The sequence below is a fragment of the Atractosteus spatula genome, chromosome 26 (assembly GCF_055471065.1).
Source record: "Atractosteus spatula isolate fAtrSpa1 chromosome 26, fAtrSpa1.hap1, whole genome shotgun sequence".
In the NCBI taxonomy this organism is placed as follows: domain Eukaryota; kingdom Metazoa; phylum Chordata; class Actinopteri; order Semionotiformes; family Lepisosteidae; genus Atractosteus; species Atractosteus spatula.
This window is the reverse complement of record NC_142731.1, coordinates 4,277,834-4,771,882: the sequence shown is the minus strand read 5'-3', so window position 1 is coordinate 4,771,882 and position 494,049 is coordinate 4,277,834. Positions and strand designations below refer to the sequence as shown.

At 44.4% G+C, this 494,049-nt stretch overlaps 13 protein-coding genes across 21 annotated transcripts; 7 read left to right on the top strand and 6 right to left on the bottom strand.

Moving 5' to 3' along the window:
- Positions 1-3,339: 3,339 nt before the first annotated feature.
- On the top strand, positions 3,340-8,462 carry LOC148814652 (receptor activity-modifying protein 2). Its single transcript, XM_088906239.1, has 3 exons — positions 3,340-3,549; positions 5,637-5,784; positions 6,245-8,462. Exons 1-3 carry the CDS (start codon positions 3,504-3,506, stop codon positions 6,498-6,500), a joined length of 450 nt encoding a protein of 149 aa, XP_088762365.1. The 5' UTR covers positions 3,340-3,503; the 3' UTR covers positions 6,501-8,462.
- Positions 8,463-9,118: 656 nt separating this feature from the next.
- Positions 9,119-19,131, top strand: ramp2 (receptor (G protein-coupled) activity modifying protein 2). Of its 2 annotated transcripts, XM_088906235.1 has the most exons (5): positions 9,119-9,289; positions 11,721-11,783; positions 14,488-14,517; positions 15,671-15,845; positions 16,232-19,131. In XM_088906235.1, the coding sequence occupies exons 1-5, from the start codon at positions 9,196-9,198 to the stop codon at positions 16,482-16,484; spliced, it is 615 nt and encodes a 204-aa protein (XP_088762361.1). In that variant the 5' UTR covers positions 9,119-9,195; the 3' UTR covers positions 16,485-19,131. The 2 variants fall into 2 exon arrangements, with proteins under 2 accessions (XP_088762361.1, XP_088762362.1); XM_088906236.1 differs by lacking the exons at positions 9,119-9,289; positions 11,721-11,783 and adding an exon at positions 13,476-13,822.
- A 2,965-nt stretch (positions 19,132-22,096) lies between these two features.
- Positions 22,097-23,189, top strand: hspb9 (heat shock protein, alpha-crystallin-related, 9). Its single transcript, XM_088906234.1, has one exon. The coding sequence runs from the start codon at positions 22,202-22,204 to the stop codon at positions 22,829-22,831; it is 630 nt and encodes a 209-aa protein (XP_088762360.1). The 5' UTR covers positions 22,097-22,201; the 3' UTR covers positions 22,832-23,189.
- A 1,693-nt stretch (positions 23,190-24,882) lies between these two features.
- coa3a (cytochrome C oxidase assembly factor 3a) lies at positions 24,883-29,194 on the top strand. The gene is made up of 3 exons (XM_088906240.1): positions 24,883-25,359; positions 26,786-27,057; positions 28,433-29,194. The coding sequence occupies exons 2-3, from the start codon at positions 26,859-26,861 to the stop codon at positions 28,534-28,536; spliced, it is 303 nt and encodes a 100-aa protein (XP_088762366.1). The 5' UTR covers positions 24,883-25,359; positions 26,786-26,858; the 3' UTR covers positions 28,537-29,194.
- Positions 29,195-29,433: 239 nt separating this feature from the next.
- On the bottom strand, positions 29,434-100,989 carry LOC148814648 (serine/threonine-protein kinase WNK4-like). Its single transcript, XM_088906232.1, has 20 exons — positions 99,724-100,989; positions 66,630-66,802; positions 66,169-66,389; positions 65,432-65,589; positions 53,408-53,496; positions 51,290-51,509; positions 49,089-49,494; positions 48,227-48,366; positions 46,549-46,622; positions 44,885-45,026; positions 43,726-43,842; positions 41,977-42,150; positions 41,127-41,181; positions 40,638-40,787; positions 37,820-38,715; positions 36,969-37,059; positions 35,153-35,615; positions 34,133-34,338; positions 33,875-33,969; positions 29,434-33,269 (listed from the first exon to the last, which is right to left on the bottom strand). The coding sequence occupies exons 1-20, from the start codon at positions 100,354-100,356 to the stop codon at positions 33,267-33,269; spliced, it is 4,506 nt and encodes a 1,501-aa protein (XP_088762358.1). The 5' UTR covers positions 100,357-100,989; the 3' UTR covers positions 29,434-33,266.
- Positions 100,990-105,549: 4,560 nt separating this feature from the next.
- Positions 105,550-112,328, bottom strand: vps25 (vacuolar protein sorting 25 homolog). Its single transcript, XM_088906238.1, has 6 exons — positions 112,213-112,328; positions 111,648-111,793; positions 110,989-111,042; positions 109,953-110,041; positions 107,187-107,262; positions 105,550-106,295 (listed from the first exon to the last, which is right to left on the bottom strand). The coding sequence occupies exons 1-6, from the start codon at positions 112,257-112,259 to the stop codon at positions 106,183-106,185; spliced, it is 525 nt and encodes a 174-aa protein (XP_088762364.1). The 5' UTR covers positions 112,260-112,328; the 3' UTR covers positions 105,550-106,182.
- A 249-nt stretch (positions 112,329-112,577) lies between these two features.
- On the top strand, positions 112,578-116,055 carry cntd1 (cyclin N-terminal domain containing 1). The gene is made up of 7 exons (XM_088906233.1): positions 112,578-112,785; positions 112,979-113,054; positions 113,461-113,614; positions 113,872-114,034; positions 114,250-114,394; positions 114,692-114,788; positions 115,725-116,055. The coding sequence occupies exons 1-7, from the start codon at positions 112,578-112,580 to the stop codon at positions 115,857-115,859; spliced, it is 978 nt and encodes a 325-aa protein (XP_088762359.1). The 3' UTR covers positions 115,860-116,055.
- A 12,761-nt stretch (positions 116,056-128,816) lies between these two features.
- Positions 128,817-354,352, top strand: LOC148814645 (protein TANC2-like). Of its 3 annotated transcripts, none has more exons than XM_088906068.1 (28): positions 128,817-129,144; positions 162,993-163,124; positions 189,115-189,180; positions 218,714-218,813; positions 259,629-259,700; positions 264,718-264,900; positions 300,299-300,447; positions 305,102-305,291; positions 306,065-306,313; positions 313,601-313,726; positions 320,463-320,744; positions 321,076-321,209; positions 323,575-323,806; positions 324,268-324,434; positions 324,958-325,565; positions 326,303-326,411; positions 327,050-327,172; positions 327,940-328,176; positions 329,177-329,362; positions 330,058-330,151; positions 332,386-332,519; positions 332,638-332,761; positions 333,195-333,370; positions 333,949-334,081; positions 338,750-338,841; positions 340,472-340,618; positions 345,787-345,887; positions 347,513-354,352. In XM_088906068.1, exons 4-28 carry the CDS (start codon positions 218,747-218,749, stop codon positions 349,656-349,658), a joined length of 6,261 nt encoding a protein of 2,086 aa, XP_088762194.1. In that variant the 5' UTR covers positions 128,817-129,144; positions 162,993-163,124; positions 189,115-189,180; positions 218,714-218,746; the 3' UTR covers positions 349,659-354,352. The 3 variants fall into 3 exon arrangements, with proteins under 3 accessions (XP_088762194.1, XP_088762193.1, XP_088762195.1); XM_088906067.1 differs by lacking the exon at positions 128,817-129,144 and adding an exon at positions 289,784-289,900 and having other exon boundaries at positions 163,055-163,124; XM_088906069.1 differs by lacking the exons at positions 128,817-129,144; positions 162,993-163,124; positions 189,115-189,180; positions 218,714-218,813 and adding exons at positions 237,032-237,351; positions 289,784-289,900.
- A 377-nt stretch (positions 354,353-354,729) lies between these two features.
- Positions 354,730-363,660, bottom strand: cyb561 (cytochrome b561). The gene is made up of 6 exons (XM_088906066.1): positions 363,313-363,660; positions 361,626-361,859; positions 358,761-358,859; positions 357,838-357,941; positions 357,239-357,396; positions 354,730-356,398 (listed from the first exon to the last, which is right to left on the bottom strand). The coding sequence occupies exons 2-6, from the start codon at positions 361,831-361,833 to the stop codon at positions 356,206-356,208; spliced, it is 762 nt and encodes a 253-aa protein (XP_088762192.1). The 5' UTR covers positions 361,834-361,859; positions 363,313-363,660; the 3' UTR covers positions 354,730-356,205.
- Positions 363,661-387,114: 23,454 nt separating this feature from the next.
- Positions 387,115-415,151, top strand: ace (angiotensin I converting enzyme (peptidyl-dipeptidase A) 1). Its single transcript, XM_088906264.1, has 25 exons — positions 387,115-387,518; positions 392,533-392,703; positions 394,667-394,760; positions 397,839-397,982; positions 398,273-398,464; positions 399,196-399,293; positions 399,858-400,030; positions 400,571-400,794; positions 401,269-401,413; positions 401,754-401,852; positions 402,209-402,331; positions 403,978-404,183; positions 405,273-405,409; positions 405,827-405,985; positions 406,695-406,782; positions 407,465-407,608; positions 407,828-408,019; positions 409,001-409,098; positions 409,790-409,962; positions 410,306-410,529; positions 411,527-411,671; positions 412,177-412,275; positions 413,005-413,127; positions 413,933-414,114; positions 414,664-415,151. The coding sequence occupies exons 1-25, from the start codon at positions 387,309-387,311 to the stop codon at positions 414,870-414,872; spliced, it is 3,852 nt and encodes a 1,283-aa protein (XP_088762390.1). The 5' UTR covers positions 387,115-387,308; the 3' UTR covers positions 414,873-415,151.
- Positions 415,152-415,832: 681 nt separating this feature from the next.
- fam187a (family with sequence similarity 187 member A) lies at positions 415,833-417,180 on the bottom strand. The gene has a single exon (XM_088906260.1). It carries the CDS (start codon positions 417,166-417,168, stop codon positions 415,894-415,896), a length of 1,275 nt encoding a protein of 424 aa, XP_088762386.1. The 5' UTR covers positions 417,169-417,180; the 3' UTR covers positions 415,833-415,893.
- A 66-nt stretch (positions 417,181-417,246) lies between these two features.
- Positions 417,247-420,381, bottom strand: dnaaf19 (dynein axonemal assembly factor 19). Of its 2 annotated transcripts, XM_088906262.1 has the most exons (4): positions 420,122-420,381; positions 419,561-419,693; positions 417,656-418,048; positions 417,247-417,364 (listed from the first exon to the last, which is right to left on the bottom strand). In XM_088906262.1, exons 1-4 carry the CDS (start codon positions 420,262-420,264, stop codon positions 417,323-417,325), a joined length of 711 nt encoding a protein of 236 aa, XP_088762388.1. In that variant the 5' UTR covers positions 420,265-420,381; the 3' UTR covers positions 417,247-417,322. The 2 variants fall into 2 exon arrangements, with proteins under 2 accessions (XP_088762388.1, XP_088762387.1); XM_088906261.1 differs by lacking the exon at positions 417,247-417,364 and having other exon boundaries at positions 417,584-418,048.
- A 5,612-nt stretch (positions 420,382-425,993) lies between these two features.
- On the bottom strand, positions 425,994-488,274 carry srcin1a (SRC kinase signaling inhibitor 1a). Of its 5 annotated transcripts, XM_088906436.1 has the most exons (20): positions 484,889-484,915; positions 474,225-474,420; positions 473,449-473,741; positions 472,197-472,999; positions 471,735-471,824; positions 470,914-470,954; positions 466,592-466,758; positions 460,931-461,106; positions 460,030-460,160; positions 459,498-459,645; positions 458,602-458,890; positions 457,805-458,066; positions 457,054-457,196; positions 456,543-456,695; positions 455,426-455,548; positions 454,145-454,237; positions 451,032-452,624; positions 446,230-446,370; positions 440,089-440,133; positions 425,994-435,403 (listed from the first exon to the last, which is right to left on the bottom strand). In XM_088906436.1, exons 2-20 carry the CDS (start codon positions 474,325-474,327, stop codon positions 434,906-434,908), a joined length of 5,292 nt encoding a protein of 1,763 aa, XP_088762562.1. In that variant the 5' UTR covers positions 474,328-474,420; positions 484,889-484,915; the 3' UTR covers positions 425,994-434,905. The 5 variants fall into 5 exon arrangements, with proteins under 5 accessions (XP_088762562.1, XP_088762557.1, XP_088762560.1 ...); XM_088906431.1 differs by lacking the exons at positions 425,994-435,403; positions 440,089-440,133 and adding an exon at positions 435,581-435,747 and having other exon boundaries at positions 446,230-446,421; positions 484,889-484,912; XM_088906434.1 differs by lacking the exons at positions 425,994-435,403; positions 440,089-440,133 and adding an exon at positions 488,207-488,274 and having other exon boundaries at positions 446,052-446,421.
- Positions 488,275-494,049: the final 5,775 nt, after the last annotated feature.

Here is a 494,049-nt window from a genome sequence, read left to right as displayed (position 1 = left end):
GTTCAAAGCAGTGATAAAATGAATACATAGAGAAAGACTGTCCTACACACCAGGACTGCTAATACCTTTTTGGAGCTGTAGCAAAAGCATTCTAAAGAACATGTTACATGTATTTAATCGTTTGTTTAGCCAGGTCAATTAGGAGCCTTTTGCCAATTATAATGATATCCTGCAGACCTAGTTATTCCATAGGATATGAATTTGAATTCTGTGCAGTATTTGTAAGGAGATGACCATACTAAAGGGTACAGCAGCATGACACCCATGGTTTGTCCCACACCCCACAAGTCTGCGGTCAAGAGCCATACAGTATATCTCTCCTCCAATTTCCCACACACAATCAATACTGATAAGCATAAGTATAGCAAGAATCTCAGCACTAAAAGCAACCAAGTTGTTTTCCCCAAGACAGAACAGGATGGAAGTCACTTTCAGCAGCAGCTCCCTGCTACTCGTGTTTGAAGGAAGTCTGGTGTAGCCAATGTCACACCTTTACAGGGGCTGTGCATGACGCTATGAAGATCTTCACAATCCTTAAGACACCTTCATGAAAGGTAGATAGGCATTCGCAATAATATATCATACACACCACACAGCAAATATCATGTCTTAGGGCTGAGGTCAGTATGGATATTTACAGTATGTAAAGTATCTCTTTGGAAAAATGGTTATAAAGGATTACAGATGTTACTATAGTGTCTTTATGTAGCCTTTTTGAAGGGGTCATGCTGACAGCAAAAGATCAAATACAGCATTACTGAGCGTCACTACCGCAACAGTGCTGTCTTTAATGGACGGTGGTCTGAATGATATTTTTTTCCAATAGCTGCAGTGTATTGTACAGTGCTCAGTGTTCTGGAGGCTTTTCAAGGCTGTACAAAATCATCAACAGCAGTGCATTCTAGTTCCCATATAAATATATAGTATTTCGTTAGCCTAGTTTTTGAACTTTTAACAAAAGCCATCCTTTGTATGGAAATGTGGAATCAATTTGTGAAACCAAATCACTTAGCCTGTTCAGGACAAAAACAAAACAGTGTTGTTATACTTGCATTATCCAACGACTGTATCCGAGAAGCTGCTTGGCGTAGCCTTACACCACCACAATGCGTACATCAATGAGGGAGAAAACCGAGAGCTGGCTAATTAAAAAGCACTTTGGAAACCACAATAACCTGCCTTAACACTGCACCCGTTATGTGCATATTCTTGTCACACAACAGAAGGAAGAGAAAAGAAAAGCTGACCTTTGTTACGGAATAGAGCACATCTTATTTTTATTTGTTGAGGTCAAAGGTAAAATAAATGTTGACCAAAAGCTTCTTCCTGCTAGGGCAGTTTACAGTTCGCATCATTTGGCTGAAAAGCTTTCATTTAGAAAACTCAAGTGTTTAATTTTTAATGGCAACACAAAGACACTTGCTTAACACCCGAGTAACAAAGATCATGTGGGTATTATGGGCTTATACAAAGTCTAGAAGTAACAAAGTTTAAGAAAGGCAGAAATGTATTCTAAAAATCGTGGGGCACCTTCTGTGTGGAGTTTGCATGTTCTCTTCATGATTACCTGTATTTTTTTCGCACCGTGCTGAACATTCTCACCTTCCTCCAGCTCGTCATGATCATCACTGACTGGGATGGCTGGAAGTCTGGCGGGAAAGAGAGAGGTCTGAAATAGGAACTTGGCACAGACAGGCTGTTTCCTTTCCCAACATGAGCCACTGCCTCTTGGAAGGGACATAACCAATCAAAGAGGTTTACATCTTGGCTACTAAGTCACTGGCGCCTGGATAGGAAGCTAATCAGCATGCTTTGATATTGATTTTTTTCCTCTTTCCTATCTAGAATAAATAGCCAAAAGCAATTAGCTGTGGTTAAAAAGAAAGGTCTTGTTGAAATGGGTGCCTCAGGGCAAAAAAAAAAATCTTTTCACCATTTTTTCAAGCACACAAATGATTTGATTTGCCTTTCTTCTAAATAAAAAAAACAGTTGTTCCACCCCCTACTTCACGGCTCTAAAGACAGTTTAATTTAAGCTGCTTCTTGAGCTGCTTTTAAAATAAGTCTGAAATTTAAACTAGCGAACTATGCTTTGGTCAGAAAATACTGGAGATGGGATTTTTATTTTTATTAATTTAACAGAGGTTTAGGATGGATTGTTTGGCATTGTATATGTTTTGTGTTTGTTAAGAGTGGATTTTGGCTTAGCTCTGAATTTTTGCTACATTTCATCTGCCATGATATTCAGTATTCCTGCTTTTCCAGACACCTACACTCCGCGGCATCTAGTCCTTTAGCACCCAGGCAACAGAGCTGCAGACAGCAGGAAAGGCCAGCCACACTATAAGGACAGCAAGCCAAAGCCCTCGAGATAATAAATAATAAAGTATGTGATGTGACAAGTGCAATGTCTAATTGCAGCGCTGTCCAGTTTAATGCAGAATGGTTTACAAGACAACAGCATCATCCTCCATATCCAGTCTCATCATAGTCTACTCTTCACACATCTATCTTCTTCTGCAAGGCACTGGAATCTGCTATATTACCCTGCAAATCGGAGCACAGGAGATATTCCATTTCACCCCAGCGAGATCCAATATCCAAGCAGTTTCTTCCTATTTTCCTTAGAAATTTCAATTCCGTATTTTTCTTGGTGGCGACATATATCCAGCAACTTGACCACATCACATCAGGAACTGCAAGGATGCGAAAAACAAAATCATTCACATGGGCTCTTGTGCTTAGAGCATGATTAGGACCAGAAAACAGGCTGGGCTTGGAGCATGAAGGCAAAGCCTGGGTGTGTGGTGTCTGTATTTAGGAATGAATTAGAGGTGTATGTACAGTATCTTATCTGCTCTTTCTTTTTACAGAATGGTCCCAGAAGGAACCAAGGGTGCCTGTTGACACTAATATAGTGTGATCAGTCAGAAATTAAAATAACGATTTCAACAAACTGAATAATTTTGACCTCTCAATCTTTAATGCTAAATGGAGCACTATCATAAGTTTTAGCACCTGTAATTAAGTACACTTGTCCAAATCTTTCTTCAAATTACTCAAAGCTGTAAATGATCCTTCTTTCAATATAATCATCAGTATAATATAACCAGAAAATAAAATGCAAAAAACACCAGGACCAAAACTATCTTCCAGAATATACTGTATACAAGGACACTTACAGGGGACAAAATACAATCCAACATGAAAGTCTAACAAAATCCATTAAAATGTAGCAGATAAAACTGTTATTTGAACATTATCAACATCCGTCAATTATCGTTTCAGCACTGAGCTAGTAAATAAATAAACAGGAATCCTTGTCAGATCTCAAGGCCAACATCTCCAGACAGGATCTGAAGTCAGGGGAGGGTTCTTTTCTGCAGCCATTGTCCTGTATTTCTTTAAAGGATCCTAAGGGAACACTTCTTAATGCAGACGTATGTAGCCCAGCTTCACTTATTCTGTGTCTCGGGAAAGCCAATTATACCTCTGCTCGCAAAATGAACAAACTGCTTAATTTTCTCATCTTCCCACTGGCGTTCTTTGGTATGTATTTTTAAAGGTTTTATCTAAATATATGTATTAGACCATTTATTTGATATGTTCAGGCTCTTCACTGTAACCTGGCAATAAGGTATCATTGTGAAAACACATTTTTAAAAGATGCATGCCAGTTTGAGAAGAAAGTTTGAGAAGACGCGTGCTAGTTTGCTGTTGTATTAAGGTACCTTGACTGTGTTTTCAGATCTTTCTTTATTACTATTGTGCATAACCTGACACTCTTCATTCCATCTCAAAGACAGCTGAACACAGGATGAGAGAAGGCATGGTGGAATCAGGTATTCTTTGGAATTCACCATGATCCCTGACTCTGTGGGAACACGATGGTTTTTCCCAGATGAGTTCCCCATGATTTCAACAATTTAGAATTTAAATTAAAAAACTCAATTTAATTAATTTGTTCAGTTGTTCCTCTGACACAATTTTCCAGATCCTAAATAGCCTAAGATTTCAAAATATCCGTAAATTGTAACTTGAAATCTACAATTTTTTTAAGCTCTGGCAACAATTTTTAAAGAAGTCTACACTTATTCCTAGTTCAGTGTATTTATTAAACATTTGCAGACACTGAAATGGATTGGAGAAAATCTGAAAACCTGATTTTAAGGAACAGATCTGGCTAGTACATGCTAATCGTTATTAAACCTTTGAAGATTTTATTCCAGATTGCGCTTTGAGAATATTATTACCGATTTGTTAAATCAAGATGTACTTTCTGCATCTTAGAAATAACTGTGGTTATCTGTAGAAAATCAACAGCTTGGGACAGGTGTGAGTAGGTTAATGGTATGCCATTACAGGACATTGACTCCTCCAATACGTTCATTACTGAATTTATCCTTCATTTTTTTGCTAACCCAGGTGTGGGATATCACTAGAAATAATTAACTGGAACAATGCTTTTATGTATTACATGATATTTATACTTTTGGGCACTCTTTTTATATCCTTATCAACAAAAGTATGAAGCTTTTTGAAAGTCAGGTTAGATTTTTCCCGTTAATTTCTCAAATCCTACCACAGCTCGACACAAACCATTTTTAGTGATAACAATGAAGGCAGAGATTTTGTAAATGATTTCTATTGATAAGATGATCAGTAAAATACCGGTTTACCTTGGAAATACAATTTCTTACTATATAGTATATTCATTTTATATTTGTTCATTATATATGTTTTATTATATTTTTATATTGTATAACATTATATTTGTGCATTATAATGAATATATCAGATGAAATACCATATGTATCCAGAAATGTTCTGCATTTCAGACTTCTTGTATGTCTGAATTAGTATTGACCTCAAACTTGAATATGGTCCATGGCACTAAATCCACATTTCAGTGCTGTTTTTTGTCTGCTTAGCAGGACAGCCAAGAGAGTTATCGTGTCTTAGAAGTGCTGTTTTATTACTTTTTTTGAACTGCTTAAATACACAACATTAACTATTATAACTCAATGAGCTCATTGATTGGCACCTTCTTTATGTGGTGAATATACAATAAAGCTGTCGAATTTACATTTCTCCCTCTTTTTAGTCAGGTGCAATGTACTTTCCCCATGTAATTTGTTTATTTGACGTCAATTATGCAGCTTTTATTGCCCTATTGCGAACCCTGTTCCTTCAAAAAAAACTCCAACAGGGACTTTTAAGGAGTTGTCTGCTGTGAACTAAATAATCCAACATTTTTTTTAGTATCAATGAAAAAGCTGCAGCTACAACACAGTCCAAAGCTGCATGTTATCCAAGTTTTTATCAACTCAGTCTTCTAAATAAATTAAGGAAAACAAAATAGCCGTAGAATATACAGTAGTTCAGGTGGGTAGCTGCATCAGCATGTGTAGGCTGCAAAGGAACAAGTAATAGGTTTATTCCCTGCTGAAAAGAGAAGAAAGAAAACACAACGTTTTGGCTGTGGACCCTTCTTCGGGTATAAGTGGCTGTGTAAGCCCACACACGCGAAGAAGGCTCCACAGCCGAATCATTGTGTTTTCTTTCTTCTCTTTTCAGCAGGGAATAAACCTATTGCTTGTTCCATATAATATACAGTATGTCTATTGTATTCTCAGAGGCTAATGCACATCGGGAGCAGTCCTTCAATTTGCACTGCAATGAGACCCTGCTGGAAGAATTCAGCATGTACTGCTGGCTTCCCTTCCATGGAGACATGTCACTCATGCAGAAGGACAGCTTGTGCGACTGGAATAAAGTCATCAGGTTTGAATGTCCATTCACAACTACAGATACAGTACGTGGACGTACAGGCTATCTAAATACACAGAGATTCCTGGCCCCTCTATGTGCCCAGCAGGTCAGAGGAACTACTGTTTGCTGCAAAGCCAAGAAGCAATCTAACACAGCAGTTTATTTAACTTAAAAAAGTCAAGATGGTGAAATTCAGTTAAACTAGCTTAAGAAATATGAATATTTTTTCATGTTTAGACAGCTTCATTGCTATCCAAGTGTTAAAATTGATCCTGCCTTTTTAAACAGGATTGTACATACTGCTTGAAACAGTCCCTCTAATTCTTAAATTCTTACATCAGTGTCATTCAGTGATGGCTGAATTGATTCAACACAAGGCATCTGTGCATCTCATTAAGTAACCACATAGGTACAGAAAGTACCTCTAGTATGATATACTGTATGAATGTAAAGAACATTCTTTTTTTTCTAGGTCATACAACACTCTCACCATCTGCATGCAGCATGTGACAGAAATGCTAAGATGCTACTATCCCAATCCCAAAGTGCAGGACTTCTTCCTGCAGATCCACTCCCAGTATTTCCAAAACTGCACTGAGGAGGAGGAGGAGGTGTTCACAGACCCCCCCGAGGCCGTGGTCCTCACCCTGATCATCGTGCCTGTCTGTCTCATCCCTGTCCTGGTGACGCTGGTTGTCTGGAAGAGCAGAATCAGGGAGCAGGAGTGAGGGCTGAGAAGCAGCAGGCAGAAAAGGAGGAGAAAGATTGGATCAACTGGACTGCAAAAATTATTTCTCCAATGCAACATCTGCTCCACTTTAACTGCACCCTAATATAATCCCAGACAGATTTCCTAAACTACGGTTAAGTCTAAATCACTTTGTTTTCACTCTTCGACATTCCTCTTTATGGATATGTGCCTTAAAATATTTACTCGCTTTCAGAAAAGCAGGAGGATTTGCATCTGCAGCAAACAGCCTTGAGAATTGCCAAGTGTTTAATTTTCTGTGGTCACTGGCTGGACACATGGGCAGTTTGTGTAATAAAAGTCCTACCAGGGGGAGCTGGAAGACTGTTGTCAGACCATGATGCAGCACAGAGAGCGGAGAGCACAGTTAGTTTCCTCACAGTCAGAGCGCAGTGAGCCCTGTGCCTTACCTCACAGTCAGAGCACAGTGAGCCCTGTGCGTTTCCTCACTGTCAGAGCGCAGTGAGCCCTGTGCGTTTCCTCACTGTCAGAGCGCAGTGAGCCCTGTGCGTTTCCTCACTGTCAGAGCGCAGTGAGCCCTGTGCGTTTCCTCACTGTCAGAGCGCAGTGAGCCCCGTGCGTTTCCTCACTGTCAGAGCGCAGTGAGCCCCGTGCGTTTCCTCACTGTCAGAGCCCAGTGAGCCCCGTGCGTTTCCTCACAGTCAGAGCGCAGTGAGCCCCGTGAGTTTCCTCACTGTCAGAGCGCAGTGAGCCCCGTGCGTTTCCTCACAGTCAGAGCACAGTGAGCCCTGTGCGTTTCCTCACTGTCAGAGCGCAGTGAGCCCTGTGCTTTTCCTCACTGTCAGAGCGCAGTGAGCCCTGTGCGTTTCCTCACAGTCAGAGCGCAGTGAGCCCTGTGTGTTTCCTCACAGTCAGAGCGCAGTGAGCCCTGTGCGTTTCCTCACTGTCAGAGCGCAGTGAGCCCTGTGCGTTTCCTCACAGTCAGAGCGCAGTGAGCCCTGTGCGTTTCCTCACTGTCAGAGCGCAGTGAGCCCTGTGCGTTTCCTCACTGTCAGAGCGCAGGGAGCCCTGTGCATTTCCTCACTGTCAGAGCGCAGTGAGCCCTGTGTGTTTCCTCACAGTCAGAGCGCAGATGCAGCGTGGTGACGCCTGCAGAAACAATGACTGCAAGTCCCCTCTTATTTTTAATAGCTTCACATTTTATGTTTACTTGAACTTTTCTGCACATTCTTTGATTTGATTTCACAATTTCTTTGTAATAGCCAAAGTCTTCCTGTTTCACTTCCAGCCAAATGATATGGTTCGATTGAGCCGGTGGTTCTTAACTCTGGTCACAGGGCTCTCTGTGTCTTGTTACAATGCTATACATTGAAAACACTTTAGCTTAGGGATTGCAAATGACAATTTTAAACATTTTGTAAATGTAACTATTGATTTATTATACTAATCCTGATCACAGCAGGATACATATCCTTGTTATTTATTATTTTTTATCATATTGTCAGAATATCATTAATAATGTGTTGATAAATTATCTTAACATGAAACATCACTGTTTTATCACTGTTGTAAAAAAACTAATTTTCAATCTGATTTTGAAAAATTAAGAACAGAAATCATCGCACTTTACCCTATATGCATTAGGTGTATTAAGACAAAAACAAGTGGAATGTGATCTTCTTCTTTAAATTGAAATTGAACTGAAACCTTTCTGTTTTCGGACAGCACTATCTCAGAAAGTAGCAACAATGTTTCTACATGAATACTTTATGTATTCATTCATTCATACTTTATGCTTATATTTAAAGCATCTGTAATGGTTTAATTCTGTTGTTCCTGAACACCTATAGTTGTGTGTGAAAATTTTCCATTCTTTGTCCAGGGCTTGTTATATGCAGTATTTTTGGTATAAATGTAAAAAGCTCCTTGTTGTTAGTGAAACCGAGAAAAAAAATAAAACCAGAATAAGGCTACAGTAAAACTAGTATGAAGGTGTTGTTAAGACAAAGCTTGATAATACAATCGTTCTGCTGAAAAAAGTTACTTTTTCCTTTTTTCCATTTGGTGGTGGCCAGACATGGGAGCAAATTCAAGAAAATTATGGCTGATTACAAAACAGTATATTTAGCCAAGTATTTATTATGGGGTTTCTAGGGTTCTAGAAAACGTAACACTGCACCATTCCCAGTTAGACACAAATACAGGTGCTGAACACCTCGTGCTCAGTTTTCATCATTTCGCATTGCTGTCTCCATTCCATTACCTTACCTCTTGCAAGCCCTCAGCTCAGTCCACTAGTCCTTCTGACTATCACATGATGGTGTGTTTGTTTGTGTACTTAATTTGGAATTAGCATGATGGTGTGACTGGGCATGTGTATAATTCAGAATAAACAAAGTAAAACTCTGTTACTTAATATTATTATATTACATTAAAATGAAGAATGAAGCATAGTTTAAACATAAAGAATGTTCCTTTTTCTCCCTTTACTTTGTTTGGGGCATGAGCAGCCTGTAATTGAGTTCTTGTAGTTAATTGTGTTGTTTTTGTGGCTGTTGCAGTTTAAAAGATCAGTATTATATTCTCAAAAGGGAGAGATAGCAAAAAGAGGTAATAACTCTTATCATAGCCTATCCCCTTGTGAAATCCACCCATCAGAGGAAATGAGAGTTTCCTGTTATTTTTTTTCAATCTTTTCCTTTAGAAAGGTTTAGATGTGCACTCTCGATTCACAGGGAGACAGGAGAATAAACTCTTCTAAAATGGAAGAAGCTTGTTCTTCAAGTCTTTTATTAGTCCTGCTATGGGGTAAGTTCACATTTAACTATATACTGTATATAACTCTTGCTCAGTAATTTTAAGGATGATTTTGTTGTTGCATTTTTCTCCCTTATTTTAGTAAGTGCAAATAAGGTTTTAATTAAAAAAAAAGAACAGACTCCAAGCAAATGTCATTAAAATAAAATATGTTTTTACTCAAATGGGATGAATCGGTGGTACAGCTGGTATGAGCTTCCACCAAATAAAACTAAATGGGATTTGCAATCTCTCCTTCTATTTTAACAGTGATGTACATTAATGCTTTGAAATGAAAAAACACATAAAACTACTTGATTTTGTGTGGAGAGCAGAGTGGGCGGAGTTCAGTCTGTAGTTAAAGTTGTTTAAAAATCAATGAAACATTTACAAAAAACTGTCATTGCTTGGTTTCCTACAATTCAGACCATGCACTCGTCTGGCCAAGTGCTGTTTATTTATTTTTATCTGAAGAACTCTCAGATTGCTTCTCTGATGGACTAGATTTCTATCAAACCTAGATTACTCTACAAACAAAAGACACAGTTTGATACATTTACAATATCCATGGTACATGGAAAAAGAACTATGTGCAATATAAAGCTGTTTCAATCTCAGTGCTCCAACACAAAGTGGGATAAAATCATTTACACTGTACTGAAGGAAGAAATATGTTTACACCTCCTGAAGGTAGACAAAAAGTAATATTTTGGTAATATGTAGGGTACACATACCCTAATAGCATGTATGGAATTGGCAAAATGTCTTATAAAGCTAAAAAAGTTTTCAGTATACTTATTGACATAACATTGCACACTAATAAGATAAATGAATTATGTTTAAGAAAACAATGGCGGAAGTATATTTAGATTTTATTCTGTTTAAATACCCTTAGATCAGAGTTTATCAACATTTTCCCTGGTTATCTATTTCAAAATACAGTATCCCTATCTTTGAAGCAGTGGATGCTGATCAAGATGCAGTCCATCGTTATTAAAAACAATGCCTGCATCTGACATGTGGGGTTCGTTGCTGACTGGGATTAGACCTGTCCTCTTTCTGACTGATAGGACCAGGTCAACTTAAAAATTAAAAAAGAAAACACGACATTCAAAAGTTCACATCTTCACGGACATAAAATCACAGTGATACACATATTGCCCAGCCAATAAAGGGGCTCACTTGGGCACAGGCTGAACTCTGAGATGGAGGTGTTAGGGATTCAAGCCTCTTTTGTGTTACTAGCTGACTATGACTGTCTATCTAACACATTGATTGGAAATTTTTTTTGGTAAAGGAATTATCCAAGGTTTCATGGCATGATCAATGCCACGGAGCATCACATACCTTTTTCTCTGCCTGTGCAAGCCATGCTTGTTTCTGAGCGCTGAGCACTGGACAGAGAGGCACAGGGCAATGACATGGAGATCCCTTTTGCCTTCCCCGTGGGGAGGGGGAATCACGCTCTGGAACGAACAGCTTACTGCAGCCAGTCCAATCCACTTTGCACCTCTTTGAAAATGAAGCATCTGGGGAAACACAAAGGGATTAATGCAGACAAAGGGATAATGCAGACTGAAGCCCAAAGCTGAACTCGAACCCAGAAACTTTGAAGCTGAGAGCCAGCAACAACAATTCTACAACTGTTAATTATTAGTATCATCAACTCTGCCTTGGGAGAGGCTGTTTAAGCATGAAATAATCTGGTTCAAATCTTTCGGCTTTTTGTCACTTGCCACTTCTTTTTCCTATTCTAAAACACAATGACTATCTCTGGGAGCGGGAAACCCATCAGTGCTTCGCATCATCCCAGGAGGAAAAAAACAGAAATCACGAACTACAGAACTTCTAATCAGCGGAGAAAATCTCTACCGCAAGGACCACAGGCACTCTCCCCGCCACTCTCACAGAGACCTCTGCGAGCCGACTGCCTGTGGCCCAGACTAAATCTGAACGTCAGCTCTCCCACTGGTCCCAGCACTTGAGGCTGGCTGTCCACTGATTAGGAGCAAAATTATCTGGCAGAACAAACATCTACAATCTAGCACCGCGTTTGTACATTGTGATTGGCAGTCAGGTTGAAGGTTTGATCCCATGTCTTCTATTTCTGAGGCTGTTCTCTTGCAGGAGATTCTCAATTAGTGCCTCACATCTGGCTTCATGAATGTAACAGTACAAGGTACTGAGTGTTAATTATCTCACAGTCGGAAACTGTACTGTATGCTAGAAAGAGAGCAGGGTTTGAAATGCCGAGACGTGAAAGGTCTCGGGTCCTTTACACAGCTTACTGTATCCTCTTGACCTCAGTCACTGTGGAATGGAGACACAATTATGACTTTTTAAGAATGGGCTAATTTACCTTCTGGCTAATTTCTAGGTATAATACTATTGAAGATACATGCAGAAATGTATTCCCCAATAACAACCGACTGTTTTTTCTCAGCCCTTGTAGGATACGATGGGCTCACTTGTGGAACTCCAACAACAGCAAACACAACGACACAAGGTAACATCACACCTGAATTTACACCACCCCCTCTGATCTGAAGAAATTGCCCGTGCAAGGTTTTCTTTATCTGAGATGTGAGACCTGAGGTCCAAAGAAATTATAAATATTCCTGGCTGGCTCCTTTATTTTTAGATTTTATCTTCAATGCCATGTTAAAATCAACAGTTTGAGTAATTGTCTTTCCTGTTTTCCTTAGGACTATAATTACAAATATTAATAGTCTAAATATTTATGACACTAATAATAATAATAATAATAATAATAATATTTAAAGGGGTGATAAAAGTAACATTTAGAGTAGCCCCTGCAGTAGTACTGTATGTCTGTTCAAGATTTGGCAATGCGTATGCATGTCATAAATACATCAACATGACACAAGAAAAAGAGCAAGGGCAGCCTGACAGGAAGAAAACAACACGCTCTAAAAACACACGAAACGTTGTTCTGAAATAAAAAGCCAGTGTTCAATCTTCAGAAGAGGCCCCTGATCATATGCTGAAAATACAACAAAACACGACAGTGCTGCCAAGATCCGTAGGCTCCCATTATCTTTTAACGGAGAGATCCTACAGGGAGCTCTCTACAGCGTGGTTCAGTTCCAGCTCTGTCATGTGTTCAGTAATTGCTGAGGATCGGTGTGAAGCTGAGGTTTAGCTTGAACCTTATTAGAAGGAGCCTTCAGGCTGTGCAGTTTGTGTGTGTGCTTGGCACTTATTCCTACCACTCTGACTGACAGAAACTGCGCCTTGGTTTCAGATTGTGTAACAGCTGTAACATCAAAACCCAACCCCCAGCCTTTTCCAGGCACCCCACCTCTCTGCTACACAAATACATAGCCCATTATTTATTATGTCAGTTAGCAAATTAAAATCCATTAGCTATTGCGAACCACCCAGCTGTTCCTGGACACAAACAGCTGCAGTTTCCTTTTTTCTCCGGCTCTCCAAGGTTCAAGCTAATAAAGCCAAATAACATCTGGCTATCACTAGTAAAAACCCTTGTTCTCTTGTTACAACCTTTCCTGTGAACTTCTTGTGCTAAAGGTACTTAATAAATGTTATTATTTAATGACAGGTTAGGTATAACCAAATAATGGGAGAATATGCCTATACAGATGGTAAAATCTAGTATTAGTAAAGGTAGCTGGCATATACTATACAGCACATGTTAGGCAAACACTAAACAGAAATAGATATTATTGGAATAATAAAGGCAGCTAACAGATCGTATACATTATATATAACATTCAACGACCATCTGACTGTGACACAACAGAAGAAACAACCACATTCTCATTCTTCAGTCTTCAATCACTTGTATATCCATTCACTTCATTTCTTATCTATAATACAGTTTTGTCCATTTCTTGCGTCTGCTGCAATTCTGGCACCAGGCTGACAAGCTCAAGTCTGTATTGTGCGGTTGCAGACGTGAGGTCTGTTTGCATCACTCCCAGCTTGAAGACAATGAAAACTTTCTCCAAACAGCTGCGAGACTGATTGCATCTATCCTGATGAATAAAAGGGAGACTGGAGGCGATAAAACAGAAAAAAAAAGTTTTAATAGGCACCGTCTGCAAACACACCCATGCACACACAAGTTTTCTTTTCATCAAAACATCTCTGGCCCTAAATGTTTACTTATGTTTCCTATTTGGCAGCCATTTCGGTAAAGATAAATAAATCACAAGCAAGAGGCAGAGAGGTTATTGTCTGTGAGAAAAGCCTGTTCCACAAAGGATTTTCAGATGTGCGTCAAGTCAGACTGGTTGTGCCGTACAGCAGTTGCACTTTGGAGAGAGAAAATAAAGAGGGAAGGAAAAGTTGTTCATCAGCTGCTGGAGCAGAGAGGACAGAGGGCACCCAGCAGAACATCTGTTAATCTAGAAACACTCTGGCGGTCCCGGCTCGCACATCCACCCAGTAGAATTTCCTGTTATGTTTTCCTCGCCTAACTGGGGAGGGGGGGAGAGGTAAAATTCATTAAGATGAAGAAAACTTTCACGTTTTGGGAGATTTTCCTTTTGCTTCTGTTTGGTAAGCCGTGCTTTTCGTTTCTTGATGACGCTCTGTAGGGTGACTGCAGGTTTCACGACTACGACTGCTGCTGGTCACAGCTAAATAAATGACGAGGAGTAGCCTTTGCTAAATTAGATCTGAAAAACAAGCCAGACCAAAATCTTTGTGATGTTTCATTAAAAACAAAAACTCTAACGTGCAGTTTTTTTCCAAAAGAAAAGGGTTTTCACGCATACCCTACAAAATGCATCACAGTAAGCTACACACTTACAAGATCTTTAAAAAAGGAGCGATAAATTGGCTTTCATGAGGCATGCTGACTAAATATTTAAATATGTGTGTTATCATATAACAGACATAACTTACATGTGTAACACATTTCAAAACCGTTCTGTGTAGACACTCTATTATATACTGTGGTGTTTGTGGTATTGGAAGTCGATATAGGTATTTATGGTGTCTATTTTCTAATTAAACTAATTTTTGGATTATATTTTTAAGACTTGCATTCACAAGACAGATGTAAGATGTTGCAATTTGGTGTAATTACATTCTATTTTATCCTAAATTAAATTGTGCCTACTTTAAGTACTCAATGAAATGTACTATGCTATGTAAGCTATGAAAATTAAATATGTAATTATTGTGCCTCATTTTATTGTTTTGTTTCTTTTCTGTGTTAGGTTCTTATCTGACAAATGGGTACAATGAAGGTATGCATTTTATTTCTTCTGTAAAGTTACTTCAATGCAAAATAATAACCACATTTAGAACATAAGGACATCGGAAAAGTTTTCTCTAGTTCAAAAATCCTTAGAACTTTAAAATACAGATCTCCAAGATGAAGCTTGTTGTTTGGGTTTTTTTTTTGCAGATTTCAACAAATCCAGATAAAAAGACAATAAATAATACCTCATTTATTAAAGAGAGGCAGTAACTTTAAGAAATCCTTTCGGAGCAATAGAACAAACCAGGTGTTCCTTATTTACTAGCACATAAAGGTCCATAACTAAAACAATATTTTATTTAGCTCTTGCAATGCTAAAAACAACACCCACACCAAATGCTAACTCATGCTGACAGCAGCATGTACAGTAAGTTAAATGCTGATTATGTTAATTATATGCCTGTTGCATTTTACTCCAACAAATATACTGAATGTTGTGGCCAGTGTGACTTGATCACCTCAAAAAGAGAGTGTTGGTGATTGGATTTGTAACATTTTTTTAGTTTGATTAATATGATTTGATGTGCTGTAGACATGTCCAGGAGGGCCAGTTTCTGTGTCTTTTTATTTCCACAGCACATTAGGAGGCTATATAGATATATACTGTAGAAGATCTTTCGAACTTTAGCCCTCCAGGACTAGTGTTGTGCGGCTCTGCATATGATGCCCAAGATTCTTTCACAAATCTCTCTCTTTGTCTGCCTTCTGCCTATGTTTTTGTCTTGATTTGTGTCGTGTGATCTAGTTTTGGACTTCCGTACTCCGATGGCGACTCAAGCTCCTCTTCACTGCTTCTTTAATGCCACTGTGTGTCTTCTTGTATTCTGACTGTTCTTCACTGCTGTTCCACGCTCCTCTGGGCTGTCTGGAGCTCTGTATTATCCTTACACTGAGGGTCAGAGCTAACTTTCCTCATAGTACTGACAACACTCACGGATCAAAGGCTCTTCATTGGAGGGACAAAGTAAATACGCTTTAGAATTATACTCAATGGCAAAAGCACTGCAGATCAGGTGGACTCTTCGGGCTATTTTGGAGTATTGCAGTTCTCAGCTGTAATATGAATTGAACGAAATAAACCCATTTATTTTGTTTAACTTTGTTGAGTGTCGCATAGTCATTTATCTGTTTATTTTTAGGGTTCCAAATCTGTGACGATGCAGGTCTCTGCCCTGAGCATTGTGCACCTTGTGAAGGACACTGTGCAATGTTCTGCTACGAGTGCCTTCTTGAAGAAAAGTGCTGGAGAGATTTCAACCAAACCATGAATGAACTTGACAACACAAAATGGTGTACATGGAATAACATTAGCAGGTTGGTTTTCTTTTCACTAAAAACAGTCACGCCTTCTTGCTCACGAGATTGTATGTTGATTCTCCCAATGTACTTTTATTTTTAAAAAATCACCCAAGGACCTTTCATAAAAACAAGGGTGATAAGTATATTTGACGGATTATGCCTTTCCAGGCTACTTGGAAAGACACATTTGTAAAACACATTGAGCCATTCACAGGACAAGAAGATTTGTTGCACTTGTTAACATATAGTACACCTCCTAGACTCTGGTAGATTCTGCAATTTGCTTTGATTAGAGGTAGTTCCTAACTGTTATATTTATAAAACCAAGAAAGTCTTCAGGTTCCGGAGAGATAAACGTTTTTGTCAAGATAAAGGTCTGACTTGTCCCTGTGTTCCTGCAGACCCTACAGCAATTTCAGTCAGTGCACAGAGGATGTGGCTGACTGTCTAGGAATCCCTTGGCCCAACAAAAAGAGTGACGACCTATTCATGAAGCTGCACTCCAAGCACTTCAAAAACTGTGACATCCGTTCTGACTACATTGAGCCCCCTCTGAAAGTAATGACAGCTCTCGTCATGACACCCATCTGCCTCATTCCACTGATGGTCAGCCTGGTTGTCTGGAAGACTAAAGACGGAGAGCCCAGCTCATGAATCCCAAGCACTTTGACATGTACCAGCTGATTCCACATGTAAAAAGACTGGAAGAGGAAATATGGAAACACAAAACCATTTGCATAATGGTTTGTGACTACAATTTTACAAACTGCAGGCTCCTCTGTACAATGTTTCGGGTATATCATTCTTGTTACCTTACTGTGAGTATGTTATACTGGATATAATATATATTTTCATGCAATACTAGCACAGCATGAAATCTGACCTCCTGTGTATCAAAGTGCAGTGGGAGTTTTATTGTCATTCCTGTAGATCAGAACATACCATGCTTACAGATTATGCACAAAACTTGCAGGCTGCTGTTTCCCTGCACCATAAACCTACAGCACATTATCTCAACTTCTCATTTGCCTCAGATATTCAGAGTGAAATCAGTGAAGTGTGAAACTCTTTGGCAATAAACACTTTGACTTGCTTTCTTCTGCATTACCAGAAGGTTAAGGGAGTGAGAAACGTTGTGCAGGTTTATATCAGAGCTTCTCATTGTTATACTGGAGGATGAGACTCCAGGAGGCTTTTTTAAATGTCCTTAAGTCATGAACAGCACAGGACTTCTTGGTTTAATTTATTCAACTAAGGCTTAGCTGGACAAATTCAATCCTCCTGCACAGGTCTGAAGCTGCACATGATTTCTGGAGGGACAATTAAATCTACTGGACTGCTGTTCTTGAGAAGCACACAAGGGAAGCTCTGGTCTAAAGCTTTAATTCAGTCACTGGCAACTGCAGTCTTTGAGGGCCTGTACCTTGCAATCCAGAGCTACGACCTTAAAAAACAAATGACATCACTTCCAAAATAATTGGTTCACTTAATCTGCTTTGAATCCAACAAGTGCTGGGGACTTGCAAAAATGATGAATTTGTAAAATTAAGCAGAGAAGGTAATTCATTTCAGAGAAAATCAAATCCAGATATCCCTGCAGCCCTGAAGAAACAGAGTTTTGTGTTACCGAAACACAGAGTGGGCTTTAAAGAAGTCATTGTGCTTACAGCTGGGGTTTTGCCCTGGCTCTGTGTTTCCACCACACACTGAGGTACTTCAAACTTTCATCTTAACCGCAAAGTAAAAAGTAAACATGAAAAATGGTATCAAAGTTATAACATGAATTAACTGCTCCAGCTGATTTGATTAAATTTGTGTTGTTTGCTTTACTCTTTACCAGACCCATCTGTTTGGATTCTGTTTAGTGGTAGGACCCTGGGAACAGCTGATCAACATTACTTGCTAGATTAGCTTTGCAAGTAATGTGTTTAATGACTAAGGAACACAAAATCATCACAAATAAACTGAAAACAATTCATTCTAAAAGCAGGAGTAGTTCAATTTGCATATTTAATTTTTTGTACAAAATTGCAATGATGTTGTATTTATGCTATGTTTGCATTTAAAAGGGAGATACTGTACATTATGATGGTATTTTTTTTATCTTTTCACTATATTCAATATAGAGGCATGTCTGAAAGACCTGTCCAATCCACAATGATTTCACAGCTGCAAGTGGCAGTTTCCCTCATTTCAACCTAGAGACATTTTGCAGATGTAAGATATTAAACCACGTCTGTAGAACTACTGACGCATTTAAAATAAGGAAGAAAAATTTTCAGCATGAATATTTCTCGTCACAACCCTTTCTAATGAAGTCCATTATTGCATGACTACCTTGTAAAGAACAGAACATGTTCTTCTCTTCTGCTTTTCATTTTCTAGTTTGCCAAGTCAGTTACATTATTGCCTAAAAGAGCAGTGTGTTTCTGCTTGTGTGCAGTGTTAATGTCGACCACTGTATAACACAATTCCAGGACTTGGCTTAATCAACTGAATCCACACCTCAGACGGAAAAGCAAAGCTCCAGAACTGTTTTTTCCTTGTAGAAAGCAAATTAACAAACAGTGCTTTCCAGGGTTCTGTGACGAAATGCCATAAATTTAATGTGGACGGGATTGCAGGGATGAGTGGACCCACAATTCCAGGAAATAAGCATGTCTTGATAATCTTCCTGGAATTGTCCTCCAGTTTACTGCTCAATCCCATTGTCTCTACATTCTGGGGCTATTCCAATGACTGGCACCAGATTAATGAACTGTGTGATGCGGGAGAAAAGTAAAGGAACTGGTCAGGAACAAATACGTCTGCTTCTGCTTTCACATGTGGTATGAACACCAAGAAAAAGAATTCTAAGAAAAACAAATGTTTGTTGACATCTGCATTCTTTAAACCATTTTCGCATGTTTTTTTTATATGTTTTGTATTTCCATTCCTAGAATTAGGAAAGTGCATCTATGAAATCTTTCTTTAAATGTAAATATTTAACCGATTAAAGAAATACTTACTTCTTCTGGGATATGTTTTTATAACAACCAACACTTTCGTATGTGTTGCCCTAATTCTGTCTTCTTCCCATTAGATATCATTACAGCAGATTCAAAATTATTGTAACATATTCTGATACTTTGGTATATTGCCATGTTTGTTAAAACAATGACCACAGGTGATGGCCATCTCTCAATGCTGTTTTCTTGATATATATAGTATTTATATTGTTATATCAATCTCTATGTTTTGTTTTGTTATATTGTTACACAATATGTATACTTAGTAATACAATATACAGCTTTAGTAACCCTATGACAGACTTGGTTGACCTTTTTATTATGCATGGGGACTGCTGGAAACAACTTTTTTTTGTGTTTTGTTGCTTGGGTTACAGAAAAATGAATATTTCCTTTTGCTTGTTAACAAAATGTCCCTTCATTTGTCCTGGACAATTTAAGTGTATCTCGGCAGAATATAAACTTAAAAAACATATAGACGGCCGTTTCAAAAATTGACTTTAATTTCTGTTCTTTAAAATGCTAAACTGCAAACTCTGTAAATATGTCAATCGGCTTGTGATGAGGACTATATGAAACAGAGATCAAAGTTTCACATTTAGTACTGCAATTGTGTCAAGATGTAGTGTTTGTTAGGCTTGCCTGTGGTCTTCTCGGTTGAAGTGCAGAAACTGTGTAAGCGGAGGCTCTGTGAAAGACAAGAGGAGGCGACACAGACCGAGGGCAGACACTGATTTTTCTGTGCTTTCCCTTTCCCCTGACACCGTATTGTATAACGTTAGAGGAGAAGTAAAGGGTGTGATAAAGAAATATCCTGCATGTGGACCTCTGACGGCATGCAGCTGCGTCTGCCACAGCTGGGGAAATAAGGCACACTGCTTATCGCTCCCAGGAGTCCAGTTTCACAGGCTGGGCTGCAGCTTTCCCTGACACTGGATTTGCCTGCATTGTAGGTCTTCTGCTGGCTCTCCACTCTCCTTAAAGGGTGTGTGGAAGACGAATAACCGTCCCTTTTTCCTCCGAGTTTTTATCCCATCCAAGCCCAGGTCAGGGTGGCTGGTCACTGGCTCCCAGCGAGCTACTCCCATCTCCTTCCTCCACCTTCTCGGCCCAGACTGGACCCACGCCACGCCTCACTCCAGCACAGTACAGCACAGCCATCTCCAACACCGATAAATCTTCTGCTACTTGGAGCTGTAACTACATTGTGCTGGGGGGAGGAAGGTTTTAGGGTTTTGTAGAGTTTTCCTGCAGGTTCCTGCCAGGATGACAGGAAAGGAAAGCCATGCAACGAGGACATCAGTTTCTTTCCAAACGCGTTTGTTTGACCTGACTGCTCCCATGGCCTAATAAAGGAGGATTCGACTGAAAAGACTCAGTGGACACACCGACTCACAGCATTTACAACAAGGAAGTTCTACATTACCAGGGTAATCTTCCACACCCTAAATGTCATTACTAATTTCCTGTTGCTTGGAAATGTCTGCACATCCAGAAATCTTTCAGAGAGCACTAAAAGTCCTAGTACAAATCTGGAGAAATGGCTCCATCTATCTGCTAGAAAGATACAGTGCAGTGATTTTCCTCATTCCCCCCAGAACTTCAAACTGAAAATCAATCAAATTTAAATTGCTTATTAAAATAAGCAGAATACCAAGCAAATACATATACTGAATGGAAATCGCACAAATGGAAAAGACAGCTGCTGAATCCTGTTGATGAACAAGATGGGCATCTACTGGGCATCAAAGCCAACCACCACTACCTCACTCATTCGAACACACACAAATAAACTAGAAAACCACTCTGCCATAAAAAAGACAAAACACACAGAGAATCAGATCTGATCAGGGTGAGAAAAAACAAGGAGAGGCAGACACTGACAAAGTTCTGGCTCGGTGACCACAGCTTGGACATGGAAACTGAGGGACACAGACGGGCCTTTCTTAAGCACTATTTAAGTGACATTATACGTGATAAAGGAATATATAATACAGTTTGCGATCAGATTAATCACTGAATTTGGTTTTATAGACGGCCTTTTCAGTTTACTTCTCAAAGCACTTTAACGGAGCCAGCTTGAGTCAGAACAGTGTAAACTAACAATGGAGAAAACAGGCCGTGAGAGGAACTTAATCATTTATCTAACAAATCCATACTAGAAGCTTCTCAGTGTATTTGCATATACTGGATGAACAGGGGGTGGCATTGTGGCCCAGTGGTTAGCATTGCTGCTTGCTAGCATTGTGGTCCTGGGTTCAATTCTGGACCTTAAGTCCAGACATTGTAACATTGAGTTTGTAAGTTCATACGAGTTTCCTGCAGGTGCTCCAATCTCCCACAGTCCAAAGGCATGCTAGCAGGTTAAGTGGCTTCTTGGAAAATTAGCCCTGGTGCGTGTGTGTCTGTGTGTGCCCTACAGTGGACTGGTGTCCTGTCCATGGTGTACCCTGCTTTGCACCCATGGCTTGCTGGGATAGGCTCCATCTCCCCTGCGACTGTGGATTGGAAGACGCAGTTAAAAGAAAATCGATCGATGGACAAATTCTATACTGTACCCAAGATAGATACTCTGTAACAGAGATACTGTTGATACAGACAGACACAACCGTGGAAACAAAGGCAGAGACAGATACAAATAATGACAGTGCAAATCATATTATTCCCCCAAGTCTAAAACATATCTTTCGAAACATTAAATTTCATAGTAAGTTTGTTTTATTACATGAATCCTAACAAGAGTTAAAGGTTTCTAGTGTGTTATCCAAATTTAAGATACAGGGTATAAGAACTTGCCCCGTCTCTCAGAATTAACTACCCTTAAATAACATCTGGCAGGTGAGGCAGGTCTAAAAGTAATTTAAATGTACATGAAATAATGAACCACTGAATAGCATATTTGGAGATGGTAAGTGATACAAGTGACAGGCCCAGGGGACAGAATACTTAAGACCAATTGTCAGCAAGCATATATAAATGTTAAATAGCAAACTGTTAGCCAGTCAAGACCAAAGAGTAGAGAAGACGATTCGAGATTGCTATGCGACTTCCTCACAGCTGAAAATAGCAAGGTGATGCGTCTGCTATTAAACTCGACACCGTGACCACCGACAGAGGAGTTAGCAAATAGCCGAGGCATTTTGAAAGTGCTTCTCTGTCGGTGACTTTTTTTAAACCCGTGACCACTGTCCAAGGAGCACTCCCTTCTCTCTCCGAGCCTTACATTCTGGGTAAATAGCGCGTCGAAAGAACATTCCAGCGACTTGAGAAAGGGTATAAGAGGCGCGCAGGTCGGTGCGCGAAACTAAATCGGAGCAAGAGCATTCCCCAGAAAAGCAGGATAGCCTTTCCGCAGCGGCGAGAATGATGATGCAGTCTTCCGGCAGCGAGACCCTCTTCAGCAACGGCAGCCTCTTCGAGCCCCCCAGAATCCGAGTCCTGTGGCCACTCAGACATGCGGGCTTTGAGGACGTCGAGCAGAACTTCCTGCGGAGACGGACTGCGATGATGGACAGCTTCATGAAGGATTTCTGCCAAGCGTTCCCTTACGACTTCTTGAAGGGCAGAGGCTCCAGCTCCGCCGTGGGCCGTCTGGCACTCCTGGGTGCCGGCAGCCCCAGTGAAAAACCCGGCCCGGGGGACAAGTTCGAGCTGGCCCTGGACGTGCGGGAATTCTCCCTGGAGGATATTACGGTGAGGTTAGTGGGCAGAAAGCTGGTGGTCACCGCCGTGAAGCAGGACGAGGCGAGAAAGGGAGCCGGCAAAGACGCCAACCTCAAGGAGTTCTCCCAAGAAATCGAGCTGTCCGAGCACCTTAACCTGGCGGCGCTGACCTGCTCCCTGACCGCAGACGGGCTGCTGAAGATCGAAGCGCCGCCCGTCCAGCCGTCGGAATCGGAGGAAAGACACGTCCCGATCCGCTTCAGAACATCCCTGAATGTGCCCATCTGCAACAGCCAGAACAAGGAGGCGAGCACTGCAAAAAAGCCTTAAGAGTTATTTTTTTTTAATTTAACTATGTTAAATCCAAGCGCTGCGCATGGATACAGAAAAAAAAAACTGTTTTTTTATTATTGTTATCACGTTTTGTTGTTGTGGACTTCATATTAGTTCTAATGAACTGTTCCAAGACTTAGATTTTTTCATCAAAAATTAGGAATAAAACCGCTGATGTTTAATATTTAAAGTGAAATTAAACGGATGTGAAAAACACCCTTCGGAGTTTGGAATGTAAAATACGTGTAGTGTACACAGACACGAAGTACTAATTGCTAATTGATTTTATTGTAAAAGTTTTTAATTTGACAACTTTTAAGAATTAGACTAGGACATGCACACATTTTAATTTTTTTATAAAAATCTTAATTTGATACCATGAGATGTTATTTTTTAATGTTACATTAATAAATGATAAAGAAATTGCAAAACGCAGCCTGTTGCTTGGTTTTTACCTGAAATTGTAATAAGATCAGGTTGCCTGCAGGCGCTGTGAAGACAGCTGTGTCTGGGTGGGTTCCTAGAGAGATGGACTCATCTCTGCAGCTCTCAATGAGATAAAGTGCTGCCGCCCAGACAGCAAGGTCCATGTGTACTGTGTATCCGCATGTAGACAATTCAGCTAGGACTCGGGTTAACTCTCCCAAACGTTACATTAATGGTTCTCAGGACAGCAGCAGGCCCCAAGTTTAACATTTCAACTGAATGACGGCACCTCCTACAATACAATACAGTGTCCACTGTCACCATCCAGGGCTGAGTGGTTGTGCGCCGTGTCTAAAAAATGCCAGTGTTGCTCGACTATTTTAGCACAGACACATTGTGCTGCATCCACTCCATGTGGGCATTGGGACCCACACAGACTGCAGGGTGAGCGCCCCCTACTGGTCCCACTAACACCTCTTCCAGCAGCAACCTGTGCTTTCCCAGTTGTCAATTGCAGGGCGATATAGCTGCTGGTAATGTAACCCAAAACACACAATCCAACAGGATTGATGTGGCATTGTGGAGCGGTTGTTAGGACCCCCAGTGAGTGAACTGTTACACCTATGGTACTTAACTCACTCTACTCCAGTAAAATGCGCAGCCATATAAACAGCAAAAACCATAAACTGGATTGGATAAAAAAGCATCACTAAATATGAATACAAAATATAAGCAATAGAGTGCCTTTTGCTAAATATTAATTTACTGGTATTAGTAGAAACATACCACACTAATCCACTTAAAAACAAAATGATTCTATACTGTATTCACCCATTTTTAGTATTACAGGCTAACAGGATATTGCTTTTGAATTTTTACAGTTTTTTAGTATTATACTTTATCTGCATGTTATGTGATTATCCTAAAACATAGGTGGAAGGAAGACAGTAGTTACACAAAAAAAGCAAGGTACATTTCCCATCATACAAGTTAATACTGCATAATAATTCAAGAAAATCATTATTGCAATGTAAAATACTCAACATTCACCAGTTCATTTAAGTACAACCAGCTATGTTTAAATCAGACTCCTTCAAATCGGCACTTCACTTCAGAGCTGTTGTTTCGCTCTTTTTTCAAAGAGCGCACATAACAAAAAGAAATATGGCTTCCGGACACTACAGGGAGTCCGGAGTAGTTCTGTGCCCTGCATTGGTCTTACTGTAGTGATCCTCCCTCAATACATTATTGCTTTATTCTAACAGTCATACTGAAAGCGAGTCGCTTTTATCGCAAGAAGCCCCTGGAAAAGCGTGGCCCGAGATACCAAGGCCGGCTGTTCAGGAGGTTTGTGTGCAGCGTCCGGGTTCCTCTTCTTTACTTCCAGTGAAGCATTCTCGTCTCGGGTTACCAACTGGCAGTGCCTTTTGAGATATATTCATCTTCATTAACAAAAACAAAAAACAAAAACACGGGTGCGATTCAAAGCGCGTATCCATGCTGCCGTCATCCCCGAAATCTCCCCGTTGCGAGCTCGAAACAGAGCTGCGTTTCGGAGTATCTGACATCCATAAGTCATGTGGTGTTGTTGTTGTTGTTGTTGCTGCTGTTGTTGTTGTTTCACTTCCTAGTCGATTCCTCGGTGTTTAGCCGCAGTTTTCAGGCCGTCCTTCGTCACCGCGGGTTTCGCCTGCAGGGACCGCACAACCCTTTTCCCCATTTGCGAAACTCTGTCCATTAGGGACATTATTCCCCTGGCCGGGCTTCTCCCTGCGTGATCCTCTCCGTCCTCCTCAGACCGGCCGCAGCCGGAGGGTCCGCTCGCCTCGTCCCAGAGAAAGAGAAGCGAGCACGCAGGCTGGAAGACCTGAGGTCCCAACATCTTTCCTTTGCGGACGAAATTGTTTAAAATGCAACCCGAATAGCGGCGACAGAGCCCTGCGCCCACGTATTATCTGCCCCTTCTGTCGGAAGCTCTCGTTTTATCTAGTAGTTCCCACCCACACCACGCGTGTACCGCGGCCCTTTAAAGATGTCAACAAACCCGGTAACCAGAAATGATCTTCTAGTCCAGCAGAAGAGGCGTTTCAGACCTGACTGTAAGATGAACTCTCCGTGTCCGAGGTTTCTTTACATTGGGTATTGTTGGCAACAACGTATTTATTGTTCACTGATGAAATTAGGAACATTGAGGCAACCAAGTGTTGCTCCTGAAACTCGCTTCGGCACAAGTCAAATACACTTCAAGCATCTCCGTCTACTGAGATGATCAGGTTAACGTTTAACTCGCTCAGTACTATCAGGATGGGGTTTTTTTTCCTAAAAAAATCCAAATCTATTAATCCGATTTCTGAGGTAATCACCTCAGACGACTGCAGTTAACGTCATCCACGTATACATTATCGTATCCAGTCGGGGCTGCACACTGGTGGTGGTGCAGGGGATCCCCATTACCTGTAAAGCGCTTTGAGTAGAGTGTCCAGAAAAAGCGCTATATAAGTGTAAGCAATTATTATTATTAATTATTATTATTAGCAACGTTTTTCTCGGTCTAGATATTAGGATGTTTCTTACTACTGAAACCTAGTTTACCCAGTAAAACTACGAGTAACTTACTACTATTTACTACTCTGATAATAACTTTAATAATTAATTCATTACGACTAAATAATAGCGATAGTTTTAAGTTGTTGTCTATCATTTTTATTTCGCCGAGTGGGTCAATGAATTTATTTTTAAACCGGATATTTCTGGGGTTAAATCCATGTAGAGTTTTCTAAACCAGCAACTTCACTCAGACGCTGCAGTAAATACCAGGCTCTGTACGGTACTACCCATTGTCTTCATTGTAAATTAGAATATTAACAATGAATAGAAAAATTCTCCAGTGACTTATTTCGTTAAATAAAGGGTTAATTAATATATACATCTACCTACTTTGTGTTCAGCCCAGGGTCAAAAATATTTTTCTCGGAGTCTGCAGCCTGGCTGATAGCAATGATTCTAATGTTTTCGACTATTAAAGTCAATACGATGTTGTTTTTTTTTCCAGAGAGTCACCTTCTCTAAACTCCATCAAATCCAGACATAAAACCCTCTTCTTCAGAAAAGCCTTTACTGAACTGGTTCCATTCTTCACCCCTCTGCTTTTCTTAGTACCGCCATCCACGGTCTCCTCTGTATATTGTAATTGTGTATTCTTTTTATTTATTGTTGTTGTCATCCTGTAAAGCGCTTTGAGAAGCCACCTCTTAAGGCACTATATAAAATAAAGTTTTTATTATTATATTAGCCTCGGTCGGCGTATTAAACCAGCGAGAGCTGAAACACTGACTGCATTTACTGCGTTGTACTTGTAGGCTTCGGCTGCGAGTTACATTGTAAAAATGCGTCCCACCGTACTGTAACTTACAGTGCAAGTCATACTGAGCAAACACAGAAGAAATTTCGAGAAGTCGAGGTTTAAATTTGAAGTCTTGTTTTCCCGTCAGTTGTATGAAGTTTGACTCCTCTCTTACCTCGTAGTGCCTGTTGTTTTGGTGCGGGTTCAGAGTGGAAAGGTCGGCGTCTCCTCCGCTCTCTCTCCTTCGGAACCAAGATGGCTGACCAGGGCTCTCAAGGGGAGTCGCAGGCGACCTTCGCCAAAAGGATCGACCCGAAGACGGAGCCTCTCACCCCGGAGCAGGCCCACCTCATCCGGAAAGTGGAGCTGGAGCAGTGGAGGAAAAAAACCCAAAAGCTACGGGGCCGTAACATGGTGACGGGCTTAGCTATCGGTGCCGTAGTAATGGGCATTTGTATCCTTGTGTGCAGTGCATCTCTACGCGAGGGTGCGATGAAGCCGACGAGTTTGGATTCTCCCCTGCTGTGTGCTTTCGGGGACGGGTATTGGGGGTCCCCTTATGTGGAGCCCTAAATGCTTCAGTGGTGTCGTATCATCCTCTTCATTAAACGCTGTCGGAGTAAATGACGAGGTTATCGAGCCATGAGTTAGCGGCGCAGACTGCGATGGCGTTTAGTGAATTATTTTATTTCATTGCTAAACGAGGTTTTCGTAACCTGTAGATTATGCAATAATTAGATTACTACATCCGGTCAAACCAGGGCTGGGTTTCTTGGCGAGTGTGTTGCACGTCCGTAGCTTGAAAGGGCTTCCACCTTTTAAAAAAAGTGATTTTTTTTAAGTCTCCCCACCCACTTGGTGATTGGTTTATCGCGCTTGGACCGCAGTTTCTTTCCAGCTGGACAGGGACGTGTTTAACTTATTGATCACTGCGAACTGCCGGGTCCAGTCACAGACACAACAATAAATGAATTAGCAGCTTTAACCGCAGTGAAACAAGTGTCCATTCCGTGTAGAAATCGGGTTCGGTACTGTCCTCACGTAGAAGAAGCCCATTTGTCACCAGATGGTTCCGGGTCTAAAATTACGTAAATCGTTACAATAACGGTTGCAGATGGAAATGCACATAGGATAGAAAAGTCGACTTACACAAATACAAAGTTTAACAGTTTTTGTTAAACTGAAATGCTTAACGTTTGTGTTTATATCTGCATTTGTATAGAGATTCTGTTAACTTGGGTGGTCACTATGACAACCTTTCTAAACAAGCGCCTGTAATGATGGAGCATGTGATTCAAGTGCTCAGGGGCTTCATGTGATGCCTTGCTCCAGTCTTACTGGGAGAGATGGCTGGGTTTTTTACTGGGATGCATTTGGTTTGTAGCTTAGGTCCACAGCCTCTTAATGTTATGCTTCCACACAGATAGCACCCTAGGTCCAGAATTGAAGGTCCCCAGCATTAGGCATTGACTTATTAACTACAGTGCCACCCTAGTGTATTAATATCCCCGTTTTTCCTGGTAGTTGTTTTCTATTTCCTTTGTTGGTGATGCACAAGACTCGCTTGTTTGCTTTTATAAGGAGACTCCCTACATTATTAGTTTAAGTGAACAGCTGTATCATGTGAATGAAAACAAATGTCTGTGTGGTGGAGTTGAACCGAAGGTCAGGTACCAGTTTGGAGTGAATATGGAGAAAACGATGGTTATGTGTAAAAACTGAATTTAATGAAATAGCTGCCATGGACATTTGATTTAATTGAATTTTTCTTTTGGTTCGTGTTTGCTGGAGAAAGAAATGAGCGCATTTGCCTTGACCGCTGCCCGCAGACGGCTACACTTTTTATTCAGTGTCCCAGGAGAAGATTCTGGACGAGCTGGACGAGGAGGCCAAGGTTGCGAGGATGAGAGCGCCAAAGACATCGGCCAACTGAGCTGCGCGGCTCGGCTCGAGACTCCGAGCTGCTCTGTTTCTTCCCAAGAAGGGACTGCAGCTGTGGTTATAAGAAATGCAGACTTGATCATGTTTTTCCCTGTCTTGGGGACAGGCTGTGCTTTCTTCGCAGGGATTAGGGGTAAAAAACTGGATCAGTTTTCTTTCCATCCGGAATTTCTCGTGTGTATATTTTTGTTTTCCTTGGGACTGAAGGAGATCTATCAAGACCAAAAGCCTGGAGAATTGGAATTGAATTCTGTATACCAGTACATAACGCAGGCACCTCTAAGCCTGTGTCCCCTTTCATCCCCCTGGTGATCAGACTTGCAGCTGCTAAGAAGTTTCTATTAAAAAAATCTTTGTATAATTATTCTGTATTACATGGTAACATTTTGATTAGCTTCAGGCCATTTTCATCTAATCATCAGTGCAGACTGTTGTGCCGCTGACTAGCAACTGATACGGCCTCACACTGCAGTGGAATGAGTCCACATCACTGCATGTCAGCAGGATCGTTCGAGCTGGATACAGGACTGAGTTTCCTCCTTGGCAAGTGATTATTATTGCTAAGTTGTAAACACTTGAATTCCTGAAAGGAAGCTAAAATTATGGCCTTTCTCCTGGATGTATTGCCACAATAAACTGGGCAGTCATGTTGATCTGTTGGCTTGGTGGTAGTCTTTGTAACCTTCTACAGCGCACTGCCATAACCCAGGGAATACCCGTTTTGTTTTTCTTCTTTTGTTTCTGCATATTTTCCATGTTCAAAAGTGTCCATAGATGAAGCATATGATTTTTTTTACCATCATTGTATTTTAGAATGGCCACTGTGTATGATACATGGAAACAGAGAACATGCTGAGCACCTTAAGACAAGACAGTGAGATGATGGACATTTTTTTTTCCAATTTAATATTTATTGGCCATATTTACAAATATGATTCAGAAGAACTTTTGCATTATCATTGTAAGAATCGAACTGTAAATGTTAAAAATAGCAGAACTTTGCAGGAAACAAAAAAAAGGCACACAATCAGCATGGCAGTACAACAGCATTGTGTTTCCTGTTGACAAGATCGACAATATGACTCCCTATTCAAACATTCACAAAATAGAATTCTGATTTATCTTTGAATAAAGCGTTTTCTATAGCTAAATAGATTTTTATTTTTTTGAAACAAAACAATGTCAAAGTAATATTCCACATTGCTCTCTAAAAAGTGTCCTAAGTCCTACATTCTTTTCTAATGTGCATACTGTAAGGCAATGGTTAAGAATTCACAGCTTCAATTATTATTAAAATGTGCAAGATAATTTCTGCATAGGCACACTTGCTACCGGCACAAGGTATTGGGTGGACAAGCTCCTAGGTCATACAATACTCTACAACAGACTCATTCTACAGTAAGACAAAGCCAGGAACATGTATAATAATTCAATTGCACTGGTATTGCTTAAAAATATTCCAGAATATTTATCCCATCAAGAAAAGCCATATTTTTTACATGACAACACTGCTGCAGTCACTGCAGAACAACACATAATTTGGCGATATAAAGAAACATTTACCCATACTGAAATGTGCATGAATTGGTTTGTTACACATACTGTACTATTTTGTGGTAACCCTTCAGCAATTCGTAAATTGCATTTATATTTATTTTTAGAACACGATAAATTAATAGAACTTTAAGTGCTGTTAATCTGGTAGGATGTGTTTTCCACAAATGATAATTTAATGGTTATTAATGCAAGTCATCATATTTCAATGATGTGGTTAATAACTTTGCTTGCTGTGTATTTATAAAGAATCTGCATTTATTAAATACCCTCGCTCAAGATTTAAGTGACAGATACAACAACTGGTGAATTAATTCCCGGAAAGTAGAACTAAACCAGAACACAATATACAAACGATTGCTTTAAATGTTTTGGAAACATCAGTAGATAAATTGGGTGTTTTTTTTTCCCCATTTTTAAAAAGTGGTGAAAACTGTAAAAGGGGCATTTGACAAGAAAAAACTGCACTGGCTGCAGTGAGACAGTCTGGGAGACAGGTTTCTTACTTCCAGAAAGATATTTGTTCTTTTTTTCCAGTAGTAAAGCCCAGATCCTGTTCTCCTGTAGCCCTGCTCCATTTCATTTGGGATTTTGCTGCCAAAAAGAAACTCTGGGCTGCTTGGGACTTGTCATTTGCCAGCTCTAACCACTGAGCTATGTTAGCGCCTATGTAAGTGAACTCTAAAATAGGGTAATATCTGGGGAAAAATGTCTTAAAATGAACAGAGCAGTGATGAATTTATGAAAAACATTAACGGTTTTAACAGAAGACAACATTGTTCTCAAAGAGTTTGGTGCAAAGTTTCTTTGGGCCTGAAAAAGGAAAAAAACATTCTACTTGGTGACACTTAGATTTGGGTTAAAAAGTTACATAATGCCTGATGTCAGTTTTAATTGCCTTGAAATGTTTCTTTTTGATTTCCCAGAAGTAAATCCTTTTGAAACAAAAAAGGGCTGGCTTATTAAAACTTCCTACAGTAACCGCCTTCAATTAAGCACATGTAGTATTAAAACAACGGCCGGCTTTCATGACAACCGATGTCTCTTGATAATGAGAATGATTTTGAAATGGTACTGAGGTCTTTAACAGATTCTATATTGTAATTAGCAAACAGACCTAATAGTCGAATCAATTAGTAAAGGTCTTTGTCAAACTATTCTAGATAAAAATGCATCATGAAACACCTAACTAGAGATATGAAGAGGGTATAAAGCCCGTAATCCCACACTCTAATATTCTGAAATTGACCAATGGTGACAACAAATCCCTACAGAATAGAGCACATTCGTTCATTCTCCAGCTATTGACACCAGTCACTTAGAATACGATACAAATATCAAGGGGGCTGTGCACCATAACAGGATCATCTGACCAAACCTCTGCAACTGCACAATACCTTGTTCCAACATGTAGAGCTGATGGCAAGGCTATTTACTGACAATGGTATTGCACAATTATGTACTGAGCCCTGCTACACTTAGTAACTTGACACACATTGGAGTACACAACTCCAAGCACACTGAGTAGACACCAACACAGCAGCATCCTGCAGGCTGACACAGACATACAGTACAGTATACACACACAGAAGGCTGATAGCCTAAAGAGGCATTGAAGAGTTGTGGAAATGCTGGTCAACTCCACTGTGCTTGGGAGAGCTTGTTTTAATTTGGAAGGGCTTTAAAAACACAGGACAAGGGACACAGTGAGGAGAAAGGGCTCCCAGCCAAGGAGCCTGTTTAATAGTAGGTTTGGCCCTGTGACTCTGTGAACAGTATAGGACAGAGTGGTTGTCATTGGCACATTTGGTTAACTCAAAACACTGAGAAAATAAAGAGTAAATAATTAACTTCATTTTAGTCACATTTTACTGTAGCCTTTTTCACAGCACCTTCTTTAAAGTAAATCCTTTAGGTATACAGTTTGCTAATTATCTCAATTATGCTATTTAAAGGGCTAATTAATTATAGTCCTTCACAGTGATGAACAGGAAGGTGTTGAGAAACTGATGTAGACCTACAGTCTCTAATAAAAAAAATCACAGGTCAGTTTTTTTTAAAGAAAATGCTGCATGTAGCGTTTAGGAGATGCTTTTTAGCTTTCATCGAGAAACTTGGGGAGAAATATTAAACATACTGAACTAAGCATGTGATTGCTTTTTATTAGATAAAAACAGACACTTTATATTCCATATGAGCTATCTCATATGTGAGATGCCAGACTGACCAATAAAAAGTACCTTATTTACTTTGAACACCAAAAAGCCTTTTTCCTTACACACTAGCAATATAAAATACGTACACCTCTTTACAGCTGTAGTATTTCAGGTAACAGTGCCCAGTGACTGTATTTCTTAGAACACAAAGGGCTTACGTTGTTCAGATACAGATTTTAAGAGAAAAAATCATCTGTATCCTGACCCATAAATGAAAATATATTGCATTTCACTCCAATCCTCCAGTTCATAGCAGACGAACTAAAGACGAAAACATATGTACACTCTAACCTGCCTCTTGAGCGACAGACTGCTGCAAAAATGCTGGAGCTACACAAAGGACGAAGTTGCCTGAAGTACAAAGGTTGCTATTAATTAAGATCTGAAAATGAAGAGAGAAGAACTTGGTCTCCCCTGGAGGCTGATACTCGGCTGCAGACCCAGAACATCTTCCTAAATGGACGGAAGCCCTGCGCTTCTCCCTCTGTTGTGGTTGTAATTAGTTTCCTCCATGAGCGGTGACCGGACTGCGATTGTTTGTGGAGAAAGGGTCCCAGAGATGAAAGGGGTGATGATAGTTTCCTTTTCGTCTCCTTAAAGCCACTCAACGAAACCTGCACCCCCCCCAGCCCCGGAAACGCAATCCCTATCAGCCGATCAAAGGCGAGCGCTGAGGAGTATTAGAAGCATGCAAATTCAGTGAGCCACTCTTGGGGTCACACTAAACACTGACCTGGTAGAAAGGCAGGCAGCTCCTTGCAGAGCTCCTTATCAGTGCGGGCCACCCCATTCTTCAGTCCTTTTTATATTTTAATGTTTGATCATTAAAACAGGATCCCTTTTACCCAGACAGCACAGAGCTGCACCTTTCACTGCCTCCTGCTCTGCGGGGAGAGCTGCCCACTTCACAGTTCAGATGAGGTAGTCCAGAGAGATCACCAGCCGGGGCTTCTCACTGGGACAGGAGAGCGCGACAGATTACACTAGGACCGTGTCTTTGTGTTAAAATAGCAATTCAAACCATGCACAAGATGTTTTACATATTTAAATCTCTTTCCTTTCTAAGACTTATAAATTTGTAGGCTTTTTTTTACTTCTTTCTCACTAGTTTTAGTAGATCTATTAGCTATTTATCCACTATTCATAAAAACAGAGTGTTATTAAAGACTATCTTGATCCAACAAGCCCCTGTTTTATTTAACCTGTACTGGACTCAAGCTGACTTGGCTGTTGGAGATGACTGCTGGGCACGCTCTGTTCTTACATGCTCTGTGTGGGTGGGCACGCTCTGTTCTTACATGCTCTGTGTGGGTGGGCATGCTCTTTTCTTTATATGAACCGTTTGGGTGGGCATGCTGTTCTTACATGCTCTCTGTGGGTGGGCATGCTCTGTTCTTTACATGCTCTGTTCTTACATGCTCTGTGTGTGTGGACATGCTCTGTTCTTACATGCTCTGTGTGTGTGGGCATGCTCTACTCTTTACATACTCTGTGTGGGTGGACAGGCTCTGTCGTTTACATACTCTGTGTGGGAGTCCTCCCTCACAGAACAAGCCTCACCATTCTGTTGTAGTCTGAAGCGAAGGTCACTGCTTTGCTCGAGCGCTCCTGGGATCCACTGCTGCTCCCACTGAAGGAATTCTTCCGCATAATCCCTGTGACCAGAACAGCACAGCACGGTCTTGTAATGTAACTCAGTACAGCTGAACACAGCACAAAACACGAAACGGCACACCACACCGTGGAAGGCAATCATGTCAGATACAATATTAAGGGAGCAGCTAAAGAGCTTCAGCTGAGAATGAACATTTTCTTCACCTGAAGGCTGCACAATCTCCAGTCTCTGAAGGCTGTTCCTCCGAGAGGGCGTGAACCCCCCACTTTTCGACAGGCGCCTCTGCCGGCTCGACAGCATGGCAGCTGGGGATACGATTCCCGGGGGAGGCACCTTCCCCATCTTCTCGTAGAGCTCCTCGATCTCCCTCTTCTGGATGGCCTGCAGGGTCTGCACCTCTGACAGGTGCCTGAGGAGAGGGAGAGGGACAGAGGACAGAGCAGGAATGGTTATTAGGCTCTCAAAGTGAGAGGAGGGGTACCAACTGCAAAAAAAAAAACTAGGGGTTTGAAGAAGTAGAACTGGTCATATGCTAGGTCTGAGCTTTAAAATGATCAAAACATTAGGGATCCTTACTCAAAAGAACAGACTCTCGGTGATAGGCTATTTCTGACAGGCTCGGGGAACACGAGACAGACTCCCATCACTTTCCCTGGTCAGATCAATCACCAGCTCCAAATTTCACCAGCACACAACGGAGATGAAAAGGCGCCACCGTTCAATCCCACACCTCACTCCCCTCATCAGACCCTCACTTTAAGGCATCGAGATAAGCAGGTGGTGTGATGGGACTGTGCTGAGCAGATGCGACACCATGTAGAATACACCGTGTCCTGTTCAGGCAGGTTTTGATGCTAGTTGGAGGTGGGTTGGTGGGTGTTCCCAAAACTTTGGACAGTGTGTTTAGCAGTATTGAAAACTACGAAAAGGGATGGTTCTTATACTGGACTGTGGTTATGTTGATGCTTGCAGTATTCCCTTTTCCTCACATTCACAAAAAACACAAAATACAAAAAGAGAAGGCCATATAGAAAAATCGAACGTTAAATCACTTTTCCTACAGCTTTCACTTGAGCTTTGGGTTACCACCACGCTACTGAGAGAGCATCTCTGTGAATCTGTCCCGTCCCGAGAGGAGCTTCTGTATGTGCTGAGGCCCATGGTGGAACAGGGAGTGGGCTGGTCTGGGAATTCCCAGTGGGAAGACCGGACTGGACACTCACTTCTCCCGGAGGACCTGCAGCTCTTCCCACATCTCGTCATCGTCGCTCTCGGTGTCGTCGCTGCTGAAGAAGGACGTGGTGCACGTGTAGTGCATCCACACGCCCAGCGGCGCGCTGCCCTGAGGGCTGCCCGTGCCGCCGTCCCACGCCCGGCTCTCCGCCTCCTGCGGGTGGGCAGGGAGGCCGGCGCCCCCTCCTGGCCTCGCTCCGCCCCCCTCCTCCTCCAGGCCCCCCCACCCCCTCTCTTCCTCCTCCTCCTCCTCGCTCTCCTTGGCGGTGGGGCAAGCTCCCGACAGGACCGCCGCGGACAGGGAGGTGGCGGGACTGGGCTCCGACTCGCCCTGCTCCTCTGTGCTGCTGTCCGTGTCGCTCTGCCCAGGAGGGAGGTTCGCCACTGTCTCCGCGGGGGTCTCTTCGGAGGGGGTCACCTGGAACCTCCCCACTGTCCGTGTGGGTTTCTGTTCTGCAGAATGATCCAAGCAGAGACAGAAAGAGCTTAGTGTGCAGAGTGGTGGCTCTGTGGCTCAGGATATGCGCCTGTGGCTGGAAGGTTGCTGGTTCAAATCCCGCAGCTGGCAGAGGACTCCTACTCTGTTGGGCCCCTGAGTGAGGCCCTTAACCCCAGCTGCTCCTGGGGCGCTGTATAAATGGCTGACCCTGCGCCCTGACCCCAAGCTTCTCTCTCCCTGCCTGTGTGTCTCATGGAGAGCTGGGGTGTGTGAAAAGACAAATTCCTAATGCAAGAAATTGTATCTGGCCAATAAAGTGATCTTATCTAATGTGGAGAAACACATTTTAAATCTTCTACTGAAAAAATCTAACTAATCATTAACTGACAGCGTTTAAAGCTTTGTGACTCAGCACAGTGGTGTTTTTACTTTGAAACCCTAATAACACTTTCGACTGGTTACAGTGGGTTCTTGCTGTACAGCAATGAAAATGAAAAGCGCAGAAACGAAATGCAGAAACCGTGTCCACGCATCAGACGCAGGCGATATGATCAAATCAGCTCATCCAAACAGAGGTGACTTCAGGGGCAATATTCATTAGCCTTCCAGAGATGGCGGTGACTTCAGCAGTATCACAAAGAACCACAAGGTGGCAGAAGAAGCCCCCCCTTTTTGAAACCTGCAGTACGGGAGTCTTATGCAAACATCGAGAACAGCAGGGCCAGCGCTGGGAGCGGGAGGCTTGGTTTTAGTTGAGTATAAACACGGGCAGGCGGAAACCATGAGGGTACACTTCTTGCAGGCCCTTCTGACACTGTCATTCCAGCACTCATGCCTAAGGGCAAATAGAGGACTCGCACCAGAAGGCACAATCCACGGAACATTAAATAGGAACGCTTCATTACACAATTTGTCTGATAACAGCTGACGCAGGTGGCTCTGCTTATAGCTCCAAAACCAACCAGGGTCACTTTTACCCGGGGTGTGGAACACTTCCTTAAAACTACTTTACCATGGTTTTGAACCATTCATTATTCTGAGGGACAGGCTCAGACATAATGGGATTCATGCCAAGAACCAAGAGTATACAGCTCTTAGCATAGCTTAAGGCATATAAAATCAAACTTTAACTTAAACATATCAGGATGTGACGCATTGTAAAACACATTTGAAAATTTGTATTTGCAAAGGGTAAATCAGATTTTCTGTTTTCACATGCAGGGTGATTAAATGCCACTAAACTTTTCCCGCCCCACAAGGGAAATGTTTTGGATTCCACAACTATTCCTAATAAATGGCAATGAAATGTTTCTGGGACAGAAATGCGTGAATGTGTTGACCAACACAGGCTACCACACTGCTGTTACCTTCGCAGACAGGAGACAACCGGGTCCTGGTGGTGCTGGCACTGGGGTCGCAAACGATGATGGGAGAGGCTCTCGGATTCAAAGTCAGCAACTTTCAATAAAAAAAAGTATTCCACCTTCAATAGGTTTGATAGCAGTTCCATGTTTTTATTCTCTTTCTAGATCAGATGCTCACGTTAAATTTGACGGAGATTATTTCAAATATCTGCTACTGGCCTGCTTGTGCCATTCACTAGTTAAAATCTCAGGAACAATAACGCCTTGAATTCCACAAGATCTTGAAATATATTTGCAACCCAGTACCATCTCGTTACTGTAGCGGTCTTTGGCTTATGTTGTGTTGGTGGGCTTTGGTGTGCAGGACTGACCTCTGGTTTTCAACAGAACCGAGGTCTTAGGATCTGTGCTGCCCAGAGAGTCTCCTGGTTTTTGTTCCACCCAACCGTTAATATGTCTTACTATTAACAGTGATTATTTAATTAACTGCATAACTGTAATGCTTCTAACCAGATTGTGTTTTTTAATAACTGTACTTACTGTATATCATCAGCTGTAAAAGACCTTAAGAAAAATCCTATACATGTCCAACTAAGTTATTTTGATTAATTGATTCCAGGTCCATGCATTTGACTGGGGCGGGGTTCCTAACATTTCTGCCAGTGAATAATTGTTCTTGTTAAAGAATTCCCTGGTGCGCACAAGAAGAAAGAAAAGGCGAGTATGTGGTATTTAAGTATACATATACAAACACAAGTTTATAGAATAACATTATTCGAAGCCGACACGTGACAAGAGCTTTGCAGAAGGAACAGCTCGCAGCCTGTCTGAGGGCTGCAGCCTCAGAAACTCACATTGTTGCTCAGGCTGTCCGGTGTGGGGGTGCTGGGGGATGCCGGGGCTTGGGGCTGCACTTGGGGTGCAGGGCTCCCCGTCTGCTCTGAGAGGGGTGGTGTGAGGACCTGGGCGCCGGGTGGCGAGCTGGGGCTCACCGGGGAGAACGAATGGGGTGCAGTAGGTACCCCTTGGATGGGCGACTGAATCGCACTTTGGGGGGTGCTGGGGGGCGGATCCTGCAGGGCAGCTGTATGGCTCGTGTGCGCTGGGGCGAAGCCGGCCTGTTGGACATCGGGCAGGCCCAGCCGCAGAGGGGGCATCTGAGAGTGGGGGTCGGGCTGCACACTCTGCCCTGTGAGCGTGCCAGCGTGGTAGGCAGGCTCGCCGGCCAGCGCCGGCTGCTGGGTCGTGTAAGGAGTGTGGTACCCCTGCTGCAGGCCCATGTGCGCGGACATCTGCTGATAGGTGCTGGGCGAGGGCACGCCCAGGTGCAGGGGGCTGGGGCTGGGCATGAAGGAGTGCGCCACGCTCATCGCCAGTGACAGCACATTGGCCAGGGACAGCAGGGACTGAGTCTGGGGGGGCCACAAGCTCGGGGGCTGCTGCTGCGGGGGAGACATGGGGCTCCCGTCACCCACGGGGCTCATGTGCTCCCCCTGAAGGGGCAGGTTTGGGGAGCCCGGAGTAGACGGAAAACTCTGGGGCCTGCTGCTGGGCAGCGGGGATAAGGCCTGATATCCCAGCGCGTGTTTCGGGGAGCCAGGGTTTACGGGATAGAAAGGGAAAGTGCTGCCCGGGATGTAGGGCGGAGAGGGGTAGTGCTGGAAGGGGGACACTGGTGTCGTGGGCACTGTGTGAGGAGCCGCTCCCGAGCTGTAAGGCAGAGCCGTCTGATGGAACACGTGACAGGACCCTGCAACAGAAGCAGTCACAATTAGCGGGCAGCGAATTGACACAATTACTGCTTTTTTTCTGTAAGCTTGGTATTCATGATCTACCTTCCGGAGAGCTGCAAAACCTTCCTACAAAAACCCGGGCGGGTCTGCTCCAGCCTCAGGCCTAAGCAAACCATGCTCAATTGAAATAAGGAAGGTAAAGGAACTATATTACATTTCACAGCTTTAGAAACCGCATCAGTAAAAACATCAAGCATAACCATCGATTCTGTATTCCCTGCTCATCGTTCAAAACAAGCACGCGTGGCTTGACTCACAGGCATAAGAAAGTAAGAACTTTCTTCTTACCATAAGTCAGCTTGTTCCACACACCCACAGCTTCAGCAAGTACCCAGACAATAAGGCAATTTGATGGCAACAGACACAGTCATTTTCTGCTCACGTGGCTCCATGTGCGGACTAACAGGAAGGAGCCCAGTAAAAAGCAGAAGAGCTGCTCTTGTCATGTCTTGCTTGTTCACGAAACAGTTAGAAAATGGATATATGGACGGATTAACACCCTACCTCTTCAAAGTCAGACACTGTATATCAAAAAGGGTTCTTTCTTGGACTTTTATTCATTATATTCCTATTTGTCAGTTGTTGAGATGTTGTATTTTAAGCTTAAATGACTTTCTTTTGCATTCAGAGGTTGTGGATCCTGCAGCTCCTATTTAAGGCCTCCAGACGCTCCTTTCTCCCAGGACACCTAGACAGCTGGGGCCTCTCTCTGCATCCCTTTTCACAGCCAGCCAGCCTCATGTCCAATAAGGCAGAGTAAAAGGAACCCCCATTCCAAGCTCAATGAAGCTGGTTACCTTCCAGGAAGCTACCTTATGCCTCCATGAACATTACAGTTGCTCACAAGAATCCCCTGGCTTCACAGGCCCTGCAGTGTTCAGTGATGTTGTCATCAAATCCTAAGAAGTGAGCGCAAGCCAAGGACTGGAAAAGCACGTACTGTTTGGACACCGTTTTTTACTGCCACAAAGGAAGCCAATATTGTGACATTTTAAAGTTATAATTAATAACGCATGTTTATTTATAACTGGTTATATAATTTTTTATGTACGTGATTAAAACTCTTTTTGCTCAAGGGACATTAAATCACCGGAGAGAGTACTTGTCTGTAGCACATGCGGTTTTTCAGCACCACAGCAGCCAAAAGGGGGTATTTTTTGTACAGCTTCACTATTTACCCCTACATGTGCACACAAACCAGGGATGAGCAAATACGTCTTAAGTACCGTTCATATAAAAAGACGCTGGGAGCATCACTTGATTGTAGCCAACAGGTATGATTTCTAAACAACAGTGAAGCATTCAGATCTCCTTGTACATCACATATAGGATACATATTTCTTCAGGCTACGCCACTGAAGACACTCCACCCACTGAGACCTGAGAGCCATCCGTAAAAAGCCAAATTTAGACACTTCTTTGGTCAGACGTTTGCTTTACTGCGATTTTACAGTTTGGACTTCTTTAAGAAAACGAAGAGAACAAGCTTTCTTGGAGAGTTTTGGGAATATGCGTTACAATGCTCGGGAGGCCCTGTCCTTGAGCAACGGGCTCTCTAGCAAGCAGCCAGTGGTGAGGTAATTGCTCATGTGAGGCTCCTGGAACACAAACACAGAGCCAGGCTTTGAGGTGCTGTGAGGGGCTCTGAGGTGCTGCAGAGGTGCAGGCGTTCCGCTAAGCGCTAAGACAATATTCCCGAGAGCTTGGAGCGGGCCGCACCGCACAACGAGTTTTTAATACCCTGCCAAGACTTTCCAGACTGCTTCCTTTGTATGGGCCAGTCCCGTGGGAGCTGTTTCGGGGGGCTCTGGTGAAAAGGGGGCAGTACAGGCTCGGCAGAAGACAATCCCGGGTCTCTTTAGTGCAGGCACTGCCGTACCTGGGTTCTGGTGGAAGGACTGGGAGCGCAGGGGGAGTCCAGGTGAGGTAACGTCTGAGCCGATGAAGAAGGCCCCCTCTGGCACCGGGCTGCCCGCAGAACCGCGGTCTGGAGACGGTATCACCGGGCTGGGGCTGGCACACCCAAACTCTGCCGACAGAGACACGCTCTCAGTCGCCCCCGGGGCAATAAGAACAGCAGCAGCAGCAGCAGCGACAGGACTGACGCGAGCGGGCATGTCAGCGCTCGGGTCTGTCCAGAGCTTTTCGCCAAAGTCTAAAGAAAAATGAAGCGCTAAGGAACAGCGTGAGGCAACCTCTCGCACATGGAAGGCGTTCAGCTGCAGAAACGGAGAGCGCAGCGCACACTTAATCCCGTTTCGGCGTGCAAACAAAAGAGCCTTTTTCTGTTAGCTTGCAGCACTGGAGAAAGCAAGTTACTTGACTCAAAATTCCCTTCTTCCAAAAGTTTCCCTTTAAAGGGACCTACCAGGCAGTGAGGATGAGGAGTGGGTTCGAGCCAGTCCGTATGAGTGCAGGTTGGGCTGGAAGATGGCAAAGGAGAGTGATTATAGGCAATGGGTGAATGTCACAAAATATTATCCGCTTAAGTTCGCTGGCAGGCTACATCCTTGTAAAAGCACAGCAGTATGTAGTAAAGGACAGTACATTTGCAGTACGATTACAGTAAAGCACCACTTTGTTGCTGCAAGTATGTGATCTGAATTTCCTGAACCACACTGATTAGGGAATCTTTCCAAAGCCTGCGCTGAAATGATGGCCCTGCAGAGTTAGCAGGATCAGGCCCTCACTCAGCACCCTGCTCAGAGGAGAGGAGTACATCCTGGAGGCTTCTTTGGTGAAAGACGCCTGGATTCAATCAGCAGATCACAGAGTCGTGCTGATCGCGTGCCAAGAAAGGCTTCAATTTCAGCCAAGGTAATTACACACTGCTCAGCAAACGGCAGGTCTCAGGAGCCCCATGAAATCACAAAATGTTCTTACTTTTTTTAGGTCCGGACAGTGGACTTTTGTTTTGTTTTCTAAATTACAGTATATGGGATTGTGCTCTTGGATGTTCCATAGGAAAATTAGCAAGCAATGTACCTAGAACTTCAGCTTTATAGTGTACTACAGTAGGAATTGGGACGTTCTGATCTCTTCGTTGATCTCGACAGCGCCCTTTGCAGTAATAATCAAGCCTTCTGTCCAATTAAAGAGCCCCAAATGCCCATCAGGGTATCCCCATAGTGTGTTTAACCAGAATCAAACTACAGACCCCTGTCCGATCAGATTGGGTCCCCCGCCATTGGGTCCGGACGCTCAGTGCCCTGACTGACCTGCGATGCGGACAGACTCCCAGCCCCGCTGAGGTACGGCAGCCGCAGCCCCGCCTGCGCGTCCGCGCGGCCCTGAGCGTCCTTCCGCATCAGGGCCTCGGCCCGCTTGATGATGTCACGCATGCGGTGGATGAAGCCCTCCTGCTCCGAGGGCAGTATGAACTCGTTGTGCACCTGACAGACACAAAAGGGCACAGAAACGGGAAGTTCAGCGGGGAAGAGGCCGGCATGCCTGAGTGGTTTTGTGGGTGTGGTGCTCGTTTCCCGTGCTGTGCCGTGCCGTGCGTGGACATCACCACCGCTGCGAGTGCTGCTGTGTGCATTTTTTTGCAAATTAAACGTGTAATTTTGCTTGTGCACATGTGAAACAGGTTGTTTTCTGTGCACAGGCCTTACCAGTTTCATATCCTACAGTCACCAGAGCCTGGACAACTACTCAGAAGGTTTATTATAAGACTGAAATAGCTGCTGATAAAGAGATTGTAATTAAGTGATTTAGATTGTACTCACAAGGCCATATTAATACTACAAGCTTTGAAGAAGTAACAAGTATGTAACATAACAACAAGCATAAAACATATACAAACACAGAATGAAACGGCACTACTTGCCCATCATATAGAATCTGGGGCAGATGTTCGAGCAGATGGATATTTAAACCATGGACAAGAGGAAGTATTGTTAGGAAAACAGAATTCTCCTTCAGAGTGCTCATTTTAATATGCACGTCTCTGTTTTTCTGCATGTAAGGCAGACAGCTACCTGACAGCTAATGGACTCTGTCACCACCTTTTAATTTGGTTCAGATGCAGCACTAATAAAATTCTCCCTTTATGAGCTCTGTGGAGTCCTATGCTGCCAAGATTCCCTGATAAACATCAATCCACTGTGGACAAAGGCAACAAACAACTGGGATACAGAATTCAGGGATACACAGCAGAACATACAGAAGCAGTAAAGCTACATAGGACAGTTAACCTTCAATTTACTTTTGATTTGGAAATTTTGATTGTCTTTTCAACTTACAGTATGTCACGTTATTTTGTTCTGACAAGATCTGCAGTCCTTACAGTCTGGTTGTCTAGTGGTGACGTGCAACAGAAACAGACCTTGATTAATTTAAATGCTTAATCTGTATAATACTTAAAGCTGTTTGCACCCAGAGAAACACATTTTCCTAGTGCCATGCCAACATATACTGTGGGTTACTTCAGTGCAATTTCTCATTCAACACCTTCCAGCACCTTCTCATAACCACTCACCTGTTGCAACTGCACCTGTAGATATCTGCCCCACCCCTGCTGCCTGCCCTGCTGTTCTGTACCGATTTCATCGCCTCGCACAATACATGAAAATGGCTCAGTATTTCCTCCATGTTGCAGCCTGCCAGGTGTAACGGATTACACTACAGCCACTCAAACACCACAACAGCTACTAATGGTGACAATAATACAGCAGCGCTAACAGCTGGGATGGGTTTTCGTTGAGGGGTCTGGTTTGCCTTCATCTTCGAAAAGCATGTAAATTAGGGTGGCCTAATTGATCTGGTTTGGTTTCCTGGTCTCCTGCTGGACTCCCTACCTCATTATTCACCCAGAATCAGAGTGTCTTAGCGTCTCTCCTACCAGCCACCAGTTCTGGTTATGGGAATACAGGGTGCCCGTGGTGTAGGTTTAGGGTTCACACTTTTAACGCCCCTTTCTCGTTCCTGTACAGTCTTGTTTGGGCTGGGGTGTCCGGGGAGCTCACCATGACGGCAGCCATGTCCTCTGGGCTGTCTCCGTCCAGGTCGAACTTGAAAGTCACCATCTTGTTGTTGTGCGTCTGCAGCTGGCACTCCACCACCCTGTCCACTTTGTCCGAGAGCTGTGCGGAAGAGGGGAGACAGATTTTGCTCGAATCGCCAGCAGGGAATCGGAGTTGAGGTGAGCGGTGTTTCACACCTGCTTTGTAACTGTAGAGTACGGATGCCAAGAGGGTAAAATTGAGCTACTGTATAAGCCACCTATGAACAAAAACTTGGCATTGCCAACTGACAACTAGTATCATAAGAATTTATGTTTAACAGCCTGCGAGACAAACTGCCCGTTCATTAAAAGATGCCGTCTTGGGGAATGCTCTGCAGAGGTCCAATTGCTACTATTTTCCATTCAGGACTTTGGCCTCCAAGATGAATGGAAAGACAGGAGAGAAGCTGATGAGTCTGACTTGTAATGGGAAAGAGAAAGAACCCCCTTCAATGCATTTCCTTGTACGTCTGGTGACAAGCAGGTCTGCTGTGGGAATGTGTATCCTCTTCTGTTCACTGGGGTGGAGGGTGTGATTATCAGAGCCCCTGGAGGCTGTAAGTGAGCTGAGGAACGCAGGGTTCAGTGCAGGACCATGCTCTGCTTCCCTGCACTGCTTTCCACTAAAATTACAGGCGCTTCAAGACACGCACATGTATTCCATTATACTAAAATGCACAACCTAGTCGCAATCTCCTCATTGACAATAACATAAACACCACTATTAGTATCAAAAGCTGGTAATTCATATACAGTAGCGCATATGTAATATTAAAAATGTACCTACAGTGTAGAGCATGGATTAAAATGTGCCTACTGGACTGCAGCGCAAATCTTACCTTGAGTAAGAGGGGGGAGTTCAAGAGTTATTTACTCCTGATCATAAATCGCTTTGCTTCTTATGAAAATAAACGTTGCAAGATACAAATTCAAAAAGTTCTTAGCATTTCATGGATAATTGATTGTATTTTGGGGGGGAATCGCAAAAAATTTTGTAGCAGAAATGCTATGCTATTCTGTGTCTTCAAAGGACATTCTGCAAAACATGTCCACATTGTCCTACTCGGATGGCACCAGGTCAGCCAGGATGGCCCTGGAAGTGTTGCTGTCGGTGCTCTTACACTGGTGATGCGCAGTCGGGACCGGGTCCTCCTCCTGGAGAGCTTGGCAGCGGTGCGCTTGGCCTGGGGCTTGGCGTTGTTCTCCGACCCCGGCAGGCCCTCGCACCCGTCACTCAGGCCGGACGTCACATCAGAAGCGTAGCTACGGGATGTGATGTCATATGAGAATCGGTCAGCTGCCGGTTGGCCTGTCTGAGGAGCTCAGCAGCAGGATCGATGAGGACCGCACTTCACCATGTTTCTTCTAACAGGCTGGCTGAAACGTACTGGCTCAGAGCACGAGTTAATCCATATGTGTTCTAGACATCCTGGCCATGATGTTGGGTGAGCTCCAGTCAGCCAGGGTCCTCTTAGTGAGCCCTCTGACAAGACCAATAACAGATCAAGCTCCTCTTTCATTTGCCAATTCACAGCTCTGGTCGGAAAGTCAAGATATGTGGCCTCACCACAGTGGAAAGAGGAGCAGTGCGAAAACAGACAGACTTCCTGTAGGAAAGCGCCTTCCCATCAGCCCCCTGCAGGTCCAAGGACCACACAGCGTGAACAATGGGAGCTAATAAGAATCACTGCTTATACAGAAACTATAACAACTAATACCTATTTGGAAAAACCTGATGGTAATATAGCTATATATATATTTTAATGGTAAATGTTTTCACACTCTCATTAATTGAAAACCTATCACTAATCATTTTGAGGTGCAAAAAGTTCTGAGTGGATTTATCTCTAAATGTAAAGTATTCCATGGTTTCAAAGTGTAGTATTTATTTTAGTTGTGTGCAGAGTACTTCTAGAACTGAGTCCTGAGTGCGTTTCAGCACTGAAAGCCCCTGGTCTGATCCATGTGAAAATGCATCCCCCGGGAGCAACCCATTAACAGGCTCTTCGCTCAAAGGAAACGCTCATTATTAAAGCTTTCAGCGACCACACATCCCTCCATCTGGTGTAATTAAACACAACATTAGAAAGGTTTCTGGGCCCATACTAACTGAGAGAAGCATCTTCCAGTGACTAAGAAAGACGGCACTACTCTGAAGCCATTACGTGTCAGAGGCCTGGGGGAGCATTAAGTGTGTGATTTAGCACAACGCAGCACACAGCAGGCTGCAGCACCTTCCTCTAAACAAGTGACATCAAAGACACTTCAGCAGGAACAACACGATGTTGTTGTCCAGCTGTGAAATGCAATAAGACAAAATGGACTGATAGTACTCATTAGTTTAAAAGGTTCATTGTGGGCTTCTATTTCACTCTGGCACATTTTTAAGGCATATGATCCTACAGACTTGGGCTTAACACCCATCAGCGTTTACTTAGCTAACCCATTTTTTCCAGCTGTATTCTCTCCTGCAGTATCTCAACAGCTGGGCAGGGCTCTGTCTGCTGAACTACATCAAACCAGACTGGCGTACTCTTGCGAAAGAAACTTTAATCCTTTCATCATGAAAACCCCAAACAAAAAAATCCATTTAGCACTGAACACAACACGTGCTGCAAATTTTAACCTATAAACAACATGCTGCAGGAAAATTAAAAATACGATCAGGCAGATTGTGCAGGACCTCGAAATTTAATGTTACTAGGCATTACGTGGCAGTTATTATACAGAGTGAACTTTCTTTTCCAGTTTATGCTTTGCTAAAGGGTTAAAGGCATCAGGTTACCTGTCTACTGGGGAGGAAAAGCCACTTATTGGTCCGGACTGACCTCGCTCCAAATCCTGAGACACTGCAATGCTCTAGGGAGAAAACAGCAGCAGACAGACATAAGTGTGGTTTACATCTGGAAAAGAAAATGAGTAAATAAAAAAATCAACCGATGTCTTGGGTACGGCATCAGATACAGAACATGCAGGAGGACAGTGCAGCTGGCCTACTGAACAATGAAGGACCGTTACAATGTAAGATTGTGCATAAATGTATAGGTTCTTCCCAGCTACAGGTATTTCAGAAGTGACATAATACCCCCCGAAATCCCGATAATATAAGACTCTGATGTGGAAGAGGAGCCGGTCTTTTGTCCTGGTGGAGCTTCCTGCTGTCTGAGCTCAGAGCCCCTGGGAAACTGGGCTAGAATCCCGCCATTGGACAGGGAGAGCTACACTCGACACACTTGTGCTGACAAAACCACTGCTTCTGCGGAGAAGACAACTGTGGAGTGCAAAAAAAAAGAGGCCAAGACGCCAGATTCTCTTCCTCGTATTTTCTGTTCTCTTCAAATGACAGCAAAAGAGGTCAGGGAAAAAGCACTGCTGCAGGCCCCGCCTCAGGGAGATGGTGATAGATAATGAGCCCCAACCAGATACAGGAGATGTATTAAAGCTGAAACACGACAGACTCCCTGGCGAACACAGCTGTTCGCACTGCCAGCGCACTGGAGAGCAGCTCCACTGGCTGTTAGCGCTGCCTGATCCGTACTCATCCCATTGTCTTCATTCTTTCACTTCCCTGCTTGATTCCTGCAACTGACTCTTCGGAAGATGAAACGTGAATGAAATGAGGACACTAGAATGGTTCTAATCCAGTCTCTACCTCTCCTCGTGAAAGAAGCCAGGGTATCGGTTTCAACAGCTCCCACAACCCTTTGGGTAGAGGCATGCATCCCGGTCTCATTTTTTCACGCAGTTCCCTGCAGTTTCCACTTCTGCCCTCTGTTTCATGTTTCTCTGTTCATTGTAAAGGAACCTGCTAGGTTGACTTTGTCAATGCCTTTGGGGATTTTGAAAAGTCTTCTCTGTAGAAATATAGAATGTTCTACAGTACGTAATGCATCGTTCCTAAAGCATACAAACGTATCACCATACTGATACAGTTGTCTTGAGGCCACTAGGAAGACCCTGAGCACTGAAGCCTGTGTTACACTGACTTATTCCTCCATCTTGTTTTCCTGTACTCAGGCTTCAAGCAGGAACATTTGAGAAGTCACCTTTATTCTTTTAAAAAGCATGCACAGCAGCTATGGAGAACAGCTTTCTCTAAAAAGTGTGCGTGGCCGTCAAGCTATCCCTGTGCTGCCTCTCGTGCTTTGCTTTCACACATGTCCTGGCCTGCTTTCATCGGTGGCACAGCTTTGATGACTAATTTGAAAAGCAGCCGACATCAATGGTACACAAACCCACAATCTGCATGGCTTGTTTTAAAAGTGCGGCAACGATCAGCAACCTGTCTCGAGAAACGTTAACTTATTTGGTAAAAAAAAAAGGAAAGCTAAAAATACACAGGGACTCAGAGAAATGACAGTCCTTGTTTTCAGAGCCCAGTCACACGGCGGTGAGGAGGTGTCCCTCTGCGGCAATGTCGACAGGACGCTCTGCTGGCTGAGCAAAGAGGAAAGGCTGCTCACCGAGGGGAATCGGAGGGCAGGGACGGGGGACGTTTCGGTGGGGAAGCAGCCCACGGACACCTGACTGGACGGCTGTGTGGGCCTCTCCTGGGGGTCCTGGAAGCCCGAGGAACTGAGGTACCCGTCCGTCTCGCAGTCGGCTGTCAAAACAACACGGAAACACGGGCAGGCGTTGGCAAGCAGTGTGGACAGACAGCCTCGGTGGAACACGAGCCCCCGGGGCGCAGAGGGGCCAAGAACGACACAGCCCGCTGTACCAGACTGGCCAGAGCCCAGCTACGGCTGATTTCAACAGCTTGGACCCCAACCAGAAACGCACAACACCACCGGACTGCTCCAACATCCTGCGCTCCTGGTTGGTTTCGCTCTGGCTGGCAATAATTTCTGCTCTTTAATATTGTCATGCAGAACCATGCCGCATTAAAAACCACTCCTGTTCTGAACGAGCTTGCTTAAATTGAAGAGTAAATTAACAACTAGTCACCTTCGCCTCCTCTGTTGTTAAAGCCTTTGTAAAGCCACAGCCAATCAATAGGGTAATTTACTTAAAGAAGACACTGACAGCACATAGATGAGATAAGAACCAGAAACAGCCTAAGGCCCAGTCACTCAGGAATCACTCATGCTGATGAATCATTACCTCCAGACCTCAGTACCTATTTATTCATCTGACTGTTTTTCTTCTGAAGTCTCGGACAATTAAATCATTAAAGAAAACTGGAAAGCCTGCTGGATGGTGAATCTGATTGCCTATCATGGGTATAGCCACTCTCCCACAATCACGGAGTCTTTTCGTGACTGCTGGATTAAATCATGGCAGTGCTTATTTTAAAATGCAAAGGCAACATCTGCGATCTCTCACATGTGGCAGAGGAATAGCTGGTGTGGCGAATGTGGTAGTGCTGGTGCTGGTCGGCCTCTGGCTCCTCGGGCTCTGGGGGGCAGCTGGCGTTGATGCCAGAGTCGGCCGAACTGGTGGCAGGGGAGGGCAGGGAGCTGGAGGGGGTGAGAGGGGGCGGGGTGCATGGGATAGCCCCTCCCCCAGCCAGGGCGGAGCTTTCTGAGGGCTGGCCATTCAGCTTCAGGAGCACCTGCTCTTGCTCCGCCCCTTCCTCCTCCTCCCCCCCTCCTTCCTGCTTCCTCCTCCTCTTCAGTTCCTCGGCCAGTCGCCGCCGTTTCTCCCGCTGTCTCTTGATGGCCGTCACCCGGTCCCGGATGGCTTTGGCCACTATTTTGTAGTCGGCTTCACACACAAAACCAAGCACCACCTGCCCAAACACGGGAGACACCGTCAGTGAAGGACTCTCCACAATGGAGCCCAAAGTCTATCCAGCAAAGGGGCATTTTTACACCTTCCTCACACACATACTGTCCCCACTTATTATTATTAATATAATTATTACTATTATTACACTTATTAACTATTATTAATGTCTTGCATTCCTATGAATTCAGCGCTGCCATTAAATCTGTACCAAGCTCTTGTTTTTATTTTTTGAAAAAAGGTGAATGGTGGGAACAAAGGGGCTTTTCCAAATTAGAACAAGGATTACGACATGAGTTCTAGGAATGGCAAGTAAGAAGGTGGGAAAAATAATGTTCTCATTAAATCAAAAATGACTTCTGACTTTCGACAGCAGAGGCCAGCTTTATAATGGGTTTCTGCACCATTATATTATTAAACGCATGACCTTCCTTCTCCCTAAACCCTGAGCAATGTGCTAGAATTTCCCTCGTGACCGCTGTGCACTGCAGAGGTATGGTGACGTCTTGTATTAGCTGATCCATCTCAGATCACAGGCTAAATATAGGCCACGCCTACATGTGGCTGCTCTGAAAAGACACACGGCACACCAGCCACTTCATGTTCACATTACTCTTTTAAATAAGTTTACTGTGGTATATTACACTATCCCTATAAACTCCACAGTGTCCCAGTGAACCATTTCACAATGAAACAATATTAAAACCCGATGTATAGTCACATTGTCAACTGTGATGTTTTGACACTCTGCCACCCTTTGCTTTTACAAATCTTTCAATGTCTTAGAATAGATTAAAATATTATCATAGAATTGTAGAAAGCATAAGGTGACAAGTGTCACGAAATACTGTAAGGAAACAGTAAGAAGAGCAGGGAAGAAAATGTCCTATATTGTACATGTGTTAAAACCGTCAAAGCTGTAAGAATACAGCGCAAATAAAACACTGTAAACTAAGAGTCTGTGGTGTTGTACTGTTTGACTGCGCCTAGCTTCTAATACTCCAAACACAAGAGTCTAGAAATACTAGAAGAGTCAAAATAAAGAGCTGGATAGTTAATAAAGCTGTTTCATAGCCTTTGCCAATGTCAGCTCTCTTGTAATGGGTCGGCTGCGGTTAGGGCTTGAGTAGGGGTTTATTTGCACCCTATGGGATTCACATTTTTGTGGCTTAATCTGAACTTTATTAGAGCTCATAAAACAAATCCCTTTCAAAAACAGGGGAGAAGAAGATTTCGTAACGGCTCTCCCTGCATGTGCCTTTTACCAACAGCAGTTGCATCATAAATGAGCTTTTATATCAGATGCAATCCCTACAATCCCCACTGTGTCCCACCGAAGCCTTTTCTTTCCAGGGGGAGGTGGATTAATATAATTATATTCGGACAACATCTCGGGCGCAGAGGAGATTGGAAAAAAAGGCTGAGGTCTCCTCACGCAGTTAAGGGGGTCTGCTGTTTTTTAGGGGTCAAATACTTGCACTTCAGGGGGACCAGAAACGAACCAACGAATCAAGACTTTAAATAAGGAATCCCGTTTGCCCATTAAATTAGTGTTAAAGCTTGTATGCGTTCTTAACTTAAAAAATGGGCTTTCAGGACGGTTTGGTAGAAATTTTAATTGTGAAATGCAAAAAAAAAAAAATTGAATTTCTTCTGATCAGAAAGAGCAGAAAACAGTGCAATGTAAGACAAATCGCTACTGCGGGACAGAAAGAAGTGCCCATGAAGAGACGCAGGGGTTGGCCTACAGTAGGAACCAGCCCCTTCAGCTTTCCTGGCCATTTCCTGGCGTTCCTTACCATCTCCTGCGCCACCTCCTCCGGCACGTCCTTGTACAGCTCAAACAGGAACTCGATGGCGTTGTTGTCCTTGTATTTGCCGTGCAGCTTCTTGGTGTCGTCCATGCGCAGCCAGAGCTTCAGCCCCGACTTGACGTAGTCGTCCTCCTCGGCCAGCTCCACGTGCACGCCATTGTTCTCCTGGAAGAAGGTATGGTCCAGCAGGTCCTGGATGGTGTACCTGCCATGGGGGGGGGGGTGAGCCGGAGAGCACTTAGAGCCTGCTGGAGCACAGAGGGGTTTCTTTGTGACGCTCTGCAATGCTGCACAAATATCTGCAGGGTGTTTGACGCTTAAGTGAGCTGGCTCACTGACTCAAGGGAAGGAGGAAACTGTGCATTGTGGAGAAAAGATATGGGGCTCACACACACATAAGACAATGGGCAAATTTCTCATGGAGAATGACGGCAAGCTCCACACCAGAGGACCCTCATCATGGCCTCTCTCAGTGTGGCCATCATCATCCGTGTCCTTGCCTGGAAGACCAGGGGACAGTGCTTCATGGAACTGCCCAGTGCCCACCGCTGCTGCCCTGAGGAAGATGCTTCTGTGTGTACAGAATTTTATTTGAGGTCCAAGTGGGCAGGTGTGACAGCTGCAAATGAGCAGGCAAAGAAAGAATAAAAAAAAACATAACAACTGTGGAGTGCTCTTCAAGCTCTTCAAGCGTGTATCATATTCACGTTGTGTGTGTCTCACACACTTTGTTCCTTACCAAATTTCATTGCTCAGCATTGCACAGTTTTTTTCACCTTTGGAACAGGTCACCTGCCTTTTTATTCACTAATTATAGACAACAAAGGAACAGGTGAAGGTTCATTCCTTGCTGAAAGGTAATGAAAAGAAACACGACATTTCAGCTGTGGAGCCTTCTTCAGGTGTGTTTCTTCTGTTTACTTTACCTTTCAGCACGGAATGAACCTTTACCTATTCCTTTGCTGCCTACACAGGTGAAGCAGTTCCCTACTCGAGCCTCGCTAATTATAGACATTGTACATAAATGCATTCGTGGAAAAACTAAAAGAATACCATATGAGACAGGGGTCTAATGAGACATCTCACAAGACAAAAGCGGTTGCATCATATTCTGGGTTTCACTGCACCCTACTGTAGATCTATGGCTTAATTAATTGAATGATGGACAAAGCACCTTCCTCCAGGTCCCAAAACATGTTGTGCGTACTGCCCCTTCACTCAAAAGTGTACCTTTTAAACCTGTACCTCTATCCTTTCTTAAAAAGTCTTCCATACGTCCTGTTGAGAAAAGATCCATCACGTTAATGAAGACCAGAGAGGACTGTAGCTTGTGTGTTATCGCTCAGGGACAGAACTACGGAAGCAAACATCAAACAGGAATAATCCTGCCGAGGATTTTAAAACATCCAGTTAGATAATCCCTCCGGGTGAGGGAGGGAAAGATGGATTTTGTGCTCAGCAGGCAGGTGGATGCTGCTTTTTTTTGTAAAGGCTGTGCATTTGCGAACAAACAAATCGAGCAAGCAGTCCGATCACTATTCAATCAGAACATCAGCGAAAGACAAAAGAAACAAAAACGCTCCAATATTTTGTCCTAATAAAAGGAAATGGGGCAGACACAGATTCCACAGAACTCCTCTGGCCCAGGTCTTTACATGAGAAAACCGGCCTACAAAGTGCCCCAGAGTGAACAGTTTGCTCATTGCTTCCCCACATAAAAAACAGATACAATACCTCTGAACGCAGTTGCATAAAGTGTCGTAACACCTGTACAGTCAATAAACTAGATGATTCTTATCCTTCCTCCTGTCATTAGAAATCCCTTGTAATTAAGATAATTGACAGAAGTGGAATAATTGTCTATACACCGAGGACATATTTAGACCTGCTTTTATTGTTTTGTCTCCCTGGTATAACAAGCTTAACAGGTACAGTTGGTTTTCTTTACAATGATTCCCAGGACCTCTGCCATCTTTACTCACACAGATTAACCCTCCAGCCTCTTTTCTCAGCGATTTCTGACTGTAAGGCTATAAGCATGGCATCTGTTAATATTTCGAAGTGTCTTGTGGAAGCTCAGAGCAGCGAAAACGGCACGGTTACCTTTCATCTTTATTCATGCGAATGCAGCCCTCAATGATCTCTTTCAGCTCGGGGACTTTCACTTTGAAAAAGCTATCAGGCTTCATTCCCTGTGGAAGACAGCATCACAGAAACTCTTTTTAAAAGGCTGGCCTACTGACAAGTCCACTGAAATGCACAACGCAGAACCCTTTCGAAGTGGCACGCAAGTTTTTTCTCTAAGTGCATGTAGGCACAAAGCAACAAAACCCACAAGGTACTGCCCTCTCACATCTTACGATGGATGCCCCAATATTTTCTGTCATCAGCAGCCAGTGCTGCTTCTCAAATTGGACACCTCAGTCCAAAGCATGACTGATGAGTTATATTAACATTAGTTTGTCATTACTTTTTTTTTATTTTCACACGTTTCAATACCCATTATTCCTATCCTAGCCATACAAAACCATTCCATCACAACCAATGGCACCACATCCTAACAGAAAGGTGTTTCAGTACTGCCCCCTGTGGGACCAGGCTGAGTTTCTGTTCCACAGCTCAACCACGCTGCTCTACCAAGAGACACTGTATTCTACACATGGAGGAATGAATGGGTTAATAATGGGGGCTGTGGGGTGTAAGGGAGAGGAAAACCTCTGTCAATTCATCCACACTGCAGGGCTCCAGTCTCCCCCGCCTCACCGCACAGGGCGAGGCCTGAAGAAAAGCCCAAGCAGCGCTTCGTCGATCTCTAACCCGGTAAGCTGGTTTAGCGGTATGGGATGGGGAAATCGGATTAGAGGACAGCACTGACTGCCACTCGTCCTGCCTGCTGAATGTTACAGTGGCTCAAAGGAAATGGCCAAACACCGAGCACTTATGCACGTAAGGAGGATATGCAATACTGAAATCACCAGTGCGCGGTGCTTGGAATCGTCTTTCAGATTAAATACAGAGTATGGAAAGTACAACAGCTGTAACAGAAGATACTGTATTACTTAACTGTGGGTTAAATATTCAGTCACATTTACAAACCATATGAGACGCATTTTAGTTATAGAGTCATATCGCTGCACTCAGTCTCGGTAGAAATAATATGCACACATGCTTTTCAGAACTACATAATGCATGCATGAAGAGGGTAAGGAGAAATGAAATGAAATTTTTAAAAAGTTATAAATGAACAAATTAATTGAAAGATATAAGATATTGGTTAACATACCGGAAGCTTAGCTTTGACAGTCAAGCAGGGCCTGATGCAGATGCTCGCCCAGACAGCTGGTGTTTGTGCCACAGGCGTGGTTGTGTGGTGGGAAGGTAACATAATTCTATTATTTAATCTATGTTATAATGAAACCCGAAGAAGGCTGCACAGCCGAAACGTTGTGTCTCTTATCCTTTTCAGCATGGAATAAACCTTTACCTGCTCCTTCGTAACTCTACTATGTTTAGGGTTGCTCACTTTAATACGGTGGTGCTCATTTTGCAAATGTTTTCAACACATCAAATGCTTGCTTACAGTGTACAGGAACACGCACATCACTGGCAGGGGGATGGCGGCTTGATCTGTGCTAGTGTCATGTCATGCTCAGTTATGTTGTGCAGACACACTCCGCCATCGTCACAGGGCATGTTGATAGCATAAACATTTCCCTTTCGAGAAACCTGTAACCCTTCACTTACAGCACACAGGCTGAAAATAACCACTGGCATCTCCTACCAGTCAGCATGATACCGGGGCACCTTCTGAGGCTATGGACTGGGAATGTGGGAGAGGGAGAGAGACTGGGAAGGAGGAGCATTCCTGACCAGAGCTTACTGAGAGCCACACTAAGTCACAGCTACTCAGACAAGCCACTTAAGAGTCGCGTCCCTGCCCTCCATAGTTTTTTGTTACACTGTGGCTCTCACCTCTTTAAAGACCTTCAACTGTAAAATTAATCTTTGCCTCTTTCTCTCTGATACCGTGAGCACTTTCAGCTTTTCGACACGCAGTTAGCTTTACATTTGAAACAGCTGACTCTCGGTCCTCTCGGTGAACGTGTCATGTAATCTAGGTAACATCAATGCCACCAGGAAAAGTATGTGCTAGAAGTTGGCACGTATAGCACTGTTCTGAGCCTCTGCTCACTTTTATCAAAAATCACTTCAAGCTATTTTGTAATGAACCAACAACAACCTTTCTTGAAGATCCTTTAACAAGTAACAGGGAAACAATCTAAATAAGAAAAACAAAGCGATCTTACTCTCAAACAGACATGGCTGAGTTTGCATGAAAACTGCAAGCTGGAAACTGTATTTAACTGAATATCTAAAGACTCTCAACAGCATACGTTGACCTGACTGGTGGCTTCTCTCTTTTGAGCCAGGAGATCTTTCACGACTTTTGAGCAACTTTTGTTGTTCTTTCCAAGCATTGTTAAAAGATGTAAGATGTCCTTTTCTGACGTGACATTGTCTTAACACAAATGCAGCAGGTTTTACTGGAAAACAGAACAGATTCCTGATTGGATGGGAGAACAAGATGATTCCAAATAAAACTTGTGTAAATCTTTCTGCTTGATTACTTTAGCTTTGGAATCACTTTCCTCAGCTGTGAAGTGTTTTTCCAATACAGCATTTAAAGAAACAGTGATATACAGAAAAAGAAATGTGCATTTAGAGGTTTGCAGTTGTAGATTAGACATATTCTTCTGCTTTTATTTAGCTTGGGCTGCACATCCCTAATGAAACCCCTGGCTTTATCATGAAAGTATTAAAGATTCACTTTCAAGCATTTTCACACATTAAGTTCAAAGCCCAGAAGCCTTTGTACTGTATGTGCGTATCTGTAAACCTCAGGATGGAAATGAGATAAACTGATTTAATTACAAAAGCTGCACGACAAGCCCTAAACGAAACAGTGACCTTCCAGGCAAAGTGCAGAAGTTAATAAAACTAAAGTAGTTTAAATCCTACTTGGATCAGAGAAATTGGATTAGGGCCACCTTCTATAAAGCCAGTTTTTAGTGATAGCAGCCTCCATGAGACATTTGTAAAGAACAGACAGCAAAATGCTAAAATGCCCATTGTATGTGACTTCAAAGACATTTTTGCCATTTTAAGTTTCATGTGTGCTGCAGAGGGTTTGCTGTTGATAATCAGGACAAGAAAAGAAAATGGTCTTGTAAGCCAATTCATGACTGGGTGAATCCAGACTAGTCACAGTAACCAGCTGTATAGAATGAGTAAAAGCAGCAGTGTATCCTGTACAGCCCAAACTGTATGATGGAGGCACTGTCAGAGAAGACTACCGTCATCCTCAGTTTACCACCTGAGTTTGCGAGTCCTAACTCTGCACTCCGCACGGAGCCAGATGAAACAAACCGCCTTTCAGGGACTGTCTGACAGCTTATTAGAGGAATCGGCATCAGTGCCTACAGTGTAAAGGTGTGTCGCACTCCCACCTGATAGACCTCACTGAGCGAGAAACTGCTTTGTGCTGCCGGATCCTCATTGATCACAGCCCACGACGCCGGTTGCCAAGATCGAGAACCGGAGGAAAAACAACGGTCAAGTCGCCAGCAATAATGGAGGGAAACAACCCCACCCAAAACAAATCTAACTTGAAATCTGTGGCTGTACGCTGCCATTTGCCTCTGGCACAGCACCAGTGACGTCGGTGGCGAGGTGTGGGAAATCTTGACTGGAGCAAAGCGAAACCACGCGATTGATAAAACCACCGCCAGCAGCGCCGTGTGATTTTGGCGCAAGAGCTTTATCTGACCCTTAAAAAATAAACACACAATCTTGTGTGCAGAAGCTCTCTATAAGCTCTATAAACCGGGCACAAAGGAGATTCCCTACTGGGCGCCTGCGTGGGACCCAGGGGGAACAGCAGCCTTCAGTGACCTTGTCGACCAGGAGCCCCTCATTGTTCATACAGTGAAGACATCTTTCGCTCCTTGCAGGATTAACGATTCTCCTTAATCAGATGCTTTCACCATAAAAAAAAACTAAATAAAAACCCCAGCCGAAAAGGCAGAGAGAGACAAGAAGGGAAAGCTCCGTCTGCCAAGATGACAAAATGACCTTGAGGTTCTTTCAGGCGATAAAAGTGAATGACAGGGACAGGAGATTAAGCCAGACAGTTAGGAACACTAATATTTTTATTAAGCCATGGGATTTTAACAGAGGCCACATTCAATGTTAAGGTGCTTTCTTAATAACAAATTAAGCATTTTCATTAAGACTTAATTGACAGCTTTTATATATCCTGATGACTAAAATGGCACTGTCATTTGCACATTGGCATTTTGTATAAAAAGTACAGCTGCAAATCGAAACATTCTGTCTTAAGGAGGAACTATCTGAGAGCAGACTGATACAATATTACTTTAGCCAGACACTTGCTATTCATTAGCCTGGGTCATATGCACAGTGAGAATAACAATTCCACAGGATACAATCATGTGATTGCAGGACTGGAGAGAGCAATGAGCAGGGAAAAACAGAGTGGATCACATTCGCACTAAGGAAAATAGTGAGCTGGATTTTCTCCAAGGGTAAAAATCAAGAATAACTATAATTGCCTGCATTTCTATGTGATATACTGTACAGCAGCTGCCATAATGCAAATTACTTCACCAATTGAATTAAGAGGAAAACTCTAGGAAGACCACGTTGTGGAAACCCAGAGTGGAATTCAGCTGGCACCCTGGTTTAACTTCTCCTAGCACCTCCTTCAGCACTGTGTGACAGGTCACCACACTGAGGCCCTGGCATGGAAAGCCTGATCCAGAGGGAACAGCGCCACATACTGGTACACAAATACCACCTACAGCAGCAACCTGGTTTTCCTCAGAGGTTTCCCACCCCACTACGGACCAGGCCCCGTCTTGCTCAGCTCCTGAGCTTTAATGAAATCAGGCTACAGGCTGGAACCGTTGCTGTCAAGCCCTTTTGCAATTTGCAATCAGGATGGTTTTTGGATTGAGCTGGAAGAAGATAGTCATAGACAGAAGATCACCAATGTATCTCGCACTTGTTTGATCCCATGCTGCACGATGATGATCCATTGTTTTTACTCCTTAATTGGTTCTTAATGGTTTAATGGTGTTTTACAAATACTTTTGAGAGTTATTTTTTTTGTACAGGCAGCTATTAGCATAATGACATGCTTCTCAGTAAAATAAGAGGCATTATTCCCAAAGTGCACAAGCTTGCTTGCACTTGTAGAATATAAAGAGGGGCACATTTCGCAATCACCAGGGGAATGTGGCATTGTACAGTACGTACAATCTTACACAGGCCACAAAGAAAGGTTTCAGCAAACAGCTAAAGTGTAACTGTACTTAGCTCAGACTCGAGTCCATATAGATTGTTCTTTGCCATCCTGCACTGGCCTCAGAGGCAAGAGGCAAAACATGAAATGTGAGAATGGATCTGTACAAGGCTATCTGCCCCTGGGGAATCAAAGAGCTCGTTAACACTTTGTGAAGCTGTCTCTGCAGTTTCAGATGAACACCCTGCTGACATGCTGAGAACCAGACACCGCCCACCCCCGCCCCCCCTCCCTCCACAGCCCCCTACAAGACAGCGCTGTGCTCTGGCTGGTGTGGACTCCACATCGCAGACTCCTGTCTGCTAGTGCATGGCCATGCCTCACCAAGCAATGCAGCCCCTGGACTCCGCGAGCCAAGCTCTTCCAGAGCTGCCGAGCTCTTTAAAACAGGCTTCAAGAAAATGCTTCCCTGCCGATTTGCAGCCCAAAACATCCCACCCCCATGTGAAGTCAAACGATACGAATCATTGCTCTCCCATCACAATTTTCCAACAATTTTGTTAATTATCTCTCCTATTTAATAACTGACAATACGTTAAGTAAGTTTCAAATTAGATGGCAGGTATTTAAAACAAATGCAAATACCCTGTTGCAGAGCTGCAGAGTAAATTATCTTCACCGCTTCAACATAGCCACTCAGTTTCAAACAACCGGAGCTCAGTTTATTTGTCATGTGCACAAGTGCTATGAAATGCTTATTTGCATGTATGCTCTGATACAAAGTCATTAAGGCATCATCAAAAACATAAACACAGAACAGCAGGACGAACAAGCAGCATGGAAGACTCTTGACTTTTACGTACTCGCCTAATAAAAGTAATTCATGAATACAATCTGTTCTTGTGTTTCTTTGTGGCTCAGTTTATTAAGACCACACATATTTAAATCCTGAGGTCAACACAGAGATGCTCCTCTGACACGCCCACCTATCAGAGACATAAAAGACTCCATCAGATCACTTTCTTACAGTCAGATACTTCAGCTGTGAGCTGGGGACTTCTATCTACTTCTATCTTCTATCTATCTACTTCTAACTACTGCTGCTGTATTCCCTTGGGAACTAGTTACGGACCACCAGTTGTGCTAAACTTCAGACCCATTTTAATTTTCAGTTCAGGTTTTCAGAGGTCAAATCTTAAGATGTTACTCTAAAAAAGCTACCATCAAACAGAAGCTTTTTATAAATCTACATAAAATAGTTTGGTTTTAAGGACCAAAACAAAGACGCTGTTATGACACCAATTCTAAAAACATGTAGAAAGGCAGAAGACTTTGAACTGAATTACACTGTTAAAGTATGTTTCAGATCTGTGCCCTCTCATGTGGTACTGGAATGATATATTCTCAGAATGTGTATAATGAAATAACAGTTTAGTAATTCCATAAAAATGTTTAGCAGGATTGCATATAAATATGTTGATGCAATTTACAACAATTCCCTGTAATCTGCAAGTAAATTATCTTATTGGATTTAACAGTGCAAATGGCCTGTCCCGTTCTGAGGATTAGTTTATGCAATTACTGCTCCTGCTAATATGTTCTCAAATTCCACAGTCACAAAAAAACTAACTGGAATCTGTTTAGTTGAGCCAAAGAGCCCTGTGATCACAAAACTACTTGAGCATCATAAATCAACTGTCTTTCATTTGATCAATTAATTGTTTGGCTGCATGCATTATTTCCAAAGTTAAATCAATGAGATTTAAATTACGATGTCTATAGGGAATATGAAAGCAGGTAATTTTTGTAAGGATGTGAGCTACTCTGTTATGGATCACATAGAGGATTCATGAAGAACTGCAAATCATTTTAAAATCTTCTTTTCTAAATCTTTGCTGAAACAAAGATGTGTTCAAATACGAATGAGGCACAGTGAACTGAGCACAGGTTCCACATGGTACCTCTGAAGGCATATTTTCTGGTCCATTTAACAGCGTTCTTCTCCACCTTATCTTCTGATGCTAAAAATAACCCTGCCTTCGGCGATGTTGTGACTGACAGTGTCGTGTCTGCGATCTTAGACAGCATTGGCTGCAGGTAAGTGTGGGGCCTAATCCTTCCGCCCAGCCTGCCTCAATCTCTGCAGTAATCTACAGTCAAGACTGTGACGCACACTCCCTCATTAAAGAGGAAATGTCCCACATCTCAAATGTGGTTTGAGATCTCACTTGAGAGCAGTCAGGTCATGGGGATGTTTTATGGGTTTCCGAGACCTACTGCAAGCTTGAGGTGTCAAATGTTTGAGGTTAAGGTTAAACTTCAAAGGAAAGCTGACAATCCCAGTTTTACTCTCCCAACAGGCATTTCAATCAGAAAACCCCACCTGAGAAGCTCTCTGTAGTTTGAAAATAGCCTTGGAGAAGGGCTGTTTCGGGCAGGGCCAGAGAGGGGTGACAGGGCAGAGGCCTTTGCTGGGTGCTGGCCAATGTCTTGCAAGTTTTAAGAGAAGAAGCCGCCATATTCAAGCCACATGTTCAAGAAAAAACACTTGGTGCAAAATGGAAATCACCAAATGAATCAATGAGTCTATCACATTTCACTGTAGCTCTGCACCTACCTGGGACTGTGGCAGGGGTTAAGAAAATAAAAACAGGCTAGGACGATTAAAACTGATTCAAGCCAAAGGACTGGAGATCATACTGCAGAAGGGCAAGCTGTCGAGTCAGTCCCATCAAGTTATCGTGAATGAGTGATCCAAACTCCTGATCCGGCCATTTCTGAAAAGACTACAGCAGCTTCGAGATACTTTGCCTGCTTCAGTCTCCCGACACTCTCTCCTGGTTCTGTACCGATGTAGCTCCCACTTAAAAAGCACCATGCAGAGCTTTTTCATGTACCCAAAACCCAGCACTGGAGCCCTTTAATTCCAGCAGACAAGATATCTACTCCCTCAGCACACAGACCTTAAACAGCGCATTGCCCTGTGTCCTGATGTGCAGACGCATCCCTGTAACAGGCACCAGGATAAAGTAATAAGGTAATAATGTACTGGATACTGTCACTGCTATCGGACCTTTCTGCAGTGCAGCCAGTGTTGAGATCACTGAGAGCCCTGCTACCCTCTTCCCCAAAACCACACCAGTAAAATAACCAGGATACACTGTTAACAGTTGGAGGGGGAAGATTTTCATACCCAGCCAAAAAACAAAGGCAGTCTGGGACAAAGTCCAGTTCTGTAAAACAACAATAAATGAATTTCTTCTTGGTGAGGTACACCAAAGTAAAAGAATGGCACACTGTAATAAGGAGCAGTCGGCTCATAGTCAAGATGGGACGTAAGCTATAGACAAACTGCAGAAACAAATGACAAGGCAATGTAAAGGCAGAAGCAGGGAAAAAACAAAGGGAAAGTCTTAAAAATACTGAGCACTGACCATGGCTAATGTTCATAAGGCACGGACAAGCACATAAGCCTTTGCATGTCTCTAATCCAGCATCATTGAGACTTTGTGATTTCAATAATACTCTAAATGATTGGTGATATTGACTATACTGTTAATTTGTGTTCGCAAATAAAAACACAGAAATGGCCAAAATGCAAATCATTCAGTGTAAAGCATGTGCCTGTCTTTAAAACTGAATTACATCATTGTCATTAGAAAGACTACAAACGTGCAAATAAATGCCTAATTTCGACCACGTTTTTAGACAAGACAGAGATACAGTACATTACGCTCCATTGCCATAGGAGGGCTGAAGAAAGGAGACAGAATAATTGCTCTCTTAAAACTGTGAAATGCCTGCTGCACCCAGAGCAATCTGGCATAGCAAGCTCATTCTGCTCAGAACAGTCCCCGAGACCACAGCACAGAAAACGCCCACGGCCACCGGACCTATTAAATCTCTGTGCACTTTCTCGCCAGTATTGGGAATACCTCACAGGCCCTTGCCACGCTGCTGTATCAGGGTATCAGAGACCCATTGAACCCTCTCACTGCGAGGAAAGGACGAGATGCAGACAAGGCACAGGCCAGCGGCCAGAATCCCTGATAAGAAAGCTGGCGGAAGCAGAGATTGCAAAATGCAAATATTCTGGTACGTTTTATGTAAACAGGCACTAAGATTATTAGAAACCAAACAAGGCTTTTCAAAGGAGTCGTTTCTGTAACGGAAAGTGTGAAAAAGTTTTTACTTTTTAAAAGTATCCATAACTGGAAACCCGTCTAAGATTTAGGACTCTAGTTATGGCCTATGGAAGAATGTGGTTCGTAAGAGTAAATCAGCAACTACCCACTTTGTTCCCAGACGCACCCTCTCTGTTTGCAATCCCTTTCCCATTCATAAACAGTGATAAAACAAAAGTAGCGCTGCTCCTTCTTCAGGGAACGTCAATCAAGGTCATCATGCCTGAACAATACCTGGAGGATCAATAGACCGAGATGCTGGCAAAAGAGTGTTCTGATGAGGGAAAAAAAAATACAGCTGTGGGTGATCACAGCTGTTTTCACCCCCCCACCCCTGTCAGGACACGGTTTGAAAGGACAAGGTCAGCTGACTGAGCACTGGATGCAGGACTGTGGGGAATAAAATCTAAGTTTTTAAAAGGGCAGTAATTGTGAACAAGTGAGACCCGTATCTCGATTATTTGCATTTTATTGCCTCACTTTAAACAGCAAGTAACACTGTTCGAAAATGTGGTTATGCTTTGAAACTAACTGACCACTTGTGGCTAAACTCTCCACCCAAGATCCAACCAAATTCACTGATCAGTGAGAGGCTGTGTTTGCTTTTGCCTTGTTGCTAGTTCTTGTCCTGATTTAGGCAATGTCAAACATCTTGTCTGTTCCAGGCTGGAGACAGATCGCAAACGAACTTTCCTACAGCGGTACGTTTTTAAGCAACGAAGGGAAAATAACAAACGCCGTCCCTTTGTTAGGTTTAAAAAGCAGGGAGGCGCTGTATTTTGGGGCGGGATGAAGATGACCTCTAAACTGATTTTGTGGGCGTCTGCTGTGCCTCTGCTTCTGCTCGGTCACGCACTCTGAGGGCTCCCTTGATTAACCATGATAGCCAGAGAGCAAAGGCTCCTTCAGCTGACTTCACCCTTGTAAACAGCAGTCAAGGACAACAAGGTGTGTGTTATCACTGAAGAAGGGAGAGACGGATCACAGAGCCACGCATTCAATTCCCATTTCAAGCTCCAGTGAATAAAGAGTATGATGTACTGTTTCCAATGGGAAAGTAAATAAAAGGGCTTTTTTAAATTGTCTGTACTCTATTAGGGAAGCATTAATAGCTTGTTATGGGATTCAAGCCTTTCTGTGGTTGTTTCCTTTTTCTTGTGTTTTCTCCTCATTTTGCAAACCACGAACAGGTGATGGATTCACTTCACACCCAGATACAATGTTAGCTTACACACAGACTTCTCGAAAGCAAATCCACTGTCACAGTCTGGAGCAGACTTCTGCGTTCTCCCTGCTAGAGCTGTCTGGCCTTCTCTGATTTGCACACATAAATCCCATATTGATTTTTCTTCTGCATGCAGATCAACGCAGAGACCACCACAATCGCTTAATTAACCACTGGGTATTTTACAACTTTTTTTTGTACTGTAGTGTATGGTAATTGTACACTCTGTAAAATCCATGGTAAATGTTTTATAAACTCTGTACATTAAATACGGTGTTTTTACTGTTGTCTCAGTGAGGCCTAACAAACATTTCCACTGTATGTGGACAATAAAGTAGACTGATTCCTATTCTTAAAAGGGAAAAAGAATGACAGCTGCTGATTTCGAGCTACTAGGTATTGCAGGTATTTTGTATAAAGTATTATGAGAATAAAATCAGTTTAAAACAATGGCCTTGTCAAACACACCTGAATAAATACTGTAGGAACAACAGTTCCCCTTTCTCCTTTAATCACGAAACTGGTCACTTGGCCAGCCGCCCACTGTACCTCCTGTGCTCCTCCTGGTACGTTTGCATGGATCTACAAGTTTATTTTCCCTGAAGTGTCACGGGCCATTAAAGATCGGTTTCATTTCCAGCTGTAGCTCCGGGCAAACTATTACTGCCTGTTTATGGAAAGTTCCCTCAATGGAAGACTACCATTGAAGAGCCGGGCACAAGCCATTAGGTTTCTGGGTCCTTCGGAGGAAATTACACAAATTTGTCGAGATACTTAAAACTGTTCTTGAAAACATGCACTTTCCCAGGAAAAAGGAAACTGCTTTGTAAACCTCTGCAGCCTCAAAAGCAGGCCATTGAACCCTCTAACCATCTCTGCACAAAACCTCCATCAATTATATACACACTGCATGCATCTGCAAACATTGACACTTCTTTTTCCTTCTGCACAACTTAAAGAAATGTCTGAGGTCATTAGGATTGATAACAGGTTAGGCTATCACTAATTCTTACAGAAGTGTTTGCTCCTACTAATCACAATATTGTCTGACAGTCTAAATTGCCCTCTTTGAACATACAGTAATTGGCGCTTTAAGACAAAAAACACAAACACATCCCTTAGTGCAGTCAGAAGTTCACAAGCCCCAAAGAGGAAGATGTCCTTTCTTTCTCTGTTACCACCTTTTTGCGTCATATCTGCAACTCTTCGAGTCTGACTAACTTCACACGCTCAAGCGCTGTGAGAGAGAAACGGTTCCTTGCTGACGTGCCAGAATGCTTCGTTCCAAGAAATCAATGAGGAACAGGAGACCTGAGGATTTATTTCCACTTCACCCCACACCCCACAAGGATCTAGATGTATTTTTTGTAAATCACAGAGCAGATGGCACTCACACTAGTGACTTTGCGGTAGATCTGGGCAGCGTTCTGGCACTCGGAGTAAGGGTATTCTGAGGTGGTCATTTCCAGGATGCACATCCCAAAGGCATAGACGTCCACAGCTTCATCGTACTTCTCCTCGTACATCTCTGGGGCCATAAATTCTGGAGTCCCTGAAGGGCATTGCAAGGACATTCCTTAGTCACCTCTCTCCAAACGCTACTGATCGGACAGCCGGGAACAGCCCACACGATCTAAATTTTCGCATAAGACACCATCAAAAATGAAAGAAGCTTCATGTCATAACAAGAATGTCGAAAACGCTCTGGGCCTTTCTCATAAAGTCATTCTCAGTGTACTGCGCGAGCTTAGAAGAAAGCAATTTCAAAAACAAAAAGATTTAAACTTCCTCTGGTGACTCTGCAATTGGCATTTCGAAAGATTTGTATTGATATTTATTTTATTCTTTAATACTGTCTTGTTTCTAATCGCCAATGGAGACATTATAAGACAAATGCTTTATGAATACCTCCTTTAAGAGCTGGACCAAGTTATGTTTCTGCCTGCTGGAACAACATGCTACAGTTAAAAATAGCTCATGCGCTCCAGAGCAACAGAATGTCATTTATGCTGCTTAAGGGCAGAGTGTCAACATTTAAAAAAACACTGGGTTCTGCCTTTTCTTTGTAAAATGCAAAGAAAACGTTAAAAGAACTGTGAGATGTCTCACAATACAGCCGCTGGATGCCTACCGATGACGCTCTTGGCGAAGGAGGCGCTCTTGAGCGTGGCCAGGCCCAGGTCCCCGATCTTGACCGAGCCCGTGGGGCCGGTGATGAAGATGTTGTCACACTTGAGGTCGCGGTGGATGATGGGAGGCGTGCGCGTGTGCAGGAAGTGCAGCCCCTTGAGAATCTGTTGGCTCCAGCGCTGGAGCAGCTTCAGCTTCATCTCCTTGAACCTCTTCAGATAGCTGCAGACACGGAAGCACCTGGCTCAGACCGGCACATAGAACCACGGCCTCACTCGCTCCGACCCACTCAGACCCGCACAGCCAGGGCCTCGCTCATTCAGAAGTAATATAACAGAATCATTAAGAAGGAATATTACAGACTAAGCACAGGGACGGAGAGATACGCTCTTTAAAACATCTTTTTCTAGACGCCCAGGATCAGAGTGATAATGAACTGTGCCTGCCTGTTTGCAGACTCACGTTTTAAGGGTGCCTGAGGTCATCAGCTCGGTGACCAGGATGATGCACTTGTGGCCCTTGACAGTGGACTTCCAGGAGTCGTAGAAGCGCACGATGTTGGGGTGCTGCAGCCCCTTCAGCATCTCCACCTCCTCGCTGAAGCGCTGCCGCTCCGCCTTGGTCAGCTTCCGGGTCTGCGGGGGGAAACAGGGGACAGCAGGTCAGCACCGCGCTCCAGCTCTGCGCGACCGGGATAGCGAAAATCACTCGCAGCTCGTCAGCCCAGGGCAAACACAACCGTCACCTCGCCAGAGCAGTCATGCAGCCCACCGGAACAACACCGACGTACGCGCCTAGCACACGCACGAGCCAATCATTTCACAAGGACTCTCAGAGCCATGGCAGGTCAACCAGCGCTGCAAGTCTTGTCATTACATTGGACAATGTTGAGTCTAGGACAAGCTATGTGCGGTCTAGAGAACTCAAACCTGTTTCATAAAAGCAATAAGGCACCCAAAGGCATAGAAGACTGTCACTGCTTTGGCTGGCTGCTCTGACAAAACTCGCTGCCGGGTGACAGCTCCGAGCCCCGGAGTGCCTTTTTCCTTAATGATTCTAGAGGCTGCTTCTTCAGCGGGGACACTTGAAAAGGAGCCAGCATGTAAACACCACGAATTGTCAACCCCTGTGGGAGAGGACGAACATCCCGAGACAGGCCTTGAAGCGTCGAAATCAGGAAGGCAAAGCGCACACCTTTTTATTGTCGTTTGGAATCCCAGGTCTGACGTTCTGTTGATGGCGCGAAGTCACCGCGAAGAATGTCTGTTACAACAGACATAAAGTCCTGATGGAAAACGTAGGTCACACTTGTGTAGTTTTATTAATTTTTTTCTGTGTGTGGGGGCACCAGTACCTGCCTAAAGTCTGAGAAGTGTAAACTTTAAATTGAACATTGCTACCGTGGAAAAAAAAGAAAAACATGGATCTTTAAAAAAAAACACTGGATGAATTAAAGTCTTGAGGTCTCATACAAACAGTCTTGCAGCGCTGTGAATGGGGCTCAATGTTTCTGGCACAGGTCCTCCATTGATGAAGTCCTCAGAACTGGTTTGTTGCGCTTGCTACAGCCCCCAGTCCTTACGCGCACACTGGGTAACCTCTCGGTCACCCTGACCTGCTGCAAACCAAGCAGTCGTGAGAGATGGAACTGTCACGCTCCCTGTGCGATTTCCACAGCTCAGAAGATATAACAAAATATTACAAACTTTGACAAGGTTCTTCATGGAAATTAATCTAAAAATTCATAAAAAGGACCCTCCCTCAATTTGTAAAACTGTCACTGGGTATTTACTGGCTTTGTAGAGCAGTCAGTGAGGGGGAAAAGCAGACTGAGGTCAGTTTGGCAGATCGTTAGCTCCTTCAATGATTATCTTAAAACCCCTCATTGAGGAAGGAGGAGAATCAGACAGAAGAACTAAATAATCCCCAGCCTTCGATAAAAAAACTGCAGCAGCACAAGTAAAGATGTGTGTTGGAAAGCTGTATTTCCCTTGTCTCAGGGGGTCTTTTAAAACACACGTAATACAGATGAGCTATAATCCAATGAAATAAGATCCCTTTGTTCAGGCTGGCCATTCAGGACTTTCACACATGCAAATCTTCAACACACTGAGGTGCACCAAAGGATTTAGGATAGCTCCTGACTTTATTATTGCTGGTTCAAACAAAAAAAAAAACAGGTTTACAGGAAGCAGAACAACCCATACTGTAGCTCCATCAGGCTAACTTAACATTTAACTAATCCTAAATGCCTACACCCCATATACTGTACATGCTGCTTCCTTTTAACTTTCCTGTTTTTTTAAAACACAACAGTCCAACAGACCCTAAAAAGATTAAAGACTAGTAATTATCACCTTCCAACCTCTCTGGCCTGCAGATTTGTTTCTAACTTAACACTAACAACCAAGTGATGCACATGCACACCTCATATAGTGTACAAACTCAATGTGAGCATTCTGATGTACCAACCAATTATAATCCACTCCTTACAGGTTTACAAAACACTCTTTGGCAAAGCTGGGTCCACCCCTGTGGACTGCACCGCCATTGGGATTGGGAACCGCTGCTGCCAGGAAAGAGTCAAAGACACTATAATTGAAAAAAAAACATGGGAATCGGTCATCGAATACTCGCTAAGCCCGTTTCATGTCATGCCACTGAGTCGACAGAAGCAGTCCAGCACCGCTTTCAAAACCTGTCTTGAAAAGGCCCCACCTTTGATGTCTGCATCTTTGATGTCTTCTTTCCGCAGTCTGCAGGTTTAAAGCTGGCTGTCGGAACGCTCTACCTTAATGTGTCTGGAAGGAAGCTTTCCTTTGGCTGTCTGCGAGCTGTAGTCACATTACAGAAACATGCACCGAGGCCAGGCAGGTAGAGATTTCGACTACCAACCAACACACAGTCACTCCTCACACTGCTTCTGTAAAAGTAAGAAAGCCTCCATCTCAATCTGCAACATAGCGAACACTGCAGTAGAGCTGTACGTTGCAGAATGCACAGCTACAGTACTAACCACCATGTTGAGCATCCCTGTGCATGAAGGGTACTCAATAAGCTGATTGGCCTGTTCTGACGACAGCACCATGAGAAATGGCATCTGGAAGCAGGGACGACAAGTAGACAACAACGACACACAGGTGGGTTAACATTAAGAACGCACTGAATAGGCAATTATCTCTATAAGCACCCTATATGTGTGTGTGTATGTATCGACATCAATGTGAGGACAAAATGTGAGAAAACAAAATGATGAATAAAAACAGAATGAGACAATGGGGAGTTCCCACAAAGACAGGGATACAAATGTGTGTTTGTGTGAACATCATCATCAAACAGCAAAACGAGGCCGTTTCTACACCTGATACCTGATGACAGTTTTCTACTGATGGAACCCTTTGAGCTTCTGGCAAACAAGGCCCTCGGTGATCTGCACTCTGAATTCCTTGAGTGGGCGACACTAAGGATTTTGACTCTCAGGACGCAGCCCTTATCATCCAGGGGCTGTTTTTTTTAAAGAACCCAGGAGTAATTTCTCTTGCTGTCAAGGTCAGTTACAATGAGCAATTACAGTCACAAAGTCCTAGTAACAGGACTAATAAAGACTAATGCTTTATATAAACATGTTGATAAAGGCATCTGCTCCGACAACAGGCTGCCGCACATCTAATAGGCTTTCCTGCGAAGAGGGATTTTCGTCGATTGGTGGAATTTAACGTGGCTTTGTATGTCTACCTCTGTATGTAAAATAGCTGGAGTAATACAGTTTGGAGCTTATTCTACAGCACCAACAACAAGTATTTCTCCTGTCAATAGTGTAACTACCAGTAATTATTCTTGGTTTACTTGGGTTACTTATAAAAGCCTTGACTCTATCTGTAATTGTCATTTTCCTATCTAGCCCACTGCTCCTTTGCCTGACTGACAATGCAAAATCTATTTTTATTGTGTCACAAAGCTGGGTACACACACACAGAGATCAAAGTTCTGGCCATTCTGATATGGCTTTTCTGTAGTTTCTTCAGCAGGTTAAAGAATTAACAGACATTGTAAACTGCATGTCAGCACTGCAGCTTCACAGCTGCAGGATGGCAGCCTTGGGGGTCTGTCTGTGTGGAGTTTGCATGGCGCAGTCTTTCCACTTTCTCTCACCTGAGACATGCTGGCTAGGCTCCACTGGCTGTTGTCTCAACCGGGGGGACAGCAGTGGTCTGTTCGCAGTTGGGCTTTGTCTGGGACAGGCCCCTGCTTGCTGCGTCTCTGATCAGACAACAGACCGATGGACGTAAAGTCCTCAGTGAAATGGCCAGAACACCATTACCTGGGTGGAATTGTACGTTTTTTCCAAAATTGGCCAATCCAGCATTTGATCACCATCACATGTACATGACATACACCTCGGTTTCTGAACACCCTCTGGTTCAGGGATTTTTGCTCTGATAAAGTAGCATTTCTGTGCCAGTTCTTCCACAGCTACGAAGTGATTTGTGCTCCAATCAAGGTGCTCCCTTCTCACCCAAATGGAAAACGCCATCCAAACAACACAGTGCATCAATGTGCATGCTTTATTTAAATTACTAGACTTTTTGTGAATCCTAAATATCTTGCTGTACTAAGATAACAAACACTGTTATTATCATAAGCAATAGCATTCTGACTTTGACAAGCCAGTACTCTATTGGTGTAGAACTAAGTAACAGGCTATAAAAATATGTGCCTCCCTCCATACACACAAACAGTGGTCATCTGTATAAGAAGATTGTCAGAAAATTATAATTAAAACTTAAATCACTGTTAAATCTGAGTATTCCTCCAATGCACAGTCATCTCGTTCTAGCAGGGACTGATGAGAGTTATAACAGTGAAATATGGAGAGCTATCTGAAGGTCTGAGTATTTGCTGCCTGATAAGTGACTAGGAGACAATGTCCTGTTTAAGGAAGGGCACTCCTTCTCGGCTATTACTGAAAAAAACACAATCAGTTCTTTCATTAAATGAGGTTTGTAATCAATTTTTTTTTTACTCTGTTGGTACAGCGCTTCAAGAAACAAGGTCCTGCTTAGTGGCGCAGTGTTTTCGAAGTCTGCAATCGGCACAGATAGGCAAATCTGAGTCCACACGCACAGTACACAGATGGAGGTACACAGCACTTGAAAATGCATGACAAACATCAAGGTCGCAGTAGAGTCCCTGGACAAGGCTAATGGAAGACATGATCATGACCAGATCTCTCCTTTGGGTGACGGGCAGCTATCTGGGCTCCAGGCCTTGATATGAACACACCGTTACGTTTTTGTGTTGTTTACTTCCTACACACTGAAGAATTGACCACATAATGGCATTTGTGCTGCAGTTTTTTTAAACCTGCAGTGATACCAGCGGTTCCTAACCTGAGGTGCACGTGCCCCCTGAGGGAGGGAGACGGGCTGGAAGGCAAATCATCGAAGGCAGAAATTACTTCAAGGATGCTGGATCAGGGGTGTGAGAACACATTTTGAGGGGCAAAGCGCTGCAGGACAGTGAATTTTAAGAACCACTGCGTTATCCTACGTTATTCTAAGACCATTTCTGAAATCACTCTGGAAAATCCCGAGAACAGCAGCCACGCCTGATTAATCCACTCACATGTATTTTCATATTGTCATCACAATGTGGTCCGAAAGGCATGAACGGGGCAGGTTTGAGTGGGAGTCTCACAGCCGGGTGAAGGGTCAGCCAGAGGCTTTTTAAGTGATGTTTTTGATGATTCCATGTTGCCATGGCTGCCAGCTCACCTTTCATTTTGTCCTTTTTAAACATGATGGCTTTCAAAAGGATTTAGCACAAATCACTTGTGCCGTTTTGTTTCGGCACTCTTTCAATTTCTGAAATCTCCACCTGCAAGACTCCATTTGCTACAGGGCTCGGAGCGATGCAATAAAGCTGATTTCTATTGCACAGCCTGGAGGTAAGACAGCGTGCACAAATAAATGAAATTCACAAAACTGTGATCCTGGTTAAGGGCAAGAAACATAGAAGACTGCCTCAGGTGTTACTAGAGAAAAGATTCTGCAGATAAAACAAGGAAGACACCCTCATCTTTTCAGGTTGGGATCAGCTGATGTTGCACCTTGGAGGTAAGTGGAGCCCTGATTAGAGTCGATCTGACATTTAGAAGGACAGACTGATAGTTGGGCCTGAGGAGAGAGGGAAATGAGGGTTCCAACAGCTAAAACATTTCTAAGAAAAGATAATAAAATCAGGATTGCCCTTCCTGCACACACCTGTATGCAGACTGTTAAAAAATCTGTCTAAATCAAAAACAATGAAAAAAACGTTGTCCAAATTCAGGAAAAACAAGTACCGTCTTCGTCTTTCACCGGCACCTTTAAAGCAAGCTTAAATATAGCTCGCTGAAGATATTGAAGAAAGATGCTGTGCCATGACGTGGCTCAGGCACGACGCTGAGTACTGTAAATAACATTATGAGTGCTTTCAATGAACTGCACTTATATCAGACATCAGACGATGGCAAATCTGAAATCACAAAAAACCTGAACAATGTGCTTTACGAGAGGGCATGCTTAAATAAATTACATCACTCATTAAATTTTAGCTCGTTGAGAACACAAAGCAGCATATGATATCACCATTTAATGTCTTAGGGTTCTGGTGCTACAGTATGTCCCTGTTGATAAAACAGCCTCATCCACCCATTAATATCAAACCAGGATCCACAACTGCTTTGCAGAGTCTGTAGTGACCATCACGCTGAGGGGCCACCATGCTGTGCCATAAAGACCATTATTTTGAGTGAAACGTTCTCAAGAAGGTCAGTACAAGTTGTTGCCGTGGCTCTGAGACAGTAAATCCATGGTGCACACTGTTTAATTGGTAAAATGTTACACAGTTTTATACAGGCCTGATTCTGATGCTTTGACTCCTTGGTAAGAAGCTTACTGGCGTTTTACTATTGCACCTCTCTCGGACTAGGGGCACAGAGCTGCCCTAAAACTGGGAAATGTCTCATCACTGGTGCCAGGCTGCACACATGCAAACCAGGCCCGGTGATCACCAAGAGCGAAGATGGGAGCCTGAGACTTTGTCAACTGATCTGGCCTAGTAATAAGGAACTGACAAAAAGACAGGTTTAATGCACTGGAATGCAGGAGGCAGTTCTTGAAAACCATTTTTTTTAATTCTTACTGACTGTTCAGATCAGTCGAACAGGAATGTCACTGCTTGCTTTGCAGAGCAGCACTTTCTGTAATAAGATACTGTAAAATCTCGGCCACATTATTATCCCACGTCATAACTAGACAGTGGATAACTAGACACCATGACTTTTCATGGATGAAAACTGTAGCACACCGCCACCTGGCCTCTCCAACATCGTGGGCTGTTGTGGTCAAGGGGGATATACAAGTTTTTTTTTTACAAATGTCAAATACAGTGCTGTGAAAAAGTGTTTGCCCCCTTCCTGATTTCTTATTTTTTTGCATGTTTGTCACACTGAAATGTTTCAGATCATCAAACAAATTGAAATATTAGACAAAGATAACCACAGTGATAATGGCTCTCACTGTGGTTCGCTGGAGTCCCAAAGCTTTAGAAATGGTTTTATAACCTTTTCCAGACTGATAAATCATTTGTTCCTGAATTTCTTTGGATCGCAGCATGATGTCTAGCTTTTGAGGATCTTTTGGTCTACTTCACTTTGTCAGGCAGGTCCTATTTAAGTGATTTCTTGATTGAGAACAGGTGTGGCAGTAATCAGGCCTGGGTGTGGATAGAGAAATTGAACTCAGCTTTCCAAAGATGTGATAAACCACAGTTGATTTATGTTTTAACAGGGGGGGCAATCACTTTTTCACACAGGGCCATGTAGGTTTGGATTTTTTTTTCCCTTAATAATAAAAACCTTCATTTAAAAACCGCATTTTGTGTTTACTTGTGTTATCTTTGTCTAATATTTCGATTTGTTTGATGATCTGAAACATTTCAGTGTGACAAACATGCAAAAAAATAAGAAATCAGGAAGGGGGCAAACACTTTTTCACACCACTGTAAGTTGTATTTTGTGAATGTACAGCAACAGCTTGTGTGTGAAAGGTGTTAGCACCTCTTTAAGGATTTTAGTAATGGAACCTCATGTCCTGACGTAGTGTGTGTACATGTTCTACTTCATGATTCTGGTCCTGAAGGGTAGCAGTGCTACAGGTTTTATAAAGATCTCACACCCCTCGATGACTAATGACATGGAAGCAATGGTAATGAAAGCCAATGAAGCAAATGAAAGGTTCAATTAAGTCATTGAGAGATGACGAGAAACAAAACAAGAGAGCCCCGCGACTCTCCAAGACCAACAGTGAGGATCACTGTTGTGTGTAACCCCCCTTCGGCTACAATATTGATTCCAGAACTATGCCAGACCTCACTATATTTCTGGTATCTATCATCAGGATTTATTACTAGCAACTCTAAGCCATCTATGGTCTACAGAAGGATCTACAGTGCTGGAAATATTTGGGCCATAAGCCACATACCACAGTTACATAAGCACGCTGCTGCTAAGTCTCTTGACAATGTAACGCTGGTAACAATACAGTGAGGCCTGAGGGGCACCGGTATTTTGACAACCAAGAGACAAACAGGAAGAACTGCAAACATTAACACAAACACAGAAGGATGACTGCACAGACCAAGCCTATAACAAATACAGCGTGCCTTGGTTTTCAAAGCTGGAAACACTGAAACTCTGGCATCAGGAGCAACAGTAGATGACGGCATTTATCACTCTACATTTTTCAGAGACGCTCGAATACAACCACACGACCCCTGAATGCACTGCCAGAGAAGAACTGTTCTTTGATTTTGGCGATTGTCTCACTGTTCAAGATTTCCAACGTCGCCTGAGCCCAAGTGATTCCTCATTGTTCTGCTATGGCCCATTTCTGCACACACGCCTTTGCACATACTTTACACCTTGAACAAAACAATCGAACAATCAGGTGTTTCTACTGACAATCAGTATTCCTGTTCTCAGGTACCACCAGCACACCATACTTATCTCATACAAAATAATAGAGATGGATTTGTGACCTAATACCAGCTCTCTACTCCTGTTTTATCTTTTAATTTTCAATAACTTAATAAAAGCTTGATATACAAATCAAATTATCTTACTACAGAAAAGCCATTCACAGTAATGGTGTCAGATTTCATTCTAGCTGTAAAACTGTATTTTCTTATAGTAAAAAAAACTCACAGCACTGCTAACTGTAAACTTGCCATCTAGCGTGACAGGATGATGCACAAGCTATGTGCACTTTCCCAACTAATGCTGTTAATTATGCTGGTGCTGTTAATCAGGTGCAAGAGAGTGCACTGCATTAAATAAAAGCTGAAGAAATGGTGCCGAGACCACAGAGTAAATGACTGAATTTTCACCACCATCTGAAACTAATTCAACTGGAAGAAACTCATTTGATTTTGTTTTCAAGGGGAATAAGCTCCCTGGCACCAATTCAAACCCTGCTGAATTATCCCTGTTTTTCAAGTCTCTGATTCTCAAGTGAAGCTGGGCTGTTACTCATAACCTGTAAGCAAAACCACATTTTCTCCATCTATCTTCATGAGGGAGTTGTGCAATTTCTGAATTATGCAATTTACTCACTTCGCACCTTACAGAATTCCTCGGGGGCAGGGCACCACATGACTATATTCCTGGCTTTGAAGGCACACTAATATCTGTTCCCAGTCGGCTGGCTCATGTTGTAAACTGGAGCCAACAGGTCTGGACTGAAAACATCAGGCCACTGCACTGAAAGACTGCTGAACCGACTTCTTTAATCATTCACACTCTTGTTATTGAGCCCTTGTCATCTCAGCACAATAGTGTTTCATATCCTGGCTCGTTAATTAACATTTGCACTGCTCTTGACATAGATGCACCCTAAACATGGTGTGATCAGTCAAACATAATCGCTTTGTGCACTAATGAAAATAAGGCATTACAACATTTCCAGTCAAGATTTCCTATCACTAATTGATAGCCAGTGGAAAGGTGAAATTTTAATGAAACTTCCTTGAACCACAGCACAAGACTCCCAGGATAACTCTCTTCACTGCACGCTGGAGTATGGACAGTAATCGGACACAAGACATCCCCATGGAACACAGAGATATGTAAACGGGTGCCCAGACTTATCCTGCAGTTTATGACAGTCGTGATGACGGCTGACCTTCACTAATTTAAGCACCTCTCACGTCAATCACTCCAAGAGCCCTAGAAAGCATCCAGAAAAGCAGATGATACATGTTCCAAAGAATGTTATTCTTTCTATCCCTTTCAAGGCCTGAGTTTCATGAAAACTGTGTCACTCTTACTGACTGGACTGAGCTGACTGGATGGTTTCGGAGAGGTGCGCCTGACAGTCCCCAGTTTGATGAACAAAGCTGGACACAATCATGAGACTTGTTAACCAGGGTGTGCAAATCCAGATAAGCCCATGTCTGCATACTGTAGGGAAAACCAGTGATAGGAATTCTTTCAAACCTTTTGTTCAAAGCTTGCTGTTCTCTATGAGTTTAATTCATTTTTTTCCGCCTGCACTTTTAAGTTTCCACAAATCTAAACACAAATTCTAAAAAAGCTGTTGGCAGTTTTATTTGGAAGACCAGGCAGCAGATATCATTTTAAGCTAAAGCTGTATTCACTAGGTTAAATATTTACCTTTTGACCAGCAAAAACTTTCACTGTAGCTCTTCTGGAGATACATTTCTAGAAAACAGGACAAACCTTTAAACCAAAGTAGAAAATGAAAGATCGGGGGCACCCTAGACATTAAAGTCTTACAAACTATCCTTTTAACATTTAAAGAGAAGAAGAGAACCCTTCCAATGTACTGTTTATTTTCTGTCCACTTCATAGGAAACAGAGAGCTGTGTTAATGACTCCACAGAAGACATTCCAATTGTTCTCAAATAAAACAACTTACTCCTGCCAGAAGAGCAGAATGTCAACTTAAAACTTTCCAGTTCCAAAAAGCTTTTCAAAGTACGACAGTGCGCCTTCATGTAGACGTCTGTTTCCAGTTTTAATACTTTATTAGCAACAAAGTACATGATACAGCAGCTGCAGTCATAATATTGACAACTGGTGTCTCTTAAGAGTAACACTGTGCTTTAGTAAAAAAGTAAATTAGCCATTTGCTTTTTTGGATGAAACCAGTTGTCCCTTTTTTGTCCCAGACTCCCAGACTGGAGAAATAATACAGCAGACAGGAGAAAAAATAAACAGCAGGAACTGTCCTTTCTTTTTTAAAACTTTCTGTCTAACTTATACAACTTCCCTTCTGTCCCCTCTTTCTCTCTCACTGCCTGTCCCCCTTTTCACTTTCTTCCTGTCTTTGCTGGGTGTAACTCACTCACTCGCTCCTTTGTGCCCCCTCTTCCACTCTGCGTCCTCCGCTCACCTCCCTCCTCACCCTCTCCACTGCCTCCCTAAAACAAACCACCTGCGGACTGGAAAAGCCACCTGTGTCCTCAGTGCACATCTCTGATGGGCCACAGCTCTGCTCCACACACAGCCCTCAGGGGTGACAATGTGAAGCCCTTCCCCACTCAGGAACAAATAAAACAAAGAAATAATACGCGATTCCAAAGGGCAAGTGCACACCTGACACCTAATTCAAATTTCATAACAAGATGGATACACTACAATAGCCATTCTGTGTAATTAACTGGCTCTCTTGGTAACATAACTGCAATAACAGAGGAACAAAACACCTTTTGGATAACAGAAGTTCAAAGAGTGGGTGGCACAGTGGCGCAGTGGTTAGCATTGCTGCCTCACAGAGCCGGGGCCCTGTGTTTAATTCCTGGGGTGCTATCTGCGTGATGTTCGCACGAGTTTCTGTGGGTCTCCTCCAGGTACTCAGATTTTCTCCCACAGTCCGAAGACACATGGGTAGATTAATTGGCTCTTAATTAATGGGCCTTGGTGTGAGTGTGTGCATGTCTGTGTCTGCCCTGTGATGGACTGGCGTCCTATCCAGAGCGTATCCTGCCTTGTGCCTGTTGCTTGCCAGGATAGACTCCGGCTGCCCCAAATTTAAGGTTAGAAAATGGATGGAAGTTCAATGAGCCACTTTTAACGACTGGCAATCAATCTGAGCTCCATCGTTTGCACACTCTTCCTCAGGCAGTTTCATCCACAGTGACACGGCAGGGCAGAAAAGAGGATGAACAGAAACGGTTGTGTTTGCTGAACCCCTGCCCGGACAAAGAGGACCCGATCATGAGACATGCGATGTAGCCGCAGGCTGCTGTGCTCTATAAGCTTCTCACTAGAAATTAACAAAAACAACCCACAGAATGAAAAGCACCAAAAACTAAAATATATGTATATTTTTAAACAGACGCCCTCAGGAGCTTTGCTGCCCTTCAACGTCGTGACCAGGCAAAGAGCTCTGTGTAAAATAAGCCCGTGCTCACTCCGGCACTCTGGTCAGCTGTCTTCACTGGGTTAGACATGGCCCTTGACCACACTGGGTGAATCTCTTCACAGTGCTTAGGGGTAGTGCTCAATAAAACGAGACATCTTAATGAAAACCGTTCAACTGCTTGCACAACAACCCCCTCCGCACAGTCACAGCATTGTTTTAGGAGACCCTTTGGAATTGTGCAAAAAAACATTACCCATCAGTTTGTCACTATAATAAAGAAAGACAATTGGTTTTGGAGGGCAGAAGCGAGAACAATATATTGTTTTGCCTTCCTGCAGCTGAATCCACAGTTCCTTAGCTAGATCTACAATTCTTTAAAGAGAACCAGCTTCCTAGCCATGAGGTTGAAGTCAAAACCCTGGTTTCTTTTACACAGAAAGAAACAGCTGGCAGAGATCCCGGGATCAATTAGCTGTTTACTTCCAAATGGACTACAGTAGGTGATCTAAATGGCCTCCTCTTTTAGGAACATTTTGTTCTTTGTAAGTGGAATCTCTAATAAGCGCCACTCATGCCCATCTACAGTCGATGTAATTGTGAAAAACAGAAGGGTGAACTAACCTTCATGTACTGCCAGTGACACAGCAACAGATGCACTATTAGAGACACATTAGCAAACGTGCCTGTGGAGTAGCACACCACTAAGTGCTCAGAAGTGACGTGTCCATCACACATCTATTAAAATCTAAGGTCCCTTTCAACCCGCCTCGGTTTTTCATTACCGCAACTGCTGCCCATTTTTCCCTATCAGCTCCTCGCAGTTGCTTGAAACGGCCACAGGAGAACTCCTGCAGGGATCTGACTGCAGGCAAGCACAGCAGCTCACGAGCTCAACCTGCTTCAACAATCAGCAAGATGTGAAAGATGTAATCGATTAATTGCAATCTGAAGGATGCACCGTGGCCATAAAATGCAATCAGGACAGAAGGTTATGTACAAGCTAGACCACTAGACAAGACCTGTAAAAACACCTACAGTACAAAGCCCAGGGAGCCAGCACAAAGAGAAAGTCTGTATGCTACAACACTAAAGTGAGCCAGAGAGATCCAAGGTGAACAGAAAGCTGGGTCACACGACAGACACATCTCTAATCAAAATCAGGAATAAAAGTTTTAATAAGCCCCTTTTAAGAGAGGTTTTCTAGGGGCATCTATAAGGCTCACAGCCTGTTATAATTGGTCACATCACAGGGTGACTTCTGACAATGCTCTTTTACTGAAGACAGTGTGCCTGAGAGCCCTGCAGCCTGAGGCAGGCCAAGAGCAACAAGACCAGAATTACACACACCATTTGCAAACTGAGTCAAAATGTTTATAAATAACCTTTATAAAAATATCAACTCTTCTGCAGAGTTCCTTAAACTTCTATAGGACATTTTTCCCTCTTTTTTAATGATCTCTGCTGATGTTTTATTTCAATTTTACTTCCACATGTTACCACCACGGCTCTCTTCTTCAGTCCTTGCAAGTTTTGTGGAATACCTATGGCTGATTTCCATGTAAATAAAGCTTATTGACACTGAAATACCATGTAGCTTAAACTGTGATTTACCGCACTGGGGGGGGGTTCCTGTGCATGTGTTCCTCCCCAAACCCTCTTATCCCTGTAGCACAGTATTGCAACACCCAAAGAAAACCATTGCCTTTCCCTGACAACACACAGCCCACGACCACAAGAGCCTGACAAATCCGCATTTCAGACCGTTCCATTCCTGTCTCCAGGGAGCACGTGGCTCTTCGGTGGCACTTTTCGTTCTCTTCTGGCTTTGTGACTTCACTAGCAAACACAGGCTTATTAAACAGGAAGCTTGCTGGGTCTTAATTAAATCCGTGGAGTGTGCCAGAGGTGCAGTACAATGATGTACGAATGAAGTAAACCATTAAGCGCTGCAAAGTCTGAGGGATTAACAGGTTATTTTACAGGATGTATATGTAATCCAATCAAAATGTTATTAACTTTATATTACAGTTAAGAAAACAATGTGGCTTTTCTCTGCACATGGAAAAGAACGAGATTACTGCTACACAATATGTGGAACATTTTCTGCAGTAGAAAAGGGCTAGAGACTACAGGATGCCAGTTTTCTAATGCTCTGCTGGCTTATTCAACAGGTCATTATTTTGGAACAATAGTGTTCAGACAGACCTTAATTGAAACAAATGCTTCAATTCTGTTTCTTTTCAGGTTTGTTTATGTATTCACTGCTTTATTGAAAAAACACAATTTCACTTAGACCGCAAGATTGCTCTTTTGTAGTATAAATCCCGCAGTTGCACAGATCAATTTAAATAGGGAGCCTTAAAAAAAATGCAATTAGTCAGTGACTATATTTAAAAATGAACTCTTTCCACCAAGACCCTCTGTAAGATGCCAAGCTGCAGGATTTGCATTTTTCATTAGCTAAAAAAAAACACAATGGAATTATAGGATAATAAGATTATGAAACTGCATGTTATTTATCTTTTCTGGACACAAATGGCTTGTGGAGGAACATTCAGCTTTCTGTAGTTCTTAAACCGAAGAACTGAAACATTCTTCATGGCAGAATGATGAACAGTTACAATGATAATTTCCCAGCACGCAGTTTCAGACATACGCTATTAACTATACTATGTTATTCCCACACTACGTTTAAGAAATTCTCCCTAGAAACCTATACTTAAGGCTAGATTACTTTCTAGTGAATTAATCAATTTGATACACTGACTGCCAATGCCAGATGTGCAGTCTACAACTAAAGAGTCACCTTTGATTTTTACATTTTCTGAATGTTATTAATTAATATACAATCATTCCATACATGATCACCATGGGGGCAGCATTGTGGTCCAGTAGTTAGCATTGCTGCCTTGCAGCGCTGTGGCGCCGAGCCTAGTTCCAGACCTGGGGTGCTGTCTGTGTGGAGTTTGTATGTTCTCCCAGTCTACTCATGGGTTTCCTGCAGGTGCTCCGGTTTACTCCCATAGTCCAAAGACATGCTGGTAGGTCCATTGGCCCTGGTGTGCGTGTCTGTTTGTGTCTGTATGTGTCCTGCGATGGAGTGGTGTCCCATCCAGGGTGTACCCTGCCATGTGCCTGTCACTTGCCAGGATAGGCTCCGGCTTCCCTGCGACTCTGAACTAGATGAAGTGGCTGGAAAATGCAGGGATTTATAGATACATAAACTGTTACATTATACTGCACAGATAAACGCACATTAAAATCTCAGCCACTATTCCGAGCTGAAGTAGAGAGGTCTGAAAGTCCAGCTCATTACTGTGTGCTTGCTGAGCTGACACCTCCATCCAGGACGACTTCAGCCGACTCGAGGTGTTGCACTGAGCGCGAAGAGGGGACGACAAGAGGAGCAGGACCACTCGGCAGCCGGACCTCACCCTGCACCCTGGGGGCAGCGCCAGGCTCTCCCCACTCTGGGCCGAGTCACGATACCCCCAGCCTGCAGCGCACACTGGGGCGCCCGGGCCGCTGAACCCCAGCCCGGCCACACGAATGGTGACCCTGTGATTCAAGGACCTCAGTGAGGCCATCGCGCACCAGAGCGGGGAACGGACGCCCTGCACCTGACTTTCACGATGGGTACGGCCAGCTTGTCGGAACAGCAATCCTGATACCACGGCTGTTGTTACACGTCTTAGCACTTCAAACTGCGGGGTTAAGAGCTCACTCCGACTCCAGCGGACGGGAGTGAGCAGGCTGAGGCGTGAACTGAGCAGAAGAGGTCAAGGTGGCTAGTTCACAGCGGGACGGTGTCGGTATCGGGACAGACGCGGCACTCTCCATGTGTCCTTCCCTTGGCTGGCTGGACTTCCCTGCCCTGAGGCATCTCAAGGGCACTGTTCAGCCCACACACCCACCTGCTCAGGTGTCTCATAAGAGGTGATGCCCCTGCTCCGGCCTGGGGGCTCATCCGACTGGAGCCGGTTCCACTGGCTGTAGCGTTAAGCAGATGGAGGGATTGCTAGTCCATCAAACGACACGGGGGGGGGGGGGCGTATATTTGCACGGCTGGGTAAACTTAGGGGCCCAACAGGGACGAACGCAGCAGGTAACTGAACCCACAACCCCACAGTTAAAAGACCCAAATGTTAACTACGGCTCTCTGCTGCACCCAGAGTGCCTCTTGAAGGTTTCAAATTCTTCTTTGCTTATGAAAAACTAGGGCAACACAGAGAAAGAAAAACATCTTTCGAGGGGCAGCTCAACGAGAGCTGGCAGGCACCCAGACTAGCACCAGTGGTCTGGATCTTATTCAAGATTTGAAAAAGATGATACATAAACGCCAGTGTCAGGAATGAAACCCTAGAGCCCAAAAGCTGTTTTGCCTCTCCGTGCTTTCCAAGAGCACGGTCTGTTTTTAACCTTACCTCGCCAAAGGCTAACATGCTAGCCCAGCATAAAACACGCGTGGCCTGAACCCTGAGGCGTGTGGCGTCCGAGACATGCTTGCAATATTCCTGGTGAAGGCAAATCCGTCTCTTGACAGCACTAATCCGAGTCATCTGAAATTTACTTCACAGCTGGTAAGTGTTTTGCAATGGGTCAGTATCCTTTGCTGTTGATCCCAATTCAAATTCTATGTGGATTAAGTACTTCAAGAAATTACTGCTATTTCAAAGAGCGTCTCAAGATTAACTACAAGGAAGTGCAGTGGGGAAGAAAACAAGGGTTCCAAACAAGCCTTTCATACTTGCTGTGTACCAGCAAAGTGCATCCCCAAACACATGCACTGACAATAGGAGAGAAACACTGAAAACAACACTGTGACTAAAGAACACAGATGATTACCTACAAGCAGGCAAACACAGCACCACTGGTTGACAGTGCAAGGTCTTCTTGGTAGCAAGGAACTTAGAGAACAGCTTTCTACAATATTTCTAGTGCACTGGCAGGCACAGTAAAACAAACAATATACATTTCTGGAATTTTATTATACTGTTAAGCACACTGGAAAGGCACGCAGAATTGGGACGACAACATCAGCACAAACAAATAGGGTTGCTCTGTCTCTGGGCTGTAGATGTGGTGTAGGTTAAGTTAGCAAAGCAATACTGGAATTTCTCTATTTTAGTGCAACAACATTATTCCATTAACAGATTTTTAACACTGGCAGTCTTATACACAAAAATATTCCTGCACATTAAAAAGTCAATTCATGAGAATAAACTACAAGCTTTTTCGCTCTTGAAGTGACCAATCGTAAAAATTTATTTTTTAGTTTCCCTTAGCCACTGTAATTAAAGGTTTTTTAATATTAAAAATGTGCATATTTCGTGCAAAATGATGCAACCGGTCCAAGGAGCTGCATGCACACATTTGCTATCAAGGTGTGTAACTGCCCCGGCTCAGAGATGCCACATTAAAGTCCCCCTTCGCCGCAGTAGTTCGGGAGTTCAGTTTACAGTGCGATTGCTTACACTTATACAGAGCGTTTTGTGGACCCTCCACTCAAAGTGCTTTACAGGTAATGGGGATCCCCTCTAGCACCGCCAGTGTGTACCCCTCACCTGGATGATGCGATGGCAGCCACAGTGCACCAGTATGCTCCCCACACACCAGCTCTCAGTGGGGAGGAGAGCAGAGTGATGAAGCCGGTTCAGAGATGGAGATTATTAGGAGGCCATGATTGGTAACAGCCAGGGGGAAATTTGGCCAGGACGCAGGGTTACTCTTCTGAGAAACTCCCTGGGATTTTTAATGACCACGGAGAGTCAGGACCTCTGTTTTACATCTCATCTGAAGGTCGGCGCCTTTTTACAGTAGAGTGTCCCTGATCACTATACTGGGGCATTAGGACCCACATAGACCGCAGGGTGAGCGCCCCCTTACTGGCCCCACTAACACCTCTTCCAGCAGCAACCTGTGCTTTCCCAGGAGGTCTCCCCTCCAGGTACTGGCCAGGCTCCCACCTGCTGAGCTGCAGTGGGGCTGCCAGCTGGGAGCTGCAGGCTGACATGGCTGCTGGCTTTAGGTGAGGACGGCGGGAGAGGAAGCTCCGAGGCTCTGCAGCGTGGTGGCGTGGGCAGGGACCCAGGAGAGCGCGGCGCTGCAGTGAGAACGGGGAGGGCCCCGCGCCTTCGCAGAAGCTGCGTCCTCATCGAGTCTGACGCAAGCAGCTCTGTGAAGGGTAACACTGAGAGGAAGTGGAAGGAGCAAAGTCTCTCTCACACAGGCCATCCCCCAGGGGGGAGAGCAAAGAGACTTCGACTACTGTTTTGGAAACGGACCAAAACGAAAAAAAAGGCAATAAATCCTAAGCTAAGGCTTTGCCAATAAAGTGCCGATATTGCACGTTTCCCATGTTCCACCCATGGAGTTCCCACTCCACTGCTGACGGTGTTTTAAAAGGCTGTGGTACAAGACTGGTGTGGCTTTTTCTTCACACACTATTTAAGCGTTTTCTTGCTTTGTCTGATTCTGTAGAGCTGGTTGCCTCAGGGCCCATTCGCAGCCCCACCTACTGCACTGAGCGCTGGCGCACCGCCTCTTCAACACACGACCGGACTCATACTGTACAGTCAGGAGGCGGCACAGCAGGGCACAGAGGCTGAACCACAGCTCCTCCTTTTACCAATTCAGGAAAAAAAAGAACCAGAGGAATGTGTGGCACAGGTGGCAGAGTGGCACAGGGGGTATCACTGCTGCCTCGCAGCACTGGGGCCCTGGGTTCAATCCTGCACTTGCGGCGCTGTCTGTGTGGAGTCTGTATGTTGTTCCCTTGTTTGCTTGAGTTTCCTCTGGGTGCTCCGGTTTCCTCCCACAGTCCAAAGGCATACTGGCAGGTTAACTGGTTTCTGGGGACACTGGCCCTGGTGTGAGTGCGTGTGTGTCTGTGTGTGCCCTGTAATGAACTGGCGTTAAGCCCAGGGTATACCCTGCCTTGCGTCCAATGCTTCTCAGGACTATTGAGGCTATGGGCCACCATGACACTGAACTGGATAAGCGGCTAAAATGATTCAAGTCTGCTTGGAATAGGGGATCCAGCAATGGTTCTCAAGGGCCACAGAACAGCACCTGATTTAATTCAGCAGCGTCCCAGGACTGGAGCCACAGGGTTACACAGTTCACATGGATGCTTCAAAAGACCCACCATCTTACCTCTCCGTAACAGGTCTGAAGCTGTTAGTGATTTAATGAGACGCAGAAAACCTGCTGGATTTATGTCCCTTGAGACCCCAAATAAAACTGGTAAAGAGCTGGACTGACTGCAGTGGTTTACATATAGTGACAATATGGTAACAAAATAGTGAAGATTATGAAATCCTGCAGAGTTGTGCAAGATAGGAGAAAGTGTGTGGGTACATTGGCACTGTGCATACAGCTAAGCAACAGGGAAGGACTGTTCAATGCTGGGACTTCTGTACACGACTGCAGACTTTTTCTATTGGCTTTGTTTTGTATCAAAACAACTGTATCGGGCAGCACAGCTCAACCCCAATGGGTCTGAGATGATTTTTTTATCACTAGTTAATAACTCAAGATATTTAACTACAGGCTCTACTCACAGTTGAAAAATGATGTGATAAAATGATTTTTATAAAGGGGTTTGGAACAAAGTAAACCAACCTATTGTTAAAGCCAATACTATAAAACCGCTGGATGAGTTCCTCTGATTAATTAGCTACTACAAACTAAACAGGGGTTCTTAACAGCCTCCTTTCCATTTTTAATTTTATGTTATTTTTTGTACAAAGAACACTGCAATCAACTGCCGCAAAGCAATACTATTCCTGCCTCCTTAGAGCTCATTTAAGTAGCTAGATCTTTTTTAAAGCACACATTCCCTTTATTTCATTAGAAACACATCAGGATAAAAAAAAAACAGTCACAGGCTTGAAACTATAGCAACACTACTGCTAGCTAGTACAATATTTGTTTAATAGGTTTCCTGGAAGCTGATGGAAATTTCAAATAATACTAATGCAATTTTTTCCCTTCCAATGAAGAACAGCAAATTCCTGCCAAATGTCAGAAATGTCATTTGCAGGTGCATTAAATGAAGGGCAAGAAATGTATTTGCCTATTTCCTCTTGTTCTTCATTGTGATGTGCCCGAGTTGCATCTGCACATCCTGACAGCCAAAGTGTGCTTTTTACACGAGACTTTGAGCACGGCAACCTCACCTAACTTTACTCTATCTGGACTGCTGGCTGAATCACGATCAAGACGGTGTACAGAAGGGCCTTCATCACCTGGGCTGGAAGAAGTGTTGCAGAACAGAGGCACAGTCTTCCTCTGCCGGTGTTTTGTGCAGGGATTCTGCAGTCGCACACGTGAAATAGGTGACATCTATTGGCCACCCACTACTTGGCTAAGGAGAAGCACTTGGAATCCTTTACTATGTAACCAGGCCAAACAAACAAAAAGTCTTCTTTATAAAGTAAAAACTCAACTAAAGAAAAACAGGTAAATACCAACAGAAACTATTGTTTCAATAAATATTTTGAGCAGACTGAACTGCACTGTACAGTTATCAGTGAATTTATTAGAGATCAGTCTATCATTTTCCAAAGATTTTACAGTTAATATTACAGATACTGCATTACAGCATCACAGTGGCACAGTGGCTGCCTCATAGTTTCTGGGTACTGTTCTTGATTCTGCCCAGACACCTGCTGCATGGACTAAGCAGGTTCTCTTCATACTGTAGGTTATATCCAGGTTCTCCAGTTTCACCCCATATCCATGCTTATTAGATTACTCTGGATTGTTCCTGCAGGTCCGTTTGTGCCCTCTGATGGACTGGCATTGCTTACTGGGTGTACTCTCACCATGTGCCCTGTGCTTAAAGGGTGATCCTCACACGGGTAAGAGGCTTCTGATAATGCTTGGATAGGTGAATGATTGTTGCATTAATAATGACAACTGTGTAAAAACACACTACAGGCAGATATTTATGCTGCTTCCACTAAGTGGATTAATCCTTGTAAAACAAGATGGATGGGTTGCCCCTGGCACATTTTCATAATGCATTTAAATTAAATGGGAGGTACTACATACTAAATGCCTTCAACAAGTCATGAGGTAGCTCTGAAAAAACGTTTTCAGTTCTGGTACTACATACTCCATTTCTCCTACACAATAAGGCTGAAGAATTAGTAGTAGTAGGCAAGGATGACATAGTCTCAGTACCCCCTCCCCTTCCTGAATGTCCAGGAAAAAGGGGGCTCCTTCTCCCCCAGTTTCCACTGAGAGAGCTCTCACAACCTCCAGAAACCCCAGGCTCCAAAGAAGATCTAGCAGCAGTGTCCAACCTTGCGCATGGACAGCACTGTGGGCTTACACTCAGTTTCTACACACACAGTACCTTCTGGTTTCACAGCGAACGCCACCTCAAAACTCTTTTGAAATGCAACCGATCAAGTCTGGATATGCCCAGGAGAAATTCCTAGGAAACTGGAAAGTACATTTGCATTGAGGCCAGTGGAAGATCTGCCAGGCACTCATCACTACTACACTGCACAGCCTCTGTCCTGCAATTACATGACACTGTAATGCATCCTCACAATGTGGTCGGGATGACGGGGCTAAACCGGCATTATTCACCTCCTTCATTCAGTCTCCTAATTGCATTTCAAAGTTAAAAAGGGTTCCTTACTCCCACTACTTCCTTTGAATTCTAGGTTTACTTAACATTACTCTCCTTGCTGAGAGAATTAAGATATTTTGAATATGAGCTAATCCTGTATGGGGGTTAACCCTGTCTGTCTAATGCAGGTTCTGAATTTATTATCCAACAGGGTAACCAGCCAGAAAGACCAACAGCTATTGTAGGCATGCTGTTTCATAAATTGGGGTCTGCATGCTCTGTGCTAGTTACAGTATGTCTAATCAGGCAGAGAAGAGCAAGGCACCTGTAGTGCGGACTTCATCACTCCTTGAAGTGCTGTCTGTGTAGGTTAATGTGCAGCCGCACATTTCTAACAATTTAAATCTGTAAAGCTTGGGAAATCCAGGCAAAATGTGTCACATTTCACAATGACACAGAGAGTACACACTGGACCTGGGATAAACATGATTACGGATTCTCTTCTTTTGCAAACAGAATCATTCAAGGTTACCCACTGATATAATGTAAAATATCAGAAATTACGCAACTACTAGTATATGAGCCAATTTAAGATGTGCAAAACAGGAAAAATCTTTTTAAACAAGCAGTGTTTTAGCGAACCGATGTTTAATCATTTTAAACCAAAGCACCTCTAAAAAAAAAAAATCAAGCAGCTACTCTAGATGTACCACGCAATACAGATCTGACACCATAGCAGGCCTCCACTGCCACCTCCAACTGGCACTGGGCTTCTGTTTCATCCATGAGAATAGCCAATAGCCAAAGTCTGTACGAAGGCCCCGCTGCACTGACCAGCCCTCACTGCGTCCTGCAGTCTTAACCTCCGTGAGCAAAAGCTGGCATCCAAAAGGCCGAGCCTGTGGCCAGTAAGGAGTATCAGCCTCGGCGCCAGGAATGCAATGACATCACGTCTCAGTCAGCCCGCTAAGGGTTGTGGGAGTCTGGAACGGACTACCCAGGCGTGTTTTTGAAGCCGATACCCTGGCTTCTTTCAAGAAAAGCCTAGAGGAGATCCTGGGATCAATGAACTATCAACTATGGGCTAGATGGGTCAAACAGCCTCCTCTCCCATGTAACCTCCCTGGTGTTCTTAACTGTGTGTCCCAAGATAAAAAGCACTCAGGAAACTTCCAATGTGGGGGTGGAATAAATAAGTAATGTAACCAACGATGCATGAATGTCGCCCTTTGTGCAGGTGTAAACAGAAGGCCTGTTGATTGCACATGTTCCAGGCAGAGGTGAGACCTGCCCACGCAGGGATTTAAGAGGTCAGGCCTCAAGTCCAGGGGCCAAGCAGCAGAAAGAGATGACCGAAGAAAGCATCATCCTTGGCCGTCATGAGTGCAGAAATGGTTCGTGTTCCGTTTCATAATCTTGCAGTTTCTTCTTTTCTGAACATCTATGTAAAAAACCTTGCATATGTCACACCGGTTAGCACAATCCAAGCCGCACCGCATTATCAAGGTGCTTTCATGTGGATCTAGCTTTCCTAAAAAATGGCACCAACATACACAAGTTGATGAGCCCCACAGGGTTAGCTGCATGTACCAGGAGGTCCGGAAAAACGCACTGCAAAGCCTTCTATTGCTTCCAGCTTTGGCAAATTCCAAGAGAAGTACATTTTCACTTCTTCTGCTGTCAGGCACCCTGAGAAGTGTTGAGCACATAAGCCATTACCTCACACTCAGAGTAATGGTTAGCATATGTCCCTAAACTGAATCTGCATCTCTCCTCAGCAACGTGAAAGGGAGTTTCCGCTTTCTCCCTGACCTGTTTTTCATGGTGAATGTGACTCCCTCGCTACAGCCATAGAAACCGTGTCTCCTGCACAGCGCTGGTCCATTAGACCTGACTGCTCCAGGTCTTAAAATAGCAAATCAGTAAACAATAGCATGATACCCTCAGCTAAGATTGACGCCCCAGGCAACATCCGGCAGTACTGTGCAAACCATGTCCATGCAAATATTTGGGCATATGAACTATACAGTCCTCCCTCCATATACAGAACTACCAATACAGCACTACTCACAGACTACACCTATTGCTTACCAACTGTTCTGTTCAGCTCCGAGTCAAGTCCCTGGTTCTGTCCCACTGGTCTTAGCTGGTGTCCTTGCCTCTGTTGTTTGTCCACCCAAGCTCATCCAAACATATGCTTCACAACTTTGCTGCCTCCTGCCTCCTATCCGGACTCGACACAGCTCTGCTGCCTCCTGCCTCCAACCTCGTCTCTCCATAGCCTTGCTGACTCCTGACTCCAATCTTGTATCTCCCAACTGCTCTTTCCCTACCGGCCAACTGCCCCTCTCATCCTCTGATCTTGCCCCGTCTTGGGCAAGTGCTTTGACACGCCAGGCCTACATTGTACAACGACAAAAATTTGAACATGCCTTTTTTTTATTGCGATGCTTTGGAATATCTCATTAAGAATTCATTACTGATTATCTGGGTTTAATTACTGCTGTCTATTTACGGATATAAAACAATAAGGAATCATAAGGAACCGAGTATAATTACTCTACATAAATGTGAATTTCATTTTCATCAGAGAACATCTACCTTCAACATGTACGGCAAAAACGACACTCTAGTCATTTGATAATTCAATGTAATTAACGCTGCCGAATTCCAGTTATACATTTTAATGTGTCTGCAACTTCCGTTCGGATGTATATATGAATTCCTAATAGGTGATATTTAAAAAATAGATACAGAAGGATAATTAGGTGACAGGTAATGGCCTTGGCGTTCTTACTGACGCAAACGACATCGGTTCTGCCGCCATTTGAGAAGGCAATTCATCCTTAAAAAAATCATAAACGTAAAATTAAATTGTCGTTACGTTTCATGTAAACCTTCATATTTGTGCCCAAGGTTTATAAAATTGCTCATTGCTAACTGAATATTAAATTGTTAAAACACGTTTTTCATGACCCTCTTTAGCCTGGCACAGTACAGAATTCAAACAAAAATATACAGTATAATAAAAGTGAGAAAGGCGTGTGTCTTCGTGAAAACTGATACAGCACACACAACGAATTTCGTACCTTGAAAACGCGGGTATGAAAGTGCAAAATCATGGGCCTTGTTGTAGCGAAAATACGGAAACTACGCATTACTACTTAAGATAAAAAAGACTAGACTGTATATTGCTATTACTTTTGGGTGAAGTAAATTGAGAGAACTGGGAGTTATTGGTACTGTTTTCACCATTTGTTAAGGCATTTTTAGTTCTGTTTCAGCGTAATTTCCAAAACAAAGCAGCAGTTCCAAGATTTAATGTATTTAGGCGCGTCACAAAATGACACAGCTGTGAATCTGTTCTGTAGGAGCTCCCCGTTGTGCCAAGCCTCCCAACGATGACATGGAGGAAGGAAAATGGGTCACATTAAAATTCAATGGCATGCCATTAACATTTTATGGATAAGTGATGAATGAATCCCGATTAAAGGTTAAAGAAGTGTAACTGTATATCACGAAGCCGCGAACGTTTGCTTAATGAATTAATAATGAAGGTGGCAAGGTACAAAACGCAAGCCTATTCATAATTGCACCTTAATTATTTACACAGGGGATATGGTTTTAATTTAAAGCTAAGAAAATCTTAATCATAGGCTTAACCTTTAAGAATATTTCGGTTTTCAAATCTACATGCTGAAATTACAAACTTTTAATTTGCAGTAAATTTTAGACCATTTATTGAATAACCTAATTCAGTTAGAAGATTCAAAGGTAATTGAAAGGAAGCAAGTTGTTGGACTAAAATGACTGACTTACAGTGAAGTTCTGAACACAACTGGTTAAAACACTATGTGGCCCAACCTGTGCAACATTCAAACCCTTCCCCTCCCACCTCTGTTACTGTGAATCTTTTAAGCTGTTAATATAGAAGAATAGCAATGACGATTTCTTTGCAAAAAGACTTTGCACTCTCATACTGGGGAAAGAAAATCGGCACAGGTAGAGGAATCTGACATTCAGCACAGGCGAGCAACTGCAATGCTTCTGTGTTTTGATTGCATTTGCACAATACTCTATCAGAAAGTGTTACAGTTGTGGAAGTGAAGTGCCCACAGACAAAGCCCTGCATGGGCCTAGTGCTCCAGGTATTATCAGGTATCATTAAACAGCACTTTAGGAGGTTTTTCATATTCAAATTATACTAGCAACTGGAAGTGATTATCAGAAGGTGATACCTCAGCTCACAAACCCCTCCCACATGCAAAAGAGAAGACATTAAAGAAAGACCAATGCCTTCCGACCACAGTGGAAACCATTCAATCGACTTGGACTGTCCAAGTCCCAGTCAGAGACAAGCATTTCAACATAACATAAGATCACTTTATTGGCCATATACAATTTCTTGTATTAGGAATTTGTCTTGTCACATACCCCAGCTTGCTCTCCAGGAGACACACAGTCAGGGAGAGAAGCTTGGGGTCAGAGCGCAGGGTCAGGCATTTATACGGCGCCCCTGGAGCAGCTGGGGTGAAGGGCCTTGCTCAGGGGCCCAACGGAGTAGGATTCCTCTGCCGGCCACTGGATACAAACCAGAAACCTACTAGCCACAGCACAGGCGCAGATCCTTAGCCACAGAGCCACCGCACCAAATCATAATGTTTTATAGGCCTGGGTTCATCTGACACTGCGCCCCAAACATCCTACTGAACTCTACATCAACTGCTCTGAATCCACTTCGGTAAAAGAGGTGGTGTGCTAGACTAAATCAGCTTCCACTCCTCTTGTTTGTAAGGCCATGAATTACCACTGTCCATGAGATGCAGGCAAAATAAAAACAGTCTGTCTTTTGCCTATTGAAATCTTTGATCCGTAGTCTTCTTGACAAACACCAGCAGATTTCTCCCATTCCTAAGAAGGAGCAAAACCACTGAGCTATTATTTTCATGCTGTAAGCAAAAGCTGCAGGTGGGAGTACAATTCTTGCACTTTTAGTACATATTCAGTCGCTGACTGAAGCTCCCTCACATCCTGTAAAGCAAAGTACACCTCCTGCAGCTTGGAAATCCACTTAATTAATTCTTAACTACCGATTCCCAGGGACCTGTCTTTTATAGATCAGCACTCACGCAGTACATACACGGATGCAGCCATGCCAATTCATTTCACGCGGTTACTGTGCAAATTGATGAATTACAAATTCATTCCGTTTTCCATCTGACGTGTTTCTCTCGTCACAGATGAATGGCAGGTGATTCACATTTGCAGTGGGACACAAGCAGACCGAGAGCAGTGACATCCGGCGGCCCGCTGCACCTTGCCATCTATTCTTAGGCAAGAATCCGTGTCGTAACGGCTGTCTTCTCCACGTCAGCCGCAGGGCACTGGCCATGTTCAATCTCATTAGGCTTGATTGGGCCCGGAGGAGTTTCAATTACACGTGAAGTCCGTTATCTTGAGCGTCTCAAACAGCAGTCTCCATGGCAGCCCAGCGGAGGGCTGCGCTGAGTTATTAGCTCCATTAAGGCTCGGGATCGCGAAGCAGCGGCCTGGATCAGTTTAGCACTCGCTTGCACTCCGCAGGCCAATAAGAAAAAAAAAGAGGAGAGAGAAAATCCAGCGCAAGAAGTGGATGACAAGTTCCCAGCCAGTTGGCTGGCCAGATCTGTTTTTCTAAATATTTTCTTTTCCCTGGCTAAAATAAATGACTGTGTCAAAAATACTTCATGCTACATAACTCTTTTTTTTTTAAAAAAAAAGGCCCTTTCAGGTAGGTGTGGTTCTTCTAGCTTTGTCTGCTGGAGGTATTCTTTAGAGCCACACGTTCCCCTTCATAACACAGGGACCTCCCAAAGACCCAGACCTGGAACAGAGCTCAGAGCTTCACCTGCCAGTCTTTCTGAAAAGGAAAGGTCCCATTGTACCGTTCGGTAACGGAGGTGTTATTTTCTGAAACATTAAGATGGCCCACGGATGGGTATTTTGCATTTACCCAGTAATGATCCTCAGTTGCTGTATAACTATGCCGCTGACAGCTAGGCAGTGTATCAGATAGCACTGATAGGGATGTGCCTGTGAACCTCTGCACTGGCCATTGTTTCACCACAGCCACAGGTGAAATTAAACCAGTCGCATTTCACTAGTGCTTAGAAAATACTCGTGTCTCTGCAGCTTTTTCCCTCACCTTAAAATTGACATTAAAAATCCTTAAAATTTCATTTACAATGGAAGATATACTTTATGATACGGGTATGACACTGCGCTGGCTTGGATTAAAACAGACCCCACTGCCGTGACTCCAGAGGTGTCACTGCCCTTCCTGCAACACAAAGTTCCCAGAAGTTAAAGGAGCCTCCTTTCCCATCCTATGCTAGCCGTGGGCCTGCCCCTATAACTCAGCAGAGGAGGCCTGTGTTCTCCATACCCGTGTTCCTCTCTTTATGCTAAATACAAATTTGTGCAAAACAGTATTTAAAATGTGTGCACCAGGGATGGGGTTAAAGCTCTGCCTACTGAGTTCGGAAAGAGATGTCACCCAAGACCACACCTTTACCTAAAGCAAACCTCTCTGGCTTTTTACCAGAGAATTATTAGTAATGGAGAAATATTTCATAATTAACCATAACTGAGTTTTGGAAAGTAATACAGCAGACCAACAACACAGGATACTATGACCTATGAGGAAATGAAGTAATATTCAAATCTTCATGATACAGCACTCATTTAAATATGTACAATGACAGCAGATATAAGTACTAGTAACCCCATTACAGTACCTGCAAGTGTTATTCACAAATCTATGGATGTACAGAAATAACCATTCACCTTTGTAAGGTTAATAAACCTTTAATTAATCTATTGCTAAGACAAGATACAATTTTAAATGATGGGAAGCTGGATACAAAGTTTCACATTTTCAATAAATCAGTACGCAACCCTGTTGGTGATAAAGGATGGCAGTACTTATCATCTGTGATTTTATACATGTATATTATACAAGCTCAAACCAAAAGAGAACCTAGAGGCTCTGCCTGTGGCACCATGCAGGGCCTGATGCAGACACCCCAAGCAAGAGTGCAGACGTGCGCTGGGAAAGCTGAATGGCTCCTATAGGGGCTTGGGGACACATTGCACATTTCTACAAAAACAATACAAGGCTAACACTGTTGGTAGTTAATGAGAAGATTAAAAGGGATAAATTTGGACTGACAGCCTGCATGCGCACTGGTCGGGCCCCAGTGTGTAGCGAACGAAGCCCAGTTCAAGGTCAAACTGGCTGGGGGGATTATAACCAGAGAAGCTCTGGAGCTAGCTGGAACACAGTCAGAAGAGTGGCCAGATGTCTTTCGCCACACAGATTTCAGATCAGTTAAGCACTACCCACATTTACAGTATTAAAGTGTCCTATTGAATCTGGAATGCAGTCATTATTAAAAGCACACAAATGAGTCCTTTGTGCGATACAAAAAGTCTGTCTGAAAGCATTCACAGCTAGTTAGCTACATATTAGAAGAGCACACTGCATTTTGAATAGTTTATCGGTCAGAAATGTATTCATCCGCAGCATCAAATCTTCCCTTCAGAAAGACACACATAAAAGCAAAAGAAAGTCCAAGAGGTAGAGGTGTTGTGCTGTCACTAGCGCCTGCCTGCTCAGCTTCACCTCCTTTTGCACTGATTCTTGAGCACAGCCAGAGATCAGCCCCCTGCAGCCCATCAGACGCAGCTGTTATCCTATCCATCTCCCAGTAGACTGGGCCTGCCCTTTTTGTTTTACTGTGTTTGGAACCTACGATTGAAAAAGCTCTTGAGCTCTTTTTGGGGTTTCACAGTCTAATCTTTACCACCATAAGCAAAGGATAATATAGTCACCCTGTACTTTTCAAACCCCTTAACATGGCACTGTACAACCCCAATAAGGACAGCCCACTGCCACTGCTTTAACAGAAGTGGCCTTTTGTAACATAGCCTGTATAATGAGACTTTCCCTGTTCAAACCTTTTGGAAACGTAAAAGCTTTGTGAATCGAGGCCACATGTCAGACAAATGATCACTGTCTGATGCGCCAATGGAGCAGGCAAGTGGCTGAGAAAGAGCAGAATGAAGGGTAACTACCATTCAATGTAAGCAGCATAGCCCAGAAATCCCTATTCTTTCAGTCCGCACAACAAAAATTATTTAGAGTAACATACCATTACTTATTCATCTGCATTAACTTTACAAAAACTGCTGTTGCAAGTATAAGAAACATGGCAAATGATAGGTATCAGAGGGGATGAAAAAAGATGAATATCATCAATTTTTAACTGTCTTTTCTGCTGATAACATCATGCCTTCTAAGAAAACATTGTACACGGGGCATAATGAAAGGGTACACATAAGAGAATGAGTACAAAAGCAAGTCATGTACATCTTTAATAACAGTTTTTTTCTGCCTTTTCCTTTTCGGCACTACCAAATTAATTACTGTAGCTCTTTAAATGATAACCTTCAATGAAAGCCTCCAAATTCTTTTATGCTAAGTCAGAAGTGACTGCATACCACAAATACCACTAATAGCACCTACTGTGGTGTGCTTAGTGATACGCCAATAAGAAGTTTTCCATAGCACATATACTGTACAGTCAATGTTGTCACTTCTCTGAGTTTTTTTTTTAATCCTATTAATGTAGCCTTACTTCTCATAACTATAGTAGGAAAATATAAGACAATATTTTTGAAAGTTTATGTTTTGTGGTTTAGTCCGGTTCCTGTGTTTTCACATTTTGAGGGAGTTAGCATATTTGCTCATTTGACCTTTTTCATAATGCCACACAAGCATTTAACAGTTGTATGTGAGCCTGTAACACTCTCTTGATGACAGCTATCTAGGCAAAGTGGCAGAGAGACTGCTATATTTATATACTGTACTACTGCAAGTTGTCCCTCATGTAGTACGTCACATTCTGCAGTACAGTCCTGATTCAAATGATCATACTTAATAGTGGGTTTATCACAAATATAGCAGAAGGGCTTATGTGTACAATTAAATTAAATATGTGTACTGTCAGTTTACATTAAAAGTCAGCTTTTAATTCAGAATTCCTGCTGCTTGCTCAGTAACTGCAAAGCCTTGCATGAAACTGGTGATAGTTACCAGGTAACAAGGACTTGTACTGATAGACAGGTTAGCACAATAGATGGGAAAATACAAGAATGGTGGAAAAAATACAGATCAAGGGTCATGATAAGTTTTCAGCATGAAATGCGACACTGCTGTCAGATGTTCTGCCTCTCTTCCTAAGCAGCAGCAGGCTGCCCAGTCCTAGCTGCCTCTTGTTGATGGCTTTCACACAGTGGTCCCAGGTACGTTCTACTGGGCTCAGGTCAGGAGGAAAAGCTAGCCATGACCAGACCTCAGCACGGCGGCCCTGCCGGAGTCCTGGCACTGCGAGGTTTCGCATCGAACCTGCTGGAAAAATCCACACTTCCAAGCTGGCTTGCAGGAATGGAAAAACTGTTGGCTCAAGAGCCCCGTCAGTGTGTCGCTCAGGCAGTAGGACTACCCTCGGTCCGCATCAAGGGCGTTCCTGTGTTACAGGAGATTCCAGCCCGTATCACCACACTTCTGCTGTGTCAAGGGCAAAAAGGTATTTATCCGTGAATTAAAACATTCCATCACTGACTCGGCCACCTCCTCAGGTGGCAACTTCATCTCTCAGCTGTCAGCTGTCAGCGTTACCCCTGAACAGCTTATAACTTATATAGATCATTTTTATGCAGAGGGCAAGATACAGCAATTCCACTGCTGCCTGGACTTTTACTTCCTGGAACCTCTCGTGCTGTAGCCACTACAGACTGACCACTGAGTGATCAGAAAGATGTCATGGTTCTGGGCTGGTTGGGCGACCCTCACAGAGCCAGTTACCTGGTTTCTCTGGACTGGTCTGTGGAAATGTGAAGCTGAACATCTCGTTCTCTTGGTAGCCTCTCACACAGACCCTCTGCCTTCATTGTACCGGTAGAAACTAGGGGATCTCTTGTCTTTTACTGTTTTCCCACCATTTCCCATGTTTTTCCCAAATCGTGTCTTTCTTTAAACCCAACTTTTTTAATTGCAGTTGCAAGATTCTGAATCAACTCATGTGGACAAACATAACTCAAATGCCAAACACTGTGCACCAGGCAGTTCTATGAAATCACATGACCCGAAATTAGGATTTTGTTACCTCAAAGAACAACACTACTCAGAATCAACAAACCCATCTGCTCACTTTTTAAAAAAGTAAATAACATTACAGTACATATATGCCCATTAAGCCACTTATGTCCTACATTGTTACATTTTCATTGTGCATCTGGACCAAAACACACATAAGAAGGTTATGAATCAATCTAGCTTGTTTGGTTGCTAGTAGCTAATTGAACTGAAGAGCTAACCGAGCTGTTTTTTTTTTTTAAAAAGAACTCAGGAGATCAGCTTTGAGAGCTTTGCTGGATATTTTGTGCTGGACTTTTTCAACACTTTTTGTAAAAGGGTGACTCCTGTTCTTAGATTGTAAATGCACTTCCCCTCAGATTCCACGTGTGCCCTCTGGTTCCTGTTAGTTTCTGAAGACGTTCGCCGGGTTCACTTTGTCAGAGCCTGAGTCGTGAATCAGCCCCATCAGAGTCAATTTTCAGTCCAGGCAGACCCCTCCTGAAGAAATCTCCAAAGGAGTAGTGGTTTCGAAACTATTCTCTCATTGACGGATTGTGGCAAAAGTACGACAGAATGCAACTCAAACAAAAAAAAACTTCAGTCTCTGTGGAATAAAGTTTCCACTCTGCCAGGGCTTTCTTCTGTGAGTTAGGTGTTCGCTGTGTGTTTTCGGGGTTAACTCTATCAAACCTGGCTGAAGAAAGCTGTCACAGCTCCCAGCCTGTTAACTTAGACAAACAAGTGTCATCAGAATAAAGCTACCAAAATAAGCTCAATTAACCCCTTTTGTGCATATGCAGCCAAAGAAGCCATTGATATGAAGTTAAAATCCCGGTTTTATCTGAATATTGTCTTAAGCATCCAGTATGACACCTTCAAAGAGACCATGTATGCATTATTAACATTATTAACAGCATCCCCACTCATGAAAGGCTGCTGTTTCAAAAGGCATATTGGATACATACTGTAGGTACCTGTAATAATAAATATTTGTGGCAGCAGAGGTTGCAGAATTGGTTAGGGTTAGATCTGGGGTATGAGTAAGGGACAGCTCATCGCCAGCACTTTCATGTGTTTTGGAGAAATGGCTGTTATGCGTGGCACCTCTTTGAAAGTGGTTGCATGAGACCGCATTCAGAGAGCCCGAAATTAATTAAAGCACTGTGGAGCGCAAAGCAGCGCAATTAAGAAACCCAGACGAGTTGTAAACTTTGGAAAACACGTTCTCTCACAAGTTACACACATACGTGCTCTACAAACACAAAGCTCCGGGATGTGATCACAGCGCAGGGCTTTTCAACTCGTAATAAAAGCAGTGATCAACTCCGGAGTGAAACAAACCTCTCTCATCATCCCTCTTACCTGCAGCTCGCACCATGCCACCTCCACCGTCGTCTCGGTATCCAGACCCTTGTACACCGTCTTGAAAGACCCCCTTCCGATTTCAATGTTGAATTTGAGGTACCTGCCGTCGGGGGAGGTGGCCACCGCTTTGGTCTCGATCTCCTCTTTCTCCTCTTGCTCCCACCTGCTCTCGGAGGCCGCCCGCGACAGAGCCGCCTTCTGCTGTTTGATTCGGGCGCCCTCGTCGTCCTCCGAGTCCGAGCTGGCGTCCAAAGTGCGGGACGGCGCCGAGACATCCCAGCCGCCCGCCGGCTGCGCGTCGTCCGCGCCCGGGGTGTCCGCGCTGGTCTCGGTGGCAGGCGAGGGTGGACCGGGCAGCGGCGAGTGCGCTTTAACTTCTTCCGTCACTGTCCTCTCCGATAAGATGTTCTCGGAGGACCAAGACAGGGGCTTGGAGAGTGACCCGTCGAAAAGCAGGGGTTCCAGCTCCATGCCGTTTTTCTTATTGAAGCGGTACGAGTTCCTTCTCGAATTTCCCGAGTGCCTCCGTCTCCTCGGCGGCACCCGGCTGGGCAAACACGAGTCGTCGTCCAAAACTGCAGTAAGGTTCGGGAAACCGCAGCCAGCCAGGTCGACCTCAGCCTGGGACATGGTTGAAGTTTCTTCTTGAATGGCTGTTATGACCTTTCTGGCCCCGGCCGAAAAACACAATTATACTGCGAACGGCCTCAGAATGGAGTGGTATACGTGGTGTACCTGGAAGGGACCTCTACTCGAGACCATGGCACAGAACGGCGCAGCAGCCGGCGGAGATAAAGTTGGAGCGAATTAAGTATCCAGAAGGTGAGCCTAAATGCAGCCTTGGCGCTTCGGCTGCCTCGACCCCCGTCTTTGCTAGCAAAACGTCCGCTCGGTGTTTTTCGGGGACTCTGCCGCCACAACAACAATTATTTTTAGATTGGTTGTCACAAACATAAACAGAGGAGAGAGGGGGGGAGGAAAAAAAACACAAAGTGGTACCGCCGATATATTCCTTCGTTGTTGTTAAAAAAAAAAATAAAAACGAACAAAGGTAACTCCGTAATGCTTTCACGTTTTTAATTTTCACTTTTAAAAAAGTAGAAAACACATTCGCGGTATTCACCTAGCGCACGGATCTGGTCCGAAGTCTGGTGGAAAGCGTCTTTGTAAACATCCAAAAAACAGAAGTGCTTCTGTCATGACATCTCAAAAAACACGCGTTTGCAGCCGCGCAGTCCCCAGCCAAGTGGTGCGCTGTGCACGTCTGCAGGCGCCAGGAACCTTTTAAAGAGCACATAGGCGCTTTGCCGATATCAACAGAAAGCAGGCGGCTCCTCGCACGGGCTGGACGCTCGCACAGCTCCTCCTCCGCTGCCAGACCAAAACACCTTGCTTGGGCGAAAACGTGCGAACTGCTGCGCCTAGAATCGGAGACCCGGTGCACAGCCCGTCTTCTTGTGGGATCGGTACCTGCTTTCTAACACGAATCTTCTTCTGACATTGCTGTTCAAGTTACTATTATTATATTCACTTTTTGAATGACTTTTGGAGAAGGCTACCTGGCGTCATCCAATTTTTTTTTTTAGAAAAAGGGCTACACGGGCAATTTTTTTAAAAAGGCGCAAACACACAGTCCTGTTGGTTTTCATTAGCGCAGCCCTTAAAATCAAAACCTTCCGACTTGTTTATCTTGTTGTTTTTCACGGCTCATCCCGTTTCCGCGCGACTCCTAACACATGTTCTATTGTGTCACGACGAGCGTATCACGTTTCTTTTCTTTCTTGTGCTTCTATCAAAATGGTGAAAAAACATCAGGTCAGCGCTTGCGAGAGCACTCGTGGGGACAGGGGTCTTTATATAAACCTGGCATGTGGCAATAACAAGTTACATGCAAATGTGCATTTTCTCATCACAACTGTGCTTCACGTTCATGACAGTTCAGGGTGTTCTTACTTACACTAGGTGGTGTTCTTTGGACCATTTAAGTACAAGCTTTCTAAATATTTATCAATGGGCTCCCAAGTGAATGTTATTCCTGATTCTCTTCAATCTTGTAGTTTCCAGTTGTATGCTCCAGCTATGCATTTTTCAAAACATTCAACTTGTACCATATGCACATTCATTCTGTGTTAGTGGACTTTATTCAAATTATTCATGAGCTCCTTCCTTAAGAACATAAGGTTACAGATGAGAGGAGACCATTTGTCCCATTTCGCTCATTTGATAGTAGTTTATTGATCCAAGGATCTCATCCAGCTGTTGTGTGAGAGACGCTATTTCAACAGCTTGGCTGAAGAGCTTGTTCCACACTCCCACAACCCTCTGTGTAAAGGAGTATTTCCTGTTTTTTTGTATTGATTGCACATCCCCTCTGACTTCTTCATGCAGTGAAACAGAAGCGGAGGTAATTAACAGTGTAACAGTGTAATTAATAGTGTAAGTGCATTGTGTGAATATGAAAGGCCTGTGGCCAGCATAGTACCTCTGTGTTTTATTTTAAAAGAAATACTTAAACCAGAGCACAAATACCCCAGATAACACAGACAGTGGAAATTGCTGTGGAGATAATGAAACTGGACACCAGGGCCGTAATTAAGCTGTTCTTAAGTGCCGATCACGACTGCCCTGACACACTGAACGTTCGCTGGCCGTGTGCCACGCACCACAGCAAGACAAAGTGTAGGGCACAGATCTGCCTGGCAACGAAGCTGCAGTAAATGGCACAGGGGGCACTGCTGTCTGATAAAAGTATTGGTTTAAGGCGATTACTGAAATGTGCCATGCAGACTGCTCATTGTAAGGCACAAGAACTCCCATAAATCAGTCTGTTTTCTGCTACATTCTTGAATAACTGAATCAAACTGTTTACTTGATGTGAATCAGAGATTTAATTTCAAGAAATGATGGGGGGGGGCTGCCTCCTGCTCTAAATCAAGATGTGTAACTGGGGTCCCCTTGGTAATAATTTAAGTCCTCCTGGTTTCCCCCAGTGCGACTTGTGTTGGGGCAGGGTATGCCGTCTACAATATCACGTGCTCCATTGACAAGTGTTTTTTGGAAGATGGAGCAAATTGGAATGTTGGGGCTTGTCTTCTCTTACACTTTGCTACAGTATGGCATTTTGACACCCCCAAAGGGCTTAGGGGCGCAAAGTATCCCATATACCCCCCCCAATAAATGATGTCTCCTAGTTAGAATGACCTTTTCCAGCTAAGTAGCTAGGGATGACCTAAAAGAGACCTGGAAAGCTTGCAGGACTCTAAAGTGATACTGTAACCACGTGGTGCACTGGCCCACTGCAATCCGAATGACGTGATTGAAATACTCTGCCCCCAGCCCCAGCTCCTTCATTCCAGCTCACTGCCAAGCTGGGTGTCCAATATCAGCTTTTTAAAACACTGGCCTCCTGTTCTCCGGGCACTGTGTGACAATGTGCAAGTCACTACACCTGGGAGCTTGGCCAGTGCAGGTTGCAGTGTGAGTGCCGCGCCTGATTCTGGACTGTGGGGCAAGCACTTGGCTTGCTGAGTAACCCTCAGCTTAAAAGGGCCAATCCCTCTAACAGACTCCCCCCTTGTCTGTTCAGCATGTAGCATTGTAACTCTCTCATATTTTTCCAACACATAACCACTGTACCGGAAGGAGCATTGTCCATCAAACTGAACGGGACATTAACAGTGACGGAAAATGATCATTATAAACTGACGCAGGACAAAGGGCATCATAAAAAAAGCACTTAGAAGAGTAAATCCTACTTAATTACAGAATCAAGGACAAATCATGCAATGTGCTACAAGCACGTGGAACACTTAAGTTCTGTGCTCGTCAGATAAAACTCATGTTCTTAAGAAAGTGAAAATATGCAGCACTGCAGAGGCAGCCTTCAGTTCCAGGGAGCTGGGAGAGCAAAAAAGTTTGGTTATCTGCGGGGAAATGCACTGAGCTCCACCTGTGGCATCAGAGACCTCCGGGTTATCAGTGAGAGCACATGGGCAGGGAAGGCCAGGCTGGGGCCCTGCCCTGAACAGCGCACGTGACTTCTCTCTCGGTTCGGAGAGAACGAGTCCTCCTCAGAAAGAAAACAAGAAAACAACTGCGAAAAGCAGGTCAAAATAATCAGCACTCCAATCTTATACTGTCTCTTTGCAATTGCAGTTTGCTTAATCTGTGTTTTCCTGTGATTTGGCTCACTTATACTGTAGTTGTCCTTCCCTTGTCGTTCTCTGCTGTTCTGCTCAGACTGCTGTTTGCCTCGCTGAAAAAAACAACAACTACCTCTACATCTTCAGCTTCCTGAATTCTTGTGGGAGAAAGAGGGGGATTAATTTATGAGTTTAGTGTTACACGAGTCCATCCTATTAAAGTGTTAATGTTTTGCCAAGTTACTACTTACGTCATGAAACTTCCAGAATGCATTACTGAGCTCGTTGAAAATGTTTTTTCTCAGAAGTAATGGTATATTCTGTGAGCGCAGAGACTAAGAAAAAGTGTTTTTTTAAAGAATTTTCTTAATTTTTAATGAAAACAATGTTAAAATGGTAGCAAACAAAATTTTAATCTATGACCCTTCCATATAATTATGGATCAATCACACCATTTTTAGTGTGATATTAACAAAATCAGATTTACAATGACCGTATTTGATCTAGATAATTTGTCACAGAAAAAATAAACATAACATATGAAACATTATGTTAGGGCAAGGTCATTTTCTCAACTAAATAGAAGCTAGGGATGTGATATATTTTAATAACAATTTTTTTGCAGTTTCAAATGTTTAAGATTACAATACAAAGTTGCCGTGGTTTCCAAGCACAGCTATTTCCCAAGCGTTAAGAGACTGATTTAAGTTTTTTTTTGCCGTTTTATGCTTTGGCAGTATTATTCTACGTATTTTATACAAATTTGAGTCGGGATCTGCGTCAGTGTGCGGTGGCTGCAAAGGAAGAAACAGGTTAATTTCACAATGAAAAGTAGGAAGACGAAACAGCGTTTCTTCCATTAACTATCTTATATACGTTCATGCACAATATTTGTTTTAGATTTCCAGTGTGCAAAAAACAAAAAATCAAAACACCTGATAAAATATATGCGCGAAAATGATCCTATGACGTCATGTAGACCGATAACTATTACATACGTGTATACCTAAGCACCCTGTATTTGTAACTCTTTGAGGATTCACTAATTTATTAGGTTTAATCATTATTGTTTTGCAAACAGTTTGTCATTTAGCTTTTTTTTTTAACTTTCCTGGACACGCTCCCATCCAACGTAATGCTGTTTCTAGCAGATGTTTGGGTGCCTCGCCCACTTCTGCCCGTCTCCGGCCTCCAGCGCCCGAGTCCCGATGTTATCCCCTCCGCCCCTCCGTCCCTCCACCCCTCCTGCGACCGCGCAGCACCTCCCCCTGCGGGGGGTCAAACCTGCTCAGGCCCTTACAGCCGTCCCCTCAGCCCGCCGGCCTGGGCTAAGCCAATAAGTCAATCTAATTCCGCCTTCATTAGCGGATGACCGACCTAAAGAAAGGAGATTAAGACGGACACAAATATTCGCATCTTCAATCATAGCAGTGCCTGCATCTTCTGACAGGACAGGTTACTAGAGGTGTCCTGAGACCGTGAGGGTACAATTTCCTATTTTAACAGCTCTCCCCCACCCGGAATCTTTTGCTGGATTTCAATGTACTCCTTCGTCAAGACAGTGCGACTGCTCGGCCCAATCCAACTAAACACGATGAACTCCAGCCACCTGGTGGACATTGTTGTGTTTGCATGTGTTTTTAGTGAAAAACAAGCCGTGTACCTTGGTACCACACAGAAATCCAAGTTGGATGTCGTTTCAGTTTATTTTAGAGTAACCCAGCAATATAAAAGGCAGTCAAATACAGAGAAAATGGCTACAAGGTTTTGACAGGAAGATCCAGTGATATGTACAATGGCTACCTCCTTGCTTATAATGCTCGTACAATAAAGCCACATGCTCCCCATCTCCAGCTTTTTCCAGTAAGGAACCCCAAATCCTAAAGATCTTCCACAAGCCAAGGATGGAAAACTGTTTTCCAGATGTCTGTTGGTTTGCTGAGAAATTCTTTATTGCAAGAAGTATTGCACTGGACCTGACGGGTATTTATCCTCGTCATTCACTAAACAGAAGTTAATCACAGTAAAAAAAAGAAAAAAAAACAGTGGAAAAATATTCTGGAAAATAGCGGAGCAAGGAGAACCTGCTTGGAGGAGGAGCTCTTTACAATTTTGATTCCCCCCCCACCCCAAAATCTAAAGAGGAAACGCCTCCCCCCAGAAGAAGGGGACTTTTCCATAAGCATTTCCTGCGGTCTACAACACAAGGAGCCCAGGCTTCGTGCCTCCTGATGGATCACGGACCGGCCCAGCGGGTAGCACATCGCGCTGGCCCGATATCTGCACAGTCTCCGCCGGAACAGCGCCCTCTCCTTCAGAAGAACTTCACCCCTTTCCCGTCATTTATGGTGATAATCTCCGCCTTGCCTTCCGTCTGCAGAGCCTGCAAGGACCTGAGCAGCAGCCAGTCCTCCAGCCCGTGGAACTCTGGGGCACAGGAGAACAGCAGTCTGAGTCACTGGATACCTGGATATCACTCCTCACACCTACAGCATCTCTAGCAAGTGTTATCAGGACTGGAACGGTACAAGCTAAATGTCAGCTTACGCCTTCATGCTATGAAGAGTTCAACAAAAATAATTGCAAGGCAAAACAAAACTTGAGGTCTTTTTTGCAGGCCCTGTATTGTACAGAATGTTTTTTTCCCCAATTATGAGCACAAGCTGTATATCCTTTACAAAGAGTCATGACCATGGTCTGCCAATATAGAGGAGGTATTGCAACTGTTACTCTTGTAGAATGTTCAAATGAGTAAAGAATAAGTATCAAGAATATCTTGTGTATGTAAAACTGAAAATAGACACAAGGATTCAGTAACAATATTAAAAATGTTTGTTAAATAGTTAAGTCAACGTTAAAAGTTTTTCTGTTAACAGGAAGGTTGCACTTCCAAACATAGAGCTTGATTTCATCACAAGAGATATCAGTACTGGTCAGAATTGAAACAAAATAACCAATAACATAGAGGTTATTAAACAGTCAGAATGAGGCAAGCAATACTCATAAAATAGCAATGATGACCCAGAATACTGAGGAACTTTGACAAAATACTCCACTGCTTTTATATTAGTTGTGTTAAGCAACAGAATTATTTATGTACTATTTATTAGATGCACATTATTTCGGCTGTACATAAATAGACACTAATAAATTATCAGTCAAAGTAACAGGTCTATCTGAAATCCAAAAAGAAACATTTTAATTGTGATAAAATACACAAAGGCATGTTAACGGCATAATATTCTGAGTGTTAGGTTCCCTTTATCTTCAACAATAAGAGACCCAAATATACACATCCTAAAGCACACAGACAAATACCTTCGCTTTCTGTGTCATCTCCATTGGACAGCTCGTACAGTGTGAACACAGAGTTCATCATGCCGTTTTTGGAAACCTTAAAAAGAAATATTTTTTATTATTTAATGTTCAGGCACATCGTCAACTCCACTCCCTAATATACAGCGTATAAAAAGTGCGAGTAGGTGGCTGTGTCAGGATGCACGGGCTGCAAAGAAACAGGTCTCCACACCTGAAGAAGGATCCACAGACAGAACTGTGTTCCTTGTATACCTTTACCTATATAATGAGTGTCTGCCTCAAAAATACCTTGTTTTCTCAGTTCCTAAAAAATAAACAGAAACGGGACAGGATCTCAGTGTTCAACCAAGAAGGTTCAGAAGCTGTCTGGGTCATTCCACTAACCAGCTATAACCGGAAATCACCTGCATCGTTCCTCTTTCCACTGCACGTTAGTGAGCTCAAGCCTCCCAGAGGTTACCATATAAACAGCGACCCCTAGTGGCACTTGCTGGGAGTAACCTGCTTTACTCCTCAGGCCAGCGACCCTCTCCTGTGAGACGGCATTGGTGCTTGCAGAATGTCAAAAGCTGAATGACTCTGACAGATGTGTCAGAGGAGTGACCACACAGGTTTCCTACATGCATTATAGTTGTAAACCAAGCCGATTAATGATGGATGATTACAATTTTTTTTTAAATTACAATCACGCAATATTTTATTTCTAGTCTAGTCTGAAACTGCCATTTGTTTCTAATCATGTCTCACCTCACAGTAGTGATTCTTTGCCTATCAAGCCACTTGTTTTCGACATGCTGCAGGCTCGGCAGGGCCATGCAGGAGCTTCGCTGCTGACTGAAGGAGAGCTGCGTCTCTCACTGAAATCACTCAGGGCACCAAGGAAGCCCTGGCTGGCTAATCCCAGCAGCACTGAATCAACAGCGTTTCACTGCTCGGAGAGCCAGTGACCGCGGGCTAGTGCCATGAGCCAGGCTGGAGCGTCAAATCGTGGACAGTGTTGGGGTCAATGATTATGATGAGGCCCAAAATCACGTTTCACTAAAGCTTCATACATTTTATATGACTAAATCAAACTCCACGACTGAAATGTGACTATAGCATATCTAATAGACATTTTAGTCGATGTGCCTAAAACTATGACTATATCGTAAATCAAAGAGTAAGTTTACACTGGTTGTGGTACGCACATGACGGCAAGCACTTCACTGCTGAATTCATGTCTGTGAGGCCTGACACGCTTAACACACCAAATCCAGGACAAATTGTTAGAGACTGAATTATAGTGAGCTCTCCACTTAAAAACACTTCAAGCATACAATTTGGTTGAACTGCACCAGTAAAGACGATTTAAGAAAATATGCAAAGATTAGCACTTATTTTCAATATAAACTCACATCATTCCTGTTTGTAATTCCCTCACAGTCGGCATGGTTAAATCAGAAATGTTAGATATACAAAACCTCAGCTGTTAGAGCATTTGTTCTGTACCAAGAACAGCACAGCTGTGACGAATCAAGACTCACACAAAATTGGCTTTCCTCATTTTAGTAATTTGCAAACCCATGTTAAGGTTTATTATGCTGATCACCACACTTTAGGGACTAAAGAGATCAATCGCAAATTTAAAATTCTTGCTGGAGCAAACCCATGTGGTTACAATTAGGAAGTTTGAGGCCACTGTAAGAGCATTCGTGCCATTTTGAATCAGCGCTGGATTCTTCTTCCCACCTTAGCTCCAACCAAACTGAACTTTTTATGGTACATAGCAGTAAACAGTCAATAATTCCTGGACAGTATACTCTAATAGCTGTAACTGCCGGCAAATTTAAATCTGTTTATGGATTTAGCATTTTTGGAGAAACATAAACAGCCTGAAAGGGTATCTGCAACTAAAGCTAAATTCAACTGTTTTCCTTGGGGAAAGGATCATTGCGGAATTGTCCTCAATTACACTTCTTACAAAAATTACACTTAACTCGTATTACTGTATTATTTTTAAGATATAGTGACTTGAGATATTAAACTATGTAATGAGCTCTTGCCTGAGGGTTTTCCTACAAACAAGAAGTCACATTCCACTGTGTGACTGTCTGCTAAGCACAAACCCTGTTTTTATTCCCAATTTAGCCTCTCTTTTAAAAAAAGTCATCATTAAATGTCAGACACACACAGTTACTGTATTTATGTCACTTTCTTTTAAAAGAGTTTTTATATATACGTGATAAAAAGGTGGAGCAATTTTATCTATTGACATTTAAAAGCCAATCAACAATGTCAGAAACAGCACAACCACGGATAGTGATCTGGCCCAAAAAATACTCAAAAGCAAGGACAGCATATTGGGAAAAAAAACAGAGGTTGAGCTGGGTGAAAAGGTGATAACTATATTCTATCAAAATCTTTCAATTTTTGCAAAATGTACGATTATCAACCTTTTTCTGATTTAGAAATTGGGGGAAAAAATACCTGATACTTTTGAACTCATTGGAGTAGAACCTACGAGTCTAGAGGGATAAGTAGTGTTCTGCCAGCAGGAACTTTTCTATACTGAGCAAAAACAAAAAAATGCCACGCACACCTATACAAATATACATGTCTCAGCTCACGCAGTGTGTGCACACCTCCCTACACACGAAGGTAAATGATATTATACACAGATATGCAGGATGAACACATACACACTGAAGCATGTACAAAAACGTGTTTTTGCACACCGATGTGTTCATAAATAAATCAACAGGCAGAGTTCAGGGGAACGCTCCTTACCCACTGATATATGAGTTTGCCCCACTCCTCTGGCCTTCTCCACATGATCAAGCACCGAGCTTTGTTTTTGTCCATCCACTCCAAATTCCCTGTATTCCACAAGAAGAGGTCACCATTCTGAGACAATGGAAATGGAAATCTGCAGCCTTCTTTGGAATGGCTTATTATAAAGGACATGCCCTCTTACGATACACGCATTGTTTCCCACCAGGGCCATAGGAAAAGCAGATGTGAAAGTCCTATCCTTTGACCTCTTAAGAACTAAAGTGTGTCAAATGCATGCTAGCCCTATACAAAATACAAAAGAAAAGGTTTTTGCCCTTTTGTAGTGTAAGTCAGCCTAGACATACTGTATTCACTTTATCCTGTTCAAACTGCATATCAATGGGCAGCTGCAAATATGGGTATTTTTAAAATTTGGAATCTCCAATTCTTTTTATATTTAATATTGCGTCAGCCTGAAACTGTGTATTGTTATTTTCACACTTGGATCACTGGCACCACTTGGCATTCAACTTGCCCAATGGCACGCTCACAGACACTGGAGCAGTGCACTGTGGGATATCCAGTATTCCCACGAGCTCAAGTACAACAGCCTGGACAGCCCTGGTCACAGGCGATTTTTAACACAGTCCAAAGCAGAAATAGAAATGCCTCAACTGGAAGTCTTAGCCCACTGATCTAATAGTTTTACAGAACCAACCCTTTTGGTTTAAATAGTTGAGTTTTAGACCAACAGGCCAGAGGATTAGTTCAGCACAAAAGCTAGACTACTCACCAAAAAGACCCCTGCTAAAAAACCATGGTCAAACATGACATTTTTTGCTGCATAAAAAGATAGTATTATGACAGGGGCACTACAAAGAGTAATAACTGTACATTGGTGCAAAATTTGCATCTTGACACCTTTTCTCCTCTTGAATGGAGAGCACTAATGAAGGGACTGAACCTTTTACCACACCAAAACATGTCTGATCTCTGATCAACTGAGAGCTGAAACACAGTAGAGACATTTTAAATAGGAGAAAACAGAAACCTTTTTTTCTCAGTTCTTCGAAAATGACTTGAATGGCTTCTGTGGAAAGCTTCCCTGAAATTCAGGTTAAGGCTTTGTTAACAGTACAGAAATCTGTGAAATGTTTCATATCTGTAGACTTCTCAACTTAAATATGCTAAATTGATTCGATTTTATAAATCAGTTGTATTCTACTGACAAAGATAGCAGGACTAGAACATGCCAACCTCAGTTATGACTACCTTAATATTATTACTGTAAACTAAAACAGTGACATAACAGCAAATATCCCTGCATCCACAATACTGTTAAGATGTTGCATTTTTACTTGATGCAAAGTACAATAACCACAATACAATAATGCTTATGGTTCAAGGTAGAATTTTTTTAAACTATAAATTATATAAACACTTACTTTATATATATATATGTTTTCATTTGTAAAGATCTGCAATCCGTCTTTAAGAATCAATAATTGCTATCACATGCTGGAACATTTCCGACAGGTGGTCAGAAATATGTAGCAAGAACAGCAATAACTAACTTTTTAAAATCAATGCGGTGATGCGGTGTCTAAACTGAGCAAGATGCAGTCAGTGAACAGTAATGCAAAGTGTCGCTCCCGTCGCTCTAACGCAATGTTTAAAGCAACTACAAGGCAATCGCTCTGAGAAGGATACTCCCTGTGTTTTTGTTGTTGAACACCGGGCTTTCTTGCGCTTCCAAAACGTCCAATGTATAGAGTCTGTGATGTCGGCAGTAGGACAGCACCAAGGAGCTCCAAGCTGCCAGCTGTTTCTGCCGTGTGTCAGCATTTGGCTGCAGTCTGTCATAGAATAAAAACGATTACTTTGTTGTACTGAGAGTCTTTGCGACTATGTGCTCTGGGCTTTTCAATGAAAATGAGGGCGCCCTTCTATGGTATTCTATAGCTTGCCAACGGAGACGGGTTTACTTTTCTTTATGCGGCAATATGAGCCGAGCTAGTAAAAGACAGCCCCTAAGTCTGTTGTTGATGTAACTTGTGTAAGGAACAAGTCGCTCACTGTTTTCTTAAGTTTGTATCTGTTTGTATCTTCTCACATCCTACTTCCCGCAGGAAGCGGAGATAAACGGCTTCAAAACAGAGAAGCCACGAAACAATCTGACTACGGACAGAAGTCGCCAGAACAGCTACTGAATGCATCTGCCCACAGAGGGATATTACACCACGAATGAGTATACAAAAAAAATAAATCAACTCACGTGAAAAAGGGAGGGAAGTTATACTGCCAAGGCCACTCAAAAGTCATGATTGAAATAATAGTGTAACCAGGAAGTCGTTACACCGCAGGAACGTTCCTCCTTTCCTCCCGGACTACAACAAGGACCGGCACCGATAGTTCCGACCCGGACCGGTGCTGCCCTGTAGTGTGGGATTTAACCGTGTGTTGTGAGCGCCACCTACTGCCAAATCTACGCAAAGCGATACAGTACTAATGTGATGTACATAAATTAACACTGTACTGACATCGTTAATAGTGATTTCCCATTCCTTAATTGTTTTTTTTTTAATTTGACGTCCAGGATAGGGAAAAAGCCTTCTCGTTAATAGCGATTTCCCATTTCGTATGATTCGTTTCCTAGCCGCGCCGGGGACGGCCACGGCCACTGAGGCAATGAGTTCCTCGGTTTCGGATGTGTGTCGAGATATGTTGTTTGGTGCCGCCACCCACGATATCCTGGCAGATTTCTTGGTAAACCTCAACCGCAAAAACAAGGAACATTTACGAAATGTCTTGGGTCACAGTGGAAGTTTCAAAGAGAGAAAGCTTGTAGGTACGTCAGTTAAACGGTCTTCCCTTGCCGGTCGCCATGTTGTCAATGTGAGAAAAGTCGACGAGGTTACAGGGTTTTTTAAATACTGCGTAGCTGTCCAATATTTCTTCAAGAGCAATTGGTGTAATGGGACATTCACTCAGTCCACAGAATCAAATGACAGTTATTGATTTATCTTCTCCTGTTTTTGCAGAATACATATTTCTTGTGTGCCAAGAGTTAAGACTGGATCTTTTCACTGGATATCAAGCACTGGAAATACTGGAGCGGTAGGCAGACATTTGTTAATAATTACATCAATAAATAGCACTCATTACTTTTCCTGTCGGAGTTAGGTGCAGGGGTAGGGTTAAAAATATAACCTGAATTCACTGCACTTTGGAAAAGTTGGAAAATGCTATCTAAAATACTTAATATTGTTTAAACTCCCGTCCCCATACTGTTCTTACAGTTTTTTTAAATACAATAAGGAATAATACGTCCCCGTTTGTTATCACTGAAAACAAACACCAAGCTATTTCTACATTGGTCCACTTACATAGGGTCTGAATTAGAGTGCATTTCATTTTACACAGGTTCAACACACATTAAACACTTTATTACGTTATTACAGTAACATCTGGTTCAAACATAGTGATTTTTTTTCCCACACAGACTGTTTTTTTATAATTCCAGGTACATGACGAAGCTCCTTGAAGGTCTGTTGAGCATGCCCGCTCAAGGCCGAGAAGAGTCCCTTGGCTCCATTCTTACGAAGCTAAGAGAGAGATTCACACTCACCGTTTTCACCTCCATACAGCTGGCAAGCAAACTTGCGCTGCACTGCAGGGTTAGTGGATTTCCATTTCAAATAGCTAAACAACCTCTGAAATGTTGTCGTTTCTCAAACTGCTTTTGTGTCTTCATATGTTGAGTGACCCAAGAGCACTGAGGAGTGTTAATATACAAAGAACTTTTCATTTTTCTCCCTCCTGCCATTGTTTCCAGAGAAATTGTCTGTGTTATACGAAGAGAAAAGAAGTTTAGCAAAGACACGTAAAAATATATATTTTTTATTTTTAAGGCTTTTATATTTATATTTTACAGTTTATTGACAACAATACAGCTGTGAGATTTCTGCACCAGATGGGATATAACTATACAAAAGAGGCTTTACTGGAATCAGAAATCCACATCCTGAAAACTCTGGATTTCTGCATAAACTTCCAAAATCCTCTCACATATGTTGAGGTCCTCATGGAAGTCCTGGGTGAGTGTTTCCATTTCAAGGGCAATAACACTAGCAAATAACCACGGTTTTCCAAAGCAGTTCTCTCCAGTGGAAGCTAGAGATTACTAACTTTACTTTTGAGATACCAGATACCATGCAAAAACATGTAAAGTCTCAACTAATTTTATGAAAAACGTTCAGCAGAACCCAGTACAGAAAAACAAAGCCTGTCCATGTTTTTCCCCTGTTAACAGGATACAATGATTCCAGAGTTCCCGTCCCACGCCTGTATACTATTTGTCAGCAAGTGCTACAGTTCGTATATCTCCAGAGAAATCTCATTTACGACCACCTGCTGGTGTCCGTCACGGAGAGTTTAAGCCCCACCCAGGAGCAGAGGTGGGTGGCATTTCAGTGATGTCTCAATTAAAAACCGATTTTCTAGTCATGTTTTAAAAACTCTTATTCCACAGCTCCCAATGCCCTCGTCTCGTCTCCGAGAAGATAAGAATTTAGAAGTTTTAGCAGTGTTTCACACTATTTGAACACACACCTGCACTTATTTGATCCCATTAGCCCGTTTACAGTAATATGTTAATACAAAAGTCAGCTTTGTTAAGTATTATCAAAATGCTAATCCTTTTCTTTATATTGCCTTATTTGATGTGTCTTCATGAACATTGCTTGGAGGAGCAGGGCAAAGTTTGTGACAGTGAAGGAAGACTGCATGCTTCTTGCAGCTGGTGTCATTGCTACAGGTGCCTTCATTCTGAGCTTCACCAGCTGGGATCAGGTAATTCTATAGAGTCTATAGAGAAGCCCATAGCAAAAAAAAGTTAAAAATCCCCGTACACTACTTTTCATTCCAATTTCCTTTTCAGATTTCACCAATTGTAATCAATGCGTGATTCCATGTGATTGCTTTCTCCCAGAATATTATCTGTTATGCTACACTATATAACCGCTTCAGCAAAAAGGACCTTCGCAAGATTCGCCAGACCTGCTGTACTGGAATTTTACAGATCAAGCAAAAATAAAATTTTCGAAGGTTCAAGGAAACCAGCTCACTTAATTTTCATAGTGTCTGAGTTATTTGCAATAACAGATCTACCTGTAACAAAAACAGGTTTGTATAGGTTTGATAATTAAACTGCCTCTGGGAGAGCAGGTAACAGAAGTCCCAGAAAAATTAATTGTAGAATTTTCTAAAACAGGTTGAAGAGATTTTCATTTTCAGACACATAGTAATAGTAATTAAAAGCCAATAATATGTAATACAACTACATATATTGCAAGTGGGTAGTTCAGGTGGGTAGCTGCGTCAGCATGCGTAGGCTGCAAAGGAACAAGTAATAGGTTTATTCCATGCTGAAAAAAAGAAGAAAGAGGACACAACGTTTCGGCCGTGGAGCCTTCTTCAGGTGTCACCTGAAGAAGGCTCCACGGCCGAAACGTTGTGTTCTCTTTCTTCTTTTTTTCAGCATGGAATAAACCTATTACTTGTTCCTTTACATATATTGCAATACTATATATGATAATCAAAGCAAAAACAGACAAGGCAGAGATGTGTATTGCTATGACACATGTCCAAGAAAATAAGCCTGAAAGATTGCAAGAATTCCCTCTGTTTGCCCCCCCTTGTTCTGTGGTGTACAGTAATGGACATCACAACAGAAGTATACAATGTATGCAAATCTAAATAACGCGTCTTTGGGTTTTATATTTGCAGATTGTTGATGAGTTAAGCAGCATCACTGCCATTTCTGGACAGAGCATTGTAGATTTTGCATATGTGATACTGAAACAGATCAGGGGTAATGAAACTCCCATAGAATCCCTGTTCACGGAGAAGGAGGTACTTTGAAACATCTGCTTTACAAATCGATACAATGTCCAAGAACCAAAAAGAGCACTTTAAACACATCTGTATGTGCACTCTTTTGGACTTCTTTGGTTTTTGTAAATGTATCAATTGCTTGTGTGATATTTTAAAAATGTACAGACATTTCTAGTTCAGTAGAGCTCGTGGCAGATTGCAAATGGCTCTTACCCAATACATCGCAGTGCACAGCTATTGAATATTGAATGAATATACAATTTATTGAATAAAGTTACCTTGGGAACTACATCTTTAACCATGGCCCTTACCAGCCCAGTCTTTGCTTGTTCTTAATGTTAGTACATTTATTTATAGAAGCTTTATTTCTTTATGTAATAGACTGCACCTTCATTCCTTGCAAAGCAACCTGAATCTTTGGTCAGATGTTTAAACCTGGAAAAATATTTTCATCTGTCTTTATTCTCAGTTCAGTTAAGTGAAAGTGGTGTTTTAGTAAACGTGCAAAAACATGCTTTAATTTTTGAGTTGCAAATGTTTACAAAGGGCTGGGTTTTGTTAATTTTCCACTGAACTGGAAATCTGAATTGTTTCTTTTTTTGGTTAGAGTTTTAGTTTTCTGAAAATTAATTTTAATGTGCTGTATGTAGTTATGTGTCTTTTAAATTTAAAAGAAGTGGTAGTTAATAAATCTAAAATAATGTTCTCAGAATATTTAGAATTCTTTTTGTCTTGCACATTTCAAAATACATATACTATTGCTACACCAATAACATTTCTTCTTGTATGTCAACTAGTTCAAGATCAGAGTTAAAAGGGCTTCATGAGATTAAATTAATATAATTATTTTTAAACAATATAATGATAAAAAGTGCGGTTTGTTTATTTTGAGTGTAAGCAGAAGCTCCAGGGCTTTGGTTCAGATGAGTCTTTTCAGGGATTCGTGGTAAAGCTCCTGGTACAGCCTCCCTCTCTCAGTGCGGAACAAGCCGACAGCACCTGAAGCCTTTGGTGCCTTTCATTTCAAAAACAACATATCCACCTGTCCACCATGCTGATTACCCTATGTACTGTAAGCAACGTGTTTTCTACATCACGGGAAAAATGCTGAACCTGTACTTAACCTTGTAGTATAAATGACTAATCCTTGAGAGCTGAAAAACTCAAAGATTTTATAGATATATTTAAATCATTAACTGGGCCTTAGAGTAATGTTGAATCTGGTCAATTTAAACTAATAATTAGTGCAATCAAGTTATTAGGAACTCAGCAATAATGGGATCCAGGAGGCCCAGCGGTCTTTGAGAACTGGCATTGAGCAGTGATTAATAAACCAGGAAAAACACTAATCAGTGTCCCGTTAGGTCTGATGGTGGAAACTCCAGCCATACTGGATCACAGCAGCATGGTGGATTACCAGGAACAGTAAACTGGCTTTATGTTTAGTTCGTTGACATGTACAGAGCACCTAGCCTTAACTGATGCTCTGTCCTGGTTGTGTCCAGCCTTGTGCCTTGTTGCTTGCCAGGATAGGCTTCGGATCTTTCCCAACCCTGAATCTAAGCAGTTAGAACAGGGATGGATGTAGATAGTGTAATACAGTTACAGCTAGAACGAGTCTATAACTTGATACTGTTAAATGACAAAATTCCAAAAAAAAGGAATTTATGTGACAAAGGGAGTTTTATTTTTATAAAGTGCCATTAATATCAGCACCACAAAATGTCTTTCCCTCTTTCGTTTTCTGCAGCTTGCTGAAAATAGCGCTGTCTTGCAGGCGTTTGAGACAGGAGAAAAGCCGGACTTTATTTCCCCACGGGGGGGGGGACATACACCAGGATGCCACTTTGTGAGGGGGCAGATAAAAATACACTGAATTTTAATCAGAACTCTAGCCATTGCCACGCCGTGGATTAACCTACATGGCATCGGCCCCCTGTGATTTTCTGTAGTGCTTGTGGAAGGAGCTGGCTTTTCATACACACTGCTCCCCTCCTTCCAGGAGCAGCTACCTATGACAGGAAATTGCACAAACACCCCTTGTGCTAACAGGAGTGCAGTTATTACAAATTATTGGGCATAACTGCACTCCTGTTAGCACAAGGCCTGTTCTGGCTTTCTGGCCTCCTGTGGTGTGTAAGTGTGGTTCACTGGGATTTGGGAGCATACTGCTGCTTCTCTGTACCTCCTGATGTCAGTACTTCCACTGGTGTTGGGATTCGGAAACTCTTGCTGTGAGGTGGGAGATTTGCACATTGTAGCACGATCCACCAATTCTCTAGAAAGATCAAAGCCACCTGCCTTGTGATATGGGAAGGGTTGCAAGTAGAGAGTCAGATGCTGCAGTTTATAGTACGCAGTGGATGAACAGGACTCGACATGGTCAAAGGAAATGCCAGGGGATTCATGCAGAGTATGTAGAGATTCAGGGACCAGCTGTGAGAGATAGCAGTTATTTCATGGCTCGGGGTCAGTTTTGGAAACTTTTTCTCAGACTTTTACCTCTGAATTCCAAGGCTGACCCTCTGCCTTGCTGCTAGCTCCGGCTCAAAGCCTGTGACCTGTCACCGTGCGATGATATATTAGCCTCTTTTTTCATCCATCCATTTTCAAACTCATTCTCCCAATCCAGGTTTTGGGAGCCTAAGCCTTTCCTGGCAAGCAGTGGTGCAAGGCAGGGAGCCATATTTTTCCAAATTACTCATTTCTTTTTCTCTGGTGGAGTTAAGCAAACCTCCTCCTTGAGGTTGATAAAAAAGCACCTAAAAACATGCAGCTAAATTTTATCATGCATTTGAGTATAGCAATATAGTTTCCTATATTTTATGAATCAGAAATCATGTATGTCTTGTTCTGTACCTAAACTTAGTAATTAACAAGTGATGAACTGATTTCATTGACTATTCTTGAGGGCCAGAAGGCTTTGTAACCCCTGCGCACAGCACTTTGGGTGAATAGGGGGGATTAGCGCTGTTTCCGACAGGAGGACGGCCGGTCCTTTTTGAGCGCTGTGCCTTTGAAGTGGTCGGTGGCGTTGGTGTCCTGGTCTGGCCTTAGCCTTGGGGAGTAGCAGGGGAGACGGGACACAGAGCCTTTCTTTGGCAGATGGTCCTTCACCAGCTCCATCGGGGAGCACGGAGGAGGCCTGTGACAGCGAGAAGATACGGTTTCAAGCGCAGCACTGAGAGAAATCAGAAGCCCGCTTCCCTGGGAAGGAGCGGAATGAAGCCACAAGGCCCTCTTTGTTTGTTTCTAATATATTCCCAACCCTCCGATATTTAGTTCCGCTTTCACAGCCCGCTGCCCTGGTGGGAGAGGGAAGAGGGTGCCGCACGCGTGTCATCGGAGATCTGCTGGGCTGAGGCATTGGCTGCTGACCAATTACTGAGCGACCGGATCAGACAAAGAGCAGGCTCTTTTGTTTTCACCAGAGGGCAAGTTCTGCTCTGACTGGAAACGCTCAGACACACCATGGCCTAACCAGGAAAATAGGTTCATCTCGGCTCCTGTTTCATGGGCTGACTCCACCCAGTCCTGGGCGGCCACACTCACATGCTCACCACTGTTCCCAGATCCTCCAGCCAACCCTGTTAGTGACAGCAGCCCCGGCTTTCTTGTCACTGTCTGCAGCTGGCCCTCACATTCAAACGATTATCTTTTGGAAAAATGTAGCAAAAGTCACTCTGGAGCTAAATATTTTTTTACACTTAAGTATTCTTTGATCTGCTGTTAAACTCAGAAGAACACACAAGAGCATCTATCCCATGCAGCAGACTAGATGGCAACACTGTTACATACCAAATAATTGTATCTTACAAAGTATGAAAATATTCCTTATGCACATATACTCCAAATAGGCTTCTTGCTTTCTGAGTACATGATGATTTTCTAGAATCCTTTCTTTCTGAAAATGGATGGAATGGATGCCTACAGTGTTTATGCATTTATTAATATTTTTTTAAACCTGATTTACAACACGGACACAGAAAATGCAACATCCTGTAAAAACATTTTATGTTAAGGCTAGCTCCTACCGCCAGTGCAGAAATGGATTTTGTTGAAAAAATATTTATATTAAGCGACTGTTAATTTAATTTAAGAAAAACGTGACCTGCACGTTTGCACCGATAAGAGATGCTATCGTACTGTCTGTTCTAGCGTGGAAGGGATCCAGTTGAGTTTGTCTTGAGAAGTCAGTCTAGACACTCTTTACCGGAGTACACCTGCCTCGGTGCAGGCTTGCGCGCTCCCGAAGCGCGCCGCTCCGGCGGCTGTGCCTGCGCGTCAGTGAACGCGCAGAAGAGGTCGCTCATTGACAGAGAAACGCAGTCGCTGGAGAAGGTCGCGCTGCCTCTTCCTGCATTTCCCGTTTCCGTGGAAACCGCATGGAGGTGCGGGATTTTTGGGATTCTCTTGAGCTAAGGGCTCTAATACCCATGTAACGCCAGACAAAAAACAACGACAATGATGATAATATTAAGATGTCAGGAGAAATGGAGCAATCTTTATTTATATGACGTAAAATTTTAAACATATGCCCCTCTTTCGATGTATGTTTCTGTATTAGTTGGACATTGCTTACGAGTTAATTTAATCATCTCGAATACGCAGTCATATCTCACAGCTGGGTCTGTTTTTCTTTTGGAAGCGCCCGGAGAGTTATCTGGGCTGCCTCCAGCACCTCCTATTTTTAACTTCTCTCCCTGGATAATGAGCGGCCAGGGCTTGCTTTATTTCTGTGGCACTTCCCAACTATAAAATGCTTGTTTGAAAGTCAGTACAGATGTCTTCGCAATGGCCTGCTGTCAGATCGGACTGCCTCTGTCATCGACACCGCGTGTTCTACCAAGACTTTGTTCCCCACTAAAAACAAGGTGTCGTGCAGGAATTGCAACAGAGCGTTTCTGTTGTATGTTCTGTTCAGGAACCCTATTCTTTGGTCATAGTATTCTTCAACTCAACGTGCATTTTCAGAGCTGCGGATTGTATTCTGTAAAACGGCACACGGAGCAAACTTCAGCACGAGTTTGGGACATCCGATATTAATATGCATGGGACTTTTCAGGTTTAACATTCAACACTAATCATACTGTATACTGTAGGTGATAGGCATGTCTAACGCATACCTGTTTCTTAATATAGTGAATACTTTAAATTTATGGATAAACTAAGCAAGTTTTTTCTTTAATTGAGGGAAAGAATGTGGGTCCTTGCGGGCAGAAAATTACTATAATTTTCATATCTAATGATTTCTAAATTAGCAAATCAGACGCTTGATGGTCCGGAAACAAATTGTTCCAGCTATTGTGAAATTTCTGATTGAGCAGTTACCGGCTACCTATAGCATCTGCTTCTCTGGAGGTCTGCAGGACCAGGGGCTGGGGCGCTGTCTCACGATGCTGCAGTTCCACTGGCCACAGTCAGGGGGAGCTCTGTTCATAGCGTGGCATCCGCTGGCATGTACTCTCACAGGAAAGACACGTGGTGAATGGCAGTGCCTGGCCCGCTTAGCCAGTGCCCCCTGTTCTCGGCTCCATCACTTCCATATGGTCACCATGGAAACCAGGCGGCGGTAAGCGATAACCTGTCACTGGGGAATTCCATTTATGGCTCACTTGCCAAATAAGCATGTAGGCTCTACAGGGGCCTTCTCTGCTTTTTCCCTAGCAACCGGTTGCTACGGTGCTACTGTTGCCATGAAAAAAAAGGGGTTTCGCATGTGAAAACCGGCTCAGATCGCCCTCGCCACTCACTGATCGCGGAGAGGATCATGTACAGTACGTTGCCATCAATACTGTTTGTTTTTTTTTTAAAGAAAAACATAAGTGTACAAGATCCGCTCGAATAATATTAATGAAAATAATTTTGTCTTTCAATTCCCCTTGCATGTTATAGATGTTATAGGTGTTGGAGAGCCTTTGGATTAGGGGACGTTGACGATCGATGACCAGTTTGCTTTGCCATGTTGCATAAGACGTACATTCATCGTCCATTCGGACTTTTCTACACTACTTGCTTTTCTTAGCTGTATTTTCGTCGTTTTTCTGCTCATCCTGATTCCCCTTATCTTATGTACTGTGATTCGTATCTTTACCCCCTCCCCCCACACCAGGATGCTTATCGGGGTCGCCCAGGTGCTGCCCCATGATGGCGCTCATATCTTCTCCACTGGGCTGGGAGGCGAGCCTGAAGTCTCGTCCGCCTGGGACAGTCCTGCCAATGGATACTGCAGGGATTCACCCCTATTCTGAAAACACAAAGCTCACCATGCAGGGTTTGATCACCAACACACCAACAGCCCCTCCAGAAAGGAAATACTGAAGTATCTCTGATCTCTGCGTGTACTGAATCATCAGGGAGGGCACCCCATGCAGTATTATTGTCTGTGGCCAACCAAGGCTGGGAATGCTGGTCTTGGCTGCATGGAGCTCATCTGTGGTTACCAAGCAATGTGATCCCACCGCCATGGGCTCTTGATGTTGGGTTTGCCTGCCTCCGCGCTTTTGTTTGTGATCTTTAATTTTACATTATTACCGTCTCCGAGATTGTAAAATTACAAAGACTAAAGTGCCAGAGTTTTTTAAATGTCATTGTTAGCGGGCATCATGTGCTTTATTGTTAAGAGTCTTATTGTTAGTCCAGCATAGGAGCTGCCTGAGTGGATTCCAAGAGCATTTTTAAAACAGCAAATACTGCATTAAAACACACAAAAATAAACAGTAAATGCTGCATTACCTGTATTTTGAAGTAGAGTCATATCTAATGCTTTTCAAGTTGTTGAGTCACGGCGGCCATATCTCTGCATCAGTGATGCTGGTTTTCAAATGGCAGGTCCCCAGGTGGCACAGAGAATAATGGGAAAATTGTTGATACTGTATATTGGGCCAGCTGTTCCTTCTGAGGAAGTAATACACTTCCTTAAAGGAAAGGTTTGTTGTTTTTCATTCCTCGGGGTAGAGCTTTAAGATTATTACCGCGGATGGAGCCCAGGGGAGGATCTGCTGGTCGCGGTTGATTGCCTAGCACTGGGCACTGCTCCCAGCCTGTGCTTTGATACCTTGTGGCAGATGAGCCTGGAGGAGTGGATTAAGGAGGGTCACATCTTCTCCCTGTGTCTGAGGCTTTGCTCTCATTGATTACACTGCGTGACTGAAGCAAGACAGCGCCCGATCAAGAGCGACCCCTTAATCTTTTCCCTGCCCAGTGCCGAGAAACACAATTCTGGGATCTGACCACATGTACAGTACATGTATTCTTTTGCCTTTTGTTTCTGTTATGGCACATTTCTCATCATAGCCTTTGCCAGCCTTTTGATTCCCAACAATTTCAAACTCTAAAAACTGGTTCTATAAATAGCACCAACCCCACCCACGTGGACCTCCCATCTTGGTAGGGGCTATTTTCTCAGCTGTCTTATCAGCTTCCCGTTTCTGATTGGGGTGTGGTGGCCTGATCGCTCTTGTCTGATTTATGGGGTGTCTGGCAGATGGGGACAAGCCTGTTGCGTGCTGGCGTTTCCAGCGACTGAGGTGCTGAGGGAGCTGTTAACTGTCAGATTGGGAAGGGTGGAGCAGGGCTCTGTGCCTGCTGAAGCATGGGGTCATTGACGCCACTGGGTCACGCTACACTGATACGGCTGGCGCTGATAAAAACACAGTCCAGCCTAGCCTTCCCCTTCGGAACTGTGCTGGTTCATCCCTTACCTAGTGTGCTTAGGGAAGAAACCTAGGCATATAGTTACCTAGGTAGAAAGACACACACCATTTAAGATAGAGTGATAGGCTATTGAATAGGTAAGTAAAGAGTTAGTAATTACTCTGCGCGTACAGTTATACTGGATTGTGGGTATGAATATTAATTAGCTCCCATCCAATTACAATGCTATGAGAGATGGGACTGTCTTCTCCTTCCGTCTTTTTGCACATAGAAAGTGAAAATTAGCAGCTTCTGACAGCTGTTTCACCTTTATTAGAGCTTATATGCGAGGCATATAGCACTGACCATATGCATACTGTGTGGACATTAGGAGGGAAACCTTTCTATGTAGGGGATTCAATAATAATTGAATTTGTATTGATTCTATTGAGGAAATGAAACTCAGTAAGTTGTAAATACTTAGTGTATAATTTGATTGGCTTCCACATGCTTATAAAAATCACTGTGATGTGCAACATCAAGTAATCAAATCTCTCAATCTCATCCTTAAAACAGCACAGCATCCCAAACTGAGATGGAGGTAATCATGGACATTCTCCTGAAATATATTTGTAGTTGAGCAGAAGAAACTATAAGAATCTGCTGTTGCAATCTGCATTCTTTGCTAAACTCAAAACAGAGAGGTGTACAATTTAAATTCAATAAGTAATGTTAAAATTGTGCAATGTACTAGTAAGACCACATTCATTTAGCATATTGTGTACGATTGTGGGCAGAATATTACAAAAGAAGATTGGAACCAGTCCAGAGAACAGCAACCAGACACTTTTTTGTGGGTCTGAGGCAACTTCGTATGCTTCGTATGCTGAAGAACCCGAAACATTTTAGTTTCTTGAAAAGGGGAGATTGGGAAGGGATCTGATTCAGGTACTGAATTGTGACGGACGTCTTCAGAAACAGTGCTCCGGAAAAGCTGGAAGAAGCCATTCAGTCTGGGTCGCCCATGTTAGTGTGGCAGGACGCAGAGTGATAGCTTGTTCCAGCTCGCCTGGGTGAGCATGGCTGTGATTGCTGCACAGGAGGACGACTGTCGGAGCCACGTAGCCGTTACTCTATGCCTGTATGGCCGGCCATGTGCTACTCAAGGCGCTGGGCTCAATCTCACCCCCTGCGGGGTTGCAGATTTCCTCCACCCACGCCTGCGCTCCCAATGAGGCCGACCTTTCTTTAATCCGAGCGCGTCTTTCAAGCTGCCAGCAGGGGACCCTGCGCGGCAACTTCCTGCACAGCCTCTGTGCTAATAGAGGCTGCAGAGAATGCTCAGATTGCCCAGGCTTTTTTTCATACAGATCAGAAAGGATGGTGACAAGAACATACATTTGGAATTCACAGTCGGGACGCTGGCCTTGATGACTGATACGGATGTACTGGCCGATGCTCACAGTGAAGAAGGTAACCGGGGGGTCCGTGGGGCTCCCATTATATGCCACCTCCTCGCCTCCAGCGTTGTTTTTACAAGAGATCCCTGTGCATTCAAGCGTCATCCACAAATGAGCCTGAAGATCAGGCTGATTCTTATTTGCTGTGTTTCTCCCCATGGATTTGCGTTTTTTTTTCCCAGCAATCTTTCAAATTACCACTGATTAGCTTAGATAACCAAACCAAACATGCTGCCTTAATGTGAGTCTGCCAGGAGAGTTCTCCCGAAAGAACGCCACATTAACTGGTAGCATTTGGATAAGAACATCTCTAATGTAACTGCTTAGAAAATGCCTACTTGGAATCAGTTTATTTCATTCATGGGCAGTCAAAATACCAGAATAGCAATAATATTACATAATTTTTAAATTAAAAAAGAGAAGAGATGGAAGGTCAGAGAAGAAATTGAAATTGGGTTATGAATATGTGCAGACACTTGGTAGATTTACAGACCCTTGCAATGTCTCTGAGTGCATTACAATCCTATGCTTTTGCCAACACGCTAAGGCTTTTTAAACATTATCCATCATCCCGCACCACAAACAAACCCAAATAAATTATCAGTCAGCCCTAGACTGGCCTTGAATCAGCCATTGGCACCAAGCAGTGGAAATGCAATCAATAACAGATGAGCCTTTTGTATTCTTAATTGCATTAGCACTATTGACCCAGTCCAATCTAATGCATAATCAGATCATAGTTTGAGAATTTAATTAAGTCTTTAAAAAGACTTGTTCTTCCTTTGGTTCATATGAAACAAATCCAGATTTGGGATACTCACTTTATTTGAAATATTTCTGAAACGCCTGTGGCCTGATTTTATATATAAAATATGGTAAAATTGCAGTAAGTGTAAAAATATACATATGTTAATATTATAGTCATATGATAAATACTACATATGTTTACATAAATCTATATATAGATCAATATTCTGTTAGGTGTTTGTGCAGTTCTTAAAAAAAATATTAGAATGGCCAAACAATGCCTAAGGAGCTAACCCCAATCTAACCCTAACCCTCACTCAAAACTGGGATAATGAAACTGCATAAGAAATGTGTTTCGTGTGTTCTAACATGTTCTTAATATGTACTGAATATCCAGCTGCACAATAACAGATGCCCAAGAAAAAAGACACATGCAAGCTTCCAGACATATGTCTTAGCACTCTATATCTTAAATGAGTCAATTTGCAAGAATCTGTGTTCCCTTGCTATTATGAAAATTTTCCCTGAAAAGCAAGCATAAACAAGCCATATTTACACACTTACTAAATTACTAAATACATTTCTTTTAGATGAAAGGTGTGAATAGTTAGATATTCAATTACACTTTAAACATATAAAAATTGGATGGACTGTAAATCATTATCGCTTCTGAACGTTTACTAAGGTATAGTTCTGCACAGTTGCTGTGGTTTACTGTGGTTTTACTGGTAGTTTTGCTATGGATTCCTATGGATTTAACCTCCCTATATTGTTATATGATACACTAGACCGATGGACTACCACGGCACACCATGATTAATGTTACAGAGGAATGCTGTGATACTCCCACGGCCAGTTAAACTATAGTCACACCAAGGCAGAGATGCATAGCGCTTGAAGTAGTATAATAAGCTCTCAGCAAGCTGCAGTCTAATACAGACTCAATGTAGGTGTGCATGTGTGATTTGGGAAACAGAACAGATGAAACAGAAATGTCTGTACTCCATACACTGGATAAAAGCAGACGGGGGAATTTTGCGATTGTGAAAGTAACTGTCACAATAAACAACACAGACGTTCTTTTGTCGTGAACAGGAAACAGGAAGGAGGATGAGTGTCTCTGTTCTTCTTCAGATGTGGGCTTCAGAAACAGGTGCTGTTGGATAACTTGCAAGATCAATCCTGCTGTTTACATTCTTCCTCATCACTCTTAGGAAAATTGAATCCTACTAATTCCGCCCACATTTTTTACCATCTTCTGGTCCTATTAGCAGCGATGCAACAGTTGCATTTAATGCATTAATTATATTTATTAGCATGGGATACCATAAATTAAGAAAGTGTATGGGGATTCACTCACTATATTCAAATAAATTTCAGGAAAGATAAATCAATTTATTATTTTTTCAAATGTGCAGAATCAATCTCTTCACTCTTTAGAGTCAGCTGTTATTTCTCTGAGTTGTAGGTGTCCATTATGCACCTTTCCTACCTATCAAGGCCAGATGTCATTCTTTCATACTAAGTCAGTATGGCCAACCTGAATTGGAATAACAGCAGTTATTTCATTTTTACACTGTTACTGTAGTCATTCAGATTTTCTCAGTTCACCATTTGGCTGTGAATACTGCATTTAGTTGATAATGCAAATTTGTCTGCATTGTTGTTTAAGTATTGTCTGTTTTTATTGTTTAAGTTTGTTAACACTGAAGTATCAGTTAATGAAGAGCTTATGTATAAGAAAGGTTGGACTCTTGTTAATGCACTGGGCCTCCAGGGCCAGGGTGGGGATATGCCACTCCTCCAGTCTGTGCCCAGTTCCCTGTAGCAGGCAGGGCCATGTGGGTCAGAAACGCATGCTGTTTTCTACATGTCGCAAAAGGTGCCTCTCAGCATGACAGCTTGCCCTCTGTGTTTTTTCACAAGGCTGCTGCCAACAGCTGATCTGGGGGATCTTAGTGGCTTGGCTGAAAGCGCACCCCCAGTCTGTTTCCAGAACGGGGCTGCCCAGTCTCCTGGTCCTGAAGGCTTCTGCTTCAGCTCTGTTCTTAAAGACTAAAATACTCTGACTGCTGGCTTCACCGGACCCCTTTCACAGCTTCTACCAGCTCGGCAATGCCTTAAATAGAGCTGCAGACATACCAGCCCCCCTTGACCAGGACTGGACAGCCTGCAGACACAGTAGCTCTCCAGGGCCAGGACTGGACACTCTTCAGACGCAGTGACCTCCAGCATGAGGATTAGACACTGCTATTCTCAGGGATCAGGGTTCATTAACTCGAATTATTTTCTGTGCCCAGTCATGTTGGAGCCCTGACATTTACCTTCTGCTATTCATAAGTAAACCTTAAATTGCCACCTTTTTTATAGAAATCAAATACTCTCAAGCTACTTGTTAGGTTAGTTAAAGTGATTAAGATTAAGTGAATGGTTTGGCTGGAGCAAAGCCCAGCTGGGCAGTTTAGAGAGGAACACCTGTTCTACAGCTATTAAAGTTACTGAAGGGCCTGTCAGTTGTTCAACAGCTAAACTATAACTCCATACAAAAGTTTTTTTTTCCTGACACAGTGCGTCAATATACTATACTAACAGTCACAAAAGACAAGTGTGCAAACATGACACACACACACTACTGTGTGTGACATCTGGACTCCAGTGTCCAGTTTCACCTGCAGAATTTTAAAACGTAGTGTTGTCATTGGTCCTAGTTTGTAGCTCATGTTTTAAGATCAGAAAGCAGGAAGCAAATACATACCCTTTATTATTCCAAGACGGCTTCCTCTTTCTAATATTTCACTTATTTCGCAGTGTCTGTGTGTTTATGCAGGGGGGGGAAAGGAGGGGGGCGGTAAATAGTAATTAAACCATCCAGGCGAATTTATTTTTACAATTTTTACTTTCCATTTCCTCGCCGACTCTCCTTGAACACTACTTAATAAAATCCGTCGTTAAAAAAAATAACAGAGATGGAGGGGGGGGGGGGGGGACCGGGTAAAACGAGCCTTTAGATGGGCCACGGCCTAACCTGCTGTTGAATTATTACAAAGCCATGCAAAAGACATAGGCCGTCCTTCTCTCTCATGAATTATTCCGTCTCCACCCCGCCGCCGCGCTTGTCAGCCCAGCAGCAGCAGCAGCAGCAGCAGCTGTAGCGCCCGGCGTCGGCTCGCTGTACTGCGCCCGTCTCCCCGCTGGAAGAGCGTGTTTGTTATGAACCGACCCTCGTCCGCCAGCGCCGGAGCTCTGAAACCTTGAAACCTTCTTCTTCCCCCGTGGCAATTTTCCTCACGGCCCTTTCGGCGCGGTGTTTTGGCTCAGGTTAAGAGGAGAGGAAAAAAAAAACACAGCACAAACAGTTGGGCGCTGTTGGTTCTTAATTATATACCCGGGAATAGGAACTACAAACCCGGCTTTGAAGGAGAGGAGAGAGAACCGTTTCCTCGGACGGAGGAGACCAGAAATAGCACAAGGTAGGCAATAAATAATTCAGCAAGGTTGAGAGATTTGCTTTTCTTTCCCCTTCAACAAAATGCGGTAAGCACGTTGTGAAACGGACTTCGTGAATTTGTGTGGGTCTGTGTTGTCGCCACACAAGGCACAGATGCTCACAAACCGGTCCGGTTCGGCAGCTGCAGTGATCAGTGCTTGGCGGCTAACTGTATCATTACTGTACCAGCCCCAGGTGGGTTTATCCCTTGAAATGAGGTTAGGGTGTTTTTGAAAACTTAAATCTCTTTTTTTTTTTGCTCTGTAAAGGAGAGAAAATATTGTATCCTCCCTTTATCTACCGGTGTTTATCGCGGTATCGGTATTTCGTACGTTCAATCTTTTTCCTGTCGCCTGAGCCCACCACGGAGACGCGCGTATTTAGGCAAATATCAGCACGCATCTAACGTGCCAGGTCGTTCATTATCCGCGTTAATTAATTAAATAATTCACTGTGTTTTATACGGGCTTGGTTGTGAATCTAAAATGCAGAAAGCTTTTTGAAATTTACTCTTGAGAGGAAAAATGAAGAGAATAAGATGCTTAATTTGGCGTGTGTGTCCCTTTTTATTTTACCGACGTTTTCCAACGTGTGGTATTAGTAGGCAAATGTGATGCAACGTGTAGATTTACCAGATTATCCGCTTTAGACTCCAAGTGCCATAAATATAATAGGGGAGGCAGACTTTTCTCGATACTAAATAATTAAAATGTGGATACATCGGGTTTATTCTGATATTTATTTAACGAGGAGCAGAACAGCGAGGCCCATTATCTTGGTGGTGCCGGAGTGAATTGGGCATGAATGTCACTCTCGTGTGGTTTATACGCCAGGTGAGACCGGAACTCGTGGGGGGTGGGGAGGTCAGTGCGCTATCCCAGGTGCGGTTAAAAATAATGCGCGGCATAACATGTATTATTAATAATATTGCTGGTGGTCGTATGTAAACCCTTTCTCTGTGGAGGTGTTTTTAAGACCGCCGGAAGACCTAAACACGTTTTTTTTTAACATGAAAACAACACACGCAAATGTCAACAATGCATATTGCAGCCAGACACGCAGTATAAAGTGCTGCAGTTCAAGTCGAGCGTTTCTGTCCGCTTTGCGCAGGAACGACGCCACGGAGAAAACGACATGAAACAAGCCCGGTCAGGCAGTGTGTAGTTGCCGGATTGTAACCCCTTTCTGTCGTTGTGAGTGGCAACACACGGGCGCACTTTGTTTGCTGAGCAACAAGGAGGGACATCTTCCGATTGCTGTCGGCTCTCTTTTTACTGGTGACCCAGCGCCGCGCCTCAGACTGGGGAGAAATAAGGACACTGCGTGCACTGGGAGTGAATCCAGTCATGCAGACAGTCACCATGCCTAGAGGAGCTTAAACCCTCACACAAAGTACAGCCATAAAGACGACCTGCTGTACCGCCTTCTCATACTGTGCTGGTACAGTCAGTCGTTTGAGTCGACGCTGTCATCGGGGTGACACAGTAACAGTGACACATGAACATCGCAGTATAGCCGGACTTATCCACATTGTGGATGGGTACCTTCTCAGGTTTCCACAAGCTTGTGCCTTGCTGTCAGTTTGATAAGGATTATAAACCAAAGCGATCGTTTCTGGAAGGCCGGCAGCGCGTTTAGTAGTATTGTGGGCCTGGAGGGTTTTTATTGGCGCGTCTTTTAAAGTTTTTTTTTCTCTCTCGGCTAACCTTTCCCATTTAAACGACTGTATATGGTTCACATTGACATACTGCTCCTGCATGTCTGCACGGACGGTCACAAATACCCGTTTTTAAGGACAGTCCTGTTGTATAAGGCATCTCTGTGGGACGCAGTTGAAATAAGATGAGGATTAAACGAGTTTCAACCTGATGGGTTTTAGTTGCCTGAATGGGATTTGCCTGTGACTCGGGGGTCAGCACTCAGAGTGCCCTGAAAGAGTATCCTGGGTTCACTAATGGCCTCTGGATACACGGGACCTCGGATTTACACAAGCAGAGCCCCCTGTCCGCCTGATGGGATCCTGGTTTAATGTTGACCACCGTTGTAAACAAATTGACAGGTCTTCCTGACAGATCTGCAAAACGTAAAGGAGCTTTAGGTTTAGGTTCAGGTTTTTAACATTTACATTGTGCAGATGTACCATGTAGAAGATTCATTTGGCTTGCAGCAGAAGAGATGTGCCAGTTTTAATGCACACCCTTTGCTATATTGCTATATTTTTAAGACTACACTGCTATGTACTACACTTGTGCATGCGGTTTAATATACTGTATGGAGACTGCTTTGACCTCTGCATTCCCCGAGTTTCGTAACGTGGATAAATTCTATTTTTTTTCTCGGGTCTCCAGTTCTTACTGTATTAGAGATATTGCTGTTTCACTGTAAGGAAGAGCAGTTCCCTGTAAGTGAGGTAGTTACCCCACAGCTTGGATCATAACCAAAGAAAAGAAAGTCAGAAGAATTTGTAATAAAGGAGCTTTATCAGATTATCCTCACTATGCAGTCCAGATTTTGGCTTACTTCCCTTCCATCTCCCTTAGCATTGATGTCAAGAGCAATAAATTCAGTACCTTAGAATAATATTAAGTTTTATTACTCCTGAAACATTCAATCCTTCGTTCATTTTGATTTTTCTTAGTCTGGGCAGTATAGAACCTATAAGAACCTTTAATTTAAACTGCAGTGTCTTTAGATATACTGTATGGTCCGAGAGCCTCCAAGAGCTTAACGGTACAGAAAAAGGTCTCTTTTTTTTGTGCTTTTGTAATGTGTACGTCTGGAAATGAAGTTATGATTTTGCCTAATACGTATGGGATTAGTGGGACTATCAATTTCGAGAACAGCCTCACTGAACAGTAACCTCATGTAAATCAGACCTTGGTGTATTTACATTAGCCCTCATCTGTCCTTTCCAGGCCCTTCCAAAGGACAGCTGTGTAAAACTTTGGTGCTCAGAACTATATACAGTAGTGGTGTAAAAGGCTAGAGGTCTGGTTCAAGGATCTTGTTGGTGATTAGCTTACTGTAGAAAATATGTGGCTCTTCAAGACACGTTTGCAGCACTAGGCCTGAGTGGCAGCACTGCGGTGGCTGTGCACGGAGCTGAGCTTGTTGTGATGCAGAGGAAGACAGCATGGTAGCTGCTTCATGTGGCCTAGAGCTAGATCGTTCTGCTACCAGAACGTGAGCTTTAAAGGAACCATACCCCACATTTCATCTCTTGATATTCAAATAAGAGGTCAAAATACAGTCTGTCTCATCTTTCTGGAGATTGGGTTGATCTTTTATTTGGAACTGACCTGATCAGTTCTTCTTCGGTCTGTGATCGAACCTAAGCTATCAGTCTTGAGAAAGTACAGTCTTGTAGGGTGGAGAAGGTGCTGTGAAGTTATCAAGGATTACATTTAACCTGGCTTACCAAATCGTAGGATCCAAAGGAGAAGGCCCTGCCCTTTCCCCTTGGCCCAAATCAGCAGCTGTTTGCATTACTGTGCTGTTGACACCCTGCTTCTGACTGCACTGCACAGCCTAGGTGCGTCCACCGCGCATCTGGGAGCAAGGATTTTAGTTTCAGCTGGGGATCAGTTGTGACGAGATTTGGAAATGATATTACTGTTGAATGAATCGTTTGAGTGACTGGATGCTAGTTGAAATCAAGGTTGGTTTTGCTCCTTTAGAGCTGAAGTGCAAAAACGAGTGTATTTTGGAATGTTTGAGTCTCTTTCAAGAATAATTTTGCAGCTGGTCCCCAAAAGAGATGGAAGATAAGAGATGGTGGTTATAGCATGATAGTAGAGACTGTCCGTTAATCAAACTTTTTCCATTCAATTACTTCAGAACAGAGACCTTGATTGATCAATGGGCCTCAGTTGTTCTCCTCGCTGGGAAGCTTTTCTCAGAGGCAAACTGCCCTTGTGTTTTTGATGGGGGGGGGGGGGTGTCGCATTTGAAGTTCATACAGGCTTCTTAAAAGAAATGTAAGTAGTGCCTTGACTGGGAGTCCTCTGCATCACAGCTGTTGAATTGAAGTGAAAACAGTGTCAGAAGGACAATTAGCAGCACTCTAAGGCAAACAAGTTTAGAATGATGAAAGATCCACAGAGACAATGGCACCTGTTGTAGCAGTATAATTCAGTTTTTAATTTTGAATCGCTTCATGAAGAATAGTGAAGTGCCTTTTTATTGTAGTATTCTGATGCAAAACTGAATTGATTCTCAAGGGAATAATATCAAAGAGCTCTGTTAACTTTATTGGCATGGTGGCACAGTGGTTGGCATTGCTGGCTCGTGGTGCTGAGGCTCCAGGTTCAATTCCTGGCCTGGGGTGCTGTCTGTGTGGAGTTTGCATGTTCGTCCCCTATTCGCATGGGTTTTCTTCAGGTGCTCCAGTTTCTTCTCAAAAAGTCCAGAGACTGGTGTCCTGTCCAGGGTGTATCCTGCCTTGTGCCTGTTGCTTGCTGGAATAGACCCGGAATTGGATAAAGCAGTTAGGAAATAGTTTAGTACAAACATCCATGTATCCAAGAGATTTAAATGAAAGATCAGATTTGTGATACAATTTTGTTTTTGCTCTGTGTGAGTTTTCTGCTAGCTGCACTGTTGTGGCGTTTTGCTGAGACCTCGAAGCACAGGCACAGCAGAGCGCCGGTTGTGTGGATCTGTCTAGCACAGTTCCCCACGCATGTGAGACCTCTTCCCAGCACTCCTGATGGTTTCAAGATAGGTTTTTGCTTAACCCTCTCCAGGAAGAGCATTAGCATTGCAAAACCAGCCAAGGTGTGCACTGTCTGGGTCTTTGTTAGATCATAAAAAGAGGGATTATTGACAACTCGTCTGTTTGTGGTTGCCACCCTTACTGGATACCAGAAGACAGCACTCACAGGTCTTACCAGGAGAAATTCAGAACAGTAGCGTATGTTCAGCTGAGCAGCCTCAGGGAACTCCTTTGTGGTAAATCCTGTGCTTTTTTTGTGGAAAACAGGATTGTCTGCAGAATAGAAGAAGCCACTGTGTTATTAGCAGTTAATTCACATTCACCTTCTCTCTCTTTGCATTTATGGGCAACAAAGGTGTACCTAGGTTTTGGAAATAGAACTTCTCACAGATCAGTTTTATTTTCCTGCCTGTGCAAATGTTCTGCGTTTCCCCCTCCTTGCACTCTATACATGCACGCACCCTCTTATTGAAGTATGATAGGATTGTGAAGACACATGCTCGGCTTGGCAGGCTCTGCGCTGGAGTGAGGTGTGCTGGTACAGCTCCACGCCACCCCTTTGTTCTCCAGCCAGCAGCAGCTCAATCGCTGGCCCTCCTCCCCCTTTGGAATTTCATCAAATAAAAACCCTTTCAGATTAAAAACCACCCAGCCCCTTCTGCGATCACAGAAACATCCTGTGCTTTTGCTTGTTTTGTTTTTTTTATCCGCGTCTTGTCCTGGATCCCAAATGTGCACTTCACAAGCCATCTGCCTGCAATAAGTGGCAAACTCTCTGTCTGGGAGCCCAGGCTTGCTCACCACTCGGTGAAGTCCTTCTGACTGATTGTGACCTGGTTTTCCCTGAAAGGGAAACAACAGTGTGGATCTAGTTCCTGCTAGCCCGCAGCAGAGCAGGTACTCCGCGCTGCGCCTGTTCTAACCAGCACAACTGCAGAGCGGAACCGTGAGCTCGTCCTCTGACGATCACGCCGTGCTGCGATCTGTGACGTCTTCTGGAAGGTGTCCTGAGCAGGTCTGCTGAACGGGCTTGCCAGTTTACCTTGAGAGGGAGCTGTCCAGAACTGGTCTGCCTCTGTTTTTGTATTTACATGTCCCTGGCAGGCAGCCATCATCAGCCGCATTCCCCTCCTAATCATGTTTTATCTGCTGGTAATGTGCCTCGGTTAAATAAAGCCTATTACGCCCGATGAGTGACTGTGGTGAGTTTAGTCATGTTGAAGGATGTTGAACAAGTAAAAGCTTTTTTTTTTTCTTGGCTTTTACGGCGAATTTGTACGCATTGATGCAGCTGAAGCAGTCGGAGTGGAGTACTTTGCTCAAAGACACAGCGGCAGAGCCCCTACCTTGGGCCTGAACCCACCACCTTCCAGTTAAAGCTCCAGAGCCCCTAACAATTACTGTACACCACACCTGTGAAATGGTCAAAGCGTGCGGTATTCTGCCTCTGCCCTTGTTAGTGCAGCTCGTAGCGGAAAAGCAGGCGATGGAACAGCTGCCCAGGGCTGCGGTGTGTCAGATGGACACTTGACCCCCCTCCCCCTCTGCCCCCTCCTGCCTGTTCCTGTGATCAGCATTTCCTGTCCTTCAGGGAAGCTTCCTCAGTTGCCATGGAGATCCTTGTTTATTCTGGGCGCGTCAATCAGACACTTTACCTTGAAAATAACACGCAGGTGGATCCATAACGTGGAGCATCTTCTGATGTCTGAACTGAATATTTCTATTCATGTCTTTCCAACGTCCGCCCATCTGTTAGAAAGCGTACGTAGCACACGAGTTGGGCTTCGCTTTTCTGTCCTTAAAAATCATCGACGAAGCTTTTCCCCCCATTCCTGCACCTACTGTTCTTATCTCTCGAAAGAGCAACGCCGGTCCTTCCAGATTTCCGAAGTTCCAGTTGTTTAACTTGTTCCAGCCGATGTAGAGCAGATGAGGGGGGCTGTGAGTGAGGGGAGAGGCAGGGAAAGGGCACGTTCTCTTAAATTTGCCTCTCTTCAAATGTTACTGTAGGCAATGTTTAATTGCTCGTCAGCTCGAAGCAACCCTTGCAATTAATTAAAAAAATTATAATGAATCGGGAAAATTACTTTCTCCGGGACCACACAAGAATTAATGTGCACGTATCTGGCTAAACTGTGTTTTTGGAGGAAGAGGGAGAATATGTAGTGCATGGCAAAAGAGCCAAATAGATTTGTCCTGTTATTCTGTACGTAACATCTTAGGATGTAGGATAAATGCAGCATTCAGGGGAACCAAAAATGATAATCTGAGACTCAGTAGTTGGATTTGAATTGTCGAGTCTTGATACCGTTTCAAAAATCTCTACATAAAACCCGGGAAGCTGTAATTTTTGGCACAACAACTTGGGAGTGCTGTAGGTGTTTCTGAATGTTAGTTATATAGAAAATGGAGAAACATGACCAGTGCAGCTGTTTTCCTTCATCATTTTTAATTCATTGTACAAATTGTAATGGATCTAGCATCTTAAAATAAGAATTTTGAAAAGTGCAGTACTACGCAAAATATAACAACTTGGCCTTTAGAGAAGGGCTTGAAATTCAGGCATCTAGGGTGGTTATTAGTGCCACGAAATCTTCCAAAGCACTCTGTAATTAAGAGAGAGAGACCTGTCCGTGCAGTGAAATGTTGTAAAAAGATCTTCAGTTCTGTTGACTGGGGTGTGCTGTAAAACTGAATTTCAATAAGTTGTTAATTGGCTGTTTTTGCTTAACCTTGTATCTGTGGACAGTGTAATAGTACAGGGTTTTTTGAGAAGTCCTCTTTATACTGATTTGGAAATAAAGGTACATCTTTAGCAGAGGGGAGTGAATCCCCACCCACCCACTGAAGCTGTCGTCAGACCTGTGACCCCCTGCCCCCTTCAGTGTGACTGCCCCCCCCCCAGGACAGGACAGGGGGGTGAAGCTGCAGCACTGCATATCAGCTGTACAGCGTGTGGCTCAGAGAGAAGGGGGATTCCTCGCTGTCTTGATCTGCCCTGAAGGAATGCAAACAGACACAAGCAGTAAACAAGCTCTTTTGTTCTGCTACAGCACCGACCAGTCGGAGTGCAGTTGGGGGAGTCTTGCTTCTTTGGCTCAGTGGCTGTTTGACCCCTTTTTTCTTTGTCACAGCCTGAGCTGCTCTTCCAGCTGCTCTTCTGTAGAACCACACATGAATAGCACACGAGAAACATCTGGTTCTGTCAGTGTCATGTAGAGCATTGTGACCATGTTTTTATCATGGGTGTGAGTAGATTGAGGGACAGCTGGAGAATTCCACAGGTTTATTTCGTTTTATGAAGATGTGAGTCGGGGGATGATTCTTGCTGGGTTATAGTTGATTTTTTTTTCTGTGCTCTGAAGTGCTGGTGCAAGCAGCCAATTGGCACAAATCGGAATTCTGTAGCTCCTCTGTGTGGATGCCGTATAACGTGAGCTCCAGGTGGTACAGCCTGGAGGTCTGAACTGGCCCCTCTTTAAACAGAAGCAGTGCCTTGTGGTGGGTTCAACACCCCTTCCCTGTTTCTCTCCGGCCTCCTGTCTCCGTTGCCTTATTCTTCTTCACAATCCATTAGGTTCTCATGTGTCTGCAGAGCATCAGCTGAAAAAGAAAGTAGTGCAAACTACTAACAGAGTTTATCGGGAGAAACTGCAGATACAGTAAATGCCTTAATTCTTTTAGGCAGCCAGATCTGATCACCACTGCTCTCAGATCCCAGTGCCTCTGGGCTGGGAGTCTGTTTACTTGGTTACACCACTTCCAGAGTTTAAAATGAAAATGCGTCCTTCCACAATAACACAAGCAACTCTCATGCTTCCCTCAAAATAGTGGGGCTTGTTTGTTTGTAGCATAATAACATGCAGGACAATGTGCCAGGCTGAGTTACCAGATCGTGATGTATTGGAGTATCCTGTTTGTCTGAGCTTGGAATTACGCTGACCTGGCAAAATGAGAATGCACAGCACACTGTTAATACACAGAGCTTTTTATGTTCCAGTGACTAAGCAGCTGGGCAAAGTTTAATGAGAAGAGCTGGTTCTGTCCTTTGGACAGCATTGTCTTTATCTGTAGCGGAAGCATATCGTATCTGAAGGTGAACTCTTGCATTGCTGCTCCGCGCTGCGTTTAGACTTCGGGGTCACTCTGAGTGCGGCCTTCCTCAAGTGGGCCCAGGAGTGACGGCAGTGAGGTTAAATAAAAAGAAAGCAACGCTGGCCTGTTCAGAAGGACAAAAAAATGGAGTGTGAGGCAGATTAAGGAGACCCTGGAAAGCAGAAAGGGTGCCTGGCTTTTTTTTTTCCTGTAACAAAGCACAAAAGAAGGGCAGGTCTGGTGTATCCAATCAATCTGCCATTCATAGCCACCTCCTAGAGACCTCTGCTTTCAGTTACCCAATTAGCCAACTGCTGCTGCTCTCCTCCACTGGCTGGCTGCAGTCTAATGTGTGTGTATTAATCAGAGCATTAAGCTCGCTATTGTGCTGCCGTCTGCAACGTTCAGATTTACTGACAACTTACTTCCTCCACCGCTGACAGGCTCGGCAGCACAAAACCGACAAGAGCACCTCGTGACCTTTGACCCGCCCAGCATGTTTATTAATTTACAGCTCCGGTGAATTTGTTTTGACTTGCTGCCTCCCTCCCAACGTTTGTGACCTTTTTTTTGAGCGCCACAGACAAGATTACTCATGCAACCTTTGCCCACTCTTTATTTATTCACAGCTGCTGCTTTATTCTCTACTACCAGATTAACTAAAACCTAGATTATCCAGACAACACTAACATTGTCTGCAGCCTTACCGTGTTCACCTAGGGCTTTTTTTTTCAAACACACCCTGAAGAATTGAAAGGTAAAAAGCAAATTTGCAGAAGGAGATACTGGGCTCTGCAGAGGAATTCAGCTAGTTAGGTTTATAACAATGGTCTTATTCTGTTTTGAGGGTGGGATACACTAAGAAAATAAAAATGTGTCTGAGCTAGGAAGCTAGGAAATTAAACCAAGCCCTTCAGCCACACTCTGAGTAAATTAGTGATATAAAAGCTCACCAAGATGATTCTTAGCTCTTTGTGAATAGCTTGATCTGTTGTATAGCACATTTCTCTCGTTTCCCAGTTCTGTGTCAAAACTGCACAGGTTTAGAAACGACACACCAGTTGCAGAGCATTTTGATCCCGTTTGTATTTTACCGTTACAGGGCCCTGTGTACATTGTACTGATGTAACAGGAAAGCAAATACAGTATGTACATATTTTTCAAACGTATTTAAACTCTGAATTTCTGCCAGTGCAAATATGTTTCTTAAGACCATAGATGGCCCAGAATAGTGAATTCAATACTGCAGTCCAGGAGTTTGTTAGGATGTCTTGGAGCAAAAAGCTGTAATTCTCAGTGAGCCCTTGCAGGCAAAGCTGAGGTAAAAGGCTAATAGATTAATTGGGGTATAAACAGGGAAAAAAATGATGGCAGGTACAAAATCCATAATGGTAAAGATGATTTATGCGTCTGCTTTCCGGTCACATACACGAGCGCTCTTTGATCTTCCAAGGGTAGGGTTTTTTCTCAAGCTAGGCAGGGAATGTGATATTCTCTGTCGTTCTCCTCGGCCCATTTAAATATCTACTTTTGCTGCTGTACCTGTTCTGCTTAATCTCCCTGCTCTTTATTTTGTCATTGCTTGGGGATAGATTTCTTGATCCAGGAATCTGCCTCTTTGTCAAGGAGAGTTCGCTACAGTAACCTAACCATTCAAATAGCTGTTTTTAAAGTCGCCCAGTGTTCAGGGTACATTTCCTTGTCAGTAAGCCAGAAAAACAGCTTTCAAAACTTTTGTCATGTTCATTGTCCCATATTTGAGATGACAGCTTGTTCCATCTGCCTGAAGCAAAGAGCAGGAACATCTTTTGGAATTGTTAAATTGTGCTTTTTCTGCTGAATTTGAGATTCAGCAGTACAAATTTGCTTAATTTTTTTCTGAGCTGTCTCTAGCATTGTCATAGTTTATTTAAAGATAAGCATAAATTCCAGTATGGACAGATATTCCTGTAATTGACAGTGTGTCGTAGTAGAACATTAACATAACCATTTCACAACTAGTATTATTAACATATGTGAATGTGTATATATAATATTTTAATATATGTATAAGTATGTCTTTTATATGGAATTGTTCAACATTTTTGGAAGCACTTATACAGAGAGACTGATGGAGTCTTTGTAAACTCTAAAATGAATGTATGTGAATGTGTTGCCAGTCCTCCCGTTACTGGGATTGTTGTTCGGCCAGGGAGGGTTAAAAATTCAATTGGGAGTACTTAAAATTAATATTAATTCATTTAAATGTTAATTGCGGTGTAAACGCATTAGTTGCTAGAGTTAGTAAGACAGTTGCTTCTAATTATTGAGAAGAGTTTTTAGTTCAGTGTTTTTGATCATGCGAGCACGGGTTCAGATATGTCCCCTAATGTGCTTTACGAAGCAGTGTACTGTACGTGTCCTGCCCAGTCCTCTAGTATTCCTGAGCACTTTTCTGTTCAAGGCTGTATTTAGTGAATCTAGGCCTTGTTCCGTCCTCTGGGCTCTCTGTGCATGGTGTTTTCAAATCATGGAATGACAGTTTACACATCAGAAAGTTATACTGTTATAGGCATGCAGCATATGTTTAACATGTACATGACGGTTCTATAGCACTGATGTGTAGGATTTTAGAAAGGGGCTACTCATACAATATTCCAGCATCACCAAAGCCGGTGTGTATTAGTTGACAGCTTATTAATTCATGTGAAACTTCTGAAGGGGAACTGATAACTAGTGACTGAGGGAACAGGAGGTGTGTGTGCAGGCTGGCAACAGAATGTCTGCCGTACAGCAGAGCAAAGTCTCTTGGAAAATGATCCGACTGCAGCACTATCCAGAGAGTCAGCTATTCAGCCACTCCACAACCAAATAAAGGAGGGCACCTTGTGTTTGTCTAACATTTAAGACTGTCAGCTCCGGTGTGCTGAAAGTATTGGGCTCTCCCATCTCAGAGCAGGCAGATCTTATGCAAAGCTCCAGGCTGAATGTGACTCTGATGCGTTTATTGTGTTTGCTTTATCAGTAGCTTTTACAGTCCCCTTCACAGGGAGAGCAGCGAGAGGAGACAGATGTAACTATTGTGCATGCACAACCTGCCCTAACGTGCTCAGTCTCCTGTCCTTTCTTTTAAAACAGATTGCACAATCCAGCTATGTAAATAATAGGGACTGGAGGAAACGTAGTGAATTCAGGACTTTGAAAAGCACATTATGGTTCTAACACGTTTCTCAGCTGATCATTGGCAATGTGCTTTAAACGGGCTTTTCAGAAGTCCTTTCCTAATGCAGGAGCTGAAGAAGAATAAGCTGAAAGAGCTGTAGGTGGTCACACAGAACGAAGAGTACATGTGACAAGGCACATCACAGGCTGGTGCAGCTGATGTTACACCAACACCCTGCTGCGCCCTTCCGTTTTAAAATGAGCGGCCTCGGTGTGGAGGTTATATAAGACGGGATACTCTCGTTCACATGGCACAGCACTGCAATTGCTTAGGCAATGGCGCTCTTAAACACCGCAGATAGAAAAACATCTTGCCAAGAAAAAAAAGTCAGTCTTCTGAATTTGATACTCTTATTCAAGCAACACATGATTCCTCAAAGAATGTTTAGTTTTGGTTTTGATCATTAGACTCGTGTTTAAGAGTGCCAGTCAATTTGTTCTCAAGAGGTTCTATTCACTGCGTGGTCTTCCTGGACATTTCCGCTGCAGTTTGTGTGACAGTCAGCTCTCTCGTTGTACAGTTGAATGTTCTCTTGTTTGCTGATTACAGCGGTGATTAGGACAGTCGGGAGGAGTAGTGGGGAGGGATGCTGGGTAGACTTTACTTACAGTATGTAATGCATTTGGATATTTGCTATGATAAAGTTTTGCTTTAGCAGCTGCAATTCTCTAACTTTGTATTGTGACACATTGCTGGCCTTCATCTTCCCAGAGATGCATCGTTCCATCTTTTCTTGCAGTGAAAGAATTTTTCCTTTGGAGCTCCAACTAGAAGTAAGGTTCTGAAAAGGCACCCATCCCCTTTTAAGTTCAGGGGAACTAGTCTGACCCTCCCATTTCTCTCCCTGGTAAAAATGAGCATGCATCCAGTTTCTGGTACAAGATCCCTCCAGGAAGATATTCAAGCCAGGTGGTTGTGTAAACTTACAGTGTGCTGGCAGGATGCATAAAATACCTTTGCTTGACTTTGGCTGGCTCTGCTAACCGCAGCGTACAGATGGAGTATTCATCACCTGCTGAAACCGGGCTTCAGGCTGGCAGTGCGAACGATGATGTCATCAGAATGTCTGCCGCGCTTCAGTTCGCTCTGTCCTGGCGCTGAGGCTTGTGGGAAAGGGAGAGGACCCAGTGACACTTCTCTCAGCTGCCAGCACTTGCACGCTTCACGGCAGCAGACAGAGCCCCATCACAGAGGCTCCGAGGTGTGCACAGGGAAAGGGCACCCCCTTCATTGAAGCCGCTCTAATCGGGGCCACGCCTTTCCGGCTTCGAAATCAAAGGTCTCTCTTGGGGCAGCGATTACCCTGGGTGACGAAAATCACAAAATCGGGGCGTCCTGGTTATGTCTCCTGGCGAACGCCCTGTCTGACGAAGCAGTCCCATGCCAGAGATGGTCCCCTGAGAGGAGGGCAGGAACGCCATCGCAAGCTGAAACTGAAACTGAAGCTGAAGAGACTGCCCTCGGCTCTGAGCTCTATTTTTGTTGTGGTGAACGATTCCGGTGTTGACAAGTCCGAAATGCTTAAATTGGTTCACATCCCCACCCAAAGAGTGCATTTGGATATTTTAATGCTCGAGAACAGTTGAAATTGTGGGGAAAAAAGCCTCTGAAGAACAGCACTGTAGCAAGTATGTGAATTTATTGCTGGATCTTAGGAGTGGGTCTTGCTATTTAAGCTGATCCCAAGCTTATCCAGCTGCTCTCTGGCATTCTGTTACCATTTCACAGTGTTAACATCATACCCTTCGTGCACAATGCTTCTAGGAGATGAAGCCCGTGTATTCTGCGAAGCTTATGTTTATTAATTTTTTTCAAAGTAAAATAGGATTGCAATAGTCATTTCGCCTCGGTCGTATTCAGACATGGCACGCTTTGTGAGGGGAACAACGGGAGGGCTGTTCTCGGGGTGAACCTGTGGGCTGTTCTGGCTGAACATTAATTAGGAAGCTCCCCCAAACCTAATGTCATTAGTAAAATGCTGCTGCTTTCATCATGACCTCAGCACGGCTTTTCAATAAAATCTCATTCTTCAGTAGCCACCCACGTTGGAGCATGATCGCAGTTGCCGTCGTACACCAAGAGAATAGTAGCGCTTTATCTCGGCAGTGCAAATCGGCCTGCCTCTCAGAAGGGTGATCTGTTCTGTAAATGCCATTCGCTGGAGCAGGGCCAGGCCAGGCTGGCTGTGCTGGCTGGAGGGACAGTGACTGTGAACTCGAGAACTTCAGCTGCAAGAAGAATTGAACTCCGACCCTTGAAGACAGAGTAATAGTGCCTAAGCAGGAGGAATTGAGGAACTCGGGCAGTATCTAAGCAGGAGGAATTGAGGAACTCAGGCAGTACCTATGCAGGAGGATTTGAGGAACCCAGGAACAGTACCTATGCAGGAGGATTTGAGGAACCCAGGAACAGTACCTATGCAGGAGGAATTGAGGAACCCAGGAACAGTACCTATGCAGGAGGGATTGAGGAATCCCCTGTCTTGGCTTTGAAGATGCCTGCAGTCATTTTGCAGATGCTAAACTTCTGTGTTACTTCTCAGAAAGCTGTCACCCTGATCTCTGTCAAGAAATGGGTAGCAGATATCTTCAGATCACTTACTGTAGCTGTTACTGTAACACTCATAAGAGCTAGATCAGCTCCATGGCCTCCTCTCATTTGTAATGTTTCTCTTAATCTTAAACGTATGCATGGATTGTTCTCATGAAGAGTGCTGAATTCTGGCTCGCCTCCATTCAAGCTATTGCCTCAGGCCCCTCTCTTCAGACAATCCAGTTGCATTCCCAAGTGCCAAGTCAATGTGTGCGTCCCATCATCGGTTCATCGAGTTCGTTGAGTGCATGGTTTATCTCATGCTGTCCAATTTAATGTAGGGACAAGCAGCACCTGGGTGTTGGGCCCTGCCTAACCAAAGAGAGCGAGTGAGAGCAGTTGATTTTGTCACCTCTGAGGCAGTGGTGAGCTCTTTCCGGATAGTGGGGGACGTGGAGACAGAGGAGTAATGTGTGGGAATCTGTCCCCCAGCACAGCTGCATGGAGCTCGGCTTTTCCCTGCCAAGGCAGCACGTAGTTATTGGGAGCTGTCATGCTGTAGTCGTCTTGCACAGGAGTGTTTTAGCCTCCTTGCCTGTGGATTAAAAAAAATGAGCTGTCATTGGGTTTAGCTGTTACAGTGACTAGGCCTAAACCAGCAGAGCTGCCTGTCCTGAACTGCACCAGCAGGCAATTAAACCAAAACTGCAAGGGAGCCAACATCTGGATGGGTATCTGCAAGTGAAAAATAGACAGAACAGACACAACAGCAAACAGCTGGCGGTTACGCCCAAGTCAACTGTCCCACATTCACACCACATAAAAGTAAAACAAAGCAATCTTAAATCTCATTTTATTTACACCAAAATGGAATAGCACTTATGTTAGCGTTTGATGCGCAAGCAAGATAACCAATTTACAAGATCTGATAAACATCAAGGCTTCCAGATAGCAGCACTGCCTGTGGGGTATACCATGGCAAATCTGCACATCAGCAGCCTGAGATCGAATCTCTTGTTGGGAAGCTTTATGTTTCTTTAAGGGCCGGGCTTGCTGTACTACTGCGCAGGGCAGCGAAAAGGAAAAAAGAGAATGGGAAAAGACATAACAGCAATTTAATGTGGCCACTTCAGTAATCACTGCCTGGCCTGGAAGAGGATGGTACATCATAAAATGGACAAATTCCAGTGGGTGACAGTGTGAGAGTCCGTGGTTCATCCCTGCTGTGGCTTCAGTTAAAGCCAGTTTAGTGCTGGACCCCCTGAGTGGATCCACTGGGTTGTGGAGCTCTTTTCGGGCCCAGGTTGGGCTTTAGGATCCAGGGGTTTGAGCCTGGGTGATGGACCTAGCTGACTGCGACTGAGAATCCCTGAGCAGAGGGGCACAAGGGGTTGAGAGCAGCCCTCATGCTCCCGGCAAAGGGAAGCGGTCAGCGGTCAGCAGTGGACGTGGCCTGTCTGCTATAGTTCAAGGTGGAGACAACTGGCAGTTCCCAATTATTAATCTGGGGTTTGTGTTTCTCTCCAGGGGGACCTGCAGAGGGTTCCAATTAGCTGTTTTTTATATGCATAGTGTTTTATCCAGCTGGGTTTGGAGGAACAGCCTGGCCCAAGTCCCTTGCTCCGAGAACCTGCAGCAGTGTCTCCACCACCGCCCCACTGGGACTTGAATAGCTCTGCATGCGTAAAAATAGTACAAGAGTAAAGATCACTCAGGACTTTGTACTTGTTAGATGCAGAAGAGGAAACACTTTCCTTCAATGGTGTGCAAACAGTAAAACACATTTTTAAAAGATCTGTTGAAAGATGCTGTCTTCTGTAGAATCATGGCTGTTGACTGAACTGCAGTTTCCCTGCAATCTGACTTGAATTGTCTCTCCACCAGCTCAGGTTGTACAGCTGTTACTATTTAAAGTATAATGACCTGCTTTTCTTCATCTGCTGCGAGAATGGATGCCTTTAGGGAAATGCAAGCGAGGGATGTTTTTTAAGATCCGAGTGAAAGTTTTTCGGGTGGGGCCTTTTTGGAGAGCAAAACCAACAACAGACGGAGGCTCTTCCTGTTCCTGATGGACAGCGCGTCTCGGATGGTATCGCTCCCCGATACACCACAGTACACTCGCATCTCCCTCGTAGGTTTGATTGACTCGCAGGCCTGGTATAGTTGGCAGCTTTTTAAAGAAATTATATATTTTTTTCATAAGGAATGATCAGAAATTTTGGAATTTCCAGCTGTCGGGCAACTTTGTTTCTACCAGCAAAGGGGCGATGTAGACAACATGCCCACAATGGACAACCCAGCAGTGCTCTTTCCCACCCCTGACCCCAGTGAGCGGGCATGAGAATGCCATTATTGGTGATCGTGCAGCTCCAAGCCAGAGGAGGCGCTGTTGTGCACAAAGCTGAAGGTGCCCTAACTGGATCAAACCCACATGGGCCTGGTGGTGCTTCGGCATTGCTTTCAGCCGCTGACAAGTGCCTTTACTGACCGAGCCGCTGGGAGTCTGCTGTTACCTTGTTGCTTTCCTGTCTGGGTTGAAGAGTCTCCTAATGTATGGGATAAGAAATGGTACTGGATGTGAAGAGGCGAGAGAGTGAAGCTGGGGCAGATGAGTAATGGGCACCAGTAGTGTGGCAGAAAATACTGGAGTCCCTCTACTAGTGCTGCTTCTACGGAGATGAAAGCGCAGAAGAAGAGAGTATGGGTATAAACAAAGGCAGCACTTTGGTAACACCACTAGACAAGAGTCATTTGGTAATTTGCTTCAGTTCAGGGCCTTCAGATCACTAAATGACTTACAAAGAAGTCTATGGACCCGCTGAGAGAGGTGCTGCGTGCTTCAGATCACCATTTTCATTGCTTCAATCAACCCATTTCAGCATTCACTGCTTGCTTCACTTGTGGTGGTGTGTTTGTCATGTGCACATGTCGTACTTGCACCTCAGACTACTTTATGGCGATGTATCACTGCGCCTGATCCTCCTGTTCGTGAGATGATGGGGGTCAGAGTGTTGTGTTTAACCCCACCTGGATGGAGGTCACTTAACTAGTCTCAGCTTCACCCTGCTCTACTGTATGTACAGCTCCGTTGGGATCATTTAAGGTGATTTGCTCTTTATTTTTTCATCCTGTGTTTCCTTGTTAGTGAAAACTCTGGATTTAGCACTTAATTGCGGTTTCCCACCTAAAATTAGGAAGTCAGCAGGCAGAGCCCAGGGTTGTAAATCTCCAAAGTATATGACTCAGCTGACACTTTTTTTTTCACTTTTTACTTATGGGAAACGAAAAATACATTCAATTTGTTTAAAAAAAAAAAGTGTCCAAGTAAACCAACTGGTCAACATTTTTCAGATTTTCCTGCTGTGTAACCTGGAGATTCAGGAATTCTGATCTGCATTCCAAGAGAGGGGAAAAATGCAGCCCAGCAGCATAGCCCAGCAGAGCCCTGGGTTAATTGGCTCGGCACACAGCAGTGCATTCTGGAGGCGTGAGGTGGGCAGGTGCTCTGCCTTTGACTGGAAGAGCCGTGTGTCTGAAGGTCAGCTCTCTGCTGGTGCTCGCGTGCTGTCCAGCTGAGCCCAGCCAGCCTCGGCCCTGAGCTGTGAACCTCGCCAGGCCGGTCCCGGTTCTGCACACAGCTCGGAGAAATGATAGAATGTTATTCTTTTCTGGCATCTGTTGCTCACTTGAAAGTTCGGTTTTGAAGCCGTTATTTCTCTGTCCTCTGCCCTCTCAGTTTGTAGTTGTTGTTGTTAATTACCCTAGCTCAGGGCTGTTCAATTAAGCACACTCCCCTCTCCCCCGATGCCCCTGCCTTAGGTGACACTCGGTGAGCCTCTTACAGGAAGATGCAGTGACAAGATGTCAAGGGCTCCCAGGATAACCAAAGCCCACCCAATCCCAGTGGAGTCCCCTGGTCACAATCGATTGAAGACCCGTCCCAGGCTCGGACTGGTGATGTCTAAACTGGGCTCTGAGCAAGCGACTTGACTTTTTGAATTCCTTTAAATGCCCTGGCCGTTCACTCCCCTTTTTTTTAACATTCCCTGGCTTTGACTTCCACGTCGTCTTGGAATCCTTAGACTGTAGTGTCATTCTTGTCTGCGCGCCCTTCCTTTCGGGAAGCGAGATCTGCTGAGCGCGTTGAACGCCGCAGTGGAAAGCGGAGCTGCCGTGCCTGCTGGGGCAGCGGCCTGACCCGGCCCTGCAGCTGAGAATCGCCCCACCCAGCCAGGCCCGGCCCCCCTCTCACCCCCGCCACAGCTGGCCGCTGGCGCTCCCTGAATTTGACCTGGGGAATTCTGACCCTTTGCTTTAGTAGGATCACGCTTGTGAATACATGAGACCACCTTGTGAAGTTAAAATAGGGCTGAACACATTGCTTTCTCTGCTGCGTCTGTGGAGCCTGCAGCTTTTAAATCCCCAAAGTGCATTCCTTTACCTTATTTGTTGTCTGGGATGAAGAAAGCATTCTTCACACTCCCAGGGAATTTATCCAAAATTAAGACAAACAGTAAATTGTCCTGAAGTTAATGGAGCAACTTCAGTTGTTTTTTTCCCATGAAGACTCCTTTATCAAGAAGGCAAGTCATCTGTGTATTCACAGGAACTTGTGATTACCTCACCCTTGTGGTATTAATGACATAGTTAATTGGTTTCATCCACTTTGCAGCTGATGAGACACTGCATGTTGGACTGACGGCGGTTTGCTCTTGTTCTCCTGGTTGGCAGGTTTGGAACCAGCCTAGTTTTGTTTTTAACTGTTCAATTTTGTTTGTGCGGCGTTAAGGGGCCATGAAGCTGAGGTTTGCTTCTCTCCGGCTGATGAGAAACTAGCAGGAAACGTTTTTTCTTGGTCGGCCCTGTCTTTCTGAAGTTGGAGATGAGAATGTGCTGGTATCTGGTCTGGATCCTGTTGAGGTGGGATGGCCTGGGAAGCACATTGATTGGATCCGTGCGTTGGTTGTGCATCTGTGTTTTTGTTTCTTGAGGTTTTTGAATTGTTCGCTTTCAGTGTGTCGAAATGGCGCTGTGCGTTTTGCCCTCAGAAGCTGGTAATTATTACCTTTCACTCCCAGCTGTCTTTTTATGTGTTTACTGTTAAACAGCCCAAAGAAGATGCTCTCAAGCCTTTCTTCGGAGCCATTAGCAGGCATTATGGGGAGTTCGGAAACATGCAGCAAATTACAGGCTCTACCGCGGCTAATGCCTGTTCACTTCCAGCCAGTGATAACCACCTTTGACAAGGTTCGACCAGCAGATAATTGTGAAGCCTTGTTTCTCCCTGTATCTGATATTTGTACACGCCACTGCTCCTGTTCCTTTCTCTTCCTATCCATTGCACTACGTGTCTAGCAGAACTCTAGTTCCATCCCTCCAGGTGCGAGGCAGGGTACACCCTGGACAGGACGCCAGTCCATCGCAGGGCAAATACAGACACGCAGGCACTTACTCTAGGGACAGTTTTCCCAGGATCTGGTTATCCTGCCAGTTTGTTTTTGGACGACAGCAGAGCACCTGGAGGAACCCTATGTAAACATGGGGAGAACATACGAACTCTACGCCTAAGCAAAGGACTAGTGAAATCACAACTAGTGATTGTGAGCAAGGCTGATGTACAGGGTTGCAAGCAAGACGAAGCAGAGAGTCAGGCCGCCGTTTCGTTTCTCACGTGATTAGGAGTTTATTGATCGAATTTGTGGAAATTCATCAAGATATGTTGTATGGCAGTGGAATACAAATGGTGAAATGGTATTTTAGCCATCTGTAATTTTATTAATCACAGTGTGCTTTTCTCCACATTAAAGCTGGCTCTCAATGTGGCTTCTCACCCACAGTCACGCTGGAAACAGCCGCACAAGCATGTAAGAGCACCTGCGCACACACACATCTAATAGATTATTAACCATAATAAGAACTATTTACTACTGGTCTTCATTTTCACGTGAACATAGAGAAATGGTTAAAGGCATGTGCTTGATGTGTGTATCTGTACATGGAAAATCTTACGGAAAGTATGAATTGCTCTGAAAGGTTCTGAAAGTGATCAGGGGTCATTTAGAGACTGTCTATAAACAGTGCTTTCCAGGACCTCCAGAGTGTTGACCCTGCCCTGGTTCTAGCTCTGTGGTAGTTGATTAAGGTGCAGTGCCCTCTGACCACTGCTGACCTGGACGAGATCCCACTGAGGTGGCCTTTTGCCTCAGAGCAGTTAAATCTATTTCTGAAGCCAGAAGAGCTTTGACACCCTGAGGTGTGACTCGTCTTCCTCCCACGCACTTAGCAGAGCACATGCTGAGGATTTCCTGAAACGACCCCCCCCCGTGACGGCACTCCTTCTCTTGCAGACAGTAGAACAGGGGAGTGGCGTGATGATGTCATTCTGAGCGGCTGTGTGTCACTCCGACAAATAACGCCGTGACCTCCCTCACCCTTCACCTTCTGCCAGGAGCTTCATCCTGTGTGAGACAAAGGGTTCCTTTCAGTCCAAGGGTTTGCTATGAAATTTTAATTTTCCACTTGGATGCCTCAATGTGTAAATAATCTAATAACAGGGGGTTAGGAGAGTGGTAATTTTAAGCGCTGCTTCCAGCTCTCGCTTCCTGCAGGCTTTGCCCTTTACAGTCATATGCACTCCTTGTTTGTGCTTGTTTTTCTCCTGCTCGGTGTCCTGCACGCGTAGCCTCTGCAGGGCCTGTGGGTCGCTCTCTCTCTCTCTCTCTCTCTCTCAATTCAATTCAATTCAATTCAATTCAAGGTGCTTTATTAGCATGACCGATGGGTACAATCAGTGTTGCCAAAGCAAATGAAAGTAATGATATTTACATGAAACAAAACAAAAATAGAAGTAAAATAAAATCTACAGACATATTACAGACATTTACAACAAAGACATATTATACAATATTGACATATTCTGTAGGCGGCTGGAGCATTATTGGGAGACAGACTCACTGTTCCTCAGGCTGTGACAGGAGATCACATACTGGGCTGCCAGTTCAACTGAGTTCCCTCCTCCCTCTCCCAGTAGGATTGGGACCCGTTGTGATTCTGGCAGGTGTGGGAACTCTGGGATTAGATTTCTGAATTTAGGGAAGAATGTTTCTCTAATCCCAGAGTATCTGTCACAGTGCAGTAGGAAGTGCACCTCTGTCTCTATTTCTCCCCGCTGGCAGTGGGAGCACAGCCTGTCCTCTCTGGACAGCCAGGTCTGCCTGTGTCGCCCAGTTTCTATGGCCAGGTTGTGGTCACTGAGCCTGTACTTCGTCAGGGTCTGTTTCTGTTTGTTATTTTTTATTTTGGTCAAATATTCAGCTAGTGTGTATTGTCTGTTTAAGGTTCTGTAACATTCCAGTTTATGTTGTGTCTGTGTGTGTGTGTCCCAGTGTGTGAGATATTGCTGTTTGATCTGTGCTGTGATGTGGTTGAGTCTGGGGATCAGCCAGACCTGCTGGTTCCAGTGCTGGTGGGGCTGCGCTCTCCCTCTCCCTCTCTCTCTCTCTCTCTCTCTCTCTCTCACCTTTTCTCAGGTGCAAGGTGATGATGAAATGTGGTTGAGCTTTTATCTGAGTTTCGCATGGCTTGCTCATGCTTGGCAGCCTTGACGTGGGTGGAATGGCTGAAGGAGGCCAGGCTCCTGTTTCTGGTGACCCCTGGGCCGGTGTTGATGGTTTTGACGGGGAGACAAGCCAGTTCAGCCTGTCTGACCAGTTGCGCTGCTTAACGCTGATGGTTTTGCTTATTTATTTGTCTTGTTAGTTTCTGGAAGACCTGCACTCATCTCACTTCCCTCATCAGCCCTGCAATGCCCTACTGCACACCCCTAACAAACAGAGCCTTGACACACCTGGCTTGGTAGGGCTGGTGTGGGGGATGGGATCAGCCAGACCTGCTGGTTCCAGTGCTGGTGGGGCTGCGCTCTCCCTCCCTCGCTACAGAGCTGACACAGCAGAACAGCTGGCCCAGATGAGCACAGCGACAGAGTTCCTTATTATAGGGGGAAAATGTTCGCCAAAGGGCAGTGTACTTTGGAAGTGCAGGTTTCTTAGTTTATTCTGGACTTTCTGAAGGTGTGTGGAGATTTCGTGGGCGTGTTAAAAATCTTCAGATCTGGTCTTTGGGATACAACGTTTGTTTTCATTGGGGGGAAAAAAATCTTTTATGATAAATGACAAATTTGTCAATGTAATTTTAATGTGGAGCCGACAGATAATGCAAATGAATCAGTTTTATCAAACCAAAGTAAGCTGTTATCTGCAACGTACAAGAATCAACATTAGATTAGGGCTTTTGACTGGGAGGCTCTGTGCCAGAACCTTGTACACCTCCTTGTCCTTTTTTAAAGTTTCATTTTTCTGTTCCTAGGCAGTGAGGAAAGGCCAGGGATTACATACGCTACTCCATTTCAGTGGTGAGGAATAAACAATATTGACACCATCTCTCCTCTAGTTACAATCAACCTTGCCTATAATTTCGCCCAACAGCTACATCTCCGAAAAGTTCAAGGCGGCCGTTGAAGTTGGCTCTGCTGAAAATTGCCATTGCTGTGCTCTTCCAGCCTTCTTTCTGTGCGCTTGAATTGCCTGGAATTCAAGCTGCACGCTGGCGAGCTGGAACGACCCGCAAGGGGGCGGCGTGTGGAAAGAGTTCCCGAGTGGTTCAGCCGGGCCGAGCCCCGTGGCCCAGACGTGGGCTCTGTCCTTGCCCGCGTCTTTTTCGCTCGTCTGTGAGCGGTTCAGATCGTGAGTTAGCCGGGTTCTCCTCAGCCTCGCCTCGCCTCGCCTGAGTCCTGGGAGCCAGTGAGAGCCCCAGTGCTCCGCCAGCTGGGGCTGATGGCAACACGTTCCTGATCACTCCTCCCCCAGCGTGGCGATACGAGAGTGTGGCTGCAAGGAGCAACTGGCTAGTGGTAGGAATTTCCATGTCGGGACAGTTTTAAAAGCTTGGTGTTTCCATACAAAGGAATTCTCATCACAAATTAAAGTCTAGATCTGTAGTAAGTGTCCTACCACCTTCTCAACATCGCATGGTAGAGTTTAACTCTGCCAAAGAAGATGATAAGGCTATGGGACATAAAGGATTCCTTTTTGTTCCTTATTACATTGTCATGGAAAGACCAGATCATTTTGAATCACTTTGTCTAGGGAGCCTTTTAATGGAGAACACCTTCCTGAAGCACTCAAACACAAGTTACATCACAATGGGGCGCTGTGAAAGTGGTACTGACGACACTGGAAGACCACTGTAATGAGACACTTGCTGGGGACCATAACATAGAAATTGTTCAAAGACCAGATGCTAGCTTCCACTTCTCGAGATGTACTTACACACCTGTTAGTACCATTAAAGGTCAATCTGATCGCCCTTGCTTCGAAGCAAAAACAGACCCCGAAAATAATGTATACTGTCACACCTGCTTAGTTTGTGAAAGAAGCAACGTTATAATAATATCGAAGTACCAGCTTGAGATAAAAAATAAGAGCCTACGGAATAAGAGGCTGTCCTTGCCATTTAGCTGGTTTGTTGTTGGCTGTAGCAGAGCTAATTGATCTGAGGATAACTGGATAGCTTGTTCCCGAGACCCCCATCATCCTTTTGGATGAGGGAATCAATCAGTATGTTGCTGATCAAGCTCAGATTTCGATTTTCAGCTCACGCCAAAACTTCGGCTCTCCTGTCATTAGGCGATTTGAGTAAACGCGAAGTGGATTGGCTGTAGATGGTGAATGGCTCAAGGTGCGAGAATTGTCAAAACATTTTGAACCTGGAGAAATAATGATGTTGTCCTATGAATGAGCACTTCCTGGAAACATTTCAGTTTGCAAGCATGTTCAGGCACCTGTACTTCTCTTCTGTTTGTATCGGCTGGATTGTTTGTACCTTGTAGTATGCAGTGGGCCTGAGTGTACTAATGGAGAACGTGCCCATGTGTGTTACCTTAAAAAGCAAAAGCACATCGGAAATACCGCAAATTGCACTCGTGCGGTGATCTGTAACAAGTCCAAGGTTTTTTCTAATAATCATGTGGTTCTGCAGTTGTCAGGGCTGCCCGGCTGTATCAGGTTGTGTGGCAGTGCATTCTACATTCAGCTCTTTTTAACAGTGCAGTTTCAGCTCTTTGGGAGATCATGTGGTCAATATTGACGGCAGTGAAAAAATGGCAATACAAATATTATGAGTGTTGTCATTAAGGATTTAATTGCTGAATGTGCTTATTGTGTTTCTACAAACATAAATTAAAGGACAATGGGGGTTTTATGTCTGAGGTGTGAAGACTGCTATGAATAGATAGGTATCGAAGTGACTGTGGTCTGTACGACTCTGTTAAAAACCATTACATTTATGTAGTGATGGTCACTCCAGTCAAAGTGCTGTACAGGTAAGGGGGACTCCCCTCCACTATCACCAGTGTGCAGACCAGTGTGCCCGTTCATAGATGGGGGTTATTAGGAGGCCATGACCGGTAAAGGCCAGGAGGGAAATTTGGTCAGGATACCGGGGTAAACTTCAGTGTATGTTTATCTCAGCGCCGTAATTAAAGACAGGGTTCGATCAGCAACTGTGCATGGGGGAGTGAGCGAGCTATGGCTGTAGATCTGTGCAGTGTGGCTGGAGTTAAATCTGAAACAGCCCCCCCTCCCTCCTGCTGTGGGCAGGCCGGGTGTTAAATTAAATTAGGCTGTGGCAGACATGGGGATCTGGCTGGGTTTTTGACAGCTTGTCCAGAGAAACATGTTATGAGGTCTGAGTGTGTGTGTGTTAAGAGAGGTGGGGGGAATAGGGCAGGGGGGGGTTGGGGGGGTTAATCCACTCTCTGGTGCTCCAGTGTCGAAGACCCAGCTCCCTGCCTGTTAGCTGTCCACTGCCGTCTGCTCTAATTCCCTGTCAGGTCCCCAGGGTGCTGGGCACCTGCAGTAGGGCCTGCACTTGCGCAGTCTTGTCAGGGTGACACCTCCTGTCTTCCCCCCACACAGCAAATTAACCTCGTTAAGCTCCTACTGCCAGCAGAGCAAGCCAAAAAAAAAGTAAAGCTGATAAGGCTCCTTCCAACGAAATAATTATTAAGGTATTTAACATACTTGCCTCATGCTTTTAACTCCAGCAACCTGAATTTGTCCTGCTGGGCGTTTCAATGGGTACTGCAGTAATGTCACACCTGGGATTGGAACCCGTGACCTTCTAGATGCAGGACGTGTCCCCAGGCCCTTCTCACGCCTCCCCCGTGTAGTCATGGGAGCGGCGCTGTGCCTCTGCTGACTGTTAATCGCCCGGGACGATGAAATGGCACCATGCCCTTCTTCAGGACGTGAAGGTTAGTCCCGAGCTCGCTGGTGGGCAGGGTTGTAACTGATTAGCTTCTCCGCTGAGGTGTGTGTGTATGTGTGGTGGAAAAAACGGAGCTATCACAATTCAGCAGGTTTTTGTGCCGTTTCGGACGGTGTCTTCTTCCAGGAGCTGTTTCCCCTGTGAGCTTCGTGGGGCCACGTTCACACCCTCCTCCCACGGAGGACAGCTTCAGGCTGTGTGTGAAGGAAACAGTCCAGGAATCTTTCAGAGCGAGACAGAGACAGAGCATGTTTTATTATCCCCAAAGGGCAACATGTTTTACAGCAGCAAACAATGTAAAGAAAAGCACACAAACAAAAAATACACATAAACTTGAGCAAGAGGATCTCCTGTTGAGTAAGCTCATGGCCATGGGTGTAAATGAGTTTTTTTTTGCCTTTGCACTGCATGCTGGAACTTTCCTGCTTTCTCGCTCGGGGACGGAGTTATTGCACTGCCCGCAACTTTGGTGCACTGATGAAGACCAGTCTTGCTCTGTCCTGCTCAGTTTTTCCACAGATCTTTTGGTTAAACACTTAGATATCGCTGGTGCCCTCGAGTTTAATTCTGGACATGGGGCGCTCTCTGTGTGGAGTTTAAATGTTCTCCCTGCGGTCTTGTGGGTCTCCTCCAGGTGTTCTAGATTCCTTCCAAAGACATACTGGTAGGTTGAATGAATTCTGGAAAAATTGGCCCTGGTGTGATTGTGTGTCCCTGCCCTGTGATGGACTGGCGTCCTGCCCAGGGTGTGTCCTGCCTTGCACCCCTTGAACCAGCTCCCCCACAATCCCCAGTTAGAAGAAGAGGATAGATGGATATTTCTCTTTGCACTGCGTGCTGGACTTCATGCTTTCTTGTTCAGGACCAAAAAAAGCTATTGTACCCCCCCTCATCTTCAGTGCACAGACGAAGACCCGTCTTCCTAAACCCCGCACGGTCTTCTACAGACCTTTCGGTTAAATATTCTTAGATAGCGCTGTCCCCTCCTCCCTGCCCTCTTTCAGCTGTCTTTAAAGTCATGTTTTCCATTTTGTAAAAAAAAAAGGGTTATATCTATGAAACGGTCGAGCTGTCTAATTCTTGGTGTTGCCTGTGACCTTCCACCGCCCTGCCTCCGCAGCTCCAGGATATCTGCCTGTGGTTTTGAAGGCGTTTGTGGCGGAGCAGGCTGAAGATCTCCTCCGGCCTCAGGTTCCCTCCCTCTTGTTTCTAAGTGAGATTTAGCGGCTCTAGGGGCAGATGGCGTCCCTGGTTGAAGTACCAGCCCTGTGTCTAGACTGTAGTTATCCCTGTTTTGGGATACACCCCCCCTCCCACATGCAGCCGCAGCCTCTGTCCTGGAGTCACCTCAGCGGAGCGCTGGGGCCGGATTGTAGGAGGGAAGCACGAGGCAGGGCTGTCATTTTCCCTCAGAAACGCTCCTTTCATGAAGATGAAAATGGGCAAGCTGCAGTAACGGGGTAGCCCCCGCTGGCTGAGCTATTCAGACCACACGCTGGCCTGCGTGTGCACAGTGACATTTGTCAGAGCGTCTTAACCACTGGGCTCATACCCGCTGCTCATTAAAACATCGCTGACTCGTTTAAATGGAAATTGCATTTCAAACTTTCATTCAGCAAAATCTCTGCCTTGTGTTTTTATGAGACAAGGTGACCCCGTAGAGCTTGGTGAACCTTTCTTGCAGTTTAGTGCAAATTAAATTGGTTGAGGCCTGTGCCCATTGGTTACCCATTGATGTAAGTCGGTAGATGGTAGACGCTTTGTCCGCGACGGACTGGCATCCCATCCAGAGTGTGTGCTGCTGTGCACCCCTTGCTTACTGTGACCGGCTCCGGCTCCCCCGTGACCCTGTGTCTGAAGAAGCAGTTTGAAAATGGCTGGATAGAAAAATGCTTGGTCTACTGTACCACTGTCAGGGAAGGGTCTTGATTCTTTCTGAGAAAACAAGGGTAGGAAAGGACCAGATCGGAAACAGGTTGGTCCTCGATGGATTCTTCTGCTTTTGTAAATCATTTGTAAATTTGAGCTGACGAATCGCAAATTTAAGCCGTTTTAAAATCCCACAGAGAGACGCAACATGCCACGTGAAATGACGAGAAGGGCTTATTAACTACACAGCTTTCACCCTGGGCACTGCGCTAAAGACATGAACGTCCATAAACACAGGCATGATCTCTGCTTCACCCACTGGCTAGAATATTACAAAATGTAAGGTATGTAATGTACAGAACTAAATTAGCAAAGAAGCAGCGAGTTAATGCAGGAAAGCCAGCTCTTTTTGTAATGAATCACATTACCTCCGCGTTTACTTTGCCTGAAACACCCATGTGACTTTTGTAGTTAAACTTATTTGTTACCTGTGACTGAAATGATTCAGCACAGACATTTGCACTCGGAATGGGTGGCTCTTGGTCCTCAAGTAGGTTATTGTCTTTCATTTGGTCAAATATGACGATATGGAAAAGCAAAGTACCTTAAAATGATTCTTTAGTAGACAGAACTGTCATTTGGAAGTGTGAGAACAATGGTTTGCAGTCACAAGACAGAGTAAAAGCGAAACGCATCAACCCACACCATTGTTCTGTAGTGATAAAGTACTTCAGCAGTGTGGGAAAACCATGCAAATGCTAGTAGTTCTTTAAAATGGAAATCCAGGGTGATGCTGTGTTTGATTATCTCAGAACAGGGTGTGAATCAAATTTGATTCAGAGCAGTTGTGCAGAGTTGGGAGCACTTCACTGTTTGTGGAAAGTGGTCTGGTTCGCAGACGGGTGCAGCCCACTGTTTCCCTGGAGGCGGTCTGCGCAGTCCATTTACTTGCTCTGTTAACTCGTGTGGCTCTTTTAAACTCGATCGGAGCCCCTCAGCATGCCCTGGTCTTCTTGGATTCAAGTCCTTCTAGGCCTGTGACCATTTACCTGAGCTCTGAATGAAAATGGCTCTTTTTTTCTGCTCCCGAGAGAATGAGAAGTGAGTAATGGTGGTATAACTTGCTTCAATATTCACTGCTCAAAGGCAAAAAAAAATGCTGGTTAAGAGATTTTGACTCTTCACTTTTTTTTTTCAAGGATGGCAGTCTAAAGTGCATCCATCCATTTTATAAGCACTTAATTCCTTTCAGGGTTGCAGGGGAGCCAGAGCCTATCCCAGCAATCAACAAGCGCTAGGCAGGGTGCACCCTGAACAGGACTCCAGTCCACCGCAGGGCACACACAGACACACTCACTCTCACACCAGGGCCAGTTTTCCCAGAAGCCAATTAACCAACCAGTATGTCTTTGGGCAGTGGGTGGAAACTGGAGCACCTGGAGGAAACTCCTAAGGACGTGGGGAGAACATACAAACTCCACACAGACAGCACCCCAGGTCTGGAATTGAACCCAGATCTCCAGCGCTATGAGACCGCAATGCTGACCACTGCCTCAGTCTGTATTCCTCAGTCCAAAAATGATTTAGCTGCTGGGTGACCCAAATGCCCTGAATGGGGTCTCCTTTCATCCTAACCTTTCTTTTGTTCTCCTGTTCCCCGAGAAGGGCAAGTTAAACTCATGCCAGTTTACAGATGGTAGTGAATGAATTCAACCTTAAAGGTCTTTTTTATGAAGCGGATGTTGGTGTCTTTTGCATTAGTTTATTACTGGCTGAGGTTTAGGCTGTTCCGCAGGGTATATAAATACTTCCAGCTTCTACAGCCTGTCATGTTCAAACGTCTGCTTTCTGTCACAGCCCTGGCTGTGAACTCCTGAGAGAAGGGGGGGGCGAGGAAAGAACTTGAGTACAGAGTGATAGGAGATGGAGCTTTCATTAGAAAGTCTTTTTCAGTCGTTCCTCTGGCCCTGAGGCAGTTCTAGTGATTTTTGCCCCTTCTTTCTGGAGGTTTTCTGTAGACCCGAAGGAGTATAATGGCAGGTTTGTTAAGAGGCTGTGACTCAGAGCTCCGATTTGCATGTGTGACAGATACCGTGTTTCACTCCGCCTCCAGTGGTCGGCAGTTCCCATCAGCCTGTGGAGAGGAGCTACCCACAGAACGAGCACAATTGCTCTTAATTGCTCTGCTCTTCATGTTGTAGTATGATTTTTTTTATTATAAACGCTTTTATTGCAGTAGAGCCCACCCGTTAATCTAACCCATTGATTATGATTAATAACTGTGAGGCGGCAAACTCTGATGAACTTCTGATTTTATTTTGAAGCTTACTTTTTTTATGTACAGTACATGCTCCTTTAAGAAAATTGCTGTACATTTGCAGTAATCACCTTTTTCCCTTTTGCTGTATTTTGAATAATGTTTGTGGATACAGATTTCCTCTGTGTGTGTAAACTGAATTCTCTCCATGATATGTGGCTCACTGTCTTATCAGCAGTTATCAGTAGTGCAGAAGAGGACAGCCTATAACATGTGAAAGGCCACATGCCAAGGGCCACAGTGAACTCCCCCAATGCAGTTAGTAAGACACCCCAAAACAATCCATCTGTTTTGTACCCACTTTATCCACTTCAGGATCACAGGGGAGCCGGAACTTGTCCTGGCAGGTAATGGGCACCAGGCAGGATACACCCTGGACAGGATGCCAGTCCGTCAAAGGGCACACACAGATATACTCACACCAGGAAGAACATACAAACCCCCAAAAACCCATAAGCTTATTTTTTTTTAAATTACATCTTAGAAAGTTTTGAAAACCTCTCTAGCATTAGCAGAATGCAGACTGCGTGTTTCCGATCTCCGTTCTGGAATTGAGCTCAGCGGTTTGTGGGGGAGATCACATTTGGCCAGGAGGACACGGGTCGCTCCAGACCTGCTGGTGTGCGTTTTGCAGATATGTTTTTAATAGACTTGCGTGCACGCAACGTAAAATGCAAAGCAAAAGAGCTAGGTGATATCCATTACAGATCTTGCATCACATCCGTCTTACATTTAAGCCAAAAACGATGAGATATTGTTCCGTGGAGTGTAACTGCATGAATAAAGTGTCATTCTTCCTCCCTACCATTAAGCGGCACTGTTGGGCAGCTGGCGTGTTTCTGCTGCATGAGGTTCTCCTGAACTGGCCTATGTAGCACATTAGCATGCTGGTGGTGTGGCGGCTGGCGGCTCCTGTCATTCCCACTACAGTTAGCAGTTTATACTTAATGAGAGATCATCTGCTTGCACAGAGAAGAACGGCCTGGGAGAACAGCAGGAATCTAGAGGTAGCGAAAAGGGTGTAAAGGTTTATTTTATGTGTCTGTACAGAATTTGTCCGGTGAGCATTATACAGCTAAGCTGTTTGTATTAGACTTAATGGAGGCAAATTACTATGTACCTTTGGGCCTCTCAGTCTTTAATATACAAAGAATGACAAAGGCCGTGTTAAAAGGAAAGAAATTATTCAGTTTGGGGTTATTGATATTGTCCCAAGATCCATAAAGAGATTTCAGCAAAGTCAAGCCACACAAAACTTCAAAATGAAGAGAAGTCGACCCATACTTCAATACATCCTTCTTCTATGAGCGCTGGACTCTTAGATGGGCACAGGGAGGGGGAGTGTAGCCCCGCAGGCACACACCAGAGAGGGCACTGTCAGGGCACACGTGTGCAGGGACACCGGAGTACCCGGAGAGCACTCGTGCAGGAGTGTGGAGACTGTGCCAGCTGGCTCCCCAGCCTTGCATCTAGGCTGGAATGCAAGAGCTGTGGGGCAGGAGGGCCAACGCCCGCGCCAGGGGGGGCAGGAGGGCCAACGCCTGCGCCAGGGTGGGCAGGAGGGCCAACGGCTCCGGCGGGGAGGGCAGGAGGGCTCATTTTGTCTTACCTTTACTCAAGCCTTAGCATCTTGAGATGGAGGCGGAGTTGCCCTCGACACAAAGAAGGGTAGGTGCCTGGAACGGGGGATCTAGCTGTGGGCTGGAATCTCATTCCTTTCTCTGCTGTCCTTGGGAAAAATGAGATTCTTGGGTAAATGAGATAGGAGCAACTAAACGAGGAAGATAAGGCCATTCTTTTCTTGTAGTTTTGACAAAGTGTTCTTATGATTTTTTCTATACACCCGGAGCAACGCATAAAGGGGAATGGATTGAACACACACTCTGGTCCACACTATAAAGAGCTTTATGATGTTTTTTCACTCTTCACTTGAATAGCATAATGGAACACATGTGCCATTATAACTTAAGGGCATATTTCACATTTTTTCCTTTTATGTCCCTTGAAGCAATAACCATAAATAAACAAAAGTGGAGATGTGCAGTGTGAAGGATGTGTGGTGATAAAGTGTGGTGGATTAAGGTCCTGTTGCTCTGCTTCTCACTGGGGTGGTTACCAGACTTTTTTTTCTGAAAAATACCCTTTTGTTTCATCGCTAAAACATTGTATTAAATATTCCTGAAGCAAACAATGGGGTAACAGACAAAATCTAGTGCAGTAAACATGCCCCTGCTGTTAAACAGCGATCACTGTGGCACATCAAATTCCTCTAGAGTTCGTGCAGGATTGTCAGAGTTCCAATCAGACCACATATGTCTAATAGGGGGTTTCCCTGGGCTTATCTGAGCTTTTTAAAACAAGCTGTTTTGCATGTCCCATTTTTTTTTTCATTTTTGGTTTAGGAAACATTTTGAATAGGTAAAGACATTACATCCAAGTAATGCACTTCATTTTTAATCTTTGGATAGTGTGGCCCTCAATATCACTTTAAAAGTGATTCTCTGATGTGCATCTGGATTGAGATATCCTCAGTCCTCTTAATTGAGACTGCTGTTTATTTTGTGTTTTTTTTTTTATAATGGAAGGCTCCATAAAATTCAGGGAACAAAGTAGGAGCAGGGCAAACTGCCACTTGTTACATTTACTGGGAATATTGCCCACAAGTGAAATTAAGAAACAGGGTTTTTACTGTACATTGGCCTCATTTGAAATTGCCTCATCCATTCTGAGAGAACAGGCCTGCTTGCCTTTCTGAGAGCCGCCGGAGCGCCTCGGCCTAGCTGAATGACGGTAACTATGTGTCCGTGTTGCCTGATTCAGTCCCAGGAATCGGGTTCCCAGCAGCGAGAATACAGGCAATTCCGAAGAACCTAATAGACCCTGAAATTCGTATTTTCTTTTGGCACAGGGGCCCAGGTGGTCTCTCATTTAGCTCTCCACTCTGGTGGTGGAAATGAGAAACCGTTCGAGTTTAAAAACCCGCTGCAGCTGGCAAGCACTTTAATGAGCATCACAGCATCCCATAATACACCCCCTGTTGTTCCAGGAGAGATCTTGGGCGATGAATGACCATCTCAGACTTGCAAAGGGAAGATGCCTTCTTCTGCAACGAAGAATATGTGCTGTCCAGGCAGCAATAACAAATAATTATAACCCTAACATACCAGACTATTTATTGACATTTTTTTTCTTTCATTTTCTTCTCTGCAGCAGACACTTGATTTACTTCTGTGGAGTTAGAATTTGGCTAGTATTAACACTCCATCTGCTGAATGCATCGCAAATAATCTAAAAAAAACCCAGAGCTGTTGCAGTTTGCACACTACAAGGTAAATCGAATGAAACGCACAACACCAGAGAATATTTTGCGAATCCTAAATTTTCTCAAGCCTTGAAAAGGGGTGATCTGAAGGCATCGGAATAGCCTGAGCTAGTGACTCTCAAACTGAAGGTGTCGGAGACCCGTCACGGAGATCGAGTTTTTGTTTCAGACTGACCTGGGGGGTCTGTCGGTTCCATTTCCCTGCCATCACTGGCTCCTCAAAGGGCAGTCCTCACTCCGGCAGGGTCCCAGTGCCGGAAACGTGGGATAGCCTGGGTCAGTGTGTGCCAGTAAGAAAACGGATTCACAGGAGCTGAACACAACCCAGGAGAAAAGCCATCAGCGGGTTTTTGATTATGCGCAGTACATGTGGTTTAATGCGGTTACTTTTCTAGGCAGTGTTTATTTTAGCACGTGTTGTTTATAGAGGCCCTTTTGTGTGTTTATCTCCACAGGACATCACTGGATTTATTGCCTGGGAATGGAAGCGGGGCTGGGCACAGGAAGCACAGAGGAATACAGACTTTCGGCACTGTGGGACATCACCGGACAGGGCGTTTTGTGAGGCCTGCTTCTGCCCACGGACGGTAAAAACTCCTGCCTCTTCCCGGTCTTAGCACGTCCACTCCCCTTTTGATCCCTGTCCATTTGTTTTTCATCCCCGGTTCGAAGTGCTGCAACCTGCACATCTCGGGGGAAGGTGAGCACCCGTGGGGTACCCCTGAGCTCTCAGTTTATCCTTATGAGCCTTTCAGGTGTCTCAGTAGGTGAGGCTTTTTCAGCGAGCCTTGTTGTGTTCTGAAAGGACAGAAGATACGAGAACAGGCAGCTCAATGTGCCCTGCTAACCCACTTAAAACTTAAATGTGGCTGGGCTCTGAAGTGATGAATGCATGTCATGCCCTGCCTTGCTTGCATTCTAATAGTTATATGCACCAGCAGTATGATGCTCCCCTGTCATGAAGTGGCAGACTCGGGGGCTGGAAGAAGTGGGCAGCTCGGAGGCAGAATATCCTCACTGCACAGACAGTGGCCTGACAAGACTTGGACTGCTCGAGCACAACCGCTGGGAGTGTGTTGGTTCAAGTGGATCATTAGCGGGTTTGCGGGGGGGCTTGGCTCTCGACTGCGGGGTGGCTGAGAGGCTAGCAGCCCCAAGCCAGCCCTGCTTGAGAGCAGCCTGTTCCGTACAGTTTACAAACACTTTAATGAGGCAGCAATTTGTATCGGTCCTGCAGAAAATTGGCCGCAGAGAAGGAAATGAAATCCTGGCGGAACAGTCTTGGAGGGGGTGGACTCGGAGTGAACTTGGAAAGCTGTTGCAGAACTCTTGTTCCAGTCAAACTTTTCCAAGGTCTTTGTTTCTCCCTCTTCTTGGGATTAGGAGCGTAGTTTTTTCCTTTCCTGGTGAAGAACAGCTGTGATTGACCCCTTGATATAATAAAATGTAACTGATGTTATATCAGCTTATTTCTTTGTATGGTCTGGGATGATTATGTGTTAAATGCAAAGAGAATAATGGAAGAATTGCAACCCATGAACAGCTTGGATGAATTTAAAATATTTGTGTAGATTGCCAACTAGATATCAAAGATATATAATCAGTCATCTTAAATCTCTATATAGTCTTTTACAATTAAATGTTTTGTGGTGCCCAAAAAAGCATCATTTATGAGCAACTTATTAGCACTGTCCAGAGAGAGTTAATTGTATTATGAACAGATAGTGTGGTGATACCCTGATGTTTTTGTAAAGATTAAAACATTTAACTAAAGGAACTGTTATCAGCAGTGACTGATAAAGAGCTCTTTTGACAGTCTCTTCAGACTGAGTCTCTTCCCTGTACCTGCCCCTCCTGGACTATAAATTATTGCATTAAGTATAATGGAATGGTGTGTTGTGCAACTGCAGGTCTAATTAGATTGAACTGTTTGGAGATGGAACATCTAACCAGCTTATTTAGAAAAAGCTGTAGCCCTGTATGTAGGGGATGGAGGCAATGAATTTGTGTAAAATTCCCTGCAGCATCTTCCTGTGTGCCTGCTTTTATCTGTATTTGTCCTTTGGTCTCCCGTGTATAGCCTTGTGCATACATCTGGGTTATATATATCTAGATAACAAGGTATTTGGGATGCAGGGTGGAAAATGTTGTTGCGGATTTGAAAGGCCATCGCAAAGCCCTGATAAGAAGCCATAAGCCATACCCGAAACTAAAAGAAAAGCAGGAGATGAATTTGTGGCAGCCAGCCTTGTGGAAAAATTGTACAGGCACTGGGCATGAATTCCTCTGAACGCTCCCCACTGACTTCCAGCTGCAAGTGTGAAGACGCTCCAGCAGGTGGGCAAGTGAAGTATTGGAAAGCTTGCTTTGCTGAACTGTCATCGTAGCTGCAGTCTCTGCCTGCAGTTTCTGTTTGAAGTTGGACGCTGTGCCGGCGCGCCGGGGTTACAAAGGACGGCTTGCTGTACGCGAAGACATTTCCAGCGGGGCGTGGGCTTGGACGAGCAGAGAAAGGGGTGGGTTAAAGCACGGATCACTGAAAGGCAAGGCTTGACCGTGAGGCACAAAAATCAAAGCGCGGGGACAGGCGGGGCAGTTGCGCGGTTTGCTTTCAGGGGTGGGCCGTCGAGCCTCCTGCCCTTGGGCTCTCGCGTGTAGCGCGTCGCTCGAGGCGGGCTGACACGCCTGTTGCGACAGGGATGAGCAGAGTGACACCAGGACTGGAGAAGCTTCATTCCTGCCACGCTTTCCCACAACGTCGACCAGATGGGTCGTGTTTTTCATTGTCCTTTTCTAGATTTTTTGTCTGTAACACTCAGGAATGTAAAGCATGTGCTTAAAAGCAAATGAAGACTGGTAGAGCGATAGAGACATTTCCCTTTCAGAAAATAAGTACTGTGCAAAAAGTATTTTAAGGACACCACAGTGCGTTCTTGTTTGAAAGGAAGCAATAGTTCTTACTAGAGTTCTTCAGTACAAAAAAGGAAAAATATGTTTTGCCCAATGTGAATCCTTATCATAACACTGGTACTGTGCACTGTTTAATTACCTGCTGTCCAGAGAACTAAGAAGCACACTGACTCTCAACACAGTCTTCCAGTATCTTCTTTCATACTGGAATGGGTGAGAAATTGAGCTCTAAGTCCATGTGAAGTCTGGAGCCCAGTGCATCATGGGAGCAGAGTCTATGTCCTGACAGTGTAGCGAGTGTGAATTTCTTAAATCGTCAACATGGAGACAAATGGTTGTGTTCTCTAGCAAGGGCTTACCCATCAAAAACAGTCTTATTCCTGCACCCAGACCGATCAATGTGCCTGCTCGGGGGGGTTATCTAATTATTCTGTGACTGTCCATCCATGAAATTGTTGTTTGGCTGTGAAATGGAGCCGATGTCAATCTGTGGCACTCTGCAAGTTTACTGCGTAACTCTTTTGAATTGGCAAAGAGACATGTAAGGATGAGAACAATAATGACGATAACAACAGCAGGGGCATGTAAAGAGATTATTGGATTACTTGCTTTTAGCCATGTGTGAGTAGGAGGCTGAGGTTAAGTGGACTTAATTTGGAATATATTTTTTTTTAATATTCCTGTGCCGTAGAGCTCTTTAAATATGAAGTTGATTAAATTCCTTGTGCAAACAGATTCAGAATATGTCCAGCCAAAATGGATAGTGCCTCTGGAACAAAATAATTGAATTTTATATATCCTTTCCAGTGTAATGCAAAGAAAAGCATTATAAGAAAGTAGTCAACCCTATACTGTGTGATTAGTGTAAGGCTCATTGGTGTAATGGCTCATCTTTTTAATGAATTTGTTTTACATGTTTTTTTGAGATTGAATAATGCTTAATGACCGACAGTAGGCTGAAATACCCCATTAGAGACGGACTGTAAGAAAATAGTTTTGGTCACAGAATGGGCTCAGTTTAACCTTTGCAAATGGATTTTCATTGATAGAAGAAGGTGCTCATCACTGGAATTACTGCAGGCATTGACAAGCTACTGTGCACAACCTTAACTAAAGTATTAATCTCCGAGTGCGTGAGCATTAGTACAGGCAGACGTGGTACCTGAAGCAGAAGCAGTGTGACTGAAGCTTCAGTCCCAACCTCTGTGAAATTAATTACTTTGTCACCTTGATCCAGAGGCCCAAGAGAATGTGCTTGCACAACATCCAGTATCTTTCCAGCCAGGCAAGGTTTTCCATAGACCCCTAAAACCCTTTGCGTTCCACGGGTCTTCCCACCTCCGAGCTGAGCGCCGGCTGTGTCTGCGATCCGTTCCGGAGCTATTGGTTAGTGTGCCACCTTTCATTTTAACATAGCATGCCTCTTGGTTAGCACACTCGAAAGGGGGTCTTTCTCCCTTTACAGGCTGGAAGTTGCAAAAGGTGAAAGGCCAAGGAGGCTCCATAACCATAACATGACCAAGCACGTGGTGACTCGGCTAGATCGCTGCCGTGTGCCAGTTTATACCACCATCCCTGTTTTTGTTGTGTATGTGGTTGGTTTTTCTCTCCTCTGTCTTGATTTGACCGATTGGTGCCAGGGGTTCCCCTCCCCGCCTCCCGAAGTGGATTGCCTTGGTTTGCAGCCCATTGCTGAGAAGTCCTCAGGCCAGCGCGCCAGGACTGTGAGCTGACCCCAGGAAACCCAGCGGTGTGAACGGGCTGGGGGGTCAGGAACACGGCACATCACGTGCACCAGTTCCCATTTTATTTGGGGGGAAAAAAAGGTATGAATGAACTAATTCCCTGCTATCACTAATTACCTTTCCTGCGATTCGTTATTAAGGAACCTAGAGCATTCTTTTCTTTTTCTGGGGGGTGTTGTGGGGATCCAGCGGGATCCAGCGGTACTGTGTCGATAAATGTCTGTAGCCTTTTGGAAACAGTCGCGACTGCTCCCGTCACCTGTGTTCCTCGGTCACCTCGGTCCTCGAGCTGTAACCATGAAACAAGACATTTCTCTTTTTCAACATTTTTTTTTCGTTTCTGTCTCGGAATCCGTATAATTAATCATTCACATTTCAGTGTAGATTGCAACTTTTTAATAAAAATGAGAATCATCCACATAAGTTAATTATCAAGCTTTTTGTTTCTTTAAAATGTCTGAGAATTGTTCAAAAATTGCTGTGCAAGTCCAAGCTGAAACTTGGTCTTAAATGCATAGCACGCTATTTTTTTGATTGAATTTAACACCTCTTCTCCTTTGATTTATTTTTTAATTGGAATCTTTCCTGCCTTTTCCATTTTATGCGCTTTAGTGGCAGTGTAATTAACGTTTCAATGAAGACCCTTTTTTATATATATAGTCTTTCCAGATCATTTTCAGCCTTTTCGTTGTGATGGTAGTTGTGTTTCTTAGCTGAGCTATCACTTCGTTTTAGATGCAATCCACTCCCCTTCGTACAAATGTAGCAGGGGGTTTCCTACAGAAACATGCTGTTGCTGTCAATTAGAGAGGCCTGCAAGCATTTGTCTGGACAGATGTCGGTCATCATTAAATAACTGTACCCGCAACAAGAGCTTCTGACATGTAGGTGATTTTTTTCTAAAGGCGTGAGTACCATTAGTCAGAAATTGGAGTAGTGTGTGTTATGAAAGAGGTAACGGCTTATTAGTCAGCTGTACATTTTGTTGTCAGTGCTCCGTGATGCATCAGAGGGCAGTTAATTCTTTAAAATAAATCAGGCGTGCTGTATTCTTCTCAGTACACTCAGTATTAGCTGTGTAGTGTCTTGATGTAAGCTGGGAAGACTGACAGCTGCTGAAATGTCTTTATTTGTCAAGATCCACAGTGCAACAAGTGAACCAGTGGTGTGGTTTTCCAGCGCTCACAGGGGGATTCCCAGTTCAGGCCCCAGCACTGCTGTGAAAGCATATTACTGAGACTTCCCCTGTTCCCTTTTCCACTGGGATGGAAAACTATCATCCCGCTGTCAAGAGCTCTAGCTGCCCTGGGCTTTCTAAGAGGCCTCTGGTGAAGCACCTACCTATGTAAATAAAGGATCCTCTCCCCCAGAGTCTTTTCATCTCTTTCATCTGCATCACATTTTCTCCCCTTCATCATCCTCTCCTTCATCTTCTTTCATGTCCCTTGATTTCTTCTTGTTTTTCTGCCTCTTTTTGGCACCAGGTGTCACCTCGTAGCAAAAGCAGCAGGTTGGTCTGTTCTGTGCCCTCTGAGATACGGGGAATAAAGCATATGACTAAAATTTTTACTACTGAAACCTTTTACTATCTATTACTAAAACCTTTCTGGTTGGAATTTATTTTGAGGATTTCCGTTTTCGTCCGCTGTATTACAGCGCTGCCCTAGAGATGTGCCGTGACAGGGCTGCCCTACATGGGGGTGACAGTGGAGCTGCACATTGCAAATTGACTGGAAGCACAGGCTCGTTAAGTCTTGCCTTTAAAACGGACAGGGAGGCTAACTGCGTTCAAGACCGCGTAGTGTTCCCTGCTGGAAATGGCTGACATGAGCTTTTGTCTGACAAAATGTCTTTTGACCATCGACACTGGGCTCTCTCGCGGTACTCCTCGCTGTGGTGTCCGGGCGCGAGCCAGGCATGGGAGAGAGAGAGATGGAAAAAGGGGGGCGCAGGAGGAGGCTGTAATTACGCACCACGTCATTCTTCTGGTCAGGGCTAGAATTTGGGAAAACAAACAACAAAAATACATCTTAGCTCTTGAATTCAGTGCCATTCATGCTCGGAGGGTTAACAAGCAAGAAGTCACAGGCACAGAGAGGCTTTAGCACAGGTGTGGGTTAGTCTCCTTAAAACTTTTTAGGGTACAGGCTTGGCTCAGGTAAGCTCAGCCTGACCACACTAGGACTGATTGATTCAATTGAATTTGCCTTGCGCATCAAGAGCTCATACTGTACGTTTTGAAAGGACTTCAGAGAGAGAGATGTCACCTGCCACTGGCTTTCCTGTGCTCTGCTACAAGACTGGCAGCTCACCATGATTAGGCTTGAAAGGAAAGAGTAAAGGTTTCTTCCATGCTGAAAAGAAAAGAGACGTGACATTTCGGCTGTGGAGTCTTCTTCAGGTGTGAGGGAGAGAGAAAAACGGGCAGTAGGTAAACCTCTCATGCACCCCAAAAGAAAAAGAGAAAAGGCCAGGCAGAGGTCGTCTGAGCCGAGCAGCGCCCTGTGCTACATGTCTGCAGGCCGGCGTTGTCATTGGCTGTCAAAGGCAGACAGGAGCGAGGTCTGAGAATAGACGAGAATTATTTGCCTTATTTATCATACCCAACCATTCATCATCAGAAAACCATTTATTCCTGCTAAGCGTTGGAGCTACTCAGAAGCAATCCCTGAAGAATAGTGTGCAAATCAGGACTACATCTTGGATGGGATGACAATGCATAGCAGGACACACACAGGAACAGCTTAGAGACTCCAGTTAACCTCGCCAGAATATCTTTGAGAGGTAGAGAATGGAGTACACTGCACAAACCCACACGACTGTGGGGAGAACATGCAGACTTCACACAGAATGTGCCCCATTGCAATCTAACCCAGGACCCAGAAGCTGTGAGGCAGCAGCCTAACTGCCGCCCTACTGACCGTCCTAAATTATTAGATTTTGTTCATATTCCCAAATTAACTTTGCAGGTTTTTGTACAAGACAATACCTTGCATCATCCTCCGCTGATGGGGACCCACGCACTGCCTCGGTCCGTTATCGCTGAACACTCTTATTTAGGCTTCAGAATGCATTAGGCTGCATAAATAAATCAATCAGCAGAGCCTGGGGCATTCATCATGGAAAGATAATTGTTCCAAGACCATTCTAAGAACAGGCTCTGCGGTCTGGAATGTCATCTCATCCAGTCCCACCTCTGTAGGAAATTACAGTCTATTCAAGCCCTGTTGTGCATTTCTCTTTTGAATTGGAATATAATGATGTGATTGAATATTTTACGCAAATGGTACCTCTGCTATTATCTCATCTAGACGCGAGCAGAACACACGGGCGAAAATGAAAGCTTCGTTTATTTGTTTATTGTGCAAAACTTTGAGCCGCTCGTTTGAAAACTTATTTCATTGTTCTTTGTAATTGGTACGTGTCATTGTAGCATTCTGCGTTAAGTATAACGTATTGCCACCATATTAAAATAGTAACAAGGAAGTTTGAGGCAATACTTTCTGCCCATCTTCTGAATCTCTGTTGCCGTACATGAAGGGGTTTAAGGCTGGAAGTGCAGCAGGGCTGCCAGGCCTTTGTGATTTTTTATTGATTCCAGGTACCCTCTTGCATGGCTTCAGTCAGATTGTATCGGGACACGGTGCCAACTCGTACCCTCACAGCGTGCCAACCCCTCCTTTGCTTCTTGGACTTTTTTTCCCTCTAAAATCGCCTTCCTGAAGCTTTAGCTCAAATCAATCAATTTGACTTTTACATGTTATTTAAACTATTGGGTCATTATTTAAAAAAATACAATAAGAAAGTTTTACATTTTAGGGCAGAGAGCCTTTGGCCCAGTTTCCTGTTGAGAATATTTTGTGATCTAAAATGAACAGTATTTTCCTTCTGTTGAGCACGTTTTAAAAGCATTGCTTTTTTTTTGCAGTGCTTATTAGTCAAATTTGAAACAGGGATCTGTTCTGTAGCATGGTTGGGCACATAAGCACATTATAAACAAGTTTGCTTTGCAAAATCTCTCCCAGAGGAAGAGAGACTAAAACCTTAAAATCATAAGAGTGACGTTGGCTTGTTTGTCTGCAGCCTCTCGTGTTTCTGCCGCTGAACCAAGCAGGTGGCAGTGAATTTGTTTCTGGTCTCCTGAAGGTGCTTACTAATCTTTCGTTCCTCCTTTCCGGCACCTAGACGTCCCCCCTACCAAACCCAATCGGAGCTGAGCAAGGATGGAAGGCCTAACAGCTGTTAACCCCAGCCAGCGTGACGACAGAAAAGGCACACAAACACATCGGAATTCTGGTCCTGAATCACTGTAATTAGAAGCTGCCATGTGTTTAGAAGTAATTGTTTAATAAGTTGCCTCCAGTGTGCTATTACTGTGGTTGAAGTGGATACAGGAATACAGCGACACGCTTGTGATTCCCAGGACCAGAGAGCCGAGGCTCGGTTCCAGTGTGCTTGGACTGGGTTGTCCCTCGCTGTTGGCGACGAGAGTGTGCCAGTGCTGTGTTCTACCAGGTCTGTACTCACACTTCTGAACCAGCCCTGTAGCCTACCAGGAGGGGGCACTGTTGGGGTGGAGGACACTGCGATAAGAAGGCTCCCGTGAAGCCTGTGGAGGCCGTTATGGAGAAGGCAGGCATGACCAAACATGACCTCCAGCACCTAAACCAGTTGCAGGTTAACGGTGGACCTAGGAAAGGGTTAAAATGTGCTGCTACATTTCTCACGGAGGAGACCACCTGTAGTCATTCATGACTGATGCCGCCTTTAAAAGGGCGCTCAGACTCTGAGCTGTTGTCTCCTTTGTCTTTCCTGGCTGACCCTGCTTACTTGTACGAGAGTGGCCTCAGGAAGGTTTCTTTTTTTACAAAGCTGGGCAGTTGGCTTTCCAGACACGACAGCTCTGTGTATTCTCCTGCACTACAGATGGAAACATTTGTTTTGTTGTCGTGGTGAAACAAAGAAAGGTGTTTTATTGTGAAGAAATAAATCCCAGGGCAGATCCTTCCTCCCTATACTTGCCTGTCTGCACACCGTTATTATACGGTTAAGAATGTAGTGTCTAACGTCCCAGGACAGCCACCAGATATTATTCTATGGGTCTGTTGTGTCTGGTGCTTGTTTTCCAGCCCTCCTCATTATGATCCTGTTCATTTGTGTCATTTGTGTCCCCCTAAACATGGGGAAACTGTCCATTTTCTAATGCGCTGTGCTTGAGGCAGTGCTGCAACCCTCTGTGTCTTTTAGGTTTACCATTTAAATGGTAATGACCTGTCTGGGTCTCAAATGAGCAAAACCTGTCCATCAGATTCTGATTGAGATGTGTTGCTATTAGACGTGTGTGCCCTGCGATGGACTGGCGTCCCATCCAGGATCCACACAGCCGTATACCTGTTGCAACCTGGGATGGGCTTGGTCTCCCACACACGTGCCCAGGATCAAGTGGTTGGAAAGTGGCTGGATGGGCTATTTAATGCTTTTAAAACATGGTAGTGTACAACAATCACAGATGTATGCATCTCCTTCCTGTTGGAAGAAATATTTGTCTGGATGTCTGGCCTAACTGCTAGTAAAAAAAAAAAAGAACTTGCAATCAGCAGTACTCTAAAGTGAGTCTGTGGGACTGCATTGGCAGGCAGAGGAGCTCATGGGTGAGTGGTCAGCGTCGCCTGTAAACGCTGTAGTCCCTGCCTGAGGCAGTGCTGTTGAGTGACAAGCCACTCTCCTGGTTTCATATCTATCAGTGTTTTTGTCAGGGAATGCTGCATGATTCAAAATAAACAAGGGGAATGAAGAGAGCCTAATTAAGCTGTATCTTCTGGATTCAGTCTACTCAGTCTGATTTTTTTTTAATTGATGAACTTTCCGTCATTGATCACAGTATTTGCCTTTGAATGGTTATATAAAGACTTCTTAATCGGACGTTAGATCTACATGTACAGTATGTTCTTGAGTAAGCAGAGAAGTGTTCCAGATTAAAGCGGAAAAATAGTTTGTGTTATTTTGGCATTTAAGATTTAAGTTCTTCGCTGTACCAAACAGTATGATCATTAAGTGTTTGAAAGGCAGCCTTGTTCTAGATTTTGCAAAAGCTCTGTCAGACTGTATACCCTGATTTAAATTAAGCACTTTTTGTTTGTTAATGAGCATGCTGGTGCATGTACTGTAGCTGTGTCAAGAAGAAGAAGACTGCAGGTATAGGTGCTGTCCTATAAAAATTGATCCAGCAAAAATCACCTGGGTACCCACTTTTTAATAATTTTACTGCATTTCGGCATCCACCAGCCTCACCTTAGGAGAGATGAGGATGGTCTAGAGTTGCGTATTCTTTAATTGTTGGCATTCCACGCGAGAGGAATCTCCCTTTTTCGGTAGAATCATGGAATGATTCAATAAAACCATCTGGCTATACAGGAGATGTATTTATCAATGGTATTAAGATCCACCTAAAACAAAAGTAGTTGTGTCCACTTTAAGAGCTGTGTTGACACGGGAAACAGTTGCTATGGTGTCTGGGAGTGTGAGTGTAGCCGGCAGGTGCCACTGTCCCCGGCCTCAAGCTGCGGAGGCCTCCGTAACCACCCTATTTCTCTGTGTCTGGGAGGAAAAAAACCCGTATTGAGATCAATGAGCATCTCTCCGAAAGAACGAGATGTGCGCACTTCGTGTCAAGAAAACGGAAGGGGGTTACATTTTCTAAAAAATGTATATTTTTATATCTACATGTTTGAAGCTGCATATTTCCCCCTTCCAAGTTAGCAGCTACTGCCAGATGGTGCCAAGCGTTTGCTGCTGATCTGCAAGTACACTTGCTCCTGGCGATATCTGGGCTGTTCGCATGGTTTCTTACGAACTGCACTGTAAGTACTGGCTTTGCTGCGAGGCAGACTTCAACACCATTTGGAAATAAGAAGAACTACTTAGCCGGCGAATTAGTTCTTTTTCATTGTAACTGGCGGAGATAATGTGATTTTTTTTTTCGGGTTGCTTTACTGATAAGTAAGAAAAAAAAAGAGGCCAGTCTCGGGGACCAAGCTCCATCAAATGCGTTGTCAACCTACAGATGCGCTATAGAATGTTCCAGACCGGAGTGAAGACGGGGTCAGCTTGGGTCTGAGGGACGAATGGCCGATATCCCACTAATGTTTGTGTTGAATGAATCAAACTGATGGCTTCTGAAGTATCTCAACCCTTTACCCCCACCTACGGCTCTTGGGGTGGATAATAAATATCTTTGTAGTGTTTTGTTTGGTTCCGGCGTTCTGCGCACCTCGGCGCAGGGCTGTGCGTCGGAGGGTCAGCCAGGACCGCAGTCGCCGTGTGCCGGCTGCAGTGAAGCACATCCCCAGAGGGAAACCCCCCCCTCCTATCCTGTGGGAACTTCTAGGTGGGGGGCGGAGGTGTGTTTGGAGGCCGACGGCAGAGAATTGTACTGAGGAAGGAGGTGGGCTATAATTCAGCCAAAGCGAAACCAGGCAAAATAACCTTCATTTAAAAAAAATCTGCAAAAATGCAAGATTGCTGCTATATTTTTGGCTCGCAAGGTCTGGGGGTGTCAGCGTTTGCTGAAAACTTTGCTGGCGGTTTTCTTTCTATTTTTCCTCGCAGAACGTGTGGTTCACGTTGCATCTTGCTGAAAGGACATTCCTTGAACAAAAAAACGTAGCTGACCCGCAGATAATGTAACGAATGGGCCCAGACTGTTTTTGCACTCCGCTAGGGTGTTTTAAAGTGCAGTTGTAAGCTGGTTCTGTCGATGGAGATAATCATGCTGAAATGATTTTAGTTAATAATTTTTGGCCCCCAGTTTTACATTAATCATTTTTTATATTGTACAGGTTGAACCTATGAAAACCTCTTTATGGTGTTTATGTATGTATATACACAGTAACTGAAAGGTACAGTAAAAACTCTGCCCTTTGTGAGAGTACTTGACTCTGTTGCTGGGTGGGGGTGGCACAGTGGTGCACTCGCAGTACTGGAGCTCAGGGTTCAGTTCCTGGGGTGCTGTCTGTGTGGAGTTTGCATGTTCTTCCCGTGTTCATGTGGGTTTCCTCCAGGTGCTCTGGTTTCCTCCTGCAGTCCAAACATAAAGCTAGCCCTGGCATGAGTGTGAGTGTATCTGTGTGTGCCGTGCACTGGACTGGTGTCCCATCCAGGGTGTACCCTGCCTGTTGCTTGCCAGGATAGGCTCCAGCTCCCCCTTGGCCCCGTTTTGGATAGAGCAGTTAGAAATGGCTGGACGCTAGTGGCTGGCTGGTGTCTTTCATGTGCTCTCAGGGAGTGAGTGGGCCGATGGCTGTGTCATATGACCGCAGCTCTTCACCAAGTGGGGTCTACTAGCCTGTCTTTAATTAGCTTTCCTGGATGATGTTTTATTTTTTTATTAAACGTGTAGGTAGATAACTTTGGAGCTTATTGTGTTATGTTATCAAGTTATTTTTTTTGCATTGGTTTACATTCTTTCTTTATAAAAAAAAAGCACTTGGAATTGCCAGTTACCTGTATTTTTAGACTAGTATTTTAAGCCTTACAGCACTTGCCTTCGTCCTCTCCTCCCCTCCCTAGAGCTGATGGGAAAATACAGATGCTTTGCTGTCGCCTACCTGCCTGCAGAGCCAGTCAGCAGTGGGGACAGTACTGGTCCTGCAGTGCCGGATGGGATAGGTGGTGCTGATTGGTGGCAGCACTTGACCAATTTTTCCTCACTGCTTGGGGAATCCTGTTCAGTTAGTGATGTGACCCGGGCTCATTTTATCAGTGTCTGAGCCATAGAAATCAACCTGGACTCTCGGTGAGCACTTTTATTGGTTGAGTCACTCAGGTGCCCCTAAAGAACATTTCTAAAAACACAGATACTCTAACTGATAAGGCAACCGGTCTGTTTCCACCTTCCTTTCCAGTTCAGAGTTCAGAGCTCGTCCCTGCGTGTGTAACACTTTCCTGCCAAGCTGCTGGAAAGGATGACCGTGACACTCCTGCCTGCATCCATAAAAAAAAAACTCCTCCAGCATCAGAACCCGTACATGTGGCAAAACTACTTAGTGCATTTCACTTTTAGAGAAATGGGTAAATAAGCTTCAATGGGAAAGGGTGAAGGAGGTTCAGTCCTTGCACTCTCTAGGACATTTGTGTCATCAGATCCACCTCCATCATTTGAAGCAGTACCCTTGTAGGGCCACAAAGCTGCCGTAAAGAAGTTTTAAACCTTCAAAAAACATGAGTTGACCTACGAAGGCAGAAGATGAACGCAATGTTATGGGTTATAAACATGATACACTGTCTTACTGTATTACACTTAGTATCTCAGCATATTATATCACATGCAGATGTGTTATCAAACTGCTGTCGATTATGAAATTATCTTTATCGTTCACATACATGAAGAGATGTGTGAAATCTTCTTTCGCGATTGTTGGTGTAGGCGGCTTAAACTGGAAAGAATATAAAAAGAATAGTTTTGCGGTTTTCAGAGTGTACAAACGAAAGACAGTGTGCGGTGGATCTCTTGCAGAGACAGGCTATTAAAGCTGTGCAGACCTTAATCTGTACATTTCGGCATCTGGGCGCAGCACTGTAGATCGGAGGCAGTTATTATGCAAAACCGCCAGATTAGACTTTGTACAGTGTAATGACAGAAAGATAGTAGTGATACTTCATTTAAAAGCTAATTCTCAATGGATTCCGCTTGGCTTAGCAAAGTGTGTTACATGCTTCCCATCTCTTAATATTCCCACACCTGGCTCATTTTTTCGAGAGCTGCAGACTCAGGATATTTAGGAAAGTGACTGAATAATGCAGCCAGGCTCTCAGTCACTGGTGAGCCTTTTAAATTAAATTCTCACTCCTGGGACAGTTGCCTGCTCTCCCACTCCATCCTCGCAGCCGGCTCTGGCTCGGGAATGCTTCCGAAGTCATCCGTAGGGTAATTGGAGGCTCCTTGCACGGTCGCTATGGAGGATCCCAGGACGTGGAATATCATTCACTTGCTGTCTGGTCTCCAGGGTCTTGGAGCAATCACGCGCTCATCCTCCCCGAACAGCGCGTCAGCAGGGGAGGACGACAGCAGTGCCATAAATAACCTGCGATGCGCAAGGCGGAGATGCGGGCGGTGTTCATGGAAAAAGCTGTCCCACAAGGTGCTTTAATTCTACATCTGTCCCCGTTCTTCTGTGATGACGCCCGTGCTTCTGCAGAAGGGCACGGCGTGCTAAACTACAGAGAAAGCCCAAGTGCAAACAGTCATCGCTGTCCTATTTACCGTCTCATAACCCACAAAGCTGTGCTCCTTTTTTAATTAAGAACATGTGGCGTGTACTGTAGCTGAGTCTGGTGAGATGCAGCATGGTGGGAGGTCGCTTGTGGGTGTAACGCAGGGCCTGATGTAGATGCTTGTGCAAACCAATATCTGTGTTAAAGGTGAGCGCGTGGAAGGGAAAAGGGAAGTGTCCCCTGTTTTTTAAGGGGTGCTGGTTTGAGTGTCTCACAGCTCAGCATGAATGCATTTTATGGCCAATCAGTAAAGTGAACAATGGTGTTGTAAATATTGTATGCAATGTCCCTGGCTTGTTGGGGGTGTTCTGAAAATTTTACTCATAATATTTTAAGTTCCGAGTTTAGTTCAAATCAGTTGCATTATCAAAGAAGGCAACAGCTTGTTGGCTTGTTTTGATGGAAATCATTATTTTTGTTGAGGTTTAGGCTGCTCTGCTGCGGGATTGGGACGTGTTCTTTTGTTTTTTCAGTTGGCTTTCTCCTAATAACAGCATTCTCTCATTTCCTGGACTCATTGTTTATAAAGATAGAATCAGAACATTGTGGACATCATGCTCTGGATTACCTGACTAATGCTTGTGTGTTTACAATGGCACAAATGTCAAACTGAACCATAGAATATCGAGTTCATGTCTCTACTTCCTCAGCAAGTAATTAACTCTTCAGATTCTGGCATCTCCTGCATGACTCTCCTGATTGCTGTGCAGAGAAGGTTTTTAAGCTTTATTTTTGTTCCGTTTTTCCCAGCTGCGTGTGAAAGGTAGTTCACAAGATGCACACAGCACGGCTGTGATAATTCACCCTTCACTTTGTTCATCTGAAAACGGATCATCGCAAAGCTTTTAGAGAGTGTTTAGGTGTAATAAGCAAACTCCTTGCATACCTACTGTTTGGGTTTTAATTATATTTTTGTCTTTTGCACTAAGTGTGGAAAAACATTCCCACGCTAATTGCATTGTGGATAGGATTCTCTGCAGGTGTGCAGGGTGTGTGTAGTGGGAGTCCCTTTTACAGTAGGAGCTCCCCGCCTCCCATGAGGTTTTTCCAGCCCTGTAATAAGCCTGCTTAAAAGTCTACTTTAATTTTTTATCAGCCAGGTACAACATTTTGGAATAGCTTGGAGTTTTGGAACTGCTTTTCTCCTTCAAGACTCAGGAGAATGCAAACTTTCCTGTAACCTTGTCTTCAGCTCTCAGTATTGGGTTCATAGGCTGCATAGCTTCTTCAACTATTGCAGAAGAAATCGAAGAGATTCAGCACTGTAGATGTGCTTGGAGAGGCTGAAAGATTAATATGTGTCAATAGAATTTCAACATGTAGTAAATGTCTTTGGAAATGAAAAATCAGAGGTCTTCTTTACAGCTTCAGAGTACTGAAAACAAAAAGGGAATGAAATAACCCTTCCTATTTCTTGCTAGAAATTATACGGAATTTTCTTGGTATAGAAATATTAGTCCTCCTTTATTTAGGTATGCAAATTGTGCATTTAGATATCAGACTTAAGGTAGAAAAGTGTTGTTTTTTTTTGCAAAGCTTGTCTCGGATTATGAGAATTTCCTGAGAAGTTCCCAAACTCATTGCTTGGGAACTAGAAATAAAAAAAATAGAGATTTTTACATTATAAAAAAATAGTGTTAATTAGATTAAGCAATAAAAATGAATAGGCCCCAGTTTTCCCAGCCACAGTGAAGGATCGTACAAGAGGAGGGGAGGCGAAGGAAGCAATAAGGTGTCTTTTGTAGCCATTTGCTCTGGCTGCATTGCCACCGCACAGCAACTCCAGCTCTACGTGAAGATCATCTGGTTACAGGATGAGAGCAGCGCTCGGATGCAGGCATTTACAATCCTGAGAGACACTGACCAAGGAACTGGGGACTCCTTCGAGATCAGCAGCGACTCAAGGGCTCAGGGCCACTATCTGCGCAAATGAAGTTTCTGGCCGTTCTGGATGTGATTACATAGGGTACCACTTCATGTAGAGGATTGTGGGAGTCTGCATCCGACCCCTTGGTCATCTGGTTGATGCTGACTCTGGGATGCTTTGACAAGCAGTAGATGAAATTCTTGGAATAGAGCATTAGCCTCCTAGCAACCAAGTGAGGCAGATTGTTTGAATAACCTCCTCTCCTCCCTGAATAACCTCCTCTCGTTTTACCAGCAGTCTCACGGCCTCGTGCTCCGCAAACAGACCCGACACCCATTGATTCAGCATGAAAAAATGATAATATACCAACTATTTAGATTCGGTTGGCCGTCTTTTGATTTCCAGTTTCGCATCCCTCCGCTGTTTCCCTAACACCTGAAAAAATAAAAGCTCCCCAAGACGTTGTCTCTGCTTCAGGGTTTTTTTCCCAGCAGTTTCCCAGCTGTAGCTTCTTGCCGGAGGAGCCTCTGGGTGCTGCTGTACACCCAGCGATCCCTAATACACGCTGTTAAGAGAAGTGACATTTTTAAGAGTGTCTGGATGTAGAAATAAGAGGTTTTATAGTCTTCTATGAGAATGAGTTGAAATAATTAAGGAACTGCAGGATTTTCCATGTTAGACACGGGCATAAACATTTCCTTTTTTCTGTATTGTATTTCCCAACAACCGAAGCAAGCAGGTCTGTCTAGCTTTACCCATGGAGAAGTATCTAATATGTAATGTCAGACAGGAGGGCACGCTGAATAGCACACATCCAGTTGGTTGCTGCACTTAGATCCTGTGCTCTTCCGAATGGGCTGTTGTCTCTGATCCTGCTGCCTGCTCCTTCTCAGCCCCTAAGAGAACAGAGGTCTTTGGAGCTAACAGAGGCTGTCTGCAGAGGGCAATAGAGATGAGCTCTTCCAGATGAATCTGATGACAGCCTCTTATCACTGGGTCTCTCTAGATTTAGGTGAGAAGTGTTATTTATAGGGGGGTGTCTCTTTTTGAGGTTTCTGTGATAGACCTCTGGTTCTTAAATTCTCGCAGAGAAAGCTGGCAAATGGAAATTTGAAATAGTTTGCTAGAGACTATGCTTGCATGTATGTTTTTAGGAACCTGAAGTTTTTTAAACATTGATTAAATGTTTTTAGCATGATTTTGATTAGTTGGTCATTCATAACCAGCCTAATTGATAGTTCTGAAGTGACTCTTTAATTGTCACATAAGCATTAAATCATCTTGTTAGGGAGAAATTGATTGGGCTCAAGTGATGAGGTGATTTAATCTGTTGAATATCAAGCTTGGGGAAAAAAATCAAGAGAGAAAAACATAGGAAGTATTGAATATGAACCTCTTATCAAAATGACAACACCCTTATTTCATCATGATGTTGGTGGTTGGACCAAGCCATCTCCAGTGGGCTTACCAGCAGTGGAGTTTAGTGATGAATCACTTTTCTAATGACCAGCCAGGTGGAATTTGGGGACTGTGGATCAGTTCAGACGTATCTATCTGCATAGAGTTTGTGTTCATGTGGGTTTCCTCTGTGTGTTCCGGTTTCCTCCCACAGTCCAAAGACAAACTGGTAGGTTAATTGGCAAAATTAAATTGCCAGGAAAATTGGTCCTGGTGTGAGTGTGTGTCTTTGTGTGCCCTGCGGTGGACTGGCATCACATCCAGAGTGTATGCTGCCTTGTACCTGTTGCTTGCCAGGAAAGGCATGTAGCTCCCCTTCAACGCTGAATTGGTTAATTTGGATAGTGGATTATGAATAATTGGATAGATCCAGTTAGAGGATGGATGGACACAGTGCTGTTGTATACCCTGGCTGGCACTGTGTGTTACAGAAAAGTGAAATCTGGCGAACATGTTAAATTCCCTCTGTAAGTTTTTGCGAAAAAAGTACAGTACTGTAAAATTGCTTTGAAGTCATATAATTATAGTAACCAGCATTAGATGAAGAATGTGTGTTCTAGAAATTACAAACCACCTATCAATCTTGGTTAATAACAAAAATGACAGTTTAGCAGGAATGTTAAAGCAGCTGGAGTGAGGGAAGTAGGAGGATTGTCAAGGAACCTGATTGACTGACTAATTAATTGATTGGCTTGATGTAGGTGTGATTGAGCAGTATGGCAAGGGGCTTGCTGTGGAGCCCATGAGGGGCATGCTGCAAGCTGTAGCCCGTGGGCTTTGAGACAGAGTCAGTCAGCAGGGACTTGCGACACCCTTGGTGACCGATATTAACGTGATTGACGGGGGACAGTATGGGGAAGGAAGAGATGCTTGTTGATACAGTTGGCGTGAGAGCAGAATGACAGTATTGCCTGCCCTGCTCATTTTACTTTCCCATCCATTTGGAGGAACGTCAGCTGAACCGAACAGATATCAGAGCGACGAGCCGCTCAAAAAGGACACGTAATTAATCTGCAATGCGAGTGGCATTAATGAGAACAGATAACTCCACGTTTGCTGTGGATTATTTGACCTCAAGCAAAAATTGTCTGGTGTCTCGCGAGCTAAAGCTAATAATGCCCAGCACTGTGGGCGCTTAAGAGGATGCAGCGTGTTCAGTTATTTTTCAAGTGCACAAAAAGGAAACGCCGTGCAAAATTTGAAAAGGGGTGTTTCTTTTTTACTCTGTTCTGTTTTTAATTGATGCTTTGAAAGGATGAGTGGAACTCTGGGTGCTGTAGAACCTGCATGCGTGCACTGTTAATTACAGAAGGAAACCTCTTTAATCCTTCCTCAATTCATGTTCCGCTCATGAGCAAATGGGTGTGTGGCATATGTATAGATTTAAAACCTTTTGGACCATTGGAAATTCGCTGAAGAGCGTGTAACAAAAAAAAACAACAAATTATGGCATGAGCCGACTGAGCTTATTCAAGTAAAGAGTTCTCTTTTTGTTCTTTTTAAATGAGTTTGCATTGAAGGTTACTGGTCTTGACTACTGTGCAAACTTCCCTCAGAGCAGAGCATGGCTGTTGCTCTGATCTGCAGTGCCCTGTGGCCACTGTATAACGCCTGCTGCACATCACCCAGGTGGGGGGCTGCACTTCACTAGTGGATGCAGTTGGTCTCTTCCTATACTGTATGTGAAGTGCTTTGGGATCCTTCGGGATCAAAATAATCCTATCCAGGCAAGCGATTAGGAATTATTATGATATTTTCCGGTCTTTCTGTAGGTGTCGTGTTAAAAAGCAGTCATTACCATGCTGGGTAGCCCTCTCAAGTCTGGACAGTGCCTGTATTTCCAGTAGCTCTTCTCCCGCCGTTGTCTCTACTTGCTGTTGAAAACTTCAGCAAACATGAAAATGGTGGGAACAGGATGTGTTTTCTTACACTTCAAGTGAAGAGGAGCGAAGGAGGACTTTGTGAGCTGCTTGTGGTGGTTGGATTTACTTTGGCAATTCTCTCTCTTTTTTTTGTCAGTCTCTGTTTAAACAACCAGTTCATTTAAATACAGGAGTCATTTCTGCAGGATATCCTGTCCTGGCACTAACAAAGCACATCTGTAAAGATTTGAAGCAAGTCAGTTAAAAGGTATGAGGCACATCCAGAACCCCCAGCAAACTTTGATTTATTACCAGTGCTTTACAAAGGTCTTTAATGCAGAGTGTGTGACGCTGCAGTCGACATTAAATACTGGATAATGTCTTATTCTGTGTTACACAGGGAAACAGATGAGAATCCTATTCTGTAGCATTTTAATCTACATCACGTCTTCATATTTCAGCCTTTCCACCTAATTTTTGGTTAAATCATGTTGATAGATGCACAAAATTAAAATGATCAATATAATGCATTCCTCCTTCCATTATTATATTTGTACAAGAATTTAGTTGACTGCAGCATGTAAATTCTCAAACTGATCAAACTCCTCTGCATAGGCAGTCACGGCTGTTTCATCAAGGAGTGGACAGAATACTGTACAAGAGGCCAGATGACGAGCAGCATGGTGCAATGGAGGCTCTTATTGTAATTTTGGTATAGTAAAAGATCCTAGTTATTTCTACTGAGTGATGACTGTTTGCGTACACTTCATACCTTACCAGAAACGCATCAGTCAGGCTGATGTGGTTGATCCAGGCTGTGGCGACCCTCAAACTGCAGGATGAGATGGGTCAGTTGGGAGAATGTGGAATAAGAATTTCATGCTAAAATGCCCTGATTACATCACGCACAGTACTGTTCAGGTCAGACACCTTCTGATTACACTCTACAGTAATATGGATTGTGTCTCATTAAATAATGCTAAGAGAGGATTTGACTAATTAAATACTTGTACAGCAGGATTGTCTTTGGTAAACATTCATAATCCAGACTGGTAGCAGTACAGCTTATTGATGAGAGCCTCTTGCAGGGGTAGGTAAGCCTCATCCTTGCTAATTGCATCTCAGATCTAAACCCGTTAAATGGCTTAATTGAATCTATTAATTGTATAAAAGATTAAAAATAACACAAGGTATCTTGAATCAGGTAACTTAAATATAACATACAGTATGTGCATATTACTTAATATTATTCTTTCCATGAGTGGCAGTGCACTTATGCTTAATGTGCTTATATTTTAATGCAAAGAACAGTTTAGCTGAAAATATTTTTCCCTTGCATCCTTTGAGCTATCAAGAAGCTTTAGTACCTTGAAGTGATAAGTCATTGAAGATGCAGAAACATAGCATGTATTACTGTTTTCTAATCCGATTGAGTGCAAAAGTAGTCAGAGTTTTAAACTTTAGACCTTTAATGCACTGTGTGTGAGCCTTCAGTTAACTTTTGAGTGTTATTTATCCAGAACCCTGAAAATGTCCTTGCAGTTATTAACGGCTACTTTTACAGCTAACATTGCGCTTGGCAGCGTGGCTAATCTGAGTGTATCTGGATCTAATATCTGTTCCTTTTGGCAGGCAGTGTCAGTTAACAAAGTGCTGAGTCTTGACTCCTTCCTGGCCTGCAGGATTGGTGACACGCCGATAGCATCTGTACCTGCAGCTGGTTATCGCAACTGAAAACTCCCTTTCAAAGGAGAGTCAGTTCGCGATAATGCCATTCCTGTTTTTCGGAGCAATAGGGGAGGGGGACTGGTGGAATGACAGCAGGTGAAGAGAGTTTCCAACAGTGCATCCCAAAAAAGAGGGAATTGCCAAACAAGAACCTAATTGGATTAGAAGAGGCTGTTTTGAAGCGGGTGAAAAGGGAAGAGTTCGTGCATGGCTAATTGAGATGATTAATTTGCATTATTTTTTTATGAGTAATAGCTTTAGTCTTCCTCTTTACCATACCCTTCAATAAACCATGTAATGATAATAAGCAGCTAGCTACAGGACATGCAGCAGAAAAACTTCCCCCAAGAAGATTTAAAGAATTACAGATGATTGAATCCTAATGAGCTATTTGGAACTTATTCAGTGAGCTCACAAGCTAGGCAAGGGAACATGCAGCCTGATACATAATTCATTGAAATATCCAACTGATTTTATCTTTGTTTAATCTCGGTTTATGAAAATAGACTCCCACTGCTGTGTTCAGTAAACATGAGCCGCATCTCTCCCAACACAAAGGTGGCAAAGACATGGAAATCTGATTAAGATTTTGCTTGGGGGTTTTAGTTAGATGTTTACCACCATATGGCCTGTTTTGTAGGGACCTGACGCTTGTCACTGGCCACCTCCCAGATGAGGAGATTTTCTGGGCCATGCGGCACCCCCAGGGCTCAGGTGTTTAAAAACACAGAAGCTTTATGTTTGATGCCCTCAGCGAATAAGGGAAAAGATAGCATCTATACAGTTGTGTGACATACTCTGCTCTCACTTATGTGCAGAGGATGTAAGTGGACAGGGCGAAGTCATGTGAGAGTTGACGTGCAGTTCCCATAACTGGACGAGCTGCTTTTCATATGGCCAGCTAACCCTCATCTCCAGTTGTGCTCTTCATTTGACCAGCTGTTAGTTGTGTGCTGGCCATGTGTCAGCTATTCATGGCAGCTCAATGGAAATGGGGCACCAACTAGTGACTCATAACTCTCCGTGCACTTTGTCTCTATAGAGCCAATGAATGATGCCAGGCTTTCTCACCAGCTAAGCTGGGCACTACAGACCAGTACGAAGTGACTAGAGGCAGTGAACCTCTGTCTGCGATGAGTGACAGCTCAGTGATTGATTAGCTGGCTGTTTCCCGACAACGTTCTAATTAAAATGGCTTGTAGGATCCCCTTCATTGATAATGAGGTGCTCACCAGCAGCACTGAAAAGTGGGTTGGCTCAGATATTTTTAATGCTGTTTTTCTGATCCAGTATGTTAACAAAGTACTAGTTCCAAACCTGTTCTGTCTGTCCAAAAAATGACTCCAAGTGGATTTGGCTGCTGCAGGTGTTCAAAATCGCTGAACGCATGAAATCGAGCAAGAGAAATCGTCATGCTTTTTAAAAACGCTTTCCAAAACTTTTTTTGCTCAAGTATGACATTTGATGGCATACAGGTGTTGCAAAAGTTAAAAACACAGCTGTGACTGACTAGTGCCTTCTCCAAATTGAGGTTTAACAAGGCAGTTGTGCTGTTTTTTTTCTGCTTATTTCTTGTCATTTTTGGCACCTTTAAGGATATGTTTTACTTTTGAAGGTTTCTGAAGTGCCAACTCCCAAATGTAAGTATATAGTTTCTGTAAAGTTATCTTTCAGTGTTTATTAGTGATATAAAGTTAAACACTGAGTATTGATCTCAAAGAGCTGGTTTTGAGGCTTTTTGTGCGTGGGTGTGCTTCTCTGTATGGCTTTTTTTAGGACTGTTAAAGAATCTGTGGAGGATTTGGAAATTAAGATTTGGGAATAAACAATTACAGGTTTGAGTCTTTTAGTCAGGTTATTCTCTGTTCAGCTATTTCGATCTGCTGTCCTATTAAAGACAAGATGTTAAACAGTGTGATTAAAGCACTTGTTTAAATGCCTTTTAGATGAACCCCTTTCTTAACACCTGTGAAGTGAACCTTCTACGAATATCTGGAAATCTAGAAAAAAGCAGGTTATTCTGGTTCCTGATGGAAGTATCTTCAGTGTTGATTACTGTATGCCAGGAGCTTTGAACTGGCAAACACGTTGGACACAGCGAAGGGCTGACAGGCATTGTGAGCTCCCTGAGTTCCTAAAAAAACAATCCCTTATTGATCTGTTTTGATTTTGGTTGAAAAGCTATCACAGGAGCGCGCTGCTGAAGATTTGATAGAATTTGATAGTCTCAGCACGCAGACTTTCTGAGCAGGCTGAGACTGCAGCTGTAACGGCTGCGTCGATGATCTTGGAGGCACATTTTTAGACATGAGCAACAGCCAGCGGACGCTCAAGGTCAGAGAGCTCTTCTGAATCTCCTGCGTCGGCTGAGTGGAGGAAACGCAGAACCTGCTGCCTGTCAAGTGTGAGGTTCCTAAGAGAGGGTGCAGAGTGGGAGGGGGCTCATCTGCATGGGAGACTCTCTTGGCGATGTGACGCGTGGGCGTACTGTACCTCTGACCTGCGTGACATCATTTGTCACCGTTGCGTCCAGCAGTGGCAGTGCTGGCTGTGCGGTTCCTGTCTCGGGGTGGCCGAGGTCTTTGTGACGTACAGTACAGGAGCTGGGAACCGGATGTTTGAGTTTGACGACACCTGGGTGCCAGCTGCTGTGTGAGCCCATCCTGTTTCAAGTGTACGCCTGCCCCACACTGGATGTTTTGCCTCTTTGGCAAACCTGTGCTGGTATTGAGGCTAAAAACGTGGGGAAAACAAAATATCTGCTTCATGCCTCCACCGCAGTAGATGAGAATTATTCTTAAACACGTCTGTGCTTGTCTTAGGGTCTATGTACTCTATGTGTTCCCTTTTCTAATGCTTCCCATGCGTTTCCATGGACACCGCGCTCATTCAGATACATTCAGATGCAGATACATATGTAGCAAAATTCACAAAGAATTTGTGAATTATTTTTTTCGTCCCTAGCTGTTCCATTGATGGAGTCGGCAAGGACAGGCAGCCCCTCTGCAGGTGTGCGGAAGGCCTGGGTGCCGGTGTTTTAAAAGGACAGGTTTCTGAAGTACACTGATGTGATGTGGCGTCCTGTTAGAAGGAGCAGGAGCCATGAGAGAATGGTAGAGAATAAAAGTGTCAAACAAAATGTCATGATGTATACATGCAATGATAAAATTATGCAATCAACCAATAATACCTCATTTAGATTATTGTTGCTGTTCTAGAATCACCTGAGAGAAGAATAGCCCGATGTGTTCCCAGTTTTAAAGGAGTCTTTTACGCCGCCAGGCTCAAAGAACTGAGTCTGGAATAGAGAAGGCTAAGTGGGGACCTGATTCAAGTATTCAGATACCTCATAGTCGCTGACAGAGTCAATCCAGTGAACTTATCAGAACTAACAGTGAGACAGGCAGCAGGGCACAAAGATGGAAACTGCAGGGAGGTGCATTTACAGGGGAGCTTCAAGACCATTTTTATATTTGGGAGGTCGAAAGAATCAGCATTGATGATGCATTTCAAGCCACAATGAAAGTAAAATGTACACAGTGGCTTGTAAAACCTCCAATTTACATAATGAAAGAGACTAAAATTTCCAGGTCATGCACAGCACCGTGTTGCACGATCCAGAATTACCTGAGTTACCTTTGTTTTGTTTTTTTAAGAGGCTCCTTGTGTTCGATGTGAGGTAGCCGGTTCTTCTGCAGCCCTCCCTGTCACCAGTTTGTCTGATTTACAGCACCCCTCTCTCTCTCAGAGGTGGGCGTGTGTTTGCATGGGGGTTACTGACGTTCAGGATCCTGCTGAGTTGTGATTTACTATTTTCCTGTATTTGATAGAATTAACCAATCACGAGCTACAGGCTCAAGGGATAATTCATGTACCACTTTTGATTTGTGCACAGTGCTCACACAGTTTCACACGATGTACACATGAACGCTCACACTCCTCCGAGAGACTGAGGTTCAGGGGTGTTGAACACCTCAATCGCCCCTCAAGCCTTCGGGTAGCACCTCAGCACCTTGTCCTCTGCCATTTTCTCTCAGGCACAGGATGTGCTGAAAGTCCTCCTTGAGCTTCTAATCCTGTGTGCTCTGCTCTACAGTTGCTCAGGTCTTAGGAAAAAGTCTTCCTGAGTGGCTCTTCAGCTCCAGTTATTAGAGGGTAGAATAGATGTATTTCTTGGCCGAAGGAGGTACGATAGGGGGGAGGCATGCTGAAGTGTGAGGCTGGGATTATGGAATGCTGTTTAAGTGCCTCTGCAGTCAACGCCCGAGTTTCCTTAGTGCTCCTGGAGTGCCTGTGCTGTAATTCTGCAAGGGCTTTCCTGTGATACCAAGCCATTATAGCAGGAGGTTATCAAACCTAAACCAAATTGGATTTGAGAAGATGAAACCTATTTCATTTCTAGAACACTTAAATAACACCGTGTCTCTTATGTCATTCGTTCTAGCTTAGATTTCTAGCTAGCACGTAATAACTGAAGCTTAATATGTCTAAGGGGAATCCTGGCTAATGCTCTGCTGGACTATTGTGCATCTATTCATACCTTTTTTGTTTTTGTCTGACTGCATTCATTTGATTAATTTTTAATTGTGTTTTCCCCCAAAGCCCAATAAAGAGTTTGCCGAGTATCCCATCAGTACGTCTGCACTGGGCTCTGCCAGTGAGATCACAGGAAGGGCACGGAGGACTGGGAGCTGACACAGCTAGCTGACTGTTTTCTCCTTCCTTTTTTTGCCAGCTCACTCCTCTTGCATGGAGGGAAGAAGCCCTGCCCTGCACTCTGAAGATCAGCCCGCGATTCAGGGTAAGCCTGTGCAGCTCGGAGCTGCAGCAGCCACCCCAGGGCCTGGCTGAGTGGCCCAAGCTGCCGGCTGCTTGTGGGAGCAGTGGAGAGCTGCAGTGATTGTTTTGTAAGGATCTAGCTGGTGAAGTGGCCCTTGTGCTTGAGTCATGATGCTTGTGCAATACTCGGTTCCCATTAATGTACAGTGTGTAGCACATCACAACAAATGCCTAATCGTGCATTAAAGAAAATGAATCGATCGATATGCCTAGTGTCACTTTTAAGGAGCTATTTGAGGAGCTGTGAGTTGCTGCCAGACATTTCCTATCCACACATCGTGGTCCATATGGAATTCACTGCTTTTATCACCCAATGTTTTAATTCAGGTGAATATCAAGAAGGACTCCTGGAGGGTTATTCGATGTTCATCAGTTTTTATTTAATAAAGTTATTGTGATCCAAACAAAAACATTAATTGACTTTAGTTCTGACTTTTAAACACAGTGCATTACACACTAGAGGCAAGGTTTTCTAAAGCTCTGCAGCGATGATCGCTTTGCCAATGATGCTGGCATTTCTCTTTGCTTTCATTACTCCGTGAAATGAACTCATCCTAGCAGAGGGTTTCAGAAGAGTATATAATTATCTTTAATGTCTGTATTCAACACGTATAGTCTTTGGGACGTCTCCCATGGTCCAAACAGAATGAAATTTAGAGAGCAACACAACTCTCCAGGAGCAAAAACATCAGTCTTGCTACACATATTTATAGCTTGGGGAGTTTTGTGTTTTATTCTAAGCTGGAATCACCAGTGGTAAATGAACTCGGATCACTGTTACATTCCCACAGGAACTGTGAACACTCCCCCTTCCACGCGTCTCAGCCACTTGTAATTTGACATACTGCAGCCTGCAGAGTTCCCCGCAATGAAGTTAGCATCAGACGGAGGAGGGGTGCTTCTCCAGATGACAGCTGTAAGCTTAGAGGCTCCTTTCAGCTCCCTGCTGAAAGTCCCAGAGCTGCTGCAGGCCCGGCCAGCTGTGCACCGCTGCTTTTTGAAGTAAAGTTCACTGTCGGCCTGGCTGAGGCTCGAACCCGGGATACCGGGACTAAGGAGCTCAGCCTTTGCTCTCAAGAACCTTGGCTGGCTGAACCAGCAGACGCAGCCCTGTGTCTTACGGGCTGAGCCAGGAAGATGATAATGTAGTCATTTAGAATGCAGTAAGGTGAAGTTCTGCTATGATTGTCCTGCTCTGACAATGAGGATGACCAGTCACAGCACCCAGCAACCAGTCACCAGGTGCAGTACCTTGGCAGAGCCATGCCCTACATGAAGAGCCTTATCTGAGCCAGCAGCCTGCTTTTGCTGGCTGGCCACTGACTGCCTGGCTTCCTCTTTGACAGTCGTTTTTTCCAAGACCAACTGCTCAGTGGAAAAAAACAAACTGGCTGACTGAGTGGCAGTCCTCTTCAACAGTGTGGGTGTTGCTAACTGGTAGAGAATAGTGGGTGAGGAGGAAAATCCAATTGATTTGCTTTTAGGGCTTCCAATTCCAGTTCAAGCAGGGTGCTTATTTGATTCAGTGCACTGTTTTTGCAATCAAATGCGCATCAACCGTTTTGTTCTGCTGAAGTCAGTATTATGCAAATAGCTGATTTGCAATATTTGCTCTCGAACTCCCCTGCGTTCCTGTTTAGCAGCAGAAGAGTATCAAGGCTGCAGTGTGAAGGGACTGGGCTGTTTGTGTAGTGCTTAATGCAGTCGACTCTTCGCAATATTTCTTAGTGGCCTGCTGGTGACAGCGATAAGCTTTCAGTTTTAGTTTTGGGAAGGAGAGTGAAGAAGACAGTCATAGGCTAAAGATACTAAGTGAGGAAACTTTCTTCAATCAAGATAAACTAGGATGGAGAGAGACAGAAAGGATGTACGGACATGTTTCAGTGACTTTTAAATAAACTGCAAGATAAGTGACCTGTGGTTAAATGTCCTGAGCTTGGTCTAAATTCTTTACTCTAAGGTTAATGTCACTAACAGAAGACTGCTGACCCCTAGGGTAGTGATCTCCTTCCCAGTGTTGTGTTTTTATTTATTCGGTACCATAGATCACAAATAAAAAAAAAAGCAATTTCTTTTCTGGGTGATTGTGATCAATCACCCAGCAGGTATATCACTCTTTATAATTTACAACAAATGTTTTTTTTTGTTTCAAAAACGGCAGCATAAACAAAATAAATTCACAGCATTTTCTAACACAAAACAGGAAACAAAACATTTTTAACTACAGAATTAGACAAAAGTCACTGCCATGTTGCAACTAAATTACAGTATATTATTGATCAATATCATAACTGAAAAAGTATTTTCAACTTTACTATCACTGCTTAAGCACTGTGTAATGTAGCACATTATAGACCACTCTCACTACAGAATTGTAGTGCTACAATAAAGTACATAATTCACTAACATTACTGCACTGTAACTACTACTTGCTATTAGTTTTTGAGCTGTGATTGTTGCTTCGTTGGCAGACATTACAGGTTACAAATGAGATGAGGCCATTAGACCCATCTAACCCTTTTAGTTGCTAGTAGCTAATTGATGCGCGGCTCTGCTCCAGCCTGTTGTCACTTTTAAGAGCACTTTTCTGAAGAAGTCCTTCGGGTTGACTTTGTCACTTTATTTGAGGGTTAGGAATACTTAGCTGAGGTTCGCTCTACTGTAAGTCTTCACCGTTGAAGACTGAAAAGGTTTTGTCTGTTTTGGCAGTCTATGGAGTTCCTTTAAACCCACCACAGTTTTGGTTCCCAGTGGGAGAGTGATAATCTGTAATTTTGACGTCCTCTGTACCCAGTTAGGCTGCAATGGTTGCAGGTCCGAGCAGGTTTTGCGGCAGCAGGATTAACACCTTGTCTTGGTAGACCAATATATTACACGGAGGTCATGACTACTCCCTGTCACTTTGTAAAGATTCTGTAATACTTTTTTGGTAGGAAAAGCCCAATAGTAACAACTTTTATTTCCATCCACTGGAATATATAGCCTAGCTTAATTTATGTTCATTTAGCATAAACAAACGTCAAACAAAAGGATGATCTTTTGACCTCGCAAGAGGTAATTGACCCTTTGGCATTTGTCAAGATAGAGTGCCTTTTTTTAGAGAAATGGTGTATCTGCCTTTACTTATTCCATTTAGCGCCTATTTTATGTCTCAATATGTGTGGCCTTAGGGTTTCTTACGGTGTTTGTATTGGGATTTATAATTTGCCTTGCAGGTCTTTGACGGAGTACACATAAATACAAACCATTAATTATTAATATTTAAAATGAGCCCCCCCCCTAAGCCTTGTGGAATTCAGGTTTTCTACAATACATCAGCGTTCATGGCGTGAATATCAGGTTCCAAATGGCTGACTGCAGGAGGATCTGCATGATGCACAGACCCAGAATACCAGGCAAAATGTGTTGTCGTTTCCTTTTTGTGCTTGGTATTTAGTTGCTATTAATGCTTATGTTGTTCAATTGTATATGGCCGGGATTTGGAATGACATTAAAATTCCTAGCATGCACCACTATTGATAAGAAGAAGTAGGAACAGAAGGAGCAGGAGGTGACGTAGGAGAGGCAGCAGCAGAAGAATTAATTATCGCGCTGAGTTTGATTGCGGGCATCTTTCCTGCTCTGGTCAACATGCTGGTTGGGCTTCCTGTCTCGTGTCCAGACGCCTCCCAGCTCCCTGTGTGTGGCTGTGTTCTCAGGGATGTGTTCTGCCTGGCTGGCAGACGTCTGTCGTGATGGCATTAGCTCCAAGCCCTGAGTGCAGTGCCTGTGTGCCAGCCCATTGGTTGGTACGGGAACATCAATATGCTTGTGACTGACAGCCCCTCCCCGTCCCGCAGGCAGCAACACGATACTGGTGGCCTGCCAGCATCGGAACTGTTTATTAATATTAATAGCACTATTGTTATGGACAGCAGTATTGCAGAATAAATCGATTTAAAAATATCAGTACTATTTATGCTGCATTGGAATCTTAAAATAATCATTAAAGGTCTTAAAACATGCTTGATTGGTTTCTGCAAACAGAAATGTTTTAATACATATGTTTAGTGATGTTACTCTAAAATTGTCTGCATTCCAGGTATAAAAATTTAACTACTGTCCTTATAATAATAATAATTGACACTGAATTCATTCGGGTTGGTGCCCGTGCAAACCTGGAACAACATTTTTGATGTTTCTAAATAAAATCATAAAAGCATGTGGAATAGTAGAACTAGATGGTCTGTTTTAATCATGACAGACACTGCATCACCAGAGACACATGCATATCTGTTGATCTGTAATAAAAGAACTAGACTAAATTTAGTGGTTGAGGTTTTCCATGTTTACCTTCAAAAAAGCACCTCCTTTAAAACTGTCTTATTTTAAACTAAAATAATAAGTTCTTTACAGAAAAGGAAAATAGGCAGCACCACATCTGTTTAAGAATCTTTTTACAAATCATTAAAATTTTAGACACTGCAGTTTTGCGTTTCTGTCCTTGGATATTTTAAGCTGAAATAGCATTTTTCAGCAGATCTGTTGTAGGGCACATGGAGAAAAAAACTAAAAGTGCAGAGACGTAATGGTGCCTAAGCCAAGTTATTTGAAGACTGAAATGTCAGAGAGGTTTTAGAACAGATAGCAGTGTCTCAGTCACAAATAAGGGAAAAATGTGCAGCAGTTCAATCATGACACAAGAAGGTAAAAGCAACCAGTCTCGTTTCAGAATTAAGTATTTTTTTGCTTTTAATCTTCTTGTCTAAAGATGCATGTCTTCAAGCCCTCGTTAAGGTTAGAGGTGTGGAAGTAACAGATGAGACTGAATTGCTGGGCTGCAGTCTTTTTATTCATTTGACAGTTTCCTTGAGCAGTGCTTTAGCATGCTCAGTCTGTGGAGGCTGCACGTTGAGAGCCTGTTAAGTGTCACTGTGCACTGCACCCTTGTTCTGGCTGCAGTTAGAGTTGGGGTTTACATTCCCAAATCTGCCCCTCCACCCTGCACAGGGGCAAGGGAACTGCCAAAGTGTAACCACAGCCCCTCTCTGTGTGGATGTGGTTTATATGAGCCCACTTATGGCTCTGTTGAAATATTCATGTGCCTGTCGGTTTCGCTTTGTTTTTAAGAACTTTTTTTTTTACTCTACATCTATTCAAAGATAGTAGTAGTACGGTGCAAAGCAGAGAGTTTCCAGACCATCTCAGTGATTTGGGAGAGACCAAATCAGGTTAAGAACATTTGATTTGTATCTAATTAGTATGATTTTGGGGGAAAAAAAATGTGGATCTTTATTATTGGCAAATTAAGCATGACGGGGTTCAGGGCAGCATTTGATTGGGATGTAACTGGCATGACCAGGCCGTGATTACAACACCGTTTGAAAGTCCTGGATATTACTGACTCAGCAACGGGCTCATCAGAAGCTGAGGTGTTCTGCCCCACTGCAGATCAGGGAAGTGGGGCGGCCTGCGGAGTTGGAGCGATGAGTCAGTTCGTCTGAGTAACCTGTGAGTAATGAACGTTTTCCCAAATTTTACCTATATTTTGTCCCACGAATTTAAAAATGAATAATGGAATAAAGCTGCTAACGCTGTCAGTTAATCACCTGTTACAGTGATAGCAGCTATTGTTGCTGTCACCCAGGCAGTTTTAAAAGCTGTAAGAAAAGAGCTCAAAAGACAAACGGGTGTCATATTTGCATTTTTACAAAGAATGCTGCAAAAATGAGTGGTTGGCTCTGATCTGCTTAGCTGGCTGAGTGCCTGGAGCAGGGATAGCTGCCAACCGACTGACCAACAGACTAAATCAAGAGTGGTCTCAGCGAGGCACACACCGCGCAGCCACTATTACCACCTGACAGCACCCGTGCATCACAAGGAAGGTGGGACCTCCCTCTTTAATGCTGTTGTTTTTGCTTGGCGGATTAAAGAAAGAGCCAGGGACAGGGAAAGAGAGAGAGGCCTGGTAGCAAATGGGTAAGGAGGAGCATGCGATGTGCATGAGAGGCTGTGATAAATCTCTTTTGTTACTTTTACTTTGCTTGTTGATTTTAGCCGTTTGTCATTTAGCGGCTTTCTTTAAAGAAAAATCCTCTCTTTTATCATCGCAAAAGTAAAATAAATGTGTTTGATTCAAGGAGAATATTATGCCAACAAAAATGATGAGGCTAAGGCTTGCATTTATTTCTTAAATTGAGGTCATATTTGCTTGTGTTGTTTGTCTCTTTTATAGTATAGTTATACAGTATATCATCCTGTGAAGCCATGACAACTGTATTTGTAATTTCACAAACTTTTACTTTATCCAACTTTTTTAATTTATCAGAATGCACATGAAATGAAGGATTCTCTCAGACACCCTACCTCTGTGGTAACTGTGAAGGGTCTTCTGCTCTCAGAAAAGAGGGTGCAGTTAAAATGAATACAAAGTATTTGCTCTCGGGTCCAGGTGAAGACCTGATCTGTGCTTGAGGGGTGAATTGAGGAGCTATGGTGAGCGTAGGAAAAGTGGGGCAGGGTGGGGCTCGTGGAAGGATTAAACCACTGTCTTTCTGCTGAAGCCTACAAACCAGGGTGAAACACCAGCCACCAGAGTCCGCCAGCAGGGCAGACATTGGGCTCCAGCATGCCTTGTGGAGCTCCTCCACTCTTCAACTGCTCTGCTCCCGTTTCTCACCCTTCATGGTCTGACTTCTCTCCGATAGCTACAGTACGTCCCTGTTGAAGCTCATCAGACCTCAGTAGCTAATCAAGATGAGGCGTGGGCAGTCCTGGGACAGGAGACGTCTCAGGAAGGGTAAAGTGCTGATGGAAGTCCAGGCACTATTCTCTAAACTAGAAATCCCAGACCAGCGTTCTAACATGGTTTTAGGGAACACTGTGCTATAGGAGGGAGAACCCCATGGCACTGTTCCCACAAAGGCCCTGATGGATCCCACATGTCACCCTGGTCTATGTGTAGCTCTTGTTTTCTCCTAGCTGACATGCTGAGCGTTCACTCCTATGGAAGTGCAGATAGGAGATATTTTGAGCTTGGAGACACTTGAGAGAATTAATATTTTCTGTTTATCTCGGGCTTAATTACTCAGCTCTTTATGGTTCTTGATGAAGATGGTTCTGCCATTCGCTCTCCTTTTAAAAATGTAGCAAGACTTACACTGCCTCTTTATTGAGGCTGTTCCGTTGAAAAGCCTTGAGTGTAATAGGCAGGATGCTGTAGGTGACATATACACTATTGACAGATTCCTTTAAAAACCTTTGTTAAAGCCTTCCAAGATGACATTGGAAGTGTTTTTCTATGAGTTCAAAGACCATGCTTGCAACTGGAATACTTGTTTTTCAAAAGGAAAACTAAAAAGTGATATTGTGGCCTTTCTGCCTCAAGTTCAAAACATCACAACAAAAAATAAAAACCCTTTCAAGCTGTGCATCCTTTCAACATCGACAGCTTTGTGCACTTCAGTGCCAGCTGGTTTCCAAAACAATAGAAGCTTCTGACCACTGCTGCAATTATTCTGTCGATACAAGGGTGATCGTGGATGAGAGCTGTTGCTTAATCTAGAGGAGGATTAATTCAATAGCAGTTAAAAAAGCAAGCAGGAGCAGAACTTTATATTTTATAGAACCTATAAATGCTCTCACTTCAGTCTCGGCACCATTGCATCGTATGCTCTTCCTTTTATTAATATCAGAATGATTTATAAAGATTTATCATGCCGTTCCTAGTCAAAGATAAATTCGATTTATGCTAGTGTATGTTGGAGTTTATACGATTGTGTGTGAAAGCAGTACATTAGGTTGGTGGTTTATTAGCTTGAATGATTGGTAGAAGTGACTGGTTCTAATGGTCTTTCTCTGGCAGTGTATGTCGCCTTTATCTTGTGGTAAAAAGTAGGTTTTGTCTTCGGCTGACAGATTATGAACGATTCCCACATTTATAATAAAGTGTTTTGCTGTGTCCTCATCAATTGTACGGATGCTTAGTGGTAAAGTATGGGGAACAGGTCCCAAGCACCGTGTGTCAGATTTTTTTATGTTGCGTGTTAAAAGTTAAAAAGCAAGTTCATGCGCTACATTTCACGCCTCCCTATGTTACTGTGGAGCTTTCCTTTCCCAGGCATTTCTCCCCAGTACGGACCATGTCGAAAGCAGCTTCTGCACTCTGGGCAGTGAGGGGATCTCTGGGCCAGATGGAGCTGCGCGTAGCTGTTAATAACATGAGTTAATGACACGAATCAGCCATTCAGCCCATCAGTTCATATATTTTCCATAAAGTTTCTCTTTTATCACTGCATCCAGCCCGGAAGAAGAGCAGAAAGATCCCATTGTCTCTGCCTCCACACTGTCCTGGCAATCTGAGTCCATCTTGTGTCATGGGGAACAGCTTGAAAAGAAGCTTTGTTTCTCCAGGGTGGGAAATAGACATGGATGTGAAAAAGATAAGGTTTGGTTGTAGGTTTAGAGAGAGAGTTGTGAAGCCTTTTGGGTTCGCATCACCAGCTCCACTGCCATACTTGTATGTATGCAAGTACCGTCTAAGGCTTATTCCTGTTGTCCCCACTGTGATGTGTAATAATGGCTCCAGCTGGCCATGTGTTCAGTAAAAGCTCTTTAATAGAGCCAAGAGTCTCACTTGGTAGCTGGGCAAACACAAAGCAGCCATAAAAAGTTACAAACAAGAGGAGTCCATTCAACTCCTCTGGTCTGTTTGCTATGTACAGTACTAGCTAATTGATCCAATGATCTCATCCATCTTGTTCCACACTCCCACAACCCTTTGTTTAAAGAAGGGTTACAGGTTGTAGTCTATAGCAGGACAAGACACACAACTTCTAGGCTACTGGAGAAGTGAGGAAGGGGGAAGACTAGATTAAGTTTAATGTTTGTCACTATTCCGTGACAAACATCCCGCAGTCAAATTCCGACTTTATAGTCAGATTCCAGCATCTGTGGAATTTGGATCAGAAACCCAGAACTCTTGAGAGAGTCCAACGTTTGTAAGCAGGCCTACAGTGCCCGGTGGAAAGCTCACAGGATGTGCTTTGTGAAGACGGAATCCCTGTGGCCTCTCTGCTCTGTTGAGAAAGAAGAGGCGTCCTGACTCTTCAGTCTGCTCTTCAAAGACAGCCCTATTTCTCGGCTCAACTGCTCTTCAGAGACAGCATGGTATATTCTGCCTTTGGAAATTCTCTTTAATAATCTATGCTAATTATGCTTTATTAGATTAATGGATTTTAGAGCTGCTAATGAAATTTGGCATCAAAAATCACTCCATGCTGATAGGCCTAATTTGGGGCTTTTACTGCACAAATCACATCAGCTATTCTTAGTCTTAATGACAGTACAGTTATGTTATTATGTGGAAAGGGTATGTATACTTATTACTGTAATTTCTTTAATAACTAACTTTAAGTTCTTATAATGGTGCAAACGTCGTCATGTACAGTATAACAGGATCCCGCTGCCATCTGTTCAGTTGCCGCTGATATTTATTTGATTTATTTAAAATCGAAGCCTTAAGGAAAGCTCTCCCCTTCCAGTCTTGCCTTATCGCAGCCAGCTCTTTAAAATATTTTATTGATCATAAATTGCCTCAGTAATTATTCAGGAGTTATTTGGAGCTCAGTCTCTGTAAAGAGCTTTCTGTTCTCTGCATGTTTAGAAGGTCTGATACGCTGTTGCACTCATGGTTAATATTTCATTAGTTTTATCTGTGCTGCAAATGTGACTCGTGTGTTATCCTTGGATGCTTTATACTCCCATGTCCTGCAGGTGTTCCAAGCTCTTTTCCTGGGCATTGCTTGCATCCAGCCCTAAGGAATCATTTTATGTCACACTCTTTTGATTCTGGTATCATGCTGTCGTGCCTACTAACATGACACCACTGTAGCATTGCAGTGTGATAGGAGAAAACAAATTCAGCGAGCACAGAGTCCTTAAAACTGTCCTTTTCTGTTTCTCCGTCTTCCTCCCTTTGCCTCCCGTGCAGTACAGCCTCGTTCCTGCTGCAGTATATTCACAGCTTCTTCTCGTGCATCACACCCTAACCCCAGAATAGGGCTTGTTAGTAAACACGCCAGATGTATAAGATTTCAAGTAAGGCAGCAAACTGCTAACTCTTATCAATCCTCAGGGGACACCAGATGATGAAGGCAGGAGATTTATACTGAGATCCAGCGCTTGTGAGTCTGGACATTGTTGGCATCTGTGATGTGTGGATGTACTGAGCATCAGTGCGGTGCTGGCATTTTAAAAAAATCTCTCTAGTTCGGCTGCACGAGTTTTCTGCTTTTATTCCATTGTCCCCAGTTCTCTTCTTGTGTGCTACAGCATCTCAAGATTTTGTTTTGCCCTTTGAACAGAGCAGTTGCTGTTCGCCTTGTCTTGTGCCATTATTATTATGTTGTTCCTGGTCTTTCCACTCCAGAGCACCAGAAGGGGATTTTTTTGTGTTATACTGATGAATTCTATCATCATCTTCGTCTGTACACACATGCCTTCTTCTCATTACTGTGCCAGTTGGTTTTGTAAACCCTGTAGAACCCTGAGAGAATTCTGAAAGTTGTTTGTCAGCTGGTTACATGCGGGGCCACCTGAGAGGAGCGAGGAGCTGGAAGGGCTGACCCTACAGTATGTCGCCGTATAATCACTACCCCTGGGAAATGCAGTAAGGGAACCGGTGTTCTGATTCGCACTACAGCAGCCATGCAGAATAGCCAGTGATAGTATCTGAGTTTAGCATACGGGGGAAATTATGCCCTCTCACCCATATGCTTAAAATTAGCACTGATCCTTTTGTTCTTCATCCTGTGGGATTGTATACAAGCCCTGTGATGTGCATGCATTCAGAACATATTGCTTTCCAAGTGACTTCTATAAACAGTGTCTTAATCCTGGACCAGTGTTGGTAAATAGAAATGTACAAGTAGAAACAAAGATCGTGAACAATATTGAAACATATGCACGTTTTCGCTGAACGATTTTGACCCCTCTTCTAGTTGTCCTTTGTATTTGAGCTGCCTTTTTTTTTTACGGTTCGTGTTTTGCAGGCTTTGGATTGCTAGCAGAGAGAGAGCCCTGGCCAAATTCTCTTGTAGTCTTTGGACTGCTGCCATTAATTATCCCTTTGGAAACAGACACTGCAGCTTTTCAAATTCTCTTTTTGGACAGAGTGTGTGCTGGCATGTGGAGAACAGCTTGCCTGGGTTAGTTCATTACTATGCAGTGCAGAGAGTGTGTGGAGAGGGAAATGAGGTGAGTGAGGGGGAGGGGGTGGGAGAGTGGGGCACCAAGCTGTTTAAAGCACCAGGCATTCAGTGAACGGAGTCAGGGCAATAAGCTGGAGCAGGAGTTTCAGTATGTGCAGCCTGAATGACTTGTTCTTATTCCCTGTATAGGTGAAACATTGTTTGCTAATCATGTTTCTCTATATAAGAGATGTTTACGAAGTGATTTCTCCTATTCAAGCAACTGTACACTAGAAACTGCACCACGAGACAGTGCTGTTTTGGTATGCTAACTGTAGAGTAAAGGACACCATGTCCTTTTGAACATTACCCAGCTTCGTGCAACAAAGTACCATATCCTTCCATGCATGCAAGCAGTTACAGAAACAAACTGAGGCTACTCTGAGTGAATACAGCGCCCTCTGCTGTGCACTGTTACCTATGGTAGAATGTGCCTCATGGTCCCATTTGTAAGCCTGCCAACTTTCACTGCATTCAATTTTTTTGTACACAGAGATTTTGTACAGCACTGCTGTAATGATGTAACCAGAGCTGACTTACTATCTTTGTTGGGGGCACTGGTTTTTGGCAGAAGTCAAAGACTTCTATCCAAGCTATTCAGCCACCAGCTTTAAACTGGCATTTTTGCTCTGGAAGAGCAGAACAACAGAACTATTTCATTTCATTTCATTTCATTTTTTATTTCACAAAGCCACAGATCATATTTAACAATTAGGGGCAATCAGTAATGTTCAAGGTGCTGAACCTCAGAGTAATGGTTCATATGATGAGTATGTCAGTAATGATACATCAGAGGTTGCCAGTATAAATACACTACCGCAGTAGATTATCTTTCACACAAAACCAAAGATGGTGATTAGTAGCTTACCTAATTATGGGCCCTAGTTATTTTATTCATGTTTTGCTTTTAAGCATTTTAAGATAACATATGAGATCATTTGCTTTGCAATTGGTATTTTAGAATGGCTGGTGTTGAATATTCTTCCTTTCTTCTAGTTAACCTTGCCCTCCAGCAGCAGTCTCCTTCTTTCATCCATATATCCTCCCTCCTCTTTAACTTCAGCAACAATTTGAGAGTTTGCCACTCCTTTGGTGGGTTTCAGGAATCTCTGGGAGAGGAAGAGCAACAGTAGCAGCAGAACAAAGATTAAGAGATTACTTCATACTGGGACTCTTTAAACAAATGGCCACATGAGGATGGTGGGGGTACACTATTCTGGATTTTCCTCTTGTGTTCAGCGGGCAGCCCTGGCTGCAGGCACTTCCTCTCTCGTTTTCACCAGATTCTGCATTTCAGTCATGGATGTAATGGCGGGCATCCCTGGGTGATACTGATCTCCCTCTGCTTTCTTTCCCGGGCATGTTGTTAGTTGCCGTGCTCTCAGATGGCCTTAATTAGCTGAGAGACGATCAGAGAGAGGGGGTGAGTATGTTTGTGTGGGGCGTGGGGCGATCGCGACAGCCCTGACAGACCACCGTCAGACACCGCCATCCATCCCTGACGCTAATCCCTTCTAGCAAATATTTAGACCTCCTAATAAGCTGAAAATATGGTTACAGTTTTGAACGCGTTGAGTCACGTCAAGCAGATGTCTCCTAAAGCCGAAAACAAACAGCTTGGGCAATGAGATTGGATCTCCTCTTCGCCTGTTGAACTCGTTAGTCAGAAAAGATGCTCCTCTCTCTATGAAATTGAATGTTAGTGAGAGGCGTGTGAAGTAAGGTGTAGCCAGGCCTCTATCAGTCAATCTACACATAAGGCTCTTCTGCAAGGGTGGCTGCCTGACGTGCCACAATCCATCTGAGAGATAGCGGACACGGCATCCAGCAGTGCTGTTCCACCACGAAATACATTGAAACGTACACTGCCAAAAGATTCACCAAGTCCTGTTCATCCAGCATCACACATCTTAAAACAAACAAATCTCAAAATGCAATAAGCAGGATGTAAAGATCTTGGAGGTAGAAGGACCAAGCACGAGTGTGTGTTTGTCAGTAAATGAACATAATGAACCCTACCTATTAGTGCAGACATGTACTCAATGCACTTTTCTTGGCTAACTATTACACTTGCACTAATGGTTAACATCTTCTGTACTACAGTGCAATATACGTTAAAGTGTGTTAAGATGCTCAATAGACAGGTTATGTTCTGCTTGGATATAAACTTGAGCATCCCTTTTAGTGAGCATATTAAATTTAAATTATCCAAATATACACTATATACAGTAGGTATGTTGACTATGTGAAAATGTGCTTTTCAGTTTAAAATTGCAAGCTCACTCACAGTGTCCGATTCCTCTTTAGATTTGCATGCATAATTAGGGCAAGTCCCGCAGGTCAGCATTCCCAGCAAAGCATCTCTTCATAGCACCAGGCTAGCATGCATGATGTTATGGATTAACGCTCTGTATGGTAGGTAGCTGCACACAGTAGGGTCAGTATTCTCAGCTTTCAGACAACCCTGCTGACATCCTGCTGCTGGTCACTTGAAGATCTCTTCAGAATTCGCGCTGTCGGGAGGCGGATGCCCAGTGAATGGCCCCCAGTTCAGTTAAGTCCCTGAATCCCACTGTGCAGTGCTGCTCCAGGAAGGAATGGGTTTCATTGTCAAAGAAATGGAATTTGTCGTTTCGGGATATGATCCAAAACGAAAGGTGAAATGTAGGTGAGCAGAGCTAGGCAGAGCAGATAGGGCTCTGGATGCTCAGATACAGTATCTTTCTGAGATAGCCTTTTAGTTCACCCTGTGGGGCACAGGCCTGCAGTACTGAGTGACATCTTTCTCTGGAGTTCTCATCTTTTGAAGACGTTTCATTGATCGCTCACCCATTGAAAATGCATTCCTACAGAGACATGTACCAATCCTATCAGGTGGCGTGACAAGTTTCACTGTCACAGAATTGCACAGTCTGTATGTACTTGCCAAATGTCCTGACCCAAAACATTTCCATAATTAGTAAGGGTGATTAGTTAGGAAAATCTGACAATAAAAGTACAGGATTTTCGTAAATGTACCTTAAAGAATCATTGGCGTTTGGCATCTTTGAAGTTGCCAGTAACTAAAGCTTTTTATACATCATCAGGAGTAAAATCGCCAATTCACGATGGGGAATCAGGGGACGGAGGAACGGGCAGTGCTGACCTTGCTATGTGTTAGCCTTTCACCTTGCGCAAACGCAAAGCAGAAACCTGGGCCCTGGGATCTGATGAACGAATTAAAAGCCAATCTGCAAATGGCAGAACCAGATAAGTCACATCAACAGCTCCCAGAATTCTCCTGGTCTGCATTCCTCTCCGCACTGTGCCTGCAGTGTGGAGTGACCTGGAGATAGTCTGCGCGCTCCAGAAGAGGACTGAAATACTAGAAACACATGTTGAGGTAATTAGCATCCCGTACAAGAGCACTGTGGCTGCTTTGTGCATTACAAGTCCGTCTGCCTGCGTGTGGATCAGCGCTGTGTTCCCCCAAGCGCGTCTACCTTCCTTGTGTTTTTCATTTCCATTGGAAACACATGGCAGGACTGTGGCGCCAGGGCTCGCGAAGAGAGCCCGTGGGTTCAGGTTACAGAGCAGGAGAACATACGCAGAGCAACGCCGGGCTCGTTACAGCTGCGTGGAAATATTTGTGTTTCAGGAAAGAAACAATAGGCGGTTGAGGCCGGAACGCGGATACGAAAATGCAAAGTTCGGAGGAGGTTTTCTGGCGCGAGGGGCCCCTTGAGGCCTTATGCTCTCCCAAGTCCTGCTTCAACGCTAATTAAGTGTAATGTTCTCTCCTCTTCTGACCTGCGGATTCTTCTCTGCTTCAAACTTTGACTTGAAGTGTTGCGTCGGCACTATTTCCATGTGTTGTGAGCCTTGGATAAGATTAGATCAACTTTATTGTCCCCTAGGAGAATATTTTTATGGAACATAGTGCTTCTGTACATCTGAATACATCACAAAACATTGCACATCACATTTATTACTCATGCATAACTCGTCACAACATAGCCAAATGACATCTTATATACATACATACTGTAGTTTGTTACATAATAGCGTAATGGGTTGATACTCACACAATTGCCTTTACCCTTGCCATTTATGTGTATTAACTGCTTTAATAGATAAGGAAGCAAATAAATATTATTATCTATTTGATCTACATTTGGAATCCCTAAGACGTTTTCCAGAGGGAAGAAGTTGATGTTCAGATTTAAAAATATAAAACCGATCCGATATAATTTTTTTTCCCCCTGTCTAATCATGGATTGTTGAAAAATTGTCTGCAAGGAGGAGAGCTGCTTCACTCCCATAACCTTCGCCGCTGTTCGGACAAGACAGGTGGTTTTTGATCTTAAATGGATTGATAAGTTACCTAACTGCACTGTTATACCATATTTAATAACGCTCTCGATTATACCTTGGTAAAAGAGGAACATTGCTCCCTGTCTGACTCCAGACACTCTTAATCTTCGTAAAAAAAGCTGTGAAACTCCAGTATCCTCCTGTAAGAAAACAAAATGAGCAGCCTCTTTGTAAAAAAAAAACCAGTATGAAACAATGCCAGGCATAATGTGGAGGAGGCACAAACACTGCAGCACACAGTAGCTTTGACTTGGGTTACGCAGGGCCAGAAGCAGACACTCAAGACGATGATTGAAGCCATTCTTGAATGGCCTGGGCATGGCTGTGTGCATTTTATCAGGACTGTTTGTGTTCTGCTGTTTTATTTGGCCAGGCGCTTATCCCGGCCTGTACTCCCGTTCTGACCGTCCTTATTCAAGGTATTGATTTAGGCTGCCTGCGTTGGCTCTTGCTTTCCACTGTTGTGCCGTTTTAACCCCATTTTGCTGTACGAAATCAAATGAATAACAAGTACTGGCCCAAAAATGAGGAGGGTGTGAATCTTGTGGTCATGAAGGGTGGGAAAATGAAGACAATTCTGCTTTTACACTTGTCTGTGGGTCTGTGACAGATGTGGAACGCAGTCCAGTGTAAATGAAAGATTGCACTGTAACGCGTACTGTGTCAGGGCTGTGTTGCAGCCTGCTGCGCGCTGGGAGTGTTGACAAGATGGATCTGCAGTGCTGTCTGTGTGCCTCTTTGTGTGGAGAAGATCGAAGTCATGGGACTTCCTGGCAGTTGTTTCTAGCAGGGGGAGGCTAGGGTAATCACTTTCTCTGGCCTGTCCATGACTCCCCTTATCCACATGGTAGAGAGGCGCCTGCAGGGTTCAGGAGGGTGTTCACAGCTCTCACATCACCCTCTAGAGATGTTTGCCACCATTGTGCTCTATCACAGCAGCCCTGCTGGGCTTTCACTCCAGACCAGTCTCTAATCTCTCTCTACAACCTGTCCCACCTCACTCCTTAGAATAAAATAATTCTTATCTTTTTTTTTTAAGAATGATTATACTTGCACCACTTCTGTTTTAGTTGAGTTCTGCCTGAAAAATTGGCCATTTTCTCAGTTATAATCTAAACCAACATTATTACACTTCCCTGCTTGGCTCCAGTGAGTCCTGCCTCAGATATCTTTGAACAGAAAGTGCCTGTTTCCTTGAGAAATTACCGGGTGAGCACTGAGCTAGATCATTAAGGGGCTAAAATAGCCTTTTGTGCCTTATTTAGACCAGACGTGCACACTTCCTACACTGTACAGTACCTGTCTGAACAACAGCTATGTCATGATCACTTGTTTATTGACTGCACACTCCATCCGCCCCCTGTAGAAACATGAGAAGTGGCCTTGTTGTTTGAGCACTTACACTCAGGCTCTTATTTGCTTTAGCAGTTTCTTAGTAGATTGCACCAATCCTGTGTTAGACCAGCAATGCACAGAAGCCCCTTTCAGAAACAGCTGTTACCATCTGTGGAGCAATCCAGTCAAACGGATGGGGACACCCAACACCTTCAGGCTTCAAGCTGCTCTGGTCTGCTCCCCACCTCCCTGCGGCACCCTGTTAGGTAGCTACAGCATACTTCGCTGCTGAACAAGCAGTTTATGAGCACAAAGAACAGAATGGATTGACTTGATCATCAGGGGATCAACACAGTTTTCTGATTTGGTAAGAGTTTAGGATATAGGATGAGATTAACTGAGGTCTCTGCAAAGAGAGAAGTTAGCTCTTTTTCTCTTGATAAGCAATTAAAGCCTGTTCTGTTTTACGTCATCAGGTAAAGAGCAAATGGTAATTGATGTTCTTCACATCTCAAGTCTTTCTGGCCCCAGTATTGCACCTTTTAGCACTTTGCATGCTGGATACAATAAGAAAGAAGAAAAGTGTCATGCCCTTTACTTCTGCATCAGACGGTCTACTGATAAGAACTTAAGAAAGCTTGTGGATTGGCAGACATTTGCCCAGTCTATCCTATTTGGTAGTTAGTGGCTAACTGATCCAAAGATCTCATCAAGTATCGTCTTCAACAACGTGACTGGATAGCTTGTTCCACACCCCCACAACCTTTTGCGTAAAATAAGCACTTCTTGTTCTGTGTTATATGCACTTCTACGTGCAGTAGTTTCCTTTTCTGTCCTTTTCTTCATATCAGCTATACTTATTGGACTTTGTCATTAATTTCAGTCTTGACCCTGTGGTCAATTTAGTGTGTAACCCCTGTGTAAACAGACGACCATGAATTCTGTGATACTGATCTAAACTGAATGTTTGTGTTGCTTCATAATTAACCGATGGTAGTTTTGAAGCCCTTTCAGCTTCTTTTCTATTTTCATTTATCTTGACAACAGATTTCTCCTTTAAATTCTTCAGTCTTGCATGTGGGGGTGGGGAGACTCGACCACATTACCAGGATCATCTCCTACATTGTAATAATCATTCGAAGAAGTGACCTATTGCTGGTTTTAACATTACCGCTCATCAGCAAAACATTAAAATAGCAAAGGGAATATCTGCCCAAGTCTAAAATCAAAGAGACAGGTGTGTGTTATTGGAACAGGAATATTCCTTCCTGGTGCCAGTTTGATTTCATTAAACCCTAATATAAACTGTCACACAGAATGTTTCCGTTTAGTGCTGAGCTTCTGACTATGAAGCATGTCAGTGTAATTTACATGCAGCTCCCCAGTGAGCAGCAGGGTTTTGTTTCACACAGAAAGCACCATCTAGTCCTCTTTCTGAAGCCCTTGTAGTCTGACGTTTCTGCCCCATGAGAGCCACGCTTCTCTTCTGTCACTGCCTTCTGGAGACTGTGCTGGCCTTGTCACCCAGCAGCAGAAAGAGAGCGTTGCGGTTTTTCTCAAGGCAGCGACAATGAGCTTCCCAGCTCTGTGCCAGGGGTCTGTCTGTCTGGTCCATCGGTTTTTAGGACTTGTGATACCTGGAGGAAATCCAGATGTAATCCAGTATTAAAGGACCTTGGCAAATCACTGCATTGGAGTTTTGCACAGTTTGGTTTATTTCACTGCAAGGACTAGCTATAAATCATTTCCTGCACTGCTGCCAATACTGATGTCTCTGTTTTGCAGATATAGCTTCCATTCTACCCATTTAAGTGATGATTGCAATAACAATGTATACTACTTAGTCATGAAGCTCTCTTCATCATTCTTTGTGGAGTTCTGTGATTCCAGGATTCTGTCATTCATAACATTTTCTTTTTTGCAGGGTGCAAATTGATCAGTGCATAGAGTGCTGATCAGTTCTCTTTCCCACTTCTTCTCTCCCATAGACTTAACACAGCAAAAGTGCCAGATCAGAATGTTGTGACTCCTGTATAATTATCAAGCCTTTCTGCAAGTAGCAAAGGCTTTTAAAAATACTGTGTTATTTATATTTCCATTGTTTTTTGGCTTTCAGTCCATACTCATCATTAATTCATGCACTGCAGCTTCTGGACTTCTGCATTATAAACCACAGCTGACAGGGAGTGCAGGTACTGTCTATGTGTTATCTCGTCTTCTGTGCATGATACTGGCTGGAAGGTTATGTACAGTAATGTTTTTTAATTGCAGGCACTAGCCAGGAGTGTTACTGAGTTTTATCGGGCTTTAAAGAAGCTGTTTAACTATTTATTCATTACTTCAATGCATACTCCATTAAACAATATCCCAGCTAGCTTTTTTTAATTAAACCAGCTAAGGTCATCAAACATGAACATTATTATATGAAGCGCACATGAACAGAATCCTTCAATGATGGCACATCATGTAGTGAATAACATACAGACTCATCTATCACATGCAGCTAACATCACGAACACTGTGTTCCATCTCAACTAAGTGCAGTCTGAAGCGATGAGTGAATCTGATCATGGCCTAGTCTCACTGACTTCTGCTTTTGCTCACGATCTTTAACTCATATCCAGCTGTGATTTATTCCCTCTAACCCAGACTCTTCTTGCATGTGTAAACCATGTGAACTTCTGAGCCCTTGTTATATATACCGGTCCCCTGCACAAGACTGACTGTGATTGAGGCGACCATGCCTTTGTTTAGCACTTGGCAGTTTTGTCTAGGGTGTACAATCTCTGCATTGAGGCTGCTCATGGGAACACGATGGCGATCTGTAGAGGTCCGGTCAAATGAAGCATGAAGAACAAGCCTGTAGACCCTTATTTTTGGGGGAGCAGCTCCTGGGAGGAAATGTGCTTCAGTGCCATGCCAGGGCTGAGTCTTTGTGGCACGTGCCTGTGCAAACGAGCGCTTGACCTGACCAGTCTAGGAGCTCTCCGTTTCCTGGCTCTCGACTGGCATTCACGCTCCCGGCTCTTCGTGTCACCGCTGTCCCAGGGGCCCCCGCCCGCCGGGGCGAAGTAATCAGGCTGAGTTATTGAAATAGCCGCTGGCCAGATGGGCTTCTCGGGTTGCCAGACCCTGCCAGTGATGTCACTTCTCCATCCCCGCTGCCCTCCCTTCTTGCTTCGCGTCCGCCCCGAGCTGCTCTGCTCTGTCTGCGGCTCTGCAGGGCTGTAAATATCATCCCAGTGACATGGGCGGGGAGCAAGTGAGAGTAGAGGTCGTGCAGGGAAGGTCTAAGTGCTGCGTCTTGGCACCTCGCAGGATTTTTAAACAATAGGGTCTGCGATGCGTTTATGGCCCCTCAAAAAGGAGGCGGGGCGGGTATTTTTATTAGATCCACACTGCCAGTAACTCGGCACAATAACACGTAGTCATTGCCTTCTGCGCCTCGGTTCCCAGTGGAAATCACTCCACCTTACAAACCTGGAACCCTGCAGCAAAACTTAAGACAGCGACATGAAATGCAGGACTTCACATGTCTGGCTGCTGGCCGCTGTAAATGCTTTACTGAGTGCTGTGGCTCAGTGCTTGCAAAAAAAAGAAAAAAGTCAGCTGGTCATTTATTCTAAAAAAAAAATTGCTAATTTTGATGATGAGGGTTCCACGGCTCCTTATAATAAAAGTTACTTGCATTTGTATAGCAGCTTTGATCCCAGAGCACTTCATATAGAGAGGAACCGGTGCCGCTGGAGTACAGCGTCCACTGGTGGGGGGGGACGTGGCTGCTGTATCAACAGATGACTTCACCAGTTAGCCAGGTACACTGGGTTAGCACCCTACCACAGGATCCTCAATGACCACAAGTTGTCAGGACCTTGGTTTAAGGTCTCCTGTAGCACAGTGGCTCTAAACGCCTTATTGGGAAGGGAAAGGAGATTTGGAAGAGTTTGAAAGGGGGAAGTGTGTTCTGTTATTATTCTGGGATTCATTAACAATCTGAAGGTTTTGAAAGGGAATGATAACTTTACTGGAAAAGACTTCCACACCACGTTTTGTTACTACTGTCTGGCTTACATCACTTCCTTATTCCTGTGCACATGCACCAACTAATATCCGTACATTATATATACATATCACGACAAAGAGCACCTCCTACTGGTCCACCAGTACCACTTGCAGCAGCAGCCTGGTTTTACATAGAAGCCTCCCACTCTGGTACTGACCAGCCTTGATCAGCTTCTGATCAGCCTACTAAGTGGTAATGCTGCTGTTGTGGTATAATGTGAACACAGTGCTCGCTGTGAGCTGTTGCTGTAGCTGTACTCTTCATTTTTAGTACTTAAATTGAATTGTTAGCGCAGTGGCTGGGTGCTGGGCAGTGCTTCTCTCCTGTACAGCGTTGCCGTTGAGCTCTCGGTAGCTGGGCCACAACAGGTGGAAGGGGCGGGTCAGTGACTGGTTAACAGTCCAAAGATTGTGTGATACAGTCCAAAGATGTGCTGGCAGGTAATGTGGCTTCTAAAACAATGGGCTCTGGTGTGCATTTGTGTCTGTCTGCGTGTGCCCTGAGATCGACTGGCATCAGTCTCTGGCTTCCCCATGATCCTGGGGGTATAGGATGAGCTCTACAGGCCTGAGCCTGCTTCACAAGCGACGAGCTGCCCCCTGTCCTGATGGCAGCACGTCTACGACTGCCTCTTGATGGCTCGGCAGAGCACGGCAGCAAGCCCGCCCTCACTCGGGGGTCCAGCTCGTCGAGCCGCGAAGAAACGACCTGCGCATCCAGCTCCGCTGGGTGTGAAATGAAAAATGCATAAATAAGTGTTCAAAACAGAAGTCTTGTCCGGGCCCGGCGAGGAGAGCAGCAGGTGGCTGCGTCCTCAGAGGGGAACACTGAGACCCAGATCGTGACTCTGCTCTCTCTCCCCTCCTGGGTCTCATTTCCTGGTCCTACCGCGGTGAACAGCAGATACGGATTGACTGGTGATGTGGGCTGACTTCCGGGACGCCTGTTGGTGTGCCTTGTTGCTTAGCAACCTCCAGGGCTACATATTTAATTTGCTTTCTGCGCACTGAAACAATGTGGATTGTCTGATCTGTGTGGATTAGCAGAACGGAATCCGAAGAGCTTGTCCTCTGAAAGGAATGATAATTAGATTTTTTTTCTTGTTTTTTGTTAGAGCACGTTTAAGAACTCCTTAGCCCTTACCTCCAAATCACTGGTATAGACAGCAGTGAGGACACTTTATTGTATGGTTGGGTTTGAACATTTGCAGTGCAGCTCAGCTTTCAAGTTCCAGGCTTTCACAAGCTTAGAAAATAATGCAGATATTTCAATTGTGTATATTCATACAATCGGTCATAATAAATTCATTTGTAAAGTCGCTGCACTTCTGTTATTCCTGGGCCTTGCAGGTGGAAATATTGGGGGCAGCATGGTGTAGTGGCTAGGTACTACTCAGGTTTTGTAACTGGTGGGTCGAGACCCTGCTGTTGTACCCTGACTGACTGACCTGTGTCCCATGAGGTGTGGGGGGGGGTCACGCACTCTCTCGTCCGCTTAACACCATGGACACCAGCAGGAGCTCTGGCCCGATGAGCCGGTGTGGCTCAGGTATGGAAATGACAGAGAGTCTATTAATATCCCCCCGGATTGTACTCTCTACAACAGAAGAGACATTTTACTAAAATGAACAAAAAACCTTGTTTCAAACGAAGGGTACCAACATAATGCAATAACTGTCTTTATATTAAAAGGGGAAAAAAGCATTTACGTCATACACGAAGTCCAAGAAAAGGGCAGGCATGTGCAAGTCGGACCCCTTGTATTTATAGACCCAGTTTCTTCATTGCCAGACAAAACTGTTGGTCTTGCTTTCTGTCTGTGCTTGACGCGGGTGTGTTTTTGACTCTCCAGCTTGGTCTCCCTGGGTATGTGTGGATCCAGCGCCTTGTCACACGCAGGGAAGCAGCTGAGCACTTCCTTTCTAACCTCTGCTGAGCCACAGTGACCCACTAAATGACAAAAGCCCGGAGTTAATGTGTCAGCTGAACAGCAGTGATGCCCATTACGAGTCCCTGGTCTCTCCCTCCCTCTCTCTCTGCGTTTCTCTCTCTTTCTCTCCCCTTGCAGGGCTCTGCTGCCGGCCCTCGTCTGCTTTCAGTCTCTCTTGCTCTTTCTCTCCCTCTTGACCAGCGAGATGAATAAAACATGATTATATTCATCCGTTTGTGCCTGTCCTTCTGAGCTCTCTTCAGACCGGCGTGAAAAAACATTCCTCAGCCTGTGTTCGTGTGACGTGTGTGCTCATGGTTGAATAGTGCCAGGTCTCTGTCGAGCTACGTCATCTTCCCTCTCTGGCTCAGAGATGCCGGATGGGGCTGCAGTTTGTCTTAAATGGGCACTGCACACAGGTTGTTAGGGGTTTGAACTCGGAGTAGACTGGGAAGATCGACGTGCTTCAGGAGATCCTCTTGACAAGATCTGCTAACATCCAGACGTTAGGGGAACCGAATGGCCTCCTTTCGTTTGAAGTACGAGAAACGATTTTGTTGCTTGTTAGTGGCGACTGCCTTCCTGTCTGCTTTGTCTGTTGTGGCTCGTTAAGATTGCAAGTTTAATCACCTTTCTTTTAGAGCGGATCTTTAAGCCACATGGTGAGGTGGTTTGAGGGAGGGGTGAAGGTGAGCTCTGGGGATGGATTTTACACTGAAGCCAGGGCATCACTGACTATCCTCCCTCTCTCTTAGCTTTGCCCATTTCTTCAACTTTAAGCCTTATTCAGGCACACACTAATGTCCAGAGAGAGAGAGAGAGGAACAGTGTCAAAGGGAAGTTAAGATCTGATAAATGGAAGCAAAAAGGAAAATCGGAGATAAGGAATTCCTACACGTGAAGAGTTAGGAGCACTGGAAGCTTTCTGACTTGTCTGAGTCCGTCAGAGAAACTTTAGTCTGACTAGCAGGCTGTCAGTGCCGAGAGTGAAGACCAATCTCTATCTGCTCTTCCCTAGGGGAGTGAGGTCCTGTGTGTATGTACCACATGCACCTGGATTTGTTTTTCCAAACAGCTTCACTGTCTTGTTAAATTTTCTTCCCATTCGAATTCTGCGATAATTCCCATTTCCATTGCAAGCCATGCGTTAGCCGGGAGGACTGAAGACCTTGGAGTGGCCTTTGATACCCTTGTTCAGCCAGATCCTTTCCTCATTATAGGAGAGGATGCTCTTGAGCTACTTACCCTACTTCTCTGCTTAGCATCAGGATGCGGTTGAGCTACTTAACCCACATTTCTGCTTAGCATCACCCGTATTGCTTGCCTAGACGGGGTGAAATGAAGCTGCGTCTTATCCTGTTTGTGGCTGCCCTGGGAAAAACTGGCTTTGCATTTGATTTATTTTCTCGTTTTCTTGTTACTGCAGTGCCTTACTGGCAGGAGTCTTCAATCTGCACTTAAGTTCCGTATACAGTATGTGCACACCTCCTCAACTACAATGCTGAATCGGTCATGCAGAGATGATCACATCCCTCCTGACTGGCAGTCCCTGCCTTGCTTTTTTGTCTGGCTTCAAATTTCTGATTTCAAAACTTTCCTAAACTTTCTTCCTAATTCTTCCTAAACCCCCTCAATGCATTTGTGTGACGATCTGCAACTTTTTAAAAAATATGTTAACTATTCTTAAATGGGGATTTTAAAGCAGCTTTTTCTTAGTGTTGCACGTCTTGGGTTTTTTTCTCATGAGCTTTTCGGAGAAGTGTCCCTGCACGTGCGGTGAATCAGAGTAGTTCCTCTCAGGCAGTGTCAGCAGGGACAGCTCTTGTCGATGTTCACCATTGTGTGGTGTCAGGGAGTCAGTGACCACAGCGCAGTTGTCTCTCTGCGGTCAGCCCTGACCTGTCACCTCACTTAGAGTCTTCTGTCTCAGGTGGGCATTCCTGCACCCCTCAGTTCACACACAGGGTTTGTTGCTTAAAAGATGAAAGTGCACACTGCACGGATTGTGGCTTAGAAGAATATTATAAATGAACAGAAAGTAGGGTCAGACTGCTCCATTCAACTTTTGTGGAAATTTGGGAATTATTGCAATATTCAAAGGTGTACTGCATGATATAGCAGGAGATTAGTGTTAGTTAATAATCACTCAATGTTGAATGAAACCGTAATCTTAGACTGTAGCCTGAATTAGGAAACATACTGTGCACTGATGTAAGTGCTCTGTTTTTGCCTGGTTTGTTTCAAAGCTCTGGTTTTGATATTTACATTCTGGCCATGTGTCTTTCTTTTCAGTGCCTTTATTTTCCAATTCAAACAAACGTTTCTGACATCATGAACTGTAATTCCACTTAATGGCTGATTATCAAGACTGGCTTGTGTTTGATGGCGAACGTGAGGTTTTTCTTAAAGGGGACAAGACAAGCTGACATCTGGATTTCCTGCTCATCCTCCCAAATTTTTGTTTAATGTTCCACAAGGGAGAATGTTATCTTCTCGGGAGTCACGGTCATTGTGAAGCAGAGAGAAAAGAGGTCTCTTTATACAGAGGAGCAGTTTCCCATCTGTAGCCTCAGCTCGCTTTAAAGGAGTTAACTGCTGTGCTGCTGTTTTTTTTTCCACCATGCCACGTAATGTAACTCCAGCTGTGGGAAGCTGGTAGAGTATTTGTTTTCCTCGAAGCAGCAACAGGAGTTTGGAAAGTGTCCGGACAGCGTGCATCTACTGTGCCCTAGCTGAAGACGGCAGCTCGCCAGGGAGAAGTGTGCGGAGTTCAGTCTCGGTTTGTTTTTATGCAGCATCGGCGACGGAGGCACAGACACAGAATGGCTGCTTTGATCCGCACCCGTGTCGCCTCTCCGCCTTGATCACCGGCAGGATTTAAAAGAGGGACACTCCAACCTGCCTGTGAGGCAGTTGAGTCATAGGAGTTTAACGTAGAACATCTGTTAGTCCCTCTATTCTTTACAAAGAGCTCAGAGAGCAAGGGAGGGGGAACGAGAGCTTCTCTGTGCACAGGCTGAAATCGCTGGAGAGGACAGCATGGGATAGCTAGAGATGCTTAAGGTATGGTTTGTTACAGCTCTCCTCCTGTCTCCTCCCTGACGCCTGGCCTGCAGTCTGTGACCTGTTTTCTTGCTTCTACGATGTCTTTTTTTCCCTCCACTCCTCCTCTTCTGTTCCTGTCGTTTCTTTTAATTACAAAGTACCCAAGCAGCGTTCGGCAGTGTGTTAGAGCTCACCAGCACGTAGTAATTAAGAGACATCATGCTGCTATCTGTTGACATTCCTAGCAGGGGCAGTGCGTTCCGCATTCTTGGATGTAGGTCTTGACAGCTTTGCATAAAAACCCCAAATACTGGAGAACAAAAGGCAGAGGTAAACTTGATTTTTTTTTGCTTTCCCTTTTTGGCAGCATTTTTCCATGGTCCTTTCTTTAGGCTTTCAGATCTTGAGAGCATGTGTATTAGTGGCTCACCTGTACTGAGCTTTGCGGGTGCAGGCTGCGTAGGTGAAGTACCCCACCTTTAAATCCAGTTGATCTGGGACCTTACTCTTAGCTAATATCTCCTCAACTCGAGCACAAACGTTAGGCTCCAGAGAGACTGAAGGAGACAGCAGTGAATAGCAGACTGTTAAAACCTCATCTCCAGGAGCTGATGTGACAAGACTCCATCAAACTAAGCTTCTGAAGGAGATACCTGGATGAAAACACGTTTTGTCCTTGAGCTTTCTGCTTAAGATTATGTGATCATTCTCTCGAGAAAGAGTGGAGGAGTTTTAACAGCACTGGACATGAGCGATCTGGCATCCAATGTTCTGCTGGCATCAGCTGAGCAGACACTTACTGTGAACATAACACAACCCAGTTACAAGAAGTTCAGTTAGTCTGTGAAACTGAAATTCGTTTGACTGCTTGGAGTTCTCAGATTAGTTGCCCTAATGTGCAAAGGCTTGAGTTTCTTTTTCCACTGATCCTGACTGCTTTTAGGCACAGATGCAGGTTGCTTCTCATCCAAGTCTTTAGCCGGGGAATCCTGGCAAAGTGATTTGGGATGTCACCTCTTCCACATTGTGGAATTTCAAAGCCTTTTTTTTCCCCCGTCAGCACATACAGTAATGACAAAACAAAAAGGTTAAGCTGCTGTTTTTTTTACTGATTTAAGAAAGGCAGTATGAATAATGAAGTATATTTCTATAATGCGCTGTATAATTTATTAGCTGTGTGCAGCTATAGCAGATGTTTTCATTTTTGAAAGGCGGGAGAGTTATGGTTTATGGTTCAGTATACATAGCCGGGAGTCTTTTTCATTCTTCAGTTTCTCACCCTCAAATTCGCTTTCTAAACAGCCGTGAGCCAGAGGAGAAAGAGGGAAAGGATTGTATCGGGAGATTACAAAGTGCTTTGCAGTTTCTATGGAGAGCAGTGACAACCCCACGCATGGTCTGGCTGTTTGTCTCTGTGGGCACCACGTTCTGCTATTCATTCGAGAGACCAAAAAACGCCTTGGCTAATAGTTTAGCTAATAAATTATAAATGATGTGCTCTTTCCTAAACAAAGATTCCATCTTAGCATGTGGATTAAGCCCATTATTAATGAGAATTATCCCTCATGTAATAATCGCACTGTAGGTGGGGTTTAAGTGAAGCAGAGCAGATCGGGCACTGTAACGGTTTCTCTGCTTTGTGCATTTAAAAGGCGTGGAAAGGTTCAGTTAGCTTCTTGGTTTCAGCTTTTCTTTTTGTTAGAAAACACTTGAAAGATTTGACCGAAAAGGTGAAGTGCGCTTTATGGCCAGGCCCTTGTTTTATGAGGTTCTGCTAACCTTTTTTGATCTTGCGTGCAATTTTGAGAATACGGCGCCTGTTTTACCAGTTCATAGTGGATGTTGCTCAAATGTTTATTCTCTGGATTTGAGGGACAAAATATTGATTTGATTTACAAAATGTAATTCTCTACATATGTATTTAGATTCGTATCTTGTATCGGATACATCCTTTTTTGGATTCTGTGCTAGATTATTACAAGTTTTATAGTTTACAGTCCATTGTACAGTATGTGGACACAAAGGTTGGTTAACGTGTGCTAACATCATTCCGTCTAGCTTGATTTCTAAGTGGGGGGCCTTTGACAGCTGACAGAAGCAGCCTAAGAAGAGTACTTTTTCAGTGCTTCACATCATTTCTGATTGGTAATTTGGAATGAAAGAATAGCACACTGCACTCTGTTCTGTGCATTACAGTCTGTCCCTGGAAAAGCGTATTGAAGCTGATAGAAGAAAAGCCCCTGTAATAAGGGTGGTGAATCGCTTCCATTGTCTTGGCTCAGACCTCCAGACACTTCCGTCAGCGCAGGTTCCCAGGTGAGAGCGCGAGGCTTGATCACAAAGACTGCGCTCAATTGTTCGAGCAACTAATTCTCCCCGAGATGAATTACTCATCTGGCGAGCTGTGTTAACAATACATCTCGCTGCGTTCATCAACCTTTTTAATCACTTTCTTCAGCTTTGTCACTGCCATCACAAGCAATTTCAATTTACTTGAATAAGCCTTGCGTTCTGCAGTCAGTCACCATTCGATTGGTCACTTCTGTTTAAGCTGTAAACCCCCTTATGTATTTTTATTTAGTTAGTACTTTATGCGGGATCAAGGGGGTTAACATTGCTGCTTTGCAGCTTTGAAGCCCTGGGTTCGATTCCTGGGGTGCTGTTTGCATAGAGTTTGTATGTTCTCCTCATCTTCTTGAGGGTTTCCTCCAGGGAATCCGGTTTCCTCCTACAGTCCAATGACATACTGGCAGGTTAATTGACTTTTGGGAAAACTAGCCCTGTTGTGCGTGCGTATCTGTGTCTGTATGCTGCTTGCTGGGATAGGCTCCGGCTCTCCTGTGACCCTGTGTTGGATAAAGCAGTTAGGATATGGATGAACGAATGTCACTTTTATTTAAAGTGTACTCCCAAGTAGTGCCTTAACCACTGATACAGTGGCCAGAGCTCCACACCTACAGGTGAGTGCTAGTTCCTGGTGCCAGCTGCTGTATGATGGGCGCTCTTTTCTCCACGTACCCCAAACTGCGCTTGAACTGGACCTGGAGAAGCAGTGGCATTATACTCTTGCAGACCCAAGGGGGTACAACATCATGTCATGTTTCAGGTTAAGATGTGATCCAACCACTGGTGGTCAAAGGCAGAGTCCTTAACCTTGTTCCCTGATTCCATAACCTTGTTATATTCAAACTGATCTTGCGCATATGTGAAGGAGACTTTTTTTTTTTAGACTCACTTTCTAATCACAGTTGTTTTCTGCAGGAACTGTTTCTCTGGCTGTTTTATAAAGTGATCAAGACCTTCATGTATTGTTACTTAAAGGGGGGGGCTACCCACTGTACAGAGGTGTGTACCCATACACTCCAGTGTGACCCCACTGTTGCGGAGGGAGGTTCTTCCTGAAAGGTGGTCAAGGATGGGGGGAATCACAGATGCGGGCCGGTGAAGACCGCTAGCTCACTGGGCTGCTCTGGCCGCAGTGCGGCTCCCTGCCTCTCTCCCAGGCCTCTCACGGTTGCGTTGCTCGTGTGTCCTCTCCGCAGATTTCTCCGTGACCACTACGGACCGGTGCCGCCATGTTCAGGAACAGCTTGAAGATGTTGCTTAGCGGTGGCAAGTCCAACCGCAAGAGCCGCAACAGCGGTAAGTCACGTGACCGTCGCTGCGTGTTTTAGAGGCGTGTCGAACACAAACATGCTCAGTTTAATATGACGTGATACATCTTCATTTACATGAATGCTTCATTAAAATTTCAATGCCCTTTCAACTTTGCACTCGGCCTGAGGAACAAAAGTTGCTTGTCTGGGCTCTGCAGACAGTGCAGTTTCATTAACGGCATAAGTGATTGTAATAGCACTTTCGTCTGCTAAGTTCAGGGGCAACTGGAATTGCACTGCCCCTAGGGTTTCCAGATAAACAGGCCAAGAGCACTTCGCCATACCCAGACACATTCCACATGCACCCCACTTCTGCAAACATAGACATATTCTTGTAGAGAGACCGCGGTACAGAAACATGCACAGCAGCACAAACAGCCTGAGTCACTGTTTGAAATGCCTTATATTTCAGGTGTTTGAGTCTGCAAAGCCCTTCTGTTGTCCTTTGGTTTGTTTTTGATTTGTTTGCTCGCATGCAAAGACATGGTTCAACATGCACCTGGTCTTCAGAGAGTCTGTAGTGATAGAACTGAACGTGCCAGAAGAGACAGCAGCAGCACTGTCATGATGGCGCTCTCTCCCAGTTTTCCAGTGCTTTTATAATCCTGAGCAGCATCACGGGGGTGAAATGAGCGATAAGTGAAGATGGAATTGAGATATGCATGCGAACCAGGAGTCTCCGACTGCGTTCTTGGAGGGCCTGGTGCTTTCTCGCTTTTGTTCCACCTGACCTCTTGGATATTCAATTAGTTTAAATGTTCGACTAGCTGTATGATGCCATCAGTGACCCATGGGCTGTTTAAAGTTGCTTGGAATGCATTGTGCACTGTAGAGTTTCAGCTGTAAGGCAAAGAATATCGATGGATGCATTTATATTTGACTAAGTGAGGAAACATTATTAGACTGAATCCATGAGGACTGAAGTGGTATCAGGAACTCGAGGCCCTCTGTAAACTCTGTGAGCTGGGTTTGAGATCTCCAAGGTGTACTGTAAATGCATGAGCAGGAAAGCCGCAGTGTAAACTGAGGTCATGAGTCCTGTGTCCCTTCCTGTACAGCAAGCAAGGGATTAGCCCAGTACGGAACACCGCTGCTCCGTAGTCATAGCATTGTATGGCCACAGAATGAGCTTTCTTTTGGTTTGCCTACAAAAACTCCGATGCTGCATGCATCACATGTATATACAGTACATAAGATAAATCTTGGGATGCTATAGCTCTTTTCACTCTGCTGTGTGCTGTACAGTGTTCTATATGGTGGACCAGCCAGGTTATGGGAAGGTTAATACTTCCCACATCTCATCTGAAGGTTACCTGCACGTAGAGTTAGCAGTAAAAGCAGAAAGGTGATTGTACCGGTCCTGTAACATATCAATCAAATTTACTTGGAGGGAATGTGATTGTGCATGTCATGATTTCTGCTGAGAGCAACATGCAGTGTATGCACTGCTTCTTCAGCCAATGATTATTTCATATCTGTGTTTCTCTTGACCTTTTTGAAGGAGGTTTACATGATAAAACATGTTACTTGTGCCCTTTTAAAACCCTTACATACAGTAGTTGACACTCAAATTAGTTCTGCCTCCTACACTGTGGTCTTAATGCAGAAGTCCTTTAGCTGAGCATTGAAGAAACAACAGAGGACAAAAGATGAACATTTTTAAACATTTGTCACCATGTTTAGGTCACACCTCCTTTTGCTTCCAGAGAATAAAAACAGATAAAACTGATACATCATATAAGACTTAGAGTCAATGAAGGCTGGTTATTATTTTTTAAAATTGATTATTTTTTTAAAATGCTCCAGTGAAATCAGCATGGCAGCAAGGTGTTCTTGGGGAAACTTGCATTTCTACCTAAGCAAATAGTCTATTAGTAGCTGATTTACATGCACTTCATCTTAATTGAGGTGAGAAGAATATATTTCTGTGCTGATTTCCCCTGTTTCCTTTGTCTGTGAGGCTGCAATCCTCAGACTGATACTTGTCAGGAGACAAGGGCAGGTGCATTAAAGGAGGTGTTTTATGGAGGTGTAAAGCACGAGACTCGCTCTCCTGTCAGTTGTAGCTGCTGTTCCCAACACTGGAGGTGATGAGTGCATAGGATTCCAAACAGATGTGGAGGCCAGGTACAGTAGCACCGGCCATGATTCCAGTGCAACTGCGTCCACATTTTTTACACTTATCCAGTTGCACTGCATTGGTCTGCACTGTAAGTGCAGCTAGAAATGTTAGCTCCTATATGTGTGCAGCTGAATGATTAAGGTATGATATAAGGAAGGTGCCTTAATATTACACAAACATTTCAAAGTATTTAATGCATGAGGTTAACTGCCGAGAAACTGCTGCAACTCTTCAGATGCAGTAACGTTAAAAAATGTTTGAAAATTGAGGGACAGCATAAGGACAGCTGCATTGAACAGGGAAGCCAAAGTCTATGTTCCTCCGAAAATGCCAGTCCGAGGAGTTTCCTCCCTTTTCTTTAAAGCTAGTGTGTAATTCAGACAGACAGGTTCTTTAGTTCCTGTGTTTTTTGCAAGCTTTGGTTGAGATCCGAGTAACAGCTCTGTCACGTTTACTGACATGGACGACGGTTTCCTTTCCCTGCCCATGCCACGCCAATCCGATGACGCAGGGAGACAAGATTCCCGTTCATCATGCTTTCGCCATCGATGTGAGGTTTGCAGCTGTTTGCAAGGATTAGACACTTGTCTGAAGGCAGCTTTCTGTTAGCAGAAAGGCGATGTCACACTGAAAGAGCTGCTTGCTAATTGTCCATGAAAGTACCAGTAAATATAATACCGTTAAATTAAAATGTTTTATGTCCACGGCTAAGGTTTGTGCAACAGTGACATTTCCCAAGACATTTCTGTGTTAGAAAGTGTAAATGGCATCTTGGATGTATTAACGTGTAATTAGCTTTTTACAGCATGTTCCTTCTTTAATAAACAGTGAATAAGGATCATGTTTGCTATCTGGGTTAGCATTATATGACAATCATTTATCTAACTGGCACTCACCACACAGAAAATACAGCTAAGCCGATTGCCTGGGATGTGACCACTTTTGTGGTGGTGGTGTGATTTTGAATAAGGATGAAAAATAAGAATTGTTTTGGAATGTTACAATGGTATTGAATCCAAAAGAGATTTGATAAAAATGAAACATTGTGTTGAAAGCTTTCACACGTAGAAGCATCTAGATCTGTGCACATTCAGATTGAATAATGGGTGTCAGGAAAGTCTTTTTTTGTTTCTCAGTCCTGGTCCTGGTAACCCTGATATCTGGTGGTTTTCATTCCAGCTACAGTATGCACTCAGCTACTTAATTGAATTCTTGATTGAAATAATAATTATTTAATCATTTTAAAATCCTTAAAAGTTGCAGTATTAAGTTCCTCACACACTTTTACAGGAAACCTGAGGCCTCCAGCATTTTGAGAGCAGCCAGCAATTAAAAAGGCAGATTAAATTATTAAATTCACTTCATTTTCAATTCCATAACTGACGGCTGAAAAAAATGTAGCAGACCCTAATGTTCATGAGCCACAGTAGTGAAGCCTTGCTCTCATTCTGAAGCCGTGATGTGTGTCAGCCTGAAATGAGTTTTGAAGTACACTGTACGTGTGTATTTGGACAGCACACCAGCACAGTGGTTAGCATTACTGTCTCACAACACTGGGGTGCCATCTGTGTGGGATCTGTGTGGTCTTACCATCTTCACATGAGTTTCCTCCAGGTGCTCTGGTTTCCTCCCACAGTCTGAAGACATACCGGTAGATTCATTGGTTTCTGGGAAAGTTGGCTCTGGTGTAAGTGGGTGCTAGCATGGCAGTAGCACTGCTTTCTTCCTGTAGCTGTAGATTTTCAGGTGACCAGTTAGTCTTAATTATTCACTCATTGTAACTTGGGGTTACAATAAGATAAAATTAATTAAGGTGCAGCTAGAATACCCCATATTACCATATCACCCTTGATGAAAGGGTGAAAGTAGTTTGAATTTACTGCAGTTCTAATTTTCCCAGTGACATTTTGATGCACTGCACTGGGTCCAACCAATAGAAGTGGATGGGATGTGCTAGCAGAAATGATTGAACGGTGTTGACAGGTTTTTGAAAACCAATCAGAAAAGTACTCTTTGGCTTTTGCAGCATGTGCCATTCTGGGAACAGCCACACTCAGGAAGCCCAATTTTAACAGAAGAATTTTAACCTACAGTAGATTGCAAAGAGCCATAGACACAAGAACTTTACATCAGAGCTTTCTCTCCACGATTGCTAAAGAAAAGACTCCTATGTCTGTGTTTTCTGCACAGGCTTGTTATCAGCAGCTGTACAGTAACAGCGATGAAGATAGCGGCGAAATTATAAGGCAGCAGAAGTGGAGAGCTGCTTATCTCTTTCTTAAGCCACAACATCTGAGACTCTCCAATCCGCTTGACGGGTGAAAGCTTCCAGCTGTAGCAGCAGCTGCACTGTTCACTGGCTGCAGCTCTCGTCTGAATCTTGAAAGCTGTCTGCAAGACAAGGAAGGAAGGACGCTCTGGCTCATAACTCAGTGTAACTCAGTGAACTTTAACTCTGAAATTTCTCAGTGATTTTTTTTCCCCACATTCCAAGCTCTGTGTTTGGCGCAGCAGTTCCAGTCTTAAGAAGAAGGGGGCTCTCTCAGTTCCATTCAAACTTCAATGAAAAGTTGGTTCTGTTTTCAAGAAAACAAGCAAAAACACACACAAAAAACAACGGAGATGATATTGGATCAGGCGTCCTCCAGGGAGAGACCATTCAGCTATGAAGATCTGCAATAAAGTCTGAAGAGCAGAAGGCTCTAACTAGATGTTATTGGCAATTGCAGGAGTGCAATATAGTGTATAAAGACATTTAGAATCTGGCTGTTTCACTTTTATTGTTCTTGTTAACAGCAGCTATATTGTGTCTTTATGGCTGATCATACAGAACCACCGGGCTGGCCAAGTATTACTGGGGGAAGGTTAGGGGGGATTCGTCAGTCCCTTCCCCCAGTGAAGTACTGTAGGTATGAGTGACCCCCAGCACAAAAAAAAAACAGGAAAGAGAATTATAAAATCACGGAGAAGAGGAAGAAGTCCTGAGGGTCTTCTTACTCAGCATTTTGTTGTGTGGATAGGCTCTTTAAATCTGTCCAGAATCTCCAAAAACTCCTGCTGTATCTCGGCAACGGCCTGTTCTCTCTCAAGCGTGACGTGTGGCAGGATGGTGCTCGGAGGCAGCTTTGCTTCACTGACCAGACTGGGACGTTCATCTGAAGCAGTTCAGGTCCACAAGATTTTGAAACAATTTTTTTTTGTTGCAGTTTTGACAGATATATTATTGCATCCGCAACCAAATTGTTGCCTAGAGAGACAGTTTGCATGTGTCCGTGATCTTTCCCTGCGTCAGTTATCTTTAGTTTGCCTTTTAAGGAATATGAGTTCCTTTTGAGTTATTTTACTAGAGCTTGGGGGGTTAAAGTTCATTATTTTATTACCACATGAAGGTTTATGTGCGAGAGTGTGTGAGAAATAATTCCAGTTTAAAGAGCTGAACTGGAAGGAAATGAAGACCTTCAAACCCACATGGTTTCTTTTAGTTTCGGACATGAAAAGATTAAGCCACCTATTCCTGGCAGCTCCGAAATGTTACATTACTCATGATCACAGGAGGATAAATATTTCCAGGTGCTGTCACACCTATAAATAAAGAAACCTGTTTGTCCTAAAACATTCACATGGAGGATGTTTGAACTGTTGCTGTAGAAGCAGTGTTCTGGGGCTCTGATGTGACCAATCGGCTATCTCAGAGGCTCTGAGTTCCACTGAACATCTGACCACAGGTAGAGATTGTTCCTTCTGCATATTTACAGTTACATCAGTATGAAGCAGACCACTGTTTTGAATAGTAAAACAAGCTCTCGGATTTATAAATCGTATAAAATTACATGATAGGGCATGTGGGAAAAAAAAAGTAGATTTCCCTTAAGAAATTTACAAATGAGAGGAGGCCATTTGACTCATTGTGCTCATTTTGTTGCTGGTACTGTAGCTTATTGATCCAAGGATCCAATCCAGCTGTTCCCCGAAGGCTCCCAGAGAATTGTTTGCAACAGCATGACTGGACTTTGAGAGAAAAAATATAAAGTAATTCATTGGTTTGGCTTTGACACTTCTATTCAGGATTATATCATGGTCACAACTTAAGTGATAAGGTTAAGTTTATCTTGTTTCATGTTTGTTTTGAATGCAGGGTTGCAATCCTAAAGTTTCACTAATACAGACACATGCACAGTATTTGCACCAGGCACTGCTGGTATGACTCTTTGAAGTATTCTCACTCTGTCCCCACTAGATTGCTGCTTGGCTAGGGTCTAGGCGATTGTCTGGGGCTTAATGCGTCTCTCCTGTAGTCGCAGGAGATTGTGCAGCATAATCTGCTATTCAGAGAGGATGACTGCAGTTCACCTGACCAGCCAGACTGTTAAAGATTCTATCTGCTTCCTAATGCCGAGTGTAGTGCAGAATGTAACCGGAATTCCTGGTTAGCGCCTGGAACCTGACACAGACTGCCAGGGCTCTTGGCAGGACTACACCCTAAACGGGACGCCAGTTCACTGCACACACACACGTACTGACAGTTTAGGGAGCAGGTGGACCCAGCCAGCATGTTTTTGGAAAGTGGACTGAAACTGGTGCACCTAGCAAAAACCCATGTGAACTTGGGGAGACATACAGAATCTACATGATGTCCCAGTCTAGAATCCAACATTGAACCCAAGAGCTGTGAGGCAGCTCCACTGTGTGCTGCCCTAAATTAACCTTGACTGTGAGAGAAAGAAGAAAGGAAGAGTACGGCCCTCTCGTTTTTCCTGCTATTTGAAAAACCTGTGATGTAATCTTCCGAGTCTCCTGGACACATTTCCAGTCTGCCTGATCCGATAAATATAGCACAGCCAGTGACAGAGGGCTTTATTGTCACAACAATAGCTTCTAGCGCTGATTGCTGGGGAAGTTCAGAGGCACAAAGGTGTTCCTGTTTTCTTGTTCCTTCAAGGCAGTGCCGCATCACAGATGGAGATCAGAAGTTGTCCTTTTTGAAGTGGTGAAAGTGTGTGTTAGCTGTGTGTGGGTGTTTTGTAGAGGACGGTGTTGAGGAGGAGGGGGGGGGGGGGGGGCGGGGTACATGTTTGTGACATTTCCGTAGTTGAGCTTGTAGTGCTTGATCATCTTGCAAACTTTCCCAGGATTCAGAAACAGGGTCAATTGTGCTGTTTCACCATAAGATAGTTAGTCATGCAACAGAAAGCCGCATGAAGGCTAAACCATCAGTTTCATAAGATCTTGTGTGACTGTCATACCAGACTCTCCTATGATGTGTACTGCCATTGTGGAGGTCTTTAATCATGTAATGCTCTTTAATGGTGATTTTTCAAAAGGCAAACAGCCCTTAGGGTTATATCAAATGTCAACAATCAACACATGCACTAGATACAGTATTATTTTCATTCCACTGGTGTGGCTAGAGGCTGACTGAGTTGAAAAGTCGACTGCAACCACTGCTGCTCCTGAGAATTCAATTTAAGACCTCTTGTAATTACTGGTGGTGTCCAGTTCTGAGAGGTGTTGTCCTGTTTGGACAGCCCGTGCTTGTGTAACTCCCTCATGGCATCCGATTGTCCATGAAAACTCAAGACCAGGCCAGCAGCTTTTATCTTCAAAGGCACTGCAGAACAACAATAATCACATGTCTTGGTCACAACTGCTTCCAGCCTCGTGAGAGAGGGCAGAGGGACTCTCAGGTCTTTCTCTGGAGAACAAGCCGTGCTCCCTGTATTGTGTTTCATGAACAGCAATGGAAAACTTGAGTCTCGCCTGTTAGCTTGATGCTTTTCAAGGTGCAGGGGTACTGCAGTGAGCCTGAGCATTGTACTTCAGCTGATTGTTAAGGGCAGGCTTGAGACATTTTATTTTTAGGAGTTGGTTGCAAGCGAATTATCATCTGGGCTTGGGTTTTCTGTGCATATTTTTCAATTCATAGTTTTCACTAGATCTCCCTTTGTCATTATTAATTAATAATTTTAAACGTAGTATTTCAATGTAAAACATCTCCTTTCTTTTGGAAGTGCAGTGTGTCTGGATGTCTCATTTAAATGCTCCAGGCTGAAGTGTGAGGCTGTGGGACTGCAAAACCAGTCAGTGGGTCTCGAGAATGAGTGATCAGTGTCACCTGTAAACTCTGCTTGATGGACTAGATCGGTAGATCACTGAGGGGCTCTGATGTCATAAGAAGTTGAAAACAACTTACCTTGTTGAATTAAGTGGAGTTAAATTATTTTGTATATGGAAAAGGAGTTGACCTGGGGGTGAGTTTAAAGGGATTGTGGCAAAAGAATCACAGAAAACAGCCTTAGTTGTGATATACATGCTTCTCTTTTAACATGGAGTTGTTTCCTGCAGTGCTGGTAGGTTACATAACTAGTTCCTTTTGTCAACTGTGAGGGTCTGCTTTGTACCGTTGTGGGACTTTCTAGCTGAAAATATCGCTGACTTGTTGAGACAAATGACACCCACCTGACACCATTTGCTTTGGTAACAAGTAAAGATTGAGTTTTCGATTTGCATATTATTAAAACTGATGCAGAAGCAAAGAAAATGATCTTAATGGTGATGAATGAATCCCTAAGCAAGGAGCCACTTCTGTCCTAGGTTCTGAACTGGGTTTTTAAAGAGGCTTTCATGGTACAGTGGCTTGTAATTGTCTGAACAGCTGCCTCTCAGCATATTTGCAATGTGATAATCTACTAAGAAGGCAGCTGTCTGTATATATGTGGATGAATAATGCTGGCCACTATTGATTGGGCACCTTCATGAGCAGTGGCAGGCAGGCAGAAGCACAGAGTAATCCCTTCCTGTACAATGATACAGTGCCTGACGCTGGGCCGGGAGTCTGACATGGCAATTACTGTTTATCACCAGGATTAAATCGAGCGTCTCTGCGCTGAAGGTGAAAGCAAAGTAACTGTCCTCCTAATGAGCCCTCAGAGTGCAGATGTCCAGCACCATGCCGGGGGGGGGGCAGGGGGCTGGTGTTCTGCCATGCATGCTGGTGATGGGTGGCGGCAGAGAGGCCAACACGCAAGCACTGCAAAGTCAACACGGGGAGGCCACCCTCACCGGGTGCTTTTATACTGTATTTCCGCACTGATCCAGTGTTTAGAAAAGGTGTTTGGAATTGTCTCTTCGGAAGGCTCTTTTCACGGATGTTCTGTGTGTTGGATTGATAGACTTTCTCATTGTTATGGTAGAAAAGATGGGTATCCAGTCCAGGATTGGGAGAGCTGGTGTCTCTGCAGACTTTCCTTTCATTCCCCTGCAACTTTAATGGCCTAATTTGACTCGTTACTGGCTTAATTGAACCAATTTACAGTTGCAGCTTCTCCCTGCTCTTCAGGTCCTGGAACTTTGATGTGATCAAGAAAATGACAGAGACGCCGGTTAAAACTGTCTAGATGAATTATCCACAGGTGTCTTTTAGTTCACTGGCGTTGTATAGATGAGCAGGAGAAAGGCCCCAAATGAGAAGAGGCCATTTGGTCCTTTGGTCATGTTTTCCTGTAATCCAATATAAAGTATGTTTACTTTATACACTGGTAACACACCTTCCTGAAGGATAAAACACTTGCTGTTACAGGATAATTTAAAGCAGGGGTCTACAGCCCTGGTTCTGGACAGCCCCAGTCCATTTACATGTAGCCTTTAAATCATCAGTTTCTAAAGGCCTGTAACAATTTGTCTCTGCTCAATTGAACTGGTCTGTGTTCAATGAAGTGATTTAGAGATCATTTGGAAGACGGATCAAATATCCTTCTGTCCTCAAGGACCAGTGCTTCCTTTATTGAAACATTACTTCCTTAATTGATCAGTCGCTCTAACCAGTATTCCTGATTTGAAATAACAGATGATTAAGGGGGATGTATAAGAATAACTGGATTGCGGCTCTCCAGAATAAAGGTTGGAGACTTTCTACTTCAAGTGATGAGTTACCCCTTGCTCCACATGTCTTTGGCAGGTAGCTGGAGCACCCAGCAAAAACCACTGGGAAGCTGGAGAGAACATGCAGGCTCCACACAGACAGACACCAAAGCTAGAATCGAATGCAGAGGCAGTAGTGACCACCATGCCAGCCAGAAAGGAATCAGTTTGCCTTCATGGCTTTCATGGAAAGTTTCACCCTGTAGCCAACTTAATGTCCATAATACAAAAGGGCTAGAAAAAGACAGCACTGACTTTGTATTTTTTATCCCAAATTATGGTAATAATGTGGCCCTCCCTGCAGCTTACAGGCAGTGGAGCCTGGACTAGTGCCGACTAACTGATCGCTCATTTATCAGCAGCTTTGCAAAATATTAAGTACAAAACAAAAGATGATGAAGGAGTTATGCATAATAACAAAACACCGATTTATGCAGAGTGATAGCAATTGTAGTTCTGTCCTCTTTGGGATTTCTTGCTGTAATGAGGTTTAATTATTTTTTTTGGACAGCCAGACCAATTGCAGCTGGAAAACCTACTGCAGCAATATGCTGTTGCTGAGATGAGATGCGCAAAGATTATCGCATTTACTGAATAGTTTAAATATGTTTATAATTAAAATAGCTTTGTAGTGCACTTGTGGAGCTCTGCATAATGCGAGTTTCAAGTCTTTTTTTAAGAAATAATAGAGCAGAGAGATGAATAAATATTGACTTGACACCACATTGTACAAAGGGATAGGAGATGCATGTAGCTCTACCTTTGCTTTATGTTATAGAAAGGACAATGTGCCTTTGCACACAGATTACCATAAGCACTGAAACTCCAAGATGTGCCCTGCACATGATCTGACTCATGCAGACAAGCATATTAGCACACTGTACCTGAAGCAAGGTTATTCACTAATCTATAAAATTAAAAATAGTTTATTAACATATACCTGTTTCTCAATTATGCCTCGTCTGAGTTCATTACACACTTGTTTCTCCTAGCATGGGGTAATTAAAATCTTGCAGTGAATTTACTAAATGAAGATGCAGGGTGCCCATCTTTATGTCTGCATGTCTTACAGTAATTACTGCTTGTTAGAATGAGTGCTCAAGAACCTTGGGAGAGGGTCTTCATTAAATAAGTATAGTAGCTGGTGTGAGCCTGAGTCTACATCACGAGCCTGCTGTGACAAGGACACCCCAGGCAGTGTCACTCTGGCTTTCCAGGGCCTGCGAGGTGGCAGTGATGTCAGTGAAAGATCCACCAATCAGAGCTCAGTGTTCTGTGGGGGCACTGCGGAGAGGGGAGTGTAGCAAGTCAGGGTTTGCATGGGGCTTGTTGGTGTAGGATAAGCCCAGCTCATTGGCGATGACAAATTAAAACAGAATTGCAGTTTGCATTGCACTTGAAGCATAAACTTTTTTCCGACACAGGGAGGCAATTGTGTTGTCTGCACCTGTACAACCACACAGAACATCCCTGCACAGATCCACACAATAAAAACATCCACACGGGCACTTTCAGATGCAGCAGATTGGAACCGAACACCATTTATTACTCGTTTATTATCGACTGCATTGTCATTTTCTTTTCTGGTCACTTTCTGCTGGGATGCTTCCTTGCAAGAGTTTTGATAAAACGAGGAGAGGGTGGGGTTCCCCTAAATGGAGGAGAGTTAACAGATGCCTGCGTCAGGAGCCTGTTTCTGTAAATGAACCTCAATCAACGGGGCGTTGCAGTACCAAATGAGCTCCTGTGGTGGCCGGTGAGCACAGTCCGTGCTCCTGGGGAGACTGCTCCCCTGTGCTGGCTACGTTTCCGTCTTCTGTACACTGTGAACCTCTTTCGGTTCTGCCAATAAGATCGGCTTTCCAGCAAGAGCCGTGGGCCTTTAGGGTTTAAGAATAAGTCTGTATCGCTGGAGCTCGCTGACGTGTGCAGGAAGAGATGGAAGAGAACTGAGCCTCCCTGTCCACGCAGAGCGGGTGGTTGCCCTGGACTCTCTCTCCCGAGCTCTCAGATCTCGCTCCAGCAGCACACACAGAGCGGAGAGATGAAAGGCACTTTGTTGTCAAAACTGGAAGGTGCTGTATCCTGACACCTGCCTGTGCGCAGCGACGTGCATCATCAGAGAAAAACAAACCCTGGGCCCTCAGAACATGCTGGGAGTGTAGCGCATCACCCTGTAGTGTTTCTGTTTGTTAGCTGCAAACTTTATACTATCTTGGTTTTTTTTTGTAAGCACAGCCATACAAATGTGAATGTGATTTTTGGGTGGCGAGGTGGCGCAGTGGTTATCACTGCAGCCTTGCAGAGCTGGGGCCCTGGGTTTAGTTTCACACCTGGGAATGTGTGTGGAGTTGGCATGTTCTCCTCGTGTTCATGTGGGTTTCCTCCAGGTGCTCTGGTTTCCTCCCACAGTCCAAAGACATCCTGGTAAGATAATTGGCTTCTGGGAGTGTGAGTGTGTGTGTTTGCTTCTGTTTTTACCCGGTCATGGGCTGTTGTCCCACTCTGGTAGTCCTATCCCACTTTGCGCCAGTGTAGTCTCCCGCAGGCGACCAAGCAACGACCCTGTATTGGATAAAACAGGTAGAAATTGGATAAATGGATAGATTTCCTTCTCAGATGTTCTTTTTTCTTTCATTTCCACTCCTCCTTCAGATTTAAAGAAGGGAGGGAGCGAGGAATTCACAGCAGGTAATGTTGGAATTGCTCATACAACAAAACGGCGTGGAGTACAGTGACATTGAAATGACTTTCCACTGGATTGCTGTGGTGCGTCTCGGTGTGTTTAGTGACAAAAGAGATTCACAGTTCAGGGTACTTCAGAGTACCTGCGCTATTGAATTCTGTCTTTTGGAACACACCTCTGGTTTCGCTGGAGCTACCGAGACAGTGTGACCTATTTATTCATGGTGGCTGTAATGTGTTATTTATATCCTAAATGAGTATTTATGTGTTGCTGTGCTTGCGTGTCTGTGCATTATTGTGTGCTATGAGGAAGGCACATCATCCTGCAGGACAGTCTCAGTGGAGATCTGCACAGATTTATCCAGCTGGCTGTTTTGTTTTATTTCTTGGATATACAATAATGGCAAAATGCATGAAGATTAGACTGTTAGATTTTTGTTTTATCTGCTTCGTAGTAGCCGGTTGGTTCCAGAATTGTTTCTAAATTCTGATTGAAATATTTATGAAGATTCAAACACAAGTCCTCAACCTCACACCCCACCTTGTTCTTAACTGAGGTATGTGCACTACAGATTTTGTCTGTGTTAAGTCTTAAGTTTAGGATTTTGGTCAAGTTTTAATGCCTCATGGAAATTTTCCTAGAGCCAAGTGGACCCTTCTTTATTGATTTACTACTCTGAACAGTTAATTTCTCATTTCTAACCTGTACTGAATATTCTTGTGGAAAGCAGTCTGGAATTAACGACCAAACATATTGTGAGTCCCTTTCTTAGGATTCAGGACTTGAGACTCGAGAAATCCTCTGTTAATTGAGTTACTTTTTTGTACAATTTTTATGGGGGGTGAAATGGGAATTTTGGAGCGTCTCTTCCATGAAAACCCACCTCCTTCCCCTAGATGATGTTTCTGTAGCCAAGCTTATTTTTTGGAATTTAAAATCTCAATTAGAGATCACAAATAAGAGATTAGAGTTTGTAATTTTTAATTATGCACTCCCCTAATTGGAATTGGCATAGCAGAGACATCTGTACCACAAGGATGGGTTAGGGAAGTTTACACGCACAGGGGCACACAGAAGGTTCTGCAGCAGCAGGCTGATTGAGGGAGAGGCGTGTCCCTTGCCGAGATCATCGCAGACCTGCGGGAGCTCAGAAGGTCACAGGGGGGCGCTGTTTTGCTGGGAGCTGAGAGATTTATTAATGCTGTTCCTTCCCCTGATAGGTGTGAGCCAGCTGTGCACTGCTACAGGTGGAATCCAAGTCGCAGGCATGGCTTGGGCTTTTCGATGGTTTTCACAATGGATCTCTCAGAGAAACGTGGTCCTTTTCTCATGTAACATAACATCATACTGTAGCACACGTAACATCATAACAAATATGAGCTCTGGATGTCTTCAGAATTCTTGAGTCTCCAGGTCAGATGACACAAGGAGACCTTCAGCAGGTCCTTTAGAAACCTGTTGTCTTTAAACAATGATCAGTGGCATTCTCGCACCTACATGATCATTAATATTCTCTCTTCTCTACTGTGAGGGCCTGGTTTCTGTGGTGCACTGCACAGTTTCACTAGGAAGCAGTGCCTGATTGGTGCCATTGTTTGTTTGCTTGTTTTCATATTCAGTGGGTTTTTGTTTTCTGTTAGGTGTACAGAAACTGCACCAATCTGTATCCTAACGTAAGCCGTACAGCACGTTTTTTCCCGGTGTATCCTGGGACTCGAGCCGTGCTGCGCAGGTCTGGGATGGTGGGAGAGATGTGGGAGCCTGGATCGAGCTGTCCAGCCGTGCTACCAACCGATACACCGTCTTCTTTCAAGATGAGGCCCACAGATCAATTAGTTATTGACTACCAACGTGTCTAGAAGGGCAAAACGGCCTCCATTTGTCTGTAACATTTCTTACCTTTTCTGCAAAGGAGGGATGGTGGGTATCAGGGAACCCCAACCAGTCTCTCGTCTAAATGCCTTTTATTCTAAAAAAAAAACAGAGAAAGCCTTTGAAATTCTTTCTCTTTAATTCAGATCGCTCTGTTCGTTTCAGGTTTGTATAATCTCTCCGCTTGTTTCCCACCCCCCTCCTCCCTCTTTTTCCCCCTGTTTTCGAGAGGGCTGCGGTCAGACTGCGCTGCATGAGAGCTAGTCCTCTGCTCGTCGCTCCGAGGCCGATGCCCTGCAGCCCCAGAGTCACGGGCCTCTGCTTTGCACGCAGAAGCTGCAGCCAGCCCTATCCTTTACAGGCTAACGACGCTGGGCTCCGAGCCTCTCTGGTGGGTGACTAAATACACAGCAGCAGCGCTTTCGAATCTCGACGTGTGATGTAGCCGTTTGACTCCCTTTTCTGATTAGATTGTCCCGTTTGACTCAGCGCTGCACAGGCCTATTTTGAGAATTGAGAGCAGCTCGCAGAGGGCCGTGCTCACGACTGTCACACCTCTGGCAGGGGCCGGGGGCGCGCGGCGTCGCTGCACACCGCGCTGTTAATGAGAATGCTAGATACTGTGCACGCAAAGATCTGGGACTTGGAGGTCATAAAGTAATTATCTGCCTGTGTGGAGCAACAGGATTTGTCATATTTGCTACTGTTCTGTAATGCGGAGACAGGCTCTGGTGGTGCTGTAACTCCTGTTGGTGCTGAGTGTGGGTCACACACGTTTTCTTTAGAGTTTCTTTTGCTACATCTCGTTGCACTCGGATCTATTGATCTGTTTAATAGGAAAATATAGTACTTAGTGTTTCTTCGAGAGTGGTGATGGACTCTCTTAAGATGTTTTCAAGCTTGGACTGATTTCACCGGATGAAAAGCATTGCAGTGAATACTCAATATCCCTTGTTTATGCTGCCAGATATAAGGATCTAGGATCATACATTTAGAAGAAGCCCTGAATCACATTTGCTACTAACCCATTTCCTTCGTATGTAGCCAAGTCTTCGGTGGCAGGGGCCTGATGCAGATGCTCATTGAGAAGCCTGGTCATTGTACCAAGAGGCGCAGAGGCGATCAGGCGGTTTTGTTGTGTGAGAAACATGCATGTTAATATGGCAATGTTCTGTGATTCTGCATGGAAGAGATAGCTGGGAGCCCAAGCCCAAATGAAGCTAAACAAGCAATTTGGGATCTTGCACAAGGAGGAGAGTGTGCACACTTCAAACCCAGACATACCTCCCCTTTATTAAAACCCTGTTGACAGCTGTGTGTTCTCTCCTGACAGCTCCTCATAAAGCCATCTTGCTGTGGACACAAGGAGCTTGCAGATGTGCCACTTCATTTGCTGGCACTTACACACACCCTAGACAGTTTTGATAGTTAACACTTCATCTCGCTGAGGGGTGGGGGAGTTGACTCTTATTTAATTACAAAAAAAACAACTTCGAAAACACACTTGCAGTTGAAGAATCTCTGTGTAAATTATCCTGGCGAGCAAGATCCGTGATTCATCTCTGTACAGTGGTGTGTGTCACTGCTCAGAGACAGCGGAGCAGAGAGCTCGTTTGAGAGCCCACTGATTAAAAGCCTGCCTCCGATCGGCACCGCCATGCGTGGGCTGTCCAGGTCTAACCTCTCCTGCCGGAGATAATCGCTCCATTACATTATCCGCTTGTGAAGGCGCAGCCCGGCCAATTGGATTAATCTGTGTTTATTTATTTATTTTTAATTATGGTGGTTGGAAATGCAGGAACTCCCTTGGTGACCAGCTCCTTTACCTTCGTGGACCTCAGAGGCTCCAGCCCGAGACACTGCGTTGCTAGATAATTGAAATGTGGCATCGATCATCCCCAGTGAGATTCACCACTCTCCTCTTTCTCTCCCCTCTGTGGGAACAATTACAGGAGTCACTGCTCAGCTAACAAGCTGTCTCTAAGAGGTGAGGGCAGCTTTAGCTTTTTTGGAGTACAATGGAGTAGCCCGATAAACATCTGTAGGTGAAATCTGTGATTATGATAGAATAACTTAGATATTAGAAAGCAATCGTTCCTTCATGTATCACTTTTGCTATCAAGACAACTATGAAATTGCCTTGGATATATGCTTAGAAACACAAAAGGCAAAAAATGCCATTTGTGTTGCACTGTAATTCCTGGATCTTTCTATGCATGCCTTGACCCAGTGATCTGTTCATTGGTTCAACAGCTACTGTAAAATCAGATCAGGATAAGAGAGGAGGTAGGGACCCTGGATTGGAAGAAGTTTGTGTCTGACCACTGGAAAACTAATTTACAGAAGAGAGGAGACAAAGTGGACGCTCTAGAAGTCTAAATGCTCGTCCACTGGCAAGCAGATTTATTATCTCAGCACTTGGTTCCAACCAGTTTAAGAGAGAAAAGCAGAGGAACATGTAAAGAGAGAGACAAGTCATGGCTGTAGCTTTGGCCTAGCTGCCCATCTCTGTAGATCTAATACGGCAGTATTGCTTGAAGCTCTGGGCTCAATGAAGAGGGCCTTTTGGGAACAGGACAGGGAGAGCAGAGGCGGGTCTTTCCCTCTTCAGATACATCAGTAAAGCTCAGGTCAATTCTCTTTGACGTTGCCGTTCATCAGCTTTTACAGGTAATGATTTCTGTCTTTCCCAGAGCAGAGCTGAGGGAGAGAAGGGAGAGTGTATCTCTCTTCTCCTGCAGAAAAACAGCCCTTCGACCTGGGTAAGACCTGAGCTGAGGGCAGGGGGCTCTGCTCTGCTGAGCCAGCTTCCACAAACGTCCTCTGCCTTGTTCTGCATGGGAGGAGTTTTTCTGTTTGAAGGTCAGGAGGGAAGCTAGGAACAGAGCAGAGCTGCAGACTTTAAAAGACAGTTATGCCCAGTACAACATTGTGTAGCGCAGCCCTCTCTTTCTGAAACGAAAAGCCAGATTCCTTTCAGGAAATGTGGTCATCCCTACTTCCTGTCTGTTTGATCTCCTGGAGATGTCCGTGACATCACGCGCTCTGAAACGCAAGCGCCATGTCTTTAATTAAGAGAAGGAGGGGCTGAAAGAATACACTTTACTAAGAGACTTCTTTGAACATACAAGCTATTATTTTCAGGAAAAAAGAAAATGCACTTCTTTTTTTGAAAAAAATAAACCTCTTAACACAGATCCAGGTGTTCCACAATGCCATTTCGGAGCTCTTATGTCTTTAAGGAAAGATGTAGTTTTGGTTGCATTCTTGAAATGAATGCAGTATATGACAATGAGGAAAAAATACATAGCAGTAATGGTAGTGAAATGCTGTAATGCTGTCTGTTGAATGAGTGGGAAAGGTCTGACAGCGGGACAGGGGTCCAGGAAGGCTCTGGGAGATGGGGGGGCTGTGTAATCGTCAGGGGTGCCTGGGGTGATGTACCCAGTACATCCCATATGCTGCTGATAGCCTGCCCTGGTGAAGGTGTGAATTCTTCTGTCCTGTGGCTGCTGGGAGGAGAAAGAGCAGGCATCAGCAAGGAGGGGGTTAAGAGAAGCAGTTCGGCGTGGCGAGAACAAGAGAAGGAGAGACAGGCGGGGGATGAGGGGGGGGGAGTTATACGATAGAGCAGTAAGGCTGGCAGCTAGAGAGTGAGAGCGAGAGGAGGGAGTGTGTGTGTGCGTGCGTGCCTACTGGATGTGTGCGCGCGCGTGTGCTTCAGAGCCGACACCTGGCGCCTGGCTTCCACACGGTTCACACTGCAGTGAGCTCTCTCCCTGCCTGCGCGGCTCGCTCTCCGCTCCGCGCGCGCTAGTTCCCGAGGCAGGGGCGCTCTTCAGCCGGCTCTTCCTTGCTCTCCCTCCGAGGACCATGGTGCAGGATCTGTACAGCTGGGAAGGCAGAGAAATTGAGCGGGGCGCAGAGGTGAGCTGGGCCGATTCAGGGGGTGCTGGATGGAGGAAGAGGTGGGTGGTTGGGGGGATCTGGGGGCTGGGGGAGAAGAGTGGGGTTCCCTTTCATCTGAGCCCCGATGATCTGTGCTGATAAGTGATTGTGGGGAAAAAGAAAACCCTTACATTCTCTGTTAAGGTTGTCGGATTTGAATGGCATAAGGATGCTTATTCTGACCCAAGCAGTTTATCAGTCTATCAGTCCGGTGTATTCCTGACTTAACAAGTTGGCTCCTTATTCTGTGAATCCGCTGTCTGTTGGTCTGCTTTGCTTTTTCCTTTTGTCTTTCTGGGCAGAGAGGGAGGCAGGCGAACAGAGCGTTGTGTAACCTCCTGTGCCTTTCAGCCCTGTTTCTGTCAAACTGCCTCTTCGTCCCTCCCCACCCTGTGTTATCCGGGCCCCCCTCCCCTTCAAAGTGTGGTGCCACTCTTCTGTCTGTCTTCACTGCTGCTGTGCTCTCTGCCAGGTGAGCTGGGAATTGCCTTGTCCAAGCCTGGCTCCGGCACAGCGGTTTCCCGATCCACGGAAAAACCTCCAGGACGGCGCTCTCGCGGTCGGCTGGCCTGCACGGCAGCCCTCTCTCTCCAGTTAGCGCTGGATTTCGGTGCGGTGATAAATCACTGTGTAATTTCACCACCCACACCTCTCCTCAGTACACTCGCCCCCCCGCTTCTCCTATCCCCTCCGCTCAGCGCTGATATTTATAACCAGGGCGGGAGAGAACAACAGGCTCCCCAGTCCGGTGAAGTTGCCGGGCGTGCTGTTTTACCGGTGTGCATCTTAACAATGGCTGAAGCCAGAAGTTCCATTTCCCCCTCTGGTTTTGCTGGTTCGGTCTGCCTGCGCGTATCTGTTGGCTTAGTCAGCCCTCCTGTCTGTGTACCGGGTGCTTTTCTTCCTGCAAAGCCTGTGCTGGTGTCAGGAGTCTTACGGCAGGAAAGATCTGTTGAAGTGTTTGTTGAAAAGCTTGGTTGTCAAGGTCAGCAGTGTACTGGGGTGGAAGGCATCTTATTTTATTTTCCTGTGTCCGGGGCTCATTGGCAGGGATACAGAGCAGTTCAGCTGTTGCCACAGCAAGGCAGCACTGAATACTTAGCATCATCAGGGCCTTCCTCCAGCCTAGTCTTCCTCTCCTCCTCCTCGGACAAGGTGCACAGGTTACTGTCCCTTAGTTACAGCTGCTAGCAGGTCTTCACAGTTTCTGCTGAAGGGTATTGTTGTGTGGCTTAGTGCATTGCATTCTGTGCGTGCCCAGTATGTGAGAGAGCCCTGTCATGGCCGATCAGCAGTACGGCAGTCTCATTGAGAATTTTGGTGCTCTTGTCTTCTCAGGGGTCAGGCTGTATTTGAAGAACAACAGAATGAGTGATCATCAAGGATGGGGGCAGTGCTATCTGCCAGGATCTCTTTCAGTAGTATAAACAGTCAGGGGTAATCTGGAGAGCAACAGAGAGATAACATGCCCTGTGAGAATTGCTGTTGCAGCCTGCATTGTTTTTAGAGGAAAAAAAGCATTGCCCAGAAACAGATTGCTTAACAGTTGTCCTGCACATCCTCCACATGAATTTCTTTATCATCCAGGGCAAGTGAGAGGGCGGGGCTGAAGAAATCCTTGTGCACTTCAAACAATATAGTGTCTATTGACTGTAAAAGAGATTATTTTATTCAGGAACAATTAAAAATGAAAATGCTTGTTTGCATAATACAGAATATGGTTTTGTTTTCTATGGAAGCACTTCTGTGACTGTGTGCATATATTATTGTTCTGGAAATATTGTGGAAATATTTATTAGTGTTTGTTCTGTGGGTTTAATTTGCTGGGGACTGCACTGCTTACTGCCTGCTGTCTTTCACTGTGGCAGATACCCCTATTTGCTTTGGGTAGGCTCATTATCCCTGCAATCACACCTGAGAAGGGAGCAGATCACACTTACCAGTGGGAAGCCTGAGCTCAAAATAGACAGCAAAAGCAGGGGTCCACTCCTAGCCTGTCAGTCACTGGGTACACCATGACAAGGCTGCTCCGAGATTGAAGGTCTGGGGCCTTCGTTCTTCTGCACCTTGAAGTGCTGGTGCACTAACTGCGCTGACATTGCTGAGGTTAAAGGGCGCATCATGTAATTTCTAGCATTTATCAGAGAGAGAGAGGGTTTGTGCAGCTCAGCAGAGCTATCTTGCGGCTGTTGCTGTATGATCACATTAGCAGTGAGATACAGAAACTCAAACTGAGAAGTCTCCCAGCTACTTCCCTGCCACACCCTTCCCAATATCAGTGCTGTGCCATGTAGAAATCCCTTATTCCTCCAGCAGAGACAGTCATCATTTTAATTTGGCATTTTAATAAGTCCATGCAAATAACAAAAAGGCTTATGCAGTTACAGTAAGCTACAACAGCATTGCACAGTCACCATCAACATGCATTCAAGATGCATCCATTCAACAAAGTGCAGCACACTCATTAATGCACTCACACAGCCGTGCATAACAGTTGGCATTACCTTTCGTATTCATGATTTTTCTTATGCTGCAGTACACGAGCTCTGCAGCAGTGCGTGTTTGCTCTTGTATGTGTTTTGCAGGTGCAGAGCAGGCCAGGGTACAGTAACGGAACTGGGGGGATCTCTACAGTGTGTCTGAATTAGGGTGCATGGATGAGGCAGAAACGGAAGGAGGAAAGAGCGGGTTACAGAACAAGGATCTTTCACTCCTTGTAGGCTAAAATGTGCACCTTGCTGCTGGAGAGGAACTTTTTTGGAGGGAAAAGACATTGATTTTTTAGTGCTTTAAGTGCTGGTCATTTTTTCAATGGTCTTGAAGGCAGTGGCACTGGTTCAGTCTGGTACAGAGCCCTACCAGATGTTCAGTACAGTGGCTGAGCAAGGTGATGGGGCAAAGTCGTGCAATATTAGGTCCCTGGTTGTGCAGTGAAGATTGATGGTGTCCATTGGGCGCAGATTTAAAGAAGCAGAGCTGTGGGCGGAGCTGGATCTGACTGCGGGTGTGCAGTGCAGGAACATGAGGGCAGTGGTGGGACTGAAATATTGCTTTACTCCACATGAAAGTGGATTTATTAAAGTAGGATATGAAGTAGGTGTTTGAGCAACCTGAAATATTATACTGAAATGCTGAAGCCATTAGGTAGATGTTTTTATTATCAGTCATTTAATGGAACTATAGGTTTCCTGGTTTCTCTGTTATATCCAGACTTTTATTATAACACCATGTTCTGTTGTATCCTTAGCCTAATCCTGACTTCAGAATAGTGCCAAAACTGCCATGCCTTTTAGAAAAAGCTTGATTTGCAGCCTACTCTCTCTCTATTTATAAAGTGAGGCTGTACAGTAGCAATACAAATGTACCAACAGAGCAAGAGAGAGATCAGACAGTATCTCAGCCCAGCATCTGCCTGGCTTTCCAGTCTGTGCTCACCACCGCTAAGCCATTCAGCCCTGCTGAATTACCAACAATACCAAGCACTTAATAATTCATCATCGAAAGAAAGCTGCGTGCTGGGAGCACTGACTACGTCTTTCTGAGAGCAGAGCCGCGGCCAGCCGGGGGAGTGCAGTGAGTCTCTGATTACGTGTGCTGTGGTGAGTGCGCTCCCTGCGTGGTGTGTGCAAGTGGGCGGCTGGAGCAGTGCCTGACAGCACTGCATTCTAACTAAAGGACACTGCCTTCGCTGACCGAGAATGTAACCAGGTATATGGACCGCATGACCGGATGGAACTTATAGTTCTGAAGTGAAGAAGAAGTATTGAACTGTTCAGTATAAACCAGTTCAGTTCTCCTGATCCTCAGTCCTGCAGGGTTTTTAGGAATCTTTATATGATCAAATCTTTTGGAAAACTGGGAAACAATTAAACAAGACATGCAGTTTCAATATATATATATAATAAGAGTATTCATTTAAATGAGCTTCTTCTTCTTGATTTTTGTGTTTTGTGTATTAAGCGGTATGAGTTGGTTTCTATAAAAACTGCTACACAAGTGTAGTGTTGTAGTGTGTATTTTACACTGCCACTGGAGGTATACTCCTGGATGAGTGTGTGATGCCATTACTGGAGACATCTGCATACAGTGTCATTCAACTTCTGCCAGTGAAATCCTGATTACTGTTGTACCGTCACACACATGTTTATCACCGTTTGACTGATCTAGTGCTTGTTGTTTGATGTCCACCTGTGTCTCACAGAAACTTGAAAGTAAAACAACTAAGAACAAGCAGAGACTGCAAGAGAGGGGCATTCAACAACCAGGGCAGATATGGGGCTGCTTTGTAGCAGGCATTTGTGGGTGATATCTTGTAGACACTAGCACCATAGTAGCATCTTGGTAGATGTGGTACACTTTACCACCTGCAATATTGATAAAAGCCTGGGCTGTGATGTGACTTAAAATAGTACATCTTTCTATATGAGAACAGAAATCCTCCATCTCTACACTCTCAGTGTAGTACTGATGGTGTAAATGGGTGATTCTAGCTGGACAGACTTGCTCAACACTTCCTTCACAGAAATCATACCCTCTCTAGGAGTTAGTCAGAGGTAACAAGCACTTACAATTTTTTAACAGTAAGTCATACTTAGATAATGTTGCTCGTTAAAAGTTAATGCGTTCGGTAAATCGATGGGGGCCCAACTCCCATTGTGGTTAACATGTTTATAGCAACATTAAACTGAGCTTTCTCGTTCTGCTAACTCAGTTTCTGGTGCACAGCATGCCTTTATGAGTAAGTTTCAGATTGGTGTGAGTGAAGTTTGCTAACATAGGTTATCCATATGCATCCAGTTCTTGTACCACAGCCCTGAAAGATTTCCCTAGTAATACAAACATACTGTATATATACAAAATATTTTGCCCGCAGTTAAATCATCCTGCAGCTAAAACAGCAGCCCACTGGAGCTCAGCAGGTGGGGGCCTGGCCAGTACCTGGAATAGAGACCTCCTGGGAAAAACTAAGGCTGCTGCTGGAAGAGGTATTAGTGGGACCTGTAGAGGGTGCTCACCCTGTGGTCTGTGTGGGTCCTAATGCCCCAGTATATGATGGGGACACTCGACTGCCAATACGGTGCCATCCTTCAGATGAGACAATAAAACCGAGGTCCTGACCGTTGTCATTAAAAATCAAAGAGTTTTTCTCAGAAAGAGTAGGGGTGTTACCCCAGTGTCTTGGCCAAATTTCCCCCTGGCCTTTACCAATCATGGCCTCCTAATAATCCCCATCTTTGAACTGGCTTCCTCAATTTTTCTCCACCCCACTGAGAGCTGCTGTGTAAGGAGCATACTGGTGCTCTTTGGCTGCCCTCATCATCCAGGTGGGGCTGCACACTGGTGGTGGTGGAGGGGAGTCCCCATGACCTGTAAAGTGCTTTGAGTGGAGTGTCCAGAAAAGCGCTATATAAGTGTAAGGAGTTATTATATTATACTGTATACTGTATGTATATACGGTGTATGCTTCTTTCACTGGTCAGCTGGTCAAAGTTAGCTTTGTCACACCGATGCCCCCTAATAAAATGAACCAGCTCTCCAAGCCTGCTAACTTTAACTTTATATCTGCAGAGGTGAATTATACATCTCTCCTTAGGCAATTCTGTTTTGTAGTGTTATGAAAGTACAATGCCTTGTTAGTATTCCATTTCCATTAATTTATTTATCGCATATTGAATATGAGGTTTAAGATGTCACTCCTCAGACTTCATAGCATATTGTATCTTCAAGTCTTTTTTGCCCGTGATGATTGTTGTTCTGTTCACCATTTTGTTTTGGTTCATCAGATCCTTCAGTGATCAATCGTTTTAACTAGGGGTGGGGGAGCTCTTTAGGAGGATCTCGGATTGCATGTTTGCTTGTAATGCTGCATACAGAATTAGCCCACCCACTCAGAAGTGTGACAAAGCTTTTCTTAGCCTCTCTGTGTGTGTGTGGGATGGCTGGCACAGCTCTGCAGCCTGTGTTTGCCCAGCTTCTCGGCTGGAGGCTTGATGGGACACTTGCACACCAGCAGCTGCTGTCCAGCCCTGACACACTGTGACCTGCGCAGTTAAAACGAGCAGTGACAGACACAGTGTAAGACCCAACATCAAGCACGACATGGATGAAGCATGGGCTGAGATGCATATGCAAATAGAGGACTTTGTTAAAAGCTGAGCAACACTCGGATAAAAAAAGTTTTAGTCAGTGACAATACTGAGGCATTCTGAGCATCCAGGGTAATTAAAATAAGGAATCTTTTATAGTATTGTAAAAGGAAAGAGCCATTCAGAAAATTAATTAAAGTTAACCAATATGACCTCAATTACAATCTAAACTCAGTCTAAGATTGCTTCTGATGAAGTTCTGGAAACGTTTCCAACACGGGTCCAGACCTGATCTTTCATTAATCGTGTCAGCTTAGGCTTCATAGTGCTGTGCTGTTCCTATGCTCCTGCGTTTATTGAATTCCTGTTACTAGTTATTCTAATTGCTTTGGACTGTCCCTTTTAATTAAGCTTTGTTTCCTTATTGCAAATGTGTAGTCAGGTCTGTCAGTCTTTTCCGTTCAATCCGTGTGTGTTATTTGGTAGAACTAACAAGAGGACATCACTCACACAAATAATGAAAGTGCATGTTTTCGCAATAAAGGGGATTTTCTTTGTGTTTGTTTAGCCACACAATTGATTCGATCAGTAAAGGACTGACGGTGTTTTAGGTGTCCTTTTATCGCTTTTATTGTTCTGCTTTGGACATAGTCAGACACCTGCAGAAAGCCTGCAGGAATGTTAGGTTAGCCTTAAAGATTCATTAAACAAAGTTCATTTAAGCCCATCGTTTTTGAGTGGTGTGGCAGGTCGTGGCAGGGTACGGAGTCAGGTGCCAGATGTTTAACTGTGCCGAAGTACAGAAATAGCCATGGGAAGGGTGTGCTGTGTGTTACAACTTCCTAAAATACCGAGAGGTGGAAATGGGAGTGTTTTTGCCAAGGCTGTCCGAGATCTCTGAACATGTCTAGTAAGAAATCTTTGTGTGGCGAAGAGAGACTAGGTCCCTCGCGTACTAGAAGGGTAGTCCCCGTTCTTTAATGGTGTGTGTTGTACTGTATGGTGTGTTGCATTTCCTAAGAACAAAAGAAAGTTAATAAAGGATGCCATTCGGTCTGTCTAGCCTATTTGATAGATAGAAGGTTTGATCCAAGGATCTTATCCGGCTATTTCTTGAAAGAAACTAGGGTTTAAGCTTCTACAAAATGGTTGGGAATCATGTTCCACACACCCACAAACCTTTGGGTAAAGACTTCCTGTTTCTTGCTTTTAACAGCATCTCAGCATAGTTTCCACTTGTGCCTTCTGGTTCATTCTGTCTCCAGTGCTGGTGGCTGTGCAGTGAATCATTCCAGTTAAAATGAGCAGATTTTCAGTTTTATTCTTTTTACAGCTGGCTCTGCTATTTGCATTTTTCCCCACCTCACAGTGGCACTGCTCTGTCAGCACTAGCTGAAGGACAAGGGTGCAGAGCTGAGCACACTCTCATCCCCTGCCTTCATGACTGTGCGGCTTTAAGGATCAGAAATGTGGAAAAAGGCAGGTATTTAGTAGCGACTTATGAAAATTAGAATTCTTTAAGAGTCCTCTAAGCCAGCAGAAGGGGAGCTGCGCGTTTTTATGTTTATCTTAATTTCAAGGCTGGAGTCTTGTTAATGAGGGATAATGAGTCATCAGGTATTTTTCTTCACCCTGCACTTTGTGTTCAACATGCTTGTGTACAAAGGTGTGATCACTGTCTCTGACTGCAAGGGAACCAGCTGTACCTACTGCACATTTTACACAGAGGAAATAAGGAAACCCTTTGGGTTTTAAAATACACAGTGCATCTGCTATGTTACTGTGAGAAGAAGTCCTGAAGAATTCAGTGATGTGAATGTTCTTATACAGTGAACATTGCAAAATGAGAACTGTATATATCTGTATTTATAGGTGTATTTTCACTGTTTTGGGTGGTCTAACACAAACTGCGCTATTGTTTTGCTAGTGCTGCCTGCCTTTCTGGGGGTCTTGATGTTATGAGTTATGAGACACTCATATCAACAAACTTCTTTTTTTATTATATTAAAAAAAGCTTGTTTCCTTTAAAGTGATAGAGCCTGGTGTTTATTCACCATCAGTTAGTGTGTTTGTTGCTTTAATCGAATACTGAACCAAAGTTCCCTCTAGTTTGTGTTGAACTCCAGTACAGGGATTTTGGGTTTGGGCAGTGGGGTAAAAACATCTTGACTCAGGCCTTACAGTGCCTTTTCTCACAACTGAGGTTTCAAGTAACAAGTTCAGTTTAAGTTCAGGTTCAATACTTTATCGCTATACAACAAGTTTTATGGAATCTGGTGTGGTGGGCTCATACAATTAAAAGACATTCAATATAAATATACATCATAGAGCCAATAATAATATTAATGAGCTGTGCAGAAATGTCAGAATCAAAGTGCTGAGTTCATGCATCCCGCAGCCCCCAGGTAGGTGCTGTTGCAGAGCCTAGTTGTCCCAGTCTTGTGAGACCTAAGCTGCCTACCAGAGGAGATGGTGTTCAGGGTGGGAGGAGCTGGGGGACCCATTAGAGCCCTTCGATTCAGCCTAGATAACTAGAGTGAGTTCACAGAGGGAAGGTGGCGTCCTGCGGTTTCGGAGGTGATGTGCACTACTGTCTCTTGCTGCTTCTTGTCCTGGGCTGGAGTGTTGCCAAACCATAGTGATGGAGAAGACCACAGCACTCTCAGTGACCGATCTGTAAAAGAGGGTCGTTGCTTCCCATGACACTCCAGACTTCTTTAACCGTCTCAGAAAGATCAGCCTTCTTGACGTCGACCTCCACAAGCGCATGGTACCGTGGCCCCGGGGCCGTGGGAGAGTCTGCCATTCCTTTCTCTTACAGGAGATCACCGGGGGAATGCTCAAAATCTGTGTGAGGCTGAGCGCTGGTTCCAGCACACCGCAGCGGCGGTCTTGTGCGGGGCAGAATGGAGGCCGGCGTTGCGGTCTCCTGGATCACGAGTTGGTCCTGTTCCGATGGGAGCTGTGCAGTGGGCCTTGGGCATTCCAAGGGGGAATCCCACATTAAACCAAAGCCTCAGGCCCGGTTTGAGTGAAGAAGCTCCTAGGGGCTACCTCACTGCGTAGGCTCAATGTCCAGGCCCTCTTATTGTTTTCATAGAACACTTCCTTATTGCTCTCCTATCCTGGCAGGAGCCACATTGATAGCCAGTGACTTGCCATCCGGCTGCATTCATTCCTTTTAGTGCAGCTCCAGACCCAGGCCCAGAGACATCCTGTGTGATGGCTGTTGGAAGTGAGCTTCCAGGTGAAAGGGCGGAGAGCTTCCAGACTCCACCTGAACTGCCAGTAGCAAAGATCAGATACCAGCTATCCCTCAAGTAGATAAGCATTAGATTACTGCTCTCTTTCTGAAGTGAGCTGACTTTCTTCTTTTCCTTTCTACTTTTGCTTAATACTTTGTCACAAATAGTAGAGATTGCCTCCACTCATACTGCCACTGTTAAGAAAGGCTGAGCAATAACAGGGAAACATCCTCCAAGACAGAATGTGTTTATTAGGTTCAGCTCGGCTAAACTTTAGCTAGGTGGGATGTGTTATAAGCAGCCATTAAGAGACTGTTTTATAACCGCTCCATTTTCAGCTTATTTAATTTCTTGCAGGCTGTGCGCTTCTGAAGTGTGCCCCTGTCCGTGTATTTCTCAAAAGAAGCTGTGTGAATGTTATTGGAGTTATGGGGAGGCAGATTAGCTTTGTACAATGCGCTGAAGGCCATTGGTAAAGAATTGTGGCAGTCCTGCTGTGAAGTACTGATGCACCATCACAGTTTATCTCCTTGAATAGCGGACCTTGAATACGCTTTCCAGAGTAGTTTAGCTAGAATAGCAGATAGCAGTTTAAACACGAGGAGGGGGAATATGAAAGTGACAATATAGCGATCAAGAGTCAGGATTCAGCTATTGGGGGAAGAGTGCGTCAAGATGCTCTCTGGATGTTGTTTGAAGTGCTTGGCCTCCTGCGTTTCAAATTGTGCTTTAAAAAGCAGGGGGCTGACTGCTCTAGGGTCTGACCAGTAGACGCCGTGTTTAGCATTGTCCATTCGTAGGTATTTTTTGCCAAACCACCTGTGTTTTTGTCTTAAACCCGGACCACATTTAGAACTGCATTTCACCCAGCAGAGGTGAGTGAGAAAATGTCCACTGTGTCTTTTGGCTGGAAGGAAAATAAAAGGCCGCTGACGTGTACCGTACGGGGTTACAGGGTCGCCACCCTTGCAATTGTGCTGACATTTCAACCTGAAGTTTCCAGTTTTTCCCAACAGTGCCTGTTTTTCGTGGATGCCCCCCTCCTGGATTGGGAATGTTGGGCTATCGGTACGCTTGTTGTTTTTTACTTTCTGTGGAAAGTGTTGCTAGGGGGGTGGTTTCATCTGAAATTCGGTTGTACTGTGCTGGGTTCAAAATATACATTTTGTGCCTCTAATTGTGACGGTTTGACCCTTCCTTCCCCGAGTCAGCAAAGAAGCTCTGGTCTTTTTCAATGTGAGGCGAAAGAAGTGTGCTCTCCTCTCTCCCATCTGCCTCCAGTTGGTGCGGCTGCAGTGCGCTGACCCTTCTTTCCTTCCGGCAAAGTCACGTTTGATCTCCGCGGGAGGAGGCAAGTGTTGACGCTTCCATTTGAACTTCATGTGTTTCGCGCATAAATTTGGTTTTGATTAAAGAGCAAGAGGCTTCGGTTGCTGGTTTAATTGTATTTTACCCTTTTCCGCAGTTCCTTTGTGATGTTTAAACTCTGTGGCATAACTGTATGGCAGATGTGCTGCTGCCTTTCTTCGTGAATAATGGCATACTGTAAGCTATCATATCACTCCTTGTAGAGTTTCAAATATCCAGCATAAAATCCCCATTAATACCAAGAGAGCTGCATCCGCTGTCATACAAAGAGAGTTTAGCTTAATGAGGAAGCAACAAAGTAGACTTGTTTTGGTAACAGATGTGGAAAATTAAATCAAATGTTTTATTTTTTTCTCTTTTTCTAACTGACTGTTACGTGTGCAGAACATCACGAGACTTGCTCCTTGTGCTCCAAACGTTCCATGAACAAATTTCCCCATTAATGCAGTTGAAAAACCTCTGCCCTTCTTTGATGCATGTAATGTATTTCTTCTATGATGAAAACATGCCAGTGCAATTATTGTTGCTGTGTGGAGCTTTATAAGATGAGGAAATGGCAACAAAGTAGGCAGATGGCTCTCTTCAAGCTGAGAGACTTGGTGATGACCCAGTCCTGTGCTGTGAATGTCCCATTTTGTTTAATCATTTTTGAACGTTTTTTTCCTTTGATCTGTACATTCTGTATGTTTTATTTAGTAGCGTTCATTGAAAAAGTACTTGTCGGAGTACATCTTACTTCATTAATGTGTATTATCCCACGTCCCGTATCTCTAATCGTTGCCTTTAATTACCAAGATCTTAAATTTTGCTTAATGAATGACTTTCAAGAATGCATCCTGTTTGTAACAGTTGGCGTGTGTCTGTTGCATATCTGTGTCCATTATCTGAAAAGCTATCGTTTCACCCTGAGTTACTGTACAGATACCTCTGTGGACGAGCCTTTACTGCAGTACACTGAGCTGTGGCTTAGAGAAGCTGGGCTGAACTAGCAGATCAGCCCACGAGTATGTGCGTCTGTGCAAAAGCAGGAAGCATGTTGATTTACAGAAGCACAGAGAACACTGGGCATGAAGGGAGATGCTGACACAGTCTGACGCAAGCGAGCACCCTGAAATAGATGCTGGAAGACAGCCGCACCCTCCCACTCACAGACACTTACTGTACCGGAGTTCCGATCCAGCATCGCTCGCTCGCTCCCAGGTGTGCCTGTTCTCAGTGGCGAGTGATGTCAGCACCGTGTCATCGGAATCCCGGGAGGATTCCGGCTCCCACGGCGTCCCAGCCTCCGCCGCCCGTGCCTGGACCCACCCTCGCGCTCTCTCTGAGCCCGGCAGGGTCTCTGCTGCAGGCACACGCACACGCACGCGCGCCCTGGCTGGCGAGGCGCAGAGCCCCTGCGCTGTGCTCTTCCTGTACCTGTTCACGCTGCTCTGCGCTGGGCTGCCGGTGCAAGTAATACAGCTGATAGGGGTAGATCAATTACGTAAGAGTTTCATTCAGTATATTTACGACTTGTATATTTATGATGCAAAAGGCACAAGAACAATTTGCATTGTTCGATTTGTTGATTGCATTTGCTAAATACATCAAAAGATATAGAAAGCATGATTATAGTACTGTGTATACTGTATATATATATTTTATATTTTTTCATATAATGTTTTTGCAGGATTTTTGGCAGTAATGGGCACCTCTCCCCCCCCCCCCCCCCATTTAGTCTGTTAAATGGAGCATTTGCTGTATTAATATGACAGTGCAAAGACATACTGTACTTGTAGGTTAATTGGCTTCTGTCAAATTGGCCCTGGTGTGAGCTGCTGTGTGCCCTGAGATGGGTCCTGTCCAGGGTGCTGTGCCCAGCGCTTCCCGGAACAGCCTGCTGCTGGAAGCGATGTGATGCTGAAACACGAGCTTTAAATGCAAGCGGCTGCTTTCCCGTGGTGGCGTGACTTGTTTGGGGGCTAATGACGGTTTCCTGGAGCCTTCGCTTGGGGAAAATAAATTTAGAAAATATTCTACTAAACTTGATTAGGTTAAGCCTTGCAGAAATGAACATCGTCAAAATTAAAACCGCACCTCCCTTAAGGCACAGACTAATTATCTGCCTAATTAGAGATGTGCTGTGAAGTGTTTTGGACTGGCCTGTGCCAAGGTTTTGGACTGGACTCCTGCAGCACTGCTGAAACGCTTGGGAGGAGGGGGGCAATAGCTCTGCACACTGAAGGCTCTTCCTCAGCCTTTTATTGACTGGTAATGTGACATCGCCCGAGAGAATAGGTGCCATTTCTGTAGAGCAGCAGTTAGAAATGGAGAAGAGACCCTCATCATACAAAGGCAGGCAGTTTCCATGCTGCTTCTTTTTCATACCCATTCATTCCCAATGTGTTCTGGGTCATTGTCTGCACAGCTTACGGTGAGTTCGTCGATACTCAGTTTAATAGGGCTTTTATTGCTTTGTAATTTGCGGTGGTGGTGTTTGATTAATTCTAGATTTTGATTTGATTTTAACGTATTGCAAGAAAAGTCTTCAAAAAGGGTCCCCTAGCTACAAAGGCTTCAAAAGGGGTCCCCTAGCTAGGCGGTGAATGTGCTCTGCATGACACTTTACAAAGTTACAAAGGCAGTAATGTTCTTACTCTAATTTCATAGTGCATCAGTAGTATGTGATGCACTGTTACAATGTAATTATGCCTTTTCTGCAATTTGCCTTGAAATCAGAACTACAGCGTATGGTGTTTTTAGTTATTTCGAAAAATACGTCAAGGACAGGCACATCCGTCTGACTATAACACTCTGTTGGAGATTATTTGCAGCCTGTCCAGTAGGCAATCAGAATAGAAGACAAGCCCTTAATAAAATACATAAAAAAGATGCAGTAGGTTTGAATTACCCAGTGCTGCATTCATAAATGGAGAGCATAGAGAGGTTTGAGACTTCAAACCAGAGTCCTGAAGCCCAGGCTGAGCCGCCTCTGAGATTAGCATTGAGTTCAAAGTGACCTTACATGCAGAATAAATGAGCCTTAAGAAAATGTGCCAAGCTATTGAAAACAACTACTGCTGATCTGTGCCATGTTATTCTTGTCATACCCTCTCAAATCTACTCCTCAGTATCTAAAAAGCACACATGTGACCTTTTTTCCCTTTGCAGAAGATTCCCTGAAAAACCTTTAAAAAGTGTAAAGAAAGCACCTGTTTGTTTCTGCCACATCCTGTGCCATCATCTCTAGTCAAGTGGAAGAGTTGCGCCAGAGCAATTTGAGCCCCCCAGTCCAAGTGTATGATCATCCTCCTCCTGTGCTTTCTGGAGTCGGTTTGGGATATTGATTCTGTGTGGAACACTAGTCTGCCTGAAGGTTGTGGGATTAGATGTGATAGGAGGCGAGAGGCAGGCGTTGTGATCCCAAGGTAACTGTGCTCATTTTATTACGGCAAGGTGGCAGGCAACTTTTCCAACAGCTGCAGAGTCTGCGGGGTCTGATCGGCTTCAAAGTGTTTTGCGGGTTTTCCTGAAAACCTAGTTGAAGCTTTCCTGATATCCTCGTTTTCTATTTCTAGTAGGAATTTGCGGTGTTGGGCAGTGCTTGGGTCAATGGTTATACTGTGTGAAGCTGGTTTTGATGGAATACGTCTGAAGAAATACTGACCCTGTTTCTGCTTCCTAAAGAATGAGGTGTCTCCGAGCATGTAAGAGTATCCTCTTTTTAAAAGTTCCTCAGTGTTCAAATTTTTTTTTCCATAGTTCATCAGTTTTTCAGTTTTTATTTATTGTTTTTTTGTGGAAATAAAGCGAGTGCGGTTTTCTTTGTGGAAATGTTTGGGCGGTCTGGCTCCAGCACAGCTTTTTTATTGTTCTGTTTTTGCATCAATATCTGCATTTTTTTTAGTTGAATTAGATTCAGAGTCGAAGAACATAACAGTGAATGAGAGTCAGAGCTGGCGTTTCCTGGGGGTGTCCGTTTCTCCCTCAGTGACAATGGACGCCCCTTGTAGAAGCCTGTTGCCTCTCAGCAGGGCTGACACCAGTGCTTAGGGAGGGGGGAGAGAGAGCACAGGGCTGGGATTTTGTCTGTTTGTACCGCAGTGACGATTAAATGTAGAAAAGATCTGCAGTGTCATTAGTCTCTCAAGCTTGCAAAACCAGACCTCTCTGGTGAACTTGCAAAAAAAAGCAGAATATGACCCATTGTATTGAATACATGTACAGTACTAAGCATTTTACAGTATGTTGACTGTTTCTTTCATTCCCATTGTTTCAGATACTGTTCACTAAGTCAGGTAGCAAGAAGAGGCAAAGGGCCAGTATTTAATGGTTATGCGGGCACTTACTCTTTCCTGCCTACAGCATGAGTACGCTGAGTCGTCCGGAGGAGTGACGGCATGCCTTTAAAACTGTTCCCAGGCAAGGGACGGGGGCAGGATTCATCAGGGAAAATGCAGGGCATGGCTTGGCAGTTTCTGTCCCGTTTAGCTTTTCTGTTCCGCGAGCTGCAGGGTTTCGGCGGTCTGGTCTGCTGCTGTGGGAGAGGCCCCCGCTGCCTGCGGCGGTCCGGACGACGGTGTGTCGCGGGCCGAGATGGGGCCGGGGCTGCCTCAGGCATTGTTCAGGCTGCCAGGATATCTGAGCTGCATCCTGTGGGACATCAGACGGGTCCTTGAAAGCCCAGTAAAACAGTAACGCTTCACATGTGCAGGGCTGGGGATTGTTACCACTTGGTTAGGAGGATATTTTAACAGGAAAAGAGGCATTGTTTCTTTTTTCTCTTTCTCTGAATGAATTGCATAACTTCCTGCTATTACAGGTCGGGCATGGGAACTGGGAAATCATGCAATTAGCTCTTAGCCCCTGTTTCAGCGGGCGTCTTTCATGTACCCCACAGTGCCCGCGCCCTCCTGTCTTGATGTCACAGCATCCAGTGTATTTCATGCATCGATGGGGAAAAAGATAAACTGAGTTTCTTCTATTCTGTTTTTTTGTCGCTTTTTATTGAGCGTAGAAAACCCAACACGTCAGTCTAGCTCACAGTTCCTTACAGTAAGACGTGTTACATAATAAAAGTATTAGAGAAAAGGTACAAACTACTGTATACAGATTGCATAGTAGAGTACCAGTCATTTAATACCTGCTTTTTATCTGCGGAGACTAGAGGGTGAACTGTTATTCTCACCCTACAGGACATCAGTTATTGTAGCTCATCCAGAGGAGCGGAGCTCAGAGCAGCTCAGCCTCTTGTACAGAGCAGGACACAGTGAGTCAGTGCTGGAACCGCAGGCTTGAACCAGCAGGCCTTCCCAGCTCAAATACTCTGCAAGATTCCAGAGTCAATTACATGCCTAACAGACCACAGGTAAGAGATGCAATTGAAAAGCTCTGTAAACGTCACGGTTTTACTGGAAGCCTGCATGAAGCTAGAAATTTTTAATGCAAAAAACCACAGGATGGCAGACCCGACAGAGAGGTCAGCATTTGTTGTGTCGGAAAACCTGATACACCAACAGTCCTGCATGAACAGGAAGGGCTAAAGGGAAGCCTGGGAGAACAGATGGGCTTCCAGTGTAGATTTCTGTAAGGAGGGCAAAGGGCAAATGTCAGTCCTAGGCCTTAGTACAGGCTGCATCCTGATGGAAGGCTGTAAGGGACTCTAGTCAGTACTGTATGTACAGTATGAGGGTAAATGCACGTTTATTAAAATTCGTGTGGGAGTGATACCTGTATAATGTGTATTGAATGCAGTCTTATAGTAATCAGGTTGTTGAGGGAAGGGGCACCACAGAAAGTTTACTTCCGGGTAGATAAAAATCTGCTGCAAGCATTCCTATCCATTCACTCTGGCTTAGACTGTCTGAAAAACTAGGATCAGGTGGTCTCGAGGGTCTGGCGTCTAGAAATTGTAGTGTTCAGGGGGCCTAGGGGATTCACGGCATTGCGCAATGAATCCCACAGGATGCAGAACTGAATTTCCCAGCAGGCTCTGTGCTGTGCACTGCAGTCTGCTAGAGTATGTGGGCCACTCTGCCATCCTTTCCTTGAGGCAACCTCTGTGCTTCCCAGCAATTTCTACTGATCTGTCACCCGTGCAGTTGTCCGCTCTAACTCGGATAAGGCAGGAGCAGTTGATACAGAGGCAAGGAAATGGTGTGGTTTCAGGGCTGCACAGGTCCTGGGCCTAAGGGCAGGACCTCAGACAGGCACCAGCAAGGATGTAATTGGGTGCAATGGAGGGACTGTGTCGAGGGCAGCAATTTCAGTGTTCGCAGAGGAAAGCAAAACACGTGAGTCAAGCCTGTGCTCATTGCCCCAGAGCAACAAAATACGAACAAAACAACCAATTCTTTTGTGTTTATTACCAGCATGTGTACTGTGTATCCTGCAGCTCCATCTCAATAGCCTTTGAAGAAGCAGCCAGAAGCAATCTGGGCCGTCTTCCATTCTGATCAGGACAGCATGTTGTAGGCATTCCTGGAAGTCCACTGTTCTTTTTAAATTGCGACCTTTTAGAAACACAGGGCAGAGTTTCTTTCTGTGTCAGTGCAGGTGTAAATTTATTGACTTAGCGTCGCACTGTTCCTTTTTCTTGCATGTGAAGCTAGTTCTTATTGATGAAGATCTTCTGGATGTTTCGGCGATGTTGTAAAGCAGTGTCGCCACTCTTGATTTGAAATTCTGGCCCACGCTGCCCTCTCCATTGAGACTTCAGCTGATGTGGGGAGATTAAAAGAGGCCGTGACACAATGATCGCAGTGACAACAGTCTCTCTGTGACTGGAAAGGGTAGTGAGCCTCATACCAGGATACAGCAGAGCAAATCTCACACCAAAAAAAAATGTAACTTTGTTCCTGAAGGATTTTTGCAAGCCTTACAGAGACTGTCTGCAAAAACAGGAATGAAAAATTTTCAATGTTAAACTCGGGATGTCCTACATGGGTTTGGTCATCCGCAATGAGAGGTGTGTGTGCATGTATTTCTTGGCATGTGAAAATCACGTTTGCTGCGTGCTCCGATACTCATGGTATTGGCATCCTCTGATCTAATCCGTTATCATCTTTTTGCGGGGTTGTGCATTCAATCCCCGGATTGGCATGAATTCCCAGTTTATCTTACTACTGTGCACTAGATCCCATCATTTTACTGCAGAGCATGGAACTGAATTACGTAACGCTGCACTTCACAAGATGTTTGTCGTTTGGCAAAAATAGCATGAAGCATCGGGCATTTTTTCTCTTTCATATCCTGAGCTAAATCTGGATTTCCTCCGGACCAATGCCATTTACAGGACAGAAAAAAAAAGAAAGTATTCTTTTATCGCTTTTGTAACCTTCCCACTGCACCTTGTTAAAAATGCAGCTCGCTTCCGTGTAGTGTTAATGGTCAAGTTATGTAACCAGAATCCAGCCTTCCGTTCACAAGATTAATATGGAAGCGAGGTTGCAGCACTTTTTATTCTGTTTGGTTAGGCAAGACTTAATTGGGAAAACACCAGAATTGTGTGTTCTTTTTTCAGTAGATGGCATGGTGGAAGAATGAGGACTGGAGGGCTAGGAGAGTTGGGCCGCACACCACAAGGGCTCTGGTGTAGCTGTGCTCAGGGGTCTAGGACAGGCTGTAGACTGACAAATGGATTTGATTTCCTTGCTTCTCCCAACCATTGATTCCATTAACCTGTGCCCCTTGAATCGATGCAGATCACACCTGACTAACAGGTTCCATATTCCCTTAGCCCAGGGGTTTCCAGTCCTGCTGACCCACACACCTGCTGGTTTCTGTTCCAGCCACACCCTCAGTGACACCACCACACCCTTTAATTGTCTTAAGAAGATTCGTTTGGACGGTTTGTTCCCAGCACTTAGACACGTTAGAGCTTTAACCATTGTGTTCTGTAAGTGAAATAAAATCCAAAACCTGCGACTAGAAACAAAATGCAAATATTCAACCGAGGCAGCTTCTTAGGTCAATTAGGGCTTCAATTGGTGAACGACGGTGGGCTGGGATGAAAACCAGCAGGTGTGTTGGGTCACCAGGACCAGGATTGGGAATCAGTGGTTTGAGAAATATTCCATTTGTAAAAATTAAACATTTTGTAAGTGTGCATGCTCACATCATTGTTTTCTGGAGCTACAGTACAGTACTCTGAGGGGCCCCCTTTGGTAGTAATACCTGACCTGAAACCAGCCAGATCTTTCCATTCTGTTAAATGTGGCAAGACTGTTTGAGACTAAACAACTCCAGGGTGCAGGGCAGGTTTTGTTTTACTGTGCTTATTGCTCCTGTTGCCATGTGGCAGGGGGCTTATCTGTTTCAGTATTCATCTGCAGCACAAAGGGTCACAGGGCTTATAGATCGTGCAGGTGCTGTGAGTGGCTTTGATTTGACTGCAGGAGAAGTGAGATTGCTTTTTTTTTTGTACTGCTGCACCACTGTCTCTGCATTAAGCTCCAAACGAGGGAAATGCTAATAATGCCTGTATAAAAACGAAGGGCTAAAATTGGTGTTTAAGTATATGAATGGAAATAAGACAATGGAAAGCACAACTGAGCCTCAGCAGTACACAGCCTGGGAGAGGATGGCAATTGCTTTGGGTTTGATGTGGCCGGTACGCAGGGAGAGAAGGGTTCTGGGGCCGCTGTGGCTGGAGGAGGAGTGCATCAGATGGCAGAGTGATGGGGTTCACAGCTCCAGGAAGGCGGTGACTCAGCGCCAAGGTTCTGTAGTCACACGGTTGTGCTGTTGCCAGGGGCGATGAGGGGAAGCATGGCAACCGAGGAGAGCATGACTCCTTCCCCTGGCACACGTGACGGCAGCGGGCTCAGAACGCACAGCATCTCACAGCCAAAATCTGGGGCCTGTGAAAAAGCCAGTGCTCTGGCTTCCTGCCACACATTTACACGCAAGCAGACTAATGGGGTAACTTTCCTGGAGGTTCAGTATCGGTACCGATTCTTTGAAATGCAGTGAGGGTGCAGGTCAGGTGGCTTCAGCAGATGTGCATTGCATTGTTCAGAGCTTCTTAAACTACATGAATCTAGAATAAAGGCCGTCCTGTCGGATCCCATAACTTAGCCACACATTATCCTATATCTTGGGAAGGCAGAAGATTTCCAAACCATTGGAAATCAATGCACACTTACCTTGATCTAGGACTTTGGATCCATTATCCAAAGTAATAGGATGCAATTTGCTTATATACAGTATGTATATACAATATTTGCAGGCAATACTGGAAGCACTATGAGATGCACTGCACTGTACGCATGCAACTAGATGAGAACGCGTTGCAGAGCACACAGCAGCTGTGCTGCACGGATCCTGTTATGCGTTGCCTAGAAAGTCTCGATGAAAAATAGTTTTCAAGATGAGTCATTTACACTGTGCACTCAGAAGTCACTTACACTGACAATCGCCACGTTTGCAGTTAATAGCTCTGAAGCAGATAAATTTCAGCCTCTTTTTTAATCTGTTGTTTGCTTTTATTTTTTTTTCATTCTGTGTGATAAAAAGCACTTGCATAAAGAGCATTATTAATGCATGCTTTCATTTTACCTAAACAAATCACAGGTCTGGCATATACATTGTTATGTGAAGCGTAAACAAGAGCCTTCGCCTGCATTAGGAAGCCCTAGTCCACGATGTTGTTTTGGAAAGGCACGTGATGGGAGGGTCAGGGTTCACACAGTGTAGGGTCTCTCGAATGGGCCAGACTTTGAAGCCACTGCTGGCCTGGGAGAAGGTGCAAGTGAATGAATCAGCGTGACTGAACATCAGTGTGTCCCCTCACATAGGAACCTGCTTACTGACCATCAAACTGCATAAGTCATGCATCAGTCTCATTCTCAGAGAAAATTGTTCTTCGTAAGTTTAAAAAAAATAGAAAATGGGAATGCAAAAGAGACCAGTTGGCTTAGGCAATGCAGCAATGACAACCCAAGTGCTGGCTGGAAGACTTCGTACATGAATTCTGAATTTTAAAATTTGTGATCTCAGGCTCAACTGTCGCAGTTGTTGCGACAGGGTGCCTGACCCCCACGATGGGCTCATGGGGTTACATTTGAGATCACGGAGCCCAAATAGCACCGAGCCCCCGCTCACCCCACCTTGTGGAGACAGCCGGTCCCTGCTGACAGGCAGCACATCAGTGGTGGAAACCAGGCCACAGGCTGAACAGGGGCATTGAGTCAGTACCTCTGAGCAGATTCTGTACCTGTTCATTCTAAGCATAGACTAAATCTCATAGACTAAAGTTCTCTTGTAGTTGCAGTAGATTACTCAAAAACTCCTAGAGGGCGACTTGATGCACATTATATGATACTCCACTCACACATTCCAGCAGCTGTCCAGACAACTCTGTTGTGGGACCAGTTGTAATGAGCACACAGATGCCTTCCATTCAGAAAGTGTGAGACACCAGAGGGGCATATAACCCACTGGTGATCACCTGAAGGAGAATGGCTGGCCAGCGTGGCCACATTGAACTGATAGAGCGCCCTCTGGTGTTTACTCTCATTGTTTGTGGATGCAGGCATACTGTGGTACCGTTTATAATTGTGCCAAGTTTCATTGACATCCACACAACATGGTTTACATAACACAGTTTTTAGACCAGCTTAACATTGTAAGAACTTATACACAGTTTCCTACTGTACTTTATGTACAGTAAATGGGACATTTAAGGGTTAAATGCAGTACTGTGAGGCGGGGTTGAATTTGTTATTTGATAAAGTAGGCAAAAGTCAAAATATTTGCAGCTGGCATTTTTCTGCCCATGGTTCTGGTGAAAAGTGAGAAACTGTGCTTTCGGCCCTGACTCTGGTGTGGTAATTCACAAGCTGCTTTTGAGGAGATGCTGCCTTTGAGTGACCCTGGGCTCACTGATCCCAATAGCCTGGGGGACCTATCGACCCTGCCTGTATACTGCTTCTAATTCTGTACAGGAGTCGATAGCCTGTGTATAACTGATCATTATACCAATCAGCTCCAAAACAGCGCAGTGCGTCAGCAAGTTTTTCCGTGCCCATTTAGATACCCCCTAGCCCCCATACCCTACTGCTTCCTCCTCTGCCCTGCCTGAGCCCAGACTCTCTCTGCCTGAATCGTTGGGCAGAAGTGGGGGGTGGGGTGGAGAAGGAGTCTTTCACACTTCACGTGCAGCCGTGGCACACAGGAGAGCCGTTCTCCGCGCACGCCCCTCTGTTAATCCGCTTTCTGCAGGAGCTGCAGTCAAGCCTGCAGCCCGAAGAAGCCTGATCCGTTGGTATCCGGTCAGGGGGAGCGATGAGGCGCAAGCAGAGGCGCGGTGCCCGCTGGGAGCTGCAGAGGGGGCGCAGGTGGCACCTGCCGCGAGGCAGGGTGCCCAGGCGCAGCACGGACGAATTATGCCTCTCCAGTCTGCTGGGCGCCTTGCCCGTGAACACTAGGCTGTCAGAGAGGGGGGTGGCGTACCTAGTGGTGTATCAAATGGTGTGCCCATCTCGCCAGCCCAGGGACAGCACGGGGGGCGACCTGGGCCCCCCAGCCTGGCTGCCCCGCTCTCACTCCCTCTGCTCTTTCTGCTCCTCCTCCGCAGACGGTGGGAACGAGGACACTGGAGAGCACCGGCCGCCCAATGTAGAGTCCAGACTGAGCCACACTGGGCCAGGTAAGCGAGCCCTGAGCCACTCCAGCCACTTGCTCACTCACTTCCTTCTCTTGCTCTTTCTCTTGTTGCCTCTTCCCAAATTGGCTTTCACTTTCTTTTTGTTGCCTTTCCCTTTCTCTTTTCTCCTACTTTCTCTTTCATATTCTTCCATTTTCTGTTTCTATCTAGTAACTTTTCACTTTCTCATTCACAACTTTTTCTGCTGTTTTACTTTCTGTACATTTTCTCTTGTTCTCCCTCTCTCTCTCATTAGTCTTCTTTTAGTTTGGAGGGCAGTCTAATCCGCATTCGGTGCTATAAATAATACATTGCTGTTATTAATTACGTTAATGAAATTACCAATAGTGCTATCAACAGATTCCCATTGAATAGATCCCCATAAAATTTAATGAGCAGTTTGTTCCAGATTTAAATTAATTAAGCAGTTATGTAACAGCTATTAATGTTTTATTTCTTTGAGTCTGAGAATGTGTGTCCGACAGCCTTCTAGTTGGAAAGATTTGCAGGCAGATTGGAAATGTTCTCCTGCAGAACGTTCAAGTTCTTATGAAATGAATGTGTTGGAGATCTGGGAATGTGCTCTGTGCAGAGCTGCAGCTGAGCGGCAGAAGGTGCACTGTGTCATGAATACTAATTGGGAAAGCACACAGATGGACTTCTGAAAGGGTGATCAGTCTCACCTTGGCACAAGGATCACTTTAGCAGACTAAACCCAACCCGTCTTTCTCTCTGTCCTTAAAATTGCCAAAGCCAATAAGGGTCTAGCCAGTGATAGCTGAGCCTAGAAGTAACAATCGGTCAGTCACCTCCTGAATTCATTTTAAGGATTCCTTCTACTTAATCATATCAGATCATCTCTGATCATCTTTGGACATCTAAGGAAATCAGAATGTTTAGAGCATTCGATTCATGTTTTTTGGGTGTTTCTGTAATTTATTCTTAGCGTTGTTTGTTATTACTTAAATGTATTTGGCTTACATGTTGGGGTTCCATTTAAAAAAACGTTTTAGGGGTTACAGTGACCGGTTCTTTCCCCCCATACAGTACAAAAAGTGATAGCTGTTTATATCCTTAACGGGTGTTACACCCTGGTAGCCTGATCTGATAGCCGCGTCAGATCTCAGTAGCTCCGCAAGGCTGGGATAGGAGGCCTCCAAGGTATTCAGGGTGATGCTGTAAGTGATAGTAGGTGAAGTTCTTCCTCCTGGACCTGAATTTCCCAACCAAAGCCCAGATACCGGGTGTGATGAGACAAAACACTGCTGCACTGTGTGGGAGGTGCCGTGCCTTAGATGGGATGTTAAAGCGAGGTCCTGACTTCCTGGTCCTGAAAGATCCAGTGGTACTCTTTGTAAGGCTGTTGATCCCGGTGTTCCGGCTAAATTCCACAAAATCCGACCTGCCGAACATTCCCTCTAATTGAAATAGTGAAGTTATTTCTCTCTTCTCCATCTTACCTGCTGTGTAGTGAGTGCTGCCCCTCGGAGGTAGATAAAGTGGGTTTATAAGTTCCTAAGATGAAAAATGCTGCGGAAATGCTGGAATAATAAATAAGATACCTTGCTCAACAGCAGCTGTGATCCCACCAGGGATTTGAACTCGCAGCCCTTCAGTCAGGTGGTTCGGACTTCTGACCCCTCCCTTTAATATAACAGTGCATCTTTTTTGTGAATCTGAGACATACTCGTCGCAGGAGAGTGTATGCATGTGTTTTCCCTTGCTAGACAAACACCTGCTTGCACCAGGAGCTTCTAGACGTCTGCAGGCAGAACTCCCAGGATTCTTGTGTAATATCTGGTGTCAGGCAGCGTTATTCTTCATCCTTTCATCCAGTGTCAGAAATCGGTCTGTTCCTAGTTTATTTCCCAGCAAAAGGTCCAGGTGGGACTATATCCTGGACATAGATGTTCAGCTCCTTGCTGGGTGTGCTTACACACGCAGGGAGACCATTTAGCAGCACCAGCATGTCTCTGGAAGGTGGGAGGAAAATGAAGCATCTGAGCTCCTGGACAAGAGAGCTGGGAGGCAGCAGCACTAACTGCCACACTACTTTATAATTGAGTTTAAAAAAAGCAAAATAGTTAAGGACGTATTCTGGAGAGTTATAGAGACACATCAGAAGGTCCATTGCAACAGTTCACTCCTTTCTGCCTAGTAAAAGCGATGGGAACAAATTTAATTTCCAGTGCATTTGAATGTGGCCATAAGGAGCCAGCCTATCACCATCATAGTCTGCTTATGATGCTGTGAAACATCTACAGTTGTATGCAAACGTATGAGCACCCCAGCACAGGTTGTGTTAACTTCTTTACACTTAGAAAATCAAGAAAACATGTAACTTGGCCAGGGGTGCCCAAACTTTTGTATACAACTGTATAATCCTAAGTTTTTATGGCAGCTAATATATGTCCGTTTTTTGGTCATATAGGGATGGAGTTATTATTACAGTTGATCTCTAACGTCTATACAAGGTACTATGAAGGATTAAGAGAGGTTGAATAAGGTTGTATTCAAATAAAATGTTACCTGAATTTCTTTAAATTTGAATTCATTATATAGACTGGGAAGCATTAATGTTGGTTTAAACAAACATTCCACCTAACTCGTTCAACCAGTCAGACCTGAACAAGTTCTGACTGTAGTTAGCGCCCTCCTGGACAGATATCTGCCCACTCTGCCAGTGCCCACACTTATGTTGCTCAAAGTTGTGCTGGGTGAATGAGCCCTGCTTCACCAGGCTGGTGTCTGTGTGTGGTGCGGGGGGGTTAAATACATTACCAGGGGATTCTCTCCTGTTTTCCAAGAACTGTTCCTACATACAGTTTAGTCCCTTGGGGAGACTTATTCTTCACCAGGAAAGTAAAGTGAAATCTTTTATTGTTTCTTTTTTTCCCCAGCCTAAAACCAGCTTCTCTCCTGCCTTCATAATCCCCCTTCCTCCCTTTTCTACACCTCCCGCAGTCCTGGTCAGAAGCGAAATCGCTTCTTGTGGAGATATTTATACAGAGCAGCGTTCGGGAGTTGTGATGCCCGCTGCCAAGCATTCTTTAACGCCCACTAAGCAGGCAGGAGTGGAATTTGCACCTCGAAGCGCGTCTGCGGTATTTCCAAAGGCGCAGTGCCCCCACAGAGCCTGCCGCAGTGCAAGCGGATGGATCTGCTCCAGCCAGGAGCTCGGCACATCGTACAGGCGGGCTGCGAACTCAGCGGCTCGCTCACGCTCCCCACCGCACCCTGTGGGTCGCAGCAGCGACACCGGCGCTTGACCGATGTGGCTTTCTTAAAGGACCCCTACAGAATCTCCCATCATCAGGATTTCATGCTGCTGTTCATTCAGCACTTTGATGTACTCTGTGCCCAGTAATGAGTGTTGCTTACTGTAGCTCCATTTGGTTTCTGCTTACAGCAGTAATCAACTTGTTAACCATGAAGCGAAACAGGACGACAAGAAACTTTTGAAAATGTGTGGGAAAAGCTTTTTTTAAGACCGTTTCCTGTTGGTGGAGCCTGATGCAGAAGAAGCTTGTACAACACTAAAATGCTCTCCCAGTTCTTGTTGATGTTCAGGCGTAAATGTCAAATGATATAGCAAACTGGGATGTATATAAGAATATAGTGCCTTATTTATTAGCAAGGTTAAATAATTCAGACTGTGGAAATGGGGAAATTGTTTTTTTTATGCTTAGGCAATTTTATATTGAAATGTGGAATTTAAATATACAAAAATGTAATTAAAATCCACGGAAGTAGTTTTACTGAAAACAGGTTTTCAAACACAACTGCTGCTGACAGATGAAAAATGTCTGCAGCAAGAGCCTGCTCTATCACTCATTTTCAGCGCAGATCAGATAGTAGGTACAGTTGGAATACTACCCCCAGGGGTTCAAGCTCTCTGGCTGAAACCTTATCATGAGCGCAGAATCAATATACCAGTTCTAACGCAAAAAACAATGCTTTTCATCCTATTCGGTACCCGCAAAGCCATTTTTTTTGCTGTTTTTTTTTACACTTTGACAAGTTCAGGAAATTGTCCTATTGTTCTCAGTCAGCGAGTCACCAACTTAAAAAAAATCAACTTAATTTCCATTATTGCAGACATTTGACTTAAAAATAAAAAAAACACCTCCTTCTGTCAGCAGCATACAGTAACAACTTCACAGCGGGTTGTAGAGCATGACCTGCGTCAGTCACAGTCTTCCCATGAGGCTGTGCCGGTTGTCCCAAGCCTGGCAATTAGAGGAACAAACTGTTTAGATTTTAATGTAACGTACTTGGGCAGCATGATGGAGTAGTGGTACTGTAAGCATTGCTTCCTTGCAGTGCTGGGGCCCAGGTTTAAAATCCTGAAGTGCAGTCTTCTGTGGGGTTTCTATGTTCTCCTCATGTTTGCATGGGTTTCCTCTGGGTGCTCCAGTTTCCTCCCACTGTCCAGGGACATACTGATAGGTCCGTTCGCTGGCCCCGGGGGTGTGAGTGTGTGGCATGTCTTTCTGTGCCCTGCGATGGGCTGGTGTCCTGTTCAGGGTGAATCCTGCCTTCAGCCCGTTGCTCGCTGGGACAGGCTCTGGCTCCTCCGTGACCCTGAATTGGATGAAACGGTTAGAAAATGGATGGATGTGAAACAAACAAAAAAAAAAATTCTGAATTTAAAGGAGCCCTGTGCTGTATCTGTTAGGATTTACCTGGATAGAAGGGGAACACCTTGCTGAGAAACGTCTCCCAAGACGACAAAACTTCAAAGAAATATGATGTCGCTAAAATGTTGCATACTGTACATTTGTAGGTACTGTATGACAGTATAGTTGTGATAGTATCATCTTGCATGCAATCCTGTATTGGGTGAAGAGGTGAGAATATGGGTGGATGGTAACATGTGTGGTGAATTTGGAAGAGGTGCAGCACCCAAGGGGGGAAAGCTAGTTCTCTGTTTTTTTTAAATGGGGCTTGTTCTACCTTTGGGCTGTCCCTGTTCTCAGAGCGCTGAGGCTGTCCTGTTGTTGCTCCGTGGCCCCTGCAGGTGGCAGCTCCGCAGACAGCGACTGTGCGTTCGAAGGAGACTACGCCGTGCCCCCCCTGCCGGTGACCGAAGGCATGCAGCACATCCGCATCATGGAGGGCGTGTCCCGCTCGCTGCCGTCCTCGCCGCTGCTCACGCACCAGGCCATCAGCGTGCGCCTGCAGCCCATGAAGAAGCTCACGGGTAAGACGAGGCCGGGGAGCAGCCCCTCGCTGAGCTGGGCTCTTGCGTTCGGGTGGTCCTCCGTAATGGGCACCAGTTCCCAGCGCCCCTCGGTCCAGACAGAGCTGACCTCTCGCGGCACGGCCAGGTCCTGCTTCACCGAGGGTTGGCAGAGTCGATTAAAACGCATCAACAGACGGGGTGGGAAAATGCTCTTTTAAACTGCATCTACGGCATATCATGGTGAACTCATAGTCAAGTGTAGGACATCAAGTTAAGACATGGTAGATGCAGGAACATAAGCGTGCATTTTGAAACTAGGGACGAATCGGTAGAAAACAGAGCTGGCATTACAGTCAAAACGACAGAAGGATGACTCACTGGCTGGGCAGGTAGAGAAACTGGGTCAGCAGGAAGGGAACCCCTCTGTGGCACTAGCCACATTATTATGGTCCATTATTATTCACTCTGAGCATGTGCAAGTGAAGCCTCTGTTTTCATATGTTCCTGAAGGATGGTCATCTTGAACACTAGACTCCCCAGTGAAAGAGGGGGTGCACTGTGAGGAGACTGGGGGGCAGTGCAGCCTCACTCTCTGCCCTCACAGCTGCAGCTCTGCCCACGAGGTGTGCCTGGCACCAGCCAGCAGACCGATATATCCCCACTGATTGTTAGCAGTTCTCTCCGCCCCGGCCAGAACGTGTGTAAAGTTGTGTTTTAATGACGCAAATAATGACAAACAATAAACTTTTATAAGGTTTCCATTACATTAAACTGCAGAGCCTTTCACCATCATTAGTCTACATTTACAGTCCTGAAATTAGCCTGGAATATTTTATTGAATATTTTAGGGTTTGTTATTTTAGGACATTGGCATTAATCTCAGCAAACAGCTACAGCTCTGGTTGTATTTTGAGGGTTGGGGGGAACATTTATAAATGGGGACACAGTTTTCCCATTACAGCCCCCCCATCCTGTTGGGTTATCACCTGTTTTGTATAGACCTGTGCGCCCTAGGTCTGAAACTGAAGGTGGGCAGACATTGTAATTTCTCTAATGGACACTAGGGTGCACTGCTCTCCTGGTTTCTTTTTGTGTTTCTTAACCCTTTGATGTCGTCAAGATGGAAGATGCGTTGGCCACAGCAAATCAAAACGAAAAAGGCTGGCCGAATGTTCCTGCCGCACATACATTTCTAAACAGCTTGCTTACATTTTTTTAAGGCTTTTGAGAGTTTTTCATGTTCGTTGTCGCTGGGAAAGGCTTTGTGATGCCATTTGTGTCAGCTGCTGGGGAAAGCGTGGATTTTTAGGAATGGCCCAAGAGTTTAAACTGGATTTCACACATCACCACTCTTTCTAACAGGAGCGGTTTCACTGCGGTCCAGAAAGCCCTGTCAACAGGAGCTCGTTGCTTCCCTTTTCATCTTTTGCATTATTGTTTGAGTGCGGTACCAGATGTTTTCGTTGCTGTTCATGGGGAGAGGAAAGCAGACCAGGAAGCTTCCTGTCTTGTTTTTTTGGAGTACATTATATTGCAACTGGGAGAGTTTTCATGTGTAGACACTTTCCTCAGCTGGGTATGTTTTCTGAACCTGGCTTCTTGAACAGTTTGTTTCTCGGTGCGTGGTAACAACATTTCAGTGTGTGTGAGGTTTGCTGTGCTCACTACGGAGTGAAGTAGATGGGGCGAGATATGCACCTTGCTCAAAGATTAAGGCATAATGACGCAATGGGTATGTGGTTTCTGCTCTTGCTGCTGCTGAGGCACTGACATGTCAGAAATAATGCGTAAATATTTGATTTTGACTGTAGCATGTACTGTATCAGTCTGTGAGGACTTCCAGGGCTATGACCTTGAAGAGGGTCAACAGGTGATCCAGTGTGAAGGAGGTCTGCTTGTGTGCCTGGGAAGCTGTAAGAGAGCTGGGTTCCAGCAGTTTGGTCTCCCTGTTGCTTTACAGGTAGTGACTTCATTATTGTGCACTGTTGTGTTAGGATGTTGCTTTTGTCTTTTCTATCCTTTTAAAAACACACTGCGAGGGCAAGGATTTGCCATTGGATCAGTTCAGGGTGGTAGCGTTTCCCAGTGTGGAGTGTTTGGGAACTGTCTGGCGCCCCTGTGCTCCCGAAGTGATGAAGGCACTGTGTCCTGGCATGTCCTTCCCACTTCCGCAGCTGTTCGGCTACGTCTTCCTCTCTTCTCGCTCACTCCCACATCCCTCTCCATCCTGTCGCCATCTCCCTGCCCACCCGCCTCCCGCTGTTATGTAAAAGCCTGGCGGAGGAGGAGGAGTAGGAGGCCTGTGCTCTGTCGTCCTCACAGCCTCTCGGCCAGAGCTGAGAGCAGGCCTGCTTCGTCACAGTGCGCTGTCTGCTTTCCTTTCCTGATCCCTTCCGGGCGGCAGGTTTAAACCTTCACCTGCCTGTTCAGGAGAGTACAGGAGTACAGTACAGGAGATCATTTAAATGAGGAATTTTGTTTTATAAACGGGATTACTGCGGTAATAATTAATCAGCACGGCTTTGCTTCACTGGGAGAAGGGAAATGGTTGAGGACTGGATGTGACTCCCATCTCCTCGCGTCCTGTATGAGCCCTCCTGTGTCTGCCGTTGATCTCGCACGTCGGATCAGCTCAGTTACTCTCACAGACAGCTCTGCACAAGAGCAGGCCTCTGGACCCGTCATGAGTGAGGCACTGCTGTTGCACCCTAAGTGTGGTTCGTCACTCAGTTTCAGTGATTGCTTCAGTAGATAGGTACATATTTGATTGGCATTGGATAAAACTGTTGGCGAGGTTGATTAATAACCTCTGTGCCAGCCTGAGCACACCTAGAATCAGAGTCAGCCAACGCACCCAGACATGAGCTGGGGATGCCAGAACCAGCCAGCAGCCCTCTTTTGTTCAATTTTTGATCCATCAATCTGCCACTGGAATTTCTTCACCATCTTTTTTTTTTTAGTGAAGCTAAAGCTTTAAAATCAATCTCTACTAATCATGTACATTTGTATGGCCACTCCAGCAATAGGTAACAATTTAAGCTAAGTTATAGAGTTAATTTCCTCCCAAAACTGAATTTCAGAACTTCGAATAGATATGCTGAATTGTGTTGTTTTATTTTGAACAATGGCATTTTTCTTAAGCTTCTGATATCACAGTGCAATTCAATAACTGATTGGCTTTTGAACTGCAGAGGTGAGAGTACAGGCTTGATGGGAGACTGCAGTAACACTGAATTAGCAGGCAGGTGAATGTGCTATCTAAATATCTGGATCAATGCTGGAGAACAAGAGCAGCATGAACAGTGACTCATGACAGATTGCTGACAGCTCTCCACCACACATCCTTCCATTGTGCGTTGATAATAAAAATGTAAGCGCTTGTAATTGAGAAGAAAGCTAAAATGTCTTGAAATTAAAGAGCATCATGCTTCATGACTCAAAATAATATATATTTATACCATAGGCACAAATCCATTGCACACATCTTTTCACACCTCTCACTCCCTCTCTTCTTGGCTTAAAGCTGCTTTTGATCATTTCTTTGTCTGGTACTCACACTTGGGAATTAATAACTTTAACAACCTTAAAAAGACTGTATGCTCAAAGTACACTTAATGACGCTGGAGGTTTCAGTGATTTCTGTTAGAAACTGATGACTTGCTTTAACTTACAGTACCTTACAATGACTGTTTTTTTAACATGAACGCTGATGCTTTATTATTACAGTACAGTATGTCTTGAGACTGCAAACCATGCTTTGAACTCGCTGTACTGTATGCCCAGACCCTCTCCTATGCTCTTAATTTTTCTCCCAAACAGTAGAGCGAGAATATTCCTGCAAATAATGGTTTCGGCAAATAAACAGCTGATTGCAACTGGTGATTGATCTCTAGCTCACTACTTGTAGAAGTGGCCATTAGGCACATTTAGCACAACTAGTAGTTTGTAGCTACCTAATCCAAAAATCAAGCTATTGCTTGAAAGAAGAGCTGGCGTCAACAACAAGGCTGGGAAGACACCCACAGCCCTTTGCATAAAGAAGTGTCTTCTGTTCTCAGATTTCAGTAGATTTACACTCAGTTTCTGCTTATGTGAAGATATCTGCTGGATTGACTTTTTTCTACAAGGATTTTGAATACCTGTGTTACAGAGATGTAAACAAGAACTTTCCATGTTAAAATGGTGCAGGACATCCCATTAAGCCCCATAATGTGTAATAAAATTTCTCTACACTCCACTCAAAGTGCTTTACAGGTAATGGGGATCCACTCCACCCCCACCAGTGTGCAGCCCCAACACTGTAGATGATGCGCCAGCACGCTCACCACACACCAGCTATTAGTGGAGAGAACAGAGTGATGATTATTAGGAGGCCATGACTGGTAAAAGCCAGGGGGGAAATTTAGCCTGTTCACTAGGGTAACTTCCCCACTCTTCTCAAGAAACACCCTGGGATTTTTAATGACTCCAGAGAGTCAAGATCTCGGTTTTAAGTCTCATCCAAAGGACGGCACCTTTTTTACAGTAAAGTGTCCCCTTCACTGTACTGGGGCATCAGGACCCACACAGACTGCCGGGTGAGCGCCCCCTACTGGCCCCACTAACACCTCTTCTAGCAGCAACCTGTGCTTTTCCAGAACGTCTCCCCTCCAGGTACTGGCCAGGCTCACACCTGCTGAGCTTCAGTGGGCTGCCAGCTGTAAGTTGCAGGGTGATATAGTTGTTGGCAAACATATCTGGGCATTCTTTTCTGGTCTGAGTCTAGAATAACAATGTCTTTCTTAGAAGATGGTGACAAAAGTTGTGCACAATATTAAAATGACAGGAGTTCCCAGGCCAGGCTGTGCAGTTCCAGCTGCTATGTGCGGATCACACATCTGCCACAAGCCGTGCAGCGGAGAGCTCTCTGCCAGCCTTTTCATTCCAGCCCGCTCCTCCTCCAGTTGGCTACTGGGGCCGGGAATAACACAGAGGCCAGTTTATTTTTCGCGTCTTATGAAATGAAAACAGTGTGAGAGCCACGGCCTTTTCAGAAGATCAATAAGCTTTTGATTTAATTCCCTATGGGATGCAATGGAGTCACAGCTGGTTTGAGACGAACCAAGAAATTCAGTTCCGAAAAGCAGGGGGTGTGGGCTGTGATGGTGGTGGTGGTGGTGGGGGGGATTTATTTTTGGCTGTTCGTAAGGTTATGCCTTTCATGCATTTCGAACTGGGGGCAGTGATTTCCAGCACGCAGAATGGAAGTGCATGGTTTTTACCTTGGGGCTGAAGGGGTTTAGCCGGGTGAACGATTCCTGGTCAACTTTCTCTGGGACTGACCTGTCCAGTCCAGCACACTGCTAAAGTACTAGGTGCATATCTAAATTCTCAAGCCTTGGTCTCTACAAACCAGTAAAGGTCTTGCAGCTCTCATTATGAGTTAAAACCAGCAGTCCTCCAATTTGTGGCTCATACTTGACAGTCTCCCCTGTCTCTGAATGTACAAGTACCTCAGGGTTAGTTACAGGTTTAAATGAGATTTTTATATTTTTGCCTTTTCACTCACAGTGCTTTCAGGTGCTTAAAGGCACTATATTTTTATGGAATTAAGGCTCTTTCTATAAGACAGCTCATTGGTTGTCTTACAGGTCTTTAAGATAATGGTCTAAGAGGGTGCAGTTTGTTACATTTCCTTTAACTATTTAAGGTTTTTTTTTTTACTATTAAGTCACAGCAAATCTAAAGGTGCCTTCAGTGCAGTTTTCTCAGTTTATAAACCTTTTCTCCAAATTCCAACTGGAAGATTGGTATTTTTTGCTTTTCCTCAGCATCATTTTTCAGATAATTTGGTACTTTGAAGGTAACAAAATAGGTGATATTTCAATTTTTGTGCAATTGAAAATGTAAACCTGAACTTCTAATGTAAAAAATGTCCAAATTATTCTAACACTACTAGATTATTTGGGATCCAGGTGTACATGCAATGAATTTATGGTTGTGTCTTGGTCCAGAAATCATCCCTGGATATAACACTGAATGGCTTTCTATAATACATATTCCCTTGTAATTAATCAATTCATTTGCTGTCTTGCTATAGATTTTAGTTTTAGGGCAAGGAAAATTACACTTGACCTTTAAAACTGTGAATGGATCTCTGACTGATTACAAAGCATTCACCATTATAAAGCCGTTATGAGAACATTTTAAATTCATTGCCCAATAATGGCTTTACTGGTTTCCTGAACTGAAAGTAATGCTTTTAGGAGATGGTAATGCTACACTGTTTATCAAACTACAGCAAGCGTCAGCTGTAAGATCATTTCCTTCTGGTTAGAGCTGTGCCTCTAATAAATATGGATAGTATTAATGCACAGACATCTGTACAGTAAACTCACCTTACTTATTTGTGTCTCCAGCACTGTCATACCTGTTCTCTCGGTCTGCAAGCTCTGTGCAAGTCTGTCTCCAATTATGCTTTGCACTCCCTATTTTGCTTCCATCTGCTAAGTCATTTGTTTGGCAAAATGGATGAATGACCTTTTTATTGTGGTGTCTGGAAGTGTTCAGAGCACACAAAAGCAAAGAGGTACTGGAAGAAATAAAGGAAGCACCTTCTAATGTACAGTATAGTACTACTTTGCTCGTAATGAGACATGAGTCCATTTCAGTGGCGTTAATGATAAATGAGGCCCGACAATATTCATGGATTACAGGCCACAGCAGTTAAATGTTTCCCATTGTTGTATACAGACAGGAGTTTTAAGGCATTCAGTTGGGCTTGTATGTATATCCATCATACAGTACTTGCTGTTCACTGTCTGCCTCCCTGGTTTGGGATACGGTTCAGTTTGGTTTCTCTATGTTTGGTCTATACAGTATGTATGAGGACCATTATATAGTCATCTGACCATTCTAAGCATTTAAAACTGTTATGCATGATGTTAAACACTTAGATTTGGTCACAAATCTAAATCAAGGTACGGGAACTTGTTTCTTCTAAATGAAGAAACCAATCCAAATGGGCAAGTAATGTTAGATCGCTACTGCTGGCTACTTTATCAGTCAAAAAATAGGTGTCGTACAGTACAAAGGGAAATGTGTATTCTGCTGTGTGCACCTTTGAGGAGTTTGAACTTCTTTCAGACAGTTTCCCTGATATTTATGCAGGCCGAATCAACACCTATGCCATGTGTACGTGAAAGAAGTATTCCAGGCTCTGCTTCTGAGTTTCACTGAGACTCACCTGTTTCACCCTGGGCAACGTAATGCATTTGATTTTAGAATATGATGAACCTGTTTGAAGTACGATATGAATTTCCCCCTTTTTAAGAATATCTTATCAATGATTTGGTTGTTCACTGTAATTAACTTCCTCCAAGCAAATCAAAATATTAATTAATTAGAAACCTAATGTGTTTAATCTTCCTTATCTTAGAATAGAACTCTTGAAGTCTTGACTTATAACTCCTTCCTCTTAGCCTTGTAGCCAGAAAAAAAAATGGCAAGTATAAAAAGTGTACATTCAGAACTGTTTAAACAGGTAGAATACTTAATATAAATGTAAAATATCAATATAAAACTTAAAAGCTAAATAGCATACTGTATATAGATCTTAGGCTAGATTTAAAAATCAGCACTGGTGAACCTCAAACATAATCTGGCACAGAATTCCACAACCACAAATCTGGCCTCATTTTAACTCCTTTAATGTGATCAATCAATAGTAATGTGATTCAATCAATTAAAGTCAATTCGACAGTATATCTCACTGGAAGCCAGTGCAATCCAGAGACGTGCAGTTTTTTTTTCTTGTATCAAGGCAGCTCAGTTTGGAACTAGCTGTAGCGGTAATAAGACTTGATGTGGCTCGCAAATCCATCATTACAACAGTGCTTTCTGGATTAAATAAACTACTTTGGACTACTTTCTCAGCAACATGGGGAGAAGCGCTATCATTTCGTCAATACTTCTTAAGCGATTATGTGCGGCGGTGCCCGGCCACTCTTTTGCTGGGGGAGACTGCTTCCACATGTCACAAGAACACAACTTCCTCTGTACTGTATGTCAGCACGAGGGGTCAGAGACGCCGCCCTGCAGCGCTCGTTTTTGTGGGGCACGTTGGCGGAGCTGCTCTCTTCCTGCTGCTGTGCTGGTGTGCTCTCCCAGGCTCCTCTGCCTCGAGCGGAGGGGGTCACAGCTTCCCGCTTCGCGCTGGTGCCTGACCTGGCCTGGTCTGGCCTGGAAAGCAAGTGGCAGCATTTGTTGAGTGAATCTGCTGGCCTGTGTGCTGGAGGATGAGCGAGCAGCGGAGCTCCCGTGGGGCAGGGGTGCTCGCTGGGTGCCAGAACCTCCAAGGGTAAGGCAAGGGCAGCACTGGAATTGACAGGGGAAGGAAGGTGCACCTTCTGGAGACTCTGTGATGGAGAGCCGCTGTCTGTTTCCCCCCTGCCTGGTCCTGCAGTAGGATTAGCCCACTCCGTCCTCTCCAGCTCCTTGTGGAGTGGAGTGGAGTCATTGCTGGGAATCTGCAACAGAGTCCCTTTTAATCACTCTGTTCCTTTTGCTTTTTTTTTTATCCCTCCCCTTCCCTCCTTCTCCCCCCCTCCTCCTCCTCCCCTGCGGTTGCCATGACAACAGCAGCACTGCACCATTCATCTGCTGTAGACCTGGGCTTCGCTCGTGGAAGCTTCTCCTGTATTACCACTGAATGTTAAAGAGAGAGAGAGAGACACGGAGAGGGGGGAAAAAACGCCAATGAATCATTTACTGTGTTATTCTGCCGCACTATCTACCTTTTCCTGCTGCGATTTTTCGCGCGTCGATGCCCAGACCAGGGGGAACCGGGCAGAAGGATGACAGGCGACCAGCCCCGTCTCCGCGCTGATACAGTAACGAAGGCGGCTCAGAGCTGTACCGTAACTGCTCCGTGGTCACCCAGGAGCTTGTGAAAGCCTGTCCATATATACGAAACGCCTGGAACTTCTCTTGCCTTCTCCCTCTCTGGTCCCGTCCCTTCCTCGGAGATCCGCGTCTTCTCCTCTCGCCTCGCAAGCCTTTTTGATGAGCTGGTCATCTTTCGGGCCGGAGGGACTGTTCGTGTCGCTGGAGGGAGACGGGGGCGAGCTGGCCTCGTACCCCAGCCTGCCGGAATGCGGGATCTGGTTTGACGACGGTGAGCCGACCCCTCTCGTCTCTTCTCTTCCCTGGCGCCCGGCACCGCTGTGCCCTGGAGGTGGGCCGGCCTGGCTCGGCGGGCTGTGGGCACGCCGGCGGGGGCGGGGCTGTGTTCTGTAGCCGTGGTGCCGAGGCCACCAGTGCTGGCCGGCCGGGGGGAGCTCGGCCGGGCGCCTGCTCCCGGCAGCACTGCTGGGAGACTGTTTTCTTCCTACCTGTAGTGGTAGGCGGCCAGGCCCGCTTACACAGAGCCAGCCAGCCAGCCCTCAGGCTGGCCGGGGGGTGACAGGAGGAGTTAGAGATCCAGCCCTCCACAGCAAGACCGGTAGGGAAGCGAAACGGAGAAATCGCGAGGGGGAGAAAAGATCTGTCATTGATCTAAGTGCACTGGTTGCCCGTAGACAGTATGTGTGTGAATCAGCGTGGGAGAGAACAGGTTTCTGTGACTGTGTGTGGGCGTGTTTGCTCTTGCATGTCTTTGTGTGTCCTGTATGTTTGTGGGTAGGTCAGTGTGTTTACGTGCACATGTGTGTAGGACTGACCATCCTGAGTTTGTTTACACCGGTGCATTATGACAGCCGTGGCCATTGAATACAGTATGTTGTGAACATCCAGGCACTATATTTTGCTTTTTATTGTCTACATTTCTGAAACTAGATGCAAATACAGTAGCGGGCAGAAAATGAGCGTCCAGGGTTATTTTAGGGTTTTCTTTTTTGTTCGAGGGGAAATGGGTGTCATTATCACATCACGGTCCTGATGTCTAGTTTGGTGTAAGCTGAAAGGCTTTGACGGACAATGAGGTCGTTGTGTGTTGTCTGGCATGGAGGATCAGTCGGTGTTGTCATGCAGTTTAAACCTCAAGGCAACAATCAATAAAACGTTCTTCTCTTGACGGGTTTGATTTCAACCGTTAAAAAAAAAAAAGATGTCCTGTACAGATCCATGTCGTGCTTAGTGATCGTAAGAGAGTGTTAACTGGTGATTCATTTGTCATCAAATGTAGCAAAGTCAGTCTGTGTGACTGCTAATTAGGAACTCTTGTAGACATGGACTGGTTTTGTAGTAGTCTTTGAAATGAGCTGTGGAAACTAGGATGGAATAAACTGGAGTTTATCACTGGGATTTAACAGTATCAATATGCATATTTGCCTTTTCATCCTCCCTTGAAAAGACTATTTTCTAAGGTAGGACTTGGCATATTCTAGAAATAAGAAACTTACCACTGTAAAGGTTCTGTAAATGAGAGGATCACATTACAACCAAGATAGCCAAAATCTTAGTGAGTTACTAGATGAAGTTAGTTGATCCGATCAGCTGATGTGTTTCTTGAAAGATCTCAAGAAACTGGCTTCAAAAACGTGGTCCAGACAGCCACCACCATTTGTGTAAAGAAGTGTTTAAACTCTTCTTTGTTTCTGTTTGTCAGCTGGTGTCACTGTTTTGTTCTTGAATCTGAAGAGTCCAGAGTCCATAGTGTTAACCTTGTGAATACCTTTAGGGACTGTAAATAACTTGTCACGCCGCCCACATAATCTCATTCGTACAAGACTGAAGAGATTGTGCTCTTTCATCTACGCACAATTTGCTTTTTTGCTCAAGCATTAATCTGGTTGCTTTTCTTTGAGCTGTTTTCAGGGCAGCAATGCTCTTGTTATAATGAGGTGAGCAGAACTGTACATGGTGTTCTAATTGATTTAATCACTGTGTAATTTTAGCTTAACATCCCTTGATTTGAATACTAAACCTTTCACCATGTATCCTAGATGTGGTTGGCATACAGTATGTTGACTTCCTTATTGCTTCCAAGCATCGATTTTATATCAACAACGAGTCAACCCGCACACTTAAATACTACTGTATGAGGTCCCTACTTAACTTTTAGGCCTGGGCTTTCAGGATCGGTGTAAGAAATGAGAAATTAATTTTGTGCCCCTTTAAAAAAAAAATGATTGAGTCTGAGCCACTCATGGTATCGTTATGCTGCTCCATTTTTACAAGTCTCATTGCAACCATTTTTCCCTGGTGAGAGAGTTGGGGTGACTCACTGCTAACCAGTGTAGTAGCTGTGGATGCAAGCAGCAGAATTGCATCCCAGTCAGCATTGTGTAGTACTGTATGTCTCAGTAACAGCCTGTGGCTATTACTGTATCTCTCTCAAGAACCATAGGACAATAGTCAAACATCTAGGTCAGTATCAACATTTGTAGTTCTCAGGAGCTTCAAAGCAAGAAATGTATTAAGTGTTGTCTATGACAACGATCAAAGAAATAAGGTTTACCTTGATTAAGTTCTGGGTAAATGACAGCTGAGTAGCAGAGGATAAAAACAGGCAGGTGAACAGGGGGAACAGAGTGAGCGAAGCAGCAGAAAGAAGGTAGGACAGGAGAGAGGAAAAGAGACAGTGAAGGCGTTCTGGTCAGCCTTTCAGACCATATTTGAGTTGAGTATTTAAAGCTTGTTAAGAGGGCTGGCCATTCTCTTTTTTAGGAAACTTTAATTCCTGTATAATTTCCTGTCCTTTCCTGGTAATTGGATGCATTTTTGGAATAGGAGATAGATTTCTCATTCAGTAGCATCCAGGTTTATATATAGAGAGGTTTAACTCTCGGTTGTATTCTGTTTGGTGCAGATGGCAGGTTTATCTCTATTTTTGGATCTGGTAGGTGTTCGACTGGTAGCAGTCAGGTTTTTTTTGGCTGGTCAAGACAAAGGCCTTCAGGATGCCTTGTTTGTAAATAGTGTAACTTGCATGTTGTTTGTGTATGTTGTGTGTTGTTTAGTTTGTGTGGTGTCATTATTAATGACTACTTGTTTAACCCAGACTGCCTGATATATTACTCTTTCCACCAAAATTGTGCCATGGAACAAAGAACTCAAGCACGTCTAATTTTACCAACAGCTCTAGTATATTCTTGGCAAAATCTTTACAATTTGGGAGTTATGATTACTTATTTTAATCATCTATTTCTGGTTTTCATAACCCCTGTTTGCAACACTTATTGTTATATGCAGTCAGTCACTGGGGACTCTAGATTATGATATCTTTTCTGTAAGAAATTGCACGCAGAATGTCACGGCATTGTAAGGCAAATATAGCCCCGAGCTTCTGACAGTGGTATAACGTGACTGTTGGAGATAGCTGAACAACAGATGACCATGTTGAAAGTGATTTTCAAAGCGATGCTAACCCAGGGAGGTAGAACTTGTTGCTGTAAATTGTAGTGGTTAGTGTTTGGGCAGCATGGGGAACTGTAATGGACCGAGCTTTGTTCCAGTTGTTTGTCATGTCTGCAAGAGTGCAATCATTGCTGAATGCTCTGGGTTTTATGTAAAACACAACTGCAGTAAATGAGTGCTGTCAGCAGTATGCATGAACAAAAGTCGACGCATCTTAACAGCTGGTTTCAATCGGTGCATCAGGATTTCAGAAAGTGCATCAATCCAGAACAGACTCGGGTTTTCATGTTGGCCTGGCCAGAATCTTGCCTGGCCGGACACTGGACAGAAAAGCATTGCGCTTGCCAGTTATTATTGAGATATATGAATGTCTTGAACGGGTACTGTATCTGCACCATTCTCACAAGGGGGCAAGTAACAACATCCCAGCATTGTCAGAAGCCTTGATTCAGGTACGCATTGTACAAATAAGAAAAAAAGGCTGGAAAAGAGCTACTGTAGGAATCACAGGCGTCAGTTGCTGATCAACCTCGTGGTTTGAAGAGTGGTAAAGCGAGGGTCAGCAGTGTGCCTGAGCGCTCTGGGTGTTGGTTCCTCAGACCTCAGGCCCTGGGTCTGCAGCGGGGCGTGCCGTGTCGCAGTGGTGATGTGGCAAGCTCCCTGTGCTATGCCCAGTCTTTGGGCCATTAATCATGTGCTCCCACAGGCTGCCCACAAGGACTCGGCACTCTGCAGCCCAGAGGAGTTAACGCTCAGAGTGAAAATGTGCAGAAGCCTGGCTGTGACTGGTAGTCTGGGAACTGTATTTTGTCATGAAGAAAGGTGACTAATGCATTCTTTTTTGCTTGTAGAAAACCGTCTACTGAGACATGTTGAAATGTTAGACCCCTCTATAGGGGTCTTTGAACTAAGCCCCTGTGTGCATTAGAAGGAGCACAAAGAAGAGCAACAAGATGATTCTTGGTCTCGGGGGACTGTGATAGACCATCAAGATTGAAGGAGCTCAATCTCTTCATCCCAGAGCACTGAAGGTTTGATCCAGGTGTACAGGGGTCCAGATAGGTTCAACCCGGTGGACTGTTTCACACTCAGTAGTGAAATCAGGGACACATTCAGTAACAAATAATATGGGGCACTTACTTGAAGAGTAGTGGATGCCTGGAACAGATTTTCCAGCTACTGTAGGTGTTTGAGGCCCAAACTCTGTTTAAGAAACAGCTGGGTGAACTTTTAGGTTCACCGAGCTCCTAAACAACCTAAAAGCAAGATGGGCAGGATGGGCTCTGATTTGCAGAACTTGAAGTTATTTTGTATACCATTTTGGGATCCTTCTGATTAAAAAAAAAAACATAACAAAAATGGATTTTTTTATTGGATCGCAATATATTTGATGTAATGATGTGACTGAGATGTGGCTGTGCAATTTGTCTTGCTCATTTGGCTGGTAATAACAAAAAAGATCCAAGGGTCTTTTATACCTGTTTCTTGAACAGTGTCAGGTAATTTGCCTAAACCGCATGGTTGGGAACCTTGTCCCAGACCACCTTTTGTGTGGAGGCTCTACAAAGGCTTGTGTGTCCATTCTTTTCTCATTCTTACAGTAGCTGCACTTCCTTTTCATTTCCAGCCGTTTCCCTGTGTGCAGTGTATGACAGTGTCTGCACACTACAGATACGGCCCCTCCCACGTGGGGGGCACTGTGCTGCAGGTCTGTACAGAGGAGGTGTGTTCAGCTTTAGGGGTCAAAGCTTTGTGTGCCCTGACAGACGAGCATCCTATAGTCCCCGTGGCAAATGTGTGTGTGCGGGGGGCATCTGAGATTGCGATGTCGGAATGAGGACAGTGCTATCTCAGCGCTTGAAGCCTGCGGTAGGTTATTTGTACAAATATTAATTATTTGCTTACAAAGCCCAGCAGGGAGATTAACGAGTTTTTCAGATCTTATTAGAACACAGGGAAAAAAAAAGACCAGTCTGAATAATGCACATACTATTAGCTGCGCCTGCAAAAGTCCTGGAGATTTACTCCTTTAAACTTAAACCAAGTCAGACGTTTGCTGCTCTTCCATTTCAGATGCAGTGCACAAAGCTCCCAGAATTCAGTGCGGATGAGAAGTGTTGCTGTGGTCGTGTCTGAATTGCACTTTCAGAAAGCGTTTGACTGGTCAAAGTAAAAAAAAAGGCAGTGCGATGTATTAAGAGGATTTTCTTTTGCTGTTTCTCCTGTCTGCAAAGCCTTGCTTTACATTTTCTCATGTCACACAGCAGACAGAGACTCCCCTGTGTTTGATTGGTAGTATATGTTGTAATAGTAGTGATAAATATAATTATATATATTTAATTCAGTATAGCGTTTCTTCTGGTTGCAAATAGTAGTGGCTGAACTGCAAACATTGTAAATGTAAATACAATACAATGTAAATGTGAGCTAGGTGTGTTCACACCATTGTGTTTATCATTTTAATACTCATATGATTCAATACTGATTTAATCATCAGTATTAAAGCAGTACAGTCCAGTGCAGAGTGCAGTAATCCTATATTCTCTGTCCTGTTGCTTCATATGTTATTACAGTGCTATTTGTATATGTGCATTTAACTGATAATTGCTGATAATGTGCATTTAGTCAGTCTAATGCATTTATGTGCTGCATTGTTATTCAATTGATCTGGAAGAGAACTTGGTGAAAGTTCAATCCAATACCCTCAAGGAGATTATGAAATGTAAGACATTCTTTTATTACATTGATTTTATTTCGTACCAAAAAATGTATAAAAAACAAAAAAAATCTCATTTACGATTTTTTTTTTTGAAAAATGTAATTTGTGAAATTAAAGGAGTGGTGTGCGATATCCGTTTACATTTACCTGCACCAAAGGGGAAAGCCTTGCTGGGAAAACTCTCTCCAAAACAAGATCTTCTCAGTCAACGTCCTTTAAAGAAATATAATACCAGATTGTTGCCGAAATGAAGGATTTGCAAGGCTTTCTAGGTATGAGAATGTAGGTGTGACAGCGTCGTCTCGGACGGCGACAGACAGTTGTACTGTATGGAATGTGCTGGTATCACTGTGCAATGCAGGCATGCGAGGAATGATTGGGGAATACCGGGGAAGAGTTACTGCTAGACAGTCCAGTGCGTGAACCTAAAGGTCAGAGGTCAGAAGTGCAGTGAGCGGACAATGTGCTTTTCCTGGGCGGGTTCGAGCAGGTCGGCTGATTGGCCGTGGCAGCGTGTGTGTGCCCCTCTCAGGTGTGCACTCCAGACACACCGGCAACGAGACCTGGCAAATTAGAGTTTCATCTCTCGTCTTCTGGAAATCGCAGAAAAACTGAGAGGGAAATATTGATTGGACTGACCTTTCTCTGGGTTTTTTTTTTCCATTATTTTTTCCATCCAGGAAAGAGAGAGAGATTGATTGAAGGAGTTCAGATTATCACACGCACAGCACAGCAGACACCTGCAAATAAAACCCCATGATTTGCTGTCCCACACGTGCAGTGAGCCTTGGGAATATTACACCTTCGTTAACCTGTACAGTATGTTGAAATGCTAATGCCTTGACCGTTGAGCTGGGTTTAAGGGGAGAGCCCTGCTGAGACTGAGGATTTACCATAGAGATAGTGTTACTGTGACAAAACACCAGGCACATAAAGGATCAACCTTAACTTGCGGAGGAGCATGTCCATCACATAGGGCCTGTTGCACACAGTTACGCAGAAGGCTGACACTGAAACGGCAGTCCTGTGGGAGAATCCGCTATTTTGGGAACATGCAGCGCAACTTGGCAGGACTCTATATTTGTACCTCAGCTAGGACAGTGAAATGCCTCTGTTTATCCCTAACGTGAGGCACTGGATCTCCGGGAGTGCAGGACCGTGCAGTTGGCGGCCCGAGGTCACGGAGTCAGCCCCCGCTGTGGGAGCCCACCCCACCGTGGAGCAGAGGTCTCCGCGGCGTGCCGTGTGTTTATTCTGCGCACGCGGGGCGTTCCAGACCCCCTCCCTGCTCCTGCGGAGCTCTTGAGATAACACAGTCTAGCCATCGCGGCTATATGTTTGCCCACCAGGGCAAACGTGACAGGGAAAATGCGAAAATAAGTAAGATTTCAGCATCGTGCGGTTTTAATGTGCAAAGCCAAAGCCAGCCAAGGCCTGGGATTATGTTACCCTCCTGCGTGAAATAGCATTGTCAGAGAACACAGACTCAACCTTTTGCTAGCTCTGTGTTCTAAGTTGTATTGGGACTATATTGTCACCTCTCGAAGCTTAAATTGTACCGTGATTCTCAGCAAAGTCTTAGCTCAGCAGCACGAGTGTGAAGCAGCAGCACTCTTGCCGTTGAATGGCATGGGAAGGGTGTGCCTGGCTACACTGATCTGCTCTCGGCAGGCTTGCAGAGGTACCCGGGGGGGAGATCGGGAGGAAATTCGGTGCTTGTCTGTGGCGCGGGCTTTCTTGCCACACGCGGTGCCGTGATGATGTGTTAGCGGAGGATTCGCGGCATGGCGTGAGGTGTGAGGGAATTATGAGCAGCGTGTCTGTGAGCCGCTTTCTGGCTGTGCAGAAAGAGACCAGGGATACACTGCTTCTGGTCTAATGTTACCATGGAGACCGTAGGCTGTCTTCCTGTCTCCTGCAACAACTGTTACCCCCCTCGATGCGCAGGTCACGCTTCACACAAGTCATGCTCGGTGTTGCTATTTTTTTCCTGAGTTGGCAGCAACTCCAATTAGGTAGGCAAATTGTCTCTGGCCCTGGAGACTATACCTTGTACTGTACACCTTCATCTAGAAATCACCATTTCCTTTTACCATTGCGTTGTTAATGCAATTTGAAGTCTTATAAAGCATCATCCCCATCTTACTAATGGAGTTCAGTGTGATGTTGTGCATCTGCTATATGCAGCTCAGCAGCTGGTAATAGCTCTTGATGTTCCTTCTTCAGTCATGTGCTTCAAAAGTACATTGTGTGCCTTTCCTATACTTAATATTTTAAAATATTTTTATTCTTTATCATTTTATTTTTAATCAGCACTTAAACATAACAAATGAGTATTGGAACCATTAGCATTTTTTGTGTTTTTTATTAATTCCTTTTTATTAATCTTTTCAGACCACAATTAAGCATTAATAACAGTGTCTTTTTATGGACAAACCAATCAACTTTACTTTACCCATGTACTGTAAGTCATCCAGGACAGCGGTACATCCAAGACCTTAATATACATTTTGAAATGGCAATATTGTTTTTTAATTCAGCTGTGATACTAGAAAGTTATTTTTATGACACCTTCCTTTATGGTCAAAACCATTTAAAAAAAAAGAGTATTGTAAAAAACAGAGTTTGTTGCTCTTTAAATATATATAATATATATATATACTATAAATTTCTGAAAAACAGGACTCTTAATGGAAGTCGCTTATCTGAAAAATAAAGAAGATGAGCAACCAGTGCTTCACTTGGTGTTATTTGTTATCTGTTTTTTTACCGTTAGGTGACATTCTCACTACTTGAGATATGTTTAGATATTTTCATTAATTTATTAGTAGTTTCAACATGATTTATTTCCATAATTCTTGACTCCTCCGTCCCTGTGTTTTGGGGATGCAGCTGTGGTACGTCCAGAGAGCGCTGTGTGAAGTGGGAGCCTGTTGAGGTCGTTGGGCTGGGTGGATGCTGGAGACTGAGGAAGAACAGAAAGGCCAGCTGCAACGTCTGACAGCCTACCGCTTTTCCGCTGGAAAAGAATTGATCCATTAGCTCAGCTGCTACTGTAGGTCACAGGTGCTCAGGTAGACTTCCTGCGTTCAATCAAGATTTTTTAACTATCGCTTAAGAATGTATCGTTAAATATCTAGCACATGTTTAAAAGCACACAGATCAAATAAAATGAGGTTTTATGAAATGGTGCATTTTTTTAACGAAGATGTTCCTATACATAGAATCAAGGGAAATGTAATTTAGCTTTTCGAAAGTGACTGTGTCATAATTAAAGGTGTGGTGGAAGAAAAAAGGAGCAGAATAAATGTGCCTTAGTTTGACCGCTTTATTAAGCTTACCCTTGATTTCATGAAGACTACCATCTCTCTCTCTCTGGCCCAGTTTTGCTGTGCTGGAAGAAAACAAACCGAAAAGGGGGAAAAAACGACAAAAGGCGACTGTGCAAGGCAGTGTGTAAGTGTGGGAAGATGCTGTCTTTAAAAAGACTGGCTTCAGACCAATCAGTGCATTGTCTCTTGATGCGTAAGAGCACATGCCTGCGTGGGATCCACAGCGTTCAGGAATACTGCTTCTGCACAGAGCCATCTGCAGAGCACAGATCCACACGGCGCAGTGCAGAAGACTGAAAACCAAGCAGATCATTCAGGTCTTGAAGGATAGAGTACAGATAATCCCTGAATCATGTCTTGCCTCACCTGCAGTTAAGCATTCATCTCAATTTGCATATATACTGTATACAGTATACAGTAGTATACAGTATACACCGAATGCAGGAGATCATAATTCTTAGTTTTATCGACAAATGGTTGTTTGTAAGGTTTTGGTCAGCATTGGAAAGCATATACAGTACTTGTACCGTACAGTATCTGTCCCTGTCAGAATTAGGCCTATATTGTTATATTTTGACTGAATGGCAGATCTTGATGGTTAGCTCCTAATAGTAGAGCAGTGAGAGCATATCTTCTCCACTCCTAATCCTTCCATACCAGTCACATCCCCTTGTGTTGAGGTTTTACAAAAGCGCTTTCTTTCGATCCTTGTGATACACTGCAGTGTGTGGGTGTGCTTGTGTGTACAGTACATGGGCATGTGCTGTATAAGTGCATTGAATTCCTTCACTTCTCCCTCTCTCAGACTCGCCTTTTTGGTATATTGCTGTTTCTTTGTTAAAAGCTGAAAACAGTGCCATCACTTTTGAATGGCATTTAATTAACACTATTTGCAAAGTACATGGTGAGCTCTTCACCTGATCACAGCGTCACAGGTGACAGAACTGTCTCTTTCTGCACATCCTGTAGCACAGGTCAACAGGAACAAGCTGCAGGCAGCTTGTTCACCTTTGCAAGGACTCACAGCTAACTGACCGCTGACCAGTGATTGATGTGTTTGTATGAACTAGAATGAACACCGTACAGAGCAACAAGCCACATTAGCACAGCAGCTCCAGCAGCAGATACACACAGCACAACATGTTTGTTGGGTTTATTTTTAAAGAATGTTCTAATGAAGACCATGTGTTTTACATTCTTGCACATGGTGCTTTTTCTTACTAGGAATGGCTTTGATGTTCAAGGTGTTGTTATCCAGTGCCTAATGATAAAGCCCTTTCCTTATCCACCCCTATCTGTGCATGCAGTATGTGGCAGTATGTTGTGGTCTTCTTCCTCGTGGCCCGCTGCTCACAGAGATACTGTATGAAGGTTATTAACCCCTGCCCACGTGCCAGTACAAGGAAACAGCGTCCCAGCACCAGGAATGGCTTTGTCTTTTTCAGTTCCTAAGTTTTGCTTCGGCAGTCTCTCTCAATCACTGGAACTCAAAAGGCACGATGCAGTAAAATAGGATTCACTAGGAGTTCAGCAAGCCTTGAGGAAGAAACTCACGTAAAGCAGACAGCTGTTAATAACTGTTTCATTGAACGACACAAAGGTTTCTTAATTTTGGGGGCTAGAGGTGTTTGTATTGCTGTAAGATGCTGCTAAGTCCCCAATTACAGTTACAGCTCAGGATTGCTGTGTAAAATGTCCAGCAATATTTAACAGGGAGGTTCAGTGTATATATACTGTAGAGTACTACATATATTTAATCAAAGGTCATGTTGATAGGGTCTGTGGAAACTAAGATGGAAATCAGTTTTTACTTTGTTCATTTTGTCAAGGAAAAAAAAAGCTTTTAACACTTAAACATTTTTAAGCTTTAAGTGTTTAATTAAGCATTTTTCTCTCCCAGTCTCTCTGGACGTTCTAAATTTTATCCCAGTTTTCCAGTTTTTTTTGTATGTGTGTTTATAAATGCATAAGCTCATTAGTAGAATGGATTTGCAGTAAGGCTCCGATGCAGTCCATCATTGTGTCAGTCCTGGTAAAGCAGATATGTTAAACCCTGCCCGTAAAGTGATGTTTTTTTAAAATGTCATTTGTTGCACTCGGGGGATTTGGTTTTAATTATTTAATTATTTTAGAGCTCTTATTTCTTCTTTTTTTAACCGCAGTGCATAGTTCTCTTGTGATGTTTGTGATTTAAATAGTATCCGTTAACTGTTTCAGTCCCTGAGTAGCGAAAGACTTTCCTTATGTTTCTAAAAAAAGCAGCCAGAAACATCTGCATTTCTTTTAATATTTGGCTCATTTATTTGGTATTTTGTGCAGCAGAAGGTTGAACTATGAGTTATATGCAGATGCGGACTGTACACTGCACTAGTTGTGCTTGTGCGAGTGTGTTTTGTGTTTCGAGTCAAATGGGCTGCATTACTTATCCTTGTCCTCAGAGATTCCGTATTCTTGGGACTCCTGTACATGTTTGCTTAGTGTTGCTGTTTTTTAATGTTGGCAGTGTTTTCTTTTTCAGTTTTAATTATGTGTAAAGCAGAGAAGTGGCCGAGTGCTCTTTCCACAGAGCAGACAGCTGGAGGGGGCTGGGCCGTTCTTCATGGAGACCTCATTTGTCTCTGTCTGAAAACTGGTTCAGACTTTTCTTTGTGTCCTGCAGCTCTGAAGTGATCTATTATTATAGTGTGTATATTACTGCTTCACATCTCTGTGAGTTTTTTCAATGTTTCTTTACTCCACTTCTTTTTATTATACAGTAGCTTGCTCAATTAAAAATCTTTCCTTAGCCTCTGTAGTCGAATTCTATCCATAGTCCTTATCTGTAGGGAACCACACAGAATGAAAAACAGCTTCTTAGATTCAAATAGATCTAGATCTGTAGTTATCAAGGCTTCGGTGCCCAAGACAACATTAGTGAATTAACATATCTGTGCATAATAACAGCATTGACTCCCTTCAGATTTCATTTGGATTTAAGATTTTCTGGAAAATGAGCAAAGACTAAGGGACTCTATCCTCTCAGTGTCCAGCGAATGTTATCCATGTCATGGCTCTGTTTAGTAACAGGAGTTCTGGGAATTGTATTTCATGGCACTGTCTTCATGGACTGATCTGCCTGAATCAGGATATTCCTGGCTGCAGGTGTCCAGTACTCTCCTACCTGTCCACTATGCCAGACTAATTCCGGGAGCGAGCATCCATGGCTGACCCTGCGCTCACCTGTGTGCTCACCTGTGCCGGCTGTTTGTTTGCTTTCGAGTTAAATTGTTCAGTTTTGCTTTTGTTTTTTATTTTTTGTTCCATTTTAAGCGTGTAGCAAGTACGAAAGTGGCACGCTGCACGGTATTTTTTTATTTTGTCCATTTTGACTGCTGTTATACAATACATAAAATGCACAATGTTCAGAGCGAAATGTGTGTAAATGTAAATGTCTAGGACTATCGTATTGAGTATTTTTATTTGTGTCGTGTGTTATTTGTTTGTTTGTTTTTTGTAGTTTTGTATAGTGATGCCTCTGCTTCCAATAGGAGTAGGGAGTCCACTCTGCACCACATGCCGGAGAGCCAGTGACGTTCACCACTGCTAAGAATGATCACCTGCTGCCTCGCGCAGGACACAGAGTGACGCATCATTATTCACAGATGGTTCACTAGGGGTGCCAGCGCAGATCCTTCACTGGAAACACTGCGGCTGCACCTGGTAGAGCAGGGCTGTCCAATGCATCTTGCAGCTGGTTGTGTTGCCTGTTGAGGATCCCTCCCGTTCCACTGTGGACCAAAGTGGCAGATGTGTACTGTACTGTATGTCCCCCAGTGAAGTCCAGGACTTTGAATGGCAATATATTTCTAACATGGAAAAGATCCCATAAGATCTTTACGATTCATAGGATCGGAGCAGAAAATTCCCAAACAGGATCTGAGTAGAAAAGAAGGTGGCTTCTCTGCCATGCTTGTAGATTAATAGTCTCTCTGATGTCTAGTCCACTTTAAAAAGCCAGGTCTGCAGGCTCAGTAGAATCACTTGATGGGTGGTAGACTGGTTACTCACTAACAAGCATGCACACAAAGCAGAGAATTGCAGCCAGTTAACAGCTAAACATCTGTCGACTTAACTTTTTTTGCAAATCAGCAGATTTTTCAAGGGAATATTTTCTCAACTGCCTGCATGTTGAAAGGAAAGAATCTTCTAATACGTAGATTCCCAGATTCAGTACCAGCTCACGTTTTCACAAGTTTGTATTTTTCTCATCTACTGGTAGTGGACAGTGGATCATTCCCACAGCTATTTGCAATCCGGGATGGTCTGACAATGATTAAAGAAGTGCCAATTGTAACAGCTGAAACAGTTTGTGTGTCCCTAGATTAGCATTTGACCTTGTCATTTCCCGGTGTTACCAGTGACCTCATTGTTCACCCTGTGCTCACAGGTTTGCTGAGTCCTACAAGGAGACAACAGGGTAAAGTGCTTCAGTTCAGCTATAACATATGTCACTGTCTCATCAGATCTTCTGCGAGAGTAATAATACAGAGAAGGCTCACGCGGGACCTCTGTTATTGTTTTTGCAAAGTGCAGACATAATATATAATTTAGGAGGTGAAACCTTCGTCTTCACTATGAACATACAGTGTTTTGCTCTGGTGCTAGTCTGCATTCCCTATGCATGGAAGGAGTCGTGGTTCCCCTCTCCATGGGTGTCAGCTCAGATTATCTTGTATCAGAGCTCTTGGAGATGCATTTAAACCTCAGTGCCTGCAGCAAGAGCTCAAGGGCTGGAGGAAACATACAGGAATTAAGTCATAAAGTCACTTCCCAGTTACTGAGAAGCTAAGGTGCCTTGGAGCACAGTGGTACCCGCCAACATTGAGAGCTATACTGAACAGTGATGTCATGCTTGCTTTTAGGTCGTATTAGAAGAGGGAGGAGTTTGTTTAGTTGCAGTGTGATTGTTGGTAATACCAGGAAACACATGACAGGCAGGTGTTAGGCCGGACTGTCACATTTCTGATGACCAGGTAAATGCTGTTTATTTGCATGTTGCCCAATCAGAGCTCTTTAATGACATCTCTGAATTGGGAGCTGAATGCATTTCAGCTGTCATCAGCAGGCAGGTGAACTATCATGATTACTGTAGCACTTGAACATCAATGAGAGATGATCTTCATCTCTCATGTAAACTATCTGCTTTCTCCCTTGCAACCCATTTTTTAAAAGACTTTTCTGGCCAAGAGGTAAAAGAAACCAGACTGCACTGATGTCCAGTGATGTGCACCGAGCACAATCCGTATGTTTTCTTTTTTGACACCGGAATGTGCACTGTCATGGTTTCGTCCTATATGCATTGTCATGGTGTCATCTCCGCTGCTGGTGTCATTGCACACAATGGCAGCTACACTTCCTGTCGCTCTGTTGCCCTCGGCTCACGGTGCCTGGTGCTCGTGTGCAGATAAGGAAAACCATGTCCTGCAAATTCCTGCGCCATGGACTAGTGCGGTGTGAACAGAAATCCCAGACCCCTCTTTGATCTGTTCCTTGATCCCCTTTCAGAAGATAGTCCGCTGGTGTTATTTATTGCTCTGCCACCAGTCTCTACTGTTAGGGTTGGCAAGAGGAGGAGAAAGAAGAGAGCCGACTGCAGGAGTAGTTGAATTCAGGATAGAAGAAAGCCTGTACTGAGTCTAAAATTCATTTCTGTAAGAGAACCGTTGCTTGTAGTAGTACTTGGACCAGTACTGTATTATTGTCAGTTTAAGTAGTAATAGATGAGAAGAAACAAAAGAGATAAAGTTTGTCAAAGTTGAAGCAAGAGTTAAAAGAGTAGTTCTTTCAGTAGCAGTTGGGATTTTAGTAGCAGTGGTCATGGTTTGAAATACAAGCAGTATTAACTGTAGCTGTTAGTGTAATAGTCATAGTAGCAGTTGGAGTAGTGTTCATGGAAACAGACGTAGTTGAAGTGGAAGTGAAGGGTCAATTAGTACTATAAGAGCATTCATTATTAATCCTTGACATGAATTTATACCGCATATAAAGGTTTCAGACAATGATAAACAGCCCAGTTAGGTACACAACTGGGCATGCCAGGGTTGGAAAGATTCATCACAATAAAAAAAACTAGAAGAAAAGTGAAGATGCGGAAAGTGTCAAAGACCACATCTTGGAGGAGAGCTCTGTAACTTCATTTAATGAAGGAAAACCCTCACCCACTGCCCACCCTCTTCCCCCCACCCGTCCCGCAGACAGCACAGGGCAGCGGGGTGGGGTGAAGATTCTGCTCCTTTTATCCCGCCCGTCCAGGGGCCTGTGGCCCAACAAGCACAGTAACCTGACCCCAGCCTCCCTGACACACTGTGGTTAAGTGTTTCCATCTGTTCCCTGTTTCTCTCCTCGCTCATGACCCCTCTCTCTCTCTCCCTCTCCCTCTCCCTCTCCCTCTCCCTCTCGCTCTCTCCTTCTCTGTCTCTGTGTCTCTCTCTCTCTCTCCCTGTCTCCCTGTCGGTGTGCGTCTCTCTTCTCCCAGCCCCCCTGCGGAAAGCAAAGTTTGTGGAGAGCCCTCGCATTCCTGAATCAGAACTTGGCTCCCCTACACACACCACCTCCCCTGCTCAGAACCCTGACCTGGAGTCGTACTGTCCTGGTAAGGCTGCCATCTTGTTGTGTCAGGTTTTAAAGCTTGTATTGTTTGTTTTCTGTGTCGTTTATCTGTGTGTGCGTGTGTGTTTCCTGCTTTTTAAGCCATCCTTTGAGCTGACCTGAAGAATGCTGAGTTGCAGTATTGAGTGAATAAGAGGCAGTTTCTCTTCCACAGTGTGCTGTGCTGAAATACGCTTATATCCGCGCAAACATCTTAACATCTTCTTTTGGTTACTGCAGAATCCAAGCCAGTAACAGTTAAGGAATCCTGTGGTATTAGCATCCCTTCTCAATCCTCTGAATAAAGAAAAATGTGTACATAAAATATATTATTTAACAGCTGAAATTCACCAAGGTTAGAAGAATGTTATATCGGAAATCGTGTGATGTATTTGTAAAGGAATTGTGTTTTTCTCTTGTTCTTCAGAGGTGGGAATTAGTGTTACAGGCAGAGCTCCTTCAGTCTGGATCAGTTGATGGTATTAAACGTGTACTGTATAATGGATAGGCTTACAAGGAAGGTCTTGGCCAGAGCTTTCTGCAAACATGAGTGTTTCTCTATAGAGAGGTTTTCTACAACCTGTGCACAGACATGCAAATGAATAACTCAAAACCGTAGCGATTGTGGATTTTTTCAAATCTTTTGTTTATTGTGGTTAAGTACAGAGATTGGATTGTGTTCTGTTCATTTTTCCTCCACTGTGCTTTGTCTTTCCAGTCTCGTGTACACATGGGTCAGGTTGGGCTCTTGTCAGTGCGGTGTCCAATACAGTGTCGGGGTGCCTCCCACTCGGGCTGGCCGTGCTGTAGAGCTATTGTACTTGCCCTGTGCTCAGTCTCAGGGTGGCATCTCGCATGGCTTTCGAAAGCCCGTTTTCCTTGAGGAGGTCTAGTAGGACTAGTAAGCAAGAAGACAAAAGCTGCCCAGCATCCATAACTTCCATTGAATTTCCAAGGATTCCTGTAGGAACTGGTGCTCTTGGACAAGGAGTGGCAGTGGCCGGTGGAGGAGTGGAGATTCCACTTGGCTCAGGGCCAAGTCTTGTTGAGCGTGCACAGTGAGATTCCTTTGGAATCGCATGGCAGGACTACACCCCCGGATGGGACACCAGGCCTTCGCCGGGCACACACACAGAGGCACGTATGCCAGTGTGTCTTCAGGAGGTGGGGGGATACCCGGAGGCAACGCACGTGAACATGAGAACATGCAAACTCCACACAGGGGGGCACCCCAACAGGATCCAAACCCAGGATTATTTTTCTCCCAGCACTCTCCCTTCTTCATTTTCCAACAGTCTCTCCTCTCTTTAAGTCTTATAGCCAATAATCCCCCGTATTAATCTAATTCTTCTTCAAATCTGCATAGCAGCTGAAGTATCCATGCCATGTCGGTGAGATACGAGTTTTGGTTTCCCTTTTCCCATATGTGCTGATAGCGCAAACGGGACAGGCAGCGATCCAGAGGCTGCTGCAGTTCTGTCATGACAGTGGCAGAGCAGAAGGAGGAATCTAAATGAGACGTTCAGTGCACTGCAGGGCTTAGAATTGCGTTCTTGAGTCAGCATATTTTCTCATGTTTTTTTTTCTAAGAATGTAAACCGCCACCATTTAAAACATGATTGACCCTTTCCTGGGATTTTACAGCAAGTAAACTTCGGTACTGAGCAGCGCCTGCTTTTGCGAGTTTTGTGATAATTGCTTTTTTCCTTTTTTTCATGTGAAACGGATATGACTCGGATGGATTCATTATTCTCCAGTGGTTTTTACTGTATAGTATTTTACAGGACTCATTTCTGTGCTTCTTAAAGCTTTTCTTGGCTTTTGTTCATGGTAGAAAACAACACTGTTAATACAAATTTTATAGTTTACTTTATTATCAGATGCAGAATATTTCTGCTCTATTGGCACTTTCATGAAGGAAGAAGAAACATAGCCTGGATTGAACTTGCACTAAATGTCATGAAATGGTTTCTCAGTCCTGTATTGAGAACTGATTAGCTACACTACAGAGTGCCACTAACAGGTAGGCTTTGTAAGTAGTAGCATGGTACACCAGCCAATCTGGCATAATTTACCGTTTAAGTGAAAGCTGGAACTCTTTCTCAGAATGGCATGTGAAAAAGAGTGGATCACTGATCGAAAATACACATGAAAATGTCGTCTGTGAAAGGCAGGCTTTCTGAGTAAACCTTGTAGTCTAAACCTTCCGGTTCAAACCTAATTGAATTGAATTGGTAGTGGGGCCTGGAGGATTCAAGCTTGTGGTATTTTCAGTGCGAGTCTGTACTGTTGTTCATACCAGCTCTGGCTGAGGAGCAGTGGATCTGGACGAGCAAAGGAACAGCCCAAGACCCCGGCCTGCAAGATTCCCATTCTGGTGCGCAAGCTGGAGAACCAAAGCTGATTAAGAGCAGATGTCTCCAAACTGAGAAGGAGCATCAAAAGGACAATAAATCTTGATTCCATGTTATTTAAAAAAAAAAGATAATGGAAGATGTCAACGTCATTAAGAGATGACTTGGACGGAACTCTCTGCTCTTCTGCACTACGGTGGACTCTGAATTGAGCATCAGCCTGTATCGACACAGAACTCAGCTGGGTTTTCTCTGAGCCAGTAACTCTGCTGAGGAGAAACCACTGCTCTGCGCTGAGATTCAGGGATTGACTCACTGAGAGGCAGACACTGCATGAGGAAGCATTGAGGAAGCTGTTGCTTGAACTCCCTGGTAAGATCAGAAAGTTGGCAAGTCTTGAATGACAGTCATTTATAATGATGAATGCTCCTCAGGGTGCTTGTATGGCATGTTCTCTTCTTACGTATACAGTTTTTGTTTGATTTGTTTTTTTTCCTTTTTCTTCTGCTTGAAAAGGAATTACTCCTGATCTGTGTAGCGTAAGCATCTGGCACTGACTGTCAGACATATCTTATTGGTTTGTTCCAATATTATGTGTCACTCACCTCCCTGGTGCTTGGAGCTTATTTACTTTTACTTTACAGTACTAGGAAGTGCAGGCAGTGTGATCTTCCTCAGTACACATGATTGCAGTTCTGCTTGTCGCAGGCAGGTGTCTCCGTGTTGCAGCGCAGAAGGGCACACCACACATAACGAGGGTACAGCCTTAGAGGTGAAGGAGGCAGGAAATGAGCTCAGCTAGTGTCAGGCACGGGGGAGAAATCTGTCCAGGTGTAATGTACCTGTACCAGAATTTTGCTAGTTCCCCAAGGATCTCTTGCCTCTTTACTATCGGTTTCATATATGAGATTTGACACAACTATTAAACCCCTCGTGATTGTGGAGAATCAACGTGCGTTGTGTGGCATAGAGGAATAATACAAAAGTCTGCGTTATAATTTCCTTTGCCCAGCTTGCAGAGCTTCTGACAGTTAGCTAAATTTGATGCTACTGCTTGATGTGACTGATTTACTGTCTAGTGCCATTTAAGAGTAAATGCGCTAAGTCAGGACACTAGTCTTCTCCAGACTGTGATGAAAGCCACAGACGCTGCAATCTTGGGGTCCAGGGTCTGAGAAGCTGTGGTTAGTGCAACAGAATAATGGCAAGAAATTGCTCCAGGCAATACCAGACAGCAAGTCGCTGTATAGAATTAAAATGCGCTGTAACACTGTGATTCCTGCACCAAACCTTTTCAAAGCTATTTCACACCTTACGCCTGCAACCATTTTCATAAACTGTACTTAAGGTGGTTTGGCACAGAAAGTGCGGTCGGGTGCGTTTGATGGCACAAATTCGCCACATTGTTTATTCGCACCACAGCTAGCGAAATGGTAGTGAGGTGTTTCTGCCATCAAGTGTAGCTCTAGTTCATCTAGTGAGGCATGATGGGGTAGGTGGCCAACATGCTGTAGGTTTTGGGTGCCTCTGATGGAGAGGCCATGGGGGTGGTGATGAGAGCTGTCAGTTCTTCAGAATAGGCGCAGAGATGGCTGGGGGGGTCCCCCGTGTTTTTGTTTGCTGGGTGGCGAAAACTATTCCGATCACATCCTCAAAAGTCCAGAATTGAGGACACAGCTCGGAATTGGACAGAAGTGGAGAAAAGCTGGAAGGGAAAAACTACCCCGGAGGACACAAGGGACTACTTGTGGAACGCCTAAAACTTTGTCGGATGTGAATTTCATGTCTCATTTCCGCAGGTGATCTTTGAGAAATCCAAAAAAGCACCAAAACTTCTTCGTTTTGACAGGTTCAAAAATGTAGAACAATACAGAATAATCGCAACACGGGAAACCGTGTCAGAATGGAATGTTCAGTAACGAGTACATCCAGGTGCTGTTCAGCACATTGTGTACCTTCACAGTCAGATCTTACTAACGGTAAATACTCCCTGCTTGTGTTTCTATCTGATTCACCCGTTGGGGGGGAAAAACCCTGGGAGAAGTGTTTTTCCGATGCCCGTGGGCTTTTCCAAGCCGCCACTAAGAGACTCAAGAGAAAGCAGATGGCAGATGGTGTCTGGCGTGTCCTGACACTCGCGGACGTTGTCGCCGTCGACAACTACAGAAAGCTAGCGGAGCCCCCAGACACCGGGGGGGGGGACGGATGGCCTTTTAATTATCTGGGCCGGTTTTACCTGAGAGTGGGATAGTGGGATTACAGTAATGTTAACGGATTAATTATCTGCATTCTCCCCCAGTCCCCGACAGGCAGTTGGCTCTCCTGAGAGACTCGCAGGCAGGTCGTGGACAGCCAGGGAGAGGCGGATTCAGAGAGCAGGAAAGCATTCCACAGCGCGCAGATAGTTTCCATGACAACCATCCGTCTTCCCATTTAAGAGCAGAGGAATCTAAGGCTGCTGCTCGCAACATAATGTAGTTTTTTTTTTCATTTCTAGGCGGAAGATTATTCCCTTCTCCTGTGATAAAAAGCCTTTGTTGTTATTTGTTATTTGCCGATCAATGCGTTACGGGTTTTGTTATGAAAATTCGAGGTTTTCTCAAAGGAAGAGAAAAATAAATAAATTTAAGTATCGCTAATCTTTTTTTTTTGTTGTTGTTGTCTGCTGTATCTGCACATTTTCGGTGTCCCGGGGGAAATTGTAATCAATGAGATATAATCCTGTTACTATAATTGCCATTTTCAGCAGATCTTAACAGAACATCTCATAACCTGAAAAAAGAAATACTAGCAGGTTCCCATGTAGGATCTGGGGTAAATACAGCCCTGTGGGTTATTGACACAATGACTTGCTAGGCTCTCATTGTATCCTGCAGTGGACTGTTGGTGTTAGGTGAAATGTTTTTTGTTTACTTCTGTTGTTGCTGTTTGTTGCTGTTGGTCTTTTGTTTTATATACTGCAAAAATAAAAAAATAGGAGAGGGGTAAAATTCAGCATTTTGGCCTATTGCCAGCCTTACCTCAAGTGGAGATCGCAGGTGGCACTCGGGCGGTGAGTGAGATAACGTTTCTGACAGCCATACAGACCTGCAGTTAATGCACATCAGCTTTTAAACACGTCTTTGCTGCATGTGTCCTGCATTGTAGAGACGCCAGGAGCATGGAAGTCCAGCCACCCCTTTGCTCTCCCTCTGAACTTCCAGACCACAGTGCATTGGTCTTTGATCACTCTTCCCCGTGGGCAGTTTGCTTGCAGAAACAAAGGAAGGAGGCTCAGAATATCCTCCATGCTTTAATCAAGAACACAAGGAAACTAGACGCACATATTTAAAATCCAATTTAAAAGCCAAGCCTAATTTCTGCTTCAACTTTGAAACAAAGACCTGACAACAAAAAGTGAGAAAAAGGAGAATGCACATTTACTGTAGGACCACTGATAGTGTGCACTGTACACAGAGGTTAGTGGGTGTCAGGAACAAGCCGTACTGCCATGTTTATGTTGCAGCTTCCTTGGGATCGTTCCCGGTTTGTCTGGATTTGATCCTCAGATAAAGAAGCTACTCACTACCAAAAGAGCAAGATGGATTTAATATCGCTTCTAGTCTCTAACTTATGCTGTACACGTATGTCTTATTAATAAATACTGCACATGGTCATAGTACAAAGTGATTGCAGCTTTTGCAAGGCACGGTCTGATATCTGTAGGCCAAGACACTACCGACCTTCGGAGGACAGAGCCTGGCTGTAGCATGTGAACATTCTCCTGTCTTGTTTTTAGAATGGTCTGATTAGGATACTGCCTCAGGGCTTCCAGTCTGTGCCTGAGGGCTGCTGTTCCTGCTCTCAGGCAGGACCGGCTGCTGTGTGCTCCACTGTCTCCCTGTTAGCATCCGCTGCAGGCTGGAGTGAGCGTGGCTGCCTCTGTCCATTAGCTGCACCACTCTTTACTCAGAGCGGCTCCAGGTGGCCCATCCAGCACTGCAGAGCCCGTGTCAGGAAAGGAACAAGATCCCTGCAAAGATGAAAAAAAGAGGAAAAAAACATGGTTGAAATGGAAAGAAAACTAATTTCCACTGCACTTCAGAAAATATCGTGGCCATTGCTTCAGGTGCTAATTTAAAGGACATTCATTGTTAGTAAGCGTGTCAGTGCAGCAGATGCTGCAGTTTGAGGCCTGAAGGATTGTCTCGGCCGTCTGCTGGGCTGAGGGCGTGTTGAATTCGACCGGTCAGGTGGGTTGCTTGCCCGACCCCTGGTCGTGTTACCTGTTAATCCGGTCAGGCCTGCCCTGCCCAGCGGTCAGCGGTGCGCCATTCAGCAGCTTGTTGTCCACATAACCTTCAAAAGAAAAAAACGAGCTCGGAAAGTTGAAAAGCTGGTTATCAGTAAAGGGAAAGTTAACCCCCTTTTGCTGCTCCGGTAGCTGACAGGTTACTTTTTTTAGAATGTTTTTGTTGTCTTGGAAAGTACTGTACAGTGAATTGGCTGTGGGAAGTTACAGTAGCTTGGTAGACCGTTCCTTTCCTGAATTCTTAGCTTTGTAAAAAGAAACTGAAGTGCATCAGTTGTTCGGTGTTTCTGCTCTGTGGTGTTATGCTGGTGGATACCTAAACCCTGAAAATGGCTTATTGTGCTCGGTTGTCATTTGGCTCAGCTTTTTATAGCAATATATTTTGGTGTACCTCTTTTTCCATTTGACCCATTTCATCATCTCTCTGATAAAGAGACTCCTTAATCCTCCCACAGGTTTTTTCTGGTTGGTCTCCTGAAGATTTTGCACCGAGCTTCGAGAATAATTAGTCAGGAGGACAGCTACTCGTTCTCCTCTCAGCATCACACGCGTCTGCAAGCTGTCTGAAGATATTTGCGTTCTTTCATAAAAGACAGGTTTCTTCTTAAGATTAATCCTTCTTTTAAAGTAAAGCCCTTGGTGAACTCCGAGTGTGAGATCTGACATCTCCAAGGCAGGAGTGTTTGTTTCCTGACATGACTTTGACTGACAGATTCAGAGCAACAAGCCTTTAGCACCTTAAAGTTACAAGTATATTAAATCTTTCATGTTCAGTGTGTTCTTCCCCGTTTTATGTAAGGGCCACTCTTCTTAGCCCTTGAAAGCCTAATGTAAGTTTTATCCAATAATTTTGTTAATACTGTACATAGAATTACAGAAAGAAACTTTAATCAAAACATGAAATAAGAACAAATGAAGCAGACTTTGGCAACTTTTGTGACTAGTGTTGAGTACCAGTTTTGTGACTCAGATTGATTAACTTGGTACGTCTTTGGATTTGCTGTATTCAAAGGTACTTTTCCCAGATGTGCACTTTGTGTTTGGGGATGGTGTGTTTTAAATCCAATGTAAATTGGATGCCCTCTTTTATTAGGAGACCTGGTCCGATTTTGTGGTAACTTAAGGATGAAATAGGTGGAAAGGTCCTAGAAATGGCAGCAAGAGTTCAATAAGATTCAGAAGGGGGAATTGTTCATCCTGCGTCCAGAAATATCTCCCACATTTATTTTTCTAAATAAGCCTGAAGCCTTGAGGTTTAAACTAGAATTCCATGTGAATTTGTGCGTTTTCCCTTTAAAGGTGCTTATAAGTCTTTAAAAGGAAAATGATCATGTTTTCCAAAAATGTTCTGTTCCTTATCACTGTCCAGGACTCCCTGAAGTCCAGATTTGGCATTTGTTTAGCCAGCACACAAAACCTTTTTAAATGTTTTAAACCTGCTAAATCATACAGAGTTCCTAATATGGTGGAAATGCGGAGAACAAATACGGGTTCTTTATATACACTATTCCTAGCAGCACATGGGAATATACAGTATAAAACCACATTTCTAAGAACTGTCTTTTAAAATAGATACTAGGGGTGACGAAGGAATGGAAATGTTTGTACTGCACGCTTGTGGGCTGTTCAGATCGAAACGTTCTGAAGTTGCAGCAAAGGGCTCTTTGATTTGGGTTTACAGTTTCCTCGTAGTCATGCTCACGCCTTCCTGCTTGTAAGCTGAGATGTGTTGTAAGAATTGGAAATCCCACCCCTGTTCTCCGCTCCTGGAGGTGCATTTCCCCCGCACACGCCTTGCAAAAATTTGGAGACAGGGAGGTGATGAGATGGCTTCCTTCCTTCCCTCTCCCTACTCTGTAAGAGCTCACACCCCCACGCATGCCGGCTCGCTCACTCAACACTGTCTGTACTCGAGAGGGCTGCTCTCTTTTCCATCACTCCAGTCACACCAGTATTGGCGCACATGTGGGTGCTCGCTGGGATCCAGCCTCCTGGCTGCAGGAAGAGTAGGATCTGGCAGCGGCAGGTTGCTGAAATTCCTCTTGGGGCACCTGGCTCTGTGGGAACTCAGGTACTCTGTGCCCTCAGGCTGCAGGATTCCTCCTGGTGCAGCTTCTCACTCCGAGCTGATGGGAGAAGATTTTGCCAAGGAATGTGCTGATTCTGCGTTGTTCCTGAAGTTGACGTATTGCGACAGAGCGCACAGAAGGAAAACCAACATACCAGGCAGCCTCGCCGCTCTGCGCCCTTAATCGACAGTGGTTAAAAAGTGGCTGTTTTTTCACTCTGATGGCCAGGAGAAACTTTTCCCCACACAGTTTTACATTTCTTCTCAAGACTTGGTCTGTCGTCTCTGCCAGCAGAGCCTCTGTTGGTTTTTTTGCTTTCTGGTTGGTGTGTGTGTCATTCAGGTAAATTATTAGGTCTTCGTGAGAGGCAGGCTGTCTTCAAGGTGTACTCACAGCTAATCTGGATTTAAATAACAAGGCAGTATGCCATGGTCAGGCTTAGGAGAGGCTCAGTTACAGTCTTTCAGTGCCAGTGTGGCTTAATATCCAATATGATTACGACTGGAACTACGCTTGTGAACATCAGCATGGTGATCTGCACAGTGATTCACTTCACTTTTCACTTCAATCATTTTAAGCGTGACAGCAACTGAGCCTTACCTAACCTAATGGGCAATCGAGGGTTTTCATGATCTATTGCATGTGGTGAAAGAGATTTCTGCTGCTGCCTGGGCATTACAAGTCTGCCTTTGGACCTACGTCATCTTAACAGACTCTCCAGCACCTGTATGCTGAGGGAGGTGTTTAAAGCCTAGAAATCTGCAGCCCCTCCTAGCCTCCCCAAAGAACAAAAAAGTAAACAAGTGGATCTTGATGCCAGAAAGATCTTTTCAAAGGTTGTTTGTCTGGAGGGGCAGGTTACGTTTTGGTTTTAGGAGCTGGGGAAGCACAAGTTGAGTGGCTGATTGCTTGTTCCGAGTGGTCAGCGATGGTGTGATTGGTCTTAAGAAACTGACTCTTCTGAGTTTGGAGATTAATAACCAATGAGGTGTGCATCCTGACTTGGGCAAGGAGCACAGAGTAACTATCACTTGCACTTCATGTGTGGAACATAAACAGGGGAAAGAAATAATTTGTAAGAACAACTTCTCCTAAGTCAACAAATAATTATTTTTCTGTCTGCGTGTAGCAGGAGAATATCATAAACACTATGATTATATGGTTTTATTAGAAGTATAAATTAGGTTTGAAGTTTTCGGTTTTTATTTTTGATCGCATGATGTACTTTTAAGTGTGCCACTGTATCCAGTTTCATAACAAAACAGCCATGCTGATGATGGAACAAGGGTCAGCTCCAGTAACCTTAGATGTCTAATAAATTGTTTCACCTTATTTGTGTTTCCAGCAGTGAAACTGCTCACTTCTGCATTTTCACCAGCATTTTATTTCTGTAGAATCCTAATGTAATTTATTTTTTCAGAAATAGAAACAGAATTCAACCAACACAAACTTTTGTTTTTAAAATCTCAGATGATGATGATGGTGATGAGTTTTTTTATTATCGTTGTTATTGTTTTTGTTGTTATTTTTGAGCTCACTTGAGCTTCTGTAACATATATCAAGAAAGTCCAGAGGCCATTTCACTGGCGCCCCCTGGTGTTTGTTTGCAGTGTCTCCTGACTGTAATCCAGACACTTCACGCAGATTTATCCTGGCTGACTGTGTCCTGTCTCCCCCTCTTTTCCCAGGGGAGTCGAACCAGGAGCTGGGCCCCCCTCCCTCGGTGGATGAGGCTGCCAACACCCTGATGACGCGGCTGGGCTTCCTGCTGGGAGAGAAAGTGAGCGAGGTGCCTCCCGGAGCCCAGTACACCATGGAGGAGCAGGACGAGAACCAGGTACAGCCCCCTCTCTCCCACGCCCAGTCCCTCTCTGTGCAGCAGAAGCATGGCCCTCACCACCAGCTCTGTGCTGCCATGTCCGCCTGCTGAGAAATTGTTGATGCTGCTGTTCTTACTTTCCTCTTGTTTGGAATTTCTTATTTTAATTCAGAAATGCTGCTTAGAAACCTGCCTTTATGGCTGTATCTCCCGTACTGCACAGCAAGAGTCAGGAGCTGTGGACCCTCTCCTCTGACACGCCCACCTCTCGGGGCCTTTTGACATGTGTTAGCCCTCCTGCAGAGCTTGCAGCGCGGCTCTGTGCAGTAAAACGTCTCTCTCTGACCCCACTGCAAGTTTGCACATTTTAAGAAGGTGGGAGGAAACTACGGAGCCCACAGAAAATCCACATGGGCATGCAAAGGGCATGCAAAGTCCACAAAGAAGCCCCAGTCCTCCAATGTGTTGCACACAGTTAACCTATTTTTTACATTCATATTTTGGTACTGATTAATACAGCTGGGTTTGGAACAATCTGAATAAATGACCTTGCTCAGGGGTACAGACGCAGTGTCCTTACCTGGGATTTGAACCCATTACGTTGCGACCAGCAATCCAGACTCCTACCAGTACTACACTCTGCCACCCCAAAAGGCTAAGACCTACTTTGATTCATCCTTTAATGATGTTATAGAGAGCCTCTTGAATTGCTTTTACGCAAAACAACCCTTTACAGATCTGATCCACTGCACAACAGGCAAGATTTAAGATGGAGATTGAAAATCAGTCCAGAGTCAAACGTGTTGCAGTCACGCAGAAGGAAAGGTTCCGGGCTAAGTGAGGTTAAGCCATGTGACTCTGCCAAGTTCTACTTGCATGTGGTCTCTGTTAAGAAAACATTCAGTTTCTAATTAGAAGCCTTTGAATATGGACATTTCTCATAACCTTGCTGAAAGGGCTGTCAAAGAGTGTCAGGCCGTGAGCAAGAGATTTTTTTTATGTGTGGGGTTCTAAGTGAAACTAAATCAAGATGTCACTGAGCTTTTAAAGTGATTTATAAACGAGCAACAGTACTTTGAAATACAGAACATGTGACCGCCAACAGCGCACGGCAAACTCAAACCAGCAGAGTTCAGATCACTGCGATTACCCTCTGCAAAGGTGGACTCGGCACAGTCCACTGTTTTCCCCTGGGAACCCGGAGAAACAGACACCTGCTTCTGGGCCCTGCTGAGGTTCCGCCCGGCTCGTCTGCTGAGCAGCGCGGGCCTGGCCCGGCGTCAAGGTCCCTGCCTTAAGCCCCTCGTCTCCGCTCGTCCGTCCTCGGGGGGAGGCGCTCAGCCCAGGGTAATGTGGGCTGGCAAGGGCGGAGCTGCAGATCCCCAGCCATGTGTCCTGGGTGCTGGTTCCAGCTGAATATCTCCGTTGTCTCGGCCGCATCCGCCACCATCTTTGCACTTGTTTTTCGTATTCCGGGAAATATTTTTTATCGGGAAGGGATTGCTACCTTGCCAGTTTTTTTTTTTGCCGTTCTGTCTCAGCCTGCAGCAGCCGGTTCGGTACCTGTGCAGCGAGAATTGGGCAGAGAGGCTCCCATCAGGCCTTGCATCTTTTTGCCCCTCCCCCTCCCATGTTCCACAGCAGCCCACCGGTGGGGACGGTGCTGATTGGAGGAGTGGCGCGTCCCTCACTGACATCACTGCTAGCACACAGGGGCACAGGAAGCTGCAGGAGTCTCTGTTTCTCCAGGAGCTGGGAGAGCACTGGCTGACTGACCCCAGTCTGGGGAGTCCTGGTCACCACTGGATAGTGGCAGGACCAAGGCACATGCCCCTGGTGCCTGGATCATGGGAATCAGTCTCAGATCCATCATTGGTTTATTTGAAACCCTCCACTACAGATTGGCAGTTTATGCTATTAAAAAGCTATTTTTTTATGGTTATTTGCCTGTATTTCATGGCAATGTCCAGACATTTTGTAACCCACTGGTTTCCCCTTATCATTTCTTCATATTAAGGCCCTTATGGACTCTGCTGCCTTGTTGAAAGCTGAGAAAGTAAAAAAAAAAAATAACAGCAACAAGATGGTTTGTTTCAGTTGTAAATTGTCACTAACAGTCTAGACTTTCAGCTTCCAGCTTTTCCTTTCGCCATTGGAACTCCTGGAAATCTCTTTGAAACGTGCTTGCAGGTGAAAGAGAAACCGTGCGTTGCTGGTTTGCCACAGTCAAATGTTCTATCGAATCTCCTGCCTTTCAAAGTGAACCGACCATCAGATAAGACCCCGCGCTCACTGGGGGGTGCGGAGGGTTTGCACCCTGTACCACTCCAGCAGCAGGGCCACATGCCCACCAGCCAGGGAAGGATCACGAGATTGCCTTCACCATAAACACTTCAGACAAACCGGCCTGCGGGAGGGCTTTTTTATGGCAGCGGTTGTCAGGATAACAGACCAGATAGTCTTTTCCGTTTTGTTTGTCTTTCTGATGAGCAGAAGCAGTTGTAAACAGGCCCGTTTGTCTCCCAAGGAGCTGGGTCTTGCTTGATAGAAATAGAGGACAGCAGTAACTGGTTGTGCCTGTTTCCCATGCAAAGCTTGTCACTGCCAGCCTCCACACAACTGTCTGCTGTCACTGTGTTTGACCTGCAGCTTCAGTAAACACCTTAGGCTGAGATAGAATCAGGGCAGCCACATGGGGGGATACAGCTTTGACAATAGCCAGCCTAAGACTCAGAACTCACACGAACTGATTGTAATCACTATGAACACGTCCGCTCCAACAACTGTCACGTTACTTAAATCACGTCTGTAACAATTTCCACTCTAGTTTGCATCTCATGTGGACAGTTTAGTGATATTTTTTTACATACTTTTTATTGAACTGGTTGGATGAATATGGCTGGAAAGCTGTTTTCCTGTCTTTGTTTTCCTGGAAAACTTTGTCTAGTTCTCTGCTTCACTCTCAATGGATATTCCATCTGCTAGCCTCGGGTTTGATGTTATCATTGGGTCCATCTCAGCCAAAAGATTGTTTGGGTTAAAACTTCACAATATGTGTCTGTTCCTGATTAATTCACTAAGACTAAGGGAAGTAATATAAATAGCTTGTGAATACATTTTTACTCCATGTGCATTCCATGTGAACATCTGAAGTGTTACTGCATATCTAATTGCATTACAAATATACTCATCCTTGTAAAGCTGTTACCATTTTTGATTAACAAAACAGAAGTATCTGTTTCATTCATAGAACATTAGTGTATGGAATGAAGTCTCTGCAGACTTCTTTGTTCTGAAATACAAGGTTTGTAATCCTTAGACACTGGGTCCCAGGGCAATGTGATCGCAATCAGATGTCTTTAGATTCCCAGGAAGCACAGCATAGCATCACATAGAGCAGTTCATAACCCGCAGGACACCACATCAGCACTGTACTGTGACGAAGGCAAATGCAGAGGCTTTGTTTATTAAACTCGGCTTTGATGGAGAGATATTATTAGTGTGACAACACAATATCAAGCACAAAACAGCCAACTCAATCACCTTGATATCTTGATGCAAGCAGGCTGTCTCTCTGGTTGATGAACAGGGGTCTTGCTTTAGTATGGAGTAGGTCTGTATGTGAAGACATTGATCTTGGTCTGCTTTTTTCTGAAATTTGATGATTGTCTTAACCTGTTGCTCAAGCAACCTGTTAACAGTCTAATATAGTATTTAACAGATAGAATTTATGTATATAAAGATTTTCTTTATCAGGTAATTCGCATTGTGCAGTTTGTTCATTCTGGCTTTTGAGAAAGCATGGAAGCCTCTTTAGTTTTACCTGAAAAGGCCCATCTGTGTTTGGGATTCGGAGCACGTGGCTGGGTGGGAATAGGAACGAGATATTGTATTCTATCTTTCTGGGCAGTAGGAATGGGCAGGCACCGGCTGTGACTGGAACATTTTTCATTTAAACGATCCGCAATCTGCAAATCTAACACACCGTGTACAGGGCTAAAATGTCTCATTTGGAAAATGTCAGGAGCCGGATGGGGCGATAATGAAAATTGCTGAGATGCCGGCCTGTTTGGGTAATTGACAGTGCCCTGTCGGGGGGGGGGGAGGGGCAATGAATGAAGATGGATCTTCCTCAGGCTGTGTGAATGGTATTGGTATTAATCAGTGCCAGGTCAGCGGTGCTCACATCAGCTCAGGGCCACATCTTTACACTGAATTACACAGGTGCTCAAGCACCAGACACCGGGAAAAACCAGGAACCTTGAGAACAGCTGTTTGGGTTTTGTAAGGAAAGACAGAGAAGAAGCAGAGAATGCAGGTTATAAATTTTCTTGCATCTTTTAGTTGGTATGTTCTCCCCGTGTTTACATGGGTTTCCACCAGGTACACCGTCTCCTCCCACAGTTCAGAAACATACTGGTGGATAAATTGGCTTTTAGGGAAATTGGTGTGAGTGTGTGTGTTTGTGTCTGTGTGTGCCCTGTCACGGACCACCGTCCTGTCCAGGGTGTACCCTGCCTTGGGCCCCCTGGTGGCCGGGATAGGCTCCGGCTCCCCCGTGCCCCTGAATTGGACGAAGCCGAGAGGGAGCGGGTGGATGGATCATGTTCTGGAAGAGAGCCGCCGCTGTGGTTTTGCGCTGTGCGTCACGGTGTTGTGCCGTTGGTTGCAGAGCTCGGCGGTGACCCAGCGCATCAGCCCCTGCTCCACCCTGACCAGCAGCACTGCCTCGCCCCCGGCCAGCAGCCCCTGCTCCACCCTGCCGCCCGCGCCACCCGGAAACCCCAGCAGCAAGGACTGTGCCTACGGGACCGTCACCAGCCCCACCTCCACGCTGGAGAGCCGGGACAGCGGCATCATCGGTGAGCCTTTTCCGTCCTCCACAGTCTGGGTTTGCTCAGTGCAAAGTCTCATCCAGGTTTCAACTCCAATGACTTGCTCTCCTGCAGTGTCTTTTATCACATCCAGTGTTCCCAAAGATCTTCGGAGCAAAGATGCAACTTAAGCATCAGTCACACAGAGGCTAGAGCAGGAATCAAATAGCATAGCAATGTCTGGACTATAGGAAGAGAGTCCATTGAGAACCCACTGAAAGACTTTGCAGTTTCTGCATGAGCTACATTATTAGCTGACTGTAATCAAGCTCTCAGATGTGGCACCCAGCTGCCTGATCACCGCCTGGGCTGCTGGGTGAGCTCTAGACAGCGTCTGCTCTCTGCCTGCCACACGGCCGCCGCTCCTGTGGCCAGCCAGGTGTGACGATCGCTCCTCCAGTCTGCGGCGGTTTCCGTGGGACTGAGTGGGAGAGGCCGCACGTTTCTGAAGAATGCGGACGTGGTCCTCTCCCCCTCCTGGGATGGTCCAGGGACTGTAGCAGTAAGACCAGCTGGTGATTCCCAGTTTGGCCAGGAAATAGGGAAAACCTAGCGAACTGAGGTTTTTGACAAAGTCAGTTAGGGGAGATTTCAGACAGGATAGGTCTTATGTTTTGCTCAGGATACTGCCATGCCACCAGGGTTAACACCGCGGTGGATTTGGGCAGGGGTGCGGGGGTCTTTGGTGCCCCCCTGTGCACAGAGCGTTAGCCTGGAGCGCCCTGCTGTAGTGAGCGCTTGGTGTCCTTCCCTGCCCCCAGCCACGCTGACGAGCTACTCGGAGAACGTGGAGCGCGGAGGGAAGTACGCCGAGGGCTCCCGCGGCAACCTGAAGCCCTGGCAGTCCCAGAAGTCGGGCATGGATTCCTGCCTGTACCGCGTGGACGAGAACATGACCGCCTCCACCTACAGCCTCAACAAGATCCCCGAGCGCAGCCTGGAGACCATCTCCTCGCACTCCGTCCAGTCCATCCCCCTCTACCTCATGCCCCGGCCAAACTCCGTGGCAGGTGAGTGCCCTTGCTCTTGCTGTGTCCAACCAGCCCCGGGTCCGGGCAGGGTTTGCTCCAGGTACGTCCGGGGAGCCGGGGCCTCTCCCAGCGAGCCCCGGGAGCGAGGCAGGGCGCAGGCGGACGCAGATAGACGCCAGGCTGTCACAGGGCACACACTGACACCATCGCAGACATTCACACCCACGCACACCAGGCCCAGCCAATTAACTCACCAGCATGTCTTTGGACTGGGGGGAGAGAACTCGAGCATCCAAACACAGATAGCACCCCAGGTCCTGAATCGAACCCAGGGCCCCAGCAATGCCAACCGCTGCACCAGCGTGCTGCACCCTCTTCAGGTGCATGCTTTCCTTAATACAGGCGGGCACGCGGTATGGCCCATCGGCGTACAGGGACAGCAGAGGAGCAAGAAAAGGTTGGCATTGCAGGGACAGACATTTTTTCAGCTGTTCAGATGTTGAGACAGCAATGAGGAACATTTCCCGTGCAAAAAACAATCAGACCTTGTGGACCCTGTGGTCTGCGTTTCTCGATTGAACAGGCAGATACAAAGTTTGATAACCAAAACCCCAAAGTGGCTTCATCCTCTTAATTTTTTTTTTTGCCTTGTGGCTGAACATCGTAGCATCGTACTGTGGGCTTCCCTGCATGTAGGTTTTAAGGTTTAATTTATTTTGCCTAGTTCATCGGTATCATCACGTGTTTGCTGAACAGTCCTTCAGCAGTTTTGAGGAGTGTCAGGAGAGCCTTTCATTACGGTCCCTTTGAATTGCACCGTTCAGATGCGCGGCGCGGGTCAGCTCGCAAGAGAGCTTTCGAAAGCGCAGAAACAATGCATTTTTGGTTTGTTTGCAAAACCCCCCACCAGGGGCCTGGTAACAAAAGGCAGTACTTCCTGCCATTGTTTTGATTTCTTGCTCTGGCGGAGTCAGTGGAACACGAAGGCGCTTCGCAGGAGGCCGTTATCAGATGGGAGCCACTACAGGCACTGCGGCAGTAAGGGGGACTTGAACACATCCATTAGTGGACAGGCTCCCGTGGGAACATTTACGTGAGTAAAAGAAAGACAGCGGGCAGTGGAAGCCTGGTGTCTTGTGGACTAGAGGCATTGCTGTTACTTAAGAAGAGCTAGTCCACTTTGGGGAGGAGCTGCGAGTCTGGAGACTGCAGCGCTGTTCGGCGTCCTGTTCACAAAGTGCATTGCTTTCTAAGGGCCTAAACTCTCGATGTCGCACAGCATTAAATCAAAGGAGAGATCCAAATCCTCATACTCCTGAAGTGATTGGAAGGGGCCTCTGTTTTTGATGTGCTTTAGAGAAGCAGGGAATTGAAGCGTGGCAGTCGGTGTTTTGGACAGGAGAAGGATCACTGCTGTCTCCGCGCAGCCTGTCTCTCGGGTCCTCTCTGCCGTCCTGCTGTCCCCTGCTCAGAGTCCTGCTGGCCAGCAGGTGGGCGTCATGACTAAGGGGACTGTCTGCGCTCACGTCTGACCTGCCTTGTGTCAGACGGCACGGTGCTGCCGTTTGTAGTCTGTCTCCAGGACCGAAGCCAGCTTGGCAGCACAATACCTGTGGACTGTTGAGAACTGCCCTTTGCAAAGAATTTCTCCATCGTCATTTCATTTTTAATTTTGGCTTTTGCTGAAGGCATGGGATCTGAAACAGGTTAGACTGTTGCAGCTCAGAGGTGTTTGTATTAAAAAACGTTGTTGTGTTTTACTGTAAAACAATTAAAAAGCCATGTGTACCTTCACAGCATTTTAAAGATAAAGCCTCTTCTGAACTCATTTTAAAGCATCCTCTGTCACTGCAAATGTCCGAATTGGTCTGAAAAGTGGGAGTCATTTAATCCCTCCTGTGCTAGACGTGTGCCAGACTTGGGTGCTTCTAGAGCCTGTCTGGTCTTTCATGAGCTGATAAAGGGACTGGCTCTCAGCTCGCTGAAAACGTGTGAACACGAAGTCCTCCTGAAAGCTGCTTTCTCAAAAGCTTTTAAGCTACAATGCAACAGTCTATCAAACTCTTCCCTTTGTAGCAAGTACAAAAACATTAGCAGGACTAGCCTTCCACAAAAACCATTGCAACCTTAGGCCCATTCTGTCAAGCATATTAATATTGTTTCTTGTGATGTCAGTATTTTTACCAAGGTTTAGTCATTCACAGTTTTCTCTTACCCTTCACTACAAAGGCCATCTTCAAGTGCCCTTTAGAATATGTTAAATTGGCTCACTGTATTGCAGATGAATACAGGCTGCTGTCCAGAGGCAGTAGTTAACTGAAACATCTTCAGACTTCTAGGGTTTTGGTTCTATGATTCCCACCAAGTGAGTTGATTCAGTTTATATAAAATTGAGTTCTTCACATTCTTATTCCATGTCAGTTCAATACAGGATGTAATTAATACAGGTGCTTACTGTCTGTCAGCTGACTTATTAAAACACATGTACTGAGGGGAACAATGGGCGTTTGTGGACGGTATCTTCAGGACAGCTCTGTGCAGCTGGTTCCCATGCTCTTGCATGCATGTGGCCATGTTGATGATGATGAGATGTGGTGTGGTGCGCACTATCTGCACTCAAACTCTCAATTCATGTTCTATGTGAAGTTTCATTGTTCCCAGTGATACAATTAATTGCAAAGGCCGGCTGACTTTATACTGTAAGCACCACAGGGGATTCAGCTGTGAAAAGAGCAATCCGATTTCTGGAGAATGGTAGGTAGCCATTTTTCCTCTGTTATTGTTTTGCCCCCTCGTTGTTTATATGGTGCACATGTGTTTCTCATTCATCATTGTAACTCCCAAGCAAAGACAAAAGAGAATCTGCTTGCGTGAACAGCACATTGATCATCACTTCCTGCAAGGAGCAAAACATTTTTTTGGTCCGTCCAAATTCACTTGATTGATTGCCTTCCTCTTTTTTCTGGGTTCAGCTGCAAAGTGTGAAACGAGCCTCCTTTTTTGGCTGTTTTTACTTTCCCGTTTTAAAAACAGTAAGGCTTGTGGTGAAGAAATCTCAGAAAAGGAAATGGCTCGCAAAGAGTCTAAGAAATACCGTTCATGGCTTTTGGGAGACCCGGACAGGGGATGAACATGAAAAGGAAACTGCTGCTTTGTTAAGGGCTGTGTCGATCCCCTTCAGCACTTGAGGATGGGTTGTAGGGTTGGAGGTTTTCTCCGAGCTCTGAGGAACGTCTGCAGGAGGGAAGGTTATGGACCTGCAGAGCCGCAGTGGAGAATATCGAATCTCCTGATCCCCCAGTGGCAGTAAATGGTCTCCTGACACAACTCTGTGATGGTCTGAGCCCTCGCCAAGAGGAAGTTACCAGCGTCTGCTGAGAGTGCGAGTGGGGGTGGGGGGGTTTGGGTTAACTGTCCTAATCAGGGCGTTCAGGTGATGACTGTGTGGGGAGCCCTCAGGATTTTAATAGAGCACCAGATGAGAAAAGTTATCTGTGTTTGTATTTGGAGTTGATAGTCTCATGGTCATTCTTTCTCTTTCTTTCTCTAAGGATCACTGTCCTGCTTCCCTGTGTGATACGTTTCTCAGCTCCTGTCCCAAGTTCAAGTAGTGGTGTGTTTGGCCACTGCTTTGTTTAGCTTATTAACTTAAGGGAAACTGGAACAGATTTATTTTTTTAAGTGTTTTGGGTTTTAGCCATTTATAGTTAAGCAGTGCAAAAATGGTTTAGTAATAGCTTTGAGGATGTGCTATGTGACATTTTCAGCCTGGATTTAATACAGAAAATGTACAAGTAACAATATATTTGTATAGCTTTAAAAAACCACAGATCTGCTCCTGAATGACTCGGTCAGTAAAAGCTCTTACCTGGAGCAGAGGCCGGCCCTGCTGATATCAGTGATGACAGCCTCTGCCTTATCTGGCAACACTAGCTCCTGGGACTTATCTTTCTGTCAGAAAGAACCACATTGCATCTGGTGCTGATTCTGTAACGCGCTGTGGCTCGAACAGTTTAAATGGCATGAGTCTGGGAGAGCATTCAGTGAGCCTTGTGTTTCACCAGTCAGATTTTCCAATTAACAAAAGAATCACATGTAAAAATAATTAGAGATTCCTTATTTGAAAGAAAGCAATTTTCCAAATTACATAACAAATTAACATCAATTAGGACGTAAAGTATTAACTAATCAGCTAATCATACACAGTAATGAGACAGAAGACTCTAGAGCAAACAAAGGATTCAGGAATACTGAAGCTTTATTAGATTGTTGTTAAGGCAGTTAGTGAATTGAAATCAAAAGAAGTGTTGAGGTTCCCTCATCGATTGATTGAAAATCTCAAAATCTCGTTGATTTTGAGAACAGGCCTTACTGACGATTCCCCCCTCGAATAATACGAATAAATCTATAACATTGACTAATTCCCAGATACTGCCCCTGTGTCTCTGGCAAATGAAGAAACAAGCACATAAATTTTCCATTTCAGTTGCAAAAATTAGCTGTGATCTCCCTGTTCAAAACATATTAGTGCAAACTCTGCTAGAAGTCTTTCTATCCATTAGATATGTATATCTAAATGTATACTGTGGGTGCTGGCTCCTTTCCCAGTCTCAGTAATATAAAGTAGAGATCTTGCTGGAAACAAGTTATAGCTGTGCTCAAAGGCAGCAAGGCTTATGTGCTCTCATTAAAAAGCAAAAAAAGCCTTCTGATCCCAGTCTCTTCACATGCCTAGTTTCCTGACTGTCATTTCTCAATGCCCTAGCGATGATAGAACGCATGGGCTTACTGAAAACCCTAGCCAATGAAAGTGGGAAGCTGCATTGCAGATCTCCATTAATATTTTTATGTATTAAAAGATCTCTGAGCAAAGACAACCACACTGTTCTTCTTTTAAAACGCCATTGAAGATCTACGGAGCACTGAAATGGGTTCCACGCTTTGGGCAGGTTTTTTTGTGGTTAGTTTCTGCCTCAGTTTTTATTTTTGTTCCCAGTTGTGATTCCAGAGGCAGCAGCAGCTCCCCTTCGGCAGGTTTTAAGTTTCAGTGCTAAAAGAAAGGGTTCGGAAAAGTCCTTCCTCCTCTGAAGGCCCGGCACGAACGCCGCATCAGCACGGAAGGATTAATCAAGACGGGTCGGTGTGTTTGTGCCCCCGCTCCGACAATTGCACCGCCCCGACACCCAGTGCTGCTCTGCCTCTCCTTCCTCTCCAAATCCCAGCCGCACTCAAGCCGCGCCACTGGCATTCCCAGCTGCTGTCTTCCCTCTATTTTTGGTGCCTAACTCACTCCTCATTGTTGGTCCACATCCTCCTCAAGCGCCTGCAGCTCGGTCCCCCTGACACCCCCCCCCCCAGCCCGGGCCTGCACATCTGTCGGCTCTCCAAACGCCGACACAGGACCCCGGCGCGGTCGCGCAAGACCTTGAGCAGAGGGAGGAAGGAGAGAGGAGAGGAATGAGGTCGTCCTTTCGGAACCCTTCCCGGCACGGCTTTTCAGCTTCCCTCTTCTTTCCGAGAGGTCCCGAGGTCTTTTTTTTCCCGCCATTATACAAGGATTGCACTGCCCTGGCAAACAGGGCAAGGACACAGCGACAGGAGCGAGCGCAGATCCCAGGAGTAGGGCAGTGCCTCCCTTGCCCTCACCTCTTTGAGCAATGCTTCTTCGTCGCCTGTCCCGGAATCGTCCTCCGCAACAGCTGCTCCTCTGCCGGCGGAATTCCTGACCTCGACGAAAAGCTGCTTTGAAAAAAGCCCTGTCACGGTTCTGGCCTGCTCGTTTCGTTTGAATTTTTAGAAAGAGTGAAGCGTGCCTGCAAGTTCCCGCTGCCTCTCTGATCTCCCTTTTTGAGAGTGCCAGTTCTCTGGGACCAAAATGCACATCTTTGGATCCAAGCCAGGGAGGGCGTCTTGCGTAGAGCATGGTATTGAAGTGATGCTTTGAGCTCTGAGAAGAAAGAGCGTTGAATTGTTTGCATGAGTAGCTTGATGTACTTTTTAATCCTCTTTAGTCACAGCACACTCAAATAGACAGAAGATAAAGACATACTGTAGGAAGAAAGTCAACTGTTTAATCAGAGGAAACTGTACCCCTAAATGCTGATGCATTTCTCAGTATTCTGATACTGAAGGGGTTCTGTAGCAGGTTTCAGTCGGGGAATTCCACAGGCTGAGCCTGGTGTTGTTGTCACGCTGGTATAAGTGTAAAGAGGAGCCTGTGTTTTTAATGAAGATTGAACTGGAGTGATGTGCTGTGCTGTAGCTATGCTAAAGCACCACCAACGTGCTGCGTGAATGAAATGAACAATGAACACTTGGTAACGTAAGAAGCACAGCTGTTCGACTCCTTCAGTGGACACTAGAGCTATAATATCCTTTTGCATTCTCTTGATCTCATAATGTACTGTACACATCTGTCAATGTGTCAATCAGGAATGTGCAGAAGATATATGTTCTTTTTCTAAAACTCTACACCTTGTAGGGCGTTGCACACTGATTACTCATAGTCTAGGTCTCCAGCAGAGAGAATCTATTTATGAAATGTCTTTCTTCATGCAATTGTGATTATTATTTAGATCATATTAACAGGTATTAATCAGCATGGGGGGAAAGATGCATAGCTTTTTTTTCCAAAGCAGAGTAAAGGAAGCAGCTACAGTACAGTAACTTTCTCCCTTTACCTTGTCTTCAGTTACCTCCCTGATTTTAATGTAGTAATTTGTGGTACTGTAATAGCGGTCTTAGAGGTCACCACTGAACCTCAAAGTTTCTGCTGCTGCGTATGGCTGATGCAGTAAACTGACTGGGGAGAAGTAATAAAGGAGTAAATGAATCAGAGAGGGAATGCGGCGATGTTCTGAGATGTTTGTGGGCGCTCGTGCCGGGAGACCCACTGAGCTGGGATGGCGGGCAGAGGTGTGCTTCCAGCCCACGCTGCAGTGACATGGGAGGCGCTGGGGGAACATCAGTGTCTAATCCGCAGATAGGGATGTGATGGGAGTGCATGGAGGGAACAGTGGGGGGGTTTGTCTTACAGCTGTGCCAGACTCTCACTTTCGGGGCAGAAGAGTTGGAATTAACCCTTTATAGGTCCATCTACAGGCTTAGGTTACAGGGCTCTAATGCACATTTAAAGGCTGGGTATTGTGCACCTGTCTTAAATTATGCCAATTCACACAAACACTATTATACTTGTGCTTATTATACAATAAAGAGTAATTTGCCCTTCTCTTCTGCCCCCTTCACTCTTATTTTTTCTCCCTTTTCTTTCTCTGTCTCTTCTCTCTGCTCACCCCCTATCCCCCCCCAACTTCTGTCGCCTCACAGCCACCAGTTCAGCTCACTTGGAGGACCTGGCGTACCTGGATGAGCAGAGACACACCCCTCTGCGCACCTCCCTGCGGATGCCCAGGCAGAGTATGGGCGCTGGGCGCTCCGGGCAGGACCTGCGAGGTGAGGACAGTGCATTATCCTTATTCCACTGAGGCTGAGACTTGCTTTCCCCAGCTGGGCTGCACAAAGCCCAAGCATCACCTGTTGGTCTACCAGGCTTTCCTTCTCTTGTGTAACCTGGATCAGCATAAAAGCTCAGTGAAACAAAGGCAAGACCAGACCTGATGGCTTTGATACATAGATGATGTGTAGGTTCTTGCTTTGATCAATAATAACCAACCATCATTTGTCATTCCTGGCACAGAGATAGCAAGGTGTAGGGAGGGACCGCGTTGCTGGGCTCCAGCTTCAGCAGCAGAATGGGGTCTTGAGACATGGTCAGCGTTCTGTAGAACTGCCGTTGAGGACCCAGTTGCAGGAGAGCACAGGCTGTGCCTCGCTATCCCACGTCCTCCACAGAGAGCTCACGTTAGCATCATTGTGCACCTGCAGTATATTCTCTGTGTGGGTGTGACTTGCGTGAAATTCTGATTAGAAACGTAACAATGTGGGCTGCATTGAGACACTTTACAATAAAAGAGCTATTAAAGGGAGAGATGGAGAACTAAAATAATCAAGGCTCCTCTAGCACTGTCCCTGTTGGAACCTGTTGGCCTTTGGTGGGAGTAGTCAGTGTCTGTGCTTGACAGCCCCGAGGCAGTCTGGATCCTGCTCCTTCTTTGTTTACAGTTCATTCAAGTGTTAGACGTTCATCAACTGATGTTCTTAGTCTGCCTTAAAAAACACTGATTTCCTGATCTCCCTGGTTGCTGGCTTCATGTTGGCCTTGAGGCGAATGTTCCATATTTCTAGCAGCATGTCTCAGAGTCGGGGTTCCCTGCCCTGGCCTTGGGGGTCCCCACACTTGCTTTTCTTTTGTTCCAACTCGGATGTTTGCTACATAATTAAACCCTTAACTGCCCTTTTGATAGGCTGGGAAATTACAGGATTCAGTGAAATGCTGTTTTCATTCATTAGATGTCTTAGAGGTAACATTTCATTATGTTTCAGAAGTAACTGAAGATCAACCAGTTGTTGAGCAGAAATAAAGCTTTCACAGGTTCCAGTCAAGCATGCTGTTAGTTCAGGTAAGGAACTGAACTAACAGCTAAGGATACAATTAAGGATACAATTCAGTTAAGGATACAATTAACTGATGAAGCCGGCTGAGGCAGATCCCAGGAGGTGTGGGGTTCCCCAGGGCAGGAACAGGGAACCTGTTCTGGAGGACTGACAACCGAAGGAACAGTGAATGGTAACGTTTTTCTCAGTTTACTAAAGTCAAGCACTCCAAATGCAGCGTCTTGGTTTGTGGATGAACAGTTCCTCCCTACCACTTGCTCAGCCTTGTGTTAAATCAATCATGTAAACAGCATCACTCTCCCCAGTGTCTGTGCTGCCTGTCAGAAAGAGATGTTCTGAGAGGTATTTAAAAAAAACTGAATCCATCAGCGTGCAAGTGTTCAGTGTAATGCTACAAGAGCCCTGATCAGAGGCTTGTGTACAGTGATTGATAAACGGTTTACCTTCTGACAACCAGCTTTCAGATCCAGGCTCGTACTGGGCCAGGATATCTGTCTTCTGTGTTGTCAGGCCGGCAGATATAAATCCTGCATCAAAATGCATTAGACACAGCTGGGTAGGGTGCACTCTGCAGAAACCAAAATTAAGGTGTAAAGTCCCTATTGTAGCAGCGTGACTATTCCCTGGAGCCCAGGAATGTCTAGGAGTACAGATATGTAGGTTACCCCACTACTTTATTGCGAAAGTTATGTGGGCAATTGCATTAAATAAGGATATTTTCCCAAAAAAAAGAGTATTAGTCTCATTGTGTTCAGCTGCATTGCCACACAGAATATGCCAGCTATGCTAGGACATAGCTAGTTCTCGTCAGCTAGGCTGTCTCTGCTGTACAATATATGCGAGACAGTGTTATGTGAGGTTTCAATGGCACATCAGTTTTTGGTCATGGGAAATGCGTTCAAACCCAAATGCTGAATTTACAAGAGCACGTCTGCAACTCTTATTTAAGATGAAAGTGTTCAGGTCTGTTTTAGAGATTGTCAGTAAGATTAATCACTAAATTCAATGAATTAACTTTGCAAGACATGGAATCTGGGGGACTGTCTTACATATACAGAACTTAAGACAAAGAGGCTGAAAGAAATGCAGTAATGGCATTTTAAGAGGGAATGTTTTATGAATGTTGGAAAAACCCTTCTCAGACTGTCTCCTTTATTCTCCGAGTCCCTTTGTACACTGTGTCAGTATGGTCTTCAGATTGATTGCAGACATTGAAGGGGTCGGTGTAGTTTGAGCTGACATGCACTCTCCTTGGGGACGTACAATGTTATCCTCCGTGTCAGAGTACAGGAAAATGGCAGCCTGTGTAAAAAATCACAATACAGACCCTCAGCTTCGATTTATTTTTCATTCCCCTTTCTTCCCCTGACCTGATCATAAAATGTATTAGTTTACCTCAGAGTGCCGTGGCTGATGCAGACCATGTGGATTTGAGAGCAAATTGGCAGAATAATTCATGAGGCAGCACATTGCCGGTAAAATATCAATGATTTTCCGAAATGCCATCAGCTGGCTGTTTTCTTTGTGCGGGGGGAGTCGGTTCTCACTGTTGCTCTGCTGTGGGTGAGTCATGCTCACCCTGTAAATAATTAAAGAAGCCAGGACTGTGCTGACAGGAGCGACTCGCCTGATAAAACATTACAATAGCCCTGCCAGTCTCTAATGAACTGGAGAGGTGAAAAAATATCGGGTCTTGAAAACGCTGACGGATGAGGCGTTTCTGCTGTTTAGCAGTTTTCAACAGAGCTTTCTGTGAAAGTGCTAAATGGTTACTGCGGGCCCTTTTGTCTTTCCCACCTTGACAAATGTGCAGTTGTGCAGTTTTGTGGGACTGGATGCTTTCCCTAAGCAACAGCTGATAATGCTATGGATTCGTGGATTGTAAAAACAAAACAGTTTAGACTAAGTGATATTATTTAGAGGAAAATAAAGGCGTATTTTACGGCTTTCATGAGAGGTACTGTATATAATCTGGATTTTCTTTCTGTTTGTCTGAGTTATTACACTGGGAGGCAGTCATTCACCCTGTGCTCTGCCTCGCCTTGCGTTCTTCAGCTGCAGTTCTACAGTTCCAGAATGCTAAAGAAGCTGGTTGCAGCAACAGACATCACAGAGTCTCATGTTCTCTCTACTGTAACAGCAACATTATAGACGACAGATACTTCAAAAATATCTTGATGAGCCAAATGTTCTTATGCACCACTGGCTTTGATGAGTGTTTGAAGTTGCAGATAAGCATGTCTCTGTATGCGTAATTAGGTAACAGTACATACGATAACAAGGCAGTTTTCAGACATGAGTTGTGCTCTTGACTCTTTTCCAGGATCATACAGTAGATAGAACATGGTTTTCTAAACACTTCAGTCAAGAAGTTAACACATCAGGTCGTTAATAAGTTTTAACTCTATACAGTGCCTTTTCTTGGATTGCAAAGTGCATTCTTAGTGTTCTGTGTTTTTCAGTGATTATCTTTGAGCATGTGACATCACTTCAAACTTGTTTTTGGCAAAACATGATTCAGAATTCAAATAGTGAAAATGTGAAACAGCGCTCTCTGTATCACACAGCTGGTAAGATCAGTGGTGCTCACACACTTCATTTGCTTTGTCCAGGCCAACTGATAAACATGCTTGCAACAACACTTTTTTAAATTAAAAACTCCTATAGCGTATATGTATTTGTTTACAGGAACTCCATATTGCCAATGCAGATTATAGAGTCCTGCCATATTCTGAATGACGCATTCAAATACACTGGCTTGGCATACAATTATTACTGTAAGTCACAACAATATGCACAAGACAGAGCTTTCACAAACAGCAGAACCCGATAGCTTGTTTTGGGTCATGAAGAGCGTGACCCACACACTCATGCAGACAAGATGGTATTTACACCGCAGGTGCAAAATGCTGTGATTGTTCCACAGTTTGTTGTTGCTTGGAAGTGGGGTGGGAATGTGGGGGCTGCTTGCTGATTTGATGACAGGGTTCGGTACTTTCAGGACAAGCCTGATTAGATCACAAGGCCCTGTGCAGTGTTAGCAGAAAGTTAGTTCTGCTTAGAAGAGCTGACAGAGCAACATCAGTGCAGCGCTGGAGTAGTCCTTTGACAGGGTTTTATAATGCAGAAGTGAGCCTTGTGCAGCTTAGCCAGGGTACGCTTAGAGCCCTAATGCTCTGCCTCACCTGTCCCTGCTGATCTGTCATTCTTCTCTGCACTGTCCCGCCTGTTTCCTTATTCTTTTCCTACAGAAGTTAAAACTCAGGAGAGTCTCCCATTGCTCTCGAATGTTGTAATCAGTTCCAGTGCCAAAACTTGCTACATCTATATCGAGATGCGGACTGACACAATCAGTGGAGACAGTTAAATATAGACGGCTGGAACAAGCCCAGTTTAGCAGGCTGTTACAGCCTGCAAATCCCCCATGATCCCTGCACTTCCTTCCAGTTGTGCTGTTACTACTACTCCTCTCTTAGACCCCTTTTAAAATAAAAATACCCCCAGTATCCGGAGATCTTCTGTACACCCCACCCAGCGAACGCAGATTTTTATTGAGGCGTAATTATTGAACTGAGGCTTGACCGATGAGGCCATACTGAAGCGCTAGCTGGAACAGCGTCCAGCTTGACTGAGGGCAAAGGCAACGCTGGGGTTGGCTGCTGCACAAGGCAAAGCCGCAGTGGCCAGCGCCCACATCCAGCCTCGTGGTGTCTCTGCTACAAACCATCTGCTTCCTCCTGCTGTCTCCGTCTCTTCTCCTGTGATAAGTGCCGAGAAACCTCCTCGCGCCTCGCTGTCGCCTCCCTTTCTCATCTTGATTTTTGTTCTTCTCTTGCTCGTGTGTTTTGTCTCAGCTTGCACTAACATCCATGCCTGGCAATCACACTCACGTAAGTCCCCCGTTTTCTTCCGATCTTAACCCCGCGCTTGCTGCCAGCCTGGCGCTCCCCTGAGATCTGAGCTTTGGCTGTGTGAGTTTGCAGTTTGTCATCCCCTCTCCACCCTCCCCCCCCCCCCATCTTGATCTTTAAATCTCCAGATGTTTCAGTGTGAAGAATAACATTCAACACTTGACAGTCGTGTGAAACGGACCCAGTGCAGAATCTAAATCTGCACCCGTGTGTTGCTGACAGCATGAATCTTGTACCTCTTTTACTGCAGTATCACCATCAGTCTGTATTGATTGCTCATCTAAATTATCTGCCTGGTATCTTAAACTCCCCTTCCCAGAATAGTCATGGAGAAAGAGAGGTTAACGTGCATCTTCCCTTTCCTAAGTGAGACGGAAGCTCAGTAGATTTTGGCCAGCGGTAGGTATGAAATCTGTCAGCAGGCAGTTGCTGTGGCCTGATGCCCAGTGTATCTGCCCAGAGTGCTGTCTCCTCCAGTATCACAAATAAAGATCAGATCTCAGCGCCAGTGAATCTAATTGTCTTGCTGGAAAGCCACAGTTCATATGGTCCTGCTCTGACAGGGGGTTCTAGCAGGAGGTCATTGCCTGGCGCTGGGTATGCAAACTTCAGCATTTCTGGGTCAGGGCGTTGGTCCTACAAAACTTAAAAGATCTTTATGAGTGCCGGTCGACTAATTAAGCATCTGCACAGGTAATTCTTTGACGTCTAAAGACATGAAAAGAAAGATTGGGCGTTGTGGTGTGGGACACTGCAGAGTTCAGAGCAACACTTTACCCTTAACTCATTCACAGAGCTAAGGTGTGTTTGGAAGACGTTCTTTACCCTGCAGAGCCCCCTGCTGTCCGAGCAGGAGCACAGCAGACTGCTGGACATCAGGTAGTCCGCGATCTGAGCAAGAAGTGTTGGCAGGTTATTCCATATTCCATATTTCAGTATCATTTCTTCTGATTAGTTTTACTGGAGCTTTGAAGTGAAGGAGATGAAATTAGATATACTGCTCCAAAAAGAATATGAAGTACATATACATTATAAAAATCTTCCGCTGAAAATGTCTGCCAGTCAAATGGCAATGTACGTTTTTTTCTCTAGTAATTTACAGTCTTAGACTAAAACCATTCTACAGTGTACTGTACATTCTCAGACAAATAAATAACCTTGTCAAAGCAACCCAGAACATTTATACTGTTTGGATTTTGTCTTTGGATTTAATTGCTATAATAACACTAATAATAATGCAATAGTAATAATTTTAACAATAAACATAATATGTTGGTAAAATCGAAACCGACTAGTTCCAAATGTTAAAAAAAGCTCTAAAAATAAGCTCTAGATTTCACAAGAGGACGGTAAAAGTGTTGGGATGTGTGTTGCTTCTTGGATTAACAAGAAGTTTCTCCTCAACTGCGAGCAGAAAAGTGTTTTCCACTAGTTGCAGGATCTTGCGTTTTCTTACCGACTCTGGCTCTCAGCTGCTGAACTGGGGGAGTTTTGAAGGGCTGGTGTCAGAGCAGTGGATGATCTCAGCTCAATCTGTGTGAATCCTGCCGGGGCTCCAGAGCCCCTGGGCCCCTGGGCTCCTGGCTCAAATGCTGAGGGCTACAGAGCTCCAGAGCTCAAGAGCTCCTGGGCCCCTGGGCTTCTGGGCTCCTGGCTCCAGTGCTGAGGGCTCCAGGGCACCTGGGCTCCTGGGCTGAGGGCTGGGCTCCAGGGCTGGAGCTGGGAGTGCGCGGGTCTCTAACGCTCTCCTCCCTTCACCCCAGTGCGCTTCGCCCCCTACCGGCCTCCAGACATCTCCCTCAAGCCGCTGCTGTTCGAGGTGCCCAGCATCACCGTCGACTCGGTCTTCATCGGGCGCGACTGGCTCTTCCAGGAGATCGAGGGGCAGCTGCAGAGCGCCAACTCCAGCACCAACCGCGGCGTGGTCATCGTGGGCAACATCGGCTACGGCAAGACGGCCATCATCTCCCGGCTCGTGGCCATGAGCTGCCACGGCACGCGCATGAGGCAGATCGCCTCCGACAGCCCCCACGCCTCCCCGAAACGTACGCCATGGGGGATGAGGGGCACGGGCTGGGGGAGAGGCGGGGGGGTCTCAGGGCAGAGAACAATAACTCCCTGATGAAACCCAGCAGGAAAGAGACTCATCTTAAAGTCTGTTGTAGGAATGCAGGGAAACTTGAGTAGTGCCCAAATTCATTTTATTTCTTAGGAATGTAAAAGGGTACAAATATTGAGATGTGAGGCAAAGGAGCGCTTGCTTGGTGGTGATTTCTGAGGTTGATGAAGTTGCCAGTGCCGTGTAGATTGTCGTGGCTTGTTCTGACCCAGTGTGTGCGGGCCAGTCTCAGCTGAAGCCTTGATCTTCTCCCCTAGATGGAGACGGGAGCAGGGACTTGCCCCTGAGCCAGCCCCAGCCCACGCACCCCACCCTGAGTGGGGGCAGCTGCCCAGGGACTCCAGAGATGCGCAGACGGCAGGAGGAGGCCATGAGGAGGCTGGCGTCACAGGTACTGGCTTCTTCTTTGCCTTGCTTTGTTTTTTTTCCATGTACCCCTTTGTTTCTCCTCTTTTGCCTTTGTGGTCTGGACTGCCTGATTTACTGTTCCTCCCACGTTGTGCCCAGGAGGGCTGGGCGCAGGTGGGTGTCCTCTGGTTTAGCAGTAGACTCCTGTAAAGCAGTAGCAGTAAAGGCAGATCTTGAACTCTATCAGCTCATCACCTCTACTACACAATGATGTTTGTAGACCCTCGCCCAGGCATGTTTTGCTTGAAGTACTGTACTCTCATGACAGAGTGATGGTGGACACGTTTATGCCAGAGGCCCAGGTCCAGCCCACAGCCACAGCTTGGGTCTGTGGCACAGGGATCATTTCCTTGACTTGGATGTTCATAAAACAGAAGAAATGATCCCCAGCAGTGAAAGGACAGCTCGCAGCTCGGAAACCAGAATCATGAGCAGCAGTACAATGGAGAGAGTGGACAGTTAGAAATACCTTGGCAATATTGTTGATGATAAACTTTGTTTAGGAGAAAACTGTAAACTGTCATTATCTCAAAATGTCTAGATCAAGTCTACATTGTATTTTTACATAAATTGAGGCTATTGAATACTGATTTATCTGTCCTGCAAATCCTATAAAGAATCCTATAAAGATGCTATAAAGATGTTTTATAGGATCGGTCTAGACATTCAGCATCACAGCCTGGCTTGGTTCTCTTACCATCTACAGCCAGGATCGGTGGAACAGAGTGGGGTCTCTAGGTAGCAAGAAAGTGGGCACTTGGCAGTGTAGTCTTAAAGCATTTATTACGCGAGAACATATAAAAAGGGCAATAAATCCCTGAATCCTCTGTAGTCAGTGTGCTTTTTACCATCTGGATGCAGAATACAGTCCCTGCCTATGGAGACAAAGCCGGGCCGTTCCAGCTGCGTGCTGCTGAATTCTGAGTGCTGCCCTCTTCCTTTCTCCACCATTAAAAAAGGAGATGCTTAGATTCATGGACATGCCTTCCTACCTCCTTCCCCTTTTCACCAACTCTTTTAGAATGTATTGGCCTGTTTTATAATACTATGGGGTAATGTAAAAAAAATATATATGTAACACACAGGACCATTGACCTTGAACTCTTTAATCTTACTGGATGTGATTTGCTTTCGCTACAGTGGGTGTATGAGGGATTGTGTTTTTAAAGTCTATATGTTTGCAGGCTGTGTTTTAATGTACCCAGACAAGTGACGTTCCTGTGGGGAAAATAAAGTTCTTCTAAGTTCTAAGTTTTAGTGGGGGATCTTTCCGGTCCAGAAGAGTCGACTGCATATGCACTGTGTGCCCTGAACCACGGAGAGCCAGCCATCTGGCACAGACACTGTTCCAGGAAGGACACACTCCATTGACTCCTGTCTGCAAATCTAATGCAAGCCCTTATTTCTGCTATATGCAGATAAAAAAAATCCTTTGCACAGAGACCTAATAAAATATTTATACCTGCAGAAAGCAATTTCCAGCCAAGCCATTAGATCTTGTTAACACATTGCATAAATAATTGAGTCTTTTCTCTTTTTTTTCTGCTTCCTTTGTTTAAGCTCTTTATCCCTTGGCAGTTAAAATTAGCATTTTATTATGATTCAGTTTTTTTTTAAATCTTTCTTGTTTCTCCCCAGAGCATGACATTAAAGTTTTGTCACTCTTTGTATTGAAATCCACTCTGAGGGAGAGTTTGCATCGGCTGTGTTTTTGTAACTGTTGAAATTAGTCTTCCCCCTCTCTCAGCCTGAGTACTTCATTCCTGCCTTTGAGAATAAATATTCTCGAATTAGAGTTGTGGAGAATTCTTGATAATAAGTAATATAATCAATATACGTGTAAATAAGGCTGCACAGATTACAAGTTGCGGTAAGAATTTGGTTTCTATGTACTGTTCTGCATACAAACCTCAGCCTAGACCATCAATCCATCCATTTTCTAACCACATCAGCCAATTCAGGGTCAAGGGGGAGCCGGAGCTCTAGACCATATGGAGCCGTTTTCCCTGAAACTAAATAACCTACCAGTATGTCTTTGGGAGGAAACTGGAGTACCCATAGGAAACATACAAACTCCACACAGGTAGCACCCCAGGGCTGTCCAACAGCAGTGCTAACTGCGCCATTGTGCCACCCGTTATCCTGTATATTTAAGTGTGCCCTGGGGGTGTGGCATGGCCTGGTGTGAAATTCTCTGTTCTTGCACGTCTCCTTTCCTGTCTCGTCCAGTCCTCTCCTGCTTTCTCCTTTACTCATCGCCACACCCCCGGTCCCTGTGCCTGCCTGCCTTCTTGCCTCTTCCCGGCCGTGACCCTCTCCTCTCTCATTGCGCTCTTTGTCTCCCCCAGGTGGTGGCGTACCATTACTGCCAGGCGGACAACGCCTACACCTGCCTGGTCCCGGAGTTCGTGCACAACGTGGCGGCCCTGCTCTGCCGCTCCCCGCAGCTCCTCGCCTACCGCGAGCAGCTCCTGCGGGAGCCGCACCTGCAGAGCCTGCTCAGCCTGCGCTCCTGCGTGCAGGACCCCCTGGCCTCGTTCAGGAGAGGGGTTCTGGAGCCCCTGGACGCGCTCTACAAAGGTCAGCGGCCCGGTCCCCACTGCCGTCCTGCCCACAGTCGCAGAGGTGGCGAACGTCGTCCTGCCGCAATTAAACGAGCACGTCTAACCTGGATTAGATACAGCTGGTACAGCAGGGACAGATCCAGGCAATCATACAGAAACCTGACATTTAATTTGTGGCATCTACATTCCCCTACAAAAAAATGTAACCTCCCCCCCACCCCCTTTGCTCCTTTGAATGTTGCAGAGCTCTCTTTAGCCAGGATAGTTACCTCTCTTTAGAGATGCATTGAATTCATACCTGGTTTGTCTTGGTTATAACACTTAGGTTTGCTCTACATATAACAGTGCTATTTAGAGAGGCAGACAGCCTGTTTATGGAATGAGCTGCAGATGGCCATGAGCAGGGCACCAGGCTGCATGACCCGGAGTTGATGCCAGTCTGATTAATGCTCTCTTTTGCCATTTTCCTCATTTCAGAGAGGAAGATCGCAGATGAAGACCTCATTATCCTTATTGACGGGCTGAACGAGGCAGAGTTCCACAAACCAGATTATGGGGACACTATCGTCTCATTCCTGAGCAAAACCATCTCCAAGTTCCCTCCCTGGCTGAAGCTGGTCGTGACAGTGAGGACAACGCTGCAGGTATGGATCGGCCTGGCCCAGCTCTATTCACAACCCTGGGGGGCTCCTTGTTGCATTTGGTTAATCCAGCAAACCTTTTCTATGCATGCTGACCCAGAAATGATACACTCTGAACCTCTTGTCCTGACATCTGGGCTCTGCTTGTCTTAGACAATTGCTGCAGTTGTTGTGTTGGCATTGATGTAATAATCGATAACAGCAATACGTTTTCAGATTTACTTCCACCTGACCCCTTCTTTACCCAGTTGAACTCATTAATTGCTTAATTGGACAAGTTGGACAGGTGCTTGAGAAGCTGGGGATTAAAAGAGTAACGTAGAAAACCTTCTGGACTGCAGCCCTTGAGGACCAGAGTCTGGCTCCCCCATGCAGACCAGTATAACAGCATCCCCCTTAAGGCTGGTGGAGGAAATGCTCATTCTAATTAAAAAAAGAGGATCTAAAAGAAAAGGCCCCTTTAGAGTCATTACCTCCTATTCACCCACCCCTCCTGCCATGTCCTCCCTCTTCCCTATCTCCGCAGGAGATCACCAAGCTGCTGCCCTTCCACCGCATCTCCCTGGACCGGCTGGAGGACAACGAGACCATCGACCAGGACCTGCAGGGCTACATCCTGCACCGCATCCACAGCAGCCCGGAGATCCAGAACAACATCTCGCTCAACGGCAAGATGGACAACACAACCTTCGGCAAGCTGAGCACCCACCTCAAGGCCCTGAGCCAGGGGTCCTACCTGTACCTGAAGCTGACCTTCGACCTCATCGAGAAGGGCTACCTGGTGCTGAAGAGCTCCAGCTACAAGGTGGTGCCCGTGTCCCTGGCCGAGGTCTACCTGCTGCAGTGCAACATGAAGTTCCCCACGCAGTCTTCCTTCGAGCGCGTGCTGCCCCTGCTCAACGTGGCTGTGGCTTCGCTGCACCCGCTGACCGACGAGCAGATCCACCAGGCCATCAACGCCGGCTCCATCCAGGGCACCCTGGAGTGGGAGGACTTTCAGCAGCGCGTGGAGAACCTCTCCATGTTCCTCATCAAGCGCCGCGACGGCACCCGCATGTTTGTGCACCCCTCCTTCCGCGAGTGGCTCATCTGGAGGGAGGAAGGCGAGAAGACCAAGTTCCTCTGTGACCCCAGGTGAGCTGGAGACGGGGAGCGAAGGATCCGCTGGGAGAGGGGTAGAGATGGAGTCTTCCTGTGCCAGTAGGGTAGAAGGAGGACAGGTGAAGGTGATAGTCCTAGCAGTTTTATCACCCTGCAGCTCCCAGCTGGCAGCCCTCTGAAGCTCAGCAGGTGTGAGCCTGGCCAGTACCTGGATGGGAGACTCCTGGGAAAGCTGGGGCTGCTGCTGGAAGAGGTGTTAGTGGGGCCAGTAGGGAGCGCTCACCCTGTGGTCTGTGTGAGACTTAAATCCAAGTTCCTGACCCTCCGAGGTCATTTCTCGAAAAGAGTAGGGATGTTAACCCCAAATGTTTTCCCTGATGTTTACCATTAATGGCATCTTAACAATCCCCATCTCTGAACTGGCTTCATCACTCTCTTCTCCTCCCCACTGAGAGCTGGTGTGTGGTGAGAGTACTGGTGCTCTTTGGCTTCTGTCGCATCATCCAGTTGGGTGGTACACACTGGTGGTGGTGGAGCAGAGTCCTGTAAAGTGCTTTGAGTGGATTGTCCAGAAAAGCGCTATATATTAATGATAATTAGTTCTGATTGGCAGAAAACCCGTTGTACTCCAGGCTGCTTTGAGGAATGTGAGGTGCAGTGGTCTGGATTTCACCTTATGTTCTGCCCTGTGTGCAGCTGGAGCTCGTAGATTTTCTCCTGCCTGTCTAACCCCAGTTCTCTCTCTTGTGTCTCCTCCTCATCCCCAACAGGAGTGGACACACCTTGCTGGCCTTTTGGTTCTCTCGGCAAGAGGGAAAGCTGAACCGGCAGCAGACCATCGAACTGGGCCACCACATCCTGAAAGCACACATCTTCAAGGCCAGTGGTGTCCCAGCAGCGCACACAGAAATACAACTACTAGCCCAAACACACACTTCCACAGACATAATGATAGGCTCAGAATAATACAACTGGATGCCTTGTCTCCTTTGCGCACACAGACGGAGAACCAGCTCGAACTGAAAATGTTTTTGCTGGCAGCTCAGCAGCGTATGGTTGCTAAGCCAACCAACAGGATCACGGTGTGCCGTTGGACACTGTAGGGGTCGTTTAGAAACACTGCAATAGTTACATAAATTGAAGGTGTAGATACCACACAGAGTGCAGTAGAAAGCATAGAGGAATACCAGATACCACACAGAGTGTAGAAGCCTGCGGGCAGGATCTTGTGCTTTCATACATTCAGCATTGATTGCTATGAAACATTGGCTACTCCTGTTTTCTAAAGTACCTGCCCTGTGATCTGTCCCATACTGCAGTTCTGCCTCCGTTCCATGTGTTCATGCCCACAGCTTAGCAAAGAGCTGTGCTTTTGCATCCCACTGTATACAGTGAGATTTGATGTTTTGAGTGTCTCCCATGTGCCTGATTGATTTCCTTTTCCTTCTGCTTTGTTCTCGTTACTATTGCATCACCAGTTAATACCATTGCTTCTCGTTATTATTCCATCACTGCAGGGCCTGAGCAAGAAGGTTGGTGTTTCCTCCTCAATCCTGCAGGGGCTGTGGGTGTCATACAGCACAGAGGGCCTCTCGACTGCGCTGGCCTCCCTGCGCAACCTCTACACTCCAAATATCAAGGTACTGGGACACTGTGTCACACGTCTTCAAAGCAGTAGCCTTGAAAACGTGTCAGGGAGCAGCATGGAATTAACCTCTGCTTGTTCTTGGGTTGTTATTAAGAAAGATTCAAACAAAGATTCAAAACAAAGATGTTCAGCTGTCAATCAGTGATTCCCTTTTCTGTTCCCAGCAAATCTATACTCACCACTATTGCTAAAGTGAACTAGTGAACAAGAATATCAGCTATTCTGAATCTGCTTCCCCTAGGTATGCTGCTGTCTTCTGTACAGTTGGGCCACAGGTGCTCCTGTCAAATTCAAAACACAGTCGTGTCAAACCCTGTAATAAAGAGCACTTTACATGTTTGTGATGTAGAACAGTGTAAAAGTGCATTGAGCGTTAGAAATGTTGCAAACCAGGGACGGTCATTTGGTCCTACAAGCTTGTTTTGCTTGTTAAGCAGGATCCCAGGATCTTGTCCAGATCTTTCTCAAAAAAGCCAGGTGGAAGCTACTGTACAACCCTTTGTCTGAAGAAGTTTCTCAGATTTCGGTGCTCTTCCATGTAGTTTCCACCTCTGCCTTCCAATTCGAGTTTTGCTGTTTAGGGTGTTTGTCATGAAAATGACTTGGGAAAAAAAGACAAGCAAACAAACTGAAACTAAGTAACAGAACAGGGATCCGTACGAGTTACAGGCTTTTATGGGAGCAAAAATCACATTTTTTTCCCCGTCTCCTTATTTTGTGTGTGGACAAGGAGGAGGCTGACTGCGAGTTTCCTTGCAGGTCAGCCGACTGCTGATCCTGGGGGGTGCCAATGTGAACTACCGGACGGAGGTGCTGAACAACGCCCCCATCTTGTGTGTGCACGCCCACCTGGGCTACACCGACACCGTGGCGCTGCTGCTGGAGTTCGGCGCCAGTGTGGACACCGCCTCCGAGAATGGCCTCACCCCCCTGGGATACGCGGCTGCCGCCGGGCACCTGTCCATCGTCACCGCTCTGTGCCGTAAGCGCGCCAAGGTGGGTGTGAGCACGCGTGCGAGAATCGGTCAGCCACACACACGGAGCTCAGAATCAGTGAGAAGTGGGCAGCCTCACAGGGGAGGTGCCTTTTCTGCAAAAGAGTGCAAGAAACATGCTCTCCAGATGTTCTTGCTGGGGTCTGTGCTAAGGAGAATTTGACAGTTATTCAAAAACACAACAGCATAACTGATTTGATATACAGTATACTGTTACACCCCCTTCCTCTGGTAAGTGACGTTGTCCACATTTTGAGTTATGTGCAGGCCAAGGCCAGTATAATACAGGGCCTTTTGTACACATGCATGAGCAGGCACAGCTGGCTATCTGGAAAACGAACACGATCGGGGCACATCCATGATCCTCAGTCCCAGAGGACCGACAGAGATCAAACTGGAGAGGGCAGCAGGGAAATGATGGTGTATTGTTTGACGGGACAATACAGGCTAGGGCATAGGAGCTGGGAAACAGTGATGATCAGGGGAACAGCAGATTAGACCTCTGCCATCATTAGGCTTATGAAACAGAAGGACTGGAAGATGCCAGCTGACTTGTCCATTAATGCCACCTGCTTGGCATGTAATGATCTAGACTTCTCTGGTTTTGGACCAGAGTCGGCTCTCTAGTAACCAGGATTCCCCAAGCAGCGATTCTGTCTCGGCTCCTGGCAGTTCATCAGGCCCTGAGACTTGCCAGGCAACAGCGGGGTTTCGGTCATGTCGGTCAGAAGCATGCCTCTCAAAGCTCTCCTGTCAGGCAACACGTTGAAAAACGAATGCAGTCGGAGTGTGTTGAAGGAGATTCTCCACATCTCTTTCTCTCCTCAGTGGGTGCCGGGGTTGCTGTCAGAGAGCCCAGTCTTAAAACAGCTGGAAGCTCCAGTTTGGAGTCAAAGCACCTCTGAAGTGAGAGAGAGATGGGTTGTGTGTGAGTTGGGTGGCGCTGTCCTCCCGTGTTGCCTGTGTGTTTTCCAAGCCCCCTGTGCTGTGTGTTCGGACAGGTGGACCACCTGGATAAGAACGGGCAGTGTGCTCTGGTGCACGCTGCGCTCCGCGGACACCTGGAGGTGGTGAAGTTCCTGATCCAGTGCGACTGGACCATGGCCGGCCAGCAGCAGGGCGTCTTCAACAAGAGCCACGCCGTCCAGCAGGCGCTCATTGCTGCAGCCAGCATGGGCTACACTGAGGTAGGTGCACCGCTGGAGCCACTCATAGTGCTTGGCACAGCACAGCGGCAGTAACACACTCCAGAGCCGAGCAGCCGGAGCACTGAAACACCCAATCTGACCTTCGGCCTGTCCTGCTTGACTGGTTAACTGTTCCCGGAATCTCAGCCTTTCGTCGGCCGATTCCTGATTCATTGACAGAGAGGAAAGAAGTCCTCAGTCTTAAATGTAGTTTCTACTTGTGTGTTACTGTGGTACTCCACTAAGTCCGTCCATCCATTTTGAGCATTCACCCCTTAGCTTTACCGTTTTTTAGCCATTAACCAACTCTTTTTTTGGGGGGGGTCTGCAAATGTAAATATATGAAATACATAAAGCTCTATTTGTATTCATTAGTCCTGCTGTTTGTTGATGGAACTCTTCACAAGTTATTTAAACGAGACCTACCCCTTCTACTTGCTTGTTGACTTTTCCTCAGATCATGTTTCCCCTGAATCCTATTGCCATACAGATGATCATTTGGTTTAGTTATCATTTTCATAACTTTACAGGTGATAGAAGTAAGACTTAGTGGGCTATATGTAATTGGTTTGGTTTTACCACTCCATTTTTATGAATGGGCACTGTATTCCGGGAGGTCTTACTGCTGAAGGATTGCGATCAGACCCTTCAGATCTCTAGCACCTGTAAAACACCTGCCTCTTCTGTGCTGTCAGATTGTCTCCTACCTACTGGACTTACCTGAGAAGGACGAGGAGGAGGTGGAACGTGCTCAGATAAACAGCTTCGACACCTTGTGGGGAGAAACAGGTAACAGACCCTGAAATGACTCTGTGACTTCAGTCACTATCTCTACTGCACCGGGAGAAACTCAAGGCTTACGTCTTCAGAGCTGATACTGTCCTGCTCATCCTTATCTTTAAACTCTATTGCAAAACCTATCAGATCCACCAATCTACCAATAGATTTCTGAACACTGGCACAAGAAACGCAACATTCAGACCTAATGGATTTCATCAAGTGTTTTAAACACATAGTGATGATCAAACACAAATACAGTAGTTGGGAATATTTATCTGAGAATCACAGTATGCTTTCAGTACAAATTAGGACACATTGCCAAAATGAAAACATCACAGAGATAGTGTTGGGCATGACTTTCCTACAACAGAATCCTGCAGCATTGATAAATGTATAGACCTGTTCTGCCTCTTAATAGATCCAACATCCTGTTGGCTGCATTCACGAGTCAGTCTCACAGATGTTCTATTGGACTCGGGTTAGGACTAAAGGCTGGCCACAGCAAGACCTTCTTAGTCATGCCATTGTAATCCTAGCACTGTGTGGTCTTGCATTGACATGCTGGAAAATCACATTGACCATTCCAGATTCCAGCTTGTAGGAGTGGAAAAACCATTGGCTCAAGGACTTTGTTAATGTATCGCTGTGCATTAAATTGCCCTCCAACTGTGCCAAAGGCAATCTTGTGTTAGAGGCAATGGCCTCCCCACATCATCAGACTTCCGCCCCTCAAAGCTTATCCTGGCATAATTTATGGAAACACTCCACCGCTATGTCTCCACAGTCTCCTGTCAGGTTTATTGAGCACAAACCCGAATTAATTTGTGAATAAAACAGTCCGCCACTCTCTCTGCCACTTTACAGCAGATGGTGATTTTGTATCTTAGTTGCCAACATTGCTCCTGCACAGCCTCTGAGCACATACAGTAGATCATTTTCATGCAGGACTGCAAATTACAGTCATGCGGCAGATGCACCAGTTATTTTTTCCTGGTGTATCTTATGCTACAACCACTGCGGTCTGAAAATGATAATGCAGTTTGATCCAATGGATGCGACAGTCCTGGGCTGGTATATTGACTCTCTGCCTCCATGGACATGGACTGTCTATTAATGAGCCAGCTTCCTCGTTTCTCTGGACTAGCCTGCTGATTGTTGAAGAAGACCATCTCATTTTAACCTGGCAGCTATTATCCAATTAGCAACCAGGCATTTGTGGTTACTCAAGCAAGGCATGGTTGTATCTTTCTGTATTCTTTCATTAATTTCAGCTCGCTTTGGCTATTTTAAGTCAATTACTAAACACCTGACACCTGATCACAAGACTAGGGCTCAGTATTTTAACCCAATGAAATAATGATTTTTCAGAATTTTATCCCCGTTAACAATGCTATTCAACTCATGAATAAAACTATTAAAATCATCATCTCACTCTTTAAAATGTAAATAGCATGACATATATGTTCTCAGTAATCTACATATGTAAAACAAACTTGCCTTTTCATTGTACATCAATGTATCTCCTACTCTTGGTCAGTTAGTCTCAAACACTAGATCATTAAAACCTGGTCTTTAGGTACCTGGCCCAAAGGGAACTAACTCTCAGGTTTCCAAACGGCCTCAGCCACAGATGCCTACTCTTTCAATTATTCAGGTCCAGCTCCACACAGATCCCTTTGAGTTTTTGACAAGTGTTGAATACCTTGATCTACATCTTCTAGGATATGTTTCCCTGTGAGTTTTTCTTAGTAATACTGTATATAAAAAATGAATTTTTCAGTTCTCGATTCACAGGAGCTTTGAGCCCAAACCTTTTGCATTTGCTGCACCTTCTTCAGGGCCACTTGTAGAGACGAAGACAAGGGTAGCATTTTTTTTTCCATTTCTGCGTTTGGCAGATAGTATGATGGAACGGGTGAAGCCGTGAGCCTATTTCTCACGATCACACTTCTCCCTTTTCCCTTCCTGGGAGTGAGGAGACAAATGGTCCTCCTTTAAAATTTAATTATACACAGTTTAAGTGCTGACATGTGGAATCGGCCCTTGAGTGAGGTGTGAATGGAGGAAATCGGCCCTCCAGTACAGATCCTTCATCAGCTCAGGCCTCAGAGTCTTCCTGATTTGTCACTGAACCGGATGTGTGTGAGGCCTTTGATTAGTAACCTGTAGCTTGTCTCTAAGAATGCCTTTGTATCTGAGGGTGTTTCCTGCTTCAACACTATTGAAATCCCTCCTCTCCCCAGCGCTCACAGCGGCAGCCGGGCGCGGGAAGCTGGAGGTGAGCAGGCTCCTGCTGGAGCAGGGGGCGGCCGTGTCGCAGCCCAACCGGCGCGGGATCGTCCCCCTGTTCAGCGCCGTGCGGCAGGGGCACTGGCAGGTGGGTGAGGTGGGGAGGGCGGGGGGGGGGGGGCACAGCCCGCTCGCTACCCGCCGCAGCCGCAGGACCGGAGGGTGGGGTGAGTAACACGGCGCCTCGCTCTCTCGCTGGGTTTCAGATTGTAGACCTGCTGCTGACTCACGGCGCCGACGTCAACATGGCGGACAAGCAGGGCCGCACGCCCCTCATGATGGCCGCCTCCGAGGGGCACCTGGGCACCGTGGAGTTTCTGCTAGCACAGGGTGAGCTGGCCCGGGCGGCCCACAGGCACAGACATGAGCGTCTCCAGTTTGATTCTCAAAGTAGCCGACATTTACTGAACCAGTGTTTTCAGACCAGGGCTGGTTTATACCCTGAGAGACTCATCCCTTTAAATTTAGCTTTATATTAGCCTTAAAATGTAGCTTTATCTAAATCAGCGTCCCTAAATGCACTGTGTGTTAAACCAGCAGTAATTGTAAATAGCGTTTCACAGTCGGTTTATTAAGAATTTGTTTGCAAAAGACCTTTGCTGTACTATAACCCTCATCTTAATATATTGCCCAATAATCATCTTAATACATCCCAGTAATCACTGCTCTCATCCTTTAAAGACAAAGGAACCCCCAGGAATGCAGCAGAGCGTCACCCCTATTATTGAACCCCGTGTCTCTCACCCCTTGCCCCTCCCTGCAGGTGCCTCCCTGTCTCTGATGGACAAGGAGGGTTTGACCGCTCTTAGCTGGGCCTGTCTGAAGGGTCATCTGGCCGTGGTGCGGTCCCTAGTGGAGAGGGGGTCAGCCACTGACCACGCCGACAAGAACGGGCGCACGCCACTCGACTTGGCCGCCTTCTATGGAGACGCAGAAGTGGTGAGTGGGCCTCCCTTCCTCCGCCGTCGGTGCTCGGCACGCTCTCCCTCGCCCTTAAAGAGCACCTTCTGAGCTGCAGCCACAGTCCTGCCACAAATGAGATGTGTTAAGTTTTGAAACCGATGAAGCGTGAAATACATTCTTGAGGTTGTTTGTGAAAATTTGCCTTGATAGGCACCAAAGTGAGGCAACAAATACCAAGAGAACCTGGGGATTATTTCAAAAGGAACTTTATACATACAGTTCTGTACTGTATATACTGTGCAAACGTCATTTAAAGAAATCCAGCTCCTACAAGACCTGCTTCATTTCTACGTTGTTGTTTTTTTTAATTTATGGTTATCAGACCTTGATGTTCCGGTTCTGCACAGTGGAGGTGCAGGGTGTGTTAAATGTCTTTTGCGTGTATAAATACGTAAGCGATCTGGCTAGGAACCAAACGGCGCGATGTGATTTTATCACCACCCCGCCCCTGTCGCAGCAGCTCGAGCGGAGATGGGAGCAGTAGTTACGGTATCTGACAGCCCGCTGTTTTTGCCGTTAACCGGCCCTGCGTCGCCCGTGTCCCCCCCCTGCAGGTGCAGTTCCTGGTGGATCACGGCGCGATGATCGAGCACGTGGACTACAGCGGCATGCGGCCCCTGGACCGGGCCGTGGGCTGCAGGAACACCTCCGTGGTGGTCACCTTGCTCAAGAAAGGGGCCAAGATAGGTAGGACGGACAGGTGGACCGAGGGGCAGGGAACCGGCGGGCAAGCAGCCCATCTGAAGAGGAGGGCTTAGGGGATGCTGGCGGGTTGGGTGAAACACTGCAGGGCCAGCAGGGGGACCGGCTGACAGTCCAGGCTGTGTAGAAGTAGCTCAGCGCTTGAGTTCCTTCCTCAGTGAGGAGCACTTTATATTACATGACAGATCTTCCGCCAAATAACAAAAACGTGTTTTGATCCTTGTGCAGCTCACGATATCTGACTATTCCTCGCGCTCTGCATCTCGCACAACTGAACAATTTTACGGTATTTATTTTGCTTTCACTTACCGTGCGGGTGGGCTTGGCGTGGGCCAAAAAAAGACAGAACTTAAGACGGGTCAAAGGACGGACCTCATGCGCCTAGTATTCACATGGTTTGACTGGTGGGACTTTCCAGAAACACAGTGCACACTTGTCACTTGAATCTTGGTCTTTCCTAGGTCCTGGTACGGTCCTGCTCCCACAGAAATAAATACGGAAAGCAATTAATGATTGCTATAATACTGCCTCACGTGTGGGACTGATTGTCAATAGCAACTAAAGCAGTTAAAAATATTCCATTCATTAAAATAAGGATTGATTGTTTAATCTCAAATTGTCCTCTGTGTTCATAAGATGTGAAAACTAATTACACAAAGACAACTTCACAGCAAGTGGAATGAATAGAAGTACCACCCACAAGTGCCTGTGAAGATGGAGTGCTTGCGTTTGCTTTAAATCTCCACTAGGATTGCTAGACGTTAGCTGCTTTGCAGAGTGTGCACCTGCAGGCCATGTATACATGCTGCTTGGTGATACGCCGATTTTGTTTAGTTAAAAGTCTGTAAATAACATTGCAGTAACTAGTGCAGTAACACACTGGAAAGGGAATGGCGGTCTGTCACACGATCAGGAAAGCCTGCCGGAGATGTGCACTCCTGAACTGGGGAGCAGTCAGGTGGAGCAGTGTGTTCCTAGAAGGATGATGTTCCAAACAATTGGAAGAACGGTGGATCGTGTTGGAATCCAAGCTGGTTGTCCCTGGTTTTGTTGTTAAGGCAGAGTAGGTTACTTCATGGAATCCCGAGGGAGAATTGTGACCCCAGACCCCAGGGGCCAGCCCGTAACCCAGAGGCTGAAAGCCAGGAAAGGGTTTTGGGTCCATATGTCCTTGCGTCCTCTCGGAGAGCGCCGAGCTGCCCGTAGGGTCCCCCGATCCCACGAGCCGCTCCGGCTGTGTGCCTGGCAGCTACCCGCCACTCCGCGCATCTCTGACTCTGCGGCCTGCTGTGTGCCACACTCCTTCACACTGCTTTGTCTGTGGGCTTGCTCCTCTCTGACAACACAGCACTTCCCAACAAAACACCCTCCTTTCCAAGTTCGTTGGGTTGTTTAAGCTGGCTTTGACCCCTGATTAATTGCTTTTTTTGTCCAGAGGTTGAGGAGTTTCTCCTTTTCTCGTGGTAATTGTCGATTAATAAGTAGGTTATTTTATGCATTTATTGATTGTTAAAATGAAACCTCCCTCAAATAATTTAATTTAATACTGTACATGGTGGGAGAGAGCAGTCTTTTTAGCTTTAGAAAAAAGGAGGGTGAGGTGTTTGAACACCCCTACTTTTTATTTTGCCTAAATAAAAAAAAACACCTCAGATGTATAATTAGTTTTACAAGGTCAAGAACATAGTGAAAATGAAAGTGTTTGTCTTGCTTAATCCATACAGTAAAAATACGCAAATGAGCCCCTGTAGGGTGGTTGATTCTGGTGTCCTGTGCACAGCAGCAATGCACTGTCAACATCAGGAGGGAGCAGGAGCAGCCCTGTTGATCTGTATCTGTGTTTTTCCCTCCGGCAGCCATGTTTGTTTCAGAGCAGGTTCTCTTTGTTGCTGCTGCTGCTGTTGTTGTTGGGTTTTTTTTCTTTTTGCTGACGCTGCACTTGCCTTTTTTATCCCCCCCCCGCCCCCCACCCCCCCAAGAAAAGACTACCTGCTTCTCACGTCTGCTTCTTTTCTTTGTTTTGTCCTTCTTCCTCTTCCTTTTTCTCTCTCTTTCTCTCTTTCATTGTGTTTGGTTTGCATTGTTCCACTGTTTTATTCCCACCACGGGCCCCACCCTCACCCCGCCCTCTACCCCGCCTCCTCCTTCTGACCCCACCCCTGAACCGCCCACTCCGCCCTTGTCCCGCCCACTGCCCCACCCACCCTCCTGCTCAGGCTGTCAGACTCTGCCCAGTCGGCCTCGAGGTAAACCAGCCCCCCCAGCATCACTCTCAGCCAGGCACTCTGACATTTTCTATTTCTGTGTGTCATGTTCCAGGCAGGTCCGATCAAAACATTCCCTCACTCAACAGTAGCTCCCCAGGTATTGCGGCCCCTTCTGCCCAGGGCTGCAACAGTGTTTGGATGCCGGAACACAAGACATGTTCATCCCCATCACCCCCCTCCCCCCCCCCCCTCCCCTGCTGCTTGTCTGCTTTTGCGGCTGCAGGCTGCCCTGCGAAAAAGCAATTCCTGTGGCTTGGAAAGCGTATGTGCGTGATCCCGAGTCCATCATCGGGAGAGGTGCAAACTCACACAGCACAGTCCAGCCTCTTGGCCTGGTCAGCAGTATTATAGCTGCGGCAGGAGCTGCAGAACTCCTAGAGGAAAACAAGACAATGATTTTTTGTACAAGACCTTGATTGTGGAGTCAAGAAAGACCGCAGTCACATCTGAAATACCGAAGTATGATAAACCAACTCAGACAACCCCTTTTCTAAACATGAGTGGCTGTTACTGTAGGTCCTTGCTAATACCCGGGAAGATGACAAGTGGAGCAGAATCAACAAGTGACACAGTGGTGACTGGAGCAAGAAACCCTTGCCTTCCAGATGTGTGCGTCCCCACTTCAACTGCCATGTGTCCTACAACTCCGAGAAACTTCCATTTTCTCTCGTCTCCCAGAGGACGATTTTGAAGGGTCCCTCAGAATTCAGGCCGCTGTGTGAGTGGTGCTGGTTGGCCAGTAGGAGGTGCTACTGGGCCAGAACTTCCAAACCAGCGCCTCAGCATGGTGACCAGGGACACCCTGCTGTAACAGGTGCCCATGCTTTTCAGGAGACTTTATACCAAGGTCCTAACAGCTTGTGGTCATGAAAGATCCATTGGCACTGCCTATGAGTGTGTTAACCACAGTGGCCCAGCTAACTTCTACTCTGGACTGCACTACCTGGCCTACTTAAAGCTCCCCTTAACTCAGTTGATGAAAAAACGTCTCACTTCTCTTCTTGATCTGCTGTGCAGTGGGGCTGCTGGTGCAGAATGACTCAGAAGCATCACAGAGTTGGCTGCTGCACTTTAATGCTACTGTATATGCAAAGCAGTCTGGGATTGACTGGGATAACAAACACTAGAAATATAATTGCTCAATTATGAAAAAATAACAATGAAACTCAGACAGCAATGTGTGAGAAAATAGCTTGAATCCTGCAGTTTTAAGCTCTCATGTTTGTGAACAGCAGCAATACTCTCTCTGTGAATTCAATTACGTATGAGCCTTTGCAATTAAAAAGTCAATTCAATTTATAATTGATTTGGCTTATTTTAATTTTGAGTTTTAATTTTTGTAACAAATGGAATATAAGCAACCTTATTTACTTCGTGCCTGGCGGCTTGAGGAGAGTCCGAATGGATTAATGCGTACACAGCTCTTATTTATACCAGATTAGCTGAAATTGTTTTATAGTGTTGAGTTTATACTGAATTAAAGATGTCTCGGTGCAGCGTGTCAGACAATAAAAAGCAATTACTTCCATTTAAGCAGCTTGCTTTGTACTAGCAAGTCTTGCATTAAAAAAGAAAGATTCTCATAGGATTAAAATGTTTCCTTATTTTCCATCTAAAATAGTAAACCTAAGGCTTGCCACGTTTGACTGGTGGTTATGAGCATTTTCCTTAAAAAGCAGAGATAATTAGGGATGCAAATCTAGCAATACTGTGTATGGAAAAAGCTGGTGTCTTCACAATGCAAAAAGAAGGGAAAAAGTGGTGCAGATTTTGCAAAGCAGGAAATGGCTGTCAGTGCTCTCCAGCTTTTCCCTTTGGGACTTAACGCATTGACCTGTTGCCACATGCTCATGGCCGTTTAGGTGGTGGGCCAGCAGCTGATAGGCTGGCTAGTCTCTTGGCCTGGGCCACTGCCACTTCCCTCCAGGATCCCCGTCAGCATTAGAGCTATGCAGTGCTCGCTCCCACTGGGCTCCTCCGTCATAGCTCTAATGCTGACTGGGATCTCGGAGGGAAGTGGCAGTGGCCCAGTGCCCACATTTAGACTCCGAGCGAGAGCTGTTGGGACTGGGGGTGAACTGATGAGTAGACCGTGTCGAGCGTGATGCCTGTAACAGCACATCGAGAAGGGGAGCGCATTTGTAATAAAAGACGAGTCTGTCACACTGCTGACCTGGACTGACCCCTGGTGTCTTTGTCCAGAACAATTCTCCTCTGCAGCAGGCACCCCCAATCGCCCACCCTGCACCTCTCTTCTTCCCTTGTTTTCTTTTTAATTTTGCTCGTTTTGTTTTTCTTTCTGTGAAAGTTCTCTTCACCGTGATTCCAAGACACCCTGCATTCTCTTGGTTTTTTTTTTACCCATCATGCATCCTGTACGCTGCAGGTCCCGCGACATGGGCGATGGCCACGTCTAAGCCCGACATCATGATTATCCTGCTGAGCAAGCTCATCGAGGAGGGCGACAGCTTCTACAAGGTGAGACGCCTCTCGGCTTGTCCCCACTGCTCCCTGCTCTGGCGGTCTGCCAGCAGGCCGGGGCGTCCTTCAGTGATTACAGAGCAGCCTTCACAGCGTTTCACTTCTTCAGATTTCAGATGAACTGTTCCACATACTTCTTCATCCCTCGACTTTCTGTATGTATTGTTGCTAGATTTGTGCCTAATGGTCTTTACAGTATAGCACAGAACTCTATATACACCCCCTTTAATCATGTGTTTATCTGTTGATATCTTTACATTAATGTGTCTCCAGCTAATTCAGTACACTAGAGTGAGATGTACAGTATTTCACACATCAAGCCTCAGTGAGGCTCTGATGTAACGTCCAGGTACTGTGAGTGCTCTTGATTGGGTTTTCTGTGGAGTGTGAAGATGATAACAGAGGTCTCATAAGCATGTCCCCTGTTCACACCCGTTGTCCAGCCTGTATTAAGTTTGTGTGGGGAGCAGCACACACACTCTTGAGAGCTTACATCTCTCTTCAGTCTTCCTGACTAATACTGGGAAGTATCTAAGGAGACGGTGTGGGCAAAACTAAAACGATGAATACTAGATTTATGTTTAATAAGAAAAGAAGGCTATAGACTTAGAAATAGTCTTACTGTTTATGAAGGACCTGCAATGGACTGGCATCCCATCCAGGGTGTATCCTGCCTTGTGCCCGTTGCTTGCTGGGTTAGGCTCCGGCTAATGGTTTAGAAAATGGATGGATTTATGTACAGTACTGTAGGACTGCAACACATTTCTTGTTTGTTAGACCAGTGGCTGTCTAACAAAGAGTCATAATGGACTGAAGCTGTTGTGTTTAGAGCACATAGCAATATCCCCATCTGCTGGTGAAAATTCATCACTAGCATGTGTGCCTTCCTATGTCTGTTAAATATAGGAAATAACTTAAGAGCTTTGTAGAATATCCTGTTTTAGCTACTGCCCACTGTGCTTGAAATAAATTATTTTTTTATAGTTTCCTCTTTGAAGAACAGATGGTCTAAATTTAGTACTGCTAGTACTAGCAGTTGTGGGAAGGTTTACCATGCTTAAGCCTAGCAATATACAGGAATGCTGAACAGCTGTCTGTACATGTTAATTATGTCTGGGTTTAAATAATAATGTACATAAGTTTAAATGCTTATGTACTTGCGTGATACACACACTCACACACTTTTAGCCTGCTTTTAAAGGGCCAGTATCAGTTCTACACGTACCGTGTCTTTCGTCTGAAAACAGACTGAAATGAAAACAGAGGATGATATCGGTAGATAATGGACGACACAGAATCCAATTATTGCTGGTTAAAATCAAATTGGAAAGTAAAGACAATACAACTGTGACAAAACTCCAAGCACAAAGCAAATAGGCACAAACACCTGAGTTTGGTGACATGTGCACCCCAGTCAGGGCCTGATGCAGGCCAGGAGGCCGATGTCTATAATGTGCATGTGAAGGGACTGCGGGAAAATGGTTTTTAAAGCCCCAGAATGACTGCCCCTGGGCTCAGTGTGCAGGTTCGCAGCAGTGCTGGTGCCAGTGTGTCAATGCCTGCCCTGTCACTTCTCCCTCCTGTTGCGTCCCGTGCCCGCTGGCCTGCGTGTCTCTGCGTGCCGCAGAAGGGGAAGGTGAAGGAGGCGGCGCAGAGGTACCAGTACGCCCTCAAGAAGTTCCCCCGGGAGGGCTTCAGCGAGGACCTCAAAACCTTCCGGGAGCTCAAGGTCTCCCTGCTGCTCAACCTGTCCCGCTGCCGCCGGAAAATGAACGTGAGTGGGTTCTGGGTTCTGGGTTCTGGGGGCGGGGGAGGCGGGGCATGGCGGCAGACCAGGCCTGTTTCAGACTCACCCCACTGTGAACGTCGCAGAAATGATTGGAATAATGACCATTTTTAAAAGAAGGGGCAGAGGGCGGGAAAGGGTCTGGAATCATTTCCTCTTCTTCGTGCTGTCCGTGGATTTTAGATGAACATGCTGAAACCATCCGGAGAAAATTCTCACCCTGAGCTCAGGAACACACAGTAAGCAGCCTCATGCAAACAACAAGCCAAACTGCAGCAGACTGGCTGAAACGTTTGATCATTGCTCAAAATATTTGAATAAACCACTAAATTAATGAGGACTACATTAATAATTTCTATCCTCCATGTGCATTTTTCACTAAAACTGTTTTTAAACAAATGTTAATTGCTTCTTTATAAATAGTGCCAAATACAGAAATTGTAAATGCTTTACAGCATGTTCATGCTCTTATTAACTACTGAGTAAAACTGGCCTGTGTATATTCCTTTGCTGGTGTGTTGATTTTAGCAAACTGTTCATATTGTGTGTCCTTGAGCATATTCCTGCACTCCTGAGATAGTACTGCACATACGTTTAGAGTGCAAATAAAAAAAAAAGTTTCTGGTCCTAAATAAATTTATATTATTTGCAAATGCAAAACTTTTACATTTCATACACTGCCAGCACCTCTTTAAGGTTTGCATGTTTTTCCTCAAAGAAAGACAACATATTGATGAAACAGGGAAAAGTAAAGGAGTCTCAAGATTCTTATTGTTCCTAGTCACTCCTTCAGATTTACAGGACATCTTCAGGACATTGCCCCTGTGCAAAGCAGTACCCTGTAAGCAGGTCAGAGGCAGGAAAGAGGGCCTCTTTAGGGTGTGCATTAGTAGGCCAGACTCATTGAGCTCTTGGAGAAATAGAAGCTCCTGCTCCTTCATGGGCGCCTGCAGGCTTTGAGTGACATCAGCAACAGATTCACCTCTACTCCAGTCAGCACTAGCTCTCCTGTCAGGCGCTGTGGAGCTCACAGTGTGTCAGAAGGCAACTGGCTCTGCACAGCTGCCCCCTCATTCCCCCCAGGATTCATAGCAGGGAAGCCAGCTATTAAACAGTTATCAACCCCAAACAGGGTGGGTATATATTGATCTGGAGACTAGCGCTGAAGCTCACTTCATCCTGCGGAGCCTGTCAGGCTGTGCCTATTGGGTTCTGTACTCCTGTTGCTTAGATTCCAGTAGCTGAAAGGAAAGGTCAGGAATGACGGAGCCTGAATTTGAGTTTTAGCAAGCCGGCAGTGTCTGATCCTCCGCCTTTTTGGATTCAGATGCCGCTGTGGGATCCTTCCTGGCTCAGTAGTTCCTGACTTCTTGCACTTGATGCATTAGCTTCAAATTTTTTGTTGCACCACAGGTGTTTGTGCTGTGAAGTTTTTTTACCCTGCTTCTCCCTTACTGATCACTTACAATATATGTGGAACAGGCAATCAAGACATAATTGTCCTCCGAAACCTTGAAACGCCCAGTGAAAATTGATATGTGCAAATGTAGGTCTTTTCCAACTTAAATTCAATGTCTTGTAATTACATTAATTGGAGTTTTTCTCACTTGATTAACAGGGAATCCAGATTGGTTTCCTATTAAAAATCAAATTCAAAATATGTGAAGAGCTGTTTCTTTTACTTACAAGCTGAATGGCTACTGTATTTTGATGAATGGTTTTGGATTTGGAAACCTCTTTACTTTTAAGTGCTTCTTTTTGTCTTAAGTGCAGACAGCTGTACATTTTAAAACGATTCATCCCAAGCTTATTTTCATTCTTGCAAACGGAAGGAGTCTGATGTACCCTCTGGCTTTAAGAACATAACAAAAATTTCAAAAGAGAGGAGGCCATTTGGCACGTCTAGTCTGTTTAATAGTAGCTAACTGACACAAGGGTTTCATGCAGCTGTTTCTGTAGGTTGCTCCATATTCCCACAACCCTTAGCGTAAATACATGCCTCCTGTTCTTGGTTTTAAGTTCAGTTTTAACTCCCAAAGAAACTTCAGGAACTCCAGGGCAAAACCATTGAACTCCCTCAGTGGCAGGGGATGCATTCTTGGTTGGAGAAGACTGAGATAAATCACTCTGTCCAACCATAAGTACCTTTAGATCTCAGTCCTGTTGAAAAGGGGTGGAACCAGTAGAGAATGCAGTTCAGTCCCTCACAATATCGCCTTCAGCAACACAACAGATCATCCAGTCAGATACATGAGTCAGAAACAGAGATGAAGACTTAGGGGCCGAGATGCAAATATTTCAAAGCCTTGTGGACTACTTGTCACTTCCTCTTCAATTCTGTATTGCTGGTACTTTATAACCAGTAAATAGAAGTATGAAAAAGTGCCCGCCACATTTCTTTATTCACTTTACCCAGTTTAGTAATGTCGTAAAATGTAATTTAAGCTAAAGTGAAATCTTGGCATTGCAGGGGTTACAGTGACGGCGCTTAGAGAAGTGTAATGTGCAGTGCTATGTGTATGGGAGTGTCTCGACTCAAGTTCGGTATCTGTGCATGTGTCCTGTATGTATATGTAGCTGTGCTGTGGGTATATACAGTAATACATGTTGTGTCTTTGTGTTGCGTTGATGTACCCGCAAAATTGTACAGCTCGTGCTGTAGAAGTTTAGATATTGTGAAACAGGACCAGATAAGAAAAAGAACAAGTGACATACCGACTCGCAGGTTTAAGATGTGTTTTTTTTCCTGGGAGGGAGTTAGACAGGCGAGAGCTTCAGAGCAGAGCTGAACTCTCAGGCAGGGACAGCTGAGAGCAGATATGGCCGCATGCTTCTGTGGCAAGTCTTTGTCTCCGTGCATCGCTCTTTCTGCCAGCTCCGTCACGCAACCGCTTGTGGCGTTGCGTTTGTGCGAGCTTGTCAGGGTAGGCGTTGTGTTGTCTTTGACTTGGCGTGTGTGTTGTGACGTGTTCAAGTCCCGTGTGCCATGCTTCTGTGTGGGTTTGTGCTGATAGATTTCAGCGGTGCAGTGGTACAGAGGTTCGCATTACTAACCTCTCGCAGTACTGGGGCCCTGGGTTCCATTCCTGGGGTGCTGTCTGCGTGGAGTCTGTATGTTCTCCCCCTGTTCGCGTGGGTTTCTTCCCACAGTTGTGTTCTCTGATGGACTGGAGTCCCAGGATACTAGTGTATCCTACCTTGCACCCATTGCTTGTACATTGTCGTATATTGTACAGTTAATGGGGCAGACTGTCCCCCCAAGACCCTGTATTGGATGAATCAATTAAAAAATGGATGGATGGATTTCAGCTCTTGTGTGTCTGGAAAAATGCTTATAGGGCAGTAGTCTGAACAGCCCTTTTTTTTTTATAGGGACCATTTCTTTAAACTCGGCAACCAACGTATAGTAATTCAGTAAAGAGTTGATTGAGTCAAGTCACTCAGAGCTCAGCTGGAATGAAAACCAGCTGACCGTGAGGCTGTCCTGAATGAGGATGGCAGCTTTTTTGGTTAAAATGAAAGAAACACTTAAAACAAAAGCAGTTAAAGAGCTTGATGTCCAGCTTCATAGTGATGCTGAGGTGTCGGTTCTCAATCCCTGAAGCTCATGCCACACGGCCGGAGTTAATAAGCCTTTTACTGCACTGCAGTACCTATTATCTCTGTTTCCCCACGACACTGCTGGCCAAGGGGACCTGGTGTTCCTCCGCAGACCACCTGTCCACCTCAAGGAGTTACTGCTTGCTCTGAACGGACCAGAGGGATCTGGGAAAGCGATATTGGCATTTTCTGTGCTGAGCTTTAAAACTTTTACACTGAACACTTCTCATTGACTCTCATAAGACAGTTTGCAAATTTCACAAAGGAGGTTTCCAATATGCAAAAAACAATCATCTAGTTCATGTTGAGAAATGAGCCTGTTGTTCCAGCATATCCCAAATATATCAGTGCTTCTGGTTCATGGACAGTGGTGTTTTGTAAACAGCTGGCGAGGTTGTATGGAGTCCAAATGACTGCCTCCACTTTTATCTATATAAATTAAGTCTAATACTGTTTTGTGTTTTGCATCATACCATGTATTTTTGTTTTTTTTATTTCAATATCATTTTATAAGATTTTATATATTTTATATTTTATCTTATCTTATTTATATCTATAAATTTCTCTTATCCCAATATAATACACAAACACAAGTCCTGAAACCGGAGTGCATTTTACCACTTAGCGGCACCCACAGTGATCTGAGACTGGGGGGTTGAGGACAGTGGTGTTTTTGTTGTAATCTAAAGTGATCGGTTTACACATCCTTCCCAGCCCTCCCAGGACAGCAGGGGTCCCCCAAAACCAACTCTTTCACCCCCCAAGTGAAGTCTGAATTCCACGCTCTCACACAGGGGCTTTGTCCTTCCATACAGTGAATCAGTTTACCTGCAGTTCTGCTGTTCATATTCAGTCATTGAAAATAACGATAATTAATAATCATTGGAAAACATGTTTGGTTTTGTTTAATATTGGGGTCATTATTCAATAGGGTTTCTTAAGCAGATGACCTCCAGCCAGAGCCAGAAACACAAGGGAACATGTGATTCAGTTAATCAGCTGAATTGGAAATACTTCACATTTCTGAGACATAGATGGATGTATTGAACATTATCTTGAGTTTGAAAGCCCTGGAATTTAGCTGACTAGGCCTACTTGTACCGAAATGCTTTGCTTTTCCCTGCTATGCCAGTTCTTTTCATTTGCAGTATCCACCATGTGTGCACAGCCAGGCCCAGATTAGCCTTTGCTGTGAGTCGCACACACCTGATGGCTCTCTCCATTGCAGAACTGGGCTGCAGCCAGCTCCTTTAGTTGTGTTGCTGTTGATCAGCAGGATCAATATATCAATTAAAGAGCTGCTTGCATTAAGTTCAGGCAATGGAGTGCGCGAGAGGAGCCGCTTGCTGACCAACCTTGCTTTAGCGAACAAGGGGAAACGTGCGTCTGTGTGTGTGCGTGTACTGTATGTGTGTGTGTGTGTGTGTGCGCAGTGTGGGGCTCACACACACACAGCTAATCACTGCTCTGGGGCTGCCGTGGGCGAGATGCCCGCCCGGCCTGGCGCTTCCAGTGCTGATACAGTGCATGACGGTTGGACCTGTTGTTGCTTTCAGGACTTTGGAATGGCTGAGGAGTTTGCCACCAAGGCGCTAGAGTTGAAACCAAAATCATACGAGGCCTATTACGCCAGAGCCCGTGCCAAGCGCAGCAGCAGGTAACGGAGACAGGGACAGAAAGACAGGCAGCGGGATCCTGTTTTCTAGAGCAGGTGGGACCACGGAGCCGCACTGCGGTTCCCGAGAGTGCCGGGAGGAAAAACGGTGTCTCTCAGCGCTTCGAGAATCCAGCCTCCTGGAGTTTCTCCCATTGGCAGCAGAATCGCTGGTCTCAGTTTTTATTCCACATTGCTACTATTAGCGCAAAATCAATTTGCATTCATTTGCATTGGAGGCATTATGCTTTTGGAAGCAACTTATGAGCAAGATACATTTGCAGCATACCATAAGTTTGCCACAGTCTCTCTTCTTTAAACATTTTTTTACGACATAAATCTTAAGCATTCTAAAATTAAATGCAGTGACATTTCTATTTAGCTGAAAGATGCACTCATCTGGCATATTTTCCTTCATGTTCTTTTCATTAACTGTTGATTCGTACATTGTACATTTCTTTGACATTTTCATTAGTTTTTTTTTTCTCATGTTCAGTGGTTAACTGCTCTAGAAAACAGAATGAAGGCACAAGAACCTCCCTGTTTCTTTCTGTTCCTCATTTTTTTGTTTTGATTCTCAGTGTTATTTTTCTCTTTACATGCAGTAAATTAAAATGAGCTAAGGGCTGATCTTACTTAACCATGATCTAAGAGCAATACAAAATTAATTTCAATACAGGATCATTTCAATGACATTGGATTCTGAAAACTTGGCTAGCAGATTTAGATTGCAGGACCCCAACAGATACCAGGGTATCCCAGTAACCCCCATTGACCGTTCTCATGTTCATTGTTAACCCACTATACTGAGCATTTTCAAGACTGAAATATGGGTCCCCGTGAATCTTGAATATCTGATTAACATCAAAGACACTTCCTCGAGAACCACTTAAAAAAAAGCAGCACACCTGTCAATGCTGTTTTTAACAGAGCAAAATTTCAGAAAAATATCAACTAATTTTCCAGAGCTCATATTATTTTTCTTATCTCTTTCCCAAGCCTCTCTTGTGTCTTGCTGGATGTGCTCCTTAAAATTTTTACAGACGCTATTGCAAAATTCTGGGGAACACTTTTTGCCCTGCAGCCCAAGGCTTTGAGATGTGAACCCCAGCCAGGTGTAGTGGGACCAGGGGTTGTTGGCTTTTCAAAATTCTGTACAAGCAGCTCACATCAGACCAGGTCTCCACCTGGTCTCTGAAGCCCTTCACTCTTAACCCTGCCCATCTAGAGGCGCTAACCCCTCACCGGGAGCCTCTAAGGTTTAATAGTCCCTCTTCCTGGCTAGTCTCTTTTTCACATATCAATTCTTTCTCTCTCCCTCCCTCTCCCACACCTGTCTCTTTCCCCCCTCACCCTCTTTCACACCTGTCCGGCGCCATGTGCGTCTCCTCCGCTTTCTCTCTGACGCCACTGTCCTCTCCTGCTACTCTGCGTTGTTTGATTCTGTTTGCCGTCCCTTGCTCTACTCTCCCGCTCCTTCTGTCAATCTCTCTCTCTGCCGTTTTCATTAATGTCCCTTTTTATTTCTGTACCTGTTTTAATCCTCCCCCTGGACCTTCTCTCTGTCCATCACCACCTGTCTCTCTCTCTCTCTCTCTGTCTGTGTCCCTCTCTGCTGCCCCCTGCAGGCAGTTCCCCGCAGCCCTGGAGGACCTGAATGAAGCCATGAAGCAGTGTCCCAACAACAGGGAGATCCAGCGGCTGCTGCTGCGTGTGGAGGAGGAGTGCCGGCAGGTCAGCCAGCAGCAGCAGCAGCAGCAGCAGCAGCAGCAGCAGCAGCAGCTGGAGGTGGAGCAGCCCCCCTCCCCGCCCCCTCCTCCGCCCCCGGCCGAGGAGCCCCCTCCTCCCCCAGAGCCGCGGCTGGAGGACATGGAGCCCGTGCAGGACCTCTTCGAGGACGAGGACTACCTCGACCGGGACATGGAGGGCATGTCCATCGGTCTGCCGCCCGAGCCCCGATCCAACCCTGCCAGCCTGCCCATCATCCAGAGCCCCCCGCCGTCCCCGGCCCACCGCGACTCCGCGTACCTCTCGGGGGGCTCGCCGCTGGGTCAGTCCTTTGACTTCCGCCCCAGCCCCCCTTCCATGGCCTCCCCGACCAGACAGAGCTACCAGTCCACCTCGCCGTCCCTGTCTCCCACGCACCAGAACTCCCACTACCGTCCCAGCCCACCCCACACCTCCCCGGCCCACCAGGTGCCCTCCTACCGCTTCAGTCCCCCGCCCCCCCTGGGCAGTGGAGGAGGCGGAGGAGGGGGTCAAGGCAAGGACTACCAGAGCCCCCCTCCCTCTCCCCTGCGCCGGGGACCCCAGTACAGAGCGAGCCCGCCGGCGGAGAGCATGTGCCTGTACCGGCCGCCATCGGGATCCCCAGTGCGCTACCAGCAAGAGCAGCTCCCGGGGAGGCCCAAGTCTCCGCTGTCCAAGATGAGCAGCCAGAGGTCCTACCAGTTGACTTCCCAGTCCTCCCAGTCCTCCCAGCAGCAGCCGGGCCTGAGGCTGCAGCCAGCCAAGGCCCAGATCGTGCGCACCAACCAGCCCAGCTCCGCGGTGCACTCCAGCGCGGTGATGGGCGGCGGGGCCTACGGCCAGATGGCGCACCCCATCAGCAGCCGCTACCAGGGGGGATCGGTGGACGTGGAGAGCCGGCTGGTGTACCAGCCTTCCCTGGACGGCCGGCCCATGCCACAGGTGCAAGCCAGCCTGAGCGCCGGGGCCATCTGCCAGCACGGGGGGCGGGGAGGAGGGGTCGATTCGGGGCTCATGAAGGATGAGCTCCCCCAGCGGCCGTCCTCTGCCTACCGTGGTGGCGGCGGAGGAGGGGGGCCGGCCGGAGTGCGCTATGGTCAAACGCCGCAGATCAGCCGGAGCCAGTCTGCGGCTTACTACCCCGTATCCAAGCACGACCTGGAGCGCTCGGCCGGCATGCCCCAGTGCCAGCTGGGCTCCCCGGAAATCCCCCACCTGGTTCGCCGGCCCGTCAGCGCCAACCCCTCCGAGATCAAGCCTCACCCCCCGACGCCCCGGCCTCTCATCCACTCCCAGAGCGTGGGCCTGCGCTTCTCCCCCTCCAGCAACAGCCTCTCGTCGGGCTCCGGCTGCAGCCTGGCCCCGGGCTTCCGGCCCTCCGCCTCCATCCAGCAGATGGAGATCCCGCTGAAGCCCTCCTACGAGCGCGCCTGCGACGACCTCTCGCCCGTCTCGCCTTCGCAGGGGGCGGGAGGGGGCGACGGCCGGGCGGGGGGGGTGTACGCGGCCGAGACCACGCGGTCGCGGACCACCCCGTTCATGGGCATCATCGACAAGACAGCCCGGACTCAGCAGTACCTCCACCAGCCGTCACGGCCTTGGGCAGTGTCTTCTCTGGACACCGTCATCACCAGCCCCACCTCCCCCGGGAACCTGGTCCAGCAGGGGGGCGGCGGGGGCGGCGGCTCTTCTTACAGCCCCCCCACCTCCCTGGGCAATATCGCCTACTACAACAAGACCAACAACGCCCAGAACGGCCACCTCCTGGACGACGACTACTACGCACCGCCGCCCTCGCTGGCCAAGCTGGCCAACGGCTCCCGGATGGGGGGCGGGGTGGGCGGAGGGGACATCTTGGAGAGGGTGAGCCAGGTGCCCACGTACCCCGACGTCAAGGTGGCCCGGACTCTGCCCGTAGCGCAGGCCTACCAGGACAGCATGTACAGGCAGCTCTCCAGGGACTCCAGGCAGGGGCAAACTTCGCCTATCAAACCAAAGAGACCTTTCGTGGAGTCGAATGTGTAGGTGCGGGAGGGGCGAGCGGTGGAGGGGGAGGGAAGGGATAGCAGAGACAGGCTTCGGATCCCCAAAGCGTGGGACTCTTCAGAGGACGAATGTAGACCTGTCCAGAGCACACAGACTTTGAAAACCGCAAGACGAAATCGGTCGCACCCACGGACTCCCACACAACAAAGGTGATGCTGTGTGGGTCTTGCACTAATTGCCCATCCGTGCCCTCGCGTGCGAAGCGAGCACAGCTCCTAGGGATCTCCACAGCCTCCAGTAGTCCCGTGCCGACGTAGTACTCCAGCGCGGATGAAAATCTGTAGGTGGTTTCGTTTTTCGAAATTCGATTTTAAGCCAAAGAACGGCTTAAAAAAAAAGGCAAGCAAGTTTTGCATGCAACACGTTTCGAAGTATTAATCCTCTAGAAGAGTGCTTTTTAAAATTTAAAAACAAAAAAAAAACATTTTATGGTGATTTTAAAAACACGATCCAGGATGCTCAACTCGCGATTATCTTGTAGAGTAAATCACTGCAGTACCTTCTTGTTAGTTTCTGAGCTTTTATTTCTGTAGCAACGGGCGAAGCTGCTTTTCTGTGTGATAAAATCTGAACCCCTGGCACTAGCCGCACTATGTCCCCTGGCACTAGCCGCTCCTGCCACGACGATTTCAGAAACGCGCTCAAAAGCTGAGGGGCTGCGTCCCGATGGCCCTGTGGAGGACTCGGAGGTGTCCACACTCCAGCGTGTCCCGACTGATCGGAAGCCCCTTCTCGTTCCCTGTCCCCCCCCCAGTGTGCGTCAGGGCTCGGGGTGTCAGCCCGGTAACGATACCGTCAGGGTGAAGCCTGGGCTCCTCTCCTGCTGCACCCCTGGAACAAAGTTGATTTCCTCTGCTTAAAAAAAAAAAAGTGTGCTCTTAAAGAGATCGCCATGTTCTATACTGTAAATGTAATGTTTCCATTTTACTCACGACAAACCTGTACCTAGAAGAGAAAAATATTTATAATTTTAAGTTATATATATATACTTTTGGTTTGGTTGGTTTTTGTTTTGGGCGGGGAGGGGGGGGTGGCTTTTATTTTTTGTAGTATTTCATTTTGTGTTAAGTCAAGGGCAACTTTCTTCAAACTTCTGGGGGGAAAAAAACACTTTCAAAAGGGGGACATTCGCAGCCTTTGAATACTTGAATTTTTAACTGTGTGCGCGTGTCACAGAGTTTGTGTGCTGGCGTTCTTTTGACTTATTGTAATTATTCTTATTTATTTTTGTTTTCGCGAGTTGGAAATGGAAGTGATCTCGGCACGCAATCCGAAGAGATAGAAAACAGATCTGTAAGAGAAACATATTTCTTACCGCGTCTGTAAAAACGTAACAGTTTTCACCGTGGTGCAGTTGTGGATCACAACTTGCATGGAAACTCAAAAGGAAACATCTGGGAAATCCAATAAACTGAAATAATTGTGGGAGGGGTTCTAGGGGGATGGTGATGAATCATTTTTGTACCATATATAACTGGAAACATTGAAATATAAGGCCATATACTGTATGCAATACCAGTGGATGTATGCTTTCATGATGTTGCCTGCAAGCTGTATGTGCCCACTGGTCTTTAGGTATGGTTGTCACAGAGAGTTTCAGCGCAGTGCCAGTACCTTCTGCTTACTGGCATTAACTGGATCATTTTTACCTTCATCTAGCTTGAGCTGCAGTTGTACCCTGGCTTTTTTTTAATTTATGCAAACGTCAAAACATGGTGCATTTTTTGGAAGGGGTGTGTTTGTACGCTGTAACTCTTAATTGCAGTCTGACTCTCAGTACATACTGTAGTCTGGACATGTCCCCCTCCAGCACTTAAAGATAAAGAACAGTACTGTGGAATCATGAATAGGTTTTCCTTCAGCAGCTGCAGTGGAGGTCCAGAAACACACAGTTTTTACTTGCCTTGACTTTTCTTTCAGCTTTTCTAATTATTATTGCCGACACAAGGTTTCCACACTAACAGCCTGTGAAGTTCGTATATAAGGGTGCACTTTACCGTTCTGTCGTCTGTTTATTTTTTTATTCTGTTTTTTTTTGGAGGGTGTAGGGGGATTCTTCTCTGACTTATGACAATACTGGATAATTCATTGTGAGTAGTTGTTCTTATTAATAGAAAATAGCAAACAGTTCTTGTCTTTGGTGGATTTTTTCCAAGCAAATAAAATACATAATAATTAAAAACAAAAAAGAGTTGTAAGAAATAAGATGTATTGCCTTTATAGCACAAATTGTATCTGCTGTACATAATGGCCGAAAGATTGGGACATTTTATCAAATCACCTGTAACTATAAGCGCTGCCCTCTCACCCCCTACTGTCAATCTCTTTGTCCCGGCAGTTTTCACCAAAAAGTGGTCAAAGTAATATCTTCACTCCACAGAGGTAAGAGTCCTTTTGTGAGTCCCACACAGGAAGATGAACTTAGCATTGGCTACCGGGAATTGTAGTTCTTTGTATAGTCTTTTGGAACTACAACTCCCAGACCTAGTTTATTTCATTTTATGGTAGTGTTCAGGTGTCCAGCTGCTTCAGGGTGTGAAAGTAAAGCTGAAGAGTGATCAGTCTACTGTTTAATTATAAGAAATTATAAAGTTTAAACATAAAGCAGGACTTTTGGTTATGTTGTATTAATTTGACCTTTCTGTCCAGTTAATTTTCTCCTTTCTAAGATGAAAAGGAGATCTAACAGATATTGTAGGCTGTCCTTAAGAAAAGGTTTTGACAGCAGTTAAATACAAAAGATTTATTTTACTAGACAGACTGGGGTCTGTTCCAGTACCATTAGACTGTCCACAGCTTTTATCCATCTTTGTTTTCGGCTTGTAAAAAATCAAATGGAGGGGCCACACTTTCCTCTCAGTCTTTCTTCTCCCACGTGGGTTAAGGCAGTGAAGAAATACTTGCACTGGGTCCTTCAGAGTAGGAGAAAGCTTTGATGCCTTGAAGTCTCTTAACAGTTTGCCAGCTCCTGTCCTTTGGGAGGTCTTAACAGCCTGCAGCTATATAACATTGAAGAAATTCACTTGTCCTTGATTATTATTTTAAAAAGTTAAAATGACACCATGTAACCCCATGTTACTCAGTGACTAAAATTCCAGTGGAGAGATCTTTACCCCCTGAAGGAGGCGATGAGCTGGAATGCTGATATTTGGAAACCAGCATGTGGTTTGCAGGAGGTGTCGCAGTGCATGAGACTAAGATTGAAGCAGACAAGCTTGTCTGTGGTCTGCACCTCTTGCCAAACATGGTTGCTTGTGCTGGCAAAGCAGGAGAACCTTGGTCCGTTTGGGGTGACCCAGGGCATGAAGTCTTTGCAGTATTATGTCTCCCTGTCCTGACCTCTTTCCTCCTCACCAGTGCAGCAGATGAAAGGGTTGCATAGCTATGAAGGTGAACAGAAAGGCAGCTATTATTCCTGGTGGGGGAATTAGAAAGGGACCTGTGAGCTTTCCTTGATGTTTTCTGTCTATTCTTATTCTGAATTTCCTTCTCCCCTCTGTTGCAAAGTGCAGCTTGAGTCCTAGCAGACAAGACCAGTATTTACACTCTCTGTTGGTCCAAGTGCCCTTTGGATTCTAACAGCTCTGTCTTTGGACACATGTGGCTTTCAACCACAACCCAGACCGTAAAGTGCTCCGATTATAAATTCCCCCTGGGAATTAGGGTAGGGCACTCTTAACATTAGTTAAACAAAAGGGATGATTGCTGTGGGCTTTCATGCTAATGGCTTAAATGTGTTAGTATTTATTCAGTACTGGCTAAGTACATTTCTGCTTGACTATAGGTTCATCCGTCCTTGAATTGATTAAGCATTTTACCCTACATTATGCTGCACGTAAGCCTCTAATCAATTCGTGATTCTGGTGTCCTGTGATCTGGGGATGTAGATTGTGCTGAGCTGTTCTTGTGCTTGTTTTTTAAAGGTCAGGGAAAGAGAAGTCCTACTACAAAAGCTATGCAGGAAGGCTGAAAAAGATGTCAGATGATTATCTAGGTGACGCTAGTTCCAGAGGTTATCTTCTGGCTTGTACCCTGAAGGCCCTGGACACCTGTTCCTACTTCAGATAAATTCCAGTGCAGAGGACACAGCTAGAGCAGGTGATGCATCGATTTTATCTTTTGAATGAAAATTGCCGGGCGGAGAGGTTCTGAGGAAACTGCTCTATTCTGCAATGTAATTAAATAAAATTTTAAAAATGAACAATAAGACTTTTTTTCTAGATCTCTGATGTAAAGGATTTTTGCTGTACATAATCCGATGCATGTTTTGTTCTTTTTTTTCCTCTCTGATTCACACGTATATATATAAATATTTCCTGATGCGGTTTGTGATATCGATATGAATATTGTATTGAAGTGGGGAAGAGGCGAGGGAGCTGGTGTCGCTAACAGTCACCCACCCTCTCTTTTCTCTCCTGTTCCACAAGAGGAGATCAGAAGTAAGAGTTTGTTTTTTATGATTTTATTTTAATGTATTTGCTTGCTGAGCAGAGTTCTATTGTCTGTACATGTGAGCTGTCAGATCGCTGTGATAAAGTTTAAAAAAAACTCAAAAAGAATGCGTTTTTATCTTACGGAAAGATTGTAATCTGTACAATCCACTGTATGTATGAAGAATAATGTACTTATTTATAAATGGTTACCACTTCAAAGAAAAAAACAAAGACAGAAAACTGGTCTGTGGTTGGCTCGTTACTTTTCCCTTTTTAAAAAGAAATAGGCAGATTGCATTGCAGATGCCCTGGTGCGTCAGAATGTTTCTCAGAAGCAGTAATGTTCAGCTCAGCTGATATCACTGGTGAATGCATTCAAACAAGTGGATGATTTGTTGAATGATTCTCAGTGATCCTCTTAGGACAAGCCTATCTACTGCAGTGCTCGTTAAGAGAACATTTCCAATGATTTTGGTTTCCCCAGCAGTTGGTGTTGCAGCTACAGAATGGCATTCTTGTGGTATTTTTCATAAAAGGACTTCCTTTGAAATGCATATCTGTATATATTCTCTTTTGTATATATTTGTATATCTTCCCTTAAAGCAGCAAACGAGAAAAAATGCATTAAATATTTATTGGGAGAAATACAGCAGAGCAGTCACTATACACAAGATGACAGCACACCTAATGCCCCACAAGTCCCCTCCAGGGGCTTGGAACAGGTCTCACACAGTCGGCAAGGCAGGGACATTATTTTAAATACTTCTTTTTCATCATCTTAAAAAAATATACACACTTTGAAGCTTGCGCCGGTTGACTCATGTAAATGGTTTGGCACATTTAAAAAATAACGGGCGTGGTTTGACGATGGCGTTCTCTGTCCTAGTCAAGAGCAGCCCATTGTGAAGGTCAGGAGGACAGGAGCAATGGCAGTGCTGTAAGCTCCAGCCTTCTTACGATGGTCTCTCCCCTTCATAGAGGCTGTTATCTGTCATCTAGTATACCTTCTCCTAGTGTTTGTCATGCTTGAAATTTAAGTGCAAACGCTGCTGGGTTTTTTTTTCATATTTTCGCAGTGCGACATTGGTAAAACCGTCTTCACTCCAGGTCCAGTATGACGGAGTGTGAAACTGACACTCTGAAACAGTGGCTGTGCACTGACAGGAATCATAACAGACGTGCTGACCTGCGGTCATAATTGCTAGTTTGATTTTAATTTTAAATTGTTGGGGTTTTTGGCATAGGGGTCCTGCCTTCAGTTATGATCAGATTATCTTGTTGGCTTTGAGCCTTTCATGCCAGGAGTTCGTAGTTCCTGTTCTCCACGTCTGCCCTGTCCGTAGTCTTTCATTTCACCTGGGACCAACTTTTCATTTACAAAAAAAAACTGGAGTCTACAGATAGTTTTGATTCCGTACCCACCTAGTTTGCGGTCGCTGACGCTCTGTGAATCGATTCCTTGTCTGGGGAGTGCTGTACGTTGTGCGGAGAAAGAGGACCTCCAACACGCCCACCTTGTGCAGTCCCCAGCTGGCAAGCCTGCGGGCTCCGCAGCGCCTTACAGGAAAGCCAGCTCTGACTGGGGGAGCAGCAGTCTTGCGCTAACACCACTGCGAGCCGGCAGGTGCCTATCGGGTCCCAGGAGTCACTGTCGTGCTGAGTCGGACAGAAGATCCCTGATGGACCCAAGTCCGCTCAGCTCAGGCAGGACTCACCCAGTTGTGTCCACTGCAGTGGGGGACATCCCTGTCGTAGCCGTGTACTGCACGGTGCCAGTTTTGTTAGGTTTTCAGCTATTAATGAGTTAATCAGGAGTAGGATGTTGGCTAATTTGTGTCCCTTCGTGATTTGAAGAGCTCACCTGGGATTTAAGAACAATTGGGCATTTGCCTGCAGGTGAAATCCTCCGCATGCTCCAGGCATGAAGCCGGTCACTGCTGTGTGTTAGATATAACTGCACGTCTTCAGATTTGTGCCGATGGAGCAGGAGTGGAGCTTCTCCCTGCTCTGCAGTCTCTTTGCTGTAAAGCTCTGGCAGGGACTTGGGGGGGGGGGGGGGAGGTATAAGGGGGGAGGGCAGGTCAGGGGTTGTTTTAAGGGGTGTTGGGTTGCTCCCCCTCAGTCAGGGTCTTGAAGTGCATGGACAAGGCCTCCTCCTCTGGGTGGCGGGGGCGTCTGAACTCCTCCCGCGTCACGATGTAGCCCACCAGCACCCCGAACATCACCAGCAGCAAGCCCAGCACGTTGGCCAGGACCCCCTCAGGGGGGAACTTTGAGTACGTGGACCTGCGTGAGGAGAGGATCACAGATTGACACCCCAGTCTCAGAGCTGGGAGACATCAGCTCGTGCAAGTTCACAGAACTGCTTCATTCTTCAATGCAACACTCATGGGTTTGTTGGTATTTTCTTGGAAATTATTCAAGAACGACTGGGAACCTGAGATTAACCCTCTGCTCCATGGGAGGGAAGCTGCTGTTCAGTGTGTTTAGGGCAGGGGGCAGCCTTGATCTTTCCAGGTCATGTCCTCTCCAATATATGACTTGATTCATTGTTAGTTACTGAAGAATGCGTTAAACACCATTTCAATAGATGAATGACAAGTAGGAATTCATATAATTCCAGTGTTTGCTGTATTAATTACTATTTATTTTGCATTCATTTTCTAACTGCTTCTTCCTCTTCTGGGTCACAGGGGAGCCAGAGCCTATCCTGGCAAGCAACAGGCAGGGTACACCCTGGCCAGGTCACCAGTCCAGTGCAGAGCCCACACAGACACACACAAGCCACTGCTTCCAGAAGCCCATGAACCTACTGGCATGTGTTTGGACTGTGGGAGAAGCCAGAGAACCCAGAATCATATTTCTCTTATTTTTTAAAAGTGCAGCAACAACATCACAGCAGTGCAGGGACAGTCAGCTTTGGAGCTTCCATCCCATTGCAACTCTGCTCCGTCTAAGCACCCTCTAGCACCTGGGCTGATTAACCAATCAAGGTGCGGTTTAGTAACGAACTGATTAGAAGGCTAAACCTCCCCTAATGTCATGGAATGACAGTGCTGAGGCTGAGCACCCCTACAGCACAGCTGGCAGAGCCCCGGCAGGTGGTCACGTCAGCAGGGGACCTACATGATGCTGAAGAGGAGCTTCTCCTTGATGCCCAGCAGGCAGTTGGCGATGGAGAAGGCGAACAGTGTCAGGCCGAAGAAGAGGTGCAGAGGCAAGTACCACTTGCGCAGCGTTGACGTGGCTCCAGGGAACAGGAAGACAGTCAGGCCCATTACCCACTGCATGGAAAGCACACACACACACAGTCACTGCAGGTAATGTACGTCAATGCCCTGGGCACTATGTTAACTATGCCATTCCCACATAAGAACACAACACGATATAACGGCAAACATTCTCATCAGTCTTTTGTGACAATGTTTTTAAGAGTCCCTACAGACATTTTATACTCTACTCTTTTTCTAAAAGCCCTGAACATATTGGTATGAGGCAGCCATTCTCTGTAAAAGAGGGATCATTCCCCTTATTAATTAAGCAGGCTGTCAGGGCAGTTCTCTGCCTAGTCTCAATTCTCAATTTGAAAGGATCCAGTTTAGTGTGTTTTTCTGTGTGTCTCTTAGCAGTGTTCGATGCTTGCGAACTTTTTTGTGGAGGAAGATGTGTAGAGTAGAATACAGAAAGGACGTGAATCGGAGAAGGGGTGTTTGTGTGCGGCCCACCTGAATACAGAAGAGGACGCAGTTCAGCATGCCGCACCAGCTGTGGAGGGAGTACATGTCGGTGAACCTGTTCTTGGCGTGGTAGTCAAACACCGCTACAAGCCCTGAACAAACACCCAGGATTTAGAATTAGAGCCATCCGTCCGTTATCAGAAAGGTAATACAGCACTCCAGATGAGCCTCTCCCACACCCAGGGGCTCAGAGATGAGAAGGACTGCATGCGATAGCATTGAGATGGGTTATCGGGGTCACTCCTGGGACTGCCTCTGTCTGATAAGCCTGCAGATATATCACCCTGTAGCTCCCAGCTGGCAGCCCAATGGAGCTCAGCAGGTGTGAGCCTGGCCAGTACCTGGAGGGGAGTCCTCTTGGGAAAGCACAGGTTGCGGCTGAAAGAGGTGTTAGTGGGGCCAGTAGGGGGCGCTGCAGTCTGTGTGGGTCCTTATGTCTCAGTACAGTGATGGGACACTGTACTGTAAAAAGGTGCTGTCCTTCAGATGAGATGTAAAACCAAGGTCCTGACTACCCTTCTCGAGAAGAGTAGAGGTGTTACCCTGGTGTCCTGGCCAAATGGCGTTTACCAAGCATGGCCTCCTAATAATCCCCATCTCTCTGCTCATCACTCTGCTCTCCTCCCCACTGAGAGCTGGTGTGTGGAGAGTGTACTGGTGCACTATGGCTGTCATTGCATCATTCTGGTGGGAGGTACACACTGGTGGTGGTGGAGGGGAGTCCCCATTACCTGTAAATGGCTTTGAGTGGAGTGTCCAGGAAAATGCTATATAGGTTAGTGTAAGAAATTATTAATTATGATTACAGCTACCTAATCGCATGACATCACGGTCTGCTAAGTGTGAGCTTCTTTATCGTTCCTGAAGAGGAAGAGTAACGCCCCCGTGCCACACAGCAGCTGCCCACTCACCGACGATGGTGATGATGAGGGAGAAGAGGTGGATGACACCATGCAGGATCTTGGTGACGCGTTTAGTCTCATTCCGAAACACTCGGAACACCAGGAGCGCTGCCCGTGAGAGAGAGAGAGAGAGAGATAGTGTTAGAAGAGGAGAGGAAGGGAGACCATGCTTCTTTTTAAGTGAGTGACACTGTCCATCCACTTTCTTATCGCGTCTTCGATTCAGGGCCGCAGGTCCACTTCAGCCTATCCCAGCAAGCAATGGGAGCAAGGCAGGATACACCTTGGATGGGACGCCAGTTTATCACAGGGCGCGTATGCTGTAGGCACACACTCGCCAAGAAACAGTTTTCCCAGCAGCCAATTAAACTAGCATTCCTAGTTTAACAAGCATTTAACATGTCTTGGGACTGTGGGAGGAAACTGGAGCACTGAGGCCACAGGGAGAACAATACAAACTCCACACAGACAGCAGCCCAGGTCCACAACTGAACCCAGGGCCCCAGCTCTGCGAGGCAGCAATGTTAACCACTGTGCCACTCAGAAAAGCACCAGTCGAGGTTAATTCCGCTCTCAAGTGCAGACAAGATAATAATTTGAAATAAGGTGCCCAGTGATTCGGGTGGAGCCAATACCCTGGCATCCTTTAGGCTTCAGGGAATGGCTGAGCAAGATTCTTAGATTACTTTTCAATCTGCAAGCAAATATGCCAGTTGCACCGAGTAACATCTTCTGGTTTCTCATGTTTTTAAATGCAAGATACACGGTTTCAGCTTGAAAAAAGAACTCTGGTTTCAGTTCTCAACACCCTCTCCTCTTAGTCACCTTTCTGGGCTTGAAATAGACTTGGAGTCAACATCTTTAATGTGGTTTGTCTCCCTCGGAGACCAGAGCTGTCAGGCGTCAGCCTTGCTGGCTGGCCGGTGAGGTACAGTACAGTAGCAGGCGATGAGGCCTCAGGAGCTCCATTAAGATAATGACCGGGCCAGACTGCACCCTGTGCGTGTAATCTTTCCTGGCCCCCTGAGGCCATCGCTGTGAAGTGTTCTGAGTGAGAAAATGAAACGGCTAACTTACTAATGATCCCGTGGCCTTTAATAGTTCACCTCCTAACTGAATTCACAGTGAGGGTTTGAGAGCCTGGGGCCAACTGCTGATTCAATTTACTTAGTAAAGAGGCCTGGCTGTGTTTTTTCTTTGTCCTTTATGTTAGAAAAACAGGCAAAATTCGAAGAAACAGATGTGATTTAAATAACATTAAGCATTTAGTTTATCTAAAAACCACAACCTGAGGGTGGAAGAGAGAGCTCGGTGAAAACGGCAAAATGTCATCATCTTGTTTTGTTCATCATTGATAGATTTTAATTCAAAACAAGCTCGAGCTGGCATATAAAGCAGCAGGTGAATTTGTCATTTTTCAAAGTCATGTATTATGGAATGATTTTCATTTTCTCCTTAGAGAAATGACATTTTCAAGGAGCAAGGCAGTGATGAGCACTGCCTGGCGACTCTCCCTCTCCTCCATGAGAACAGCCAAGGCTCAGCACTTGGGCAGAATGTCACCCTGTTCCATTTCGGCACCAGCAGACTCTCATTGCTGTTTTTATGGCTTGTTTGCTTTTCCGGAAGGCCTCCCTGGAGACCCGAGTCGAGCCATGAAGGGAGAGAAAAATGGACAGTTTATTATTGTGTTATTAGATGGTCCGCAATAGGAAAATTCAGACCCATTTCTAAGCACAAGATCAGTCATTTTCTCAGTTGGATGAGAGTTATTCAGCCCAGACCCTGGGGTCCGGCCTGAATTCCAGTCTGCCCTCCCTCTGAACGAGGATCTGGATATTGAGCCAGTAGATCAGCTCTTGTCACAAGTCTGAGAGCGCAGGAGACAATCGGCCTCCTGCCTTTGGAAAACCTTTGTGCTATTTGGGAATGAAAATCATTGATCTTCCCACGAAAACCCCTAGTCGATTCCTGGCATCAGCCACAGAGGCACCTCTCTTGTCAGTGGGCAGGTGTCCTGCTCACTTCCTTGTGGTTGACCAGTCCGACCTGTCCTGGATGTTTTTAAGATGCGAGAGGAATTTGTCGGGGAGAAACGAACCCCTGTGCAGTCCCTCTGCAGAGCAGCACCAAAGCCAGTAAGACTCCGAGGCAGCAGTGTAGTGAATCATTTACACTCTACAGCCACACCTGCTCTTTCACATGTTTAGTTTAATCTCATCCTAAAGGCATGAGGACACTGCTTTCCATTGCCATGGCCTCCTCATGCTGACCCTTGAGAAATATCAGTGCTGCTCCAGCGATGTGACGCCATGACTCGTGACTGAATACTCGTCTCAATTAATTCGTTCGGAGAGCAGTACGTTCAAATCACGATGATCATTTCACAGGAAGAATAATGCTATGGGGAAAAAGGGTAAGTGTAATTAACTGCCAATATTTTAACTCGACTTCCAGAAATATCCAGTCTTCGTCTTTCATGGGGCGTGCAGGACAGGGAGACTGTATCGTACCGTGCTTGGTCAGCGCAGGGGGACCCGGGTATCAGCCTGTCAGACCTGATCTGTGTGTCTTTGGGAGGTGAGAGGAAGGAGAGTGCCTGGTAATAAACAGGATGACCCCCATGGGAACATGCAGACTCCATACACAAGGATCGATAAGGCTAGAACTGAAACCAGGATTCTTGGGGCAGCAAAATTAATCTCTCCGTCACTGTGCTGTTCAAAGCTAAGTAAGTGATGTCTCTTCTGTCATTTCCATACTTCGCTTGCTGGATACTGAAAGTTCTGATAGTTGCTGTCAGAAACAAATGGGATTCTGTATTAAAGCTTTGGAAATGGAACCCAGGCAGTGGGAAATGTGTCTTGCACTGACCGTCTCCGTACAGGAACACCAGTCCGATGACCATGCACAACGGGTGGATGTTGAACTCTCTGGCGGTGCCGTCCCAGGCGTAGCCCCCCTGGTAGTGACCCATCCACACCCCCGTGAGGACCACACACGCCAAGCCGAACACCTGGGAGCCCCCCACCAGCCAGGGCAGCTGAGAGGGGCAGGACTGCTCCACCGGACTGTCCGCCATGCTCTGGGAGGGCCGGGTCGCGAGGGCTGGGAAAGGCAGGATGAGCACACAGCACGCAGGAGGGAGCAGCGGAGAAAGAGAGGCAGAGAAGGGGAGAGCGATAGGAAAGGGAGCAGCAGGAGAAGAAGGAACACAAGGAGGTGGACAGACAAAGAGATCTCAGTTAATCAGACACGCAGCAGGTGAGAGAGCGATTGGAACAGATGATTCATTCATTTACAGTGTAGCTCATACCCGAAGGCGCACAGCAGCCATTGATGTTATCAGTTGAAGAAGCCACTGCCGGAACGATCAAAAACACGCACATGCTCTTTTACATGAAAACTTGTCATGTGAAACCTCGTCCAGGCACATGCAAAGTAGCCGGTTATGGAAAGTGAACTGGTTGTGGTAGCTGTCTAGACCCGAAGAGCTGATAAGGAAAATTGTAGCTGCAGATCCCTTGGCTCTGTGGCAGAACTGAAAGAGTAATTAGATCACTTCTAATCACCTTTCCCCAAGACCATTCTGTATTTGCGACTAAAACCTTTAAAACTGTGCAGTGAGAGTTTTAGACGCCAGAGACAAAAAACCAAAAAGTTTATTCTCTAGTTCCAGCCACAGAGTACAAAGGCACAGCCTATTTAAGAGTGCATTAACTACTGCATTGTCTCATTAATGTAATTTCAGGTATCAATGTAAATTTTAATCTTTTATTTGCTAATTTAAACCAATTACATCCTAATATTAAGAAATATCAATATATTCACATATTGTTTTGTTCTCTTTATTAGTGATTCAGATTTACACATTTCAGTAGCTGCATCAAAAATGCTGTGTTGATTGCACAAGACTGAAGAAGGACCCTGGACTGCACCAGCACTCAACAATTGAAATCTTTTGGATGGTACTGTTCTGTGCTACAGTTCTGTTCAGTCCTCCATCACATAAAACTGGGACTCATCCAGTAACTATACTAGCAACTCCAACAGCTTAGAAGGAGTTTTGAGGAGCACATCATGTGTCCAGCCATGCAGGAATTACTGAAGCTCATGTACAGTATGGTCCATCCGTTTCCAGGGCCTGCAGCACTGCATGACACAGCACAGACCCACACAGCCCCCAGGGAGCCCTCTGTCCAGACCACCTGCCAATTAAATCAGGTCAATCAAAGATTGAAAAAAATCAGATTAATTAAAGCCCCATTTTCCTTCCAACATGGGTTAGGAACAAAGATATCCTTGTAAGGGGTGTGCGGGAAGTGTTCCCAGGGCAAAATCCTAAAATCCTATAGCAGGTGGTCTATGTTCCTATACCCCTGTTTAACAGAAGCCTCATTTTGATTGAACCGAAACCTTGGAAACCGATGGAAAATGGAATTGGAACATTTTAGCAGCTTCACCAATCCAGCCACAGTACTGCCTGTCAGTGCTGAGGACTTAAAGGGCAGCTTTTAGGAAGCTGCAGCTCAGAAGCCAGGAGAACAGACATGGCACCTACCTGCTGTTTGTCGTTCCACCTGTTTGCCCAGGGATGTGATTAGGGCCTCGGCTGCGATCAAGGAGCTGCCTGTCTTTATATTCCTGTTCCTATTGGGACTTCGGGATCCTGCTTTGGAAAATAAACGTTCACGTAGCAGCCACAGTCAGAAAGCAAAGCCCGAAGCTCATTCACATTCAAAGAACTGTTCCTGGCTGTCTGTGTAAAAAAAAAAAAGGAACTTGAATTTTCCCCGTGCCAGCCGGCAGCACCTGCTCACAGTAACTCTTTTACTGCTACAGCACACTGTTGAATGTTGACAGGAGCCCGTAGACACTCCCTCCTGGTCAATAGCTCCGACTTGGGCTGGGCTACAGGAGTCTTGCCTTCCCTTTGTGACGCGGTCTGGCTGGCTGATGGAAACAGGCCCGTCCCTCAGCCCTCAGGCTGGTTGCCTTGGAGACCTGGGGAGCTGCTGTTGACAGCTGGTGCAGCCTGTGTCCCCGTCACCGGCGCCTGACAGAGTGCCAGTAGCTACAGTGGGGTGTCAGGAAGGTCTCGTCACAGGCATAAGCTCCAGGCTTCCTCTGATTCATTTTAAAAATGATGGAGGCCCGAATGGTCAGTACTGCTGTGCTGATGAAGGGAATGGCTTTCCTTACGGCTTTTGTGTGCGCATAGAAGGTGATCAGTCCTTAACTCACAACTGATTGCTGGGGAAAGCAGTGACTATTTAGTACATATATTAAACTATTAGCAAAATTATAGGGATAAATAACACTCCCATTGCACAGAACCTTTTGGAAAATGTAACAAAATATACTAATGAGATAGAGAGCAGATATAATAATTTCTTACACTTACTGTATGTAGCGCTTTTCTGGACACTCCACTCAAAGTGCTCTACAGGTCATGGGGACTCTGCTCCACCACCACCAGTGTGTACCCCCCACCTGGATGATGAGGGCAGCCAAAGAGCACCAGTACGCTCCCCACACACCAGCTCTCAGTGAGGGGGAGAACAGTCCTTACTGATTTGATGTTGTTTATTAGGGTCATCCTGTAATTTCTATGTCCTTGACGAGCTGCTTGGATCTGTGTTTGACACCAACGTTGATCTGTTCAGGACATGAGGTGTGTGTCCTCCTGGGGAGGGTCTCAGCAACCTGCACCTGTCCCAGAAACAGAGAGCCAATGGTGGGAGGACAGGATGAATAAGACTCCAGTCCCTCTGAGCAGTAAACCCACGAGACACAGAGGGAACCAGCACCAACCGCATAGAAGGTACCCCAGTACAGAATCGAACCCAGGACACAGGAGCTAGGAGCCAGCAGATGTAACTGCCACATTGCAGTGGGTCTTTAATTGAATAACTACTGTACCTGCAACTTCATTGTCCACCTTGTCCTGCACCACCCACTAAAAACCACAAGGTGGAGCAAGAGGAGCTGTTTCTGGTGAGTAAGGTTATCTCTTCAAAACTATCCAGAACTGCGGTTAAATGCTGTTTAATAGTAGTGGAGGCTTTGTCTGGTGTGTTACTTACATTTCAAACACAAAAAGAATTGTAAATTACCACAATTTAACTTGTCTACGAAAACACAAACATGGGTAGTGGTCTTACTGTCACTGTTAATAGTTTTATTTGTTTTGTTTGCAATACAAGTGCTTTAGTTATTTGGGATGCCATAAAAAAGCAAAATGATTCTTACCAGTACTGTAGCCTCATGGCTCTTGGGTCCTGGTTTCAATGTTGGATTAGGACTCCCTCAGGATGGTGTTCGTGTGCTCCTCTAGCTAGATGAATTGTTCTCTTTAAATTATGCCTGTGTGCTTGATTGTGAGTGCGGGTGTCCCATCATGGTTGTAGTCCTGTGCTTCTAAATTCTGGGGCCATGACCGTCATCCGATCTTTCTAATAACTATAAGAGGCATCTACCGTCTTTCGGATGAGACGTTAAGCCGAGGTCCTGACTCTTCTCGGTGGTCATTAAAGATCCCCGGACATTTCTCGAGAAGAGTAGGGAGTTATCCCGGTGTCCGGGCCAGATTCCCCCCCTCGGCCTTTACCGTGGTCTCTAGATTGTCCCCATGTATGATTGACTTGCACTGGCCCTGCGATGGACTGGCGCCCCCTCCAGGGTGTTCCCTGCCTTGCGCTCGTTGGTTGCCGGGTAGGCTCCGGCTTCCCGCCACACCGTGTGGTATAAAGCGGTTTTCTAAATGACATGACACAAAAGACAAATAAATCTGGATCTACTGTATAACCATTGGCAACTAGGAAGAATATGTATATGAGGAAAAAAACTGTGCCATACATTTCAAGTGCTCTGTGCTTCAAACCACCCAAAGAGGTACAGCATGAGCACATGTAGTGCTCATGCTGTACACCTACAGGAGAGGAAGTGACTTGTAGCTGTTCTGAAATAATTCCTGTTAATAATGAAAAATAAAACTAGTCGGTCAAAATGATGACTGTGACAGTGGGCATGATGTTGGAGTGTGACATAAATTACACACTAAGAGATTTTGTGACAAAACAGGTCTTTGAGCGAATAGTTTGCCCGTCATGTGGATCAGGGGCAGTTAGTTCCACAGACATGGTGCTGAACAAGAGAGGGCTCTCTCATCTGCCTTGTGGGGTCTGGCTTGAGTCAGCAGATCTCAGATTAAAAACTGGACTTAAATAAAGTAAATCATTACAATTACCTGGAACTAGGCCATCCAGTTCCTTATAGGAGAGCAGGGCAACCTCGAAGTGCACTGTAAATTTCACTGGGAGGCAGTGCAATTTACTGAGGACAGCAGTTCTGTGCTGACGTTCTATTAGTCAGCACCTGGGCTGCAGAATTCAGGAAATAGGATACTAAAACCTATTAGGTACCATGGGAGATACCCCAGGAAGACCTTACAGTAGTATAATCTGAATTAAATAAAGGCATGTATCAATATTTCAACATCAAATACTGTAGGCAGAGGAAGGTCACGCAGGTGAAAAATGATACCCTTGTGACTTTCTTAACATGCTTCAAATGACAACATTTCATGTTTAAATTTTATCGTGTTGGAGCTAAGGGGTAGGTGCCATGTCTGAGTTATCGGAATTGAATTATCCAGACAAGACAGAAGTTCATCTGTTTTTTAGATCCTAATCAATTTCTAATTGAGAAGTACCTGTACAGCCAACAGGACTCTGGCTCTTGATGACTGGAGATGCCCCGTCCCAGACCTCAGTGTCAGCGCGTTGTTTCGGCTTCTGACTGCCTGAGAGCTGGGAGCTCAATCAAATGTGTATAGGAGCAGCAGGCTAAAATGTTCACCAGCTGCTGCTGGTAAAGAAGGTTAAAGAAGGCTAATGTGTCCATAAGGGATCATTGTACTGTGCTAGGCAGGATCTACCCAAAGCTCAGAGCCAGAGAGCTGAGAGTCAGTACCTTCCAGCTGTCTGAATTAGGTTTTGGAAGGCTCTAATCCTGTGGTGCATAACAGGAACCTTTTCGCGGATTTTCGCCTACTGGAAAGTTGGATTTTTTGGGTTATTGATAAAATGAAATAGTTAAAAGGAACCGGCCAGCATTTTAAGGGCGGAAGGCATCAAGAGGTTCAAACTGGTCATATGAGCGTCATCAGTAGTTCAGTTATGTGACAGGTCTTGGCTCAGGTGTGAAGACCAGAACTGGGAACCGCTGCATAGTGGTTGCTGTCTTGCCCTGTTGGAGCCCTGGGTTCAATTCTGGACCTGGGTTCTAATTGCGTGGAGCTTGTATGTTCTCACTGTGTTCGCACAGGGGAGGGTTAATTGGCTTCTGAGAAAACACACCCTGGTGCGAGAGTGTGTCTGTATCCACAGTAGATGTGCCCTGTGATGGATTGGCGTCCCGTCCAGGGTGTACCCTGCCTTGCGCCCATTGCTTCCCGGCTTCTTCAGCACCCTGAGTTCGATGAAGCGCTTGTGAATGGGCGGAGTGGTGGCTCTGTGGCTAAGGGTCTGCGCCTGTGGCTGGAAGGTTGCCGGTTCAAATCCTGCAGCCGGCAGAGGAATCCTACTCCGTTGGGCCCCTGAACAAGGCCCTTAACCCCAAATGCTTCAGGGGCGCCGTACAATGGCTGACCCTGCGCTCTGACCCCAAGCTTCTCTCCTTGTCTGTGTGTCTCATGGAGAAAAGCTGGGGTATGTGAAAAGACGAATTCCTAATGCAAGAAATTGTATAGGGCTAATAAAGAAACATTATCATTATTTATTGGCTGGACAGACTGAGGTGCTGCAGCAGAGAGGATCTGATGGGTCACTGTTGAGTAGCCCTGATTGCTGGAGCAGATTTTTGCTTCTTCCTGTGGCAGTCTGGCAGCTTTCCTAACTAATTTACCATGAGCAGAATATGGGAATGTTTCTCTCTCCAGACAGAACATCAGGCTGGAACATTCAGGCACCAGATATTATTCCACAGAGGTACTGTAAGTGAGCTGTAGAACGCTGTCCGTCTCTTAATCCCTTCCCCACCCCAACATTCATGCTCTCGGTTTTCGGGTCTTTTCCTAGCCTGCTGGGTTTTATTTTGCTGGTTTGAGGAGCTGGTGTAAGTGAGTTCGTCGGGGTGGCGGAAAATGAGCTACACAGATGAAAATGAAGGAGAACTACCTTGGGAACACAAAACCAGGGAAGGAAGAAATTGTGATTAAATGTGAAAGGCATTCCTTCGATATGAACGAGCTGGGAGTTCCAGAGTCACATACTGTACGTGAATGAAAATCATCTTTTCCACCTCAGTCCCGACCCTTGCTGTAAACATGTACAGTAACTATGCGAGGAACAATTCCCCACAGCTTTTCGTACTAAACTCATTGGAGTGACAAGATAATGGGATTTTAAAATTAATATTGAAGGAATGTCTTTCAATATTCAGGGCTGCAACACATAAGGATCTAAATGCAGCTGATGTAGATCAATAACATTAGAAATCAGTAATTGCAGTCATTCTTAGCCATTTTCTAACTGCTTTATTCAATAGAGGGGGGCGAGGGAGCCGGAGCCTTTCCCAGCAAGCAACAGGCACAAGGCAGGGCGCACCCTGGACAGCATGGCAGTCCATTGCACTAGTTGTACATTTTTACAACAAACTGTAAATGTTTCTTTAAGGTACAGAAGTTTATAACCATAATCGTCTAGAGCACATAAAGTAGCCAGTACAGTTAATTACAGGTAGGGAAGCTGACGTATTTTATAACAGCTGATATGGAGGTCCTGTGTTTGTGTGGGAAAAGTGCTGATTTTAAGCATTTTTTTTATTGCTGCTGATGAGCTCTTTCTGTGCCTCTCCAGACTCCCTGGCCATGCAGGCTCCCCCTCTCGACTGCCACTGCCCTGTCACACCACCCAGTGTGGAGCCCCCAGCTCTTTGAGACTGGGCTCTAATGCATGATGAGAATAAGGGCCAGAGGACGCTGTCTTCTCCTGAGCCCGTCTGTCAGCACCAGTCATCAGCTGGTGCCTGAAGGAGCAGAGTACCTCTCACTGATGACACTGCCAGCCCGCAGGTGTGGGTATTCTGCCAGCTGTGCACCACCACCTGAGGAAGGCCAGGCACAGTCTTCTAGTGACCCGGGCACATGGCTCGACCACTGCCAGTCTGGAGCCCCCTTAGTTTCTTTTAAATACATCATTGGAATCCAACCTGTGTCTAAACCACCACGCTTGGTACTATTCTCAGATAAAGCTTATCTCCGTAATGATGAATAATGAACTTATAATGCTGAGTGTCCTGATCAGTGATTTCAATCACTTCTTTTTACGACTTCAAAACTACATAACACTTTTATTGTGCTCCCCCGTCAGAGAGTAAAGTATATTTCATCCCCTGCTGTGACCTTTTTCCAAGACCAAGCCTGTCTGAGTTTGTGATGCTTTATCTCAGAGTGGTCCAAAGTCCTTCTCATGGACGTCGGTGTGAGGCCCATGCTGAGTGGGGGCAATCCCTTGTTTAAAAGCCTCGATCCTCGTCTGCGGTCGTCCACCTGGGCTGTACCCTGCCTTATGCCCGGAGCTTGCTGGGATAAGCTCTGGCTCCCCTGTGGCGCTGAAATGGATAAAGTGGTTTAGAAAATGGATGGATGGATGATCAGACATCACATACATCTGTGGGACAGAGTTGCTCCCCCATGTTTCTCACTTTTTTTCAGGCAAGGTGACTTCCCCTGGTAACTAAAAAAAAAAATCTGCTTCCCAAGGTTGGGTGGATGCTGAGATAAGATCCTGCTTGTGATGCATAGACTGTACAGTTATAGGGGTTGTATTCGTGTGCAGACATTGCTCTAGTCTAGAGAGTTGTGCAGCTACTGTAGGTTACATTTTGCTCATGCAAAAACGGGGACAGCATAGTTATCCAGGATGTTGCTACTGGGGAAGTGCAAACAAAATTCTCTGGCATCAACCTTTGTGCATCTTTCAGCTTTATAGCTTATATTTAATGTCAAGGATGTCCACGTCCTTGCCAAGCCCAGATATTCGGATGATCACAGATTGGTTAGTGCGTGTGTGCTCAGTGTGCTGAATTGCCAGACCTGTTGTTTTGTTTTTCGCTGGATTTTCACAATGGCTCTGTGCTGCTGTGTTGACAGAGGTGGCAACTTTTTTATTGACTGTGAATTTGACGGGGGAAATCTTGGCATGTGGAAGACATTAAGAGGCACAGCACTGCCCAGCCGAGTTATACTAAAGGAAGACGTAGTACAGGAACTTCTGGTCACCTGAATCTTCACTTTCCAGGGCTCAAAAGATGTGTTGCCTTCCATCTGTCTGTCCTTTCAGACCTAGATTTAGTCTGGTTGTTCTCCCTTTGAACTGCCCCCAGAGCAGCAATAACCTTCTAGTAGAGTTAATGATCAAATCTACATGAAATATTCCAAATACTACTAAATCACACATGCTATAATTTTACTCCTCCAATTTAAATTCCCTAAGACACTCAAATTTGATACCCTAAGACATAGAAAACTGGAAAAAAAGCAGGCCTTCATGAATAGGCAAGCACACTAAAATATAAAAATGGGCCATTTTACTGTTCCACTAAATAGTGTTTGTACCTTACGTACTTATGGCATTTGTACACAACAGAATCAGATGTAGCTGAGAGGGTTTTGGTTATCGTAAAGCACTGGCACTAGGTACAGTACATTAGTTATTGATTGCTTTAGGGCTAATTAAGCTAAACTAGAGACTGAAGAATGCAGAGTCAGCTGTATGTGAAAAAGGAACGTCAGCTCCTGTTATTTAGCTCGGATCTAAACTATGAACGAAGTAGTTTATGCATGTAGGATGTTAGGTAATGAGCTGCAAGCAGCCTTCTGTATGTTTTTCACAGATCTCTGTCAATTCTGATTACGGCTGAGATAGCGTGAAGACTTATAAGAGCTTTGGAAAAAACATCAGTGGAATGTAGAATGAGATGATAACTGTTATCATCTCCTTTTATTGTTTTTTACTGGCCTCGATAGAAGGCTGATTAATTTTAATGCTTAATGCTGTACAGTATACCAACATGTTAGATTATTTCAGCTTATCTGAGTGCTGTCGTTGGTATTTCTAAAACTGCTCTTGCTTATATACACTTCAGCAGGAAGAAAGAAGTTGCATAGAAAAAGGAGGCGAAATGCGTTTTTCCATTCGGCGCACAGGATTGTGCTTCAGCAGCTGAGCATTTTTTACCCTTCCTTTTTGTTTGTGACCGTCTCTGCCAGGCTCTTCAGTGGTGTGTCAGTCAGCCTCAGCTGTCTTCACACGTTCATTCCTTGTCTACCTGCAGTGTGCAGGAACCTTTGCCTCCCACAGTGCTTCCAAAACGCTGTCTGCCATGATCAGAATCGGCTCTAAATGGTTTCCTTTGGCTCGGAAGGTGCTTGACGGCCTTTGATCTTTGTCCCCTCCAGAGCTCCTGCAGCTCCGTGACAAGTTCAATCTCTTTCGCACAGTTTGTGCTGAGCCTGCAGGACTGTTGTGGCCTTTAAACACAATCCCCGAGGGCCTGGTGCTCCCCCGTTTTAAAAAGAGCTCCCCGAGACTCCCAGGCTGGCCATTCCAACGGTAAACGTGAGCAGTGAGCTCACAGTGTCATCAGCCCTCCTTCCTGCCTTGCCTCATCTGCACTCCTCTCCTGCTGGAGTGACGAAGCCTAATGATTCCGGATTGATGGGGCGTGAAAGAGTGAGTTAATTGGCTGTTCCAGTCTCGTGCATGTGTGTGTGTTTTGCTCTGGCTTACATTTTTAGACTAATTTGCTGCCATTTTCTATCTATTCTCGCCCTCTCCCTGTATGCCTTTTACAGTAAAGGGCAGGTGTAATTCTTCGGATCCATATGCAGTATGGCCTCTGCATCAGCAGAGAACTTTCATGAATCAAGGGATTAAACATCAGGCCTTTAGAGATTCCCCCTCACCTTTACTACTGTAGGTTATTGACTTCAAAGTGTTTACCTGCTTTGTGTTATCACCTGTCAACTCGTGGAACACTGCAGGGAAAGTTGAACTTTGACAGTTGGCCATAAATCCTTTTTTCATAACAAGGATTATAAATTAAAACAAAAAATTTGCTCTGAGCCCTGCGATTAAGCCAGAAACTGAAAAAGTATGAGAGTGTGTGCATCCACATGTGTTTGGTTAGGCAATATTACATTTGGGACCAACAGCATGTTACAAAATACTTCGTGTTTTTAAGGCCACACTTATTTTTGAGCTGCATATTCTGAGCTTTTTTAGGATGCTTTTAGGTTGCTTAACTGGATAGATTTCTCTCTAGCACTGTTAAGTGGCAGTGCTCATTTTCAAGCCCATTAAAGAGCAGAATCACATACAGTGTGGGCTGATGGTGGGTCTGTCTGCACTCAGCTCATTGGAACTGTGTTTCTTATCTAGCTAACAGTTTTGATGTGAGTGAATTACTCAGTCAAACAGCAACTCCTGCTCTTCATGTCTTGTCTTGGTCTGATCTTTTACCCTTATGTAGATTTACTTCATTTGTCAGATCTAGATAGCCAGTGCAAACCCTGGCAAACTGGGTAGTTTTTTGGAAAGGACCAACTCTCGTTTACAGTGTAGAGCTGGAAACAGAGAAGAACATTAACTTCTTTCTGAGAAGCACTTGGAGTTTTCATTGAACCTGTCATAGACAGACAGAAGTTAATAAACATGCTACTGTATGTCATGTAAATGATAGTGAATATGAAACATAAGAAACAGATTTTCTTTAGAAATATTACATTATTTTAGACTTAATTACATATGACAATTAGGTTTGTATTATGGCTTGCTACTGTGAGGTTGAAAACTTTCTGCAGATTAGACTATTCCAAACCACCTCGAAGAGTATAATTAAAAGCCTTACCATTTATACACAATGGTTGTATTCAATGATCTAACAATCACTGTATTTTGACTGTGAACCCTTATATACTTCCTATTTTAAGTGTTCTTCCGTGGGAAGCGGAAGGGAATGTCATTAACTTTTTGCTTTAAAATCAAATTCACTTGTCTGTGTTGGCCAGGTGAGTGTTAGTGGGTGGAATCAGGCGAAGTTGATTCCGTGAGAGCCTGAGGTGACAAAATTGGAATATGCAGAAATAAGGTACAGAACTAAGGAACCGACAGCATCTGTGAAAAGTTAGGAGGGTGATGGGGGTTCAGTGGAATCTCATTCTGACTTCTGGCTGCAAATCACCAGAACCCTGCTGGGACCCGATGACTGTGCGTCGAATCTGTCACTGTCTGTGGCGATTGGATTCACCAAGCTATTAAAGTCTCGCCACACTTGAAGGAGTTCCATTACAGCTAGCGGCAGCCTGAAGCCTGTGAATAGAGTTATACAGCGGAGCGCAGGCCCTACAGTGAAGAGGGGAAAAAAGAGCCGAGGGGGAGGAATCTTAGATGTACATACTTATTAGCCTGTCTGAACAAAAGGGTGTTTGAATTATAATGGCCATTATCCTAAAGTAAAAGAGCTGGCTTTAATTTTGAAGTTATATGTTGACTTCTCTCCAGCCCAAACAACATTTTGCGCTACATCCTGGCAGTGATATAGATTTGATGGCAAAGCTTGGCTGCGAGCATTTGACTTATCAAGTTTGACCTGACAATGTCTTTTCATTGTGTTTGAAAACCCACGGCACTTTATTTTTCTTAATAGAGATGAATCGGAAGGAGGGCAGAGGGGATTGTGGGATTGAGTGCAGTAATGCGGACGCTGTCCCGAGCCGCGGTGATGAAGCAGGAGCTAAGTTTCCAGACAAAGCTCTCGTTTTTCTGGTCGACCTGCAGCCCCATCCTCACCTATGGGCATGAGCTCTGGGTAGTGACTGAGAGCAAGAGATGGCAGATACAAGCTGAGGAAATGAGGTTTTCTCTGTCAGGCTGCTGGGCTTTCTCTTCATGACAGGGGGAGTAGCTTGGCAGTCTGGGGGGGACCCTGGAGTAGAGTTACTGCTCCTCCGAATCGAGAGAAGAGAGTTGATGCCTATCCCCCCCCCTCTTCTGCCAAGCTGCCCCCTCTGTTGGTGTACCAGGCTCAGCCCACTGGGAAAAGCCCCCTGCTCTGGGAGCTGGGGCAGGAGGAGCTGGAGGCTGTCGCTGGGGAAGGGCCCTGCCCAGCCAGTTACCATCACGACCCTCACCATCATGTTTAGAAAATGATGACGATGAATCATAGCAGCTCCACATCCATGTTCCCAGATTGTGTCCTGACTGTGCCAGTCTTTCGGGATAAAGGGTACAGTCCACTTCTTTTACCCTGGAAGGCCACATTGCGTTGCTGTGAGTTTCAATATACTGTACAGCCAGAGCTACTGGCTCCAACTAATTGTAATCACTGCCCCCTCTAGGATTAAAAGGCAAAAAGGTAAAGAAATCAACAGCAGCAATTTTCACAGTAAACTGTACTGAAGCATTTGTGTTCCGGTGTGATGAGTAAAAAGGGTCAGTAGTCACCCAAATAATTACTTTAATGTTTTAAACACTGCATTTAAGGTTAGGAGATCTCTATACTATTGTATATACCTATTCATCTAGATCTGTTGAGGCCTGTTAACTCGTCAGGCTTCAAAATACAGACTCTGAACCATACTGAAAATATGCAAACAGGAATTTAGTCGTAGGTGGATTGCTTATTTGCTTCATTAAAAACATGCACGCATGCAAAAGGGTTTATTTGTAATAAATGTATGCTGGTGTGTTTGTTTACATGCTTTAAATTACATGCGCTGCTTCCTGCTTGAGGTCCAGCTTATCCCTGTGACTCTCGGAGGTAATCATAGAAAGGATGTCTAGACGTCCCCCGGAAAAGGACTGGGCCACAGCGGAAATCATGAGGAGATGCAGGAAAATTAAGGCTGGTGATATTTTCCTCAACTTATCTGCAAGAAGGCTACAGGGTCATATTTGTGGAGATGGAAGCCCATCTGAGTCTAGCCTGAGGTCGATGTCTGTGCCTTCAAGATAAGAAAATCCCAGTTTTAAGGCAAGGAGACTGGCAACATGTCATGCAGGAGGTGTGTCTTAAATGGAGGCACACACATGGTTTATTCCAGAGGTCAGAAAAACAAGAAAGTATGTTAATGTTAGTTTTGGCTCCAAGCGGCATGCATTATTCTTCAGAAATAGAATTACACTATTAGACAGAAAGAAATTAACATCTGAATTAAGTGTTACAGTTCTAAATTAACATCTGATGCTTAATCACTGCACACAGCATGATATAAAAAATGTGATTTCTTTTTTTCAGTTTCCAATACGTTAATAAAACATTATTAAAAGATTAATAGACATTGATACACAGTAATATTGATCATCGTTAATCTGGTCAGTGGAAGGAATAGTGATCAGTTGATCAGTGTACTTGTTTATCTACACTGTCTACCATGCCTCATTGTATTTTTAGTTTCTCACTGACACTTCTTAAATATTTTGCTGTAATTTCAGACCAAAACATTGCCCAAGTGTTGAAAGCTGGGGCGAAACAATGGATAGCCAAATAAAGGTATGACATCAGTCAAAAGAGACAGACTCGCCCACATGTTGACTTGGGCTGTTTTTTCCATGTGTGAAAAGTGTTTTCACTTGACATTGTTCACTTAAACTGTGCAGACGAAGTGTTAAAACGTCCTTAGTACTGTACAATATATGTTTTTGCATTTCTGTATGAGAGCATGACATTGTGGGAAGGCCAATCGTTGGAAGATTGGGAGGAAAAAGCATTTTGCAAGAGGAATATTTAGCGGTCCCTCCCTCAGGCCTGGAACATGCCTATGTTGTGAGTCAGGCTCATGGAGTCCTGGGGCTGGGTGATGGTTCACTTTCAGAACCTTTACTCCAGGGCCACCCCAACTGGCTCAAACAGTAACCCCCAACATTGAGATGTTGCAGGGCCATGCCTGGCCCATGTCATTAACCCAGTTGTGGCCTAGATTCTCCAAGGAAAGGAGGGCGCTGAGGGTAGGAACTGGGACAAGTCAGTAAGGGCTCTCTCCAGTCCTACTGAAGCAGTGACCCCTGCAACTTCACCGGTGACAGGCAGGCCGCCTCCACCCTTGTACCCTTGGCTCTCTTGTGTGTGACCCTGTAGCCCCTTGAAAAGGTCAAAAGCCAAAGGGCGCAGAGGTGGGCGGGTCAGAGGAAGCTGTCCACACTGCCACTTCCTCTGAGAGCCGAGATGTGAACACGCGCGCGGCTGGCTGTTCCAAACCGAGTGGGTGGCGTATCAGAAGAACGTAGCCCGGCCATTCTCAACTGTAAGAAGAGAGCAGGGAAGCAGGCAGACGCTTCCATGTCTCGCTTCCTGTGGGGAAAGTAATGGTCGGCTCTGAAAAGGCTCCTGTAAAGCCAAAGTGCCCTTGAGCTGGAGGCCATCAAGCCAGTTAATGGAGCATAGAAGTTTATTCCTGCTGTCCCCTTATCTGTCTACGCGTTACTATGGGGAAATTGAAGGAAGGCAAAGTAATGATCAAAACCAGCAGTGTGTTCTCAGCAAAATGGCTCTGCTGGGCTGTGTCTTCCAAACAACAGTAACTGGTCCTGGTGGCAGAGATGCCACTTGATATTGGGCTGAGGGGACATTAAATGTCGGTGCTGAACTCGAGGAGTGAAGGTTTGTGGTCTCAGAGTGTCGGGACAAAAAACGATGCGTTGATTTCTTTGTGCTTTATTCATTTCATTCTAAAATCCTTCCTGAGCGTAAAGGCAGAGTGAAGTGCGGTGAGGAATGATAAAGGATCTGCAGAGCTCGTTGAATTAATGTGAAGAGGACAGTGTAGTGCAGTTTAATACGTCCGTGGTTATAAATATGGTTAGCCCAGGGGAACGGCTCAAGAACACCACGCAGTTGTGGTGAGGGTTTAAAACTGAAAGAAACAGCTAGATTTGAAGTCTTTAGGAGAAACTTTAAAATCTAAAAAAAAACCTGCATATTTGTTTGTATTTCGTAGGCTAGAGCATGTTTTGTACTTGGTGATCCCTGGAGCAACTCCTGGACTGATTGGTGTGATTAGCAAAGAAAGTACAACACAGCAACTACTGTATGTCCACAGCCGGCGTTGATGTGAGTCACTGATTCAATGTCATTTTAAAGCACAATTAAAAAATGTTTTTGTGTTCCATTAAAGGGAAATGTCCCTCTTTGTGTTGGGCTTTAAAGTGGGCAGGAAGTTTTTTATTGTGGTTGGCCAGGGCTTGCATGTTGTCTGCACTCTGACTTCACCCCTGATTAGATTAATGGAAGGACGGCATCACTCACAGTCCCGGGGGTCGATCCCTGGAGGTGAAGAGTTCAGGGCAGCAGACTGCGGGGCGGTCTTGGTTACACACGCACAGGGGAACGTGGCGCGTCACGGCCCCACATGAGCAACAGATGAGCTTCACTCTGATGAAAGAGTACGGAGGCGCTGTCAGTGGGGATCTGAAACACCAGCAGGCTATATCGCGGGGCTCTTCCCTTCTCCTGTGGAGTTGGAAGTTTACATCTGACCTGATTCCCACACAGCTGTGTTTATCTTTCCCCTTTCTGAGGCTGGGGCGACTCTTAAGAAAAGCCATGAATTAAAGTATCCATGGCTCATTATCATAATCATTCTAATGCACACATCACTGCTTGTTTTATTCAAAGTCTACGAATAAGATTGTCATGGGCCGATCTGAGCTCAGCTCTCTGATCCAGGCATCAAGGGTTCGAGCCTGAGTCATGTCACTAGCTGACTGTGACTGTGATTCTCCAGCTGCTGGCACACGATAGGCTGATTGCCACTGAGGGAAGGATGCGATTGGTCAGCTAGAACTCTAGCACTGAGCTTCCGGTACTGTGTAGCCTCTGGTGTGTTGAAAGAAGAGGGGAGGAAGGTAGGCAGGTCAAAGTAATCTGCCTAAAATTTCTCATTCTCACCTGTGTGGTAGTCCTATTATTCTTGGATGGAGCCAATAGAGCTTGATTACTGTCCTTGATAACAGTAGGAATGAAGGCCAGAAGACTAAAGGCAGTCCAGGACCAGGGCTGACTTAATTCAACCTCAGCTACTGTACATACCGACAGATCATCTTCTCCTTTAATTCCATCATTTGATTATATACAGTACATCAATCAGCCCAGAGACAAGTTTAGCTTTCTTGCTAAGCACAGCACCCAGTGCATTGAAGTTCTTGCCCATGGTCTCAGCCTCAACCCGAGATCTGGGGTATTCAGCTGTAGGCTCTTGGGCTCTGCGGGCAGGTCCTTGAACAGTATAATCAGAGCTTTCTTGTACATTCGTTCCCTTTACTTCAGTCTTCTGGGGTTGAATTATTTCACGAAGAATTCAGTGCTTTTGAGGATCCCAAGGTGGCGAGAGGCGGCTTTGTGAGAAAACATCCTGTTAAAGAGGAAAACAAGGGGGGAAACTGGCAGTCGGAGGGAGTGACGTTTCCGACTGGCTACTCTCTCCATGTGCCAGCTGTTCAGTCAGCCCAGGTGTGCCGCATTTGTACCGTTTTCTTCCTCATGAACAGGTGGCACGAGGATGTTTATGGAGTATTTAGACATGACGAGATGTGGTTTAGCCCGCTCGGCTGGGGGCTGGGAGTGAACCAGGGGTCACGGCAAGGAGGGGGCTGGAGTGGAGGAGGGGTGCGTGAGGGGACTGTGAAAGTACAGGTGTGCTTTTGGGAAATGAGGTTAGGAACGATTAGGAGGCAGGACAGCTGTGGAGAAAGTGAATTGTATATCATAATCGCTCCCGAATTTTCATTTGGTCAACAGCAATTGAGGCTTTTTATATTCATTTCAGATCCGGTCCCCACCAAAAAGACTGAAGACATGCTGGTACGGTTAATTGACTTCTGTAAACGGGCCCTGGTGTGAGTGTGTCTGTCCTGCGATTGACTGGCCTGTTGTCCCACATTCTAGTCCAACATTTGCACGACTGAGTGAGTGGGATGGCAACTTCCATCGTCTTCTCCGGAGGGACTTGGACCTCAGGTGCTCAGTCCTGCCGGTTATAGGTCTGTTCACTCCCCAGTGCCCCGCTGAACCCCACTCGCGCTGGGATTCCTGCCCTTTACTTGCATGTTGAAGGTGAGCTGCTTGCTTTTATCGACGGACCACGGTCAGGTCTTTGTTAAGGGTGGATCTCACCTTGTGCCCAGTGCTTCCTGGCCCGGGACAGGCTCTGGGTCAGCCTGGGTCAACCGGAATCGGATAAGCGGTTATTGAAAGTAATTCCAGTGGGGAGCCGCGTCAGCACGCGCAGGCTGCAAAGGAACAAGTAAAGGTTTATTCCGAAGAAAACAGAAGAAGGCTCCACAGCCAAAACGCTGCGTTTCTTTTCTTTTCAGCACGGAACGAACCTTTACTTGTTCCTATTAAAAGTAATATATTGTGTCCAGACAGGGCAGTGTGAATGTGAATTGAGTGAGGATTTTCAGCATTCACGTGTGATCTGGGTGTTTTCAGTGTTTATAAAGTCCTACAGAATAGTGAATGTCAGGTTAGACACCAGTTGAAGAAAGATATTGTTCAGCTTCTGTTTATCTGTGTTAATAAATTAATAAATCAGGCCGCTGTAGGTGCTTACAAAGTTATCTAGATTTTAAAGTCCAGATTAATAGTTTACTGATACCTGGTGCAATAAGTTATAACGCAATTTCAGCTACAGTGATGTTTTGCAATGGCCTGTCAGCATATTCAGCATGCTTTAAAAATGTATGTATAAAAAGAATATCTGGCAGCGTTTAGTGCCCACTGAGGAGACAATATGTCTTTGCAGCACGGGAATGAAAAAAAGGTTTCAGACGAGAGCAGGGCACTGGTCCCATTCTAGCCTGTTTGGTGGGATCATGAGCTTGTGAAGCTGGAGAACAACCCAGCACTCGAAAGGCTGAAGTTGAATGTGTTGACAAAAATACTGCCTTTCAAAGGAATAAAAGGCAAAGCGTTGCAGTCAGACACGCCCAGGAGCTCATGATTTATATTTATAGTATTTGTCTTGATCTTGGGTAACACTTGATTAATATGTAATAGGTTAGAAACGCTTTGTAAGTGGAATTTGATAACTCTAATCTAAAGCAATATATAAGAAAATAAGATAAGATCACTTTATTGACCATATACAATCTCTTGTATTAGGAATTTGTCTTTTCGCATACCCCAGCTTGCTCTCCATGAGACACACAGACAGGGAGAGAAGTTTGAGGTCAGAGCGCTGGGTCAGCCATTTATACGGCGTTTATATCTGTCCATTGTAACTGCTTCTTCCAATTTAGGGTCACAGGGGAGCCGGAGCCAATCCCAGCAAGCAACAGGCACAAGGCAGGGACACCAAGTCCATCACAAAGCCGACACGCAAACACTGACATGCACACATGCTCACACTAGGGCCAGCTTTCCCAGAAGCCCATTAACCTAGCAGTATGCCTCTGGACTGTGGGAGGAAACCCATGTGAACACAAGGAGAACATCCGCAGTCCAGACAGATACTGTAGCTCCCCAAGTCTGGGATTGAATGTACAGCTCCAGGACTGCAAGGCAGGAATGCTGACCACTGTGCTACAGTATAACGCCCAGCACGTATTCCACCTGCGGTGAAATAAGACCACACCTTTTGGAAAAAACCACAGCATGCATTCTAGAATGTGTTCAGCAGGGTTTACAGTTCAAGCTCATAGTAGGATTCAGTTTGCCTGTCGCCGTTGGCAAACGTTCGTGAAAAAAGGACGAAAGTCAGGGTCCATTACAATGAGTTTTGAAACTTGGGTGAGTGATTCGTAATTTCCTAACAAAAGAGACAAGAACATTATTGGCCGGTGCTGTGGAAATATTGGAGAGGCCTGTAAATCAGTCAAGAAAGCACAGCAGAATCCCACACGGTACCATTGAGCCCACCTCACAGAAGCACAAGCCCGAGGGAAGAGAGAAGCTCCCAGCTGTGGGTTTTGCCCCGAATGTACGGACTGGAGTGCAGTGACTCCGAACAGCGTCCCTGTTGAAAGCGGTCAGGCTACACGGCGTTCTGTGAACAGGTCATGTTTCCCTCCAAAACCCCGACTAGCAAGAGGAACATAGAGGACTGCGGGTAAGACGGCTGGACATACGTGTACAGATTGGAGGGGAGCGGAGAGCTTGGAAAGCAAAGGTGGAAAATCTGAGATGGGCTGGGAAGTCCCGAGAGACCTCTTGGGCAGAATTCAAAATCCAGCCCACAATCAAAAGACTCAGGCTGGAGTTTTTTTTTTGATATTGTAGAGGTGAGAGAGAGAAGGAACTGGCGTTGAACATGGAAAGCCTGAAGTTGACATGTTCAGAGAGTGTTCGGTAGCTAATCAGGACCAAACGGGCAAGATGTTCTGAACAGTCCTGACTGAACGTGATCAGCAGTTGCCAGGAATCGAGGAATTGAAGCACCTGGGCACTGTATCAGATTGCGAACATAGTTTTGGTACATAAACGTCCGTTGTTAAGACACGCCAACAATGTACATTCTTCTTTCACGAAATTGAACTATATTTTAAAACTGAGACAGTTGAAGGTCAGGGAGTTGGTCTTTTATACAGTAGGGGCTTCATCAAAAACATATGGATCATCAGGGTTCTAGTCTGGTTGCCTCAGTGCTGGGAATCAAAATGTTCGGAACAGTGCAACGACCCAAAGGATCAAAATTGTGTATCTTATGCTTGAAAAGCCTGAGGATTTCTTAAACAGGTACACAATAAAGATGTAGAGATGGCTTCTGATAAAGCTCGTTTCTTATTCTTCCTTGGGGGATGTAGATTTCACTATAAAAAAACGAACACGTCTCAGTAGTTGTGTGATTTGACCATGCTGTTGAGAGCTTAATGTCTGAGCACATTTTTAATGTGTGTGTTTGCGAATTACTAATGGCACCCCATGTGAATTTCACTTAAGGGGAAATAAATGATGTTATCTGGTTTGGTTTCATGTTTGCGGAGTTAAAAAAAACCACACACACACACACACACACACACACACACACACACACACACTCCCGTTTCCAGAAAGACTTGCTCTGCTGTACATCCGAAGCAAATGTGCTGGGGCCGTTGCCTCCTGCCTTTTTTCTTTATGAGATTGTTATGCATGCAGATCCCTGCCAGGGAAACTGCAGAAACGCGCCGAGAGGAGGCCAGGCCAGCAGGACTTGTTTTTTTGCTCTGCTGAAAAGCGTAGCCTTGAGGTGAGCACGACGCCCGCCGGCTCACGCAGTCACGCCACGGCTCCGTCTCCGTCGGGGTTCCCACTTCGTTTTTTCCCACCTTGGGAGGAAGCAAGCAGGCGAGAGATAGACGGATTCCCCGCGGGGATCCCTGCCAGGACCTCGCCTGCAAGGCAGGGCCGGCAGCGAGGAGCCACGGTCTCACACGCAGAGCTGTGCTCGTTCTGCATGGTCACTCGGGCCAGACGCTGCGGGCGCTACACCCTGATTGGCAGTTCTCGTTTGCACACCCCAAAAATGAAGCACCATGTAGTTATTTTTGCAAACATATACTGTAATTAAATCATCCCTGGCTACTACAGGCCTGCTGCTCGCGCTTCACGAATGTGTGTGTGTGTTTTTTTTTAAGTAAATGGGTGTAGGGTGGGATGGAGATTTCGACTGCGGGAGGTTAAGTTTGAACTGGGAGTGCATGAGGGCACAGTTAAAATATCGGGTGTTCTTGAAAATCTGCTTCAGTGCCATGGACGTAGTGTGTAATTATTTGTTTGCGTCTGTGCAGTAAAATAATCTCTCTCCATTCTTGAGTTTTTTTTCTGCATTAAACACCACTCATCTGTTGTTTTTTAATGACCCTTTCCTGTTGGTTGAGTTATTTTTTCAGCTCTTTTTTTCTCACTTCCTTTGAGACGTCGCGAGCTTGATACTCGATTAATTGATTGGCGTAAAAATACGCTTATGCGCGTTATGGAATCGGTGCATTTTGGAGAGTGTTGCGTTTCATGTTTTTTGCGTGTTAGTGGTTCGGGATGGGTTGGGACGGTTCTGGACCTGGGGTGCTCTCTGTGTGGAGTTTGCATGTTCTCCCTGTGTTCCTGTGGGTTTGCTTTGCTAGCTGGGATAGCCTCCAGCTCCCTCATGACCTTGTGCTGGATAAACTGGCTAGAAAATGAATGAATGGATTTTTACCAACATCTTATCTTTATAAAAATGTTTTTTTTCCATGCACGCTCATTTTATTTCTTGTATTATTTAGGACCAGGTGACATCTGGCACATAGGACACAATAAATATTAAGAACCACTAAAACATTTTTTTGCAAATAGTGTTAATACTCCTAACCCTCCCGTTGTTCCTAAAAATATACTAATAATTTATTTTACACATAAATACTGTATGTACTAGTGTAAGTGTAAAATCTGTAACCCACGACGCATTTTAATATAGATTGTTTGAAAGATTTGATCAGAGCTGCGAAAAAAGGCGCGAATGAAGACGTCACGTGACTCGCCTATCCCTACATTCCTGCCAGACCTCCCGGTACTGGACAGCGAAATGGCGTTCAGAGACGAGCCAAAATACTGCAAAATACTTTGTTTTAGGCATAAAAATGTGGAGTGGAGGTACAGACGTTGGACTACAGGGTTGTCGGTTCAAATCCTGGCCGAGTCGTTTCTGTCATACTTCTGAACAAGGTATTTCATTCATATCGCTATAATAACAGGTTCAAGATTGTCGTAAATATTATATACCCTTACCAACATCCTTATCCGTGTGTGTTGAAGGGAAATTGAAGTTTAAATGGATTGCTCGTGTAATTTATATCTGCCTCTAATAAAAAAAAATCCGGATGTTTTCTGTTTTCCAAATATTTTTTTTTATTATATACGCCAAACAGTTTGAAAGTTCCTGTTGTTTTAAGACGTGTAGTCTTATATCACCTGGAGGTGATTTCGGCACTGAGCCGGGAGAATGAGTTTTGTGTTTAATTATTTTAAAAACTTAACTTAGGATTGTAGAGTTTAGTGGGTTCAATTGTCAACGCTGTGTTGTCATAAAAATAGCGCGTACCACTCAAGAATAAAAACGTCATGTACAAATACTGGATAGAGGAAATAAAATCAATGTTAACTGCTGGCCTGAAAGCTGAATTTTGTAGCGGATAAAGAATATATTTTTTTTAATTGTAGACAATATTGTTTTGAACCTTAATTGTTTGTTTTTTTTAAACGAAAACACAGACCTAGAGCTGTGAAAAGGCTGGTCGCCAGTGTACCACACACTGACAATACACTGTATTGTGCTGCGCTGCATTGTTAAAAAAAAAGGAACAAAATGAATTCGAACAATGATGCTGTCTGCTGTGTGCATTTCCAGAGGCAGTTTACTTCAGAAAATATTCCCTCCTTCCACCTTTGTAGGCTTGGAATTGCTAAAAAAAAAACCAAACAAACAAGGATGCCAAGGAAATTCGTGTCAGCAAGGGACAGAGGTCAGGTCTGAAACATTGCAGTTTGTGTATTTAAGCTGCCCTGCTGAAGACACTGTCCAGGCTGATGCCTTGTGGGTTTTAAACCAGACGAATCACAGTGACTCAGAATGACCTCAGTGCTGAGGTCAGTGTCGTACAAACCGTGGAACTGCTGACAGAGAAAGGTCAGGGATGCTCTGGTATCATTGCAGTACCCAGGACAGATTACAATGTGTTGTGAAAGGAAATCTCTTTACACCAGGAGTCTCCAAAACCAGTCCCAGAGGTCCGATATCTCTGGAGACTGCAGGATCACTGGGAGTGTTTTCTTCAGTCCAACTCGGCTCTCAACAAGCTAAACTGGCTTGACTGGACCAGTGCAACAAATTCTCTCAGCTCTTCAGGTGATGTTTCTTGAAAACCTACAGTTTTTGTACCGGTTACAAAAATGTGTATTGCCCATTGTCGACCCTGCAGCCCTTATTACCTCAGCCCTGGGCCTGGCTGTGGCACAAAATCGGACAAAATCAGCTCCATACCTTTCTCAGAAGCATTGACACAGGGACCTGAGTGTTAGGTATTTTTGTTACATCTTCTACATCTAATTATTTTCCCAAACAGTTTTCAATTTGCTCCCACTCTTACCTTCTTTTCTTACTGAGTTGCTTGAAGAAGCATTTTGGGTTAGTCTTTGTAGCGCCAGAAGCAGTGTGTCCCCAAGATGGCCCTGGAGTGCCTGAGAATTACAGGGGGATCCTCAGGACAGATTGGGGAATCGCTTGGCGAAGGAAGTGACCTTTCTAGAGAGGATGCATGTCATGCACCACAGGAGTGCAGCAGTCGCTGTGCCTGTAGTCCCACTTCATTCAGTCAAGCGAAGAAGTGAGAAATAGCTTCACTGATGGATTTGAAAGGGAAATCCAGAATGTGTAAACCCAGAGTGAAATTTAAACAGTAGAGTTTACCCCCTAGTATTAATCGGCTATGGACTTTATTCTTCCTCTTACTCTGACAACACTGAGTCAGAACTTCAGTCATCCGAAAGGCGGCAACTTCTACTTCCTCCTTCCTCCAATCCTCCATATTGGGGCATTGGATAGGAAGTCCCTGAAGGAATAGCACTAGTGGTACTGATCTACCAATACCATCCAAGGCAGCAACATGATTTTCCTTAGAGGTCTCCCAGCCCAGTACTGACCAGGCCCATCCTTGCTCATTTCTGAAATCTGAGGAGAGCAGGCTGCAATGGGAACTTTTAGAATATACTCTGTTAAACACAAGTACTTTGGTCAGTGTCCCACATGTATTGAAATAAATTATTAATGCAATGGAGCATATATTCAGATTGACAGTAGTACACAACTTTCCAAAAGGAAATACAGAACATTTCAGAGTCATGTAGTGTGAAACAGTTTGTTGCCAAGTATTACCCTTTACGGCAAAAGTTTTCCTGAGTACAAGTCTAATAAATAAATAAGCACTCCAAGCACCGTACTGTGAAAGCGTAGCACTCAAAAAGGATTGTTTATACAAGGACATCTGCAGGCAGGTTTGTCCTAATTCTCATAGTGTGCAAAGAGTCTGTTATGGTGACATCCGGCTTTTTTGGATCTCAAATGTTTTCAAAGGGGGGTGTGAGGATGATCAGACTTACTCCTCTGGCTAGTACTTCCGGGTCCTTTATCATCGGTTGTGCTGCAAGCCCCATACTGCCTAACAGGAGGAGCAGTGCTTCCCGGAAGAGTGACGTGTTTTTCTTTTGTTACTCCCTCCAGTCAGTTCAGAATCGTCGGTTGTCTAACCAATTTAACACTTTTGAAGTTACTTAAAAACTTAAGGGACTTAAGTTACTCGGAGACAATACTGCAAGTCTGTCACTGTTTTAGAGCTCGACTGGTCTTTGTGGAAGGAGGCACAGTGGCGCAGTGGTTAGCATTGTTGCCTGGAAGCGCTGGAGCCCTGTGTTGAATTCTCGACCTGGGGTGCTGTCTGTGTGGAGTTTGTTCTGCCTGTGTTCCTGTGGGTTTCCACCCGGAGCTCCAGCTTCCTCCCACAGTCCAAACGCATACTGGTGCGAGTGTGTGCGTGTCTGTGTTTGTGCCTGTCTGCTCTGCGGTAGACTGGTGTCCCATCCAGGGCGTGCCCTGCCTTCGCCCGTTGCTTGTTGGAATAGGCTCCAGCTCCCCTGCGACCCTGTATTAAAAAAAAAAAATGGTTAGAAGATGGATGAATAGATGATGTGGAATCCTCATTTAGGTCATGGTAGATTATCTGTGAAGAGGAGCTGAGTCCATCGATTGTAAACAAATCTTTGCGACTCGCTGAGGAACATCGTCAGTCATTATGTCACTGAAAAGATATCGGACGCCAGGAATAGTAAACATGTAACTGGAGTTTCGTTTGATAAGTAACTTCTTCTTTTCACCCCCTGAATCCCCGTGCGCATATTCCCTCTCCTCTCGCTCCCCTCCCCTCACTCTCTCACTTTCTCTTCACCCACAGCTGAGGGACAGAAAATCGGGAGCGTGAAGCATGAAGTCCCCGGCAGCTTAAGAGATATAAATGAGGCAGCCGCACCAGCCAAGGACGGTTCGTAAACCTTATCTCACTACTGCCATTGCAACAACTCCGGGGCTCTGGGAGAGGAACCTTTTCTCTTTTCCCTCTTCGCCATTCTGATGGTTTCTGGAGCTGATGAACCAGCAAGCTACAGGCAGGCAGGTACAGCGCGAGTGGGGAAGAGAGAGAGAGAGAAAGAGGGAGGGAGGGAGGGAGTGACAGAGTGAGTAGGCTCTGTTATCAGCTTGGGCTAGCTGAGGGAAGGCTGCAACAGAAGTGTGGGTTGGGTTAAACCAAAGAAGCTGACACTTATAAGGAGCTGGCTGTGACTGATCATCATTGTACAGCGGGAGAGTGGGAGAAGGGAGAGTGTCGGGGGATCCAGGGGGGCACACCAGACGACCAACCCGAGGGTCAAGGGAAGAGGGGAACAGAGCATCAAGACCTTTTCTGTCTCCCATCTCTCGCTTTCTGTTATTTTCCTGTTTTCCTTAGTTTTCCTGTATTTGCCGCTGCGGCAGGACAGACCTTGGCTGGCATGCTTTGGGTTATGTGGGTTGTGCCCCTCTTTGGGCTCGCTCATTCTGTATTGTTATTTGAACTACCGGGGGATTACCTAGCCAATGAGACGGGGGCGTTAGATTTCGTGAATGACTACAACACCTCAGCTGAGCAGGTTTTCTTCCACAGCACCAGTGCCAGCTGGACTTACAACACCGACCTGAATGAACATAACCAGATAGCACAGGTAAGGCAGATCTGATCTGTTGGTTTACCTTTTGACGTGCACAGAGGTATGGCACTGTTGTCTGCGATATAGTAGGGTGGTAAGTGGAACACAAGTGCTAGTTAGGATCTCTGCGTTTTAACAACTATCGGTCAGTTTCAAGAATATATATATTTTTTATTCTTGTGACATTTACTGAGGGCAGCTGATAGGAGTTAGGAGCACGTTTCGGTCTTTCCCTGCTTCCAGGCTGCTTAGGCCTGTTTGTGGGCATCTCTAACTGCAGCTCTGGGCTGGGACTGGCTGAGCTGAGCCCCATTTTATTGTGGCTGAGCAGCTCGACCAAGCTATAGTTTTGCTTCATAGCATGCAGAGTGCACCCTCTAATCCTTGGTTACCGCAGCCCCACGTTTCTTATATACTTAGATGAAATGATGTTGTGGCTTGGGCGTGACTGAAGGACGCAGGAAATAAATCTGGGCTTGTGTTAGATGAGTTAGGTTTGTAAATAAAGGGTGCTGAAAATTCAGTGGAACAGATTATGTCTACTGTAAGTACCCTAGCAGTGTATGATGAAATGAAGAAAAGATTGCATTACAGAGATGCAGTCCAATGTAAAAAAGTGGCATTTTATCACTTGGATTACCATGGAACTGAAAATGATATCCAGTTTCTTTTTTACATACTGTGTTGCATGCCTTGTGATTGATGATATTTCATATTGTAGCTCATAGAGTTGCAGTTCAGTCTGGTCAATTGTGTAGAGAGATAAGATGGTTTGTGAAGCTGTTACCCACATACCAATCACATTATGCATGGGAAGCTAAAGCAAAAAATAAGCATAAATCCATCCAGATGGGAAGAAAAGAGCTTTAGGGTGGCAAAGAAAATAAATGTACAGCAGTGTTAGATGCAGGCATTAGTTTTAGCACCATATCATTTGATAAGGAACAGTAACTGAAACAAAACCTTTGAAAAGGAATCTAGAAATACCTTCAAAATAAGATCTTGGTTTCACTGATACAGTAAATTACAAATTTAGGTTGCAGGTTCAATACATTCTTTTAAAAATCCCATCAACTTCTGCAGAGAGATCTGGAATATCCCCAGGCGTATGCTTTCATAGCCCAGTACTGTCAGACTCTGAAATAAAGTCTGACTTCTGTGTCTTGATCCAAAACAGGAGATGACTGTGTTGGAATATTACAGACAGCAGCACTAACACAGAAAGCCCACACTTGTGCTTTCTGTAATTGAAGAGTAACATCAAGAAAGACACGGGTCAAAGCATTTGTTGCCAGTGGCTGTTTGTTTTCTATAATTGAGCTTTTAAATTTGTGGCTGATGCTGTGTTAAGAGAACGTAAATGTTGACTGAACAGGCTTGGGCAAAATGATGTTTTTTCTGACTGTAGGGCAGATTTCCAATCACTATTCTCACAACAGATAGAAATAATTTTTCACGAATGTACACATCTGATTGGGTTCCATTTTTATCCTTCTGCTCCAGAAAGTATAAAAAGAAAATACATTGTGCCCCATTGTTGTATGGGAATTGTTTGATAAATGTAAAATATTTATAAATACTGCTAATGTGACGGCGCTTACCTCTTACACCAGGCACGACAACTTATAGGTTTCCATAGTGGTGGCTTGTGTAGGAAACACAAAAGAATCACATTAAAACATTAAATTAACTCTTTTGATGCAAAAAGGAAAAACCTGAGCCCTGACCATACTAATGAAAGATGGTGTTGCAGTTGAAACCTGAAGCTCATTATACCGGTGATGCCAGTGGAAGTTGCTCTTTATTCACATAGAAATCAGCTGCACCTAATTGTGAGGGAGAATTCTACCTTTGACCTTTTCTTCTTCTTTTGCTTGCTTGGACGGTGTGTGAACAGGCCGCCTAACCATTGGAGAGAAATTAATTTCGTAACCATTCTAACCACTGTAGGGCTTTTGGAAATTTTGTCAAGTGGGTAAATAATCAGTATCTAAAAATAAGCCACTTAAAACGGCTCCACTCGAGGTGGGCAAATTGACAATCTCGTCAAAACCTTTTTAGCAGTTATAGAGCTGAGGGCCTGGGAAAAAAAAGTCAAGTTTTGCTGTTTTGTGATACATTTCACAGTGTTCCGCTTTATAACGTGCACGTTGGCTCCCAGCAGTGCGAGCTGAAAAGAGCTCCGAGATATTTTCAGGGCTGGTGCACATGCCGCTGCTTGGTAGTGTTTTTAGCTCATTATGTAGATGAACCTGGAACCCTTTCCGATTCCCAGAATGCATCTTGACTCCTGCTAAACGCATACAGGCAAAGGTAAAGTCTGGTGCTGAGCACAGTGGCACACAGGGCCAGAGCTTATTCTGGTTACTGGTCTGTTAAGCAGACTGAGAGCATGTGACTCCCAGGAGTGTCTGCAGTGGGAAAGTAACCTGTTAGTTCTGAGTTCAGAGTTTACAGTATCATTATGTTTATGTTAAATGTCTCCCTGAAGTCTCTAGCAAACCTTTTACTCATGATCATCTGTTTTAATTAAAGCACTGCATCTGTTTTGTTGTTATAATCATAAGGATAATAGGATTAATTGGAGTCTTATTCAGTATATGGAAACGAAGACTGATTTTTTTTAAGCTTCTGGGTGATGTGCCAGAACACAGCCTGAATGTGACAACCTGAATTAGCATTAATTGTTTAAATGTTTTAGGGTTGTTAAACAACACTTGTCCTGCAAAACACCAAAAATAAAAACTCTTTCATTTTTATGGTGTGTTTCTATGATTTTTAATGAGGAAACTGTAATTCAAACTGCAATTGTGGTCGAGCTACTGGAATTCAAGTACTGTAAAGCTGAATTAAGAGACTCTTAGAACCACTTCCCAGGTCATCAGACATTCATTTTTTTTAAAGAAAATTTGTATTTTTTGCAGTTTAAGAAGAAGCAGTATTTCGTTTTTTATAATTCATTCCTAAATATTATTTTTAATACCATAAAAACAAATACACAGTAACATTATTCTTTATTTGGCCAGGGAGAGAACAGGTTGTCAGGGCTTCTGATTTATTTTTGTCTACACTGATCTCCTTCTCCTAGTTTCCAGCATCACTGAAGATGGGCTTTGTGTTATCTGTTGTTTGGAGAGCTTGTGGAGTCAAGACCTCATATATAAAACTCTGTTATCATAACTTTTTGCAGGAAGCATTTTTATGTACTGCAGGGGCCTAGAGGACATCTAATATCTTTTGTCATATCTTTGCAGTGTTTCGTGAAGAAAAATTGGTAGTGTAAAAAAAATACTTTATAAAGGTGCCAAGCCAGCGCTGAAATCGAAAGGAGGTCAGTGTGAGGTGACAGTGAGGTGGAAAGATAAAAAACACTTTTGCTCAAGTGCTACCAGCTGTAAAGCAGACATGGGGGTTAACAGACAATGTTCTCTGATTGCTGCTTGAATTATGGAAACAGCTACTTTCTAAAGTCGGGGAAGATATTTTCTCTAACTGATGTAAAAAAACACTGCAGATTTAGAATTCAGTTAATACCTTCAATGCTGTTTCAAGATATTTATTGAATTTAAATCAATTTCTCAAGAGTGTGTAAAAATGTAATGGGCACTACAGTGTTTTAGCGAGCATTCTTGGTAGGTTAGTGATAGATTGCAACTTTAAATTCCATTCATCTATCAAAGTGAGATCTTTTGCAGCAAATGGAGTACTTCTCTTAGGTTGTCATGTAGAGGGTCTGTTTTGGCCACAAAAGAGTGTGTACTGATGTAGAGGAGCTGCTGGCAAGGTGTTTTCAGCATTCTTATTCTAGAAAGCACTGAAGTGTTGAGTATATTTCCTGTCAAAGGCTGGAAGAGCTGTCTTGCAAGTCTGACAAAGGCTCAGTGTTCAAAACTGTGATACTGTATTCTTTTTCTCTGCGAACTACGTTCAAAACATAAACAAAAAAAAATGCACCTGTTGGGCTGCCAGTAGCTGTAACAGCTGTCGCATCACAACTTTCTTTTAAAATTGATATTCAAACCATCCTTGTATAGTACAGATGCAGCCATTCAAAACGAGCCAGGTATGCTGTGGTAAAACACAGTATATATATGTATAACGCTGTATTTATATATACATGTATAGTATATACTGGAATTTATAGATTATATAAATGTGGGGAGATGCAAAAGAAGGAGAGCTTAATTTCATGCTAAAAAGTATAATAATTATACCTTTGTCATCTTTGCCATAAGATGTTTATGAAAGAATCCTTCATCCAGCTGTGTCCTGATAAAGGATTAAAATTTTTATGTTGAGCATAATGTGTTACTTATTCATCGTCGCGGTACAAAAGTCAATTTGAAAAGCTGCCGAACTGTGCAGTGTTGAACTCAATAATTTTGTGTAAGAGAGCACTTAGGCAGAGTTTAATGACATGCAATTATGTACTGTATGCATTTAAATTATCTTTAAGGTAGGAGGTGATCGGGAGGGTTTTGTCTAAGGTGTTTTCTATAATACAGTGTATGACCTCCGGCAGGTTAAATGCCTCAAAGTTCTTGATGCAGAAACGGATTCTTAAAAAATGATACTGTATTAAAACGGGAGAAATATGGTGATGTTTGATGTACACAATGTCAGTAGTAGTTAATGCTCCTGTCTCACAGATCTTAGGTCTGGGTCCAGATTTTCTACTCTTCGGTGTGAGGTTTCCATGTCCTCCTTGTGTTCCCGCCCACCCTTCTAAAAAGCGTGTGGTGAAGTTATTTGTAATTGGTGTCTCTAAATTGTCCATGTATGTGTGATTGCATGTGATGGACTGGACTGTGTACCTGACTTGTGTTCTTATTGTGAATAAGCAGCTTTCAGATAGTGCTTCTTATCTTCGACCATTCTTTGATATTCTTTCATGTTTCGGTAGGGCAGTGAATGTTGGTGGTACTCATTAAGAAGTAGGCTTTATACCGAAGTATGTATTAAAGGGCTCTGAAGTAATGGTCACGTGACAGACCCTCACCTGTCCCTGGCCTGGTTTTGATTTCTGCAGGTTAACGCCTCAATGGAGGAGCAGGCCTTTGTGGAGGCCTGGGGAAAGAAAGCCAAGGAGCTCTTCCCCACCTCGGTGACGGACACCTTCAAGGACGCTCAGCTCAGAACCCTCATAAAGAAGATCAGTGTCCTGGGAGCAGCTAACCTCAACACCACGGAGCGAAAGAACGTGAGTGCCCTGCTGCAGTGCATCACGATGCAGCGAGAGTGCCGAATCACTCACTTTGCAAACATGGTTCACTCACTCCGTCGAATATGTAATTAGGCCATATTGGTCATTAAAAGTTATGTCAAAAATACACATAGCATATTCATCATTGGCTTCTGTAATACATGTCGAGGCATTATAACCGATGTGCTAAATTTCTTGTCTGTGCAGAAAGAGTAAATTACGGTTTATTGTTTCTGGTGGAAATGCAGGTTGCACACTCTTTAGAAGTTTGTGCTTGAGCAAAGCACTGCATACATCCATAAGGGTTTTTAAATTGCACTGGTTTCTGTACCAGGGCTTGGCATGGAAACAGCTTCTGATGTCAACTTTTGCCAATGGATGCAAATGCTCAATGTTTTTTAGTTTAAGCAAATTCAGATTTATTAAACATTTTTAGCACTTACCTCTCTTTATAAGGATCAATACAGCATATTGGTGAACAGTCAAGATGTAAAAGATCAGATCTTTTATCTTTTGGAATAAACATGCATTTAATATAACCGTCATGTACACAAACCTAAACTGTTTTACACTTTCAGTGTTGGACCCTACTCACAGTAACATTTTTCACCCTTCCTCACGTGAAAGATTCAGCTTGAAGTGAAGGTTTTTGATAGGGATTTTGAGTGAAACGTTAGTTACAGAACAGTTTTGTTTTTTTCAGACTTTGATACCTACGAGAGATTTTTTTCATTTTTTAATGTTTTCCTTTAATGGCATCAGAAATCCTCGTTCACATCTGATCCACTAATTGGCACCTGAAAGTTGTGGTTTTCCTACGAATCAGGCTCTGGATGTTAATGTAATCATAAGGCTTTTAATCTGAGAATCTCACCAAGCCAAGCATTAAAAGAACTTCTTGAGCCCTTTTCATGCCCGGAATCCTGTCTTGTTATACAGTCATGCCTTTTGGCCCTTGCCTCCTTTTAATCAGTGACAGTCGATGTACACCCATTGACAGATAGAAATGTGATAAGAAAAAGATTTGCAATTTTAATGCTGTAGCATCATGTAAAGTGGAATAAATGTAGTTAAAACAGTTTAGTTAAAAAAAAGTAGTAAAAACAGTTATAAGAATGAGCCCATGCAGATATATAAGATCAGGTCAGCTGTCCAAAATTTATTGTGATTCTAGTCCCACATTTTTTTAATGAATCAAAGGGATGAGAGATTGTACAGGTGTCTTCAAAGTTTATCGCAGACCCCAGTGCAACAGCTGTTGCATTGGGAACCATCATTATTTTAGTGAGGGCTTGTTTTTAATGGTGTAAAGAGCCATGCACTAAACACTTCAGGGTGTAATATGTTTTACTGTGACTGCACATCGAGGAAGATAAGTAATACACATGATACACATGCTGTGCCTTCCATATTCATACGCCAGTGACAAAAAAAATACAAATTGTGTCTAATTTAAAAACTGTGAACAAAGTGCATTGTGGTCTTGAAAACAATTCACAGAGCAAAGTCACATTTGTCATTAATGATTAATTGAAGTCTAGAAAACACATGGGTCACAATTATACACAGCCTTGCTAGTATCTTCTGGCATGGATTACACTGACCAGATGCCTTGTGAACTGCAAGGATCTGGCACTTCTGAGGGCGAATATTGACCTTTTCTTCAGGTAGAATTGCTCAAGGTTCATGAGGCCCCTTAGTTTCCATTTGTTAACTTTTGGATTCGGCATCACTAGTGTTCAGTTGGATTGAAACTGTCGGTCTAGAATATTTATATTGCGTGCAGTTAAAAAATTTCTTCATCCCATTCGATGTATTATATATACTGTACAATCCCAAAATGTACACTGTTTTTTGTATTCAAGAATTGAGGGTCAGTTTAAATGACCCAAGAAACCATAGGGTGCAGCAAAATGGTGTTCTCAGAAGTATGTTGATCTGTTGTTTTCTCTTTTTCCAGTACAACACCATCTTGAGTGACATGGACAATATTTATTCTACTGCTAATGTGTGTCCACCTGGAGAGAATATTACATGCTGGTCCCTTGAGCCCGGTATGTACAGCCCTATAGCCGCTTGACCATGTGCTCCTGGACGGTTCACATAGTCACTTCAAGTATAGAGCCTTTCACTCCTGTTGTGATACTTGCTGGGGTCTTATGAGCTTGTGCTGCTGCTCACTTTCGAATTCAGAAAATGTGTTAAAAAATTAACCTATTTTTTTCTTTTATTGGGTCTTATAATATACTTTCTCAATTTTTCCTTTAAAAAAATCCAATATGTGTTTTTTACATCTGGTGCCAATTATTTTGTTTTAACTTAAGCGCTCTTGTTCCTGCACTGAACAGCACTGGAAGGGAAGGTGGTCTGGGATTGTCTCTGTCCTGCTTATGCCAGCACATGTGTTTGATGTATAAGAATGAACTGCTTTGTAGTTTGTTAGCAAAAATTTGGATGGCCGTTTCCTGAATGTAATTCATTTACTGTGTGCTATTTTAAAAATAATGTATTTTGTTTTCTTTTGTCATCTGTTATCTGGCTTTGTTTTATCTGTGCTCCTGTGTGTGTTTGTAGTCTGTGATGCACCTTCCTTTTTTAGTATTGGAGATTGTAAATAAAAACAGGGTTTGATAAAATAGGAGAACACTACATGCTGGGATAAAAAAAAGGAGACAGAGGGTCGGGGTCTGTCAAGGGTACTTTGAGTCTCAGAAGTGCTGGAAGGTTCATGGACAGGAAGATATTAGGGATGAATAAAAGGAAAAACAGGAAGAGGAAAATTCAGCTCTGGAAGTCTCAGGGGATTCTTCCTCTTCTTTATCCAGCCTTGGGATCTCTTTGTATACAGGGCTTGAAACTCATTTAGGCTCTGCAGCTCCGTTGACAGAGGCGTGCCTGTAATGGTGAAATTATTCCAGAGATGTGCAGACGTGCTACTTGAGCAGCTTGTGAGCATGTGACAAGCACTCTTTCTAAAATTGATTTTACTTATTTATTTACAGGAGAGATTTTTTTTTTAAATTTGGAAAGACCTGTTTTTTTTTGTTGTACACCTTCCCAATTATAGAAATTGGCAGCCAGTTCTCAGTACTCCAGCGGAGACTCTCATTTCAATTGGGAGAAAATTTGACAGTAAAGACACCACTGCAAGCCTGTTAGAACCTGGCAAGTATCAGGACCTGCTGTTTACCAGCATGCTGAGAGAGCAATGAATGACCAGTCCTGCCCTTACTCTGGCAGCTCACTGCCAATAGTGGGCCACCCCTTAGGGACCTATGATTATTGTAGGTTAAGGACATGACCCAGGTGTGAACTGGTGGTGACTGGGCCACAGCGTACAAACCTTTCTTTTGATTCTTCCAATGACAATCAAGTCAAAAGTCTTATTGCTCTGCTCTCAGTGTAAAGTAGGGATGAGTACATGACTGCTTCTTTCAAACCAGTTTTTAAAACTGTGAGCCCCACCACACTTACAGTTTAAAACCGAAGACTGATTGACCTCTCACTGAAACAAAACACAAAATAACAGGATCCCATCAACCCAGGAAGACTCTGACTGGCTCAAGACCAAGCAATCCTTGGCGTTCTAACAGTGCATCCTCAGTTAGGGAACATACGTGAGGCACACACAGCTGCTGAATCAATCCTAACCCCTTAAATGTACATTTGATTTTAAAGAATCATTAAAACAAGAAATTCGCATGGAAGGTTGCACTACACAAACCAGACTTGTACCAGACCTTTCCTGATGAACAAGCACCTCTATATTTCAAGAAATGTGACTAAAAATTAAAATGACATATGAAAAGTTTATTTCCTTTTGCTTTTAATGTTGTCCATTTTGCTGGTATCAATGCATAACTGCACACTGTCTGTTATGCGTCATTAAGTGTCACTGGGACGCTTTACATTTCTCTCACTCCTGTTTGTGTGGTATAGATTTTTTTTTATACCAACTATAAAATAAATCTTGTTCATATCCCTTATTCTATTCCACTGCCAGTTCAGTTGGTTGTCCTCTGTCATATGATGGCAAATTCCTGATTTAGCCAGTCCTGTTTGTAGCTGTTCTAATGTGTCAGAAGAACATCGAGAGGCTGCAACGACTGGGATTTACGGGACTTTGTTTACTTGCTTTGTTATTTTTTTTCTGCCATTGTGGATGCATTTAATTAAGTTGCTTCGAACTTTGCCAAAGTAAACAACTTAGGAGGTCGTGATCCCTGACAAATTGTCAACATCCGACTCTGTCAGTACTGTTCTTATACAGTATACACTTCCAGGTTTGGTTTGTTGTTGCTTTCTCTGTTCTTTGCTGTTGTTTTCTTCATCGTCCATCGTGTGCTATTTGTGATATCCCTGTCCGTGGTATTGTGATTTTTATTATTTTGTAATGATGATAAGAGTTGCTGAAAATGGGGTGATTGCAACACTATTTAGCATGATTGCATTTTAAATGCTGTGGTCATTAGGAGCTTTCATCATAAACAATCCCCCCACCCACCTCTGGATGTTGTCCCAGGTTTGTGTTAATCACTTACATACGAAAACGGCTGATCTTCATCGGTCAAGGTCTCTCAGCACATTGGATTGTTTCTGTTGCTGGCTTCCTCTTTCTAGGCTGTGAAAATATACAGTGGAAGCCTTTGTTTCTCAGCAGTTTTCTTTATGCTCCACGGCAGACTGCTGAAAATAGGATTTGGCTTTACCTTAATTCTTCCTTTTTTTAACTTATTCTTTTTCTGTCCCCGCTGTTCAAGTGCCACTGCAATGCATCAATTTTTGGTGCTCACCAGCCACAACTGCTGATTAGTGATCGTCCCATGGGATTGTTGACATACTTTTTGTGTTACAAAGGCATGCCTATAAGTGCAGATAATATTGGCCTGTTCTTCTAGATAAACCCTTAATCCTGAGTATCTGGGTGATGCGAGAAAGCCGCACTGAACTAGAATCTTTTAGATCTATAGCACGTGTGTTGGATTTTCCTCTTTATGACGGAACTTTTTTATTCAGGTGCTTGTGTGTCTTTAGGACACTGTTGTGTATTGTTGGGGAAACTATTTCCCAAGGCATTAGTGCACTTCCTGTATCCTCGTGCTCATCGTGTGGCTGTGGGCTTGACATTGCAGACATCGTAGACCTGATGGCCACCTCTCGGAACTACAAGAAGCTCCTGTATGCATGGGAAGGCTGGCACAATGCTTCGGGCATCCCGCTGCGGAAAAAGTATCCAGAATTTGTGGAGCTCAGCAACAAAGCTTCGAAAATGGATGGTAAGATAACACTAGCACCCTGCTAGATAACGGTCTACCTTTAGTTGAAAGGGTGGAGCAACAGTCAGAAATTATGGTTAATATGATAGTGAACAGAATTCGGGTTCTCTCCAGGTGCTCCCCCAGATGACTTGGAAGAAGTGCATGCATCCCTCTTCTGGCAGCTATATTTTAATGGGCCATATTTCAAAACTAGTTAATCCGTAAAATACAGCTAGCAAAACAGACTGACGGACAGAAATAACTACTGTGTTGTGGTGGTGTTGCTTAGCACTGTGTCCCTCCCTCAGGCTTTGATGACACCGGTGATTACTGGCGCTCCTGGTATGAATCCCCCACCTTTCAAGAAGACCTGGAGAGAATTTATCAGCAGCTACAGCCTCTGTACCTCCATTTGCATGCCTTTGTTCGCCGCAAACTCTACCAGCGCTATGGCCCCAAGTACATCAACCTCAAAGGACCCATTCCTGCACACTTACTTGGTAGGTCGGCCTTTTCACTGACTTGAGTTTTAAGTTGTGCACACAAGCTACAGTAAGTTTTTTTTTATGACTGAATGACTGATAGATTGGTCGATTGTCCTTTTTTTAAAGAGATATAGCTCAAGGTCTGTTGTCCACCTCTCACCCCAGCTTTTGACTCTTCGTCTCTCCCAGTTTGGAACAGCCAGGTTTAAGTCTCCCAACTGTGCATCCAGTTTGTGGCCAAGAAGTAGGTCTTGTGGGGCAGTGAGTTATTAAAGTCAGGGCTAAATAGTGGTTGAGCAAACATTGTCTGTGATGCATTCGGTCAGGTGTACCCTAGAGAGCTTATAGTCTCCTATCCATGGGAACAGGGGTATTATTTGAGTGGAAACCATAAAGTGTGCCTGCATCCCCAATCCAAATCCCCATGCCAGATGATGAGATTTAGTTTAGTTTAGTGGAAGGCATCCTCAAGTTGTGACTGTACATGGGAAGACCCCTAAAGAGCTGGCATCACTCCTTGGCAAGCAGTCCCAAGGTCCAGGTTATGGTTTCCTCTGCTGACCTGTGTCGGCTGGGACTCGGGCCCTCACAATAACCTGGAAATCCTCTGAACTTTTATGTTCTAAATCTTGTGGTTCGTTAGAGAAGCTAGCTGCAGACACAGTCAACATTAGTCTTACATTAGCACACATCTTCACCGGTGCAAACGTGGACTGACTGGAGTGGTGTCTTGATGTCTTTTCCAGGAAACATGTGGGCTCAACAGTGGAACAACATCTATGATATGATGGTACCCTTTCCTCACAAGCCCAACCTTGACGTGACACAAACTATGGTGAATCTGGTGAGTGGACCTATTTACAGCATTATTGTTAACAGTATACTTAATCAGGTTTTCGAAGCGCAGGGTGTGTTTAAAGATTTGTGGCTTTACCGTTTGTAAAATCTGTTGGAACTTTTAAAATGACTAAATCAGTTGATTAAAAAAACAGACTTTACTTTTGGAGACTCTTAACTGTCAGTTAACAATTAGCTAACCTTTTACCCCATTGGCTGGAGTCGGAGCACTAAAGGTGCTGAATTCTCTAACATAGGTACTTTACATTGACCGCAATATTAAATCATATTTGGACAATAAGGAGCAAAGGAGTAGTAATGCAAAGTTGGCCTATTTTATGTTTTTCCTGGAAAAAAATCATATCAGGCGTGATTTGTTTGAATAAACCTATCAGTTGAAGAAAAGCGCAAGCATTTTTTTAAATTTAAATATAGCAGCTGCTTCGACACACTTGCCCCAGATCAACATGATTTCCCAAATTTGACATTTTGCCACTGTAATTTAACTAATTGAAGAGGAGGTCTGTCCGGGAGCTCCCATATATGTGATGCTTTCTCTCTACCTTTGTAGAACTGGAATGCAACCCACATGTTCCGAGTCTCCGAAGAGTTCTTCACTTCCCTAGGCCTGATTGCCATGCCACAGGAGTTCTGGGACCATTCCATGCTGGAGAAACCCACTGATGGCCGGCAGGTTGTGTGTCATGCCTCTGCTTGGGACTTCTACAACCGGAAAGACTTCAGGTGAGGAGACGTAATTGCCTACATATAGGGATGCAAGGAGTCATATTGCAGTTCAGTGGAGATTTGAATGAGGTTTATTTCGTAACGTCTCCTGGAGATCATACTGACAGGGTAATTCTCTCTTTATCTGATCTACTTACTATTGCTTACAATCACTTTTTATACTTGTAAAACATCCCTAAGTGCTCTAAATGTCACTGGAGAAGCTGGCATTTTAGGATCAGTATTTTTAGATCCTTTGGATCCTTCCTGCAGACTTCCATGTTTGTGAGACAACGGTATGCTTGCTCAGTTTATCCTTCAGATCCTTTGTGACAATAACGGGTGTCTAAACAGCATGTCCTTCACACAAGAAGACCCTTCATAAAGAGCAAATCCTACCACCAGAAAATTCTACAATGAGATATATTTTTGCATTTTTAAGCACACTCATACATGGAAGGATGTAACTCATAGCTGCTTTTATTTATTCCTGAAGTTTCAATTCGATTGTGCAGGTTGACTTCCTGTGGTTAAATTCTCTTGCTGTTCTCTGTATAGGATTAAGCAGTGCACCACAGTGACCATGGAGCAGCTGTTCACTGTGCACCACGAAATGGGCCATGTGGAGTACTACCTGCAGTACAAGGACCAGCCTGTTGGCTTCCGCAGTGGGGCCAACCCCGGCTTCCATGAGGCAGTGGGGGACGTGCTGTCTCTGTCTGTCTCCACACCCAAACACCTCAAAGAGATCGGCCTACTGGAATCCTTTGTCCCGGACAGTGGTACAGTACTGCACACAATGAGTACAAATCCTTTCTTTTCTTCATTGTTTCCAATTCACTCTTTTTGTTTTTCTGCGAAACTGTGGTTCAGTGGGTAATACCGAGTCCAGATCTGGCTCTGTCTTTGTGGATTTTGCATGTTGTTTTTTTTATGCTGTGGCTTTCTTCTCCTCCTGATGGATGGAGTTTTAACTGGCATCTCCAAAGTGCCCCAGCATGCATAAGTGCCCTTGGTAGTGTAGTCCTGCCTCTTGCCTTGTGCCTTCCGGCTTAGGCTCTGCCTCACTGTGACCCTCTAAGGATAAAATAGATCTTTGTTTTCATTTCTTTATATTTTCTTTTCTATGCCTTTTTTTCCTTTTTGTCATTTTTTCATTTTAATTTTGGTGTTCATTCTTTACTTCCACATAGCAGATAGGATAAGAAATATCCTTGGTTAAAGGATAAAGAGCACTGATTTCAGTTCCCTTCCAGAAAGTGACATTAACTACCTGCTGAAAATGGCCCTGGAGAAGATTGCCTTCCTGCCCTTCGGATACCTCATCGACCAGTGGAGGTGGGGGGTGTTTAGCGGACGCACCCCACCTGAGCGCTACAATGCAGACTGGTGGTACCTGAGGTACAGTATGAGGGGCAGGCAGACGGACAACTGGGCCATATGGGAAATATGTGCTGCAGACTGACAGAGCGTGTGTTGTCTCACAAATGAAAATTGGAACGAGTCGACAAACTGTCAGATTACCCACCACAGACCAGTACAATAACAAAAAAAAAAGGCAGACCAGCCTCATCAAAAGTTGTCTTTATGCCATGGAATGCTTTTGAAAATGCTTGACCGTATTTGACTGTTTTCGGCTATATCCATTAGGCATGCTGTGTTTACGTGTGGTAGAGGTTTTTCTGACGGAGACCAGTTGTCTGACTTCAGGCTGTTGTTTATGTCTTTTAAACTCCTTAAGAACAAAATACCAGGGGATCTGCCCACCAATCGAACGCAGTGAGGAGCACTTTGATGCTGGGGCCAAATTCCACATTCCAGGAAATACTCCATATATTAGGTAGGAGTTCCACTCTTCCTGAGTAACTTCACCTGTGCACAACAAATTGATATATACAACTGAGACCGTGTCTAGAGGCGTAATGGCACCTTATGTAAATAAAAAGCCACAGACTCCTAATAAAGATATTACTTTCATAAAGAGCAGAGCTCTTCTCCAGCATATTTAAAAAAAAACATATGCTGTGTTAATTTGTCCTCTCCCTGCACAATAATCAGTGGCAGTATCCCTGTTTGTCACTATCACAAGATTCATTTGGTTGTTTTGAATTTCAGATTCAGGCTTAAACTGGTATGCGTCTCTACATTCAGTTTTGTTGTAATGGATAGTGAAACCTCTACCTTTCCTCCCTGTAGATATTTTGTCAGCTTCATCCTTCAGTTCCAGTTCCATCAGAAACTGTGCGAAGCAGCCAATCATAAGGGACCATTGCACCAGTGTGACATCTATCGTTCCAAGGAAGCAGGAGCTATCCTACAGTACGTAAATGAGAGCCGGGCCGTGCTTTAGAAATAAATTCCTATCTATATACACATCTACTGTAAGGTTGCCTCCTTCTGATTCGAGACTAAATGTTTACTTGAGGGTTTGCTCCCTATAAACAGTACTAAAGAAATAGAGTCAGGTGAGCATGATTGACTGAATGGCCCCATTTCATCTGTGTATTTCTGATGTACAGTTTTTCCAAGATAAGGAGGCCTGCATAATACCCATAATTAAAACAATCATAGCCCATTTCATGAAAGGGAGACGCATAGAAGCTTCAAGAAGAATTATATCAATTTGATATTTTCTAATTTTATAAGAGCATAAGGCCCCTTTTGCTCATTTGGTAGTTTGCTTGCCAAAGCAAGAATATAAAACTTCATCTAAAGTTCCTAGAGTATATCCTTCAATTCACTAGGTTATCTCTCAGTACAGGTCGAGTGCCTGCCTGCCCTGATTTGAATCCACATTCCCTCTGCTGTTGCCTTACTGCTAGAGTAATTATTTCGGAGGCAGCAGAGCTTTGAAAAGACATGCTGGGATTTAACGTGTGGAGGTGTGGGAAAAGCAATGCAGATGTGTCAGATCTACATTTAGTGCAACATTTTGGGAGAGCCATTAGAAATTCCTCAAAACATTTATAACATGTTTAGCTTGTATTGGCCAGCTCAGGAAGGGGTTTATCCTCTGTTACTATTAATTCCTATTCCTACCTTGTTAGCAGTAAAAAAAAAAGGCAGATACAGTGTATTTTTATGAGCTTGAGAAAATCCTTCTTAACTGTTTTGGGACACACAGTGCACTTAAGTTAATCCATTACACTAATTCTTAGAACTAAAGTTTAAAGTCTTAAAGAAGCTTTCGGAATTACTACCAGACTTCTAACTAGATGTGTAGAATTAGATTTTTTTTTTACTGCTTTGACAAATAATTACACAATGATGATAAACGTCTGCCTTTTTAAATATAACTATACTACGTCTTAGTCCTTCCAGTTGCTTTGTTGTTTTCAGTGTCTTGCATGTATAAACAGCCAGCAGCCATATCACTCTGCAACTCAACTGGCAACCCACTGAAGCTAAGCAGGTGTGAGCCTGGTCAGTACCTGGATGGGAGACCTCCTGGGAAAAACTAAGGCTGCTGCTGGAAGAGGTGTTAGTGGAGCCAGCAGGGGGTGCTCACCCTGCGGTCTATGTGGGTCCTAATGCCCTAGTATAGTGACGGGGACACTATACTGTAAACAGGCGCCATCCTTCGGATGAGACGTAAAACCAAGGTCCTGACTCTCTGTGGTCATTAAAAATCCCAAGGCGTTTCTCGAAAAGAGTAGGGGTGTAATCCAGGCGTCCTGGCCAAATTTCCCATTGACCCTTACCAATCATGGCCTCCTAATAATCCCCATCTGTGAATTGGCTTCATCACTCTGCTCTCCTCCCCACTGAGAGCTGGTGTGTGGGGAGCGTTCTGGCGCACTATGGCCGCCGTCGCATCATCCAGGTGGGGCTGCACACTGGTGGTGGTGGAGGGGATAACGCTTTGAGTGGAGTGTCCAGAAAAGCACTATATAAGTGTAAGCAATTAATATTATTATAAACCATGAGTGACACACACTTCTCACCATGGGTGGGGGTTCTCTTAGAAAGGTCCTCAGCGCTGGCTCCTCGAAGCGCTGGCAGGATATCCTGCAAGAAGCCTTGGGAACAAACCGAATGGATGCTGGACCTCTGATGGCATACTTCAGTCCCATCATCGACTGGCTGAAGGAGCAGAATGCCAATGAGACCCTAGGGTGGCCAGATTTTGAGTGGCGCCCCCCTGTGCCAGAGGGATATCCTGAAGACATAGGTAAGTGGCACCCTCCGCACTGGTCTGTGTACAGCACATTTAAGATCAATGGGATTTTGGGAACTTTGATCCTGTTGTGAGTGTGTGTACGTGTGTGTGTTTTTCAGAACAATAATTTATATTCGTGTCGCTCAATGCACAGTCCTCTATCCCAACTTCAATTTCTACATTTGATTGACGTTTTTCCAAATTTAAGAAACATGTGAGACAAGAGCAGACAGCCTATTTTGTACACAGCGTTAATTTGGTTATTATAATATTCAGACTTCTTTCATATATTGCAGGGAATGTTTTTTTTTTCTTTTTGACAAGCAATATTTGCTTCCAACCCAGCTAACAATTAAATGCCAGTTTTCTGCATTGTAGGGCCATCTCACAATGCATCTGTCAGAACCCTCGTGCACAGTTGGTTTATTTGAATTGCAAGTCTGAGGAAAAAAAATAGACAGCTCTACATTTTGCATACTGATGATCTTGTCAGCCTTGAAGGATTAACCATAAATCATTGCCAAGCACAATACCATATCAAAGACACCTAAAATAGATCCTACCGGGACATTTTTGTGCTGACAGATACAGTAGATAAGAGTGATTTATTTATATAAAAGTTCAAGGTGTGAAAATCTGAAGGGAACAACACATGAACCCCTGCTGTCTTAAAAGCCATGCAGTTCCCTAAGAAAATGCACTGTGTAATGTTTGAAGGCTTAAAACACTTCTTAGACATTACAGAACACAACAGCTCTGAATTCATTAACCTCTGTCCTTAAACTCTCTCAGCTATGCTTGAAATAAAAAAGAGAATATGCTTCAGGCTTGCTGTTTTTCTTTCAACAGCTTTCAGATTTTATTCACAAAAAATAGTGTGTCTATGTCAAAAATCCAAAAACTTCTCACGAAGTTCGTACAACACACTTGAAGATGTTAAAACCTGTGTGTGATGCAGTGGGTTCTTGAATTCCCTTTTCACGTCTCATGCTATCTGAGGAAGAGTTTAGGGAGAACAGTCTGTCCCACTGAACTTGAAAACGATTGGGAAAAAGATTCATGCGGAAGTGGTTTGATGTATTTTTCTTTGCCCTTTGCCAGACAAAATTGCAGATGAGGAAAAAGCCATCGAGTTCTTGGACCAGTACAACTCCACAGCTGAGGTGGTGTGGAATGCTTACACTGAGGCCTCCTGGGTATACAACACTAACATCACTGAAGAAAGCAAGCAGACCATGGTAGGTAGTTGGGTAGTTGGGCTGTTTAATTAAAAAGTAGAATACTGCACGAACACAGAGCAGGGGTTCACTGTCCTATTTCTGATGACTGCACTAATCAAGTCTGGTTCATACTGTTTTCAAATTCTCCTGAATCTGTAAGAACAACAAAAACATCTTTTCTAAAAAGATAATTTAGGTTCTGGAACATGTAGGTGGGTTTTCTATGCAATGTGAAATAAAAATTGCAGATGTTGGTTTGATGGGAAACCTGGACTGCTTTTGCATCCCCAGGACCGGAGACAGGAAGTACCATACAAAAATTTCAAGTGGTGGGGGGGGGGAAGGATTTCATTCCCCGGTGATTCAGTTTTGTGATCGTATCTCCAAACTCCATGCCGTATTAAAAAGAGTTTATTATCTTATTTTTTTTTTTAGTTGGAAAAGAACTTGGAGATGTCAAACCACACCCTGACATATGGACTGGAGGCACGCAAGTTCGATTACACCGATTTCCAGGATGAATCGGTGAAGCGCATTCTGAAGAAACTGAGTGAGATTGAGCGTGCGGGACTTCCACAGAATGAGCTCAAAGATGTAAGAAGCATTGGAGCTTTAATTAACTCGCTAAGTGGATACTTTGACGGACAGACGGACTGATGAGCTGACTTGCACACTGGTTGGATATTATGGCAGATTGACATGACAGACATTCTTACTCACTGGGTGCGCTGAAATGATGCACCAACTGACTGACACAGTGATTGACCGAACACGACACCTTCTGACTTCCTTCAGACTGAAGATCAGATTAGCGTGCTGAATAAGAGACACAGGAACGCGATTACTACGGCTTCTGACCATAGGCCTCACTTAGTGAAATGCTCTCTGGCCGATTGGGTCATTCTTGCCGTTTTTACCTAGGAAGGAATCCTAGATGTAAAACGTCAAATATTTATTTTGTGAGGGACACAGTAGAATGAAGATGTATAACAATGCAAAGCGGTAGAGCTGGTTTGATTAATTTTTAATAGAACCTGGATGATTACATTTGTATTTTTATGTTCCAAATGTCAATGTTTTGTCAGTGTTTTAAAATAAAATTGCCTAATAAGCATTTAATGAGTTAATGCATTTAGAACCATTAAACACAAAGAAACACCAGTCATGAAAATAAATCAAAGTGTGTGAATGGGGAGTTCTGAATATAGTTATTGCAAGACTTCTGTAGAATTTCTGGAGCTTCTTGTGTCTTTTGGCAAGTTCTGCCCTGTGATGTCTGACACAAGACTTTTTCTTCGTCCAGTACAATGAGCTACTCTCTAAAATGGAGACCACATACAGTGTTGCTACGGTGTGCCAAGAGGGTCAGCGATGCCTCCCCCTGGACCCTGGTGAGCCCCCACGTCTCCCCCAGACGTGCAAATGACCCCTCAGACTGGTCTTATTTTTGTGATATGTTGTTGTAGTAGTGTGGAACTGGAGGGGAACCCTCACTGAACTTTCTGAACTGTTTTGAAATTGAAGGTAATTATATCTCAGGAGAAAAATTGTGTCTGAGCGAAGATATCTTACAAAGAACACCATTCGGGATTATGTTGGTTTTTTGTATCGCGTGCAGTTGCTTTGAATTATGGGAATGAAGGCTCATTAGCAGTAGCTCTGAATTATCGGTATAAACATTAATTAGCTCTACACAGTGCTTAGGGGCTTGAAATCGTCTAAAAAGACTATTAATTCTATAATTATGATAATCAGAAATCTCTTCAGCTGGCCCTGCCCCCCTTAATGTTATAAAACAGCAAGAGCTAATTAATATTCATTCCAATAATAAAATCAGGATGGCTTGTCCAAAAATATTTCTGCATTGTATTGGTATGTAAGGTTACAGAGACCAGGCTTGGAATGGTTTCAAACAGTTACTTAAGAACCAGATGAATGAAACCCTGTGCATGGTTGTACAGGTCTAGTTGACTGTTATGCATCAAAAATACATATAGATGGGTATGCTCTTGGACTAAACACATCCCGTTCCAAATATAACGATCCGGATCCCTCTGCTGTCTCCTCCTGCAGATCTCACTGAGATTATGGCCAAGTCCCGAGACTACAAGGAACTCCTTTTCGCCTGGCAGGGATGGCGTGATGCCTCTGGGAAAAAGATTCGCCAGGATTACAAGACATACGTGGAGCTCAGCAACAAAGCAGCCAGACTGAATGGTGAGGGCTTGGATGCAATTCAAAGATGACCAAATGGCCACATTACATCACCAGAACACACTATATTCAGAAGTGTGCTACTCTTGAGTAGTCTGCTCAAAGCCTGTCATTAATGCAGTGGGGGAAAAAATATTAAAGCTCACAGAGTGGGGAAAAAATGAAGGACGTGGAAGAATTTCTGCAGCACATTTATGGGTTATTTTCTCTTTTACTCTTCAGGTCACCCCGACAACGGGGCCTACTGGCGCTCACTCTACGAGACGCCCACCTTCGAACAGGACCTGGAGAGGCTGTACCAGGAGATGCAGCCCCTCTACCTCAACTTGCACGCCTATGTGCGCAAAGCCCTGTACAAGAAGTACGGATCTGAATACGTCAACCTGAAGGGACCCATCCCTGCCCACCTGCTGGGTAAGTGAGGCACTCAGAAGAGAATCACATTGCTAGGGCCCAGACAGTGGAGAAGTATCGCCTGTGCAACACTCTGCTTTTATAGTTCTTCTCATAGGTAAATTATTATTAGAAAATGAAAACCTTGAATTACCTTGGTTATAAAACGTATTGTGTGGAGTCACAATGATGCTGTGCTTGGCATTGCTGCCTTGCAGAGCTGGAGCCCTGGGTTTAATTTTAAGGATGCTGTCGCACAGAGTTTGTATGTTCTCCCTGTGTATGTGTGGGATTTCCTCCAGGTGTTCTGGTTCCTCCCCATCAGTCCAAAGACATGCTGGTAGGTTCATTGGCTTGTAGGAAAACTGAGCCTGGTGTGCGAGTGTCTGTGTGTGCCCTGTGATGTCCAGTGTGTATCCTGCCTTGTACCCGCTGCTTGCTTGGATAGTCTACAGCACTCCTGTGACCCTGTATTGGATAAAGCAGTTAGGAAATGGATGGAAGGATATTTATGTTTAAGATAAGGTTCTAAGTCATGTGAAAAATAGTTGGATTCATGGATCCAGGTTTAGTGAGTTCAAATAAAAGCAGGAACAGCGAGGCTTACAGAAAACATTAGAGTGCAGGGCCACTGTGTCTTCTGATTTTCATTTATGCCTGGGCTCTTAATGAATTTGAGTGAACTGATTGTTTAATTTATTGTAATAGCTTATTACTGTCTCTAGGTCTTACCTATAAAACCTATGCAGTCCTCCAGGACCAGTAGTGAATATGATTGAAATGGACAGTAGCTTATACTGTGCAGAAAACCCAATGCAAATTACTGACAAACTCCATGCACGCATTCCCATATCACTCAATCAACAGTTACTGTATGTTTACCATGCTGCATTTTTCAAACTGTTGCTCTGGCGCCCCCTAATGGTGGCAGTGTCATTACACTCATAAATCCATGGGTTTTTCACAGGTTTCAACACATCTAAAATAATTAACTTTTAACAGGTAACATGTGGGCCCAGTCCTGGTCTAATATATATGATCTAGTGACTCCTTTTCCGGATGCTGGGCAAGTTGATGCCACCCCAGCAATGATAGCCAAGGTAAACCATTTTATATTGAACTTTATTTGTATTTTAATCTCAGTTTAATCTCACTCCCCTGTGTCCTTTCACGCTTGCATCAAATAATGCGACCAAGAGACTTTCTGGTTTACATCATCTGAAGGATGTTTTTTTTTAGCATCAAAAACAGATTAAACCTTTTTTAGAAGGATGTTCACAAAAATCTTGGATACCTTTGCAGTGCATTGCCTGACATTCTGATTACATTCTGATACCTATTAAACAGTTCAAAAACAGAGAAATACATCATTAGTGCTTTTGATACAGGTGTTCTGGGGGCAGAGTTACTCAAATCTGTTCCTTGTGCCTTAAGAGTTTTCCACTTTAAATACAAACAGAAGGAGGCCGTTCAACCACTCATCTCATTAGCGTGATAGCTGATAATTGATTTCTGCGCATTTTGTTCTAGATCTCTATAAACTCTTTATGTAAAGAAGTGTCTCCTGATTTCAGTTGTAAATGCCCATTTACCACTTGTGTATTTTTATTCAATTCTCTTTATTTTTATATAGCTGAATTTACTTTTTGTCAATGTGTATTTCAGGATTTTAAATGCTTGTATCATTTTCCCTCGTGAGACTACCCTGTCAGTGCATGAAATTCCCTCAAGGCCAGAAAATATCCTTGGTTCAGTCCGGTGTTCCAAGTGGTAACTGGGATGTCATTTCAGGGCTGGGATGCACGGAAGATGTTTGAACAGTCAGACCACTTCTTCCAGTCCCTGGGATTGATTCCCATGCCCCCGGAGTTCTGGAGCAAGTCCATGCTGGAGAAGCCCTCCGATGGGCGGTCGGTGGTATGCCACGCCTCGGCCTGGGACTTCTACAACCGCAAGGACTTCAGGTATGGGGCCTCTGTACACTCAGCTGCATTGAAAGCAGGATTATAGCCTTTGAGAGCAACATATCCCAGTATGCTCAGGCCATTATTCTAGAGGCCATACTCGCGTCCAGAGCTAGCTTCAAATATGGAACATAAACTACATCTTCCCCCTACTGCAATTTAACATAGTACTACAAAGAAACGTCACTGCTTAGGCAAGATGTTTGAACAGGATTGAATGGCTGCCGCTTGTACTTCAGCAAGGTCAACTACAGTTCATTACAATGACACCTATAAAGGGTTGTCCTTTGTAGTGTAGTAGTGTAGTGCTGTTAGTTCATGGTGTCCAACCCTTGTATTGCAGGATCAAGCAGTGCACAGTGGTGACGATGGATGACCTGATCACTGTACATCATGAGATGGGCCACGTGCAGTACTTCCTGCAGTACAAGGACCAGCCTGTCCCGTTTAGGGATGGAGCCAACCCTGGCTTCCACGAGGCCATCGGGGACGTTCTGGCCCTGTCGGTTTCCACACCCAAGCACCTGCACAGCATCGGCCTGCTGGACAAAGTGGAGAACAACCATGGTAATCATGGCACGGGTTTCTCGCATCTTTCTGCTTAGAATAGAAGCAGTTCCACATGAGGACTATGAGGAATTGACTCAGTAATTTGAAATGTCTAAAAAGGACAAATAAATCTGGAACAGTTTACTCAGGATGTTCATTATGGATCTTAATTCAATTGTAATTTGAATGGATTAATGAGTCCCAAAGGATTCTTTGCATTTTTAAATTACAACAAATTCTGTAGCCATCATTACTCTATTATTTTATAGCTGGTGATTCATTAGTGTGACAGGATACGGTAGCTAAATACTGACAAATCACAAGCAAAACGATGGAAAGAAGTGTCTAAGATTGCCCTCTGCTGCTGAAACAATATAGGATAGATGTTTCCTGCCTTAAGTTGTGTATGCGCTGTACTTATACTAAAAAAGCAAAAGCTAACTCCTAACACTTCAGAATAAGTATTTTTAAGATTAAACATTAAATTAGGACTTCAGTCTAATTATCCACGAAATATATGCACAATGTTATGGGTTATTATCATTTTTGTCTTGAAATGAAATGAAAACCTTACCAAGATTATTTCACACACTTCTGTCTTCTCCTATTCTCATTCCTGTCTCCTGCAAACATTAATTTAATGTTCTAAGGGTCACCAAAGTCACTTGTCTCTGTTTTTGGGATCTGCTGGGCTGTTGACCCTGTGCAGTATTTGCTTTTCCCAGCAGTGCTCTGCTCTTCCACCTTGGTGGTGCTGTAGTCTTTTGATCTGATAATGATGTTGTGTAAAAATTCTTGTTAATCATTTCTTGTTTCATGATTAAGATTTCTAGTCCTTAAATGCACCATAGTTCCAAATAATATTCAGTTGTCCTCATAGTCTCTTCAGAAATCAAATGGTCTGAAAGATTCAGGTGTTTTCCTGTGAATTTTTTGTATCCATCCATTAGAACATTTGTAGCCATAAACTTGCGGTTAATTTGTACTAAATGTGTGAACTGAACTTTGTCCACAGACAGTGACATTAACTATCTGATGAGCATTGCTTTGGACAAAATTGCCTTCCTGCCCTTCGGCTACCTGATGGACCAGTGGCGCTGGAAGGTTTTCGATGGGCGGATCTCGGAACAGGAGTACAACAAGGAGTGGTGGAACCTCAGGTGAGAGTGGACCTGCTGCCCCGCTCCCCTGCTTGTATCTGCTCATGCACTGCTTTAGTCAGACAAGTGTGAGCAGCACGTGGGATGAGACCAGGAGGGAGAAAATACAGTGGAAATATTTCAAGCATGATCTTTGCCCACACTGGTCCTTCAATTAAACAAATCTTGTACTCATCATCCGGCAGCACACTCTGATAAACCTTCCCATGTGTGTTTTTTTATTTTGGAATCACTAATTTTATACGCACATAACTTGGAAAGTGTAGCTGTTTTAAGACAGCTTAACTCTCTGGCTTTGACACCTCCACATCTTAGGACACATGAACACACTCTTCTAACACCCACCTGCTGAGCAAACTATCATTTGATACGCAAACCTCTATGTCTTTGCTGGATAGTCGATAGGGGCCCGTCTGATTAATCCCTGCTCTGCTGCATTTGTATAACTTCCTGCCTCAATTTGCATTGATGATAATTTTCCTTCTGCTGCTGCCAAACCCTTCAGGCTGAAGTATCAAGGACTGTGCCCGCCTGTGCCTCGCTCAGAGGAAGACTTTGACCCCGGTGCCAAGTTTCATATTCCTGCCAATGTCCCTTATGTCAGGTAAATGGTCTCCTTCCCAATTCTTATCTATAAGTCTGTGTCCATCTACACTGGCAGGATGAGTGTGGACCACAGGTTTACAGAACAGGTTTGTCAACAGAAGGGAGCTCACACACAATTCACGAGGGACAGCAACATCCAAGAATACTTTGTGAATGTTGGGAGTACTTTAGTTAGGATAACTTGGTTGAGGCTTGGTTAAGGGCCATAGTATGAGGAGAATCAAACTCCCATTCCCATTCCAAGTGGAGTTAAACGAGGAGTAGCTCCAAGGTGAAGGAGAGATGCAGAAGTGAAAAGAAGTGTTTGTGTTAATCATTACTGAAATTAGCTACATTTGTATACGTTGCTATCCTCCTTGAATTTCAGTTAAGGGATGTGTTCTTGCTTAAATACTACTTACCTCAAGCAAGTACCAGAAAGAAAAAGAAAACACAAGCAGATACTGGAGAGTGCTTAATATACATCAAGGAGACAAAGATTGTGTCCAACTATTTGTGAAATAGTTTGTAGGCATTTCAACATTATATCCTGGCAGTGCTGAAAATGATCATTGCTGTTGATAATTCCTGACAATGAATACAATAAAAGAAACACAAATGGGGTGCAATATAAAGAGAAGCACTGGACAGGCCTCTCAGTGTTTGAATATTTAAAAAACAAACCAGTGCTTTGTCCTTTTTGTCTGGCTATGGTGCCTGTGAGTGACTGGGCCTCTCTGCTGCTCAGGTACTTTGTCAGCTTCGTGATCCAGTTCCAGTTCCATGAGGCTCTCTGCAAGGCAGCAAAACACACTGGCCCACTCCACATGTGTGACATCTACAACTCCAAGGAGGCTGGCAAGTTACTGGGGTGAGTACTGTAACCAACCCCAGGGCTCTCAGGCTAATGTGGAAAACTAGTAAGTAAATATTTGCTTCATTACTTGCTAAGCAGATCTTTTTGACATAGCATTCCTATAGCATTATCCGATCCTGCTTTATTGTCCTTGACAACTCTGGGATTTGTGTAGATTCATTACATGGCGGTTTTAGCAAAGTTCTTTTTCAGGATGATCTAGTATGGTGAAACAGTGTATCAACATCAACATTTGCATCAGCATGTATGACAAATACGCTTAAATCAACCTGCCATCAAACCTCCTAGGAATAAGCCTTCCCTTTGGTTACCAATACATTCTCTCTTTAGAAAGAAATTTTTCTGCAGATGCTTTGTTTGCAAGGTGCCACAGAATGCACAATATATTTGTTCTGATGGTTCAGACCACCATTAAATTCAATATTATGTTCGTGCAGAGACATTATACTCTAATGTACTGTGCATACTTGGAGGCACACAGAATTGGGCACGAGGCCATCTGGCAGAGGGATATAAACAGTTCCTGAAGTGGCCAGTAATTGCTTTCATAGGACATTGCAGCTGCCAAATGGAAGAAGCTAAAACAAATGGCAAATGAGACTGACCTCACAGTGGTCCATTTAGTATAGAGTGTGACAGGAGCTGGTAGACCACAGTTTGTGATTCTAGATGTTGTCTTATTAGCTTTTTTAAATCAAAATTTTTCCATTTTTGACCCACTTCCAAAAAAGCAGAGAAAACACATAAACATGGCTAGAAAGCCACATTTCCTCATGCATGGTCTGCGAATCTCTTGCAGGGATGTCATGCAGCTGGGATTCAGTAAACCCTGGCCAGAGGCCATGACACTGATCACTGGGCAGCCCAACATGTCGGCCCAGGCTCTGCTGAAATACTTCGAGCCCTTGATTACCTGGCTAGAGAAGGAGAACAAGAAAAACGGAGACATTTTGGGATGGCCCGAGTATGACTGGGTCCCAGGTAGGGCAGACCAGCACTTTAAATCGCCCTTGCCAACCTCAACAAGATGTAACTATCATGGAAAGAGACTAAAGAGCAATGTCTAAGCATATTGGCTTTCAGAAAAAACTATTATTGTGAAGAATCTTTTTTTGATCTAATAGTTCAGATGGTAAAGGGTCAGCTAAGATTTCACCCTTTGAACGGATTCTCTCAGTAGCCGGCCTGAGGAAAACCCAAGTGATCCCAGGGTTTGTTTTCCAACTCTAGAGGAAGCAGGGTAGTGTGTTGTTCATTATTGTACTGTTATTCTCAACACAACCTCTGCTAAAGGCGCTCTTATCTGGACCCTACTGAGCTGAGAAAATGTGGAACACATCCTTCCTGATCAAACTGTTCTCACAGAGCCACAGCATGTTGTTCAGCGGCTGTGGGTCGGTCAGTTTTATGGACAGCAAATATTATAAATGCTAACTATAAAGAGGCTTAACTCAGTCTTACCCCTCATCCTAGAATTCCAGACATCTGTCTGCACATATAATAGCTGTATGTTCACTGCTGTGGATTTAGTTTCAGGACCAGAGAAAGGGCCAGAGAAAGTGACCGGATCTGCGGAGGTGAACTTCCTGGGCATGAACCTGACCAGCGATCAGGCAGCGGCCGGCCAGTGGATTCTGCTGAGCCTGGGGCTGGGACTGCTCATCGCCACCATCTGCCTGGCCTACAAATCCAAGTCCAAAAAGAGACAGAAATCCAACTCGGAGCTGGAGCTGGAATAGACCCCTTTTCCCTCCCTGTCAGTAATTCCCGTTTCCCTTTTCTGTCCTCCTCCCCACCCGGTTTTTACAAAATCGGGTCAGACGTGTTTGACTATGCAAATGAGCCAACACAATTTTTTTAATTTATTTGTAAAATTTGGAAAGTTTAAAAAGAGAGGTTTAAATCACTTTTGTTTGTAAAGTTTGAGAATTCTGTATGCAGCTTTTTTAATTTAATTATAGTGGAGAAAAAAGAACAGCAGCTGTTTTGCATTTCTAGAATAAAATAACTAATAAGTCTGTGGTTTGTTCTTCATCAGTAGGAAAGAGCTCTGAATTTAGATGTAACAGTGGAGAATTATGGAGAGATGGCCGATAAGCCTGTGTTCACTTAAACTTAAAAATAATTCAGCTTTCCTAAAAGGACAATAACATTGAAGACTGTTATCATTGCTAAAGCTAAAAGCCAGAGTGGCTCAACTATGGTACCCTTAATTTGACCAGTTTTGGAGTTGAGTTTATGATAATATGAAACCCTTTCATATATAACTATAGCCATATGACACTTGTCACTATAGTTTACCCCGTCATATGCTAGGTTTAATTTTTGTGTTCGACGGTTTTTCCTCCCCTTCCTGTTCTCTGCATTACATATCCGTTTTTTGAGGACTTAATTATCCAGTGACTGCATTTTCCACCTTATGAGATTTATCAGCCTAATTTCAACAAGAAAAATAGTCTTTCATCAAAGAACTACTCACTTCTAACCATCTAACTACTTAGAAAAAAGAACAGTTAAATTATACCTAAAACACCATCTAACTACTTACTAATATCTAATAATAATGGCCTTAACTGTTAATGGCCCACTCTTGTTTTGTAAACCTTCATGCTCATCTTACACGTGGCATGACTGAAACACTTACATGATTCCCACTTCTGTAACATTTAAATCATCAACATGTTGAGCTTCTGCAAGAAGAGATTAACAGCTCACCTTTTTTATTTAACTGTAACAGCTGTAGTAGTAGTAGCACAAGTGTCAACATGGAGCCTGGTTGTTTGTGAGGCAATTCCAGAAGAGCCTTATGACTATAAACAGGACAAAGAGGATGGTGAACACAGTGTAGCTCAACAAAATGGTCTTCAGGGCGTAGATGGATTCGGGGTCCGAGAGCTTCCTCTTGACACCTGAGCGCATGGTCACACTGAGCCTTATTTTCGCAGCTACCCTGCCCTGCAGCCAGCAGTAGTAGGTGCCCTTATCCTCCAGCTGCAGCTGACGAAAGTGCAGGTGGTGGCCGGAGTCCAGGTATATCCGTGTGGCATTGCTGAGCCCTTCCATATAGCTGGAGCGGTAGAGCCGGACCCTGCCTTTGTCCCAGGCTACGGCGTGTTGGGGCCTAGCATTGGGGCAAGCGAGGATGAGAGGGTAGCCCACTGGACGGGTGTAGTATTTCACTGGGACACGGGGTGCTTTAAGCCCATAGCCCAGGAACTCCAGCAGGGACTTCTCCCCAGGCGATAATGTTGGTTCAGGCGGGCAAGCTGTGAGACAGCGGCGGACCGCCAGCTCCGCTCTCCTCTCCTGAAGCTCCTTCTTGAAGCGGCGGGGGATGGACGCAGACCCACAGGACGCCACCCGGGGCGGGGAGTGCCTGTAGCGGCTGTAGAGGTAGTCCGTCTGCAGGTAGCACAGCCCCACGCGGGTCTGCTCCCCTCGGACCCCGCAGCGGTCGCACACGGACCAGGGCCAGAAGCCCGTGAAGACGCGGTAGGGCCCCGTCCCGGCGGTGCCTCTCCTCTGCCCCGGCATGGGCGAGGGGCGGCGCAGCTCCGGGGAGAAGGACACCTTGCCAACTTCCTGGACATCCACATCATAGCCATAGAAGAACTGCCCTCCCGCGGTCCCGCACATGTAGTGGCCCGAGTCGGCCGGCTGCGACCGGAAAATCAAGAGGCTGAAGAGGCGGATGGAGAAGCGACTCAGGATGTCCGACCCCGTTGCGATTTCCGCTGCGTCGACCACCTTTGTGCCGTTGTGATCCGTCAGGGCTGCGACGTCCTCGCTGCCCAGGTGCTTCTGGTAGTACCACACCACGGAGGACACCCCCTCAGGTTTGCAGCTGCAGGGAAGCTCTATCGTCATGTCCGCTAAGTACGCAGTGTTGTCGAACACCAGGAAAGCCGGGCAGGGCTTCTTCGCAAAGATATTCTCCTCTTCCTGTACCGCTTCGTAAGCGAAAAGGTGCAAGGGCATCCCCAGGAGAAAGACGACGGAGAACAGCGGTGCCTGCAGCTCTTCTCTGCATTTCATCACAACATCCGATACTGGCGCATGTGCTTAAGCTCTGAAGGTGTAATTAATGTCACATCTAGAAACCGCAGGTTCCTCCTGTCTTCTAGAACCCTCCGTGGTTTCCATAGCGTTTAGAATGTCAAGCACAAAGGCAGAGTCGCCATGGAGCTGACTAAACTAACTGATCAGTCAGGACTGCAAACACACCACCGTGCTTTGAAATTGTAAAAAAAAAAGTGCATAGGAAAATATTTATAAAGAACAGTTACATGTACATGTGAAATAATTATAGTACATGCAGTAGAATTAGAATTGGTCACATTATCAATAACGTAGTCCCAGCCAAATGTTACTGTCTCTCTCAAATGGTTTTCAGCAAGATCCTTTTAAATTAAACTTGTCAAAACCTTCCTCCAGAAATGTGGCAAAAGTCTCAAGGAGAAGAGTCAGCACTGAGCTTGTACAGCTGCATCAAGTCTCTTAGCTCTTTTACAATATTCTTTACCTTTTCAGTCCCGTTGTCCTGCGTTGAACGGAGCAGAGTTTTGTCATCCATGGCCCCTGCAGTTTCTGCTGCCGCCAGCAGTTTCTCAAACAATTGCCGACAGCCCTCTCTCTCCGTCTGGCTCAGGAAGGCCACATTAAGGCTGAACCGCTGGGTCTGGGCCAGGCCCCTCAGCACCTCGGTGATACCCACCTCATCCCCGGGCCTGAAGTTTTCATAAAGGACGAGGAGGAATTCTCCGAGCAGCCCGAACCCGATCTCTGTACTGAAGATCCTCCCCAGCTGCTCCCCACCCAGCGCCAGAAGCAGACGGTACTTCTCAGCACGGCTCTGCCTGCACCTGCGCCAGTCCCTGTTGAATTCGGCTGCTGTCCGGGGCTGGAATTCAGACTCCTTCAGGCAAGACAAGAGCAGGAATGTCAAACAAGCACCAAAATTCACCTTCTGCAAGGAGGATGCAAAACACACAGACAACATTTGTTTCAGCCCTTGTACATTTTGTCTCGCAGATGTAAGTGTGTTTGTGTGATCATTATGCATCATTCCTCATGGGCAAATAGAGGTATTAATTGAGAAAAATCCAAACTGATCTAAGAAAACTGAGGTTGTACAAACTTCAGCAGAAAACGGACTGGACAGCGTGGTTCCTAAACACAGATCATGGAGTTCATAATGAAAGTTCGGAAAGAATGACGACATCCAAGTTTAATTCACCTCAGCTGTCAATAATTTGTAATAATTCCTGATATTCATACAACTATAAATGTGATCCCCTTTTCTCCCACCTCCACCTGCTCACTCCTCACTCTGCAGGGGGTCCCAGCCTCCTCGTCCTCTGGCTAAGACCCTCTCTAAACCTTTCAGCAAGCTTAAGTCTTGTGTTTGGTCATTTCTAGTGAGATTTAATTGCATGGATTCACTGCTTTTAACAGCAAAATAATACATTTCGATTCTAAAACAAAATTCAATTATGCGTACAGTATTACATGACATCTGTAAGTTATAAACATCAAGGCACTCCACAACAATTAACAAAGACTTAGTGAAACTTGATAAAAAAGGCCAACAAGCAATTAAGACATCCACAGCACGCAGCCATAATTAAAGCATGTGCTTTAGCATTGCATATTGAACAAAAAATGAGGACTGTTATTTAATAAGAATGATAAAATAAGTAGTTATCAAATTAAAAACCAATCAGGGACCAACATCACCTTAAAAGACAACACTGTACTGTATATTCACTCTATATACAGGTATTTATAAATCTGTGAGTACTACAGCTTCACTTTCAACAGATGTAGAAAACTGAGACACAAAACACATTAAAAGAGCAAAAATGGGTACCTACATCCTAAAAAATAAGGATCTTGCCCAAGACTTTCTGTCTCTAGCATGAATGCCAAATGTCAACCAAATTTCCCTCATCAGAATAATGCATCACTAAACAATGAAAGACATTCCTGCGGATTCCACAACACAGTATACCTGTGTACTGTATGCCCCACCCAGTGAAGGATGGCCTAAAGATGTCAGCCCAGAATGATCCGGTCAGTGTTAAATGTTCAAAGACAGGTAATTTAATGTTTTACCAGATAATTTGGCCAGCATGGGCTAATAAATAGTACCACTCCTGATCAGATGTACCGTATATGCGGCCACATTTACTTGCCACAAGGAGAGAGGTTTTAAAAACTAGTTTCTCGTTATCGAACCTACAGAATAAAGCAATTTTACTGGGAATTAAAAATGTTTAGCTTCTGAACCACAACAATATATTAATACATTCATACATAACAGGCGTTTAGGATACTCAAAGCTGTACTTATATTGCAGTATACTGTGATGACACGCAATGAAGATACTGGAACCATTACCAATCACTATTTCAGTCCCAACACTCACCTCTATCCTCCCGTAATCTGGGAGATCTTTCTGTCCAGATCCCGAGGCAAGCGAGTTCCATGGCTGTTTCCTAGGGGCTCCTGCCTTGTCCTTCCTCTCCAGAGGTTTAAGGTGAGACGCCAACACAATATCCCTGAAAAGAGAAACAGGCGAGGACAGACGTCTTTACTGGAATCATCAGCCTGAAGCACTGCATGTCATTTAAAGAACACGTGTAAAGGCACAGAAGGCAAAATCCCACACATTATATATATATATTTAGATGTGTCAAACTTACATTTAATAAAATGATTTCTATAAATGTACTGTGCGACAAAGTTTGGAAGTAAAGAGATGAAGAGTTAGTTCCCTGCTTTAAATGCTAAACGGTGTTTGCCCACCGACTTGAGTTGCACCACGCTAAAAACAGACTTCAGCTCAGGCGTAACGCAGTCGAGAACTTTCTTCCGAGCAGCTGCACGTCTAGAAGGCGAAAGTCACCCGAACAGATGAAGCTCGGTTCTACACGCCCTCTTCGTAAAGCACAGCCCCAGACGACTCCCTCGTCCGCAAGGTCCCCACCTGAACTCCTCGTACGAGCCCACTTGCTGCCGGACGGCGCGGAACTTGGCGTCGTTCTCTGTCCGGTACCGCCGGTCCGCCTCCAGCGCGGCCTGGAGCTCCCGCTCCAGCGCAGCGAAGTCGATGCCGTCGGACTGCTCCATCCTCAGGCCCGGGACAGCAGCCACTCTACCCAGGGGCGGGCCGTGAACAACAGGGCCCCAGTAAAGAGCTCCTGACAAACTGACGGGGGGGGGGGGGGCACCTTCCCCACAGTGGAAGCAGCACTTTGTATGAACAAAAATATGGCTTTTTTTATTTTGAAGCGTCAAAAATGTTTTTTTTTTTGGTTCTCCTTGCACTGCAGCTTTGAATAGTGAATTAAAAACAAGATGCCGGCCAGAGTGAAGCCCCCCCCCCACCCCTCAGAGGCAAACCAGACCCGTGTCCTTCAGCTTAGACACTGTCCCTACAAAACTACAGCACTGTTTGTTAGCCTGCCCTTGGAGAAATCTGTCAAACTGGCTTGTGCAAGAAAAGAAAAGAGGAGCTTGCTTTTCAGACTTGAAACAGGTGTTTCATAATTACCCCCCCCCCGCCCCCGCCAACGAAAGACAGTGCATTTCAATAAAACGGTTAGCTTCCAATAAGTGAAATCCTTCACAAGTCAAATGTTTCTCAAATGACACAATTCTACGTTCCCTGCCTCATCCTCACCCAAGACAGTTATTTTTTATTGGTTCCAAATATGCTCCAACCCCAGAAACGAATATTCAAATAAAATACAAAAGCGTCGAATATTCACATTTCAGTTTAGCGTCTCTAGAGGTAACTTCAAACAAAATTTAGAAAAAATTGTTGGCATTACGTATTGTTGAACACTTGTATTATGCCTCGATAACTTATTTAAAACTATTCGGGAATTCTGAAATAAAATAAACTTTTAAAAGTACTTACCGTTTCTCCGACGTTGTTTTCTCTCCGCGTCGCAAATTCAACCACACAAGAGAAGCTCGTCTCTATGGCAACCGCTCCTTTACTTCCGGTGCAGCAAAGCTATCTTTGTTTATATTAGGGTAACAACAAGTGGAATAAATGCTGTATAATATATTATAACATCTTCCTAACTGCCATGTCCCCTGTTGTCCTGTGCTTTATATCCCTGCTACCTTTCTCTAACTCCTGAAGAAGGTTAAACAGCAAGACGGAGGGCTTAAAGACGTTTAATGAAAACACGCTCATAAAACAGTCTATACGTGTATAAGTGTTTTGAAAACATTTAAAACTCGGGATATTAATATTGTCTTCTGCATTTCTGAACTGATGTTTGTGGATCCTGTCGAGGTTTTGATAATAAAGTGGAGTATTAATTTTAAAAAAAGTAATACCTAATCTGTTTCGAAATCATCCGGCTAGATGCAGATCTTCGTAATGCGGCTTCTCATCAGAAGGTGGCTGTGTAGCACTACAGCGGGAAACGAGACACTTCTCATTCTTTCTACATTTACAGCATATTCGTACCAGAGACCAACAGATTCTTAATCTTATAAAAACAATTTCATGCAAAATGTGTAATTATCCTGAAACTGTAGCGAACAGGGTTGAAACACTGAGCAATATTAATATTGCTATGTACAGTATGAACAGATCAATGTTCCTTTGATATTCCACAACTCAAAACTACGGTGTAGTCATTTGAGTATTTATACTTACTGTACATGGGCACAATCAGTGTGAATGTTATTCACCTGTTTATTAGGTATAATTATGACGGGTTCATGCCTGAGCGGTGCAATAAAGGATGAAGAAAAGTCAAAGTGGCTATTTTATTACAGAATTAGCACACAAATCTAAAGCACTCACCACCATGCAGTTTCTGAATTTCTGCTCCAGTGGCACGCAGCTCGAATCCCGCGGGGCTGTAGTGTCTGGGAGGATTTGTTCCAACTCTGCTCCAAATGACCCAATCGAGCTGACCATTAGCTTAGCTGAACAAATTAAACACTTTCCGAAGGTTTTCAGCTGTTGCCGATTTAAAGAGATCTGGATCTCTAAGACAAGAGTCATTTATTTAGTCCTGGTCCTGGAGAACACCTGTGTCTTCTGGCATTTATTCCAGGTGAGCTTCTAATCATTTATTACAATTTTCTATTTGAGGCATTTTTACAATTTGCTTCCAGCTCTTTACAAGCTGATTGTGTCTAGTAATATGAGCCTTGTGGTAATGAGTGGGTTTCAGGACTGCCCTCAGGTGTGTGAGCCGAAATAGGACCATGTGGACTGAAGCAGATTTCTTGTCTTTGCTTTGTTGTCTGATACAATATTATTCACACCTGTCAGTGCATGTTATATTGGTCCTTTTAAGAGCTATTTAGTTAGAAATAAGGGACTAGGACTGAGCACCACTGCTCTAGTCCAGGAGTAGTCAACTTTGGCACATCCATGCCATGCCATGCCATGCCATGCCAGGACTCTGAACCACCCCCTGAAGCACTACCTAAAGCACAAGCAGCTGGTCTGTATAAATGGAGGTGAGCTCTGGAACAGACAGCCTGGCTGAATGACAAATCTCAGAGTACAGGTCCCTGGCATTCTCTGACTGTTTAGTTGGTCAGGATGTTCAAGAGGACACTCCACCCAGCTGCAGTTAGAAACCAATCACAGCAATAGCCTGTTGTGTCTTTAAGCCTGATATATCTTATATCTGTGTTGACTGAGTATCCATCTCAGCATTCTAATATGGATGGATAAACTAATTTGATTCACACAGAGAAAAAAATCTATATTTTATAAGTGTTCCTCATTTTAGAGCCATAGATAGCATATCAATAAATCAGTAAAATAGTGAGACCCTTTTCAGCTCCCAAACAATGCATTACACTGGTACTGCATATGATGAACTCTGTGGCTAATTCCTAAGTAGAATTAGTATTCATAACTGTGGCAGATTCATCACTAGAAACTAGTCACAGGCAGAGGAGGCATTATTGAGCCAATTTCAACAATGCATTTGGAAGTCTATGTAAAGCTATTTCTAGTACTCAAATGTCAAAACCTTAAAAGAGGTTTAAAAATGCTTGTTTTTTTCAAAAAGAAAATAATCTCAGGTGAACTTTGTAAGGTTACAAACAAGAGGAGGCCATTCAGCCTCTTTCTTTAGTGGCAAGGATCTCATCCTGCCTCGTCCTGAATCGTCTTAAACCATGTGGGCTGTCGGCTACAGTACACACATAAGTTTAGGCAGGGGAAAACAAACCACAGGACGTTTCAATTATTAAAGACGTTTCCCGAACAATTGTCACAGTTGGACACAAATCAATAAAATCAATATTTTTATACCACAAACCCTTTTGGGGAAAAAAGCTTCTATTGTGTTAAGGTTTGGGCAGTGCTAGAAAATACAATTTAAAATGACATTATTTAGGCCTAAATAACAAGAAAACAAGAAATATGCTCTGCTTTTTTTTATTCAATACTTGGAAGTAGTTGCATGGGAGCTGTATTTCAGTTTTATAGTTAGGAATAGACATTTTATGAAACCATACACCCGTTTACTGTGGTGCAAATAATCCATTTTATCATCAAATCGCTGTTCCAATCACGTAGCAGGCAGCATTACGGCTGCACTGCAGTAGACGGAATGCAGCTCACTTGTATTCTCCTTTAGAGATCCGCCATGGTAATGTTAATGTTCAGTACAAACCTTTTCCTGCTAAGACTGAACCCTAGCAATGTGCCCCAGACACCATCTCTGCCTTCGGGTTTGCTATTCGAAGATCATCTGGCTGGCTTTTGATGAAACTGCACCTGTGCCCACCGTGGAAGCACACAGAATTGTTATTTGCATTGTCATAGAAATGTAGGAGCCATATTACATCGCAACAGGATTACTGAACCACAGAGTACCATGAAAGAGCAGAGATTACAATGGGGGGTGGGGGGTGGGGGGGCTACTTCCCCCACCATCCTTATTTGAAGACTGTCAGCTTGTTCATCTAAGGATCCAGGACTCACCCATATCCTGAAGGAGCACAGGGAATCGTAACTGAAGAATCTCTGCTCAGCAACCCCTCTATGGCTGACGTGGCACTGTCACGTCTGTGCTGATGCCCCTCCAGGGTAACAGAAGCCTTTTTGCAATGCAACCAGAATGTGGTGAAATACAACCTATCTAACTAGTACTCTACCTAAAACATGCTTTTGCTGAAATCTGCCTTGCTGCTCAGTGCCCCTGCGTTACTGGGTTCTTTACCATCTGGTCAGTGCTTCAGCTGTTCTGCTTCTTTAGTTCTTTGCTGTCCTTCATTTTGCATCTCCTGTAGTCTTCAAGGGGGAACTTAGAGACCTGGTTTTGTTTCAACCCACCTTACAGCACTGGCAATAAAGGATTAAGACCAATACAAATGCAATTCAAATAAAAAACAAATGCAATAGTATCTCAGTTTTATTTTTTGTCTGTTTCCAGGTTGGACATGAGTAGGATTTGCACAGGTTCTGTTTTTTCTCTTTCCATTGTCATCCACAGTGGTTAGCAAGTACCTAATTAAAACAGCCCACGACAAGATGAGAATTAATGCTTAAAAGACTGGAATTGTACAATAAAAGAATATAATACTGGGCAGTAAATGAGCGTCTGGCTGCATAATGACTGCAGTTTTGTGTAACAGCTTAATTCAAAAGGAATTAGTCTCTTGTGTTTTCTTGTTGGCAATTGGCAAAATGTTTTGGAAGCTATTTGTATTGGAGTAATTAGCTTGTCAAATTATAGTCTGAACAGAACAAAATCAGAGGACGAAAGACATTGCAGGACGCATTAAAAAACTAACCGATAGGCAAGAGCAGATACAATTTGCTTACAGTCAGTACTTTTCAAATACTGACAGCTCGACTTCTTGCTGGATAAAAAAAGTACAAACCTTATAAAAAAAGTAGTATATGAAGCTGATTTTCAGAACAAGTGCTTCTTACTGAAAGAGAGAACGGAACGGTAATATCCCGTAGCTTAAAGACCCTTCAAGTCAACTGCATTGACTTATAGTTTCAAAGTTTTTTTCCAAAGGACTTAAAAGAGAACAAAACATACATTCCTTCAGTAGAAAATGTTCACAGCATGGCAAGGGTTTGAAACAGAATGTTGTGATGGCAGCCGGCACCTGGGGTGGGTGTAAGTCAGAAACCAGACTGATCAGAGAGAAGAGAAGGGCAGTGGGTGTGTGGAGTAGTACAGCTGACCAATTCTGTTGCTGCTGTTGTTTAAATCAATCAGGATGTGTATTCAGGGAAAATGGTATCACTTCCTTAAAAGTCTGTGAAATTGGGGAAAATGTCTTTGAGCCCTAAAATTAAAGTCCAGTGTGTGTTGTGAGTACGAATCCTGGAGCCCAACTCCAAACATGACACAAAAACTACAGGGGACATGAAGAAGCTTGCTGTCCGGCATAAGAGAGATCATTTCAAGAGATCGTTCTGTAAGAAGACCCTGAATATACATTACACAATTTTTTATGTTATTATTTACTGTAGAGTATTCAAAACTGAATTTCAGCACGTTGATTTTGACCAACTGCTAGATCTGTGATAAAACATTTCCAGTTGTTTCTGGCTACACCACAAAACAAAACCCTAACCCTAATCCCAGTTCTCTGGCCGAGAACCCCTGGCTCAGAGTCCAGACCAAACCAGCAAACAGCTGGACAGGTCATCACTGGACCAAGGCATTCCTCGGCTGGATCAGCTAGGTGGAAGTAGCCTCCCCTCACCTCTGATTTCTTGTGTTCTCCTTTTGGAAGAATCCTGAGGAGGCCTTCATCCACAACTGGATCAACAGAGGCTGATGATGAGGATGGTGGGTGGTGGTGGTGACGAATTAACAACCCATGACTCAAACTGTACAAGAGAGCTGCACTTTATTAGTCACACAAACACAGCAATCATGTACAAAAGAAGCAGTCTCTGTGTTCAGAGTTTTCTCACAAAAAAGCACATTTCTCACAGAATATCATGGCATCCAGACTGATTAGTTATTATTAATATTATTATGTTTTATTATTCATATATCTCACTACTCTACAAATGGAAGCATCACTCAGATAAAAAACACCATCATTAGTTCATGGAAAGGTCTCACTTCCCTACAGTGTCAGTTTCACATTATTTCCGTCTTCTTCCTATTACAGATCACATTAAAAACTCATGCCTGAGCCACTAACACATGGTACTGTATAAACAGGAAAAAAAAAGTTAGTTTTCTACAGTATTTGATCTTTGAATAAGTCACTTTTTTAACATATAGACAACATTTTCTGACCTCCGCGTGCAATTGCTTGAGATTATACATGCATTATTTTGTGACTTTTATTATTTCTTTTTAGTAAAAAAAAAAGAAAAAATGGTCATAAAATTTGGTGGACTCTCTCTCTAAGAATGATTTTGGTCTATTTACATGTTTTTTTTGATGCCATGAGCTTGAACATCCTCACATTCATGTAGACAGCTTTCAAATGAATGACATTAAGTTCATGAAAAAATATGCATATATATATATGATAGTTTCTTCAAAATTAAAAAAAGCATTCTGCGTGATAAATTTTAATACAGTGACTAGAGCAATCTGAAATGTGCTTTCACGCTAACTTTTTTGGTGCTGTGAGTTAGGGTTGGTTCTTGTGTCTCATTTTTCCCCTTGTTCCTATGTGTTCTATACGTGAGTGCCCTAAGCAGACTTGTTCACCAATAAGCAGCATGTCCTTGTCTCAATACAAACCCCCTTCTGTCATCTCTAAATTTAATAATAAATTCCTTACACTTCCTGGATATAGTGCTTTTCTGGACAATCCTATCTAAGCGCTTTACAGGTAATGGGGACTCCCCTCCACCACCCATGTGTAGCCCCACCTGCCAGTCCTCTCCCCACACACCAGCTCTCAGTGGGGAGGAGAGCAGAGTGATGAAGCCAGTTCAGAGATGGGGATTACTGGGAGGCCTTTGAAGACACCACTGAGCTGGGACCTGGCTCTGCAGTGCGGGGAGTCACTACTGTGAGCCGACACCTAAGGAAACAGCCATGTCTGGGTGGACGTGTGAATGTACAGTCGGATGCACTGTACATTCCCTGTTGTATCTTCGGAGGAGTGTTCTTTGTTGTGATAAAAGCAAAGTGCAGTGAAGCTCCAGTAAAAGCATAGCAAATCCAGAGAGGAACTTTATAGCATGTTAGAAGCCATAGGGAGTGAATGGTGTTAGGTATTGTAGAACCACAGGGAAGCTGGTTGATTTTGGCAAGTAAGCCACTGGACATTGCCATCAACCGCAATAAATAATGATAATCTTTAAGAGAAAGTAGTTTTTAAAAAAACTAATTTCTTTAAAAGACATTTGTTTTTTTAAGTTTGGTTTGTATAATATTTAGGTTCTGCACGGTAAAGAACTTGATATTCATGAAAGAAACAAAAACTGGCTGGATTAAAATCAGACCTTGATTTTGAGACTGCCATCTTGAAGTGTGGAAGTTGGAGCAATTGATCTGTGAGGCGTGTAGGAGTCAGTGGCTGTAGCAGGATGCTGAGGATATGTCCCTTTATTGTTTAAAACCTGTGCTGTTGGTGGTGCGATCAGTAAGAGCCCTTTTCCTTGCCCATCCCCTACATGTCATTGTTCCTATGGCAACAGCAGTATCAGGGCACTGGCTAGGGAGCAGGAAAGACAGGAAATAATTCACAGCTAACGTCCTGTGCATCCCAGAGAACATGCTCCTGCACTAACGGAAAAGCAGAGGAACAACCAGGAGAGAAGGGGAGACAAAGCAACCTTCATGCTGAAAGTGTAACCAACCCCAGATCGACTAATCAAGAGCTCACAATCCACCAAGAAAGCTGGTAGAGATATTACCAAAGTGCTATTAGTTTGCAATCTGTTTTATAATGAGACATATAGTACAGCTGTTGACCTGTATCTTGCAAAAAGAGCTTATATTGGTTAATGTGCGACAGAGGGAGCTGCGAGCAGTCCCTCCCCAGGGTAGAAGTGTTTCTTGTGCTGTTTAGCCAGAGATGCAGAAAGAAGATTATAGCAGCATGATTTGTGCTAAGCTGCGGGAGGGAAACAAAGTGCCAGGTTTCGAAAGCAATGCCAAAAAATGACCAAAATGAAAGAAACTGCTTAAGAGGCCAGCTACTTTCTAGCAAGATTTACAGCAGAGAAGAGGTGCATTAACAGTACTCAGGAAGGGCAAAGAATTGTGCTTTACTGATGGAGACAGTGCAAATTCTGTGGTGTGTTCAGCACCAGACATGAAGACAGGGCTTGACAGTGATCCTGCACTCCACCAGTGGCTTAATGTCAAAGGGGAGCTTTAAGAGTGCCTGTAAACAGGGGTCATGTGATTCAAATTAATAAAGAAAGTTAAGAGAGCAGGGTTCTGAGCCAATAGCATCAGAGTGTATCTCAGGATATCTCTCACTTTGAATTCTTTTAGCCACTGAAATCAACACCATTGCTAAACGTGGCCTTTAATGAAGCCCTGTTAAGAGGCTAGCAAATCAGAGCACCACAGAAACAGCACTGCACTCCTCAGACCAAGGTGTGAACGACATAAAAAGCAACAGCAATACTTTGGTAATGTGTAGGAATGGAGACATGATCACAATAGACTTGAAGCTGCTTGACTGACTGAAACAGGAGAAGGGTAGTGTAGAATTCATACCTTTAAAAAATGCATAAGAAATCTATAAGATTAAATCAAATTTAATAGATCAACAAAATGAAATCATACAGTCTAAAATGAATTAAACTTTTTATATATGTACATATATACTCAACTGAATATAAAATGTTAATAAGCTCACTAAAAATGTAGTTTTATTTGTGTGTTAAATTATTTGCTAACATGGTAAATCTTTTTCAATACTAAAAAAAATCTGTACAAAAAAGGCTCAATTATATAAAACCAATAGATGAGGATTTAATTTTAATATTATATATTTTAATCTATGTATCACACTTTTCTTCACACTATATATTAATTTCATACACAAACATCTGACTAAAGATATATTTATATATATATATTTATATATGTATATTTTGTTTTGTACTAACTCTTTGTATGAAATCTTTTCTGTGCTTGATCACAGGAGGGGGTCCCAGATCTGATCAATACTGGAGGCTCCAGAGGCACTGAGCCTCCCACCTGTCATTTTCCACATTTACATTTAAAATGCTCTTAGAACAGCTCTCCCTTCAGATCAGCTGAAAAGTGTTCAAGAAAAGTCAAAGGCATTTTCAGACCATCAGCTACTTTTTACTGGTAATAGAAAATGCATTCCCAGGGGGAATTCTACCAACTTCTAAAGTGACTATGAACGAGGGTTCAAAGTGTGCTCTGTGTGCCATTATATGAATTAATTTGTATAATTTTGCTGCACATTTACACAGGAAGCCAGCTCTCAGTAATATGAGTCATCAGTCATTAAGTACAGTTAACTCTTGCCACCAGTCCTTTTTGCAATATGACCTTGAATAAAATTTCAAAGTCATAGTACTTGTGTGTGTGAGTACAGGTAGATCATTACTGGGTATCAGTGTGTTACAATGCTAGTGACTTTCCCTGGTTTTGTATAGTTTGTATACACAGACTTCATCCAGTCTATATACAGCCCATCCACCTGTTTCCCATTCCCCAGGTTTAGAACCTTCTCTCGCATAGTGCAGCAAACCAGGCCTAACCTAAGGGCTGAAGACCAGCAGGTGTCCTACTGTTCCTCCTTCTTTTGCCTCATATTCCACCTCCAATTCGATTTTGTAGATTGCCAGAATATAAATGGAAAGGGCCCACCTCAGGCAGCCATGCCCTGGGCAGTGTAGTGGCGGTGAGGCCTATGATGGGCCTATGATGATTTACTGTGAGGTTAAGCAGCAAATCAGCTCTGCCTGTTTTGTTCTTCTCAAGCAAGAAGAAAACGTCCAGTTCCTGCTGTACAGTACTTCCGCCTTGTCAGTGTTGAGCACTGCTGCCCAAGCCTGAGAGAAGGTCCTTCAGGAACGTCAGTAGATAAAGCCGGTTCAGAAAGGCACTTGCCACTTTCAGGCAGACATCAGAACCACACATAACAAGTCCAGCCCCAACTAACGCAAGATCTGAGCACAGCTAACGTACCTTGTACAGGTACCTTAACAGTATCCACCCTTCCATAATTAATATGCTGTAAACTCAACAGAAAATAGAACTTGTAAAAAGACTATTTTTATAGGCTTATCACCCTGCACTAGAGACGATAAATGTAGTACAACCTTGTGGAAGGAAGGCTACCAGAGCAGCTTAGATGCATGCCTGAAAATGGGAAGTTTGCATATACAGTACCTGTACTTCCATTGTTTTAGCCTTACAGTAGCAATGTAAAATTTTACATTTTATTGCGTCTGTGCTGCATTAGACATTGTTAATAGGTTTCTACAACACATGCGAGGGCAAAGCTAAAAAAAATCTTCCCACATCAACACAGGCAGGCCTGTCTGCCACTGGCACAGTGCAGGGTTCTGTGCTTTTCCTACGTTACTGTGCTCTCCACCCCCACTGAAGGCCAGGGCTCCAGCCATGCAGGGGTTAGATAACCAGGGCACCGGGTTAAACTCAACAGAAAGACTTGGGGAAAACTTACAGAAATGCAAGGACAGGTTGCATCAGATAATTTCAATAATTCATTTAAAGGCATGGACAGAATGAGCCATAAAATAAGTTCTCACTTGCCTGTAAAAGGGGGTTAGCAATGCACTACCTTTATACAAGCACCTGGTAATCCTACAGCAATAAAAAGGACAACCAATCTTAACAGTGAACCCTGACAAGTACAAGAAGAGATCATACAATTAACACCAAGAAGTGCAGATCTGTTGGTACATGACAGGCTTTTCTGGAAAATAGGACCATCCAGATTCTTTTATACCACAAGTATTGATTGTCCTTTTTATTAACAGCAAAATCTTCTAAACATGGTGTCTAAAGACAGTGATTCCTGTTTACCTAAAAATATGACGACATCTAAGAAGTATCTACAGTAGCATCTGCTAAAGCTCAATCTGCACTAATGATGACAATGCAACAGGAGGGAATTTATAATCCGGACTCTCAGGAGAACCATGCACATAGTCACTTAACAATCAAACTTACAATACTTTTCAACAGGTCCTCTGAGAATTAGTCATAACCTAATGTTAGCTGAGGGGCTATGTCACACACTGTGCTGTATGACATATTTTCACTAGCTTTCGTAAGTATTGCTGAAAAGGCACAGAATGTGTGACACTACAATACAGATTTCATCATCTCTGGAAACCTCAGGTTAGCTTGAAAATTAGAGCAAGACTCCATCAATTAACAAGGCAAGCAAAAAAAATTACAGTTACTACATCAGTTGAGCCGTGGTAGCTCAGACGGCAAGGGCCTCTAGCTCCTGAGTGGAAGGACCCGGGTTCAATCCCAGGTAGGGGCAAGCGATATAGCTCTAATTCCTTCCAGCCGGCTCCCAGGTCACCAACTCAGCCTGCTTTCCAAATGAGTACTGGGGGTAATAGGCTGGCCGGAGCGTGATGCTGACCACATCACCTCCACCTCCAGTGTCGGGTGGTTGAGAAAAATGGTGGCCTTGCCCCCCCCCACTCCCCCATGGGCCTTTATGGCCTGAAAAGGGGACCTACCTACCTACACACATTAGTTCTGCTGGGTGCGACTACCATTGAAAAACCCAGCAACTACAGTAATATAAGAGGACCCTACAGGGGGCAGTGCGCACTGTGGTCCATGAGGCAAGCAAGGCTGGGCTTGATTGCTGACAGAACACTCTGCAGCTGAAGTGAGGTCCAGCACAGTGATGGCAGGGAGCTGGCTAAGACATTACAAAACATTTAATGTGCAGCTGGGACCCCTGCAGCCTTTGCCAAGCACTCATAGCTCTGCAACTTCACAGGACTGTGCTGGGGACAGTATGATAGTCTGCTCCACTCATCCCCCCTGCCTGCTTTCTGAACACAGAAGCCATAAGCCATCATTTTAGTCTGTTTATCTATATCACTCACTGAGGGTGCAATTACAATGGACTCTTTCTGTCTGGGCTGTACCTTATACAATACATACACACCATAGTGCTTGCAGAGATCTGTCTTTTGGAGCCTGTTTAGGATGAAAATAAAGGATTTTTTAAATTGTAGTTCAGCCAGACAATGCTGGATATTAGAGAGAAACAAGACTGCCTGGAAACAGCTCATCAAATACAGTATAAAATACAGTAATCAAAACTCAAATGACCTTGAACTCTCAGAACTGCTTCTTTCTGTTATTTCAATATTTGATCAAAAAGCACTGAATTTGGCACCTCAGCTATGGAGCTGTGCATTTTGGCTAATGGCATAAAGGAACCACACTTATTATCGGTGTTCAGCTTTTAAAAACTGTTTGACTGCACAAATAATGTCACTAGCAGCATATTGCCTTTCTCGGCAGGCGGGGCACAAGACTGTAACAGGATTTAGCTGTGAATCACCCTTGCTCAGTCATTACCCAGCCTCAGTTCTGCTCAAATGGAGGCTTAGCTGGGCACGTCTAGGAATCTTGTTACTTGATTCAGAAGTAAACTGGTTAAACTGGAATTGAAAACAAGCACTAGAATTCCCAGACCGGATCATCACAGCTCACCCCGAAGGCGGGACTGGCTCGTCCTGCTCTGTGCAGAGGCACTCCAAGGACACTGGGGCTCTGCTGTGGAGCCCTGGGATTCAGGATAGAACAGTGATTGTCATTAACTCTGTTTGATTTCTTCTTCTTCCTTAGCATTAGGTGAGAATCTGGTGAGGTGTTATTACACATTGTGCTTTTCGGTTCCAGAAAAAAACAACAACAAAGGCTCACAGAACGCCTGCCACACCCTTCATCAAAAGAGATCTCTGTGCATCTGGATTCTGTAAAAGGAACTTCTTCACTTCCATTCTAGCCTTTTCGGTAATGCTTTACTGAATTTGCTGTACAATAGCTTCATAATCCCTTCATAATTGTTACACAAGTCATTATATTCACATGCATAGTGTTTTATAGGGACATGCAGAAATGACAAAACAACACAGCAAAGAAGGCTCCACAGCTGAAATGTTGTGTTTCCTTTCTTCTCTTTTCAGCATGGAACAAACCTTTACCTGTTCCTAAATGACATAACATTTGCTTAAGAGGTCATGACATGACTGAGTACCATTTCTAGGGATTGGTATGCTTCATCATAACCTGCATGTTACGTCATTGGCTCATTCCCATATAAAACATTATGCGATTAAAACATCTTGCGTAGAAGTTACGAAGGGATTATGAAGCCAATATGCAGAAACATTGAAGTAAAGCGTTTTTCATAGTTCATATGGCTCTTCAGAGTCACGCAGCAGCACTCAGCTCTTACCCAGGTATCTGAGCACAGTTTCTTAAGGTCATGTTTCTAGTAGCAAACTCTGTTGTTTTTTTCTTACAACTCTCAAATGACAACCATTTATAGGGGGTGGGGGGAGAGTTGCATGTTGTTTCTTTCTATGACCTTTTATTCTTCAGGCAAATGGCATCACGAAATAGCATCCAAGAGTATTTCAGAACAATCATCCCTAAAGCCAGGCTTCACAGAATGAACCAGAAACAGTCTGGAAACAAACAATTTGGATTGCACATGTAGAAGAAGCCACAGGTCAAAGCGTTTGCTGTCAGACTATTTTTCCTCTCTCTGGGGAGTTGCTTCTGCACACCACAGTGAGGCTGAGAGCACTGGAGACAGAAATTCATTTTAGGACTGAAATTAATTCAGACCTGAAAAAAATCTGTAGACATACTGTGGGTTTTTACAGAAGTGCAGAGAGGTTATGCGATAGCCTGAAAAAAGCCATGTTTCTAAAGCTAGCACTGCTTTCCTACAGGTTAATGAACTGCTAAAAAGTGATTGCCAATTTGTTTTCTCATTGCTTGTCTTTGCATGAATAGATTCACACTAGCGTTATTACACATAAGTAAAATCATCTAAACCTTAGACCAAATTTCATTTTTTGATTATTGCAACCTTTTTTGACTTGAAATACAGTGTGCAGTTAAAAAAATACAATCTGGAAGAGATTCACTGAAATATAGATAAGTTGTATGAAATTTGGCAATTGTGACTACAGTTGCATATTCTGAAACGGAGTTTGCACTGTATTTAGTATCCATGTTCATACCCTGGCTACAGCAGAACCTGGACTGTACTGCAGAGAACAAGAATTAAAAACGATGGTTTGCACTACAGGTGAAGAGATAAGCCAGTTCAGTTAAAGGAGAAGAAGCAGCAGACTTGTAAGAAACACACTCAGGGACATTACACAATCCTATATCTACAGAAAGCTGTGCTGATGAGGCAGTATAAGACACACTGAGCTTTAACTGCGTTCCTGGGAACAAGCTGACACAAGGGCAGGGCTGCTGAGTGTCTGTCAGCTGGCACCTGTCTTTTCACCAAAATCCAAGCGTCCTGGACATATGAGAGTTGCATCATTGAAGGGGTACTGCAGCCCCTGATAGGGAACGGTTATAGCTTTCTCAAAAACAGACCTGGTTCAAAACCAGGCATCTACTGGGCCAGCACCAAAGAATGACAGCACAGACACAGCAAGTGACTTGAGCTCAGATCCTGTTTCCCTGTAGTCTGGTCCCAGCCTGTGTAAGAGAAGTGCGGTCTGCCGCAAAGGTGAAGAAGGAGCAAGAAAGGGATCCGGTGTGCTTTCTTTCCTTTAGATTTTGTGATATTCGTGTTTTTCTCATTTGTCCCCTGTGCTCACTGAGGGCTTGGGCAGTGTCTTGCTCCCGCGGTCCCGGAAGCTGTGGAGGCCGGCGTACTGGAGGGTGCGGGCTGTTTTGAGGCCAAGCGAGGAGAGGGTGAGTGAGGAGAGGGGGGAGGAGGATGTCGGGGAGGCAGAGGCCGTGGAGGCGGGGCAACCGTTGGGCTGGGGCAGTGGAGCCGAGGAGGTACGTTGTTCCTTCACCAGCCTCCGCCGGAAGGTGGAGGAGAGCAGGGCCTCGGTGCTGAGGCTGGAGGCCGACAGGCTGGAGAACAGAGTCTTGGCCGGGCTGGAGGAGGCAGAGAAGGAGGAAGCGGCTCCGTCCTGGGGGTATTTCTTCAAGCCAGGTGCAAATACTGTAGAGGAAGAGGGGAGGCCGGAGGATGTGGACAGGGAGCCAGAGAAAGTCACAGTCTTGGTGTTGGAGAGGACAGGCTCTGAGACACTGCTGCTGCTGCTACTGCTGCTTCCCAGGGCCTGTAGGCACAGTCCCCAGGAGGAAGAGGAGGAAGAGGAGGAGAAGGAGGAAGGAAGGGAATAAAGAAAGAGAGTAAAAAAACAAAGTACAGTCTCATAGTTGGGGAAACCAGGTGGGCTTGACGTGGATTGCCCTCCCCATCTGACACTTGGAGAAAGGAATAAGAAAAACAGGCCAGCAGCAGCTCCTTTACAGTGTGCAGGTTGGCAGGTAGGTTGGAGTAAGTAGGCAGGCAGGCCAGGGCCTCAGTTGGGAGGCGGCAAGAATAGTGGAGTGGGAAACATGAGCTCTGTCGTCAGGTGGTGCAGGGAAGGAGGTCAGGCCGGGCAGGCGGGGACGCTCACTGCACTCCCATATAGAGAGGGGGAGACACGGGGGCACACGGGCACAAGGTCAGGGTGTTGCGGGGTGTCCGGAGATGGAGACAGTGACAGGTGGTGAAGAGGCCGGCAGGCAGGCAGGCAGACAGGTGAAGGTTGTGGAGGGTGAGGAGTCAGTGGAGAAGGGAGGGAATGAAGACAAGAGAAGAAGAGATAAAACAAAAGAGAACAAAAAAGAATAAACACAGGAATTCATTAATTCAAGTTAGAATCCACATGCATGATGTTTGACCTCCTTCCAAACATTTCAAGTAAACAAAATGACACATTTCTATTAACATGCAACCCATTTCACTTAAGACTTTAGTACCAACACCAGTTGACCCTAATTTCTGCGTTTGTTTATACTTCCATCCATCGTATTTCTGATTACTTTATCCAGTTCAGGGTCGAGGGGGAGCTGGAGCCTATCCCAGCAAGCAGTGGGCTCTAGGCAGGACACACCCTGGACAGAACGCCAGTCCACTGCAGGGCACACACAGACACACGCACTCACACTAGGGGTCATTTTCTCAGAAGCCAATTAACCTGCCATTATGTCTTTGGACGGTGGGTGGAAACCCACACGCACATGGGGACAACATACAAACTCCATGCAGATCAAGAATTGAACACAGGGCCCCAGAGCTGCGAGGCAACAATGTTAGGCACCACTGTGCCACCATGCCGCCCTTTGTTACAGACTTAAGTTCTCTAAATGCAGAATACATCTCTCTCAGCATTACAGGATTTCTTTTGTAATGTGGCAATCAGCCAGAAGAAGGCGCTGTATCCACACACTGCTGTCCAGAAATAATTACGTTTACTCCATCTTTGGTTCTGTTACACGGTGACCCTTGCCCGCAAGCAGTAGGCAGAAAGTACATTAATTTAAAGTTACATATTTTTCAAAGATTGCTACACAGCATGTCATGACTAGAACAGCACAAATCTGTGTATTGACACTGAATTAGGATTGCCACCATTTCCACAATTAACGCCCAGATAGAAATTTGGCATCTCTGCTGTCTTGGGGACGGGTTTCCTCCTTGGTTATTTCACATGCTTGGTTTTTGTGAGGTTATGACATATTTCTGGGGATATACTGTGGGATTCTCTTCCCACACTGGACATCAAAAGCCTGGATTTGCCCAAACTGGTGGCAACCCTCAATGAGCCTATCTGTGGAAACGTCATCTGTCCAAGCACTCGACTGAAACAACCAGAGCTGTGCAATGATGTGTTTATTGCCCACTATTTGAAAAATGCAGAATGTCATGGTTATCTGCAGTGTCAGAATGGATGTGCTGCCCCTCCACTGTTGTGTGAATGTGAGTGCACATGAACACAGACACAAAGACACTGACAAGAGCTTTTTGCATGATCTCAGATGCTGCAGAACTAATCAGGTCAGATAAATTAATAAAAAACGTCATAAGCTGTTGCAGAGAGAAGACATCATTATTTCAGTGGAAACCTGTGGATGTGAGAGTGACCTAAAAGCCATGACATGCTGTGTGAGGCTGTTGATATTATTTTGCATCCTTTTTTCCCCAGGGATTCATCATACTGTGATGCTAATCAGCAGAGCACTGTTGCACTGTATCTTATTTCCTTTTTTCCCTCACAATTATTTATGCATTAATTTCCCAGAAGTGTTCTGCCTACTGCTTTTAGTATCAGCTTCTCGGCTTGGCCTCAGCCTTACTGACAGACAGAGGTGCTGTGCTGGAGGAGAGAGGTACAGACAGCAGGATGTAGGAGTTTAGCGGTGTCAGATTTGCAAGCAGGGTCTACACAGCTAGCAAGGCGACTCAGCAGGACCTTCCTGACCTGGTGCCTCAAGCCTGTGGCACAGCCTAGGCTTGACATGCGCCTGCTGCCTCTTCCTGCTCAGCAATGAAAGCACACAGGCCTGGGGCAGAGCTGGCACTCCGAATTTTGAGAGGGCTGAGCTCAGCCCAGTCAATTATCACAATCAAGTAGCACCCTTTCAGGAAAAAAACGCTCCAAACACAGTGTTTCACATCAGTGAAAGCACCTGCGCTACAGCAGGCAATAAATGCCTTTTGCTGCTCACAGTACTCATTTCCATTTGCTCTCAGAAATAATATAATTAGATCCAGATGTGATGCAGAACAGAAATCTTTTAGGTGAGCAGAAAAGCCTCAATCTCTGGTCACAGCACACGTTCAGTTGACACCTAGACACTTAACACAGCCAAGCTCTACCTCTCCCTCCTTCATCAACAGCAGTGCCCATTACTCCGACTTCTTTTGGCGTGTCTAAGATTTGCTTCATTACTTAAAATCCAACATCCAAAACGAGAATTCTCTCTCCTGTGCTCTATTTGAACCCGAGTACCCTGTCAGAAAAGCCCTCAAGTCAGCAGTAAGTTGTGCGGAACAGAAGGATACAATTGTGCCTCTTTTTGAAAAGCAGAGAGAACAACAGGGAGGTGGGCAGCATCATCAGAGCAGTCTGTACGCACAGCAGAGCACACCAAATAAAGAACCCTTATAAAAATCATGTTTGGAAATGTTCATATTTTTATAAGGGTACAGATCAGCATGCATGTTTAGTAAGACAGACATCCCAAATTAGAGGTTAGACCCCTGTGCAATGCACATGCACCATTACATGGGCACTTGTGTATTTAAACCTTGGGTTATCAACACTGAAGAAGCAAAATGAGGGATCTTTTAAAAAACTCTAGCCTCCAGTGACTTTCTCAAAGGGGAATCAGTTTCTGAAACATCATAGGAACTCTTTCTGCAAACCCCAGTGCATTTCTGCAATATGCTACAGTGTGGACCACTGTGTATTACATGACACTGTAATACATTTTATGATGGGGCTCACACAGACGTGCCCTCCAGCTATGCTTTAGGCATTACTGACCAAAAAGTCATTATTTAGAACAACTAAGATGATTATTTTCTATCATTAAAGGGTGGTTTTGCAGTTCCATATTAACATTAGTATTGGATTCTTTAATATGTCATAGGCAGAGTTTAGTCTTACAGTGATCAAAAGCAAGAGTACTGTTACCGAAAATTATTGGACATTACTGATTTGACTGTAAATTGCCCAACTGCCAGGGTGAGGTGGGCAAGGGGTAAGGGGAAATTTTGTTATAGTGGTAGCATTTAGCCCCTGTGGTTGGCTGAGATTCATTTTTCAAATATCTAACTGAATAGTAAACAGACACATGGAAATAACTAAACTGATTAATGCTCATTGTTTTCTAACAATATAGAAATTAAATAACAATAATAACAGTATAAAATCAAAGGCACGTATTCTGGATGCTGTGCTACCGGAAAACTCTGAATGCACAGCAGGAGAGTGAGGCTGAAAAGTGTTTTCTCTTGTGTTGAGACAGTTTTCCAGAGCCCCCAGTGCTCCCATGTCAATACCACCCTCTCCTGGCTTCAAGGAGAGGAGAGACGGGGCTTGGAGTGTACTAGCATGCTGTGACACGCCTCTCTCATGTGGATATTTTTGACTCTGAGCTCCTGAGTAAAAGGAGAAATCATTCAAAAGTGTTTGAAGTCAATGCATTAGAGGAACAGTTATTTAACATAATGGGATTAATACTCACTTGGGCTGTGAGCACAGTGGTAAGCCTGTTAAGGACAGGTGTGCATGTGGGGGCTATTAAGGTAATACTGCAAACAAATCTATTGATTATTAGAAGCTGGCTGCAGAGATAGTATTGCATCATAAAGCATATGAAGTGGTACTATATCCTGTTCTTTTTCTTTTATCAGCACACTGAAACACCTCTATGTATTTCTCTAACCTCAATCAGTACAGTCTGTACTTCCAGGGGGACCAGACGTCTGCCTCAGGGAATAGACAGCAGCTGATGCAGTCTATTTATTCTCCTCTGCTAATTCAGCAGAGATCTTTTACCTCCAGGATGGGAAAATGTTGCTCAATAAAGTTAACAACCAGCAACAAAGAGCCTGGAGTGATTCATTCATTCAGGTTCGTTCAGGGTTTAAGATTGTAATGATTCATATGTTTTAATTGGTATGATTTAAAACCAGAAATAAAAACAAGACAGTGGAAATAGCGGTTTAGATTTCAAATTACACAGACATTGATCCAAAAAGAAGCCAGCGTTCAGTGCTTGCCTGATCTCCCTGTGTTCCACATTTGTAAATTATGCCAACTGCAGGTGTTGAATATCACCATTGGGAAAAGTACAATTAACAATTAGGGTTAAAACACAGAGGGTGCACAATGGGTTAGGGGCAAACTTTATAATGGTTCTCTACATCTCTACAAGAAAGGGGTTAAAGAAAAGGAGATTTTACCTTGAACTGTGGCCCAAGCAGAGTGGACACCCACACAGGGCATGGCTAGTGTGTCATTCAGAACAATAAGACAGTCAGTACTCAGTACAGTCTGGTCTGCTCCTACACTAAGCACTGCACATATTGAAACTGAAACTTTTTTTTTTAGCTTACCATGTTTGAGAGTACCATATCCCTAATCCTAGAGATAACAACAGACATTATCTATCTGCTCTAGGGAGAGGATTAAGAAGTGTGATTTGGCCGTGATTTTGCAGAGAGACAGAAGTCACACAGTAGGCTGATTCAGAATCACCAACCTGCCTTCTCTTGCTAGTGTAAGTTGGGAAGCTTTTTTTTAACAGACAGGAGTTGATTCTGCCCTCCCAGAAATTTTAGTGTAATAATATACACATCTGACAAAAATAATTGCTCCCTCCAGCATCTTACTCTCCAGCCTATAGTTGCCTAACAAACTATCTAAAATGAGGTGTCCTGTGAGTACCTTGAATTTAAGGCAGATCCATCACAGAAATGTCCTCTGGGTGTTATCTTTTATAATGATGTCTAATTTATAACCAGGCTTATCTTACTTCAATAAAGGTAGTCATTCTTTGCAGTCTATAATTCATTCAAGTGTGATGCCCAGTCATGATACTGCTTGTCCATCCAGGGCTGTGCATCTGACAGCCTACAATCTGTGGATGAGCAGGTGAAAAGTACAGGAACTGAGAACTGCAAACAGCTCATCTCTTACAGGGCTCCTCCTCTCTAAACTGCTCTGTGAAAAGTCTAAACTCCAACACATTCAGGTTGGGCCCTGTCAGAGATTGCAGTGTTTATTCCAGGCTGCAAGAGTATTCAGGTTTACTGCCCTTCAAGTGTAACTCTTTGGAACAGTGGGGCTTTATGTACATCAACAGAAATAAAGCTGGTAATTCTGGTGCAACGGTCAGCAGCTTTGCTACAGAAGCAGAAACCTGAGGTGGCTCCAGGAGGCATGCCCACCCCAGCCCTTGCCCATCTCCCAGCATCAGACAGCAAATTTTAAACATTGCATAAGAAAAGCATGAGATCGCTCAACACAGATTTAGTTCTTCAAAATCAACTCATCGTGGACAGTGTAGCAAACTGTAGTGGATGAGCTAGTAACTACTGGAGCTGCTTGCCACATCACCGTTCAGTTGTTCAGCTATTAGAAATGATATCTAATCATACAAAGAGCAGAAATGATGCCCCCCAGCCCTCTCTCTCCACCGCTGCCTTATTCTTTCAGCCTGTAGGCTGCTTCACGTTCAGGTTGATAAGACTGCTGTGGCAGTGTTTCCAAGATTTATGGTAGGACCTTTTCATACTTAACCCAGGACAGAAGAGTGCAAATGATCATCTGAAAATGCTTTTGAAACAAACAAAAAAATGCCACTGACACCATCAACGAGAATCTGTGTTCACAGTCAAGAGTGCAGTTTAACCATGGCAGCAAAAGGGTTAGTAGCACACAACATTTTACACATGAGTCATTGCACAGTCAACAGGATCACACCTGGGAAATAATCAACGCTGTGAAGACACTGGAGTAGTTGATTATCTCAAAAGTGCAGCAATGATCAACAGACAAACTAAGAGAAACCACAGTTAGAGGTATAATAGCACAACCATGAGCCCTGTTCAACTATCAGGACTGAAAAGGACTCTGGTGACTTTCCAAAAGGTACCATTCCATTAGTACATTCAATGTTAAATACATACAAATGGTTTTCAAAGGTATTCAGTCTACGTGTGTGTAGATGGAGGTAGGTAGACAATAAAGACAGAGAGATCTCTACTTACTGTTGCATAAGCACATTTAAATTAGCTTTACATACTGCTTCTACATATTCTACAATTTCATTTTTGTACCCCATTGCATATTTAAATCCAGACATTTATACTGCTTATACAGTACATGCCATCTTGTCTTTTGAATGCACTGGGAACCTGGATGGATGGGACACAGCACAGGTGCGCTACTTTGTGTAAGAGGTGTCCATCTCTCCAATTAATAACCTTGATCTCACTGTTCCACACTGCAAGCTGACTGACTGTCCCATGTTTCTCTTAGTTCTCAGCTATGGCTGGGCTTTAGCAATTGCAGATGTGCTGAAATGAAACTCATAAGCCTGTGTTGGGATTTTCCTGGTGACTAGAGCTTTGCAGATGGCTGACAGGAGCGGTGAGACAGAGTCCGGATTTGAAGTGGATGAGAGATGGGCAGAGAAGGATAGGGGAGTAGGCTGGGTGGTGTGATGGGAGAGAGGGAATTGGGGGGAGTGGTGTCGAGGTATCGTCTGTAAAACCCAGAGGCTGAACCTTCGCTAGGAGTTCAGGATTTTCTTTGCCACCTGGAAACTTGAGGATCTCGAGGTGCTGGAAGAAATCTGTCCCAAAATCCGCAATCCTGCTGCAGCTTTGCCATGCTCTCCTTTGACGACTGTCACTTAAAAATGCATTGGCGATCGACCCTTTGTTCCAACGGCTGAGATTTCCTGGAAATATGTAAAAGATTCCTTGTGCATGCAGAAGTTTCCCGTGACAGCCTGTTAAAACAGCTCTGAAGACTGATGGCTGATGGAGACCTGTGTGTGACGCCTTGTCTTACGGTTGACTGGCCCATCGATGTGAGAAGACAAACTGTGTGAATAGTTCAACACACATGGCCTCCCCTGTTTTCCGATACCTCCTGAAAAGTGGTCAGCGTTCAATCTCCATCTGGTTCCCGGCCCAGGTCAAGTCAATAAAAATAAAAAAAAATAGCTGCCAGTACCAGGAAATGTAAAGCCAGGTGTTGTATATCATGTGGTTTTTAATTGTTTTTTAGGAACGGTCTGATGCCACACAAAACACATACCCAAATATAAGAAAAATCAAAAGTAAATCAGTAAATGAGCAAGTAGTGAAAGCCTGAAGATTTGAGACTCCCTTCTCTTGGTCCTCTGCATCTTTTGGGACAATTGAGTACGCCTAAAGGAGTTAACTTGCACTGGCCAGGTGTCTGTACTGGCAGCCTGGGCTGGCTCAGGAAAAGCGAGAGGCAACTGCACAACTCTGAGAAAAATCTTATTTGATCCTAACTAAAGTCTATCAAGACAAGATGGTGCGGCTTGCAGATTCCAGTTAAAGCCGTCTGTCCTCCATCCTGCCTGCTAGAATGTGGTACTGATCGTGCTCCATGTCTCAGACCAACAAAGAGTGTCATTTATACTGCAGCTTGCATATTAGAAGCACCAACAGCGCATTGTTTAAGTACGTTTAGAGAGAATGTTCATCATGTCAAACAGTTGGCTACAAAGAACACCTTTTATACAAAGTCCTTTTATACACAGCATACAATGGTCCAAAACAGATGATTTTTGTCTAAGAGCTTGGCCACCTTTTGTCTATTCTGTAAATCAAGCAGTTATTGCACACACTGGGCGAAGTTACAGAACATGAACCATATCCCCAAGCTCATGTCACAGGGCCAACACAGCAGAAGCCTGTTCCCAAAGAGTCACAGGTTTGCCGGGACTATATGTGAAAGGTTAGCTATTGCAGCCTTGTCCATAGCACTGTGAGGTGTGAACCCATAACCTTCTGCCTTCAAGCCTGGGAATCCACCAACTACAGTAACTTTAACCAGTTGAGCAGGACAGGTCTGATTGGTAGGTGGACTTACTGTATATATTCAAGCCTTTTAGATCCCTGTGCCTTCCCTTAATTCAGCACCCCCAGTACAACCATCATGACCCATCCTCACCATAAATCTTGGAAATTGCACCAGCAGTGTCTTATTATAGCTCACTTTAATATCAATACAGACTAATAAACCACAGCCCCATCACGCAGACTGCGAAAATTCCCCTATGGATTTAAAAGCATAGAAGTGAAAGAGACCATGCATATTTGATTGTCCCAATAAATTATCCTTTGTAAATGCTAAAAGGGCCATTCCTTTTCACAATCACCTGCTTGTTACAATATTCCCATCTGCGACTAAGAATCAAAAGATTCTATTTAAAAAAAATGTTGGAAGTGCTTATCTTGATGACTATAATACAATTAAAATGACAAAGATCAAAGCAGATGCAGCTGGCATGGAGATATAAAGTTTTTTTGTGTAAATCCAGAACTGAACAATGTGTGACAATCCCATTAAACTCCCCCTTTGGCCTGCTTCAACACAGCCACGTTAGTACCTAGATCTACAGTGCCAGAGAATAAGCTGAACAAATCCAACAAAGGGATCTGATCTTGGGAGGGGATCATTCAAGCTTAATTTTTCTTATCAATGCATTTGAGGGTTGCAGTTAAGGTATTAATCTATGACTGCAATGCCAAGGCTTTAAGCACATTGGGCATCGTAGCTCTGCCTTGATGTAGGAAGACCGGGTACAACAGCTGTCTGCAGATCCTAGAGTGTCTAACCTAGACATGGCCAATTCACAGAGACACTGTCAAAGATAGAGGAACCTTCTGTTCCAGCCATCTGCCCCACCCTCTTTTTTAAGCTGTCAGGATGCTGCCTTGTATTCCTGGCGTATTCTCCACTGACTGAAGGCTAACCTCCCAACGAATCACCAGAACCTGGATTTGGAAACCGTGTCTGGTTGCTAGTCGTAATCAAAGAAGGCCATTCTGAAAGAATCTCAGATCTTAAAGCAGTACTTACAGCATCTTCAATCTCGAGTTTCCCATTAATTGATTAAATGTACCTCCATGGTGCTTCTTCATTACTCAACAGACTCTTGTAACACATTCCTGCAGCAGAATTAACTACAAGAGCCATGCACTGATTAAGGTCTGTCCTGTTCTGTTTAATCCCATTTACACTTCCTACTCTTCTGGAGTACTGAGCACCATCTCACTCCATCTCTCTGTCTCCACCTCTTTGTGTATTTAAATTTGTAAAAACATTTTAAAAATTTCAAAATGATATTCTTTTTGTTTGAACAGGGGATGTTAAGAGGTTTCCTAACCCTGCTCACAGTGTTTCAGTTGTACTTCCCTCGTCTGTTCTTGGTTTGGCTTTCTTTACTTGTGTAGCTATTTGGAAATCTGTTAAATGCTGAGCTTGTCTCAACAAACATCTGGCATCATAACCAGTGGGCACACATATACGGAAATGTCAACATTCAAACTGAATTCAGAAATAGCTGAAGACGGACATAGCCTCATAAAAAAAAGAACCTCCCATCAATAATCTTAAAGAAAAAGTTTGGTTCTTGCCCTCGTAGCGAAGTGATTACGATGAATTTCTATGCAACTTAATGTGTCCATTTTGATGTGTGTATTTGACTTCTAACACAAGCTCCAGTAATTGGTGATACAGCAGGGAATCTTAGTAGTACTCCAAAATTTATATGCTGGCTAGTTTGCTGCAATTACATCTATTCCATCACAGGCTACACTCCACATTGACAGTGCCCTTGTGAATGGTGCTACTTCAGACAGTGCCATGTCTGCACTGAAATATTGCTTTTTTACAAATGGAATCCAATGTCTAGAAAGGCTGTTTACTGACAGGGCAGTGTCATGCTGTACGGGGAGCTGGAGAAGTACAGCACAACACTATGTTGACCGGCAAACGTTCTGTACTGCATTCTTCTTCACCAATTTTTTTTTTGCAAAGCTGGGTAAATAAGCGTGATACAAAAAACATCAAGAAAAGGTAGCATATGGCTGCAATGGGTGAACAGTGCCAAATAGCTTCTTGTGCTGCTCCATTGCAACCTCAAGCTCCAAGGCCAAGAGATCAGAGGTGCTAACACTGGACACCACATCAGCTCGCCGTGCCACAATGATTTCAGTGTCCCTGAAAACACTGCAGCAGTTATGACGCAGTTACCCTGTGTTGCCTGTTTTGGCTTTAGATAATTTCAAGAGCATTAGAACCCGTGTGTCACATATCAGAACACACAGGACTGGTAGTTGGCAACTACTCTGCTTGGGCAAACTGCAGGTCTCTTTCCCTGTTAAGCGATACAGAGTCAACATGGTGTCCAGCCAGCAAACCGCCCGCTGTTCAGGGCCTCCCAGCAGGCTGGGTTTGTCAACGGCACAGTAGTAAACACTAGTGAGGGTGTCGGTGAAGGCAGTGCGGCTGCCGAGAGGCCTCGTCCGGCAGGGCCTTCAGAAGTGAAATACCTGCTGCTGGCCCTGGATCTTGAGGAAGTCCTCGCGCTGCTTGCCTGCCTTGCTCTTCTCCGGGCTGCTCTGCTGGATGTTCTTCAGCCGGGAGGTGGCGGAGTGGAGCCCCTTGCTGGAGCCGGAGGAGCCGCCGCCCGTCTGTGAAGGTGGGAAACAGGGATGAGTCGAGCCTCCCACCAAAACTGCCTCCTGTAATTATGAAACCGCCAGTTATTGAGTTGGCCATTTTGGTGCCAGTTACTTAGCGGCTGCTCTCCGTCCACAAGTTACGGAGCAAATTCAGTGGGACAGTGTTGCTGAAAACAGCTCGAGTGCTTTACTCCTTCATACCTAACAACATCCTCCAGGATGAAATCTGTGGGACACCTTAAAGAAATCTTTAGAGCAGGCAGTCCAAGACACTTTCTTGCTTTCTCCTAAAGCACATTTGTTCTACTTTTGTTGTTTTTTTTAGCCCTGACAGAAATAAAGGGCCTGTCACTCACTCAGTCATTTCCATAAATTTCTTGTCCTCCTCCTCACACCCACGCAGTCTGTATATACTGTATAACTCTTATAACTCTTGTTTTTTTTACATTAAGGCTAACCAGATTTTAAACTCCCTTAGCGACTTGGCCTTTGTACAAATGCACTGAAGGGCTCCTGCTGTGCCAAGACAGAAAATTATTTTTTTGTTTCTTTAAAGATTGATTATGAACATTATACTGCTCTAATCCTGAATGTAGGGTCCTGTTCTCGCATGCTTACCTTTTTAACTCATGCCTTGTGTTTAAAACTTGTGTGAAGTGAATGGAGGAATATGTGAGTCTGTGCTGCGCTTTTGAACTGTTGATCAATCGTTGAGATCTGACTGTCTTTTTAGAATGACATTTCAAAAGCAGATGTCTGATTGCCGTTTGCAAATCAAGAGTAATTTGTGATTCATACTGAACACCAGAGTGATTAATAGGGCTTTAAACAAAAGTATGGTGGAGGTCCAACCCTCATTTCCCCCACTTCCACCTGCCTACGTATAAACATTATGTATCTTGCTTACTCACTCGCACATTCAATTTTCTCATCCCTCCCTCCTCCCTAGCTCTTCCAGGTGGGGTTCCCCTACCCCTCGTCCTTACAGAGGTTGCTAATCTCCTTAACAAGGCAAGTTACCACGGAAAAATTCTCTATTTGATTCACGCCTCTTCTCCTCGTTTATAACAGGCAGAATCAAAACTGAATTTCTTTATTCAATTCTACTTTATGCATATTAAGGCAATATGCCCTGGAAAAATTCTAACTATTGAGTAGGTTCCTCAAGGCTTATTCACACATGTCTTCAGTGCCATCTAGGAATTCTTCCCGATGGCGGAAATGAGCAAATATTAAGTCAATGTTAGAGCTGTATTTTTGTAAATAGAGCGAAAGGATAAAGGATTTTTTCTTTATAATTTTCAAACAACATTATTACAAATAGTTAGACTTCAAATTGACTTACAGAAGATGGCAATTAGGTTTAGCTACACCTGTAACTAAAATAGCAGGGATAGAGAGTTGAGGGGTCTTACTGATGAGGCACAGGTACAGTATATAGTAGGATTATACGTGGAATAAAAGGCAGTAAGCTGATAGGGTAGATGGCATCCTCCAGAGGCCAACCAGAAGAAAATTTCAGTCTATTCATGATTTTTAATAACAGCTTAGTCCAATACTGTTCATGGTAAGCCAGTGCCTATCCCAGCAGGCAAGGGCATATGCAAACACAAGGCACACCTACATACAGTAGGACAATTTAGAGATGCCAGTTAACCTAGGCAGCAGCCTCTGGACTATGGAAGGAAACTGGAGCATCCAGGGAAAACTCATTTGGCCATAACATAACATGCTCCAGGATCCCATGAGTCCCATGACCCTGGAGCCGCGGAGGAGACACACTGAAGCACTGAATGCCCTGCCATTGTGCTGCCCCAAACTGCACCTCCTCTTGACAATTAACTAACAAGTGGACTAATTTTAATACAAATCAAAATTCATTATCCCGTCTAACCAGGTTTCTCTTGGGAAAACAACTGTTTCCAACACTTCTTTAGATTTTAATTGAAATTATAGACATTTTTTTAATGCTCAAGAAACATTTAATTCTGCTAAAACTTCCTTCACATTAGTATATTTTTTCCTCAACAGCTAAAAGCAAGAACCTTTTGAAAATACTTAATGATTGCACAAGTATTTATTTTAATTACGCAGAGACAGAAATTTAAATGAAAACTACAGCAATGAGAAGATGGGGTACCCATTAAGGATTCTTAATGCCTTTTTCATTAGCACTGTAAGGATTCTTTGAATTGCTCGGCTGTGATGGAAATTCTGATTATGCCGTCTGTGGCAGGGATTGTGCTTATTAGTTCTACATGCTCGGAAATGAGAATCTGGATGATGTATTGTGTACGTGTCATAAATGTTAATGCCTCTCACGGTCTGGAAACCAGCTGGAGCACAGGCATTCTGGCAGAACAGATTGAGAGCTCGCAACCATCAAAGTGGGGACAAGAACCTTGCTTTCCTCCAAACCGAGCGCTGCTGAGTTACCTCCAATTGTTTCACCTGTGAGCTCTAAACTGTCAACGGGGGAGTTAACGTTGATTGGAGGATTGATGCACCTCTACCTGTCAGATATCATGATCCCACAAGCATCAGATTGTCTGGTTATGATTGGGTAATTGAAGTCACGGTAGGTTAATGACCTACCCCAGACTCCAACAGATGATGGCTGGACTACAGAGATCACCTTGGACTCAGTTCAGGGCCTGGAGCTTACATAATGTACTACTGTAGGTCTACAATGGTGAGGGAGCCTTCCAGTGACAGTCCTGTAATGCATGTTTTCTCAGACTCATACTGCCCGACAAAAGGTTTTGTTTTTAGAATGCAAATCTGTCACATCTGTCATCAGCCTTGAGTCCTAATCTCTCTTATCTATATTTATCATCTCAGTTAAAGGCTCTGTAGCTTCGGCTGTCTAGACAGGCTTAGCTGACGCATTTCCCAAACTCTCTTTTACAGTACAGAGTGCTTAGCTGCAGCACTGTCAGCAACAACTCCAAGTCCAATAAAGTCTGGCTTGTTCTCTGATTGCAGTCGTCATTGTTGCTGTTGTAGCTCTGACACAATTTTGTGCTAGCCCCAGTTTCAATGACACGGGTGGGCCATCATCACTTAAAGCCTCTCTAATCGTAAAAACCTCTGGAGGACTAAATAAGCTGATTGCTTGAGTGTTACTGCAGTGAGAGAGACACAGGGAGAGTCATATGGGGCATGTGAGTGCATTAGTCAGTTGTGTGTGTATTCTTATAATGTGCATCCTAGAAGGATACATAGTTCAGTATAAGCTACAGTTAGTTGTAGAGAAGGCATGGAATCCGGCAAGCTAATAGACCTTTTTCTAAAGTATATTATTACAAGGGCAAGAACATGATCAGTCATTTCATGGTGTCTTCTACACATGCTTGATTATATTGTGGTTTTTATTCTACTGCGCTATGAAGTGTGTAGTCTGCTTTATTTAACTGCACGTATTCCTTCAGTACTTTTGCACTGGGATAAAGGTTAGGAACATTTGCTGGCCTCACTCCTAATTAATCTGTATTTATACCAAAATGCAAACAGACATTGGAATCAGACAGAAGACAGGGGGAGAAGAGTCAATCATTTCAGAATACAGGAGAGCAAAAAATGCTAGATTTTGTGAGGCAAATAAAATCAAGAGACCTCACCCAGATGAGAGAGAGAGATTGGTGAAAATGAAGCCAGTTTATTGATAGACAGGACTGTTTACAGAGTGAAATTAGTGAAATTACACCACCTCAGAGCAGGAGGGAAACAACACACCAATACCTTCTATACAACTAGAAGGCATCCAGAGGTATGCAACCTTGGCTTCAGCAACATGACACACTCCAAAAATACGTCAAAATCAGAATAACCCTGTGGTACAGGTCTGATAGGTCTTGGATACTGTGTCCATCTATTAATCTACAAAGCAGGTAGAGACAGCATCCACAGATTAGTTACAGAAGGGGCAGTGTTAGCTCTGCTTATCTTCCGAGCCCAGATGGCACAGGGAAGAGACCCACACAGCACTATAAATGCATTTCTGCAAGAGGTGCTGCACGGCCAATCAGATATATACCTACACATTAGCACTGCACAGGCAATGAGAGCTCTAAAAGTAAATCCGGTATTATCATTCATATAACAGCTACAATCACTGTTCTTTTACTTTTTTACATAAATATAAGGTACCCTACAGAGCCTTCCCCCATTGTGAGAGCTTAATGGAATGCCAGCGTCCATGTGTTTCTTGGTTTTACTCTTTTTGAATTCTGTTATCTGAAAGCAGGGTTGCAACCATTTCCTTATTTGAGCCAACAACCTCAATGAAAATGATTTTTAGCCTCTTACTATAGTCTGTAATTTACCCATTATTGTGAATGCAGATCCACATCTGATGTGTGATTTCATGGTTGTTTCAAATTTTTTATGATGAGTTTAAATCAACTAACTGTTTGGTACTGATTCTTAAAATCAGTAAACTCTGTACAGAATGAATTCTGAGTTCTAATTCAGAGAGCAGAAAGCCAACAGACTGTAGTAATAGAGCTCAAAAATCAGATATGCCAAGGAAGAAGGGAATTCTGTCCTTCTGCCTATTTCCCTCTCAAGAAGAGAGACAGACTCGAGGGATCAGAAGATCGGGAACTCTAGCCCCAGAGGAAGAAGGGAGAACTCATCAGCCGAAAAATTAAAGAAGGCCAGGGAGAAACCTTAGCAGCATCCAGCGGTAGGGAGGTTGGCTTTGGTGGAACTGGAGGCTTCTTCCTGGTGAGAGATGCTTGCTCTTGGTCTCTGGTTTGGGACTGCAAGTCTAAGCTCTCTTTAGGTCCACTGGTCTGTTCTGTGACTCCTGATACTGCGCCCAAGGGTGTCTCACAGTCTGCCGTCCCCAGCTGGCCTAAGAACTCCTTGGAGAAGAGGTACTCTGCTGAAGGGTGTGTGCTGATCTCCTGCAGCGTACTCTCTAGCTCGCGGATTGTCTCCTCCAAGCTGTCCAGCTGCTGGTACGTGCTCTTCCTTATCTCCTGCGACCGTGCTTCCAAAACGTCAGTGCCCCTGGGCTCATGACCCACCTCCGGGGAATCTGCAGACAACACCTTTCTGCCTCGGTGCTGTTCAGAACCAGTCAGCCCATTGGGTTTCAATGTCACATCATCTACTTCTGGAGGCTGACCATTTTGTCTAGTACCACACTCGGTGCTGGGGATTGGAGGTCCTGAAACCACGTGTGGTGTAGATCTCTGGAGAAGACCATTGGAGGAACTGTGTGTGCTCTTTCCTGATATTTGATCAGCTGCCTTTTCTGGTTCAGATGCCTCCTTTCCCTCACTGAAGGCAACCTGTATGGTCCTCTGTCCTGTCTGAAGCCCAAGCTCCAAGGCTTTGGTCAGTGCCCTCAGCTGTCTCAGTGGTAGTTTGATTCTGGGTTGATTGCCACTAACTGCAGAGGTACTGGGGGTCCTGTGTGACCTCACTGTTCTTGGTTTCGGTAAGGGCTTCCCTGTAGGACTACAAGAGTCAGTGGGGTCATCTTCCTTCGCCTCCTCCATCATTAAAGTCAGCTGCCTGTATGCCGTCCTGATCTCCACCGGATCATCAAACACAAAAATCAGGGGGGTCTTGCTCAGCTGAATCTGAACGTGGGGCTGGGTCTTTACTCCCTCCCCTGTCCTATGAAGCCTCGACACAATCTGGTCTTCCTGTCTCTGGGTGGGGAGGCTGAAGACCTGAACTTCCTCCCCTGCCTGTCTGATAATCTTTTGGATCTCCTCCCTTGACACAGCCTCCACCTGACTCTCTGTTATGATCAAGGCCAGCTCCTCCTTTGTACTTTCCTCCTCGTCTCCCTCTGCTTCAAAAGACTCCTGAATCCTCAGCTCCCATGGAAAGGGTTTCCTGCGTTGTTTTCCTGGGGAGCTCACAGGAGTAATGGAGACTTTGCTGGCATCTCCCTGAGCTGACAGAGAACCCATGGAAGTCAGGGGAGACTGAGAAACGTGCGATTCCAAAGTATTCCCATCCTGGGCAGCTCCATACTCTATACTACCACCTAAAGGGAATTTGTCATAGTTCTCCGTGGAACTGGGCTGGATGGTACTCTTTGGAGCTGAACTGGCTGTGATGACTTCATAGTCCAGCGGTCTCATAACACCAGTTCTGTCTTTTCCTATGCTCTGTTCAGACTCCTCCAAAGCTGCACTAGGTGCACTCTCAGTTGGGGAGGATGGGGCTGAAATCCACTCTGTCAGCACGATTCGGGGGACCTGACGGAGGGACAGACTAGTAAGCTGAATATCCTGTTCCTGTGAAGCAAGAACAGATGATTTTAGCAAAAATCATAAACCAAAAAATGATAACAATATATTCATCTAGCTCATAATAATATTACTTTTATGTTACCTCAAATATTAAGAAACGGTAGAAAACACATGTAGATCAGCCTGCTATACTGATTTTCCAATTATCCAATAAGTGAAAATACAGTAACCATCTAGAGCTAACAGAAACTAGGTGATACAAACATTTCGACTGTTTTGATCATTAACTCCAAGATTCACGCAAAAACATAATCTGAACTGTAAAATGAAATGAAGTAGATTTTTTGACTTTATTTCATGGGTATTCAGATTTGATAAAATTTTCTTACTATGGTAAAATTTCCTGAAACAAAGTGTCTTTATGCTTCTTCGATAATTACCTACAAGACTTCCAAGACCAGCACTGCATTGGTGAAAACAGCAAATTGTCAGCATACACAAAGTGAAGGTTTCTAAAATAAGGCTTGAGACTCTTATTGCATGGATGAAGCCTGACTCTCCAGGTTAGCATCACAATGTGGGCTTTTTCCACTATGAATGGCAAAAAAGGTATTTAATAAGCTTTCTCTAAAGGTGATGTGGCAGGGAAACTGTCATGGCCAGAAATCTGTGGAACAACATATATTACAAAACCAGGCTTTGACTTCTTTTCCAGACGCAATGAGTTTCAGATGTATCTTATTTGTAAGATTGTTTCAGGGCTTGTAAAGGGGAACAGCACAATTCTATTTTTTTTATGAATGCAATCATGCACAGCTTGGTATTGTAGTTGGATAAATGACATTTGTAAGGGTCAGAAAAGAAGCTGGTATTCAGCCCAGCTGCGGTGGCTGGTGTGGAATTAAAGCAGGAACTGCGAGCTGAAACCAGCCCTAACAGGACACAGAGCTCTGTGAAGCAGGGTGTAATTTGACTGGACAGGCCTTTTCACAAAGAAGTACAACTCCAGCAGGAAACAGAGTTGTACTTCTCTGTGAAAAGGACGACCTGACTTTTTGGGATTGCTCTTTAATAGGTTGCATTCCGCATTGTTTTTGTGTTGAACAGCATCATAGTTTACTATTCTTACTATCTTGGACCAATGTTTTAATATTCTGGCACCATCAGGTCCATAAAGGAGTCCAAGCCCTGTCAACCTGCTGTTTCTTTATTCAAAGAAAGATATATTGTCATTGCTATTCAAATGTTCTGCAAGTGTTGTTACACACTGAATAAGGTTCAAGTCAAGCAACATTTATAATCTTCATGCAGGGATACACAGACCTAATGTTTAAGAAAACAAGAACATCATTGAAGAAAGGGGTAATGTGACTGATTAAGACAGGACAGGGAAAGAGCCGATAATCTCTAGATATATATTATACTATCACAAGTATAAATATGGCATGTTTGTGTTTTCTGGCAGCTTTTACTTTGGTTAAAAGACTCAAATCCAGAAAGAAAAGAAAACTGTATTAATGCAATAGAGAAATCTCTTTAAAAAACATGAAAGCTGAGATTCTCACCTGGGAGTCCAGTGAGGATGTGCAGGTATGGAGCTGAGCCAGGCAGTCAAGCTCCCCCTGCAAGCTGGTGGTGTGCAGTGCTGCTGAGGACAACTGTTAAACAGGGCACAGCATGGGAGTTTACAAGGCATACTGGGCCATAACCACGGTGTATTCTCTACAGCCTGGTGTGCTTTATTTAACAAGGAAAATAAAACTCCATATCTTACACTATCACAAAGAAACATTTGCACGGCCTTCAAGGACTCTGAAGCTAACATTCTGGAAGATGTATGTGACTCTTATAGTTTGCTACGAGGAAAAAAACAGCTGCAAAGTAAGATGGGAGTAAATATTTTATGACTATGACTCAAGGCCTCAGATCTCCTTGTCAGTCTTCAGCTTCATCTCATTCTTTGCACGCTTTTTAAACACGAACAAATTCTTTCTGATTCCATGCACTGCCCTGGAGAAAGGTTGCGTTTATTAAAGTGACGGGCCATCTAGAAATCTCACGCTATCCAGCTACTGGCTGTACAGTACCTTGTATAAAACATCAGAGCAGAGTGCAGGCAAACATGTGCTGGTTGTGTTCACCCAGATACAGATCCATGCTGGACAGTGAACTATAGATGTGAGAGATCCGCATCTCCATGTGCACTACCTCACCGTGTTTCAATGACAGAGCATCTTTGATTGTCTGTTGTCCGAGTTAGAGATGACAGTAGGAGCACACAAAAAATGTGTCGTTACCAGGTTAGTATGAAGCCTTGTAGCCGTTATGACAGCTGATGGTTTGAATGGGATCAGTTAGGCAAAAAGAGAAGATCTAGTTTGTAAAGACAGAAGCGGGGACTCAAACAGAAAACACAGCACTGCTTTGTAACAAACTGAATAGCTGAAGACAAGGAAAATTCCTGGGCAACAGCAATATTTGCTTTGCAGTTTCTGATACATTTAAAATAGGGTCAGCCAAGTTAACAATCTGCAGCTCTCAACGGAATATGCCAACACTGGAGACAACTGCAGTATAAGACTCCAATCAGTATGAAGTAGCAACGGGGAAACACTGAAAAACCATATGTTGTGACTCTATGTTCTGTTCAGCAGATATTATATAGGGTGGTGATGCAAACTGTGCACGCATGAAAGCAGTGTGTCCTGATTTACAGGGATCACACACAGGTGCTGTGGCTCTTGGCTGAATCCCCCTGCAGGTTAGTTGAGTTGGGAGAGGAAGGAGGCAGAGTGCAGAGGTGAGGCAGAGGGCCTCGGAGGCTGCCGTCCACACAAGCCTGTTACCTTCCTTCCCGGGGCCCCTGGGGGCCACAGCTCCAGGCTGGGGGGGGCCGTGGCTCTGCGGAGGGTGCTGGGCAGGGAGTGGGGAGGGGAAACTTTGGCTTTGACTGGGGCTCTCTGAAACACCTGCCAGGGTGGAAACACTGTGAGCGAACAGCAGGAATTAACACCAATCACACAGGACTGCGCAGCACACTGTAAAGGCAGTGTCTTGACTATCCAGGACACTGGAAAGGCCCTGAACACAACTGGGCTACTTAGGCTAACTTACTTAGGCTAAGTTTTAAGATCATAATGACAGAATGAAAAAAAAAATGACTTGGCACTGTAATACTGAACTATTCCCTTAAGAGCTGCTTTAAGAGAATGCAAGATAAATACTGCCCATTAAGCCTTGGTCATTCCCTCAGACACAGTTAACTGTCTCAGACACTTGGATCATGAGACTATAAACAGGTACAAGGCTGTTTAATCTTCATAGCTTATTCTTACACCAATTCTAGCAGGATTAAAAAGGAGAGAAGGACAAAAAATGGCCATTAAAAACCTCAACAGTCGATTAATCGCTGAAAGATTAAACTCTGAAAAACCATTTAGCACAAGAAGGGTCATTCCTTAAGAGCTAGTTGAAAATACATCTGGCCCGTTGTATTTGATGGCATGTTGTTCATCAGCCCGAATCACCACAGTGGCCTTGTAACACCGCAGTGTTAGAGCGACACCTACACTCTTCACTTTGATGGATACAGGCGTGGTTATTGTTTGTGCATGCAGGTGTATTGATGCCTCCGTACTCTGCCAAGCTTTTCATTGTGTTTAGCCTTTTACAGCAATAGGGTGCATTGTCCTAGGGCTTGCACCATAAAACGACTGCTGCATATTCTGTTATGACGGATAATTATTTGGGTCGGGTCTGGCTTCCTAAGCCATCCTGCGGCACTGTGTGGCAGTTGCTGAAGGAAGAGAGCATTAAATAAACACAGATCGTTTTGTAGATCATCACTCCATCGTTACAGTAACAGTAATTTTTCAGTTCCCTACAGTCCCCTGCACATATCTTGGAATGCTCTTTAAATGTGTATCCATCCCATAATTTGCTTCTTTCCAAAACTGCCCATACCTCCAGCTCTGCAATGATTTTCTCCTCATCGTCCTCGTCCTTCACCCCCGAGGCGATGACAGGGGGGGTGGAGGCCGGCCGGGGGGCTTCGGAGACTGTCCGCCTAAGCTTCACGTGGGGCTTCTGTGCTTCTGTCTCTTCCGACTCTGACTTCTGCAGGTGAGGGAGAGGATGAGAGCGTGTCCGATCAGGTGCATTCAGTGCACATGAAAAGGCATCATTCTCAGACCCTGCGCAGCTCATCGGATGATTCTAAAAGGTTAGGTTTCCAGTTAGGACTGCAACAGGTACTTGCCAAAGACGTGGCAACCCCAGGATCTGAAAAGGTGCAGATCTGAACAAATACACTCGATGCCCAAAGGTCAGCTCCCAGTGAATGCTTATTTCTGCTACAAACAGGAGACGCTGTATATTACAACCCAGGGTCTTATTCTCATCAATTTTATTTTTAATGTAAAACCTGGAATGCCTTTTTTGCATGCTGTCCGAGTTCCCTCCCTTGGGGACCCACCTTGATAGTCTTGCTGGTGACAATGACCTCTCCACTCCGGGTGGTGGTGAGCCCGTGGGATGATGGGAAACTGCGGCGGGGTGGAGGGGGAGGGGGCGACTTGGATGGCTTCTCCGTTCGATAGCGGGGTACCGTTAGCTCATCTGAGGGAAAGGCAGAAGAAGAACATAACAATGCAAACAAAATCCTAGTTCCACCGGCATCTGATAGCTCAGAGCACAGAGACCATGTTCATACAGCACAATTCAAAGCCTTCGCCTTCTCTACTCAGGGCACTTAAAATATTAAGAACCCCCAGGTAAGTGAATACACTCTTTCAGTAGCAGGCAAATCTGTGGTTGACACGAGATACTGTAGCTGCCTGTTACCTTCCACAAGCAGAACAATCCCCAGTTGAAAACCAGAGGAATGTTCATTTCTATCCTAAACCTCCTCATCCTCACATTCAACAGGAATGTTACAAGAACAGGAAAGTTTAAGTTACGGGAATATCAAAATCTTGTGGAATGCAAGCCCATTCTGTTTTGAAGAAGCTTCTTTAATATTTTGGCCATTATGTAGGATATAACATACAGACTGTTTCTCCCTAGTCTAAGACAATCCACTTTCACCTACTGGACCAATCACACAGACAGACTCAGACACAAGAGGCTCAGGCGGCAGAGTCTCAGTAAGGGAATGGGTGAGTGTTTATTCACTTCAGTGAGGGGTACAGAGTGCTGTCTGAGGGAGGGAAGAGAAGGAGGCTCACCGGAGCCACGGCGTGCACTGGGCTCACTCTTGCTGGACAGCTTGTGTGCGATGTGCTGGGGTTTGCTGGGCCGGATCTCAGAGATGGGGGTGCTGCTTTGGGTGGTGGGCGTGGCTAAGGGTTTGGCCTGCTTGGCTGCGAAGTCCAGGTCAGGAATGGCCTTCATGAGCTCGGCCTGCGTCTCCTCTAGGAGCCGGTTAATGTCCTGAGCGCTGTACTGAGTCAGGCTGGCACGCTTCTCCTCCCAGTCCCTCTCGGCAGCCTGCCAGCACAGAGAGACAAGAGAGCAGTTTATGGACTCACAGTGGCTGGCAAAGTCCTCCTACTCCATATCATCCCCTCGCTCAAAGACTAACACACAGTGTTCTGTTTTATGTTATAAAATTGGACACATTACTGCATCACGGCCCAGCTCCTTAGCCTGGAATGAATGAGTGAAAGTGACACATTGGCTTACGTTGCATTAATAAGGAACGACATATTGCACCTCCAACTTCCTCTCTATATCTGGAGATTTGCAGATGAAGACAATACGGACATGTACAGAGACAGAAAAAAACAAGGCAAGTGTGCTACAGAGAGTATGAGGGACCCTTGGAAATAGTGGGAGACACAACCCTAATCACTCAACCTTAAACACAACAGTACAAGTTGCAGAGAGAAGTCCATACGCCTATAATATAATGCAGTGAACTACAACAGCGAACACATAATCACACAGAATCTAGCCACACAGATCTCAGCAGCTGTGAGCAATATGTAATGTGAGATGATCCCAACAGCACGCCCAGACTGACCTCCACAGACACAGACTTGTCCACTCCTCTGCGGCCCGACAGCTCCTCCAAGGGCCGGTTCTTGAGGGGCCCGTGCTGGGGTGAATCGTGGTGGGTGCTGGAGGGGTTGAGGCCAGGGCCGCTGTGAGGTGTCCAGGACGAGAGGCTGGCACTGCCCCCCAGGTCGCTGAAGTTGAGAGGTGGGCTGGTAGGAATATCGAAGTCTGTGTTCTTTGGGAAGTCGTCAGTGTGCTTCTGGGACTGGCTGGCAAAGTCCTCCTGGCCCTTCCATATTCCCTCGTTCACCTGCCTGTTTCAACACACACACACGTTCTGACTGTATCCCTGACTTCCTGAGGTTGTATAGTGTGCATTAGTGGACTGGTGGCAGCAAGTATGAAGTCATCAATTCCTAAATGATTATTAGTATGTTAATGGTTCAATGATGGACAGTTGGTAAATGATAGTCGGTATGTCTGTGCATTAGTGCGTCAGTTACAGAATGTCAGCATTGGTGTGTCTTTAATGATTAGTTTGTTGGGGCAGTACAACAGTGTTAATGTGTCTGTAGGTCAGTGATGCTCAGTGTGTCAGTGTGGATGTGCTCTAGTACCTTCAGAGAGGCGTGGGAGTGTAAGTGATGCCCAGTGTGTAATTGTGAATGTGCTCTAGTACCTGCAGAGAGTCAGGAGAGTGTCAGTGATGCCCAGTGTCATTGTGGATGTGCTCTAGTACCTGCGGAGAGTCGTGAGAGTGTCAGTGATGCCCAGTGTCAGTGTGGATGTGCTCTAGTACCTGCAGAGAGTCGTGAGAGTGTAAGTGATGCCCAGTGTGTAATTGTGTATGTGCTCTAGTACCTGCGGAGAGTCAGGAGAGTGTCAGTGATGCCTAGTGTCAGTGTGGATGTGCTCTAGTACCTGCGGAGAGTCGTGAGAGTGTCAGTGATGGTCTTGCAGCGCTTCAGCAGTGCATCCAGTCTGTGTGGCTCCTCCTTGAGGAACTTGACAGCTTCCACCTCTACCCTGAGGACCACTCGCATCTTACTCTGCAGGCTGGGGAACTGGTCTGGGAGAGAGAAGGGTAAAACTCAACACACAGATGGGAAAGGAGTAGGTCAACTTACACGTAAAAGAACACGTTTTTGTAATAGTAACAAAGACCACAGAACTGCGTGCTACCAACTGTGAAAGTGTCCCACCAACATCTGTGCACAGAACTACAAGAGTGAGCACAGAGGGACAAAACAGAAAACAGCTCTTAATTATTTCTTTTTCAATATATAGGCTAGAGCAGAGAAGCTTTGTCCCATCTGTGTATAAAGAATATCTGTGATGTCTAATATGTGCGGTAGATGAAGTGGGCAGAAGACGTGTGTTGCTGACGTAAAGGCAGGGTGTCAGGCTTGGCCGTATCATGGTGGCAGGAGTTGCAGCAGCAGCATTGACTTACTCTTGAGCTCAGTGAGGGTCTCTCCCAGTTTCCTCAGCACCAGCGCCTTCTCCTCCAGCTCCTGCACAGTCACCAGCCTATGATTCACTGAAGAGTCCTTCTGGATCTCCTCTACTGACTTCTCCAGGTCACTGCAGCAACGCACACAGCACAGGAGTGACACTCACACTCACATGATTGTGCACAGAGCATGTGAAAAATACACTACACTGAAGTATGATTTCACAACGAGAAAGATATTGCTAGAACAAAGAGTTATTTTGTACTTCGACAGACTGATCGGGCGGCAGGCGATGCAGTATTTGTCAAGATGTTTTTCATTCATTCACGCTTCACTTTGTATTCATGTGTTAGCGGATTCAGAGCACAGATCATCACAATTGGTCACTCAAGTAACTAGCTAAGTAAAGCTTTGAAAACAGGGATAATTTAAACCCAATAAATCAAGAAGAGGGATCAATGAAATCATTATGCTAATCCAGAGGAAGAGAAGGCCCAAGAGGGAGCAGGAGTGAAAAACACTGGTTTTGAGTGACACAAGCAAAATCAATATCTCACATAACTCAGACGTGGAAAGAGTGATGTGTGGAAACAAGTAATAAAATTCAGGATTTGACATTTTTTTAACAGTCTTCACAAGACTATTCCACAGAATCCCATATTGAAAGGGATAAGCCTATAAGAGGTTGAAAGTGCTGCAGTCTTTGTGTGATGAGTATCCGTATCAGCAGAGATATGGAAACAACAGCACTTCACACTGTGTGAAAAGTGGGGTGTCTCTCTCAGTGCTGATGCAGTGTGACTGTTGGGGTGTCTCTGTGTGGATGCTGAGTGTCTGTCAGGGTATCTTCACTCATCCCTGATGGCTATACCTTTGTTGCGGTATCTATAAAGTACTCACTGCAACTGTTGTATAATGAGCTCCTCCTCGTTGAGATATTTCAGTCTTTCTTCCTCCACCAGGAGGCGCTGTCTCTGCAGGGGGTCCTCCTGCTTGCGCAGAGCGTCCGTCACCCGCACGCTGATCTCCGTCTCCGTCCGCTTCAGGAGCGACCGGACGGAGTCCTGGTTCTGGAGCTGCACACGCCCAGACACACCACGGTCAGAAGGTTTTTTAATTCTCTTTTCACGCACTTCTCACCGAATCTTTGGATCAAACATTTTAACTTACAATTCCCAGTCCCATTCATAGAATTCCACACAGAGTGAAAATCCACACGCCACAGAGCGCTTATTTCAAAAACCGGTGGTAGATGCTCCTGGTCCTGCTGACCCACACACCTGCTGGGTTTTGATCCAGCCGAGACCTCAGTTACACACTCAATCCCTTCATTGTCTTAACAGTAAACAGATTAATTTGAACTCTTTGTTCCTAGTTCTTAAACATGTTGAAGCTTTAATCCTTGTATTCCGTAAGTGAAATAACACCCTGCGTTCAGAAACACACAGCCTGACCTGAAACCAGCCAGATCTCCCTATTCTGCTATTTCCAAGACACTGCTGTGTTTCACACCAACTACGGCTGATACATTTGGCTCACACATTTTTATATTTTCGAAATCTTTACTGTAGCAATCTGAGTGAACTACAGTATCTTGCTCAAGGATACAACAGCAGTATCTCACTTGGGATTCGAACCTTCTAGTTTTGAGTCCAGAACCCTAATCACTACTCCTCACTGCTGCCCACTGAAGTTGCAAACACTCAAGAATGTGGCTTTTGGCTCAGCCAGCAATGACAACACTTGCTCATTATTCTAAATAGCCTCCTGAAGAAGAGCATCTTGATGCCTCTCACTGTTCAGTGAATGGTTTTTTAACTGCGGTAGGAAACTGGACCACCCAAAGGAAATCCACTGAACACGAGGAGAATGTACAAACCAATGCAGATAGCACCCCAGGAACTGAACCCAGGGCACTAAGAATGCAAGGCCCTGGCCCTACTCTAACCACTGCACTACTATGCAGGGACTGGGATACATGTTTCCGAAACTATGCATTAACTGTAGGTAAGTCTTCAATTTGAAAAGAACTCAAGTCATTCAGAATAAAATAATTTGTGTATATATATAGACTTAATGCTCAACATCTGTAATTTTCTTCATTTTAAATGTACGGAAATATAGCTGTAACAAAACACAAGGCTTTTAAACTAAAGTTGTTCAACATGGTAGCTATCTGACGGATCTGAAAACTTAACAATGCACCATTTTTTCCACCTGCAAAAATGCTAATAGACTCCTTAAAATTAAAATTAGATTCAGCAGCTGTGGATGTTAGATTTAATAATCGCCACACTTTTGTGTGAATGTAACAGAGCATTATCAGAACGGCTACAAAGACATGTCTCTCTCTCTCCCCCGTGTGATTAAAAAAGCTGCGGTGGCTTTCAGAATGAAACCACTTAATAGTGGAAAAATGTGCCCATTAATTGAAAGTTATTGTATTCAATAGATAAGCTCCTTGCTTCCTGCCCAGACGCGTAATACAATTAACAGGTATCATAGTTGGCTTAAGCAGTGCAAAAAACCTTATAAGGCCCTTGCTATTCCCATTACAAGATACCCTTATTTGTACCTGAAGTACGTAAAACTTGAGTTAAAGTACAGTTTCTGTATCAATAACTGGATTAATACTTTTTTAATGAACAGTAACCTTCAAGTCTTAATTCTATAATCATTTAATCTTCCTAAGAAGGATGGCTTTGGATTTTGCATGTGATAAATATTGCAGCAAATGTGTCTGGCTTTTCATGTGTGCTGTGGTGCCTGCTTGCATGCCTTTGCCTGCCAGTCTTTCTCTTTACGGATTCATGAGTGTGTCAGTCTGTGGAGCTTGGTCTGAAGAGGATTATTCAATGACTGAATCCGTCCTTCAGTGTGCATATCTGCAACTGTGCTAGCTAGCCTGAGCTGCCAGTGGAAATTCTGTCGTATTCCGCTGTATTTGCATGTGCATTTGTCTGTGATGGCATGTAAATCACTGTGTGTCTGAACAGAGGAAGGGGTGTGTCAGTATGTGGATCTCTGCAGTGTTGTCTGCACTGCTGCTCCCCAGATAAACAGCCTTTCAGTACCTGACAGGCATGCTGAGTATATCCCTCCAAATCTCACCTCCTTTATGACTTCAGTTATTTATTTCAAATAGGATACAACATCTTCCCAGGAGAGAGTATTAGTGTGCACGTCATCTCAGACTGTCCTAGCAGCTCAGTTTGAATTTCTATGCGCTCACAGGCCAGTGAGCTCTACTGCGGTTTGTCCTCCCCTTTTCCTTTCTTCGCTGTTGTGCCTACAGGCCATTCCACATCCCAGTCTTTCCATCTAAGATCCCTCACCAGCCCATGTGCGAATCAAAATGCAAAGCACAAGGCCTTCCTAGTTACTGTAGGAACTCCAACTGAGATGTGTGGAGTCTGTGATATGTCATTAGCTGACTTACCAGCATTGCCCAAGTGTCAACCAAAACCTGAGTGACCCCTGCAAGGATTCCCTAGGCTTGAGTCAGCCAGGGTACCCATATCTCGCTGCAAAACAATCACCTCCTGATCCTCCCAGTCACATGCAAGCTAGCAGCATTGTAAGCGAGAGAAACGTCGCTTGTCTGGTAGCCTCTAGTTCATCTGACTGGTGCTGTGGAGCTCACAGTCAATCTACAGACAAACGCCTATAACAGATCAGCATGTCACAAGACAGCATGAACAGGTCACCCCCTTAAGCAGTAGAAGTTTTGCACTGGTGAACCAAGATGATTAATAATAGTTGCTTCCAAATTGGAAGTGAATTAAAAAGAAAAAAGCACAATCATTGCATCTTTCACAAAGGTCTGACCATTGTGAACCATCTGAGCAGCATGACTTGTCTGTCTAGAAGTCTCTATTTTGAAATCACGTAGCCCCATTCATTGCCTCCTCTTTATCCTTTGTGACACACTAACGTCATTCAGCTGAAGTCACTGCCACACATAACTTCACTCTTATTCTGGATCTTTAAGGCTAATCCATACTTCTCCACCTTGACTCACAGTCCCACAGCTTAAACTGCTGCTCCACACTGCCTTGGATAGAATCTTACCTTTTAAAAATGAGCCCATTGCCTCACTCCCACTCCTAAGCATGCCATTCTCTACTCCACTGAGCCAACCTCAATCTGCTCAACAGGGCACTCTGCCTTTCTCACCAAAAAACAGCGATCAGTGCCACAGCCTGAGCTCCACACCCAGTAAATACAGTAAAGCTGTGAGCACACTGCAGGCTGGAGGGCTATCAGGCAGTGTGGAGAGAGCTGGTGCCTTCAGGGCCCAGCTGGGGAGTCAGCTGGCAGCTGTATGACAAATGAGGTAGGCTCAAGCCGGCTGCAGAATCCTGGACGAGGAACTGTGAAAATGAGACCCAAAGTGCGAGAGAGATGCCAGATTGCTGTTTGCTTAAAACTGCAGTGGAAGGTTTTATCATTTAAGGCAAATTTTATACCTTGCAAACCCTGCAAATCATTTAAATACTCCTTAACCTATAAAATGTATTTTATTTTTTCCATCTCATTTATGAGAAATCACTGTCCATCTTATTGTCCCAATCATACTCAATAACCCTTTTTTTTACAGAAAAACCAGATTCATACAACCTGTATTTGAGGAAGCATTCTTCCTGGGCAGGGGTACAGCATAGATGTCTTTCCATAAACAGCCCATCCACAGCCAAAAGAATTCATCATCCACTTCTACCATGACTGCTTCCACCACTACTTCATTTTCAGGGTCTGTAATGTATTTCTACTAGTCTTCACTGCTCTTTCAGTGTGTAACACCATTAGATGATTACTATTGTCTTCATTCACACATTATCAGAATGTGATATTTATATCTCTATAGAATTCACATGCTACAGTTCCAAAACCAATCATCAACTGAGAGCTATTAAGTGCAGCTACTTAAAGCATCCTTAAGCCATAGAGAATCTTACTTGAAATGTCAATTATATCACAAGCATGGAATGATAAAAAATACATGCCAGAAAATTATCGATAGGTCAAAGTGCTTTGATTTATTGTTTGACGCATTCATTGACACAGATCTGTAGTACCTCTAGTACCACTATTTCTCTTTGATGAGGACAAAAATCCTAAGCAATGTTCACCACTTAAAATGCATTAAAGGCTGGTATCCTGACTCTGCATCGTTTTTTTGAATATCTCCTTTGAAGATGAAAGGAGCTCTAAATTAAATCTCTGACAGCAATGTCACCTGCAAGGCAGGTTTAAGTGTTATTCATTGGGAGATCTGATGTTATTCAACAAAAATAATTCCTGACCATTTTCTTCCAAAGATCTAGAGACTCTCAGTTTATCAGGGGGAAAAATTACCCTGTGCTGCCTGCTCAGTGAGCTGGCCCTGAAAGCTTGGTCCTTGAGTATCATAAATTGGTTTGGGTGCATTTATTCATGCTCAGAGTCTTGTCAACAACTCCAGTCTGTAGCTCTTTCCTTGTCCCCTAGGGCAACTGATCCTGTGAGCGACAATTAAACTGCTATACCTGAGAAGTGTCCTTCATGAACAAGAGTATCAAGGCTTGGAGACTAAATACAGTGTAGGGGAACAAGTTTTTTTTTTTTCGAGGCTGAAAAGAGACACAATGTTTTGCATGGAAAAAACCTTTACTTGTTCCTTTGCAGCCTACGCATGCCGCAACACCTACCAACTTGAACTAAATACAGTGTAGTGGATTATAGGGAAGGGGAACAATCAACAACATCCACAAGGTTAGAAAACCCCTTCAATTCCAATCTAGGTTGTAATAATATACAGGTGTAGAACTCATTCTAACAGAATGTGCTTCATATTAGAAAAAAAGGTAAATAATCACCAGCAACTCACACAGAATGTCTGGAAGAGAGATGTTAAGATTTTTGTTCTAAACTTCTGAGGCAGGCTTGCTTGAGCCTGAAGAAATGCGAGGTGCTTTTAAAACTGAGTGACCTATTCGCACAGCTATATCATGAATGTTGTATGACAAATACAAGGCAACACAAAATTTCACATTTCTATGAACAACAACAGTAAACACCAGAGGGAGCTCAATTTGACTGTCTGTTGTGCCCATGATGGCTTGCATAAATTCTTCTGCACTGGACAAATTCTAATGATTTTAGTGTCGGTGCACACTGTGTTTGCATCCTTATATTTATGGGGGCTTTCTACTGAATCTTACTGAGTGTTTAAGACCCCACTCGATGAAAATCCAAGAAGAGTGAAAATATAACCAAAACAAATATTTTGGCATGTTTACAGTCAAATGAAGATGTCACTGCCCTACGAACCATACTACCCACAGCTCCATTTGTGTTTGTAGTGTGTACCAAATTTCAATCTTCTATGATACACTGTTTCCACTAAACTGGTATCAGAATAGGCTGACTGAATTGTAAAAGTATCCTTTATTTCTTTTAGTTTCATTGCTTGGTGCCCCTTAATCCAAGCTTTACTGAACGGGGACCTGAGCACTTCCGGTATGAACTGGCTAGAAGGCAGCTGTGATGTCGAATCTGCAGAGCCACTGTGCAGCTCACCTGCATCTTGCGCAGCTGGGACAGCTGGTCCCGCAGGTCTGTGGCGTTCTGCTGCAGGTCGTGCAGGTGGAGCTGCATCTGCAGGCGCGTGACTGCAGTGGCCTGGGTGGCCCCGGCCGGAGGAGGGGGCATGGCCGCCCCTGCGCTTGGTGCGGAAGGCGTCAAGGCTGTCAACCAAACCAGAAGACAGGCATTCTTCAACTGTATCCACCACAACACACTCCAACACAAAGTTAACATCCAGGCGCTATACGTCTAACACTCATATGGCCACTCAGCTAACACATCACACACATAAACAAGCAGGCTGTTGGTTTTTAAGTATCTACATATCAGCCCCCACAATGTTATTAATATATACACATAAGCACATTCACATTGTACTCTACATGAATATATTTAAACAACCTGTTGCAACAAAGCCGCTCACACACTCTACAGGTAATCACCCACACAAGGCCATATTCACAGCTTTTGCCAAGGTCGCCCATAGCAAACCTTTTTTTCCCTCTTCAGGGATAAAAATAATGAATAAGAGAGATACAAAGAGTAGTATTAACAGGACTTCCAGTGTATTTAAGGGCTTACTAGTGTAAATGAGCATTGAACAGATGCTCTTCTAACACTCAGCAAATGATAAAAAAACAACTTTTATTATTAATCAAATGGAGTAAAACGCATTGTAAATATGGCTTGTACGGTCAGCCACTTCACAGTTCACACAATCAGAGCCCTGTGTGTTAGTCAAGGAAGCAGCAGCACAGAAATCTACAGGAGCCCATTCAAGCCAATGTTTTACTAAAAGAACATCAAGTGAATGGTAAACCATTACATAGATTTTCCTAAAAAAAAAAAGTGTACTTATTAGTTACTTCCAAACAAGTCAGGAGTTACCAACCCATGAATTATATTGGGCTCTTTAGCTGAGGGTTTCATATTTCATATTATTCATCTTGTATTGTAACAATTCCTGCTTGCCACACAGGGACACGCATTCCCCTGAATTGACACTTTGCTCTGTCCATGCCTCAGAGAAGGGAGCCCAGAGCTGTTCTATAACACACTGGGGGGAGGGGTGGGGGTGGCTGGTAAGGTATCAACACACAGAAAGAGCGAAGGAAACACCTCCAATACCACACAGTGGGTTAGTGGGAAAAGACAATACCTTTTGTTTTCAGCCGCCCAGCTGAAATATAGAAGGCATGGATCAATTAAAACAAATCATAATAAAGAAAAATGAAATAATGAAAAAGATAATGATCCTGCTTCAAGCCAGAGTTTGCTCACCCTGTCACAAAATTAGCAAGTGCTTTGAAACAGTTGTCTAAGCAATATTGGAAATTGCTACTTAGGGATTGTTCAAAGGCTGCTTAGTGGTCGATGCGAATACTGTTTGTACTGCGATGGCTGATGAGCTGTGTTTTGGAATATATAAGCATTCCTACAGGATCTCCAGGGCACAGCAACAATGACTGTCAGAAATAGCTTATTTTTCCAACACCACTTCTCCAACCTTCAAACACCCCATAACACACAAACCAAATTTGTTTAAAATTTTCTGCCAATACATGGCACAAAAGCTAAATGTACAAACAGATTATAGGGTCACCTGAATAATTAATTTATAAAGACTAGAGAAAACCCAAAAGTGTCAGAACACATGATCATAATACAAAATCAGTGCAACAATTAAATTAAGGGCTGAGATCAATCACTAAACAGGTATATACTGTATTTCTGGAACTTGATCATGTCAGAGACTGCTAAAAAGCCAAGCAGAATGCTACTGAACTGAACAGGTTTCTCATTACAAAAGGGTGAACACACTCTGCTCCTCAGTCCTCCCAGCACCAGCAGCAACAGAGGTGCATCTCTGAAAAATGACTTTCCAATCAAGAGAGAAACAATAACATAAATGGGTTAAGAACAGAAATCCACTGAAAACCATATTTCAATAATAACACTTTCGGAGGCCAATCTCTACTGAGAATGTTAAAATAAACCTGTATAATAGATAGAACTACATATGATTAATTGATGGCTCTCTCCCTACCTATTTCTCTATGTAAAACAGACACTGGAGACTTCTGCTAGATAGTATCTTTCCTTAGGCTATTCAGGTAAGCAGGCTGTCTTCTTATTTCCTGTCCTATTAGACGGTGCTATTTATCTAATTTTTGCATGACCTGTATGAACAGGTGCAACACGAATTTTGACAGATGATGAAGTAGAGAATTAAATCAGGTCACATGGCTGAGCAGTACCGAGGCTGGAATGATTCTTCTGCCTAAATAAAGACTACTTTGTCCACATCTCTCTATCCCATCCCTGCAGAACTATGCAGTGCCACAAGTATTAGGCACAATTCGCAATTTGCTTCTGCTTTGTTCCTGCAGGTCCAGCTGGGGCTTCTCTGAACAGCAGCCCCAGAGGGCTCACTTACGTCAAGCCTGTCCTTTGGATACAGAAAAGCAGAGGAGAGAAGCGAGAGGCGGCTGTTCTCGATTGGAGCCGTGACTGTGTGTCTGAGACCGAGAGAGTAAAGGAGGGGAGGGGAGAGCATGAGGAGAGTGGAAAGGGAGAGTGCGGGCTCGGGGGACAGGATACAGAGAGGAGGGGGTGAGGGACACAGAAAAGAGAGAGAGGAATCAGAAAGAGAAAAAGAATCAGGTTGGAGCCAAAGGAAACAGGAGATCAGATAGAGGCAGGAGAGAAAGGAGAGAGAGATGGAGAGGGAAGAGGAGATGTGTGAGAAGCCAGGGAGGGATGGGTGATGGAGTTGGGGCTCTACAGAAACAGAACAGCTCAGTGTTGGTGTGACCCAGTGCCTGTTTGCACTGGGACATACCACACCAGCAGGAGGAATGTGGGGAACACACAGGCCATTCACAAAGTCCTCTGGCATGGGAATGTAAAAGGTGTGAGAGAATACAACTCCAACTCCAGACTGAGACTGAAGTGTCAGAGGAGGAAAAAAAATAACCATCAAACAGCAGATTGAGATTTAAATCCACTTTTAACTAAAATATCATTAGAAATTAAGAAAGATTACCAACAACAGAATTCATTTTAACCCTTGATGCTGGTTTGTTTGCTAGAAATTGACTGATCCAAGGACCTGGGGAGGTTTCATTCTTTCTTGGGACTTTAGAAGTCCACTGAGTCCAAAGGATCCACGAGCACTCACTTCAGCATGACTGAGCAACTTATTCCAGACTCCCCAAACCCAGTAACACAATGCTTTAACGTCAAATGGTTTTCTCCTGAATTTCCACCATTTTCCCTTGCATGATGCTGTTGATCCTGATGATGTCCGCTGCGTTCACTGTGTGAATACCTTTCAGAGCTTTGTTAGTGGCACAGCCAACTCAGCAGAATACTGTACTTCAGGTTCAGAAATTCATGATTAATGATAATTCTCACAATTTCATTCTTTCTGTTGGCATACACTAGTAACACCTGCATGAAAGATGAAAAACTGAGCCCAGCTAAACAACGGTAGACACTGTGAGTACTTCCACTCCCATTCTAAGCAGGAGACTAGGTTGATTTCCCGCACAATGTGGCCCTGCTGGAGATATGGGTAGGTACCGTATGTCCTTTGGCAAGCAGCAGCAGGCACATTAATAATGTCTACAAAAGCCGATAGTTTGCTGAAGGTGTAGTGGATGGTCTGTTTAATCTGTTTTCATTCTGATTAGACAGGAAAGAAGTAACAAGTCTGAACAAGAGGACAGTGTCTCCAAACAGAAAGCTGTGCTCTGCAATACTGTGTTATGTTATTCCCGAAACGCACTGTACTATATGTTTGTGGCTGAACTGAAAACTTGATCACCATAAGGATGAACAAGCACAAGATTATGTTTCATTTTCTATAAAGCTATTCATAAATATCACAGTCTCATGATGCTGCCATAATGGTAGTAGCTGGTCAAGTACACTAATTCTTCTTATGGATTGTTACCACACAATATTGATCGAAAAAAATTCACCATATCTGGAATTAAAGCTCACTGAGACACTTCAGGCTCCATACTTGCGCTGCACTTTGTTCTGACACCTCTGCTTCCTCAGCTGTAAGAGGTTTTTCAATTCTCACAGCCCACTTAGCTAAACAAGTTCAAGAATGTAAAACTATGACACTCTTCTTTTGAGTCTTCTGAAAATGTCTAATGTAATCATTATGTTACATTTTGTAATGCCTTTTATGGATTATAGACAATTGATATATAATGGCTGTACTTCTCGGTAATCACTGTAACTGTACTGTGTGTTTAAAAGTGAACACTTCATCCATGCAATGTTCTGGAGGCAGGACTTACTTCCAGTCCCTGAACCGTCGCTAGCTGTCTCTGTCTTCTCTCTGGAAGAGAAAGGGAGCGTCAGTCAGGATTCCCTTCTCCTGTCCAGTCAATACAGGTATTTGGTACGAAGCATTCAGCATCTCGGGACTGGCTGCCCCATTCAATGCTCCATCAACCCACTCATTTCCTTTCCACTTCATCCAATTCAGGGTCAAGGGGGAGCCGGAGCCTATCCTGGCAAGCAATGGATACAAGGCAGGGTACACCCTGGGCAGGACTCCAGCCCATCGCAGGGCAGACACACACACTCACACCAGAGCCAATTTTCCCAGACGCCAATTAACCTACCAGCATGTTTTGTGACTGTGGGAGGAAACTGGAGCACCTGGGGAAACCCATGCGTACGTGGAAGAACATACAAACTCCACACAGACAGCACCCCAGGTCTGGAACTGAACCCAGGACCCAGTGCTGCGAGGCAGCAATGCTGACCACTGCATCACCATGCCGCCCATGACAGCTTCAAACCTCACTAAAATGGACCACAAAATCAGTCCACAAAAAATCAGATATACTAACGTTCAGTTTATCCTTACATGTCTAAGGCAAATAATATGTGTCTGAATCCTTTTCTGTAATTGTAAAAGTACTGTTGACTGTTATCCATGGATCATTTGCAAATGAGCCTGCAGTTTCAATATATGAGACTGCAGGCTCCTGGTTCATTAAATAAAATAACAAATTAATTAAAGTGGAATTAAAAGCTGTGAGGGCTGCTTCAGCAGAGATCGGTCAGTCATGTGAGGCGGCGTGCGGAAACGAGGGGTGGAGGCTCTTACGTGCTGTCGCTGTCCGGCCCTCTGGTCAGCACACTCTGCACCAGGCCGGTCAGGCTGGCTATCTGCTTCTCCATTGCCTCCATCCGCTCCCTGGCGACAACAACAAAGCTCAGCTTAAACTGCAAAACAGGCACTTGCATGTATTCATTTCTATATTCTATTGACTCCTATTTAGTGCTTAAGTCCCCACTCAAATGAAAACCCATGAAGAGTGAAAATGGAACCAAATTAATATTTTGGCATGTTTAGAATCAGAAGAAAATGTCACTGGGTTTATTAAAAAAAACTCATTTCCATCGTGGGGGGTCGGGTGCAGTGTCTGTCAGGTGACACCTGAATTGTTTTTTGTCAAAAACGCCATTCTTTACTTGCATGCACATGGCTGCATCGTGACTGTATTACAGGGCTGAATGTGTGCAAACGTCCAGCAGGCTGAAGACTGGAGTTGCTGAGGCCTCTTACCGGGTCTCACTGTCGTTGGCGGCCTGGGGGGAGTTGTACCCGGGGGTGCCCCTGCCCTCTCCACCGGGGCCCCCCGGCCCGCACAGGGGGTCTGAACCCGAGCCGGAGCGAGATTTGGGGCTCTCCACGAACACGGAGGAGGACGCGGAGTCCTTGCGGAAGGACTGCCGCACCGGGGAGGCGCGGCTGGGAGGGCCGGAGTAGGAGTCCCTGTCGCGCAGCTGGACGTCCGGGATCTTCTGGGGGGAGGAGGGAGGCAGGCGGAAGCCCATGCCCAGGGTGGAAGCTGACGCGTAGGAGTCGGAGTAGAGGGGCCCCCCGGGCTTGTACAGGGCCTCCTCCAGCTCGCCCTGCAGCGCGGCGGCAGAGTAGGTGCTGAGCGAGCGCACGGAGCCTCTCCGGTACAGCCCCCCGGACACGGGGAACGTGAAGGGGTCCCCGATGGCAGCCAGGGACTGCGTGGAGGCGATGCTGAGCCGGCCCTCGTGCACCAGGCTGTAGGGGTCGGCATACAGGCCCTCGTTCTTCATCAGCACCATGTTCTTGTTGGACACCTCCTCGTCCGGCTTGACGTCCCGCCGCTCCAGGATGGCGCTCGGGGAGGGGGAGAGCCCGGCGGGCGGCTGGCCGGACGAGGGGTGGTGCGCATGGGGGTGCGGGGGGCCCGCGTAGGACGGGGGCCTCCCCCCGCTGTAAGAGAGGCGGGAGCGGGACGGGGAGCCCGAGGGGGGCGAGGCGGAGGACGAGAGGTTGTTGAGCCGGCGGGTGGGGGAGGACTCGCGGGACGTGTACACCATCTCCCTCTGCAACACAAGGAGGTGGCGAGTTTAGCAGGCTGAGCCGCTGGACAGCAGGCAAAACTCGGAAACTGCACAAGGGAGAAGCTTTCTACTGAGCTGAGGCGAGCTGGGCGGCCACACTACTGATAAACACAGGCAAAGGAAGGAGGCTGGAGTAGTTTGCGCTGTGCTTTGCAATAAAAAAGCAAGACTCGGGATGTTACAATGGGTCTTATACATTATAGAGGACACCATAAAAAAAATACTATACTGTATTATACTGTAGGTTGAACTACAATGCAATTGGCTGATGTACATTGTTTTCATCGAACACCAAACGGTTCCTTTCTTCAGGAGGCTGACTGCAACACACACAATACGTCTGGCACCTACAAGCAGGTAGAACCTACAAGGACACACACTGGGCTGCAATCCAAGTGTGCAGTGTGTCCTCGTGTCAGGGAGCCCCTCACCCTTAGATCCCCATTGGCAAGGTGGGCCGCAGGGTAGGAGGCGTAGATGGGCTCCTTGCGGTAGATCTTGATGATGCTGCGGTCCTGGATGTCCCGGACGTCCTCCAGCTCGTAGAAGACGTTGCGCGTCTCGTCTTTGATGAGGATGGCGGTGTTGGGGGACTTGAGCATGCCCATGGTCAGCTTCTGCGGGAACATGTGCACGATGAGGGCGTGCAGCGTGTCCAGGCTGCTGAGCTCGTGGGTGATGTGCACCCGCCGGGTCTCGTCGCCAAACTGGAGGAACAGCACGCCTGGCGGGAAAGGGACAGGGAGTCAGAGCACGCCGCTGGGACATCTTCGGCACGCGTCTCGCTCGGATTTCATTCCACGCTTCCCTTATGCAAAATAAACTCCCCACCCGAGCCAGCAACACAACGCGTTAATGTTTCTTTAAACACACATAAGCGCCGGTTCTTGTGAGATTATCACATTTCAACGCCTTTTCAAATTGACTTCTGGAAAATGAAAAGTTTAAATCCGTTTCGCGATCCAATGCAGCCAAGCATCACAAATAGCTCCCACGATGCAAAAGCAGGGATCCCAAAGGGCAGCTCAAAAATGTAATTTTAATTTTCTAATGTTTCATCTACAAATAGCACGCCAGCAAACAGCAGTAAGTTAGCATTGCTGGTAATGCCTGTGGCTGCGTCCCTGCGTGAAATAACCACCAGCAGGAGGAGCAGCAGACGGAGAGACTCCACGCCGCGCCCCCCGATGAGTGCCCACCGCCTCACCTGGCGAGCGGAGCTTGGTCTGGCTGGCGGAGCGCGACAGGGGCAGGCTCTGGCGAAAGCGGTTCATGCGGTTGAATCCGAGCGGGATGTCGGCCTCAGACATGGTCTCCAGGGATTCAGCGGAGGCGAAGGACAGCTTGCTGGCCTGGTCGGCCAGGCCGGACTGTGTGGACTGGGAGTGCCGAGGGCTGCGGGTCTGCAGAGAGAGAGAGAGGTTAGTGATCAGCAGGCGGCAGCATTTAGTACATTTATAGCTGGGGGTCCCTCTCAGGGTCCTGAGACGAATTTTGATCCCTTCTCCGAGCCCGGAAGCTGTGAAGAACAAATACTGTGAGTGGGACCCCCACCCCCAAACAGCCCCTGAAACCCTGCCAGTGGATCAATTTTGAGCCCCCCCTCAAACTAAGCACGTCTATAACTATATCTTTGTACAACGAAATATTAATGAACACATAAAATGTTTAAATAAAAGCAGCATCTGGGCATTAAAATTAGCCCATTATTATTTTTTGTGCATTGAGTTTCTTCTTTTAAGTATTAATTGGATAGTCTGCTGCTAATGCTTAGGGCTGGTGTTTATTTTGTCCATTATTATCCACACCTTATCAGATGCCCTTATCCAGGACAATATATGGGATTTTCAATTAATTACAAAGGAAACAGCAGACTAGATTACGAGCAAGTATAATAACAAATTAAATCGAGAAAATTGTAGCACAATAATGTCGGAAAGAGTGCAAAGCAAGAGCTGTGTAAAAACAAAAACATGAAGCAGCAAGTATTCAAACAACTGCACACACAGTCAGTGTGAATTCAAAGCTAAAATGTAGTGTCCCTGAATGTGCCTCATGTTTCCTGTGAAATGCAACATGCAGCTTACATTATCATATTTTTGTAATGTTTTTAACAATCAATACTCAAACAGTGTTCACTTCAGTAGTAATAAAACCGCTGTTGTCAAAAATCAAGATGAACATTCTCTGTGGAGGTGTAACAAAGCACAAAGACACGTTAGCATCTGTCCGCCAGCCAGGAGGAAGAGAAAGCAAAAACATCGCCAGTTTGTTTTCCTGGGATAAGTAAGACATCAGTGCAATTAAAGCAGCGATCTGCTGTGCTTTGATGGCCCTGGCGAAGAGCGTGGCGTGCAGTGTGCAGTGTGGAGCCGGCGCCAGGCTGTCAGGATGGGACAGTTCTGCCTCCCCAGTTTGAAGGGTCCGCTGCTGTAGAGTTTGCTTGAGCTGCTGTGCTGTGTTTAATGAACTGGCTCAAAGATCCCCATAGTCATGAATTTTCCAGCTCTGAGCCCACAGTAATGAGCTCCCCGAGTGCAGTGTGATGACTATTAAGATTTCGATGTGGCATTGTCTGCATTAGCCCCGTCAGATCTACTGTATGCAACTAGGAAAGTTTTTCGACAGAAACTCTCCTACTTTCTTCACCTCCCATTCACAAGAGAAATATGAAAATCAAAAGGCTCACATGCTATTCATTAACACACTCAAAGACAAGAATACAAAGCAAAGCTTTTCTTTGGCAAAGCTCTTTGTAAGTAAGAAGTTGAATATTATCAATTGCTCCCAATTACTTTCAAATGAATGACTCTGCTCTGACTCAGACAGCACCTCCCACAGAGTTAACACAGTCAGTGCGATCCATCTGTTGTCTTTAGCGGAGCCATCATTGTGATGAAATGCTCAGTGTCTAGATTCCTGCCGAGCCTGAGACGTGTCTGTATGACGACATGTGACTTTTAAACACATACAACACATTCTAGTCGAAGAACATGCTCCTCCTCATGTGAGCAAGAACCTGCACACATACTGTACAGCAGGAAAGTACAGAGGGGTGGTAAAGGACACTGCTATTCTTACCTTGAACTAATTTTGCTCTTTGTTGCTCTCTAGTGGTTATCAAAACTGAAACATAGAAACCTTTCAAAAAAAGAGAACACATTCCTCCTTTTGTCGTCTATTATTATTCTTACATAAAAACTTTCTTATACTGTAAGTGCACCAATATTGCTCTTTTTAATGTCTAAAATCAGTCAGGTTTGGATAGTAATACCTGAGTTGTACACAATACATGAGTAAAACATTGTAGTTTATATGGACTCAGTGTCTGTGGCTATAAGCACATACAGTATATGGTTTTCACTAAACATTTTACAGATCTTTTCTATTCTTTCCAACATTAATTTAACTAAGTACAAATACAGTAGATGTACTGACTATGTTATGGAAGTAAACAAATTCTTACACACTGTGCTTTATAATTAACACTTAGAATATTGTACAGAAACTACTATATTGCCATGCTGCAACATTTCATTACAGTGGCATGTATGCATCATGATGTGCCATTCTGTAACATGTTTACTGCCATATTGATTTACCATAGCCCTTCATAACAATGAGATTTGCCTGTAAGATGTTAAAACGTGATAATTAACCTTTATAATGTTCTGAACAATCCTTTGGATTTTTTACAAAAATTCCTGAATTTCAGGGCAGCTCCTCAAAGCATGTACTGGTGTGCTTTCTTCTAAGTTTCCTATATATATTAAATTATACACTGCTGCTCATGCCCTCAGCTTTACACTGAAATGTCGGTATAATTTGTCGTAGGCTGCCTATGCTACTTTTTTCCACCAGCGTCAAATGTTAGCCTCAAAGCACCAAGACTGCTTATTGAGGGCACCCCAATGTTCTGTGAACTGCTTAGGCTTATTAAGGGCTACATTCCCTCTTCCACACTGGCACACAGTACAGGAGGCTGCGGCAATATAAAAAAACCTTGTAATACCCCTTCTTACTACATGTCTAGGTGGCTGGTCGACTTCAATTTTGTGTGATTTTTCCCTCCATCATTTTTCAGTATAGCAGCCTGGGAGTCACTGTGGCTTATTAAAGACTACCCCCTCCCCTCTTGCATCCCCTTTACCCCACAGACATTATCAAAGTGGTCTGCAGAGGCCAGAAGCAGCCAGTAACAAATGGCCTCAGCAGCCAACACCATGCTGTTCAATTCCCATTTCCAAGACGAGCAGTGGGCGCACCATTCAGCTCAGCTGAGACTGTTATAGGGAGGCACAGCACTGACGGATTACTTTCAGGGTGCTTTCTAATGGGAGCCATTTATTTCATTCGTCTCTGCTTACTCACAAACTGTTCAGCACACACAGATTTCATACAGGATCTGATGAGAAAAGGAAATAAAAAACAACACATTTCCTGCTTGCGCTGGGCTGTTTTTTTTTTCCCCCTTGCTGTTCGGATCTAGCTCAGACTGATCTTGTGTTGGAGTAGCATGACAGCACCAGGCAGAGCAAGGAATAGAGTTTGTCACAGCTCAGGCAGGCAGAAGCTGAAGAGAAGGACAGTTTTTATTATTCTTTTTCCTGCCCTGAGCTGGGAATTAAACATTTCAGAGTGGAAGAGTGCAACGTATGTCTTACAGATAGCTTAACTGCACACTACCAAGATAGATAACAATTAACCACACTTCTGGTTTTATGAGCCTCTAAAAATGCATAAACATATTCGATATTTAAACAGGAAAGCTATTACCAATATAAAGTTTTACTGATTTAAGGATTCATTCTGAATGGTGCATGCTGATGCTTTGTCAAACATTAAATTTTGTTTTTTTGTTGGCTAATTATCCTTATGCTTAGCAACACAGTTGTGGTGCAGAATATTTTTGCAGCAGCAAGTAAGAAAGCAATGGAATTTAATACATTCTGCTGAACGAAAGGATGTTTGCTATCCTCCCCAGTTGACACACACCCAGATGTTCGATATGTGCGTCACCTATGTGCGTTCTCATGTGAAACCTTGCGCAGCACAGCATGAAATCATTTTCGCTCGTTTTTCTTTCTAATGGCCTCTGATTTCAACACAAAACAGGCAGATCCTTTGGAATGGTCGCATGCAACGCAGCAGAAGGATCTTGGAAGAGCTGATCAGAGGACGTCCCTGGAGGAATCCGCTGGGTTCGGTGTGATTAAGTGCCTGGATGCTGCGTATGAGCAGTTAAGGAGAGCCTCTGTGATTATTGATGGTCATGCAGCCATGCATCATCAATTTATCATATTACTGCACCTTACTTGCATTTCAGTTAGACAATGAATCTTCATTTAAGTCCACTAATGGTGAGAAATTACTGGGAGATTCTCTTCCCCTTTCCCTTCTTCCAGATCTCTGTCTGCAATGTACAGTATGTCCATTTCTCTGCTCTACCCATAAAATGCCCACAGCTCTGGCATGAGAGACAACACTCTCACATCAAATCACCACACCTTGTCAAACACTTGTTCCACTTCCTTCTTATTTAGTCATCCACAGCTATTGGTCTGTGCCTTTAGAAAATAGTAGCCCAGGTCTCATCAATTTCTGCCTTTGATGACCTCAAATTGGTTTTCTATTAAAGGTCCCTCTGCCCCCTTGTTTGGACTACAAGTGTCTACCTTCTCTTCTGTTTCAAGTGCATTACAAAACTTCAAACACGATGACCACAAAGAACAAAACAATATTCATGGGGATTTTTTTCCCTCTATTATTTTCTCCTTGAACACGTCAGAAAATAACACTTTCCAGAAATAAAAAGTCTTTTTCTAAACAGCTTTCCAACTCCCAAGTGAAGTCCTGACAATTTCACAACAAAAACTACCCGTCATTCACTTAAATTCACTTAAATGAGGCACCCAGCAGTGAAAGAGAAGGGGAAGAAAGTCTCATCCTTTGTCTGCTCCCATTTCCTTTCCCTGGTGGTCATACTTCTCCGAAATGTCACCAATTATCGGATGAGTCAACAGATTTCTTCAGAATCTTTCACTAATGTGTCATACCCTTTACAGTTAACGATCCCCCCACCAACTCCCGATGCTCTAAGCGATCTCAAGCAGAAAGAGACACAGCAGCAAGTTTAAAGAGTCAAAGCAGATTAAGTCGGGAAAGGTCACAGTGCCTCCTACCTGAACTGCCAGCATTTCTTTTTTCGGTCTCCGCTGCTGATCTGGCTGAAACTCAGTGTGGGCATAGGTGTTTGTGCCTCTGTCTGTTAGTTTGTGCTTATCTGTGTGTCCACAGTTCTCTGTCTTCACAGGACCATGCGACGGCGATTTTAATCCAGTCTGAATGTCGAGGTCTCTGTGGAGCCCTAACGTGTGATTCGCTGCCTCTATCCAATATTCTGTCTCTGTGACTGTCTCCCTAGATGATCGTGTCTGTACAACTATGCAAAGATGTGTCTTAGGCTGTATGGATTTGTCTGTCTGGGTGGGTGTGGATTTTAGTCCGCAACAAGCTCTGTCAAACCATGTCCTCCCTTTAACATGGGGGGTGGGGTTGCGGGCATGATTGAGAAAGCAGCTGTGTACATCTGTCACCCGCGCCCCCAGAATCTCCACTACCTTCTTTACAATTTCACACAAATTACCACCCTGCAGTCCACGCATACCGTTCCACTGAACGGCTCAATTAAAACACAAAACACAAGGACCCAGAGCTACCCCACAGTCCGCTACACTCCATCCGAGTGAAAGGAGTTTGAACTGCTGAGGCATCACACCTCTTGGCAAACTAAGACGGCCTGGTACATCATGAGCTACACCCACAGAAATGAATGCTGTGCAAAAGAATGCAATAATACAAAATAACGGTGCAAACGAGGTACTGTCACAAAATAAGACCCCTGATAAGATAGAAACTTAAAAACATGCAGAGTAAGGTAAACTGAAACAGGACTAAAGTCTTGATTCTCTGTTCTCTTTATTACTGGCAATGCTTGAGATTAGGGCAAATAACATTTATAAATGTAATACGTTAATAAGGTATGCTATTAATTAATAAGACTGCAGATTAATTGCAAGAAGCCTTAGAAGCCTAACCCTGACCGCATTAATAACCCTGGGGGTTAATTCCATCTGTAGCACCTTATAAATGTATTAAGAGATAAATTATTAATCATTTATGAAGTGTAATGTTGCTTCAGCTAAGCTCTATTTTCATTAAGCACTGAATATATTACAATTAAATGATAAATCTTTAATATGTGATTGAATCATCCCTGAAGACACTTCATGAACTATGACTTGTGCCAGTTCTTCTCCTCCACAGTATACTAAATACTGTACAAAAAATAGACTAGAATAAAGATGTTTCACATGATTTCTAAAAATCAAACCATCAGGGTGATTTACGGTACTTTAGACCTGATGTTCTGAGCCAATGTTTTAATTAATCTCTAAACTGGAAAAAAGCTTCCTGTGTGTTTCCTCCTTTGTTCTGTTCTGCCTCATGGGCCCTCTAGGTGAATGAGAGGTGATGAGTTTAACAGTGTTGCCTGTTTAAAATTTTTATTTGCTTTTACATGAATCTCTTTAAAAGACAGATTTGTAGGGGACAAGTGACACCGCTTTAACAGGTGGCTGGAGAATTTTTATTGACACTCATAAATTTAGTTCTATGCAAAAATTATCTTTGCACCTCAGATAATTTTCACTGAGGTCCCCTAATTGTTTTACATGGGCAGCACGTCCTCCAGCGAAGACATCAGAGTTCCTGGGTCTTTTTAACAGCAAAGCAAGTCAATTATTTTAGTACTGGTATTGATGCAAGAAATTTGGGTGTACAGAAATACAGAACTTTGAAAATCCTTTCGTATACATAATGTATTTGTTTGGCAATGCATATCAAACAAAGAAAAACAAAATATATGACCCCATGATCATATTTCAGAAAAAAGGGCCGTGAAATATAACCATCAGCAGTTCCTCCAGGTCTTACAGTGGTTGTTCTGCAGTTCTTTTTAATGTTTGTCATTTTCGTTTTTTTTTAATTTAATTTTGTTTATGGCAAAGGGTTGTTAACATTCTCAATGTTGATGTTAATGCTCTTTGATAATAGCAAACTCTGCATTTAAATTGGAATTTTTAGGCTATTCTTGGTTGAAATCTAGTCCATGTGCGCTTTATGCTGATGCAAAACAGATCTTTAGATACCCCTTTGAACAGCATACAGGTATGCGTTTACAAGAAGCTAATTCAGCAAGCAGACAGAAGTCACAACCACATGGCAAAATTATTAGGTTTAAAATGTGTCAATTACAGTTCATGCACGACAATTTGTGGGGCGGTGTATAACACAACAGAGATACCACAGACACAGATATATACAAGTATAGTGTCATACTAAGAAGATCCCCAGTATGATTAACTGACAAACACACACAGAAAAATACTCAGGACTGGCTCAAATCTAAAAGGAGGTAGAAGACTAAAACACAGAAAATCCTGCATGCATGTGTCTTTAAAAGGTTCCCCGATCAGCACATAGACACATACAGCACACCGTAAAAAGATACTGTATGCAAACTGTATGAGCATGTAATGAAGCATGAGCAGAAATCCACAGGCCGAAAGACACACAAAAGTAGACTCATAACAAGCAAAATAAATCACACGTCTGACTCTGATTCAAACATTGACAGAAAGCTGTAAATGCAAAATGCTGAACACATTTGAACACAACTCTAACCTGAAGAAATTGACATACACAGATCTGGACTGCAACACAGCTCAGAGGCATGTAGACAAACAGCTCCACACCACCAGACACACGCAGCTTGGAACAAAGACATGCCGATACACACACTGGCTTAGCTGTAAATAGAGTGGGTTCAGGCTGTTGTGAATCAGTGAGCCTGCAGACAGATACCGATTCTGGTCTTTTGGAGACAACCCAGCACAGGGCATCCATTCTTTCTGGGTTCACAAACGTGTTTTGCTGCATCTTTTTCTCCGTTTCCTTGTGCTTTTAACAAAGGTTATTCTTTGCACCTCAACAACCTCCGTGTGTACGGTATTACTGTTGTACTCCATGTGTCTGTCAGCACAATGATATAAGCTCTAAGAGAGACAACAGCAAGCAAACATTCTCTTTCTTTCGCCACAAGAGGTTAGACAAACATTTTAGCTCGTGAAAAAATATTTAAAAAAAAAAAGAGAATTCTGTGTGACAAGTGAATGTTATTTTGATTGGAGCCTGGAGTTCTAGGAGAAATATCATTAGAAGTTAATCTCCTAATAAATTTAGAGGCCAGCTTAATCTCAAAAGTATTAAAAGCATCGACGTCTGTGCATTTGTCAGAACGTTAATGAAAAAAACAACCCAGTACTGCAAAAAATAAAGTATTAGAAAATACAGTATGTGTGGGGCACTTCAAAAGATGAATCCAGAGACAGTCAGAGTTAGCTCTCAAGAGCTGCCAGATTTGTAGTTCTCAGAAGCAGAATAGCATCCACTAAACAAAGAAATTAGATGTGCAGGTGAAAAAAGAGATGCAGCCTGTGACAGCTGATTTGTATTACGATGTATACACTGACAGATGTCATTCTGCCCAGCATCTGCTATAGTCCTGATGGTAAGCATGCTGTTGTTTGATACATTTTGAGTTAAAAAATCTCACATACAGGATTCCAGAACCTAATAGCATTCTCGTGTACTTCATGTGGAAAGGGTCAATCTTTCCCCTGCAGAGCAACAATCATAAATTTAGTGTGAAAGAGTCTTGATTAATATTCATGAAGATCACAGTGGTTAAGCACGATCAAAGCACACTTGAAAATCAGGCCTCTAGCCAGAGCATAAATGTTTTCAAAAAATTATAGAAAAAAAAATTATGTCAATTTGGATAACAATATACAACTGGCAATGTGTCACTGGACACTTCTACAGTATATAAAACACAGGAGACATTCTGATAAACAGTTACATATCACCAAGTCCTTATTTTGTTAATTCTAATGCCACAGAAATAAATGAAGAAAATCAAAGTCATATTTATATTAGAAGGTTTGGGTGGCAACAAAGGAAGTGAAAACTATCAGGTCAAGGAGTTTAGATAATAATATATTAATGACAGGCATTGAAGCATCTTTTTCATTTTCTTCCAGGGGCTAAATTTAAATTTAACAGTACTTGATTTTTTTACTTTCAATACCCAGAAGAACAATAAGAATGTGACAGTCCCATGAGTCTGGATAGGAAGCACAAAAATATTTTATTGCCAAAATGTGGCTATTACTGTCACTCAGGCTCAAAGGCTTGCAAGATGCACAGAAATACTAGTTCACCCCTACAGTAAGAGTTCCTATGTCAAATTATCGATCTGTGACGGTTTCCATTTTTCACTTGTAGTGCTCTGTCCTGCACTGAAGTGCTATGCTGAAGACTGTAGCCATGAAAGACTACAGAAGGCTCGATATACTTAGCTATACAGTTACAAAGTATGAACCCAAATCATGTTCATTACTGGAAATTAAGCTAGCCAAATAAATCTTATTATTGACCACCTATCCATAGCTTTAATGTAGTCCATGGTACTAAACAAGTATTTAGCAACATGTAAATGGTTAAATGTCTTCCTTTGATCAAATATAGATGCAAAAGCCTAGCTGCCAGCGATGACTCAATGATGGGACTGTATCATACAAATAGCTGCAAGCAAAAGCTAGCAGGAAACCAACAGGCAGCCTACACTGGCTGGACTCACTGATGACCAGGCTGCACTGACCAGCTTGCAGTATGCAGGCAGAATTATGTGCAGCTCTGCTAATGATAGCCATGCTCAGAAAACACAGCCCTGTGTGCTACTCCTGAAGCATATCCCAGTCAATAGAAGGAAGAGGAGGAAGCCAGTACTGCATGCAGTTCCAGAGAGCCTCATCAGCTCATGCAGGCATGTGCAAATGCCCGCTACACATGCAGGTACCCAATCATAGATGTACAGGCAAGCCAACATTCACCTATGAACCGAACACCAAATAAAAGCTCCTATTTACACAAATCTGTGCACAGAGACTTTCCCACATGTATATTCCTGGACAAGTCTGCTTACCCTTCACAGAGGTTGAAAGCAGAATGGACACTTGGTAAATGATAGTGATAGTGAAAAGTGCAGTGAATGGAAAATCTTATCAGGTCCATCCACTGAAAACCTAGAGAGAGTTATTGTTCAAGTACCCTAAAATTCACTTAGTGCCTACAAATAACAGCTAAAAGCAATGTGTATATATTTATTTTATCTAACTGATAAACAGATATCCACACTAATCACAGAGCAGATACAAAAACAGAAACACATTTTTTCACACCTGAAACAGACATGTTGAATTATACCAGTGTGATGAAACACAGCAAAAGTGATTAACTTGAATATCCCTATTTCTGTTGGTACAAACACACCTTTATGTACACAAATCTACCAGTGTTGACATTTGCACAAACTTAAACATACACAATGCAGCTCTACAAACTAATGGGATTTCAACAAGTAATTTTAAACTTGTGTTTTTACTGTTGTTTGCGGATTAGGCACAGGATTCCATAACAATAGTTCATAAATGTGAAATAGATGTAGTCTGGAAATCCAACTTTTTCTAATAAGAATTTCTTTCCCTCTATCCTGGTTGACTGATGTGCGAGGTAAAATGTTACTTGCAAAGCACTGATTAAGCATTGGGTAATATAAATGTACACACACAGACACCTTTACGTGAATACAATAAGAGTGCCAATGACATAAAAGCACAGTGTTGCAAACACAAACACAGGTGCTGTACAAAGCAAATGGCACAGACAGCAACATATTGTAGTACTCACCTTAAAGCTCCAGTAGTTCGGCTGTTGCTGAAGGGAGAGAAAGGGGGAGGAAGAGAGAGAGATAAAGTTACATTTCCACATTTTCCAAGCATTACTGCTCCCGAACTGTCTTGAAAGTCACCTATGTTTCAGAGACAGAGGAGGAAAGAAGAGAGAGAGCTCTGCTTCGCTGCAATAAGAAGATTCAAACCGAGAATCACAGCTTGAAACAGACACACTCCAGCTGACCTCAGCTGCGACGCAGGTCAAACCAACAGCAGGTACAGTGCAGACAGATTCCCTCTGCTTTCCCTCAAAGGGAGAGATTTGTACCGCAGGGGCCTAGTGCTTACGAACACTAGGAAACAAACCAGGAAACTGGCATCTTGATTTATTGTCCCAGCGCTATGGAACATGGCTTTCAGTGTCATTAGGTGACTTCTGCACTGTTGTGCGCCACTAAGAGACATGCACTGTTTAATGTTTGAATACAAACTGACAAGAATTCTGTGCTATTTGTTTATACCATGCAAGTGTGCACCCCCATGTTGTACAGGTGGTAAGCTATGCAGCCCCACATCTCTTTTCTGGATGGTACAAGGGCACAAACACATTCCAGTCAATCTGTCATTTCTGGGGCAGCAATATACAAGGAAAAAAGGCATTTAAAGTAGCTCTGCCATACACATGCCTACAAACAGAAGGATGATCAATTACTTTATCTGAATATTTTATAAGACAGTCTAGACTTCATGATAACTCAAAGCAGTACAGTCAGAGGGACTCTACTGCAAGCACCTTGCAGATTCTGATACAGAAACTCACGCTCCTGCACATCTGTTTGTACTCATATTCTTTTACAGAAAGATCTGTCTGGCCACTGTGGCTCAAACTGGTGTCTCGGTATCATGTATATTTAAATTGTACCATCATATGATTCATTTAGTCAGTTCATTCATCATATTATTAAGTGAATTTAAGCACATTTTAACTGAGCATTTGAATGCTGTTACTGCATTATTATTGCATCCCTCTATTGTATTTAGTTTGTGCTGCTGTTTTCTGCATCGTATTTGTCAACATCTATAGGTTGACCCGAGATAAAGGCATCTCCTGTCCAAATGTGTTTCTGCCCAGAGCTGAGCAGGTGCCATCCCAGACTGACAATGTGCCTGCAACATCATTCATAACACAGCAAGGGTGATGAAGACACAGTGCACCAATAGGTCCCATCCTCCTGAGGTTTGTACAAAAAATAATATGGAACAGGGAAATATAAATCTAATATCAGGGGCTCATAGTAGGATATTCAAACCCTCAAGTGGGTATTCAAACCCCATAACCTGAGCCTAAAATGACAACTGCAGAAAACGTACACGATCAGTTCTGTACGCAGACACCTCAGAGCCAGCTCTTATCCACACTACAATGATGGGATAGGATTTACTAGGCCTTTTATTTTCCAAAATCAGATGTCTTATAGAAATTGTCGCCTGCAAGGCAGTTTTATGTTCACTATTTCTTCTGTTCCCACTCCACTGACTGAGCATTATTTCATGAAAATGCCAGGGGATATTTCTCAGCACTCCATTACACAGGTGAATGCAGAATCCAGTACTGTACTGTTAAACTGGAATCTTCATGTTTCCCAGAAACTGTTGTAACAAGAACAAAGTTCTCACAGTGCACTCAAAACATGCTGCTGCTCTGCCAAGAGTATCAGAAAAGAGGTTAACAATACGATCTGCTTCAATGGCACTAACATAGAGCCAGTCTTTGAGGCTGTACTGGGTTAGTGTGTCACTGTGTGTATGAATGGGCACAACAAGTACAGTCAGTGCTCAGAATTAGTCACAGCATCCTACACTGTTGACAGCTGGTTGCCTGTTAAGACGCTGTTATGCATGGTCAGTGTATGCGTGTATTATGTACCGTCCTATTGTCTGACCAGCCCATAGCTCATGCAATTTTTTTACGTATTGCATACATTACGTGCTACATACTGTATTTACTGCCCACTATACGAGATCTTTAAAATAAAGCTGTATGTTCATATGTGCAGACTAATTCAGCAATGATACAGTACCTTACTAGTAATTAAGCTATTCCTTAGCACTGGGGATTGCATATAACAACAGCAAGACTGTCCAGGATACATGCTTTGGTTTCCTTTCTCATAGCATGTGGTGTTGTTTTGCAAGCACATTACACAATGTTTAATACACAGTAAGATGTGAACAAGCGTCATGTGTCTAAATATGTAACACATACAGGTACGTGTCTGGGTGTGCGAGTCCAGACTCTGTGACTTTGCCTCTGTGGTTTCCAGTCTGAGCAGGAGGCGGTGTCTCAGTGTAATGTGTCATCAGGGTTTGTTTACTATTAACGCTTCATTCAGGAGGGAAAGTTGCCTCCAGCTTTCACAACATGTGCTAGGTTCAGGAAATCAACAGATCAACATCTGTTCCCCACAACACCTGGAAAGTGTTTCTCTTTACTGGCCTCTGCTGTGTGTGTTTATTTTCAGAGCACTTTAGCCCCTCTTTGCACTTCCCAGTGTAAACAAACACTGTCACTTCTCATTCTCCTTCCTGAGTCACACACCTCTCCACATGTCCCTCCCGGTGCCTCAGCTCTTGTTTACAAGGACAAACGACCTCCCTCTTCCACAGCATTTGACACATGAAGAGCCACCCTTCCAGTACCTCGGCTGCAATTCAATGTCAGCGCTGACTGCATCCCTCAAAACCAGGCGGCATCCTTATATCTGCCTCTGCTGGACTTACAGAACAAACCACAGACTCTGTCCAAAAGGCCACACTGCCCCAGCAGCGCATCAGTTCGCATTCTAAGATCACGAAGCTGCCCTCTCTTCTTTCTGCAACCAATTACCTCAAGCCCCCTTTCTCAAGCCTGTACGATAACAACACACCATCATCCCCACTGCTCCCCAGCTCCATCCAAACAAACAAACACATGACAAGGGGCAGAAGGGTAAGTACCCCAGCCTTGCACAGCCACCCCAGGCAGTCTCAGCAGCAAGCCTCCTTCGCCGACTGCTCATTCCTGGTGCTGGATGTCGCCGCTGGAACTGACAGATCGCTGCTGTGCTTGTGCATCCTGACATGCATTACAAGCAGCCCCCCCGTCCCCACCTCTTTACACACACACACACACAAACACCGAAGAGCCGCATGCTCTGCGATCCCTGCACTGCACAGTACAGCGCACCACACTCGTCCGCTGTGCGGGTCTGCCCAACGACAACAACAGTCGCTACAACAAAAAAAGCAATTAGAGGATGCACTACTCGCTTAAGGTAGCCCGGTGTCAGCTCACCTGCGAAGCACCTGCGCCTGGCCTTCCTGGTAGCGCTTCCACCTTTAGCCCAGGCTGCGAGGCTGTCAGTCAGGTGCAGTGTGTCCTCATATCACACTGACCCCCTTTCACCCTGCTTCGGTCTCTTTTTCTCACAGTGCCAGGTTATTTGTTTAAAAAAAACAGACTTATTAATTCCCTCATTGATCAATGAATGGACCACATCAGCGGTAATTAATTAACTCGCTGACAGAGTCGTTTTTTCGCTCCCCAGACCCCTCCCCTGACTGCCCCCTGCTCCGTCGGCCCTCCCGCCTCTCCATTCCTTCGTTTCGCGGGTGTTCACAGCAGCTTAATGCTTCTGAATTCCTGCAGTTGCAGCTGTCCCCTCTCTTCCAGCTTCTGTTGTTTCAATACACGGTGTCTCCTTGCTCCCTCTCCTGCTCTCGTCTATCTTTTTCTCCCCCCCCTCCTCTCTCTATCCCTCCCTCTCTCTAGCCTGACCTTTGCAATGTGATATCATTGCTTTCCTTATAAGGGACGGGGTTGTCGTGGTAACCATGGACTCCACCTGTTTCTATCTCTCTCTCCTGCTGCTCTCAGCTTTTGTGTGGTGATGGTGGCTTCTGTACAGTACACACAGAAAGAGACAGAAGGGGAGGGAGAGGGACTACAGTATTGTATGAGGTCACACGGGATGTTTGAAAAGGCAGGAGCACAGCAAAGGAGAGAGGAAGGGAATGACATCCTGGTTTATGTATCCCTAGATTCCACAAATCTGTATAAATATTACCCCCCAAACTGGTGAAACCTGTCTGAAACGGATAAGCTCTTTCAGTCCACTTTTTTTACACAGACGTCATCAACGCCGCCATCTCTGCTTCTGCAGAGCACACAGTGGGAACACAGACTGAGGATATAGGGGAGAAAGAGGCAGAATGCAGGAAAACAGAGACAGAGAAAGAAGTGGAGAAAAAATGTTGGGATAGAGCAAAGAAAGAAGGAATTCAATAAATCTGACCCTGGGAGAGAAGCTGGGTGTTTACCCTGACTGTGTCCCCTCTCACCCTACGCAGGGTTTGTCTGTATTTTTCCTCAGTCATTTTCCACCGTGTTTCACAGTAAACCCTCCACATCCCTCACAAGGACAATTTCAAACCATATCTGTCAGCCCCTAGACCCTCTTAACCTACACTAGAAGATACACCCCTATCAGCATTAGTAGGCAAACCAGTCTCCAGATCATACACACTGACTCACAGCAGTTTGGTACAGAATGTTTCCTGTGCCTAGAGTTAGCTCAATATTTGATTGCTGGTTGTTTCATACAAACAGTATGTTTTCGTACGAAAGCCTGTTGATATACTTAAAAGACTGCTCATAGAAATGATATGCATTGCATGACTCAATCCTAAATGTGCAAGGGATACTAATGTGCTTTAAGTAATATTTCTGATTAGAATTTGTTCACTTTCAGTGGATGCCTTGTTTTGTGTTTAACAATCAGTGGGCCAATGTCCATGATTTAAGAAGTGGCATATTGTCCAGTAAATTTATTTTCTATATACTGTAGCAGTCAGTTAAGCCTATAGTTTAACTATCTCAAAAGTGAAGATCAGTTGATCATTAGTATTTCCTAGTATTTCTTCATTTATTTCTTCTTCTCCCGGGCAGGAGTTGTGCTCCTTTAGTACCACTCAGCTTAATGCCAATAGTTACTGATGTCTGCGCACCAGATATCGGGGAATACCAGTATTTTTCAAAGATGTGGTCAGCTAGTTTCTATACAATTGCCGTGTGCTGTGCTTAGAATGACGGCACCCAGCAAACACAAAGTTGACTGAAGACAGTGAGATCAAGTCAGATCCCTCTACTGCTCCTCTGGGTAGTATTACAGATACAGACCCCTTCACTACCCTATACCATCACACTCCGTTTTCTGAGTGATCAACAGAAGGAATATTTATCTGTCACCTACTCCGCTGGTCTAGCTGCTTCATGGTTTTCTGGACCTGAGCAGAATGGCAGCCCTGATCAACTGGTAAAGGTGCTTGCTTGAATGCAGGTTGAGCTCCATGATTCAGGAGTCGTGGGTTCGAGCCTGGGTTATGTCAGTCACTGGCCGCCTGTGACAGGGATTCTCCCAAGTGGCAGAGCCCAGTTGGCCGAGTAGGAATACTCGAACAGGACTTCTTGGCTCTCAGTAATACTGGGGCCCCTGAGACCTCCCAGGCACTTGCAAGGCATGCAGCGCTGGCTGTGAGGGACGCACCTCTCTGCCTGCAAGGGGCTGTGGTCCTGCAATGTGTGGCTCAAAAATGGGCACATTGGAGGAAACCGCATGTCCTCGTTCACCCCTGTGTGAGGCTGCAGGGTTCACAGCCACAAGCAAAGGTCCTCACAGACTTTCCGCCAGTTTGGAACGACCGCAATTGGCGGTTCCAAGAAGCGGACGGGTATAACAATCACAAAAATGAATGACGGAGCTGATTTCAGTCCAGTCTGAAAGGACAGCTGGTTCAGCTGGAAACTCTGGAATGAAACGTACTGAGATCCCTTATTTGCATGAAAGCTTATTTGGATACCCACTGAGAGAAAATGCCCTCCCTTTCAGTATCCAGCACATGAACAATGTATGGTACATTCATGGTATGTGGAAAAAAAAAAGTGTTCACAAAAAAGAAATACCTGTTACTTTGTCTTTTTATGTGAACAATTATTTTCCTTTTTCCCCATGTATCAGTCAAATGAATGAGCATTTGGAGTTATGGCAAATGTATTTCTAATTTACAAAAAACAGTTGACATTTATTTAGCACTTTTACAATCAGAATCAATAATCAGAGAACTGCATGACAAAGCTCTAAAGTGAATCAGTCTCCACCTTCCTACAAATGTATATCTGGGTTTTATTTCATCCAGGCCCATAATTAATTAAAGTATCGGGATTAAGTATTAATGGGCCAAATGCACTAGCTGTGCCAGGTATTTATTTAAAGACTGATGACTCAGAGCCGTGGTGGCCAAGCTCAGTCCCAGAGATTCACAGGCCCACAGTGCTGCTAGTCATCTTTAACTCCCCGTTTGTTAAAGACTAGCAAAATGGAAACTCAGATGAGACAAAAACCAGAAGCTGCCCAAGGCTCTTCAGCTCTAAGCAGCCAGGAAGCATTCTCAGCACTGGCTTACTGATCTGCCAGGCCTGAGATGGCCAACTCCAGGCCTCAGGATTTAGTTTGGTGACTTAATCCTGGAGAGACTACAGTCTATCAGGGATTACAGGTTATGTATAGCCCTCCATGAGTGAAGACCTCGAGACAAAGTCCTTAAGGACTGAATGAAAATTAGAAGACACACTGGTTCCCCAGGACCGGGAGTGAATATCAGTGATTTAACTAATCAGTCTTGAGGGATACTGAGGCACTGATGAGAAGCAGAATAACCTGCTTCACTGAGGATCTCACTGGCCACCTCTGATTTACAGTTACTTATAAATCCCACTGGACTGTCCGATGCCCAGGAACGGGGTTAGCCAATACTGATGTGTATTAAAAGGCCTGTCACCAGCTCCTGCTGCTGGGTGGGGAGTCTTTACCTGCTCTCGGACACGGTCAGGCTGTCCCCTCATGCTGCCGTGGGAGGGGGAGGGAGAGGGGGGATGCTGAGGGGGGTACTTGTTCTTCAGATGGTCCATGAAGGCGTCTCGCTTGCGCTCCATGTCAGCCTTCTGCAGCCCGGTGAGGGCCTCCAGGCTCTGGGCAGCGATAACAGTGTGCCTGCGCTCAGAGGTGTGCACCAGCCCCACGTTGGAGAAGCGCCGCGTGCCGTTCCCCAGCGTGCGGTACTCCCGGGGGTACTCCACGTCGTCCGTCGAGATCATGTGACCTCCGCTGCGCTCGGGATCTGAAGGGAGCGGGGAGAGAGGGGCGAGGGGCACAGACAGGCACGCAGTCGCAGAGAGAGATGCACAGGGAGAGCGGGACAGAAAGAGAGACAGAGCAGAGCAGGGAGCACTGTTAGATATGCAGCCTCCACAGCAAGGAGCCAGTGCCTCGCCTTCACGAATCCATCGTTTCAGACAACAAAAGGTGCTTCAGTAACACTTCAAAGAAACTAAAAAACTAAATGTTTCATTTTTTATTAATTTAAATGCAGGGTTTTACACTTTTGTTGTTTTATTTTGAAGCACATATAATTGCTTTTGGTGGACTATGGTATTTCAGTTTTCAGTTCATTAGGACAACTTACTTTTTTTTCCAGTGAATACTTTTATTCCAGAGGACGTAAGTAAATAGCTAACATATTTAATTAAATTTCCTTTATGGCCGAAAGTGCAATTAGTATGACTCCAGTCTTTCTTACAACAGAGAATTAAGTGAATTAATTTCAGCCTTGAGACATGTCTAGGCCACTGTCTAGGTGGCCTTTTATCACATTTCCAGACCACTTTGAAAGCAGACTACATGGCCTTGAAGGTTAGCAGTTACCTTAACACTGGAGACCACTGTGCTTTGTGTATGAGAACATCATGTACTGTAATTATAATGGAATCTGCTGTTTCAGTTACCTTGCTTTGGAAAACAGGCCCCAGTGTCCGCTAGAAGAAAAACATGTTTAAAGTTAGTCTTCTTGTGACTGCAAAGAGTGAAGACTTAGAGTGTATTAATGAAGAGCTTAACATTAGGTCATGGTTTGATTGCCTTGGTTATGTTGTTCCTAGAATAAAAGATTGTTTAAGGCAACTTTCAATCCTCTGAGATTTTAAATGAAATGGAGGTAAATATTGTGTGAAGCCCAAGCCTGGTCAATAGATTTCTAACACATTTCCTATATATACATGAATATTCTTTGTAATGTATCCAAATAAATTGCAAACTAGATATTGCCAGTGCATGATTTTTTTGTTCTGTTCAAAAACATTGTAAATGAACAACTCTAATGAACTTGATGTGGACGATAAACACATTAGTTTCTTTGAGCATCACTGAAGCACATCTCTGAAACAGAGCCCGTGTGCACTAAATGGAGTAAAACTACACACACTCCAAAAGCCCAACTGTGTTTTAGAGTTCAGTGTGCACTGTAGCTCCCATATCTTGGATACATCTAAACTGTTCAGCCTGGAACCAGAAACCAGACAGATTGGTGTTTTTTCAGTTCCAGCTATCAAAAATGGGGCCAGCATAAATTTATAACTGAGAGTAAAGCCTTGCATCTGTGCCTGTAAAAGCAATAAGGGCATCTGCATTTGTTAAGTGCCCATAGCTCTTTGCCAGTGCATCTCCTGGTGAATGCTGGGTGAATGGCATTCTGTCAATATAAACAGGATAATGAAATACCGACAAGCAACATGGTACTAGTTGTAGGATCCTGCACGCCAGCTGGAGCCCTCCCACCTTCTGCATCTCTTCATGTGGTTTGTGGTCCCTTGTTTCACTAATTATTATCAGCCAGGGCAACTCTGCTGTCCAGAGCCAGTTCAGCAAAGGGGTGTTCCTGACAATTTCGCTCACCACAAACACAACTAAACAGTGTCTTTGGAAGAATCTACGTTTATCGTCTGCTGGCCAAATTAGGGTAAGATGTGGAAACCCTACATTATATTGTAGCTGAACGTACTGCATGATCTGTCATGTTGTCTATACTATAGAAGCTCACGTGAAGAAGCTAAGAGCAGACAGGGACCTGATGTTGCCACAGTTTGCACAGAATACTGAACCTCAGCAGGCAACCGCCTCCACTGTCACTGAGCCATGCTATTTGCTGTGGTGACATTCTCTGTCCAACACTCAAGCATGCCACTGTCACACAAGCACCCAACACACTCACATGGCATGCTGTACGTGTAAATGCCTGGGTGAAAAT

Bases quoted from the DNA above. Each gene is read 5' to 3' on its own strand.
- dnaaf19 (XM_088906261.1), bottom strand. From the start codon at position 420,264: ATGGAGCAGTCCGACGGCATCGACTTCGCTGCGCTGGAGCGGGAGCTC. The intron at 419,694-420,121 runs GTGGGGACCTTG...TTCTCTTTTCAG, and splicing joins GGCTCGTACGAGGAGTTCAG to GGATATTGTGTTGGCGTCTC. The intron at 418,049-419,560 runs GTGAGTGTTGGG...TCTTGCCTGAAG, and splicing joins CAGATTACGGGAGGATAGAG to GAGTCTGAATTCCAGCCCCG.
- srcin1a (XM_088906436.1), bottom strand. From the start codon at position 474,327: ATGTCTGAGGCCGACATCCCGCTCGGATTCAACCGCATGAACCGCTTT. The intron at 473,742-474,224 runs GTGAGGCGGTGG...CTTTCCCGCCAG, and splicing joins GACCAAGCTCCGCTCGCCAG to GCGTGCTGTTCCTCCAGTTT. The intron at 471,825-472,196 runs GTAAGAGGCCTC...TGTTGTCGCCAG, and splicing joins GCCAACGACAGTGAGACCCG to GGAGCGGATGGAGGCAATGG.
- ace (XM_088906264.1), top strand. From the start codon at position 387,309: ATGCTTTGGGTTATGTGGGTTGTGCCCCTCTTTGGGCTCGCTCATTCT. The intron at 387,519-392,532 runs GTAAGGCAGATC...TGATTTCTGCAG, and splicing joins AACATAACCAGATAGCACAG to GTTAACGCCTCAATGGAGGA. The intron at 400,031-400,570 runs GTGAGGAGACGT...TTCTCTGTATAG, and splicing joins TACAACCGGAAAGACTTCAG to GATTAAGCAGTGCACCACAG.
- ramp2 (XM_088906235.1), top strand. From the start codon at position 9,196: ATGTGCACTCTCGATTCACAGGGAGACAGGAGAATAAACTCTTCTAAA. The intron at 11,784-14,487 runs GTAACATCACAC...TTTCTGTGTTAG, and splicing joins AGCAAACACAACGACACAAG to GTTCTTATCTGACAAATGGG. The intron at 15,846-16,231 runs GTTGGTTTTCTT...GTGTTCCTGCAG, and splicing joins ACATGGAATAACATTAGCAG to ACCCTACAGCAATTTCAGTC.
- cntd1 (XM_088906233.1), top strand. From the start codon at position 112,578: ATGATTCGTTTCCTAGCCGCGCCGGGGACGGCCACGGCCACTGAGGCA. The intron at 113,615-113,871 runs GTTAGTGGATTT...TATATTTTACAG, and splicing joins AACTTGCGCTGCACTGCAGG to TTTATTGACAACAATACAGC. The intron at 114,789-115,724 runs GTAATTCTATAG...TTATATTTGCAG, and splicing joins GCTTCACCAGCTGGGATCAG to ATTGTTGATGAGTTAAGCAG.
- cyb561 (XM_088906066.1), bottom strand. From the start codon at position 361,833: ATGGCGGACAGTCCGGTGGAGCAGTCCTGCCCCTCTCAGCTGCCCTGG. The intron at 357,942-358,760 runs GTGAGTGGGCAG...GTGTTTGTTCAG, and splicing joins CCTCATCATCACCATCGTCG to GGCTTGTAGCGGTGTTTGAC. The intron at 356,399-357,238 runs GTAGGTCCCCTG...CTCCTCACGCAG, and splicing joins AAGCTCCTCTTCAGCATCAT to GTCCACGTACTCAAAGTTCC.
- coa3a (XM_088906240.1), top strand. From the start codon at position 26,859: ATGGCTGACCAGGGCTCTCAAGGGGAGTCGCAGGCGACCTTCGCCAAA. The intron at 27,058-28,432 runs GTATCCTTGTGT...CGCTGCCCGCAG, and splicing joins TGCCGTAGTAATGGGCATTT to ACGGCTACACTTTTTATTCA.
- LOC148814648 (XM_088906232.1), bottom strand. From the start codon at position 100,356: ATGTCCCAGGCTGAGGTCGACCTGGCTGGCTGCGGTTTCCCGAACCTT. The intron at 65,590-66,168 runs GTAGGCATCCAG...AATGCCCTTCAG, and splicing joins CTTCGCCAAGAGCGTCATCG to GGACTCCAGAATTTATGGCC. The intron at 42,151-43,725 runs GTGAGCTCCCCG...TGTGTCTGTCAG, and splicing joins AGGACATGGCTGCCGTCATG to GTGCACAACGAGTTCATACT.
- LOC148814645 (XM_088906067.1), top strand. From the start codon at position 218,747: ATGTTCAGGAACAGCTTGAAGATGTTGCTTAGCGGTGGCAAGTCCAAC. The intron at 330,152-332,385 runs GTAACAGACCCT...TCCTCTCCCCAG, and splicing joins CACCTTGTGGGGAGAAACAG to CGCTCACAGCGGCAGCCGGG. The intron at 332,762-333,194 runs GTGAGCTGGCCC...CCCTCCCTGCAG, and splicing joins GGAGTTTCTGCTAGCACAGG to GTGCCTCCCTGTCTCTGATG.
- LOC148814652 (XM_088906239.1), top strand. From the start codon at position 3,504: ATGAACAAACTGCTTAATTTTCTCATCTTCCCACTGGCGTTCTTTG. The intron at 3,550-5,636 runs GTATGTATTTTT...TTGTATTCTCAG, and splicing joins CTTCCCACTGGCGTTCTTTG to AGGCTAATGCACATCGGGAG. The intron at 5,785-6,244 runs GTTTGAATGTCC...TTTTTTTTCTAG, and splicing joins GACTGGAATAAAGTCATCAG to GTCATACAACACTCTCACCA.
- fam187a (XM_088906260.1), bottom strand. From the start codon at position 417,168: ATGAAATGCAGAGAAGAGCTGCAGGCACCGCTGTTCTCCGTCGTCTTT.
- vps25 (XM_088906238.1), bottom strand. From the start codon at position 112,259: ATGACTTTTGAGTGGCCTTGGCAGTATAACTTCCCTCCCTTTTTCAC. The intron at 110,042-110,988 runs GTTTCTGTTTTC...TGTGGAATACAG, and splicing joins CGAAGAACTGAGAAAAAAAG to GGAATTTGGAGTGGATGGAC. The intron at 106,296-107,186 runs GTATTTGTCTGT...CCTGTGCCCCAG, and splicing joins AGATGACACAGAAAGCGAAG to AGTTCCACGGGCTGGAGGAC.
- hspb9 (XM_088906234.1), top strand. From the start codon at position 22,202: ATGATGATGCAGTCTTCCGGCAGCGAGACCCTCTTCAGCAACGGCAGC.